Consider the following 514,712-nt stretch of genomic DNA (forward strand, 5'->3'; position numbering starts at 1 on the left):
TCTCAGGCGACGAGAGTTGGTTGTGAGCAAATACATGGAGTTTCCCTCGCGCTTATATACGCTATATGTTTACAACAAACTTGTTTATGTCTAACTTATCTAACATAAGCACACTACCTAGTTACATCATCAATTTATCTAACATGGGCATACTATCTAGTCATCCTATAATCAAAACATGTTTACAACTAAAAAGTCACTTAGTCACTGCAAAGTCCAAAACAAGTCCAAAACAAGTCCTTTTGCTGATTCATGTTGTTTATTCATCCTTGATGTTTACTCCTGTCATTGAGGCAGGAGGATCACAAATTAGAGGCTAGCCTCAGCAATTCAGCAAGAACCTAAGCAACTTAGGGAAACCCCCACTCAAAATTAAAAATAAAAGGGGCTGGGATGCAGCTCTGTGGTAAAGCATCCCTGGATTCTATTCCCAATACCAAAATAAATAAATAAATAAATAAATTCTGCACTTTATTGTATGTAAATTTTATCTAAAAATAGCATTAAACAATTATTAAACCCAAGTTAATGATAACCATTCTGAAATGTTTAGGGGTGAAATTAGTCGATGTTTGCAATTTATTTTTGAAAAAAATATATAGATCATGTGAATAGAGGGAAATTAGTAATGGAAAATTGCATGATAAAGCAAATACAACAAAAATACTAATCACAGAGTCTAGGTAGTAGATGGGTGTGTTCACTAGATAATTTTTTCAATTTTCTGTACTTCTGAATTTTTCATAATTAATATTGAAAAACAAAAATGAACATAATAAAAACAGTGTTTCTACTATTCAGAACTAACCTAGGTTAATATCTTGTCATATTTGTGTTCCATGATTTTTTTTTTTGTAGTGCTGGGGATTGAACCCAGTATATGCAAGCACTCTACCAACTGAGCTATATCCCCAACCCTGTTTCATGTTTTTTTTTTTTTTAAGGAAAAAATAATGGTAGTTGCTTATATCTCCATTACCCTTGTCAAATCCTAATTCCTTCTGCACTGTATTGTCATCCAGGGATCACAGGTATGTTATCGTAAGTTGGTGAATTCTTTTTTTTTTTTTTAATATTCTTTTAGTTGTAGTTGGACACAATACCTTTATTTTATTTTATTTATTTATTTTTATGTAGAGCTGAGGATGGAACCCATCGTGTTAGGCGAGCATTCTACTGCTGAGTCACATCCCAGCCCAGTTGGTGAATTCTTGTAAGAATAATTGTTTATGCATACATATAAAAAGTTAATATCAAGTATAGTCATTGTAGCTTTATTATTAATGAGAAATTGAAAAAACTAAATATCAACCAGTATGGATATAGATAAATTGTAGATTTTCATATAGTGAAATAAATCTTGGAAACAATGTTAATTAATTTAAAACAAGTTTATAAAATGATACTCTATTGTTTACGTATATACATGTATGTCTCAAACTGATATAAAAACAAAGACAGTAAGCATATACACAAACTTCATAATAGTTATTTCTGAGAAAATAGGGAGGGGATGGAATTGGAGAAGAGTGAAAAATGACTTCAATTACATTTTAATTTCTTGAAATGTATCTGAAGCAAATTTAGTAAAATATTAACATTTAAATATCCTGCTTTTTTTTTGGTTAGTTTTTGCACTGGGGATTGAACTCAGAGTCTTTCATATGAGTGCTCTACCACTTAACTACATCTCCAAACCTTTTTATTTTTTGACACAGGGTCTCACCCAGTTGGTGAGGCTAAGCCTCAAACTTTGGATCTTCCTGCCTCAGCCTTCCAAATGGCTGAGATTATAGGTATGTGCCACCATGCCCAGCTTGCATTGTTTTTTGTTTTGTTTTGTTTTGGTGCTGGGTATTTAACTTAGAGGCACCTTATCCCTGAGCCACATTTTTTTGTTTTGAGACAGGGTCTCACTAAGTTGAATAGGGCCTCGCTAAATTGCTGAGGCTGGCTTTGGCGGCCCGAGCTGCTGGGATTACAGGTGTGCACTATCACACCCAGTTTATTCATTTCACTGGTGTTAGGATCTCATTATGAGATATATAACATTTAACTTAGCCATTACTCTACTGATGGGCATTTAGATTATTTCCAGGTTTTCTAGAAAGTAAACAGTGCTACTCTTTAGAGATTTTCTGTACAAGGGTTTGTCCCTACTGCAGTTATACTTAAACTGGGGTACATGTACCCCGTGGGGTATCCAGAAATGAGTCAAGAGGTGTATGACCTAAATGTTTCTTTTCTTGTGTGTGTGGTTTTTGTTTGGTTTTGTTTTTGAGGTATTGGAGATGGACACCTGGGGTGCTCTACCACTGAGCTACACCCCAGCCCCTCTTGGGTGGTTTAAGACTACATCCCCATTGCCAATGGTTTGTTTAGTTATGTATGTGACCCAATTCTGCATACATTTAGAAGTTCCCTTTCAGTTTTTGGGAAAGTTCTTCTCTGCTCTTAAGAGATAATGGAAAGTCATGTCTTTCTTCCCCTTTCCTCATGTGTTCTCCTTTTGCAATAGGTAAGTTCAACAGTTTGGTGGGTTCAAGTTTACCTATTTTCTTCATCAGTGGTAAATGTTCGGTGCAGTAAGAAATTTTTTCCTACTCTGTTGTCAAAATAGTCTTCAATATAAGTCTTCTAACAGTTTTATAGTTCTGCTTTTCATTTTTGGATCTTTAATCCATCTGAGATTTATTTTGGCATATGGTATGAAATAAGGATTTCATTTGTGCATCCATATGGAGAGCCAGTTGTCCCATGTTCTTTAATATTTTTTTCTTTCACCAATGATTTTGAAAGCCACTTTTCTAGTGGTAAAAAAAAATAGTATTTATTTAGCACTTAGTATTTTCTAAGTGTATGATGTATTAATTCATTTAATAATTACCACAGTATCAACTCATCATTTATCATTTACAATTCTGAGACTGAAAAAAATCTGAAAACTACATTAAAAATTTCATTTGGTGGCAAAACCTGACCTGAGCTGGCATAAAGCTATTTATATAGTTTTTTATGGTGTTGGTATGGTTATTACCAAATTTGCCACAGAACTATATCTCTATTTGATTATAGAGTGTTGCCCTAGAAGGTACTGGGGTGTGGCATCATCTGAAGTATATTCATTGCATTACTTTTCAAAATCAAAAGAATTTTTTTTTTTTTCTAAGCAATCCTCTTTAGGCTCACACCCAGAAGTATTGCCTTTTTTTTTTTTTTTTTTTTTTTTTTTTTTTTAAGATAGAGTGAGAGGGAGGGAGGGAGGGAGGGAGAGAGAGAGAGAGAGAGAGAGAGAGAGAGAGAATTCGAACTGGGCCTCACGCATGCCAGGCGCTTGAGCCACATCCCCAGCCCCAAATCAAAAGAATTTGTAATTCTGGCAGGTTTTCAGATAAAGATTGTGAATCAACATTAATTGGTGCCATTTCACAGCCTAGAGAATTAATATACTTGCTCAAGGTCATATTGTTAAAAATAATAATAATAATAATAATAAGGACTAGGGCTGTAGTCCAATGGTAGAGTACTTGCCTAGCATGATTTTGATCCCTAGCACTACTTATACAAAATCAATGGAATTAATAATATTTGTTAGTGTTTTTCATGGCAATCATTTAGTTAAGTGTTTTATATACATTATCTCATTTAATCCCCACCACCCAACTTTGTGAGTACCATTATTTTCCTCATTTCCCAGGAAAAGGAATTGAAGCTTACTGAGACTATATAATTTCCCTGGACAACTGTTAAGTGTGGTCAAAAGGATTTAAAAATAAACACATCCAATGTCAATGTATTTGATAAAGTATCCTTACAAATCTGATATACCTTTCCTCTCCTGAGAGTGCCATCTAGACTATATATTTAATTATCATTTTGACACTAAAGAGTAAGATTTTTAAAATGTAAATTAGATCATTTTAATCTCTTGCTTAAGGGCTGGGGATGTGGCTCAAGTGGTAGCGCGCTTGCCTGGCATGCGTGTGGCCCGGGTTCGATCCTCAGCACCACATACAAAACAAAAGATGTTGTGTCCGCCGAAAACTAAAAAATAAATATTAAAATTCTCTCTCTTCTGTCTCTCTAAAAAAAAAAAAAATCTCTTGCTTAAAATCTTCCTTTCTACTACCTTTAGCATAAAATCCAAATTCCTTATCATAGGCGATTTCTTCCTCTCCCATCTCATCTTCCAATAGAACAGACTTCTCAAGCTTTTGTTGTAGGTGGATCCCCTATCCAGAAAGTTCTTCAGATCTTCACACAGCTAAATATCTCTTGTCATTTAGGCCTCAACTTGAGATCCTCCTTAGTTTTTTCCCTCATTACTTAAGTAGGCCTATGTTGTCCTTTTTATTTCAGCATCCTTTTACATAGCACCTAAACATATTTTTGTGTTTATCTGTTTACTTTCTTTTTCCTCCCATTAGAATTGTAGTTCAATACTCTGTCTCAAAATAAAACTTAAATAAGAGGGCTGGGGATGTGGCTCAGTGGTTAAGTGACCTTGGGCTCAATTCCTGGTACCAAAGGGGGGAAAAAAAAAGAATTGTAGTTCAACCAGAGTGGGCACCTTCTCTCTCTTTTTTTTTTTTAGTTGTTGATAGACCTTTATTCATTTTTATGTGGTGCTGAGAATCGAACCCAATGCCTCACACACAGGCAAGTGCGCTACCACTGAGCCACAGCCCCAGTCCACCTTCTCTGTTTTAAGCTCATGTGAGGCCCCACTTTCTTAAATAGTAGATGCTTAATTCTGGCTGATTAAAATGAATGTTGTACACAATGAGTTTATAGTCCTACTTATTAGTCTGAGTGATGGGAGTTGAATTGAAGAGGCAGATGAAACCAAAGAGAAATTGTGATGATACAACAGTTTAATCAGACGTTGTCTGATAACATAAACATTGCCTAGCAGGGTGTCTGACACAAAGGTGCCAAATAAATATTAGTTGAATAAATGAACAATAAGTATTATCACTAGCTTGGATCTTGGACAAATTACTTAAGCTTTCAGAGCTTAGTTTCCCCACCTGTAAAGAGAAGATTAAAACTTACTTTACAGTGCTGGCCCACAAATCCTATGAGATAATTCAAGCCAAGTGCCCAGCATATAGTAGGTACTTAAGTTAGTTTCTTTCTCCATGTATATTCGCTTTATGGTTTACAAAGTTCTTGCAAGCTCTCTAAGATACATGACCTCATTTTATTTCCACAGCCTACTATAGTGCTTCTCATTAGCCTCATTTTACAGATGAAAAACACTCAAGGATCGAGACATAGCCTCTTCAGGTAATGTTTTAAAGCAGAGGAGTGAAGCGGTAAGTGCTTTTGAAGATTAATCTGTTAGTGACCTCTAAAATGGGCTCGACTGAAAAAAATGGAGAAATATTACTATATTTACTCACATAAAGTTTAACGTGATAAAGGGTTTGCACGACATGACAGAAGAGTGTTAAAGTTTTTTTTGTTGTTGCTGCTGTTGTTAAAAAACCAAAAAACGGATAAACTTAAAACGATTGAATTACAGATAAGCGAAGCATTTTTTTAAAATGGGAGTTTTTGAATCTGATTTATTAATTACTGTACCAACATTCAAAAAAAGATTAAAAAATCAAATTGGTAAAGTTGTGGGCAAGATCTTCCCTTCAACACCTATGCAGAATTTCTTTCAAATAATGGCACGTGATTGAGCCGTTTCAGTATTGCTGTAGATCTTACCTTTAAAAAAAAAATATTTATTAGAGGCTGGCCTCTGATTTACGGTTCTCCTGCCTCAGCCTTCTAAATCGCTGGGATTAAAGGCACACGTCACCAAGCCCGGGAGGCTGCAGATCTTTCTTGATTTCATCCCTCCTACAAGCACCGCCACGTGGGCCACAGTGCCATAAGCTCCTTCTGAGTTTGCCAGGTAGAAGGAGGATCAGGACGGAATGCAACTGTAAACTAAAATTTTTAACTTCCTGAACTTTGGCTAAATTGTCCATTTTCCTTCTCTGGAAAATCAGGGGCCCCGTATTTCACGTCTCTGCTTAATTTTGAGGTCCAGAGGTCCAGAGGTCCAGAGGTCCAGAGGACCAGAGGTCCGCTCCAGATCCGCACGCAGAGCTTTGTTTTCAAGCGCCAGGGCCAGGCACGGGGTTCTCTAGCTCCTTTCACTCCTCCGCGGAGCCCAGCCCCTCGCGGTGAGCTGATGTCATTTCCGGCGCGCTGACGCTCAGTCCGGCGTGCCGACGCCTGCGTCAGCAAAGAGCGGGGCTGGGGGCATCGGGTTTGAAGTCGTGCGGGTCGGAGGACTGCCGCCTCCGCCGCTGTCTCAGATCCCAGCTCCCGGTTGCGGCGGGGACGACCTCCGGTAGGTGGCGGAGCAGATGCCCGAGGGCCCGCTCCGGGACGCCTCGCACCGCACCGGCCGCTCCCCTCGGCTCCGCGGCCTGGGCCTGCGCCGCTCTGCTCTCTGGAAACTAGCGCCTCAGCGGCGCGGCGAGTAGCTCGCGGGGCGCTCCGAACCGCCGGCGCTCGGCCATGGCGGTCTCCAGGTGGGTCTCGCCCCTGACGTGCGAACGGAAAGAGGGGTCAGGCGAGGCACCGGCTGCTCTTGGCGCCGGAGCTCCTGGAGAGGAGCGGTTCTCATTGTCACTGGACTCCAGCACCTTCTTCCCTAGACTTCGGAGTTCGCCCCTCGGTCGGCGGGGCTTGGGCTCGGGTTACTCACAGTAAATCGGTTCAAGAATATCTTTTTCTTGTTAAGTAGACCCTCCGGCACGTTAGAGCTGCTTTTTTTTTTTTTTTTTCCTTTTCCTCGCTGTGTTTCTCTTCTCTGGTTTCTCTTCCCTCTTTCGGTTCTAGGAGGGTAAGTCTTAGCATTCTAAGTCTGATCCCTAACCTCCATTTCATGGCAAAACTTGGTAGGAACCGTCGAAGGAGGGGAGATTTGGGTTTCCTATTAACAAAGAGACCATCTGATTATGCTAATTTTTAAAACATTTACAGAGTTAGGCATATGTTCTTTCCTGAGGCATTTTTTTCCCCTACATTAAAGTATAAAAATCATTTTGTTCAGCAGTAGACGTTCTGTAGTCAGCGTTGTAATCTTATTGTATTAGCCCCATCTTTCAAGAGGTATCACAAATTTTAAATTATTGTAAAACAATGCCCAATGACTGGAAAGTTAAGAAAACTAAAGAAGAATAAGACATTTGTTTAGCTATAAGAGGAAAGTTTTCTTCGCCTAAATGACAAATGTTTGAAAAACTTTGTTTTTATTATTTGTTAAATTTTTTTCTTAATGGTACTGGGGATTTAATTCAAGGTCATTTTATTTTGAGATAAAGTCTGCTCAGTTGCTGAGGCTGTCCTTCAATTTGACATCCTCCTGCCTCTGTTTCCCAAGTCACTGGATTACAGGTGTGGGCCACCATGCCTGCTTTTGGGAGAGATTTGATTTTGGTGGTCCTCATGGGAATATGGTCTCTTGGTGCTAGCAGTCAGAAAGAGTCATCAAGATCTTTAGAGTTGGCAAGGGAACTTTTAATGAGAATTGGGTTCTTTTACTACACAGGCTGAAGGAAAAAATGATGAAAATAGATAGTTTTCATTCATTTTTTATAATTAATTGAACACATTCTTTGAGCATATTACTAGCTAAAATGTTAACTGTTATGCAAGGGTAAGAATAACCCCTGCGCCTCCCAGACTCCCTAGATAACTGATGAAATAGTGTGTGGGAGAAGCCTATGGGAGTTGGGTGAAGGGGGTTGCTAGGTACTGATAGTATGGAGTATCTAATTTTTATTTCATAGATTAATTAATCCATTCAATGTGAGGATTTTTTTTTTCTCTTTTTTTTGGTACTAGATATTGAATCCAGGGGCACTTTACCACTGAACTACATCCCCAGTCCTTTTTAGTTTTTGTTTTGTGGCAGGGTCTTGCTAAATTATTGGCTGGCCTCAAATTTTCGATTCTCTTCCCTCAGCCTCCAGAGTTGCTGGGATTAATGTGAGGAAATTCTTGTTTTGTGATGTATAAAACTGCTCTAACAGAATACAAGTTATATATATATATATATATATATATATATATATATATATTTTTTTTTTTTTTTTTCAAATACAAAAAGGAATTTCTTCTAATATGCTGCTCCAATATAAATACATAAATATATACATTATAAGCACATTGATTCATTAACTTAATATGAGATTTGTTTCTTAGGTGTTACAGTGTTTAAGGAATGAATACTTCCTTACTTAGAGTAGACTGTATATTTTCTACAATACTGGATGTAGCCTTTTAGAGACAAAATGATAGTATTTTATCAGAGTCTTATCTGCTTTAGTCATACTAATCTATTTAAGTTTAGGTCACCTAGTATTTCTGAATGAATGAGTGGGTTTTGAAGGCTTCCTCCTTCTGTTCTGGCTATTGGATTTCAGAGTAGGTTTTTTTTGGGGGGGGGTATCCTTTTTCTTATTCACTTTGTCAATTCTTTTTTAAAAAAGTCTGTCAGGTTTTCATGAAGAACTACTTCTCTGCTTGCTTTAATAATATAAGTTCAATCAAAGTATTTTTGAGACACTGTGTTTTGGTGGTATTTTAAAATGTGGATTCTCTTTGAATGGCAAACCTTGGTTTCAAGCTGGCCTTCTTCATGCGCTAAGCATTATTTCTGTGCTAACCAAGCTTCCTTTCTTTCCTGTTGATGTGTGCTTGTGGAAATACGGACTACTTTAATACTATTTTATGTGAAATAAAAGTGGAAGATAGTTCAAGAGATAAAAATCACATGCCAGAATCAAATCTAAAATATTTTTTGTTTTATTTATATCAATGTGTGTAACTGAAGATAAACTGCAATATTTTTAGGGCCTTGAAGATATTTCTAACAGAAAGGAAATAGTAAATTGGTACTGTCATTTCCTCAATTGCCAGGTCAAGAAATCTGGGGATAATCTTTGGCTTTTCTGTCCTTCCCTCTATCAACATCCAGCCAGTTACCTATTCCAGTTTTCCTTTCTAATCTCTCATCATCTCTATTCCAAAACACCTGCAAACATAAGTAGCTTCTCTCCACTACCTGCCTCTTATGCTATTTCACTCTGGTTCATTCTTCACTTCAGCCATATTATTTGCTAATATGCAAATTTTAACATGGTCATTTTTCTGCTTAAAACTTGTTAGTTTTCTGTTGCCTTAGGACAAAGTCCAAATTCCCAAATATCTTTCCTCAGCTCAAGTCTGGCTAATTCCAACCTTAGTTTTTTTGATCTAAGCCTATATCACTTTGTTCAGAAAGCCTCTGCAGATTTTACTTCACCTTTGCTATTTGCAACAATGTATACTCTTGTCCATTGTATTATTTAATCATACATTGTAATTGTTTAATTGTTCTCTCCCTTTCTGAATTAACATAAATTCAGTGAGAGAAAGGAATGTGTCTTTGATCTTTCTGTCCCCAGCTTCTAGGATATGATGCTCAGTACATTTATTTTTTCTTTTGTTTTCCTTGTCCCCTCCCTGCACTTTCTGCTGGGGATTGAACCCAGGAGTACTCTACCACTGAGCTACATCCTTACCCCCACTTTTTTTTTGAGACAGGGTCTCCCTAAATTGCCCAGTTGGCCTCTAACTTGAGATTTTTCTGCTGCTTCTTCCTGAATAGCTGGGAGTGTAGGTGTGTGCCTCCACACCTGGCTCCTCTTTTCTTTATTGGGAAGGAGTCTCCTTATATTGCCTGGGTTGCTTAAACTCTTGAGCTCAAGGGATTCTCCTGACTCAGCCTCATGCAACCAGGATTGTAGGCTGGCAGGCACATGGTACCTGTCTTAATATTTTTAAAATATTGATTAGTTGATTAATTAATTTGTGGTGCTTAGCATTGAACCCAAGGATTCCCAAGTGCTATGTAAGTGCTTGACAGCTGAGCCACACTCCCAGCCCTGAATATATTAAAAACAAACAAAAAACTAGTGATTTTGTTGCTTGCTTTAAAACCTAATATAATTTTACCATAACTTATGCATGGTAGAATATTTCCTGTGTTTTTCAGTGTTTCTATGTTTAACTAGTTTTCCTCAGAAAGAAAAATATGCACTATAGCTTTGAAATTGGCCAGGATTATAATTTTTAAAAAAATCTTCAGAATAATTTTTTTGAAATTTAAATACAGTTAAGTTCTAAATGCAGTTAAAGTCTATGTGATAGCATAGACTTTTGTAATGTACACTGAATAAAATGTAACCTGTATTTTGTATGATCAAAAAGTTTAGATCCTACTTACAGTGCTATCAAGGCTTGGTTTTATTGTACTTTGAATTGTTAAGAATGTGGCAAATTATGAAATGTATGGACAATGCTTAATCTGGGTGAGATATATCTTGCAAAAATAACTTTGTGACTCTCTAAAGTTGCAAATACAATCATAACATTGGAAGTTTTCTATAAATTTCACTACAATATCACTGAAGGATATATAACTCCTTTAGATCTTTAAAAAAAGAGATGGCATACTCTGGGGTGTGGTGGTGCAAGCCTATAATCCCAGCTACTCAAGAGGAAGACTGATTCAAGAGGATTGCAAATTAAAGGCCAGCTTTAACATTTTAGGGAAACCCTGTCTTAAAATAAAATTTAAAGGATGGTAGGTGTGTGTGGTGGGGGGGTGGGGGTAGAGACGTAGTTCAGGAGTAGAGCATTTGCCTGCCTGGGTTTAATCTCCAGTACCACCACCAAAAGAGAGGGAGGAAGAGATAGATATTGAGATTACATACAAGTATAGACAACAACATTGACTTTAAAATGTAAATATTGTTAAGTCATTTAATCTCATGCTCTTAACTACATAACTGTGTCCTCAAAACCAAGTTTTGGAAAAAAATTAGTATATGGTCTAGGCTTTCATTGTTGCTCACAGATGATTTAAGTTTGTCTCTCTTTTTTTCTTTTTAATATTTATTTTGTAGTTATAGGTGGTCACAATATCTTCAGTTTATTTTTATGTGGTGCTGAGGATCGAACCCAGTGTTTCACGCATGGTAGGCGAGTGCTATACCTCTGAGCCCCAACCCTAAGTCTTATCTCTTAAATCTTTTAATACCTTTGTTTTGTTTTGTGAGGCTTTCTCCCAATATTTTCTTTAGTTGGCATTAAACAACCAACAATAAAGGCAGCCCTAGAGGGATTTATTCATTGGTGTTCAATTTATAACCAGGATTCCAAAGCTTAATGTAGATTTTTTTTCCAAAAAGATTGCTTTTTATATCTTTGCCAACTTATGCTACAATTGATCGAGTTGACTGTTGTACAACAGTTTTCTTTCTTTCTTTCTTCCTTCTTCTTCTTCCTTCTTTCTTCTTTCTTCCTTCTTCTTCTTCTTCTTTCTTCTTCTTTCTTCTTTCTTCTTTTTTGGTGCTGGGGATTGAGCCCAGGGCCTGTGCTTGTGAAACAAGCACTCTACCATCTGAGCTATACTCCCAGCCCCTGTACAACAGTTTTGAGCCATTAGTTTTTTCCTTGATCATATAGAGATTTTAAAAAATAAAATAGATATTTTTCAATGATCATGATTTAAAGGCCATGTCTTTATTTATTTATTTTAATTATGGTGGGGAGGGTACTGGGGATTGAACCCAGAGACACTTAACCATTGAGCCACAAGCCTTACCATTTTTTATATTTTATTTAGACATAGGGTCTCAATAAGTTACTGAGGTTGATCCTCTTGCCTCAGCCTCCTGAGCTGCTGGGATTACAAGCATGCACCAGCACAGCCAGCTTGATTTGACTCTTTTACAGCAATATCTTAGGTATGTGACGTGTATCTGTGCACATGAAAATGATGCAGTTCAGAAAGGATTCAGGGGGCAAAAAAACAAAACAAAAAGCATGCTGAAGTTTCACACCCTCTTATTGAAGAAACAAGTTGCTACATATGAACAGAATTTTGCTTTAGTTTTGTTAATTCTCACTTTGCACTGCTGATATTTCAGAGACATTGTTTCAATAGGCCAATTCTGCAAAGAAGAAAAAGTTTCTTGATGTGGAGGCAGTTCAGTGAACCCTTCCTAATGACAGGGAAAGTGGTAATATAGAACAAAACCGGGGGCTGGGACTGTATCTCGTTGGCAGATCACTTGCCTAGCATGTGTGAGGTACTGGGTTCGATCCTCGGCACCACATAAAAAGATAAATAAAGGCATGATGTCCATCTACAACTTAAAAAAAAAAAATAGAACAAAACCCATTCATTTCCTATATGAGACCATACAGGTGTGCTAGTCTTACTTATTATCCCTTACTGCTAATTTCAGTCCATTATGAGATTGGCAGGAGGTAGTATTGTAAGTTATAATGTATTAAACATCTTATTATAAAAAATTAGAGACAGGAAAAAGTACCGGAGCTTTTCCATTTTATCTTCTATGGTTAATTCCTTTCTGCTTCTTCATACAAAGTACTTCTATGAAGTTTGTTTGTTGGCTTCCTTTGCAGTGCAAGGGATCAGACCCAGAGCCTTACACATGGCTAGGCATGTGCTTTACCACTGAGCTAAACCCCCAACCCTGTTTTTGTTTTTAATTTTGGTAACAAATAACAGAATTTACCATTTTAAAATGTATGATTTCATATTGTGTTGAAACCACAGCTATTTCTGCTAAAGAACCTAGAAGCAAGTTGTTTTGTTTCCTCCCGGTGCTAGGCATGCTAGGCAAGTGTTTTATTGCTGAGCTCTATCTCCAGACCTATTTTTTAAAAAAATATTTATTCTTAAGTTTTAGGTGGACACAATATCTTTATTTTACATTTATGTGGTGCTGAGGATTAAACCCGGTGCCTTGTGCATGCTAGGTGAGCACTCTACCACTGAGCCACAACCCCGGTGTCCCCCAGATGTATTGTTATCTTTTAGATAAAATCATACAAAGGCATGTTGGATCAGAGATTAAGTGTAAAGGGGAAAAAGTCCCAAAGGAAATAGCATAGCTTGGATATCCTTTTTCAACATTCATCATTCATTTAACTAGTATTTACTGAATGCTTTCATGTTCTAGGTACTAGAGATATAACAGAGAAGAAAAGTAGTCTCCATTCTCATGGAATTTATTTTGGGTTGAGGGGTACCTGCAGCTGACTTCAGTGTGGTTTCATATCTTTATATTCTTTGTATTCTGTGTAGTATCTTAAATCTCCTTTCTTATTTGGGAAAACATAATAACACATTACCCACAGTATGAACTAGTATTTATTCCAAATATTTTTTAAAAGTATTTTTTTAGTTGTCAGTAGGTCTTTATTTATTTATTTATTTTTAGTACCATAGAATTTTTTTTTTCTTTTGTACTGGGGATTGAACTCAGGGACAATCAGTGACTGAGCCATATCCCCAGCCCTATTTTGTATTTTATTTAGAGACAGGGTTTCACCGAGTTGCTTAACGTCTTGCTTTTGCTGAGGCTGGCTTTGAAGTCCTGATTCTCCTGCCTTAGCCTCCCAGGCCACTGGACAGGCATGTGCCACCATGCGCAGCTATTAACACAGAAATTTTATGTTTGTTACCTCCGTCTCTTCCATTTGTCTGTCCTTCAGAGCATGAAGAATGACTTTATTTCTTTTTCCTGTTAGAAACTTCTATAAGAGAAGTTTGAAACAAAATTAGTCTTGTAACTACTGTGTTCCCTCAGTCAACCCTCCTTTTAACTTCTCTTCTCTCTTGACATATAACTTCTTTTAGACTTCTGCCTCACCAAGAAACCTTTCTGCCCTCGAGTATAATTCTCATCCTCCTGCACCACTTAACTGCATCAGTCTTTTCCTCTGTGGCCTGGCCCTGGTGCTTACTGTTTGCCTCATAGTTGACTACCCTGGGGTAACAGGTCAGACTGCCCTCTTGTCAGATCCTTGTCTTTTCATCCCTTTGTTTTTCCTTTTGTGTGATGTCTAATTTACTGTCTGGGAGAGAGGAATGGAGAACTCCAAAAGGAACTTTAAGTTGAGAGAACCAAAGGAGTCTCTTATGTCCCCATTTCTCTATTCAGAGAGGCTACAACTAAAGCAAGTTTGGCTATCACCAGAGTGGAAGAGGTAAGGATAAACAGACCTGGGATTGCAGGAGAGAGAAAGCTGATTTCTATCATCAGGACAATTGGATGGTGAGAGAACAGAGATGACATGACATGGCATTGGAATAAAAGGCTCTGCAGAAAGGAGAGGGCAAGAGGAACTATGGGGCTATGAGGCAGGATCAACATTAGGTTAGAGAAAAGATGAAGGCCTTTGGGCAGGAGCGTGATTCTAAATGAAGCTGGGGGGCAGAGGAAAGGGAAAGTTCAGGAAGAATGGGAATTATGGGCTCTTTGAGCTTGCTGTGACTGGAGCTGGCATGACTGCCTTATTCAGAATGCTGAAATACTGCTATGCTGATATTTTCACTTATTGAAACATTACCTTAGCATCACTTAGTTATTTTTATAACTTGTTTTTATATGTAATATAGCTATTAAAGATGTTTTTAAAGGAAGCAAAAATTTCCGTAATATTGGTGCTTAAACCCGCAAGAAACTTGAACATTTCCTTATCTGTAATTATAGCATAATAAATACTTGAATATTGTGCAAAGTATTCTGGGGGACAAAAAGAATCATTGAAGGAAGTGAAGCCTAATAAGAAGCATAAGGCATCTTGTAATGAATTAACCTAAGAGATGCTGCATATAAGAAGCATAATAAATACCTAAATAACTGCTCAAGGTGAAAATTCATGTAAATTTCTGAAGAGAGAGAAATTTCTATTGTATAGTAGTCAAATGGTGAAGGATTGTAGCTGAATGTCGATGGAAAGGATCTAGTTAACAAATTGAAACAAGAAAAGACATTTTAAGTGGAGAAAACAGTACAGATAAAACCATGGAAACTCAAAAGACCCATATTTGGATGGTACTTTTTTGTTTTGGATTACAGATAGCTAAGGGTGAGCCACTGAAAGTTTTAGAATAATGATTTGAACAAATGGTGCTTTAGGAAGTTAGTTTTGTAATGTGATCCCATTTAGTGTGAAGTTATGCTTACCAGGCAGTGGAAATTATGGAACTGGAGTTCCCAGATGGGCTAGTGTACTGATAACAAAAAATAAAACTAAACAGTTTCCAAAAAGGATTAAATCTGGGGGACTGTTCATACTGAGTGTGCTAAGAATAGGAAGACCAAGGAAAGAAGGGTTTGGAGAACAGTAGTGTGAAAACTTAGGAAGGAAAGTATTTTATGAATGAGGTACTTACTGGTGTCACATGTCATTGAAGAGCTAAACAAAATTGAATTTAAGAGAAAACTATTGTATTTGGCACTTAAAGAGGTCATTGGTGACGTAGATATACTACACCTACATTACACAGGTGTAGTATAGAGAGAAACTTGATTTGTAAGGATTAAATTGTGTACGATGCGAAATGAAAGAAGTGTTTTAAGACACTTGTTCAAGATGTTTGGCAGTAAAAGGAAAGTGTTCTAGAAGATGGAAGTCAGGCGATTTATTTTCTCATTAGATATCTCTGCAGAGTGGACTGTAGAAAGGAATGGATTAATAAAGCAGTGATTTGAGATATTGGAGAAAGGATTATTGAAGATAGGAGGACAGGATGGTATTAAGATAAAAGTTAGTATCTAAGCCTTGAAAAGGAGTGACACTGTTTTCAATCTGAAATAGCATAAATATAAAGACTAATCTCTAGAAGTAAGGGGAAAAAACTTGAGATAATTTGTGTTCTGTAGTGTGGGATCTACTCCTTTTTATGAACTAGAATAGCTAATTGGTGGTTTGAGGAAATTTTTATGACTTAGGAAATTTTTGAGATTTTTTTTTCTTTTTGCATATGGGTTTATAAATGGGTTAATATTGTATCTTCCTTAGAGTTTATTTTGCACAGTATTGCTTTGGGTCACCATGAATACAAGGTGTATCACAGAAAAGGAACTGGGAAGTTTTTGACATTTTCCCAGCAGTAATCTAACAAACTGACATCAGATAAGTCATAATTAGGACAAACATATAGGAAACAAAAACACCTTTTAAGGTTGTAAAATTTAAAACGTGTGTGTGTATATCTACTTTTACCCTTGAAAATAAGATTAAGTGAAGTTAGTGAGCTTCCCTTAATATTCTAAGAAATTGTAGAAGTGGGACTTCAGTGGTCTCCTAACTTCTAGTCTAGTTTTTCATTTTATCATTCTTTCTGGTAGGAAAGTCCTCAATCTATCTGAATTGTACACATTATAAAAATGAGTCCAATGTTATACAGAGTGTATATAGCATATGTAGCATAAACTTGATCTTGGGCTAATTCTTTATGCTGAAACTAATTTAAATATTTAATTTTTGGTAAGTTTGCCTGCCATAGAATGTAGAAGGTTTAAAATGAATATTTTGACCAAGTTAGGTTGCAGTTAATTTTATACAGGCTCCAGGAGGATGTCAAATTTAGTTTGATTTGACAGTATGAAACTTTAAAAAAAGTAAATATTTATGTTGATGCATACAGAAAATTGTTAGTAGATGCTTAAATTTTTCTTTATTGAGCTAGGGACATTAAAAATTACAGCCATGGCAATATGTTAGCATTCCTAAGGTATTTGTTATAAAAGTTCATTAGAGGAGTCTTATAAACTTTACTATCAACTTCCTTATGAAGATAAGTCAAAGAGCATGCTGAAGGTTATGTAATGAATGGGTGAGGGAAGCCATTTTCTGGCAAAGGGATTTTAGGTCCGATTTGGTCTTAGAACTTTTTAAGAACACACTGGGTGTGTGCAGCCTGAAATCCCAGAGATTAGGGAGGCTGAGACAGAAGGGAGTGCAAGTTTGAGACCAACCTGGAATACTCAATGAGACCCTGTCTCAAAATAAAATAAAAAGAGCTGGGGATGTAGCTTATTGGTAGAGCGCCTCTGAGTTCAGTCAGTAATCACAAAAATTTTTTTTTCACAATACCTTTATTTATTTATTTTTATGTGGTGCTGAGGATCAAACCCAGGGTCTCACACATACTAGGCAAGTGCTCTACCACTGAGCTACAGCCCCAGCTCAATCCTCAGTAATTAAACAATCTTTCATCTTGCAAGTAAAGGCAAGTATTTAAATAGCCTTGAATGAATAAGGAGAAATACTGTGTTAATACTGGATCACATCTGTGCATATTGTGTGTAAAAAGTAAATTACTGTTTGTAATTTCTTTTAGAAATTAACTGTCATATAACTCTTTTTTCCTTATGTGGTTAGCTTTAATTGTTTAAAATAATTTTAAGTGTCAACTTTGCCTCTTAGTATTTTGTTCTCAAACAGCTGAAACTTTCATAGCACTGTTAGCGTTTTTTATTTATTTATTTAAAGAATTTTTTTAATATTTATTTTTCAATTCTCGGCGGACACAACATCTTTGTTGGTATGTGGTGCTGAGGATTGAACCCGGGCCGCACGCATGCCGGGCGAGCGCGCTACCGCTTGAGCCACATCCCCAGCCCCCCCCTTTTTTTTTTTTTTTAAACTTTATATGTCATCCAGCTTTTTATTTCTTTTTTTTTTTTTTTTAAGAAAGAGAGAATTTTAATATTTATTTTTTAGTTTTCGGCAGACACAACATCTTTGTTTGTATGTGGTGCTGAGGATCAAAGGCACCAAGGCACCACGCTACCGCTTGAGCCACATCCCCAGCCCCTGTTAGCGTTTTTTAATTAGTACTTTATAGTTATACCTGTTACTGTAGTTCATTTTGACATAGTTCATTTTGACGTAATCATTTAGGCATGGAATATAATTTTCTCTATTTATTTAAGTTCCCAGTTCTTCCCTTTTTCTTCTCCCTCCATCCCTTCCTCCCCCCGTTCCTCTTCCTCTATTCCACTGATCTTCCTTCTATTCACTTTTGGTATTTTTTTTTTAAATTAGTGCCTCCCCTACAGGAACACATTTTACTTTCATCTCAAGAATATTTAAATTGGGGAAAGAAATTGATCTTTTTTTAAAAAATTTTTTTTAGTTATACATGGACACAATATCTTCATTTGTTTATTTATTTTTATGTGGTGCTGAGGATCGAACTCAGGGTTTCACACGTGAGAGGCAAGTGCTCTACAGCTGAGCCACAACCCCAGCCCCAAGAAATTGATCTTTTAATGTTAGAATTTGACAGGCTCAAACAAAACAAAACAAAACAAACAAACACACACTCAAACAAAAACATCATACAAGAGCCCATCCAGTAAAGCTTTAGGTGACCAGTAACTTTGTTGATTAGGTCTGCTGGTCATGGCTCAAGTCCTACAACAGTTGGGGAGCCTGGTTCCATCCGAGTACATCTAGCATCTTGAATCAAATTTACAGTCGGTCCTAGCATTTTTTGCATGGGTCAGTAATTCAGTCAGGGTTTCTTCATCAGGGGCTTTGACACCATTTTGGTCTGGCTAATTTATTCCTGTTTGAGCACTCAGGGTTTCTCCTTTGAATTTGCTTGTAGGCGGAATCAGCAGCATGAGAGCACTGGGCAGCAACTTTTCTTTTTCCCATAAGTTATTTCAGACCATAAGAATCATTTTGTACTTCCCATTCTCTCCCAAGATGCTTGCTTTAGTTCTGTTTTTTGGTCTGTCTCACTTATTGAGCTTTTGGAGAGCATTCCAAAGTGTACCCAGAGGCCTCAGCCAAGACACATGCCACAAGTAATGCCACCAGCCTGACTAGAGTATACTAGGATGGGCCAAGTATTCTAAAACCAAGGATTTGGAGAGCATCTAAAGTACCTCTCCTCCTCTCATGGCTTCCCATTCTTCTAGGAAGCAGACACACTTCTTAGTACATTATAGATATATGTAAGGATGAAGTTCACTGTGGCATATTTATATATGCATATCTTGGTCAGTTTTATTTCACTGTTACCCACTTTTCTGTCTTTCCTCCCTTCCATTCAGTCCCCTTCCTCTGTTCTACAGATCTCCCTTCTGTTTCAGGGGATTCCCACTCCCTCTTTTCCCCCTTATTTTGGTCTAGTATCCACATATGAGAGAAAATGTTAGCATTCTTGACAGAAAAAGATGTATTTTAGTTATATTTCTTATCATTTATTACGAATTTATACTTACTAACGACTAAATTTTTTAAATGCCGTGTTTCTATTGTTTGTCTCCTGATACCACAGAAAGTATCTATTTCTCAACCTTTTACAAGCTTATTTTTTTGTAGTAAAAGGCTTTCAGAAGTTCACTTTGTAACTTTTTAGTTCTTTGTGAGATAAAAGAAATCCCAGAAGTAATAGGAGTCTGCGGTTTTTCAATGCTTCATGCTTTTGCTTGATTTGGACCCTTTGCTTTCTCTTCCTTATTTGATAAAATTTGAAGATATATTCACTAGATATCCCCTTATATAGGATTAACAGTCATTACAACTTTGCCCCTTGTCACCCTCATTTTGTTTAAAATGTCCATTTGTTATAGATTTGAAGCCTCCTTCTTTTCATTATCTCACTAAAGGTAATTACTGTGGTGATAGGTCTAGATCCATATAATATGTAAACAGGAGGTAGTAATTACCTGTGACTTTGCCTCTTTAAGACTTTTTAGGATTTTCTTGTATCTTAGAAACAAAGTGACAGCTTTTTACCACCACACTCTTACTCTAGGTACAAGACATTATGATTTTATCCCTAGCTTTTTTCAGAAGTGGCAGAACTGGGATTTGAACTAAGGCCCTGGAATTTGTGCCATTATGCTGTATGATTTTATAAATTTGCAGATATTATTTATCATCCTCTCTTCAGCTAACTCATGTACCCCCATACCTGTCTATATGTATGTTGTTTGTTTAGGGACTAGGGATTAAATCCAGGGAGGAACACTTGACCATTGAGCTATATTCCCAGCCTCTTAATTTTTTATTTTGACATAGGGTCTTGCTAAGTTGCTTAGGTAAGCCTTGTTAAGTTGCTGAGGCTGGCCTCAAACTTGTGATCCTTCTGCCTCAGCCTCCTGAGTCACTGGGATTATAGGAATATTCTACTGGGCTAGGCTACCTCATAACTTTAGTCCCAACTTTGATGTGAATTTTAAATCTCTGTTCTTTTTTCTCTCCTTGCTGTACTTTCCCTGCCATAGTGAGCTTGTCATCTTCTTCTATAATATTTCCTCTACTGCTTTTTCACATTTCTTTTTAATGACATCTCTGTTTTCTAAGATGCAAAACCTGTGTCCTTAAGGGCTGGGGTTGTGGCTCAGTGGTAGAGTGCTCGCCTAGCATGCACAGGGCACTGGGTTCAATCCTCAAGCACCACATAATTGTAAAATAAAGATATTGTGTCCACCTAAAACTTAAGAATAAATATTTGAAAAAAATATTTCACTCTTAATATTTCAATTAATACACCATGTATGTTTTGTTTCTTTATCTTTTCTATCAACTTCTTTCTAATCTTCTTGCCAGGGTTGTAGTTCAGGTCTGCACTTTTAGTCTGTAATTCTCCAAAAGATTCCTTCTATTTCAGTCTTCACACTGCTGCCAGTTTAATCTTCCTAAAGCATAGCTCCAGTCCCCTTACTTTTTGACCAAAGACTTTCATGGTTGCACTATATATTCAAAGGTTTCCACAATAGGGCTTCAGCTTGTTCTGTAGCTGTATCTCCCATTGTTTTCTTAAGTGCAACAGGCTATGTTTTTTCACTTCCCAAAACATACTCTTCCTTTTCTTATTGTGTTCTTGTTCCCTCTTCTAGATGTTTCTTCCTTGAGAGCAGAGATCAGGCATCTCCTGCTGCCCTACATAGGTCTTTGTTCATAGGTGCTTAATGCATTTATTGACTCAAACTTATGAGGAAACTCATTTCAGGTTAACTATTATATTTTTGTTATAGGCTTGATCGTCTTTTTATCTTACTGGATACTGGCACTACTCCAGTTACAAGAAAAGCTGCTGCACAGCAACTTGGAGAAGTGGTGAAGCTTCATCCTCATGAACTAAATAATCTGTTATCTAAAGTAAGGACTCTTTTTATTTTTCTTAGTATAATAACAATTGTAGAGACTTGTCCATGGATAGGAAAACAAAAGTAAAGATAAACATAATTTTATGTTAAGTAACAATTTGTGATCTCCAGATTCCATTAAATATCTTACAGTTCTCCAAATAGATTTAAAAATTTTGCTATTTCTTTTCTTTGGTGACAAGACAATTTTTTTTTTTCTTTTTAAACTCTAGTTTAATTCTTTAAGGGACTTGACAATATAGAACTTTTTGCTTGTGTCACAAATTTGAATCTGACCCAATTTGGTAATGAACTGAGTTGTTAGTCTGGTTTCTTAGTGGTCTGACTTGTTCTTAATGGCTAATAATTATATCATAGTTGATAGTTTTCAAATGAAGTACTCATGGGCAATGATTGAAATACATGAGAAGCTAATTGTTATATTACATCCTTACATCCTTAGTTAATAGCTTTTTTTCTTTTCTTTCTTTTTTTTTTTTTTTTTTTTGGTGCTGGGGATTGAACCCAGGGCCTTGTGCATGCTAGGCAAGCACTCTACCAAAACTGAGCTATATCCCCAGCCCAGTTAATAGCAATTTGAAAGTGGAAACATTCTGCTTTGGTGGACCAGTGTTTTCATACCCCTACTCCATGTTCTTTCCCTAAATAGTAGTTGTATTTTTACTGAACTCTGGGCTTGTTTAGGTGTACCTTTATGGTTGTAATTGGCGAATTCTATGTGTTTAATTCCCTGGCATGCAAAGTAAAGCAGAGTGCTTTGGTGGGGAGGGGAGTGTTGGGACAGAGATAGAGAATAGGGTGGTGGAACAATATGATTGCTCAGATATTGGAAGCCTGAAGATACCTCTTTCTTCTAGTTTAACCTCTTCCTTTCATTCTCATTTGTCACTCCCTGATACATAGCAGTAGGAGTTGTAAGTCCTTTTTCAACATACACAAATCTGCACTATATGGTTGCTCCCCAAGGGCTTTTAAAGACTCCCTTTCCAACCTACTCCCCTGCTAGATTAACTGTCTACTCAAGATGGAGAGACAGTGATTTGCTACCTACAGCCTCCTCATTCTCAGAAGAGAGAAGGCTGCATATTAGGCATCTGTGAGGTGAGGAAATAGAAGCATGTGTATTTCTCTTCCTTATTCCAAGGGAAGACATGGAGGTCTGATAGATCTAGACAGGGAACAACACAACAGGGCTGACTGTGCAGAACTGGTAAAGGTTTCTAGCTTTCCAAATGAATTCTGTTCTTAATTCAGAACTCAGCAAACTGGCTGCCATCAAATCATTCCAAAAGGAGAAGTTGTCTTTAGCAACTTCTTGCCTTCTGATCCTCTTCTTTTCCCTCAGTATTTTCCTGTTATCTTGGTTTTGTTTTTTTAAGAGTTTTATTGAAATGTAATTTACATATCTTAGATGTACAGTTCAGTGATTTAGTATATTACTATTGTATGCAACAGTTGTCATCACAGTCTAATTTTAAAACATTTTTATCACCCAAAAAGAAACCTCAATCTATTCAACCTAATCAAACCTCACTCTCTATTATTCCCCTTCCCATACCGAGCTCTAGGAAACCATTAAAATAATGTATGTATATTTGCCTATTCTGAACATTTTTTTTATACAAATCATACATTATTTGTAATCTCTGGGACTTGTTTCTTTCACTTTAAATACTGTGTTCATATTAAAGCACGTACCATTACTTTATTCCATTTAATTGTCGAATAATATCCAATATATATTTACGGTATGCCACATCTTAACCATTTATCAGTTAATGGACAATTGACTTGTTTCCATTTCTTTTTAATTTTTTTTTTTTGAGAGAGAATTTTGATATTTATTTTTTTAGTTTTCGACGGACACAACATCTTTGTATGTGGCGCTGAGGATTGAACCTGGGCCGCATGCATGCCAGGCGAGCGCTCTACCACATCCCCAGCCCTCTTTTTAATTTTTTTTAGTTATACATGGGCACAATATCTTTATTTTGTTTGTTTATTTTTATGTGGTGCCGAGGATCAAACCCAGTGCCTCACATATGCGAGGCAAGTGTTCTATCACTGAGCCACAACCCCCAGCCCTCCATTATGTAAAATTTTACTATTATGTAAAATACTGCTGTGAAAATTCATATACAAAATTTTTGTAGGGAGGTATGTAAATTAGTTCATTTTCTGCTATAATAACAGATTACCACAAACAAAGTAATTTATAAAGATTAAAGGTTTATTTAATTCACATTTCTAAAGGTTGGAAAGTCCCAAGATTGGGCAGCTGCATCTGTGAAGGCCTTCTTGCTGTCTTTTGCAGAGTCCCTGTGTGTTGTAGGGCATCATATGGCAAAAGGGGCACATCCAAAAGAGAGCCACACTGGCTTTTATAGAGGATCCACTCTACATGTAACCCATTAATCCACGAATGGATTAGTCCATTCATGAGGACAGAGACCTCATTACTTAATCTTCTCTTAATTAAAGATGTTACCTGATCTTACCTCTTAGTACCTCACAATGGGAATTAAATTTCAACTTGAGTTTTGGTGAGGACATTGAAGCCATAGTAGTATGTTTTCATTCTTTTGATTATATACCTGGAAGTAGTATTGCCAGGACACAAGGTAACTACGTTTAACTTTGAGGAATTGCCAAAATGTTTTCCAAAGTGGTTCCATTTTATATTCCTAACAGTAGTGTATAAAAGCCCAGATTTCCCTACATCCTTATTAATAGTTATTAACTGACTTTTTGACCAAAGTCATCCTAGTGGGTATGAAGTGGTTTGGATTTACATTTCTTTGATGACTAAAGATATCAGACATCTTTTCATGTTTATTAATTGTTTGGAGAAATGCCATTTAGACCTTTTGCCCCCTCCTCTTTTGTTATTGAAGTATTTCATTTTATTTTATTTTTTGGTGCTGGAAATTGAACCCAGGGCCTCATGCATGTAGGCAAGTGCTGTACTGTTGAACTACATCCCCAACTCAAATTATTTTAATATTCATATAGAAAAAAGAGACTCCATACTCAAAAGACAAATAGAAATATGTTCAACATAACAAATTGACAGAATACCAATTCTTTGTTCTACAAAGTGCTCAATTATGAAGTAAAGAGCAATCCAGTAGTGAACAATGGTTATGAATGGGACTTTATAGAAAAAAAGCCAACCTTATAAATTAACAGTATAATATCAAATAATGCCTAAGTTTTTTCTCCTTTTCCTCCTTTTGTTTTTCCTTCTTCTCTTCCTCCTTTTCTTTCTTTTTTTTTTTTTCTTCAGTACCAGGGATTGAATCTAGAGCCTCTTGCATACTAGGCAAGTGAACCACTGAGCTACATTTCCAGTCCTTTTTGCCCCCCTCCTTTTTGCCCCACCTTTTTGATAATTAAATACAAAATTGTAATAAGTATTATATCTATCAAGAAATAGCGAAATTCAAAACATTCTATGATGATAACTAGTCCTGACAAGCATTTGGGGAAGTTTGATCATTTTTTACCTCAATTTTAAATTATTTGTCCTTTTTCCTTCCTTAATTTCTCTCTTTTTTTTAATATTTATTTTTACTTATGTATCTTTAATTTTAGGTGGATACATTAGTTTGTTTTTATGTGGTGCTGAGGATGGAACCCAGTGCCTCATGCATGCTAGGCGAGCACTCTACCACTGAGCCACCACCCCAGCCCTGCTCTTTTCTTTTTAAAAAAAATTTTTTTTTTAGTTGTAGTTGGGCACAATACTTTTATTTTATTTATTTATTTTTATGTGGTGCTGAGGATCAAACCTAGCGCCTCACACATGCTAGGTGAGTGTTCTAAGGCTGAGCCATAACCCCAGCAGCCCCCCATCCATCCCCTGCCTTTTTTTTTTTTTTTTTTAAGGCATCTTTCTGTGTTGCCCAGACTGGTCTCTACCTCCTGGGTGCGAGTGATCCTCCTGCCTCTCAGTAGGACTGGGGATTGAAGTTCTCTGCCCCTGAGCTACATTTCTAGCCTTATTTATCCTTTTAAAAATGAGTTGTAAGAGTTCTTTATACAATTTGGATTCAACCCTCTTGTATATATGATTTCCACATGTATTTTCCTGTTGTGTTGGTTGTCTTCATTTTTTTTTTTTTGATAGTATCATGTGAAACACAGAAGTTTTTAATGTTGATTGAGATTTTTTTTTTTTTTTTAAAACCATTGATGCTTTTGTTTTCATACTTAAGAAATTGTTGCCTGACCTAAAGTCACACAGATTTACCCCCTATGTTTTCTAAGAGTTGTATAGTTTTAGCTCGTCCTTTTAGGTCTCTGGTTAGTATTTGAGTTAATTTTTGTTTATGGTGTGAGGTAGATGTTCAGCATTATTCTTTATTTTATTTTATTGGTTCTTATTTATACATGACAGTAGTGTCCATTTTGATAAAATTATTCAAGCAGGGCTGGGGATGTGGCTCAAGCGGTAGCGCGCTTGCCTGGCATGCGTGCGGCCCGGGTTTGATCCTCAGCACCACATACAAAGATGTTGTGTCCACCAGAAACTAAAAAATAAATATTAAAAAATTCTCTCTCTCTCTCTCTCCCCCCCTCTCTTTAAAAAAAAAAAATTATTCAAGCATAGGATATATCTTATTCTAATTAGGACCCCATTCCTGTGGGTTGGCACAATGGTGGAGTTTACTTGAGTAATTTCATGTGTGTACATAGGAAAATTATATTAGATTTATTCTACTGTCTTTCCTATTCCTATCTCCCCCACTTCCTTTCATTCCCCTCTATCTAGTTTACTGAACTTCCCCCTCCTCACTTTATTGTGGGTTAGCTTCCACATATCAAGTGAAAACATTTGATCTTTGGTTTTAGGGGATTGGCTTATGTCACTTAGCATGATATTTTCCAGATCTATCCATCTACTGGCAGATTTCATAAAGTCATTCTTCGTTATGGCTGAGTAATATTTCACTGTGTTTATATATACCACAATTACTTTATCCATTCATCTGTTGATGGGCATCTAGGTTGGTTCCATAGCTTAGCTAGTGTGAATTGTACTGCTATACACATTGATGTGGCTTCGGCTGATTTTTTAAATCTTTCAGATATATGCCCAGGAGTGGGATACAACTGGGTCACATGGTGATTCTATTCCTATTTTTTTGAAGACTTTCCATACTGTTTTTTGTTTTTTTTTTCTTTTTTTAAAACATTTATTTATTTATTTTAGTTTTCGGCGGACACAACATCTTTCTTTGTATGTGGTGCTGAGGATCGAACCCGGGCCGCACGCATGCCAGGCGAGCACCCTACCGCTTGAGCCACATCCCCAGCCCCTCCATATTGTTTTATTTGCAGTTCCACCAGCAATGTATGAGCATTTCCTTTTCCCCACACCCTTGCCAACATTTGTTGTTACTTGTATTTTTGATAATTGCCATTCATACTGGAGTGAGGTGGAATCTCAGTGCAATTTTAATTTGCATTTCTGTAATTACTAGAGGTGTTAAACATTTTTTCGTGTATTTATTGATCATTTGTTTTTCTTCTTTTGAGAAGTGTCTGTTCAGTTCCTTTGCCCATTTATTGACTGGGTTATTTGTTTTACATGTGACTGTTTAGTTTTCCCAGTACCATTTGTTGAAAAAGAATCCCCACTGAATTTTCTTGGCATTCTATTCCACTGGTCTATAGTCAGTCATTTTACCAGTACCACACTGTCTTGATTACTGTGAATTTTGAAATAAAAAGTTATGAGTTTACAATACTTTTTCAAGATTGTTTTGGTGATTTTGGGTCCCTTACATTTCCATATGAATTATAGGATCAGCTTGTGCATTTCTGCAAAAACGCCAGCCAAGATTTTTGTAGTAATTAGGTTGGATCTATAAATCAATTTAGGGAATATTATTATCTTAACAATATTAAATCTTCTAATCCATGAACAGGAAGTGTCTATTTATTTGGATCTTTAATTTCAGAACAAAGTTTTTTAATATTTCATAGTTTTTAATATACAAGTTTCACATTTCTTTTGTTAAATTTGAGTATTTTCTAGTTTTTGATGCTATCACAAATAGGATTGTTTTCTTAATTTCATTTCAGAGTAATACATAGAAATACATTTGACTTTTGTATGGTAATTTTATGTCTTATAGCTCTGCTGAATTTATTTGTTCTACTAGCTTTTTGTCCCCCCCCTCCCCTTCCCCCCAGTGGTGGGAATTGAACCCAGGGATTTGCATGAGCTAGGCAACCTTTCTAACACTATATCCCCAGCCTCACTTTTACAACTTATAGGAGCTTTATGTGGGGGAGGGGTATATCATGTATAACTTTGTATTATGTAATAGGACTCAATGAATATGTGTATTTGCTTTTTATTAATATGGTTATATTTTTTAAATGCACTTTTTTTCTTTTTTCTGCTTAATTTTTAAATTTATTTATTTATTGGTACTGGGGATTGAACCCAGGGACATTTTATCACAGAAGTACATCCCCAACCCCCCCCCCCCCATTTTTTATTTTGAGATATGATCTCACCATATTGCTTAGGGCCTCACTAAGTTGCTATGGCCTTGAATTTTCAGTCCTCCTGCCTTAGCCTCCTGAGTCACTGGGATGGTATTGCAGACTTGTGCCTAACTTGCTTAAGTATTCTTTTCTTAAAAATTTGTTTTCACGTTTTAACCATTTTTAAATGGTAGTGATTGCGCTGGGGTGTGGCTCAGGGGTAGAGTGCTTGCCTGGAATGTGAGAAGCACTGGGTTTGTTTCTCAGCCCCACATATAAATAAATAAACATCTTTCGACAACTTAAAAAAGAGATATAGGGGCTGGGGATATAGCTCAGTTGGTAGAGTGCTTTATTTTGCATGCACAAGGCCCTGGGTTCAATCCCCAGCACCACAAAAAAAAAAAAGAAAAATGATATGTGTGTGTGTGTGTGTGTGTGTGTATATATATATATATATATATTTATTTATTTATTTATTTTATATTATATTTGGAGGGCTGCCAGATTATAAATTAATAACAAGTAAATTTGTATTTCTTGGTTTTGGCTACCTTGAACAAACATTTTTGGATACGTAACTATTCTATTTTATAATTTTTTAAGGTATTGATTTATTTAAGGAGTGCAAATTGGGATACCCGGATTGCAGCAGGACAAGCTGTTGAGGCTATAGTGAAAAATGTGCCTGAGTGGAATCCAGTACCAAGAACAAAACAAGGTGCTTTTAAGTGGAAAAAGTAGCTTGAAGTAAAAACCTAATTGCAGAATTAACTATAATAGTGTAGTTTATATTTGAATAACTTTTATTTTAATTTAGTTTAGTTTTAGTGCTTTCAGGTGAGATTTTTGTCAGAAAATGATATTGAATAAGGTGATTTTTACCACTGAACATAAAATAAATGAATAAACAATGTTTTTATACATTATTAAAATTACTAATACTATAGTATGCTCAAGGAATGAAAATTCTGAAAAAAGAAATTAAGTGAATACAGTGCTAATATGTGAAACAATCCATTTTCTTATTGATGGGAGAATAGTATAGTGAGGTTATTTTCTAAATTTAAGCATAATTAAGTTACATGTGGATAATTGAAAGGGCAAATCTTTAATTTTTTATGTGCTCCTTAGAGCATTCTGTAGTGGTAAAAAAAAATTGTGTTTGTCTTCTGATTATAATGACATTTAAAAACAAATTATGCTTTTGAAAAGTTGAAAAGGTATACATTTTAAGTGAAAATGTATTTTTTATTTTTATTTCAATTAGAATTCTTTTTTGATTCCCAGAACAAGGCAAGACTGATGTTAAAGGACAAAATTACTAATTTAGTTTAACGTTTTTATTAGCTTTATTTTCATTTCTGAAATCAAGCCACATTTTATAAAACAGAATAAGTGTTCCCTAAGTAAAAATTTAAAATGTTGCAATTATATCCATTTTCATGTCACCAGAATAACATCACTTTTAGCATACATCTTAGCTTGTCTAAAATTTTTGCTTTTATTTTCTGGACCTATTATTTTGAATTATTGTGTTGATTTGTCTTCTCTTGTCTAGTGAAATGTATAAGCAGGAGACATTATAACTTGTAGAAAAGAACCTTCTCTTTGCTAGCTCATTATTCCTTATTATACATATACTGCAAGTTATGATGTGCAATTTCCTTTGATTCTACACTTTGTCTATATGTTCATTAATATTTTAAACCTATCTAGAAACTACTTCGGAAAGTTCAATGGAAGATTCATCTACTACAGATCGATTGAATTTTGACAGATTTGACATATGTAGACTGTTACAACATGGAGCATCACTTTTGGGGTCTGCTGGTGCAGAATTTGAAGTCCAAGATGAAAAATCAGGTATGTAATAGTAATAAAGCCTGAACTTTGTGTTTTCATACTGATATGTCACATGGTATATATTTTCATTGTAATCTAACATGTCAGGAAATGTAAATTGAAGTTTGTAGGTAGATAAGGATGATATTGGTGGGAAAGGTAGCCATCAGTCTGTTTTTAAAAGCTACAGTAGAATTATGTTTCTTCCTCTTAAGTGAATGTGTACCATGTATCATTAGTTGATACATATTAATATTTCAGGAGTAATTTTACTATGTAATATAGAAATTAGATGTATTACTCAGAAGCTTCAGGATATAGATTTAAAAATCAGTTTTAGCACAGTATATAGTAATGTTTTCCCAGCTGTGGAAATTTGAGAGATCATTTGATTGTTTTATTTATTTATTGACAGTGCTCGGGATCAAACCCAGGGCCTTCTGCGTGCTAGGCATGCAGTCTACTATCAAGAAGCACTCCCAGCCCCATGGTTGTTTTATCTTCCATCTTGTGTTTCTAATATGGTTGGATCTTCTCATGCTGGCATCTAAAGCAAAAACTAAAAATTAAAATTTGGGTAGATAATTGTCCCATTATCATTAAACTTACAGAATCTTCTGGATATAAAATAAATGTTTTGGCCATTCAAGATTGTGGCCTTGAGTGGAAAAACCTTGATGTTTTTAATGGATTTCTGTAAGTAAATAAGTTGCCCTTTGACTAAAAACCAAAACTGAATAGGGCTTTTTGTTTCTTGCTAATTAATTATCATTCAGAGCATTTTAGTTTTGTTAATCTCTAAACGAACTTCAATTTGTTCCACTTAAAAATCGCCAGAAGCCATTTTCTCTTATTATGGTTTTTATTTAAAATATCTAGTTTATTTTTGGAGAGTATTAACAGGATAATTTTCTTAAGTTTCAAGAAAAGCATAGTTTTTTAGATAAGGGACATAGAACTCTTTTAAAAAAAATTTTGAAACCATTATTTGTAAACAGTAAGTTTCTAAGCTTATTAGAATATCATAGATGTTATAAGAGATCCTTGATTCTTTTTCCACATATAAAAGACAGTATCTTCTTTGCCACTTTTTAAAAATGTGTGTTTGGGTCTTATCCTGTAGATTTATGATTTCTTAGATCTATGGAGAGCAATGCAAAATTGTATTTAAAAGAACAGCTCTTTAGGGCTGTAGCTCAGCGATAAAGCACTTGCCTAGCACATGTGAGGCACTGGGTTTGATCCTCAGCACCACATAAATAAATAAAATAAAGGTATTGTGTCCATCTACAACTAAAACAATATATTGAACAACAAAAAATAAACAAAAATAAAGAACAGCTCTTTAAGTGACTCTGATATACAACCAGATTCAAAACCCCATTTTTTTTGAGAACTCAGTGTTAGTATGATAAGTCACACTTGCTTGAACAGTGCTCATTGAAAACCTGAAGTTAGGGTTTTTTGTTTTTTTTTTTTACTTTAAATGACCTGTTTTTGTTTTCTCATATATGAGTGTCTATACGTGATTAGTATAGCTATTTGTCTAAGTTTGCTTTGCAGTTAAGTTGTGTTGATAATTTCCCTGTAGGACTTTCCTTGGAATGGGAGGACAAGTTTGGGGGTCAGTGTTTTGAGACTTGTGATCCAACAGTATTTACCTTTGGATGCCTAGTTTTTTTCCTTTCTGAGTAGAGCAACCTTGCTTTTCTTTTTTTCTTTTAAATTATTTGGCACTGAGGGTTGAATCAAGGGGTGCTTTGCAACTACATCTCCAGCCCTTTTTATTTTTTATTCAGTGTCTCTCTAATTTGCCCAGGCTGGCCTCCAAATTGTAGTCCTCCTTCCTTTCTTGCTGCAGTCTGGCTGGGCACAATTCACAAGCCGCTTGTCAAGCAGAAACTGATTGGCTGGGTTGCGTGGGCGGAGCCCAAAAAGTCCCCCAATGAGCAGCTCCGTGGTCTGAAAGGGCGGGGAAACAGCCCAATGAGCATCACCGCAGAGGAGCCAATCAGTTGGCAGCTAGAAGTTTGCTGGGGCCGCTGTGAGCCAATCATCTGCTGGCAGCTGGAAGTTTGCTGGTAGCTGGAAGTTTGCTGGGGCCCCTTCGGCTGTGGCTCTCAACACTTACCCTCTCAAGTTGCTGGGATTATAGGCATGTGCCACCTCACCAGGCTTGAGTAGAGCAATCTTTTAAAATTTTTTTCAAATAGCTTTACTGAAATATAATTCACATTTCATGCAATTTACCCATTTCAGCAAAGTATAGTTATTTTAATTAGGAAGTAGAACTCTTAAAAGGCTTTATTTTTGGAACAGTTATTGCTGTAAGTAAGTAAACTTACTGTTTAGCAATAAGTATAGTTTAGTGGGTTTTATCATATTCACAGACATGCAGTGTCACTAGAGTCAGTTAAATCTAATTAATTAATTAATTGGTACTGGTGCTTGAACCCAGGAGTGCTTAACTACCAAGTTACATCTTCAGCCCCCTTTTTTAAATTTTTTTACTTTTGAGACGGTCTCACTAAGTTGCTGAGGGTATCCCTGAGTTGCTGAGGCTGACCTGGAACTTGGAATTCTCCCTTCTCAACCTCTCAAGTCTCTGGGATTATAGGCATGCACCACCATAGCTGGCATCACAGTCAATTTTAGAACATTTTAATTGCCTCACAAAGAAACCCATATTTTTTAACTATTACTCTTTTATCCTCCTACTTTCTTTCTCCTTTTTGCTCTAAGAAACCATTTGTCTATGTTTTGACTATAGATTTCCTATTCTGGACCTTACTTGTAAATGAAATATGATATGTGATCTTTGGTGATTGGCTTCTTTTACTTAGCAGAATGTTATCCATGTTGTAACGTATGTCAGTAGTAATTCAGTAGTAATTCTTATTACTGTTATGAAATGTATTAGGTTTCTTAAAAAAATTGTGGTAAAGTATGCATAACATAAAATTTATCATCTTAACTGTTTTGAAGTATACAGTTCAATAGTGTTAAGTACATATGTTGTGCAGCCAGTTTTCAGAAGTCTAAATATTGCAAGACTGAAACAATATACCCATTAAATAGAAACTTCCCACTTCCCCTTGCCCCAGCTCTTGGTGACCACGATTCTACTTTGTATGAATGGCTTATTTCACTTAACAGCAAGTCCTCTAGATTTATTCACATTGTAGTGTTAGAGTTTCTGTCCTTTAAAGGCTCAGTAATATTTCATGTGTGTATAAATCACATATTATTTACCCTTTCATCCATCATTGCCACACTTTGGCCATAGTAAATAATGCAGTTGTGAACACATATCAGTTTGAGTAGTTTCTGCTTTCAGTACTTTTGGTTGTATACCTAGGAGCGAATTTCCAAGCAGATAATATAATTCTGTTTGTAATCTTTTGATAAACTACTATAAGTTTTCCATAGCAATTGCATCACTTTATATTCTTACCAACAGTGCATAAGGATTCCAATTTCTCCACATCCTTGTCAGAACTTTTTTTTTTGCAGTGTTGAGGATGGAACCCAGAGCCTCATGCATGGTAGACAAAGTACTCTACCATGGGTCTACTCCCCAGCCTTTATTTATTTATTTATTTGTTTGTTGTCAGTGGACATTTATTTTATTTATATGTGGTGCTGAGAATTGAACCCAGTGCCTCATACATGCTAGGCCAGTGCTCTACCCCTGAGCTACAACCCCAGTCCCCTTGCCTTTAGTTTCTGTTTCTGTTTTTATTTTTGATACTGGGGATTGAACTTCAGGTCTCACCCAAGCTAGGTAAACATTCTACCATTGAGCTATATCCCAAGTCTCTGGTTTAGTTTTGAGATGGTCTTGCTGAGTTGCCAAGACTCCCTTGAACTTGTTATCCTCCTGCCCTGGTCTTCCAAGTAGCTGGGGTTACAAGCATGTGCCACCAAGTGCAGTCTAGGACAACTTCTTTTTTTAAAATAGTTTTATTGGTATGTTTTGCACATCATATGACTGATCCTTTTCAAGGATTCAATTCTACTTTGTAGTTTCTGTTTCTCTACCAAGGTATCCTTTCATTCATTGTGATAGTATCTTCCTTAAATTGTGACAATATCTTCCTTAAATTGAGCACTGTTGTATTAGCTGCTTTAAAAAAAGTTTTTTTTTAAAGATGCTTTTATTTTAGCACTGTAGTCATCACTTAGCAAGTGGTATTTTTTTTTTTTTTTTTAAAGAGAGAGAGAATTCCCCAATATTTATTTTCTAGTTTTTGGCGGACACAACATCCTTGTTTGTATGTGGTGCTGAGGATCAAACCTGGGCCGCACACATGCCAGGCGAGCGCGATACCCGCTTGAGCCACATCCCCAGCCCCTGCTTTAAAATTTTATAATTCCAACATCTGTTTGTATTGAAGTTGGTCTCCATTGTCTTTTTTTGAGAATAAGTTATGTTTTCTTGTTTCTTTGTACATTGTTGAATTTTGAATGTTATGCCATGCAAGCTGGATTCTGTTTTATTCCTTTGAAGATTGTTATTGTTTTTGCTTGCTTGTTTGCTTTAGCAGGCATTTAATTTAACAGAACTCGGAATTTCAAGTTCAGTCTCCTTTATGGTAGACGGTAGCTCAAATCTCAGTTTTGGCTTTTAGATTTTGGCTTTAGTTTCATTGTTTGGAATCTGCTCTGAGTCAGCCAGAGACTTGGTCTGAATTTACCCAGAATTTGGACAGCCTTCTCTTTGGCTCTGCCTTTTTTGACTTTTTCTTCCTAGTAACTGTTGTGGTCCCTAACTCTCTTTTTCTTTCTAGTTCTTCAAGCCAGAAAGACTTGCAGATTTTACAGTTTTTAGTTTGTGGTAATTGAGGATTGAACCCAGGGCCTTGGGTGTAGTAGGCAAGTGCTCTACCCCTGAGCTATGTCCCCAATCTATCTTTCTTTCTTTCTTCCTTCCTTTCCTTTCTTTTTTAAAAATGGGATCTTATTTTGCCCAGGCTGATCTCAAAAGTTACAATTATCCTTGACCTCTTAAGTAACTGGAATTATTTTTGTACATACCCAATGATGGGGGTTTTAATCCAAGTTTTAGCTGTCCCACATTGCATGGACTGGATCTGTCTTCAGTCTAAAAGCTACAGAAAGGAGAATCCCATCCAGTGCCATTCCCTTCTTCTAGCTGTTGTCAACTCTCATAAGTAAATGCCTACTTTTATTCCATTTTTAGTCCCTTCAGATAATTTTTTTGGGGGGTGGGGAGACAGTACTGGGGATTGAACTCGGGGGCACTCGACCACTGAGCCACATCCCCAACCCTATTTTTTGTATTTTATTTGGAGACAGGGTCTCACTGAGTTGTTTAGTGCCTCGCTTTTGCTGAGTCTGGCTTTGAACTCGTGATTCTCCTGCCCCAGCCTCCCGAGCCGCTGGGATTACAAGCATGTGCCGCTGTGCCTGGCCCTTCAGGTAGTTGTTAAAATAACATTTTGACCAGGGTTGCTATCTGCAGAGGGTTATTCTAAGAGGAACTTAACTCAGACATTACAAGAAGCAGGTCATTATTGTTTTTAAAACTAAAAACATTTCAACAATGTAGAGAGACCTCTTTTGTAGTTTCATTGTTTTAAGGCTCAGTTTTTATTTTTGAAGTAATATCTTTTTGTGTATTCTGCTCTTGTCCACTGAAGGATCAAGGGTTTACTTGAAACATTCAAAACCTATTTTTTTTTCCTTATCTTTGTTATTTGGAATACATCATTTGAAAACATATAAAGGCCACATTTGGAATAAATATTTATTTGTTGATCTTTTCTGCTAAATAAAATCTAGATTTTAGCGGGGTACATGATGCACACCTGTTATCCCAGCTACTTGGAAGGTTGAAACAGGAGGATCATAAGTTTGAGGCCAGCCTTGGCAACTTTGCTAGTGAGACCCTGTTTCAAAAAAGAACTGGGGACATAGCCTAGTGGTAGACTTTGGGTTAGTCCCCAATACTGGTGATCTGCTATTAAAATTCAGATTTTGTTTTGTAGTCTAGTTAGAGCTTTCTAGCTATAAAATAAGATTGTTTTATTTCCATAAGAATAAATCTTATTATTTCATATATACTAGATAATGGATAATGTGACAATGAAACTATCTCAGGGAAAACTCTTAAAATGTTTTGTTAGAATACTATTTTTCAGTCATGATTAGGCAATGGATTTATGGGATGTTGATATTATTGTGTGATTCTTTTGGTAAAAGGGGTATAATGGTTTGTTTTAATGGAGTCTGATAGGCATATAGAAGACATTTTCGTAACTGATTTGGAGGAAATGTATTTCTTTTCTGTTTAAAGGTGAAGTAGATCCTAAAGAGAGGATAGCACGTCAGCGAAAACTATTACAGAAGAAACTTGGCCTTAATATGGGAGAAGCAATTGGAATGAGTACTGAAGAACTCTTCAATGATGAAGATTTGGATTATACACCAACTTCAGCAGCCCTTGTAAACAAACAACCTGTAGGTAAAACATGTGGTTGTTTATTTGCAAATAACACAGAGGGTTTGCTTCATTTCACTTATGCATTTGTAATTCTATTTAAATGCTGTGCTTAATTTTATTATTGTTGTTTAGTGCCACTATACTGTTTTCATAAACAAAATTTATATTTTTATTTATTCTTTTTGTGTGTGTGTGTGATATGGGGGATTAAACCCAGGCTTCAAACATGCTAATAAGCAGGCACTTCACCTATATCACTATATCCCTGCCCCTTTTTAAAAATTGTATTTGAGCTGGGCACAATGGTGCATACCTGTAATCCCAGTGGCTCCAGAGGCTGAGGCAGCCTCAGCAAAAGCACAGCACTAAGCAACTCAGTGAGACCCTGTCTTTAAATAAGATACCAAAAAAAAAAAAAAAAATTAGGACTGGGGATGTGGCTTAGTGGTCAAGTGCCCCTGAGTTCAATCTCCCCTATCCCTCCACCCTCCCCAATTATATTTGAGATATAGGGTCTCTCTCAGTTGTCTAGGCTGCCCTGGAAATTGCAATATTCCTTCTTCAGCCTCTCAAGTAATTGGGATTACAGACATGTGTCACCACTCTCAGCATATAAACTAAATTTCTGCAGACAGATTGTATGGAGAAAGAAACTTAGCCTATCTCCTAAACATTGGACTGTTAAATAAAAGCTGTGGTGACCCTTTTAGGAGCCACTGGTGTTGAAAGATCCTAGTTGCTGCATTTGTTCTTTCCGTTCCTTTTTTTGTGTGTGTGTGTGTGTGTGTGTGTGTGTATGAAAGAAAAAGTAATTTGGAGGAAGAGTGAGAAAGAAGAAAAGCTATTAAAACTATTATAGACAGATTTGATGATAGACATCTTCAGAGCTGTGATTTATGAGGGAAAATGTCCAAAAAACACTTTCAAACAATAACAACAAAAAAAGGTTGTACAGTATGAAGTAAAACATTTTTTGCCCATGTTCATGGACATACATGTCCCTATGCCTCATCAACAACCCTTTTTTTAAGTTTCTTGTGCATCCTTCCTGCAATTTTCTGTACACATGCAAGTATGTATGTATCCATTTAAGCCCTGTTTACCTTTTCTCACTTCATACAATTTAATATATCAGTGTATACAGATTGATCACATTCTTTTAGATAACTTCCTTTTGTTTTATTTTGTGGCTGGACAAAATAAAAGGCAAATAGAATCAGCACTTTTTTCCCTCTTTTCACTTTTTTTCCTCCTTTTTCATTGGTCTTTCAGTTCCCAATGGATGCACTAGAGTATATTTTGACATATTATACATACATGGAGTATCACTTCCCATTCTTGATGATAATATTTCTTTTGTGGACATTCTTTATTCTCATAACTTTTAATTGGTAATGTGGTTATTTTGAAGTCTCACCTCTTCAAAGCCCTTTTTATGGGTTAGCATTCATTTGTGCCATGTGTGGCATAAAAAGTTAAAAGGTGTATCTGTTGGGAATTGGAAGAATAAGGAAGGAGGAGGAAGAAAATGAAATTATGGATCCAGCTATACAATAGAATAGCATAGCATAGCATAGGGCTGTCAAAGAATGTGATTGATCTGTATATACTGAAATTTATAGTATAATCCTCTGTAAATTAGTCCTCTACTGAGGCTAAGACTATAAGTACTTATTTTAACCTCTGAAGTTCAAACTCAGCATTCTTTTACTCTTTTAGATGCTCCAGGCAGCAGAGTTGATTGACTCAGAATTCCGAGCAGGAATGAGCAATAGACAAAAGAATAAAGCTAAAAGAATGGCCAAGCTTTTTGCAAAACAGAGATCCAGGGATGCAGTGGAAACTAATGAGAAGAGGTAGTAATCTTTCTGTTTTTTCACTTAAAACAATAATGTTGTGTAGTTTAAATCTATGTCTGCTTGATTTGTAAAAAACATTTTGCCGTTTTTTGTTTAATTGGGGAGTACTGTTTGGATTGTTTTTCTTAGTTGTCAGAGAGTATTTACTGTTACTGGGGACTAAGACCACTTCCCAAGAAAAGTCCTTCCGAATAGATTTTTTTTTTGTTTGTTTCTAATTATCAGCTCCAAATGATGGTTAAAGATTACAAAGGGGAAAGAGTATTCCAGGTGGAGGGAATAAATGTAAATGCCTTGATCTTGGAATATACAAGAATCAGAAGGGAAGTTTGGCTGGGAATAAGTGAATGAAAGGGAGATTAGTAGAGAAGGATTTCAGAGAGGTGGTCAAAAGATCATAAGTTAAGAATACTGCCAAGTAAAGTGAGAAGTATTGTCAAGGTATTGTATCATCTCTTCCCTAGGCTGGGCTTATGCTAAATTGTGGTAATGATCCAGGATTGCTTACTCAGTCTTGTAGAAAAGAACTCTATAGGTAAAGCCATTCTTTTCAGTTTCTTTTTTTCTTTTTTTTTTTAAGAGAGATAATTTTTTAATGTTTATTTTTTAGTTTTCGGCAGACACAACATCTTGTATGTGGTGCTGAGGATTGAACCCGGGCTGCACGCATGCCAGGCGAGCACGCTACCGCTTGAGCCACATCCCCAGCCCATCAGTTTCTTAATGAGTTAATCAAAGTGTTATCTGTGTGTGGCTTGGACCAGTGGTTCTCAAAGGGTAGTTCAAAATGGCTTCCTCCAGATGTTCTCTGAGGTTCTTAATGTCCAGTTTTTTTGGCCCTTATTTTTATCTGAACAGAGTCTTTGATTGGTGTTCAAGAAATTTTTGAGTAAATGATGAATTAATAAACATTGAAACTCTTATAAAATTAGAACTTTATAGGCAAATAGTAGTTGTTGCAAATAGCAGTACTTTGTTGTTTTTCTGTTCATATAAAGATAAAAGGTGTTTATAGTAGTTGTTTAAAAGCTAAGCACCAATGAGCATCCCTTGGTAGAAATTTATACTTCGGGGCTGGGGATATGGCTCAAGCGGTAATGTGCTCGCCTGGCATGCATGGAGCGCTGGGTTCGATCCTCAGCACCACATAAAAATAAAATAAAGATGTTGTGTCCACCGAAAACTAAAAAATAAATATTAAAAAAATTCTCTCTCTCTCTCTCTCTCTCTCTCTCAAAGAAATTTATACGTGGGATTAAGTTTTGTTTTATTAAGGGTTTAAATTTTATTGAAATTAACTACTTTTTAAAGTGAATAACTCATTAGATCATAAACAAATTGATCTAAATGTTCCAGAATATTCCAAAATGCAAAAAATTAAAATCAGAAGCACTTCTTATCTCAAGCATTTTGGATAAAGGATAATTAGGTTACTCTTAGTAACCTAATAAACGTTCCTACTAGTTTTTATTCAAATACTTTACCCAAAGATTTGAGTGTTGGAAAGATAGACTTATTTTTCAGAGTTTACAAATCATTCATCCCACTAAAGTTGTTAAATACTTTCTATCTGCCGGGTACTGTTGTAGGCCCAGAGTATTCAGTAGTGAATATAATAGATTAGAATTTCTGCCATTGGAGCTTAAAGGGAAAGAAGGATGTATAATGAGATATGTTGTGTTATATATGTTTGTCACTTTAATGATAAGGGTTAAATGTGGAGAAAAGGATAAAATGAGGAAGAAATGTGGATACAGAATTTGAAATTTTAGATTGGATGGCCTAGAAGGGCTTCACAGAAGTGACTTCTGAGTAAGATAAGAAAGAAGTAAGAGTGGCTCTGACTATCTAGAAAAAGACATTCCAAATAGAGGAAATTATAAAAGCAAATATCTAACAATGGAGACACACCTAATAAATTTAAGAATGTAAAGTGACCAACCAATGTAGCTAGATTGGGGAAAATTAAGGGAAGAATAATAGAGGTTGAGGTTAGGGAGGCTCAGATTTCTTGCATGAACCCGTATTATTCAGCATATTCGTTTTCTCCAGAATACTGAAGCCCAAAGAAGATAGTGTTATGCTAGGCCAGATTACATTGTTGTAATTTAAAAAGGAGTGGAGCTGGTTCTACGGGGAAGAAAGAGTGATCATTAGATTTGGCATTCAATTTGAAAGGAAGCATTCATTGACCCATAGAGTGGTGGGATTTATTTTGCTCAAAAAATATTAAGTAGTTACTTTCAGTTATGTAATACATGAGATTTTTAATAAATCATATAAGCAGAATATGCTAGAGCATTTATTCAAGTGATGGATTTTCTTACATTCATTGTGGTTCACATTATCCTTTGCCTACTTTTTGAAATGATGTCTTTTATTTTTTAGCAATGATAGCACTGATGGGGAGCCAGAAGAAAAGAGACGGAAAATAGCAAATGTTGTTGTTAATCAGACTGCAAATGATTCCAAAGTCTTGATTGACAACATTCCAGACAGCTCTTCCTTAATTGAAGAGGTACTACTGAAATAGCCTAAAGTGTCTGTTAAAATTGTTTATAATTTTTGAAGCTAATGTCCAGTTGAGAGTACTGAATAATTTATCAGTTGAGAAATTTTATTGGTAAACATTTTGCATCTTTATTACTAAAAAATAATTATTTTAAAAAAATTTAGAGCTTGATCACTGCCACTTAAACCTACAAATGAATACTTTTATTGAATTACTAAATGTTAGCATAAAACAGATCTTTTAAACTAGTAGTAACTTTCTTTCTTATTCAGACAAATGAATGGCCTTTGGAAAGCTTTTGTGAAGAACTTTGCAATGACCTTTTTAATCCCTCCTGGGAGGTAAGATATCTTCATTACAGTTTCTCTGGGCTAGTATTTTTTGTGCTGATGAAGGAAACAGTGTCTTGACCCAGTATACTTTGTCAAGGGTCTCTAGTCTTCTCTAGAGACTAGGACATCAGGGCACATCATATCATTGACCTTGAAGTAGAAAAATTGGCTTTTCTCCTTTTATATCCTTTTAGTCATGCTTTAAAGTGAATTGTTTATTTCTTTTCATTCTGTTGACTATAATCTAAAAGTATGCATTTTTCTCCCAGGCATTGTTTCCTTTTCTTTGAATGGATAGTTTTGATTAATCAAGAACAGTACTTTCAGAGGTTGGGGATATAGCTCAGTAAGCCTGTGCTTAGCATGCACAAGACCCTGATTTTAATCCTCTACACGCACACAAAAAAAAAAACAAGGAGTGGTTTCAAAACCAGTTTTTCACCCTCAAAAATATTCTTCAAAGAAAATCTTGAACAGGTTTCAGTATGTAAGAAAGATGATAGTGAAACATTTGATTGAATTGGTAGTCTTAACCTAGTCTGTCCCCCTTTGGCCCTAGGGTAACTAAAAAATAATTTTTTTTTTTTTTTTTTTTTTTGCTTTGGGCTTGGGAATGTAACTCAGTAGTAGAGCACTTGCATACTATGCATTATCCCAGCACAGCAAAGGGAAAAAAAAAATGCTTTGAAAGGTTTTAGCAGCATTTCTGTTCTTTTATGTACTTCTGTTTATTCAAGTCTTGGCTCAAATGAGGATTTGAGTATGGTGTCAGTAGCTTGTTTTTTGTTTTTTTTTCCCTTCCAGATGACACTGGGGAAAGTATCTTTACCTTCACTAAGAAAGGCGATTTATCCCAGGGCAACAGTAAAGCATTAGTCATGAGACATTTTGTTTGAATTTTCATTTTTTGGCACTTAACACTGATTATCTTGGAGCTTTTACCACTGAGCCACATCCCCAGTCCTTTTTATTTTATTATTTTTTAAAAATTTCAAGACAGTATCTTGCTAAGTTGCCAAGGGTCCCTTGGAGTTGTTAAGGCTGGACTTGAACTTATTATTCTCCTATATCACAGCCTCCTCAGTCACTGGAATTACAGGCATGTGCCATTGTGCCCAGCGTCCCCCACCGTTTTTAGTTGTAGATGGACACAATGTCTTTATTTTTATTTATTTATTTATTTTTGGTGTAGTGCTGAGGATTAAACCCAGTGCCTCACACATGCGAGGCAAGTGCTCTACCACTGACCTACAACCCCAGCCCTCCCTTTTTCTTAATTGAAGGAAAGATTGGTTTCTTTAAACATTTCATCTCTGACATTTGCTTCTTGGTTCTTTTTAGGTTCGACACGGTGCAGGCACTGGACTAAGGGAAATTCTTAAAGCTCATGGAAAAAGTGGTGGTAAAATGGGAGATAGCACTTTAGAAGAGGTAAGTGTATTAAAGCTCTGAATATTGCCAAGCTTTTTAGTAATTGGTTTGTTTTTACCATAGAGGGAAGTAACAAAAGTATGCATCATTGCATCATGAAATAGGAGTGAGGGGTAAATAATAGGGAGAATTATGAGTGGTAGAGTGCTTACCTAGCATGTGTGAAGCACTGGGTTTGAATCTCAGTGCCTCATATAAATAAATAAATAAATAAATAAATAAATAAATAAATAAATAAATAAAATGAAGATCCATTGATAAACAAAATTTAAAAAAAAATGAAGAGGCAAAAAGGAAAGATAGGAAGTTTGTTTATAAACAGGAAAAATGAGTTTGGGGAAGGACATGTTTGGAAACATTGAGTGGGAAAACATGTAGAAGCAAGAGTATTTGAGCAAGACATAATGAAGTGGAAGAGTAAGGTGAATAAGAGGTTAGTGGAAAGGTTGGAGAGCAGCATGATTGTTATAGCAAGAGACACTGGTATTAGAATAGTAGATATGTAACAAGTTTATTTGATACCTGAGCAACCTTAAGTCATTAGTTTCTCTTTGAAGTACAAGTAAGAGAATCCATCAATTTAAGACTTTTTATATACTATGTAGGAGTCAAATTAAATCAGCAAAGAGGATATACTTAATTTTTAAAGGTAGTAATTAAAATGGTTCTACTTTTTGGTTATTGCTCATTCGGCTAAAATAGTCTGTCCTAGGGGCTGGGCATGTGGCTCAAGCGGTAACGCGCTCTCCTGGTGTGTGCGGGGCACTGGGTTCGATCCTCAGCACCACATGAAAATAAAATAAAGATGTTGTGTCCACCGAAAACGGAAAAATAAATATTAAAAAAAAATAAAATAGTCTGTCTTAGTATTTTATTTTTATTTTGGATCTAAGTTATTCCTAAAGACCTATTTACAAAGTGTGATCTTTGTTATTAAAAACTGATTATGTTTTGATAGATGATTCAGCAGCATCAAGAATGGTTGGAAGATTTAGTTATTAGACTCCTTTGTGTTTTTGCATTGGATAGATTTGGAGACTTTGTTTCTGATGAAGTAAGTGTCATCAAAATGAAGCTTTTGCCCAATCAAATTTTAAATTATAGAAAATAAGTTTGTATATTTTTGCAAATATAACTTCTCTTTCTTTCTCATCTATAGGTTGTAGCACCAGTTCGGGAAACTTGTGCTCAGACATTAGGTGTGGTTTTGAAACACATGAATGAAACAGGAGTTCATAAGACTGTGGATGTGCTGCTAAAATTACTTACACAAGAACAATGGGAAGTTAGGCATGGTGGTCTACTGGGAATAAAATATGCTTTGGCAGTTCGTCAGGTAAATCCTTCATGGTTTGAAGCATGCTGTGGGTGGGGGGTGTTCCTCTTAGTTTATTTTCATTAACCACACAGAATGGCTCCTTAATGTTTTGGACCAGCTTTTCCTCTCTTGTCTTGTTCATGATGTAAAAGAATTGAAAACTCCCTTCCTGTCCTTAAATACAAGCTCACAGCTTTTTGAAGTTTTCTAAGGTTTTTTTGTTTTGTTTTAAATGACTGCCAACAACATGACATTTCCTTGTGATTTTTGCTCGTTAACTCAAGGGCTCTCTGTACCTTATTTTCTTCTTTACTTCCTTCCTTATTTTTCCTGGCTCTAGTACTTTTTCCACACCCATCACCCTCACAAACAAAAACTGCTTTTCTATGTTGTGATCTGTAGCCCATGTAGAGAACAGCAGTGCTTCTCACAAATGGAAACGCCTTACTAGTTTTAGAAAAGCTCTCCCTATTTCATAGCAAGATCAATTCTCCGGGAGACCCCTAGTGTATGATCAAAGAAGTAGTTTCTGGGTGCCCGTCCTACTGGGGAAAATGAGAAGAGATTAGATGGGAATAGTGAGAAGCAGCAAGGGATGCCTTTTCTTTTCCTCTTATACCTGCTTTGGTGTCCCTGACATTGAATAAGAAATGGAGCTAAGGTTCTACCCTGTGTATGTGTGTGTCCATGTTCACACTGAAAATCTGTAATCTTGGGCTGGGGATGTGGCTCAAGCAGTAGCGCGCTCGCCTTGCATGCGTGCGGCCCGGGTTCGATCCTCAGCACCACATACAAACAAAGATGTTGTGTCCGCCAAAAACTAAAAAAAATAAATTAATTTTCTCTCTCTCTCTCTCTCTTTAAAAAAAAATCTGTAATCTTATTTAGGAAACATCTTCAGATATTGAAGACACATCAGTAATAAAGTACTTAATAGTCTTTCTCACATGGATTGTTTATGTTGGCTTCTACTGATGTTATTTTTCTTTTCTGTTTGTGTGATTTTTAAAAATATATAAATGTTGGACTTTATGCTATCACATGGCAAATTTAATAGAAATGTATAAGCACAACAGTTGTACTGTAGAAAACTAATCTGTTTTGATGTACTATTTTACAGGATGTAATTAATACTTTATTGCCTAAAGTTTTAACTAGAATAATTGAAGGACTCCAGGATCTTGATGATGATGTCAGAGCGGTTGCTGCAGCATCATTAGTGCCTGTAGTTGAAAGCCTAGTCTATCTTCAGACACAAAAAGTAATTTAAACTTTTTAGTATTTTTTGTTTGTTGTTGTTGTTTTCTGTAGAGCATATTTACATTTGGAATATGGATTTTTTTCCTCCTTTATTCTCAATTTTCTTGTGACAGATATCCTCTGGTGCATGTAATGTTGAATATATATGTTGTCCCTGGGAAGAATGAATTGTGCCTGTTTACTCTCTTCCTATACATAATATACAGAGACATTCCTTGAGAGGAAAGAATTTCTTCTTTATTTTACTCCTTCTTTGTTTGTTTTTATGTTAGTTTTTGAAATAATTTTTAATCTGGTTTCATTTTTTTATATATATGACAGCATTATGCATTATAATTTTTATTACACATATAGAGCACAATTTTTCATATCTCTGGTTGTATACAAAATATATTCACACTAATTCGTGTCTTTATACATGTATTTTGGATAATAATGATCATCAAATTTCACCATCATTTATAATCCCATGCCCCCTTTCTTCCCCTCCAATCCCTCTGCCCTATCTAGAGTTCATCTATTTCTCCCATGCTCCCTCTCCCTGTCCCACTATGAATCAGTCTCCTTATATCAAAGAAAATATTCGACATTTGGTTTTTTTGGGATTGGCTAACTTCACTTAGCATTATCTTCTCTAACTCCATCCATTTACCTGCAAATGCCATGATTTTATTCTCTTTTATTGCTGAGTAATATTTCATTGTGTATATATGCCACATTTTTTAATCCATTCATCTATTGAAGGGCATCTAGGTTGGTTCCTCATTTTTTTTAAGTGATTGTTTTAAGTTATATGTGATATTCCATTTTATCAAATCCAGAACACAATAGTTAAATGTGTAACTAGAATTGTATTTTGAGCTCAGAAATTAAATTTGTCTTTTCATGATGGCTAGTACCATTTTAAATGTAGCAAGATTGCTTTATATAAAGGGGCATGTCTTGTATTTCTGTACAGTATCTTCAGAGTTTAGTTTTTTATATAAAATACAGTGTTGGCTATTTTATTTTCTGAATTTTCTGCCCAGTGTGAATATGGTTAGGAAGGGAAATGCCAAAGTAGAGTTTAATGGCACTAAAAAGAGGGATAGAGATATGTTAATAGCAAATAATATGTCCCTCTTAATTTTGTTTAAAACTGCCACTATCAAAGTTAATTGGGATTGGCAGGGCTTGTGAAATTTTTGTGTAAAGTTGATAACTTTTCTTGAAAACTGATCTTATAGGTACCATTCATTATAAATACATTATGGGATGCTCTTCTGGAATTAGATGATCTCACAGCTTCAACAAATAGTATTATGACTCTTCTTTCATCTTTGTTAACTTATCCTCAGGTCCAACAATGCAGGTAATTATTTTTGATTATTATTCTTCACATACCCTTTTCAGATGATTAATCTTAAGAGTAATAAAATTTAAGTTGAGGATGGCAAAGATCACAGGCAGCCCCTTTCTCCTTATTGTAGCCACAACACATTTGGGGTAAGAAGTTATTTTCAGGGATGGGCATAGCTTAGTAATAGAGTGTGTTTGGCATGCACAAGGTTCTGAATTCAGTCTTCGATGCTTCTCTCCTACCCCCAATTTCCTTATCCTAGAGTTATTTTAGTTATGTAAGTCTATAAAATAGTTCACTTTAAAAACATAATCATTACATATTGTTACCAGCTTTGGTCCCATAATGTAGACATTATTTAATGATATTAAGTTTATAGGATTATACTTGACCATCAGTTTTCTATTTTCAAAAACTTTCTCTCTGTGAACTTTTTTTTTTTTTTTTTTTAATATTTATTTAGTTGTAGATGAACACACAGTATCTTTATTTATTTTTATGTGGTGCTGGGGAATGAACCCAGTGGCTCACACATGTGAGGCAAGTACTTTAGCACTGAGCTACAGCCTCAGCCCCTGAACTTTTTCTTTGTAATGTTAATTTCCTCAATTCTTATTCTTGATTTCAGTAATTTCTTATCAGAAAGTGAATACATAATACTGTTATGCTCAAAGGCAGAGATTAGGTGAAGCCAAAAACATACATCAGAAATTTAAAGTTAATGGCTTTGATATCCTGATATTTAATGTAAAGCTCAGTTAATTAGTGTGTTCCCTATCTTTTAAGACTGGCTCCTAAATATTATTGACTCCTTCTATGCAAGTTTTAAAAATTCACAGTTGAGAATGTTAATTACTTTTCTTAACTTCGTGAGGGTGGTCAATGAAAGTTTGTAAAATTGTGACTTAAGAATGTTCTGGCTTATAAGTATTTCCAGTGGAAATTAGATGTATAAAGAAACATGTAGAAAAGCTCTCAAATAATATGACTTTCTTTTATTTTAACACTAAATTTAGACTAGTAGGACAGCACATAAGTAGGAATAACTAAATAAGTGTTTGTAAAAACAGTAGAAGAGAGAAATTGAAGTGGTGGTACATGTATGGGGTTTCCTACTTTTTGTATGTTTTAATTACTAATGAAAATTACAGGAATTAAGTGAGTTTATCCATATGAAAACTCTCCCTAAATTGCAAAATGCAGAGATTTTAAATTGCTCTAAATCAAGAGTTGGTTAAGTTTTTCACAGTGAAGGCACAGATAGTAAATATTTTTGGTTTGTGAGTCAAACAGTGTCTGTCACAATTACTCCATTCTGCAGTTACAGCATGAAAACAGCCATATAAAACCCATAAAGGAATGAACTTGCCTGTGTTCCAATAAAACTTAAAAAAAAAAAAAAAAAGGCTGGAGTGGATCTGACATTTATTTGCGCCTTATAGGATGGTGTCAGAAAAACTAGATAATGTAAGAAAATGAAATGATGTTTTGAAAATTCTGGGAAATTGATGTGAAATAATGTAGTTTTCTATGCTTTTATTTGTTTATTTCAAAATTGCATTATTAGAAATTTTGCTTCATCTGTGTGTTATTTGGCAGATACTTTGCAGCTTATGTAAGAAGGGATGCAGCATGTTTTTTGGTGCATGAACAATTACACTATTAACAAGACATTGTTATAATGCTTTATGTATTTTAAGTGTCTTATGTCTTTGTGTGCATGTGTTCAAATTAGAATTTTATAAATGAACTTAGTACATGTGTAAATGAACTTAAGTGCAAGAAGTAATGTTCATACAAACTTGCAAATAATAAAAATAATATTAAAAGAGGAGTTCTGAGAGGAAACATTAGAGATGAATAGATAAGAAATTAACCTTGGCATGTTCTTTTTTTGTTCATGCCTTTTTCTACAGAGGTGTATATTTCAAATGCTACTTATGAATCATTTCCTAATTCTAGGAAACTTTTACAACTGACTCATGAATGTGGCAAGAATCTTATGGCTCAAGTTAGCATAGACTTGACTTCTCTTTTCCCATTTAAAATCTAATCTGTGAGAAGAAAAAAAAAAGGTTTTCTAACTTAGTAATGCTAAACCAGGATAACAAATTTCAGAGCTACCATCATACTATCTCTTGCTCCTTAGATACATGGCAGAGATGGCCTTAAAGGGGGGTTAAACTTAAGTGCATCTCCCATTGGGGTTAGCCATGGGGCTGGAATAAGGATTGGCAAACCTGATTGTGTAGCTAGAATATGTGTCCCATTTTCCTGAGTAAACATAGTTATAAATATAGTTATTTTGGAAAGTTCTAACTTCATAAAGGTTATTCATGGCATTAGGGCCAAAGAAAAACCTTCTTTCTGGCTGCATTTCCTCTGACTCTTGGTGCTGTGATAACAGTTTTGAATGAGGATGTTAAGGGGCTGGGGATGTGGCTCAAGTGGTAGTGCGCTCGCCTGAATGAGGATGTTAAGTGAATGTTCATATGCAAGTAAGATAGAATCATCTTTTATTCATCAAAAAGACACTTGATATCAATATCACGATCCGCATGAGAATGATATATAGGTACTGTATGGAGTTTCAACTGAGAATGAGTAAGATTAATTTGTGTCTTCTTTATTAGTATTCAGCAGTCACTTACAGTTTTAGTTCCACGTGTCTGGCCTTTTTTGCATCACACTATATCATCAGTTCGAAGAGCAGCATTGGAAACTCTGTTTACGTTATTATCAACACAGGACCAGGTAAGAACTAATAACTGTATATAGCAGTCTTGAAATTTATATAAATTAATTTCATAAAATAAACCTGATCATTAGCTTTCCCTTGCTACATATTCAATGATCAGAATGTTGGGCCTGTATAGAAGAATACAATCACCATGAGGGCAGAAATATTTAAATATTTAGTTCTAATTGTATTCTTAGCACTTGGAGTAGTGCTTAACACATACAAGGTCCTCAATATTTGCTGAATGATTGACTAGCCCCTTCCTATAGGAAACCTGTTATTCAGTCTTTGCTTGCCTTGTATGGTTGATAACTGGTGATTGGCAGAACTTATCCCATGTTAGAAAGACTACATTGGAAACTTTGAAATATAGTTCTTAAAGACTGACCACTGAATTCCCATATTATTGCTTTCTCTTAAAGTTTACTCTTAAGAGTATGATATTTCCAAGGATAATATACTTGAGGAGTCGCATATTGAAATACCTACATGGATCCTTTAGGTAATATCAGTGGGTGAATGTAGTCTGTGGTGAGCTGATGAGTCCTGCCCTGTTTAAAAGGCTTCACACTCCAATTGTTAAAATAACCCCATATAGGTAAAACAAAATATCTGAGGGGAAATATCAGTAAGGAATCTATTGTTAATAGCGTGCTATATTGTACATAGTACTATAGTTTGGGCCAGTCATCTTTAAAAAAGCAGTGGTTAACTTTTTTAGGTAATAGATTATTGCATGAATAAAATGTCTCTCTTGTGTCCATTAACCATGTGTTTCCATGTGAATTAGGAATATTCTATGTAGATTTGTTTTAACCTTCAGCATGATATTGTGAACTGTGAATAAACATTTGTAAGTTGAGTTTTGCCTTATTTTGATTTTGTCTAATCAGAATCTTCTCTGTAGAAAAACTATCAGGTGTTTTATAATTCTCTGTTGATCAGGCATGGGTTGATATGACAACTGGCATGGATTGTTCTTAATTTTCATTTCATTTTTGCTGTAGTTTTATGATTTTTTTTTTTTTTGCCTAAGTATTTCTGATGTAAGCAGTCTTAAATTTACTTTAGAAAAACCTCTCAAAGCTGTCAAATCTATTCCTTCTACTTGATCTTTTTTTTTTTTTAAACATACAGATTTGATTTTTAAGAGTAATTTAGATTTACAGAAAAACTAAGGGAAAAGTAGAGTTCCCATATACCCTTACATCCCTTCTACTATCCTCACAATTTCTCCATTGTTAGTATCTTGTATTAGTGTGGTACATTTATTAAAATTGATTAGCCAATATTATTACATTATTAGCAAAAGTCATTTTACATTAGGGTTCACTCTTTGTGTTGTAGATTCTCTTTTTTTTTGACAAATATACAATAATAACATATATCCAGTTTTACAGTATCATCAGAGTATTTAAGCTGCACTAAAAATCCCCTGTACTTCTTGTTCATCCTACCTTTTCACTCCCTTAATTCCTTGCAACCACTAAATCATCTTAATGTCTTAGTTTTGCCTTTCCCAGAATATTATACAGTTGAAATCATATAGTGTGCAGTCTTTTTCATATTGACTTCTTTAACTTAGCAATATGAAATTATTGTTTCTGCTGTCTTTATGACTTGGTAGCTCATTTGTCACTGAATAATATCCCATCATATGGACATATTACAGTTTATTTATCTATTTACCTACTTTAGAACATCTTGGTTACCTCAAGTTTTTGGCAATTAGGAATAAAGCTACTACAAATGTCATTATGCAGATTTTTTTATAAGTTTTCAACTCCTGTAAGTTTCAAGGAGCATAATTGCTATATAATATAGTAACCATATATTTAATTTTATAAGAAATCACCAAATTATCTTCCAAAGTGACTGTGATTTTGCATTTTACTAGCCATGGTTTAGAGTCCCTGTTACTTCATACCCTGGCTAGCAGTTGTTTATTTTGGATCTTAACCATCCTTGTAGTTATGTAGTAGTATTTCATTGTTTTAGCAGTTTACTAATGACAGATGATATCGTACACCTTTATATGCTTATCTACCATCTGTCTGTCTTCTTTGGTGAGGTGTCCAGATCTTACCCATTTTTTAATTTTTTTTTAGTATTTTAGTTGTAGTTGAACACAATACCTTTATTTTTATTTATTTATTTTTATGTAGTGCTGAGGATTGAACCTAGGGGTTCACAGGTACTAAGAGATCATTCTACCACTAAGCCACAACCTCAGCCCCTCTTTTTTAAAATTGGGTTGCTTGTTTTATTCTTGTTGAATTTCAAGATTTCTTTTTAGCAGGGTGTGGTGTTGCACACCTGCAATCCCACCTACTTAGGAGACTGAGGCAGGAGGCCTGCTAGTTCAAGGCCAACTTGAGCAACTTAGTGAGACCCTGTCTTCAAAAAAAAAAAAAAAATGGATAGAGAGGTAGCTCAATGGTAGAGCACTTACCTAACATGCACAAGGCCCTTGGGTTCTATCTCCAATACTGTCAACAAAACAAACTTTTTGAGGGCTGGTTGTAGCTTAGTAGTATGAGACCTGGGTTCAACTCCAGCACCATAAGTGAATTAAAAAAAAAAAAAAAAAACAAACCTTTTTGATACCATCATTAATGAAATTTCCCATTGTGTCTTGCTTTTACCTTCAGAGTATCTTTTTTTTTTTTCTTTCTAGATATACATGACTGTAGGGTGTATTTTGACATGTTATACATACATAGAATAACTATTATTTGTTCAGAGTATCTTTTTACTGGGTAATGCTGTCATTGAAACTTAATACTGCTGATTATAGATCATTTTGTACTTTGTCACTGCCCTGAGTCTTCCTCAGAGTACCCTTACCACTGAAGACTGTAGCTATGGTTAATTATTCATCCTCAGTACATTCTGCTTTTGACCTTCATAAATTTCCTTTTATATCCTTTACTACTTTTGTTTGTTTGTTTTTTTTTTGTTGTTATGTTTTTTCAAATAGTAGTATAAAGCGAACCCTTAAAAAAAAATCTTTTACAACTACAACCATTATTACTTTTGCGGGGGGGGGGTTAAGTAGAGAAAAGAACAAGGAATTAAATCATTCATGTTTCATCATCCACAATTGGCATTTGTTTTAGTTTTTATCTTATTGATTTACATTATTTAAGAAAATTTAAAAATAAGTTGTAATCCTGTTTAAATATCACTTGTTTTTTAATTTACCTACTTCTTTCCTTTTACATGTTTATAGAAAATATTATCATTCTTACTCCAGTGCTTAGTTTCAATACAGTCATAGTTTTTCTGGAGGGAGAGCATTAAGTCTTTGAACAAAAATTTGGGGGAGCATAGCTTCAATTATTTGCAAAGTTGTTAGTAGTTTATCGTTGACTCTATTTTAGAATTAAATTCCTATCTTTCTTGGTCTTTAGATATCTGGCTTTTATCAATTTTAAATCTACTTTTAATCTGTTTCCATATTTATATTCAGGAGTCAATAAAATATTCCAATTCTATCTTTGTATCACAATTGTAATTATGTTATGTTCACTTGATCAGAATATCTTTGCACATGTCTGATCACTCTGCTTTTGCAACTCCCTATCCTCACCCTCACCTTACTAAATGTCAGTTCTCCTTCTGCCTCTGAGTATCCCTTCATGGAATAAGTCAAAATCTTTAGTGCCACAAATCTATTCCAACTTTAGTAACTCATTGTGATTTTTCTGTATTTAAAATATTATTTTGATAAAAGCATTAATGTGCAGTGAAAACTTAATTTTTATTTTTAATCTTGTGATCATAGCACATGTGCTAAAGATCAAAATAAACCATGTTTGAGGCAGTTACTGTATTCTTCACAAATTATCTGATACTTACTTATTGATTGATTCAATTTTATGATCTCTTACCTGCAGTTCTGAAATCCAAAACTTCTTGCAAATTGAGTTAGTTTATAAAACTATTCATTTGATTGCAAACTATACTGAATAGAGGCTCTCTACTCTTTTTTCCTTCTTAATGGGCCTATTCCTAAATTTTGCTTCAGAAATAATATGTTTCATTTAAGTACAGCCTCAGACTTATTGGGTGTTTACATTATGTACAATACATACAATATCATTATTCTAAAATTTGAAAAGTTCTGAAAAAAAATGTTTTTAACAGTGATTGAACCCAGGGGCACTTAACTACTGAGCCACATCCCCAGCCCCTTTTTTAATTTTTTTATTTTTAGATGGGGTCTTGCTAAGTTGCTGAGGGCCTCACTGAGTTGCTGAGGCTGGCTTTGAACTTTCGATCTTCCTGCCTCAGCCTCCTGAGCTGCTGATATTACAAGTGTGTGTCACTGTACCTGGCAAATTCTGAATTTCAAAACACATCTGGCACTAGGCAATTTGGATGAGAGATGTTAACCCTCTAATGTTAAAATTTATGCTTGATTTAACTTGCTTTCCATTTTCTGAGCTGCTTGCCGTTTATCTCATCCTACTATTGCTGAGTAGTTGACATTCTTATATAGAAACAATCATAAATTAAAGATTATTAAATTATTAAAATTAAATTAAACTAGAGCATTTTGTTACCACTTCAATGGTATAATGAAAAGATCCTTTAACTAAACCGAAGGATCTGTGTTCTAACTTTGACTCTACCATCTGTTGACTTCTTGACCTCAGTCAAGATTATTTAACTCTTTTTGGTTAAATCCCTATGCAGCCTTCCTCAGAATTGTATGGATTAAGTGAGATAACATATATGAAAGTGCTTTGAAAATTTTGTTAATACTATACAAATATAAATAATTAGTAGTTCGGATAGTAAAACACTAACATTTGCACTTCAAGAATTCTTTTCTTATAATTTGGTAATCTTATTTATATTCTTGGATATAGCATATTTATATAAATATTTATATATTTATGCAATATTTAAAAGTGATATTAATAATAAAATAATAATAATCTGAGTTATTATTGGCTTGTTTTATCCTAGGAGATGTGCTAAACACTGTATATGAAGTGGCTACTGCTATTTTTATTTTGCATTTGAGAGAACTGATGATCAAAGATTAAGAAACTTTCCCAAACCCATATAAGCTACACAGCTCACAGTGAGCTGCATACTTCAGATTCAGATTCAAGTCTGACATTCATCTTTTTAACCTACATTTTATATAGGGACAAAATGGATTAAGTATTGGTTGAATTGCTTTCCCATTTCTGAATATAAAGTCATCTTACATACAAAGTAAGAAATGAATCTCACTTCTGAATTATTAGTAACTGTTCTGGTTTCAGTTTTTCATGTATCCAGCTATTATTCTCAATAATTCCAGAATAATTAGGTGAGGTCAAACTTGACCCAGCATACTGCTACCTCATTAAGATTGAAGCTTCTGTTCTCTTGAAATCATTCTGATTATCTTTAGTAACTTTTTTGTTTTCCCTGATAAAATTGGAAGACTAAAAAGGAAGATGTCCATATTTTTAAATTTTGCCCATTTTAAGTATACAGGTATACACTTTTCTAAAATGTCTTTAAATAGAACCACAGTTAATAGTTCATGAAATCTTATTTTCATTATATTTCCCTGTGGCATACCATCACATCTGTGAAAATGTTTTAATTCCTGTGTCTTTATTAATGAGTAAGTTAGCATATGGAAGTGTTTTATACTCCCTAAGTGTACTCTTGGGGAGTACAAAATAGAAACTCCTAAGAAATCCAAACTGGTTTCAGTCGGTAATTACTTACAGTGAAGATGTGACTTTTTTTTTTTTTTTTTACTGTGCTATTAGCTTGGTAATCAAACAAAGGAATTTACCCCCCCCCACCCGTTGTCTCTTTAACCAGGAAATGTTGATACGTGCAATGGTGTATCTATGAATGTGTGTGTATCAGTGAACCACTGGTTTGAGAAATGAATAATGTCATGTATCCACAATTACATCAAATTACATCACAGAGAATAGTTTTATTGCCTTAAAAATCTTTTATGTTTTACCCATGTCTCTGTTCTTCTCCCTGGTTCTTTTAAATAATTATAATGTAGAATTGGCTAAAATAACAAATACAAACAAAAATTTATAGCCTGAGAAAATATCTACAGTTCGTGTTACATTTTCCTGGTTATAAATGGTGGTGATAGAAAGGAATCTACAGATGTAGCTTCTGAATCCACAAACAACTTTTTGAATTGCCATCAATGGAGTTGAGGATAGGGGAAGAGTTGGTAAATATAATGGAGAAAATCAGAAATGAAAGGAGATTATGGAGCTGGGCACAGTGACATCCATCTATAATGTAATCCCAGCTGCTTGGGAGCCTGAAGCATTAGGATCACAAGTTCAAGGCTAGCCTTAGCAACTTAGTGAGACCTATCAAAAACAAAACCACGAGAGAGAGAGTATGAAAGACTAATAATACTAAGTTATCTGTATATCACTATTACTGTTTTTCTAGTTGTCTTTAATTCTCTCTGGTGAAAAAATAGAAATTTATTTTCTTCCTACCTTTCCTTCAAAAAGAAGAATTATAGTTTACCAACTTAGTAAATATACTCACCCGGTTGATGATTTTTGTAAGTTGTTTTAAACTTTTCTTAAACCATAATGAGAAGGTGAAGCCCAGGTCCTATATTTGTCATTAGTTTTTCACTGGCTAGAAAATGATAGGTAGCTTTTTAAGTTATGCACATACTATCATTGGAACTTGTGTTTCTGGAATTTCAGTTAAAAGTATCAAATTTCTCTTCGGTTTCTTCCAGACACTGTATTTTTTGTGTTCAGAAAGTTATGATGTGGTTTGGATGATAGGTACTGTGAACTAATTTATTTGATTTTTCTGGTGTTTCTGGTCTTGTTACGAGTTTGTAATTATTTGAATAGCATTGAGAATATGTATAGTTCCTTGTGTTGAGAATTCTGGATACATAATAGGTATTTGGTTACATACTTTTTGGCTACTGGATTTAGGTAGGCTTTTGAAATGTTGAAATCCCTTAGCTTAAGGTTTTTAATCTAGTTTTGAGGAGACATTTGAACCTCTGATATTGGAAACAAAATTATATACCAAAGTATATACATAATGTGTGTTTTTCTAAGAAAAGAGTGGGCCTAATAGCTTTCATCAGATTTTTGAGATGTCCCTTACCTGAAATAGATTAAAAACTTTTTTTTTGGTAGTGAATGCAAAGTACAATTTTCTAAATTGGGTGTTATCTTAAAACTTATTACTTGTATTACTAGTGAGCACATAGAACTTAAACTCTGATCATCTAGCACAGCAGCAATAACCTGTTATTCCAAATTTTCTGAAAATGCAGTGGTGTATGATATAACCAAGGAGAAACTTCTGGTTACTGCTTGGTTCTATATGGAGGATAATTTCACCTTATTTGAGTGTTAATAATTTTTTTTTTTTTAGCTCCCCAGTGATTGTATTCTATGTAATTTCTCCACCTTTGGAATAACAAATATAATATTTGTTTTCTCTCAAGCTTATCAAATTCTATCACCAGCTGAACATTTTTGATAAAGCCATGTGATCTTTTCATGACAATACTTAGCTTATTTGACTTATATTTCAGATAAGCTGACAACAAAGAATTAAACACTATACCTTTGATTCTGTTTTTATTTTCAGAATTCTTCATCTTGGCTTATACCTATACTGCCTGATATGCTTCGACATATTTTTCAGTTCTGTGTTTTAGAAAGCAGCCAGGAAATTCTGGATCTCATTCACAAGGTACAATGAATATATCTTTATCCCTCTTTCTATAAATTTTGTAGATTTTTTTAAAGCTTTTCATAATTTCTGTACTATGGATCTGAGATTTTTAAGAAATTAAAAGTCATCAAGAGACTTGAAAAGTCTAGCAGTCTTTATAATGAGACAGGAAAGTAGGTTTCTTGTGCAATGTAATAGTTAAGTTAGCCATGCTTCTTCACTTTTTTTTCCCCAATTTTAGAGAATAATACAATATGAACTATTTTAGTTTCTCTTAACATGTAAGGCACTGCCTCAAAATACCTTTATACCATTTTTTTAAGTATTGCACAATATAGGTACAAAACTAATATTTATTATTACATTTTCTTACATAACATATAGTAAAAATCTTTAAACCTTTAAGAGAAAAAATATATTTTTGAAAAAGCCGATATTTGTACATTTTTAATTCTACCAGTAAAGGAATACCCTGTACATATTTTTAGAATAGTGGATATCTTTAAGATGGATACTTAAATTTCAGTTTAAAAAAAAAATACAAAATGAAGCTGCTGCTGTCACAGATCACTGTACTAAAAAGATATAAATGCTACACCATGTCATAGAAACAATATATATATATCCTCCGTTATCTTACAAACTTTATGTTAAATCATATAATTAGAAAAGACCAATAAACCCACTTATTAATGCTGATTTTTTTATTTGAAAAAATTAGTCATGTCCTTGCTGTATCTTAAATACTATAAGAAGCCATATCTGAGAGTATACTTTAAAATACATAGTCAGTGTAAAATAACTTTGTGCTTGGTTGGTAAATGAGAATTGATGCATGTTTTATTTCTGTAACCAAGCTTGAATGTGTACTTTAAGCTTAAAAAAAAAAAAAAATCTCAAGGAGGTGAAAAAGTCCCTTTGGGCCTGTGCATTTTAATTTGTACGATACACCTTTTTTTTTTTTTTTTTAAAGTTAGCCATAACAAGCTGGAATTGTGGTTAGAATAGTGCATGTTATTTAAGCTAAAATTCAAGCCATTGACAAAAGATTTCTTATTCTGCTTTCTTATTTTGTGACCTTTAAGGCTTTGTTTTAAGCACTTTCTGAAAGCCTTAATACAGAAAATAAAACAGGGAAGACTGATTTTGCTGTTTATAGTATGCTTATAAGATCCAAGTATTTTTGGGGGGTGATTTTGATAGTATGGAAAGTCTTAATTATAATAGTTTAGACTTGTACTTTTTTTAAATTAGCAAGGTTAGTCATATGTGTTGAAGTCTTAAAAGGAGGAGACATTTGCTATATTTAATAGCATTTGTGGGGGAAAATGGCACTTGTATCTTGAGGATTTGTTTTGAATTGTTAGTCTCTGAGGTAACTAGCTCATTTTAGACTTTTAAAAGTGGAGTTATTTCTGCATGCTGGTTCTAGCCAATTTAATGTTAGGCATCAATAAAGATACTGAGTAAGATCATGAATTGAGACTTACACTGCTTTTAATTCAACTAGGATATTACCACTTTAAAATTTAGCAGTGAATACTTATCCAGAGCTATTATCTGTTAATGTGTTTTCTTGAATATAATATTGCATTTGTATCAATCCCTATGATGCATGAAAAGAATTATAGTGACTTAATGAGACAACTCTTACTTTATGGCTAATTTTATTTTAAAGTTTTCCATAAAATATTGGAGAAGGCTCTGTTTTCCTTTTTTTAAAAAAATCAACTTTCATTACTTCTTGTAGTATATAAACCCATCCAAAAACAGAATTTCAAAATAAGCCTCTGTTGAGTTTTAAAATTAATATGTGTGCCATTTCTACTTTTTAAATTTTTATTCAGTATCCCTAAGAATAAATATTAGGTTTTGTTAGTACTTAACAGGAAAGTTTCATGTTCTTTTTACTTTATAGGTTTGGATGGAACTCTTGAGCAAGGCATCAGTTCAGTATGTGGTAGCAGCTGCTTGCCCATGGATGGGTGCTTGGCTTTGCTTAATGATGCAGCCTTCTCACTTACCTATTGATTTAAATATGTTGCTAGAAGTAAAAGCTAGAGCCAAGGTAAGTGTAGAGAGACACATGTATTTCTATATTCAACTTAATTTTTTTTTTTTTTTTTTTTTTTTGGGAGCCACTGAGGATTGAACACAGGGTCTTATACATGCCAGGCAGGTCCTCTACCCCTGAACAATATCCCCAGTCCTCAATATAGTAACCATGTAGGAAATTCATATTATTTTATTATTAACAGCAAAAATTAATTTAGCATTTGTAAGGAGAAATTGTTTTTTATTAGGACCATGATAAGGTTGAATAGTAATTTTTATCCATTAAAATGTTATGAAGTGGGGCTGGGGATATAGCTCATTTGGCAGAGTGCTTGCTTGCCTTGCATGCACAAGGCCCTGGATTCAATCCCCAGCATCACTAAATAAAATAAAGGAGACTGCATATTTAAAAAAAATAGTAATAATGTTGTGAAGTGTATTTTACTGTGGTTATTTCAATATTTTTGTTGTTGCCAATTAAATTTTTATGTTTAACCTTTATTGTTTTTTGTTTTTGTTTTTTCTTTCTTTTCTGTAGGAAAAAACAGGTGGTAAGGTACGTCAAGGCCAAAATCAAAGTAAAGAAGTACTTCAGGAGTATATTGCAGGTGCAGACACCATCATGGAAGACCCGGCCACAAGGGATTTTGTAGTTATGCGGGCCAGAATGATGGCAGCCAAGTGAGTATACACCAAGTGTTGAATAATTTATAGGTCTGGCCTGACAGATTAGCTCTCATGGGGAGAGAGAAAAAGAGACCCTAACTAGATGAAGACTTAGATTTATGAGCACTATCAGCCATGATTGTCTTTAGTTTAAGAACAAAACCTTCAGCATACAGATCAAGTAGAACAAAAACACATTCAGTTGAAATGTTACCATAGTCAAAGACTTATATAGTGTGCCCATAGCTGAATTATGGCTAGACTGCTTAACCAAAAAGAAACTTTCTAAACCCCAAATATCAAAAGTAATTAACATGGGATTTGATTTCCACAAAGGCTTTCCTGGGAACCTGCACTTTTCTTCCCAGGAAAATCCTATATATAGTCACAGATGTCAACCCTGGGTGTGTCACTTTTCTTCTCTGATTTGAGAGGTGAGCAGCGTCTGCAGCCTGCCTTAGGAATGTATAAGGCTTTGCTTGTGCCTTACTTTCATGTATCCTAAAATTTTTTCTCAGCAGGGTGAGTCAAGAACCCACCTGGGCTAAGTTGAGGTCCCACTGTCCCCTTAGAGGGAGTCCCTCAGACCCGTGTCCCAGGACAGCCTCCGAAGTCATTTAAATGAAAGATTCCTCTCATGTATCTGTTAATCCTTCCTCTATCACACTTGTTACAGCCTATGAAAAACTTAGAGCAAGTAAATATTTTTTTTTTCCATTTTAAAAATAGAATTTATATCTATTTATAATGATAAGATAGGAGTGAAATCTACTGGAAAATATATGGCTTCATTGGGAGAAATTTTATTTCAGGTAATTTCTATAGTAACTTCTTTTTTCTCCCTTTTAGATTGTTAGGAGCACTTTGTTGCTGTATTTGTGATCCCGGTGTAAATATGGTAACTCAAGAAATTAAACCAGCTGAATCCCTTGGCCAGTTACTACTCTTCCATCTCAACTCCAAATCTGCCTTACAAAGAATTAGTGTTGCTTTGGTAATCTGTGAATGGGCTGCTTTACAAAAGGTAAGATTTTTTCCTGAAAATAATAAAGACAAATTATGTGAACTAATTTCCATTAGCTGTTAGGATAATTTATATTTTACAATATGAAAGTGAAATTTTTCTCTAATAGGATCCAGCAATCATAGAAAAAGTATTCCAAACTATATTGAACATTATTTGATTCTCATTTACCTTTAACCATAACATTTTTCTTAACATTTCTACCCATACCTGAGACTAATAGGCATGCCCATAATTAATATTTGTTTTTGACCCCGCAGTCTATTAAGAAAGGTCCCTATCAAAAACATGGGTATATATGGAAGCAGTCCAGAAACTGGGTTGTATGTATGCAGTTGGTCATTCATTCTTGTATATATCTCATAGTACTAAAACTACAAAAAGCTGCTTTGTGTTTTAGAGCTCTATTTGAATGGGTAGTAGCAAGGGCAGAATTTTAGTCAGAGGAGAAATCTCTCCATATTTAAACCCAGATCTTCATGTATCAAACAAATCATTCTCTTTTAGCCCCTTTAACCTTTAACTTATCATAAGATGTATGATTTTATGTAAGACTTGTTTCTGGAAATTTAACTGTCTGCACTTGCTGTGAGAGTTGCTTGTTACTGCCTCTTAGCAGTGTGTCAAAACTGTGTCTAAAAGTAATTGAGCCATGCTCTATTGCAACTGAGACCCCTGCTTTGCCTCTGGAAAGAAGCAAGGCTCATCTGTTTTTAGGCAGGACTCGGTGTGCTGGAGAGGCAGTGATGCTGTGTTTTTGTGCCTCTCAGACTCAGCAGCAAGTGTTGACAGTTCGGTTTCTGGACCCTCACAGAGCTTCTCTGGATTTACTCTGTGAAGCCCAGGCTGATCACCCAGATCCCACAGAACCCCTCATGGCTCACCACTGAGGCTATTCCCCCTCTGGTTGGGGCAGGCAACAACCAGAGAGAGTGGGAAGGGTTAGTTAAATTTGGGGGCAGGTAAGTAGCTTTTAAATTATATATCCATTTTTACAGTATGGCATGTAAAGCTGTGGTCTAAACTGTTAAGAAGTCTAATAATGACTTTAAGTAATATTTTTAGTTAGTGCATGCCAAATGTTTTCTTGACTTATTTTTAAGAAATTTTTATAGTAATGTACTTTTAAATCTGTGCTATATTTATGTAAACATCAAATAAATTCAGTACAGTAAGAGTAATTAAGTAAAATAAATTTTGAAGAATTATAATAATTCCACATGCATGTTCTGTAGTCATTCATATTAAAATTTTAGAGCAGTTTGGGTATAATACCTTTCTCTGTGCAATTAATTATTGTTCTGAGAGAAAACAACAGATTAAAAAATCAGTAGAAATTTAGAATTTGGTAGCTTTTAAGTGAAGATTTATATAACTATAAAATTATGTTTATATATTTGCCCTGAATATTTGTTGTCTATTATATTTTTAGGAATGTAAAGCTGTTACCCTAGCTGTGCAACCACGTTTACTTGATATCCTTTCAGAACATTTATATTATGATGAAATTGCTGTTCCATTCACACGAATGCAGAATGAATGTAAACAGCTTATATCATCATTAGCTGATGCACATATTGAAGTTGGTAATAGAGTAAACAACAACGTTTTAACTATAGATCAAGCTAATGACCTGGTGAGTAAAGAAGTAACTCTCTTCATTTTAGAGCATGAAATAAAGATTAGAAATTTGTCATAGCATGTTTGTCACAAAACCACATATTTTGTTGTATCTGTCTGTGGCCTGGTAGCCTCTCATCTCAACTCTAGTTTATTTCATGTGTTGACTTTTCTTGGAGAATGGGGAAAAACTTTCTTTTTTTTAAACTGTATTTTTTCCCTTCTTTTTCTGTGTTTTTTTTTTTTTTGTTGTTGTTGTTATTATTGTTTGTATTTGGGTTTTTTTGTTATTGTTGTTTTGTTTTGTTGGTAGTACAGGGCCTCATGCATGTCGGCAAGCACTTTACCTCTGGGCTACATCGCCATCCCTTTAAACTCAAATTCTGACAAACCAATGTACCTTTATTCAAAAAAGTTGTTACATTTTGTTGTTTCCTAGTCTTGCTTGTGAAGGGAAAAATATAGGAAAAACTTTAACAAATCCCTAAATATTTCTTCTCCCTGCTCCCAACATTAAATGAAAATGGAAATTCAAACATACTTTAAAAAGTAAAGAATTCATACAACAAACATTATATACTCAGCAATTAGATTGTGCCGTTGACATTTGACAAATACATATTTGAATTATCACGTATATATTCAAATATCTACCCTTCTTTCCAAACCACCAATCCATCTTATTTTTTAATGTATTTCTAAGTAAATTTCAGATATTTGTACACTTTAGTGTGTAAGTGCTCAGTCTTAGGTGAACATTAGATGAATTTTCACAGATACATATGACTATAAAATCCAAACCTTGTCAAGATAGAAATTCCCATCACTACTTTGTAGTCAGTCCCTTCTTCTCCTTGTCCCTAAGTAACCATTCTTTACCTCATGGTAAATTAATTTTGCTTGTTCTACAATATCATATAAATGTAATTATACAGTGTGCTCTGAAGGGTTATTTGTTTCGTTTTGTTTGGTGTACTAAGGATTGAACCTAGAGGTGTTCTACCACTAAACTATATCCCCAACATGTTTTAATTTTTTTTTGAGACAGGGTCTCATTAACTTGCCTAGGCTGGCTTGAACTTGGTATCCTCCAAGTTATCCATGTTGTGTGTATTAGTAATTCATTTGTTTTATTACTGCATTTTATGGCATCGTATGAATATTTCAAAACTAGTTTAAGCGATTCTCCTGTTGATAGACATGGGCTATCGCCAGTTTGAGGCTATTGTGAGCAAAGCTTCTGTAAGCTTTTTTAATACACATTTTTTTGGTAGACATGTATTTTCATTTTTCTTTGGTAAATATATGTGAGTGGAATTGCTGAATCTTAAGATAGTTGCCTTTATTTTTTTGGAAAACTACATAGAGGATAGGGGTATGGCTGAGTGATAAAGCTAGGTAATACCCACCACTGCAAAAACCTAAAATTAAATTTAAAAAACTCAGACTTCCCAAAGTGGTTGTATCATTTTACCTCCTAACTAACAAGGTGTGAGAGTTTTGGGTGCTCTACATCATTAATAACATTTAGTATAATGAGCCCCTTTAACTTTAGCCATTCTGTGGTTGTGTGATGATGTCATTGTGGTTTTGAGTTTCATTTTCTTTGTGACAAATTATATCTTTATTGGCCATTTCTGTATCTTCCTTTCTGAAATGTCTTCAGATCTTTTGTCTACTTTTAGTTGTTTCTTATTGAATCATAGGAGTTCTTTATAATCCTGGATACCAATTCCTTGTCAGATAGATTTAATCTGAATAAATTTATCAGTTGTTTCCTTGATTATGATTTGTGATCTAAAGAACCTTTTCCTATCTCCAAATAGTGAAGGAATTTGCATACATTTTCTTCTAAAGCTTCATAGTGTTAGCTTTCATGTTTAGATTTGTCTTCCATCATCATCATCATTATTTGTACAAGGGATTAAACCCAGGGGCACTTAATCACTGAGCTATATCCCCAGCCCTTTTAAAATATTTTATTCAGAGACAAGGCTGAGGCTGGCTTTGAACTTGCAATCCTCTTGCCTTAGCTTCCCCAGCCATTGAGATTACCAGTGTGCACAACCACGTTCGGTTCTTCTGCCAGTTTTTAGTAGTGCTGTGGATCAAACCAAGAGCCTCATATGTGCTAGCCAAACACTTTGTACCACTAAGCTACATCCCTAGTGATCTATCTTGAATTAATGTTTGTGTATAGTATGAAGTCAAGGTTGTTTTTCTACATATATCTAGTTTTCCTAGCATCATTATTAGGAGATTTTTTTCTGTTGGATTGCTTTGGCATCTTTGTAAAAAATCAACTGAAGAATGTATGTGGATCTGTTATCTGAATCTTTGTGCCCAATATGTTTGTATCTTCCTGACCAACACCAGTGTCTGATAACTACAGCTTTGTACTTAGTTCAGTCTGTGAGTTCAGTTAGTATAAATTAGTTATTCCTGGGTTATAGAATTGAGAAATTGAGCTACTTGTTTGTGTTTGGCCTCATGAAATAATGTTTCTTTCTTTCTTTCTTTTTTTTTTTTTTTAAGAGAGAGAATCTTTTTTGTAGATGGACACAACACAATCCCTTTATTTTTATGTGGTGCTGAGAATCGAACCCAGGTCCCGCCCGTGCTAAGCGAGCACTCTACCACTGAGCCACAATCCCAGTCCAAATGTTCATTTCTTAATCCCCTTTCTGACTGAAAAATACTGTAGTTGAATTTTTTTTTTCTCACTTATGAGAGAAAGCTAAACTTGTTATTTCTGTACCCAAGTTGTTCTTTGGTAAAGTTTTCTAAATGTCTAGAGTTAAAATTCCTCAAAGTTTCTTTATAATTACATTTCCTTCCTACTATTTCTGTAAACTTATTGAAGTTTCAAATATCCTCCTTCTTCAAGAAGGACCCCTTATTTCCCAGTGAAATTACTATTCAATTTCATCATTCTAGTGGTTTCATCTTGGGGCAGGAAATAGCATAAATATCAGAATCTCTAGAAGAAAGTATTTAGGGATGGGTAATTTTAAAAGGTAAAAGTAAGAGCCACTATCTTTTATATCTTTTATTGGATCCCTGTTTTCCTCTTAAATGCCAGATAGGGGCATTTACCTGATATAGGCATTTCTGTCTTTTCCTCTCTAACCAGTCTCTTAATTTAGTTCTTATCCATATTATCTTTTCTCAATCATGTGCAATATTGTCTACTCTTAATCTTATGTTCTTTTGTTAAGCACTTTTATTTGGATTATTATCTCATTGCCACTTCAGAGTAACCAAAAGTGGGATTTTTCTTTCAGAAAGTCTCATGTTTATCATTTCTCTGTTTGCATTTTCAAAGTCTAAAGGCCTTGACATTTAGGTCTGATTCTACCTCCAGGCAGTTTCTGGTCCATTTCATCCTTCATGCTTTGCTAAACTAGTATTAATCCTTTTGTGCCACTCTGTATCCCTTTCTTCCTTAAAAATGGTTTCCTTTCCCTTGCTTTTTAGTCTCGCTCCCGCCTACTCTCATTACCTTCTCTAGATACCCCATCTCTTTTCTCATTACTTTTCAAACTTCTGCCAAACCTGGTTAGCTTTCTTTTGCAGAAATAACATCACACACAGTGTTTTCTGTGCCTCACTCAGTCTCACTTCTATGCCTGAGTTCCTGGTCCTTTGCCAGAAGTTCTCTGCCTCAACACTGTACACTCACCTAGAGTTCTTTTCTTGATACTTCTCCATTTGCACCTATATTCAAGCAATGATAAACTTTCTTCAGTTCCTTAGACAGTATCCTGCCTTCCACCTCTTACCTCACTTCATCCGTTTACAAAGATGTATATAACTCCTGACTTAACCATTCTTTAAGCCAATCCAAAAAGCTAGGTGTGGTGCAATACACTTATAGTCGCAGCTACAAGGCAGTGGGTGGGTGCTGAGGTGGGAGGAATCCTCAAGCCTTGGAGTTCAGGCAAGCTTGGAAAACAGAAACATCCCACCTAAAAATAAAATAATTAATAACTAATTTTTAAAAAGGAAAGACTTGGAAAAGTGTTAACTGCCTCTGGCAAGTCTTTCCTAAGCTCCTCTGCTAAGAAAGTTTTTTTGTTTGTTTTAATTTTCTTTTGGTAATTGTAGATGGACAGACTGCCTTTATTTTATTTGTTTATTTTTATGTGGTGCTAAGGATTGAACCCAGTGCCTTACACATTCTAGGCAAGCGCTCTGCCACTGCTAAGAAGTTTTAAGTGACTCTCTGAACTTTCATAGCAACCTGCCCTTGCCTCAGTGATATGTTATGTTGTCTTAATTCTTTATTTATATTTCCCATCTCTGCATTTTTAGGGTATGTTAAGACTGTGTCTTATTCATCTTTTAGCACCTGATAGTAAATATTGTTTAAATGATTGAATTAATTGCGGGTGATTAGCTTTTCCTTGATTGCCTACAATCATTGGATGTTGTGAAAAATAAGCATAGTGTACTTTGGACAATATTTGAAAATTTTTAGCAGTGTATCCTGTTTCAGATAATTCTTGCGCAGAACTTAAAACAAACAATGGAGTAGAAAGTATGAGCTAGGAATGGTATGTGGTGTGTGTGTGTGTGTGTGTGTGTGTGTGTAAGTGTGGTGAGCAGATTGACAGTGAAACTGATATAGTTTACTTAGTCTTAAGCATTTTATAGTGATAAAACAAGATCTTATTTGTGTGCCTATTTTGTTTTTTATAATAAATAGCATTATTGATATTGTCCACAATGAAATTAATAATTTCTAAGTATTAAAAATTAGATTTGCTGGGCATAGTGTTGCACACTGTAATCCCAATGACTCAGGAGGTTGGAGAACAAAAAGGGCTCTCCATTAAAAAGAAAATAGATTTAAAATTTTCCAATGTTATATAGGCTTTTCTTGTCAATAAGGATCTATCCCTGCAAGCTTTTAATAATTGCTATAACCTATCTATCAAGAGTTTTTGTTATATGCGCCCATCACACAATCTCTATGTATGTGAATGTTCACAGCAACATCATTCATAATAGCCAAAAAGTAGGAAAAACCCATCAGTAATCAATTGATGATTGAATATAGTATATAAGTAAAAATTATCATATGAAGTATTATTTGATCAAAAAAGGAAATATTGATACAATGCTAAAACATTTGTGAACCTTGAAGGCATAATACTAAATGAATGAAATAAGTCACAAATGACTACATATTTTATGAATCCATTTATATAAAATTTACAAAATAGACAACTTTGGAAAGACAAATCAGATAAGAAGGTTCCATAGGGCTGGGGAAAAATGAGGAGTGTTTGCTAGTGAGTATGAGTATTCTTTATGAACTTATGAAAATATGTTCTAAAATTTTGATTCATAACTATGAGTATACTAAAAATGAGTGAATTAAATGCTTCAGATGGGTTACTTTTATGGCATAAGAACTATATCTCAGTAAAGTTGTTTTAAAAAAATGGACTGAACAGTCGTTAATGAGGTTTGTAAAGTTGTCTGGAACAGCAGTCAACTTTATCTAGGTAATTAAACAAATAATGGCTGTTGGATTTTTCTCCCCTCTCTCTTTTGTTGCCTGAACATTTCAAAGAAAGAATGAAAATAATTCAATTAGCATTACTTAACCACTTTGTAAACAGCTACCCTAAACATTTTTTAGTTAGAATATTTTTCCCAAGAAGTTTTTAAATTTTGATATTAACAGTTTATATTTACATATATCTGTATTTGCATATTGCTTTCTCATTATGTCACCAAAGCACACTATAAGTGTTGAATGTAATTTTCCCCTCAAACAGATTAGATATATTTAAAGGATAAGAAATTTTATTCATCTCAAAAGAATGTGTCTTTCTTCAGGAATATAATGTTAATGTTAAGTTAGCTAAGTAAACTTTAGTTGGGAGGTTTTAGGTATTTGTTAGTTTACTGAGTACTAAAAAACAATATTAGATAATAAGGAACTTTTGTGAAACAGAAAACTTGCTGTCTGCTGTTTAGGAGTTTATAGTCTATTTGGGGTTGATGTAATTAATGAGTTTTTATTTCTTTTTTTTTTATTAGGTCACTACTGTTTTTAATGAAGTCACATCAACTTTCGATTTAAATTCTCAAGTATTACAGCAATTAGATAGTAAACGACAGCAGGTCCAAATGACAGTTACAGAGACAAACCAAGAGTGGCAAGTGTTGCAGTTGAGAGTGCATACTTTTGCTGCATGTGCAGTTGTGAGCTTGCAGCAGCTTCCGGAGAAATTAAATCCTATCATAAAACCACTAATGGAGACGATTAAAAAAGAAGAGAATACACTAGTGCAAAACTATGCAGCTCAGTGCATAGCTAAACTTCTTCAGCAGTGCACAACAAGGACACCCTGTCCCAATTCAAAGATTATTAAAAATCTCTGTAGCTCACTTTGTGTGGACCCATATCTAACTCCTTGTGTAACATGTCCAGTACCAACACAAAGTGGCCAGGAAAATTCTAAAGGTATATATCTAAACCTTTATATGGGGTAGAGAAGGAATTAACTATTTAAATTTGTTTTCATTTACTTATATCTATCATTCATGTTAGAGCCATTTTCTCCATATTCCATTCTGAGAAAACAGTTTGGTTACAACAAAATTCCTTGTTACTTCAATTAGCTAATCAATTACAACCCTCTTAAATAAGCCAGTCATAAGAGACCTGATATCTGATATAAGGTGACTGAAGTCCATTGAGACAGGTATTCACCCTTACCTTCATCTTGAAAACCATCATTGTATGACTTAATAGACTAGAAAACAGTTGTATCAAATGTTGATGAAAGTTCTTCCTATTGTATATTGTTTTCTAAATTTAGTCTTTCATGAGATTGAACTCTGTTTAGTAAATAATGCTTAACCAGTTTTTCTATTTTCTTTTGGAGAATTCATGTGGAAAATAACTACTTTTAGTAGTCTGGTATCAAAGACCAGTGTTTCTTCACATTTCTCATCCTATATGACTTATATTTTTTATTAATAAGATTTTAGGAAAACAAAACAAATTATTGAAAATGTAATAGATTTGCTACTTTGGTGCTATCAAAAAGCGATCTGAAAGAAGAATATGAACATTTGGAATATTAACATAAAAATACAAGAGGGTTATCATCTTTTCCCTCTCCTTTATTATATGAGGCAGGAATATTCTGCAGTGGTCAAGTTTTCCTGAATTCATGGGGACATGAACATTATTTTAGAGGAAACTTGCTTGAGTTATTTTTAATGTTTCTTTTTGTGCCTAGGCACAACCATTCTTGCATGTGATATTTCTCATTGTTCACATGATTCTACAACTTTGTGTTATAAAACCTATGCAAGTAGATATTTTTGTTGCCATTTCATTGTCTAAAAAAAAAAACATGTCATTAGCTTATAAACATTGAGGCCTTAAAGGGCTGTGTCTCATTTGGAGCAGAGAACTTTTGGTTACCTATATTATGATTAAAAGGCTAATTTTTTTCCTTATTAGGACCCAACTCAGAAAAAGATGGAATGCACCATACTGTAACCAAGCACAGAGGTATAATTACACTCTATAGGCATCAGAAAGCTGCTTTTGCTATCACAAGTAGGCGAGGTCCTACCCCGAAAGCAGTAAAAGCTCAAATAGCAGATCTTCCTGCCGGAAGTAGTGGGAGTATCCTTGTCGAACTTGATGAGGTAAGTAGATTTTTTTTCTTTTGAATGTTTTGATTTTAAAACAGATATCTAGCTTATACATTGAGAACTAAGTTGTCATGTCAGGTTCCAGAACTGTATTTTTGTACTTATAAATGAAAGGACTAGTATTAATAGCTTTTTGGAGTACTCTAGCAACATGGTCCAGGAAAATAAGCTATTTAAATTTCTCATGTGTCTTATAATTTTTACCAGCCTAACTTTACCTTCCTAGGCAAGAAACCCTCTTGATGGTGGGTACATAAGCTATTTATAAATATATAAACGAATTCACTCCCATAGTATTGACTACAAAGAAGATATTAAACAAGAGTAAAAAATAACTTCTCAGTCTTATTGATATCCAGAATTTCTTTTGATATTCAGACAGTAGTTTTACAAATGTGAGATCATCACTGCCCACCTGACTTTTGGTTAACTTAGAATTTATTAAATGTGTGATATGAGAATAGGGATCTAAACAGTATGCAAACAACCAGTTATCCCACTTTTGAAACCTTTCTTCCTTGATTTATAATGGGCCCTTTGTTATATATCATGCTTTTCATTTGCGAGGACTTATTCTGACTTTCCATTCTGTACTGTTGGTCTCTCTGTTATTTATTACTAACTTCTTTAAAGACAAATAATAACTAATGATAAGTGTTTTGTTTAGAAAATTTGATTCACATTATTAACAATGAAATGAATCTAAACAGTTTTGATCGCAATATGGGGGAACTTACCTGGGTTCAGCAGTAAACTATTGATGCTAAAAGACAGGCGTTTGTAAAATATAAGCCTATTTTTAATTTGTTTTAAAAATCATCATCTTAAGTTATTGTCTATATATCTTGTCGAATACTCTATGAATGTTGTCAGGCATAGTGGTGTACATTGTAATCCTAGCAACTTGGGAGGCTGAGGCAGGAGGATTACAAGTTCATGGCCAACCTCAACAACTTATCAAGGCCCTAAAGAACTTAGTAAGACCTTGTCTCAAAATAAAAAAGGGCTGAGGATGTAGCTCAGTCAGTACCCCTGTGTTAAATCTTTGATTCAAAAAAAAAAACATAAACAAAATTGTGTGAAGTCTTTTTCATTGGTTATATCTCACCATAATAGTTTCCATCAAAATTTTACTGTGATTTTGGTATTTATTCCTCCGTGGGTTACAAAGCTCTTCTAATACTTTATAGCTTTTTTTCTTTTTTTGCAGTGCTGGGGATCAAATGAAGGGCCTTGCACATGCTTGGCAAGTGCTCTACCACTATCCCAAACCCTTCCTTCATCTTAAAGTAATTAAAAAATATGTATATATATTTCTTTTGTGGGGGAGATGGTCTTATATGGACTGTAATTATTGTTGAATATGATATTATCAATCTTGCAGTTAGCTGAACATGTCTTATTATGTCCTTTACATGAATATAAATAAGGATATATCATTTCATCTTTCTTCTAACTGCTAAATTTCTTTGGGATAGGGAAAAGAAGAAGATAAAACAAAGAAAAAAAAATGTCACTTAGGACTATCTCTAAAAGCAGCACATATCCTTTAATTCCTTATCCCTGACCCTACAAAAGTATTTTAGTTTGGATACACAAATCTAGTTAGGAGGTTTAGTCCTATGTATTTTAATTATTGGAAAATGTTTATGGTTGTCATAATTGTGTCTAATAATTGCTTCATTAGTTAATGAAGCACTGTAAATTCTTTAAATTCTCTTGATAAAATTTTAAATTTATTATGCTTTTTTCCTGAAATTATGTTTTCAACTAATATTTAATTTTAGGCCCAAAAGCCTTACCTGGTACAACGGAGGGGAGCTGAATTTGCCTTGACAACTATAGTGAAGCATTTTGGTGGTGAAATGGCAGTGAAATTGCCACATCTCTGGGATGCTATGGTTGGCCCACTGAGGAATATAATTGATCTAAATAATTTTGGTATGCATATGTATTTTATGAGTTCCATTTTTAATACATTTCAGTGTCTATCAATTAAATATATCTTTGTAAAATAAAAATACCTATTTCTGTTTATCCCAGACAACTGTAAATTTTAAAAATTGGAAATTTGTTAAAAAACATCGTAATTTATTTTAGCCAGGTGCAGTGGCACATGCCTGTAATCCTAGTACCTCAGGAGGCTGAGACAGGAGGATCATGAGTTCAAAGCCAGCCTCAGCAAAAGTGAGGCGCTAAGCAACTCAGTGAGACCCTTTCTCTAAATAAAATAGAAAATAGGGCTGGAAATATAGCTCAGTGGTTTAGTACCCCTGAGTTCAATCCCCAGTACCCCCCCCAAAAAAAAAAAATTTTTTTTTTCTCTTCTGTTTCTAAAAATAGATCTAAATAGATCATTATTATTAACTTCTTTTTTTGCTCTGAGTGCAGAACCCCAGCACTTAAATTAAGGTCATGGCATTTTAACATGAAACGTAAAATTGACTACTAGCTGAGAGGTGCTAAAAATTGTGTGTGTGTGTGGGGGAAGGTTGAGATTTTGAAAAATTAACTTGCAAAGTGATATAGACTTTTAATATATTTGAATAGATGGAAAATCCCTCCTGGAAAGGGGAGATGGACCTGCTCAAGAATTGGTGAATTCTCTGCAAGTTTTTGAAACATCAGCAGCTTCAATGGATTCCGAGCTTCATCCCTTGGTAACTTAACTAATGCAGATGTAAAATTTCTTCACATTGAACAAATGATCTTACTAAAACATCTTAAGACTTGAAAAATGCAACTTCATGTCATCCCCAGTAATTGCAGTTTTTTTTTTTTTAAATACAGTATTATTATATTTCTTCTTTGCTGACAGCACAGCTCTTGTGGGCTTTGTGAGCTGGGATACATGAATGGTAGAAATCTCAATCTGGAAGCTTAGAATATAGGGCATTACAGAAAGGGCTGTAGTGCCGCAGAAACCAGATATAAACGGGAAGGAAAGTCAGTATCGCTGCTCAAACCATCCCAATAATATACCTCCAAGAGAGGAAAAACGCAGGTAATAAAGCTTGTTCCCAAGATAAATATAAAGGTAGAAGGAAATCACCTAAACCACAGCTGGTCAGTGTCAAAGATAGAACACTGGTTTGTGACTTTACTGTTATATTTCTTACAAAAGAATTGGAACAGGAGGAGGAGGAGGAAAATTAGTTATGTGTTTTTTCTATAGAAGAGAGTGTTATTCTTTGCATATACCTACATTAGGAAGGTCTTTGCAATTGTACCATTGTGAAGGACATTAGCTCCAGTTCTCTATTGTTAGCTAACACAAAGATTCATAAAAGTGAATCTAAGAGGGAGTAGAGAAGAATGAAGATTTTTGTTCATGTAGTATAAAGTATGTTCTTTTACTTGATAAAATTTTGTTAATAAAGTGGGTACAGTGGTGTGTACCTGTAGTCTCAACTTCTCAGAAGGCTGAGGCAGAAGGATCACTTGAGTTGTCGTAAAAAATTTATCATTAGTAAAGAAAGACAGAATCCATCTGTATGCTCTTACCCTCATGATTAGCAAACATTCATTCAGCTGATCTATAAGGCTGTTGTAACTGTTGAGCAGGTTCTTGACTGTCATCATTAATCTTAGTGTTCCCTGCAGCAAGCATTTAATAATAGGATGTTATTGTTATCACAATTATAACGCGATAATTTCTACCAGAGTATGGTACCTAGAACAAAATTAGGAATACTGAACCCAGTGAATAAAAAGTACATTCTTAAACCTCAATCACCAAATTTGAAGGAGGCTGATGATGTGTGGTATCATATTCCCAGTCTTAATAACAGAATGTTGAAAGTGCCTTTTGATGTGTCTCTTGTTGAGTTTGAAAGAATTGTGTGTGCCTTTCTTATGGTGAGTAATTCTGTACCTTTTCTTAAACGGTTATGATATCTTAGAATGAGTTTAGATTAACTTTCCATTATTGTCTTGACAGTAATGTTTTGAGGTATTTGGAGATATTTTTGGATTTAGAGTTAACTAGAAATATTGAGAACATCTTTGATTATGGGCTATTATAGTTAACATTTTAAATGATTGAGACCTTAATGAGTATTCTGATTGCCTTTAACTTTTTTATTTTTAGTTGGTACAGCATTTGTCTCATCTTTATATGTGCCTTCAATACCCGAGCACTGCAGTGAGGCACATGGCTGCTCGTTGTGTAGGTGTCATGAGCAAAATAGCTACCATGGAAACAATGAACATCTTTTTGGAAAAGGTACTTCCATGGCTGGGAGCAATTGATGACAATGTCAAACAAGAGGGTGCAATTGAAGCACTTGCCTGTATCCTTTTTTAATTTTGACAAACCCCTTAGACACTTTATTTAGTTTTCTTAAGGATGACCAAAATAAAATTGACTTATTAAAATATGCATATAAATAACCTACTTTGTTCAAAAAAGAAAATTTTAAAATTTTATTTCATTACAAATATTTTATATTTTATTAAAATTTTCACATGGAAAGTTTAAGAATTACTATTGGCCAGGTGCAGTGGCACATACCCGTAATCCCACCAGCTCAGAAGTCTGAAGCAGGCGGATTGCAAGTTTGAAGCCAGCCCCAGCAACTTAGCAAAGTCCTAAGCAATTCCTCGATACCCTATCTCAAAATAAAATATCAAAAAGGACTGGGGGGCTGGGGATATAGCTCAGTTGGTAGAGTGCTTGCCTATAATGCACAAGGCTCTGGGTTCAATCCCCAGCACCAAAAAAAAAAAGGACTGCGGGTGTGACTCAGTGGTTAAGCGCTCCTGGGTTCAATTCGTGGTACAAAGAAAAAAAAAAGATTCACTATTAATTTTAAAATGATTTTGCTATTTTATGTACTTTTAAACTATGTATCTAATAACTGATTTGTTTATTTGGTTTATAATTAATGTTTTTTCAAGTAGTACCTGTGGTATAAACGTAAAATATTTCCAAACTTTCTTTGTTTCTTAGTTGGAAAATGACCAAAAAAATACTAGATAATTAGAACTAGGTAGGCAAGCCCATTGTAAAGGAGAAGGCAGCTATTTTTTAACTTGAAGTATCGGAAAAATGGTTCTGGAGCAAGAAAGATGGATGAAGATCAGATCAGTAGAAACTGGTTCAAAATGCAGAAGATTATAGGAGCCTGCACTCACAAGGTCCACTGTATCTAGTTGGTGATTGTCAAGATCCTGTAGGGAAATTTAGAATTAATCTCTGACATGCTGCATTGTGTTCTCTTAACTTAAAATGTGGCTAACTTTTTTTTTGACATTCAAATTTCTATTTTTAAAAATCCTTTTACTAAAATGTCCTCCAGTCTTCTTTAGGCAAAAAAACATAATTTTATGTTTTCAATCATGAAAAAAATATATAATGGTTTCAGAAGTACAGTATGAAAATGATATTATAATTGCATCATAGTTCTTGCAGGATAGTCTATCATCTCAGTGCAGATGAGAAAATAAGGAAGTGTTTCAGAACAATATAGTCATTGTTATTGAAAACATCTTTTCAAAATTTCCTTAATCACTTATTCAGGTGTAATGGAACAACTAGATGTTGGTATTGTTCCATATATTGTTCTTTTAGTTGTTCCTGTGTTGGGAAGAATGAGTGATCAGACAGACAGTGTAAGATTCATGGCTACGCAATGTTTTGCAACATTAATTAGACTCATGCCACTTGAGGTAAGTTGACAATACTTGGTTTATGGATTTAATGTTTCTGTAACTTCATAATAATTTTACTCTTCTTTAAAACATGTCAAGTTTTTTCAAAAAGGCATTATTTTGAAAGTGTTACAAGTATTAAGATTTCTAATACTTTGATACTTTTTTAAAAACAGCGTTTTAATTTAAAAAGAAATTAGAGACCGTTTCCTTAAAAAATGATGATTTGTTGCTGCTCTTCTAGAAATAGAATTGTTCCTAAGTTTCTCTGGGCTGAATTTTAGTTGAGAGGTAAATTTGAGAGATAGAAATTAAAACTGTGAAAAGCAAATGAAGTTTCTTAGCAGTATGGAGCAAGAAATTTAAAAGGCTAATTGGAGTACATTCAGGGGACAGAAATAGTGTATGTGGTCTGGCAGTTTCTGGAAAGCAGTCATGGAGAGTCCTTAGAAAGCTAAACTATTGAAAGCAAGTAGCAGTGTCTTAAAGCAGGAAGTAGAAGTGTCTTAAAGCAAGAGATGAGCCTAAATCCCATTACCAAGCTGCTTTTTATTTGATAGGATTTACATAATTCAGGAAATAGGCACATACGTAATCCATACTATAGAATGTATTGGTACTTACTTTTTATAGCTGAATAGAATTCCATGTATGAACATACCATGTTTTGTTTATCCATCAGATGATGGATATTTGGATTGTTACCAGCTTTTGGCTATTGTGAATAATGAGCATGGCACACTTACAAGTCTTCGTATATGTTTGTTCTTATTTCTTTTGAGTAAATATCTAGGAATGAAATTGCTGAGTCACATAGTAAGTTTAACCCTGCTGCCCCTTTGGTACTGGGAATTGAACCCAGAGGTGCTTTACCACTGAGCTACATCCCCAATTTTTTTTTTTTTTTTTTAAATCAGGGTCTTGTTAAATTGCTGAAGCTCGCTTCAAACTTGTGGTCCTTCTACTTCAGCCTCCCAAGTACCTGGGATTACAGGCATGTGCCACAATACCCAGCTTGTTAAACTTTTTTTAAAAAATTAATTAATTATAATTAGGTATGTATGACAGCAGAAGCATTTTGATTCATTGTACACAATTGCAGCACAACTTTACATTTCTATGGTTGTATACGATGTAACAGTCATACATGTACCTAAAGTAATGATGTCCATCTCATTCTACCAACTTGCCCTCATGCCCCCATGCAACCACCATAACCCCCTCCCCTTTGCTGAGTCAAAAGTTCCTCCATTTTTCCCATGCCTCATCCTCCCCATTATGGATCAGCATCCATTTATCAGAGAAAACATTCAACCTTTGTTTTGGGGGATTGGCTTACTTTGCTTAGCATGATATTCTCCATCTCCATCCATTTACCTGCAAATGCTGTAATTTTATTCTCTTTTAATTCTGAGCAATATTCCATTGTGTATATATACCATAGTTTCTTTATCCATTCATCTTTTGAAGGGCATCTAGGTTGCTTCCAATAGTTTAGCTTTCTAAGGACTCTCCATGACTGCTTTCCAAAAACTGCCAGACTACCCCAAAGTGTTACTATACCATTTTATATTCCTACCACGAAAGTATTAATATAAATTGGATAGCTTCTTTGAAAAAATAGTTGGCTTTATTTGATGAAGATATTTATCTCAATGATGTAGCAAATCCATTCTACATAAAAATATATAGAGAGAGAGACTCAACACATGTGCCAAGATACATTTTCCAGAAGACTTATTATAGCATGACTTATAGTAGTTTAAAACCAGAAACTCATATTCATGAACAGTAGATATTTGTGAACTCTTTTTTTTTAAAGAGAGAGAGAATTTTTTAATACTTATTTTTAGTTTTTTCAGTGGACACAACATCTTTATTTTATTTTTATGTGGTGCTGAGGAATGAACCCAGCACCTTGCGCATGCCAGGCAAGCGCGCTATCGCTTGAGCCACATCCCCAGCCCAAGTTGTGAACTCTTAACACTGCAACAAAAACAAACTGCAGACACATAGAATAATATTAGTGAACTATTTTTTTTGAAGTTGTAGATGGACACAATACCCTTATTTAATTTATTTATTTTTATATAATGCTGAGGATCAAACCCAGTGCCTCACACATGCTAGGCAGGTGCTCTAACACTGAGCCCCAGCCCCAGCTCTATTAATGAACTCTTAACATAATATTCCACTTTTATGAAGTTAAAAAACCGGCAAAAGAAATTGGATGCACACTTATATAATAAAGATGTAAAAGAAAGAAATCATGGTAAAATTCAGTCAAGTGATTACTTCTTGGAGAAATGAAATGGAGATTCTAATTGGCAAGGAGCATAGGGGATTTTCTAAGGTGATTTTTCTTGTTTTGATAAAGAGATGTTGGTTTTATAATTTATTAAACTACTAATTTATAAAACTATTTTAAATTGTCGTATTTGTCTGCATGTAGATTTTATTATGATATTAAGAAATAACCAGTGTGGCCAGAAAAAAAAAATGTCTAGACCACTATATAAAAGACCTTAGTGTCATTTTCAGAATTTCTAAGTATGGCAATATATTATTATTGACTATAGTCACCATGCTGTAGAACTTATTCATCCCTTCTGGAACTTTGTACCCTTTAACCAACATCTTCCTATTTCTCCTTTACTTCCCTTCCTACAGAACCCCTAGCAACCACCATTCTGCTCTACTCTATTCATTTGACTTTTTTAGGTTCCACAAAGTGAGATCATGCAGTGTTTGTTTTTATGTGTCTGGCTTGTTTTGCTTAGCATAGTGTTGTTCTGGTTCATACGTGTTGTCATGAATGACAGAATTTCATTCTGTTTTTTAAGGCTGAATAGTGTTCCATCATATATCAGTTTCTTTATCTGTTCACCTGTTGATAAACACATAGGTTAATTCCAAATCATCTCAACTATTGTGAGTAAAATTGTAATGAGTAGTGAAATTTTCCATTCAATGTTCTGATTTCTTTTGATATACTCATAGAAGTGGGGTTGCTAGATGATATGGTAGTTCTGTAACAGCCATTCATTAGGTGTGAGGTGATAGCTCATAGTAGTTTTAATTTGATTTGCCTGGTGATTAATGATGTTGAGCATTTTGGCTGTTTTATACATTTTTTTTTAGAAGTATTTATTTGGGTCCTTTGTCCATTTTTTACAATATATATTTTTAAATCTATATATTTTTAGTAGATGGACACAATACCTTTATTTTATTTATTTTTATATTGTGATGAGATTAAACCCAGTGCCTCATACTTGCTAGGCAAGTGCTCTACCACTGAGTCACAACCCCAGCCCTTTTGTCCATTTTAAGTTATTTTCTTGCTGTTGAATTCCTTGTAGGTTTTGGATATCAACCCCTTATCAGATGGATAGCTCACAAATTTTTCTTTTTCTTAGGTTCACTGTTGATTTCTTCCTTTGCTGTGCTGAAGGTTTTTAGTTTGATGCATTCTCATCAGTCTCCATTTGCTTTTGTTTCTTTGGGGTTTTATCCCCCCCAAAAATCATTGTATGGATCAATGTCAAGCCAATTGCCTGTTTTCTTTGGTAGTTTTGTTTCAGGTCTTATGTCGAAGTCAGCTATGGTTTGAATGTGGTCCCCCCCTGCCCCAAGGGCTCATATATTGGAAGGTTGGCCCTAGTGTGGTGGTGATAAGAGGTAGAGACTATTGGGAGACCCTTAGGTCATTGAGGATGCCAAAGGAATTGAAGTGGTCTCATGGGTCCCTGAGTTAGTTCTCGAGAATAATTATAAGAGTGAGTTCAACCCCTGAATCCTGAATTACTCTCTGGCTTCCCATTTCAAGATGTGATCTTTCCCTCTCACATGGGCTCCCATGATTGTGGTGCCATCTGCCATGAGGCCTTAACCAGAGATGTGCAAATGCTGGTGCCATGCCCTCAAATCTCCAAAACTGTGAGCTAAATAAACCTTTTCTCAGAAGAAAGTTACTCAGCTTCAGGTAACAAAAATCAGACTAATAGAAAGTCTGGTTCATTGTGACCTGATTTTTGTATATGGTATAAAATAAGGGTCCAATTTCATTCTTCTACATTTGTACATCCAATTTTCCTAGCACCATCTATTGAAGAAACTGTTCTTCCCTCTTGTGTTCTTGGACCCATTGTCAAAGATCGGTCTATAATTTGTTTTTATGCTAGTACCATGCTGTTTTAATTACTACAGCTTTGTAGTTCTCTTTTTACTTACTTATTACTTACTTACTATTATGGTGCTAGGGATCAAATTCAGGGGCTTGCACATTCTAAGCTAGTGCTGTACTACTGAGCTATATTCTCAGCCCTCCAGTATATTTTAAATAAGGTAGTATAATCCTTCCAACTTTGTTCTTTTTGTTAAAGATTGCTTTCGCTATTTGGGTTCCATATATTTTAGGATTATTAGTTTAGAATTGTTTTTCTGTTTTTTTTTTTTGGAAAATGCCGTTGAATTTTTGAATAGATATTACATAAATCTTGGTTAAATTTAGGGCTTAAGGTTGTAGCTTAGTGGTAGGGCGCTTGCCTAGCATGTGTAAGGCAGTGGGTTCAATCCTCAACACCACATACATTAATAAAGAAAGAGAGAGAGGAGAGAGAGAGAGAGAGAGAGAGACATATGTCCGTCTACAACTAGAGAAATTTTTGTTGTTTAAATCTTGGTTAAATTTATTCCTAAAATTTGTCACTGGGGACTGAATCCAGGTACATGCTAGGCAAGTACTCTACCACTGAGTTCCATGCCCCCTTTTTAAAAATTTTTATTTTGAGGCAGGGTCTGGCTAAATTGTCCAAGATGACTTTGAACTTATAATTTTCCTGCCTCCTCCTCTCAAGTAGCCTGGATTTCAAATGTGCACCACTATGCCTGGCCTTAATGTTTGTTTTAATGTTATTATAAATGGAATTCTTGGGCTGGGGTTGTGGCTCAGTGGCAGAGCACTTGCCTCATATATGTGAGGCACTGGGTTCAATCGATCCTCAGCACCACATAAAAATAAATATACAAGGACACAGTATCTTTATTTTGTTTAACTAAAAAAAATTTAAAAAATAAAAAAATAATTTCTTGATTTTTTTTTTTTTTCTTTCATTGTTACTTTCAGGACGTCTTTACACTTTGAAAATTGAAGTCTCAGAGAGCTTTAGTTTATGATATTTTCTGTAATAGAAGTTGAAACTGGACAATTTTTAATGTTTTTGTAAATCTCTTTTATGTTTGCCCTATTGGTAGATAGTTGGAGATATGTTATTTTGGTTGAGGTATTTGAAGAAAGTTCAGTGAGTTAGGTAGTTGGAAAAGGGAGCAATCTTTTGATGGTCTTTTCAAGTAATTGTGGATATATTTTGATCTAAAAGCATACCAAAACTCAAAAAGAGATAATTTTTTAAAATATTCTGGGTAGTAAGAATCTAAAGTTCTATCAATGAATATTTCATATCTTCTCACATTAAAATCCATTAGTTTAACTTATATTCTGAATGAATCTTTTACTCATACATGTTTTATAACATATTGGTCATTTGGGAAATACTGGTCTCCCACAAGTTGACATGTTTCATCATACATTTTTAAAAAGATGTTCATTAATATCACCATTGGGAAGTATTGGGAAGCTAATTTCTCTGAAAATCTTGAATTTTATCAGTGCCAACAGGTTATTTCAGTTGTTCTTAGGTTAATTTCTGAGACAATGTCAACCAAATATTCCAGTCATATTAACCATGGCTCATCAATCCTTTCAAGTAAAGTGTTGTTCCATCTAAATAATAATAATAATAATGTATGCTAATATACATTATGTCTCCATGGGCAAAATTTGCTGACATATAAATTACTGTGTATAAATCCAAGGTTAGCAGTCATTAATCTTTAAAGATGTGACAGATTAGCTGATAATTAAATGTTGGATTCATACAAGGTGAATCTATGAACACCACAGAGTATTAAAGACTTTAGATCACTTATTAAAAAAAAAATGAAACACGAAACAAGTGGGTAGTTCAAGACACAATTTAAACAATCTCTCACAAGTGTTTTTCCTCAATATATAATACTCTGAGAAGCAGAAGTACTTTATGTGTATTTCACATTTTATCTCACAGAATGTTAAAAAGATGTATTCAAGCATTGAGGTTTGATGACATTAGTCATTTTTACTGCTTTACCAATGTCATTTTTAAGTGAATGGCATTTTTAAAAATGCTAGTGGATAGCTGTGAGGAATACAGTGACTACTAGTATATCTTGGTACATTCTTAAAACACTATCAATTTCACTCAACAAACTTTATGCAGATGTCAACACAGTAAAAAATGCAAATATTGGCTTTTTTAAAAATGAAATCATATTGGAGACCCTAAATTCTGTTCCTAACACTGAAAAAAAAAAGTCAATTCAAATTATTCTGATAATAAAAAAAAGGTCTTAGGATCCATAGGGGGTCTCTACCACAGGGATCTCTCCAGACCACATTTTGAGATCAAATACCAGAGGGTATCACAACACTAAAATTGAGAAACTCCCAGTTACAACATTTAATTTAAACTACATAACTTTTTATTTACCTTTTTATCAAGTAATTCATGGTGTGAGAAAATTAAGCCATAGCTGTGTTCTTTAAAATACCTCATATGTTTTCTTAGTAGTCTGATTCAGGCAGTTTTAATACCTACAAATTCTTTAGACTTGTTTGTCTTTAAGTCTTTAAAACTATACTGTTTATTTTTTTCTGTGTATTTCTGTTTTGGTAAGACTTATTTGATACTTTTGAGAATGAAAAATTGTGATTAAATAGTTTTAATACATTTTTTAAAAAATTATTTTAGGCAGGCATTCCAGACCCTCCAAACATGTCAGAAGAATTAATCCAGTTGAAAGCAAAAGAGCGACACTTTTTGGAACAATTGTTAGACGGGAAAAAGTTAGAAAATTATAAAATTCCAGTACCAATCAATGCTGAACTAAGAAAATATCAGCAGGTAAGTTTTATACTTATCTTGTAAATAGAAACAGTTATTTTTCCTTTCCAGTGTACCTTGAAGAATTTTTTAAATTGACCTCATAAAATCTTATGTTTAGTGTCACATACCATTTACTTAGCTTTTGCTTATATAAAGATTTTGGGGGACTGGGGTTGTGGCTTAGTGGTAGAGTGCTTGCCTAGCATATGTGAGACACTGGGTTCAATTCTCAGCATCACATACAAATAAATGAATAAAATAAAGGTCCATCAACATTTGAAAAAGTATTTTAAAAAAGATATTTGGTCTGTGCAAACATGTTTTTTGTAAGAAAAAAAATTATCATCTATTCAAATTTATAATTTTTTTCCCCTAACTTTATAGGATGGTGTAAACTGGTTAGCATTTCTTAATAAATATAAACTGCATGGAATTCTGTGTGATGACATGGGTTTAGGAAAAACTTTACAGTCCATCTGCATTCTAGCAGGAGATCATTGTCACAGGTAATTTTAAATTTTAGTTTAAGACTTGTAGATTCTAAGAAATATAAACAAGCTGGTAAGTTTGTTGTTTTTTGCTTTTGTAAAGGGCCCAGGAATATGCAAGGTCAAAATTGGCAGAATGTATGCCACTTCCTTCCTTGGTTGTTTGTCCACCAACATTAACAGGTCATTGGGTGGATGAAGTAGGTAAATTTTGCTCCAGAGAATATCTCAATCCGTTGCACTATACTGGACCTCCCACGGAACGAATAAGGTAAGTTTCCCAACAAAAATATTTTAATCTTTTATGTAGTTTGAAAGAGTAAAACGTATTTTAAAATAAATTCTAGTTAGCTCTTTTAGTGATAAGATGGAAAAATACTCATTAAAGAAAGGTGGGTATACTCTGGGAAGATATCATCATTGAATCTTATCAAAGCCATTGTACAATCAGCTGGTATTAGAGTGGAGAAGTTGTCTGGGAACCAAGTTCATTCTGTATGCTCCTTGAGAAGCCTTGTTACCATAGTACCTTCTTGCTGCTTCTGTTGTATTTTCATTCTTTACCTTCTTCTATAAGAGTTCCCCTTTCCCTTGTTCCTTCCTCTTCCTTCCCTCTCCTCAAATATGCTTTTGATTCACAGTGATTGCTCTAACCACTCCACTGCCGTTACAACATTAGAGTTCTTGTTGCTTTACCCCCTTGCTGTTAACTAGTACACCTCTTTATGCTCCTAGCTACAAATTTTGAAGAATGGAAGTTCATTTATTTCATTTTTTCTTTTAAAGCTTGGCTAGTCAAAGGTTGCTGATTAAACCATTGCTTTGGCTGCTCTTCTGTATTAACAGCTTTTCTGGTTTAGAGATAAAGACTTTAAGGCATAAGGCCTGGGTCCAAGGTCATTCAGTTAATAAGGTGGGTAGAGTGAGGATTTGTACTCAGGCATTTCAGAAACTTGCACTTTTGAGCAATTCACTCTTAGTTAGAATTCATTGGCAAGTGCCTCTTGATTAGAATTCATTGGCAAGTAATATGAATTCAATTCAAACTAGCTTAAGTGAAAAGGTAAATTCATTCACTATCTTGAATTTTAGGGATGGAATCTTTCTTCAGGCACATCTAGATTACTCTCATTTGCTCTTCCTCCCAATTTATTATATGATCTCTAGTGGACTTCAGTCTATGGTGGACAAGGTGACCATGGGCAGAACTAGTTAGCTCTTTTGGTGACATTGTCCCAGTTTGGCACCTATAATAAACAGATCTTCCCCCTTCCATCAGCAATATCAATACTACACATGATTGACTGGCCTTTTTTGGATTATATCTCAAAACCAGCCTCTGTGGCCAGAATTTAAAATATTGTGAATTGCTCAAGCTGGTTCTGATGCATCATCTTTTTATTGATTGAGGGAATATGTGATGATAACCCTCTGTATGCCACCCCCACCCACAGGACAACCTGGAATGATAAAGAAATGGTGCTCCCAGAGAATAGATGTTGGCAAATCAAGTTTAAAATGCCCACCACATTTTGAATCAGTCTTCGTCTCTTTTTTCATCAAATAGAGTAACAGGACCACATCATAAGGAGAGTTAGTCTTTCAAGTAGCAGGTTCATCTGTAGAGAGTAAGTGAAAGGGCTTAATAAGAATACTGAAGCAGGTTGAAGTACTTTATATCATGGTAGCTGTAGTTTCACCATTAAATTTGAACTTAAAACTTTGAAGATTTCCTAATTTTTTTCTTTTTTAAATAAAGGTTACAGCATCAAGTAAAAAGGCATAATCTGATAGTGGCTTCATATGATGTTGTGAGGAATGACATAGATTTTTTTAGGTAAGAATGAATTTTTTTTTTTTTTTTAGAGAAACTTAGTATCAAATTTGAAGAAACTTTGTATTTTCCTGCTTCTGAGATTCTCCTTATAGTTACTTATAGTAAAAGACCTAAAATTTTCTGTTTATTCTCCTTTAGAAATATTAAATTTAACTACTGTATTCTTGATGAAGGCCATGTCATCAAAAATGGAAAAACAAAGTTGTCAAAAGCAGTAAAACAACTGACTGCTAATTATAGAATTATTCTTTCTGGAACCCCAATCCAGGTAATTATTTACTGTTCTTCCTATTTTCTTTTTTAAAAACCATTTGACAAATGGAGAGTAGGCTTGGCAATTGTCAGTGAATTAATAGAAGGACCTGTTTAGTTTAATAATTTTCTAATAATTATGTTGTTTTTATAATGATTCAGTTGGAATATAGCAGTATCTGAACAAACCAGTCTTTAAAAGTCATTTTTAAAATATAATTTTAGGCTATGTAAATACGAGTCTTATGTCCAGAGTATGAAAGAAGTCAGTCAGACTTTACTCCAAACTGATGATTCTCCTTCTGTAGTATAACACTGCAATCTGGTTTAATATTGAAAAACTAGAACCAATTGAATCATCATATAATGAATGTATGAATACCTGATATAAGGAGGCAGTTGAAGGGGAACAACTGTATAAGTTTATCTTGAAAAAGGAAAGGGATGGATATGCAGGTATCTTTGTATACTTTTTGAAAGATTCTGTTGTTGGACTTGGTTGCAAATATATTCACATCTAGCCTGGATAACCAACTCTAGTAGGAAAATCCCCTTGATTATTTTCTAGTCAGTAGGAGAGTGAACACCAAGTGACCCCTGAGATTCCTCTCAACTCTAAAAATTGGTAGTTCTTTATTACTTTGCTTAAATTATTTTTGATGATTATTATAAGGGTAAGTCTTTAGAAATTTATCAATAGTTTTTTTTTTTTTTTTTTTTTAGAGTACAAGTAAAAGGGAAAAGAAGACTCTTTAGGCTTGAATTATCAGAATTTGTTTTGCTTCAATTTAAAGTCATATAAAAATATCACAGTGGGGCTGGTGATGTGGCTCAGTGGTAAAGTGCATGCCTTGGCATGCATGAGGCCCTAGGTTCAAATCCCCAAGCACATAGACTCCAAAAAAAAAAAAAAAAAAAATTCACCGTAGCTTTAAATAGATAATTGCTTTTTTACTTGGTTCAGACATCAAAAGAAGTTGTTGGGGTTTTGTCTAGTTAAAGGCCCTCTTTCTTTTCCCTTCTCCATTTGAACAGTTTTACTCTGCTGTCAGCTGGGTTTCTGCATTGTAGAGCCTGAGTGGGATTAGAAGGGTGAGCATATGGGAGAACAGAATAGCATAGTGACCTGAGAAAGATATGGTGACCCAGAAGCCCTTTCTGGAAGGGGGAATTAAGGGAATGGGCACCATAGGATCCACATATATTGGGAAAAACATCCAAAATGGTAAAGTGCTGATTCCCACCCAACAACCCAGTGATTTGGCAGGAACTTATTAGGCCTTTGCCCCACAACCCATAAATTCTGGGTGGACTTGACCTTAGAATTAAACTCTTATAGGTTTTCTTTGTTGAAGACATGGTATTTGTGGCCAAGTTCCTTAAATCTTGCTGTTAATTTGGGTATCAAAGATAAACTAATAGAATCAGAAACTTTCTGCTCCTCTATTTACTGCTTCATAGATGCTAGCAGTATGGTATAAACACCATGGACCTAGTCTCATTCTGATGGAGGAGACTAGATTTCCCTCAAATAGGATGGAATATTTTCTCCAAGGATACTATTCTGAAAATAGACCTACACCATACACCTAAGAATGTGGTGATTATCTCCCATTTGTGTCGTCATAATGGGCTTCCAATAACGTTCGTTCTATTTCTTAAGTATAAGGAAATGATCCCAGTACAAAAAATAATTGGTATTCCTTTTTTATATTAAGAACAATGTTTTGGAGCTGTGGTCGTTGTTCGATTTCCTCATGCCAGGATTTTTGGGTACTGAACGCCAATTTGCTGCTCGATACGGGAAACCTATATTAGCAAGTAGAGATGCTCGAAGTTCCAGTCGAGAACAAGAAGCAGGTATGAAAGAAATCTAATTATAGAGCCTATGTTAGTGAATGTAGTTCATTCCCAACTTTTAAAAACTCATTTTCTTATTATTAACAGGTGTTCTTGCGATGGATGCACTGCACCGCCAAGTCCTGCCGTTTCTTTTGAGAAGAATGAAAGAAGATGTTTTGCAGGATCTTCCACCTAAAATTATTCAAGATTATTATTGTACTCTTAGTCCTCTCCAGGTTAGGAATCTGGTGATTGTAGTTGTTAGTGCTATCTTTATTAGCAGAATGTCTTATATAAACTATAAAATAGTTTATACAATATAGCTTTGACTTTCCTAGCTTTTAGGAATATTTTGTGTCAAACAGATATAAATAAGGCCTAACTGAATCTGTTTAATTATGTGAATATGGGTTTAGATATGTGCACTTAGAATTCAGCATTAGATCAAAATCCAGTATCATAGTTGCATTCTTAAATGTCTAGTTAATTGGAAAGATTGCAAAGTTAAATTGATGAAGAAATACAGTAGTCCCTTCTTATCCATGGAGGATACATTCATTCTAAGATCACCTATGGATACCTGAAACCTCAAATAGTACTGAAACCTATGTATACCATGTTTTATTCTTATTATAGATCTAAGCAACCTCAGCATGATTTCTTTTTCTTTCTTCATAAGAGCTTTCACCTTTTTCATTCAAAGATATGGCTTCTTTTTGGCATTTTCAATTTGCCAGCATTGCTCTTCTAGTGCTCTGGGGCCATTATTAAGTTAAATAAGTTTTATTGGAACACAGACTCTGTGATGCCATGGCATTTGATCTGATAATGGAGACATAACTAAGTGAGTCATGGGCAGGTAGTGTTTATGCTCAACAACAGGGTAATTCACATTCCTACCAGGACACATTGGGATGGTACAAGGTTTCATCACACTACTTAGAATAGCACATGTTTTAAAACATATGAATTGTTTATTTCTGGAATTTTCCCATTTAATATTTTCAGACATGGATAATTGAAAAAACAGCAAAACCATGGGTTTTGGGTGGCTACTATAAACCAATGTTTATTAGGGTCAAAAAAATCTGGTTATGAATATGGTATGTCATCCTCCGAATAGCATTATGGTTATTGTTAATTCCCATTTTGCAAGCAAGGAAAGCAAATTACCTGTAATCATAGAGCCAAAGTACATCAGGGCTGAGTTTCAAACTTTGATCAGTGGAACTTCATCCTCTTTGAAGTGTTAAACATTTCCCATAAATTGGCCAAATTAAATTTGTTTTCTGCATGGTTCTGATTTTTTTCAGAAGACTTTATTATGAACCTTTTCTTATACTTTTTTAAGGATGTAAATGGGAACTGTTACTTGACTTAGTAAAATATAGCTTCTAAGTCAGAATTTTTTGTTTGATGTATACTTGAGTATTTGATATACATTCAATCTGATCAGTATTAGGAGTTGATTTAGTATTGTCAAATGAATGGAAGCTACATGCACACATCAGAAATTTACTCCCTACCCTTACCCCCCAATGTATTAGCTAGTATTGATAAATTTGACTTGGATTTAGTGGGCAAGGTACTAGTCTGAAAGCTAATAGATCTCTGATTCTTTTGTACCTCATCTCTCTGGTCTTCCATTCCTTCATTTCCAAAACTTGGGCTAATTATAGTTGTGCAGTTTTTAAAAAGATGCCCTTTCAAAGAAATCTCTCTTATGATATACTGGTGGTGATGCTATAACATAGGTATATAACACATTTGGAAGAAGAGAGCTCCAGAGGGAAGTGACATTTTGATTTTGTTTAGCATTCACAGGTTTTCATTCTCTGATTTCTGTTCTTTAGCCCTCTAGATTTTATTCCCCTTTATATTATTTTAGTATGTACAATGCAGGATCCCAGACCCCAAAGGTAATGCTTTAAACTTGATAGGAGTTCCCTTTCTAGGCTAGTGGTAACATTCTTTTAGATTTTTGTCTCTTGAAATCATTTATAGGGTCTCACTCACATAACTTCATTTAAGGCAGACTTTTTCCATTTGGTTGGAAGGGTTCAGGTTCTCTTTTATTAGTGTTTATTTTTCTGAACAGTAGGAAAACTGAAATAGGACTATTTGACTAGTATTTTTAATACTTTTGCAACCAAACTTCATGTGCTATACTTATTTTTTCCAAATGTAAATTTAAAAGAATTTACCAAGATGCAGTAGATAATCTATAATATCAGTAGTGAATTGTAGATAATAATTTTTTTTTTTTTTTAACTTAATGATGCCTGATTATATACTTCACTGTTTTCATGGGGGCAATTTTACAGGTTCAGCTCTATGAAGATTTCGCCAAGTCTCGTGCCAAGTGTGATGTTGATGAAACAGTTTCTTCAGCTGCACTTTCTGAAGAAACTGAAAAACCAAAGCTTAAAGCTACAGGCCATGTATTCCAGGTATAGATTATAGTCTACTTTTTTTTTTTTTTTTTAATGTTAAAGAATGTTTTCTAATGGTGCAATTTTTATATGGAACACTGAAATATGAGTTGATTTCAATCTTTTTCAGTATTGCATATGAATCAAAATAGGTCAAAGTACCTGTTTAACATTAATTAGAAAATATTAAATATACAAAATGCAGTATATGTTTGTATATTGCATACAAAGAAGGGTTTTAGACTCAAGAATCTTTTCCACCAGGTTCCATGGCACAAGCCTGTAATCCCAGCAGCTGGGAAGGCTAAGGCAGGAGGATCATGACTTTAAAGCCAGTATCAGCAGATTAGCGAAGTGCTAAACAACTTAGAGCCTGTCTCTAAATAATGTACAAAAAAGGGCTGGGGATGTAGCTCGGTGGTTAAGTTCCCCTGAGTTTATTCCCCGGTACCAAAAAGAAAAAAATCTTTCCCATTCTAAAACTACTACATGGCAGTAACTTTTCTATGCTCTAGAATTAAGTAAAGCAATAGACAGTGGGCTGGAAGTGTACATCAGTGGTAAAGTGCTTGCCTAGCACTTAGTATGTATGAGCACCTGGATTTGATTCCTAGCCACTTGGGGGAAAAAAAAACAGTGAAGAAAATAGACTCTCCCTTGTAGAGATGGCAAAATACATATTATTTAAGAGAAAATTTAAAAATAAGGCAGAGAGTGGAATTATAGACAGGAGTTTAGGGTAGGTTGTGGTTTTTAATTAGAGGGGTTAGGGACTTCCTCACTGAGAAAGTGACATTCAGGGAAAATTAAAGCATGCAGATAGGTCGAGGGGAGGTGATTCTAGGCAGAAGATACAGAAGTCCTGAGACAGAACATGTCTTGTGTGCTTGACAGGTTAGTAAATGAAAAGAAAGTGGCAAGTGTCAACTTTTTCTTTTCCTCTTGAAATATTCCACCATAGAAAATTAATTGTGGTAGCATTTTTTTTTTTTAATTTTTAGATGTTGATGGACCTTTATTTTGTTCATTTATTTGTATATGGTGCTGAGAATCGAACCCAGTGCCTCACATGCTAGGCAAGCTCTCTGCTACTGAGACACAACCCCAGCCCCTGTGGTACCATTTTTTTTTTTTAAACAGAGGAGAGGGAAGAGGTGGTTGTGAAGACTTAAAATGCCTCTTCCACACAATTTTTATCATAGTGCTCAGTGATGTTGAGCCTTGTCAGTAGAGCTTACTAATACAAAACTGTGTGCCAAAGGTGAGACTGAAATCATAAACCAAGTGAAAGGCAGAAGAAAAAGAATGTGGTTGAATTAGAAAAGAAACCCTATGGTATTAGTTTCTCAGTCACCTGCCTTCACCTCCCTCCCCCCCCCCCCCCCCACACACACACACACACATCTACTGAATTAGAATGCTACCTAGTTAGTCTAGGGAGAGGCTGCAGATTTGTAAGATCCTCAAGAAAATTTATACCCACAAAAGTTTGAGAAATCCTTCTTTAGGAAATGAATATTGGTTCTAGAAACATCTGTATACATTATCAGGCACTTTGAGTGGGAAAGGGTTTTAAAAGAGCTGATGAATAAGACATTCTCTTTGCCATAAGAAGCTCATTGTTTAGTTGGGGAGGCAGATATAAACAATACAGTGTTTTCAAGTTACAAATTACATTCTGTGTGAGGACCACAAATGAGACATTTGAACTGATTCTTGAATAATGAGTAGGAGTTTTCTAAGAAAAAAGGTAATATAGACAAGACGGTATAACTTAAGATACAGAAATAAACTTTTGTGGTATGTGAAATGGACTATGTATATTTTTTCCCTCTTTAAAGGCATTACAATACTTACGTAAACTGTGCAACCATCCAGCTTTAGTTTTAACATCCCAACATCCAGAGTTCAAGAGCACTACTGAAAAACTGGCAATTCAGAATTCTTCTCTTCATGATATTCAACATGCGCCTAAACTTTCAGCTTTGAAACAAGTATGTATGTCTTTTAATGGTAAAATATATTCCTGATATTTAATGCTAGGTATAAATTTGCTTTTCCAAAATACATAAATAAATGCATAGATGTACATTTAGCCCTTTTAAAAAATTGTATGCTTTTAGTGTGCAGTTCTGTGGCATTAATTACATTCAAAGGTGGTGGTGATGATTGTATGACACTATTTCCAAAAACTTTCCATCACCCAAAAACTCTGCCCATCGTTTTCCCTTTTTCTAGCACCATGCAATCTTCAAACCATTTTGTCCCATCATCCCAGATGTGGGAAACCTATCAGAATTTTAAATTGAGGGCCAAGGATGTAACTCAGTGGTAGAGTGCTTAACTAGCATGCATGAGGCCCTGGGTTGATCCCCAGAACTTGAGGGGAAGGGCGAGGGGAGCAACAAATATATCACTTATAGTCACTTTGAAATGTTTTTAGAATTCTTATCTTTTGAGAAAAGTAATTGGTATATGATTAGAACATTTGAAAATATTTTTTTCATATATATATAAGGTTATAAAGCTCTAAATTATGATTTCCAACTTATTTTAATGCACCTGTGTCAATTTAATTGAAATATTTACAGAATTGACACTTCGATTATTTCTGCCTTTTGGCTATTATGAAAAATATTATAGTGAACATTGCCTTATAACTATCTTGTATGCACTGCAAGTAACAGTATTCACTGAATGACTTAGGGTATAGGAAATAAAAAGATCTGTGGCAGTATGTTTCCTGCTGTTAAAGGGGGACTCTTATCAGGAATCCAGGTGATCTAGCTAGATGCTTTTGGTTCTCTCCAATGTAGTTGCTTCATTGTGTATTCTTCACACTTTTTTCTTTCGTGATCTTTTATGAATCATTTTGCCTGGGTCATCTGCTTTGTCATTACTTCCAGTAAACACTTATTGAGGCTCCAATGAGCCTCAAAGAACTAAGGAGAAGGCCCTGTTAGATGTGACCTCCTGAAGAGGTGACCAAGGAACTCTGAAGTCTGAGCACTTAAAAAGTAGTTCCCAAGGCTAAAGGGTGACAGATTATAGCCCAGAGAACTAATCTCTTTCCAGATTACAGGTTCATTTACCCTTTGCTTGCCATAGAGAAAAGTACTTGTGACAGTGAGAATTATTATCTACTTTAATTGAATACCTAATAATTTCTTTTTCCAAGTTGCTGTTGGACTGTGGTTTGGGAAATAGCAGTACTTCAGAGAGTGGCACAGAGTCTGTTGTGGCCCAGCACAGGATACTGATCTTCTGTCAGCTTAAAAGTATGCTTGATATAGTAGAACATGATCTGCTGAAACCTCACCTGCCCTCTGTCACTTATTTGAGATTAGATGGCAGCATACCTCCTGGTCAGAGGCATTCCATCGTTTCCCGGTAAGTGGCTCCCAAAACTCTGTTATTATAAATCACGGTATAGTAAATGCATTATTACATATTTAGAAGTTTGCCTTGTAAGGTATTTTCATTGGCTAAATGTCTGTGAATGTTTTTCCAGTTATATAATTGAACACAAATAAATCCTTTTTAAATACAAAAATATAGAAATACAGCAGTTCAATAAATGAAAAAGTATATTAATAAAGCACTCTGAAAAGCATGTAAGAAATTTAAGAAAACTACTTTCTCCTTTACATTTTTGGGAATTTAGGTGGGAGGAAGCAAAAAAGTGACTTAGCTAAATTATCTGTTCTGATTCCTCTTGAAAGTTGGCCTATCCAGGAAGCAGAATTGGTGTGGTCTGCTTCAAACATCTCAGTGATTGCCTTTTTTAAAATGCAGATTCCTAGGTTCTGTCCCAAGCCTGCTGACTTTGGGCATTTTTAACAAGTCTAAAAGATTGTTAGGCACAATACAGTTAGAGATCCACGAGGGAGTTTTGGAGGCAGACAGACCCAGGTTTGACTCCTGATTATACTATTTAGTGTTCCCAGTCCCTCTAAAATAGGAATAATGGCAATACCCTTATAGATCTATATTGTATTAATAATGTTAATAAAGTTGAAAGCTCATTGCTTGCTCATAATAAGAATGTAATGGTGGCTTGGTAATTGTTATTTTTAAATTTAGTGATATTAGATTCCTGGAAACTACTAGATGTCCTTTATCAATATCTTCTAGAACTAGTAAAATAGTAACAACCTCCCAAAGTCTTATCTTCTACCCTCCCTGAATGATATAATCTATTCCCCACACTTCTGTTCCAGGTTTTATCTTAATTATATTTAGTGTTGTATTTTTACAACTTAGTCTTTATCTTTTATAAAATATAATTTAGTTGGCCTTATTATATCTGTTTATGAAATTTCTGACAGTATAGAATGGACTAAAGATGTTATGTATATTAAAAGAGGATATTTTCAGGGCTGGAGTTGTAGCTCAGTAGCAGAGTGCTTGCCTTGCAAATGTGAGGCATTGGGTTCGAGCCTCAGCATCACCCAAAAATATTGTGTCCATCTATAACTAAACAATTTTAAAAAGAGGATATTTTCATCTCAGGTCATAGAAATATCCATGTGTTTTTAAAGCATTGTTTTCATTTGTGCTCTTTAATTCTTATTAAACCGTTTCTGTGATAAGAGCCTTAGTAAGAAAGGTACTAATTTTATTTTTTGATATCTGTACTTTTAGGTTTAACAATGATCCATCCATAGATGTTCTCTTACTTACGACTCATGTTGGTGGCCTGGGGCTTAACTTGACGGGCGCTGACACAGTGGTATTTGTGGAGCATGACTGGAATCCCATGCGAGATCTACAAGCTATGGACCGGGCCCATCGCATTGGGCAGGTAAAAGTTAGCTTTCACATAAACATGTGTTACCTGGTACCCTGAGGAAAATACCCCACCACTACCACCCCTGCCACCTCCCCACCAAAAAAAAAAAAAAAAAAGGGAAAGACTTGATTCAGGTTCAGGCTCTTACTCTGATGTTAACAAGTTGTAGTCTTTGATAGTCGCTAAACTTGTCTGTAGTATCATTTCCTTATGTATTAAATGAGGTGCTTGGGGCTAAGAAAACCTGGGTCACTGTCCCTCCCTAATATTCTATGGTTTTTGCATACATTGAACTCATGCAGCCAGACCAAAAAAATCCAGTTTTAATTAGCATAATAGAAAGTACTTAGTACATGTACATATATGAATGTGTAGCAATAAACCCCATCATTATGGACAACTATAATGCCCCAATAAAACAATAATGGGAAGAAAAAAACAGAAGTGCTTAAGATTAGTCCCCTGACTTGGTAAACCGTAGAATTTATCAACGTGTGCTACAGTTGCTTAATTGTTTTTCTCATTCAGAAACGTGTGGTTAATGTTTACCGATTAATAACCAGAGGAACATTGGAAGAGAAAATAATGGGTTTGCAGAAATTCAAGATGAACATAGCTAATACCGTTATTAGCCAAGAGAATTCTAGTTTGCAGAGTATGGGAACTGATCAACTTCTTGATCTTTTTACTCTTGATAAGGTAGGAAACTTACACAATTTGTTTTGTGTTTAATGTATTCACAGGCTTCCTGGTTGTGAGGATAAAGATATAGATCTATCTATATCTATATCTATATATGCAGTTAGGATACCTAAAGTAGATTCTCAATAAATAGTAGTCATTATTTTTATAGTAGATGATAGAATCAATACATCAGATAATAGTCCACAATCAAAAAGGTGCACCAGCTGGAAATACTAGTCTCAGGATACAAAACTGATAGTATTGAATTTAAAAACCTTCAGAGCCGGGCATAGTAGTGCATGCTTGTAATCCCAGTGGCTCGGGAGGCTGAGATAGGAGGATCTAAAAAAGCCAGCCTCAGCAACAGCGAGGCGCTAAGCAACTCAGTGAGACCTTGCTCTAAATACAAAATAGGGCTGGAGATGTGGCTCGGTGGTCAAGTGCCCCTGAGTACAATCCCCAGTATCAATAAACAAAAACAAAAAAACCTTCACAGGTTCAGAAAATCAGCTGCATACTCAATATAATTTGTGGTTAGAAATGATCTTTTATAAAGATGAAATTAAACTATAATAGCAGAATTATAGCATCCAAGCCTGAGAATATTCTGTATGTTAAACCACATGTGCAGTAGTGTCTCATTCTGGGTGCTACATTTTAGTGGTAACAAATTAGTCCCTGATGGTCATAATGGAGGAAAGCTCTTGAGTCATATCCTAGGAGTAAAGTTGAAAGAATGAGGGATATTTAACCTCAAGATACATGTATACCTATCTTCAAATAGTTCTTACTCTGTTTAAAAAAATTATTCACAAAGTGGAACTAGCCTCGGATATTCCAGGGAAATGAGCTATTGCCATAAAGGTCACTTTGGAGACAATTGGAAGAATTTACAAATGGACTATATATTAGAACATTTAATCTAGCACTGTTAAAACTCCTTCATCTAATTTTGTTATATTGGAGAATATCCTTGTTTCAGGAATATATGTGGATTCCTATCTAAAGATAAAGGGCAAGGAAAAAACTGGTGTTTAACTATGGATCTGACTAATACAGATAAGGGGCTGGGATCGGGAGGATGACAAAATAAACAAAATTACTATAAAATTCTTGATAATGCTGTTTCAAAATTTCTTCCTAAGTACAAACTAAAAAATGATAAAATTACTAGACCTGTGGGAAAATTGGATGGGCTATCTTTTGAAGTCATGTCTGAATAATGTTTCATTTTATGTTTCTGCCAATTTTTCTTAAGGATGGCAAAGCAGAAAAGGCTGATACCTCAACTTCTGGAAAAGCAAGTATGAAATCAATTCTTGAAAACCTGAGTGATCTTTGGGATCAAGAGCAGTATGATTCAGAATACAGCCTTGAAAATTTTATGCATTCTCTTAAATAACTATCAAATATTGTAAATGCAATTGCTGCTAGTTCAGTTACATTTCTGCTGATATTCAGCAAAATTTCTAAGTTTATGGTGAACTTTTAACTCAACGTGTAAATAAATCTGAAGAATATCCAGCATAATGCTGGCTCTTGTTTCACTGGGGGGAACAAGTTATTCTCAAAATATTTGCACTGTATTAAATTTAAATGTTAATGTGAAACCATTTAAATTTTACATGCTGAATAGCTGCAGAGCAGAGGAACCAAACCAGGTTTACATGTGCTACTGGGAGGTGTTCTTACAAGGCACAAGCCTCCTCTTTCTACACAGTTGCTTTGTACAGGATGATATCCATGAGTACTTTCGTGTTCATGTACATTTTCCCTTTTACATAGAACTTGTTTTTATAACTGATTAAAGAATAGGGCTTTTTTGTACAAAAGCCTCAGTGAGCCATAATTATAAGAATATAAAAATAACGACTATAATATTAGTCAATCTTGGAACATGAAAATGTTAGACAATGAATTGAACCAGGCCCTTGGTGAAAACCTTTATATATTTAATGTGGATGCATAGTGTTTTTCAAGTCTTTAACATCATTTTGTCAACTTTTAAAATATAATAACTATTCTAAATACAGGTACTGGTATATTTAAGGCTACCATAACATCCTATTAAGAGGGTGTGTTTTGTTTTTTTAATTTATCTAATGGCTAGGGTATAGCCAGATTCAAAGAACATATGTACTCAATAGGTTTCAATCATATATATTATATATATATATATATATATATATATATAATATATATTTTGTAACTATGAACATATACAGTTTTCCAAAAGTAGATTTTACACTGTTTAAAATTCCAAAACCTATGGTGAAAAGACTGTTTATTATAGTAATGCATGACAGAAGCAGCAAAGGGAGAGATACTTTCTTTATATACACAAACATACTCATATCTATATGCATAAATGTATCTATTCTGCACCCAAAAGGTGCATGGTTTTGGCACTAAAATCATGTAGTTATACTGGGCAGCAATAATTGGGCATGAAGCCGATTGTGTTATAAGAGTGAGCTCAATGGTGAGGGTGGGTATATGTATATAGATATGCATGTATGTATATAATTATTTTATAAATTCCACACATAAATTAATACATGCCTCTGTGTATACACATGTATGGGATATATTTGTGTGTGTGTATTTATATATATATATATATATATATATATATATACAGGTAATAAACATCCCCAAGGTTTGTGGCTGGCCATACATATAGGCATCAGTTTAAAAACCATCAGACCTCAGCTGTACAATAACAAGTGTTTTGTTTAAAATTATTAAAAGTTATACTGTTCTGCAGCACTTAGACATGGACATCTGTCACATTTCAGTAGTTTTGGCAACCATACTGTAACATTAAACCTAGCATTCCAGAAGAGAATAAATATAAGATTGAAATTGTAAAATATATGCAATTGTGTGTTATTTGTAGGAAATGATCATAAAAATAATTCAGATCCACAGATTTATTTTATTTGTGGGGGGGATACTGGGGATTGAATTCAGGGGCACTCAACCACTGAGCCACACCCCCAGCCCTATTTAATATTTTATTTAGAGACAGGGTCTCACTGAGTTGCTGAGCACTTCACCATTGCTGAGGCTGGCCTTGAAATCGTGCCTCCTGTATTAGCCTCCTAAGCTTCTGGGATTACAGGCGTGCACCACCACACTAGGCAGTCAAGATCCACAGATTTTTTTGAAAAGCTCGACACTATCTTCATTATTTGGGGATTCATATTCAAAATTAGAAGACCAAAAAGAAACTTGTGACTGTATGTCAAATATCCTGTGTACTTGAGTTAAAACTTTGTTAATGATTTATTAGCTATTTCCATAAACCAGCTATTTAACATAGAAAATATCAATTGCTATGATCTAAGAATATATGCAAGGAGCAATATCATTAAAGAGATAGTATAAGGGACATAAGAATTCAAACAGAGTTAGTTTCCCCTGATTTAAAAGGTCAGATAGAACTAGAAGTCAGATATTTAGGTAGTTTAAAATTTTAAAGGTTTTTTTAAAATCTGAAAATATGTATGTGTAATTAGTAAAATGTTTCTAGAAGGATAGACAAGAAAATGACAATAGTCACTATCTCTTGAGTGGGAAATAGCATAACCTTTTTTTTTCTCCCCTCTTTTTGGTACTGGGTATTGAACCCAGGGGTGCTCTACCACTTATCTACATTCCCAGACCCTTTTTATTTTGAGACAGGGTGTCACTAAGTTGCTAAGGCTAGCCTCAAACTGCTAATCTTCCTGCCTCCCAAGTGGCTGGGAGTATAAGTGTGCACCACTGTGCCAGGCCTAGTATAACTTTTAACATTTTAAAAATCTTTTGAGTTGTGAAATATTGCATTACACATTTTATTTTTAAAACTAAAACTACTTTGTAAGAACTAAATATTTTTAAATGTCCCAGTCACGGTAGTACATCTTAAGAATAATGGAGGCTAGAGGTGGAGGTAGCTCAGTGACAGCACTTGGCAAGCAAGGAGGAAGCCCTGGGTTTGGTCCCTAGCAGTAGGGGGTAGGGCAGGGCTGGGATAACAACAGAGATTCCAGGAAGTTTGAATTGAGTAATGAATGATATTTGCTGTCACTTTTGTGGCTGTGATGAGATAGTTATGACTTTTAAATTGTGTGGATGTGGGAAATAAAGCAAGTTTGATGGAATGTTGGTGCTATTTTAAGTTAGGTAATGGGTTCATAGATATTCATTATACTGTTTCCACTTTTTTTTTTGTATGTTATAGAAAACTTCAAACAGTTAAAATAATTATAAATTCAGAGGTTCTTATCACTAATGTTTCCTGTAGGAAAATCTTAAAAATTTGGATTTGGGATAAAATTTGTTTCTCATGTATATTTACACATTCATACAGTACATACACTTTTTATACAAACATTTCTCAAAGAAATCTTAGTCTTTCAACAGAGCTTATCATAATGGTAACAAAGATGAAACTCTTTGATGTTGGGGCTGAACTGCTGTAGCCTTAATCCTTCTGGATGGCTTAAATAAGCTTATCCAAAAATAAATAATCCGGGGAATTTTCCAGGGAAGCTATTTGAGAATATAACCATTTAAAAGACAGAAGTAGAACTACAGAACACAGAAGTTACAGAAAAGTAACAAGCATTCCATCATACATCTGTTCCAAATATTTATTCTGAATACAGTCTTCTACCTTCTATGGACCTCCTCAGTTTCCCAGAATATATGCAGGTTAGTGGAATCTTAAGTGAATCATGTTATCAAATAACACAGAACTTGGGCTGGGAGGTAGTTCAGTTGGCAGAGTGCTGTCCTCACATGCACAAAGTTCTGGGTTCAATCTTCAGCACCACGTATTAAATAAATGTGTTTAAAATGATTTAAAAAAAATAACACAGAACTCAATGTAAATCAGAATAAAAACTTTAGTTATGTCTATTAATAGAAAATGTTTGCTGTTCACACAAAGCAGTGTCAACAATCATCTCTAACAAGATAAAAATTACCTCCTGTTTCCAGAAAGGGTTTCTGTAAATCTCCGGTAATTTACATTCAAACCAAATTCTGTTGAATACAAGGGAAATAGGATCTCAGTCCCCACAGAGATGAGATTTAATCTCTATAAAAGCCACAAAGAGATCTTGTATTCAAATGGTACTAGAACAACTATCCTGAAACAGAGTCATCTGTGAAAAATTAGAATCCCAGGCCTACAAAACAGTTAGGTTTAATGTCTGGATTTATACTAAATGTATACTATAGGAACCACAGCTCAAAAAAAATAAAGGCAATTCTCGCATCAGAAAAAAAAAATTATTTAATACTGGGGATTGAACCCAGGGCACCTCTGTCACTGAGTTACATCCTAGTCCCTTTCATTTTTCTTTCTTTTTGGGAGGAGGGGAACTCAGGTACTCAACCACTGAGCCACACCCCCAGCCCTATTTTGTATTTTATTTAGAGTCAGGGTCTTACTGAGTTGCTTAGCACCTCACCATTGCTGAGGCAGACTTTGAACTTGTGATCCTCCAGAGCCACTGGGATTACAGGCATGTGCCACCGTGCCTGGCTCTTATTTTATAATTTTGAGACAGGATCTTGCTAAGTAGCTGAGGCCAGCTTTGATACTGCCTCAGTCTCCCAAGTCACTGATTACAAATGTGTACTTCCCCATCAGGCAAGTAGCAAAGATAAAACTTCCCTGTAGGGACAATTTCAGATAGGGTCCTATAGAATTTCCACAGCAGGAAAAGATACTCAGGTAAATTTAAACTTGTATACACATCATCTACTGGAGGAAGAGTTAGGAGATGCAAATAGAATAATTTGAAAGACCATAAAATGATTAAACATTACAAAAGATTGGTAGATTTGAAAAGGAACCTGCATATAAGAAATAGGTATGTAAATTAACACAGATAAAGAGAGTTTGTGAACTGGAATACTGATTTTAAAAAGTTACTTACAGTGTGATGCAGTGATGAACTGGTAGAAAATATGGAAGAGCAGGCAGGCAGAAATCATGGAAGATAGAAAAAGAAAATCCAATACACAATAATCCAATATTGGGAAATGAAGATATGGAAGAAGACATTTCGAGAAAGGATCTCAGTAAGTTTGAGGCTGACCTTGAACTTGTGATCCTCCTACCTCAGCCTCCCTATTTCCCAGAAGGGTATGTGCCTCTGTGCTTAGCAAGCTCAAGTTTTAACCTGATGACACTAACACCTGATGAAGCTGCAGGGTAACTGGAACTTTCATATTGCTGTTTGGAATACAGAACAATGTGTCCATCAGCTGACAAATGTTCAAACAGAACACGGAATGACCATAGAAAGGAATGAAGGATAAAAAAGAACTGAAGTACTGACATGCTATAATGTGGATGAATCTTAAAAACGTTTTGCTAAGTGAGAGAAGTCATAGAAGATAACAAATACTATATTATTTCATTCATAAAAAAATGTTCACAATAAAACTGGGTTCAGGGACACACACCTGTAATTCCAGTGAGTTGGGAGACCAAGACAGGAGGCCCCTATCTTAGCTTTTCTGCTGCTGTGACTAAAGGATCTGTCTAGAACAACTGTAGAAGAGGTAAAGTTTATTCGAGGGCTCACAGTTTCAGAGGCCTTAGTCCATAGAAGGCCAGCTCCATTCCTTGGGGCTCAAGGTGAAGGCAGAACATTATGGCGGGAGAGTGTGGCAGAGTATGATGATAAAGAAGTGGAGAGGGACTCCACTCTCCAGATACAAATATATACACCAAAGCCACACCCCAATTCCCACCTCCTCCAGCCACACCCTACCACTTTAGTTAATCCCATCCAAAATTAACTCACTGATTAAGCTAAGGCTATAACCCAATCGTTTCTCCTCCAAACTTTGCATTGTCTCACATATGAACTTTGTGGGGGTTACCACATCTAAACTGTAACAGATCCCAAGTTCAAGGCCAGCCTCAGCAACATAGGGAGACCCCCAGGATATTACTTGGTGGCAGAGCACCCCTGGGTTCAATCCCTAGTACTGCAAAAAAGAATATTAACAATTCTATGCCCCCAAATTTAATAACTTAGATGGAACAGACCAAATCCTTGATGCCTTATCACCATACACTGAAACACAAGAAGAAATAGATCATCTGAATAGGTGCATGTCTACTTGAAGAAACCATCGAAAATAACTCCAAACAGCACCAGACCCAGAGGATTTCACTGATGAATTCCACCAAGTGTGTGTGTGTGTGTGTGTGTTTTACAAGAGATCGAACCCAGGGGGTACCCTACAAGAAAGGAGAACTACAGATAAAATATATAGCTAATAAATGTAGGTACAAAAAGTCCTCAATAGCAAATTAAATTCAAAAATGTATAACAAGAATTATACACCATGACCGGGTATGCAAGCCTGGTTTAAATTAGAAAATTAATAAATGTAGTAGTGTACACCTATAATCCCAACAGCTTGAGAGGATCATAAGTTCAAGGTCAGCCTGAGCAACTTAGTGAGACTGTCTCAAAATAAAAAATAAAAGACTAGGGATGTGGCTCACGGGTTGAGTGTTCCTGGAGCAAAGGTAATTCAGTACAGAAAAGACAGTCTTTTCAACAAATGGTGCAGAGCTAGACATCTGCATGCAAAAAAAAAGAAAAAAAAAATTTAGTCACATACCTTGTACCTTTCACAAAACCTAACTCAAAATTGGTCACATGGGGCCAGGGATGTGGCTCAGCAGTAGAGCACTCACCTAGCATGTTCGAGATCCTGGGTTCAATCCTCAGCACCACATAAAAATAAATAAAATAAAGGTATTGTGTCCAGCTACAACTAAAAAAAATGTATATTAAAAAAATTTGTCACATGGGGCTGGGAATGTGGCTCAAGTGGTAGTGTACTGGCCTGGCATGCACGAGGCACTGGGTTCGATCCTCAGCACCACATAAAAATAAATAAAGATATTGTGTCCACCTAAAACAAAAAAATAAATATTAAAAAAAATTGGTCACAGACCTAAGTGTAAAACACAAAACTGTAACAATTCCAGAAAATAAACTAGAAGAAAATATAGATGACCTAGAGTTTAGTGAAGGCTTTTTAGATAAAACACCAAAGGCATCATCTTCAAGAAACTTGACAAGGGCTGGGGATGTGGCTCAAGCGGTAGCGCGCTCGCCTGGCATGTGTGCGGCCCGGGTTCGATCCTCAGCACCACATACAAAAACAAAGATGTTGTGTCCGCCGAAAACTAAAAAATAAACATAAAAAAAAAAATTTCTCTCTCTAAAAAAAAAAATGAAACTTGACAATAGGTGGGGCGCACCTGTACTCCCAGCTACTTAGGAGGCTGAGGCATGAAGAGTACAAATGGAAGGACAGCCTCAGCAATTTAGTTAGTGAGACCCTGTCTCAAAATAAAAAGAGCTGGGGATGTAGCTGAGTGGTAGAGCACTCTTGGGTTCAATCCCCAGAACCCCTCCCTCAAATTTAACAATAAGAAAACTAAACCTGATGTTAAAAATGGGCAAAAGATTTGAACAGACATCGAAGAAGATACACAGATGGCAAATAAGCATACGAAATGATGTCCTACATCATATGTTAAAAGAATTGCAAGTTGAAACAAGAAGATAACCACTAAACATCTCTTGAAATGGTGAAAATCCAAAACACTGACAATCTCAAATGCTGAAAAGGATATAGAGCAAGAGGAACTCATTGCCATTAGGAATGAAATTATAATATGCAGCCACTTTGGAAGAGAGTTGGGCAGTTTCTTACAAAGCTGGGCTGGGGATGTGGCTCAGTGAAAGTCCTGGATTCCGTGCCCAGCACATATATAAGCAATATATAATTGTACTACACAATTCAACAGTCGTGCTCATAGATCTTCATCCAAATGAAAACAATTTCCACACAGAAACCTGCACATGTATATTTACAGCAGCTTTATTCATGAATGCTCAAAACAGGAAGCAACCAGGATATACTTCAAATTGAAAAAAAAATCCATACCAATAATGGAATATTATTCAGTGATAAAAAGAGATGAGCTATGAAGCAAGGAAAAGACATGAGAACCCCTTAATGCAGATTGCTGGGTAAAAGGCCGAAAAATCTACCTACTATCTGATTCCAAATAGATGACATTTGGGAAAACAGGACTACAGACAGTAAAGAATCAGTGGTTGCCAGTGGTTCAGGGAACAGGGAGGGTATCACAAGCTGGAGCACATGCAGTTTTAGGGCTGTTAAATTTGTCTGGTACTAAAATGGTGGTTACCCAACATCATGTATTTGTCAAAACATAAAAAGGAGCCATGCACTGTGGTGCACATGTTTATAATCCCAGCGACTCAGGAGGCTGAGGCTGAGGCTGAGGCTGGAGAATCACAAGTTTGAAGTCAGCACAGCCACTTAGTGTAACCCTGTCTCAGAATAAAATAAAAGTGGCTGGGGTTGTAGCTTGATGGTAAAGCACCCCTAGTTTGATCCCCAGTACCACATATACACACATAAACCATGGGCTTTAGAATGGGTCAATGACAGAATTGCTCAATTACAACAAATGTAAGGGAAAGTGAGGGAGGGGTGTTGATAGGCTATATGGGAACTCTACTCTCTGATCAATTCTGTACTGAGTAATTTGAAATTGCTCTATAAAGTGGTTTAAAAATAGCCATGTTAAAAAGTCCAATTAGAAAAAAAAAGATATTTCACTGAAGAGGATATACAAATGGCAAATGTGCACATGAAGAAAGGTTCAACATTAGCCATTAGGGAGATCAAATTATAAGCACAACAGGACAATACTGGCTAAAATGAAAAGTAGTGGCAATACTAAAGGCTCAAGAAGATTTTGAGAAGTTGGATCACTCATACATTTTGGTGGATATGTAAGTGGTATACCTGCTCTATAAAAGTGGTTTGTAGTTTAAAAACAAAACATGGAGGCTGGGGATGTAGCTCAGAGGTAGAGCACTTGCCTAGCATTCATGAGACCCTGGGTTCAATCCTCAGTACCCAAAATAACAACAACAAAACTAAACAAGAAATCACCATATGACCCTTCAGTTGCATTTATCCCACAAAAAATGAAGACAACCTGTACATGAATTATTTACAGTAGCTTCATTTGTTAAAGCACAAAACTAGAAACTCTCCAAATATATAACTTTCAAGTTACGTAGACTGGTGTGTCCAGATCATAGACTACCACTTGGTAATTAAAATGGAATGAACTATTGATAAAACAGCCCAGATGAATCTGCAGAGACTGAAGGAGCAGTCCCCAGAAGTTATATAATTTATACATTCCCATTTATATAATATTCTTGAAATAATGTTATAGAAGTGGAGAACAAATTAGTGGGTGCCAGGGGCTGAGGGTGGCAGGAGCAGAGGGAAGTGGGTGTGACTATAACCGGGCAACGTGAGTGATTTTCCTGGAGATGGAAATATTCTGGGCCTTGAGTGTATCAATGTTAGCATTTTAGTTGTGATACTATTATATAGTTTTGCAAGATTCTAGGAGGAAACTGTGTAAAGAATATGTAGGATCTAAATTCTGATAATGTGAATTTATAGTTATTCCAGAATTAAAACAAATAGAATAATGTTAAAAAAAAAAAACAACCAGACTATATTGTGAATGTGAGGCCAGTAGGTATTAGATGTTAAACAAAACTTGTCAGGCAAATCAACACAGGCTCTCCTTCTGGGAGTGATGGGGATCCTGGCTCTGCAATCAACTTCAGAGATTAATGGATGGATTTGTTTTTGTACTTCATTCCTTTCCCCAAAAATGACTATATATTTTTTTCCCAAAAATTCCTCCTGAATGTTTAGGCTTAAGGAAGAGTAAAAGGGAGATGGGAGGAGGGGAAGATGAGGAGCAGGAATGTTGAGGTTTGGCTGTTGGGGAAGCCCACCAGTTTGGATGGGTAACTGGTAGCAATGACAGCCAGAAAGGAACTTTGGTTACTTATGAGTGTGAAAAGTGAATTTGACAGAGACTGCCTGGGGAAAAAAATTCCATTTAACCCAAGTACCAGCTCCTGCTCTTTGTTTTGAATACTCTATTGAAACTTATAGAAAATTAGATCAGTGTGCATCAATATATTTTCCCAAAATAAACACAACTGTATATCCAAAACCCAAATCACGAGTCAGCAGTATCAGCCACCTTGTGTTTACCCCCCCATCCATTTGTATACATGGCATCATATGAACTCTCTTGTGGCTCTTGGTGGGTGCAGTGCTGGGGATCAACCAAGGGCCTTACCTATGCTAAGCACATGCTGTGCTCCTGAGCTACATCCCAGCCCTCTCTGGCTTGGTTTGATCAACATTAATTGTGAGGTCTTTCTATAATATTGCATATACTCATTGATCTTCATTCTTGCTGTTTATAGCATTCCATTTGCAGATATAATTTATCCACTCTAATATTGCAGGGAATTTGGATAGCTTCCAGTTTGAGGCTATTTGAAAGGTAGTTCTGTGATTATTCTTGTATATGTCTCTTGAACATATTTTGTATTTCTGTAGGTCATATACCCATAAAACAAGCTGGATCTCAGTATGTACACATGGCCAACTCTTGTAGAAGTTTTCCAAAATGGCTGTGCACTTTACATTCTTATTGGTACTTATCTAAATCTTCCCTTACACATGGTATTTTTAGTCTTTTAAGTTTTCGTCATTATATAGTGGATGTGTGTTGGAATTGTGTTTTGGTTTTAATGATGGGTAACAACAGTGAGAGGGTCCTGTCTTTTGGAAAGAGAACAGGCACATAAGACAGCTCCTTGCTCCTCCTAGTGACTGAGACTTGCCAAAGGACTTTTTATTCCATTTACAGAAAGGCATTTGGTTTAGGCATGTAATGAAGGTGACAAGTCAAAATGTTCCCTTAAACAGTTTAACCCAAGCCACTCTAACCAAAGGTTTGACCAGTAAAACAGCAAAAAGGAACATGACTTGGACTGGCCAGACAGTGCCCAAATTCAGAGTTGCCTTCCCCTGATACCACTGTGTAACTGGAGAGAATAAGGACAGCTTTCAGTTATCTGTTCCATGAACAGGGATACTCCAGCCAGTTATCTGTGAGTATCCACTCAGACCCTCAGACTTGATAGGATTGTTTTAGACTGAAGACATTTGAAATTCTACAGATGCAAAAAGCAGCTTTTTCAGAGTTTTGTTTCTTCAGAGGCAAAAACTTCCAGGAGTGAGCCTGCCACACACATCCCCTCTCCGGGGAGTTTCACTGGCCAGAAAAGAAAATGGAGATCTCAGTCACCTGAATACACAAAATTACAAACTTTGCTGCCTCCTGTTTATCCTCCTAAGAACCATTTTTTTCCTGAAGAAACTTTTGTTTTGTTTATGGTACCAGGGCTTGAACTCAGGGACACTCAACCACTGAGCCACATCCCCAGCCCCTGATTTTTTATGTATTTTTATTTATTTATTTATTTTAGAGACAAGATTTTACTTAGCACCTTGCTTTTTTGCTGAGGCTGGTTTTGAATTCATGATTCTCCTGCCTCAGCCTCTGGAGCCACTGGGATTACAGGTGTGAGCCACCTCCCCAGCCTTCTCCCTCTTCTTCCTGATTTGGTTAGATACATAAACCCCTATCTCTAATTATCAAGAAATCCACTTTTTTTTTTGCACAATTCTGTAGTCATAATGGAAAAGTTAACATCATATCTTCTATTAATCTTTTAGTTAATTCACAAACCTCCAAACACATAACCTTAGTTGGTGGAGGAAAAGATTGTTCCCCCCAGCAATTGTTTGAACTTCAGTAGGACACATCAATTTGAGCCATTACTCCATCAATAACCTGTTTAGTTGAATTGTGCTAGTTAAGACACGGAGTGCTTATGTTAATATTATTTCACTGGAAAGCTATCTAAATACAGACAGTACCCAAATTCAGAATTGGGCACTAAGTCCCCGTTTTAAAGCTGAGTGTTCATGGGTGTTTACTGGTGATTCCTTTTCTGTGAAGCAGGTGCCTCAGACACAACCTCCAGTCTTCTCAACAAGTCAGGGCCTGTGCTACGCATCTCCACATCTCCTGCTCCGTTACCGATACCGGGTGTTTAGCATTTAGCAATGAATGATTCAAACCTAACACACAAGGAACATGAAGACTATACAGGCTAATTTTCACCCCTAGAAATAAGCTGCCCCTCCCAAAGTCACCTTCAGTGACCCACTCTTCCTGCCAGGAATGGGTCCTTCAGACCCACTCTGAAAATAGGATTCTATTTGTAGCTTTGATGTATTTTTTTTTAAAAAAAATCAGACTCAACAGGGGATGGAACATAACATGTCACTCCCTTTTGCGGGGAGGGTGGGCAGAAGGGATACAGAATTACAGTGGCTGTAAGAACCCTGGGTTCCCCATGAACCCTCGGGGCGCTGCTCTCTGCAGGTGGAAGCCTGTGCTGAATTAAGCAACCTCCGAAAAGGCGCGGAGGAGCGACTCTAGCTGGCGTGGGGTCTCCAAGTTGCCCTTCAGGCCAGGTGACCCAGAGGGGTGAGCTTACCTGCAGGGCTGCGGCGAGGAGCCAGCGGCCGCCACGACACGCCCGGGCCGCCTGGGAGGTGGGGAGGGAGCAGAGCGTGGGACGCGCACTGGGTACCCGCTGCAGGAAGGGGTGCAGTGCGTAGGATTGGGCCGGGGAAGGGTGAGAAGGAGCCCGAGACCCACCCGGGCCACCCCACGCGGACGCCCCCTCCGGCTATAACCCGGGCGGCGCGACTGGGGGCGGGGACGGGGCGGGGCGTCTGCGGCGCGGCAGGTGCCCGGCTCCGGGAACGGCCCGCAGAGGCCCGCGGGACAGGGAGGGTGCGGGGCGAGCCCAGGCGCCCAAGGAGTGGTTGTCACAGTCTGGGAATTTACAAATACCTGTGCCCAGACCCCTCCCTAACCCAACCGTGGGATGGGACGTGGCAGCAGCTGGTTCAGAAGGGTTCGTTTCCGCAGCCACCTGTTATCCATTTTCTTAAAGGCTCAGTACCTAGGAGAGAGCGCCCCAGCACGTTCGAAAGCGAGCAGGGATTTTTTTAAAAGATTAATTTTCTGGAAATAAATAAAAATCGGAGAGCCTGGTGCAATTGCCAAAAAAAAAAAAAAAAAAAGTGTCAATACTTACCTTTTCATTAAAATTTCTGATTTCAAAAATTGATTTCATGTGGCAAAGTGCTGGAAATTTAAAACCGGGATAGGACTGTAGCTCACGGGTAGTTTCGAATTTAACAAGCCGTGGGCTCAATCCCCAGCACGAGAGAGGAGAAAGAAAGATAGAGAAACAAAACAAAAACCCCAATTGCACCTCTAAAAACCTGGAATACATGTTCCCAAGAGTCTGTTTCAAATATACTTGTGTATTTTAAAAAATGAGTGTTATTTGCATAACATTTGCTGTACTGAATGTGCTGTAAAGGGATTTTTTTTTTAAGGCTAATCAAGAGAATTGGAATGTTCCCAGATACAAACCAAATACAACAATCTTATTCCTTGGCAAAGGATGACAAGTGTCAGTACTTCATACAACTAGATTTAATAAGTTGTTATTACAGAAAAAAAAGAAGTCCAAACTACAAAGTTTAAGCAGTTGTAAGCAATAGCTGCATTGAGCTCCATGTTTAGTCACAGTACTGTAGTTCCATACAAGCAATATTAGTCCAAGCCCCAAAGGCAGAAGCTGAGTAAGGGTTACTAGCAAAAAACAATCTAAGAGAACAGGTAATAAAAGATACAATACATTTAAAATTAGTTAGTTGAAAAACAAATACAGAGATCTTAGCTGTGAACACTCTAAAAGTTATGTCCATTATTTTGACAGCAAAAATACAAATACCTAATACTTTATACCCCAACAGAACTATATCCAGGAAAGAAAAAGAGAAGTTATCCTGTTTTTAGCACCCAAGTTTTCTACTTGTTGCAATTAACTTCATCATACAAATTTAAACATCCCTGAATCACAGATCCATTCTTGACCCATTTTGGGGTATAGAGTAAAGTCAACAGCATTAATTATAAAATACTCTGTGGTAAGATGGAACACTATTGCAGCTGAGATAGAGAAGTTTGGTTATAATAAAAGAAAAAAGAAAAAAAGAAATATTAGCTGTCATACCATACAAATTAGTGAAAAAGCAACAATCCATACAAATACTCCAGTTGTAACAAAAGATACTTTTTTCACTAATCTGTGACTAATCTTTCATTCAAACCTTGCAAGTAGAGATGTCACAATACTCAAATATTTAGGTAGGAGCTTTACCCAGTTAAATACCATTTTGTTGCTAATATAATAGATAAAATGAAAACTAGCAGATATTTGCTAATTGCATAAATGCAGTACATTCTGCATTAGCCCATGCCTCACTAACAAGCTATAAAACACAAGATATAGGCAGAAATCTAAGCATAATCTTTATACCACTAAACAAGAAGTTTTCCAATTTCTTTTCTTCTGTTCCTAATCGTTTATTTGTAGTTAATGTAAAATTCCAACCAGTAGTACCCAATTTGAGTTAAAATTTTACATCACAACTTGATCTAATCTATATATTATTTACAAAACTGAATACACAGAGCGTACCCAAGAGCCGACTCTGGACACACGTTTCTCCGAGTTATTGATTAACCTCCACTCCGTGGCCACGGAGCTGGAAGAGGCCACCAACGACTAGTAGAAACACACCATCCATCTAGAGCAAGTCATTGGATGTTCCGTTTACGCAACACCAGTTTTGCAGTTGTATTTTTTTGTTTTGCTTTTAGTTTTGCTTTAACTTTAGGTGCCATTGCAACGACGTGCTGTCTTAACAGCACAGCTTCCCGGTGAGGTGGGTGTTGGAAAAGCAGCAGCAGGAGGGCAGACAGATCATGCACGGGGTGACCCGGTGTGTGGCCACAATAAAGGGCAAAGGGGCACCATAACAGGAGCAGGCAGGGGTGTGAAGGAAGATGCGGACTGACACGCACAACGTCCACGTACAGTGGTGACGACTGAGTGTGCTTCCAGCCACCGTGTGTGGAGGGAAGAGACAGCACGGGCCAGGCCTGTGCTACACAGAAGGTGGCATTGCCTTAACAACCCCCCCTGACTCATAGACGTCATCACTGTAGATGTATGTAAAGGATTCCGGACAGAAAGGAACCGTCTCACACACGGACAGCAACTGGTGGCAGAATCTCACTCACACACACATACACACACTCAGGACACAGTGAAGAGTTAGAGGGAGAAAGCAATGAAACATTCTGTTGACCTAGCTAGGTTTTACACCCAGTGGGATTTCAGTAAGGGGTGACTTCATTTCAGGGCCACAGATTTGGCTGCACCTGGTGTTGTATAAATCCACTGTGACATCCCTAGAGACCTGTACTGTGACATCCCTAGTCTTACACTAAATCACTTTAATAAAGGAAAAGGCTTGTCAAAATTTCACATGTTCTGCTCATTCTGTCATTTTATTACCCAATTATCCATTACATTTTCCAATCACTTTACATAACCAACCATTTTCATCGTTGTCACACTATTGTAAACCACATCAGCAAGTTAATACATAAAGCTTTGCATTTCAAAAAACTAGACACTTTAGTAACAATATTACAAAGGTTTTAGCTTCAAAAATAACTGAAAATGAAAAAAATAAACTTTTAAAGAATTAGCATCATAAAATTAATTTATTCCAAGTAAAAATACAAAATAATATTATGACATTGACCAGATATGAAAGTCCCTCCCAGAAACAACTCTATTAATGATTGAGAAAGCACTCCTTAAAGAAAATACGAAATAAAATGAAAAATATGTAAATATGTTTAATTTTTTTCTTAGCAAAAAATCTTTCTAAAAATAACAATGAAAATTTGTCTCAGTACAAAGGCTACATTACTATTGAAAAAATACCAGCATGAAGAAAAGGTACATATTTGACAGTAGAAAAATGATTTCAGTGAATCACAATGTCTAAAGTTTGCAATGAAAATAAATCTGCAATAAAGATTTATGCCTTTTTTCTTTTCTTTTTTTTTCTATTTTTTATACAAACAGTACAAACAGTATTGCACATAACAACAAATAGTCGAGGTTAGGTTATAGCCTTCAAAAAATCGACTAGTTCAAGTGTCACATCAAGGAAAGGCCACAACAGGACCTGTGTTACCCAGGGGCTTCCCAGTCAAGTTGCAGGTCAGAACACCTCTGTGTTTTAAAAAATAATTTTTTTGAAGGACCCTCTCTTTTAATATAACATTAAGAACTTGGGGGCACATTTATTTACAAAACAAAAGGGAACATGTTAATAAACTAAAAAAGTTCTCTTTAAAAAAATACAAACAGAAGAACTCTTTCACAATCCTGGTCAGTCGTGCACAATCAACGCTTGATTATAAATATACAAATTAAGGGAAAGTAGTTTCCACCATCTATTCACAACTTTCAGCACCAAATGGAGTTTATTTTTGTAACCTAGTCTTTATAACAACGTGTTTTTTTCCTTCACTTTAGCTTTATGCTGTACAATCCTCCAGCTTTGTGTTTTTTTAATCTCAGTGTTATTTTAGTACATGAAAGAGGGGTGCTTCTTCAAAAAGTTTTGCTTCTTTCACATAATTAGGTAGATTTCTGTAGGTTAGATATGATCTTTAATATTATAGTTATAAAGCTCTAACTTCTTCATTTTCAAAAAACACAAATAAGCATGAAAAAAATAAAGTTACCCATCTGTTAAATCATTTTCTTGCAGAATTAAATTAATATATATTTTTCTGAATAAACTTACTTAGAAAATATCATTTTCTTTCCTATATTTCAAAATTGAGGTATTGCAAAAGATCATGTCAGTCAGAAAGCATGCCTTTTTCCTTAAAAACAAACAAACAAAAAAATCTTCAGCCAACTTTTGAAAACTGTCTAGAATACAAAAAGTAGTAGTGCATAACAAAATTTCTTGTACAGATGAAAAACCAAACCAAACCACAAACATAGAAAGAAACAAACGAACAAACAAAACCACACCTGGGCTGGAAAAAAGCAATTATTACCAAAAAGCCCAGGTCACCTCAATTGGGGAGGATTCTAATAAGCATTTTTAATCCAGTAAAAAACTATTTTGTTTTTCCTTTTTGAAAACAAACTATAGCTTGAGAGCCAGTAATTGCAACTAAACACTGGAGAAAAAAAACAAAAACAAGCAATACTAATTCAAGACAATACAAGGACATCACAGCACATAAAACAGCGACTTAAGTCTATTCTGCAGTGTCACATCCAGTCAGATTGTCCCCAGAATTCCAAAACAGGAAGAAGATTTAAAAAAAAGATTTACATAGTCTCGCGATCATTGTTTGTGTTTATATATTATTACTATCTGCAGCCCAAGAGTGAATGCTAAAAAAATGTCCACGGTAGTACTAGCAGGTCTTAATTCTATTCAAGCTTTACAGGATAAATCCAGGGAATTAAGTAGTTAATTTCTCACCCAGACAACCAACTCTGCCCAGGCCATCTTATTTTATACAGACATTTCTTTAGCATCACCATCACACAACTCTCTTAAAGATGTGCCTAGTTTGTCAATCTGACAACTTATCTCTAGATACTGTATATATTCTTAGTGTTTGTAAGCTAAGATGAGCTCTTTGGTTTTCTGGACAAGGTCTGAAGCTATGTAAAATGGTGCAAGCACTAGGAGATTGTAACTAAGAGCTCATGTGTTACTTAATAATATACCAGTTATGAACTGTCAAGTTCGTTAATGTCTGACACAGAGGCTTTAAACAGTTAAGTTTGATCACAGTTAGACATAATCACTTTACTATATAAAATAAATTGCACAATATATAACAGAGCACCGCAAAGTACTTCATCTACCATCCACAAATTTGCTTTAAGAATATCCTACACCTAGGTTTTATATTGGTTGTAATATAGGTCATTCTGTTATGGGCTCCTCCTATTCAGAAGCATTCCATTTATTGAGGCATGCCTTCCTCCGATCGATTACCAATTCTTTGAATGAAAAAAATCTTGTTTTAAAAAATGAGTATTTTATAGCTTATATAGATTCTTAATTTGTGCATTGTGGGAAGGTTTTTATACTAGACATTGGATATAAAATTTATTGCATGCAGCAACCTGATTAAGTAAACATGCAGTCAGAAGTAGTGACCTTCCATTGACGCTTTCTGAAGTCTATTCTGATCTTCTTTCGGCAGCTGACTCTCTATCCCTAAATCATAAGAGTGTGTTGTTGGGTTTTTGTTTTTGTTTTAATTGATACCTTAGCCTGAATAGAGTATTATGGTATTAATAATACCATTTTAATAGCAGCAAAAGCTATTGCAGCATAAATTTACATAACACTAAAAGATCTAACCAAAATCCTCAGCAAAACAAAAATCAAACATGAAGGGAAAATAAAGATCCAGCTTATGAGGTATTCTTACAAGTCAAAATACAGAGCAACTAAAGGCTTATTTTCATTAGGGTTATCCTTATTCTAAATGACCCCAACTAATGATTGCTGAATTGTGAAGGTTTTGCTACATCTGCCACCTACTCACGAGTATTACCTTTGGTAAGTCTTGTCCTAGGGGCAACTCTCTAAGTTTCTGAAAATAAGTGCATGCTCCAGTTTCAAAACAATCAAAACAACAACAAACAAAAGAATCACAGACGTCAACCTGATGGCGGCTGATGAGAATGGCAGTCTACGTACAGTCACGAGTGACAAATCAGGTGTAAGAAATTAAGGTACCAAGCAGACAAAGGTGTGAATCAAAGTGCAAATCAGTACCGTTATACACTCTGCAGTTTTGCATTATACTGGACACTGAGTTCAGTAATATGACTGTAAATAATAATAATAGTAATAAAAAGACCCATTTCTTCTTTAAAAATCGAGAACGAATGCACAGATTTCCAGAACGCTGTAAGCCCTGAGGCAGTGCCCTCTCTTTTCCCTCCTTGTTATCTACTCCAGTACTTGTGGCTGGGTCGGCCCTGGGCTCAGCTCCAGCGGAAGGGGACGTGACGAGGGCGGTCGCCTCCCTCCTTCACCAGCGGTTTGTGGAACTCCCGCCCAGCACGGGAATGTATGCTCGCCCAGCAGTATTCGCAGTAATACTGCAGACAGGTGACATTGGCACAGAAGAACGGGGCAAACTTCCCACCACAGCGTGTGCCCTGGCACTCATCACACATCTGATCATCCAGCACATATGGCTTCACTTCCACCTGGACCCAGAGAGGAGAGAGGGGAAAATGGGTTAGCAATGTTTTTCACATTTCTCCCTGTTGAGAGTTTAGAAGCGGCTTAATGATTTGCCACCACTTGGAACTCCACTAATAAGGACAGTAGCCAAGACGGTGGGCTTTGGAATCAGCTCCTTGGTGCACTAGCTGTGTGGGATTAGGCAAATTCTTGACCTCTCTGTGCTTCTGTTGGCTTTATCTGGATAACTGTAAAACAGGTGTAACATTTATACACACGTGATGTTGCAGTGTCTGCATCAGCGGTTGAAGACTGGCAGGCAGGGCATTATCTATTCAGGGTTCCAACTGAATAGACAGCTTGAAGCTTACTGTGTTGTTACTGGATGAGGATTTCTTTTTTGCACCAGGGATTGAACCCAGAGGCACCAAACCACTGAGCCATCTCCCCAGCCCTATTTATTTATTTATTTATTTATTTTGAGATAGGGTCTTACTAAGTTGCTGAGGCTGGCTTTGAACTTGCAATCCTCCTGCCTCAGCCTCCTGAGCCACTGGGATAATAGACCTGCACCCCTTACCCCCAGCTGGCCAAGAGTTTTGAGGGATCTAGTCAACAAAGTGTGTCATAATACCCATCATGACTGTCTCTAAGCCAGAGACACAGTGATGCCTTATTGATCAGCTTCCTGAGTGAGTAATGGATTCCTCATAAATTACTTTTCCCAGAGGCCATTTTCCCCTTCTGGTGCTTAAACATCTTGAATTTTGAATTTTTTGGTGAAAAGCTTACTAAAATATATTATCCATCCTGCCCCAGTCTATGCAGGAGACATTATGGATGTTCTTTGAAGTGTACCAGGTAATATAGTGCCATGGGTGATTTTCACTTTTGCTTTCATTCCCTTAGAATCTTGCTATCTGCTGTCATGTCCAATAACACCCTTCAAACCCCCTGTATAAGTTTGTGATTTCCAATCATTTTCATTAAGCTTACTAAAAGGGGCACACTAAATGCCAGTCAAATGACTCTTAAAAGCCCCAGAATAAAGGATGTGGGTTTTGGAGTGCTGCTGCACTCTCTGAGGCCTTTCCTGGACACTTTCTGAGGGCTAAGTGATGCTAGGTGTTGATCAGCCAAAGATGAGACACACACCATGACTCAAAATGATCCCAACCCAGATGTGCAAGGCTGCTACAGCAACCTGTCAGAAGGCAACAGCCAAGCTGACTCTGCAAATTTACATAAATTTAAGAGAACAACTACATTAAGAATACTCTTTAGGCTGTCCCACACTAAAAGAGGGTAATTATTTTGGCTCATGTGGATTTACTCACATGACTGGTATTTATGGATTGCTTATTCCTTGCCAGGCCCTATATTAAAACTGAAATGAAACACAGAAGATGACACAAGTTCCTCCCTGAAATAATTTATGGCCTAGGACAGTTTCTTCAAGTTTCAGAAGGACCCGACTCCCTTGGAGATCTTACGTGACACTGTTGAAGGGAGGCCATAATTCTTAGTAGAGATGTCCTAAACGTCCATACATAGTTTTTGCCATATTCCAATGCTACTTGGACCATTACCAGATATATTAAATGACTATCCAAATTAATTCCACTTTTTCTAATAAATAAATACAACAAAATAAAAACTGGTTTCTCTTTTCATCACCTAAATCACCTGGAATATCAAGCCATGACACTTTGGAAACATCAGTCTGGTGGGAATCTCGTTACTGAACTATATAAAACTCCAAAGGCTCCAGGCCCATGCAAAGCCAATTGCATGGCCAAACTGACCCTTTCCTTCAGAGGGACTTGCAGGCACACGAATGATAACTACCTTCAGAGATACCTGGATTACTATCCCACATGCCTGAAGGAGGTGGTCATGCCCAAGGATACTGAAGAGCATGTATAATTTACTGATGAGCTGATGAACCACTAAGGATAAGTGGGACTGATGAGAGCTTGGACAAGTGGCTACAGAAGATACACAAGGAGAATAATATGTTTAAAATGATACAGACAAAAAGAAATTCATACCTAAATAAAACTGATTTCACACTTAAGTTTTTTATTTCTAACAAGCTGGAGAAATGTTTGCGGTCATTTTGTTATCAGTCAACAAAGTGACCTCCCAGAGTTTATAAAACAATGACTGAACAACTCTCAGTGGCAGAGAGAGTACATCAAGAGACCATACACTATTCAAGGTGCTGAATTTCCTGTCCTTGGACATGAAATAAGAGGGAGGTACTGGCCAATGTCAGGAGCGGTTTGAATTATATGCTAAAGGCCATATTAAGGACAATCAAAGACTAGCCCTTGATGTAGTCTGCCCTTTGAAGAGAAGAACCAAATAAACCATCCCAGTGCAAGTAAGGCATGCTTATGAGTAGATGGAAGCCAAGTAGAAGCAACCATTTCAAATAATGGATTTGGAAAAGACAAGTTGGAAAAAGAAGGCTGTAATTTGATAGGAAGAAAAGTAAGGCTTGCACCTCTTCATACAGACTCACAGCCCAAATACATGCTGTAAGCCAGGGCGTAAAGGAGAGGTAGTCAAACAGTAGCACACACCAGCATGGCTTTAACTCCAAGAATCACTCACCAGGAGGCCAATGAAAGGACAAACCTGACCTAAGGATCAGATTATAAGAAAAAAATGAACTGGAGCCTGTGGGTGGGAAAGGCAGAAGAGAAGATGTACAGAACAGCCACGCTACAGGGGGGAACAAACAAAGAAGGGGCACCTCTGTTCTTAAGATAAATACAGCACACAGACCTTGAGTAAGAGAATACTGCTTCCAGGTGATGACCAGAAAGAAGAGTGAATGAGAAGTAGGATAGAGGTTACTGAAAGATTCATACCATCTCCTTCTCCTGACTTCAAGGGAGGGGCTCTCATCATCACATTTCGGGTGAACTACTGGACACTAGGGTTTGAGTGATTGTGCCTTCTCTCTCCAGCTGCCCAGAGATCCAGGGTCAATGCCAAGAGCACTATGGCAATGTCAGGTTTTATCACCAGAGGCACATGTTTGGACCAAAGGAAAGGATAATCAGCTGTCCTCTGGCAAAGAAACCTTGACTCTGGTTTTCCATTCTGAGACCCACACTTCAGAAGGACACATTGTCAGAAGGACCTTACTCTCTTGGAAATCCGATGTGACACTGCTGAAAGGAGGCCATAGTGCTTAGTAGAGACATCTATAACTTGGCCGAGACATTCACGGCACTTCTGGGATAAGAAGCAGCAACTGCAGCTTGGGGCTGCCTAACAGATTACTGTTCAGTGTGAGCCCAACACACCATGTGTGAGCTATATAGGTTAAAGGGAGAACTAAACCTTGATAATAAGGAATTTAATTTCTTTGAATTTTTTAACTTTCTAGGCTTCTTGGAGAGATCAGACCACAAATGGTGGCCATAAAGAGACACAAGAAATCAGTTAATGATAACATCAGGAAGCTGCTGATGCAAAATCTTTAACAGCTAAAGGCAACCCAATAGTGCTAAGTCTAGCACACGCTGACCAGAGCCCATATGCCAGGACAGATAATGTCATCCATGTTGGGTAATCAGTACTTTAGTTAAGTGGGTTGCAAATAAATTACCTAGACAAGAGTATTTGTAAATGAAATGTTAGAGTACTTTTTCCAGCTAATAGGGAGAAATTTCAATCCAAATTAACTATTTTTAAAAATAAATTCCTAAGGTCTAAGAAAATCTGAGGGAACATGTCACCTCAAATAAGAATGCTGAATTCCCTAACAGCTACATTTAAACAGTTAATCTGGGACCCTGAGAATCAAGCCAGCAGTCCCTTTAGAATCTGTACAAGTCATAGTTTTAACTCACACTGGATTCTGCCTGGCCTTTAAAAAACTGGATCAACCAAAGCCACAAAGTATGTCGCTTTGTAGTTAAATCAGATGGACATCAGTAATAATTCATTACAGTTTTGTTCATATATACACTATGCAATGGCTAGGGAAAGAGCAGCATTGAATACTTAAAGTTGTTTACTTATTTAAAGAAAAAGCTTTTAAAAAGTTAAGGGCAGGGTATAAGTGTCCCTATTTCTACATTGGACCCCGGTGTGATCCTGGCTCACTAAGCAGGCCATTTCCTATCACCTGGTACAATGGTGCTTCTTGGAAAAACATTTAATTTGGAGTGCTCAAAGCTTTCAAACATGATCTTCTTGGCATGTGTCACAGAGTACATCCATCCAGGCCTAAAAATCACAGCAGACTCACTGACATTCCCATTCAACACATCTTTCCAGTTGCTGAAGGAGGTCTTCCAGCAGCTGACAATACTAAGAACGTCTAACATAAACATGCGTTTTTGGTTTTTCCATCTGTCTATGAGCCAGAATCCTGCTATTTAGAAGATGACAGATCACAGGAAATCAAAGTAGCAACATGAAAATAGCTTTTCCTTAGCAACGAAGTTATGCACAACCTTCCAGACATGGCAAATTCAGTTATTAATTTTAGAAGTGACTTGGGGTAGTTTTTTGTTTGTTTGTTTGTTTTTCAGTTGTAAATGGACAGAGTGCTTTTATTTGTTTATTTATATGTGATGCTGAGGATCGAACACAGTGCCTCACACATGCCAGGCAAGCGCTCTGCCACTGAGCTGCAGCCCCAACCAGGGTAGTTTTTTTTTTAATCCATAGGGGAAATGGTTTGGATTTTGTTTTCAAAAATTTATAGAGGATGGGCCTTACCATTATTCATTCATTGAGATGGTAGGGAATGAAAGGTTTGAAATGATCCTTGTTCCTTTCCCATAGTTCAAAATATGCTTATTGTGTGGCAGGGTTCTGTGTCAACACCTCTTCCATATGTTTATAGAGTGCAGAGATCTGTGAGCACTCTAGCCTGAAGATTTCTCTTTCTGGAAAACTGATGGGTCAGCTGACAGTACCCTGCACAGGGCAGACTGACCCTCCTGCACCTAGTTTCCTCCGTGCTGACTGGGAATGGGGTTGGAGATGTAGTGATTAATCAGCTCACAACCAAGTGCTAGTAACAGAAGAGTGTATCATGAAGAACAATTGATTGGAAAATGGTTAAAAATCTTAACTGAGTAATTGTTGTGTCAGCTCCTTGTCAGGGTGTACAGAAGCACAGCACCATGGCTAGGTCACAATTCACAGGCCTCAGTTTGGACCAGCTCCTCCAAATAAGCAGCACTCACCAAGAAATTGCTAACTGACAGATACCGACTAACATCTGAGGTTAAAGAACGCTGACTTTTCTGAGGCAATTATATAGAAAATGGAGATTTATGCTCAGATAGGAGAGGAAAAATATAATATTGTAACCACTCTAAAAGAATTTTCATATTAAAGATTGCTCATAATTCCAAGGGAGGACACACGACAAAACAGGTAGAACAGGCCAGGAAAAATCAGGACTCACAACTAGGAAGGAGGGCCTTGACACAAATGTCCCATTCCATTCAAAGAAGATTTTTCTCTAGATGACCCAAATTCCTTTAAAAAACTATTTCTAGTCAAAGGCTATGAGATGCCCAGTGTTTCAAAATAAGCCCAGGTAGAATTAGTTCAGATGATAGTCTCATTTCTGGGTATTAATTCCTCCCAAGGGTCAAGTCAAACCCAACTATAGACACAGTTAGGACACTTTCAAGCCAGATCAGGCAGGGCAGGTGACAGCAACAGGACAAAGGCTGGGTTGTAGGAGTCCCAACCAAGGTTAGGAGTACTAACAGTCGGGGGATGAGTCAGCAGAGCCCTCACTCCTGTTGCTACTTAATCATCCTATCTACTCCAGCTGTGGCCAGGGACAAAGTGTAATATTATCAATATTTCTGTTAGTAGGTTTCTAGGTCTTCACATAGGCTAAAAATATAACACCTTTCAGAGTTTTTACAAATTCAGGCTCAATGTGTTTCCGAGAGAGAGAGAGAGAGAGAGAGAGAGAGAGAGAGAGAGAGAGAGAGAACATGACAATTAAATATATGAAGATTAAGGTGCTGGCAAAGAAAGGTACAAAAGATAACATCTCATTAAATTGGAAAATTTAAATAGCATGCTAATCATAGCAAATGTCCTGGGCTGTGGCTTAGTTATCACAGTGTTCTTTAAGCATCAGAAAGCCTCAACTTGGCTAACTGAAAGCCACTATCTCTGGGCCTCAATATTAAACTAAAATAGAGTCAAGGGAACACTATTTGTCAAAGGCATTTCAAGCCTATTTTTTCTTGTTATATAGACACAATGCAGATGATATTTTAGAAAGATGCAACAAATAATCTCGATTAGTCAAAAAATAAGGAATTAAAAATATAGGGCTGGGGTACAGCTCAGTGGTGGAGTGCTTGCCCAGTATGTGCAAGGACCTAGGTTCCATCCCCAGCACGCGCACGTGCACACACACACACACACACACACACACGTATAACTACTCCAGGACTCTAATCTGAGCAGGAAAGATGGAAAAGAAAAAAGAAAGTAGAAAAAGCTGAAAGCAGCATTTTCTCAACTGGGTTCTCTAGGACATTATTCTCAAGACATGTACGCTTCAGAAGAATTTTATGATCAAAAAACTTGGTGAAAATTGCATACTATCTCCTTCTTGGATCTTTACAATAAAAATTAATATGTAAAAAAATTCTAATATGTCCTAAAATAAACCAGCCTAACTTTCTTTAAGTAAGCACTTTTAAATTCATTTAACTCAGAAACAGATTTAAAAAATAAACTAGGTATTAAAATCCCAAAGACTCATGTTTTAGGAAGCACACATTGGGAAATAATTACTTAGGGGAACTAATTCTAGGAACAAATTCCCAGGTAAGACAGACTTCCTTCTGAAAGTTCCTCCTCCTTATTTGAAAATACTCAAATAATCAACCGACTTTACCCCTATCTTGCCTGAAATATTTAACCTCCTTACTCACCTGAAATTCCAATAAATTGTCTTTAATAAACATCTTCTAGAACATGTCAAATATTAATCATTCATAGTTTCACATAAATCAGTGTATTATCAGTGTTACCATATATCAATAAAATGCTTTAGTTTTCAAAAGCACTTTTATTCTCTCTCAGTGTGTTCTTTTTCTTCCTTTAAGATATATCACAAATGGTACAGTTGAGACTAAAATCCCAGATTGGTTGATTCTACTCTAGTATCTCTTCTACCAGTAAAAAGGTTTCAATGAGCTGAATTAGGAGACTATAATCAATATCTACCACATGATGCACTTAAAATTATAAAAACCTAATGTGCAGATTTCTAGGAGACAATGTGACTCTTATGACAATATGACAATAAGTGTTAATGAGTAGCTGGGAGGAGTCCCAAATTTTTATAAGCAAATTGTTTATTTCAATATAATAGTGTTTTGACTTGACTAAGGGAAAGTCAACTGACTCTACCCTTCACAAATTTTCTTATGACCTCACAAAGTAGACAAAGGAATAGGAAAATGGCTATGTAAAAAGATTACCCATTTTCAATGATTTTGTTTTTCACACTATAAAAATCTTTCAGACATAGTGACCCAGACTTGAGTTACAAAGAAAACTTGATTTAACAGACCTTTCACATCTAGAGTGTTCATTTGGCATTACTTCTAAAAATATCACTAAAACAGACAGAATGAGTGCAGGAACCATCTTTGGCTCTTGTTGTATTTAAATATTTTTAACTGTTCCAGTTTTTCACAGAACCACTATTCCAAAGAATATAAGAAAAATTAATCCTAACGTCTATTCCATTTCAGGTGCAAAATATTTTCATTATCAGAGGAAAGATACTGGTAAAAACACTTATTTCTAGACTAGAAAAAAAAAATCCTTCAATCCTTTCCATCCCTACCCACCCACCCATCCAGTACTAAGGATTGAACCCAGGGGTGCTCTACCACTGAGCTACATCTCCTAGCCCTCTTTATTTTTCTTTCAAGACAGGGTCTCACTAAATTGCCCAGATTGGCCTCAAACTTGCAATCCTCCTGCCTCAGCTTTCTAAGTGATTGGAATTACACGAATGTACCACTGAAACCATATGAAAAAAAAAATCTTTCAATCCTTTAAACAGAAAATATCTAGGTGTTTACATCTATAAAAGTAACTTTTAAGTCTCTACATGTGTGTGTCTTGGCTAACATCCAAACAGTATGTTAGTAGACTGGCACATATGTTATTTTTTTTTTTCAGTGCCAACTTCAACTATTTTGTTATCTTTATTAAGGGGCTGAGTAGGTACTTTAAAAGAAGCCAACAATTAGCCTTGAACAGATGGTTAGGCAATAGCACAATTTAAATAGATCAGACTCAGCAATAATACAAATTAATCAGTGTAGCCTAAGAACTTCCCAAGCACTTCTTCAACTATCATTATTTATTGTGCAATAAACTTACACTAGTGTACTTACACTAGTGTTCTGACTACAATAGGACAATGAAATTGAGCCCCTAAAAGGAAGAAGCTAGCCCAAAGTCACACCAAGATTGAGAAAAGCCAAGAGTAGATTCAGGTTTCCCAATTCTTAAGCAATACTCTTTTTTTTTTTTTTTTTCTCCTCTGTAGTAATAGTTCTTTGGGAGGCGGGGATAGAGAAGGGCATAGGGTCTATCCCCTCTAACACTCTAATGGTCATGCCATAAATGCCCCACCCAATTAGTGTTCAAGGGAGCATCTGTTACTCATAAGAGTGTATCATCTGCAGAAGAAGCAGCAGATATACTGGGAAATGCTGTGCTGAGCACTACACCACCTCAATATTGTCAACTGACTAATTGGCCAATAAGTAGTGAATGTGAGCCTTTAAATTTAGACAATATAATCCTTAATTAACTTACTTCAAGATGTTCATTTTTCCTTGGAAGTAAAAACTGAAGCATGCATTCTATGTCATTTACAATAATAATTTTCTAAGGGTCATCATGACACTGAAAATGACAAATATTTTCGCTTTATAATCCAGTGAAGTTACCTTGGTTAACACCAACTTGAACAAGGTTCTACATGAAGACTTCATAAACTTGAAAAGTCAAAGAAACACAAAAATCACAGAAAAAATTCAAACTCATTTTGTTAATGTTCAAAATGATCTACAGACACCTAGAAATTACTGATAACTCCTTTGTGACTTGCTCTATGCAATGTGTATTTTCCTGAAAAGTTATCTGAAACACTGGAACATAAACTGCAACAAAGAGCCTATGATCTCAGAGACTCCTCACCCAGGCTTGTAGAAAAAGGATTCCATGGAAGAATTGGGTTTGAAGAAACATTAGGCCCTGTGTGGGCAGCACAGCTAAGTCCCACGAGTAGGAGCAGCTCTGTCCTTATTTGTTAGGTAGGAATCTTGAGAACATCTCCAAATATCTCCTAGATTCTCTCCTCTGTTGCAAAATAAAGGGGCTTGGACCAGGTTAGGCCTAAGTTTTTTTTTTTTTTTAATATTTATTTTTTAGTTTTTGGCAGACACAACATCTTTGTTTGAATGTGGTGCTGAGGATCGAACCCGGGCCGCACTCATGCCAGGCGAGCGTGCTACCACTTGAGCCACATCGCCAGCCCCTAGGCCTAAGGTTAAGTCCAGCTTTAGTGTATTATTAAGTGTCAAAGAATATTTTTTGATATTCTAAATAGCCAAACCAAATTTTTAAAATTTTATTTTATTTTTTATTACACAAGCGAATGTTCTTAACCAAATAGAAAAGAAAACTGCAAAGTGCACTCTGGTGGACAGATGGATGCACCAAGAGTTAGTAGAAAAAGAATTCCCACTGGGCCATCTCTCAAATGATCAGCTATTCATTCAATAAATCACTCACTCATTTATTCAAAAATAATCAAAGTTTATCTACTACGTATCACATTTTGAGTATACAGTTACTAATCTGAAAAAATATAGTCACCGTCCTCCTGTATATTCTAACAGAGTAGATGGACGTTAAACAAAGCAATATTTCATTACAGTGATATTTAATGCCACAAAAGGAATAATAGATGGTAATATGATAATTTATGGAGGTATAAGTTCCAGTGGAAGAAGGATTCCTAAATTATCATAATTAAGCTGATACCTGAAGGAAAAGTTGAGTATTAGCCAGGCAGTGCTATAATAAGTACAATGACCCTGAGAAAGAAAAAGGCCACTGTGATTGGCTTAAGACAAGGAAAGAAGAAGGGAGAGCTGAGGCGAAGTATATAGCACATGAAGGTTATTTGGGAAATTCAAGGATTTTTTTACCTTTATCTGAAAGGCAGTAGAGCAGAATCAAAAGGTTTAAAGGAGAGGAGTGACTTGTTTCAAATCAGGATTTTAAAAGATGACTCTGCTTTGAAAAGAATGAGTTGGTGATGGGATAAAACCGATGGGGGCACCAACAGGGAAACTAGTAAATGTCCAGGTAGGAGATGACTAAATGTCCAGTATCCCTGACAGCCTTCCATGGCTGCTTCCAGTCCTTGCTGTTCCATATATCATCTTAATTTATTCTACGCATATTTGAATGCCTGCTGTGTGCCAAGCATTTCCACTCAGACCTCTGGGCACAAGTGGCAGAATCAAGATCATGGCAGCTTTATAAGTAACTACCAGAAGAAGCCCGTTCCACCTCTGTTAGTCCTCCTGCAGTTAGTCATGCCACAGCAGAAAGTCACTGATATGTTGGAGGACTTATCAACCCGTCCAACAAGGGGACTCTAATCACACTATAGCAGGATTCAGAAGTTTGCCCCAAGAGCCTGGGTTATTCTGTTTCTCTGACTTTGAAGATGACAGCTTAAATAAGAAGGATCCTCACTCTATGATGAGCTGACTGAAAAAACATGTGCCCCTCCTGCACTGTGGTATTGTAAGTTGATTGTGGCACATTTAAAAGCTCTGTTAAAATACCTCTATGTTCTAAAATCGATTGTGATGATGGTTGCACAACTATGTAAATGTGTTAAAAATATTTAACTGTATACTTCAAAAGAGTGAATTATATGTTATTTGATTACCATAAAACAGCTGAATAAAGCCGTTACAAACCATCTCTTTCTTAAGTACCATATTATGTGTGGGTAAAATGATAACAGAGATGAAAATGCTAAAACTCACAGGATTGACCGTTCCTATAAATGTTGCATATTAACATATATTATTTTGAGAAAAAGAGGGAACACTTCTAAACTCATCCTATGAGGCCAATATCACCCTGATTCCAAAAACAGACAAAGACACATCAAAGAAAGAAAACTTCAGACCAATATCTCTAATGAACATAGATGCAAAAATTCTCAATAACATTCTGGCAAATTCAATACAAAAACATATTAAAAATATAGTGCACCATGATCAAGTGGGGTTCATCTCAGGGATGCAAGGTTGGTTCAACATATGGAAATCAATAAATGTAAATAATCACATCAATAGACTTAAAGATAAGAATCATATGATCATCTCAATAGATGCAGAAAAAACATCTGACAAAATACAGAATGCCTTCATGTTCAAAAGACTAGACAAACTAGGGATAACATATCTCAACATTATAAAAGCCATCTATGTTAAGCCCAAGGCCAATGCCAATATCATTCTAAATAGAGAAAAATTGAAACCATTCCCTCTAAAAACTGGAACAAGACAGAGATGCCCTCTTTCACCACTTCTTTTTTTTTTTTTTTTTTTTTGGTGCTGGGGATTGAACCCAGGGCCTTGTGCATGCAAGGCAAGCACTCTACCAACAGAGGTCTATCCGCAGGCCTTTTCTTTCACCATTTCTATTTAACACAGTTCTTAAAACTCTATCCAGTGCAATTAGACAGACAAAAGAAATTAAAGGGATATGGATAGGAAAAGAAGAGCTCAAACTATCACTATTTGCTGACAATATGATTCTATACCTAGACGATCCAAAAAATTCCACCAGAAAACTTCTAGAACTAATAAATGAATTCAGCAAAGTAGCAGGCTATAAAATCAACACCCATAAATAAGTACATCAGTGACAAATCCTCAGAAAGAGAAACTAGGAAAAATACCCCATTTATAATAGCCTCAAAAAAAAAAAAAAAAACCACTTTGGGAATCAACTTAATGAAAGAGGTGAAAGACTTCTACAATGAAAACTACAGAATGCTAAAGAAAGAAATTAAAGCAGACCTTAGAAGATGGAAAAATCTCCCTTGTTCTTGGATAGGCAGAATCAATATTGTCAAAATGACCATACTACCAATTGCCCAATACAGATTTAATGCAATTCCAATCAAAATCCCAATGACATTTCCTCATAGAAATAGAGCAGTCATGAAATTCATCTGGAAAAATAAGAGACCCAGAATAGCCAAGGCAATCCTTAGCAAGAAGAGTGAAGCAGGTGACATCACTATACCAGATCTTAAACTATACTACAGAGCAATAGTAAGAAAAACGGCATGGTATTGGCACCAAAATAGGCTTGTAGACCAATGGTACAAAATAGAGGACACAGAGACAAATCTATATAAGTACAATTATCTCATAGTAGACAAAGGTGCCAAAAACATATATTGGAGAAAAGATGGCCTCTTCAACAAATGGTGCTGGGAAAACTGGAAATTCATATGCAACAAAATGAAATTAAGCCCCTATCTCTCACCATGCACAAAACTCAACTCAAAGTGGATCGAGGACCTAGGAATTAAACCAGAGATCCTGAGCCTAGTAGAAGAAAAAGGAGGTTCATCATTTCAGATTAGGCCCTGACTGATTTAACGTGACTCCTATAGCACAAGAAATAAAATCAAGGATCAATAAATGGGATGGATTCAAACTGAAAAATTTCTTCTCAGCAAAAGAAACAATCAATGAGGTAAAGACAGCCTACAGAATAGGAGCAAATTTTTACTACATGCACATCAGATACAGCACTAATCTCTAGGATATATCAAGAACTCAAAAAATTTAACACCAAAAAACCAAATAACCCAATCAACAAATGGGCCAAGGAACTAAACAGACACTTCTCAGAAGAAGATATACAACTGATCAACAAATATATGAAAAAATGTTCAACATCTCTAGCAATCAGAGAAATGCAAATCAAAACTACTCTAAAATTTCATCTCACTCCAGTAAGAATAGCAGCTATTAAGAATATTAAACAGGGGCTGGGGTTGTGGCTCAGCGGTAGATCGCTCGCCTCGCACATGCGAGACCCTGGGTTCGATCCTCAGTACCACATAAAAATAAATAAGTGAAACAAAGGTATTGTGTCCAACTACAACTAAAAAATAATTTTTTTTAAAAAAAGGAATATAAACAACAATAAGTGTTGGCAAAGATGTGGAGAAAGAGGCACTCATACATTGCTGGTGGGACTGCAAATTGGTGCAAACAATCTGGAAAGCAGTATGGAGATTCCTTGGAAAACTTGGAATGGAACCACCATTTGACCCAGCTATCACATTCCTCAGTACCCAAAGAACTTAAAAACAGCATACTACAGGGACTCAGCCACATCAATGTTTATAGCAGCTCAACTTATAATAGCTGAACTATGGAACCAACCTAGGTGCCCTTCAACACATGAATGGATAAAGAAAATGTGGTATATATACACAATGGAATATTATTCAGCATTTAAAAGAGAATAAAATCATGGCATCTGCAGGTAATTGGATGAAGTTGGAGAATATCATGCTAATTGAAGTAGCCAATCCCCCAAAACCAAAGGCCGAATGTTTTCTCTAATATATGGATGCTAATCTATAGTGGAGGTGTAGGGGTGAGGGCATGGGAGGAATGGAGGAACTTTGGATAGGACAAAAGGGAGGGGGCATGGAGGTAGGAAACATGGTGGAATGAGATGGACATCATTACCCTAAGTACATGTATAAAGACACGAATGTTGAGACTCTACTCTGTGTACAACCAAAGACATGAAAAATTGTGCTCTACATGTGTACTATGAATTTAAATGCATTCTGCTGTCATGAAAACAAATTAGAATAAATAATTTTTAAAAAAGAATTTAAAAAAACATATTATTTTGTATTCACACAAAAGTCTCTAAGATGGTACAAAGAAATCAAGTCTATATAGGTTGCATTTTCCCTATAAACTACTCCATCTAAGAGTGTGGCAACAATAATAAATAAATAAATTCTCAAAAAAAGATGTCTCTTTTGAAAAAAAGTTGGTTAGACACAAAAGAAGTAGAGAAAATATACCAGTCAATTTCTTTTGCATGTACCTTCCACTGTTTATACAGGAAAGGTGCAACCTGAGAGCACACAACTCAGATAGCCTACGACTTCTAGGTTCCAGACACTTAAATGAATTGTCTGGCCTGATGGTTAGGCATTGCTGCACAGAGGTAGTCTCACCTACTCTTCTCTGGGAAAGAGTAAAAGGGATAGGACTGCAAACAAAACCCTTAAAATGCCAGGGATAGTAAAAAAAAAAAATCAGATTCCACTGAATCTCCATTTATAATGTTGCAGAGATCAAAGAGGGCTCCTTTGAGTAGAAAGGTTATAAATGTTTACACTATTTAAAATAGCTTAAAGGCAACTCCAGGGTCACAGGTGAAGGAAGGAGAGAATAACAGGAATTTTCAATAGCAAATAAAATATTTCAGAATCTTCACTATGACTGTTGCTAAAAATCTGGAAGGGTTATTCAGAAATAAAGATATGCTTAATGACAAAAATTCTCTGTTGACCATCATGAGCAGACAATTATTTTTTCTGAGAAAGAAAAATGGCATTACTGAAGGAAGTACTAATGTGCTTGGTATATATGACAGAAACTCTCTGGAAAGTTCAAATTAAAGCTTTGGCAGAAAGATGAATAAAAATGAAACTATTAATGAACCTAAAGTGCACATATGAAGTTAAAAGAGGCTCAAAATGCCAAGGACAACAAAATGTTGTGTTGAGTGTATTCAATAAAAACACAACAGAACAGAATAATAGTTTGGTGGAAGAGAGTATAATGTTTATAAATGGATAATGAAAAATGGGTCCAACTCAAGATGGAAGCTGGCTTCCACATCTGATAATAAAGAAAATGTTCTCTATACTGGTCAAGACAAACAAAGCACAAGAAAGCAAAGCTCATGCCTCCAGGCCCTGAGGCAAGGAAGGGGAATATAGGGAACTCTGCCACTTTCATCAGGTCTCCCATTCAGATGACTCTCAGGGAAATGGAGGCCCCCCCCCCCCAGGTTCTCTTTTGTCATTCCCAGAATCTACCTCCTATACAGTCACTGACTTTAGCTTCAAAGGGGAACCAAGAAAGCTTCTTTCATATAACTCAAGGCTCTTCTGGTTAAGTTTTTTTGTTTGGGTTTTAGTGATAGGTGCAACAGTAATGTCAATATAAACAATCTGCCATATCAGACTGCCAAATATACAGGCATGAACAAGTCCACCAGCAACAGAAGTTAGGAAAACCTCCAAGCAGCACCACATGTTAATTTAAGAAAAGTTTATCGGGCATCTCAGACCAAATCAAGCAATGGGTAAGCACTAGGGATCAGGGAAAGAATAAGACAGATACTATGCCCATTCCTGTGGAGCTTACAGTCTAGCAGGGGGATTACTATTATAAAAGAGGAAGTTTGGGTTGCTCTGGATACTTGAAAACCAGGAATGGAGTTGAATCATTATTACCTATCTGACTCTCCATTAATTCAAAAAGCATTTGAAAATTCTGAAAATAATTGATTCATTTTAGTTAGAAAACAAACAAATCACTACAACTTACTCCTTTATTTTAATTTTTCTAAAAAATACCATTTTGAGACAGGGTCTGGCTAAGTTACTGAGGCTGGCTTTGAACTTGAGATCCTCCTGCCTCAGCCTCTGAAGTACACTGGAATTATAGGTGTGCACCCCTGGGCTTTACTTACTACCACTTACTTTTTTTCTTTTTAATTGTAGATGAACACAATACCTTTCTTTAAATTTATTTAAATGTGGTGCTGAGGATCAAACACAGTGCCTCACACGTGCTAGGCAAGCACTCTATCATTGAGCCACAACCCCAGCCCCACTACCCCTTACTCTTAAAGAGCCCATAGAATGTTATTCTAAGCATAGCCCTTTGTAATTCCATCAGATACATGTCTAAACAACATAATCTTGAGGGATGGGGTAGTGGCTCAGTGCTTGCCTGGCATGTGTGAGGCACTGGGTTTGATTCTCAGCACCACATATAAATAAATAAATAAATAAATAAAATAAAGGTCCACTGACATTCTCTCTCTCTCTCTCTCTCTCTCTCTCTCTCTCTCTATATATATATATATATATATATATATATATATATACATATATATATATATATATATATATATATATATATATATATATATATATATATGATTGGGACTATAGCTCAGTTGGTAGAGTGCTTGCCTTGCATGCACAAAGCCCTGGATTTGATCCCCAGCAAAACACACACACACACACACACACACACACAATATCATCATCTTGCTGAATAGGAAAAATCCACCACCAACTAAATTTTCACCTCCTAAGAAATTTGTCTGTTATACAAAATGAGCCATAGATGACTGTACAGAGTACAGGTGAAACTTCATACTAGGACATATGTACTACTTTGCTAATTCTAGTCCAGTGCATGCCTCAAGAAGATCCTTAGTCTGCTATTTACTCTTTACATCTAGTAAGATAGATCCCAAATTAGCTCCTACCACCTTCCATTCCCCCAAGTTTCCAAATAGGGATAGAGGTTGAATTTAAGGGATTTAAACCCCGTACCTGTCTGCCAAACCAAAGGCGCATCCCAACTCTATCACTTCCCCTCTTCAGATCACAGGAACATAATCAGACCAGGCAGGTAACATCAGTGAGCAAAATGGCAGATAACACATGTACATATATTTCATAAGCAATGAAACTATAGGGAGTTAAAGAAGAGACTGAAGGAGACAGCAGCTATTAGGTTTAAAAAATTGTAACTATGTGTGATGTAATTTAAAAAAAAATTAGAAGTTCAGAATTTTATGTATATTCCTTAACATACAAATGTTAATCCAAGCCTGTTTAAGATCATTATAAAGATCATACATATCATCAGTTCTTAGCCTTTGTTAACCCACTGTTAGCACATCTTTGAACAGCACCGGTCTTGTGTGCTAAATTCTGCAGACTAAGTGTAGCATCACCCTAGGGATAGGTGAAGTTGAAGGTCCATTAACACCTCAAACTGAAAGAGGGCTTTCTTTCTTAGGCAGCCTAGATGGACTCACAGAGCAATGCCATGCAAGGTAGAGCTGCTACTTATGACCACCAGGTGCTTTTCTTCCCAGAGACTCACAGAACAATCTTCATTTCTTTCCCATAGCAACTCCACCCTTAGTGGTTGCTTACCCGTTTGTCAATGTCATTGTGTTGAAGCTGCACAAAACGTGCACTGATGGCTGCGATGTAACTCTGCTGATTGGAGAACGCCACACGGCCAGCACCTTTGGGGTACTTCAGCTCTGGGTCTGTATCAATGCCAGCATAGCAGACACCACCGTACAAACGGTCCATGATCATTGCCAACTCAACTGCAAGAAAATAAACAGGGCTTGTATAAATATTTGGAAAGTACTCTCACCCAGGAAGGAACATGCAATGTAATTAAGAAAAGGAAAACCCATGCTAAGCATCATGAAAAATGTCCACATTAGTCTTACAACTCAAGTAGGGAAGCTACTCACAGGATATTTTAAAATAAAATGGAAAAAAAATTATACACATAGAGTTTACATAATCAGAACTTAAAGCTACAATATAGAAGGATTGATCTATCAGTAATCCTGTTCTAATTTCTAACAGCTTAGTATCTGGAATAGGCCCCAAGTAGGCAAAATATGTCATGATACCATAACAAGTTATAAAGAAAAAGTTCTATTTACTGATCTCTTAGACTGAAAGCACTTGTGAATATCACACTGCTATACTAAGACTAAGATACAGAAAGAATCAACTCCTCATTTTAACTAAAGACATTAAGTTTACAGATTTAAAGCAAGTCTCTATTTTTATTTAGGGTATATTTCATTTGAACTGATAACCTCTCACATAAAAGTCTAAATAATAATACTAATAATGACAATAGAAGCAATGAACATTTATTGAGCATTTAGCTTTAGGAAGCACTGAACTGCTACATGAGGAGTAAAAACATGCCAATCTTGTACCTTGCTATAGGTCCAAAGGTCTGATCTGCTCTCCTTGCCACATTTCTTGCCTTTGTATTGGTATATTTACAAAACACTTTTAGAGAAGAAATTTAGAAAATGGACCATTCCAAAGTTATCTCCACCATACAGGTATCATGGAGAGACATGTAACACTTACCTGCATCCTAAACTGCCTGAAGATAATTGTTTACTTGATTTATACTGGATAGCACCTCCTCCAGGTATGACCATTCTTTTCAGGCCATAGCATAAATCCAAAAGACTCAGCTCTACCCTTGGGAAGTGACCCAAACACCCATTTCCCTCCAATACCTGTATATGGTATTTGAAAAGGAGAAGATAGGGAAAATAGAGGATGACCTGGGCTACAGCCTTTGTGCAAAAGCCACAGGAGAGCTCCACAAAAATCAGTATCTGGGGAGAAGGAAAGTTCCATAAGCTGGTGGGATGGGGGGAGAGTTCTGCAGCAGATTAAAGGGCAGAACGGTGTAAGAACTTCCCTGCCTCAAGATTTCTACAAATAGAAGGAGAGCCAAGTATTACTGGTTCCTCTAATTCAAGACTGTTGAGATGGTAAGAAAAACTGTGTCATCATATCAGAAAAGCTATCTTTTTACTTCTTTGAAATTTCTTTCCATATCAAACTGCTTATATTGGTGACGACTTTCTAAGTGTCTATTTTTAATAGGAAGAATAACCTGTAACCAACAGGCAATTTTCAAGGAAGAAACTAAGCTAGCAATAACTAAGCCTAAGAGGGAGTGCTATTAAAGATAGAGCAGCAGAAAGTCATCCCAATTATCCTATTATAGTCAGAATTACTGAATCATATCAGTCAAGGGAGCACTGAATTAGAGCCAAGTGGACTCTATTGAAGTCTGGGAAGGATCCTGGAATCCCATTCATTTGGATGATGCAACAAGAATTGTACCCAAACCCTGAATACCAAAGTTCAATGGTTATTCACACTGCATCCCAACAATCTCTGATGACTTAAGCTTTTCCTCATATAGCTAATGTTAGTCCCATAACAGAGACCAAGAAATTCAAAGTAGGTTAAATTCTCAATTGCAGTCATTAGTGAATTTCCCTTATTGGTGGAATGGGCCCTGGAAATTAAATTCTAATATTCTGAAGACAGGGTTTCCCATGGAATAGAATAAGGGAGGGAACACTTCCCAAGCCTCATGAGTATCCGGGAAAAGAATGTTGTCAGGGGACTAAATGACATATGTCTTCCACAATATGAAGGACACAAGAAGGCATCTGATAAGAAGGCACATTTGTGGTAACCTTGAAACTCCAGTTAAGGAGGACAGTTTCTGTAACCACAAGTCCTTCTACACCTTAGTGGTTTCCAAAAGAATCTTAGGGATCCTCTGATGACAGAGAAGGCACCTTCCACAGGCATAAACGTTCCATTATTTGTGACTCTACCTGCTAGAAAATCTTCTTCATGTGCCAAACATTACATCATGACTGATGCTGCTGGCAGTTAAGTACTTTTGAAAGGGAGCAGAAATGTTCATGCAGTTATGCTTTTACGAAAACTGATTATAAAAAAATTATTTCCATTTATGAGTTTATATATATACAGTCATTCTCTTGGCCAGCAAAAAGTCTGCAGACATATGAGCCAATAATGTCTCACTTAAGGGAAGGATAATTTGTTGAAAAACTAGAAGAACCCAAATTGACTAAAGGAAGAGTTTTATGGACGAGATCATGAAAATTTCCCTTTCTCTACCTTAATCTGTATTTTAACTATAGAAAGTCTAATATTCTCATCACTCTTGAAGAAAAAGTAAATAACAGTCAAACAACTGCTGTTTATATTTGGTCTTATATTTGACTAGTAAGTCTTTACTCAGCACTTACTGCAGACTGATTTCGTTCTAGGTTCGAACATAAGAGGGATATAATTTAAGTACTAAACAGTGTTTCTAGTTTTGAGAAAGCAATTTTCCAATAAGTGACACCTTTTTCCAATACTTCTTTTTTTTTGGAGGGGGGGGCGAGTACCAGGGATTGAACTCAGTGGCACTCGACCACTGAGCCACATCTATAGCCCTATTTTGTATATTATTTAGAGACAGGGTCTCACTGAGTTGTTTAGTGCCTCACTTTTGCTGAGGCTGGCTTTGAACTTGCGATCCTCCTGCCTCAGCCTCCTGAGCTACTGGGATTATAAGCATGTTTTTTTTTCAATATTTCTAATGCTATAAAAACAGCATTTTAAAAAGAGCTACTTTAATCCATCCACTAATGTATGCAACTGATGAAAACACAGAGCAAACCTTCCTCAAGTCCTACAAATGTCCAACCTGAGACTTTTCTTCTTTTTAATAGAAGGTATAAAGTTACCAACAAATGTCAGAATGTACAGCTACTTTCAGAAGCTAGATTTTAAAGGCTTCTTTAGAGTAACAATCATTAGTTAATATAGGAAAGTCGTCTCCCTCTGATGGGAAGACAAGAGACATGAGAAGACTAGTTGGGAGGTGGAGAGAAAAACAGAAGGAAAGCAAAACGGTCTATCAAGAGTCACGTAAAATCTTCACGGGTTCAGCTCAACCCTGCTCATGAAATCTGAGTCCTTGATAAAGGAAGTAACAACTTCTTTTTTTCCTCAAGTACTGGGAATTGAACCAGGGTCTTGGATAAGCTAGGAAAGTACTCTACCACCAAGCTACATCCCCAGCCCAAAGATGTGTGTTAATGGGACTTTAGTAAAGTCACTAAGTCTGTGACAGTGAATTCTCACTATAAATAAATCCTCACTTTCTGTAGATGGAAGAGAAAGAGTAGCACCCAGGAGCATGTTATTAACATTTACCCCAAGAATATGAGGGTACCAAATCATACTGGGCATGCAGATGAAGAGGTCTGGAGTACACACAGAGGTGACAAAAAGCAGGGTCCATGAAGAAGTCAGGACTCTCCAAACCACTTTTCAATTTTTCCTTCCCATCTAGACAGTGTTCTCAGGGTCTGATCACCACAGGGATGGGAAATTGGCAGGTGTGGCAATCATGTCCAAGGACACACTATACTTTGGACCAAAAGCTCCATACTCATAAGTCAACTCAAGTCATCTCATGACCAACTTCCACGGTAGCAGCAACACAACTATGGGTTTAATCCACACAGTAGCTCTTGTGATGAGCTTCCTTGTGCCATAAACTAAAGAAGGAAACAAGAATACTACAGCTGTGTAGAGCAAACCACATCCCCACAAGTTCTTCTGGGTTGTGACTGCTCTGAAGTTGAATCTGAACGCAATTATAATTTCTCGGACTTGCTCCTGATCCTTCAGAAATATGGAAAAGGACCTCACTCACCAGAGAAGAAAACATAATTCCTCCAGTCTGTTCTACCCCAGGGTCATTTCTTATCATTTAATTACAGTTTAAGCCCAGTCTGAGACACTGAGAGCCAAATGGAGTGGCAGAGAACCCAAGGTTTCCCAGGGAAATATCAACACATTCTAAACTGAATCTAGAAGCCCCATTTCTTCATTTTGGAAATAAGGACAGCACACATGGCAAAGAGGCACAGGGTACCTCAGGATGACAAAGATGTATGAAGTTCTGAAACAAAGGAAGATTGAACTTGACCAGTGGAACTTTCTAAATTTCCCACAGTTCCTGGATTGGTTCACAAGAACAGTTCACATGCATCAAAAAAAGGAAACGTGCTCAGATGCTTCTATTCTGCATCAGATGTTAGGAAGTTAATAGTTTTAAACAGATGGTAGGAACAACCAAGTCAAACAAAGAATGCTTAACTAGACTAAATCTAACTGATACCAAGGTGACTGTTACTGAGACAATATCCCAGATCTCAGCTTGCTAAAGCAGCTTCCTTCTGTACAAAGAACCCGTAATTTGAAGTGTGGAAAGCTAAAGAATGACTCTTATCTTTTTCACTTATTGTGACATTAGACCAATTATTCCATGTGAACTCTTTCTCATCTCTAAAACGCAAAGTCCACGGCTTACAATCTCATGGAATTATCATGAAGATTAAAAATAAAGGAGAGCTTGAGGCACACTGCCTAGTAGACTGATGCTCCAATGTTTAGTTTTGTCCAGAGGCTGTTTTCCCCTCAACTCATAAATCTTTGCTTAACATCAAGCTGGCCTGGTTTCTGTGCCATAAAAAGCAATCCATACCCCAGCTTTACTTTGGCTTTATGCTAATATTTCTCAATCCGTCACTAATATGGCAAAGTTTGACAGCAGCCCTGGGTAAGGGAAGAGCAAAACCACATACTAATATTAAAAGTCCTTAGCCCTACAGACAAATGCAGCTAATTGAACCAGTGAGTTAAATCTGGAGTTTATTTGGGACATTTCATACCAAACTTTGGACTAGGTAAAAAAAAAAAATTCTGCTGTTGAGAAATTTGATACAGGATGATTTTGGCTTGCTACTACTTCACAGAACAACAACAACAAAAAGCATGGTTACTTTCCTAAATCACAAATTGGGATGCTTCCCAATTCATATGAATTAGGTAATGTTTATACAGAATGTGTGGAATCAATAATCTTAGAAAAATTCATGCTACATATTCTCCCCATATATGACATGTATCACTGAATATTTACCTCAGAAGGTTTTACCTCCCAGGGCTAGGAATAGGGATTGTCTAGCATGCATGAGACCCAGCTCCTCAAAACAAAAAACATCCCACAGAAAAGCTATCCTCATAATAGAGTAAGGGAGGGGAGCTTAGAGAAGGAAATTTCAGAATCCATCAAAGAATATTAGTAGGGCAAAAAAAGAAAGAAAACAATTATCAGAATAATAGTCAGGAAAGATAGGAGATCCAAGGATGATCAAGCAAATGGTAGGTTCCAAGGGTTCAGATAAGCCATCTTTCAAGATTGATTTGTTCTGAAGGGCCTAGTCCAAAAAAATGTTGGAAGGAAGCCGTGAAGTGAAAGAACAGCTCACATGCCTCTGATTAGAAAGAACAAGGGCTTTTCAAGCCTGGTCAAGGTCAGGAGTGGGTTGATCACAAAGCCTGGTCACTAAAGCAGTCCTCAAATCAGATGCTTAAGCCAAGAAGCTGGAATCAGAGAAACACGTTAATAAACTGGGGGAGTATGTGGGGACTAGATATTTGATTCTCTCCTTATCCTGATGGTCTCCTCATGACCCCCAGCTGAGGTGTGCCTTTAGAGAGGTCTTAATGCCATGTGGTTATGCAACAGGGCTATTTCTCATGGACATTCAGGAAGACACACTGCTCATATTACTTGAATGGAGAGTGGCAATGTGCACTACTTCCAGGTGGCAGCAGGTAGAGCACCATTTCCCTGTACCAACTCTCCAAAGAATGTAAAAATTTTAACCACAAGGTGGCATGGTGGGTCTACGTACAGCCTTTCCCAGCAGGGAGATGAGATGAGGTAGGGCATACATACAGAGAAATAAAGATCTAAGGAACACTATACTTCATCTTTGCCTTGCTACAGTCACTGACAGATGAGATGATAAGAACATATATTATATGACCTAGAGAAATTCATCAAAGGTGATAAGAAAACTCATCTAAATCTAGATTTTTCCTTTGATATTTTCCCATTTTCTGGTTAATTTTTCTAGACTTGTGCTTTTTTCCCAAAACCTTAATTTTAAAAAGGAGGGCTGGTGAAAGGACCAGAAGATATAACCTAAACTCGGTCAGGACAATACTGCTTGAAACAGGTTGCCTTGTTCCTGTATTTCTGTTTATAGTTTCTGTTTGGAGGGATAAAGGCTGTATTTAGAATAACTATTAGTGATGAAGGTTCCTGGACTTACAGTGGGGAAATTTCAAAGATTAAAAACAAAAACAAACTAACAAAAATCCTCCCGTAATCCAAAGGAATAACTCTGGAGTAATAACATTTGAGTCACTCTGACTTGGTAAAGGACAATTTTGGGGCCAGGATAAAGTGAAAATCCATGTTAACATCTAAAAAATCTCATCTGTTTCGTTGATTTAGTGCCTAAAATAGTTTTAAGACTTTAGAATTTTATTACTACAATACCTCTTGGAAGTAATAAAAAGTGTACTGAAGTACTTCAAACAAGATCTAAGAATCATTATGTCAAAGAATATAAATCAGCCTCCCATTAATCCTAAATTAGCATTCTATTGATGCATTTATTGTTTATTCTGTTCTGAAATCTTTGACTCTGTAAGTATGATGACCTGTTTAACATGATGATGGGATGTTCATTCAGTTTGGTATGACATGCAACTTGCTTGTTTGTCAGTGGATGTTTAATAAATGTTTATTGTTCAAGTCAACTGCATTGTACCTGATTTAAGATTTTATAGCAAAGTCAAATTGAATTCCTTTAAAAATAGCCTTCTATTCCAAGAGTCCACAAAACTCAGTGTGCTGCAAAGAAACATAACTCTATGCACATGAATAAAAGCTACAGATAATAACTCTTTTGTTTAGATCACATGGCTTCTAATCTGGAAATTCTGGGAGACAGTAAAATATAGGACACTAATATAGATGATCTAGCCACTTGGAAACTTGCTGCATTTATGGAATTTTTTGGCAAGGGGGGAACATTTCCACTAGATTAAGTGATTTTTAGATTATACCCAAATAACTACGAAAGCAAAATAATTTTATGGCAAAAAAAAAAAAAATTCTAGTTTAAAAAAAAAGAGAACCTCAAGACTTACAGACTTTAAGGTATACTTTTCTCTAGGCAAAACCCACAAATCCCCTGTCTGACTATGTAACTAAATATATTTCTTGTCTAGTCCTAGAACTTGTAGCATCTTGCAGACACTAAATGTTAAAGAATATAATTTTGTGTCTTGGTGACAGAGAGATAGTACAGCAAATGTGAAAAATGCATCTTCATAGGATTTATGGAGGAAAAATGATATAGAGCAAATGTGAAAATGCATCTTCATAGAATTTATGGAGGAAAAATGATATATCTACCCTTCCAAATCATTCAAACCGACCGAATAAAGGATGAGTAATATAAAAGGGAATTTAGTTTATAAACTGGAGTTTCTATGACTTAAACATAGATGTAGGAGTTAAATTCCATTTTGTTAACTTGTAATTGTAGGTCTTTTTCTTTCAGAATATTTTTTCCAGATTCCCATCTAAGAAAGGAGGAGAGGGACTAGAATATTAAATTTATACCTGTAGTTAGTTGCAAAAAGGAATACCAAGAATATTAGCAATGAAAGTCCATTTGTAGAATACATATGCATTTAAAAGAATACCAAAAAAATATTTTATTCCTCTCCATTTCTAAATATAACATCCATTAGAAAAAGTCAGGAATATTCCACAACACGACCATTCATAATTTTTTTTTTAAAGTGCACATTTAAGTTAGAAACTAAGGACTGCAGTTCCCAAGTGAGCCTGTTCTTCCTAGACGTTATTCTTTATAGCAGATACAGAGGGGCCATCTTTGCTGCTTTGCTTTCTTTGTTTTGGCACAGTTTTCCATTAGAATGAAGTAAGACTCAACAATTATTTGACTTTCTGAAATAGTATAAAATCATAAACTCTATAGTCATAATTATAACTTTAAATTCCTTCAAAATGGAATTATGAATATATCTTTACATAGGTCTAAAGTTATCTTTTAGGTGTGAACTGGAATTGGAATTTGAATAATTATGTTGGAAATGTTCAGAAACTTTCAAAATTAGTCATCAAAGTCAGAGAACCAAATACTATAGGTTATCTTTTACATTTCTGTTTCCATGACTTAATTTTAATGATTTGCTTTTTGTTTTATATTTTAGGTAGAACTAAGTCTACTTACTTACAAATAACACAGAAATAATGTGTTTCTGCAACTGTAGGGGCAATGGAACCTTGTATTTTTGGCTTTTTTTTTTTAAATTCATTTATTCTATGTGCTCTAAAAACTTAGTCTTAGAAATAAATTTATTATATCCCATTGGCAATAATATTGATTATCAGGAGGCTGATGTACAGCTACTTAGATTTGTCATTGGATTTAATAAATATTAAAGTCTTCAGTTCACATCACTTCAAGCTCTTAGGCAATTATGATTCTGCTCAATCTCAGCAGCACAGTTTATCACATCATTAGAAACAATTTTTAAAAAATAGGGAGGCTTTTATAAAGTTATAACAAAAATGCCAAAGTCCATAATTCATTTCTTGTAGTCCACGAGCAAAAATAGGAATCTATCTCACTTGGGAAGAATTCAGTTTGATTCTCAGGAATATTATTTCCAGCAGTGGTCTGGCTCATCACTGAGTAGGCACACAGACACACTGGACAGATTTCTGATGGGTGACTTCTTTTTCTGTCACACATAGCAATGCAAACTGTCATAAGAATGTTACCCTGCAAATATATACATATATATGTATTTTTATACATATATATATTTTAAACATAGTTAAATAGGAAACATGATGGTTTAATGAAATTCACCCTTGCACCATAAAAAAAATAAAGAATTTGGGGAGAAAATAATTGTGAAAAAATCAGCTCAGTGAAAAACAACATGACAGCCTTCTCTTGGAGATTGTATAGAGCTGACTGGAAACCTAGAACATTGTTAGGATGAAATACATTGGGGATTTTGTTGTTGGTTTTGTTGTTGTGGTGTTACTATTTCCACTCACCAGCTCGAAGGGGTCGTGGAACTCCCCCAACAAAGATAGTTTTTCTGGGGTCCAAAGGCTGAGAACCATCCATTACAAAGTCACTGTCACTTAGGTTCCATGGTCGAATTTGCACCTGAAAAAAAGTCGTTTACTTGGTCCTTACTTCATTTCCATCAACCCCAAATGAAAATAAGATGACTAAAGACAAACCCATATCTGTTTATTTTACAACATACAGGACCCAAACAAAATCCAGTTAATTAGTTAAGGTAATTTGCAGGAAGTGACTTTATGTAGAACGCTTGGGGAAGTTATTCAACATTCCAGACACATACCAGGAAACCTTCAGAAAACCATGGGTGATTTCTTTTTTTTTTTTTTTTTTTTTTGGTTTTTAAAGGCAGCCTTTTGGCAGGTTTTGGGTTTTGAACCAGATTCATTTTTAACATATCATAGTCTCTTTACAACCTGTCACAGTACACCATTTAGCTTTTTAAGAGCCCATTTAAAAGGAAGGGAACAGGTGTATTAGAAATATTTTCTAAGTATTATCTCTATGTCTGGCTTTTTAATTCTTATCAACCTCCCAAATTTAAAGTACTTATCTTTTAGCAACATGATTTAACTTAGATTAACACTCATCAAGTTAGCAAGGAATTATCAGAGATATCAAACATGAAGCATGTAGAGCGTCATCCAATTTTGATTAATTTACTTGATTTTGCTAAACAAGATTTACACAGTTCTTTTCTTTCTTTTTTCTTTTTCTTTCTTTTCTTTTTTTTTTTTTTTTTTGTTCTGGGGAATGAACCCAGGACCTTGCACATCCTAGGCAAGAGTTCTACCAATGAGATATACACTCAGCTATTTTTATTTTGAGATAGGGTCTCACTAAGTTGCCTCAAATTTGTGATTCAACCTAGCTGGGATAACAGGAGTGCATCACTGTGCTCAGCTTGCCAATTACACTTTCAAAATGCCTTGTATTCACTCTAAAACTGGCATTGCTCTTTGGAAACAGTCTATACATCCCTTAAGAAGCTAGTCAATTCACCCTCACCCAATATTTTGCTTTTTATGACATTTTTGCCCTTACCAGTCAGTCAGAAGCCACAAAAGCTTAATTTCTTCCTTAGACTGAAAACCTGGACCTGTCTGCAATTTTCTTAACATTCAAACATTTGTTCCATCTTTATTGCATGAAATGAAAAGAAAAAAATCCAGCTCTTTCCTTGTAAAATTTGGTGTTTGGCTAAATCATCATTCCCTTGATATTTACCACAAAGGCAGATTCACCAGCATTATAAAACATCACTTTAAATGTCTTCATAAGGACCCATTACTAATTTTTAATTAAAAACATGATAATTTCCTGGCACTACAAAAACAATTCCAATATCACAGATTAAAGGAAAAGAGTGTTATCTTTTTCTACAAAGAATCCCCTCTTCTTCTAGTCTTATTCTTAATAAAGCAGTTAAGCAACTTCGGGACCCAGTTAGGTGATTCCAATTACCTTATGCTAATTGAGATTTGTCATGGACTACCCCCCCTGCCTTTTTTTGAGACAAAGTCTTGATAAGTTGCCCAGGCTGATTTTGAACTTGTGGACTCAAGTGATCCTACTGCCCTAGCCTCCCAAGTAGCTGGGACTGTAAGAACACACCACTGTATTCAGCTGGTCATGGATCACTTTGTTTGGAAAATGAAAACAGCCAGGCATGGTGGTGTATGCCTTAATCCCAGTAGCTGAGGAGGCTAAAACAGGAAGATGGTGAGTTCAAAGCCAGCCTCAGCAAAAGCAAGGCTGCAAAGCAATTCAGTGAGACCCTGTCTCTAAATAAAATAAAAAATAGGGCTGGGGATGTGACTCAATGGTTGAGCATCCCTGAGTTCAGTCCCCATTACATCCCACCCCACAGCAAAAACAAACAAACAAACAAACAGTTGCTGTGGGGTATCCATAGTGATCTGTTTTCATTAATCAAACCATACTCTTTTGTAATAGCAATAGGTTGCCACTGTTCAAAGGAACCCTGCAGAAGATCTCACACCTTCCTGCTGAGAGCTCCATCACTGCCTTTTCTCCCCCCACACTCCCTCCCTCCACCCTCACTTCATCACATCACACACAACCTTTTCCTCTACCATATTCTTGGTATTACAGATTAGATAAAATACAGCAAGAGGGCTCAGGACACAGTGCTTATTAACCATAGTCACAAAACTTGTATTTCCCAGCTGCTACCAGAAAACTGTTGCTCAAAAGCTGGCACTTCTACAGAACTAGAAAAATGTCAGCACAGGCCAACATGAGCACCCTCTGTACACGCACTATGCAAAAGTAACAAGGTGGTACTTAAAAAGTACTTAAGACTTAAGAAGTTCCACTTACACTGGGGTTTCTCTCTGAAAAAGAATTTTTTTTTCATAAGGCATATTTCTCCATCTTCTTAGGTTTAGCTTTAGACCTCAGGGCCAGATACAAATGTCTCATCTGGACTTACTCTGTGGATATACTTTCTGATCCTGATTTTTATTTTATTTTTGCTGATTCTGGGAATTGAACCCAAGGCCTTGGACAGGCCAGACAAGAGCTCTACCACTGACCTACATTCCCAGCATGATCCTGATTTCTATGTCTATTTCTGTATTATAACATCATATACTTCATAAGCTGATACAAATATTCTATGAAAAGGCTAAGTATAAATAAAAGAACTGCTTTTCAATTATATTTTTTCTTCAATAATCATTTTTGAAAATGAATGAAGTTAGAACTTTGTCCTAATTCAATATAAATTTTCCCCAGCCACACAACTTTTATATACATAGGGACAGCTCTGTATGTGTATATGTTTGAAGTGACTCATCCAGTGTGTTGTCAAAGAGGCCCTACTCTACACAGTAAAAGACTCAGCATTCTGGGGACATGCAGAAATAGTGAAGAGTCCCCTAAATGAAGCTAACAGAATCCCAACAATCCTTCTTGGAGCAACCCAATCACATTTGTTTATAAAGGTGACTTTAGGAAGAGGTGCTGCTATATCATTTGGGAGGCACATACCCTTTGGCCATGCTATGTCATTACAACACAAGCTCAAAGTCTGTAGAATAAATGCACCATGTCACCAGGACACTGTTAGCAGACAGGCAGTGATACACTGAAGGAAACCTCTCCTGATGGAACCAGGCACTTCTGAGCTCCAGCAAGTAGCTACCTTTTATGAGAATGTTGTCCTTTTTCTTAAAGAGTGGCTATATTTTTATGTGAAACATCAAGATTCTAAAATGTTGGGAACTAATTCAATGGTTAAAAATCACTGTATAAGTGAAACAAAGTGCCAGATCTACCCTGTGGGTCCTGGTCTATGATCTTTGGCTTGAAAGGTTTAGTTATCTCATAGCTCACAATGCAATGTTCTCTTCCATAGCATTTATAAGAGAAAATACAAAAATAGTTTTTCTTTAGTTTCTTTTTTAAGTATGTATTCCTATGGAAGCTCTCCTGAGGACCTGGACACCTACTTTGGGCTGAATTCTGTATCTTCTCAAATTTTATCTTTTAAATCAGAAATCTGTTCTGTATAAGTGTTTATCTCCAAAGGTAAAATCTTTTTAGGAATAAAGCAAAATCAAACACAAAGCTTGCTGATATAAATATGTGAATTCATACCACATCGAGACTTTAATAACATCAGCCTTCAAAAAAATCTAAACAACTGTAACATAAATAAAATCAAGAGTTTTTAGTGAAAGTACTAATTTTCCTTTTCAAGGTTTCCCAAAATGCATTCTATGGAACACAGGTCCCTACTGTTGATATACCAGACAAGTAGTATTTGGGAAAAGTTACAGATTATCTTCTCCTTGGGAGTTTCACAGTATCCACTGACATATTTAAAAGACTCTGAGGAATTCTATAGGCAAGAAATATGTTCACTGTTTATCTCAGCATCTCAAAAGTTATTTCCATGGAACCTTTCTTTTTTGCATAACACCCACTAATATCTTTGTATAATATACTGCCCTGTTCTATTTTACCCTTAAGGTGGTTTATCAAAATACAACATATTAAGGCTCGGGATATAGTTCAGTTGGCAGAGTGCTTGCCTCACATGCACAAGATCCAGGGTTCAATCCCCAGCACCATTATGTATGTATGTGTGTGTGTGTGTGTGTGTGTGTATACATATTAAGGTAATGACTAACATAACAAAATGTTGCAGAAGCTTCACTCCTGCCTAGACCTTTTCCTCGCTTATTTCCTGCTATTGCTCTGAAAGGTTTGCTTTTATAGAAACTAACATTAAACACTTAAGAGTAAATTTAATATTAGTAAGTTTAAATTTTATCTGTTCAAAGAATTGAAAGTTTTCTGACTGAACTGCATTAAAATATGTTAGCAAACCAATTTGATGATTTTGTCGTAAATAAAGAATGAAATATCTAATAATAGATCTTTTTGAAAACTAAAGTTTCATCATACTTAAAACTAAAGGCCATTAATAGGGATAAGATTAGGCCAAGTGGTAGGAAAAAATATTAAGAAATGTAATGTGGGTCACTTCTTTAAACAGGTATACAAAAGCATTATTTGCTAAAAAAGATTTCAGTGAAAATTTACAAATATAAAAATATATTTTTATATTGTAAGTATAAAATTACAATATAAAAATATATTTTTGCTGGTGCAGTGGCACACTCCTCCTATAAACCTAGTGACTCAAGAGGCTGAGGCAGGAAAATAGCAAGTTTGAGGTCAGCCTCAGCAATTGAGAGAGACCCTCAGCAACTGAGTGAGACCCTATCTTAAAATAAAAAAATAAAAAATAAAAAGGACTGAGATTGTAGCTCAGTGGTAAAGTGCCCCTAGGTTCAGTCCCTAATTTAAAAGTGGGGAGCATTTTTGTTGTGTCTTTAATTATAGTATAAGAGAAAACACAGGTTTCATAACAGTTTTGTTTTGTTTTGTTTTGTTTTTTGTAGTACTGGGGATTGAACTCAGGGTCTTGCTCATAAAAGGCAAGTACTCTATCACTAAGCTACACCACCACCCCCACCCCCCCGCCAGCTCTTTTAATTCTATTTTTAGAGAGGCTCTGGCTAACTTGCCCAGGCTGACCTGAAACTTTCAATTCTCTGAGGTAGCTGGGATTATAGGGACGCACCACCATACCCAGTTTTAAGAGCACTTTTTAATCAAACCCCAGGGTTTGAAGTTTCTGAACATGACCTAGCCTCCCTATGGCTCTAGAATTCTCTCAGTGTAGACCACAATTTAGTATTTAGATGTTCATCCACCAATAAATAATGTCTTGAGATCATTTTGAACATCTCACCCTATATTTTATCCTTGTCTGGTAACCTCCTTAGGTTACAAAACGTTGCATCACATGAATATCCTACTGCATAGTGGCTTCATTTTCATCTGTCCATCTCAAAACAGGTCTAAAAAGCAACCAAACTATTCAAAGTACAATATAATACAATAGTACAGTCTGGTGGTCAGGTCAGAGAACTATTTGAGCCAACACTCCCTCCCCTGCCATTTATCCATTTGCTCTTTACCATAAAGCACATGACTCAGCTCAGATACCACCCCCAACTTATCCCTCTCCTCCCCATTTATTTATTTCCTTTTCCCTCTTTTTAGTACCCTTCAAACTCCTATTCAGGGTCTTCAGGAAAAAGTCACAAATTTTCTCTCCCTAATCTTACAATCCTTTCATTTTGCATGAAGCAGAAAAACAATACTGCAGAACCATCAGGACTGAGCACTGCTCTCTCCAACAAGCAGGAACATCCCTGCTCATCCCAATAGCCAGGATGAGTCAGCTAAACCCATGTCCACTGACATACAGCTATAACTGGTTAGTTGTCGTGGTAATGAACTCAGACCCATCCCCTACTGTCAGCAATTCTATTTTAAGCATCACATAACTCACTAAATGAGTAGAGTGCCCTAGCAGTATCAGAAATAAACTAGTTTGTGGTTTGTAACTCATATTTATCTCTTCCATAGTATAAGGAGTTTGTTTTATTATTAATCATCAAAACTAATAGCCACGGCAGCAAATTCGTGGTTTGGACTCTTCAAAGAATAATCATTAACCTGCTTTTTACCTCATAACCCCCTAATGAACAGATTAGCCAGTTTCTAGGAATTTAGATGCCATCTATCATTCTCAAGTGCTGCTTTCTTAACCAACAGAGAGAAAAAAGGAGAAGCCATCCCAGTATCTTCTGGGGGAAATAGAAAGGAACCTGGTAGGTGATCAAAGTTTTTGGTCTAGATAAGCATTCTGTATCCTAGGCAGCTCTTGACCTCAAGGCAAAAAGTTGTAACTCTGGCACTCAGACTATTCCTTAGATACAAGTAGTTCCCCCCAAGGACCTCATCAAAAGAGCCAGGATTCCTTTTAGATAGGCAGCCAAAAGTAACTCTGGGAAATTGTCTCATGTTCTAGGATACTCCAGATCTAACACATGCCTTAGGAAATTGTCCAGGTATAAAAACAAAACCCTTACTACCTGCACCAAGCTGCAGAGCCTACCTGATGGAAGGTTATACAGCTCCTCTGGGACCTTCAGCTACTGATGACCAATTCAAGCACAGCACTCTTTACACTGTTTCATAAGGGCACTTAGTATAGAAACAGAGCATGTATGCCAGGTGCTGTGGCACATGCCTGTAATCCCAGCAGCTTGGGAGGTTAATGCAGGAGGATCCCAAGTTGAAGGTTAGCCTCAGCAATTTAGCAGACTAGCTCAAAAAAAAAAAAAAAATTAAAAGGATTGGAGATACAACTCAGTGGCAAAGAGCTCTTGGGTTCAATCTCTTGTTATCCCCAAAATGTTATGTATATACTTGCACTGTGCTTGATTTAATAAAACTATCATCCATTAAATGCTATAGCCAGAAGACTCAAGTCAATACTTTCTCTGTAAAGGCTCTCCTGACTTATCTCAGAAACTTCTGACCACTCTCTCCATTGACCATTCCCCCACCACAACTACTCACTATAATACTGTGGCTCTGAGTACCTGTGGCTCCTTTTAGAGTCCTCTTAGACTGAGACCACATGGGTCCCAGTTGCCCATATAGTGCCCAACCCCTAGTAGATGCTCTTCGCAGGTTTGGTGAATGAACACAGGTTCATTCACCAAACATACTGGTACCTCATACTGGTACCTCAGGAACATTTCTAACAGCTGCCCTTCTACAGCTCCCAGATTACTTGTTCCATTGACAGCCACCTTCCAGAGGCATGGGAATATAGTGTGTTTGGTCACCAGTGGGTATCTTAGGGATTGGGCTTAATAAATGCAAATTTCTGATATCATTAGATGTCAAAATTACTTAGCATTCATCACCACTGCTGATTCTTTCACATTGCTTATAAAGCCTAACTATGATCCTGAAAGGGAGAAGAAACCACTAGCATTTTTGAGCATTTGTACGTGCATCATGTGCTAGGCATTTTTATATAGTTACACTTGAACCTCAACCCAAAAATTATCCACACTTGAGAGATAAGAGATCTAAGGATTGGAAGAGGGAAAACCTTTTGGGATTTCCAGTTTTATCAGACCCAAAGCCCATACAACCTCTTTCCATTATAATCATGCTATTCACCTGCAAGGTTTCCATCCTAGAGGCTACTGGCTGCTAGTAAAAGCATCCCCATGGTCTCAAAATGCAATTTTATTTATAAGTGATTAACTACTCTCTCCAAACTTATTCAACACATTAACAGTTTCTAGAGGGTACATGTCAGTGGTAGAGCATCTGCCTAGCATGCCCAAGGCCTTGGGTTCAATACTCAGCACTGACCAAAACCAGAAAATAAATGGCCAACAGATTCTTTTCTAGAACTACTAATAAAACCAGCAGTTAGAAAAGTTCCAGAAAAACAATTTAGCAATGAAAAGTATAGTCAGCTATTTTAACTTCCAGGTTCATGGCCTCAGGCACTCTTGTATTCCAGCCAGACCATTTTGTCTACATAAATGTGTATTTTCAGCTCCATGGTACTAGGACAAGGATGTTGTTACTGGCATGCTGATTACTGAAACTCTTGAGAGGAATGCACACATAAAAGTTCAGGTTACCTAAGTTTTTCCTGGAAAGAAGCCTATTCTTTGAATGAACTTCATGGAATAACCAATTCTAAAGAAATCTGTACAAATATCACCCCCAAAACAGGTACATAAAATGCTGGATTAAATGATATTACACAAATTTATATATTGTTAAGACTTCTCAGAACCTTAATATACTAATGTTTCCTAAATGTTTTCTGTCTATTGAACCTTTTATTAATGGAGAAAATGGATATAAAATGCACCAACTGCTCAATAAGTGACAATGATTATTGTTATGAGTAGACCTTTCATCTATAATCCTTTTGAGATACTTGTCAGATGGAACAAGTGTCCTTCGGAATACACTCTAATAAACACTAAATGATCCCTTAAGGGACAGCATTGGCTATGTGCTCACCAACTTCCATTCAGTACACTGGAACTGCAGTATCTTCTTGACCTTCCTGGAAAAGGAATATAGTTTCTAAAGTCTCAAACTCTAAGAAACTCTGGACCCTTTGCAAATTCAGAGACTAAGAGCCAAAAATAGGATTCATTATGAATTGGGAGGCATTTTTCTCATTTTAGAGCAGAAATTTCCTGCTTTGGAAAAATTCCTGTGATGGAAAATGCCCAAATGGTGAATTCAGACTAAGAATTCAAGGACCAAACAAATAAATAAAGAAGGTAAAAGATGCTGAAGATTTCATATGATACACATGATGATATGGCTTACCCATACATTCTAAGATAGACACACAAAGGCAGATTTAACCGGGCTAAGATAAAATTAACATTGTGTGTGAGGAGGCAGTAAGTAGAGAATGAAGTCTAAATAAAAATACCAGGAACAAAAAAGATACAAGCAACCAATCAAGGTTCTCTATAACTTAGACTCTATCTATTTTTTCCCCCCAATTTCTTTCTGTTCCCTTTCATACATTTGTGCTTCAACTAACTAACCTACACATCCTCCTTTAATATCACAAAAGTTCCCATTTCTTTTTTTTTTAAAGTTCCCATTTCTATGTTTATGCTGAGGCCTTTCCCTGAAATATTTATTCCCCATACATCTACCCTTATCCTGGCAATTCTGAATTATCATCCTTGAAGACCTAGTTCAAATGGCACTTCAGCTAGGAAGTTTTCTTTCATTCCTGTAGGTATAAATGAATTGTCCAAAGTCTACAATGTGTATCATCATATTTTCATTTTTGTCATTTTTATTAATTTAACAAATATTTGAGAATACATGCCAGGATCAGTAAATACTTTCTATATTTATATACATGTTTTATCTACCTGTTATACTATTATCTTTTTGAGCACAGATTCTTATGTTGGTTCATATCCGTTCTGACTCACAGTAACCAGTATTCTGCCTTAACCTCAGTAGTCACTCAAACATGGAAGGCACACTATTCAAAAAAGATGGCTCTATGTGGGGCTGGAGACAGCTATCATAATAGGTATGCTTCACTACAGACAGTGTAGTAATCCAGGAGGAAAGAGATGGCATTTAAGAGGGGTCTTAGAAATTAGGGTAGGCTTTAGAATTTGAGATAGTAGAAATATTTCATTTTGATTGAATATGGGGTTCAAAGAAAAGCAGAAAAAGGTAAGCTTAGAAAAATTTTAAAGATCAACTGGGAAGGTCTTAATTCCAAGCAAAAGGATCTAAATTGTTTTCATAACCAAGGAGGAATGATTAAAAGTGCTAGAGATCTCCCTGATGTATGTTTAAGTAGGAGCAAGAGAGACCAGAATAATAGATAGATTGGGCAAAATTAAAAACTGAAAAATTAAACCAGCCTCTATTTCCAGCTTCTTTACTTTATCCCCACTTTTTTCAACTTTTGTTTTTCAAGTTTTAGGTGGATGACTATGTTCCCTGAGCTATAAGCTAAAGAACTAACCTACATAAATACACTTCAATTCAGTAATCCAGTTTTTAAACATATAGCAAAATCAATCTGTCATATTTCATATAAATTGTGATTGTGCTTTAGATTGTGACAAGGAAGCAGAAAACTTCACTGATACTCCTTTCCAGGTGTTTGCCATCCCACATCTCTTATGGCAGTGTTCTAGCAGATAAGAATTATTAGCATCTCCTTTGCCTTCTTCTCAAGCTTACTCTTTTTCAGTTCTTATCTCTGCTAGATCTCTTGCTCTATCAGCTTGCTGTCCTGAACTTCAGGTTCATCTATTCATACATTCAAAAAGTAGAATCACCTTGATGAGAGGGAACACTCACACAAAGGCTGCTTTACTGGAAGCACACAGACACAGCTGTCTTCTGGGATGCCTGGGACACCTGTCCTATGGAACTTCTCTTACTTAAGGAGTGAAAAAAGTCACATACCTAGAAGTTTTGCAATAGCTCCCGTTCTTGCCAATTTCTCTTCCCATTCTTTGGGACCGAGAAGTCAATTAATCAGGCCCAAAATACAATTCCTTCTGCCATCTTTTAGGATCAGTCCTATAAATGGGAGAGTCTGAGTAGACTTCCATTTAATGGAAGATAATCATTGACCAAAAATATCTCCCCAATATAACCTAAAGTTCATCAATTTGGGATTCATTTGAGTTAAAAAACAAACAAAACAACAACAATAAAAACAAACAAACAAACATGACTCTGGACAAGATAAGTTAGAAGGGACTTTGCAATCAGCTTCTACATTAGGGAAACAATCTAACTGATCTGACCCACTTGAAGAGAATGGGAGTGTGATTTGAGGGGAAAGGGTAAGGGAGAAGGACAAAGTATAGAAAATCTTTAGGCCATTTTGGAACATGTTGTGTTTCCAATGAAAAACTCCAAGGAGGGTAAGAATGAGGGCACTGGGATCCTGGAAGCTAGCAAATGAAGGCTAGCCAAGCCAAGATAAAGGAATAATAAAGAGCCATAGCTCAAAAAGTTTAGTGAATGAGCTACAAAGGTTGAATTTTCCTTGGAAATTTCCAATAGCTTTCTCCAAGGTCCTCATGTACTCCTAAAGGTTCAACCCAGCTCTCACTTTCTGTGGGACCATTCACAAAAAAGTGGAATGTACCACAACCTATTTCACCAAATGAGGCTTGGAGTGGTGGATATAGAGCTAATGCCAAGAACGGGATATCAAATATGATACCAAAAGAGCTGGAACCAAAAATGGGATTTAGTTTGTTAAAATGACAGGTGTCTAGAGATGTTTTTTCCCATCCTAAATTTTCTTCAAACTATTTATGGTGGAAATTCTGAGTATGCCTGGGTCTAAGAAATATGTGATTGGCAATCCACCATTGAGATTCACCAAGCTCCAATAAAACTATTTCAATTGAGCTCAGAAAATGAAAAATGCAGTAAGGCAGAGTTTTGCAGACACACAAACAATGAAAGTTAGTTTCCCCACAAACATTTCCAAAACAGATAATTAAACTAATTATCTTCAAAAGTTTTTTAAACTAAGGGTAACACATGTGTTTAGAGTGAAAATACCCATTATAGCTTGCTCCCTGCTCAAGATAGTCCTGTCCACATGAGAGATTGTAAGGTACATTGTTCTCCTTCCCCTAGAGAGCCAGTGACATGACTCATCCAAGGTCTATAAGCCTTGCCTGCTCATTTCCAATTTCTTCACCTCAATTTAATAGCTTCTTCCCTACTGTAAACATAATTACCTCAATGTACACCTGTACACCTTTGTCTTTTTTAATATAAAAATATATTTCTAATCCTCTCCTAATTGCACATGACCAATTCTATCTTAACCCTTCCTATTTCATTCCCACTACCCTTCCACCAGTGGCAAAAACTCTTTGGAGGTTGATTATTTACCTCTCAGACATTTGACCCTATCGAATTTGGCACACAAATTACTCAAAAGAAAAAGAAGTTATTTTGGCTTTATTATTTATTCAGATGAAATATTGCACACTCCATTCTGTCATTCCTCACATCTCCCACATCACATACAATCCCTCCAGACTGTTTAAAGAGCAAAGATAACAAAGGTTCTCTACTCTTTTCCCCACCTGCTGTTTCCCCACCTGTATAGCTACCCTATCCAACACAGTCATTGTTGTTATCCAAAAATCTGGCAATGGTCCCAGAATTTGAAAATTACAGTGGCACTTTCCCACTGGCTAAAATCCTTGTTTCTTTTTCAGCATTAATCACTCTTTTATAACTCAATATCCCCATTCTTCAGCAATTCCCTCTTCTGCTTTATATGCTGCACTCTCCCCTTTATAGGTGACCAACTCTCAATATCATTGTTTCACAACCATTTGTAAACCCTGCTCTTTTCAAAAGATGTAGCTGGACTCTAACCTTGGTCTCCTGAATCACAGAGCATGATATAGGACTGATAACAATAGCCAATTACATCTGCACAAGTACCTGACCTTAACCAAATGTTTTCACATTCATTCTCCTCTTATTCGAGTCTCTCAATAATCCAGAGAAGAATGAATGTTCTTTGCCGAAGTCTGGATGGGCACAAAATAACTGGGCCACCACACCGCCTTGTAGATTCAAACAGCAATTCTTTATTCCCGAACTCTCACTGGCACTCTACACGCACGTTCTGGGAAAATTCACCTCCACCAGGCTCTGCGTACCAAATACTCTCAGAACCCCGCGAGAACTCCACAGGAACTCCAGGAGCGGGAGTCTGAGGCAGCAGGATATGCCCTATTCCCAGCAGGATCCACCCTAAACCCGGATCCACCCTAATCCCTGAGCAGGGTCACCTTTCAACCAAAACTCTCAAACATTCATGCAATGTCACTGCAAATGACCTGGGTCCAAGGCAAGCCCATTTCCACAATGGAGAGTCCTCCCTCTAAGCAACATTGGGTAGGCTGACAAGGAAATTGCCATGTGTCATTCCTACTTGGCTATGGCTCTCAGCAGTTCTTCCTATTTACTACCTGAGGAAACTACAATTCAGCAAGGATCAGATGACTATTCTGAGCCAAGAGATATTTAAATGACAGAGTCAAGAGTCAAACTGGGAACTTCAAGGTCAAACCCCAACTCTTTCCCCAGACACATGTCTCAGAATATACTGACCTGTCAAAGCAAGCCCTATATCTTTGATGCAAGTTTACAGTGATAATGTAGCTTCATCCTCTTGCCTACTCTGTATCACCATTTTTACTCTATTTCCTATGCTAGCACCAGTCCTTGACCCCACCCTGCCCTTTCAACTTCCCATGGATCTGCTAATTAAACCAAGCTCTTTTCTTCTGATTTGAACATAGTCCTATTCTTTCTCTACTAGTACCTTTTTCACCTAATGATTTACTCACACTGTGGCTCAAGAGCCACAATCTCTTAACCACAAATTCTGTATAAGTACACACTAATTTATAGTTTCAGCTCCATAATCTCCATCCTCTCTCTCTCTTGCCCTGTTGAAATCCTCTAGCTTAGAGTGTAAGCTCCTGCCCAGAAAGCTCATTTTGCCAGCTATGGGTATCATTCCACACAAAGCCATACATTCAAAGGCTCATAACATTAACAATTATGATATTTTTAAAACAAATTACTTCTGTCCTTGATCTGAAATAATGACAGAAACCAACTACAAAGACCACTAAGAACATCATTTTTATTCTGATTCAGAGTTTCTTTAAATAGGAATTTGTTTATCAGAGCTGTAAAGTAGATGACAAGGGAACATATTTTTCTGTGTGGTCCCAAAAGTATAACATGAAATTTGGAACAATTTGTTATTAGCTTCCCATCACCAGCAATAGTCCAGCTCTATTGCACAGCAAGGTCAACCCAGGTAAGAGAATTGCAGTTACTAGCATTCCTGATATAAGGAGGAGGTGGTCAGTTATTCCAATTGCATACATGCTCTGGAAAAGCACCAGGTGGCTGCATATTACTTACAGGTTTGTCCTTGATGGTGGGACTTGACACACACAGGTACAGTTTCCCATCTTCTTCTAGGCAGGCATCTATCAAGGCTTGTACTGAGCTCTCCTCCTGGAAGAGCAGAAACGCATAGCCTTGGGGAGAACAAAAACAAAAGGACAGGGAGGAATCAGTAAATTAAACTCAAAGTACCTGTCTGTTGCTTCATTTTGACAAATTTTTACTAAAATTTAAGACATTCAAGTGGGACGACAAAGAGACTTGAGACCCCCATGTGCCAGGCACTATGCTAGGTGTGCATGACATTACCTTGCTTAAACATCCCTGACTGAGCTAGCTGGGTGCTCCAACATTACCTTTTACTCAGGGGAGCAAGCTCAGAACACCTCTATGGAATTTCTTCTAACTAGGTCTCATCATGATTAATGAGGGCAGGTAGATTCACCCTGGGCATGAACCACAACTAGCAGCCAGGAAATAAGCATCACTTGCCTCCAATTTCCACCAAGCTATACGATACAACTGGGATGAGCCTTGAAAATATTATGCTAACTGAAAGAAGCCAGACCAAAATATCATATCCAGAATAGGTAAATTAAGACAAATAATAGATTAGTGGTATCTGTAACTGGAGGGCTGGAGGGAACAGACACAGAGTTTCCTTTGGGAATGATAAAACTTTTCTAAAATTGACTGTGGTGATGGTTGTAAAACTCTGTGGACATACTAAAAAACAATGAACTATACATATTAAGTTGGTAAACTGTATAGTATGTGAATTATACCTCAACAAAGTTGTTTTTTACATATTAAAACTGCTACTACTGCTACTTTTTTTAGGGTTACCTTCCTAGCATAATATATTATCTATAAACATGAACATTAATTGCAGGATTTCCCTGGACACAATCAGTTTTTAAAACTGTATCCTTTATTGCACACAGTAATTGTACATATTTAGGGGCATAGTGTCATAAGCTGATACATATGTATAATGTATAATGATCAAATACAGGTAATTAGCATTTTCCTCTCCTTAAAACAGTTATCACTTCTTTGTGTTGGGAAGCTTTAAACTTCTCTATCCTAGTTCTTTAGAAAATATATAGGGCTGAGGGTATTACTTGGTGATAGAGCACACTGCCTAAATGTGAGAAGCCCTGATTTAATCCCCAACACCAATAAAAATAAACAACTCATTGTGAACTATAGTCAACCTATTGATAGTTTAATTCAGTAAGATTTATTGATTAATTATTACAAGTGGGACACGGTCTATGCATTATGAGAACACTGAAATGAGTGAGACCAGATTCCTGAAGTCAAGAGACTTATGGAGCAGAATAAGCAGACATTTGAACAAAACTATAACTACAAAGCTGAGGGAGAAAAGTGGGGTGGGCCGGAGGCAGTGCCACAGGAGCCCTGAGGAGTGAGGACTCTGATTTAGGAGAATCGGCAAAGACTTCAAAGAGAACAACAGATGTTCAGGGGGCCAACTCTGACACTTGTTGCCACAATGGCATTCATGAATGGCAGCTGAGCAAAGGCCCATCATGAGCAAGTCTAAGCCTGATTACTCAACTATTCATCCTCTTTACAACCCTAATAGCTTTGCTAAATCTCTCAGCTGTCACCCCAATTCCCAGTCCTGCTACTGACCTCAAAGAAAATCATCACCAATACTGTTTTCTGGTGCTTTGTGTGTTGGAACAATGTAACTGGTGGAGAAGGACAAGAACCCCTATATACAGAAGATTCTTATACATCATACAAAGATTTTTAATTCACAATCAACTGGCTATAAATCAAAGTCCTCTTGTGTCCCGGTAGGTAATAAAATTGTCACATAATGACAGCAGCAGTGGTAATTGCTGTTCTTTTATTTAGACTTTTCTTCAAACCTTCATCCACATAGAGAGTATTCAGGTAAGCACAGCAGGAAAAAGATGAGCTACTTCACAAAACACCAGGAAGTGGCCATTGTAACAGGCAAAAGCCAGCACACAGGCGAATGCACCTAGCTGAATGGGTGGGCTGGCAGCTACAAGAAAGAGGCTTTCTAGAGTTAGGACTTAGAGCTGTTTTCTGGACTTTGTTCCCAGGCTAGCTGGGTCAAAAGATTCAGTAGGTGACTAGGCAGGAAAAATAAAACCTAACTGAAAAAGTAGAAAAGATAATACATCATTTCTTTCTCCTCTCTTTTGCAAACAGTATCAAACTATCAACAAGTCCTGGGGACTTTATTAGAAATTCAGTGTCTTAATTTAGTGTAAGAACATTAATTCTACATGTCTAGAGAATATTAGAAATGAGTCAGTTAAAAAAATGCAAATATTACAAAAAGGAGGTCTGGAAAGTCCCCTTAAACCTCCTATCTTACCAGGCTAAATTCTGGTACAGAACTTCCACAAAGGTCATAAGGAAGTATACTGAGCATCTTACCCTTGGAGAGGAGCCCATTTGTTTGTACATTATGCACAGTCATATCAAAAAGGCCTGGAAGCCAAGCATGGCAACACATGCTTATAAACCCAGCAACTGGGGAGGTTGAGGCAGGAGGACTGCAAGTTCCAGGCCAACCTTGGCAACTTAGCAGGACCCTACCTCAAAATAAAACATAATAAGGAGAAGGGAGTGTATCTGAGTAGTACAGTACTCAGTGAGTTGGGGCTTTCTCCAGTTCCTTGCCTCTGGAAGGTCTCCAGCTGACAGCACCTTTCTTCCACACCACTGCTCACCCTCTCTGCTATCTCCCACATCAACTCCAGTTTTGAGTCACCCTTGAGCATCAGAGAAAGGGAAGTTGTCTCTCCATAGCACCTAAGTAGTTACCACAAAAGCAAGCAGATTTTCACATAGACCTATATCATAGCCATAGATGTCTACACTAGCAGTAGACAAGTAAAAACAACTATGATTCACAAGTAAAAGCCTGTTACAAATATTAATACCAAGAGAAAAGACATATAAAAACCTTTTTCACCTTTCCCAGGTAACAGTCCATCACAGTTTACCAATTTCTTCAGGATGGTTATTTTACAACAAATAATTTTGTGTCAAAACAATTCATCTTTTCCAAAGTCTCTATATTGATAATATCTGTTAGGACTACAGATAAAGGATGTGTCTGAACACCCCTCTGAGCTGTAATCTAACAATTTCCTTCCACTTTTTTTCCCACCAAAATAAAATTTACCAGAATACCCATAAGCCATCCACGAAAACCTTGCCTAACTAAAATGCTTGATACCTCATGGTCAAGCATATCCTGATGACAAGAGACATTATAGAATTTTTTAAACTCAGGAAGAAAGAATTCTTCAAACCCATTTCCCCTTAGATCTTTTTTTTAAAAAATATTTATTTATTCTTTTTTAGTTTTCGGCAGACACAACATCTTTGTTTGTATGTGGTGCTGAGGATCGAACCCGGACCGCATGCATGCCAGGCGAGCGCGTTACTGCTTGAGCCACATCCCCAGCCCCCCCTTAGATCTTGACAAGTAAATATAAGGTCAAAGTAAATAATGGACAAAAGGATATCCTCAAGAATAACAAGGTCAATGTAAGGTAGAAATTAAATCAATGATTTACTAAAGTGTAAATTCCACACGGTACTCCTGATCCAAGAAGAGTCCTGGATCAGGAGTCAGGAGGGCTGGATTTAGCTACAAGTCCTAACATTTACTAGCTGTATGATAGTAACAGCTAACATTTATTGAATGTTTACACCAGGCACTGACCTAAATGCCTTGTATGTATTAACTCACTTCATCTTCACACACACCCTATGAAGTAGACACTATTTTAATTGTTTTATTACAGTTTAGAAAACTGCACTGGGAATCAAGTGTCTTGTTTGAAGTCATCTAGTAAATGAAAGTACCATGAACTTGAAGCTGGGTATGAGGGCACATGCCTGTAATCCCAACTGCTTGGGAGGCTGAGGAGGAGGATTTCAACTTCAGAGTCAGCATGGGCAATTTAGTAAGACCCTGTCATAAAATAAAACAAAACAAAAGAAAAGAAAAGAAACGGGGATTTAGGTCAATGATACAGCACTTGCCTAGCATGCATGAGGCCCTGAGTTTAATCTCAAGTACCATGATCTTGAATATTAATTTAACATTTTTGAGATTCAGGCTCTTTTCTCTATAAAATGAAGAAACTAAGTATTTGTCCTGATTATTTTACAGAAATGTAGGTTGTAAGATAATATATGTAAAGGTGCTTTATGAACTAGGGGGTCCTGCAAGTGTTGATTTTTCATTTTCAGCACTTTCAATTATTTGTATGATATATAAAATTAAAATTGGGTTATTTCATATGGTCTCATTATAAAAATTAGAATTAAACTAATGATGTGCACTTTCTATTTTCCCTCTATAAGTGTTTGGTGAGTAAAGGGAAGTAACCTAGATACTGAAGAAAAGTCCTAATTAAAGATTCTGAAGATATGCTGAATATTACCATAAACAAACAATAAGGTGACTGAATATCTACTTTCACATATTCCTAGCCATTTCTACCAAGAGAGAACTGTCAGGGGTAGTATTATTTGCTGATTATACCTATAAATACAGCTTCTCTAATCATTCTATTGATGGCAGGTTGTTCTATTAGTTTGGAAGGCATCATAACCCACTAGAATCAAAGTGTGGAATATGATATGTCAAGAAATTTGTAATGTTTTGAACAACCCACAATAAAAAATTAAAAAAAAAAAAAAAAACAAAATAGAACACTTGACCCAAAACTTGTCAACTCCCTCAGATCTCCCTTGTAACTCTGAGCCAGGAACAGATAATAGGATTATAAAACTCCTCCATTTTCAGAAATAGTGACCTGAGGAGTGTGTGGGGGCTTCAGAAATGTGGTGAGCTGTGGGAGGCCCTTAGCCCAGGAACAGTCTATGGGAGGAGACATGGCTTTAGAGGGAACAGGAGGAATTCTTGCCCACTGTCAGTATCATGACCCTGGGTTGACAAGTAGAATGGATGGAAGGAAATTCCTTATTTTCTCACTGGTACCAAATAGGTTGGAGGAAGAAGGGTAGAACAGCAAGGGACTTTAGGATGAGAATGATTGACGAGTACAATTTTCTTGGGGGAAAAAGGCACAGGAAAGTTGGGGAAAAAAACTTAATTAGGATAATTCCATTTTACTTGGCCACATTTTTGAAGGGTAAACTTAATTAAAATTTTTTTCTCTTAATACCTGGGAACACATTAAGAATAACAACCTCCAAAATGTTCTTGGCTGCCTTTAAAAAAAGAAAAGCTTCCTCAGTTCTTAAATACATAATTTTTCAAAATATTTAATCCATAGTAAAAATAACAATCACCAACAACTTTACTAAGTGCTCACAATGTTCCAGGCTTTTTTTTTTTTTTTTGTGGTGTTGGGAATTGAACCCAGGGCCTTGTGCATGTGAGGCAAGCACTCTACCAACTGAGCTATATCCCCAGCCCTGTTCCAGGCACTTTGCTAATACACATATTATATGTGTGAGCTCATTTCACCCTCACAATAACAATATGAGGTAAATATAGTTGTTATTATCATTTTATAGATGAAGAAATTCGAGCTCTAAGAGGTTAAGGGACCCTGATTAAAATCCAGGGATTGAATCTGGAGTTAAAACCTAGGTCAGCCAGGCACAGTGGCACACACCTGTAATCCCAGAGGGTTGGAAGGCTGAGGCAAAAGGATCCCAAGTTCAAATACAACCTCAGCAAAAGTAAGTGATTAGCAACTCAGTGAGAACCTGTCTCTACATAAGATACAAAATAGGGCCAGGGATATGGCTCAGTGGTGGAGTGCCCTAGGTCAGGATCCAGAGCCCTCACTCATATCCATTAACTTATACTGTCTCACCTAAAAAATGGCTAGATAAAAATTTTTATGTCACTAATAAAAAAGGACTTGCCTTTAAAATGTTCTTGTGACAGTGACCATTTGACAGTGTTAGAGTAAGTCACCTATGCTTTAGTCCTATAATTTAAGTCCTATTTAGAGTTAACAGCTCCAAAATCCACAAAAACTATATAATGTAGACTTGAAATCATGAATTTCAAAATAACTAGGGGAGGCTTCATTTAGTTTATTTATTTATTTATTTAAAAACTTTTTTTTTTTTTAGTTGTAGATGGACACAGTACATTTATTTATTTTCGTGGTGCTGAGGATCAAACCCAGTGCCTCACATGTGCCAATTGAGCAGTCTACCACTGAATCACAACCCCAGCCCCATGTAGTTGTATTTAGGTCAATCAAAGTTATATTGAGCAAAGTTGATTGTTGATTTTCAATTCTTAAATCATGCATTTAAAATGAAGGCTAGGGCTGGGGTTGTGTCTCACACGTGTGAGACCCTGGGTTCGATCCTCAGAACCACATAAAAAATAAATGAGTGAAATAAAGGTTTTGTGTCCAACTACAACTAAATCAATAAATAAACAAATAAATAAATAAATAAAATGAAGGCTCTTCAGGAAGTTAAAGAGCAGATCCCAGGGCCTTGCACATGCTAAGCATGTACTCAGCCACTGACCCATAGTATCCCCAGCCCGAGAATCTTAAATGGATTCCAAAACCACTGGGTGGTGAGGAGGAAAGGAAAAGGGGCAGTACTAGGGAATGAAATTGACCAAATTATACTGTTATATTGTGTGCACATATGAATATATAACAATGAATCATACTGCCATGTATAATTATAATACACCAATAAAAAGGAAAAAGAAAAAAAGGTGGATTTAAGGGGAGAAAACAAGATATTCATATAATCTTAAAGTATCACTTCACAGAAAAATCAACATTTACAAAGAAAGAAAAACGATACTTTTACAATCAAGAATGTGGCAGACACCACCTTAACTAAATGATCAAATTTAATATCACCAATAAAAGGCCAGCTGACACCAGGTGACTCCTGCACTGTGTCTTCAGTGCATCCTGATCTTCTGCTAACATTGTTTGACCTGAATCTCAATGTGAGGAGACAATCAGACAATTCCAGATGAAAGGATATTCTATAAAGCAACTGGCATGCATTCTTCAAATGATATAAAAGTCAAAAAGCTGAGGGATCTGTCCAAATTAAAAATTTAAAAGATACAACAAGTAACTAACTGCCAAGTCTAGACTTTGGATCTTGGTTTCTTTCTTTTTTTTTTTAAACAGGGCTAAAAGACATTACTGGAGCAATCTAGATAGTTTTTGTTCTCACAAGACATGCTAAAGAGTGAGGGATCTTGACATTTACAACATACTCTTAAATGGGTCACTGAGAAAAAAAATAAAGAGAAAGTAAATATGGAAAATGCTAACAACTGGTAAATCTGGAAGAAGACTCTCTATATAGGTATTCATTACACTATTTTTACAACTTCTTTGTAGGTCTAGAATTCATCAAAGTAAAAATTAGTGAAAAAATTTGATAAAACTGCAAGATTTTTCAGGAGAAGAAGGTAATATACTTCCTCACTATATAAAAAGGTGTTTGATTAAAAAAAAAGACTTAAAGTTAACAAATGCTATTGGTGATTTATGTTTCAAGTAACAACTACAAATGGGAAAACAATTCCAACTTATGGGGCTGTTCCCTGGCTGCATTAATAAAATGGCAACAGACCAAGGGGTGACTGGTTTCTGAGTAAGACAGACCAGCCCTTGAAGGAAAGGTCCATGGCTGGCCTGGACAGGCAGAGAGCTCTCTCCTCTCACAAAGTCCAGGCTCCCTAATTACCAATGACCTTCCTAGAGAGGTCTGAAGGACATCTCCCCAGCTAGCACTGCCTGAGTTCAGACTTTTTTGGCACACTCTGTTCTAAACATTCTTTTTGACCTTGGCTTTCAGGTCAGAGGATTTACCTGGTTTGCCTCAGGAGACTTGTCTTTGGATTCAATTCAAAAGAACCAAAAATATTTAGGAAGTATGAGGCAGGATGCTAGGCACTGAAGCTACAAAGATAAACAAGCCAATGAAAAACCCTGTCCTGGAAAAATTCAGCCTGTAAATAAATGACTAATAACATGAAAAGTATTATGGTTAGGGGTATGTCCTACGGAGCACAAGTAAGAAACAAATGGAGTAGATTTATCCAAATATCAGGGAAAGTCATAGTGCAAAAGCCAAATCTTGCCCCTAAGCTGGGGGATGATTACTTTCCAGGAAGTAAGAGTATTCCAAGTTCAGGAAAAGAACAGGCCATGGCATGGAAAGGCCCAAGGACTGGCTCACTTGGAGAGCACTGAATAAAGTCATGGGTTAGCACCTAGAACTAGGAGTAAATAATCAGCTCACCAATCCCCTGCCTGATGCCTGGAGAGCACCATAGTCTATAAACTAGTTCTCTTACTCATTTTCCTCTTGGATGAGAACATTTGTTCTGTAAGATGTATTAACTCTCATTATGTGCCCAAGGCACTGCAGGGAAAAAACTGACAGGAACAAATCCTTGTTATCAAGGTATATAATATACATGCTAGTACAAGAAGTTTATGAGGAATAAGTACATAGAGAAATAATGCATTAAAAATCTTACCAATTATTATTATTGTTGTTGTTGTTAGAGGGGATACTGAGGATTAAACCTATGGGTGCTCTATCACTAGGCTTCCTCCCCAGTCCTTTTTATTTTTTATTTCAAGACAGGATCTAAGTTGCTGAGAATCTTGCTAAATGGCTGAGGCTGGCTTCAAATTTACAATCTTCCTGCCTCAATCCCCTGAGAAGCTGGGGTTACAGGTGTGTGCCACCTAAGAATTATTTTTTAAAAGTTAACTTCATAGGGACTGGGGTTGTGGCTCAGTGGTAGAGCACTTGCCGATCACATGTGAGGCACTGGGTTTGATCCTCAGCACCACATATAAATAAATAAAGATCCATCAACAATTAATAAAATATTTATTAAAAAAAAGTTAACTTCGCTCAGTTGGTAGAGTGCTTGCCTCATATGCACAAGGCCCTGGGTTCAATCCCTAGCACCACAAAAAAAAAAAAAAAAAAAGTTAACTTCACAGTAAGATTATTTTCAGTAAATAATTTACTTTCAGTAAATAAGACATGGATAAATTGCTCTATTTTTCTTTCTTATTTTGCAGTTGGGGTACTGGGGATTGAACCCAGGTCCACTTTATTACTTAGCTATATCCCCAGACTTTTTTTTGAATCAGGGTCTCGCTAAGTTGCTTAGGGCCTTGATAAATAGCTGAGGCTGGCCTCAAACTTCCAATTCTCCTGCCCCAGTGTCCTGAGTAGCTGGAATTACAGGCAGGTGCCACTGTACCTGGCCTAGAAATTATTTTTTTTAAAAACATACTTTTAAAAGTCTTTCAGGGCTGGGGATATAGCTCAGTGGTAAAGCACTTGCCTAGTATGCTGGAGGTCCTGGGTTCAATTCCCAACTTTGAAAAAAAAAATAATTTGAACTTCACAGAGAAATTACTTTCAGTAAGAAAGATACAGATGAAGAAATTAAGAAAGTTTGTAGGTGCTTGCATATTGGCCAGACCTTAGTGATATACATGGGTTAAAACATGGAGAAAGCATTCCCATAGAAGAAATTAGCTTAAGTTAAAATGTAAATGACTCTGCAGATAGAATATCATCTATGGATTCCTAAATATTCCCCTTGGAGTTAGAATAAACACTTCTTTTACTGTATTTACTAAATAGGGCTAAGACTCTACCATTTCAGTTCTAACCTGATTTGTGTTTTCTATTACACCAATAACTACTTCTTTGTGGGCTTGCTGCTTAGTGAGCAGGGATGGGGATAGTTGGGAATGAACAAGAAAACAAGCTGGCTAAATAGAAGTACCTCAGAGATGAAAATCGGCGATCTACTTCCTGTGTTCTTAGTGAAGTTTCTGCAGTCCAGGGCAGTGACCTGGAGCATTTGGGCTTAAAATCTATTCTGTTTACATAATCACACATTCCCTATATAAAGAGATCTTTGTAAAGTCTGCCAATCTATCAATTCTAGTCACAGTCAGTTCTAACAAGTGCCTGACCAAAGAAAACTAAGACCAGACTGGGGGCGTGGGAGGGAACTCGTCAAACTAGTTGGACAATTTTATTATTACTGAGCATTACATTTTCATCAGGGGGAAGGATGTTAACTTTTTTTTTTTAACACTAATAGCCTAATACTGTGCTGTTGCTTATGTGCACAGTCTCACATAATCCTCTGAATAACCTAATGCGAAGAATCAACTCAGATGAGTAAACTGAGGTTCAGAGATTAAACTATTTGCTCAATGTCACTTAGCAAGTAACTATTGGTGCCAATGTTTGCATCCACAAACTTGTTATCCCACTGCTTGTTACTCTCCTTCATTTGGCTTCAAAAGACTGGGGAATTCTGTCTTAATCCAGCAGACACCCCCTATAGATAGATGAAACTTCATTATGGCCTGCTCATACACTGCCTGAGCTTTGATAGTCTAATTTCTTCTCTTCCCTGGACTTTAACATTCCTCTGATCAGTTGTTGATGCTGCAGTGAGTTTTCTCTGTGCCACAGTTTCTTCTTATCAAGACTAAAGTCATCCATTCCATCTTAAAAGACAACTCAGGTCTGCTCTCAGCTTTCATAAACTTTCATCAAATCCTTCCCATTTCTGACTCTTTCAATTAACACCTTTCTTGGTCACATTTGCTTATAACCTTATTCTATAAAATTTCTCCCAGCAAGTCCTAACCATAGCTAAAACATCCTCTCTATCTAACCCTGCCAAATTTACACTTTTCATTTCAGTTTCTGAAATCTACCCTTTCCAAAGAAAGTCCTCATCAGGAGTAGTTATGGCTTCTCTGAACTTCACAAGCATCCACCCCTTCTTGGCACCTCTGTCTGGGTACAGCATAATATACACTGCTGTAACTTTGTATAAACTGTTTCTGTTACTTATGTAGCTGCTCAAGCTTTGTCCTTGTGGCCTGTATATTCCCAATGCCTTCTCCTTTCTGTACAGTCCCTAAAACTAATTTTAAAGTTCATCTTCAATACAACACTAAAAAACATGGATGTTTAGTAAGTTTAAATGAAGTGTGTGCTCAGATTTTTAAAAGCAAAAATAGATGCTGCTCCATCTGTCAAAACAGAACAAGACAAAGAACCCACCCTTGCTACTATGCAGTGCAGCTTCCATATTTTTATAAGAAAATCCTTCCTTGGAACAAAAACTATAACGAAGTAAACTATTAAAATATTTTTAATTCATAATTTGCCAAAAAGTGCGAGCACTAAACTCCAGGACCTGTATTTAAAAAGAAAAAAAAAAGGAAAATTACTTAAAAGATTACAAACTACAAAAGGTTAAGTACATACTAAAATCCTTGGCTTCCCAACTGATCATTTTACGTAACTCAGAAGGTGGAAAAACTTGGAATCTGGGCCTAAAATAACACTGACTTATTTCCATTCAAATAATACTACAAGGGGGAAAAAATGTAAAATTTGAAAACTTTCCTTTCCAAAGCCAGATTACAAAGCTACAAATGACCTGTTATTGCACATTTAAAGTAAAGTCCTTTTTCTTGTCCCTCAAACAGGATTTCTTAAGCAGTTGGCTCAAAGTCAATCTGAATCCCACGTGGCCTGCCTTATGCCAGGTTCACAAACCATGTTGGTATTATATAAACTTACAGAACTGCATGCTTGGTCACAAAGACAGGCAGACAAGCCAGACTGGCCAGTGCAGAGAAAATACATGATCAACAGCTGAAACAGCCACTCAGTAGTACATACTTAACTAAAGTGAAAGGGGATCATCAGCATGCAAGGTCTGGGTCACTCTTGCATAAAGCTGCATGCCTGTGACAATTCCTGCACGCATAGCTGTGCACCTGGACCCTGTAAGCCTGGGCTGCCAACACTAATACTCGCTGCCCAAAGAAGCTGAAAATGACAGCTTCCTCCATTCCACTGCCAGCCTCACTGACTTCTGAAGACAGTTTCAGAGCCACATGGCCAATCTCCTGTCCAACATCTGCAGTTGGCTGTTATCCTTGCCTGTGCCCAGAGGCCTCTGCCAACAGTGGTAGTGCAGCTGTGCTCCCTGCCCAGGAGTTGCCAGCTTCTGTCCCTGGCCCCACATTCTCTGTTCCCCCATGAGAAGTTAGACTATAGCAATATAAGGAGCAGCTGCATAGCACAGAACCAAGGTTAGAAGGTTCAGAGCAGATAGATATGTTTTTGTAGCTCTGTGACAGCAAACTGAGGACATAGGACATTCTTCTAAGAGCCAATGAGGGAAGGGAGGGAGGTTATACTAAACATATCTGTTATCAAGTTTGTCATGCCCAACTTATCTTCCTAGCTGTCGCATTGATAGCCCCATGTCAAGGAAACAGAACTAAGCTTTTCTTTTATTAAGCAAAGAATCCAGGGTTCTATCATTAGGTGACCTATTTTATAGCTAAGCATTAAAATATGAACGAGACCAATGAGATTTCCTCTCTCTGGAATTCAACTAGAAATATGAAAACAATCTGATCAAGTCTTGATAATTAGCAAAGAAAAATTAGTAGCTTCCACTCTTCAAATCCCTGAAGCCTGTCACTCCCTAACACAACCTCCATGACACCTGGGATTCTATTACAGCTCCTGTTCTTAAGCTTCCTTCATCGCTCACAACCACACCCCTGAGTTGATATAGTACAAGAGAACTTCTGATTCCTGCAGTTCAAGAACTCAACTACAAAGCAAATCATCCAGATCCAGAAATGGTGTGATATCACCCAAGAGGCAGAATCTTATGATTAACCTACAGCTAAAGAGCAGCTCAGACTTATAAACCCAGCTTAACCCATCTCTTTGTAAACATTCTACTTATGTGAGTGTGACAAACAGAATACAAGGACTAAGGAAAAAGACAAGGGCCACTTTGGTTTTTAAAAAGCTGTGAAAACAGCCAGGTACAGTGGCACACACACCTGTATCTGTAATCCCAGTGGCTCAGGAGGCTCAGGCAGAAGGATCACGAGTTCAAAGGCAGCCTCAGCAAAAGCTAGACACTAAGCAACTCTGTCTCTAAATAAAATACAAAATAGGGCTGGGGATGTGGCTCAGTGGTTGAGTGCCCCTGAGTTCAATCTCTGGTACCAAAATAAAATAAAATAAAAAATAAAAAGCTGTGGAAACATACCTGGGGTCATATAGCTTATGTTGCTGATTTTTATATAAAATCTAGTCTTGTAAGTAACAGTAGAATTTATCAGATACATGGCTTAAATCTGTCTTCCTTTTTCATTAACAATACACATAAGCAAAAAAATATCACTTCCTTTATTATTTACCAGATAAATAGTATAAACTATTGGTCTGCCAGATTCAAGTCTTTCTAGTAAAAGCTGTTTATACTTATGAAAAGATATTTCCCTTTGAATCTCAGTTTTAAATAAAGATTGGCTAGAATAAGATGATCTTTAAGCCAGGTGCTGTGGCACACATCTACAATTTCAGTGACTCAGGAGGCTGAGGCAGGAGGATTGCAAGTTTGAGGCCAATCTCAACAATTTAGCAAGACCCTGTCTCAAAATTAAAAAAAAAAAAAAACAAATTAGAAGGACTGGGGATACAGCTTACTGGTAGAGTGACCCTGAGTTCAATCCCCAGCACTGAAGAAAAAAAAAAAGATGACTTTTAAGGAACTTTTCAATTCTAAAATTTGGTTGGTTTCATGTTCTGAGCAAATAATGAACTCATCATTTGCAAACTACAACTCATTCATTTAGCAAATATCTGAGAGCCACTGGGCCAGGAATGTACTGAACTACATGTTAAAAACACCTTATACTCATAAAACTTACATCTGGTCTAGAAAACAGAAAAATGCATGTAATTTTTCAGGCCATGACAAGTACTTTAAAGAAATATAAGATAAAGGTAAAAACAAAAACAAAATAAAATGAGAGTAAGAGGGAAAAGGGTAGAGGGCTGCTATAAAGAAGTCATGAAGGACTTTTCTGTTAAGGTGATATTTGTGCAGAGGTCTAAGTGAGGCAATGGAGCACTCTATTCAGAAATCTCAGGGATGAGAGTTTCAGAAGAAGAAGTACTACTATTCTGAGAGACCTTAATTGTTCTATTCAAGGAATATTAAAAAAAATCAGTGTGACCAAAGTAGGTGAAGAGAGAAACTGATAGGCAATGATGCTCAAAAACATCCAAAATTCAATAGGTAAGACCTGAGAAAGAAAGATTTAAATGTTCAGATACAAGATTCATACTAGTGTGGTACCAAGTTTCTGCAGGGATCCCATTATATATCAAACACAGAAGCAAAAAGTTAAGCTTGCAGCTGCAATGTTCCACTTATCTGACTATGAACTAAGCAAAGAAACTTGCTGCAGATATCCAAATTAGCATAAACTTCATAAAGACACTGCTTTGGGAAGCCATGTGGCATCAAATCTGGAGTCATTAAGATTCTCATCTCTTATAATTCTAGTTAACTTAGCTTCTAATTTAGCCTAAAAAAATAAACTGAAAGAAAAGTCCATAGACAAGAGTATATATAAACATTATTTCTAATAGCCTAAATGACCAACAAGCTAATAAATTAGGGTATACCAACAGATTAGGCAGTCTGTGAAAATTATAGAAACTTGAGGGGAGAGCCAGGCATGGCAGCATGAGTGTAATCCCAGCAACTTGGGAGGCTGAGACAAGAGGATTGCAAGTTTGAGGCCAACCTCAGCAACTTAGCAAGGCCCTATCTCAAAATTTAAAAAAATAATAAAATAAAACAAGGGGCTGGGGGTGTCGCTCAGTGGTTAAGATCCCCTTGGGGTTCAATACCTCATACCAAAAAGAAAAAGGGCAGAGGAGAGGAAAAAATGAATACAAAATTGCATCTCTGCTATTACAACCCACCCCACAAAGATGTATGAATAAAGATGGGAAGGAAACAGAAAAATGATGAGGGTTGGTTCTGCTGGGGAGGCAGAACATTGCTTTGTTCTGGTTCTATTACTTCTTTATATTAAAGTCTAGAATTAGGATAACAATGAATGACTGGGATCAGGTATTTGATAAGAGGACCTTATTGATGTCTAATCCATAATCTTCTCAAAACTCTGCCATATACTCTGGTGCTGACTATTCTTTCTTGAATTTTCTTTCCTTAGTTTACCGTGAACATACTTCCAAGCTTTCATTCACCCACACCTTCACTGCCATATCCTCTTCTTCCTCCTATTTACTAATAAAATTTACTTATTATGTTTTTAATTTACTTATCCCTTTTCTTTATAAAGATAACTCTGGACAAATATGACCTTCAACCCCAGTCTCTGCTCCCAAACACCTAATTCCAACTGCCTATTAGGTATCTCCTCTCAGATCAGATGTGAGGATATATCAAACTTTATATCAAACCATCTCTACATTTCTCTTTTGGCTATCCTATACTCAACAATGTCACAAATCTCCCATTCTGTGGGAGGAATTTAGCAAGACCCTACCATCGAATCTGCCACCATCATGATCTACTCTACCACTAAGAGCCAAAGGTCCCTTCCTCCCCACCATCTAGTAGTATCTTACGGCTAGTATCCCAGGTCTTCATATTCCTTATAACTTCTTGTAAGCTTAATTACAGAAATCTCCTAAGTGGTCTTTCCAACAGACCCAGTCTTAAAAAATAAAACCATACATAAAAACTCAACCTCTTCCTTGCTCAAAAAATAAATGCCTTTAGTGAGACCTCTATTCTATGTGTAATTTCTTATTTACTCTCATAACAAATCCCATGTAGACACCATTATTTTGCCCCCCTTTTTTGAAATGAAAAAATAGAGATTTGGGAAGATTAAGAATTGGCCTAAGGATACAACGGTGGCAAGATATAGAACAGAATTCAGCTCAGGAAGTTTATTCCAGAGTTTGTATGCTTGATCACTGGTTACTCAGATCAAGTCTTAGGCCTGGCAGTCAGATTCCCACATAACCCAAACTTAATTAAAGACTGTCTTGAACATGTCTATCTCTGGGCTATTCTTATTCCTAAATAAGACTAGTACAATGCAATTAAGAACTTTGGGCACTGAGGTCAGCCTGTTTGGGCTCAAATTCTAGTCCTCCCATGACCTTGGACAAACTACCCTCTTTTAATCCTATTTCTACCTTTATAAAATGATAATAATAATAGCACCTACCTTGTGGAATTGGGAAAATTAAATGAGATTAAGCACAGAAAATAGTGACCCACTGCCTGGCCCACTGCAAGCTATCTGTAAACACCAGCCAGCCTAAAAATTATAATTCCACCCCCCTTGCACTTTCTGCCTATTCTTTTCCCACCTACCTTCAAAGATCAAGTTTTACACAGCCCGTAGTCAACTGTTTCTTTTCTGAATGCCTAGAATTCCATTTAAAATTTATTTTTGGTCGTGCTGGGGATGGAACCCAGGACTTCAGCACATGTTAAACAAGCACTCTACCACTGAGCAACATCCCCAGCCCAGCCTAGAGTATTTTTTGCTCACTTGTCATTGACTGTAAGGTTGATTTAATAAAAATAACATTATTCAAACTACCATATGCAGGATCTTTTCTGTTTGTTGCTTTGTTTTGTTTTTGGTACTAGGGATTGAACCCAGGAACACTCTACCACCAAGCTACATCCCCAGCTCTTTTTATTTTTTTATTTTGAGACAGGGCCTTACGAAGCTGCCCAAGCTGTCCGTGAACTTGTGATCTTCCTATCTTACCCTCCTGAAAAGCTGGAATTACAGGCACGGGCCATTGCACTTAGCTGCCAGAACTGTTTTAAGCACTGAATAGGAATTTATTCATTTTAATCCTCATCACAACCTTATGAAGCAGGTCCTATTATTATCTTTTTTTTGCAGGAGATGAAACTAAGGCCCAGAAAGGTTGAACAACTTACTTATGGCCATAGAACTACTAAATGGAGGAGCCCAGCAAGTGTGGCTCCAGAATCCATGTTCTTTACCATTATTTAATGTTTCACATTTGTATTTTTAAGATTCCTTTAGGAAACTGTAGCCTTTTCAAATCAAGAATAGTATCTTAGCTGGGTGTGGTGGTACATTCCTGTAATCCCAGCAAATCAGGAGGCGGAGGCAGAAGGGTCACAAGTTGAAGGCCAGCCTTGGCAATTTAGAGAAGCCCTAAGCAACTTAGGTCCTGTCTCAAAAGTAAAAAATAAAAAAAGCTTGGGGTATAGCTCAATGGTAAAGTGTCCCTGAGTTCAAATCCCAGTTATCCCACACACACAAAAAAAAGAATAGATTCTTTTAATCAGATTTGTGGCATATGCCTATAATCCCCAGCATATGGAAGCTGAGGTGGGGATTGCCAATTCAAGGTTTAACTTAGAAATTTAGTGAGGCCGTAAGTAACTTAGCAAGATCCTGTCTCAAAAATAAAAAATAAGGGTCAGGTGTGGTGGCACACACCTATAATCCCAGTGTCTTGGAAGGCTGAGGCAGGAGGATCATGAGTTCAAAGTCAATTTCAGCAACTTAGGCCCTAAGCAACTCAGCAAGACACTGTTTCTAAATAAAATATAAAAAGGGCTAGGGATGTGGCTCAGTGGTTAAGTAACCCTGGGTTCAATCCCCAGTACCAAAAAAAATTTAAAACATAAAATAAGAATAAAAGTTAAAAAGGACTGGGGATGTAGCTCAGTGGCAGAACTCCCCTGGGTTCAATCCCCAGTACCAAAAAAAAAAAAAAAAAGAGTAGTATCTTCTCTAGATTCCTTACAAGACCAAACATAGACTGATGCACAACAAATATTTAACTGATATTCCCAACATCGCATGATCATTTTTACCAGGACCCTAGCCCTCTGTTTACACTTATTTTGTTCTCCCACCAGCCCTTTTCAATAACTACCTTCAAACTCTTCATCCCGAAGCTATTATAAATATAATGACATCAATGATTATGCTGTAAGAATCAAGTACAGGGTGGGATTTGGTTCATGCCCTAACCTTCAGGAGAACCTCTCCTTCTAGGACTCATAATTTCAACTCTCGTATTCCATAACTACAAGAAACTATGTGAACATCATCTCAGGAAACTTTTCCTTACTGTTATGACGATAGTTAGATTTCTTCTCATCATTCAGAACTAAATACAGAAAACATTTTGTTTCAATTTTACAACTAGTTCTTTAAAAGTATTTTAAACTGATATTTCTATTTGACTTGACTCTATTTTCTTTACTCCTAAAATAAATGCCACATGAATACCTTCATATTTACTCTCTGGCAGACTAGATCAATTTAGGGGAAACTCCAACAAATAAATCTTACCTCTTCAAGGCCCTCCTTTTGTATCATGTTCTCCTACCTCACAACATTCCACCCACACTTCTCTCTTTACGGGACTAAGGCCTTTTTCAGACTCAGTCTTTCCCATATAATAGTTTCTGCTGGGAATGTGTTTCCCTGTACTTTATAACTAACCCCTCAATTTCAGGTCCGCTTAAATGCCATTTTCTTGAGAAGCTACTCTCCATATTCCCAATCTACATGGTATCCCCTCTCTTTTGACTCCTTACTGTGCTTTTTATTTTCCCTTTAAGGAACTTGCCACAGCCTGAAATCATGTTCATTTTTGTGACTATTTCATTAACTGCTTACCTCCACCAGGAATATAAATTTGTAAGGTCTGGGACCATATCATAAAGACAAACATGCTGACTTCTACACTTTCCATCTTCTCAGTGGTGCTCTGGGGAGGTACCAAGCATTTGCCTGTTATCTACAGGCAAACTGAATTCAGAGGGCTCTGCGTATCCTCAAATACCTCTGCCCACTGTGCTGCATGGAGCACCAGTCTGTTCCATGTCCTACTCTGTTAGCTCAACAACATTTAAGGGAAGAGTTGATGCAACTGACCCCTGTTTTGCCACATGGATTTTAACCATCTCATAATCCACTGAAAAATGGTCATGGTATTGCAAACCCTACTTCAAACTGATATAAGTAAACCTGCTGGATGAATGTATGTTCTTGTCTTTTTCATTAGACATATGCTTTCTGAGAAAAAGCCCAAAGGGGTCAATAGTGGATGGCTCATGTTTTCTTCTCTACTTACACATACACCTAAAACACACAACCAAACTGTACTTTATGGCCAACCTAGGTCTTTGTAACCTAAAGAAAAATACAATGAGCAAGAGGAGGCATCAGTAGGAAGGCACTTAACAGTTTAAAGTGAACAACTTACATGTTCACAACATTATAAACCATGGGAAAGAACTGCCAAAGTTACTTCAGTCTTGGAATAATACCAAATATCTTTAGGTTCTCCCCAAATAGGTCAACTTTCAGACATTAGCTGAGAGTAAAACACAATAGGAGCCAATAGTCTAGTAATTAATTCTCTTCCCTGACCTCAATCACCAGAAAGGCAATCTGGTCTTAGAGGATCAGGAAATTATATTCTCTTCTTGGTCTGGCTTTCAACTGTCCATCTCAGCACAATCTCAGCTATAAAATGAGCACACCAGCACTAAAGTACTATAGTTCTATACTATTATACCATGATACAGGAGTGGTATCAAAAACTATGGAGATTGTGGGCTTGGATATAGCTCAGTTGGTAGAGTGCTTGCCTTGCATGCACAAGGCCCTGGGTTCAATCCCCAGAACCACAAAAAAAAAAAAAAAAAACTATGGAAGTTGTAGAGCTGCTAAATTCTGCATCACTCAGAACAACTCTAACATTCTCTTTTCAATGCTCTATGACAAATTTAAGATGTTGTGAATTTGACATATAAACAGAGAAGGTAGGTAAGAATGGTGATCCAGAAGCCATTAGATATAAGGTATGAGTGAGAGAGGCAAACATATTTAGTTTGGAAAAGAGTATCTGATCGTCTTTTAAATACCCAGAGACAAATGTCACAATGATGACTTGGTCTGTTCCTCTTCATAAAACTGCACCAACCGATGGGTAAAGATTGCAGGCAAGCATGTGACACAATAGATGAAAAACATTTAATTAGGTCTACAGATGTATTGACTTCCTCTGAAATAAATTGCCTCCTTTGTCACTGAATGTCTCAGAAGCTAACTTAGCAATTCCATGGGCCATTTTAGAGAGGGAATCAACAAACTTTTTTCTGTAAGGAGATCTAAGGACCATGTGTAATCCTTTAAAGAATGTAAAAACCAAGTGGGGTGCAGTGACACAAGGCTTATAATACTACCAACTGGGGAGGCTCAAATGTGTGATCTGTTGCCTTTCTTCAGTTAAACTCTAATTTGAGTTTGAGGCCAGCCTGGGATATATAGTGAGACTCCATCTCAAATCAAAATAAAAAGGTCTAGGGATGTGGCTTAGTTCATAATGCCCTAGGTTCAATCCCTAATATTACCAAATAAATGAATGAATGAATTAATTAATTAATTAATCCTTAGTTCACAGGCCATACAAAACAGGTAGTTATTTATCCTTGTTCTAGAGGAAGCTGTCTAAAAGAAATATGAATCACATATGTAATTTTAAATTTTCCAGAATATATACTTAGAGATAAAAAGAAATGGGCAAAGCTAATTTTAATGTTTTAATCCAATATATCAAAAATTATGTTAACACATAAACAAAATTAGTAATGAGATCTTTTACATTTTAAAAAACAAAATGTTTGAAGTCTGTTGTGTATATATATGTATTTTTAAACATTTATTTTTTAGTTATAGGTGGACACAACATCTTTATTTTATTTTTATGTAGTGCTGAGGATTCAGCCCAGTGCTTCACGATGCTAGGCGAACACTCTACCTCTGAGCCACAAACCCAGCCCTACATTGTACATTTTATGACTTATACCATATCTCAATTCAAACAGGCACATTTCAAGTGCTCATTAGCTATGTGCGGCTATTACATTGGATCAAGCTGTTCCAAAGAAACTTGGGTTTACCATTAGGACATAAAACAGATTATCTTCATTTTTTATTTTTATTTTTTTTGTGGGATTGGGGATCTACTCCAGGACCTCATACATGTTAGGCAAGCTGTCTATCATAAGCTACATTCCCAGCCCTTTTATTTTTCACTTTATTTGAAACCGAGTATCACTAAGTAGCCCAGGCTCAAATGTGTAATCTGTTGCCTTTATTCAGTTAAGCTCTAATTTGATTCCTATACAAGGTATAGGAAGGATAGTATTTTGATGCCACCTTCTTGTGGTGAGTAATGTTATATGATAATACAAACAAAAAGCCACATTTTAGAAATGAAAGGTATCACTCAAACAGATCTACAGAACACCACCCAGAAGAAAACTTTCTCTTTAACTCCAAATACTCTTCTTTATAAATGTAAGAGCATGCTCAGAGTGACTATCACCAAAAAAGTTCCCTAATTTCTACAGAAATTATAAACCATGAACAGACAAAGCAATGTATTTTCACCCCTCATCAATTATCAAAAGAGCCTACCCCAAACAAGGGAAGAAAGATCATGTGAAGAATCTTTTGCTAGTTCATCTTCCACCCATAGAACAGGATAAGTCACTTAAGATAGAGACATGAATGAAGATAATTTCATTCAATGCCATTCTTCAGCCACTAGGTTTTCAAGTTTGGAGTCTGTAAGATTTATAAAACCATAGGACTGTGAGACACAAAAAAATTTGATCTTAACAATCTTTTCCTCTACCATTGCTGATATTACTCAAAATCCTAAATCTTTACTATCAAAATAATGAAAAGTTAGCAGAAAGCTCATTCACAACAGATTCACAGAATCTCACTTTCAATAAAATAGGGCCATGAAACAATCAGTGTACTCCTGGGGGAAGAGTTTTCAAGTGGGAGACACAAAAAGATAATCGATGTAATTTTTCCTAATTAGGAAAAAAAAAAAAAAGGCTATTTCAAGAGTTAAAAGGCTGCCTTACCCTAAACTATCAGACTCCCTCTGTAAGAGGTTGACAGTGGGGACATTTAAGTGCATTACCTTTAGGAGGAAAATATGACTTGCTTTCTGCTTTGTGAGGCCAGTCTACCACGAGAGGTCCAAACCTGCGAAAACTGGCAGTGATCTCATCTACAAAATAAAGAAGGAATGTTAGCAAAAGAGAAAGAAAAAAAAAAAGAAGAATTACAATCAGAGTAGCCCAAAACACGTCTTTTTATTAAAAAAAAAAAAAAAAGTTTTGAGAGTTACTTTCTAAAGCATTTTTAAAGAAGTCAAACCTACTAAGTGAAATACCACTGCTTGAGTAAATATTTGGTTATTCACTTTTTACCATGTAAAGTGTGTTTCTAACCATAATTCACTACCTTCTACTGCCAATAAATTTGATATAAAGAACTCAAAAGGAAAAAATCCAGTATTAGCTAAGGTAACTCCTCTGTCAAGTAAAAAGAAGAATCTAAAAATAGGAATGTTTTTTGTTTTTCGAAAAAAGGCAAAGGTACAGAAAATATTTAATATATACTTTCATTTGTATGGATTCTCTAGTATTATATTAGAAATAAATATGAATCTTTTGATGAAGATCGGGGCAATAAGTAGGTAACTATTTGGTAATAAGAAAATGTTAAAAGCCATTTAACATTTCTTTTTTTTCTCTAATACCTGCATACTATATATTTTATTTTATTTTTTAAAAAATTTTTAATTGATTTTTAAAAATAAATGACAGCAGAATGAATTGCATTTGTTTTTACACATATAGAGCACAATTTTTCATATCTCTGGTTGTTTATAAAGTATGTTCAAGCTCAAGTTTATCTTCTTCTTCAGATATCTGACTCAGAGCAGAAGGTTGTAACCTGGTTCCTCCTAAGGTTTAGGTTGCCAATTTCTTAGTCATGATAAAAATTTATCTTAAAGGAAATTTAATTGACAGACGCTATTAACACAGATGTGAAAACATTTTGGAGGAAAATGAGTCTCTAGATCTGTACAACTTTAATGCAGTAAGTCTAAAATAAAACTATTTTTAGAGATTTTTCTCTAATTATGAAAAAAAGGAAATCATGATAAATTACAGAAGAATCATAGCTAGAATAATGCTTGCAAAACAAATCTGTTGTAATAACTCTTTTATAACAGAGCTGAAGCCTATTAGAACTAGAGTTGTTTTTCTCCTTTAAGTTAGCTATGTCATAATTTCATTTCATTTGTACATTTAACAAACATTTATTTACAACATATTATGTGATAAAATAAATATTTTCACTGGTTTAGGCATAAATGAAAAATTATTTTTCTTTTGAGCTGGTAGTATCTCAAAACTATTATTAAGAAAAATGCTAATCTGTCTTCACTCTTATAAAAGGTAAAGGGAAACATGCTTTTCATATATATATATATATATATATATATATGTATATATATATATATATAAAAATAAATAAATAAATATGATGGTATGATGGACATGAACAAAAGCTCCTTACTCAGACTTATTTTAAGTTTTAACCACACCCTTTTAACTACACCTACATAATCCTGGACAAATTATTTCTCTTGGATTCTCAGTTTTCTCATCTATAAAATGGACATAAGATATATTTACTTATGAAATACTCAGCACAATGATGGACTTAAAGTAGGACTGTCATAAGTACTGATTCTCATTATTATTTTAATATATAGCCCAAATTATTAAGTAGGAAGTGGAAGCTGTTGGGGGATGGCTGCATTGCCACATATGAACAACAGACCCTGAAGTATGTAATCTATTACTTCCTCATTTATCAAACATTCTCACCTCCAACACATTTAAGATACAAATGACCAAAAACTGACCTGAAGAAAAGAGTCAGGGTCAGATGACATAACTCAGCCTTTATAAAGTCTGTATACAACGTACCTTCATCAATATCAGGGGGAAGGCCTCCAACAAACACCTTTCTGGAGTAGCGTTCCACTCGTTCCCCATTTTGACATCGAGTAGGAGAACTTAAGCCAGATGACAAGGCCTGATCACCATGGCTGTCATCCAAAAAGGCGTCTTCAAAGGGAAAGAGAGAAGATCGACCTGAAATCAATGTAGGAGTTTCTATAATTAGAATGATTTTCTACACAATGCTTTATTAGAAGCCCAAAGTGCAAGTGTGTCCTGAGCTGTTTGCTTTTCCAATAGAATATACAACTGAAGAGTACCCATGTAGAAAAGTTTAAATCATTATTTTTGTGTAAGGATATAAAGCATGGAGAATACTAGATTGATACTAAGGAAGAAGCATCAAAATTGCAGCTGTTTTCCTTGCTAAAAAATCATTACACTTTACTCCTATGGTCACCATCACAGCTGCTAAGAATATATTTGGCAGTTATTTTTCTTTTATGCAGTTACTTGTTAAAATAAAAAGAAAATATAATATTTGTTCACAGATTTTTATCTATTTTTGGTAGTGACCTCAGAGGTTATAAAGAGTGGCCTTGATAGCTAAGGGAATATTAAACTGATGATGGAGGCTAATAACTTCTCATCTAATAGCAGAACTAAAGATCAAGGTTTCCCTGTCATCCCAAGCTATTTCAATTTGAAAACAAACTTGTGCAATAATATAGGGCAAAGCAATTAAATGAACACATATAAATTAAGATGTGGGAATAAAGATATAAATATGGTAAGGATATCTTAACCCTATTAATCTAAGCTGTATTTTATATCACTCAAAATAAATAGACTACAGAATTATTTTCACTATTAACTCCATAGTCAAGTAAATTTTGTAGAGCCAAGGCATCTACCCACTCCATGTGACTATAAGGAATATATCAGAAGTTAGGTTCTGTTAATAAGTATAACATAATAATGCCACTTGGCATTACAAAATAAAATCTAAGTTTAAAAACAAATACATTTCCTGTTTGAATCTGTCAGTTCCTGGTGAAACTTTTCATTAGGTTCAAATGGAATGAACTATCTTGAGAACTCTAACCTTTGAAAAAAAGAAAAGAAAAATGTCCTTCTAAAATAAATTCATATTTTTCAAAGAACAAGAAAAAAAATCTCTTCCACATTTAGTCTATCCTGTCTATATCTCCCTGAAACCTAAGTTTTGTACCACAACAGACAACTCGCTATGAAACAGAATATTAACAACCTGAGAAAAATACTAAACATTTCTTTTACAAAAAAAAGAGTTGCTAATATAACTGTGTTTACTTTATGAACAACCCAAGTGGTGCAAGAAAGGCACTGTTTTCATATTATGAGTTAATAAATAAAAGGGCCAAATGTGGGGGTATCTATAGAATTTTTTGTTCAGCTCTTCCCAGTTTAGCTACAAAGAGACAGACTTAGTATCAAATTCATGTCCAGGTCAGCATTTCCTACAGAATGTTTGTATTCCCACCTTTTACTCTCCACACTAGTGACATGAGATGATCATAAGACCAAACTGGGTCAGGAGGAGATACTAAATAATTTAGGAAAATACTGCATACTTTATTCCCTTCCCAGAGTTTCCAACTCACATTAGAAAATAAAAGGCTTTGAACAGTTCTGCAGTAAAGAAATATTAAGCTTCTCCAGCATTACACGGATTTAAGATAAAGGAAGTCCATAAATACAAAACTCAATGGAAAACACTTAAGGAAATATTGATCCATGTTCCAAGAGCCCCAAACGAGATACTTCCCTGCCAAAGGAGTAACAGTCTGCTGAGGGAAATAGTCAAGTACAGAATAATTATAAAATAGAGAGAAATATGAAGAGAGGTCACGTAATACTAGAGCACAATTTACTGCTCTCCTGAAGATGAGGGGGGAAGACCAGCAGAGTGATTTCACAGGAGGGCAATTCTGAGCAGAATCTTATGGGGGTAGGAAATTCTGAGGTAAAGAAAAATAATCCATAGAGAAAGGACCTTTAAAAGAGGTCTCAATCTTTCCCTCCAAACTTACTCCTCTTGAGCATCCCCTAAAACTTCAATAAAACTATTACCCAAACCTGACTCAAAAGAGAAGTCTAGGAATCATTCTTGACACACCTCTCCCTCTCTCTCCCCCACCTTCTGGCCCCTCTCATATTCCAAATGTTAAAAATGTCAAACCCATTTTTCAATAAAGCTCCAAAAGAAATCTTCCTTTAGGCCCTTTCCATCCCCAGTACTAATGGCAGATCAACATCATTGCTGTCCTGGACTCCCAGTCTAAGGTGCATACACACACAGCCTTGTCATTCCATTAATTTCTCCCTTGTACCCCACAATGTTTTCTCCACAAAACAGCCAAAGTCACCATTTTCAAACATTAATCTGATCATGTAATTACACTCCATACTCACATCTTCAAAAGCTGTCAAATGACTCCTCACTGCTTTTTGGATAAAGGACAAAAACTTCACCGTGAAGGGCAAGGTCTCTGCTTACCTCTTTTGCACCACAGTTGATGCCTCTCCCTCTCGCTCACTAGCCTCCAGTCACACAGACCTCCTTTGTATTTCCTGACTGTTCTTCCTTACCACAGGTGCTAAGGACAAGGTGTTCTCTCTAGCCTCTAAACAAAACCTCCTTTCTCAAATACCCAGCTTCCTAGTTAATTCCCACTAATTCTTCAGGTCTCCGCTGAAAAGTCAGTTTCTCAGGTGGAACTTTTCAGAGTCTTTAGATTAGATTAGATACTGTCTTCTATCCATGTGTAGCATCCTATAATACGGCTTCCTAATACTTCCCCAAATGCCATTCTATATTGTTCGATTTTTACTGAGTATCTCTTTTCCCAACCCCATTAAACTATAAGCTCCATTAAGATAGGGACCAATTTAGAAGAAGGTGGCAATCAAGGAAGGACAACACTGTGTAAAAACACACCACAACAAGTATATGCTCAAAATAATAGAGGGGCGTGAGAATGAAAGAGATGTGACCATGTCCTAGAAAACAGACCTTTCCTATCACTTTTACTTGTTCAAGCATTATGCTCTATACTTTGTATTACAAAAGCAATAGGCAATTTTCCTGCTTTCAAATTCAATATTTCTAGCTGAAATATCAGCTTTGATTAACACTCACTCCCTGGGAACTATGATATTCCCACTGAGTCCATCTTCTGTCCTGCCAAAATGATTTCTCTAAGATACCTCTGACAGGTTAAGATTCTGTCACCTCCATTGGTAATTTGGAACCCCTCTCCAACACAGGGAAGCGGGGGGCGGGGGGCAGAGGGATGGATTCTGCAGAAATCTGTGACTGACCATCCATGAGAAATGAGGAAGTCTTGAACGAGAATAGTGAAGGAACAGCAGCAGATGTTCAAGACATTCTTGAACAAAGAAAACCTTTCTCATGACCAACAAACCACAGCTTCCCCAGAGTATTTTGGCAAAGAAAGTAAAAGCAAGAGTTGTAAAACTGTAGACAGTTTTAAAATTGGTTATGGGTAGTTAAGACACTTCCCAAGATTTTATAAACCTCAGTCTTATTTTTAGTATTTAGAGTACTACAAACCTTAGCAATAAAGTTGCCTTGCAAATGAAACTGATAATAATTAACATATAAATGATGTTTCTCTGTGAATAGGAAAAAAGAATATAGGTTTCAGAGCCCAACCCCCAAGTCTACTAAACTGAATCTGTGGATGTGAGACTTGAAAATCTGCATTTTCACAAATTTCCTCAAAGATTCTTAATGCTCAATTTTAAGAACCACTTAAATGGATTAATATCCATCTGTCTGCAACAGGGCAGTCACTGAATGAGATATTATATGAAGTATATGGGGTCTTGAGAAACATCCAAGTTCATTTAAGTTAAGGAAAGCATATTCTCACAATTAGAATATAAAATGTATAACATAATCAACCTTACTATAACATGACTGCCTGAAGTGCTAGTGGAATAAAAAGTTAAAGCCTACAGGAAGCATTAAAATATAGAAATGAGAGCTAGAGGATATTATAGCTCAGTGGTAGAATACTTGCATAGCATGTAAGAGGCCCCGGAACCATAAAAAAATATTTTTTTTCTAAATATGACAACAACAACACAACTGTAGATCATGAATTGATAGTACAAACAAACAGGAGATAGCAGAACTTTACTATATGGGTAGGATGATTCCTTTGCAAAACAGAATAATAGTTCATCTGATATTTCCATAGCCTAAAAACCATCTATTTCTCTCTGCTCTAATTATAAGCTTCTGAGAGACTATTCTGTGAATAAATGTGGCATTTTGCTAGTATAAAAGGGTTACTTTTGAACTAGTGACAAATTTTGCTTCTATATAAATCCATCTCCACAATAAATTAACACATTGGTATTCTGAGTTGTCCAGTGAACCTTGTGAAGCTGGTGTTCACACATTCATTTGGTTGGCACAAAAGCCATCCTCAAGATAAATCATCCCTTGGAAGACTGCTAAAATTCATTCCCAGATAAGTGTTACTAGTAACTGAAACATTAAGAGGCTACACCTAAATTATGCCCCTAAAGTACTAACTAGTGCTTTTCTGGCATATTTCTTTTCTTTAAAGGAAACATTCCCCAAGACCAAAATGTTTTAAACAAGCCACATTACTTACCCCCCAAATTATATTCTTACGTGCAGAGTATATAAGTTTGCTTTAGAACCTCAAGATATTGCCACAGAAAATATTTATATTCAACAGAAGGAGGAAAAAGACTTCTCAAATGCTGTGACTTGGTCATTGAGCTTTCCACAAATGATCTGGTTCTCTAATATCTATTCTCACTTGCTACCCAGAATGTAATCTTTTATCCAGAAGTTGGACTAACAATCAAAGATAATGACCAATTTTTTCTTTTTTTTTCCCCCTGTTACTAGGCAACAAACACAGGTTCTCAGCTCATGCCGGGGGCAAGAGCTCTACCACTGATCCACAACCTCAGCCTCTGGACAAATGTTCTTTGAATGTGGTGGTGACTTAAAACTAATAGAGCTTTGGAAGAAAAGTGTTGCACAGAAGACCTACAAAGCACTAGTTAAGGAAAGCCTTGTCCAAGACAATTCTTCCCTAAGAGTCTCCCTTGCCTATAGCAAATCATGGGAAAATAAAGCTCACTGGCCATGCTGTGCTGCCAAATACGCTCAACTGCACCTCTGAGCTCCTGCTACGACTCCAGCAGCTCCAAGGCACTTCTGGCCTAACCCTTCCATGAGTCTGACCATTTTCATCTTAGCCTAGCAAGTAGCTCAGAAATCAGTTACTTTGGTTTAAGAAAAATGGATTATGAGACATGACTCCCTCAAAACAAACAAAACACACAAAGAAAAAAATCAAAACAAAATCTTCCTGAAAGTAAAAACAGGTTTCAGCCTAGCTCTAGTCTGTGACTCTGGACAAGACAGTCAACTTATCTGCATCTGCATAATGACACAATTGAACTAGATGAAAGGCTTTCAAATCTCTGAAGACAGCAGAATCCCCTATATCACACAGATATCTTACATAACAAAAATAGGTCTTAGCCAGGCATGATGGTAAATGCCTGTAATCCCAGCAACATGGGAGGCTGAAGCAGGAGGATCGAAAATTGGAGGCCAGGGCTGGGATTATGGCTCAGTAGTACAGCACTTGCCTTGCACATGTGAGACCTTGGGTTTGATCCTCAGCACCACATTAAAAATAAATAAACAAAAAAGGTATTGTGTCCAACTACAAGTAAAAAATGAATATTAAAAAAAAAAATTAGAGGCCAGCCTGGGAAACGCCATCTCAAAAAGGGGGGTTCCTAAGGGTGTAGCTAGTGATAGAACTCCCTTGGGTTAAATATCCAGTACCACACAAAAGAATAAAAACCAGATCTTATCTTGTATTAAAATGTATATCGTATGCACCACAAATCTAATGTGTTTACAAGTGAACTCTTGACATCTTCCCTCAACCTATTCTTTCCCAGTCCAATTTCAATATGTGGCATCATATTTGTCTACAATTGCTCAAGTCAGAACCTCAATTTTTCAGTTTTCTTCTTACTTGTCACATTCATCAAAATGATGTCATCTGTTAAGTACCACTGTTGATTCTATTCTTCAGAATATTTATTTTGTTTACTTCTTTCCAATCACACTGCCATCACTCTATGCTAACTACCATTCTCTCTTGCCTAGACTACTGACATCATCTCCTAAATGGGTAACCCACTTTTCTTCCCACTCCACTCCAAGCAGCAATCAGACTGCTGTTTCAAAAATATAAATCCAATCACTTGACCCTGCTTTAAAGATTTCCTCTTGTACATGGACCAAGCTCAAAATCCTTACCAGAAGCTAAAGTCCAGCAAGATCAAATTCCCTTCCTTCCTCCAAACTCATCTTAAGACACCCTCCTCCCTCATCCACCAAGATTCAGTCATTCTAAAGGAAACCCTTTCTTGCCTCAAGCCTTTAAAAAGAGAAGTCTTAGTGAAATATAATTCACGTGTCATACAATTCACAATTGAAACCACCAGCAGTCACTCTCCATCTTCCCCCAACATCTAGGCAACCAATAATCTCCTTTTTGTCTCCATAGTTTTTCTATTCTAGACATTTCACATAAAAGAAATCACATGATATGTAACCTTTTATGATTTAGCATAAACTTTTCAAGGTTTATCTATGTTGCAGCATGTATCACAACCTTCCCTCAATCCTTTAACACATGCAGTTCCTTCAATCTTTCTCTTTTAAAATACCTATATTATAATGCCTGGAATTTCCTTTAAACATTCCAGGGAAAAAAGGAAGAGCAAAGAGGTGAAAGAAAAATGGGCAAAAATAGTGATAATCATTGAAGCCAAGTGATGGGTACAACAGAGTTCACTAAACTATTCTGTTTGTGTATGTTTGAAATTTTCCATAATAAAAATAAATTTAAGACACACGTCTCTCTATCCTTTGAGTTTCAGTGTAAGTATCACCTCTTCAGACGTAACTTTCCTTACTTAAAGGAATTCCTCCACTCTTTCTTGCCTGGTACTTATCACAACTTTTAAGAATAAAAATACTTGTTTCATTTATTTGTTGATTCTTTCTTTTACTAGAGTGAACACTGAACAAGGCCAGAGACAATGTTTAGAGATTACAGTGTAGGCATGCAAACACTTCATGAATGGACTTTGGGTGGAAGGTCTAGAACTCACCCTTCATTCTTTCTTTTGGCTCTTCCCACAAAAGTGAAAAACTAGTGATCTTATTCCCCTCACTATCTTCTGTGCTCAAAGCTTCCTATTACTAGGATGAGCAGTACCATTTTAAGATATTACAGTCATGAAAAATCAGGAAGCTCTTCAAATTATGTCCATGTTTTACTCCAGAACCATCCATATCTTTAAATAAACAAGCTCAAATAACTGGTTTGAATTTGTAGGATGGCATGTTTGTACCATGGTCTCTTCAGAATAACTGATCATTCCTCCCTTGAGCAGACTTTTGACAGAAAGACTTGACCTCAACTCAGTATACAAGTTTGTTTTATTGTACTTTAGAACTTTAATTATCAATTAAGTCATTAATTAATATCAGTAGATTTTCATGAACTAAGTATATGCAGAAGCACATTTGTAACAAGAACTCTTTATATTTGCTGATGTACATTGTTTCAAAGGATCTTTTAGGGCTAGCGATGTAGTTCAGGGATAAGGTACTTGCTTAGCATGTGTACTCCAGTATTTCAAAAAAATTATATTTTCCTTATTGCTCTATAACTAGGAAATTCCATTCAATATCAGGAGCACTGGTATAGGGCAGGTACACACTTAGCATGCATGAAGCCATGGATTCAGTCCTCAGCACCAAAATAGAAAAAAGAAAAAAATCACTGGCACAGCCAACATGTTCAGTTCACATACATACAGACAAGAGTCATATAGAAATAACAACGACAAAAAATCTCACACAACGTGAAATGAAAAATACAACATATATTAAATGTGTACACAAAGATCTTGGATAACACTACTCAAAAGACTTGTTTCAAATATGGGTTATAATTGTATATGAGAACACATATTAAAGCTTGTTAAAGAAAGAATATTCCTAAAATAAAATGCTGAGATTCGTTGGTGTAACAAAAAGGAATTATCTGCTGGAACAAAATAAAAATGGATATCGATGAGAAAACTAAATAAACACATAAAGCTGATATTAACTTTCACATCTATTCTTCTTCTCTACTACTACTATTTTACCTATATTACTACAAGTATTTGGTGTGCACCCTCAACACTTCCATCCAAGTCTTTAGATGATGCCCAAGTTTCCTGCAGTCACTACTCATATCATGAAACCCTGTTTCAAAAGTCTTCAATGTCCATGTCCAAGAGTCTCATCCTTTGTTTCAAAAACCATTCATCAAGGAAGCATAGACCATTCTCACTGCCAACTTGTCCTCTCCAGCTGGCCCCATGCACACACTCAGGGACATATGCTCCAAGCATCTGGTCATGCCAATCTCACCTCTAAAGCTTTCTTCTCAGTTGAATAACATACTAGAATGCTTGCTTCACATTCCTCTTCCATCATCCAAATAGTTTGTGAAATTCTACCTATTTCAGGAAACTTTTTCCAGGTTTATCAAGTAAGGCGTAAGATTCCAATGGCCTAATTCTTGCTGATAGAACTCAAAACTTTCACATATATTTCCATTACTTTCTATTCCTAAAAGATTTATAAGCACGTGTAACACATAGAATATGAGTTCTAGTCTTAATCATAGGTAGAATGAAGTAACACATCAGCAAGTTTATTTTTATACATTTTTGGTGCAAGTCTAAATGTTAATTGGAAGAAGCTGGGAATAGTGGTGCATGCCTGTAATCCCAGATACTCAGAAGGCTGAGACAGAAGGATAGCAAGTTCAAGGCCAGCCTCAGCAATTTAGAAAGGCCCTTAGCAACTTAGTGAAACCCTGTTTCAAAATAAAAAATAAAAAGAGCCTGGGATGTAGCTCAGTGGTTAAATGCCCCTAGATTCAATCCCTGTTACGAAACAAAACAAAAAAGTTAATTGGAAGAAAGATCAAACATCATTTTAATCCTGATCACTTGAATAAATGAGCATGAGGAAGCCTGTCAGTTCATCAAAATTACACTATGCAGAGTCCACATGAGTATATCTTAGGGAATGGGAATGTTAGAGATGAGGTGTATGTGCTCCATCCCAAGTGGCTACATCATTATATTTAAGGAACATGACTCTTCTTCTTTTTTAGATTTGGGGGTATACTAAGCATGAAACAAACATTCTCACTTTCAAAATTCAGTCTTTCAATGTATCCCCCCTCCTCCTTTCTTTCTGTCTCCATTCCCTGGTTGATCTATAACTATCAAATTTCAGACTTATAGAGAGCAGACATCACATCATTGACATACATAGTATAGTGTTTTGTAAAAATGAAAATATGACATTTGAAAGCAATTAAGTCAAACTTTACAAATACATATGAAGAAGGTAATACAGAAAAAAGAATACCCAGTGGCTCGGGAATTTATTTTGAGACGGGATCTCAAAATAAAAAATAAAAAGGGCTGCAAATGTGGCTCGGTGGTTAAGTGCCTCTAGGTTCAATCCCTGGTACCAAAAAACAAAACAAAACAAAAGTAATTGTTTTCAGGAGCTTAGAAACTACACAATTTTATACTTTATGTGTGTGTATGTGTTGCTGGGGATCAAACCCAGGGCCCTGTACATGTGAAGCAAGCATTCTACCAACTGAGCTATATTCCAGCCCTGATTTTATACTCTTTATGTCTATAATATAATGTGCTATTATTTACAAAAACAAGATAATTATTATTGTGTTTTAGAGAAGGGGTCTTGCTATGTAGCCAAGACTAGCCCCAAATCCTGGGCTCAAGGGAGCCTCCTGTCTCAGCCTCTGGAGTAGATGGGACTACAAGGCATGCCACTGCATCCAGCTAATAAAATAATTTTTAAAAACTTAAGATGCTGGGCTGAGGATATAACTCAGTGATAGAGCACCTGTCTAGCATTCATGAGGCCCTGGGTTCAATCCCCAATACTACTAAATAAATAAATAATAAATATAATTTAAAACTAAAAATATGATGCCAAACTCAGTTCTACATAGATGTAAGCGTGTTTGTTATTTCAAAATAATTCTAATGAATGAGGATTTAATATAGGCTAATATACATAGGGCATAGTGCTAGGCATAAGAGACAACTGTCTATCAAAGAACTTATCTCCAGTTGAACAGTCAGGGCATAGAAAAGAAAAGTGCAAAGCAACAGAAAGAGAGAAAAAACTGTCCTTAAGGCCACTGGCAAAGTTTCCTAGAAAGCGTAAGTCCTGAATTGGGCTTAAACTAGTGAAATAATAGGTTATACAAGTAGATGAGAGTATGCCAGAAAGTAAGAAAACATGGATTGGTCAGGGGAGGAGAAGGAGCTAAAAATGAGAGATAATGAAACAGGGAGGGACCAGATCACGGGAACCCTGAATGAGGAAGAATATGGGTGATATGGACAAAACAGATTAGGCACTAGAAATGGAACAGCAGAAACAAAAGCAGTAGAAAAGAGAAGCACAAGGCTGGAGAAACTAGAGGTGAAATCTTAACAAGATCTGGTGACTGATTAATATGTGAGAAGAGGAGAGGCCAGTCCCTGTTTATTTTCCAAGTGAAATGGTCCATTTCCTATTCCTTCTTAACAGTGATCATTTTTCTAGCATAAAAAAAAGCATAGTACAGAATGATTTTAATAATATCTCTAGCTTTAACTTTTAAAATTTAAAAATAAGAAAAGCAAAAAATTTAATGTTATTAATTTCTACAGTTGAGAAATAACCAAAAGTAGAAATATTTTTCCACATGATGATGTTGAAAAGCAAAGCAATTAGATGGTTCTACCATACATTCAACAAATATTTACCATGGAATAATAATAAAATACTATAAATTTAACATCATTATCTTTTCTTCGAGACAACTATGAAGTCAGAGACAGCCTGATAAATGGTAAACATTTAGCAAATAAAGAATCAAAACACAAATTTCAATCTTGGCTCTGGGTTTTAACTTGAGGTCACACAGCAAGTAAATTACTTCCCCAGCTTCTGCAAATGAGCTCCAAAGCATCTTACATTTATGAAATGTTTTTGATTTATTTTCTTGTCCTTTTTTAAAAACCAGAACTTCATTAATATTCTGAAGTTGGACAAGATTGGTTTTATTACTTCATAATTTACTGATGAAGACACCAGATCTAAGTGATAAGGCAGTGATTACAACGTAGGTGTTTGGCCTGATGTTCTCCTATATTCTTTCCACTACACTAAGCTTTCCCTAGCTACTTCCTAAAATTACTTGAAAAAAAATACAGATATGGAAATGCTTTAGAAAGGCTACAGCATTACACAAATCGAAGTTAAATTGCTTCATTCAGGAATTACCAGGAAAGAACACAGGTTTTATAGGGACTTAAGCCCATTTTGATACACCTCTTTAAGAAAAATAACACAACATTATAGGTAAAGACTTTGAAAGGCACTCACCCCTGCAGATAACAGCCCCTAAAATTTAAGCTTTGGGGTAAATTTGTTCTTGGATGTGGCAAAATAAATAAAAAATAAATAAATAAATCACCAGTTTACCTGAGATCAAAAAACACCTTCTAAAACCCACCCTCTGCCTTTTAAGTAGTATTAAGTAGTTTGAAAATAGAACCAAATTGAGTCAGGCATAGTGGCACACGCCTATAATTTCAGCAACTGAGGCTGAGGCAGGAGAACTGTACATCTGAAGCCAGCTTGGACAAATTAGCGAAACCCTCAGCAACTTAACAAGATCCTATCTCAAAATATACAAAGTACTGGAGATGTAGGTGAGTGGTAAAGCAACCTTGGGTTCAATCCAGTGTACCCCCAACTCAAAAAAGGAACAGAACATAGTGAATACAAGGCAAAAAAATACATATGCTTGGCCTTTTATTTCCTCACATTTATTCACAATAAGCCAGAAAACAAAATTTCCAGGTAGAAAAAATCTTCTCCATACCTTTATTAGGCTTAAAAGAACAAATTACCAAAAAACAGTAAAAGTCATTGTAATGAAAGTAATAAATTAATTACTTTGCTAAAATAATTAAGTTAAAACATCACACCATATAACAATTTTTGTTTTATACACACAGGAATTAAATACACACACACTCATATTTACTCACAATTTGGCAAGCAAAAGATCTCATTAAAAATTTTTTTTTACCTCGTCTCCGCCCATAGCTCCTGGCTGCATGTAAACACAGAAGAAAACCATGGGTATTTGTATCAAAATGGTGAATTTAGAAATTAAAAAATATATATATCTGCACAAACCTCTTTTAAGAATTTTTGGAATTATTAATCTGGAGATACTGTTCAACTTGAGTATAAACATACTATATTTTAAAAAAACTTTTATGTAAGACAAGATAAATCACAATATTAAAGAGAAATTCAACTGGAAGTAGCAGCCACTGGAACAGAAACAATGGGTTTTCAAGTTTCACATGTCTTATAAGGATTTATATTGGGGCTTATTATTTATATCAGATATAGATAAGAGTTTCTTTTTTAAATTTTGATTTGTAAATATTCATTTGCACTTTATATTTCCAACAGACATGACTCAAAGAAAAAAAAATGCCTCTAAATAACTAAAAATTGTGGCATATGGTAGTCTTTCTGAATCTCTTACCACACACACACCCACACCCACACCCACACCCATACTTCATAGATGCCTCTGGAAAATACATTGGAAATTTAAATACAATTGGCTCTTGCTGTATAGAATGTGCTTCTGCAAAATTTTCAGTGAAGTTTCTCCTATTTTCTCCATTAATTTCCATACATATCACAAACGGGAGAAAACATTACCATGTACATCTATAAAACAAACTGAAAAAGTAGGAAGGAATTAAAGAACCGGGTTCATCTCAGGCCTTCATAATAGAGTACTTTGAAGGTTTTCTTTGCCTTCAAAACTGGAGGCCTACAGAATTCATTGTTACAATGCTTAACAGAGCTAGATTAAGGTATCACATATTGCTTAAAGAACTTGTCATCTAAAATGATTTCCAGCAGCACATGGTAGCACACACCTATAATCTCAGCAACTCAGGAGGCTGAGGCAGAAGAATCTCAAATTCAAGGACAGCCTGGGCAACTTAGCAAAACCCTAACCACAAGATGAAGAGGAAGAGGAGGAAGAAGAGGAGGAGGAAGAATGATGAGGAAGAGGAGAGGATGAAGAATTAGTGGCTGTCCCCGGTAATGATGTGTGTGGAGTGTGTGTGTGTGTTCAGGCAACTGTTTGCTAAGAATGTGAATTCAAGTGCAGCTCAATATTAGCTTCAGTATAAAAACTGTATACAGATTTTTGTATAGTGGCTAAGATTCTTTGTAGAGGAAATACATTTTTAAAAATTTAGATTGTAGCTTTTTGAAGGGCTACTACATACAGTTATATTTTGAAGCTTCTGATGTTGAATGTTCCTAAATATTTAATGGTTTCTTTAATTTCTTGTGTATGGTAGCACAGCAAACTGGTAGGAATTAGTAAATTTGGGGGTTTTTAGGATATTGCATTTTGGTTGTTTTTTTTTTTTTTTTTTTTTTAATTGAGGGGCTGGGGCTGTGGTTCAGTGGTAGAGTGCTCTCCTAGCATGTGCGAGGCCCTGGGTTCCATCCTCAGCACCACATAAAAAAATAAGTAAATAAAATAAAGGCATTGTGTCCAACTACACCTAAAAAAAATTGTAGTAAAATCATGTATATTATTTCTATTGTCTTTGTCTTAATACGCTGAATTAGTTTTCCCTTTAAAAAAATTTATGCCCAATAGTTCTTAGATACAGTCGAGTGAGGTAAAATGTTTTAAATTTTGAAATTCAGATCTGGAATTTAATACACTTTAAGAAGTTCATGAACTTTCAAAGAAAGATTATGCTGTGTGCTTGATAGTTATATTCATTTATTAGGTAACTTGTCCCCCACCTGCTCTGGCCTTAGGAAACTTTATGTAGCTAGGATGGTAAATTCTAATATGTAAACATTTAATTTTTTTAAAAAATTAACAAAAAAAAATTAGTTTTTTATTAAGTTCAAGGTAGAATACCCGAGTAGATTTTGAATTATATCTGAAATCTCGGATCTTAAATTTAGAATTCCTGATAACTAGCCTAAGAAGTATTTAAGATGGCTGTGATATTCCCTGACTAATCTAAATTTCACTAGGATTTGTATTTTAGAGGGGATAGCATTTATTTTAGGAATGCTTATTGAGGAGGCAGCAGTTAACTTGCAAATTGATATAAGTTATTAGTGAAAGTTGATCATCTATAGACTAGATATCTACAGAAGTCTTTGTTGACGGTTTGACTATTTTGATTAGCTAAGGTTTTTTTTTTTTTTTTCTTTTCTGTAAAGGATTGAACCCAGGGTCACTTAACCAATGAGTCATGTCCCTAGCCCATTTTTGTTTTGTTTAGAGACAGGGTCTCATTATGTCCTTAGGGTCTTGCTAAATTGCTGAGGTTGGTCTTAAACTTGCAATCCTGCCTCAGTTTTGTGAGTGGCTGGGATTACAGGTGTGCACTACCTTACCTGGCAAGATTCTCACTGATCATAAAATGAAAAGTTGTTTTCAGGTGTTAGGTGACTTAGAACATTAAAATATTTGGGGTAATGTATTTCAGATGCATACCCTGGTGTAGGGCTTCCCATTTCCCTAGCTCTATAGAAATAGTAACTTTGAGCCTATTTTTTCCCATTTGTAATATGGGGTAAATACCTACTTCACAGTGTTTTAATGATGAAAATTTTATAAAGTACTTCAAAATAACACCCAATGCACAGAAAAGATGTTAAACGGAAGTTGTTAAAATCTAAATATAGAAATTTTGTGTTAATTTTTATATTTATAGATTAGACCCCAAAGCTGTCCTATTGGGTTTGTCCCCTATCTTTGGGAGACTGACATTCTGTTGTATGTAGTTTGAGAACACCCATTTGAATCAATAGCAAATCAGGCTTTGAAATGGGTCCTGCCTAGCTCATCTTTGAAATACAAATTTCAGATCTGAGAGACTTAAAAAAAAAAAATGGCTGGGGTGTAAGTCTAGCTCAGTAGGAAACAGTCCCTGAGTTCAATCCCTTTTTTTTTTTTTAAATATTTATTTATTTATTTTTTTTTAGTTTTCGGCGGACACAACATCTTTGTTTGTATGTGGTGCTGAGGATCGAACCCGGGCCGCACGCATGCCAGGCGAGCGTGCTACCGCTTGAGCCACATCCCCAGCCTGAGTTCAATCCCTAGTATAAAAAAAAAATTAAATTTTTCAGAGTAGAAAGACAAATTTAAAACCTCGGATTCTATAAACAACAATTCCATTTAGTCTATTTCTTAAAGCATGACATAAAATTAGCTTACACTGAAAAAGGAGGATAATTTGGAATTAAACTTATAGTGTAAAATAGTAAGCAGTAAAACAACTAATTCTAAAGAAAAAATTCTGATTTTTCAGTCACAAGGTTGAAATACTACTAGGTCAATCTCACTTTCCACTACTTTCTACTTTTTTTCAGACATCATACTTGTCCTCAGCTCCACCCCTTTAATCTCTTCACTTTCCTACTATTCATATTAAGAACAATCATCCAATTCAAGTCCTATTTTTTTCCCTGACTACTCCCATAATACAGCCCTCAAGGGAAAAAAATCTCTTCTGAATTTACAAAGTTATTACTTTTTGCATCATTTACAAAGGAGGTACATTCCAAAAAAATTTAAGGGACTTTTATGCTTTTTATCATTTGGAATCCAAGTTAGCTTCCTAGCTTGAGCCGGAAAAACTTTGCTTCAACTATAATAATAGGAATAAATTAAAATAGACAACACTTAAGAAGAAAAGAAATAATTCTGACATTCTATCATTTGTCTCTTTGTCCCTTCCTCCCATCCCCAATGATGTCATGCTGCCTGACACCCACTGAAAAATCTCTACTGAGCAAATAAAATACTCTGTTCAAAATTACTCACCTCTGTTCTAAACAACAAATTTCCACTTTTTTGTTTGTTTTTTCATCAACTCTGACTTTTGGCCAAATAATCAATGAAAAAGAATCTGATTGCAATACTAAGGTACAAACTGACTCATTGGATCTTAGCATCCTTAAAGGATAAATGAGAATGCTATTCACTCAAGTCTGCAACTGCCAAACATTCATTCTGTTCACTTTGTGTAATACAGAACACAAAGTGAACAGATGCAGACAGGCTTGAGTATGGGAAGGAACATCCTGAATTGGGGAGAGGAAGACCTACCTGGAAGTTTTAACCAAATTTCCTTAAACAGTTCAGGATTTTTACAGGTTTGTATCTTTTCTCATTTCTGAACAAAGACTGTAAACAGCCTGGGACTTTGATATTTAAGGAGGCAGGATGGCATATGGAAAAGACAGTCAATTTATGAACAGCCTAGATTTATTTTCAACCCTCATTGTGGAATTTAATTATGTGATACCTTAGTTCTGATTTGAGTATTTTATTTATGATTGCTGTAGTGATCATTTTTATGGTATGTAGTGCTTTCTACAATACCAGGAACAATAATCATGCATGTTAATATCATTAATGCATCACACAACTTTATAAGTATCCTTATTAACCTTTTTTTCAGATTAAGAAAATGGGACAGAGAAAGGTTAAATATCTTTTCAAAATCATATAGGTAGAAGTAAGGGATCTGGAATAAGAAGCTTAGCAGTATGACCCAGAGTCCACACTTTTTTATAGTATTAAATTACAGGGGGCAAGGTTCATATCTTGTATTCCTTTTATGTCCTCTAATAAACCTGTCAGAAAGGTCTACTCCAAGTTGGTACCCAACAAATACCCTGTTAGTTGAGTGTACAATCCAGGGAGGGAGTAATACTTGAGGTAACAGACTTTCGAATGTAGGCCAACTCTGATGATAGTTTAAAATTTGATAAAGTTGCTCAGATTTAAGATCATCTGCAAATAGTCCAGTTAGATCAAACTCTTCCCTTAGAAAATAAACACCAAAGAAAGAAACATGGAGGTACAAAAAGCAGTGCTTTCCCTTGGAAATAAGTATTATTTTAAAATAAGAGAGACCAGTGGCTGGGTGCAGTGGTACATGCCTATAATTCCAGCGGTTTGGGAGGCTGACCACGGGAGGACTGCAAGTTCAAAGCCAGCCTCAGCAATTTAGCAAGGCCCTAAGCAACTCAGCGAGACCCTGTCTTGAAATAAAACACAAAAAAGGGTTGGGAATGTGGCTCAATGGTTGAGTGCTTGCCTTGAATGCACAAGGCCCTGGGTTCTAATCATCTATACCAAAAAATCCATACTTTACATTAGGGTTCACTCTTGGTAATTGGGTTTCAACAAATGCATCCATCATCATAGTACAATATAGAGAAGTTTCACTATCTTAAATAGCCTCTGTGTTGCTGTGCACTGTGGTGTATACCTGTAATCCCAGCTAAGAGGATCAGAAGTTCAAGCATAGCCTGGGCAAGTTAGCAAGACTCTATTTCAAAATATAAAATAAAAATGGCTGGAGGCAGGTAGCTCAGAGGTAGAACACTCCTGATTCCAACCTCCAATACCACAAGAAGAAGAAAGAAAAAGTCCTCTATGTTCCCCCCATCCCTTAGCTTCTAGCAGCAACTGATATTGTCTCCATAGTTTTGCCTTTTCCAGAATGCCATACAGTTGGAATCATACAGTATGGAGCCTTTTCAGATTGGCTTCTTTCACTGAATAATATGCACTTAAGGTTCCTCTGTATTTGATAACTCATTTCTTTTTAGCACTGAATAACATTCTGTTATCTAGATTAATCATAGTTTATTTTTCCATTGACCTACTAAAAGACATCTTGGTTGCCTCCAAGATTTGGAAATTATGAAAACAAGATTTTTATCTTAATTTAACTAATTATTTTCTGTCAGTTCTAGGGATTGAATCCAGGGGCTAGACAAATGCTCTACCACTGAGCTACATCCCCAGCCCAAATTTGGCAATTATGAATAAAACTGCTATGAATATCCATGTGCAGGTTTTAGTTGGATGTGTTTTCAACTCCTTTGTATGAAGACCAAACAGTGCACCTGCTGGATCTAATAGTAAATGCATGTTTAATTTTTTAGGGAACTGCCAAACTGCTAACCTAGTTTATAAACCAAAATTCATTCTTCTGTTACATGGATTCATCTGAATTTGCCAAAGTCTAAGCAAAAAAAAAAAATCATACACATATCCTACCACAGAGATTCAAAAAATGAGAAAGAAAAGACAGAGAGGGGGAAGGAGAAAGGAAAAGGAAAGGTATGGTTAGGCAGACAGACACAATCACTTTATTATGGATCCTAATAGTTTTTAAAAACTTGAGCAGAACACCTGGAATGCTGTGCCTGATGAAAAGACCTTACTTAAAGTAAGTTCCTTCCATTTCCTCTTTGATTCTTGATTTTAGCCCAATAATTCTCAAACCAGGCAAATTATAATTGAGAAGATCAATTTCTCCATAAACAACATAAATATAACAGGTAAAAATGATGCTTACAAGGATGTAATACATTTTTACCTGCTATATCCATATAAATTATTTGGACACTTAAATTTTTCTTTCCCTTTCATTTTCTCTTTGCTTCTTAGTGATTTTTCTTAGGAAAAATCTCCTTACCATTTCATTTGCAAACCTAAAAAGTAACACTAATAATCAACAAGCATAATACTGAAATATAAAGTATAGAGACTGAGATACTTTATAAGGAACAAGGAATCCTTTAAAGTAAAATATCTTCAATCTTGGGGCATGCTGCTGAAAAAACAGAAAATAATCTACTAATAATTGATTATGCTCCAGGTACTGTGTTTAATATGTCTCATCTCATTCCCAAAACGACTATCATTACAAGAGAAAAAAAAAAAGAGAGTAAGAAAAGTCCTAAGAATTCTAATTACATAACAGAGTATTTTGTGTTTTATCTGACTGATCTGTCCAAATCAGGTCTGTAGCTGCCTGTTGCAGAGGTATGCATGAAAATATCTAGCAGCTTTTTTCAACAAACCATCATATCTGAACCACTAATCCAAAATCTCATCAGGTATCTTCAAACTTTATACAAATATCAATTTCTAACTAGTCAGGACAGCCAATACTAGCCAATTAGAAATTTATGAACCCCAAAACAATATAGGGAATTATACAGAGAGAAGAGTAGGTGAGCAAAATGGATGATGGTGTGTTCAGGAGGCAATACAGAACCAAATGTTGGGCCTCTCAGTCAAGTTCCTTAACTCTTCCCCATCAACAAAACCCCTTTCAAGTGGGAAGAAGAGTTCCTTCATGGAGGAAAAACCTGGGAATTTGGGAAAGGCTCCAGCAGCATGGAGAAGCTACTCATTCCCTCCCTCCCTGCACGGCCCCTCAAAACCAGCTTTTTCCTCTGTCTTGAACTTGAAAAAATTTTAGGGAACAATAAAAACAGACTACACCTTGAGGGAAGGAAAGAATACAAGAATGCACAGTATTGCATTTCTACTTGGTTTCCTCATGCTCAGACAGACAGTAGCAGAAGGTGGAGGCCACTGGATGTCTCAAGAGGTTACTACTTCTAATTCTGGTCCTTCCCATCCACCCTTCACCTATCCTCCATATAACCACCTTTCATTCCAAACCAATTAAATTACTCTCTTGCCAGATATGATGATACAGTGAAAAGCATTACATACTTAATCTTAGCATTTGTAAAGAAGTTAATGTGTCCATTTACAAAAAAAAAAAAAAAAAAAAAAAGACACAGGCAATGTGCCCTGAGATCACTTAGCAAATAGGTAATAGATTCAAGATTTAAACGCAGGCTCTCTCCTTACTTTATTATTTCCTTTGCTGAAAAAAAAAGGTTTTTAATCTGAATCCATCCCATTTATTGATTCTTGATTTTACTTCTTGTGCTTTAGGAGTCTGGTTAAGGAAGTCAGATCCTAGGCCAACATGATGAAGATTTGGGCCTATTTTTTCTTCTATTGGGCACAGGTCTCTGTTCTAGTGCTGAAGTCTTTGATCCACTTTTAGTTGATTTTTTGAAAACTGAGAGAGAGAGATGTTTAATTTCATTTTGCTACATATGGATTTCCAGTTTTGCCAGCACCATTTGTTAGATCCCCATCTTTTCTCCAGTGAATGTTTTTGGCACCTTTGTCTAGTATGATATAACTGTATTTATGTGGGTTTGTCTCTGTGTCCCCTATTCTGTACCATTGGTCTAGAAGTCTATTTTGGTGCCAATACCATGCCATTTTTATTATTATAGTTCTGTAGTACTGTTTAAGGTCTAAGGTATTGTGATGCCTCCTGCTTCACTTTTCTTGCTAAGGATCGCTTTGGCTATTCTGGGTCTCTTATTTTTCCAAATAAATTTCATGATTTTCTATTTCTATGAAGAATTTCATTGGAATCTTAATAGGAATTGCATTAAATCTGTATAACACTTTTGGTAGTATGGCCATTTTGACAATATTAATTGTGCCTATCCAGGAGTATAGGAGATCTCTCCATCTTTTTGAAGTTTCCTTCAATTTCTTTCTTTAGTGTTCTGCAGTTTTCATTGTAGAGGTCTTTCACCTCTTTTGTTAGACTGATTCCCAGGTTTGTTTGTTGTTGTTTTTTTAGGCTATTGTGAATGCAGCAGTTTTCCTAATTTATCTTTCAGTGGATTCACTGCTGATGAATAGAAATGCATTTGATTTATGGGTGATTTTATATCCTGCTACTTTGCTGAATTCATTTATTAATTCTAGAAGTTTTCTGGTGGAATTTTTTGGATCTTCTAGATATAGAATCATGTCATCAGCAAATAGTGATAGTTTCAGTTCTTCTTTACCTATCTGTATCCTTTTAATTTCTTTCTTTCATCAAATTGCTCTGGCTAAAGTTTCAAGAATGATGTTGAATAGAAGTGGTGAAAGAGGACAACCTTGTCTTGTTCCAGTTTTTAGCAGGAATGCTTTCAATTTTTCTCCATTTAGAATGATGCTGAACTAGGGTTTAGCATATATAGCTTTTACAATGTTGAGGTATGTTCCTACTATCCCTAGTTTTTCTAGTATTTTGAACGTGAAGGTGTGCTGTATTTTGTCAAATGCTTTGTCTGCATCTATTGGGATGATCATATGATTCTTGTTTTTAAGTCTATTAATATGATATATTAGGTTTATTGATTTCCATATGTTGAACCAACCCTGCATCCCTGGAATAAATCCCACTTGATCGTGGTGCATAATCTTTTTAATATGTTTTTGTATGCGATTTGCCAGAATTTTATTGAGAATTTTTGCACCTATGTTCATCAGGGATATTGGTCTGAAGTTTTCTTTCCTTGATGTGTCTTTGTCTGATTTTGGTATCAGGGAGATATTAGTCTCTAGGATATATAAAGAACTCAAAAAAGTTAACACCAAAAAAACAAATAACCCAATCCAAAATGGACTAAGGAACTGAACAGACACTTCACAGAAGAAGAAATACAATTGATCAACAAATATATGAAAAAGTGTCCAACTATCTAGCAATTAGAGAAATACAAATCAAAACTACTCTAAGACCTCATCTCACTCCTGTCAGAATGGCAAACATTAAGAATACAGGCAACAATAAATGTTGGCGAGGATGTAGTGAAAAAGGTACACTCCTACATTGCTGGTGGGAATGCAAATTGGTGCAACCACTATGGAAAGCAGGATGGAGATTCCTCAGAAAACTGGGAAGTGAACCACCATTTGACCCAGCTATCTCACTCCTTGGTTTATCCCCAAAGGACTTAAAATCAGCAGACTATAGGGACACAGCCACATCAATGTTTACAGCACCTCAATTCACAATAGCTAGACTATGGAGCCAACCTAGGTGTCCCTCAATAGATGAATGGATAAAGAAAATGTGATATATTATATATTTAATGGAATATTACTCAGCTTTAAAGAAGAGTAAAATTATGGCATTTGGTTGGAGTTGGAGAATATCATGCTAAGTGAAATAAGCTAATACCACAAAACCAAAGGCTGAATGTTTTCTCTAATATGCAGATACTAATTCATAATAAGGCAGTGGACACTAGGGAAGAATAGTGTTACCTTAGATTAGGTAGAGGGAAGTGATGGGAGGGAAGTGGAGGGGATGAGGGGATAGGAAAGATAGTAGAATGAAACAGACATTATTGTATGTATATATGTGACTGCATGACCAATATGATTCTGCAACACTCAGAAAAATGAGAAATTATATCCCATCTATGAATATCAAAGTGCATAAATGCATTCTCCTGTCATATATAACTAATTAAAACAAATTTTAAAATCTAAAAAAAAAAAAAAAAACAGATTTAAACCCATATCTGTCTGCCTCCCACCTCAAGAGGCATTATTTCCACTATATTAGGCTGGAGAAAAATTAGTCAGATAACAAAGGTTTATGTGTGTGGAAGTTAACAAAGAAAGCAAAGTTTCACCTATGTAAGTTTACATAGGGAACTTTGTATACCAACTTTTTCTCTGTTTAAGTTTCAGGCTCCCATTTTGCAAGTAACGGAGACCTGTATAGAAATGTGGTTAAAATTCCTGCTGCTAACAATGGATTGTATTCTGAAAGTAAAACTGACCACTTTTAGAAGTGCACTGATTCATTCTCTGCAATCAAAGTATTACTTAGCTAATTGTTATAAAAGAGTTAAATGAAACTTGAGTGATTGTTCTTGGAAAATCAAAAATAGTAATACTCACACTAGATTAAGGGACTGATAGGCAGAATAATCTGTGTGTCCAAGTCTTAGATGGTTATTTGCTGGCTCTATTAAATCAGCAAGTTGTTTTACCTTTATTAGAAAATGAAGATGCTACCATGTTTTAAAGAGAGCTTCAAAAAAGATCAAATAAAAGAACATCACTCTCCATGAGAAGAAGATTAACATTAAACAGGGATGAGAGGTGGGAGGGAAAGGGAGAGAGAAGGGAAATTGCATGGAAATGGAAGGAGACCCTCAGGGTTATACAAAAGTACATACAAGAGGTAGTGAGGGGAAAGGGAAAAATAATACAAGGGGGACAAATGAATGACAGTAGAGGGGGTAGAGAGAGAAGAGGGGAGGGGAGGGGAGGGGAGGGGAGGGGGGATAGTAGAGGATAGGAAAGGCAGCAGAACACAACAGACACTAGTATGGCAATATGTAAATCAATGGATGTGTAACTGATGTGATTCTGCAATCTGTATATGGGGTAAAAATGGGAGTTCATAACCCACTTGAATCAAAGTGTGAAATATGATATATCAAGAACTATGTAATGTTTTGAACAACCAACAATAAAAAATTAAAAAAAAAAAAAAGAAGAACATCACTCTCAAATTTTCTGCCAAAGTATCACAATGGTAGAGAAAAATGAATCATGGAGGGCTGGGGTTGTGGCTCAGTGGTAGAGAACTTGTCTAGCATGTATAAGGCACAGAGTTTGATACTCAGCACCACATATAAATAAATAAAAATCCATTGACAACTAAAAAAATATTCTAAAAAAATGAACCATAGAGCATTCTTAAAAACTTGCAGAAACCTAGTTATTTTAATTATTGTGAACAGTGCCTTCAATAAACATGGGAGTACATAAATCCCTTTGAGAAACTCATTTCACTTCCTTCGGATATATACCAGTAGTAGAACTCCTGGGTCATGGGTCATGTGGTAGTTTTATTTTTAAGTTTTTGAGGAATCTGCATAACCATCTGCTATATGGCTATACTAATTTATGTTCCTACCAACAGTGTATAAGGGTTCCCTTTCTCTACATCCTCACCAGTACTTGTTACCCTTTGTCTTTTTGATAATTGCCACTCAATATGGAATGAAATGATATCTCCTTGTGGTTTTGATTTGTAATTCCCTGATGATGAATGATAATGAGCTTTTGTGTGCGTGCGTGGGTGCGAGCGTGCATGTATGTGTGTGTGTGTGTGTGTGTGTGTGTGTGTGTGTTGGGTGGGGGTACTGGGGATTGAACCCAGGGGTGCTTTACCAGTGAACTACATCATCTGTGCTTTTTTTTTTTTTTTTTTTTTTTTTTTGAGACAGGATCCTGCTAAGTTGCTGAGAGTCTCACTAAGTTGCCCAGGAAGGCTTTAGACTGGAGACCCTCTTGTCTCAGCCTCCCCAGTCACTGAGATTATGTACAAGTGCCACACTGTATCTGGCAATGAGCAGTTCTGCATATGCATATTGGCCATTTGTATGTCTTCTTTTGAGAAATGCTGAATATGCCTTTGCCTATTTTTCAATTGTTTTGTTGTTGTTGTTTTGTTTTTGCTATGAACTGTGTCCTTTATATATCCTGGGTAGTAACCCCTTGTCAGATGTACAGGTTACAGATATTTTCTCCTATTTTGTGGACTGTTTCTTTACTTGGCTGACTGTCTACTTTCATGTGCAGGTATTCTATTGCACAATCAAGCGACTAAACTTAACAATAAAATATTGTACATTTCAAAATAGCTAGATGAGAAGATTTTGAATGTTTCACCACAAAGGAATGATAAATGTTTGAGATGATGAATATGCTAATTATCCTGACCTAGTTATTACACAATGTATACATGTACTGAAACATCATATTGTATCCTGTAAATATGTACAATTATTATGTATATTACATACACTGTGTCAATTGAAAGAAATCAAGTTTTCTTTTTCCAGTCACAAACATCAGAGAAAAGGATGAATTTCTTAAAATATTTTTATGTTGATGTTTGCTGAGTTAAAATTGGCATTTTGAGATATTTAGAGGTCTATCTTGGACTTTAAAACACTCAAAATATTAAACTCTGAAATTTAAAAAAAATTCATTACAAGTGTAGTGAGTGCTGTAAATAGGAAATTCAGGTTATACTGCCTACATAAGTGGAAAACACAATCTGGGAAGTCCACAGGGAAAAGTAACTTTCTAATTTCCTGCCTCTTTATTACTGAGTTGAGACAACCCAACTCCTGTCACTTGAGACATTCTCTCTCTCTCTCTCTCATAACACACACACACACACACACACACACACACAGAGAATTTCTTTCAAAAATCCAACGAAGTCAATCAAGAATATTCCAAATTTCACTTATTTACAATGTTCAGCATCAGGCTATGTAGTCCAGGTTGACTATTCTATTTTTCAAGAAAAGAACATATATACTGGGGGCGGTGGCGCATGCCTGTAATCCTAGCAGCTCAAGAGGCTGAGACAGGAGGATCACAAGTTCAAAGCCAGCCTCAGCAATGGCCAGGTGCTAAGCAACTTAGTGAGACCCTGTCTTCAAATAAAATACAAAATAGGGGTGGGGATGTAGCTCAGTGGTTGAGTGCCCCTGAGTTCAATCCCCAGTACCAACCTCATGCCAAAAAAAAAAAAAAAAAAAAAAATGTATAAGAGAACAAGTAATAACAGTAGATCTATTTTCCCAAAGACACTGAATTTGCATGTTTGAGTTAAATCAGTGAAAAAAAAATACAACCTCTTTAACAATTAAGCATCTAAAGCAAAAGTTTCCACTCCTGGCTCATATACACAGAATCTCAGCTTTCCTTATATGTAAAATGAGAAGGTCAAAACGAAACAACAATGTCTTAGGCCCCTTACTACATTCATATACAGCATTGATATAAAACTTGAGGGTCTGGGTTTTTTTGTTTGGTTTGGTTTGGTTTGGTTTTTGGTGCTGAAGATTGAACACAGGAGTGCTTTACCACTGAGCCACATCCCCAGTCTTTTTATTCTGAGACAGGTATTTCCTAAGTTCCTGAGGCTATCTTGGAACTTGGAATCCTTCTGCTTCAGTCTCCAGAGTCATTGGGATTTTAGACAAGTGTCACTATGCCTGGCTCAAACTTGACTTTTTAAACTCACATGATATTATGCATTCCTTTAATTACTATTTTTCATTTTTTAATTACCCACCAGTTACTATGTATTCATATAACCACTACATATTAATTTTACTTCTAAATATGCTCAGATAGAAGAAATGACACTGAATTTTGTCTTCAAAATCTCAAAGAAAATATTTTCAATCTGAGAATTTAAAAATAATCCCATCATTATCTTGTTATTCTGCCGAGGAATTTTTTACTTATATCCAAACATAGTGAGAGGGGGAAAAATGTATTCTTCAAATTTTGGAAAATTCCACTCGGAATTCCAGCAAAACTGGCTCTATTCCCATTCTGGCATAAATGCATCATGTGTCAGCTCCCTCTCTGCCACTTCTTCTCAGCTGAACCTCTCCCCAAGGAGTTCACACTCAGCAAAGCCTAAAGGGAGAGTGAAGAAGAGACTCTGCAGTCACACAGGAATCTGCCCAACACAAATATTCATACCAATGCCCTTTCACATTTCCTCTTTTGATTCAAAAAATGTACTGGCAGCTTTCAATTCAAAGAGAAATAAAATCAAAACCTTCCAAGATACTTTCAAGGAATCAATGAGAGAAAAATGTGGAAGATGCCATAACCTTAAGTTACAAGTTTCTTGGTGTGTCAGCTATGAATAAAATGTTTATCAAGCAACGACCTCAGAACTCCTCAAACTAGATGAATGTCCTTAGGGTTTTGTTTAGTTGGTGTGTGTGTGTGTGGGGGGGGGGGGGTTGGATCAAACCTAGGGCCTCCTACAAATTAGGCAAGCTTGAGCAACAAACCCAGCCCTTTTTGGTTTTTGCCTTTTTTTTTAAAAGATATTAAAATTTTAAGTCTTTTAGATTGTTCCAGTTTTATTCTTAGATGCTTCAATTTATAAATATTTTAGACAGTTTGATAAGGAAGAATGAGGGTAAATAATCATTTCACCCTGTCAGAGGGGAAGTAATACTTCAGATTTCTTATTCACCTCTTACCATGGAATATTCTCTAATTACAATCTGAAAGATCTGAGGAAAAAATGGCATGAACTTTTAAACAATATTGAACCTCTGTCCTGTCAAAAAAAAATGTTTTTTTCTGACAATATCTTTTCTGAATACTTCCCAAATGTAGCAGTAAAATGCCTTACCTCATCTGAAATCTTACAAAACAATGACATGGTTAGGGTGAGAATCATTAAATGTCCACGTGTAGATTTTTAAACTAAAGCTTAAGGAGATTCAGAGACTCACTCAACTAGATGCAACTTATTATAAGAAAAAAAGAGGACACTATGACTTAAAAAACTCCCTTCTTGAAGCTGCTTTATTGTCTTGTCACTGTAGTTTAGTTTACATTTTCTAAAATTTTATGTTAGTGGAATCATCTAATATGGACTTTTTTGGGTCTAGTTTTTTATTTTTTACCTCAGCATAATTATTTTAAGAGCTATTAATGTAATTAATTGTATGTCATACCAGTCCATTTCCTTTTTATTGCTGAATACGATGTCATTGTATGGATGTACCACAAGTTCTTTATACATTCTCTAGTTGAGGGACATTTAAATTATTTACCTTTTGGAGCTATCATAAATAGTGCCAATATCACAAGAGATGTAACAGCTGTGAAGGGGCTATAGGACCCAAAGAAGATGCATATTCCAAAGTCAGGTGACAGAAAGTATTTCATCCAGGAAAATAAAAGATTCACCCCAAACATATGGGAATGTATCCCAGTACAGTCACTCTAGCCTTACAAGATGATTAACAGGTGTGCACCCTTAAATTTCATCAAGAAAACATCTATCTAAATATAAATGGTGTATGATACATTCATGTTTTAAAAATCTAATATGCAAAGAAAAAAAGATCTTAAAAAGGCAGCAATAAAACTGATGTAAACAACTACAACAGTAGCTAACTTGAGCATTATCTACAAATCAGGCACTATGCTGAGCTTTATAAGATTTACATATAGCCACATGCAGTGGCACACTTCTGTAATCCCAGCAGCTCAGGAGCATCACAAATTCAAAGCTGGCCCTAGCAAGTTAGTGAGGCCCTAAGCAACTTAGTGAGACCCTGTCTCAAAATAAAAAATAAAGGGGCTGGGTATGTGGCTCAAGTGGGAGTGCACTTGCCTAGCATGCATGAGGCACTGGGTTCGATCCTCAGCACCACATAAAAATAAAATAAAGATATCGTGTCCACCTAAAGCTAATAAATAAATAAATAAATAACCCCTGGGTTCAATATCTGGTACCAAGAAAAAAAAAAAAAACCAAAACATCATATGTAGCTGCCAGGCCTGGTTACCAAGAGCTGAGGCACAAGTATCCCGAGTTCAAAGCCAGCCTCAGCACTTAGTGAGACCCTGTCTCAAAATAAAACGTAATAAGGGGCTGGGGATGTAGCTCAGTGATAAAGCACTCCTGGGTTCAATCCCCGTACCACACACATACACACAAAAGATATAGATATATTGCAAAGTGATCATGCTCTCCATTTTACAAGTGAAGAAACCAAAGGCAAAGAGGAGTTAAGAATGTGGCCCTAAGGTCCTATAGCTATAAGAGGTAGAGTCAGATTTGCCTGACTCCAGACATGTGTTTCAAGGCTACGCTAATTCACTGTTTTCTCTTCAGGTCTCACGTGCTTTCCAGCTGGCTTAGAAGATACCTTCTTTGAGCCAATGATACTATCACTTAAACCACACTACTACTCTGTTTTTAATTTTGTACACATCAAGTAACTTTCTAATGTTTACTTGTTTATAACAGCCTATTTTCTCTATGGAAAAAAAGCATCCTCAATTTTCTTAACCAGCCACTGCTTTCCTGAAAGTATGGCTCAACTTCAATCGAGTCCCTTCCAATAATCACAAATTCTGGATAAAGTTTTAATATCTGTGACTTCATCTCAATTATTTCTATATGAAACTTGAAGGAAAGGAAGGAAGACAGGCCAGTCACAGGATAGAAGACAGAAAAAGGAGACAAAAACTACACAAATATGTATGTGTGCATGTGTGCTACATACATTGCTGGATGATCTGGGCTTAACTCTACAAAAGGGGAGAAAAGTTTTATCACAGCAAATATGTCAAAGCCTGAAAGTCCCAGAAGTACCTCCCAAAGAGGATTATGATCACCTCAAGTTAGAGCCAAACTTCAAAAGAAAATTCACAGTAAGCAGTGCAAATGTCAAATTCTGGTTGTTTTATTTTTGTTTTGTTTTCCAGTACTGGGGATTGAATATCTGAGCTACATTCCCAGCCCTTTTATTTTTTGAGACAGGGTCTTACTAAGTTGCTTAGGGCCTGGCTAAATTGCTGAGGCTGGCCTTGAACTTGTGATCCTCCTGAGATTGCAGGCATGTGCCACCCACTGTGCCTGCTGTTTATTTGGTTTTGTTTCTTGTTGTGCTGGGGTTAGAACCCAGATTCTCATGCATGCTAGGCAAGTGCTCTACTATTGAGCAACATCCCCAGCCCAAACTCTGGTTGTTTTTATGGTGTATTTTGAGCAGTCAACAGGGCTCCATGTGAATATTGATGCCTTTCCACAAAACCATGTGAATATTGATGCCCTTTCCTATGTGCCTGTCCTACTGCAACCATGTGGAGCTCATCAACATTTGATAAAGATAACAGCAAAATGGCCCTTTTAGTACTCTGAAATATATCAGACCACCACAGAAGATACATGCTGAAAGCAGGCATTAAAATTACCTAATCAATCCCCTTCTCTCAAAGATGAGAGAAATGAGGCTAAAAGGGTGATTTGAGCAACATGTACAAAGTGGAAAGGACTTAAATGAAATATCTTATTTAAAAGCAGAGAGTTAAAGAAAATCAAATCAAAGATAATCAAAACCTTTTAAGAAGAAAAATGTCTTTTAGTTTCTTTTTTACCCAAAATGTCACAAATTACACTCTCTCCTTCTTGCAAAAGATGGCTTACATCATGTCAAATTAGATCTTTTCTCAGATACATACTAATTGCTTCAGGCAGACACACTACCATACTGTTCTTTTATATTCAACTCTAAGTCCCATCATCTAACTGAAGCATTTTCACAACTAATTATTGCTAAAACTCAGCAAGATAAGTATGCTTATTAATTCCATCCCTTTAGAAAAAAAAGTAGAGGTAGCATAATCTAAATGTAAAGTGACCCTTCTTTTAGAAATTAGATAATGAAATGAACATGACAGTGGACACCTTGAATCTGAGCTACTTGAGATCCTAAGGCAGGAAGATCCCATATTTGAGGCCAGCCTGGGCAACTTTGCAAGATCCTGTCTTAAAATGAAATATAAAAAGGGATGGGGAAATAGCTCAGTGGTAGAGCACTTTCCTACCATGTTTGAGGCCCTGGATTCAATCTCCAGCATCAGAACCAAAGAAAAAAAATTAAAAATGAGAATTAAATACTTCAGAATTTTTATTATTTCTAAGACCCTCCAAAGGAGGGGATACCAGCTATATATTTATATTTTTAAAATGATTAACCTGCAACACAAAGCCCTGCCAGTGGTTCTCAGCAGTGCTCACTGGTAAGCACAATGCATCTCAGAACAAAGGAAATGTGGAATACATATTTTTGAAATATCTGTCTTAAGGAACTTCATTTGTATTTCAATATCTTTAATCAAGAGGAAAAGGAGCTGGGTGCAGTGGCACATGCTTGTAATCACTGCAGCTCGGGAGACTGAACCAAGAGGATCATGAGTTCAAAGCCAGCCTCAGCAAAAGTGAGGCACTAAGCAACTCAGTGAGACCCTGGCTCTAAATAAAATACAAAATAGGACTGGGGATGTGGCTCAGTGGTCAAGTGCCCCTGAGTTCAATCTCCAGTACCAAAAAAAAAAAAGGAAAAGGAATAACACAGCCTTAGATTTACCAAGTGTTTCTCCCATATGTATATAAATCAGTTTGACTATCTGGGAGGATGAGAGAGGACAATCTGATCTCACTCACTTGATAGAAGAGAAAATTTCAATTCTGAGATATTCAATGGTCCTTGTGACTGTCAATTTCTATTCAGAGACTATTCTTCTGTAAAGCTATTTGGTCTACAACACTAGAAAGAGACTTGATGCTAGCTAGATATTTTTTCCAGTGTTAACTGATATAATACATAATAACTGATATAATATACATATTATATTATATACATAATATATCATGACTTTCTGGTATATAATTTTTGTTGCTCTAGTACTTAACCCAACAATTATACTAGTCAAAACAAATTTTAACCTACAAAGCTACTGACACCTATAACATGCAAATTTCACTAATGTGGGAGACCCCTGGATGTTCAGCTTAAAATACATGTCAGCTATTTGCCCATAATGAGAAGATTCTGAGTTATGTATGAATTAATTGATTTATCCATTCACATTCTCTTCCCTACTCCTCCCACTTAATCTCCTTCCTTCATTGCCCCACTTTAATGATGTAGAGTGAGAGCTGGCAAATATTTTCTGAAAAGGGTCAGATAGTAAATAGGGTAGGCTTTGTAAGATCTGCTTTGTAGCACGAAAGGAGCTTCAGACAATCTATAAATGAATGGGTGTGACTATGTTCCAATAAAATGTTATTTACAAAAACAGGCACTAAGAAACAAAATGCAGGGCTGGGATCCTGGCTCAGTGGTAGAGCACTCGCTTAGCACATGCGAGGCACTGGGTTTGATCCTCAGTACTACATAAAAATAAATAGGTAAAATAAAGGTATTGTGTCCAACTACAACTAAAAAATATATATATATTAAAAAGGGAAACAAAATGCATTCTGCTGTCATGTATAACTAATTAGAACAAACTTAAAAAATAAAAATAAATAAAAAACCAGGCATTAAGCCAGATTTGACTTACTGGGCTATAGTTTGCCAACTCTGCCACGGAGTCATAACTTTAGCCAACACAGAATCATGTACAGGACTTCTTAATACACAGATTTCTGGGTCCCATCCTTAAACTGATTAAGTAGGTATGTAGAAGAGCTGGAAACTTTGCATTTTTAATAATTTCCTAAGGGAGGCTGATGTGTTAATCCCAAGGACCACACTTTTGAGAACTACTGGTATAGAATAATGGCCGACACTACGTTCAATGAAAGGTTGAAATATAATGAACAGTTAATAAGAAAGGTGGAAATCATATGTTGCAAACATGATTGTTGTTTTTACAGAATATTTCATATAAGGACTTACTGTTAAGTGCCATAATATTATCTGTTCCCGGATGGTGGAAATTTATTCCCATGCGACCTAAAAAATAAAGTAATTTTATTTTAAGCCAAAGAAAAGAAAACTCAGTATAATAATTTCAGATACATTATAAAATATTAACATTACAAAAAGTTAAAACAGATCAATCTATAACAAAAATGCTACCAAAGGCCAAAGCAATTGCAATTTTGTAAATCAAGTCATAAAACATACACATGAAAAGTCTTAAAACAAAGGCAAAGTCTCAATACAAATAAAATACAACAAAACAAAAAAGAAGCTTCTGTTATAATAGTCTGAAATTTTCACATCTTCCACATTCCAATTTGAACATGCCAATTCCCTGGATTAAGAATTTAATTTAAACAATCATTCATAGTGCCTTTCAAATTCAAGCAGCCAAAAAAAAAAAAGTATATAAACTTGAAGCTTAGAGAGAATAAAAAGAAACAGGTTTCATAATGGCTCAAAATTGCAACATAATTATTAGAATGGCAACCAGAAGAAAGATAGTGAAATTTATGTAACAGAGTGGGGAAAAAATTACTGGTTTAAAAATACATAGAGTTTTTATGCTTCCCCCATCATTAACTAGTTTTATGACCTTGGGCATAATATTAATTTCCAGACCTTTATTCTTACAATTATTACAGGAGTTGAAAATTTTTGGCCATATTGGTCAGCTGCCTGTTTTTGTATGTCTCTGAGCTAAGAACTATTTTGACATTTTTAAAGGGTTGCAAAATCAAACAAAAACAAATAATAATATGCGACAGAGGCCATGTGGCCTATAAAGCCTAAAGTATTTACTTTTTAGCCCTTCACAGAGTTTCGAAACCTCTGGTCTACTAGATGATGAGCTGGAATCAGAAGTTTCAACTAATGACCCTTAGGGATAAAAGTGAAAGATGTAGATATTTGATTTTTTTTCATTTGTTATTTGAGACCAAGAAGTGGATATATCAATAGAAAAATTACACAGTATCTTGTATGGGGGAAAGTGTACTTGGTAAAATTTTTTGACCAATTCTTTCAACAAAACAGTTATTAACACAACAGTTTTTAAAGCTAATATGTATAAACTTGGTTCTACAAGGTTTTGTTTTGTTGCTGTTCTGAGGACTGAATTCAGAGAATCACTCTACCACTGAGCTTTTTTTGTTGTTGTTGTTTTTGTTTTTTGGTACTGGGAATTGAACCCAGGGGTACTTTACTACTGGGTTACATCCCAGCCCTTTTTAAAATTTTTTGACACAGAGTTTCCCAAAGTTACTTAGGGCCTCAGTAAATTGCTGAGGTTGGCCTCGAACTTGCAATCTCCTGCCTCAGCCTCTCAAATTGCTGGGATTACAGGCATGTACCACTATACCTAGCTCTTTGAGGTTTTAATGTCCAGTTATGTCAAGGATTATGAAATTCTCAGAAAATGTTAACTCTATTTCACAACCACTATTTAAATTTAAAAATGTCAAGCATATATGTGGGGAGAAAACAGTTATTAACAGAAAGCTGGAGATAAAGTAAAAGCGATCGATTTTTACAATGAATATGATTTTATACATAATTGCAAGAGACAATTATTACTTGGTATTAAACTCTGTTATTGAAGATTAGAGGAAAAACAGCATCATCAAGCTCTTCTGGCCCAAAAGAAAAGCATCACAGATGAAGAAACAGAGCAGTTGCCTCGAATAAAAAGGAGGAATTATAAATTACTAGGGAAAAAATTATGTTTTTTTAACCTAAACAAAACATCCTAATTTCTTAAATATTCTATGATAATTTGTGAAAGGTCATTTCATACTAAGAATTAGTGAAGGGCTGGGGGTGTAGCTCATTGGAAGAATACTTGCCTAGTGTGTGCAAAGCCCTGGGTTTAATTCTCAGCTCCCTCAAAACAACAAAAAGTGTATAAAAATCAAATCCCTCAGAAGTGTAGGTGTATCACTTGCATTGGTGTGTGTGTGTGTGTGTGTGTGTGTGTATGTAAGAACAGAAAAATCATCAACAATTTATGAATTCTAATAAAATTTTTCTAATTTGCCAGTAAGCATTTTACAGGGATTTCAATAAAAATGATTTTGTTTTTATTATTTTAAATCTTATTAGGACAAAGAATATTGCAATTGTCCTAGTTTTGTGGAGACTATCTTGCTAGCATTTATAATATACTAAAATTCCTATTCAGAATCCATTATAATGGTTTTGACAGAAAATCCATGCCTATTTTTATAGATTTCAGACCTTTTCGTATTTATTAGAAGCTAATTATTAGAAATTTCAAAAAGTACCCCATTGTTGGAAGATACACCTAATGTATCTACATATGCAAATGTTCCATATGCCTTGTTATGTTTTCTGATTTTTAAGTCATTTTAAAGTCCCTGAACATTATGGTTCATACTATATGTAATGAGTGCTATCTCCTACCATCACCTTCATCAGAAACTATTATAGAAGAATCTGTCACCAGAACAGGGTTTTGACTCAGTAAGAACAATTTACATTCTGGCTTCAATTAGCTATACCAGTGTTCTCTCCTCCATTATTTCCAGAATCCTGACTACCAAATACTAATATACATGAATATTAGATGTGACTCAGAGAAGGGTGTAGTTCCTACAAAGCTAGGTTCCCTAATATTACTAGAATAATAAAGGGTTATCAAAGAAATCAAGTAAAGCACAAATTCAACTGATCCTCATTCAACTTCTTTTATTCCGTATGTCTACGTTTGTAGGAAAGAATTATGTAGTTTATAGCCACTACACCAAATAACAATTTTTGTATATTTCTGGATGGACAAATATTCTCAAACTTGAAGGGGTGCTGCTTTCATCACTCAAAACTTAGATCCTTTTTGACTCTTTTCATAAGAGGTTAGAACTTTTCAGCTTAGACAGTTGAACTGGAAGGAAGCTGGGTTATTTTCTAATTATCATTCTCTGTCCTGTACTGATTACTTCCAATTCAATCTTTCTTAAGAAGCAAAACAAGAGCCTTAGGCACTGTTTTGCAGATGGAAGGCATCACTAATTGCTGAAAAGCAAAGCACTTTTTACTTTTCCTGGTATTCTCCCTAATTCTGTTTGACTTCAATGGATCTGTGGATGAAAGCTAACAACACATGCTTTTATTTAAAAAACCTTGGGGTCAATGCCAGAACCATATAACCAATTATTTAAATATAATTTAATTTTCCCCTCCAATTAAATGTAATTTTTGTTTTGTTATGTTTTGTTTTGTATTGTTTTGGTAAAATCACTTATGGATCAGAGCTGTAGCTCTGTGGCAGATTACTTGCCTAGTGAGTGTAAGGCCCTGGGTTCAATCCTCAGAACTGCAATAAATAAATAAATAAATAAATAAACTCACTTATGGCTTCTGCAAGCTAGTTACCTCTTCAAAAATTAATGTTTAGATTACAAAATGCAACAGTTTCACTGGAGATACATTAGATAGTACAGGAAAATGAAGATTTTATATCATTAAAGACAAGCACAGTTATCATTTTGATTTATACTCTTCCAATTTAGGGAGTGTGCATATGGGATGGTTTCTTTTCTAAGACTAGAATTTTTCTATATATTCTTTCTTAATATGTTGTATGTATTCATTTTTATGGTTGTTAAGGGGTTTCAGACAAGAAAGAAAATATATAACAGCAAAAGGAAAACTAGTTCCAAATTCAGATGAGGCCATTTCTTTTTTATTCCTTTTGTCCAACAAGTACTGCTGTTTAATCAGCTGTGAAAATAGAATCAAGTGTGTGACATCTGGTGATTTTTGTTAATGCAGTCTGGTGCTGCCAGTGTGACATTTTGTCACCTGTCCATGGTCTGCTATTTTTAAATTGTTCTTGTCAGCTAGCTATCTTTTAAGTATAGTGCAAAATATAAGGTTTCAAAAACTGGAAGGCATACTTGGTTTTACTGAGTTAAATGATGCTGTGGAAATCTGAGACTATGTCCCACTTTGCCTACTACATAGCACCTGATAAATAAGGTTGAGAGGGGATAGAGGGAGAATTTAGAGAAAAGGGTTATAAATGGTTATTTATACTGTAAAAGTCAGTTCCATAAGCTTAATTCACATTTATATTTTAAAATCTAGTTATTAAGACTAAAGTTTCAGAGTTCAACTAAAACTAAACTTGAATGTGTCCAAAATAAAACTTGGAATTTTTATTAATTCAAAATTAATGATGAAATTCATTTCTTTACTTGTGCAATACGTTATAAATTGGGGAAAAACTGCTGTACCTTCCTCTAATCACCACCTTCAGAGAGCTTTACATAACAACATATTAGCGCTATATTCCAAAAAAGATTATAAGGTAAAATGTATATTCTACTGAATATTATTTCCCACCACTTTTTTCTAAAAATTTGGCAACATATTCCTTAAGAAAACATATTCATAAAAAAGAAAATGTATCTATAATATACAATATGTAAAAATATAGAAAAAAATTAAAAAATTTCTCTAAAGGAAATCATTACATTCTGGTACTATATATTCTAAAGATGTCCCAAATAACTAATCAGCAAAGTAAAAGGCTTAGGCCTAAGTTTAATTCCTAGTTTCTTCACCTACCAGTAATGAATAATTTTCAGCATTTTTCCCAGGCTGGTCTTCAAACTCATGGGTTCAAGTGATTCTCCCACATCAATCTCACAATGCTACCACACCTGGCTTCAGCAAACTGTTAAATCTTTTGTGCCTCTGTTTCACTTAAGATTGTACTTCAGAACAATAAATCAGAATTTCTAAATCCTTTTCTTTTAGAACTGTCAGATGATTAAAATGCTATATGTAAAGCTAGGCAAGGTAGTGTAAATCTGTAGTCCCAGCTACCTAGGAGGCTATGATGGGACGATTGCGTGAGCCCAGGAAGTTTGAGGCCACCCTGGACAACAAAATAAAACTCGGTCTCAAAAAAAAAAGTTGATGGGCATGGGCTGCATTCAAGGCCTTGTCTCAAAATAAAAAAACAAAAAGGGCTAAGGATGTGGCTCAGTGGTTAAGCACCCTGGGTTCAATCCCTGGTACAAAAAAAAAAAAAAAAGTTGAAAAATCACTTCTTGCTGATTCAGAACCAGTCCCCTAATAGTTTACAGAATCTGTTCTCTGTGTGTGTGTGTGTGTGTGTGCCTATGCTCATGCGCATGTATATATGTGCACATGTGCACTTGTATGCATTTATACATGGTACTGGTGATCAAACCCAGGGCCTCATGCTTACTGGCAAAGCTCTACCACTGGTGGAATCTGCTAATTTTATACAAGATGCACTGATAGGCTAAAGAGAGATAACAAAAATAAAACTAAGCAATGATTCAAGCATCAGAAGTAAAGAGACAATATATTTTTCTAGAACATCCAGGAAGTCAGTCATCAAAATGTAGTGAAGATGCATTTTTCTTACAAGAAAATCTCAAAATTCCAAAAAAGGGGGACAATTTTGTGAAAGTCTCTATAATACTAAATTTAAATTGTGATGAATAAAAAAATGCCTTTATAACAACAAAGGGATAGCATTCACTCCTTCCAAGTTCTGTCAATTTAAATGTACCTAAAGCACTATTACCAGAAGATACGCTGGTTTTTCCTCAGACTGTTTTAGTATACCTTTGAAAAGCAAGACCCTCAATATCAGTTCTTAACTGATACCTGCTCTTTTCATTTTTCAAGTTTCACAAATGGCAAAGGAACAGAAAATTCAAATATATTATTAAAACTCTTCATTAGGCCCTACTCCCAGTCAGCCAGATCTTTTGTTTTAAGGAAATGGCTCAGGATAAAGCAAAAGTGACTCCCTCCCTGTTTTCTGACTAGATGCCTGCTATGTTGTGCTTCCCTAGCTAGAGGATAGGATCTTTGCTTCCCAGTATCACCAACTCTGCCAGCACACTGAAGTTGGTATTCCCTTATTATTCTAGAGTACGGAGAATATGACTAATGAAATCAGGTTTTCAAGTCAGGGGACAACTATAAAGACTGTATAGAGATGAATCTTCCCTCTACCTTTTTTTTTTTTTTTTTTTTTTGGTCAGGGGAATAGTGGGGAGTGAACCCAGGGGAGATTTACCACTCTGTTACATGCCCCTCTTTTAAAATTTGGAAAAAGGTTCTAAGTTACTAAGAGTCTCACTAAATTGCTGAGGCTAGTCTTGAACTTGTGATCCTCATACCTCAGTTTCCCAAGTCACTGGGATTACAGATGTAAGCCACTACATCACTTCTGTGTATGTGTGTGTATGTTTGAGGGTGGGGATTCTGGGGATGAAATCTATGCTCACAATCACTCTATCACTGAGTTTTATCCCTAGCCCTTTTCCTCTCTTATCCTACTTCTTTCAACACTAGAAATCCCCTTAATCATCATAGTTATGAGAAGAGTTGGCTTTCCCTTCAATCTACTACAAATAAGAGCGGAGATCAGCTGGGTATGGTGGCACATGCCTGTAATCCCAGCAACTCCAGAAGCTGCAGCAGAAAGATTGCAAGTTCAAGGCCAGCCTCAGCAAATTTAGCAAGACCCTGTCTCAAATAAAAACATTTTTTAAAAATGGTTAGTGATGTAGCTCAATGATAGAGTACCCCTGGATTCAATCACCAGCACTTTTTCTTTCTTTTTTTTTTTTTCCTCCCCTGAAGAAAAAGTAAATTGAGCTCTAGGGGAAAAACCACCAAGACAAAGAAACATACAAAAGACAATTACTAGCCAGGCTCAGTAGCACACACCTGTAACCCTAGCCACCTGGAAGACTAAAATCACAGGTGTGACATCAGATTGGATAATTTAGTCAGACTCTGTCTCAAAATAAAATAAAAAAAGGCTGGGGGTGTAAGCTCAGTGGTAAAGCATTTGCCTAGCATGTGGGAGGCTCTGGGTTCAATTCCCAGTGCTACAAAAACAAAGAAAACAAAACTCCACCACCCTATACTTGAGATCTGAGACCATTAAAATAGTGTTCCTATATTCAACTGGAATAAGAAGACTCTAGGCTGAAGTGTAGGCAGGGGACACTGAAGATAGGATGGAATAGAGAAAAGTGTTTCTGGACATGCCCATAGAGAAGTCACACAGTAGATACCCTAGCCTACTGTACTTCTCTTTTTTTTTAATATTTATTTTTTAGCTGTAGATGGACACAACACAATGCCTTTATTTTTATGCGGTGCTGAGGATCGAGCATGGGTCCCGCCCATGGTAAGCGAGGGCTCTACCGATGAGCCACAATCCCAGCCCCCATACTTCTCTTAAAGCTTAATCCATGTATTTGTTTACATTTTTTGACCCAAAGACCATCACTATGAATTTACCTTAAAGACATGCTATATGTCTGAACTCATTCATGGTAGCATTATCTATAATAAAGGAAAAACTGTAAACAACCTACAAGTCCCAATATAAGTCCTATTAAGAAATTATAAAGATCAAAGAGAAACATGGATAATATTTACTATATGGGAAATAGAAAACTAAAGGACACACCATCACAACGCATGCATGCTTGCTTGGTTCCTTCTTTTTGCAGTACTGGGAATTGAACACAGGACATTCTATCTCTAAGCTACATTCCCAGTCCTTTTTAATGTCTTAAATTTTGAGACAGAATCTAGCTAAGATGTCCAGGCTGGCCTTGAGCTTGTGTTCCTCTTGCATCAGCCTCCTGGGTAGCTGAGATTACAGGCATGAGCCACCATGGCTAGCCACAATGTTTTATTTATATATTTAGTTAGTTAGTTACCTTTTAGTTCTAACAGTTTTCGCTACTTTTTAAAACTAAAATTACTTAAAACATTTTAAGGTGCAAGTATCATTCATTATGGTAATAGGTGATAAGGATCAAATGTGATGCTATAAATCAGATCTAAAACTCCCCTGGCTATAAAGGGAAAACAGGAAGCCCAAACACCGGGAAGCACAAAGGACAATGACATACTGATATCACTGATCACAAGAAAGTAGTCCATTTATATGAAATCACTGTGGTAGTTAGTATGATGAACTGGGAAACTGCAACCATAAGGAGGCTATAAGAAAGTGTGCATGAAGTGTCTTTCAACTTATTAGGATATATTTATTATAAGCACAGTGCAGCAAGCTTTTATAGACAAAACCTCATAACTGCTAGTAAGGAAGGCTATGCAGAGGTAGTTGGGCCTGCAATAAAAAAGACCACCACAAATGGAATCAGGTATTATATCACCCCAAGTGAGGTTCCCTCCTTACACTATGCCAGTTCGATGAAACAAACTGCTCAATGGAACATAATAGCTTCTGCTTAACCTAAGTACACAAAATTCTGGTAAATTATTTTAGGCTACAATCTAATAACCTTTCATAATCTTTTACTGCAAGTCAAAAAGAATACAGCCCATAATAAAACATGTGTGCATAAAAGAACAGGACTTGAATATTTTAGAATAAATAGGAAAGGCTTATAGCTATTTATAGTAGAGAAGGATGACATATGTAGCATATGTAGCTTAGAATATTCTAAAAATGCAAAATAGACTGTGAATGTTTTGTTGTTGTTGTTGTTGTTGTTTTAAACATCTTTCTCACTTCTAAGTGAATTATGCTTTAAATTACCAGGTACTTAATCTTTAACTGAAGAAAGATGTGGTAACAATAACTAAACATAATAATGTTTTTTTTTCCTGCTTCTGAAGGCCTTAAAATAAAGCTTTACTGGGGCTGGGGTTGTAGCTCAGTGGTGGAGTGTTTGCCTAGTGCATGTGAGGCACTGGTTTGATCCTTAGCACCACATAAAATAAATAAACAAACAAATAAATAAAAGTATTGTGTTAATCTACAATTAAAAATATTTAAAAATATATATCTAGCTTTTCTGAAAATCTTTTACTTTCTTTATAGTCTACTCTAACTACTACTTTTCACTGGAAACTGAGAAAATCAGCAGAAAATCATAAGTATAAAAAGAAAATGATGGAATGGACTTGTGATGTGTCTTGAAGAAGTAAGTGTCAGATGTTCATAGTCACACCCTATATAAAGGCCTAGAAAGAACCAAGGTTCACATTAGATGGGCATCCCTGTGGCAAACTCTTCAGTTTTCAGATATATTTAGGTCCTAACCTAAGTGGGGTATTTCCACAGAAAATTTGTATTAGTATTTAAAATTTTATAGGGTACCTAAAAATCCTATAATCCATAAAAGGAATGATATGTAATGATGAATGAAACATCTGTCCTAAATTTATATGAACTCTAAAATAGGAAGTCCTAATATTGTTGACCTTTAGACTCTCTGCCTTATATTTAACCCAAAACATTTATATACTTTAAGCCATCTTTCTTGTGGTTTAGCTTCAAACTATGCAAAGGGTCACTGGCTGTTCTTAAATCTGTGTTATAATACTTCCTATAGGAAAGTGATAATACTCTAATTAAAAGGAATCCTTTTATGCAAAGCTTTCTGATGTAGTCTTTGAAGACTGATTTACTAAATCTCATACTTCCTTGCAGTATACCTTGACTTAAATGGACTATGCAAATTTAGGTTTCCAAATGCCCAAAGCTCAGAAAATTTATCTTCTGGTCTCATGCTATAACCATGACCTCAGCTACCCCACACATGCTTCTTCCAGACATTACTGAATAAAGCAATCAACCTTAATTATTGCAGGTAGCTGAACCCAGGTTAAAAACAAAAATCAATTTTAAATACATTCCACAAAGCTTTACAGAAGCAAAACAAAACAAACAACAAACAAAACAAAAAAATCACAATTATTAAAAAGCTGATTTTTGCTTAAAACACCAAGCAAGGAATGGACATATGAAGATTCCTAACCTGCAAAATGATTCCTCCACATTATATCAGCGAAACTCATTGGTGGGCCACTGGGAGGGTAGTGTTTACCTTTCAGAGGCTCATGATCAGTCCTTATCATATCCATTAAGGAGTTCTCCAAGGAGTGCAAGTTAAAAGTGTCATAAGGCCTACTCCGGTCCTAAAAATAAAAACACAGAACAAGACGATACATAAAATTACTTCATAAAGTAAATACCAAATTATTTGCTTCCTGCTGTGGATTGATGACATGAATGAAAGTTAAAGATATTTCTAAAAACACAGTCCTTCCTTTCACTAAGACTAATGATTTGGCCTATTAAATTTAATTCTAGTTTCCAAAATTAATTAAATTGAATCCTCTTCCCTAATATTTTATAAAGTCAATGCCTCACTAATGGACACTGATTTTCTCTCAAATGAAGTGAAAAAGTAAATTCAAAAGGGTCAAGTGAATTAGCTTTGCCCTCTACCTTCCACCCCATGCCTCCATTGTTAAATGAATAGAAATTTCTCCCACCCCCAGAGAACCACAATGTTAGTACTCAGTTTACAAACAGACTCACTTCTCTGAAGAATGAAAAGGTGATTATCATTTTAATGTAATTGTAATGGATATCTTTAATATTATGACTGATAAATTCCATACTTCAGATACACTAATAAAAATGTGACCAAAGTACTAAAATTACCTTCAGAAAAGCACTAATAAAAAAATTTTAACTCAAAGTAGTATTTCCATGATGTATAAGTAAAAAACAATTTGAAAAGGGAAAGCTACTACAAACTAAGTGAAAAAGGGGAAAACAAAACAAAACAAAAAAACCCTGTTCCACCATATTTCACTCCAGCCCACCAGAGACCATAAGCTACAAGTTCTTCAAGTCTAAACCTAATGGGAAGTGTAGTTTATGGCCTAAGGTAATTCTATAAAATAGACTTTGATTGCTTTATTTAAGAAAGGCAAGAGTCTGGCAACGTGGGAGGCTGAGGCAGAAGGACTGTAAATTCAAGGCCAGCCGGGGCAATTTAACAAGACCCTATCTCAAAATAGGAAAGAAAAAAAAAGGGGGGGCTAGGGGTATCACTCAGTAGTAAGAGACCTCTGGGTTCAATCCTTAGTACTACCAAGAAAAAATAAAACAACAACAACAAAAAAAAGACATACATCTCAACAGCCAAATCAAATCAAACTACAGTGTACAATTTATCCAGCCTTGCACTAACACTTACTTTCTACACATGATTCTATTCAGTAAACTTGGGAAGTAAATTGAAGGAAGGGAATAGAAGAGAAGCAGCATCAATAAACAGCCAGCCATTTTGCAGAAAGCCAGCTTTGTAGTTTTCTGATTATGGATTAGACAGGCAGTTGGTGAGTTAAATTTTAAAAGCACAAACTGGCAGGGTGTGGGTAGAAAGCTGAGGCAGGAGGATCACAAGCCTGGGGCCAACCTCAGCAACTTAGTGAGGCCCTAAGCAGCTTAGTGAAGCATCTCAAAATAAAAAATAAAAAGGACTGGGGATGTGGCTCTGAGGCTAAGCTAAGCACCCTTGAGTTCAATCCAAGTACCATAAAAAAAAAGCACAAACTGGAATCAAAATCTGATTTTCAAATTCTGCCTCTCCAATTAACTGACATGTCACTTTGAAAAAATTTCTAAGCCTTGGTCATCTTCATCTACAAAATGGGGATGATAATTCCCTCTTCATGGTTGTTTTCAGTACTAAAAGATAGAATGTACAACAAGGCATCTGTACTATGTACCTACTATAATAGTAGGAATAATTCAAAAAGACTTCTGTGATAACACTGGAACACAGATTTAAATCCTCAGAAGGTCACAATGCTAACCCAGCAGAGTTCACTTATGTTTAACAGATAAAGACATATGCCATGTGAAAAGCATGACAGAATTGTCATAGGCTTCTTAACTGAGAAAACTTCAGTCCTCTAAGAGACTTATTTTCTCATTAAAATTAATTCCATTCATGCCTCATCAATTTATATTTGCTGCATACCATTCATCTTTTTTGTTTTACAAGTACTAAACGATGCTGAAATAACTGATTAATCAGGAATCCAGCAAGACACAGAACAGAAAGTACAGAGAAACTGAAAAATCTGTAGTGAAATTCAAAGGAAATCATGTACAGGGAAAAGGCAGCCACAATTTAGCGTTCAACTATAAAAGTCATAAGTAGCAACTTACCTGTTAGATTTTTTTTGTAAGTTTTGTTTCCCAATATAAGCAAAAAGAAAATATTTCTCTTTTTTTGTTTGTTTGCTTTTAACAAGCAAGCACACCAAGAAGCATTAGGACATCTATAAATAATAGATCCCATTACTGACTCTTTTTCTTTAAAGATAATCAATGGCAGACATTATCAGTTAGTTATATATATAGGAGCAGCCCACCCCCACTATATAATCACTGCTTTTTTTTTCTTTCCCTGCTTGACTTAATATTAATAAATTTGTCAAGAATTTAAAATTACCTCACAACTCTATAAAGGAGGTAACTTTTGGCACCATCTTATAAATTAAGCAAGCAAATCTTGGACAGATTAAGTAACTGGCTGAAGGTTATGGGGCTAATAAATGGCAGGGCTCAAATTTAGTCAAATCCAGACAAGCTCTTAAGGACTTTTACTGTACCACCTTCCTGACTTCCTCCTACTCTCTTCAGTATTAAGTGTTTCTACACATACACCCTTCACTCCCTTTAGCCTAATCCTAACATGATCCAGAGAGGTCTCTCTGACTTCACTCTGCCATATAAGCAATCTCTCACTTGCCCTTGGTGAATTACTCTTGTTCAAGTGACAATTAACCTCAAGAAGCAGTCTGATCTACTCACCAGCACGGCCCGAGTCTACCTGTACTACTAGCCCATCCCATTTACTCATTCTTTTCTTTTATGTTCAATAGTAGGGATTGAATCCAGGGGTACCTATCATTGAGCTACATACCCAGTCCTTTTTATTTTTAGACAAGGTCTTGCTAAATTGCTGAGCCTGGCCTTGAACTTGCAATCCTCCTGCCTCAGCCTTCTAAATCTTGGGATTACAAGTATGTGCCACCATGCCCAGTTTACCTGCCTTTTACTTGGGAGAGGAATCCAGGACCTCTTTATACAATTTCTGGCTTATACCCAGGTCTTTTCTCTCCTAGAGACACGAAGTAAAAGACTGCAAAGATCAACAGTATCTGCAAAAATTAAAGTAGGTCTGGAACTAAATGATAAGATTAACTATGATGGCTTCTCAATCCTCACCACACCACCCTGCAGGGTAGGTATTATCTCTGAATCAGAGGGGAAAACATGCTCACAGAGTTATATAACTGCTCAAAGTCACAAAGCTGATCAGAAATCAGGATATGAACCTGTCTATGATTCTCATGTCCATGCCAATAATATTCCAATGCTTCCACCCTGATTACCTGCAGTGTGTCTCATGAACATTGGGGGCATAGTTGGGGAGAATGGGACATAGAATAGACCAAAAATCAAAAGGTGAGAAGATATCTGAAAGGGCTAGGAAAGGACAGATATGCTTATAAAATAATACAGAAAAACAAAAAGAGGAATTCCTGAAGGAAGGCTTTTCTATTCATCATATGACTTTAATATATACATAGATAAAACATTTCAAAGTTAAATGATTATAACACCAAGAAATCATAAAACTAGTCATTTCTAAGTTTCTACCCTACTGTTCTTACTTTCTACCATAGTACATACTATTTGAAAAATGCTGTATGTCTTCTTCCACTCTCCATATCACTATATATATTTGGCATGTATTCTTGCAAATATTTAAAAATGCAGAGTTGGAACTCTATATGTATTGATTTCACATTCATGGATTCAACCAACCATAAATTGAAAATATTTGAAAAAAAACTGCATCTGTATTGAACATCTACAGATTTCTCATTATTGTTATTATGTATTATAAGTAATCTAGAGATAACAAAAAGTATAGGAGGATATGCACAGGTTATATGCAAATTCTATGCCATTTTATACAAGGGACTTAAGCATCTGTGGATTTTGGTATCTACACAGAGATCCTGGAACCAACTCCCATGAATACCAAGGGATTCTTTTTCTATATACGTACCTATAGAAAATACATTCAGTCTTATATTATTTTTTCCTGTAAACATAAAAGTGGGCATACTGTTGTGAAACTTGCTTTCTTCAACCAATAATAGATATGTACTTCTATCTCCCCCACTTATCAAAGACACATCCTTCCTACAAAGTAAATACAAGGTTAACTTCCTTAAGAGAAATCAAGTAATCATCCAACTACACATTTTATAAAATAATTTGATTTTGAAATTTCTTCCCATCCCTCAGTTTTCTCAAAATTTCTATTCTAGGCCTTTAGTTGCATCTCTTCTATGTCCTCCACAACTTTGGCACTACGGTTCCTCACTCCCTAGTGTCTATGAAGGATACCTCTAACAAAGAAAGAAAAGGATCTGTGGAACTTGTCACCCTGATTGCCTCACCAAAGAGACAATACTCCAAAGTTCAACATGAAGTGATTTCAAGTACAGAATTTGTTTAGGAACACCAAAAGAACAGACAGGATTCCATGATGAATTTTAAATTAGATCAGTAGTAACAAACTTCCAAAGTATTGCAGAGCAGAAGTCTAGGAATTTGTACTTCTAAACCAATTACTGCTGTTATTTGTCACAACCTGTCAAAAGCAAGAGGTTTTTATATCAAATTGAACTTTGCTGAAGTAGCAAGCAGCCTAGCATACATTTGCCTTAATATTAAAACTGCTTCCAAAGAAAGGGGAAACCTAACCTCACTAACCTGAGAGGAAGGGAAAAAAGCTTCTCAAATGTAGATTTTCTTCTCAAGTATCAAGTCCTCAATCAATGGTATATTGTAGCCAGGCATGGTGGCACTCAGGAGTCTGAGGCAGGAAGATCACAAGTTTGAGGCCAGCCTCAGCAACTTAGACTCTATCTCAAAATAATAAAAAAAAATTAAAAAAAATAAGGGCAAAAAATAAAAAGGAATGAGGGTTTTAACTATCCCCAGTGAGACTACTAATAAAGTACAGGCCTCTGGAAAAGGTGAATCTATACTCTCCTTCAGTTACACAAGGGCAAGCAAGTGCTCCTTACATCTAACCTAAAGTCCTTATGAAATTGAAACTTTTCCCTTTTCTGTTGGGAGTGGAGAGAATAAACTAAATTTGCTGTGAATGTTAATATTCCTTAAAATTGTTAAACATTGTCTTCAATGCAATAAAAATACTCACAAACCCTTAATACAGCTTGGAATAAGATTAGGCATGTCCCAATGTTTCTTTCTTTCTCTTCCTTTTTTCCTTTCTTCCTTTCCTTTCCTTTCCTCCTTCCTTCCTTCCTTCCTTCATTTATTTTTCCTGGCAGTACTAAGGATTGAACTCACAGGTACTTTACCACTAAACTACAGCATCAGCATTTGCACTCCTTCTGCCTTAGCCCCCTGATATGCTGGGACTATAGGCATGCATCATCACACCCTGGTCCCATCTTTTTCTGCTTGAGGATGACTAATTCATATTACCTAACCTTTCTTTATCAGATTACACTTTTCCTTGCAGTGTAATAGCAAACCAAGCTAACTAAGATTCTGGAAAGATTAAAAAAAAACTGAGAATAGTTTCACTTGCTCTGAAGGATGCTCAAAAATTAGGTGAGCATGACTCAACTGGAAGCACATTTCTGTCTTGTCTCTTCCTGTTCCCCACAGTCCTAATCTTCTTTCACAGCTCTTCACATTGGTTTTGGTCAGGCAGATCAGATAAGAGACTCAGTATATCAGATACAGGGAAACACAGCTCTTGGAATCCCTTATTCACCTGAAGTGACCCTACATACTGAGGCCAAATCCCTCAGGGAAAATTCTAGAGGGGTCAACTGTATAAAAATTGCAAATGTCTGATGCAGCTGCTACTGACTCTGGTAAATAGTGCATAGTTGAGTAGTACATAAGCACTTTTTTTAAAAAGAATGATTATAGGGTTTGGCAGTGTGCTAGGTAAAAGACAGAGATGAGCAGATACAGAAAGATACATAAAGGTAAAAAGAAAGCAGTGACTACAACTTAAAGTTTTCCCTTCCCCTGGTTACTGTGCAAGTGTGACTTCTGAAAGTAATTAGCTGATGTCACTTCAAGTCATTGTGTAGTTAGCCAGCAGGATATTATCACAAGTAGCTTAGTAGGCATTTATAGATATAATAATGTAAAGGGAGCTTGACCTTTGCTACCAAAACCTAGCCTTAAACATGATGCGAAAGTACATGTGGCTCCTCATATTCTTATCTTTTTACTGATCATAAACATCAAAATCCTTCTACAACATGGACCACATCCAGCTAAACACATCCAGTTAAACACTTCTTCCACCCCATATAACATGACTCCAGGTAACAGCACTAACTTAGTATATCATATTTACTTCTTTACGTGCCTGTCACCTTCAACAAACTGTAAGTCCCATGGCAGCAGAGGTATATCTTATTTCTATATTCCCATTACTACAAAAGAGCTTAGCACATGGTAGATATATAGTAAATGCTTGTTTCATATTTAAATTGTCATTCTGGTGATTTCATTTTGCATAATTTTCACTTGAAACTAACAAAAACTTCACATATATTATAAAGGCTTTTTTTTAAAAAAAATCCAAGCTGGGTGTGGTGGTGCACTCCTGTAATCCCAGCAGCTTGAGAGGCTGAGACAGGAGGATCACAAGTTCAAAGCTAATCTCAGCAACTTAGTGGGGCACTAAGAAATTTAGTGAGATCCTATCTCAAATTTTAAAAAATAAAAAGGGGTGGGGATGTAGCTCAGTGGTTAAGTGCCCCCGTGTTCAATTCCCAGTACCAAAAAATTAATTAATTAATTAAAAATTTAAAAATCCAAAAAACTCTGACATTTCCAAAAGTTGACTAGGATGCAGAACAACCAGAACTCTCAAAAATTGCTGGTGAAAATGCAAAATGGTACCACCACTTTGGAAAAACAGTTATCAGTTTCTTATAAAGTTAAACATAAGCTTAATTTCAAAATTTAGCAGACCACTCCTAAGTATTTACCCAAGATAAATAAACATACATGTTCACATAAAATCTTGCACATGGGTGTTTATAACAAAGGTATAAAACAAGTTTATTCACAGTTTCCCAGAACCAAAAACTACCCAAATGCCATCAACCAAGGAACAGATAAACAAATTATGGTATATTCATATAATGAAATATTACTCACCAAATAAAAACAAATGAATACAGAGCTATAGTAACAAAAACAGCATGGTATTGGCACCAAAATAGACTTGTAGACCAACGGTGCAGAATAGAGGACACGGAGACAAACCCACATAAATTCAGTTATATCATACTAGACAAAGGTGCCAAAAATATTCAGTGGAGAAAAGATAGCCTATTCAACAAATGGTGCTGGTAAAACTAGAAATCCATATGTAGCAAAATGAAATTAAACCTCTCTCACCTTGCACAAAAATCAACTCAAAGTGGATCAAAGACTTAGGCATTAGAACAGAGACCCTGCGCCTAATAGAAGAAAACATAAGTTCAAATCTTCACCATGTCGGCCTAGCATCTGACTTCCCTAACAAGACTCCTAAAGCACAAGAAGTAAAATCAAGAATCAATAAATGAGATAGATTCAAATTAAAAAGTTTCTTCTCAGCAAAGGAAACAATAATGTGAGGAGAGAGCCTACAGATTTGGAGAAAATCTTTACCACATGCACCTCCAATAAAGCATTAATCTCTAGGATATATAAAGAACTCAAAAAACACCAAAAAAAAAAAAAAAACAATCAATAAATGGGCAAAGGAACTGAACATATACTTCTTGGAAGAAGAAACACAACTGATCAACAAATATATGAAAAAGTGTTCAATTATCTCTAGCAATTATAGAAATGCAAATAAAAACTACACTAATATTTCATTTCACTCCTGTCAGAATGTCAATCATCAAGAATACAGGTAACAATAAACATTGGCAAGGATGTGGGGAAAGAGGCACATTCATACATTGCTGGTGGAACTGCAAATTGATACAACCACTCTGGAAAGAAGTATGGAGATTCCTCAGAAAACTTGGAATGGAACCACCATTTGCCCCAGCTATCCCACTCCTCAATTTATATCCAAAGGACTTAAAATCAGCATACTACAGTAATGCAGCCATGTCAATGTTTATAGTTGCTCAATTCACAATAGCTAAACTATGGAAGCAACCAAGGTGTCCTTCAACAGATGAATATATATATCACATTTTCTTTATATATATAATTAATTTAAAGATGAATGAAATCATGGCATTTGCCAGTAAATGGATAATCAGAGAATAACATGCTAAACCAAATAAGCCAATCCCCCAAAATCAAAGGCTGAATGTTTTCTCTAACATGTGGATGCTAAATCACAATAAAGATGTGCGGGGGGTGTGGTGATGGTGGGGGTGTGGTGGGGGTGGGGGTGGGGGTGGGGTGGGGGTGTGGTGGGGGTGGGGGAAGGCACTAGAGAAGAATAGCTTAGATTAGGTAGAGGGAAGTGAAGCGAGGGGAGGGGAGGGGATATAGGGATAGGAAAGATAGTAGAACAAAACAGACATTATTTCTTTCTTTTTTTTTTTTTTTAAATATTTATTTATTTATTTTAGTTTTCGGCGGACACAACATCTTTGTTTGTATGTGGTGCTGAGGATCAAACCCGGGCCGCACGCATGCCAGGCGAGCACGCTACCGCTTGAGCCACATCCCCAGCCCCAGACATTATTTCTTTACGTATATATGTGACTGTATGATCAAAATGACTCTACAACATGTACACTCAGAAAAATGAGAAACTATATCCCATCTACGCAGAAATGCATTCTACTATCATGTATAACTAATTAAAACAAATTTTTAAAAATTAAAATTAAAAAAACAAATGAAGTATTGATACTATGATGCCATAACATAGATGAACTTCTTGAAAACATTATGATACATGAAAGAAGGCAATCACAAAGGATCACATATTGTATGATTCCATTTACATGAAATGTCCAGAAAAGGCAAATTATCGATAAAGATAGCAAGTAGATTAGTGAGAATTGATTGCAAAGAGCATGGAGTCTCTTTTTGGGGTGACAAACATAGGTCCAGAATTGAATACTGAGGCACAATTTTATAAATACACATAATTCTATAATTTAAAAACATAGAAGCCAAAATTTCGGCTCCATGGTAGAGCGCTTGCCTAGCATGCGTAAGGCACTGGGTTCAATCCCCTGCACCAAATCAAATAAAATAAAGGTATTGTGTCCATTTACAACTAAAAAAAAATTTTTTTAAAGGTAAACTTATATCAATAAAGTTACTTTTTAAAGCCTTTTTAATGTTTTACCAAAAACCATGATACTACCTACTAATCATCAACCTTATGTATAGGATATAAGACTTAATTACTTTGTGTGTACTAGTGTGAGGCGTACTGGGAATTGAACCCAGGACTGCACTACCATTGAGGCAAATATTTAGCCCTTTTTATTTTTTATTTTGAGACAATGTCTTGCTAAATTGAGGTTGACCTCAAGCTTGCAATCCTCTTACTAACTCAGTTTCCTAAATTGCTGGGATTATAGGTATGTACCACCATGACCAGCTCTTAAAAACTTTTTTTTTGTAAGAAAGCAAAGTCAAAGCTCTAGCTGTTCCATTCAGGAGCTACTAAAGGACCCAAGTAATTAAACCTAAAGCAGACAGCAGTAAAATTTAAAAAGCAATCTTATTGCCAAATAACTAATGTCATCTATCTTATGTGTGCCATATTTCTGAGGATGTCTTCAAACTCCTTCAGGAATCTACGGATAATTACTGAACATATTATCTATAAACAGCATCTTCTTATGTCTCCCATTGCTCCTGATGGATGAATAATTTATGTGTGTGTGTGTGTGTGTGTACACACACACACATATATATATTATAAATATATAAAAGACAAATTTTTGGTATATATATATATATGTGTGTGTGTATATAAATGTGTGTGTATGTATATATACACACACACACGTATATGTTGTGTGTTCTTCAGTGACTCAGCTCATCCCATTTATGACTAGGGAGCGACTTAAAATGATCTAGTATCCACCTAGAAGCATTACTGGAACATAAAAAATACCTATAAGTCTACTTTGCTACTGTTTATTTCAACTGTTATTTGAGTTGAGTGGTTGGGTGAGATGTGCAGCAGAATTCGCAGATTCATCAGAATCTGACAGGGGCCGCGACGTGAACGCTTCTGCTGTGGCCCCCTGTTATCCTCTTGACCCTCGGAGTTAGGAACTGAGTAGCTGCTTTTATGCAAAAAGTCCTATGGCAATGAAAGCCATAAAGCAACATATACCAGTTTGGACTAAAAGTGTTCTAGGGTTCTCCCCTATTTCAGGATCCAAGTGATAATGGCCAGCTCAGGTATGCACAGATTACAGATTATGGATTGTAGCTCTTCCTTGTTACTCCCTGGCCACCACTAGAGAGGTCACCAATGTACGTGTGTGTATGTTTTAAAACAAAGAACCTGGTAAGTAACAAAGAAACTCACTCCAAGTTGATCATCTAGGACCAGAGAAATAGAAGCACATAACCTCGTTCTCAGTTTCCTGAGAAAAAAACTCCTCTCTTCTGGTGGAAGAAAAACACTGAACAAACAAACAGAAATCCTACATCTCGAACTGTTCTGATTCCAGATAAAAATGAGACAAAGAAAACTGAGCCAGGTGTGGTAGTGCATGCCTGTAAACCCAGCCACCCAGGAGGCTGAGGCAGGAGGATCATAAGTTCAAGGCCAGTCTTGGCAATTTAGTGAGATCCTGTCTCAAAATAAAAAATAAAAAGAGCAAGGGAAACAGCACAATGGTAGAGCATCCCTGGGTTCAATCCCCAGTACCACTCCTCCCAAAAAGAAAGAAAGAAAAAAATAAAGCTACTAAACTGCCACTGGGAAAGGTAAATGGATGTATATATTGTTTTCCATAATAAGTCCTGTAAAACTGATTCATAGCTACCATGTAATCGGTGATTAATATGTGCCAAATCCTGTGCTGAGTACTTAACTTGAATTACCTCACTTAATTTTTACAAAAGTCCTATGAGGCAAGTATTATTACAAACCCTCTTTTACAGATGAAGAAATATTAAAGTCAGTCCTTAAAAATCAGGTATCCCTGAAGAAAGCTAGCCACACATAAATTATTTATCATGTGAGCACAAAGAAGAAAAGAGTATTTAAGTCTATAGCCTAATCTTCCATTTAAATGTTACCACATTTAACAGATGAGTATGTTAAAGCATCTAAAATGCAAAGCATCTAAATTTGTTAAAATTTTGGTATTTAGAAGGTTATAAAATTTACTTTAAAATAAAGCTTCACCACTCAAGTAATAATATTTTAAGATATTTAGAAATTATAAAGTAAAATTCAATAAGATTAAGGAAGATTCAGTTAGAATTTCCAAAATGTCCATATCATAGAATATTTTCAGGCACCAGAAATTGAATATCTGAGCCACATCCAGCCTTTTTTATTTTTTAATTTTGAGACAGTCTTGCTAAGTTACTTAGGGCCCTGATAAAAATTTCTGAGGCTGTCCTCAAACTCGAATCCTCCTGTCTCATCCTTAAATTGCTGGGATTTCAAGCATGCGCCACAGTGCCTGGTCAGAATATTTTTTAAAAGAACAGACTTCTTGTAATTCCAGCTACTCAGGAGGCTAAGAACAGGAAGATGGCAAGTTTAGGGTCAGCCTGGGAAATGTAGTGGGACCCTTTAAGAAGGGCTGGGGACAAAGCTCAGTGGTAGAGCACCTTTGGGTTCAATGGGGGTACGGGAGGAGTTTCAAAGAGAAACAGATTTTTTAATCACTTTTAAATGTTAGTGCTAACAAAATTTTGCCAAATGTGCTGAGAACTATTTTACTCTTTCTTCATTTATTCCACATATTTATTGGGAATTTTAATATGCCAAGCATTAAAGATAAAAAGATAAATGAGGCATAGTCTCTAACTATAAGAAGCTATCCATCTAGTTAACAGATAATTATTATATAATAAAGTAAATGCAATGACACAGCTATGTGCTGGGAATAAGGGGAGCATAAACAAGGGGGAAGCCAAAAAAGGCTTCCAGGAAAGGGAGGCCAAAGGTAAGTTCCTCAAGAAATAAGAACCAAACAGAGATTCTATTTGCTATTTACAAACAAACCTCATATGTTAACTTATAGCTTGTATATCAAAGGATAATAAGTTAACAGATAAGGTTTGTTTATAAATAGCAAATTGTTTCTATGTAAAAATATATTTAACAAATCCTTGAAAACTATTACCTTAAGGGTGTAGTTTACCAAACCCTGTTTGAAGGCTATTAAATAGATTCAATTTACAGAACTGAAATATACTCCATAAATGTTATGGAAGCATTTGCTGCCTAAGAAGATATCTATGTGAAACAATTCTATGAACATAAATATGTAAACATAAATACATATTTAAGAATAAGTACATGTGGGGCTGGGCAGTACACTTGTCCAGAGTGTGTGGCAGAGCCCTTACCTAATATATGTGAGGCACTGGGTTCAATCCTCAGCACCACATATAAATAAATAAAAAGTAAAGGTACAGCAACAACTAAAAAATATTTTTTAAAAAGAATAAGTACATGTATATTACTCTTTCTGGACCCAACTATGACTGGACTATATTAAACCTTTCTGGAGGCAGAGAAAAAACAAAATAAGCAAAAAGTAGCTAGGCATGATGGTGAACACCTATAATCCCAGCTACTTGGGAGGCTGAGGCACAAGGAGAAATTCAAGTTGAAGATCAGCCTCAAAAGTTTAGCAAGACCATGTCTCAAAAGTAAAAAAAAATATGTGGGGCCGAGATATAGGTCAGTGGTAAACAGCCCCTGTGTTCAATCATGGCAGTGTTATTATTGTTATCTTCCTTCAACCTTCAATAAGACCATCAGTCACATAAATAATATTTCAAAAGAAGAGAGGAGACAGTTAGAAACTAAGAAGAAATGAAAAGGAAAAAGCAGAAAGAATTTGCTATTTATACAACTGTATACACTAGACAATCAGGCTTTTCACTGAGATGACCTATGACAGCCAGAATTATAATGCTCTGCTGTTCTGCAGTTAGATAAAAGTAAAAATATATAAATCACAGCACATTAAAAGCACTCAAATTTTGACAAAACTGGACAAGTTACTTAATCACCCTGTATATCAGTTTCCTCACATGAAAATGTAACAATAATGTCCTGTATACCTGGTTATCATGAGATACATATAAAAGTTCAGAAAGAACTTCAATTTTGTTTTCATGAAGAAATAATAATGAACCAAGGTAAAATTCAGGCATGATTTATAGGCAGCAAATTATGTAATTGCCAAATAAATTTCATTCAACTAAGTAGAACTAAATGTATATGAAAAATTGACAGAGATTTTTTTTTTAAATAATGTAAGATAGAAAAGTTGCTGGAAACCAAGAGAAAATAGTACGCACACAAACACACATGTACAATATACACACTCCTAAACAACCTGTAGTCTCTTGGAAAAGCTAAAATTATGATCAAAATGTCAACATCTACATAGGGCTTTTAAAAATACTTTTCAAGACAGGTGTGGTGATATGCCTGTTATTCCAACAACTCAGGAGGCTAAGGCAGGAGGATTTCAAGTTCAAGGCCAGCCTGGAAATGTAGCAACACTTTGTATCAAAATAAAAAATAAAAAGGGGTAGGGATGTGGCTCAGTGGTAAAACCCCTCTGGGTTCAATTCCTAACACTGCAGGAAAAAAAACACACACAAAAAAAAACAAAATTTCATTTGAATAATAATGTCAATATTTTGATGACCACTCATCTATGTAAAATAATTTCATTTAAAACATAAACATAGCCAGGCATGGTGGCATATACCGGTAATCCCAGAAACTTGGGAGGCTGAGGCAGAAAGATTGCAAGTTCAAAGCCAACCTTAGCAATTTAACAAGGCCCTTAGCAACTTAGTGGGACTCTGTCTCAAAATAAAAAATAAAAAGGGCTAGGGATGTGGTTCAGTAGTTAAGCATCCCTGTGTTCTATCCCCAGTACTAAAACAAGCAAGCAAATTAAAATAAATGTAAAATGGTTTTGTCAACTGTAAAGAAAATACCAGATAAAATTAATAAAAACAGTAGCATGACAATATGTGCATTCATCACTTTTGGACAATTTTTGTTGCTAGTGTCCAAAACACTCTATAGCTTTAGAAAATTTGATGAAACATCCTACCTACTGGAAGCAAAGGCTTAGTCTGGTAGACAGTCAACCAGGTACCCAAAACAACTCTTAAAACTCTCTTTGTAAATAACAGATTATATTTCTCTTTATATAATGTGTTTATTAATAATGCTAATGGGGGCTGGGGTTGTGGCTCAATGGTAGAGCACCTGCCTAGCATGTGTGAGGCACTGGGTTTTATCCCGGGTACCACATTAAAAAAATAAATAAATAACAAATAATATAAAGGTATTGTGTCCATATATAACTAAAAATATATTTAAAAAATAATGCTAATGGGAAAAAGATTTATGCATGAAAGTGAGAAAGGAAACAGAAACCACAAGTTGCAAAACTATACTTTGACTTGTACCGACAAACTGCCAAATCATGATATGGACATGAACTGTGCTCAATTAGTTTTAAGTAACAGTTCATTCAAACCTATATATTCTAAGATAAAGCTACATACTTTCACTGTCCAATATGGTAGTTTCTATCCACATGTAGTTACTGATCACTTTAAATGTTGCTATAACAAATAGAGTTGTGTTAAAGGTATAAATACACACTGTACTTTGAAGGCCCAGTTAAAAAAATGTAAAATATCACATTAGTTTTTATATTCATCACATGTCGAATGATATATTCCGTTAAATAAAATACAGCATTAAAATGATTTAACATTTCTTTTTTACTTTTTGTTATTGTTGTTGAGATGGGGATCTTGCTTTGTCCAGGCTAGTCACAAATTCATGGACTCAAGTGATCCTTCTGCCTCAGCCTCCCAAGTAGCTGGGACTACGGGTATGAGCCACCATGTCCAGCTCTTTTTCACTTTCTAAATGTGCTACTAGAAAATTTTAAATTAATGTAGCTTGAAGTCTATTTATTTGGGCAGTGCTATGATAAACAAATAGATTTAACAGTTACTGCTTGAATTTCTGTATTTCAAAGTTAAGACCACTAACTTATTCCAACAACTAGGCCAATTTACAAATTCAACCAATCATTATCCAAATTTTGTTTATTGAGTTTTGTCCTAAAACCACTCCATGACTCCAAACCCTATTTAAGTATACTAACTTCACCAGGCTTAGTAGCACATTCGTGTAATCCTAGCTACTCAAAAGACTGAGGAAAAAGGATAGCAAGTTGGAGGCCAGCCTGGGCGATTTAGTGAGACCCTGACTCAAAATGAAAAATAAAAAGCGCTGCGGATGTAGCTCAGTGGCAGAGCAGTTGCCTAGCATTCATAAGGACCTATGTTTGATCCTTAAAAATGCCACCACCACCACCACCCCCAAAAAATGTGGAAACATCCTAATAGTGTTTGAGAGTACGAATAAGCAACATCAGCTTTAACATCTTTGATTTCAAATGGTAAAATCTGGAGAGGAGGCAGCTGTTGGCACTTCCAAAGAGAAAGGAAGAGACTATCCTCTCCTCTTCCCTCTCAATGTTTTTCATGGATAAGGACCTCCAGGAAGAATGGAGTACAAAAAAGAGTGCTAGCAAATTTTAGCTGGGTCAAAGTCAAGTAGGAAAGGAGAAATAAGGAAAAGAAGAATATAAAACAGCCTATAAGTAGATACTGTTTTAAGCATAATAGAGCTCAGCACTTTCACACATTCGACACCATCAGCAGCAGTCTTTTCCTTTGTAAGTCTTCCTCACAGTTAAACCTTGCTTGATCTGTGCAAAACTCCAAAATATCATCATAACCCTTTTCTCACTAGCCTCCCTGCCCCCAGTTGATACTGTGGCAGACACAAAAACTTCTCCAATTCATCCGCCTGGTCTTTCTAAACATGTATTTTTATTGTGCCACTACCCTGATCTCAGTCCTTCAGGGTTATTTATTGCCTTCAGGAGAATTCACATTCCTAAACCACACACTGAAAATTCCACCACTGTACCAGGCACAGTGGCACATGCTTGTAATCCCAGCCACTCAGGAGGCTGAGGAGGTTGATCGAAAGTTCAATGCCAGCCTCAGCAATGTGTCAAGGCTCTAAGCAAAATGAAAAAAATAAAAAGGGATGGGATGTAGTTCTGTGGTAAAGCACCACTGGGTTTAGTCCAAAAATAAATAAATTAATAAATTAATTAATTAAATAAAATCCTACCACTGTCATAATAAGCATCATCAGTATTAAACTAATTCTAGACTCCATTTTGTAGGAAGGCTGGTGAGAAGGGCTAAATAATTATTTTGAGTTATGTGCTTTTTGCATTTTTTGCATTTTTATTTCATTTACTTTTCCCTTCTTCAAATCTGTTCTCTTGCAGTGTAGCATGTACAAAAAATCTTAAATGCTCTATTAAAACCAAGTAGAGAAAAAATATAAGTGGAATCTAGTATATTAAGATTTATTGTCTTGTTTTTTATTTTTTTAGTTATAGATGGACATAATACTTTTATTTTATTTCTTTTTATATGGTGCTGAGGATTGAACCCAGTGCCTTACACATGCTAGGCGAGTACTCTATCACTGAGCCACCAACCCCAGTCTCTGTTTTTTTCAATCCTAAAGAAAATAATCCATCCTTATCTCTCAGATTAAAAGTTCCCTGCTCTATTCAGAAAGGCCTGCTCAATAATTCCATTTATTGTTCATTCTTCTTTCCCTACTGGGTACCCATTCTATCTAACCAAGTCTTATCTTTCAAAATCAAGCCACAGAAATTCTCTTCTTCCTCCCTCCCTTAACCATTATAGGCCAAATTACTCTTGCTCCTCTTTGACTACTCATGATAGTCAAACATATCATACATCTGATATTCACTTTCATAAGATGTCTTATGTATGTTAGTTCCTAAATACAGGATTCAGGTGATTTGTCTTATCTACAATATCTAACACAAGTCCAAAAACATGGTATATACCTGCAAACATTTACTAAATTCAAATTCCAATTCACAGCATTGCCATATATAACTCACATATGAATCTCTATAGATTTATAATAATCCAAGCATGGTGGTACATGCCTATAATCCCCAACTTGGAGGCTAAGGCAGAAGGACAGTAAGTTCAAGGCTAGCTGGAGAACACAAGATCCTGTATCAAAAAATATACAGACAGACTGATTTATAATAAAGTGAAAACTATACAAAAAGAGTTTATAAGAACAGTACAGCTGAATTGCAAGTACAAGTCCAGACTCAGCAACTTAGTGAAGCCTTAAGCAACTTAGTGAGACCCTGTCTCAAAATAATCTTTTTTTTTTTTTTTTTTTAAAAAGGGCTGGGATGTAGCTCATTGGTTAAGGCCCCTGGGTTTAATGCCTGGCACCACGCACGCGCACGTACATACACACACAGAGTATAGATGACCTCTACAGAATATAGAAAGTGCAAACTTGTTCTAAATTGGCTGTCTTTTCACAATAATGAGTTCTGTGAAAAGTTATCAGACTAGACCATTCATAATATATGCAAGGCAAATTATTCTGAACACACTTTCCTCCTTTCTTTGATGGCTTAGAACAAACATGAAGTGTCTTAGGGGCATCATGAATATTATGATCATGCCACAGGAGATTAAAAGATTAGGTTTTGAATTTGCTAATAACACTCCATAAAAAGAAATTTCTTAATATAAATCCCTGATGTCAGCTTGCTTGCTTATGGCTTGCTTAAAAAAAGGGAGGGGGAATATAAAATGAGCAATCAATTGCTTAACTTCCTGGACAGTATAAAATGGCTGCCTTTTTGAATATTTAATTATTGTAACAAAAGCTGAAGCATCCTTTTACCTAGCTTTGTCCTCTTTGCTGAAATCTTCTTTGCTGTTTTTCAATGTCCTTTGACATCTCAGTATTCAATACATTCTCTATTATTTATGTTCCTCTAACAGAATGTGTCACCTCAGTCCCATTGTCTGCTTTATCCTCCACAATATGAAAGAATATATTCACTGAAGAGATTTTTCTTCCTTTCCTCTTAAACCAAGATGTTGAATTTTTTAGATCAAGCTATAATTTCCTATAAGTCTCTATGTTTTATATTTAACAGAATTTCAACCTATATCAGAATATCAAATATCCTATTATATTTTAAAATGAAAATCTTGTGTTATGCCTACATGGTTCACTTGCCTCCACACAGCTACGCTGGCTTGGTATGGTGGCCTATAATCCTAGCAACTCGGGAAGTGGAGGCAGAAGGCTCTAAATTTGAGGCCCACCTTAGCAATTTAGCAAGATCCTGTCTCAAAATAAAAAATAAAAAGGGCTGGGATGCAAAAGTCTGGCCAATTGTTCTTACCAGGCCGTAATGTCAAATTACATTCCAAAGGGTTCGTCTGTCATGTGTGTGTGTTGGTTGCTAGGGATGGAACCTAGGGCCTTACATATACTATGAAAGTGCTCTACCACTTTACCATTGACCCCCATTTCCAGACCCCTGGGGCAAAATGTTCTTTTGTTACTTGGGCTTTTTACTAGTGGAAATAAAGTAATAGGTGGTAGTTAAGTTTCCACATTAGCCTTTCAATAGTTAGCTGGTTACAAAGTTAAACAAAAAAGTCTACATGATCTAATCAAATTTGGTTCTATATAAAAAACCTCAAGGTCTGGGGCATTTCTGTGAGTTGGATGTCAGCCACTGAGACCCAGGATTAGGACCCTCAGAACTGCCCCCAACCCCCCTACACACACACACATACTTCACAAGCCCACTACTTTTCCCTTCTCCCCCAGCTCTACTTTCTACTCCTTTCATTAGATTATAATAGTAGGAACAGACCTACTAAGGTCATAGCAGCAACCAAATAAGAGAATGGGGAGAGTGGAAATTTCCTCTGAGGAAATTGTTTTTATATTAGTAACACTGGAGAAGTCTATATTTCTAAGTTATATCTCCTATACCAGAAAAGAAACAAAATACCTCTCTTGAATCAAATGGACATTCTAGTCTATTTACATATGCAAATAAGCAACTACTATTGTGAAAGCTTTGCTGCTATGATCTGAATGTTGAACTTTAATTTACAATATGATAGTATTAAGAGGTGGGGCCCTTGGGGAAGTGATTGAGTCATGAAGGCTCTTCCCTCATGAATAGAATTAATGCCCTTATAAAAGAGATTGAAAGGAATGTGTTTACCCCTTCCAACATGTGAGGCAAGAGGCACCATCTAGCCTGGTATAGTAGTGCATGCCTGTAATCCCAGTGACTTGGGAGACTAATGCAGGAGGACTAAAAGTTGAGGCCAGCTTGGGCAACTTAGAAAGACTCTGTCTCAAAATACAAATAAAAAGGGCTGGGGATGTACCACAGTGGTATATCTCCTCTGGGTTCAAAACCCAGTACCACAACAAATAAACAATAACCAAAAAAGGTACCATTTATGAAGCAGAGAGTCTGCCTTCACCTGATACCAAATCTGCCAGTGCCTTAACTTTTGACATTACAGACTCCAGAACTATGAGAAATAATATTTCTATTATGTACTAATTACCCATCTAAGACATTAATTGATTTTCCAGATTAATTCATAAGTTCCATCTACTCTATAAAAAAAAGTCCCATAGAATACTCAACACCATGACCAGTAAGTCCATAAATCTCTGCCCCAGATAAACTGCAAGTTTATCTGGATTGTAAGGGTTTGTCCCCAGATCTTTATAATACCAGAAGTATTTAACTATGTAATTTAGTTCAATATATGTAAACTAATTAAATGAATGCCAACAATTGATTTAATGAAAAATAATTTGAATTCTTTGGAAAAAGATAGATCAAAGAGAAACCAGGTCACTTTTTAATTAATTAATAAATTTATTTATTTATTTATTTATTTTTGGTGCAAGGGATTTAACACACAGACTCTTTACTAATGAGCTACATCCCAAGTCCTGTGTGTGTGTGTATGTGTGTGTGTGTCTGTATGTGTATGTTTTGGTTGTTGTTGTTTGTGGTGCTAGGGATTAAACCCATAGCCTTGTACATGTAAGGCAAGCACTCTTTCAACAGAGCTATATCCATAGCCCACCCAGTTCTTTTTTTTTCTTTTGAGATAGGGTCTTGCTAAGTTGCTTAGGGCCTTGCTAAGTTGCTGAGGTTGGCCTTGAAATTTTGATTCTTCTGTCTCAGCCTTCTTGGTTGCTGAGATTGCAGGTATGTGCCACTATGACTGGCATTTATTTGTTTAAAAAGTTCTCAGTTAGGAAGGAATTTCCTCAGGTATGAAAAAAAGATTAAAAAATTAAATACCTAAATTTGAAAAACCTTTTAAAGTTTTACTAAGAGCCAGTATTTTTGCTCTATATTTGTGGCTCTTAACTATATTTTAATTATGGGGCCTTTTGAAAATTTAATGAATGCTAGAGCCTACCTCTGTACCTAGAAATGAATACACAACATGCAGCACAACTAGAGACTCCTGTACCACCCCTGCCCCCACCGCTCTACCAACACTCACCAACCTATGAGTCTACTATGAATCCCAAGCTTCAAAACATTTCATCATGTTTATACTTGTATTAGTGTAACAGAGCTAAATTCCATAGGTCTAATCTCAACTTTGCTAAGACCTTATTAATGATACCTTAGATTAGCTAAGAACCTCTACTCATTTTTCAGTGAGTTTATTCAATTTAAGGATGCCAAGTTTCATTTTTTTATTGTCTATGATCCTCCCATATGGTTAGCAATTCTTTTTTTTTTGTACCAGCGATTGAACTCAGGGACACTTGACCACTGAGCCACCTCCCCAACTCTATTTTTGTATTTTATTTAGAGACAGGGTCTCACTGAGTTGCTGAGCACCTTGCTGTTGCTGAGGCTGGCTTTGAGCCTATGATCCTCCTATCTCAGCCTCCTAACCACTGGGTTCATAGGTGTACACCACCCCACCTGGCTCTAGTTAGCAATTCTTTTTTTTTTTTTTTTTTTTAAAGAGAGTGAGAGAATTTTTTAATATTTATTTATTAGTTTTCAGTGGACACAACATCTTTGTGTGTATGTGGTGCTGAGGATCGAACCCGGGCTGCACGCATGACAGGCGAGTGCGCTACCGCTTGAGCCACATCCCCAGCCCTAGTTAGCAATTCTTTATAGTCCTTTGCAATGCCAGGCTACAGCCCACTAACAAGATGATTAATCAGCTAACACAGACTCTAATTCTTGGGGTATAATAAAATAAGATCAGGGCAAGGGGGAACAAAAACCTCCTGACTTAGAATGGTAGTTATTTTTCCTTTCAGATATAGTGTTCTACTAAGTTGTCCACAAAGTAATCTATCCTATTAAGGCTTTCCTTCCCACAAGTAAAGAATCACACAAAAGCATGGGTGGGTAAGAAATGTCAAATCATTTGTTCAAATATCCCCCCCACAACTTTCCCTTCTGAAATTCTTCCACTCTGAAATTCACCTGGCTTATGAGTCATGAAAATTCTCATCCACCACTGTTAAGCATTTTCACCTCTAGATCATCTTCCCCAGCTATCTAAACACAGGAGAGTCACTCTCTTTCCTCTATTCTTTCCATCCAAGTAATCACCAGGTGCTTCCATGGGTCTCCTAATTATTTCTTGGTTTTGTTTTTTGTTGTTGTTATTGTTGTGTTCGTTTTGAGACAGGGTCTCACATTAAGTTTCTGAGGCTGGCTTCAAATTTATAATCCTCCTGTCTCAGCTTCCTGAGTCGCTGGGATTACAGGCATGCACTATTGTACTATACTCTAAATTATTTCTTGAGTCTGTTCCTTCCTTTCAATCACCTTAGTCCTCACACGTTAGCCTATTTCCTTCTGTTTGGTTCCAGACAATCCATCTGCCAGTGTAATCTTCCTGAAACCAAGATGTGGTCACTTCATTCATCAAGTTAAAAGCCTTACCATAGCTGTTTCCCATCTTAAATATTCTTCAATGTCCCTACTTGAGAAAGTTGAAGAAACATAATCCTAGAATGACCTTGATCTGGTCCCTTCTACTTCACCAGAAATTGAACCCAGGGGCACTCCTCCACCAAGCCACATCCTCAGCCCTTTTTATTTTTTGAGACAGGGTCTTGCTAAGTTGCTTAGGATCTTGCTAAGTTGCTGAGGCTGGCCTTGAACTTGCTATCCTTCTGCCTCAGCCTCTGGGATTACAGGCACATTCTACCACATCCAGTTTCTATTCTGAGTCTTCTACTCTCAGCATACCATGTTATTTCTTGCCCAGTACACCTGCTGTTCCCTCTGCTTAACAAACTTTGCCGCAATCCCCACCCCATTCCCTAGTATGCCTATGGAACCCTGCCCATTCAGTTCTAAAGAAAGCATTAAGATGGCCAAAGATGTTCATAATGTTTAGTAGTTAAAAACTGAAGGCTAGCATGAGAGACCCAATGGATTCTACCCCCAGCACTGCAAAAAAACAAAACAAAACAAAAAACAAACTGAAAACAATCTATATCCTCCAAATATGGAAACATCTCTGTAAATTATAATGGATTCCTAAGATAAAATATTATGGAATCATCAAAAATGTTTTTTACTGTAATGATATAAAATGCTAAAATATGGCTGTAAAACTATGTACAAAAAAATGATCTCTACTATGTAAAATACAATATATACACACATAAAACAGAGATAATTGGTAGAAAAATACACCAAAACATTAAAAGTACTTATCTCTGTGAAACAGAATTATAAGCAATAGGGGATCTGTCCCCACCTCTAGTTGATTTTTTCTTCTTGCAGTATTGAGGCTCAAACCCAGGGACTTGCACATGCTCAGACAAGCACTCTATCACTGAACTACTCTCCAGCCCTCCTCTCAATTTTTAAGTAGCAAATATGTATCACTTTCAAAATCAGAAAAAACTTTGAAAATATATAAAGCTATAAAGACAAACTGCTGGCTTCCCAATATCTCTCTCTCTCAGACACAAATATAATTACTTCTTCTGATTCAAGTACACATTCTTTATTGTGCATATCATATTCTATTTTAGACCTTACCATTCTATATTTTAATAGGAATTATTTAAGAATAGTATATCCTTCCTCTTTACTTTCTAGGGGCTACCCTCATATCTCTTGTAGCCAGCTGAATATTTAAAAATTACTATTACATTGCTAGCAACATGCAAATTGACCAATAAATACATAATCACTTGTAAATGAGAAACATTAACACATTCAACAAATATTGACTATGAGCCTAAAATACCTCAGGTACCATCATAGCCTATGAGGACACTTTAATAAAAAGGTCTTTGCCCTTATGAAGCCTACATTCTAGAGAAACGAAACAAGCTCATTTCAGAAAAAATGTAAGCTACTCCTTTTAACTATTACCTCAAGATTCTATTAATGGTTATAACTGCTTCAAACAATGATGTGGCAAAGGACTGAATAGCCTACTAATAATAAAATCAAATGTAAACATAAAAACACATTTATAATAAATCTAAAAATAATCTCTTAGCTTTTCCTCGTATGTCATGAACTTTATTGGTCTTCATTATTTTTAATCCTCTATATATCTAAGTTATATTTCTCTGGTCCACAGGAGGAAATAAATTTATTTACCAGATTGTAAAAGAGGGGCTTCTGGGAATATTTACCTCTTGCCTCCTTCAATTGTAGCTTATTTGAAACTTAAGAACTAGGACTCCTATAGTTTTGAGTAGGGCATTAGATTGTCAGATCACTAAGATGTTTCCTCTGAAAAATTCCCATCCCTAAGGAATTTTAAACCCTACTACACCTTTAAGATTGAAAATATTTTGCCCTTTTCATCTCTGCTTTCCAATTTAACATGCCTAGAATGAATAGCTAGTTAAATGGACCTACTATAACTTGCTCTTTGCCAACTTCTTAAACCAGAGAATTTTCTCCTTAATATTTCTAAATTGTTATTGTCAGAATTATACTGACTCTTGTTTTAGTCAGTTCTATTATTAATAACTTGACATGGGTCATCAGAAACAAACTTGACCATCATGTAAGGATAAATTAACTCCAAAAAAATAAGCTGATCAAAAAATGAAGAAGAAAGGAAAATTTAATGTATAGGGTATAAGCCAGTGCTCCATCTACTGACTGTCTTTTATGTCGAAGCAAGAATACTGCTTGTAAAGGTTGGGATGAAGCTCAGTGGTTAGCAAGTATTTAGTGTGTACAATGCCTGGATTCAAATCCCAACACTAAAAAATACAGAAAGAAAACAAAAAGTTGCTTATCTCTTAACATGCCCAACACTCAACAGGGTCTCAGATTAGCAACCATGGGGGTGTGCATATAGTTTAGAAACACATATAATATTTTCTCTTTTTATAAATTGTAGGTGTCCCTCAGGAAATTATATGCATTCACCTGTGTTTCTGTATTCCATGGATACCTTGCAGAGAAACAGAAATACTAGAATGGAGAATCTGTCTCAAAAATGATAAATATATAATACTATAGGGATAAAAAACAAAACTAACAATTTGGGTTTAAATTTTCGTTCATTCATTTTGTGGTGCTGGGAATTAAACCTAGGGCCTTGCACATTCTAAATATATGCTAAAGCCCCAAACTTTCATTTATCCATTCATGAAGACACACACTAAGTATCGGGCACTTCTGCCTATTGGTTTACTTGGTAGCAGTGACCATTTAATTTGTTGCTTTGAATTACTAAAGATAGTCTACATTTTTTTCTCCTATATTTGATATTGGTCTTGAAATGAGTCTGAATGCTTGAGGAATAAAGCTGTTTGGCTGTATAAACAAACTTTCATTTATCCATTATGCATACACAATCAGTATTCAATGTTTCCTTCCCTTTGTGTATATTAATTCTATGATCATCTCAAATAACATAAAGGCTGTTTGGTGCCCATTTCTGTTTCTCACCTATGAGTTTTGCCAACATGAATTTGTATCATATTAATTATTTCTGAGAATTATACAACAGTATTTCCTGGGAGAGAATGGTAGGCTTTATTTCCAATTGCTAAGTATTTAATTCACTAGTACTTTTCTATTTCAAGTTGAATAAAAAGACAAATATTAGAATGGTTTCACATTAAGAAGTTTTCTTAGCACCTATAAACAATACTTAAAATATGTCAAAATTAAATGTAGCAGAACCAAAGTCTAACAGGTAAAATAGGGCATTTGATCCCCAACGTAACAAGCTACCCACAAGGTTGTTAGAACCACCTGTGAAAAATTCCTTGCGAGTCTGGCTACCACTACAAGTACAACAAAATTCCCAGGAAACCACCTTGAGTCCATGGCTTTATTACCTCAATTCTCAGCTCCAAACTTGGGGTTCTTTCCTGTATTCTATCTCTAACCAACACATCCACTCCTAGAGAGAGCCAGGCAAAGCCTCCTGGAAAGTGGTAGTAAGGAGTTTCAAAAATTAGAACCTTAGTATCTCTGGAACTACCAAAATTAAACACTAGTCAGGAAATTAAGAGTTTAAGCATTTCCCTCTTCACCAATTAAAATGCTTAGAACAGGAAAACTCTCATGCTTGCATTGGTGAGTCAGTCATAGCAGAAACAAGTAGTTATAAACCTATATTATTTTTTAAGCATAAGTCTGTACACCCTAGCCTTCAGAACACCATGACTGATTGTCTAAAATAGGTAGCTGCAATATACAAAGTGCCTTTTTATACTCTTTGTATCTCTGCTACCTCCCCACTTCCATATACCATTGGCTAGTATTTAACTCTGAACTACTGGATATCAATGATATTCTTCCTATTAAATTCTAACTCTGACTACAAGTATAACAGGCAAGCATCCAAGAGTAATAAAAGTATTCCTATAATAGTAACTAATTTTCATAACATTATTGCATTCTCTCATAAATCAAATTAGAAAGTAGGCATGCTTTTTTTCTCTCTCCATTTTTGCAGACAAGGAAGAAGAATCACTGTATAAGAGACTTGTCCCTTTATCACCAGTGACAGAGAATCACTGGCTTTGACCAGTGTCTTCTTCATTCCGAGTTTCATAGGTCATTCACTACTCTATGCTTTCCACCATCTAATTCTCTAAAATCCACATGACTTAATTAAATTTTCCATATTGCAGCCAACAACATGTAGTCTTTTGATACTTGCTGATCAAATACCAAAAAAATCGCCTAAGTGATGACAACTAGTTCCAATACTCGTGCAACCCTTGAAAGTAAACAAAACAGGCTAACCAAAGAAAGTCATGTAAGTAAAACACTGTGTCCCTATCAGAGGATATCTAACAATATTACATTTCTGAAGCATACTTGTATATAACTAACTGTAAGGCCATGAGGTTGTGAATAGTTTATATAAAGCTAACCACTTTTCAACATGTAGTTCGGAAGTAAACAGTTTATATTATTATATTAATGTTTTCAGTAGCATAGAAAACCTAATATTTCCTAACCAACTCTCTTTTAAAAAAAAATTTTTTTTGATTCCAAAATCAGATAAAGACACTTCAAAGAAATAAAACTTTAGACCAATATCCCTAATGAATTTAGATGCAAAAATCCTCAATAAAATTTTGGCAAATCGGATACAAAAACATATCAAAAAGATCGTGCACCATGACCAAGTGGGATTCATCCCTGGGATGCAAGGCTGGTTCAATATACGGAAATCAATAAATGTAATTCACATCAATAGACTTAAAGATAAGAACCATATGATCATCTCGATAGATGCTGAAAAAGCATTCGACAGAATACAGCATCCCTTTATGTTCAAAACTCTAGAAAAATTAGGGATAACAGGAAATTGCCTCAACATGGTAAAAGCTATTTATGCTAAGCCTCAGGCCAGCATCATTCTAAATGGAGAAAAATTGAAGGCATTCCCTTTAAAATCTGGAACAAGACAGGGATGCCCTCTCTCACCACTTCTATTCAACACAGTTCTTGAAACACTAGCCAGAGCAATTAGATAGACGAAAGAAATTAAAGTCATAAATATAGGAAAAGAAGAACTTAAATTAGCACTATTTGCCGATGACATGATCCTATACCTAGCAGACCCAAAAAATTCAACCAAGAAACTTCTAGAACTAGTAAATGAATTCAGCAAAGTGGCAGGATATAAAATCAATACCAATAAATCAAAATCATTCCTGTATATAAGTGACAAATTCTCTGAAATGGAAATGAGGACAACTACTCCATTCACAATATCCTCAAAAAAAAATAAAACCTGGGAATCAACTTAACAAAAGAGGTGAAAGAGCTATACAATGAAAACTACAGAACCCTGAAGAAAGAAATAGAAGAAGACCTTAGAAGATGGAAGGATTTACCTTGCTCATGGATTGGTAGAATTAATATTATTAAGATGGCCATATTACCAAAAGCACTTTACAGATTCAATGCAATTCCCCTCAAAATCCCAATGACATTCCTTGCAGAAATAGAAAAAGCAATCATGAAATTCATCTGGAAAAATAAGAGACCCAGAATAGCTAAAGTAATTCTAAGCAGGAAGAGTGAAATTGGTGGTATCGCAATTCCAGATTTTAAACTATACTATAGAGCAATAGTAACAAAAACAGCATGGTACTGGCACCAAAACAGGCTGGTAGACCAATGGTACAAAATAGAGGACACATAGACAAATCCACAAAATTACAACTACCTTATATTAGACAAAGGTGCTAAAACCATGCAATGGAGAAAGGATAGCATCTTCAACAAATGGTGCTAGGAGAACTGGAAATCCATATGCAACAAAATGAAATTGAATCCCTTTCTCTTACCATGCACAAAAGTCAACCCAAAATGGATCAAGGAGCTAGGAATCAGACCAGAGACTCTGCATCTAATAGAAGATAAAGTTGGCCCTAATCTTCATCATGAGGGGGTAGGCCCCAAATTTCTTAATAAGATACCTATAGCACAAGAGTTAAAACCAAAAATCAACAAATGGGACGAATTCAAACTAAAAAGTTTTTTCTCAGCAAGAGAAATAATATGTGAGGTAAATAGGGAACCTACATCCTGGGAACAAATTTTTACCCCTCAAACATCAGATAGAGCTCTAATCTCTAGAGTATACAAAGAACTCAAAAAGTTAAACAACAAAAAAGCAAATAACCCAATCAACAAAAGGGCAAAGGACTTGAACAGAAACTTCTCAGAAGAGGATATACAATCAATCAACAAATACATGAAAAAATGCTCACCATCTCTAGCAATCAGAGAAATGCAAATTAAAACTACTCTAAGATACCATCTCACTCCAACAGGAATGGCAGCCATTATGAAGTCAAACAACAAGTGCTGGTGAGGATGGGGGGCGGGGGAGGTACACTCATACATTGCTGGTGGGACTGCAAATTGTTGCAGCCAATTTGGAAAGCAGTAAGGAGATTCCTTGGAAAGCTGGGAATGGAACCACCATTTGACCCGCTATTTCCCTTCTCGGACTATACCCAAAAGACCTAAAAAGAGCATACTACAGGGACACAGCCACATCAATGTTTATAGCAGCACAATTCACAATAGCTAGAATGTGGAACCAACCTAGATGCCCTTCAATAGATGAATGGATTAAAAAAATGTGGCATTAATACACAATGGAATATTACTCAGCACTAAAAAATAACAAGATCATGGCATTTGCAGGCAAATGGATGGCATTAGAGAAGATTATGCTAAGTGAAGTTAGCCAATCCCTAAAAAACAAATGCCAAATGTCTTCTCTGATATAAGGGGGGTGACTCAAAATGGGATAGGGAGGAAGAGCATGATAAGAAGACTACCACTAAATAGGGAAGAGAGGTGAGAAGGAAAAAGAGGGAGAAGGGGAGTTGCACAGAAGATGAAAGGAGAACCTCATTGTTATACAGAATACATATATGACGTTGTGATGAGAAAAAGAAAAAAAAGTGTGTCCCATTAGATTGGATAGAGAGAAAGGATGGGAGAGGAGGAGAGGAGTAGGGAGGATAGGAAGGGCAGCAGAATAGAATCGACAAGATGATTGATGTATGTACATTCCATGTATGTATTATATGTCAAAATACTTTCTGCTGTCATGTATGACAAAAAAAATAAAAATAAATCGTATGGTAAAAAAATTTTTTTACTTATAAATGGACATATACCTTTTTTTTTTTTTTAAAGTGGTGCTGAGGATTGAACCCAGTACCTCAAACATGTTAGCAAGCACTCTACCATTGAGCTATAACCACAGCCCCATCAACCCCATTTAAAAAAAATTTCTTTGTAGTTGGACAGAATGCCTTTATTTTGTTTATTTTTATGTGGTACTGAGGATCGAACCCAGTGCCTCATGCATGCTAGGCAAGTACTCTGCCACTGAGCTACAGCCCCAGCCCCTCGACCAACCCTCTTTTAAGTAGAATATAGATAATGTGACTCTGCTGGCACTCATATCAACAATGTCATAATAAGTTCTGAAACAGTTTATGAGGTTTGGTGGACCTTAAGTGGTTTTGCATTAGAGCAGTAGTTCAGAAACCAATTAGAGAAAAGTCTTCAGTTTTAAAACTAGGTCATGCTATCCTTATTCAAAGGCAAGCAAAAACTAGACAATTTATATTACTTCCAGGATATATAGTTTTTAAAAAAGGAGAACAGTCAAGTGAAGTGGTACACGCCTATAATCCCAGCTACTCAGGAGGCAGAAGCAGGAGGATTGCAAGTTCATGGCCAGCCTTGGCAACTTGTACATCACCAGGAGGAATCAGCCTGATAGATAATCTCTCTATATATTTATATCACTAAATTCCTTTGAGTAGAGTCCAAAGAGAACCTGATTAAAAAGTAAAAATTTTACCTGACAACAGTGGTACTACAGGGAAGTTAAGGGCACAGAATAACAAAGTTAGAGTTCCAAGTCACTCTACCTCTTGGGACCTCAGTTTCCTTATTTATAAAAATGAGGTAGTTTTTAGATATAAGTAATCACTAAGGAAGTAGTTATTCCAACCTAGGGAAACCAATCAACTTCATTAGAATAAGAAAGTAAAAGATGATATAAACCACTTATGTAAAACTCAAATCTACTGTGTTGGTAGAAAATAGCAAAAAGAAAATGAAGAAGCACTGGAGTAAGGCATGGACTTAAAAAAATATAGTAAGATACTTCAGATTAGATCACTGTTTAAAACCTTTTTTTAGCTTAAAAGAGTGTGTTAAATAAGAAATAAAACTAAATCAGGCATGGTACCACACACCTATAATCCCAGGGACTCAAGTGGCTGAGGCAAGAGGGCCACAAGTTCGAGGACAGCATCAGCAACTTAGCAAGACCCTGTCTCAAAAAAATAAAAGAGCTAGAGATGTAGCTCAGTGGTAAAGCACCCTTGGGTTCTGTCCCCAAACCAGATAAATATTCTTTAAATTTTATATATATGTGTGTGTGTGTGTGTGTATAAAAAGTTGGTATACTATGAAATAAACTCTTCATTTTGAAGAAAAAAATCATATTTGCCAAAATAATGAATTTTCAAAAAGTCATCAGGCATGGTAGTGCATAACTATAATCCCAGAGGCTCAGGAGGGCTGAGACAGGAGAATTGCAAGTTCAAAGCCAGCCTCAGCAATTTAGTGAGGCCCTAGGCAACTTAGCAAGACTCCATCTCAAAACAAAAAAAATAACAAGGACTGGTGATGTGGCTCAGGTCATGTGCCTATGGGTTCAATACCTAGTACCAAAATAAATAAATAAATAAAAAGTCATCAGAAATATTTAAGATATTTCTCACTATTTTAGAAAAATCATTTGGAGTCTATATGCTGAAATTGAACCTAGGGCCTTTTGCATGCTAAACTCTATCACTGAGCTACACCCCAGCCCTAGAAAAATGATTCAAATAAATGCACAAACACGTAACATTCTGCATGTAAGATACTAGGTTTTATTTTTTAACATACTTGATTATAGTTATTGACACAAACCAACTCTGATAAAATTCTAATCCAAAGCACAACTATTTATCTGCTTCTTTTTATTTTACTATTTTGTATTTTTGTATGGTGCTGAAGATTGAACCCAAGGTCTTACATAGGCTAGGCAAACACTCTACCACTGAACTATACCCCATCTCATTATTTTTTTTTTAAGAGATAAGTTCTTAATATACTCCCAGGCTGGCTCAGAAATCCTGGGCTCAGATCACCTTCTTGCCTTAGCCTTCCTGATAGCTGGGATATCAGCATGTGCCACCAAGCCCAGATCCTCTGGTTCTAATATTGCTTCAAAACCTTAAAGTTCCATTTTAAGTAAGAAACCAAAATGTGACATACAGTGCATGTAATTCTTCCTGAGACCAATTAAATACTGCTCAATTTTCACTCAAATCATTCTTACAAATCTTTTGACCATTTTTGCCTAGTCAATAGTACCATCAGAGATGAAGAGACAAGAGAGAAACTCAATCCAGTGCATTTGGCTCTTACTAGCATCACTGGTAAATGGTTTGCTGAGAAACAATTGGAAATCCCCATACTACTAGTCAAGATAAGGTTTGGTGATATTTTGTGGATTTAATTTCTTCCCAATCCCCTTTTCAGGAGATAATACAAAATTGATTACATTCAATAGCCATCCACACGATACCAGCTACTGGGAAGGCTGAGACAGGGTCTTGAGTCCTCGTGTTCAAGACCAATTTGGGCAACACAACAAGATTCCATCTTAAACCACAACAACGAAAAAAAAAAGGAAAAGAAACTGTATTCAGATTATCCTCTGAGACTGAACTTGGGTAGACAGCATGAGAATAAAAAGAGTAATTGTTAAAATCAGTTGGCTCTGCCTACCAAATACAGCCTCCCCTGCCCTACTCCCCACCAAAAGAAAACAAATTCTAGAAAGCAGATTCCTCCTTTCCTCTGTTTACCAAACTAATCTTATCTTGCAGTGTCTCTTCATTTTATTAAAATAGTCCAACTTCAGAATGATGGGAAGAAATATACCTTAATATTAAAAACCCCCACTCTCGAAAGATCCCTGTGAAAATTTGGTAAGATCCTCTTCCATTAGAAACTCTCCTTTACACAACATAGAGGTTTCATGGACTTCCTTGAAATTCCAAGAAAAATCCTTGCTTTAGCCTAGAGAGGGGTGTAATCAATAATCCTATCTCCTCCTTCATGAATGGGACCACCCTAAACATCTGAAATGTAAAGAGCAACAAAATGAAGAGTACCTAACATCTCATTTCTGTCAAATTGTCAGTTCTGTCATCTTTCAGCATGGGTCAAAGGATTTCCATTTCATTTCTCTGACCACTGAAATTGGGCCCAATCTGATCCTAGCTCCATTTCTCTTTCTTTTAAAACTGACCTAAAAGCCTACAAACAAATCAATTCATAAGTGAAGGGTAAGTGTGTGAACACACACCTTCCCCCTCACTACCCCTTTCTGATCCAAGATGTCCAGGATACTGCCAACTGCTGTGGCTGTGAACTGGATCAGAAGCAAGAACAGAAATAAGGACACTCTCCATTCAACCTTTTTGTCTGGAGCACTTCCTAGATTTTTTCATTGGCATTTTCTATCAAGATACAAGACTCATTTTTCATTAAAATTGCAAGACTTTCACTTTGCTGTTTCAAATAGTGTAATTGATCTGCATTGTCTTCTTAAATAACCCAACTGGTGAAGGACACTGCAGCTTTAAATATTTCAGTGCTAGCTAGCAAATAGACTCCATTGCAATATGGCTCTGAAGGTCGTGTCCTATTGTCTCCTTTGCAAAGGAAAAAAATTCTAAATCCTTCTAGGTAACATGCGAATATTTGTCCGTAGAATTTACACTCTTCCACCTCAGTCTGGATACAGTTCTGGGTGTTTATTGGAATCTCACACTCATAATTTTCCCGGCAGGGGAAATATGCCGATTGTTATTAATGCTTCCAACACCACAGTGAGACATAAACACATGTGTTCACATTAGTTTAATTGAGCATATGCAACTATCTGAAATAGCACCACTAAAGAGTTGTTAACCTCTTTAAGAGTAAGGCCAGAGTGGTTTGGGTGTGGATGGCTTTCAGGCAGCACCCTGAGCCTAGATTGCATAACCTGAAATGTGTAGCCACTTAAAATGATAGGAATCTCAGCCTACTCATCCTGGGACTATGCCGGCACCCTGCCATACACTTGCAGCTTTATTTGTCAAAGGAGGTCAAATGAGAAGCACAATCACAGTGAAACAGAAAATAAACTAAAAGAAAAAGGTTCTTTTCTACTCCAACAGGCACATACACAATTCCCGGAGCAGACACAATGTTCCCTCCACCTCATCTCCCCCAATCCCCGCCCCTGGGGAGTAGAACAGCCCCAGTTAAAAGGAGGCTTTGGGGGGAGCTGGACATTGCTGCCCTTTTTAAGTAAAAACGGGTGGGGCGACCAAAAGGCAGAGAAGGAGGAAGAAGAAAGGTAGGGGTAAGACGGGTGCAGGTGCACCCGAGCATTACCTGAAATGGTAACAGATTGTTACCATTATCGGTCCGGAAAGCGTTATCCTCCATCCAGGACTTGGAGGTGAGCGGAGCCGCACGAGGGAACTTGGGAGGCGCGATCACATTGCTGGAGAAGGGTTTTTTGAGCGGAGAGATGGGGTTTAGTGGGGAGGGTACCCCTACGCCCACGCCCACGCCTACGCCAACCGCTCGGCGAGGGTCCCGGCCTGCCTGCAGGCCACCCCACGGGTTGGACGGTGCGCTCCAGGCGGCGTTCACGCTTTGGTGCGTGTTCCAGCTGGATGAGGCCGACGAGGCCGCCGCTGCCGCAGCGGCGGCCGCAGCGGCAGAAGACGAGGACGGCTTGCTGGTCATGATGGGCTGGTGGCCGTAAGCCGCGGCAGCGCTTCTCTGCGCGTAGGGCACCTGGCTAGGGCTGGCGGGCGACCGGCGCTGCTGCGGGGGCTGCGCCTGGGGTGGCTGCGCCGGCTGCGCCGGCTGCGGTGCTGGCGGCGGCGGCTGCTGGTGGTGCTGGGTCTGCGCCAGGCCGATCTGCGGGGAGAAAGTGCCTCCGAAGACTGGGTTGACATGGTGCGGGAAGTTCTGGAAGAGCATGGTCCCGTTGACTGGGGTGATCCCCTGGAAGAAGCTGTCCTCCACCGCGTTCGTGGTGCCGGTGGACCAGGTGCTGCCGAACGACGGCGACAGCGACGCGCCCGGCGCGGTGGGCTCCTGCGGCGGCGGCGGCGGCTGCTGTGGGGGCTGATGGAAACTCAAGCCCGGCAGGAGCGGCGATTCCATCTGCATCTTGTCCGGGCCGTTGGGGGCCGGCGGGGCCGCGGCGGGGCTAAGGGCCGGCACTGCGCTACTGTCCTCCGGTTTGGGGGTCTCTGAGGAGAGGGGCGTGGACGGGGCTTCGGCTACGCTGGGCTCGGGCTGGGGCTGCTGCTGCTGCTGCCGCTGCTGCTGGGGCTGGGGCTGGGTTTTGCTTTTGTCCATCAGTAAATCATCCTGCATGGTTTGCGCAGCTGAAACGGGAAAAAGAGAGAGATGCGTTATTGTCGAAGTGATCCTTAATGCCCCTCGCTAAAGCGGGCGGTGTTTTACTTGCGAAAATCCAGTGCCACCGCTATTAGCCAATTGCAAGCAAATCCATAATCTCCCATTTAACAGGTCGGGCTGGGGAGAGGGAACACAAGCAAGGTCTCTAAAAATACTGTGAGAGCGTCTTCACCCTTTCTGATGTCTTGGTTCCTTTTCTGTATTAGTGAGAGATGTGCTTATAAGATAGAAAGACAGCAATTTCGCCACGTCTCTTTTCCCTTTACCGGAACTCAGAGCATTCACCCTGCAATGAGAAACTGATTCTGGTTCCTGTTTTTTCCCAAGCACCACCCTCCCCAAGTTATTTGCATACGTCAATAAATACTGCTGCGTCCTTCAGCAAGGTTAAAAAGACAACACACACACACACACACACACACACACACACACGACCCTTTCTTCCCCCTTCCTCAGCTCGAGCACTTTAAAGAAAACGGCCGTCTTAAACCTCTTGATTAACAAACTGCTTTCTTGCCTCGATAATTGTTTCATTTAGCTACAGCGAACCAGCACGAGGGAGGAAATCCTTGGCATTTGTTAGAAGGACTCAGCTGCACAATCATTCTCTGGCCTCGCAGTAGCGGCAGCTACTCCATTTTGTTGGGAGACATTTTATAAAAATAATATATATACACATATATATATTATATCACCGCTTTTAAAAAGGTGAAACCTACTGAAACGTCTGGAAGTGCTTGCTTCTTGTTACTCTAAGGATTATGGTTTTTCTGCTTAATCTCCAATTTTCTTGTTTCCAATTCTGCCGCACAAGAGGATTTCCTGGCTTCTCAGTGCTTCAGGTCTCAACAGGAGCCTGAGAATTTCTCTGCAGAGTGGAGAAATGCTTCTAGTTGGATTTGAGGTCAGAGAGAGAGGGAAAGAGCAGGGGGGGGGGGGGGAAGGCGACTGTGAGATGGACTGGGGGCGGGGCTTTAAAATCCGTCTGAGATTTAAGTAGACAGTCAAGATAATTCTGGGTTGCTAGATTTCATTTTTGAATCCTCCTGCTGCCTCCTTGGTCACAAGATTGGCAAATTTAGAATCCATTCTCTTATCTCTAGTATTAGCAGTGGAAAACTATGGTTTGATGACCCTGAATTACCATATGCTAGCAAAAGTGTTAAAAATAGAGGAGTACAAAGTCCCAAATTCTCATACATTGTAATTATAGTGCATTGCCACCGCTGCTTCATGTAGCCATATAAGGAGTGTATGGTATTTTCCATTTCGCATAGAATTATATTCACCTCTGTCATACAGCCTGTTTTCTTATTCAAGATGAAAATAGTAATTGCTCAAAACCAAGAGATTTCCATACATGTAGTTACCATTGAGTTAGCTTGTTAATTACTTTAGATATACAAATATTACAGGGATGAGACTGTGCAAACAAATATTTTGAAATGTTAAAGGAGCATATGACCAAACATATCATTATTTTTAGATGATGATTCAGTACAATTGCAACAAAGTTATTAATATATTTAATATAGTTACTTAATTAACATGTACTGGAGAACATCTTTCTTAGGACATTTGTAAAAGGGCATTTTGATACACATAGAAGCTGCCTTTGGATATCCTAATGACTAATAACTACTATAAAATGGAGATATTATTACTCGACTATTAAGTAAAAGATGTCCAACTGAGAAATTACATTAAAAGTAGCTCCACTATTTTATTAAAGACATCAAAAATGCTTAATTGGTATTTCATGTCAAAGTTTCATACACAAAAAAGTGGGCAAAAGCAAATGCTTCACAGCCACCTGATTCTTCTTTCTACTTCTCAAATCCCTGCTTCTCCCCTTCCCCTAAAAAGAATCCCAATCCAACATACCATACATCACATATTGCCAGATAATACCAATAAAACCTACTTAAAATTGCTTTTATGTTCCTCACTTCTCTTGGTCTAAAACAATGGATTTGATCAGTATTGTAAAATACAACACAAAGAGGCAAGTGAACCTTAGATTCAGACAGCACAAAGTTCTATCACTGCCAAAGAAGATGGTCATAGAAGGAGACATTTTCATACTTGGTTTAAACAATGCTGCAGTAAATCATTATAATTCTGGTTTTTGAGCTGCTTCCAGTGAGCTAGAACTGCCTTTATAATAGCCATATCATCATATGGCTGAAATACACATTGATTATAGTTTTAATATCATCCAGCTTTTCTGGATCCAATGCTTTTTGTTAATACCTTCAGTTTAAACTACATGCTATCGATGAAAAAATTAATGCTGTATTATAGCAAAAAAAGGCAAAGAAGTAAACTGGAATAAAAATATTTCATAATTTCATTATGAAATTCAAAAACTCATTGAATTTTTGAAATGTTATACCAGGAACACATTTCTCAATACTCCTTAAAGATAAAAATTTCACTTTCTGCATAAATTCACTCTGTCAAGGTCAAGACCCACCTTTAATAAATAAGACCCTTTAAACAAAAGGTAGATTAAGATGAAATTTACAAAGTTAACATGTAATGTCTCTCAATAACTGCCTGTATAGTTTGTTTGATTTGGAGTTTATTTTGCTTATTTACAGCAAAGTCTGAGAAATAGATACCTCCTTCCCCTCCCCCACCACACACACAATAGATCGGCTTTTACATGCATTAACCCAATTTCAAGTAACAAATTTGTAGTAGCAGTTACCTTTGAGTGTCCAGTTTTTAAGGATCGATAAAATTTTAAAGTATACGGTATTTATTTTCTTCTTTCAGGTTGATTATGTGACCGCTCTGGCAAAAGCACTTTGACAACTGTAAGAAGAGAGGGCATGCGCACACAGGGAACTGTGGGGGCTGAAGTCCTTCACAAGGTACTCTGCCTGACTTCAGCACGTTCAGCCAGGAAAGGAGGAAGCCTCTAAAATACATATTGCAAGGGAAAGAGGTTGTTCCCGGATTGCATATATCCTTCTAGCCAATCTAAATCATGAGTTGTTGAAATGAAGAGGAAGAAAAATAAACTGGTTTATCAACTTGATTTAGGAAGCCAGGTTAAAAGAGAAACTGGATTGTAGGATTCAAAATAAATATACCGGGCAGAGCTACCTTAAATGGTATTAGAATATTAATGACTGGGTAGCCAGCAATAGGCACCCTACCAGAGTAAAAGAGATTGGGGTGAGGAGGAATAAACAAGGGTGTGGGGGATGGGGAATGGTGAATACTTAAAATCTAATCATATTTAAAGGAAACATTTTTAATATAGAATGAAAAGCATCTTAATACAAAATGTGATATTAACCTCAGAGGTCAGGTAAAAATAGGTTTTAATAACAAATTTTTGACATCCACCAAAATTTCTTTTGAATTTTCAAGGTAGGCACCACTTATTTTAAGATTTTTACATAATGTGCTCTAAATCAACTCACCTCCTTATTTTTACTTGTCAAAATGAAAGCTTACCTTGCATTATTCATACAATGATTAATCAAATAAAATTCAACACTTTCATACTAAAATAATATTTTTTTTTTTTTTTTTTTTTTAATTTTTTATTGTTGGCTGTTCAAAACATTACATAGTTCTTGATATATCATATTTCACAATTTGATTCAAGTGGGTTATGAGCTCCCATTTTTACCCCATATACAGATTGCAGAATCACTAAAATAATATTTGTTGAAATACTAATAACTTGGCATGTTTAGTATTTCACTTCATAGGATAGTGACTTCTTTATTCAGTACAAAAAGTAGGTAGTTTCTGTTAAAAATTTTTGGTATTTTTTTGTATTTTAACCTCATGATTTTAAGGCTGAAATCTCACAATATATTAACATCAATTGTTATAATCTATAGCTTTTAAGAGCAATAGTTCAACTGCTGATTTGCTCATATAGGCAGAATACAATATTTCTTGTGGAATCTGGTTTAGTGCCATTCACCCAAGGGGTTCAGAGTAAATGTCAGCTGATGACTATGCTGATTGAACATGGAGCTGAAAATGTTAAACATCATTTTAACTGTCTTAATTTTTTATTTTCCTTCTTCACCAATTAGAACTAAAGTATTACCACAGACCACTAATTTGCCCCATTTAGTAGTCTTTGCCTCTAATATTTTTCTTTCCTGTTTGTTTGTTTTGGTAGTGGGAACTGAACCCAGGGGTGCTTTATCGCTACAACCTAAGACCTTTTTTTTAAAAAAAAAAATTCCAGTTTTTTTTGCTTCCCAGCTATGTGACCTTCGGAAAATCACCTTATCACCTCTTGAGCGATACATGCCTTGGTTTCTTCATCTGTAAAATGGGGCAAAATATTACTTTCAAGCATTGTTTGAAGAAATTAAATGAGATAAAGGCCTTGGCACATAACTGTTTCATTCCTGCCCTAAACCCTGCCACTGGTCCCAGCAGCTTCCTGCACCTGGGTCACCTTGGCACCTGTATTCAGGGTCTTGGTGTGTTGATCCCCCCAATCTTTTATTTATTTGTTTGTTTGTTTGTTTGTTTGTTTGTTTATTATTTTGAGACAGGGTTTCACTAAGGCACTTAGGGATTTGTTAAATTGCTGAGGGTGTCCTCAAACTTGTGATTCTACCATCTCAGCCTCCTGAGCTGCTAGGATTACAGGCCAGTATGTTCCACTCTATCACTATGGGGGGCGGGGGAGGACCTAACAAATCAAAGAAGAATCATTCTGAATGAATGTGCCAAAAGCTCTGTGTAAAATAACTAAACACTTACTTATTACTGTTGTGACCATAATTTATAAGCTTATATTTCCTTTTTTTTTTTTTTTTTCTCTTCCTCTGTCTTCCTAAAGAAGTGTCACCTGGGGCTGGGGATGTGGCTCAAGCGGTGGCACGCTCGCCTGGCATGCATGGGTTAGATCCTCAGCACCACATACAAAACAAAGATGTTGTATCCGCTGATAACTAAAAAATAAATATTAAAATTAAAAAAAAAAAAGAAGTGTCACCTGTAAATGTATGTGGCACATGCCTGTAATCCCAGAGACTGGGAAGGCTGAGATAGGAGGCTCACAATGCCAATGTCAGCAACTTAATGAGACCTCCAACAATTCTGCAAGAACCCTGTCTCAAATAAAAGGGCTGAGATGTAGCTCAGTGGTAAAATGCCCCTGGGTTCAATCCCCTCCACCACCATGAGGAAGAAGAAAGAAAGGAAGGAAGGGAGGAAGGGAGGGAGGGAGGGAGGGAGGGGGGAAGGAAGGAAAGACATCCCCTCCTCACTTGTAACAGGGAACAAAGGTGACACCTAGAATCCCAGTGATCCCACAGGCTGAGGGAGGATGATCATAGGCCTCAGCAATTTAGCAAGACCCTGTCTCAAAATTTTAAAAATAAATTAAAAGAGCTGGTGGTGTAGTTCAGTGGTAGAACAATGCCCTGGGTTCAATTCCCAGCAGGGAGAGGGGGATCCTCACTTATTTTTTAATATTTATTTTTAAACTGTAGTTGGACACAATATCTTTATTTTACTTATTTATTTATTTATTTATTTTTATGTGGTGCTGAGGATTGAAACCAGGGCCCCGCATGTGCTAGGGGAGTGCTCTATCACTGAGATACAACCCCAGCCCCCTTTCCCATCCTCACTTTTGACAAGGTGTTGGACTCACCTTGCATTCCAGAGTCTTGGAGAATCAACTCAAGGTTAATCTTATTTCTGAAGACTCTGCTAGCCTATCAAATTTCTAGAACATTTACAAGTTCTCAACATAAAGAAAAAAAAGTATCCTCATAAAATCCTAACTTTAAGAAACATGTTTTTAAAATTATTTGAAATTAATATGTCAATACTGTATCAGTAAAGCAGAAATTTGTAAGTTATTCAGATGTGCTTGAAATGGTTTACTTGAACCTCTATTAATTCACCTGAACCCAAGTGCTGGTCTACTAATAATGCATGCAATGGAGAAAGATAAGCCTTGGTCCTGACCCTTGATAAATGATAAATAATTAGCACTGCCCATACTTACTGAAGTTTTTATTGTATATGAAAATGAACTAATCTCTGTTCTGCCTTTCCTAAAATAAGCACCCTAATTTAAAATTAAAATTAAAAGAAGATAATTCCAACATATATACCAAAGTATAAATACAAACCAAGAAAACAAATTAGGGAGGGACCTTCAACAAAGACAAAAGCCCTTCTCTACTGAAATCCTGATTTTTATCTAGCCAAGAAGGAGGAACTTTCTAAAAAATAAATTTTGTGTGTGTATGTGTGTGGTACCAGGGACTGAACCCAAGGGTGTTCTACCACTGAACTATGTGCCAAGCCATTTTTGTTTTGAGACAGGGTCTCGATAAATTGTCAATGCTAGCCTTAACTTACAATCCTCGTGCCTCAACCTCCCAAGTTGTTAGGATTACAGGAATGTGTTGCCATGCCTGCTCACTTTCTGAAATTGTTTTCAGGTCACAGAACTTAATTATAAAACCCTTTTGAGCAGTGATTAAAGTCTGCAAGGCACAGTGGCACATGCCTGTAATCACAGCAGCTCAGGAGGCTGAGACAGGAGGATCTCGAGTTCAAAGCCAGCCTCAGCAAAAGCAAGATGCTAAACAACTCAGTGATACCCTAAGTCTAAATAAAATACAAAATAGGCTGGGGATGTGGCTCAGTGGTTGAGTGCCTGTGAGTTCAATCCCCAGTACAAAAAAAAAAAAAAGGTTTGTAAAATAATTTGCAGAGTCAACTCACCAAGATATATATGGGCCAAACACATCTTTCTGGGCTTCCTTCCTTCTTCTTCCTTCCCTACTTATACCCTTAGCACAGAGCTTGTAAGTCTAGGTAGTTGGTGATTGCTCTATATATGCTTTTTGTTTTGTTTTGTTTTGTTTTCAGGCAAGAGCTCATTATGTTGCCCAAGCTGACCTATAACTCCTGAACTCTAGCAATCCTCCCAAATCACTTTGAATACAGGTGTGTGCTATCATAAATGCTTGCTGATATGCATAAAAGGATAAATAGATATAGGTTTTTTATTATCTAAAACAACCAAAGTTTGAGTATTAAATCATACTTCACTTAGAAGAACATTCTTCCATCAGTTGTAAGAATGGATATGAAAGGGAGTGACATAAAAGAGAAAAACATTTTGGCCTTTATGATATTCAGTAGTATGCAGATCATCTTATTATCACAATGAAATAACATTAATTAAACTAAATGAATGGGGAACTTTGTTCCAATCCAAGACTTATAATCTAATAAAAACACACACCCCACACCCCTTCAGAAACTGCTTCTCACCAAGGTGGCACTCTGAGCTAAGTCCAATGGATGTTTTGTCTTTCTTAACCTTGTAGCAACATTGATATAACTGACCACACTCTCTGAATACACTCCTTTTCCTCCTTCATGTTGTCCTTTCTTGGTTTTCTTACATTTGGGATTGCACAGGGGCTCACCTCTGTCTTCTTTGCTAACTGACTTTATTTTATTTAGCTTTATCATTATCATCATCATCAGTATCATGGTGCTGAGCATTGAATCCATGGCCTTTTACCACTGATCTACATTCTCTAAGTTGTTTGTTATTGATGTTTTGAGACAGATTCACTAATTTGGTAAGGCTGGCCCAGAACTTGTGATTCTCCTGCCTCAACCTCCCCAGTAACTGGGATTACAGGCATACGTCACCACATCTTGCTATTTTTTTTAAAACCAATTTATTTTGCAGTGCTAGGGATTGAACTCAGGAACACTCTACCACCAAGCCACATCCCTAGATTTTTTTTTTTTTAAGACAGGGTCTTGCTAAATTACTCAGGCTGGCCTCCTTGTTATCCCCTCCTGTCCCAGCTTCCCAAGTACCTATGATCACAGGCATGGGCCACTGCACCAAGATTTGCTGATTTTTAATACTGAGTTTCTTGGGAGTCCATTCTTGGCCCTCTTTTCTCATCTCACCCTATGTGAGTGGTTTTTCCAACTGTAAGAAAGGATCAAGCCTTTTGGGGTGTCTGGGGTGGGAGGGACTGGATATAGAACTTAGAAGGGCTCTACTACTAAGCTACATCCTCAGCCCTCTTTATTTTTTATTTTTATTGTTTTGGTACTGGGGATCTAACCAGGGCCACTTTACCACTGAGCTACATCCCCAGCCCTTTTTACTTGTTATTTTGAGCTGGTCTCACTAAATAACTGAGACTGGCCTTGAACTTGGAATCCTCCTGCTTCAGCCTCCTGTGTTACTGGAATTACAGGTGTATGCCACCACGCCTGGCCTCTTTTTATTTTTTGAGATGAGGTCTCACTTGCAATACTCCTGCCTCAACCTCCCCAGTCACTATTATAGGTGTGTACACCATGTGTAGCTTCTTTTGATGGCTATGTTCCCAATACCTATCTTTGTTTCTAGCACATAATAAAAATATATTTAGTTAGCAAAGAAGACAGAGGTGAGCCCCTGTGCAATCCCAAATATAAGAAAACCAAGAAAATTTATATAAATTTATATAATTCAAATAAATAAATATTTGAATTAAATTTCTTTTTATATGTAAATGGCCAAGAATGCCAAGAAAGCCAGATGTAGTGGCATACGCCTGTAATCCCAGCAGCTCAGGAGGCTGAAGCAGGAGGATTACAAGTTCAAGGCCAGCCTCGGCAACTTAGGGAGGCCCTAAGCATCTTACAGAGATCCTATCTCAAAATAAAAATAGCTGGGGATGTGGCTCAGTAGTTAAGTAACCCTAGGTTCAATCACCCCTGGTGTCCCCGCCCCCAAAAAAAGGGGGAAAAAAAGAAAGCCAAGGAATTTGGGTGGCAAACAAACAACAACAAATCTCTAGCATACTTACATCACCAGACATCAAGAACTATTATAAAGCTATAGTAATTAGACTGTATGGTTAGTCATATAAGGATAAGCACATAGACAAACAAAACAAAATTAAAAGTCCATAAACAGATCTACATATGAAGAGTCACTAAAATTATGAAAGCAATAACACTGCAGTAATGAAAGGACAGTCTTTTCAATAAAGGATATAAAGGTATTAGATCAACTGAGAATCCATATGGAAAAAAGAGAATTTTACTCTTATAATACAATACACAAAAATCAATTCTAGATGGATTATAAGTCTAAATGGAAAAGGTAAATAATATAGCCTTTAAAAGATAACACAGGAATTTATCTTTATGACATTAGGACAAGCAACAGTTTTTCTTCCTTTTAAGTTTTGGTTATTTTGTTTTATTTACTTATTTATGGGATTGAATTTAGGGCCTCACACAAGCCAAATACACATGCTAAATACACATTCTGAACTAACCCCCAGCTCCAACAATTTCTTAAACAGATCACAAAAGCAGTAACCATAAATGAAAACATTAATAAACTGGACTAATTGTGAATATCTACCAAAAGATATAATTAAAGTGAATCAATGCTGCATGAGGTGGTATGTGCCTGTAACCCCTGAGACTTGGGAGGCTAAGGCAGGAGGATCAGAAGTTTGAGGCCATCTTCAGCAATTTAGCAAGGCCTTAAGCAACTTAGCAAGACCATGTATCAAAAGAAAAGAAATAAAAATTTAAAGGACAGAATGTAGCTCTGTGGCTCAGATGATGCCCTTGGAATCAATGCCCAAAACCAAAATAGAAAAAAAAGTGTAGAATAAAAAATAACGGAAATGGGAGAAAAATATATGAAATATGTCTCCATATTTTTTCAATCAGACTTGTAACCAAAATATAAAGAATTCCTACAAAGTAATAAATAAAGAGTAGACACTCCTGAGGCTGGGGATGTAGCTGAGAAGTAAAGCACTTGACTAGCCTATGAGAGGCTCTGGGCTCATTCCCTAGTACCACAAAATAAAATGCTCTGGGCTCATTCCCTAGTACCACAAAACAAAATAAACAAACAAAAAGAGCAGACATCCCTGCCAGTACGGTAGCATACACCTGTAATCCCAGCTACTCAGGAGACTGAGGCAGGAGGATTGCAAATTCAAGGTCAGCCTAGGCAATTTAGTGAGATTCTGACTTGCAATAAAAAGTAAAGAGGGTTGGGGATATAACTTAGTGGTAGAACACCTCTGAATTCAATCCCCATACTACCAAAACACACACACACACACACACAAATAGACATCCCAAAGAAAAATGAATGAGAGGCTTCAACAAAAGATACTGAAATGACAAACATGCATACGAAAAATGTGTTTTGACTTATCACCAAAGAAAGACAAAATAAAATCAGAATGGTTTTTTCAGAGAAAAGGTGATTGGCAGGGGAGATAAAAGGAGAAAATAAAATGGGACTTATGGGACTCTGGTGATACACTTTCTTAAATTATGTGCTCTTACACAGATATGTTCACTTCAAAAATTCAGAAAACCGGACAGTCTACTATTGCCCCCTCTATGAAGCTTCCCCCAGGTTGTCCTAATTCTGTATACTCTCCCTAGGCAATTCATGGACCCCACTATTTGTCTCCAAGTCAAATCTTTTTGGTAAACTGCAAACCACTATTGAACTAACAACTCCTCTGTCTGAGGATCCTACAATAATTCTCCCACAAATGTGCTTATTCCATTATTTTTGGCTGACTTATCCTATTTAATAGAATCACCATCAAACTAATCACTCAGGTTAGGAATCTGGACATGATTCTGTACTTCCCATTCTGCACCAAGAGACAAATCTAACTGATTACTAACTTGTTAATATTGCGTTCCCTCCTCATCACTCACAGTCAGTATAATACTGCCCCTTAACTATGGACGTAATTTAATATCTCTCATCTAGTACCCTTCCAAGTGTGCCTTCCAGTTTTGCCATGTTAAGCTCTTCCTAAAATCTTTAATGACTTGATTCTCTTTCTCAAAAAATACAATATAAACTTAATTCTTCTATTCCTACTATTCGTCCCGACCATAACAAATTCCTACAGTTCTCTGGAAGAACCATGCTATTCTACCATCATGCCTCTGCTCATGAAATACCTCTTTATCTCTTTTTTTAAGATAGCTTTTTTAATTGTCAGTGGACACAATACCTTTATTTTATTTATTTTATTGTGGTGCTAAGGATCGAACCCAGTGCCTCACACATGCTAGGCAAGCACTATACCACTGAGCTACAACCTCTACCCAATACCCTTCTATCTCTTGAAAACTACTACTATTCACTCATTGGAACCCAGTACAAACATCTGTTCTTCCAAGTTTCCCTGACCATATAAGCAGAATTACCCATTCTCTCCTTCATAGACCTCTACAATACACACATATCTCTAATATTCTTCATATTCAAGTGTAATTATATGTTTACATGTCTGCCTTTCCTAAAATAGCTCTGGGGTTGAGATAGTTACCATTATAAACTAGGCACTGGGTCTGAAACAGAGATGCTGAATAACAATTTATTGACCCGGGGGATATAGCTCAGTGATAGAGTGCTTGCCTAGCATGCATGATGCCTGGGTTCAATCTCCAACACTGCAAAAAAGGGGAAAAAAAATTGCCCAGCATGGTGACAAGGCCTATAATCCCAGTGAGGCTAGCCTCAGCAACTTAGTGAAACCCTGTCTGAAAATAAAGACTGAGGATGTCTCTCAGTAGTACAGCATCCCTGGGTTTTATCTCCAGTACTAGAAAAAGGAAAAAAAGAAAGAAAGAAAGAAAGAAAGAAAGAACCTGAGTTTATATGTTTCACATATTTTTGTTCATCTTTCTTTTTAAATTTTTATTTTATTCTTTCATTTTTAGAGGTACTGAGCTTAAACCCAGGGCCTCACCATATGCTAGTCAAGTGCTCTATCACTGAGCTGCACCCCTAGCCCTTGGCTGTATTCATTTTGAATCTCAAAAATGATAAGTATATTATATATTTTTATGTAAAGGACTTTGTTGTTTTGTACTGGGAATTGAACCCAGGAACGCTTAACCATTGAGCCACATCCTTAGCCCCTTTTATTTTTTATTTTGAGACAGGGTCTTCTAAGTTGCCTGGCTAAATTTCTGAGGCTGGCTTGTGATCTTCCTGACTCAGCCTCCCAAAGTGCTGGGATTACAGACATGCACCACCATGCCTAGCTTATATAAAGATTTTGTGTGTCCAAAATTGTGATGGGGCTGAGGGTGTAAGTCAGTAATAAAGTTATTGCCTAACATACACAAAGCCCAGGTTTGATCCCCAGAACTACCCCCTCCCAACATACACACACATACAATTCACCAACATCTAAATTTGTACTCTTAAGTAAAAGAGTGCCCATGCTATTTTTTTTTAATTATCTTGGTTCCCATCATGAAACTTCTTTTTTTTTTTTTTGCAATTGGCAGAAGGGGGGCCATCATGAAACTTCAATGATAACAATTGGCAAATTTCTTTCTTCTAAGGAACATAAATACGGTTCTGAATTTCTGATGGTAGCACCAACACAGACTGAGCATAGGATTTTTCTGTTGTAAATCTGCATATGTTACTCATATTTAACATAAGTTTTTTAGCTGCAAATACTACTTGAGAAATCTATTTTGTGAGATGTGTTTTGGGTGTTTTTTGTTTGTTTGTTTGTTTGGGTACTGGGAATTAAACCCAGGGGCACTTAACCACTGGGCCACATCCCCAGCTCTTATTTATTTATTTATTTATGAAAGAGGGCCTTGCTAAGTTTTGAGGGTCTGGCTAAATTGCTAAGGTTGGCCTTGAATTTACAATCCTCCTACCTCAATCTCCACCATCACTGGTATTATAGGTATACCCAGCTAAATATTTCACTTTAAATGCTGTTCAAAAGCTGTCCTCACAGGGGCTGGGGTTGTGGCTCAGCGGTAGAGTGCATGCCTAGCATGTGCGAGGCCCTGGGTTCTATCCTCAGTACCACATAAAAGTAAATAAATAAAATAAAGGTATTGTGTCCAACTACAACTAAAAAATAAATATTAAAAAAAAAAAAAAGCTATCCTCACAAAACTGGAATCAGGTGCTGGCAGCCTTAGAGCTATCAACTTTCACAATTTTAGCTTCTATTCCAAAAGTTTTAGCTGTAACTTTGAGCATTTTCTCATGAGCTCTCCAACTGTCTGATGGACATTCACATGTACAAGTTTCATCATATCATTCACATTGCTTATGGGACAAAATTCAAACACTTAACTCTAGTATTTAGAGCACCTTCAGTAAATCTTAACAACCTGTGTTCCCAGATAGCATTATCTCCACTTCTTCAAGAAAACTGGTCTACTCATAGCCTGAACCTTGGGATGTTACAGATCCCAGATGAAGTGCATCCTAAATGCTATTTATCCTAATCTCTTTCTTCAGAGCCCAGTTTAAACTCTAGCTCTAACAACAGCATCTATTTATACTTCATATTTATTACTTTGTATTTACCTTTTCTTGTATAATTATGTCAATCCCCAAATATAACTGTATCCTCCTTAAGGGCAAGCATTATAATTTACTTATTTTCTTATTTAGGGTCAGGTAGAGTATATTGCCTAGGACTTAGTAATGATAGCAGCTAAGATTTATGGCACATATAATGTGTACTAGATATAATCCTCAGTACTTTCCACATAGTAATTCACTTAATCAATGCAATAAACCTATGGGGCAAATACTGTTCTTGTCCTGAATAGAAGACGACAATGAAAAGTTAGGTGATTTGCCCACCCACAGTCACAAAACAAGTAGTGTAACTAGGGCTTAATTTCAGGTTTGACTCTAATGCTGTTTTAATTAGTGACACATATAAGTTGGTCCTCTTCTCCTATTTGATCCATAAAGCCCTGGAAACAACTTGGGCTTCAGAGATATGGAGAGGGCAAATTGTGGTTTAGCAACTTCTCTTGTCTTCCATTGACACAAAGCTTTTATGTAATGACCTTTGCCTGATAATCAAAGATAAGCTTTAAATTCCACCTGTGGGCAAGATCCAGTTACACACCACTTAAAAGCAGTACGACTGTCCTCAAAAAGATGATTCATGGGCTGGGGTTGTGGCTCAGTGGTAGAGTGCTTGCCTCCACATGTGAGGCTGGGTTCAATTCTCAGTGCCACATAAAATAAATAAATAAAATAAAGGTATTAAAAAAAAAGATGATTCATCAGGCTAGGCATGGTGCCAAGTGGTGGATGCCTATAATACCAGCAGCTTTGGAGACTAGGCAGGAGGATCATGAGTTCAAAGCCAGGCTCAGCAATTTAGCTAGCAAGGCCCTAAGCAAAATAAAAAATTAAAAAAAAAAAAAAAAGGGCTGGGGATGTGTCTCAATGATTAAGCATCCCTGGGTTCAATCCCCAGGTCCAAAAAAAAAAAAAAAAAAAATGACTCATCAAAAGAATTGATTTCAGTTATTGTAGATCCAGAGAGTAAGGCTAGTACATGCAAGAAGTAAAGGAGGAAACCTTTCTTTGCCAGAAGGCCTGCTCTAACAACCAGCAGTTAATAGGTTCTATACAGGCTGATGAGTCATAGGCATCATCAGAACAAAGGGAAGGGCAATGTCCCTGTGTCTACCCTGGTAGCCCTTGGATTCTTGTATCTCAAATTAAGTAGTGTTTGTGAGTTATCAGTACTTTACCTTCACAGATGGAATTAGATTTTACCAAACTCCTTCACTTTTATTATCTGATTCGATGTTAACAACCTGTACAGTGAATAGATTACTAGTAGAGACAGGCCCCTCATCTTCACTTTTCACAGATTACATAATGCACCAGCACCAGAAGGGTAGCCAAGAAGGAGAGTAGAGACTGAAATGTAGCCAAAGCTTTTTTCACCAAGCTCATGAACCTTACTACAGAGCTACATCTGACTGAAAAAAAGAGGCAATTCTTCCAAATTTCTAGAAAGGGAATATATGAACAGGTGATAGCAATGAGGATGACTACTAGGATCCCTGACAGTAGAAATTTAAGTTCAGAATGAGTGTAGCTCAGTGGTAATGCCTTCCATAGCATAAATTCTAATAAGTTCCACCACTTATTAGCTGGGTGGTCCTGAGTGATAACAATTACAAATATTAAACTCATACAACTTTCCATGACACATACTTTGTTTATGTGATGAACCCTAAGAGGTCTATACCTTCATTATTCCCATTTCTCAGATGAAGACACAGAAGCTAAAGTAAAGGAACTTTCTCTAAGTTAAAAACTGACTCTAAAACCCGTTTTCAGTTTCTCAGTTTTGTTTTGTCTGGAATAAAATGGAGACAATACACAACAGTGGAACTACCTAAACAATCAAATTATATTCATGTGTACAAAAACATATTTAGTGAACTGTAATGCAATGAAGGTCAATGTATGAAATCCAAAGTAAATATGCACATGCAGATGGTCTGGCCTAGAAATTCTATACTTAATCTCCACTTATCTGGAGTCAAATGAGTTGTGCTAAACCCATCCTCTTTAGAGAAATAAAGATCATGCTATCCAGATATTTCTTATCCTTCCTCTTTCTATACTGTTTCCCAATTATGAAAATAGACATATCCTTAAACTGCTATAAGATGCAGATTTGTTGTTGCTGTAATCGATGTTTGGCAGTGCTGGGGATCAAACCCAGAGCTTTGTGCATGCTAGGCAAGCACTCTATCACTGAGCCACATCCCCAGCCCTTTTGTTGAGTATTTGCTTTAAATTTTTGTGTACTGACAGAATATTTTTTTTAAATATTTTTTTTAGTTGTAGATGGACACAATACCTTAATTTTCTTTGTTTTTATGTGGTGCTGAGGATTGAACCCAGTGCCTCACATGTGGTAGGCAAGCACTCTACCTCAGAACTACAACCCCAGCCCCCTGAGAGAATATTTTCATCATCTGGTAATGATATTATACTGACTAGGATTCTCTGATCACTTTGTGTAGGTTTCTAGATGAGAATTTTTCATGCCTTATCAACAAATTCTCCAATACTAACAGAACTATTATTCTTCTCATTTTTCAGATAAAGAAACCCAGGCTTATAAATGTTAAATAATTGCCAAAGGTGACATAATTATAATTAGTGGATAAATAAGTTCTCATCTACCTTGGCTCCAAAGCTTAACTCTTTTCCCACACCTACTCTCACACCCAGGAACAATTCACAAAATTAACACCAGTGTCTACATCTTCCTTACAATAAGGCTTCTGACTGCCTCTAGCTGTTCCTTTTGTGACTGTATTTTTTCCAAACCAATAGTTAAACCAGGTCAGGCATGGTGGCACATGCCTGTAGACCCAGAGACTCAGGAGACTGAGGCAGGATGATTGCAAGCTAAAGATCAGCCTCAGAAACTTAGACCCTGTCTCAAAATAAAAAATAAAACAGGTAGAGGACATGGCTCAGTGGTTCAATCCTGATGCCAAAAAAAAAAAGGTAAACCAGGCAGTAGTGACGGTGCATTCCTGTAATCCCAACAATTTAAAACGCTGAGGCAGGAAGATTGCAAATTCAAGGCCAGCCTTAGCAATTTAGCAAGGCCCTAAGCAACTCAGTGAGGCCCTTTCTCAAAAAATAAAAAGGGCTGGGATGTAGCTCTGTAGTAAAGCACCCCCAGGTTCAACTCCCACTACCAAAAATGTTGAAGCATATGGTCTTAAAATTTAAAACAATTAAACCCCTGAAAAATCTAAGACCTGTGGTTTTGAGGCTTTTATATCTTCCCTGCCTCAGATCTGAGCACCTAAAACAAGCCCTATTCATACTGTTCTTACTTCTCTCTTTTTTGGGGGGTGTGGCAAGGGGCACTGGAATTGAACCCATGGGCACTTTACCACCAAGCCACATCTCCAGACCTTTTTATTTTTTGAGACAGAGTCTTGCTAAATTGCTTAGGGCCTCAATAAATTGCTGAGGCCACGCCTGTAATCCCAGTGGCTTGGGAGGCTGAGATTGATAGGAGAATCCTGAGTTCAAAGCCAGCTCAGCAACTTAACCAGGCCCTGAGCAATTTATGAGACCCTGTCTCAAAATTTAAAAAGTAAAATAAAAGGGTTTGGGATGTGGCTCAATGGTAAAGCACTAAAGCACCAGTGGGTTCAATCCCTGGCAAATAATAATAATAATAATAATAATAATAATAATAATAATAATAGAATTGCTGGGCCTGACCTCAAATTTGCAATCCTCCTGACTCAGCCTCCCAAGTCACTGGGATTATAGGTGTGCATCCTGTGCCTGGTTTAGCTATTCTTTTTAGACCAAGACTGCCTCTTCTTAGTATTTCAGATTCAAATCCGTCTCCCAGAGGCTTCCACCCAAAAGCCTCAGAGCCTCTTAGAAACAAAGATCTATCAATTAGTCTTATCATTCTGCAAAATTCCTCTCTCAAAAGATGAAAGAAAAGTATTTTCTTTTCTTTCTTTTTTTTTCTATTTTAAAATAGAAACCCTTAAGGCATCCCTTGGAAACATCCAACTTTAAACATTCTTGGCCACTACCAGAGAAAAAGAGGAGGAAAAAGAGAAGTTTATTTGTTCTCTTAAGTGAAAGGTTTTGTTTTGTATCTCCTTTCGTAGAGTGGCTCCTTTCTAAAATCATTGCAGTTTCCACTATAAGTCTTTCCAGAGAGAATAAGAGCAACAGCAACAACAAAGCACAAGCTCTAAAGTTCACATGAAGAAACAAGCTGCAAATGCATTCATTCAACACATTTATTGAATGTCTACTGTGTAATATAGTCCAATGCACACTATTCCTCCTACCTTCCATATACCCACATAATCAAGAACACTCAAAATTACCTGTAATCTCAGCTATTTGGGAGGCTGAGGCACGAGTATTCCAAGTTCAAGGCCAGTCTCAGCAATTTAGCAAACCCTCAGTAACTTAGTGAGACCCTATCTCAAAATAAAAAATTTTAAAAGGGCTGGGGATGTGACTCAGTGGTAAAGTACCCCTGGGCTCAATCTCCATTGAGAGGGAGAGAGATGGGGGGGGAAGGAAGGAAGGGGTGAGAGAGAAGGGAAGAGAAGGAGGAAGGAAGGGAAGGGAAGGGAAGGAGGAAGGAAGGGAAGGAGCAAGAGAGAGAGAGTGGTGGGGGGAGGGAGGAAAGGAGGGGCAGGCAGACAGATTAGAGATGCAGCTCAGTGGGAAAGTGCCCCTGGGTTTAATCCCCAGCACCCAAAAGAGAGACAGAGAATGCTCAAAAGTACTAAGACAAGATTTTCCTGCAAGGAGGGTAAGAGTAAAGAAAAGGATGGTTGTTGAAGAAAATATTAGATAGATATAGGTGCTACAAAGAATAAAAGGTGATGTGATTGAGAGAATATAATAGGGTATTTAGAGTAAATGATCATAAAAGGCCTCCTTGAAGAGGCTAGCTCAGTAGTATAGCCCAGTAGTGGAGTGTTTCCCAAACATGTACAAGGTCTTGGGTTCAATCTCCAGCACCATTAAAAAAAAAAAAAAAAAAAAAAAAAAAAGCAGCAGCCTTAGAGGCAAAGTTGGCAGCCTCTTCTATAGAGTCATATAGTAAATATTTTAGGCTTTGCAAGGCACATAAGGTCTCTTGTTACATATTCATTTCTGTTCTTGTTGTTCTTATATTACTACCCTATAAAAATGTAAAAAGCATTCTTAGTTCCCTGGCACTATAAAAACAGGTCTCCAGCAAAATCTGATCTCTGCCTTAGTTTACAAAACCCTGCTTCAGAGAAACTTCTAATCTACTGCAGCTAGAGAGCAAGTGAGCAAGGGGGAAAACAATACAAGATGAGACAGGAGCTTGAGCACAGGGTGGAAATCTTTTAGGCTATTAAGATTTTTGACTTTTTTCCTAAATGAGAAAGGAATCCCCTGGAGAATTTTAAGAAGGGGCAATGACATGACCGGATTTATGCTTTAAAAAGATCACACAGTGTGAAGAACAGACTGTGATGGGGCTCAGAGTAGAAACAGAGATAGTAGATTAGGAAGGTGGTTATTATTATCATCTAGGCAAGAGAAGGCAAGGGTGGTGGGGTAGTGAAGGAAAAAAACTGATCAAAAAGTGAACACCTTTAGTGAAAGCTGTATTTACCACTAAGGAACAAAATCATGGAAAGATTCTTGAAATATTACTTTAAAATCCAAATAGTGGTAAAAAGAACTGAGGCTGAACTATACATAGCATAAGTTTGATTCACAGGAAAATCTTGATTAGCTGAATTTTTAGCAATATTTTGACATGTTTGATTTATAGATATTTGACTTTCAGGAGGAGGATTTTTTACCCTCTCACTTTCTAGTGAAATGATTCTCTCCCTTCAATGGAAGGAAATGGTTATTTCCCTCCTTTCACCTAATGCAGGATAAAACATATTCAAAATGTATTCCTCTCATTTCAGAGTGTGCTACAGTCAAACAAAATATAACTGTTTGCCTTTTAAAATCTGAGAAACTTCTAACTTCCCTTGGCAACACCTTTCTCTCAAAAGTTTTCAGCATGAGGAAGTTATAAACTTAGGTCTCAAACCATCTAAACTCATTTTGTTTTGTCTTTAATCAAAATATTGCCAAGAATTTTTGAAAGTTCATCAAGTACCTTTAATTTGGGCACTTTTTAATATATTTGTTAAGACTTTAAAAGTTGAAAAAAAAAAACAAAAAACACACAAAGAAGTTGCAATGATGCAAACCTTCAGGGGTAGGAAGAGTAAATCGAGAGTTTCATAAGTTGAGTCCTTTAGAAACACTCTGAGACCAAGATTTGCATTGCAGGTGATTTACTGGGGAAGGCTAAATTAATCAGGAAGACTTGATTAGTAAAAGAAAGATACCCTAATGTGGTTGCAAATGAGTCCTCAGTTGATCCTGTGATAAGTTCTGGAACTAGAATGTTTTCAAACCTCAGATCTGTTTTCAAACGAGGTAAGGTCTTTGTACCCTGCAACATCTAGTCACTGGCTGATGGACTGGGAGCAAAACCTCAGGTGAGGCAATACTCTACATACTAAGGTAATGCCAGGATGGGGAAAAACAAAAACAAAAACAGAGGGGGAAATGTTGAGGGTGTAACTCAGTGGTAGAGGCATGTTTAGCATGCACAAGGTATTGGGTTCAATCTCAGCATTAAAAAAAAAGTTTCATGCATTAACATCTAAAGTTCCAGCAACCGGGGGATAGGTACATCAGCCAGAAGAGGTGAGAACTGGGAACACCACAGTATCTGCTATGGAGGATTACTCAGGTATTCTCATAGCCAGTTTTTACTGTTTAATGTTTATCATGATAAGAGCATTTTACCGACATGTATTTTTGTTAAAATACTACAGTATTTTGTACAAATATGCTAATCACCATGCTAATTAATACTAAACACTAATTTATGGATCTGTGCCATAGTGTTTGACTTTCATTCAAGAGGCCCTGGGCAGTACAATCTTCAGTACTGCAAAACAAACATTTTCACCATGGAATATATTATTTTACTGTGGGTACATAGTATTTTCTTATTAAAAGTAGAGTTTTCATGTTCAAATATTTGGAAACATATTTCTTTTAAATGTTTAATGTTTATCATGCTAGAAAAGTGACTAATAACATACAAAGAAGTTCCAGTCTCTATCCAGGTGGTGATTAAACTTGAGTCTTTTTTTTTTTTTTTTTTTAAAGAGAGCCAGTCTCACTATGTTGCCCAGACTGGCCTTGAACTCAAGTGATCCTCCTGCCTCAGTCTCCTGAGTAACTAACTAGGATACAAGCATTTGTCACCAAAAGCAGCAATGCTTTTTTTTTTTTGGGGGGGGGTGGTACTGGGGATTGAACTCAGGGGTGCTTTCCCACTTAGCCACATTCCCAGCCCTTCTATTTTTAATCTAGAGACAGGGTCTTGCTAAGTTGCTCAAGGCCTTGCTAAATTGCTGAAGCTGGCTTTGAACTCATGATCCTCCCGCCTCAACCTCCCAAACTGCTAGGATTACAGGCATGTGCCACTGTGCCTGGCCCTTATCACTTTGGAAGAGCACTGGCAAATATTTGGTAGAATGTTCCTCAATTTTGGTTTATTTGATGTCTCCTCCTGATCAAATTCACATCATTTTTGGCAATAACACCACAGAAGTAATGTATCGTTTTTATTTTATTACATCAGAAGAAACATGATATAGATTTGTACCACTGTGGTGATTTAACTTTAATCACTTGATTAAGATAGTGTCTGCCAGACCCAGCTATGCAGGAGGCAGGAGATTGCACATTCAAGGACAGTCTCAGTAATTTAGTTAAGCCCTAAGCAACTTAGGAAGACACTGTCTCAAAATAAAAAGGGCTGAGGATATAGTTCAGTGGCAAAGTGCCCCGGGGCTTAATCCCCAGTATCACCACCACCATAATAATAATAATAATAATTAATAATAATGTGTGTATATAGCATCTGCCAGATTTCTGCATCATAAAACAGTTATTTTTTGCATCTTAGAAATCTTGGGGGAGCTACATGATTACTACATAAATACTGTTTCTTAACATTCACCCACTAATTTTAGCATCCTTTAATGATTCTTACTTGTATCATTATTCCTGTGGTGTTTACAAATGTTGCTTTTCTATTATTATCAACCCTTCTATATTAGTTGGATCACTATTATAAAGATGAATTTTTCCTTCTTCCCTGACTTATCATTCTTGTCAGTATAGACCCATGGATTCATACCTATTCTATATCTTATAATCCATTACTATTATCATTTATTTTGTTACTCAAAATGTCCCTGATTTGCACCAGGCCCAGAGGCACACTCCTGCAATCCAGTGACTTAGGAGGCTGAGACAGGAGAACCACAAGATCAAGACCAGCCTCAGCAATTTATCAAGATCTTGTCTCAAAAAAATATAATAATAAATTAAAAGGACCAAGGATGCAGATCAGGGGTAAAGCACCCCTGGGCTCAATTTCCAATATCAAAAACAAACAAAACCCATTATCCCTGATTTGGCCATTGGAGTCCCTAATAAATTGGCTATTAGTCCTTTCAATGTAGCCCCATTGTTCTTTTTTATTTATTTATTTATTTTTATTTTTTTAGTTGTAGTTGGACACAATACCTTTATTCCATTCATTTATTTTTATGTGGTGCTGAGGATTGAACCCAGAACCCTGCCCGCGTGCTAGGCAAGCGCTCTACTGATGAGCCATAATTCCAGCCACCACCACCCTCCCACCCATTGATCTTTGAACAGTTTTGTTTCTGGATTCAAAGATGTTCCAGGTTTAGATACTTTTCCTGCCACAATCTGAAAATCAGCAGTTCTTCCAAAGAGCCCTGTTTCCCTCTATTGGAGATAGTACTAATTGTATTCATTGGTTCTGAATGCCTTAAACCTTTCATAAGAATTAGAAAGTATATGTATACACAAATATGTGTGCATCTATATATCTTATCTGTATCTATAAACTCACAAGCTTGTACTGTAATACTTCCAATTCCTATCAACACCACAGGGTTCATTCTAGCCTTAGAAATCAATCTCAATACCTATCTATCTCTCTATGCGCCCCCACCCCCACCTACAATATTCCCAGCCCTCTCTCTCTCTTTTTTTTAATTCACCAAATATTTATTGAACACCCTCCATGGGCCAGGCTCTGTACTAGGCATTAGGGATACAGTAGCAAACAAAACAGATATATGTCTCATTCCTGCCTTCATGAAGTTTAGATTCTAAAAGGCAAATTCATGGATTATTTCTTTTTTTCTCTAAAATTGTTAAATTTATGCTTTCAACTGCTACACCAGAATTTAAATAGGTCACATAAGATTTTAAGCAGGCAAGTAACTTACCACAATTTCAGCTGTAGGGTCCCAGATTAGACATTACACCATCATAAAAGCCTAAAATTTCCAGGACTGGGATTGTGGCTCAGTGGTAGAGTGCTCACCTAGCATGCATGAGGCACTGGGTTCGATCCTCAGCACCACACAGAAATAAAATAAATATATTGGGCTGGGGATGTGGCTCAAGTGGTAGCACGCTCGCCTAGCATGCGTGTGGCTCGGGTTCAATCCTCAGCACCACATACAAACAAAGATGTTGTGTCCGCTGAAAACTAAAAAATAAATATTAAAATTCTCTCTCTCTCTCTCTCTCTAAAAAATAAAATTTAAAAAAAGATACTGTGTCCACCTAAACTAAAAAATAAATTTTTAAAAAAGCCTATAACTCCCTAAGTAGGGGGAAACTATTTCTGTTAAATATATAATCTCCCAATAAGGTGTGTCTTGGCCTGTCAGTTTACTATGTGTGTGTGTGTGTATATATATATATATTCTTTCTTCTATCAATCCATTCATCTAAAAGATAAAACATAAGAGTTATAAAAATAAAGGTAAACATTTGGCTGTAACAATAAAATTCTACTTCATATCTATCATATTGCCAAAAATTAACACCTATTAATTTGGGTGGTGGTAAAGCAAGGCCTCTCTTTCCTCACCTCTCATATGGAGCTATGGGGCATAGGTAAGAAGTTTCTAATCCCAAGCAGGTATTGAGAACAGACTGACATTTGCCTTTTTCTTTACACATCCATACATACCTTCAAGATGCAAATTCAAACCACACATGCAGAAGGAAGCCTGCCCAAACCACTGCAATGTGTAGCAACTTCTTTCCCCTTCAATGAGTTCCTAGGGAACTAATCTATAAAATTCTTCAAAAAGTATTTGTAGTCCTGTGACTGACTTGAAATAAATCTTTTATTTTATTTTATTTCTTTTTTGCGGGGGTGGGGGGGGTTGCTGGTGATTTAACCCAGAGACACTCAACCACTGAGCCATATCCCTAGCCCTTTTTTTTTTTTTTTTTTTTGAGACAGGGCCTTGCTAAGTTGCTTAAGGACTCACTAAGTTGCTGAGGCTGGCTTTGAACTTGTGGGCCTCCTGCCTTGGCCTCCCAAGCCACCAGAATTACGGAAGTCTATCACTGTGCCTGGCAAAATAAATCATTTTTAATTATTAGCTACATATTTATACACCATTATCCCATAATATCTGGTATACCTGGATTCAAATTACAGCTATGCCATTTGCTTTTTTTAAATTTTTTTTTCAGTTATAGATGGACACAATACCTTTATTTATTTATTTATTTTTATGTAGTGCTGAGGCTCAAACCCAGTGCCTCACATGTGTGAGGCAAGTGCTCTACCACTGAGCCAAAACCCAGGCCCCCACTTTCTATGATTTCATTTTTCCAATTTCCACATCTATGAAATGGAAGACATATTCACCTACCTGATAACCTGATAAAGTTGTTGTTAGGCCTATAGATAATGTATGTCTGGAGCCCAGCATATGCCCATAACAGATATACAATTAGTACCAACAAGTGCCTGTTGAGGCACTTGTCATCTTTTTCAAGACTCAACTCACTCCCAGTAAAAGAACATAATGCCGCACACACAGCTGACTGCTCTTGATATTTTATTTATACTTCATCTTTCCAAAACAGATTAAAAGCAGGTAGAGTTTTTTTTTCTCCGACCTCTTGTACTGGGGATGGAACCTAGGGATACCCTACCACTGAACTACATCCCCAACCCTATTTTTAATTTTGAGACAGGATCTCACTAAATTGCCAAGGCTGGCCTTAAACTTGCAATCTTCCTGCCAGAGCCTCCTGAGTAGCTGGGATTACAGGCATGTACCACCATGCCCAGCTAAGGTAGGTATTAAAAAAATATTTGTTGAATGATTACAGGTCACAATTTCCAGTCAGCTGTTTTCTTCTTTTCCAAAATAAGTAAAACACCACAATATTGTGAGTTTTTAAGAAGTTTTTGAATCATCCTTCACTTGTACCAAGGACTTTTTCTATTTATTTATTTATTTATTTATTTATTTATTATATTTTGCAGTAGTGGGGATTAAACCCAGTGTGCTCTACAACTGCACTATATCTCTAGTTCTTTTTATTTTTTGAAACAGGATCTCACTAAATTGCTGAGGCTGGCCTCAAATTTGCAATCCTCAACGTCTCAAGTAGCTGGTATTACAGGCGTGCACCACCACATGCAGCTTCTCATTTGTTTAATTACTAAGCTATATAATATTATATTACGTAGATGTTGTAAGTTGAATCAGTCTACAAGCAATGTTGTACCTAGTTTTAATGTTTTTTTCTTTTTGTATTTGGGTATTGAACCCAGGGACCACATCCCCAACCCTTTTTACTTTTTATTTTGAGACAGGTCTTGCTAAATTGTTAAGGCTAGCCTCGAACTTACAGTCATCTCGCTCAGTCTCCCAAATCGCTGGATAGGATTACAAGTGTGAGCCACCATGCCCAGCTGGTGTTATTTTTAAATAACTGCTTTATGGAAAAGTAATTCACATACCATATAACTCACTCATGATAGTATTTTTGTCACAATTCAATGGTTTTGAGTATATTCATATCATTATACAACCATCCATCACTACAATCAATTTTAGAACATTTTCATCCCAAAATAGAAACCCCACATACCTTGTCACCCCTATTCCATATGAATTCTAGGATCAGCTTGTCACTTTCTTTAAAGAAGCTCAATGAAAATTTGAAAGTAACTGCACCGAATTTACAGATTAGTTTAGGGAGTATTATCATCTTAAAAATATTGTTTTCTGATGAACATAAGATTCTTTCCAATTATTTAGATCTTTAATTTATTACATGTTCCTTAGTTTTCAGATATGTTATGTACTGCTTTTGTTAAATTCTCCCCATCTCTGGTCAACCACTAATCTACTTTGTTTCTATAGTTTTACCTAGGAATTACAAAACATGTGATCTTCTACAATTCCCATCATTTAGCAATATGTTTTCAAAGTTCACAAATGTGGTGGTATCACATTTATTCCTTTTATTATTAACTAATAATCTGCTGTATGAACATATCACCCTTTTTAAATCTATTCATCAGTCAATGGACATTTGAGTTGTTTCCACTTTGGGGCTGTTATGAATAATGCTGCTATTAATATTCATGTACAAGTGTTTGGGTAGGCATGTTTTCAATTTTCTTAGTTATACATCTAGAGATGGAATGACTGGGTTAGATGGTAACTCTATATTTAACTTTTTTTTATAATGGAAATTGATTATTTCTGGACTCTTAATTCACTGATCCAAATTTCTAACCTTGGAGGGGAGGGGGCATGAGGACAGGAAAGATGGTGGAATGAGATGAACATCATTAACTTAGGTACATATATGACTGCATATATGGTACAGCTCTACATTATGTACAACCAGAGAAATGAAAAGTTGTGTTCCACTTGTGTATGAATCAAAATGCATTCTGCTGTCATGTATAACTAATTAGAATAAATAAATACATAAATTTATACCTGTATGCCACCACCACACTATATAGATTACTGTAGCTTTGTAATTCATTTTATAAATCAGGAAGTGTAAATCCTTATACTTTGTTCTTTTACAAAATTTTTTTGGCTGTTCTGGATCATGTGAATTTCTGTATGAATTTTGTATTTTCTACAAAGAAGCTAGATGGGATTTTGGTAAAAATTGCCCTGAATTTCTGATGAGTATGAGATTCTTTCCAATTATTTAGATCTTCAATTTTTTATAATGTTTCTTAGTTTTCAGATAGATTATATACTTTTTTGTTAAATTTATTCATTAATATTTTATCCCTTTTAATGTTTTCATAAATTAAGTTTCTCCTTGCTTTCATTTCTGGATTATTTATTGCTAATGTACAGAAACACAACATTTCTGCATATTGACCTTATATCCTACAACCTTGCTGAACTTGTTTATTAGTTCTAATAGTTATTTGTGTTTTTTGTGAGTCCTTGGAATTTTCTAAATACTAGGTCATCAAGATAGCTTTACTTCTTCCATTCCAATGTGGAAGACTAATTTCTGTTCTTGCTTAATCGTCTTGGTTCCAGTACAAGGTTGAATAGAGGTTGCAAGAGCACACCTTGAGGGAATCATTCAGTCTTTAGGGGGAATCATTCAGTTTTTCACATGATATTGGCTATGGATTTTTCATAGATACACTTATCAGGTTAAAGAAAAAGACTAGAATTTCTAGTTGAGTGGTCTTTTTTATCTCCTTCTTATAAGAAACCTGAGATTGAAAATAATAGGTTAGAGCTGGTAGGGTGACACATGCCTATAATCCTAGTTACTCAGAAGGCTGAAGCAGGAGGATTTCAAGTTTGAGGCCAGACTGTGCAATTTAACAAAATCTTGCCTCAAAATAAAAAATAAAAAGGACTGGGATGTAGTTCAGTGGTAAAAATGCAATCCAGGTTCAGTCCCCAGTACTGATAAAGCAAAGAAAGATTAGAAAACTTTTGACTTCAGCTTCTTAGAGCACAAAAATGTTTCAATATTTGATTTTTGAAACATTCCCAAAATGTTTCTTGATTTTTCTTATTTTTCAGCAAATTCTATTCCTATTTGATTTCTCGCTAACTCACAATGGTTATAGTCTGTGTTCTTCTCTTCTCCCTTTGATAATCCACTTTCATTTTTCCTTCATAGTACACCAGTGAGAACCTCCCCAGGAGGGGTTAGGGACGGGGAAGCAATTGGATACATAAAAACAAAAGCTGAGGAGGTTGCTCAATAGTAGAGCGCATATAAGGTCCTGGGCCCAATCACCAGCACCAAACACACACACACACACACACACAAAAAAAAAAAAAAAAAAAAAAAAAACAAGAGCCATCACCACCTAGATCATTAAGGAATCTAAAAATTTCAGGTTTAAAAATTTTAAATTCCCTGATCTAGTCAGGAGTATTGATGCACACCTATAATCCCAGCAACTCAGGAGGCAGAGGCAGGAGGATCACAAGTTCAAAGACAGCCTAAGCAATGTAATGAGGCCCTGTCTTAAAATAAAAAACAAAAAGGGCTGGGGATGTGGCTCATTGGTTAATCACCCCTGTGTTCAATCCCTGGTAACAACAACAACAAAAAATTCCCCAATCTATAAACGTTTGGCTAATAGATAATGTCTTTTCATGAGCGAACTATTTGTGTATCATTGGAGAAATGTCTATTCAGATCCTTTATCCATTTTTATTTATCTCTTAAAATTATTATTATGTTGCCTGTATATATGTATGGTACTGGGAATTGAACCCGGGCACCTTACCAATGAGCCACATCTCCCAAGTTCTTTTCATTTTTTGAAACAGGATCTTGCTAAATTGCTGATGGGCTCACTAAATTGTTGAGGTGGGCCTCAAACTTAGATCCTTCTGTATCAGCCTCCTGAGTAGCTGGAATTACAGGTGTACACCTCCATATCTGGTCCACGTTTGTTTAAAATGGAAAATAATTTTGTATATATACATTTTCTCATATAATTGATACTCCAAGAACAAGCCACAGAAAGGGAAATATGACATGTTATTGTGATTTTTTTTCCTTGCCCTCTGACACACTGCTGGGAAACAAAACCTAGAGAGGAATCTAAGCAAGGATAAAGATAAGTAATGAATCTTCCACCACATTTAAGAGAATGCAAATTGGTCAATGATGACTATTTGTAAAATTATTTATCTTCTGCAAATATTTCCCCAATTAGAGTGTGTGTGTGTGTGCGTGCGTGTGTGTGTGTGTGTGTACATGCAGACAGAATTCTATCCTCTAGGATACAAATGAAGATGAATAGATTTCATTCTAAATAGACTTTTACACCATCCTCTGTAAGTGGCCAGTGAAGTCTCTAACTAGAATAAGAAAACAAAGCTAATTCAAAGTAATTCTATAGATGCTAAACCAGTAAATACATATTAAGGATCAAAGTCTTCCCCAAAATGTCCTTAGTGTATCTAAGGATCTTCAAGAACTAATAGAGTAATAAAATAAACTTATGAAAATGCTTACGACCATGGCCAAGTTAACTGGACTAATGCAGGCCTAACTTTTCTATTTTCAATCCACCCTGCACAACATCTTTACTCTCAGTAATAATAATTAAGAGTTAACACCAACTGAGTTCCTAACCATATGTTTGGCCTTGTACTGAACAATTTGAATGAATTTTTTAATCTTTCCAGAAATCCAATAAATTCTATAATCCTTCTCCTGGAGATGAGGATGTTCGTCCCAACATGCCAGCCCAAACGAGTCTCCTCTGAACTTCTACATCATTTTGTATACCATTGATTTGGCACTTTCTCATATGCTGCCATTTTATCATTATATAATATTTCATATGTATTTTTCTAAATACAAACATTTTTTAGGGTTCCTAAAGGGTAGTTACAATTTAATTTGATACTAAAGTACCCAAATCCATCATAAATTTTCTGAAAACATCTGCTGAAGGAATTAAGGAAGAACTTTCTATAGCCTGCAAAAAGTACTCAGCTTGAAGTTTATTACCAAATTTGGTCACTGACAATTCTCCTTGTAGGGTGCCTTAAATATGTTATAGTATTTCTGTATTGAATATCTTCAGGGCCCCTTTTGGTAGACAGTTCAAATCAAAGGTCTTGGAAGAATATTAAAGTAAAACTTTATTTTTTTGTATTGGAGATTGAACCCAGATTGAACCTTACATATGAATGCTCTACTACTGGATTATACCCCCAGTACTTTTTATTTTATTTATTTTTTGGTAGGGTAGATGGAACTCAGGGGCACATGACCACTGAGTCATACCCCCAGCCCTATTTTGTATTTTATTTAGAGACAGGTTCTCACTGGGTTACTTAGCACCTCACCGTTACTGAGGCTGGCTTTGAACTCAAAATCCTCCTGTCTCAGCCTCCCCGGCCTCTGGGATCAAAGGCATGCACCAAAGCACCCGGCTTTATTTTATTTTTGATACGGGGTCTCTCAGTATTTCCCAGGCTGGCCTTAAATATGCAATCCTTCCCTCAGCCTCTATAGTAGCAGGATTACAGGCATGCAACACTGTACCCAATTGCTCAAATTCAATTCTACATAATTAATACTTTTTCCCTTGAATATCAGAAAAGTTATAATTCCAAATCTCTAGAGTCTTATTGGAAAATGCAGGTGTCATAGAAGATAAAGTTGACAGACAATATTGAAATTCAGGCTATATGTGTTACCTACCCATCTCAAATGCAAGGATTGATTTCATTTACTTCATTATCAATCATGATTTTTTTGCCTATACTAATAAAAATACAAAGTATAATAATGATTACTAGTTATGTTTATCAACTTCTTTTTATATGTCCTCATAAGCATTTTATGTGAATCTAATAACTTTCAACAGCTTTATTAAGATGTAATTTTTGTCCTATAAAATTCACCCTTTATTTATTTAGCAGTACTGGGTATAGAAGACAGGAGTACTTTACCCCTGACTTATATCCCCATTGCTTTCTTTGCAGGGGTGGGTACTGGGACTTAATCCAGGAGTACTTTACCACTAATCTCTATCCCTAACCCTTTTTTGATACAGAGTCTCACTAAATTGTGAGGCTGGCCTCAAACTTGGTGATCCTCCTTCATCAGCCTCCCATGCCTTTGGGATTACAGGTATACACCATGCCCCCCAGCTTATTTTCATTCAGAGACAAGGTCTCACTATGTTGTCCAGGCTGGGCTCAAATTGTGTTTAAGTAATCCCTGCCTCAGCTTCCTGAGTAGCTGGGATTATTGGAGCCGGCCACTGAGCCTGACTTGCCCATCTTTAATGTATGATTCAATGGTTTGGGGGTTTATATTTACAAAGTCACCATCACCAAAAGTTTATTTTGCTTTATCTTAAATATGATATAATTTACCAAATTATGTAAACATCACCACTATCTAATTGTAGAACCTTTACATCATCCTAAAAGGAAATTCATTAACAGTCATTGCCCATTTCTCCCCAACCCATCCAGCCCTATAGAAGCACTAATCTGCTTTCTGTCTCTATGGATTTGCTTTTTTTTTTTTTTTTGTACTGGGAATTGAACCCATGGCTTCTCTACCATGAAGTTACACCCTCAGTAATTCTCACTTTTTTCCATATTTTAAAAATTGGTGCATTATAGTGGTATATATTGATGGGATTTGTTGTTACATATTCAAACATATACACAATATAATGATATTGTTTGGCCAATATCACCCCACCTTCTAATTTTTTATTTGGAGACAGGACTTTGCCTAAATTGAGCAGGATAGCCTAGAATTTACAATCCTCCTGCCTCAGCCTCCCGAGTTGGTGGGATTACAGGCATAAATCTGGCTAGATTTACCTTTTTTTTTTTTTTGTACCAGGGATTGAACTCAGAGGCACTCAATCATGAAGCCACATCCCCACCCCTATTTTGTATTTTATTTAGAAACAGAGCCTCACCGAGTTGCTTAGTACCTCGCTTTTACTGAGGCTGGCTTTGAACTCTGGATCCTCCTACCTCAGCCTCCCAAGCCACCATGACCAGCTAGATTTGCCTATTTTTGACATTTTGTACAAATGGAATCAGACAATATGTCTTATTTGTGGCTAAATCCTTTCTCTTAGCATAATGTTTTTCAAGTTTGTTTGTTTGTTTGTTTGTTTTTTGGTTATAGAATGCATCAGAACTTCATTCCTTGTTATTGTCTAAACAATATTATATTATATTGCTACACTACATGCAGCTTATCCATTTATCAGTTGATGGATTTGAATTTTCATATCTTGGATGTCAGGAATAATGATGCCATGAACATTCACAAACAAATCTTTGTGTAGATATATGTTTTCATTTCTCCTGGGAGATCTTTAGACATGAAATTACTATGTCAGAGCTGATCACTCTTATTATTATTTTTTGAAGTGCCATGGATTCCAAAGGCCTCAGACAAGCTAGGTAAGTGAGTACCACTTATCTACACTTATCAACCACTTATCTACATCCCCAGTCCTTTAAAAATATACCTACGCACATGCACATATATGTATATATAATTTCTCCCTAGATTGCCCAGGCTGGCCATCAACTTGTGATCTTCCTGCCTCCCTCCCAAGTAGCTGGGATTACAGGCATGAACCAACTGACAGTGGCTAATTTTCATGTCTTGGATGTTAGGAATAATGATGCCATGAACATCTTGGTTATAGTATAATGTTTTTCAAGTTTGTTTGTTTGTTATAGAATTCATCAGAACTTCATTCCTTGTTATTGTCTAAACAATATTATATTATATTGCTATACTACATGCATCTTATCCATTTATCAGTTGATGGATTTGAATTTTCATGTCTTGGATGTGAATAACAGAATTGCGGGGGCGGGGGGGATGCTGGGGAAAGCAAATCCAGGGCTTTATATATGCTAGCCAAGTACTCTACAGCTCAGCTACACCCTCAACACCCTATAACAGATTTTTTTTTCCTACTTCAAAGAGTTTTTGAAATAGCTGGGGAAACTGACTTTTCATAAAAAATGCAAATATAAAATTCATTTTTGGTATAATAAGGCCAATCTGCACAAGGCTTTCTATTAGCATAATTATATTGTATTTTCTAATGTAGGGTCAAATAGAAATTTTGGGATGAAATTCCTTTTAGTGTAAATCATAAAGCTAAATGGAGTCTTCACTAGTCTAATCAATGCACTAGGTTAAATTCTGTTTTTAAGTCAGATGTCTATATACAAATCCTTATGGCTGACAACTGCTTAAGAGAGAAACACAGCAGAGGAGGGCTTACACACAACAAGGAACAAAAAAAAAAATAAGAATCTAAAATATTAGGTGGGCGCAGTGGTGTATACCTGTAACCCTAGCTACTTGGGAGACTGAGGCAGGAGGATTAAATGTTCCAGCCAGCCTAGGCAACTTAGACTCTGTATCAAATAAGAAAATGGAAAAAAACAAAAAAGAAAAAGGAGAAGGAGGAAAAAATGAGAAAGAAAAAAAATTTAAATATTATATATCCTGATTAAACACTTATTTTAATATTTAAATATTATATATCCTGATTAAACACTTATTTTCCTTCTCTAGGGTGGGCTTGAGAAAAAGATGAATATTAATTATAATACCCCAAACTCATAAAAGCATATTTCAGAAATTGGGGAACAAATAAACTTCTAGTCATATGTTATTTATTTATTTATTCTGGCAATGTACACTCTACTGCAAATATATTCAGAGAGCAAACCTCAAACACTTATTAAGACCTGATTATAAAATTCTACATTAAATAAGAACGTGAAAAACACATTTTCATTTGAAGAAAAAGCCAACATCTTGCAGCAAAAATTAGGCATAATCAAGGCAGAAGCTACGAAACGTCCTACCAATCACACCACTAAAGAACGCTACAGGTAGCCCAAAACACGCATTTGCTTCAGTCAACTGCTCCTCCCCTCCCACCAAAGCTATTCCTAGAACGTCAGAGAATAGCCCATCCAGTGATTTGTGACTTCTCTCTTTTTATCCCCTCCCCGCCATCCACCTGCTTGGAGGTGTCAAGGAGACAAGAAATGGTTAACAGTGACCAGCAGCAGAAAGAGAAACAAACATCCCTGACAACCCACAGCTGAGTAAGCAAGAGCTGTTTATTCACGAACGTGTTCCATTTGGAGACCGTCAGCGAGCCCTTGAAAGCTCATTGAAGGCGCATTTGAGAAGGCTCCTAGAGGAGAGAATCGTCTTTTCTCCCCCCACCCTCCAAACACCGACGCTCGCTCGGGTGGAAACGGTCGGGTCGCGGCAGCCCCGACCCACAGCCCCCTTGGGAATAACCTCACGCACTGAAGCATCCGACCCCTTGCGGGGGTTGTGTAACTCCCCCCAAACCGGCTCTGACGTGGGAGAGGCTGGCTCCAGAGCGGGGGGCTTCCCCCCGCCGCCCCGGCCCGCCCCGACGCCACAACCGGGACTGAGGACCTTGACGAGAAATGGCCCTTCAGCCCATTCCCCTCACCTGGCTCCGTCCCACCTGAGGGCGAGAGCTGAGGGGAAAAGAAACAGGCAGGGAGGGCTGACCTTGTTGCTACTGACAGTGGAACGGCACATCCTGCTGCTTCCCGGAAAGCGGGCCGAAGGACATTTTTCCCCCTGGAGGAAGGAAACCGGAGGGCGCCGGCCGGGCGGCGGCGGTGGTCCGGGCGGGCTGTGCAGCCTCTAGCGGGGACGGTCCGAGGACTACATCTCCCAGGCTGCTCTGGGCCGCCCTGCGTCGTGACCCCGGCGCGCACGGAGGCGGCGACTCTTACCTCACAGAGGTAGCTCCTCCGCCGGCAGCAACTCGGCGCTCGCGGTCCATGGACCGGAACCCCGGGCCGACGGGCAGGAACTCGGGCCGCGATCGCCGCCTCCCCGCCCCAGGCTCCTCCTCCTCGCTGCCCACCACCTCCTTCGGACGCCCGCTGGCCGCGCGCCGCTGCCGCCGGCCTCGCGGAGCCGCCCCGGGAGGCTGGGTGGCGGGTCCGCGGCTGCCGCGGGACTGAGGCCTACTCCGCCGCCTCTCAGTGCTATTGTCCCTGGGCCGGGCACCAACCGGGTCCGCTGGGGAGCGCCAAGTGCGCCGGCTCCGCGGAAGATGCCGGACCAAGCCTTACAGCAGATGCTGGACAGGTACGGGGTGCTTTGGGGGGCGGACGGGGCCCGCGACCCTCGCTCTGACCCCACTGGCGCCGGGCCTCGAGGCTCTTGGTGAGTTGAGCCCGGTGTACGGGGAAGAGTTCCACGGCTGGGGGTCGGTGCAGGGCGCAGAAAGTTTGGAGTCTGCACTTGCGGGAGGCCAGAGTAAGAGGCCTGGGTCATAGATTTAGAAACTTAGTTAAAGAGTGGCTTCTAGTTTTGTTGGAATACCGTTTTGAAACGAAAGGTGCTGGTGTAAACCCATAGAATTAGTTTCTTTTTCTTAAACCATCTCCACCCCCTGCAACTATGTTGTAAAGTGTTTGTCAGCGGTCCCTGGGAAGAAGAACCAGATTATCGTTCTGGGGAGTGAGCCCCTTATCATTTTAAGCCTCTTTTCAAAAACCAAGGATAAGCATTCTTTTGGAAAGACTGATAGGCTGATTTCACTCCTCCCTCCCTCCTCCATCCCATCCCATCCCCACCCCCAAACTAAGGTCAGAGTATCCGCAAGGGAGTCTTAACGGTCATACCAGAGTAGAGGTTATGGAAAACAGCCACATGAGTCCAACACCAAACACTTAGCACACTTGATGATCGTTGAGTTCTCTGAGAAAGTTTCAGCTTTTACCGGGGCCAGTGTCCCATTCCTGGGGGGCTCCAATCAGTAAAAACTGCTTGGTGAAGTCGGCTGCACCGCCCTCTGCTGTTCAAATTCTGGGTTCTACCAGAGTTTTTGGAGACTAAATCCAGTTTTTCTCCTAGCCAAGTCTTGCTTCCTGTCGCGCGGCCCAATTGAACAAGCCAATTCATAATGTTTGTGGTTGCTTACAGAGCTCAGTGGACATCACCGGCCACCTTGTTCATCAGGTGGTACAGCTTTTTTGTGCTGAGTAAAGGTCCAACTATAAGGTGTTGAATGAAGATCCTCCCTTAATTGAGATTATACCCTGTTAAACGTTGTTTGGGTCTGCCACACCCAGAACAAAAATCACCAAGAGTAATGCACCTCCCAGAGTGACAGGCATTTCCTTTGGAGCTTAGAATTTTGAGACACCTAAGTTGATAGAAATTATGTCACTGATTTTTTTAGTTGGGATGACTGGTAATTGTGCAGCCCTTGTTTTAGATCAACATTCCAACAGTTGTTCTGTGCACCACATAATGCAAAACTTATTAGTTGTTATTTTAAATCTTAAAAGAGACCTGCTGAACAGTATTCAGCAGGTAATCAGGAAGTTGGGGTTTTTTTATATTTATTTTTTAGTTGTAGGTGGACACCCAGTATCTTTGTTTCAGTTTGATTTGGTACTGAGGATCCAACCCAGTGCCTCACATGCACTAGGCGAGCGCTCTACCACTGAGCCACAACCCCAACCCCATTCAGGAAGTTTTTGTTGGATGAATTTTTATGTCAGTTTTCCAAATTTTTATGTCATGTTTTCCCTTCATTGTAATTTAGCACACTAAATTATGGCATACTAAAATATGCCAGAGGCTGTCTCCTGCCTCAGCCAGTTCCATCAAATGAGTCCCTGGTCTGGTGCAGGATATTTTGTAATGAATTTTTTTTTCCTCCAAGAATCCTTTTATTTTTACTTTCATGTGGTAACTTTTAAAAAAATTCTTATATCCAAAAGCTGTCCTTGCTTTTCATACAATTTTTACAGATTTCCATAAAAGTAAAAAGTCAAGTAGTGCTAATGAAGCATTTCAAACTTCACAGTAACAGAAATTCTGACTGCCATGAAGCGGGTGACTGTAATACTTACCCTCACATTTTTGCCTTTTTGGCATACAATAAGGTAGTTCTGTTTTTTTGTTTTTTTTTTTTTTTTTTTTGCACTGCTGGGGGTTGAACTCAGGGACTTCCACATCCTAGGCAAGTGCTCTACCACTGAGCTACATTCCCTGCCCTAAAGGTACATTCTTACTTAACATGACTTTAGAAGATGTATTGCCTAGTCAAGTAGTTTGCAACCTAATTCTACGTTAGAATCACCTGAGGAACATTTAAAACCATGGATCGATGCTTGGACCCTGTCCAAGACCAATGAGATCACAAATTTCTGGAGTATAGGGCCAGGGCATCTGTATTTTCAGAGGCCTTCTGGATGTTTCTGATGTGTGTGAAAACAATTGTCCTAAATCCTAAGGGATAATTTCACAATATAAGGTAGTATTATTTAGTGAAACTAGCTTGTAATTTTGTCACTTGCTAACTATTTGTATAGATTGGATTTTGTATTCTGAGGCTTCATAGCCTAATTTGTAAAATGGAAATATCCTTTCCCATAGGATTGTGTTTAAGAAGACCAAGCATCCTTATAAAACACTATTCATATATGTTAGGCAGATAGAAAGTACTTATGACTACCGTAACCAGTGTGGCAATTTCCCCCCATCTCCTTCATATTTACTATCATCTTAGTCTGCACTGGCCCTACATAAAAATCGAACTCAAAGATACTCAACTTGCCTCTTTTGAGGAAAGCTGATAGGCCCAACAGACCAAAATACATCAGCCTGCTAGGGCCCAGAATTCTTTTTATGAATTTAGCTTCTCCCCATCTTGATCATTAAGTGTCTTTTTTTCTTTTATTTTTTACTTTCTTCTTTCCAAATCCACTTGTTTATCAAACTTTATAAATTCTTGTGGTGAACAATTGTTTGAGAATAGTTGGAAAGGAAGTGATTTTTCTAGAGCCATGAAAAATTTGGGGCTCACAAATACCACCCTGAAATTGTAACCACCCATGAGCTTAAACCCTTAGTATCAGACCCTTGGAAACTTGGTCAGCTGAAGTATATTATATATTGCTTTATCACCACCTATGTTCTCATTTTTCTCTTAAATTTCAATTAAATGTATAAAGACAAATACAAGGAATATTGTTTTTTTTAAAAAAAAAAAAAAATCCTGTAGGAGTGGATCTCAGATTTGAAGTCTGGGCCTGCTTAGAGATATTTCCGGAAACTGGACTTTTGCTTCCCCCATCTCACAATAAGCCATCAAGAATTTGTTGAGGGGCTGGGGATGTGGCTCAAGCGGTAGCGCGCTCTCCTGGCATGCGTGCGGCCTGGGTTCGATCCTCACCACCACATACAAAGATGTTGTGTCCGACGAAAACTGAAAAATAAATATTAAAAAATTCTCTCTCTCTCTCTTAAAAAAAAAAAAAAAAAGAATTTGTTGAGGTTGTTTTGTATCACTTACTTGCTTTTAACAAATAACGCCAGGAATGTATCTAGAGTGTCCCTAGAACATTCAGATAGGAGAAAGAGCGGGGCAGTATGGTCTACTCCCACAATGGCAAAGTGAATAAAAATCCTCACTCTTTGAGCATATTATTTTCCACAGATGTATATTCCATTAGAGGCCAGGAACACTATATTGATGGAAGCGTGTTAAATCTTTTTTTGCTTTATATAGGTAACTGTGTCTTAGTTTCCATTAGAACAACTTCACATTCTCTTTGTTAGGTGACATTTTTTTTCCTCAGTCATATCACCATCTCATTTTGACAATTACAGACCAATACCTGGAATTGAAAACCATTAGTTCATTATATTTACTTCCATCTATGAGTAAAAAGTAGAAACATTACCTATAAAAACTCCATTGACCACTATCCCTATTCTCAAATCTTCTCAACCCCACTCTAATATCATAAAGTCAATTTTTATTCTCCAGTCTTCTGTTTAATACTTTTGTATGTAAAAGTATTAGCATGCCATTTTTTTCCCTTAATCCATTTCCCTGTTAAGACATTTAGGTTATTGTTTCATCTTATCTCTGTATAATTTGACTTTCATTTCCCTTTCCTGTCCTTAGCTGTCCTAATGTACCCTAAAGGTCACCAATAATTTCTTAAATCAGTATAGTGAAGATTTTTTATTTGTCCTCACATCCTTGACATGTATGTAATAGAAATGAAGCTGATAGCACCTCCTCCCCATTCCCCTGTCCCAGTACTGGATATTGAACTCAGGGGCACTCAAATACTGAGCTACATCCCCAACTGTTTTTATTTTTGAGAATGGGTTTCATTGAGTTGTCTAGGCTGGCCTCAAACTTGTGATCCTCCTGCCTTGGCCTCTTAAGTAGCTAGGTTTGCGGGCATGCTTCATCATGGCTGGCTTCCTTTTACTTCTTGAAACTATGTTTTATTATACCATTCTGTTTCTTTTGTTTTTTCTTCTTGTCTCACCTTTTCTTTAATTAAGTGTGGCTCAGTCCTTTGCATTTATCTTTCTGAAAAGGTTTACTATCTTGCTTCTATCTCTATTTGAGTGAGCTCTCAGATCTATCTTTATTTCTGACCTCTTTCCTTCATTCCACTCAGTACCTCATTTCTAGCTACCCAGTGGACATTTCTGTTTGTATATAATACAGTATTGCCATTTATCTAAAACAAACTGATTCTTCCCCAACTTTTACTTACCTTTACTTCTCAATTTTTAACCTTTGATATGGCCATTCTTCTAGTTCACCAGCTGTAAAACCTAAGCCTGTTTTGTTTTTTTGTTTTTTTTCTTTCTTCTTCTTTCCAAATTTACTCACTTATCAAATAGTGTAGGTTCCCCACCCCACCACCCTGGCACCAGTTTTTCTCTTTGTTCACTTTGGCTTAGTAGCACCACAATTGGCCAAGACATGATTATCATCCTATTTCCATACTTGAAAATCTACCAGTCTCTGTCACTGATAAGAACAGAACTCTAAACTTTCAAAAGCCTAATGTATCCTTGCATTTTCATTGTTGCCTGAATTTATCCTGCTGTTTCATCTCAGTTTTGCTTTGGATGCCTTCTTCCCTCTTAATACCTGGCCATTTCTTACCACATCTTTAGAATTTAGCTCAAATCATCACATTGATGCCTCGTACAGCTACCCCATTTAGAGTTACTAATAATGTGTGTCCATAGAACCATTATTCATTTATTATAGTATGTCATTATATATGTACATGTGGGTACCATCACCCTCCCACCCCCAATACTGGGGATTGAACCTGGAGCCTTGTGCATGCTAGGCAAGTGTTCTGCCACAGAATCACATCCCCAGGCCTTATTTATTTTTTCACATCACATGTCTTAAAGCATTCCACACACAACATACCCTCTACCACCATTTCCACATGTGTTTAATTGGAAATTCTTTTGAGAACAGAAATTGCCTATATTTCTTATCCTATTTCACCACACAGACTTAGTATATATGAGACATTCTTTTTTGGGGGAGGGGGTTGCTGAGGATTGAACACAAGGGGCACTCAACCACTGAGCCATATTCCCATCCCTATTTTGTATTCTATTTAGAGACAGGGTCTTGCTGAGTTGCTTAATGCCTTGCAGTTGCTGAGGCTGGCTGCCTCAGCTTCCAGAGCCACTGGGATTACAGGAGTGTGCCACCGCACCCAGCCATAGGAGACATTCTTTTGAATCACAATATGTTTTTTCTTTTACCTCTCCATGTCCATCTCATTCTCTTTCCTTCTCAGGACTTGGTATTGAACCCAAAGCATTCTGCTTCTGAGCTACATCCCTATGTCCTTTTTAGAATTTTATTTTGGAACAAGGTCTTGCTAGATTGTTCAGGCTGGACTTGAACTTGCAATCATGCCCCAGCCTCTTGAGTCATTGGGATTGAAAGGGTACACCCAGCTCTTTCTATTCTTTATGACATTATCAGTGCTTTAGAATAATCTTGTAGAAGCAACTTTTTTAAAAAATCATCTAATTTTCTCAAAACCTTCTGTATTTTCTTATTATTTTATTAAGTTCAAATTCTTTAGCCTGATCTTTAGGACCTCCCACTATCTCATCCTTATTCACACTTATTTATCATACTCCCTTTTATGTTTAAGATATTCAGCCAGGCATGGTGGCACATGACTGTAATCCTAGCAACTTGGGAGACTGAGGCAGGAGGATTGCAAGTTTAAGGCTAGCTTTAGCAATTTAGCAAGATCCTGTCTAAAAATAAAAGGACTGGGGATGTAGCTTGGTGATAATTGCCCCTAGGTCCAATCTCCCTGAGCACACGGCTAGCATTGACTACCTTTAAATGCCTTTCTTCTCTTTATGAAGACTTATAAGTCTTTTGCCCAAGCCAACTGGTTTGCTCACTTTTCTTCAAACACATGGTGTTCTTTTGGGCATCTTATTTCAAAGTTCTACCCATTCTTCAAAGAACCTTATTTATAAAGGTTCTACCTTATAAAGTTTTTCTGACCATTTCAGCCAGAATACTTTCCCCTGTTCTCCAGAATTATGTAGCAATTCCTCTCCGGTGCCTTCTAATTCTACATGCCACAGTTCACATAGAAGTTGATAATATTTACATGGCACATCAGAGTAAACTGGAAGGAATTTGGATTTCTGAAGGAAACTCCATATGGCTGCTTAAAAGTACCCTGGCAAAAATGAAACACATAATTTCTTGAACTAGGTGTAATATTCTAAGAAATGGAAATTTTTTTCTCAGGATACACATATGGCAGCATGGTACAATTAAAAAAAAAAAAAAAAAAAACCAGTGTTTTGGAGGCCTAGGGTTGGATCCATGCCTCTCTGTTTATTGTGTTGCCTTGAACAGATCCCTTAACTTTTTTAGGCTTTTGCTTCCTTCTTTAAGATAGAACTAGTTGTGTTTTCAGAGTTGTGAAGATCACAAATAAAGGGTACACATGAATATACACACAACAAGTTATTGCTTTCATTGTGATATATTTTCCTTCAGCTTTGCACTTTGGTAATGTGCCATGATTGTGGTTCTATTTCTTTGATAGATTCAGAGTCTTTAACTTTCATTCTACTTAGACAAATAACATGGAAGGGATTTTTCGTCTACAGTATAATTTCCTGCTCCAGAATACATGGGATGTGAATTTTTTAATCCTGAATAAGACAAACAATGTGCAATGTTTTCCATTGTTGAATAGGGCCTTCTTTGCATTATCCAGAGTGCACATCTCTAAGTCTGTTCTGAATTAAGGACTGCTAGTTTTCTTTCCCTAAAGGAATCATGCAAGTACATTGTTATAACACCATATATAATGTAACAGAAACAATTTCAAGCTTGTTCCTCTCTCCTGTATTCTAGAATTTATTATGCTACACTCCAGTTTATCACAGTGATTTCTGGGGCAGGAGCCTGTGATTTTCCAAATCTTTCTAATAATCTAAAATAAACACTTGTAATTTGAGTCTGCAGAGATAAGGCATTCCTGCCAGCTGTTTTTTAGATAATCATACTTGTTTTTCTTAGTTAATTTATTTGCCTGTAAAGAGCTGTTTTATTAATAGTTTTATTTATTAATAATCCCAAGCATTTGTCTTTATACTTTAAAAAAAATAATGATTAACTTCATCAGATAAACTGGTTGAGTCACAAATGAACCCTATGAAGTAAGATTGTCTTTGTTATTTATTTATCTTTTTCCTACTGGTTGGTAATATCTAGCTTGCTTTTTTTGCACATGGTACTGGGGATTTAACCCAGGAGTGCACTAACACTGTGTTACACCTCCAGCCCTTTTTTTTTTCTCTTTCAAGACAAGGTCTCACTAAATATCTGAGGTTTTACAAACCTTGTATGTATCTCAAATTTATAATCCTCCTGCCTCAACCTCTGGAGGAACTGGGATTACAGGTATGGGCTGCCTGTAATATCTGTGGGGCTGTAGTATCTGAATTAATAAAACCTTTCTGCTCCAACAACATTGGTCCATGAACATATGCTTATTTCCATCTCTAATCTTGTATATTGCTGTTTTTCTTACTTAAGTATCCTTTTTTTTTCCAGTCAGCTTGTATGCTCATCTGTGGTTATCTACTTTACATGAGATTCATGAGACTTAAATGGTTTTATCCTATATTTCTTACTCTCATCACATTTTTGTATTACTTATGATTTCTAATGCCTTTTCTAAGCATTTAATGTTTTATGTGGTGGATTTGTTTGATCCTTGTATGCACATTTTTTTCTTAACTAGGCTATAAGTTTTGTAAATATTGTTTCTTGTGGCAACAGATACTCAAGTTGATTAGAAATTAAATAATCTTAGATTTAAGGTGACCAAGCTGTATATATTCCTTAAACATATATAAACTTTACTATTCAGAGGGATTATAGCCAGGCTCAGTGGCACATGCCTATAATCCCAGCTATTCAGGAGTCTGAGGCAGGATGATTACAAATTCAAGGCCAGCTTCAAAATTTAGCAAGACACTGTCTCAAAAAAGAAGGAAAGAACTGGGGATGTATGACGTAGCGAAGTGGTAGAATGCCACTGGGCTGAATCCCCAGGACCAAAATATAAAAGGATGACAGGTTTTACATACACATTAGTGATATTTGCAATATCAGTAAGCCTATACATTTATTCTAAAGATGTTTTGCTTGTTTATCTTTTTTCAGTACTCAGACCAAACCCAGGGCCTGGCATATGCTAAGCAAGTGCTCTATCACTGAGCTACACCCCAGCCCTTTATTTTTTTAATATTAAGGCTATATCTTGAGGCTATACTGGACTCGAATTTAGATTCCTCCTACCTCAGCCTCTGCAGCAGCTGGAATTACAGGTGTGTGCCACCGTGTCCAGCAGGGATAATGTTCTTTAGATATGTCTCATTTAGTTGGATTTATTGGGGTTTTTATTTTTATGTATTTGTTTTGTTTTGTTTGTACTGGGGATTGAACCTAGGGGCCCCACCACTGAGCTATATCCCTCAGTCCCATTTTTTGTTTTATTTATTTGGTACCAGGGAATGAACCCAGTGCTGCTTAACCACTGAGTCACGTCCCCAGACCCTGACAGGGTCTCACCAAGTTGCTTAGGACCTTGCAGAGTTGCTGAGGCTGGCTTTGAACTTTTGGTTCTCCAGTCTCAGCTTCCTGAGCCATTGGGATCATAGGCATGCACCACCTGGCCTAGCCCATTTTTTATTTTGAGACAGAATCTCGCTAAATTGCTAAGGCTGGCCTCAAACTTGCCATCTTCCTGCCTCAGTCTCCTGAGTCAGTGGAATTACAGGTATGTGCCACTGTGCCCAGTTATTTTCTTATCTTCATACAATAATAGTGATTTGTTCTTTGATCTCTAAGCTAATCATGATACTTCGTATATCTTCCTTTACTCCACTGTGCTCCAACTTGGTGGACGGCATGGTGTGGGAGTAAATGGTGTATTTATCAGCAATCAGAGGGCATTTAGAAGAGCAAGTGAAAGAAAGAAGAATGAAAAAAAATACATTGAAAGAGTTTGAATGAATATCTTAAGTAATGTTAGGTGAGGCATGTTGAAAAATTGGGAGATAACAAAAAATCCAGGATTTTTTCCACTGAATACCAAGTTGCCAAGTAGAGTGGTAAGAAAATTGCATCCATAAATTCTAGGCATAGATGTAAAGTTGACATGATCATTGCCATCATAATCAATATTATTGCCAGTGTATTTGGAGATTATATATATGCTAGGTAATTTTTTTTTTCCTGTACCAGAGAGCAAACCCAGAGGCATTAATCACCTAGTCACATTCCCATCCCTTTTTATTTTTTGAGCAGGATCTCACTAAGTTGCTAAGGGCCTCACTAAGTTGCTGAGGCTAGCCTTGAACTTGTTGTGATTCTCCTGCCTTAGCCTCCCAATTGCTGGGATTACAGCCATGCACCACTATACTTGTGTGCCAGATAATTCTTAAGCAGTTTCTTTAGCATATATTTAGTTCTTTAAAGTAGGGGACCTTAAAATAAAAACCTTTTGGGGAAAGGGGGGTATGGTACTAGGGTTGGACACAGGTATGCTCTACTGCTGAGGTACATCCCCAGCCCTTTTTATTTTTATTACTTGTTTTGAAATAGGGTTTTAGTAAGTTGCTGAAGCTGGCCTTGAATTTGTAATCTTCCTGCCTCCGCCTCCAGAGTTGCTAGGATTATAGACATACTCCACTGCACCCAGCAAAATCAAACCATTTTTATTCTGAAAACTCCTTTGGCAGTCTGATTGAGCCTATGGGTTCCTTCTCAGAATGTTTTTGAAAGAATAAAACAATATATATGCTTAGGAATTAAACCAATTATATTAAAATACAGCTATCAAAATATTAAAAATCTGTATAGTAATATGAGCTCTAACACATTCAAATACAAGATTTATCAGTCTAACAACTGATTTCAAATTAATGATGGGCCAAGTATTATTTTGGGATCTGTGCAGCTGTAAAATAATATGAAAATTTCTGGTTGCTTCATGTATTAATTTCTAATTGCTGTACTGCAGATAGTTTGCTTGATTCATCATTGAAGAAAAGAGCTAAATTTTATTTAGAGTTTAGTGAAAATAAACATCTAATATTTTTCCTACCAAATTTACCAACCCTCTTAAAGTTTTCATTGAACCCAAATTAAGAATCCCAGTTGGGGCCAGAGCTCAATGATAGGAGCACTTGTTTAGCATGTGCCAGGCCCTGGGTTCAATCCCCAGCATCACAAAACATAAACAAACTTTGGCTTTACAACAACTTTGTGAAAGAGATTCTATCATTAAACATATAACAAGTGGCAAACCAGGATTGAATCTAGGCAATCTGGTTCAAAAGACTTGTTTTACATCCATCAACCCATTATTATTTTACTTTTAACATAAATTTAAATTCAAGTGATAGAAGTAACAAAAAAATCTGTAAGGGGCCTAATTATAATTCAGCAGAATATCTTAATACGGGGAGGCAAGTCACATCACTGAAACAGACCTCACGTACCAGGCATGTTTACATTTTATTTTAGTATAGGTAGTATTTTTTGAAAAGTTACATTTTCAGAGACTCGGTTCTTACAAACAGATTTTTCCAAAAATAAAATTCAATGTAGATTCTCAAAACTCACAAACACCAATTGGTTTAGAAATGTCTGGTAGTCAGCAAGTAAGTAGAGTCCTGCTCAAGCCAGTTTCATATTACAAGTAATGATGAGATTATATATATGTCAGGTAAATTCCAATTCTAGAGTATTAGAAACTACCATTGTTATTCTCAACTGTATTGACAATTACAGTATTGCTGAATTGTACGTGATACATTTTCTTTGGTGACTTTATCAATACCATAGGACAACTATGCAGGTCTGGATTAACTTAGTATTTAAGTATTTTATTATAATTACTTAAATGTAATTTCTAATAGATGCTATAATAGGAAAGCCTCCACATGTGCTGAATATAATGGCAAGGGGTGGGGGAAACCCCTTGCTAAATCACTACTAAAATCTCTACAAATGTATAATTCAACTCAGCTTTACTAGCGAAATATTTATATGTTATCTCCAATTCCCCATCAGGTCTGTGATTAAAGATAATAAACAAAGAGAGGCTGGGGATGTGGCTTAGTGGTAGATCACTTGCCTAACATGCACAAGGACCTGAAAGCAATTCCCAGCATCCAAAAATAAAAAATAAATGAAGAAACTAACACCTGGGTATTTGTCAGTTTTTCTGGAAGACTGTTTTATATAAACTCAAAATCAAAGTCCAGGTTCTTGAACCAGCTAGAATATCCTGAACTCAATCTTTTCCAAAAACTAGTTTGGCATTTTGTCCTTTAAAAAAAAAGAAAAATTTAAGCATTTTACTTGCTGTTAAATTTAAAAACCAAATAGTTTTTGTTTATAGTTAAGTGGAATTTAACCCAAATTTATCATATCACTTTCCTAAAACGTTTTTTCCTGTCTTCATATCCTTTCTAGTTTCATAAAATTTTAAATTTCTATAGTAAAATGGAATTTCATTTTCATATTATGGGGAGTTAAGAAGACTTACAAAGGGAAGAAATAATGAAAAAGTGAAGACAGACTTAGAGCAGGGCCTCTGAAACTTTAGATATAGGATCACCTGAGAAATGCTTGTTAAAACAATGTCAGGCAACTAAAGAGTTTCTGATGCTGATAATCCCATTTCTAACAAGTTCAAGTAATGCTTATGAATCAATCACATTGACCTTTGAAAGACATTGGAGAGAAGAAGGACAAAAAATAAAGAAAAAAGAGAAACTCTTAAAAGTTTGGTCAGAAATTTATGACCTCTTTTTTCCTTTGCGGGGATGAACTTTGAAGGGTTTTGGCTTTTTTTTTTTTTTTTTTGATACCCAGGATTGAACCCAGGGGCGCTTAACCTCTGAGCCACATCCCCAGCCCTCTTTTTTTGTGGAGGGGAGGGTACTGGGGATTGAACTCAGGTGCACTCTATACTGAGCCACATTCCCAGCCCTATTTTGTATTTTTTATTTAGAGACAGGGTCTCACTAAGTTACTTAGGGCTTTGCTAAATTGCTGAGGCAGGCTTTGAATTCAAAGTCCTCCTGCCTTAGCCTCCCGAGCCACTGGGATTACAGGCATGCGCCACCACACCTGGCTACGATCACGTTTTTAAAAGAAAAATGAAGGTAACATGAAGGCCAAAACAGCTTAGCTGAAGTGGGTCAGAGTGCTAAACAAATGTTACTCAGTTTGAAAGCTGAATAAAATTACAGTTTTGAGTATTGTTGCCATGGATTCAGTTCATTATTTTCCCTATTCTATTCCTGTTCAAAGACTGGAGACCTTACCCATCTTTGGTAGCTGACTGTACAGTCTTTATCTCTGAGCATAGTTCAAATTTGTAGTTCTGATAGAAACCACTTAGCTAACTAAGTAAAAATTGTGCAATAGGTAATAAGCTTTAATTTGCAGTTTCCATTTACACAAACTTTTTAATGGATGAAGGGGGGAAGAGAATGGTCTCATTGAATTGAACTGTATTTACCCTAGTGGAAATCAATGCCAAAACTTGTGTTAATTGGGAGAAAAAATAATTATAAGGAATTGTAGCCTTATCCTACAAGAAAGAAAAATCAGACTTCATAAAGTACCTTTAAAGAAAAGTGAAAAAATGTTTTTGAATTAATGCAATAGGGTTTTTTTTAAACATAAGCATCTCCAACTTAAAGTTTCTAGATTTGAAATATAATTAATATAATTTAATTCCAGAAAAAGGAAAACCAAACATACCTACAATGGAAACATGTAGACTAGACCCAAATTTATCATCACTTTCCTAAAACATTTTTTCCTGTCTTCTTATCCTTTGTAGTTTCATAAATTTTCAAACATTATAGTCATACTTTACCAAAAAGGAAAAACTGGGTTTTTTTCCCTTAGTTGAAAATTGAATGAAATTATGTGAAATCATTTGTGTAGCACTTTTTTTTTTTTTTCCAAATTCAAGAGGTTGGTGTTAGCCAGACATGGTGGCACATGCCTGTAATCACAGCTATTTGGGAAGTTGAGGCAGGAGGACCATAAATTTGAGGCCAACTCGGGAAACTTTTTAGGGCTAGGAACATATTCAGTGGTAGAGGGCCCAAGTTCAATCCTCATTACCCGCTGCACCCCACACACACACACACAAAAACACACATACACACACAAATACACAGAAGAGGTTAGTGTTACGATAGGGAGAACACTAAATCTCACATATTCCTATGTTTACCAGTCCTTAAAGAACTATCTTGTCTTATGTAAAACAAAAGCAGCTTAAGGGTTGTCTCTTTGAACTCTGGTTCACTGGTAAGAGTGAAGAATTTCTAGAAAGATGGAGGAAATTACATAATAACAAATTTCAGAAAAAAGATGCTATAGAAGATGATGAGGAAAAACAAAAATTAAAGACTGTTCTACTGGGAATATACTGATTGTTCTGTATTCATAGTCTTTTATCAGGATTGAGGTTCTATCATATAACAAAGTAGGTTCATCCCCGTAAGTAAGCGCTACAGTGTAGAAGAGACTGAAATCCTAAAAATAAACATCATTTTCTCTCTTAATTTACAGAAGTTGCTGGGTTTGTTTTGCCACTGATGAAGATGATAGAACAGCTGAATGGGTGAGACCATGCAGGTGCCGAGGATCTACCAAATGGGTTCATCAGGCTTGTCTGCAGCGCTGGGTTGATGAAAAACAAAGAGGAAACAGTACAGCCAGAGTGGCATGTCCTCAGTGCAATGCTGAATACTTAATAGTTTTTCCAAAGTTGGGTAAGAATGTCTTTAAAAATAACAGTGGTACATTTGATGTCATTACATAACTCTATGAACTCAAATTTATTTTTTTTTAATATTTATTTTTTAGTTGTAGTTGGACATATTACCTTTATTTTATTTATTTATTTTTATGTGGTGCTTAGGATCATACTCAGGGCTTTACACGTGCTAGACAAGCACTCTACTGCTGAGCCACAACCACAGCCCCTCAGATTTATTTTTAAATGACCCATTTTGGCATTCTGGGAATTTTTACAATCCCTTTCTGTTATTTCTTCTCTAAATGTCAGACATTTGTTTTGCTAACAGTTGACAGCATCCTTAATATATGACCAAATCATTCATTTATCTGTGTGTTAACTATTTTCATGTGGTTGAGAGGAAAAAGAACATGAATATCTAATTGTGTAAATATTATCAAATAACAAAGCTATAATAAAAAGCTGACTTAAAGAACCACATTCTCTGAAGAAAGTTGTTAAAAGAGAAAGAAAGCAGTTCTTTCTAATACTTCTCCTTATTTATTTTGTTAAGGAATAATGTAGGGAAATTAAAGATTTAATAAGATATTGAGTTAAATTTATGTTTGGAATCCAATTATATGGTTGTCTTTCATGAAAACTGCTATCTCTTTCTGGGAATTGGCAGTCAAGGAATAACTGGAGGTCTTTGAGAATGGGGCAAGCATGGAAAAAGTATAGCAGACTGCTTAAAAGAAGCTGTAACTAAGGATAATATTTAGTAAACCTATTCCAGTATAGCCATACATTTATGAGCTGGTTTCATTCTTTGGTGTTTATGCCATGATAACTGGTAACTGCTTTTGATATCACCCTTAGTTTTAACCAAGAGGTATAGAAAGACAGTCTGAATTATGGGAAGGTCAAAAGGAAAGAATGACTTTGGGGAGGGATTGGGGAAATTAGAAATTGTTAGATATATTGGTTTTTGTAAGTGTCGTACCTACTGAAATCAAACCATGTTTTTTCTAAATGAGGTAATATAAATGCAGATAATGAAATGCTTTTTTTATGAAATGCTTTTCTAATGCAAGAAGATTATTAATAAGGGCAATTTCCCTTATTGTTTTTCCTCTAGCATGATGCATAAGAAGAAATGATAGCCTCATAGGAAAAGAAAGTTAAGTAATGGAAAAAATAGTATTCTCAAATATTTGGAATTTCTGGACCCATGATAGGTCTTCACAATCATCACCAATTTTAGATAAACACAAAGGAATGACCTAAAATGTTTACATTGTAAAATCAAAACAATATTGCAAAATAACTTGAACATTAGTAAAAGGCAGTTATTGCTTTAGTCTCTCACCATGTTTATATCTGGCTTACAAAGTCAGAGTTAGATTTTCATACTTAACCTAGGGTTTTTTTCTTACTCTTTTATTTCTACTAAATGAGATAAGCCTACCTTTTATCTATAAGTTATTAGAAAAATGGCAAATATAAGGTGATTCTTTGGGGTGTTTTAGATATTCAGATGGTGAACATAAAAATTATTATAAGAATTATTATTAAAATCTACATGTGGTGTTTGATCAGGTACTAAGTTGACAGATGTATGCCATTTAACAGGAAAGCTTAATATTCAGTTGGAAGATGGTAGTAGGGTAGATCTATCCTTTTGTTTGAGTTCAGTTTTAGGATATTTGTTTTCAGGCAGTAATTGTGGGTTCTGGCCGGGAGCAAGATTGTTCTGTTTTATTTTTGTGGTATTGGGGATTGGACCCAGGGGTGCTTTATACTGAGCTACATCCCCAACCTTTTTTATTTTTGATTTTGAGATAAGGTCTCACTAAGTTCTGAGACTGGCCTTGAACTTAAGATCCTCCTCCTAACTTGAGATCCTCAGCCCCCTGAGTTTCTGGAAGTACAGGCATGCATCACTGTACCCAACTTGAATGTGGTTTTAATTGATATCCTTCTACAACAAGGAAGGAAAATGCCTAGATGCTATGTGGAAAAGAGTGAAACTCTTTGGCTAGGCCAAAGAGATTATCATGATTGGGTCTATATTATTTTATCCTTAAGAATTGTATTATTAGGGCTGGGGATGTAGCTCAGTGACAGTGCTTACCTAGTATGCTTGAGGCCCTGGGTTCAAGCCCCAGTACTGGGGGAAAAAAAAAATGTTATTACTGTGTGTAGTGGTACATGCCTATAATTACAGTGATTCAGGAGACTGAGACAGGAGGATAGCAAGTCCAAGGCCAGCATGGGCAACTTGGTAAAACCTTGTCTCAAAATGTAAAATCAAAAGGGCTGGGGAAGTTGCTCAGTGATAGAGTATCTCTGGGTTCAATCCCTAGTACCACCCCCCCCCAAAAAAAATTGTTTATTTCATGCCAAATAATAGGTTCAAGCTATTCACTGTAGTGTATGTCATGTAGATACAGCACTGAAACTATTTAGAATCATAGACATATTTTACAGCAATGTCATAAAATTTAAATCTTGAGCCTGAATGCAAGAGAGAGAAGCATAATCTGTATTTGCTGCTGCTTTTCTTTTTTCATGAAGATACCTGTTCAAGGACAATTTGAATTACATCATAATTTCCATTGTAGTCTTTTTAATACTGATTTATGAGGGAATATTGTTAAATTTCAGCTGTGGTCTGTAAATGAAGTCGTGTGAATTTGTTCTTAGCGGGTCTTCCTTGTTACCCCCATAATTGATGTCCTGGCTATATTGATCCCAGTATACCTTTTCAAGACAAGGTTTAAAAACAGTTATTGGATCAGAAAATCCCTCTCAATCATGTTTTTTGATAATCAGGATTAAAAATTTGGGGGACTGGGGGTGCTGGCTCCATGTTAGAGCACTTGCCTAGCATATTCAAGGTCCTGGTTCCATCCCCGGCACTACCCCCTCCCCCCAAAAAATTCAAAAGTTGTCAGTTTTTCTTGATTTACATATTATAAATGGATATGCCAAAGGTTGATCCAAACTCAGTACACTGGTGGTTTCATGCAGCCATAAAACAAATACCTAAAAGCATATATCTGGTAATTACTCTTCCTCACTATATAACACATTATTATGGTTTAGATATGAGTTGTCCCCCAAAAGCTCCTTTGTTAATGCAGGAATGTTCAGAAGTAAAATGATTTCATTGTGAGAGCTGTAACCTAATCAGTCCATCATAGTTTGAATGACTGGGTGGTAACTGTAGGCAGGTGGGGCATGGCTGGAGGAGAGGGTGTGCCCTCGAAGGGTTTATCTTCCCAGTGGCTTCTTCCCCTCTCCGCTTCCTAGCTGCTATACATGGAGCAGCTTCTCTCTGCCGTGTCCATCCACCATGATGTGCTTCCTTCCTCTGAGCTCACAGCAATGCACTTAGCCATCTGTGACTAAGACCTCTGAAACCATGAAGTTTCCCTTTTTTAAGTTGTACTTGTCAGGTATTTTGGTCACAGTGATGCAAAACTAACACACACATAAAATGTCCTGTTGTTATCATCTCTTAGAATTTTGCCAGTATATTGTTCTGTTTTTCTGAGTATATTTGTCATTAGTTTTACAGCTGACAGTAATTATACTTGTTAAAAGAAGATCAAATACCTTGACTATAGTTTTAATCTTTGCTTCTAATGACAAAATTAATAAGAGAGACTAGGTTGATTTACTGGAGTGGTTGAAAATTATGTGAATACTTCAGTGGCTTGTTCCTATTGGTATATGTAATTCAATGTATTGCAATATAATAGGAACAATAATATTTTCTAGTGCAGACTAATTATTCCTGATTCACTGGTTAGAGCCCACTCTGAGATTATAGTCTTCATTCTAAGAGCATGCTTTTATCATTTATGACGTTGTGAGTTAAATGTAATTTTCATTTTTACTCTTTGAATTAATATTCTTGAGTTATTGATTCATTTATTGAATATTATTAAATATTCTTGTAAATATTGGATGTCCCTTGCAATATAGCAACAATTAAAAACCTAAAATAATTTATTTGAAAGTCCTAATTAATCTTTTCAAATTTGTGAAATGTGGTCTGGGGATGTAGTTCAGTGGGAGAGAATTCCCTAGCATCTTGAGGCTCTGGATTTGTTTCCCAGCACCACCAAAAGAAAAAAAAAAAAAAGATCTATTCAGGGTCAAAACTCTTATCATTTTGTCTTAAAACTGTCTGTAAACCAATTAATAGATTACCAGGAACTGCTATTTGTCCCTAAATGACACTTGAGGAACACTAACTAGAAAGAGGAATACTAACTAGAAAGAAGAATAGGAGACAAGAAAAGACGCAGAAAGGAAAAAGTGATAGCTAACATTCTACAGGATGATGTCTGTGTTTTGGGGTGGGGGTGGAATTTTTTGTTTTTGTTGTTTTCCTCCCTAAGTTTTCATATGGATTTAGCTTCAGTCTGACTGGCTATCTGGCCAGTTCTGCTTCTTTTCTAGGACTTATTGGTGGCAGGAATGAATGAATAAATGATGTTGAATGTATGTTTTCATTGTTGATAGGAAGCTCAGTTGCATCCTTCTCACTATTTGCTATCCCAACCCCATCTTGGGGTTTGCTTTCTTTTTTTCTAGTGAGGTAAGCCAGTTGTACACATGTACTGACTTAAAAACCTTGGTATTCAAAGTATGATCTGAGGACGAGCAACATTGATTGGCACCCTATGGGAGCTGTTAAGAATGCAGAGCACCACCTACTCACTCACCGTTTTTTACTGAATTGACATCTGCATTTTTAATAAGATCATCAGTTGATTTCTATATACATTAAATTTAAGAAGCATTACTTAAACAGCTTGGTGGCACATACCAATTGTTCCAGCTACTCAGGAGGATCACTTGAGCCTCTAGAAGTTTGAGGCTAGTGTGGGGAACAGAGTAAGATCTCATTTCAAAAAGGAAAAAAAAAAAAGCATTACTTTAAAACATGAAGGGGGAGTACTAGTTGGAAAAGGCTTGCTTCCCATAATAAATAGTGCTGTTTTATGTATTAATTAAAGATAATCAATGGTGGTGATTATCACACCTTAAAGGTTTTTTTCAGCAGTCAGCTCTCATTAAAAGGGTCTTGACAACCCTGTTTGGTTTTGACTTTATTTACTTGTACTTTTCATTCTCTGCTTAGAATTGGCCTCCTTTTTCACATCAGAGACTTAAAAAAAAAGCAATTAAAAAAACTTACTGATCTTATCCCCTCTATAATCTTTACCTAAAATTACCTTAACAGTCTGTATAGTTTATACCATACTATCATACATTTCTTAATTTTGCTATAAGATTTTTCAATTATTTAAAGAATATTTATGAGAAATTATTGTATATTCCATGCCTAATAAATACTTAGTACTTGACCTTATAGCCCACAAGTATTCTATGGTCTATTCTGTTTTTGTGAGGGGGAAAAAAAATGGAAGCTTTCCCTTGGCACAAACTATAATAATCATAACTACTATATTGATTTTTAGTTATTAGTTATGGCAATGTAATGTACACCTAGGGTCAAAGTAGATGAGTACCATACCCTAGATCTTTCATTCTTTGGGGTTGTTTGAGTTTTTTAATCAATTACTAATAGTTTGGTTATTTAAAAAAACTACCTAATAAAATTAACCCTTCTCTCTCTGTAATCTAATGACTGACTTCTTGTTATTAAGCAAAGCAACTTATTTTTAGCCTGAATTCACAAATGTTTTTTCTTGCATGAAGATGATAAATCTCAACCTACAAGTAGAGCAATCAAAAATGAAACTTAAATAAACTCTTAGATGTAGCATCCAAAGGTCTAGTGTTTAAAATAGTGATGAATCCAGTCCTAAAGAATTAAAATTTTTTTTGTCCCATCAACATTCCCATATACTTTCCCACCTCTTTTTGTTGTTGTTGTTTGTTTTTTGGTACTGGGTATTGAACCCAGGAGTACTCAACCACTGAGCCACATGCTGAGCCCTTTTTACTTTTGAGGCAGGATCTCACTAAGTTGCTGAGACTGGCTTTGAATTTGCAATCATCCCACCTCAGCCTCCTGAGCCACTGGGATTATAGGTGTGTGCCAAATGCACCTAGCTACTTTGAACTCTTAATCCAGTTGGTTGTTTGGTATTATTTCATGTCTTCAATAAAATCCACATTTGTTGACCATGTAATTACTACTTTTTTTAAAAGCCCATTTTTTAATTTTTATTTTTTGTAGTTTTAGATGAATATAAGCCTTTGTTTGTATACGGTGCTAAGGATTGAACCCAATGCCACATCCATGCTAAGCAAGCGCTTTGCCACTGAGCTACAGCCCCAGCCTTAAAAAGTCCATTTTAATAACAGATTGAGTTAAATACTTGCCATGGGGTACTGCAGCTAGGTCCTATGCCATTATATTCCATTGCCCTGTGGAGTAGACCAAAGTGCCCCAATATACAGCCAAATGCCATGTGCTGATGCTCTGAGATAGCTGTGGCCTAGAGGGTCCTTGAGAGTGATACCAATCATCAAAAAGCATTTTTTAAGCACCTATCTGTACATGGTTCTGTCCTAGGCACTGTACAAAACGAGTTAAACAGACATGGCCCCTGTCCCTTGGGAGTTTTCAGTCTTAAGATGATGCTGACATGGACAGACATAAAGGATATTGAGACAACTGAACAAACATTGAACAAGAACATAAAGTACTAATATTATGTACAAGCAAAGGGGTAAGTGCACTTTGTGGAGTAGTATATAAAGGAAGCCTCAGGGGATATGAGCAGGGTGGGCCAGGGAAACCAATGAGCCTTTATCAAGTTAGATTAGTTTTTGCTGGGAAGTTGAGTTTTCATACTGTAGGAACAGAACATTTCAGACATAGAATGCTACAAAAAGATTTGGAGCAAAGAGAAAAGTTTAGAACTATATTGTGAGACTCTTAGTGACCTCAAAAATCTGCACTTGTGGATAGCACTGAAAATAGGATCGGTGGTCTTATCCTAGCTGGTTGACATTTGAATTTGGGTCTTGGTCAAAACCAGTTCAGTGCAAAGCAGAAAAAAAAAAAAAATAGGAACTTGAGTGGCTTCTGAGTGCTATCTATTTTACTTGTTAAATCTATGTGATAAACTGTTGGCCACTTACCAGAAACCTTGGAGTTCGTGGGAGCTGTTCAGTCTTTATAGAAACTTTACATGAGGTTGTCTTGTGAAGCACCTGTGTGTGCTCATTAAATCATGTTGTGTGTTAAGAGACTTTTGCACTCTGATAAGTCACAGTGATAACATTTCTCAAGAATTGATCATAGGTGTTTTGAGGATATTCTTTGTATCCCAGAAATAGGCCCTGGAAATTCTGGGTATTATTATAAGCTGTGCCAACAGATGTTAAACACTATCAACAACCTGCCCTTCAGTCTTTAATTTCTTAAATTTCAAGATGTACCCTTTGTTTGTTTAGGGGTTTTTAGTTGTTGGGTTTTTGTTTTTGTTTTTGTTTTTTGGTAATGGAAATTGAACCCAAGGACATCCTACCACTGAATTATATCTTACATCCTTTTTATTTTGAGACAGGGCTGGCCTCAAACTTGTGATTCTCTGTCTCAGCCTTGGGAGTCCTTGGAATTGCAGGTGTGCACAAGACCTGGCTTTTTTGTTTTCTTTTGTTTTTCGAGACAGGGTCTCAATGTGTTTCCCAGCCTGATCCAAATTTCTGGGCTTAAGTAATCATCCCACCTCAGCCTCCTGAGTAGCTGGGACTACAGTTTGGCATCACTGCACACAGTCCAAAATGTACCTTTAACAACCATGCATGCATAGACTTGAATTTGAATGACAATGACAATAGTTGTCATTCAAAAGTCTACTTTTGCAGAATCTGCTAGACAAAACTGATTGTTTCTTTTTTAATAGACATGAAATAATGAGTTTCCAAAATATTTTCAGTTCACTTTTTGATGTCACTGAAATCTGAAATGTAAAAATCTTGAGTTTACCCAAAATATTAGGATATAGTTATCTTTGCAAAAGCTTCCTTATTGTACAAAAGAATTCACAAAATAGACTTCCTTTTAATTGTAGACTTCTTTATTTCCCTTTAAATTATTGGATTTTCAAAAGTTACATAAAACTTCTTTAGTCATCATCTCTGTTGAGAGCATAAGTGGTAAGGCCCACCACAGCATTAAAAATTCAATAATGTCTTTTTTTCCCCCAATAATGCCTTTTTAAAATAATGAAATTTGTATGCCCCTAGATTTTTACCTTTCATGATACATATATTTATGCTGCTGCTCCATTAGAATGGAGCTTTTCAAGGGCTTAGGGTCTTGCCTTTCCCCATTTCCATAATTATTTATGCTATAATCTGACAATAAGAAGCAGCTAGTGACTGTTGTTATTTTCCTAAGATTATGACCCTAAGCCATAGGATAGGGCACATAAGCTCCCTGATAAGAAGAGTATGAGTTAGGTAGACTGTTATCCAGAGGATTTTAATGATTGTTCTTAGTCACCAAATATCTTGCCTATATAATCGTTAGCTCTCAAAAGTACCTCCCTTTGGTGGCAGTTTATTACTCTAATGGCATGTTTAACACTGGGTTTTTTGTTGTCCACCCCCTTCTAAATATTAAACTAATCTTGGAATGGTATGTCTGGAAGTGCAATGAAGATTTAGGCAAAATAAACTTAAGGCAAAAGCCAAGGCAGAATTTTGTCAACAAACGAGAATTCAGTGGTATAAAATGCAGTCTGTATGTATTTGGCAAATCTTCAACCCATGGAATGTGCAGAAAACTTCCAAAAGGATTTCTTGTACAAAAAAATTGATACCCAGTGATTCAGGGGACTGGGGGGCAATGAGTTCATTTTGTGAAAGCCCTCTGCAATCTTTTAAGGAAAAACAGTTCAAAAATCTAGATTGCCATTGTTTGTGATAAATAAAAGTATTATGATGGGTTGTTTTTTTAAAGAAATTCTATCACTTCATTAATAGATATTTCCAACTACTATAAGTACTTCAATAGAAAATTCATTTTATTTGAGAATCATAGGAACTTGGGATACATTAATAAATAAAACCAGGGTTGGTATCGTGGCTCTGTGGCAGAGCACTTGCCTCACACATGTGAGGCACTGGGTTCGATCCTCAGCACCACATAAAAATAAATAAACAAAGATATGTGTCCATGCATAACTAAAAAAATATTTTAAGTAAATAAAACCAAAGAAATCCTTTTCCCTTAAGAGCTTATGTTCTAATGTAATAATCAGCAAACCTTTTCTGTAAAGAACCAGATAGTATTATTTTAAACTTTGCATGTGGAATGTTTCAATAAAACTTTATTTACCAAAAGTCATCTGGCTGGATTGGGCCCACAGGTCACAGTTACTCAACCCTTGTTATAGTAAGTGGAAGTAGATTTAATAAGTAAATTAGAGTATATTATGGTAAGCGCTTTTGGAAAAAGAGAATATAAATAAAGCAAAGTAATCGAATAGGGAGTATGATGAAGTAGGGATTAGGAGGTTGGGCTTCCTGAGGTCAAGAAGAGAAACCAACTAAAGAGTTTGAAAAATAAGTGGTAAGATAAAAAGCAAGAGATGGTGATGTCCTGGAAGTGAATTGAAGAACCATATGTTAGGAATTAAAGGTGTCATGTTGCTGATAGGCCAAATAAGAGGAAGACTGAACTTAGACCATTGAATTTAGATATGTGGAGGTTGTGAAACTGCTGTGAGCAGTTTTGGTGGAGTGAGTCCAAGAGAGAATTTAAAGGAAAGATACAATTCTTTTGAGGAATTTTTTTTTACAAAGGAGCAAAGAAATATATTTAAGGGGTCAAGAAGGGTCAAGAGTTCTTTTATTAAGACAGAAGAAATAATAACATGTTTGTTTGATGGAAGTAAGCCACTAAAAAGTAGGGGGGAAATGATGTAGGAGAGTCAGAAAGAATTGGCTGGAACTGGGACCTGGAAGAATTGGTAAGGTGATGAAATATAGTTTACAAGTGAAGGAATTGACCTTCGATAAATGGAATATTGGCAGATGGGTACATGTGCTGGGGAGTCTCTAGATATTCTTTTGTGGCTTCAATTTTCTGATTTAAAAATTTTCAATAAAGAATTTGAGGAGCTGTGGCTCAGCAGTAGCACACTTGCCTGGCATGTGTGAAGCACTGGGATCAATTCTCAGCACCATATATAGATTCATAAATAAAGGTCTATCAATGACTAAAAAAAGTATATTAAAAAAAAGAATTTGAAAGGCCAAGTACAGCGGTGCACTCATGTAATACCAGCAACTCTAGAGTCTAAGGCAGAATTGAGGCCCATCTTAGGACCCTGTGTCAAAATAAAAAATAAAACCAAGTTTGGGATATAGCTCCAGTGGTATAGCACCCCTGGGCTTGATCCTCAGTATCAAAAAAAGAAAAAGAATATGGCAGTTGAAATGTAGATGTGTTATATATGTACACCCATAGTCTTCTAGTATTAGCATTTGAGGGATCTTTGGTAACTCACTAAGATGATTTTTATTGTACCTTTTGAGGGAATTATAAACTTAACCCAGTAAAACTATGTATTTCAAGAATTAAACTATTTTATGAGATTAAATGATGCATGTAATGCCTGTGTGCACCTGGTATTCTGTAAGAGTCACTCAAAAAATGCTACCTGTTGTTAGTCAGTAGGCACTGAATTAGGTTTACTTTATCTCTTTGGGTCCCAAAAGATAACCTTATCATAGTTTTTACATTTTTAAGTTAAAACTTGACAATGATAAATTAATATGCTACATTTAAATCAAAGGTCCTTGGACATCTCTCCTAATATTCCCTTCACATCATAGTCTCTCTCTCTCTCTCTTTTTTTTTTTTTTTTTTTTCAGTTCTACATGGACACAATATCTTTATTTTGTTTATTTATTTTTATGTGGTGCTAAGGATTGAACCCAGGTCTCACACGTAAGAGGCGAGCTCTACTGTTGAGCCACAACCCCAGCCCCACATCATAGTCTCTCTTTATACAGTTACAATATCACTGGCTTCTGCAGTCAATGGGGAATCTTGATCAAGGGATCCACAAGATACTTTATTTTTAAATGTTGAATTATTTTACCAGATTGTTTTGTTAATTTCTTTGTATGGTGAAGATAACTGCTGTTGTGTATAGCCTCCTTTAGATTTTAAAACCCCCAAAGGTAGGTAGTAACTCTTATACATTTCTAAGAAAATGTCTGAAGTAAGTTTATATGTAGAGGAAATCTTCAATAGATATAATGATTACTAAATCAAGAGATTTCCTTTACCTTTGGTTAAGCTTAGATATCCAATTCTTTGGCCTTGTGTGGAACAAACCTGAGACCTTTCCACTTCTATAAAAAATTCTGGAGCTAAATTATTGACTTAATGGCAGTTAGAAGAATATCTCCAAAATAGTAAGCACATAATAGAAGCATAATTGGCATCTGAAGTTGTTCAAAAGCCATAAAAACCAGCATCGTAATCATAAAAAGAAGCTTTTTCAAGAATAATATTCAACTAAATATAGCATATTGAAAATCAAGGTAAAATAAAGTGTGTAGGTACAAGAAAGTAGCCTTGGTTACCTTTACACACTGTACCAAGATACACAATGGGAGAAGCCAGAGAAAGTGATGTTCTTACCAAGTACTACAGAATTTAATGGTTGCCAGGAACTATTTGAAAAGAGCAAGCTAAAATGGCCCTTTCACTCTGCAGTAGCCAGTGTGATTAAGAAATGGAAGTAAGAGGACTCCTTCTTTCATAAGGAACAGCTGTATTTGAGGCTCTAATTATAGGTTCAATAACAAAGATAAAAATTTGAACAGGCTATTTCCCAGAATTTAGGAAGTAATATTTGCTATTCATACAAGTGATTGAGAAATGCTAAACTGTTCAAATCTGAGTTTCCACATCAGAATATAAGATTTTTTTTTTTTTAGAGAGAGAGAATTTTAATATTTATTTTTTAGTTTTTCGGCGGACACAACATCTTTGTTTGTATGTGGTGCTGAGCATCGAACCCAGGCCGCACGTATGCCAGGCGAGCGCGCTACCGCTTGAGCCACATCCCCAGCCCAGAATATAAGATTTCATAAAAGTATTTTAGATCTATAGGAAATATTGAACAAGTCAATTTTAAAATCCACCTTATGTTGAAACTTTTTTTTTTTTCTATTACAGGTCCAGTTGTTTATGTCTTGGATCTTGCAGATAGACTGATCTCAAAAGCTTGTCCATTTGCTGCAGCAGGAATAATGGTTGGCTCTATCTATTGGACAGCTGTGACTTACGGAGCAGTAACAGTGATGCAGGTTTATTATTTTACTTTATTCAGTGATACTACCTTTGATGTGAAGATCTATTAAATATTTTTAATTTATTATTTTGGATAAGTAATGATGTGGCTTAAAATAAGAAAAGATATAAAAAGCTATCTAGTGAGAAGTCTTCCTATTCCTGTTCTTCATTTGTCCAGGTCCCATCTCATCTCTCTAGGTAACCACTGTTGTTAGTTTCATATATATTTCTCCAGTTTGACTTCATGTACAAGAAAAAACAAACAGGTTTTTTGTTGTTGTTGTTGTTGTTCTACTCTCCTATCCCCTGAAATGTAACTGTAGCTTTTTTTTCTTTTCTTTTTTTGGGTGGTTTTGGGGATTGAATTCAGGGCCTCATGAATGCTAGGCAAGCATGTACCACTGAGCTATATCCCCAACACCTGTAGCCCTTTTTCTTTTTTGTAAAAGAAATTGAATTCAGGGACACTGAGCCACATTTCCAGCTCTTTTTATATTTTTTAGAAACAGGGTCTCACTAGTTACTGAGGCTGGCTTTGAACTCAGCTGCCTCAGCTTCTTGAGCTGCTGGGATTACAGGTATTTGCTACTTCACCCACTGTAATTGGCTGCCCTCTTTTTTTTTTTTTTTTTTTTTTTTTTGTGGTGCTGGGGATTGAACCCAGGGCCTTGTACATGTAAGGCAAGCACTCTACCAACTGAGCTATAGCCCCAGTCCTCCCCTCTTGGGGGTCTTTTTATATGACTATACAGAAATTTAGTATTCTGTGTATGGAATTACAACAGTTTATTAACCAGTCTCTTATTGATGGACAATTAATTGCTTCCAATCTTATGTTATTATAAACTGCTGCAATCAGTAACTTCTGAAGATTAAAGAGTCTTAAAATTTCAAGATTCATTCCCAAGCACTTGATTCTCTTCTTTTTCATCTCTTCCTTAAAGATATTCAGCTATCGTCTTGTTTTACTGTGTGTGTGTGTGTGTGAGTGTGTGTGTGTGTGTTTTCAGATCAGCCTTTCATCCTGTTCTTTCTAGTCATGTAATTGCAGCTTAACCCCTCTTCTTCAGTGACCTATTTTGACTTCACACATAACTAAAATCAGACTAGTTTTTTTGTTGTTGTTTTGCAGTTAAGTTGGGTTTTTTAAAATTTTGTTCTAATTATACACGACAGCAGAATGCACTTCAATTCATAGTACACAAATGGAGCACAATTTTTCACTTCTTTGGTTGTACACAAAGTAGAATCGCACCATTTCTGCAATCATACATGTACCTAGGGTAATGATGTCTGATTGATTCTACCATCTTTTTTATCCCATGCCCCCTCCCCTCTTCTCCCTTCCCTTTGCCCAATTCAAAGTTCTCCATTCATCCTATGCCACTCTCCTCATTATAGATCAGCATCCACTTATCAGAGAAAACATTCAGCCTTTGGTATTTTTTGGGATTGACTTACTTTGCTTACTTCTCCAACTCCATCCATTTACCTGCAGATGCCATAATTTTATTCTCTTTTAATCCTGAGTAATATTCCATTGTGTATATATAACACAGTTTCCTTATCCATTCATCTATTGAAGGGCATCTAGGTTGGTTCCACAGTTTAGCTCTTGTGAATTGAGGTGCAATAAATATTGATGTGGCTGCGTCACTGCAGTATGATGATTTTAAGTTCTTTGGATATAGACCAAGGAGTGGGGTAGCTGGGTCAAATGGTGGTTCCATTCCAAGTTTTCTTTTTTCTTTTTTCTTTGGTACTGGGAATTGAACTCAGGGGTACTCAACCACTAAGTCACAATCCCAGCCCTTTTTTGTATTTTATTTAGAAACAGGGTCTCACTGAGTTACTTTACTAAGTTGCTGAGGCTGGCTTTGAATTCATGATCCTCCTGCCTCAGCCTCCTGAGGCTGTTATTACAGGTGTGCACCACCATGCCCGGCCCATTCCAAGTTTTCTAAGGAGCTTGCACACTGCTTTCCAGATTGGTTGCACCAATTTGCATTCCACCAGCAATACATGAATGTACCTTTTCCCCACATTCTTGCCAACACTTATTATTGTTTATATTCTTGGTAATGGCCATTCTGACTGGAGTGAGATGAAATCTTAGAATAGTTATGATTTGCATTTCTCTAATTACTAGAGATTTTTAATATGGATTGATTGTATAACTTCTTCTGAGAAGCGTCTGTTCAGTTTCTTAGCCCATTTATTGATTGGGTTTTTTGTTTTGTTTGTTTTTTGTTGTTGTTTTTTGAGTTCTTAAACATCCTGAAGATTAGAGATCTATCTATTGTGCGTGTGGTAAAAATTGGCTCCCATTCTGTAGGCTCTCTCTTCACCTCATTGTTTCTTTTGCTGATAAGAAGCTTTTCAGTTTGAATTCATCCCATTTATTGATTCTTGATTTTGTTTCTTGTGCTTTGGGAGTCTTGTTAAGGAAGTGAGAGCCTAATGATGAAGATTTAGGCCTACTTTTTCTTCTATTAGGCTCAGGGCCTCTGGTCCTGGATTCTTGATCCACTTTGAGTTGAGTTTTGGGCATGGTGAGAGATAGGAGTTCAATTTCATTTTGCTACATATGTATTTCCAGTTTTCCCAGCACCATTTGTTGAATAAGCTATCTTTTCTCCAGTGAATATTTTTGGCACCTTTGTCTAGTACGACATTACCATATTTACATGGGTTTGTCTCTGTGTCCTCTATTCTATACCATTGGTCTACAAGTCTATTTTGGTGCCAATACCATGCTGTTTTTGTTACTATAGTTCTCTAGTAGAGTTTTAAGGTCTGGTATAGTGATGCCACCTGCTTCACTCCTCTTGCTAAGGATTGCCTTGGCTATTCTGGGTCTCTTATTTTTCCAGATGAATTTCATGATTGCTTTTTCTATTTCTATGAGGAATGTCATTGGGATTTTGATTGGAATTGCATTAAATCTGTGTAATGCTTTTGGTAATATGGCCATTTTGGCAGTGTTAATTCTGCCTATTCTAGAACAAGGGAGATCTTTCCATCTTCTAAGGTCTTCTTTAATTTCTTTCTTTAGTGTTCTGTAGTTTTCATTGTAGAGATCTTTTACCTCTTTTTTTAGGTTGATTCTCAAGTATTTTATTTTTGAGGCTATTGTAAATGAAGTAGTTTTCCTAATTTCTCTTTCAGAGGATTCCAGACTTGTCTGGAAACCTAAATTTTTTCCCAATTATAACTTCTCTGTCTTTGATTCCTACTGTCTTTCCATTCTGGGTTTGTATCCTACAATCTTAGATTGCCTTTGCTCTTCCTACTTGATGGCCCCCTATCCAGTCCACCAACCAAGTCTAAGTAGTTTTTCTGTTTTGATAGGCCTTGGCCTTGCTTCTGTAGCTTTCTTTCTATAATCTTTACCACCTGGCTTTTTGTCATTCCTTCATCATACCTAGATGGCTAAAGGAACCCTCTTGATTGGTTTCTCTGACTTCATTCTTTTCTATCCATCCTTCCAAATGAATCTTTTTAAAGTACCTTCAACTTCAACAGCTTACTCCCCAGTATTTGTTTTTGGGGATTTTAGGTTTTGGTTTTGGTTTTTTGGGGAGGTGGGGTTTGATGCTGGGAATTGAACCCAGCGCCACTTTACCACAGAGCTACATTCCCAAACCCTTTTTTTTCCTCCTAGAGACAGGATTTCAATAAGTTGCTCAGGGCCTTGCTGAGGCTGGCCTTGAACTTCTGATCCTTCTGCTGAGCTCAGCCTCCCAAGTTGCTGAGATTAAAGGCCTGCACCAACACACCTAGTTGATTAACACACTTAGGTTTGTAAATGATGTAATTTGCTTTTCTATAATATAGAGAGTGCATGGCAAAAAAAGGGACAGAGTTATATCTAATATTCTAAAAGTTGCATTGACCTATGAATAGTAAGCAGTCTTTATGATTGTTCCATTAATAATCATGGTGAAATAAAGTATTATGAGGCTTCTTCATAAAATGTTGATGGCATCCCAGAAATCTAGATATAGTCACTGGAATGAATCACAAATAGTAAAACATCATTTGTCATGATTATAATCAATAAAAGTTGAGGGCTGAGGATGTGGCTCAAGCGGTAGCGCGCTCACCTGGCATGTATGCTGCCCAGGTTTGATCCTCAGCACCACATACAAACAAAGATGTTGTGTCCGCCAAAAACTAAAAAATAAATATTAAAATTCTCTCTCTCTCTCTTTAAAAAAAAAAAAAAGTTGAGATTCACTGACTTGGAAAAAATGCAGAGTCCTCCACAGTCATATTTCATCCTACTTTGAGGCCTATTGACCTGTGTCCTCCACTCCATCCTTTTTTTTTTTTTGAGAATTTTTTAATATTTATTTTTTAGTTTTCAGCGAACACAACATCTTTGTTTGTATGTGGTGCTGAGGATCGAACCCGGGCCACATGCATACCAGGCAAGCACGCTACCGCTTGAGCCACATCCCCAGCCCTCCATCCTTATTTTGTTTAGTTTACCTTTGTATTTTGGCTTATGTCATCTTCTCTGCCTACTGCCTGCCTTTCCAGTCTTTTCTCCACTTACCCAAATCTAAACCCTCCTTATAGGCTTAGCTACTCTTTCTCCATGAAGCTTACCAGCTACTTACTACCTGTTGTAATTTATTCCTCTGCATTCATGATATTTCTCAAATTGCAGTTTTGTGACAAAGAAACTGTTATTTCTAATTTACTAGCTTAGAGATTTTACATGTCTAGTGCTATATAGCAAGAAAGAAGCATTAGGACTCCTATCTCTAGAACACAGGCAGCTGAAGCATTTCATCCTGGAACAGAGGAACCTTAACATCCAGCCTAGTTCCTACTTTTAGAACTTAAAAAAAAAAGAAGAAGAAAGAAAATTATTATGTTGCTACTGCTGTTTTGTTTTTTTTTTTTGTTGTTGTTGTTGTTGTTTTTGAGTCAGGATCTCATTATGTGGCCCAGGCTGATTGAACTCCCAAGTGGCTGGGCTTATAGGCATGTGCCACTGTGCCCTGGGCCTTGCACATGGGCAGCACATGTTCTACCACTGAACTATACCCAAGTCCCAAGAAGTGAGTTTTCAGCCATCTCTCAAAGACAACCAGTGCTACCCCTTGGCTGACTGTGCTTACCTCCTAGAAGGAATAGCAGGAATACAGATGTTCTTTGAAGACAGATAGGGCCTAGAATCTTATCCCAGTCCTATATCCCACTCCAGCAAAATCAAATGAGAGAAATAGAAGCAAACACCAAGCCCCCGCTCCTCCACTGAAATGTAATCAGCCATTTTTAATTTCAATGTAATATGAAATAGCATGGACTTTGTTTTTTCCCTGAATAAAGAGATTTCTTATAAAAAAAAATCCAGACCAATAGCTTTCCAGTTTTTTTTTTAATATTTATTTCTATATCTTTTGCAATTAAGCATTTCCTATAAAGTGAACTAAACTCAAACATGCACCACTTCATTTGATAAGAAAACGATTCTAACAAATGTTAACTGTTTCATAGGTTGTAGGCCATAAAGAAGGGCTGGATGTTATGGAGAGAGCTGATCCTTTATTTCTTTTAATTGGACTTCCTACTATTCCTGTCATGCTGATATTAGGCAAGATGATTCGCTGGGAGGATTATGTGCTTAGACTATGGCGCAAATACTCAAATAAACTACAAATTTTGAACAGTATATTTCCAGGTAAGGTCCTGAATTTTGATTATAAGGTTTTCTGTCAAACTGACCTTATAGAAGAACCATAACATTTTAGAGAAATGTTTGAAGATTTTTTTGTAGCTATTCTGAAGTATTAGCACTAATATACTGCATCTTTTCTATAGGGATTGGTTGTCCTGTTCCCCGAATTCCAGCCGAAGCTAATCCTTTAGCAGATCATGTCTCTGCTACCCGAATTTTGTGTGGAGCCCTTGTCTTTCCTACTATTGCGACAATAGTTGGTAAACTGATGTTCAGTAGTGTTAACTCTAATTTACAAAGGACAATCTTGGTAAGATGGCTTTAATGTTTGTTACTTTTTCAAGTGACATACAAAAGACAATTAACTATATTTGCTTTTAAAGAGGAGAGGGTATACAAATATTGGATTCATGGCTCCTGTGCCTTAAGCATCTGTTTAATCATACTGTCATCCACTAGCTTGAGTGGAATAAAAAAGGGAAGAGGGCTGGGGATATAGCTCAACTGGTAGAGTGCTTCCCCCGCATGCACAAGGCCCTGGGTTCGATCCCCAGCAGCACCACAAAAAAAAAAAAAAAAAGCCGCTATAGTAGTTCTGGCTTTCTAGAACTATTTTGAAAGTAAATTACAGAATATGGATGAATCATTATCCATCCCATTTGCCAACTGGATTATGGTAAAGAGCTTCTGCTGTAGGGTCAGAATGCCTGATTTAATCCTTTTCTTTCTTTCTTTTTTTTTTTTTTTTTTTTTTGTACTGAGGTTTGAACCCACAGCTGCTTTATCACTGAGCAGTCTATATCCATAGCCTTTTTTATTTTTTATTTTGGGACAGGGTCTCAACCAAGTTGAATTGCCCTGCTAAATTGCTGAGGCTGATCTTGAACTTGTGATGCCTCCCAAGTTACTGGGATTATAGGCATGTGCCACTGTGCCCTATCCTGATTTAAATCCTAACCCAGAAACAGCCTTGCTATGAAACATAAACCAAATTTCTTGACTTCTCTGTGCCTGTAGAATGGGTGGCTATCTTGGAATAATTACAAGGATTAACTCAGATAAATACTGGCACATAGTAAACTCTCCTATTGTTTACTGTCTTTTTGGAGGTGGGGGAGGGCAGATCAACCCCAGATTTTAAACATGCTATGCAAGCACTCTACCACTGAGCCAAACCCCAAGCCTCTTGCTTTCATTACTATTATTCCATTTTCCCCCTCTGGTACTCTGCACATAGTGCCTTGACATTCTTCTTACTATATCAGAATGGATATAGAACTAAGTGGAAGGAAAATTACTCAGGATAATGGGGAAGGCATTTCCATATTCTGTTACTTATAATGTTTATCTCTCTCAATCCCTATTAGAAAAGATAACCATTCACTTGCAGTCACCTGATTTAGGTTAGCATAAAAGCCTATGTCTTTGGTGATCTAAATATAATTCTTTTTACTGTCTAGACCTGCATTATAAAAAGCTAATTTTCCTTTTTATTCTAGGGTGGAATTGCTTTTGTTGCCATAAAAGGAGCATTTAAGGTTTACTTCAAACAGCAGCAATATTTACGTCAGGCACACCGCAAAATTCTAAATTATCCAGAGCAAGAAGAAGCATAAAACTGTGACTTCTGTTTGTTCTGCAGTCCTCTCATCCTTATGAGTCTGTTGTGTTGTTTTGATTCCATCATTAATGCACTAGTGGAGACTTGTTATAAGCTGCTGCTCCTATATTTTTAAGAAATATAATAAAGCACTTAGGGCAGGGGAAATCCTCTCAGTAATCACGGAACCTAAGGATGTGATTCGTTTTCATGGTTTTGTATGTACTTCTTTTGTGGCAGTCATCTAAACCATTATCTTAGCATGGTAAACCTGAGTTTGTTCATATTTTCTCCAGATATGTAAAGATCAGACTGTACAAATATTAAAAATGCACATGCTGTTTTATTCTAATGCCTCTTTTGTACATGTTCATGTTCAGTGTTTTCTTAGAATCAGCAACTTAATGAAGGTACTATGAGGATTTTTCTCACTGACATAATTTGATTACTTGCGAAACAGGAACACATGTTAATTTGAGGAAATGTAAATTAGTTATGAATAAGTAACAAACCAAAAATGTATGTAAACATCAAATAATTATCTGAACAAATGAAATTTTGTTGTGTTTTCCTTAACTCATGTGATGTCCTCCAAATGTGTAGGGTAAAAGTTCACAGGGCTTCCAGATCACTTTTTCACTATTAAATTTTATTTATACAATGTTGACATCTCATAATTCATAATGTAATTTTGACTCATGTAGTCTTGATTATAGTGTGTGTATATTTGTGTGTGTGTGAGGATGTGTGTGTGTGTGAGAGAGATCAGATCCTTTGATCTCTGGAGTAAGATTTATAAATCCATATTTGTAGAAATTAGAGCTGCCAGTTTATAGTAGTTAAACAGAGGATGATTTGCAAAAAAAAAATGAAAACAAAAAAGTCAAAATTATTTTATTCTCCTCTTTCATTGATTCAGATATTTGTTGATCACCTCATATTTGCCCCAGGCACTATACAGAGTGCTGTTGGATACAGTGGTGAACAAGAGAGTTGGTCCTAGCTCTTACGGTGTTTATAATTTAGTGTCAGCAGATAGAAAAACAGCAGTGAGTATACCAAGGTGAGGCCTTGAACTCTTTGCTTTAATATCAGTCAATGAGGAGATAATTACGAAAACAAGTCCTGAGTAAATATTGAGGTCACTGTTTTTGACTCTGTCAGTTTATTATAGAAAACCAATACTAATGTTTTTAGATTTTAATTGCTTGTCATATTTGAGGCTAGCACCTTAATAATCATTGTTTAAGTAGTTTTGTGTTCACTTTTCAAAAGTAATTATTTATTTTAAGTCATTTTCAATAGAGTGGCCATCTTAATGTCCAGCAATCTGAATAGTCTTTCAATTATTTTCACTAGCTAAAATTAATTTTTAAAGGTAGTTATAAAAACCCTATTTATTATTATTTTGTTCACAGTATCTAATGCATGATAATAGTAAATGTTTCTTAATGATAAGTGGCCACTTTCTTTAGGAGTGTAGCATATATAGGTTGAGCTATGTTAGATTGTAATAATGTTTGTTAATTTTAGTAATTAAAGACTGGTATCATTCTGTAGTATAAATGTCTTAATTTTGAGTTGTATGGCATTTATGTGAATGGATGTTGAATGTTAAAAGTTGTAATTATTTGGGGAGAAAAGAAGATTTGACTGAGTCTTATTAAGAACACTGCTACCATTCTGAAGGGGAAATATAAAATCTATGACTATATATAAAATCTTAGGTTATATAGCTGTAATTATAAAATATATTGGCTTTTCTTTAATTTTCAATATGAAAAGATATATTAAGTAGACATTTCCTGCATAGTTTTGTTATACAGAACAGCTTCTAGGCAGCATTTATTAATGTTACGCAAGCACACAGTTCCCTATTTACTCCTTTAATGCCCAAGATGGGGAATAACTTCTTGGGTTTATTGGCATCAAGGCCCTGGAGGGCCAGAGAAGCAACAACTATAATCCTTTGAGGGCAGGAGGGAGGCGTTTCTAAGGCTATGCAGAAGGAACTACAAGTGCCTGGGGACCAGAGTGACCTCTAGACCTGGAATGGAACACTTATAGAGCCTTAGCTTAAGAAATACCATGTGCCAGTTGTTCCGGGAAGGTGGCCTGCCCTGCCATGAAGCAACAAAGAACGTAGGCAAACTGAAAGTTGGATGGACCTGAGTTCAGATCCTAATTCAGCTTTTCATAACTGCATATGACCTTTGCCAGGTAACTTAACTTTTCTTCCCCACAGTTCTCTTCATACTGAAATGCAGATAATACTTAGAAGACTATCTGCAATTAACTGAGAAGGGAACAGAGGCACTTTCAGCACAAAATACGCCCTAAGAAGTAGTTTATTAATTGCTACTGTTTTTACACTCTAGGAAAAAGAGAATGAAGAGGTAAAGGAAAGGCAGCAGAGTACAAATTCAAGAGATGATGTGGCCTTTTGAGATGGATGGGTATATTTTGTTTTCTAGTTTATTTTCATATTGCTTTTTTGTTATTTCCAGAAACTTTAATGTTTTAAACCTCTTTTATAAAATTCAACAACTATTAGAAATCTATTCTTTGCAGAAGTTATCTCCATTTAAGTGGCTGAAAATATTGTTCATCATTACATGATTATCAAATGACTATGAAGAATATAAAATTAAACTTAGTGACTTAGTCACTGCCTTGCTAATTCTGCTGTAATTTTTTCAAATGTCTTGTTTTTAATATAGCGGACTATCTCAATACTGGCTGGATTAAGTTGAATAAAGAATTTTTATGTTCTCTAGGTGTGCTTTGTCTGTTGAACAAATCCCAGAACTATTCATTAATTCTGTACCTGCCTATGTAATTGTTTTTAAATTTGTGCAAGAATTCTAGTGAGACTTCTCAATATAAAAATAATATGCAATTTAAAAAGTATAAAGGCATTTGTCTTAATTTTTGGTAATCAGGCTAGCCTAAATTCCAAGTGAGTTCTAGTGATTAACATATGTTCCTCCTTTCCTCAGAGCCTCTTGAACTGAATATGATTAGACAAGTAACTAGGCAAGGATTGTGGTGGTCTTGTACCATGGAATTTTACAAATTAGTCAAGTGAATTGGAAACACAAAGTGCTTCCTCTGACATACTGAGAACTTAAGTTTCTGAAATAGAATCTTCTGGAATGACTAAGTCAAATAAAGGCTACAGGGATTGATTGCATTGGATCTAAGTAATTTTGTTACCTCTCTCTGAGAGACTAACAGGGAAATGGCCTGAAGTTGAAAGGTACTAGATGCATGTTCTAGCTGATAATAGAGGTTTGTTCATAGCTTTCGTTGATTCTCTGAAATCAAAATTTGCTGTTTCTCTGCTGTCACTCCTCCCCATGCTCATCAGAAATGCAAAAAGTGATGGACCAATCTTATTTATTCAACTAGGCAAAAAGGAAGGGAGGAAGGGTTTGTAGCTGAATACCTATAGAAGCTTTGTGTACAAGTAACAGACCATCTGGTCAACCCATGTAGCTTCAAGCATTTTATTGGTAAGAGCATGCCCAGGCAACATAAACTACTCTAGCAGATGTTTGTTGGCCACTTTTACATCCTAGGAGCTATGTTAAATCCTGGAGTAGAATAGTGAATAAGCCTGCTTTGAGATTTTTTTTTTTTTTAAACCATTTTAAAGCATACAGTTCAGTCCCTGATACTGAAGTCCTTGTAATCTGTTGCTGCTATAACAGAATACCTGAGATTGAGTAACTTCATAACAATAGAAATTTGTCACGACTCTGGAATTGGAAATCCAAGATTATGGGGCTGGCAGATTAGGTGTCTGGTGAGAGCTGCTTTCTGCTTCCAAGATGGCACCGTGTTGCTGCATCCTCCTAAAATACAAAAGCAAATAAGCCAGGTGTGGTGGCACATGCCTGTAATCCCAGCAGCTTCAGGAGGCTGAGGCAGGGGGATAGCCAGTTCAGAGCCAGCCTCAACAATCTAGTGAGGCCATAAGCAATTTAGGGAGAACCTGTCTCTAAATAAAAAATACATAAAAGAGCTGGGGATATGGTTCAGTGACTAAATGCCCCTACGTTCAATCCCTGGCAAACAAAATAATAATAATAGGTATTCTGAAAGGCAGAAAGGGGCAAATGTTCCCTTGTACTCTTTTGTAAGGTCTCTAATCCATTCATAAGGGCTCTGCCCTCATGACTCAATCACATTCTAAAGGACCCACCTCTTAATGTTATCACACTGTTAAGTTTTAGGTTTTGGAAAGACTGTATAGCAGAAATATACCGGTATTTTCATGGAGTTGTGCAACCATTACCACCAATACCAGAATGTTTCCAGCACCTCAGAAAGAAACCCCATATCTAGCAGCAGTCTGAGTTTACTCCTCCTCCTGTCCCTGCCAACCACTTATCAACTTTTCATCTGCATTAACCTATTCGGGATATAAATGAAATCATATGATATGTGGCCATTTGTGTCTGGCTACCTTCCTTAGCTTTCATGGTTCATCTATGTTGTATGTACCAGTACTTCATTTTTTTTAATAGTTGAATAATATCCAACATGGTATGAACATATCACATTTATTCATTCATTAGTTGATGGAATTTGAGGGGGTATTCTCTTTTGAACCTACTTCAATCATACTTTTACCCTTATACTTCACCAGAACTATTTTAATCAAAATCATCAACTATCTCATTGCTAAATCCAAAGGTCAATTCCTGGTCTTCACCTTATTTAACGTATATTAAACATTTGACCCAGTCATAGCTCCACCATTCTTGAAACCATTTCTTCACTGACTTCTCCTCTTCCTCATTGGCTGCTACTTCTCAGTATCCTTTGTTGGATCTTCTTCATCTCTTAACCTGTAAGTATTGAAGAATCCAAGGGCTCAGTGCTTAGCTCTATCTTCTTGTTCTACACTGCCTAGGTGAACTCATAGACCCCTGACCATCTATCAGGTGATCTATCATCTATAATACGAAAATTCCAAATTTGCATCTTTAGCCAAGACTGCTCCCCTAAGTTCCCAACTTGAATATTTAACTGTCAGTACCTTCATTTATAGAGAGAGATTTTAGATAGATTGATAGATATAGATCTATAAAGAGTGACATTTCAGATTTATCCCAAGCTGTGTGGAGAGTCCCTGGAGAGTGACAAGTTACATGAGGAGAGCAAGGATTGGAGGAGGAGAGGAAGAAAAAGGAGCACCTTTTTGTGAGTGAGCCCCCAATTAATGCCATATTGATCAGAGACCACCTGACTAAGCTCTTCCTGAGTTCCTTACCCACAAAATCTCCAGCAAAACAAAAAGGGGTACTTTGTTATGCAACAATAGATAACTGAGAAGCCTAGTGATAACAATTAGTCATAGGCATGAGGCATCTAAAAAGGTTAACCTCAGGTTTTCCCCATCATCACCATGGTTCTGGTGACTGAACTCAGGGGTGTTCTACTGAGCTACATCCCCAAATTTTTTTTAAATTTGTTTTTAGTTGTTGATGGACCTTTATTTTATTTGCTTATTTATATGTGGTGCTGGGAATCGAACCCAGTGTCTCACATGTACAAGGCAGGCGCTCTGCCATTGAGCTACTACTCCAGCCCCATCCCCAACCTTTTTAAAAAATGTTTTGAGACAGGATCTCACTTAATTGCCAATGCTGGCCTTGAACTTGCAATCCTTCTGCCTTAGCCTCTCAAGTTGCTGGGGTTACAGGCGAGTACCACCATGCCTAGCAACCTTAAGTATTTCTGATTCAATTGTCAAGGGCATCCCTATGGTGACGGAAGCATGAGGATGGCTCAGCCTGAAGTTAAAATACTTTGGAACTCTGCTGTTCCTCTTATTCTGATACCATGTCCACCAGGCATCTCAGATTTTCAGAGACCAGTCCCTAGGAGACACTGCCTGTATCTTGTATGTTTCATCCTGGTCTTGCTGGCAACCATGGTGAATTAGTAAAATGATCTCTTTGCCTTTCCTGAAATTTGATCACTAGGTGAGAATGTGCTGATTATGAGCCACGAGGATACTAGACTGTCCTTATGCCTGCAAAAGAGCTGTAGTTATCACTGTAACTTAATAAGAGGGCATTCTGAAACCTCCCATTTTATGGGAAATCTTTATTTAGTTGCTCTTAAAGGACTGCGGAGAGCAAGACAGCATTCAGAGCAGAAGGCCAGCTTCAACTGCTTTTTGCTGAGAGGACTCATCTGAGGACCAGATCTGTGTACTTGTCTTCTGTTGACTTCTTTACTCTTCGTTATCCCGCATTTAGCCGATGAGAACATGGTGGTTGAGTGCCTCTATTCTATTTCATTTGTTCATTCTGCAAGGCTATAATAACCACCACATAGCTCTGATGTTAAATTGGGTGTCATTCTTTTTTCACTGAGTTTTAATTACGTAGAGTAGATACAAATCCTTAAAGGATAACAACTCAGTGGATTTTCATACATATATACTTCTGTGTGACTACCATCTATACCACTTAGAAATTTCCATCTCCCTAGAAAGAGCAGTTCTCTCTCCCTCCCCCCACCTCTCTTTTCCCAGTCAATATATCCCCCAGAGGCAACCCTCTCCTAACATGTACCTACAGTGTTTTTAACATTAGCCATTCTGGTGGGAGTAGAGTAGCATTTTACTATATGATGTAATTCTTAACAAAGGTTGTTGAGGTTGAAGCTAATGTGCTGCCTCTGTCCACAGACTGCTAAAAGGAGGCAAGTAACAAGGTTTCATGACTGGCTAAATAAATCAAGCAGCTGTGATTTTTGTATTATTTTGACAGTGATAATTCAAACTGAAACTATTTTCTCACTTGAAAATATGAAAATATCTACTGATATACATCTAACTAAAATCCTGAGAATAATATATTAAAATCAGAAAAGATTAGCATTTAGAACAAATATTCCATTTCATTGAGTCCATGGATAATTACTGTGGGTGATCCTGTGCTACCTTGATAAAGAAGATGTGGCTTCTGCCCTTGTGGAGTTTGAATCTACTTTTATAAGAAGTCATTTACTTGTGAATACAATCAGTCACCAGTTTAATTTACCAACTTGAGATTTCTGAAAGGCTTTAAGCTTTTCTGTACCCTGCTATGGGTCCAGATTTGATTAGTTGTTTACCTCAGTGTGAAATTTATGTCAATTAATGGTTCTTTCTCTTCCCTCTTATGTTAATTACTCAAAAACACGACTTCCAGCTCTTCTACAGAAATTTCCACGTTGGCTGTCCATTTTGAATTCCCATGAATGCTTTATTATTTTCTGAATTTTACATCTTTTTTTTATATATATATAGCAGTAGCAACCTGTCCTTGTCCTTCTATTCTGTCATTTGTGCTGCCTTATTTCTTTGCTTCAAGTACTTGGTAATCCTTGGCTGTCCTTCCATATTTAAGAGTAATGCACTAAGCCAGGCATGGTGGCACACCACCTATAATCTCAGCAATTTGGAAGGCTGAAACAAGAGGATCATGAGTTAAAGCCTGCCTCAGTAAAAGTGAGGTGCTAATCAACTCAGTGAGACCTTGTCTCCAAATAAAATGCAAAATAGGGCTGAGGATTTGGCTCAGTGGTCAAGTGCCCTTGAGTTCAATCCAAGGTACCCACCCCCCCAAAAAAAGAGTAATTCACTAAAAAGGTGACTGGGGGCTCTATAGGGATGAGACACTGTCAATTGGTGGGCTTCACTGTAGGGGGAAAGTATAAGAAGCCAGCTTTTCTTATGAGGAAAGTATCCATAAGTCAGGGTCTGTAGTAAGTCATCTTTTTCAAGAAACCACAAAATTTTAGTGGCATATAGTGTAACCACTTATTTCTTGCTTTCCCCATCTGCAGGCAGGGCTCTCTTGGGCTTGAGCTCAGATCTGCTCCACATGCCTCCGATCTACCTTAAACCAATATATACACATGGTATATTCTTCTCATGATAAAAAACAGAACAAGAGACCAAACCAACCATGCAAACCCATGTCAAGTCTCTGCATATTTCATGTTTGCTAACAAGGCCAAGCAATTCACATGGTCAGTCGTAAAGCCAAGAGGTGAAGCAGTATATTCTCCCCAACATGAGGCCATGAGAAAGATAGGCATGTGAACTTCTATTACAGAGGAGTTAAGAACTGAATCCAATAAACCACTCTAATATTCTCTTTTATCTCAAGCCACTCAATATTTCTCCAAAACAATCTTCTAATCTACTGCCAGGGGGGATAGGCCAAGCTACAGGTGTTCTTAGGTGAGATAGAGGAGGGGCTTCTGACTCTCCTTGACCAATAACAGCAGTGTTTCTCTGCTCCTATTTCCAATCTAGTGCTCTCTGCTATCCTCCTCATGATTTGTGTTAACTCCTGAGTTTCTCACATTCTGTTTCTCCAAAGAATACAGCTCTGGTGTCCTGTGGGGGTAAAGGATGGAGCCTGTGTGGTTGCTGGAGGTGGTGTAGGTCTAAGTGCCCACTGTTCTCACCCCATCTTCTGAGATGTCCGTGCCTGCCAGACTGCCTCCTTAGCTTGCATTCTTGTCTTTCTTTTCTCTGCTAAATTGGTTGCATCCCATCATCTGCTTTCTGTCCTCATATGGAGCAGTTTGGATTTACATTTCCTCAAAGATGAAGTTTGTGGTGTTTCTTTCCTCACTGTTTTGTTTTGTTCTGCAGTTAATTCCAATCAATAGAGAAGATATCAAGGTATTTTACTCTCCACCTTAATATTGGAAAGCCAAGGGGGGAAATGCAAGTGTGTGTGTGTGTGTGTGTGTGTGTGTGTGTTGCTGGACATCAATCAAGGTCAGAGCTTCATGCATGCCAGGCAAGCAGTCTACCACTGAGTTACACCCCGGACCCCTAAACACAATTTTTAAAGCTATTATTTGTTAATTGCTTGCCATGTATCAGGAACTTTGCTAAGCAATTTACACTCGTTACCCCCATAAAACCTCTGAGAACTAAGTATAATTATACCTATTTTTGGGATGATGAATTGGGAACTAAATGAAGTGAAGTAATTTAGCTAAGGCTAGTAAACTTGTAAATGATGACATCAAGATTAGAGCCCATGGGCTGGGTTGTGGCTCAGTGGTAGAGTGCTTGCCTGGCATGTGTGAGGCACTGGGTTTGATCCCCAGCACCACATAAAAATAAACAAATAAAATAAAGTTATTGTGTCCATCTACAACTAAAAAAATATGTATTAAAAAAAAAGATTAGGTCTGGGGTTGTGGTTCAGTGGTAGAGTGCTTGCCTCCAACTTGTGAGGCACAGGGTTCGATCCTTAGCACCACATAAAAAATAAATAAAAAGAATAAAGTTATTGTGTTCATTTACAACTAAAAATATATATATTTTTTGGTGCTGGGGATTGAACTCACGGCCTTGTGCATGCAAGACAAGCACTCTACCAACTGAGCTATATCCCCAGCCCATAAATATATTCTTAAAAAAAAAAAGATTAGAGTCCAAGATCCATCTAGGAGTCTACACTGTGGGTAAATTTTTATTGGGGTGAACACCAATCAGTGCCTAGGAAAGCTTGCAGTGAGGTAAGGACTCTAAAGAAGGTGATAACAAGGGCTAGGGCTATAGCTCAGTTGGAAGAGTGCTTGCCTCAAATGCACAAGGTCCTGGATTCAATCCCCAGCACCACAGAATGTGATAATAAGGGAAATGGAGAGGGACAGTAGGCCACTTCCCTTATCTACAATATTCAGGTGAGGATCAAATCAAAGTGACCTTGCCTGTAAAGTAAAAGAATGTGCTGCTCATAAAACACCTGGGGAAACCCACCTGTACAGTGGCTGTGCAACCTATCCTATATGTCCCCCCAGCTTGAAGGCATGGTGGCCAGGCCTCATGCTTGCTGGTTGGGGAAACACAGAGGAGGGTCCAGCTTCCCAGTCTGTTTCCTGGATTCCAGCGAGAAGTGATTCTCCTTTTATTTAGGTTGTTACTCTTCCTACCAAAAGTAACATTGGAGAATATACTCCCTTACATGCCATGGTTACCAAGCTCTTTTAGATTTCCTGATTTCTGCCTATACTTCTGAATATAGAGCTTAGGAAAACGGAGGATTTCTTTTGTATCCTACTCTCTCCTCCTAGAATTTGACTTTCTTTGGATACTGACAAACCTGACCTTTTCTGCAGAATATAATCATTTTCTAAAAATGCAGGAAATTGGAGAAACAATAAAATTCCATGTAGGTTTTTACTTTGCCAACTTAGACACAGACTAAGAAAGCCTCAGAATACCATGGGTTCCAAAAATACCATATATACAATATAAATTTATTGTCTATTATTTATAAAAATAAATTATGACAGTATTATGTATTATGATTTTAAATTTTCAAACAAAACAGGAAAAAATGAAAAGTTTTTTTTTCCTGCCCTGCCTGCTTCTCTCCTCTTTTCACAAATATTATATGCTGCTTATAAAAACTTCAGTTGATAGCTAGACGTGTGCCTCACGCCTGGAATCCCAGCAACTTGGGAAGCTGAGGTAAAAAGATCACAAGTTCGAAGTCAGCCTCAGCAATTTAGCAAGGCCCTAAGCAACTTAGTGAGACCCTGTCTCAAAAAATAAAAAGGGCTGGGGATGTGACTCAGTGGAAAAAGCACCCCTGGGTTCAATCCAGGGTATAAAAAAAAAAAAAAGAATTAAATAACACAAAATATATATAATGCTTAGCTTATTGCCTGGCACACTTAATTACTCACTAAATATTAACTTTTAATTTTTATTTGTATCAATAAAACTAATAAATGGTCCTTATTATAATTTACATTGCTTTTTGAGAAAGCAAAAATAGGATTAATTTAGAAGATACCAATTAGTTAAGAGAAATTAAATCATTATCACTTAAAGCCAATGACTCTACTAGACAGGTCAGTTAATGAAAATTTATTTTAGTGTGTGGAGAATTTTATATTGAGCTAGTTACATGAGAAAATTCAAATAATTTGCATTTTAAATAGTTGTGAACAGGCTCTCTGAGGCCCCAAAAGGAAGACATTAACTAGTGATTAGAAAAATCAATCTCTTAGCTGAAAGGTTATGTTTTGTATATGTTGGGGTTCTGCTCGATTTGTTTTGTTTTCTTGCAGTGCTGGTGGGGTTGATCCCAGTGTGACATGCATGCTAGCCCACTGCCCTACCCCCAGCACCCCTTAGCTGAAAGTGTTAGCAGTTTCACTTGCTCTTGTATCCTCTGGCCTGAAGCAGAAGCTGGAGACAGAGCAGAAGTATGTGGGTTCCACTTAGGACCTTGTGAGGACTGGCAACACCACAAGGCAGGGCCTGTATCCTGGCAATTTAATATCATGAATATCCTTCTGCTTTGGGGTCACGGACATGGTGGTGGCAAATTCAAGCTCTGTCAACACCATGGTGTTCTTTGATGTCAGCTTTTTCAACCAGGAAGTTGGTCACATGAAGATGGAGCTGTTTGCAGACATTGTGCCTAAGACCACCAAGAACTTTAGGCAGTTCTTACTGGAGAATTCAGAAAAGATGGGGGGCCCATAGGAAACAAAGGGGGAACACCTTCCTCGTGGTCATAAAGGATTTCATGATTTAGGGTAGAGATATTGTTAATGGAGGTAGAACTTGAGTTGCCAGTATTTACTTGGGGGCCATTTGCTGATGAAAAATTTAAACTTAGACACTTGGCTCCAGGCCTCTTTCTATGGTAAGCAGTGGTCCCAGTGCAAATAACTACCAGTTCTTCATCATATGCTATAAGTGTGATTGGCTTGGTGGGAAGCATTTGTAGTGCTTGGAAAAACCATTAATAGATTCCTCGTGATGAAAAAGATTGAGAAGTTTCCCATAGGCCCCAACAATAAGCCCAAGCTGCATGTGGTAGAGATATAGTATGAAGAGATATAGTCCAGACCAAGACTGAATCAGATCATCCCTTGTTCTGGGTGATGGTCTTGAGTCAGACAAACTGGACTGGCCTCTGTGTTTATTCTCCTGCCTGTTGTGGCCCCAGTTGATCAAGAGACCCTGGAAGTATCACAGATTCAGAACCACAATTGTCTGTGTTTAAATTTTCTTTTTAAAATATTTTTAAATTGTTGATGTAACTTTATTTTTTATTTATTTATATGTGGTGCTGAGGATCAAACCCAGTGCCTCACACATGCTAGGCAAGAGCTCTGCCACTAAGCCACAACCCCAGCCCGGTGTGTTTAATTTTTCAACTAAAAATATAGGGTTTTGTGTGTGGGTTTAAAATACATACATACACACACACAAACACACACACACATATATAATGAATATCCTCCCACTAGTGATTACTATCTCTTTTATAGCTTAGGAAACTGGGGCTCAGAGATCAAGTCACTTAGGCTTTCTGGTTTACATCCTCAGAAAACAAGAGAGGCAGATTGAAGTGAAGGGGCAGGGAAGCAGGCAGGCAGGTTGTGAGCGGCAGGGGAGGAGGGCTAGCTGGGGAGCCTGGAACAGAAATAGGTAGGATCCTGCAGGCATATACCGGACAAAGGTAAGAACCCAGTCTAAGAGCAGCAAGGTGTAGCCAAGGCTTTGCTGTTTTTCAATACACTATAGAGATTCTAGTTCCAGGGAGGAAACATTGAACTACCAAGTTCTTGAGAACAGACACCAAGGCCAGCATCATTGGGAATTTGGGAAGCTGGGAACTTGTTAGAAATGCACAATTGCAGAATGCACCTTGACTTTATTGAACTCAGATCTTCGTTTTAACAGACCCCCCCCCCCGAGATCTGTGCATATTACAATTTGAGGCACACTCGGCAGAGCCCCTAACGAACACATAATCCCTGATAATTTTCCCCACAGGGAAGAGCTCATGATTTCTCAAGAGGAAGTACGTGTTGCTGCTCTCAGGAGGAAGAGAAATGGATTCTAGGAGAGCCCATGTGGGCAGCCCTGGGATGCCAGCACCGGCCAGTCTCCGCCAGCCTGCCTCCCCCCATCTGCAGTCAGGGCACGTAGACAGACAATTCCTGTTGGCACAAGAACAAATTTTTTTCATTTGAGGTTGGATTTCTCAGGGGCTTCTGACATCTGGAAGATCTGAGAGAAGCTTTTGCTGTAAAATCCTTGATCTTTTTAAACTGCTGAACATTAGAAACCCTTTCCTCTCCTCTTACACAACTCTTTGGACAATGGAGGGATGCTAAGCCAGCAGCTGCGTTCCTTTTCTCAGTGCGCCTCTCTCCCAGGGATCAGCTATAGATTCATTGCTATATTAAGGGGATGATGAAGATGAAAGTTTTGTCAGGGCTTGAATCCAGGTGCCAGGGGACAAAGCAAGAACCTGGCTTTGACAACACAAAGGCTTCAAAATGGGAAAAGGGTGACATGAACACTGGAACTGCCAAAGAGGGCAGCCCCACCTGCCTTCATCTGGCCCTGCCTCAACAGGGGTCTTCTAATAAGGAGGACCTTTTTGAACATTTTTTGCCCCTTCAGAAACCCGGCTACTCTTTGCATCCAGGCCCACAGATGGGCTGTCAGAGTGGGGCGTGTGGACCGCTATCCTTGGTCCTGAACCATCCTCATGTGTTGTGGCAATAGTTCACAACCTCACAGAATCAATGAGGAAGTGTCATAAAAGGACTTGTTGCAAAGCTTTGCCCCCAGACAGCCTGCCTCAATGGGTCTCTTTTTTTTTTCTTACAGTACTGGGGATCAAACCCAGGTCTTGCACATGCTAAAAGTGTTATACAACTGAGACACATCCCCAACCCATTTTTATTTATTTATTTGTTTGATTGTTTGTTTTTGTTTTGAGAAAGGGCCTCACTAGATTGTCCAGGCTGGCCTCCTTGCTACCCTCCTGCTTTATTCTCCCAAGCACCTGGAGTTCCAGGTGTGTGCCCCATGACTAGACAGTTCCTGAAAAATTTTATTTTTTTTTTAAATCTTGAGACAGGGTTTTGCTAAATTGCTTAGGGCCTCGCCAAGTTGCTGAGGCTGGTCTCAAACTTGCAATCCTGCTGCCTCAGCCTGCTGAGTTTCTGGGATTATAGGTGTGCACCACTGCATCCAGCTCCAGTTCCTGAATTTTCAAACAGCAGGAGTCCAGGTGCATCTGAGAGTCAACCCATGGATTAGAGTTTGGCAATCACTCTGATGCAGCATGCTTAGTGTTTGCAAGCTCGTAAGTGGACATCTACTACCTATTTTTCACCCCTACCAGCATCCATTCTATGAACACTGGTTCTCCTAAGGAAGATGACCCCTTTGACACTCTCAGGTTTAGGCAGGATGTTGCCAGGGACAAATGATTCTAATTTGAATGCTTTTTAAAAACAATTTTACCAAGGATGAAACCTCAAACAACCCTGATCTAAACATCACTTGACTGGGAGAGAATAAGAACATGGCTGGGCTTAGGGGGGCCCTGACAGTATCAGTGTCAAATACCACAAGCAGATGTGTCCTGGGTGGTTACCAAATTGTTCACAGATGTTCTTCATTTTTATTTTTCATCTCATTGAAAATTGTTGCTACTCTTGCTCTGTCCCTGATCTCTTTGATTCCGCTACATGGTTTCCGTGGATAATCTCACTGAAGCTTTGTTTCTTCTCTAAGGACCTGGGGCAGTGTGGCCCCCTCCATCAGCACACTGGGCTCAAGGTTAGCTCCCTCCTGTGTCTGAGGGATATTTACATTCCCAGGAGTATTGGATGCACTACAAATATCCTGAAAGATCAAAGGCCTTCAGGACTGAAGGGAATAATCCCCCAGTGGTATAATTCTAGAGCATCGTTTCTCTGAGTAGGAGGAATATTTGGGAGTAAGGAAGCAGAACAAAATCCCTGTACCCCATTCCATGTGATTTTGAGAGAATCCCTGTCTGCCTGGGGGAGGGGAAAAGTTCTTATTAGCAGGCATTAAAGTGGGTCAATGTTGGCATTGCAAGAGAAGGGAGAATTGCTTGGCAGAAGTTCCAGGGCAGAGGTAATTAGAGAGAAGGCAAGAGCCCAGATGAGAGACTTCTGAGGAGATCTGAAAAGCCAGGATAAAACATGAAAGGAAGCTATTTTTAGGAATGTGATGGGATTGCAGGACAAGCAGATCTAGGTATCTGGAAATGGTCGTTAGAAAAGGTTGAAAGGAAAAGAGTGTTAGGAAAAGTTATGGTGTTTTAAATGACTGTCAAGAGATGTGCAACTTTTAACAATTCTGGGTGGCCAGATGCCCTGAGCTATATGCAAAACCCAGGAAAATGATCTATCCCTTCTTGGACAAAGGTTGCACCTCTAATGGGGTGCAAAGTCATTAGATCATGAACATCATATTACACTGACCTTTTAAAATGTCACAGCTGAAAATCAGGAGGATAAAGGGAGCACACTCTGGGGGCTCATCATGATCTGATTCTGGGCCTGGGGAGTGGTTATAAGAGAGCTCACCTCAAATCATTTGTTAAACTATACCTTGGTGCTATTTAGACTTTTCTATTTCATAATAAAACCATAAAAAATAGTCAAGTGCTAACAGAGAAATATTTTGAGTCATTGAAAAAGGACAGGAAGTCAGGGGAAAAGATGGAGCATCATCTAAGGAGGTGTTATTATATGGGTATTATAAAACTTGTTTATAGTCAAGTGTGGTAGTATATGCATATAATACCAGCAAGTCAGGAGGCTGAAACTAAAGGATCAGAAGGCCAGCCTCTGCAATTTAGTGAGACCCCAAGCAACTTAGTGAGATCCTATCTCAAAAAAATTTTTAAAAAGGGGTGTCAGGGGGGTGGATGTGGGTGTAGTGTAGTGATTGAGCACCCCTGGGTTCAATTTTTGGAACAAGAAAAAAAGAAAAATAAATCTTATCTACAAGAAGTATTTATTTGGGAAAGTGTTGATGATATGGTGTGAAATGAAAAAGACTATAAGTGTATGTGTAAAATATCTATAAAAACAATATGTATGAGAAAAGGATTGAAACCAGAGGTGCTATCACCACACACCTCACATTCTCTCCCTAATATGAAGAGAGGTGGTTTGGTAAGCACTAGCTAGTTTGGTACAATAAACATGGCATTATGGGTAAAAGCATGTTTAAGGTTTTGGGGGTCCAGTCCCTCCTTTGCCACTTACTAATAGACAAATTGCTTCAATATTTGTTATCTATGAAGTGGGGATTAATTATGTTGTTGGGGAAATAAGTTCCAGACAAAATTTATGATTTACTTAAAATGTTCCTAGATTGGCTTCATGGTTTAAGTAGGCCTTATTTATTAGAACAACCCCAGGTCAAGATGCAGGACATTTTCATAATCTGAACATTTTGCTTTTGGACCATGACTTGCTGCTGTTCTCTCCCTTTCTTTTTTATTTACTTTCAGTGTTGTTGCTTGATAATGGGGAAAGTTGGGAAGGGTGAATTGGGGATCATGCTATACCCTGGGACAGGAAGATGTACCTACCTAGCTGAGTCTATTCTGCCCTGCAGTGGGATCACCTCCTTGTCTCACCAGCTGGCTGGCCAGGAGAAAATCCTGTGGACTCAACCCTTGGATCCTATGTAGGGAGATAAACTTTGGCAATACTGGAAATCAAAAAACTTCTCTGGCTTAATCTCACCAGTATAGAAATATTTTGAACCTATCATATCTTTAAAACCAAAATTTTCTCTTTGAACCTTGTTAATTAACTTGACCCATGGTTGTCTTTCAATTTGTGTGTGTGTTGGAGGGGCATTGCTAAAGCTCTAACCCAGGGCCTTGAGCATGCTAGGCAAGTAATTTACCACTGACATACATCTGCAGCCCTGTGGTTGTCTTTCCAAAAGAGAACATTCATGATGAGGTTTAGCTGAGGAAAATTCCCAGTACCTGCACACTTCCTCACTACATCCCAGGTCAGAAGAACACAGAACTTTGAAAGAGTTCTCTAAAATTCCTGCATGTTATTTTGGAGACTGGAGGAGAACAGAATAGCAGTCCAGACTTGGGTTCTCACTCTGTAGTTTAATATAGCTGTAGAGTTCAGATCAAGGCACTTCACATCTTTAGCCCTGGCTTTCCACTTTCAAGTGGGGTTTATTCCACTCTAGGGACTTTAAGGTGTGAGAAGGCTATAATAATTTAAGCCAAATCAGGTAAAATGGTAATTTTTGTTGTTGTTGTTGTTGTTTGTACTGGAGATTGAATTCAAGGACACTTTACCAGTAAGATACATCCCCAGCTCTTTTTATTTTTATTTTTTTAATTTTGAGACAGGGCCTGGCTAAGTTGCAGAAGCTAGCCTTGAACCTGCAATCCACCTGCCTCAGCCTCCCAAGTCGTTGGGATTCTGGGTGTGCACCACCACACCTGGCCAATCCAGGTCAAATGTGAATGTGCTGGGACTGAGTGTGGAGGTGGGATGAGCTCACAGAGGCCAAGTACTAGAAGTGAAGCAGAGTAGGGCTTGGGGAAACTTTTCTCCCATTTGTCTCTCTTGGGGCAGTGTAAGTGTGTCTCTTGAATGGTTATACTTCTCATAGAATTGCTCCATTCTCTTTCCTCAGAACCCTGACCTCACAGTTTGAGTGCTCAATGTGACCTGTTGGTCTTTCAATTCAGCTCCTGAGGACATTCGATTATTGCATATGTGTTAGGGTATTTCAAGATGAAACGAATTGGCTCAGTTTGGCTAAAGTATCCTCACTAGTCCAGTGGTTGCAAGAGTGCAGACTTGTCCTGGATGAGGCTTGACTGGAGGAGGCAATGAAGTGCATCTCATGCCAGAATAATACACCTTATCTGACTAGGATCACACGACAGAATTATGAAATTGTTTTAGAAATCATCAAATGCATATTTAAGTTACTCTAACTATGATTTTAAATCATTAGGAGATTTAAAGTCGGAAAAACATTGGGGTCAAGAGACACCTTGAAGGAGCTCCCAGTGGTCAAATCTGGTACAATTTGAGCAACAAAAGAAATATTGATGGTAATGGATTCCTGCCCACAGAAAACATAAATATCCATGAGTCCTCAGTGATGCAAATAGTTGAATGAATTTTAAAATATTGGAGAAGGGAAAACTATTACAATAGGATTTGAATTAGTAAAAACAGAAGAAAAAATAGAAATATAAAACAACTACAGTAATAATTATTATAAGCCAGGATGCTATGAACTGAATGTTTGGGTCCCCCCAAATTCCTATGTTGAAATCTAACACTAGTGTGATGGTATTAGGAGGTGACGCCTTTGGTTGGTGATTAAGTTATGAGGGCTTTGGGATTATTGCTCTTACGAGAGTCTATTGAGAGCTTTCCTGCTCCTTCCATGTGAGGACAGTGAGAAGTTGCCCTCTATAAACCTCTAGCGAGGAGCCCTCACTAGACACCAAATCTGCTGGCATCTTGCTCCTAGACTCCCAGACTCCAGAACTGTGAAAAATAAATTTTTGTTATCTATAATATTCCTAATTTGTGGTGTTTTGTAACAGTAGCCCAAGCAGACTGCGAGAATCATCATGAATACTAAAATCAGTGGGTAGATGCATGATAGAAACAGGACTTAAAGTATCCCTCCATAAGGTACTTGCAAAGGAAAAAAGAGCATCTTTACATTGGAAAAATCTTCCAGATACCAACTTAACTAATTATACAACATGAGCATCACTAGTAATGTGCCGTGTCAACATCATCTGCCTCCTGATACGATACAATGAGAAAGGCACAGCATCATTTCTGTGGGTTTTGTGGTCGTGGTCATTGTGGTTTTAATGCACAATCTGACTGGGCACTGTGGTGCACACCTGCGATGCCACCTGTGATCCCAGGAACTGGGAAGGCTGAAGAAGGAGAATCACAAGTTCAAGGCCAGCCTGGGCAACTTAAAGAGACCCTGTCTTGAAATAAAATTAAAGAAAGGCTGAGGACGTGGCTCAGCCATAGAGTGCTTGCCTAGCATGTATGAGGCCTATAAATTACTGGATGGTGCTCTTCAAAAGCGTCAAGGTCATGAAAGACTGAGGAATTCTATCAGTCTGGAGGACATTAAGGAGACATGAAAACTGAATGTGATGTATGATGCTGGATTTGATCTTGAGCCAGAGAAATGGCATTAGTGAGATAATTGGAAACATTTTAATAAGGTCAGTGGATTACTTCATAGTATTATGTCAATACTAATTTCCTGGTTTGGGTAATTGTCCTGTGGCTATGTATGATGTTAACATGTGGGGAAGCTGGGGAATGGATATACTGGAATTATTTGTACTATTTATGTATTTTTTTTTCTTTTAAACAGTACTACTCATCAAATCCAGGGCCTTGTGCATGCTAGGCAAGAACTCTACCACTGAGCTACATCCCCAGCCTGCAATATTATTTTTAAGCCTTATGTTACTTCACAATTCAAAATTTACTTAAAAATAAAACAAGAGTGCTCATTAGTACTGATATGGATTGGTAATTGTCTCTAAAACATATATATTTGGGGGGTATGGTACTGGGGATTAAACTCAGGGGCACTCAACCACTAAGCCACATCCCCAGCCCTATTTTGTATTTTATTTAGAGACAGGGGCTCACTGAGTTACTTAGTGCCTCGCTTTTGCTGAGGCTGGTTTTGAACTCCAAATCCTCCCGACTCAGCCTCCTGAGCCACTGGGATTACAAGTGTGCACTACCACATCCAGCTTCTAAAATATAATATTGAGTAAAAAAGCAAGGGGAAAAGTCACATAAAGTAATATGTCACCCTTTGTGTAAGATAAGGTGATAAATATACACACTCATGTACTTAAATTTATATAAGCTTTTTTTTTTTTTTTTTTTTAGAAGTGCTAGGGATCAAACCCAGGGCCTTACACATGCTAGGCAAGTACTCTACCACTGAGCTACATCCCTGTCTTACATTGGCTATCTCTTGAAGAAAATGCAAGCATTTGATTATAGTGGTTGCCACTGGGGTGAGGAACTGGGAGCCTAACAGTAAAGGTTGGAAGAAAGACTCATGCTTTACCATGTATATTTTTGGCATTGGTTGAGATTTTTAAAATAACATGTGAATGCATTATCTTTAGAATGTTATTAAGCTACCAAAATATATTTGTCTTGCAAAATCTGGGCTCATTTTACCAAAGCTTCCTAGGACTGATATGCTCTTTTCCAGCCATTTCCTCCCTACCTAATGTTCCTATCTCTCCAAGCTAAGAACATGTGCTAGTGTGATTAGATTTCTTCCCAAACCCACATTTCCATGGAAACAAAAAAATAAGAGACCAGGAAGGAGAAGCAGAGGAGCAAAGAAAATTGATTGGCTGATTGATGATTATTTGAAACTCATTCTCTGACTTCCACTTACGCTCCATGAATACTTAAAGAAAGGCAAAGGTAATTCTATCCTGCCATTAAAGAGCAACAGTATTATTACTAAAACAATACAAGTCCTTTTTAGTGCTAGGCAAGGTCTGTATCACTAGGACTAGGACAAAATATTAAAGTCTGTCTCCTTTTTAAATATTGCTGGTACAAAGTGAAGCCTTTTGACAGATGTTTGACTATAAAAACTTTAAAATGTGCCAAATGGGGACATCAACTATGGCAATATCAAGATGTAGGCAAGCTAGGTGAGGGGCATACGCTTGTAATCCCAGAAACTCAGGAGGCCGAGACAGAAGGATCACAAGTTCAAGAACAGCCTCAGCAAATTAGCAAGACCCTAACTGAAAAAAAAAAAAGAGCTAGAGATGTAGCTCAGCAGTACAGCATCATCCTTGGATTCAGTCCTCAATAAAAAAAAATTTATATATATATATATATATATATATATATATATATATATATATATAATGTTTATATAATATTATTTTAAAATGATTATATAAAATATATTAAATTGTATGCATATAATATACACACAAACACAAGTTTTCTCCCCCTAAACAAGAGCAGAACGGGGGGGGGGAATTGTCAAAAATGACCATTTCAAAAAATTTTTTTCAGGGCTCTAGAGATCAATCAAAGCTGCTGGAACTCTGGGTAGGAACAGTGAGAATCTCCAGTCTTCTTGCTGATGTCTGTTTCCTACCCACCTACCCCCTGCCCAGCTTGACAGCTTTAGTCCTTTTCTCAGGGCAGGACAAGACTAGAAAGCCAGTGTGGTGGCAAGAGGGGGCAAACCTGAATTGGAATGAAGAGTGAAAAGTGTGCGCTTGAGAGCATCGTCAGTGAAAGTAGCCAGCTCAGTGGAAAATGAACATAGAATCCTGCAGCTCTGCTGGCCTGAGGCTGTGGCCCCAGTGCGGTAAGTGATCAGTCAGCCAGAAATTTAATAGGAAGACTCTGGAAATGATAGAGCAAGAGAAGGTCTAAATAAGCTCTCTGCGTGACTCTGGCTAACTAGGAAACTCCGCAGATGTGCAGGGAGACACAGGGAAATGGGAAAGCCGCAGTAGACTTGAGAACCGCAGTAACTCTGCCCTCCATGCTCCACGCAGTGGCAGCCAGCAGAGGGCAAAAGTGTCATGGGCTCAAGATGTTTAAACACAACCTCTGACCACATCCATGGAGGGTCACTAAGTGAAGCAGACACAGGGCAGTCCCTCGGGAAGTCAGGCTGAAAACGCATATAAGAGTTAAAAAACTGAGCGGAGGAGTTCTGCTTTCAGGTCTGGCTTGTAAGGATCTTGGAAATTAACATTCTAACCTGACAACAAGTAAAGAGCTGAACATATTGAAAAATCAACAGTTCTTCATAGATCTGTAAAGAGACGAGAAGACACGAGCAAACCGCGGCCCCCCAAACTGGAGACACAGGCAGATGGAGAGAATCACAATTCACCATTCACTGGGGTAGAAGCTCAAGCTTCAGGAAGGAGCACGTGGGGGAAGGAAATTGGAAGTGACGCATTGCAGGAGGCTCAGTGTGGAGTCTGAGTTGAAAGCTCCAGGGGGTCGCAGTAACTTGAAGAGGAGTGAGTGTCCCCACAATTTTCTGGGTTTTGAGAGTTTTGAGACTCTACAAGAGTAAGACCTGAGCTGGGAGTGTAGCTCAGTGGTAGAGCAATTGCCCAGCAGGTGCAAGGCCCAGGGTTCAATCCCTAGCATTGCAAGAAAGCAAATAAACAAAGCTGAGAGCTAGTGATAGCTAGTGATAGCACTATAGAATGCTTCTCCTACCCCACACCTTAACACCACTTCACTAAAAGCCAATTTATAGCAGTTCCTTTTATCCAATATATCACGTTTGACCAGCAAGAAAAAAATTACAAGGCATACTAAAAGACAAAAAATTTAAAAAATAAAAAATTTGAAGAGACAGCGCAAATATTAAAACCAGACTCAGGTCAGGCATGGTGACGCATGCCTGTAATCTCAGAGGCTGAGGCAAGAGTTCATAGTTGAAAGCCAGCCTCAGAAAAAGCAATTCAGTGAGACCCTGTCTCTAAATAAAATACAAAATAGGGCTGGGATGTGGCTCAGTGATTGAGTGCCCCTGAATTCAATCTCTAGAAAAACAACAACAATAACAACAACAATCCCAGGCTGGGGATGTGGCTCAGGTGGTAGCGAGCTCACCTAGCATGTGTGAGGCACTGGGTTCGATTTTCGGCACCACATAAAAATAAAGATATTGTGTCCATCTAAAACTAAAACATAAATATTAAAAAAAAACTCAGATATGGCAGGGATGTGGAAATTATCAGACTGGTATTTTAAAGTAACTATGATAGAGTAGATAGCATGCATGGACAGATGGGAAAGTCAGATGTGGTGGAGCATGCCTCACATCTCAGTTATTCAGGAGGCTGAGGCTGGAGGATTGGAAGTTATAACCCAGCCTGGGAAACATAGCAAGATCTCCATTTCAAAAAATAAAAAAGGGAAAGAGAACAGATGGGGAATGTAAGCAGAGTGTGGAATTTTAATAAATAACCAAAAAGAAGCATCAGAGATCCAAAATACTGTAATGGAATGAAAAAAAAATGCCTTTGATGGGCTCATTAGGAGACTGGACCCGGCTGAGGAAAGAATCTTTATATTTTAGATATTTCAATAGAAATCTCCAAAGCTGAAAAGCAAAAAGAAAAATTATGAAGGAGGAGGGGGCTGGGGTTGGGGCTCAGCAGTCTAGCACTTGCCTGGCATGTGTGAGGCACTGGGTTTGATTCTCAGCACTGTGAATAAATAAAGAAATAAAGGTTTATCAACAACTAATTTAAAAAAAAAGGAGGAGGAGGAAGAGGAAGAAGGCAAAGAGGAAGAGGAGGAGGAGATATTCAAGAACGGTGGGACAACTATACACATTGTGAGAACACCAGGAAAAGAAAGGGAGAAAGGAAAGAAGAAATGTTTGAAACAATGACAGTTGAAGCAACAGTGACAGAATTTTCCCAAATAATGTCAAATCCAAACTCACAGATCTAGGAAGCTCAGACAACATCAACAAGGACAAGTGCCAAAAAAACTGTACCTAGGCATACAACCTCCAAACTACAGAATGTCAACAATAAAGAATAATACTGAAAGATGCCAAAGGGCGGTGGGGGGAGGACCTCACCTGTACAGGTGCACAGAATTACATCCAAGTTTACTGCAGAAACCATGCAGGCAAGAATACAGTAGAAATGGGGCTGGGGATGAGGCTCAAGCGGTAGCACGCTCACCTGGCATAAAGGTCCATTCCAACTTAAAAAAAAAAGTGGGTGAGTAGCACACTCTTGTAGTCCCAGAGACTCAGGGAGCTGAGGTAGGGAGACCACATGTTTGAGGACAGCCTCAGCAACTTAGTGAGAACCTATCCCAAAATAAAAAATAAAAAGGGCTGGGATGTAGCTCAGTGGTAAACTGCCCCTAGGTTTAATCCCCAAAGCCAAATAGAGTTTTAAAAAATTAAAATGGCTGGGGTGTATGTAGCTCAATGGCAGAGCACTTCTGAGTTCAATTCCCAATAGCATGTGGGTGCTTAGACACACACACACACACACACACGCACGCACGCACACACACATGCACACAAAGAATAGCATGAAATGACATGCTTAAAGTGTAGAGGGGAAAGGGAAGCCAATCTATAATCATATAATTATGTATCCTGTAAAATGATCCTTCAAAAGTGAAAGGAAAGTCTGGGGATGTAGCTCAGTGGTAGAGCACTTGCCTAGCATGCCTGAGACCACGAGTTTGATTCCCAGCACTGGGGGCAGGGTGGGGTGGGTGGGGGGAACAGTGAGAGAAAAATAATCCTTCTCAGAAAGTAAAAGAATGGAAACAGATAAACTATGTAAATAACCAAAAGGGAGCTGGAGTGGTTAGATTAATATCAGAGACAAAGTAGATTTTGAGACAAAAAGTAACACTAGAAACAAAGAGGGACACAACATTAGAATAAAATAAAAAGGGCTGGAAATAAAGCTCTATGGTAGAGTGCCTCTGGTTTAGTCCCCAGGAACACAAAAATTAATAAATACATAAAAATAAAAGGGACATCAGAGCTTGCTTTCCTCTCTCTGTTCTCTGCCATGTCAGGATTCAATGAGAAGAAGGCTACGTGCAAATCAGGTGGTCCCTCATCAGACATCAAACCTGCTAATACCTTGATCTTGGGAATTCCTAGCTTTGAGAACTGTAAGAAATATACATATTATATATATTGAACTGGGGATGTGGTTCTACTCCCAGTACCAATATATATTATATAATAATGTATTACATAATTAATATATTATATTAAATAATTATAATTATATAATGTATATGCGTTGGTACTGGTAATGGAACCACATCCCTAGTCCTCCCCACTTTCTTTTTTTTTTTTAATTTTGAGACAGGGTCTCACTAAGTTACTTAGAGCCTCACTAAATTGCTGAGGCTGGGCTTAAACTTATGATCCTCCTGCCTCAGACTTCTGAGTTGCTGGGATTACAGGCATACACTACCACACTGGGCAAAGTAAATTGTTTATTATTTAAGTAACAGTTTATGGTACTTTAGATATTATAACAGTCTAAACAGACTAAGACATTTGCAGAGGGTCAGGTTTTAATATGTGAATAAATAGTCTGCAATAGGATTCTGTTTCTCCTCCTATTCCTATCCCACAAAGACTAGCTTGTTAATGACACCAAAAAAATCTCAGGAACTTCTGCTTCCCATAGAAATTCATTTTTTTTTCCAATAAGAAAGCTAGACATGACAGAAAATAATGTAGTGTCATATTTAATTTAATGTTCCAATTTGCAATTCATAATATTATTCTATTAGAGCCTATCATTCAAAATGTCTCATATCCAAGAATGAATTATTATTTAACTAAGTGTTCAAACCATACTTCAGAAGGACTCATTCATAATACATCACAACATTCTCTAAACGAGAGTGTGAGGGAATGTGGGTCATACTGGCACTTCTTTGTCCTGATTTTTGCTGCAGCTTTATCTCAAAGCCAGCATGCTAAGAGTTGGTACTGAATGTCCTCAGTCAGAAATGGGACTGTAGCCTGCATTTAGGCACATTTTCCATGGCAGGACATAGAGATCTTTGCCTCTAGCTCCTTGATTTTCAGATGAAGAAATGGAGCCATAGAGGTTTAAAAGGATAACGACAGTTTCTTGCTTAGGAATCATCCCTGCTATTGTATGGTAGGAAAAGAAGAAAGCTGAGGAGCTGGGGGCGGGGGGCGGGCAGAATAAAGATGGTCCCACCACCATCATCCTGCCATGGGAAGAATTAGATAGTCCCACTTGCATCATCCCATTGAGGGAAGAAATTGTGCTGCATCATGTCCAATATTCTCTCCACCAAGTTCACTAGAGAAGTAGAGGGAACTATCTGGTGGGGACCCTCTCTTAACCCCCGGAATATGATGGTCCTATTAATAGGACCATCACATTCCAGTGGTCCTCCAAATCTACCAAACTATTACTCTGAGGATCTCTCTCTGCCCTGGGCTGAACATCATGAACTGTAAAGTGTGTTTCCTTGGCTTGACGAAATGATTCAGAGGTTCAAATTGTTGTACTACTTTCTGTTCTGGTCGCTTTTGGGGGGATCATTCACATCTACCGCCAGATTTGCAAAGCCTGGCCCAGCGCAGAGTGTCAGAATCCATTTGTAGCCTCAGAGGCTGCTGGCATCAACCTGACTTGCCATCTATGCATGATGCTGTGGGAAGCCATCCTGACACGTGACTGGGCGGCTCCCGTTAAGGGTCTGAGGCTTCTGGCTGTGTCGGAATTTTCCCGGCCCTTTCCTGATGAGAGAACCTGTCCGTGTGGGGGTGTGACTGACCACTGACCCCAGGGGCCCAATCACTGACCCTGACCTTGGAGTGCAGTCCCCCCTCAACCTTCATTGGATGGAATTATCCCCTGAATTTCTTGTTCCCCAATAAAAGGCTACTCCCTGGCGTGTTCACTCTCTCTCTCTCTCCTGCTAGCCCTGAGTAATCCTTGCTGCCCTGCTGGGCGTTTAGAGGTTGGAGCCAGAGAGGGGAGCCGTCTCGGACCTGGCAATAGAAATAAGGTAACTGAGTCTGTGTGTTTTATTTCGATCTCTTCTAACTAACTTTATGCCAAGAACCTCATTAATGAAACCATTGCACAGGCCGCATGGTGGATGATGCCTTCCTACCAAGGACTCTGTCCATAGCCACCCAGTCTCCACCTCTTGATGGAGACAGAAGAGTTCTTATTGGTATTCCGTGCCTTAGTGGCATGTCAAATCAGCATGGGCAGAGGGTGGGTTATACACAAGTAGGTGGGGGAAGTGTTCCCTCATCAGATACACCCATTCCAATTACACATTCAGGTAAAGGAGACATAAGCACTTCACATAAATCCTGTTCAAACTTATCACTGTTCATCCAAACTTTCACCTTAATGCCATCAACCCTGTATTTCTATATTCTCCCCATCTAACTATAACCCTGATTAAAAATTTACCAACAGGTTTTGAAATCATAGTGCATGGGGGGGATTTCATGTCAGGGAGTCCCGAAATGCCACTGTTTGACCATTTCATCCATTATGTGCATACGGCCTTGGGTCTGCAGGTAGAGGCCAGGCCAGGGGACCTGGAGCCTTCTGCGTTTCTTGATGAGATCTGGGAACAGCACCCCAGGGAGCTGGAGTTCAGGTTTATCTTCACCATCTTTATCTTAGGACTTTCCAGATTCTTCCAAACTAAGGTGAATAAAGCAATTTTGTTTAGGGCATTGTTGGGAGAGCCTCCCATCAATCCACCCAAACCCTAAGAACACTGCATAAAGACTTATGCTTTGTAACCCGGTGAGGTGGCACATGCTTGTAATTCCAGCAGCTCAGAAGGCTGAGACAGGAGGATCACAAATAAAAAACCAGCCTCAATCCCAAAAAAACAAATGCCAAATGTTTTCTCTGATATAAGGTGACGGACCTATAGTGGTGTAGGGAGGGGGAGCATGGGAGGAATAGAAGAACTCTAGATAGGGCAGAGGGGTGGGAGGGGAAAGGAGGGGGCAGGGGGTTAGCAAGGATGGTGGAATGTGATGGACATCATTGTCCAAAGTACATGTCTGAAGACACGAATTATGTGAACATGCTTTATACACAACCAGAGATGTGAAAAATTGTGCTCTATATGTGTAAAAAGAATTGTAATGCATTCCACTATCATTTATTTTTTAAAAAATCAATTAAAAAAAGAAAAAGAAAGCCAGCCTTAACCACTTAGTGAGACCCTAACTAAAAAAAAAATTAATAAAAATTTTAAAAAGGAATGGGGACGTGGCTCTGTTGTTAAGAGCCCCGGTGTTCTATCCCCAGCACCAAAAAATTAAAAATAAAAATAAGTAATACCCTGCTTAGATGAATCCCTTGACTTTCCACTTTCTCTGTCCCTCCTTTGCCCTATTCTCTCATGAGTCATTCCAGTCCTCATTGTGATCTGGTGTTTTAGCAGCAAAACTTTTCCCATTGGAAGAGACTCTGAGGTCAGTGTGTTGCTGAAAGCTTGGTCATTGTCCCCGATGCCAATCCAATAATGAGGACACAGTTTTAGGGAAAAGGAAAAAGAAAGTTTATTGCTTTGCTGCAAAGGAGAAACACGGGGGATTCCTGTCCCCGAGGCTGTGATTCTGCCCATCAGCAGGAACAGGGGGCTTTTTAAGAAGGAGACTCAAAGGCTACATTCCACTTGTTCTCTGTTGGAGTTGTATTTCACTTGTTAATTTGGGAAATAGTCATTTCTGAGATCTTCTGGTACCATCCCCAAAGTTTGGATTACTTCCTTCCTATGGTTGATATGTACTTGGGGACAGATAACTCTGCCTAGGCTAGGGAAGAAAGGTAATCCTGTTTCCCTAAGATTAGAAAGGGGAACAGAATAGGGAGGAGCAGGGAGAGAGGAAGAGAAAGAAACATGTCCATTTTAAAAATGGCAGAGGAGCAAGGGTTATATTCAAAGCATAAAGTGGACCACTGTTAGAAGTGGCTTTATCTGAAACTAACCAGAATGCAAGCTTGGTCCAGTGTTGGGATCTGCCCTAACATTTTCCCTTATTTTCATTTAGCTAATACAGGTAACAAGGGATAGTATATTTTGCTTATGTATTTCCTTGGGAGTTAGGCTTATCATATCTAAATTCCATTGATAACTTTTTAACTCTAATAACTGATCACAACAAAGCAATCACCTCATTCCATGGATGACCTCATGGCTATCCAGGAATCAAAGTTTTGCCAACCCCTGCCCTCTCTTGCAAGCCATGCTTTAGGAATCAGAGACAATTTAATGGATCCCACTTGTCACTACCTGAAGACAGTTGAAGTTGGGGGGACAGTTCAGGACCAGAGCTAAATCTGTCCAGCCTTTTAACACCATCTGCAAGGAGATGGGATCCAACTACAAGGTTACAGAGCACAGTCTCAGGACTGCCCTCACTTCTGATCCAATTGCAACTTGAGAAGCTTTCCAAAGTTACCCTAAGGTTCAATAATTCACCCAAAGTAATCACAAACTCTTTGAAAGTTGTTATACTCAGTTTTTTTTTAAATTTCAGGGAAAGTATACAGATCAAAATTAACAAAGGAAAAGATACAGAGAACAAAGTCTCAAGGGTGCTAAATATGAAATTCTTATTGTCCTCAGAATGCTTTACCCTCCCAATACTGACGGTAACATCAATAGAATATCGTCAACCGGGGAAGGTCATCTGAGATTCAGTGTCCAGAGTTTTTACTGAAGCTTCATTACTCAGGATGTGGGTGATGGATCTGTTGTTCAAATGATTGAATTCAGTTTCTATCCCTAGCTCCACTCCCTAAAGGTCAGGTTGAGATCACCTGGCCTAGGGTCCTGTCATGAGTTACCTGCTTAGCATAAACATCAGGAGTGGGCTGAAGATCCCTTATAATAACATGGTTGAGGATCACCATAAATAACAAAGACATTCATGTCACTCAAGAAATTCCAAAGGTTTAAGGGTTTATCTCCAGAAAACCAAGAGCCATACCTCTGTTAAGGCAAGGTCAAATTCTTTACTATATACCTTTTTATCTGCTTATAAAAATAGTAGCCACTCTGAGAGTATAGTAGAGGTTAGACACTATACACGTTTTATCGAATTCTCACAATAACCCTGCAAAATTGAAAGTCCCATAGTAAAAAGTTTTGTTTTAAGAAAGTGATGGATGGGGTAACAGATGGGATATGCAAGGGGTGTTATGAGGCCAAGTGGGTAGATCCGAGAAAGCCTCGTTAAAAAGGTAACATTGGGAGAAAAGACTTGAAGGAGGTAGGCAAAGAAATATATGGATATCTGAGAGAATGTCCCAAGCAGAAGTAAGAGCCAGTGTATAGCCCAGGGTGGGGGTGTGTTGGTATGTTCAAGGAAAGAGAAGCCCAATGGCGGAAAGGGATGAGCAAAGGGTGAAACAGTAGGAGGTGGCATCACAAGGTTAACAGGGATGAGTGGGGAGAAGAGGAATGCAGGGACATAGCCTATATATACAAAGAATACCTACCAATTGCCGCGTCGGGCTAACGGAGCCGAGTCCGGCGAGGGACGGCGGGGTTAAAAATACACAGGACACCAAGGTTCTTCATCCAGGAGGGAGCATGTGCGCGCTTTATTGCCAAATTTGTTCCCCTTATATATCTTTTTAACAGCTGCGGGAAATTACTCAAAAGTGAGGAGGGGAGAGTAATAACTGCGTCCTTGGGTTACCGTCAAGTCACCGTCCCCTATCAGGACGCTGGAACAGGTCAAGATGTTCCCGAGAGACACTTATGCTCCAGGCAGATAAACAGGGAACCGCAAGCCCGCGTCATGGCCTTGTGAGCTGGCCACATTGACACGCATAACAAAGAACTGGGGGTTGAGTCCCCAGGGGCCAGGGCGGGCCTGCTACCAGCAACCAATAAGAAAAATGCAGGCAATTTAATTGAAAAAAAAAATGGGTAAAAGACAGGAACAGGCACTTCACAGAAAAGGAAATGGGCAGTAGCCATTTCATCATTAGGCATCAGGGAAATGCAAAGTAAAACCACAATGTTATACCACCACACACCCACAGATAGGTTACCATTTAAAGAGCTAAGCAATAACAGGTATTACAAGAGGAAAAAGAAGTCTCCTATCCTCCTGATGGATGTGTAAATTGGTACAAACTGCTTTCAGTTGTACTAACACTAAAAACACATACTTCACAACCCAGCAATTCCTCTCTTTAATTTACATATTCAACAGAAAACCATGTGTATGTTCACCAGGAAATCTGAACATTTAGAGCAGAACTCTGCTTAGTATTCAAAAACCAAGAACTACCCAAATACCCAGTAACAGTAAAATGGATAAACAACTTGTTATGGTCTCCCAGTGGGCATTTAGAATGATAAACAATATAGATGAATCTCACAAAAATATTGAGCAAATGAAACCGAATCAAAGAATTCAATACCGTAGGATTCCATTTATGTAAATCTCAAAAATAAGCACAATTACACTGCTAGAAAACAGAATAGTGGCAACTACTGGGGAGAGAATGACTGGGAAGGGAGAGGAGAACTTTGGGAAGATGTAATGCCCCATTTCTCCATCTGGATGCTAGTTAAATAGACTTTGTGAGCAGTTACCATGTGCTGACAATTTATGTACTTTTCTGTATTATTGTCATACTTCTAAAATTTTTTCTCTAAAAATTATGAAGGGGCCTCTTGGTTTTGCCCCTTGAGATACCAGTGGTATATCCAGTGCCTGGATGTCCCTATCCCATTCGGAATAAGAGGGGCATGGGGAAAAATGGATTATTGGCTTTAAAAAGAAAGAGCAGAACACACACTTTCTCTACTCATAGCTACGACCTCTACATTTTTAAAATTTTTTATTTTTTTTAAATATTTATTTATTTTTTAGTTTTCGGCGGACACAACATCTTTGTTTGTATGTGGTGCTGAGGATCAAACCCAAGTCGCGCGCTACCGCTTGAGCCACATCCCCAGCCCTAAATTTTTTATTTTTTGAGACAGGGTCTCATCATGTTGCCCAAGATGGCCTCAAACTTGCAATCCTCCTGGCCTCAGCCTCCTATGCCGCAGTCTGGCTGGGCACAATCAGGAGCCACTTGTCAAAAGAAACTAACTTTATTTTTAGAACCACACACACCACACCACACAGCTCCTCAGGAAAAACCCTCAGAGCCCAACTGCCACCACCGGCTTCCCACAAGCCTCTCTCTCCCACACAAGCTTCTCTCCACCTCCCACAATCCTCCTGCTCTTGAGGCCGATTGGCTGGGTCACATGGGCGGAGCCAAAAAAGTCCCCCAATGAGCAGCTCCGTGGTCTGAAAGGGCAGGGAAACAGCCCAATGAGCATCACCGCAGAGGAGCCAATCAGCTAGATGTTGCTGGGGCCGAGGAGCCAATCAGCTAGATGTTGCTGGGGCCGCTGTGAGCCAATCATCAGCCGGCAGCTGGAAGTTTGCTGGCAGCTGGAAGTTTGCTGGGGCCCCTTCGGCTGTGGCTCTCAACATCTCCCCCTCTCTGTTTAAACAACAAGCATGTGGCTTAGGGACCGTGCCTGCCTTAGGTTGTCCAATAGTACATATGGTCCTTAGGTTGGTACCATTGCAATTGGATCTTACCCGTCACTGACTACCGGTCCAGTATACAGCCACACCTGTGGAGAGGTCTTTGTACCAGCGGGGGGTGAGGTTCTTTGCCTCACCTCTGTTGGCCCCCAAATTTTAGCTGGACGATCATGACAAGCAGAAGGGAGGAAGATACACCAAGCCAATTGACGGCTCCTTTTGGAAAAATTGTACCACCAATGACATCATCAGCAAAAATACCCCAACACTACCACAAGTCGCTGCACCAACAGATAGTTCACAATGCATACAGGTAAGCTCACAATGTGTCCAGGCAAGTTCTGCAAGCAGTTCAGTGATGGCTATTGTAGAAGCTGTAGATTGGTTTTATCTTTGACTTCACCAGCACTGGGATGAAGATAGGAATTCTGGCAATAATGGCTAAAGAAAAAATTATGTAACATTACAGAAGGCACTAAAAGAAAACGATTTTCTTAACAATTTACATTGTCTTCACCGGCACTGGGATGAAGATAGGAATTCTGGCAATAATGGCTAAAGAAAAAATTATGTAACATTACAGAAGGCACTAAAAGAAAACAATTTTCTTAACAATTTACATTATCTTTAAGAGAATTATTAAATATAATGAAAAGGAAAGGTGAAAGTAAACAAACAGATCTGTTAACCTTCTTTTTTGTTTACATATTAAAACAATCCTCAACAGTTGTTTACCCAATTTAAATTAAACCATATAAATCACGTGAAAAAAAAATATTTGGATCCATTTTATCATGAGCGCTCATCATATATGATATATGGACATACATACATTCAAACATATAACACAAAACACAAGTGTGCACACATAATACATACAACACATAACATTATAGTAAAGGCCTTTTAACTTTTTACAGGTGAAATCTCCATTGCAATGTTTAAAAACTCTATAGTCAAAAAATAGAACTGATCAGCAAAACATTAACCTAGGTCTGTATGAGCTCAAAAAACAAAATAGAACTTCATGATATGGCAAAGGGCAATAATAAAATAGATATTGAAAAAAGCATCCTGATCCTGTTGCAGATGTAAGAATAGCCAAACTGGAGTTTTGGATATCAGTTGTTATGGATTTGAGCCAAATCATCTTCTTTTTGGTCTGTAGAAATCGCTTTAGTTAATCTTTCTGGAATCCAAATCGGCTGCTGTTCTCCCTGTGGAAACACATAAACAGACCCCCGACTCCAGACAATCACTGGGTCAGGACCTTGGTTAATCTCTCTGGAATCCAAATCGGCTGCTGTTCTCCCTGTGGAAACACACAAACAGACCCCCCGACTCCAGACAATTACTGGGTCAGGACCTTTCCATTGTCCTGTTAGAATATCCTTCCAAAGTACCTTGGGCTTATGCACATTTTTTGGACACATATGCCTTTCCGCAGCACTAAGTCCTGATGAATCCAAATTTAAAAACTTTAGAGTAAAAAGGGTTATTTTAAGTTTATCTTTGGGGAATATATACCCCTTCCCAATTCCTTCTTTTTGCTTTAATAAGTACATTTTAATAGTTTGATGAGCTCTTTCAACTATGCCTTGTCCCTGTGGATTGTATGGGATTCCTGTTATATGAGTAATGCCAAATGTTGAGCAAAATTGTTTAAAAGAGGTAGAAGTATAACCAGGGGCATTATCTGTTTTTAACTGTTTTGGAACATCCACAGTGGCAAAATTTTGTAAGCAATGAGCTATAACATCTTTAGTTTTTTCTCCGGCATAAAGGGAGCCCATCAAAAATCCAGAAGAAGTATCAACTGTAACATGCAAATATTTTAATTTTCCAAATTCTGGCAAGTGTGTGACGTCCATCTGCCAAATATGGTTAGGTATCAATCCTCTAGGATTGACTCCAAGATTAACTTGTGGTAAAAAGGTCACACAATTTTGACATTGTTTTATTATTTGTCTAGCTTGTTCCTTAGTTATTTTAAAACGCTTTTGTAAAGTATTAGCATTGACATGGAACTTTTTATGAAAATTTATAGCTTCTTCTAGTGTAGAAAAAATATGTATGTCATGTGTAGTTTTATCTGCTAAATCATTGCCCAAACTAAGGGCTCCAGGCAATCCTGTATGTGCCCTGATATGTCCTATAAAGAATGGATCTTTTCTGTCCCAGATTAGACTTTGTATAGTGGAAAGCAAAGAGAAAACAGTAGAAGAAGGGGAAATCCTACCAGCATCTTCAAGAGATACTATAGCATTAACTACATATTGACTATCAGAAAATAAATTAAATACAGAATCTTTAAACATCACAAAAGCTTGTAAAACTGCATTAAGCTCTACCTTTTGAGCTGATTGTTTGGGTACTAAAAATGTAAAAGTTTGATCAGGGGTAACTACTGCTGCTGTACCATTATTTGACCCATCAGTGAATATATTTGGAGCATTCATGATAGGTGTTTTTCTTGTCATTTTTGGAAAAATTACAGGATGCAATGACCAAAAAGACAATAAAGGATTAGATGGTAAGTGGTTATCAAATGAAACATTAGATTTGCACATGATTATTGCCCAAGTATTTAACTCATTAGCTAACTCATCAATTTGATTCATAGTATATGGAGTAATAATTTTATTGGGAGAAATTCCAAACACTCCCTTTGCTGCTTTTATTCCTTTGAGTATTAATTGTCCTACAGCCTCAGGATACCTAGTAAGAATAGTGTTAGGAGAATAAGATAAATGTATCCATAATAATGGACCTTCTTGCCAAAATACTCCTGTAGGAATATTTTTTGTTGGTAGTACAATAAATAATAAAGGCAAACTTATATCAATTCTATCCAAATGCATATTTTCCATATATGTTTCAATGATTTTTAATGCCTTTCTTGCTTCAGGCGTTAACATTCGGGGTGAATTTGGATCTGATGGACCTTTTAGGATATCAAATAAAGGTCCCAACTCTCCTGTTGGTATACCTAAATAAGGCCTTATCCAATTTATGTCTCCTAATAACTTTTGAAAGTCATTAAGTGATTTGAGTTGATCTATTCGTATTTGAATTTTTGGTGGACGGACCATGGTTGAGGATAATAGAACTCCTAAATAATTAATTGGAAAATTTAATTGTACTTTTTCTATTGCTATCTCTAGATTATAATTTTTTAATAAGTTTGTAAGTGTGGCATAACATTCTAGCAATGTGTTTTTATCTTTGTGTGCTAATAATACATCATCCATATAGTGAAATATTTGTAGTTTAGGATTTTGATTTCTAAGTGGCTGGATTACTTTGTTAACATAAATTTGACACATAGTTGGGCTGTTAGCCATCCCTTGAGGGAGTACTTTCCATTCATATCTCTGATCAGGACCTTCATGATTCAGTGCAGGGATAGTAAATGCAAAACGTGGACTATCCTCAGGATGAATTGGAATTGAAGAAAAACAATCTTTAATATCTATAACTAAAACATACCAGGTTTTTGGCAAAGCAGACAACTGAGGAATCCCTGATTGAGCAGGTCCCATAATAACCATCTCATTATTAATGGCTCTTAAATCTTGCAATAATCTCCATTTACCGGATTTCTTTTTGATGACAAAAATGGGAGTATTATGGGGAGATACAGAAGGTTGTATATGTCCTTCCGCTAATTGTTGTTTGACCAGGTCATGGGCTGCTTGCATCTTTTCTTTAGTCAGGGGCCACTGAGGAACCCATACTGGTCTTTCTGATTTCCAAGTAATTTTTATTGTCTCAGTGGCCCTTTCTGAAAATCCAACCCATGTCTTTCTGTTCCTTGATCTATTTGTATTGGTGCTGCTATACCTTGTTCTTGTTTTTCTAATCTTTTTCCTTTCCTAAAACCTTGTCTAGTCATAATAGTGGGTGCATTTTGGTTGATGTTATTTGTTAATGTCAAACCTAATTGATCTAGGACATCTCGTCCCCATAAATTTATAGGAAGATGATACAATACATAGGGCTGTATAGTTCCTTCACATCCTTCAGGATCCTTCCAATCTAATACCATTGCACTTCTATGGGGATTAGTTGCCACTCCTAGGCCTCGAAGCATTTGAGTGGCTTGTTGTAATGGCCAATGTTTTGGCCATTCTTGACGAGAGATGATGCTAAGGTCTGCACCTGTATCCAGTAGCCCATTAAATTCATGTCCTTGAATATTTAGTTTTAGCATGGGGCGAGAATCTAAATTTAAAGAAAGCATAGCCCAATCTACACCTGTGGAGCCTAATCCCTTGGAACCTCTTTCTACAGTACGACTGGAAAATTTATCATGTAGGCTGGGTATTATTAGTAACTGTGCTATTCTATCTCCTGGTGAAATTACTGATATACCCTTTGGAGAACTGGCTATAATTTTTATTTCACCTTCATAATCGGGATCAATTACCCCAGGACTTATCATAAGTCCTTTTAGAGTAGAAGAGCTGCGTCCCAATAATAAGCCTACTGTTCCTTTGGGAAGAGGTCCTTTCACCCCTGTGGGAATGATTTGAACTCCCATCTCTGGAGTTAGTACTGCTCTGGCGGAGGCGCAGATGTCCAACCCTGCGCTCCCTCTGGTTTGTCTGATGAGGGATCTGATGGACAATGTGTCCTGGGCACTACCCTGATGGGGTTGCTGGGTTCCTCCAGTGCTCCGTATATTTGTGGTTTTGGGCCCCGGAGCATTGGGCCCCCCTGTCCATTTTTTTGCAATGGAGCCCGATGCCTTTCTCCACGATATCGTGGATAAACACCTGGTCCTTGTTCGTTTTTTGATAATGGAGTACCCTCTATGGTGGTTTGAGAACGGCATTCATTAGCCCAATGTCTCCCTCTACGGCATCGTGGGCAAATACCTGGTATTCTACTCCTTTGATACCTAGTTTTGTTAAACCCTCCTCCAATGGGGCAATTCCTTTTAAAATGTCCTGTTTGTTCACAATTGTAGCATGTTCTTGGCCTGGCATCTAAAGCCTGTTTTACTGCAGCTGCCACAATTTGCCCTTGTTCATTAATGTCTCTGGCATCTAAAGCCTGTTTTACTGCAGCTGCCACGACTTGCTCTTGTTCATTAATGTCTCTACATAATTTAATATATGTGTTTAAATCTTCATGTATCCATGGTCTAATGATATCTCTGCACCAACGATTCGCTTGCTCATAAGCCAGGTGTTTTAGTAATGGCATTGCTTGTTCTGTATTCCCAAAAACTCTGGTAGCTGTTTGAATAAGCCTATCTACAAATTCAGCATAAGGTTCATTAGCTCCTTGTATTACCTTAGATAATTGACCTTGTAAACCTCCATGTCCTTGTAAAGTCTTCCATGCCTTAATTGCATCTACAGCAATTTGTGCATATACACCAGGATCATATGCAATTTGTTGCTGCTGATCCTCATAAGGTCCCTTTCCTAACAACATATCTAGATTTCTCTGAGGATAACCAGCTGCTGCATTTCGCCTAGCCGTCTCCTTGCAAAATTCCTCATTGGCAACCTTCCATAACAGGTATTGTCCTCCATTTAGCACAGCTTTACACATATTAGCCCAATCTGCTGGCGTCATGTTCAAGTTGTTAATGGATTCGACCATGCTTACAGTGAAGGGTGCTTGAGGACCATAGGTTGTTACAGCCTCTTTTAGCTGCTTCACTGTTTTGAAATTTAAAACTTGGTAAAATTGCTGCCCTCCTGCCTCAAATACAGGGCATGTTAATATTTGAGATCTTGTCTCAGGATCCCAACTATCAACTGCGGGGGTTGGGGACCTCCCAGCATATGGAGGTGGCCTTGTTAGTTGGACACTTACGTCCTCTGGTGATAGAAAGGTGTTAGTAGCAGTCTCCTATAGAGGTGGTGCTGTTGGTTGGACACTTACACCCTCTGGTGATAGAAAGGTGTTAGTAGCAGTCTCCTGTTGTAACTTTCCCCCTGATGGCTTTTTCTGTTTTACACTTTCTTTCTCTGTCTGACTAGCTTGAGAGGCCTTCTCTTTTACTTGAATCTTTTCCTCTGTCTGACTAACTTGAGAGACCTTCTCTTTTACTTGAATCATTATGTCTTCTTCTTCCTCTACCACTGTCTGAACTGAAGGCTTTGGACTAAGCAAACAAGATATGAACGTCCACAATGGCAATGTGCCAACTGGCAGAGTCCCTGGGCTTTCTTTTCTATTCTTTTTAAATCTTCACCATGATGGTTCCATTGTGATATATTTAACAACTCCTCCTTAAAAAGCCATGGGCTACATTTTTGTATTGTATCAACGTATGCCCTGATTGTTCTTGATTTTACTGAGATGCCTCCTTCCTCTAACAATTTACTTAACACTCTTTCAGTTTGTTTTTTACTAATTTCTGATCCCGTATTTCTACTATAATACAACCCAACAAGATAACGCCTAACAAAACTGAAACTGAGTGAAACAAAATTGGAACAACACAAAATCATTATAATAGCCTCCTGAAATGTCCATCCGTCCTTTCTCCCTATCTGTTCCTCAGATGTGAGCGGTTTTTCTTCCATCTTACACATCTCCAGGGACAGGCAACTTAAAACAAAAGTGAAACAAAATAACAAAAGAGGAATCTTAAAATGGCTACCCATCCTCTTGCCCTGCCCTCAGGGGCGAGCAGTTCACTTACCCTCAGTCGCTCCCCGTACGGGCCACCAAATGCCGCAGTCTGGCTGGGCACAATCAGGAGCCACTTGTCAAAAGAAACTAACTTTATTTTTAGAACCACACACACCACACCACACAGCTCCTCAGGAAAAACCCTCAGAGCCCAACTGCCACCACCGGCTTCCCACAAGCCTCTCTCTCCCACACAAGCTTCTCTCCACCTCCCACAATCCTCCTGCTCTTGAGGCCGATTGGCTGGGTCACATGGGCGGAGCCAAAAAAGTCCCCCAATGAGCAGCTCCGTGGTCTGAAAGGGCAGGGAAACAGCCCAATGAGCATCACCGCAGAGGAGCCAATCAGCTAGATGTTGCTGGGGCCGAGGAGCCAATCAGCTAGATGTTGCTGGGGCCGCTGTGAGCCAATCATCAGCCGGCAGCTGGAAGTTTGCTGGGGCCCCTTCGGCTGTGCCTCTCAACACTCCTAAGTAGCTGTGACTCCAGGGACTCACCACTGCACCTGGCTTCATGTAAACTATGGAAATGCTCACCGAGTTCTCTGGCTCTTGAAAGGGAGGAATCCATTCCAAAGAAACTGTGAAAAAACTATAAACAATATGATATGAAAGTGATCTTCCCCTCAGTATTATAGGCATTACCAATTAAGACGTTACTTTATTGCATCTTATACAACAGAACATTTTTGCATAGCACCATAATGCCGGTTCAGTTGTGGCATCATTTTGAAACCAAATGTTTAGAGTTTACAAAGAATGGTATATTCAAATGTAGCTATTATGAGCCCTTTCAAAGCCAAAAATTATGATACCTTTTCAAATTAGAAATGAAAAGGCCACAGAAACATCCTACAGGTTATGATTTCTAATAAGATAAATTTTGATAACTATAACCCACATAAACAAAAAGCTTTTTAGGGTACTGTAAAAATATATATTTTTCAAAGAGAGTAAAGTGTTCTTGAGCAAAATCACTGTGGATTATCTCCAGTTTGGTCAATAGGTTTATTTTTTTCCCATAACCTCATCTGAAGCCATTATTCTAGCACTGCAAGCACTTATAGAAGTCCCTAACTGGTCCAAGTTTATCAGTCCCTCTAATTCTTTTTTCTTTTCCTTTATTTTTGTAATCAATTTTTTTTTCATTTTAAATGTGTTGCTTATTTAAAATTTTCTCCAGTATTGTGTTTTCATTCCATTATTAAGATAAGTTCATCAAGTGAATTTCAGAGTTTCTTTTGAGCCAGCTCTCACCAGTTTCTCCCAAATTTAAATTGACCTTGGTACACCTTGAATCCAAGCCTGGCAGTAAGTCCAATGTGCTGCTGGGCCTCCCGGTTATATCTGCTGAGGAAGAAATTCATATTGGCAACTAGGCTCCTGGAGACCCTCACAGGGTAACCTGGCTGAGGTAAACTTGGCTCGTCATATCCTCCCTGGCAAAGCAGTAGGCATGAAGTTCATGGTGGAGACTCAGCAGAACTCTTCCAGCCTCCAAAGACCATCTGCAAAGTAGGAATCATGGAGGCTCAGATTACCCCCAACAGAGTGGAATATTTGATGTGATCAAGACTGAAAAAAAAAATCCTGCCTTGTTGTGAAGTTTGCTAGTGGAGGAAAGATATTTGAGTACCTACTGCCTCATGGCAAATTCATCAATAGTGTCTCTTGTGCAAGCTGCTACCAGAGGGGTATGTCCATAGAGACTTAAAGGCAGAAAAACACCTGTTCTTGGATACTGAAGGAATATCATGAGATTTTGGCTTCAGCAACAAGCTCACCTTTTGTAACAAGCTGGATACTTTCTGTGGCAGTCTTCCTTTTGTCCCCTTGGAATCTTCTAGGACCAAGAGTATGATCTGGTTGATATATGGAATCTAGGTAGCATATGCACTGGTAAGCAGATACCTGCCTTTTGATGGATAGAATTTTAAGGAGCTGCCAAAAGGGTACTGAGCAGAATGTATTCATCCTATATGCCCATGGAGGCTGAAAACTTGCTCAAGAAATGTCATTCTCAGTCCCAGCAAAAGAGGCACTTTAGAGCACATTATGAAGGATCCAGGGATGAATATAGATTCTGAACATGAAGATTTAAGTGCTAGTTGAGTTACTTCCTGACTACAAAGACCCCAGGCAGACTAAGTTCATGGTACCCATGGGTTACAGACAGGAAGAGATCCTGGTGTCACTGAAAGGCAAAAGTGGGACAAAATGGTTGCTTCTGTCTACTACTGAGTTCTAAGAGATCCAAGCTGGAGGGCTACCCCATCACCTGAAGCCCTGCCCTTCAGTTGATCTGACCAATGGCACACCTCCCCATCCTACTAGGTAACAGTTTAGGTCTCTGCCAATCCCCTAAAGCCTGCCATCCCCACCTCTCATTGCCACTCTAAGAATACTCAGAAGAGGGGCTGGGGATGTGGCTCAAGCGGTAGTGTGCTCGCCTGGCATGCATGGGGCCAAGGTTCGATCCTCAGCACCACATACAAACAAAGATGTTGTGTCTACTGAAAACTAAAGAATAAATGAAAAATTAAAAAAAAAAAAAAAAAAGAATACTCAGAAGAGCAACACAGATCTTGAAGAGGACCTGAGACAGGGCAGAGGACAAGCAGCCCAGCATACCTGCCAGCTAGCCCTAGCCACCTTAAAGAGAAGACCACCCTGTCACCTCTGTGACCAGTAACCTTATCAGCACACATCAGAGCAGGAATACCCCACTTTGTGAGGAGCCAACCTTGACCAGACCTCCATCCAGAACGGTAAAGTCAGCTTAACCTTCCAGGGTCTGGTCTGTGTCCCACGATGAATAGCTGTGAGGTGCGGCTGCCTGGCACAGCCCCCAAGCCCTTTCTGTGGCCTCTCTCTCCACCCATGATGTCAACAAAGATGGTGGGAACCCAGGAAAAAAAAAAAACTAGTTTCTGCGGGGTGTGTCCAAAGGAAATTCCATCCCTACAGAGCAGCCCTGACCTGTGCTAGCTCTGGGGATTCTGCCAAGGTCACCCCCTGGTAACTGCCTTAGCCAGCAGGGGGCCAATCGGAGCTTTTTCAACAAGTTCAGGTTCACATTTACAAGAAGAAATCTACTTGAGGTTTGCCAGAGGAACCTGAATGAACCTGAAAGCAAAGACAGAGGGAAGACACTACAAACCGCACTTGGAGGCCAGGGAAGGAAATGATTTAAAAATGAAGTCATTCCCAGAGGCCAAGCTAGCTCAGTGCGCTGTGGATGGGGCTGAGGATCCCAAGCTCCGGGGGTCTGCGGAGCAGGTGAGCAGATGGCCGCGTGCTGGCACTAGAACAATGAGCCCAGAGGGGCCTGGCCGCAGGTCCTGGAGGACGCACGTAGCAAGCCCCAAGCAGCCTCCCCGCGGGCTCCCTGGAAACGCACAGCCAGCACCTCCGTGGCCTTCCCAGCATCGCCTCCCGGGTCCCCATCGCCTGCCTGCCGAGAGGAGGGGCCTCCAGCCTTCGCTCTGCTCTGTTCTGTAAAACAAACAAAGACACATCAGACGGGCACAACTAGACTGTTAATCAGAGCTTGTTTCTGGGTGGAGCCGGCCACCAGCACGTGTGTGGTGTAGGGTCCCCAAGGTGGGCAGGACGTGTGTGGTGTAGGGTCCCCAAGGTGGGCAGGGGATCTGGAAAGCTCCAGGCCAAGAGAAAGCTCCCCGTGTGCTCTGAGCCCCTCCACCATGTTTCCTCCCTGCCTGGTGGAGAGTGGAGACTGCACCGTCTCCCTGATGCCTGGGACACTAAGCATTCTTCATTCTAGGACAGCCTTTTGTCTGAAAACAGCCACTACCAGCTCCCTCTTCTTGCTTTTCTCTTGGTTAGCACTAACCTAGGTCCCACACTGTCTCATCTCTGGGTCCATGGGCTAGGGAACAAGTAGGACAAAGTGGTTCTGCATGTGCTAACCTCAAGGCCAGTGTGGGAGCAGGTGGTTCTGGGCATCAGATGGTAGCAGACCCTGCCCTGTGTAGTCCCAGCTACCCCTAAGGCTGAGGCAGGAGAAAGGCTTGAGCCCAGGAGGAGTTCAAGGCCAGTCTAGGGAACAGAACAAGATACCAGCTCAAAAACAAAGCAAAACAAAGCTAACCCCTGGCACTTAACCTATGTTAATTGATGTTGTTAATTTTACTCCTTTGTACTTGTTTGGGCTCCTGTACATAAGTCTTAGGAGAACAAAATGGGGACCAAGTCAGGAAATAATTGTAGACTTTTATAACTTTCCATCTTGTGAGAGCTTCAATAAATTTTTTACAATTATTTCTTAGCTTTTTAGTTTGTTCTATGTGTGTAATGTATGTAAATGGGACAGAAGTATGTTTAACAAAAAAAAAAAAAAAAAAGAATGAGGTCCTGCTGTAATTTGAAAATCTTTAAATTCCATACAGTGCAAATACTTTTTGTTTCTGGAAAGGAAGGAACTTTGATGTTGGTTTAATGTATGAAGCAACAGATTTTAAAACTTATGCTATTTATGAGAGGCAAGGGAATAAAGGAGATTAAAATACGTGATTAAATAGAGTAATCACATAAAATTAAGGCTCAACGGAGCACATAAGACTAGTGCTGATGCCCTCTTATCCTCAAATCATACATGCATAAAACAGTTACTTTGCCAAAAGGGTTCTAAGAAAGTAGATTAAATTTACATAGTGTATAAAATGTGTACAAGAAGTTTTGAGAGCTAGTGTGGTGGTGAACACCTGTAATCCTAGCTACTTGGAACACTGAGGCAGGAGGATTCCAAGTTCGAGACCAGCCTAGGCAACTTAGCAAAATAAAAAGGGTTGAGGACATAGCTCAGTGGTAAAGCACCCTGAGGGTCAATTCCCAGTTCTGGGGTGTGGGGGGAAGATCTATGAGGCACTTTCCAATAATCATCAAAGAATGAACATGGCCATTTACCTTCACTCCCTTGGATAACTCCATTAAGAGGACAAGGGAGGGGCTGGGGTTGTGGCTCAGAGGTGAAGCCCTCGCCTAGCACGTGTGAGGCCCTGGGTTCGATCCTCAGCACCACATATAAATAAATAAAATAAAGGTATTATGTCCAACTACAACTAAAAAATAAGCATATTAAAAGAAAAGAGGACAAGGGAATAATTTTAAAAGTCAAACCACAAAATAAACACATGTGTCAAGGAGACAATTGTAATACAGTATTGGAGGCAAGAATGCAGACATATGAGTATTTAGCAAACATGAGAAAGTCCAAGTCTAAGCCTACAGGGAAGAACTATGGGCAGCTCATTCCTGATGCAGATCCCTCAAAAGCTCTGATCAAGAGGCATCAGGTATCAGGGCATGGGCACACACACACACCTGTAATTCCAACAGCTGAGGCAGGAGGATGGCAAGTTCAAAGCCTGCCTCAGCAATGGTGAGGCACTAAGCAACTCAGTGAAACCATGTCTCTAAATAAAATACAAAAAAGGGCTGGGGATGTGGCTCAGTGGTTGAATGCCCCTGAGTTCAATCCCCAGTACCAAAAAAAAAGAGGCATCAGGTACCTGTGGCAGAATAGGTGGATGAAAACACAGGTGGTGGGGGGGGGGGTTGGGGAGTGGTGGCACAAACTTATAAGTCCAGAGACTCAGGGGCTGAGACAGGAGGATTGCAAGTAAAGACCAAAAGACCAGCCTCAGCACCTTAGCAAGACTCTGTCTCAAAAAATAAAAAGGACTGGGGGTGTAGCTGGGTGGTAAAATGCCCCCAGGAGCAATTCCCAGTACCAAAAAAAAAAAAACAAAACAGAAACAAACACAATAAAACCACAGGGGGATTCATTCGAAGTCTGAATTTACTATGCTTAGAAGCCCATGTCCTCTCTGTACTAAATGTCAACTCAGCAAAGCTTTAGACTTTAGGACCCAAGTCACTCCAGCAAGGAAATGAGGCTATACTGAAAACAAGGGGACAAGTGAGAACACAGAGTGACATCCTCTGGCCCCTTTGTCCTCTAGGCTAACAGAATATTGATGCTTAATTTAGGGTGCAGCTTTCAGGCCACCTTTACTTTCTTCCATTTGTTTTGAATTCTTTACAATGACATGTATTACTTCCTATGTAAACAAACAGAATTAAGGAGGTAAATGACTTCCAGTTTAGGTATACCAGAGGCCTAAACATGTGATTTGCTCAATCAATGAAATGATATCCAGGGAGGGGGTGTGTCTCAGCGCTAGAGCTCTTGCCTCAAATGTGTGAGGCCCTGGGTTCAATCCCCAGCATCACAAAAAGAATGAAATAACATCTGGAACAACTAAACTGACCAAGAGCCATCTGCTCTTTGTGTAGACATAATGGAGCCTAAACACATTAAGTGGAAACAATTGCCATTAAGATCACATAAGTAATAAATGTCAGTTCAGAATCCAAGTGTGTCTGGCTGTAAAGTCTAAGCCCACATCCTGAACCACAAGACCTTAGTGCTTCTGTCATCTCAACGAGTTGCCCATCCACAAGTCTGGGGCAGATTCAGTACTAGGAATCGGATCTCACTTTCTGGTACAGAATAAAAAATAAAAATAAAAAATAAAAAAAAACTCACCCTCCATCAAATATTAAACAGAGCAAAGTAGGTACCCCAAAGGAGAATCAGTCCTTCTGCAATATCGATTTCTGACAAAATTCAAATCGTGACTCCTTTCTGGATGGCGGTTTGGTAGCTGTACGTGAATCCTCAACGGCCCTGGAATCCCTCACCTGGCCGCAGCGGTGCCGAGCGCTCCACCTGCCAGGCTTGGCCAGCTGTGCTGGGCTGGAGGCTTGAGGCCCCGGCTCCTGGACTCTGCGGAGCTGGAGGAAGCGCTGGAGCGTCAGGAAAGACATTTGCGCAAGGAAAAATTCATTTGTAAATTGCCCAACAAGGAAAAAGAGATCTTAGAGGCTGCCTCCAGATGCAGAGGCTATTGCCAAATACAGTTTAGAGGAAAAGGCCCATGTTTTCACCCTGTTAGATTAAACGGTAAGCAAAGGTAAAAGTAATGGAGGGAGCCGGCATCAGCATGGGCATCGGGGCACAAGCTTGTGATCCCCTCCCTGGTGCGGGGGAGGGGGAAGGTTAGAGGGGGTATTGGAAAAGGAGAATCTTAAGTTCGAGGCCAGCCTCAGCAACTTAGGTTCTAAGCAACTTAGCCAGACCCTGTCTCAATAAAATAAAAATAAATAAATAAAAGGGCTGAGAATGTAGGTTAGTGTTTATAAAGCACTCCTGGGTTCAATCCTCAGACATTTTGCACTTTATCACTAGTCCCTAGCTGCTGTTCCGTGGATCACAAGATGCTTTGACCCAGCCTCACAGGACCCGCACATCCATCTCCTTCCTAAAGGGATGGGAGCTTTCAGGGACAGGGTTCAGAGCGCACAAACTCAGTCTTTCAGCTGCAGAGCCAGCGTGAGGGAATTCTCAGAGATAGAGAGGGGCATTAAGAAATGATAAAGGAGTCAATTCTTCAAAAAGACAATTTCAGATGTATGAACCAAACAGCAGAGCATGAAAATATACAAGGCAACAACCATAGAATTGCAAGGAAAAAATGGGCAAATCCATTAGGTCTGGATACTTCGTTAACAGTCTTTAAGAGTGACTGACAAATCTACAGGCAGAAAATCAGGAAGGATATAGTAGAACTGAGCAGACCTATTAATCAACTGCATCTATTGACATTTATAGAATACTTCATCCAAAATGTCTCAGGAGATTCTTGTCATTTTCAAACCCAGATGAAACCTTCACCAAGATATAGATCGTATTCTGGGGCATAAAACACTAGCAAATTTAAAAGAATAGAAATCCTACAAACAAAAAACAGAAAGCTAGTGGAAAACCCCCACATATTTGGTGATCAAGCATACTTTCAAACAACACATGGGTCAACAAAGTCAAACAGAAATTTTTAAAAAATAAGTAAATGAAAATATAACTTATCAAAATTTGTGACATGTAGCAAACACACTGCTAGAGGGAAACTTACAGCATTGAATTCATGTGCTAGAAAAGGAAGCCCAGCTCCGTGGCGAGTGCCTGTAGTCCCAGTACTCCAGAAACTGAGGCAGAGGATCAGTTGAGTCCAGGAGTTACACCAGCCTGGGCACCATAGCAAGACTCAGATTCAAAAAAAGGAGGAATAGTGACTCTGAAGGCTAGGGCAAGAGGAGCAAAAGTTCAAGACCAGCCTCAGCAACTTAGTGAAGCCCTAAGCAACTTAATGAGACCCTGTCTCAAAAAATAAAAAGGGTTGGGAATGGGGCTCACTGGTTAAGTGCCCCAGGGTTCAATCTCCAGTACAAGAAAAAGAAGAGAAAAAGGGGTGGGGATGTAGCCCAGTGGTAGAGCAGCCCCCCCCCCCCCCCCACCCCCCCCCCCCCCCCCACCCCCCCCCCCCGTTCAATCACCAGCATCCAAACAAAAACAAAAACAAGAACAAACAAACAAAAGAAACAAAAGCAAAAGGAAGGAAGGAAAATGTTAGGGCAGGAACACTTGGCTGATTGCCTAGCATTTATAATTAGACACTTAATACAAAGTTTTTACAAATAATGACAATAAGAAAAAAAATTGAATTTCTAAAAGCTTTTTTACAGGGCTGTTTTAGCTAGAAAAGATAATGTCTAAAGTTGGTTTTTATAGGGACTAGGGATATAGCTCAGTGGTAGAGTGTTTGCCTAACATACACAAGGGTCTGGGTTTGATTTCTAGTACTGCAAAATAAAAGTCAACATTATAATTATTTTATACTATAGCCCATGCTAATATAGTAATTTTCAGTGATGGATCAGCTAGGAATAAATTTGTATGCCAACAACAAGAAGACTGATCAACTGTGGCTTTCTTGCCTCAAAACAAGCTTAGAGACAGTTCCTATAATAGCAGCTGCTCAGGTGGCTCTGGGATCCTCCTGCCTGTCCTTTCTGTCATCCTTAGTTACAATGGCTGTTGTCCTCACACTTGCCATCATGGGGAAGGCTGCTCCAATTGCAAGTTTCAGGTCTCCAGAAAGATGGGGGGAGAGGAGCAGGGGGACAGGGGAGGTAAGAAATTTCTTGCAGTAAGGCTTCACCACTTGATTCAGGAAGGTGAGCATCCCCAGTGATTTCCACCTGCATCTCATTGGCCATCTCCACCTACAACAGGGCAGAGAGATGGAGTCTGCAGCCTTTATAGTTTCCATGATAGAGCTGGACAAGAGAGATGGGAAAGGTGGCTGGGGGTACTGTTGCTCAGTAGAAGAGTGTCTGCTTAGCACACATGAGGCCCTGGGTTCAATCCCCAGCACCTCAATAATAAAAATCCACAAGTGAGCAAGAGATATGAAAGAAATTGAAAGTGGGAATTGCCAATCAGTTACTCAAGAATAAATCTGAACCACATCATTACATCTGCATATTTTCTGAAATCCTGTGAGCAACATATGTTAAGCTAATTTACTTCTGCAGATGTTGACTTCTATTTACATAATTCCTGGGGTGATCTCATTGCAAAAATTTCCACTATGTAATATTTGAAAAGTATTATCCCCTCTCTATTTTCAGGTGTTGTTTGTTTGTTTGTTTTGTTTAGTTTTGCAATGCTGGGGATTGAACCCAGGGGCCTCATGTGTACTAGGAAAGTGCCCTATCACTGAGTGCCCTATTCCCCAGTCTGCTATCTTTTTTTTTTTTTTTGGTTGTTGTTGCTGTAGATTGAACTCCAGGCCTTGTACATTCTAAGTAGGCAATCTACCACTAAGCTACATCCCCAGCTATTTTCAGACTTTGTGTCAATTTATATGATCTATTTTATAAGAGTGAAATGGGAAAATGATTGAAAATATTTTTATATGCAAATTCAAGTAATTGGGAAAATAAAATATTTTTAGCCACGTTATTTTTTTGAGTTAGTTTCTCAAATTTTCCACTGTGGGGGCAAGAATTCCTTTAGTTGGCAAGCAACAATCCCAAAGATAATTTTACTTACCTTCCCACATTTTTGCCCTGCTTGGTATATTACATAAATTGGAATTGGTGCAGATGTAAAGTCGGAGAATGAGGGTAGTCGTGTGGAGCCTTTAGCTAAGAAGTGCTTTGTCTCCATCTGGTGGGCGATCTTAACTTTGCAATGTCAGTGTACAGCAGCCTGGCTGTGCATTAGGATCACCGCGGAGCTTGTAAACAATCCAACAGCCTGGCCTCTGCCCAGCGGGCTGGGCTGGGATAGGACCCAGGATTAGAGTGCTGTTTCTTTCTTTCGTTAAAAATTTGTAGTCGCCAGGTGGCGCACACCTGTAATCCCCAAATTCAAAACAAGTCTAGGCAATTTAGCGAGGCCCTAAGCAATTTAGTGAGGCCCTGTCTCAAAATAAAAAAATAAAAAGGGCTGGAAATGTGGTTCAGTGATTAAGCGCCCCTGGGTTCAATCCCTAGTACCAAAAAACAAAACAAAATAATTTGTAGCCAACTTTAATGTGCAATTAGAGTTAAGAAACAGTAAAATAGAAACTCTAAATCAGCTAGTATACTGAATAGTCACTCCTCCTATGAGACAGCCATGAAATAAAAATGATAGAGCTGAGCGTGATGGTGCATGCCTGTAATCCTAGTGGGAAGCAGAGGCAGGAGGGTCGAAAGTTCCAGGCAAGCTTCAACAATTTAGTGAGATCCTGTCTCAAAAACAGTAAAAAGACTAGGGATGTAGCTCAGTGGCAAATCATCCCTGGGTTCAATCCACAATACCAGAAAAGAAAGAAGAAGAAAGTGTTCTACTTAGGCAAATTATATAATCTTCCACCCTTTTATGCTTTCCAGTGTGAAGATCATCAAGGAGTTGATAATCAACCCAAGAAAGAACTCTGGATTGTGCAGAGGGAAGAGGGGTGGGGGCTGTGGGGATGGGAAGGACGGTGGAATGAGACAGACACTATTACCCTATATACATGTATGATTCATTACTGGTGTGACTCAGCACCGAGTACTGCCAGAGGAATGAGAAGTAATGCTCCATTTGTGTACAATGTGTCAAGATGCATTCTACTGTCATGAATAACTAATTAGAACAAATAATAAATAAATAAATTCAAAGAAAAGATATCTAAATCTAAATGTAAATCTTTCCTGTGTGACTCTTGTGTGTTTTTTTGTTTATTTTTTGATTTTTTTTTTTTTTTTTTTTTTGGTACTGAGAATTCAACCCAATGTGATTTACCACCTTTTTATTTTTATTTATTTTATTTTGAGACAGGATCTTGCTAATTGCTTAGAGCCTCACTAAATTGCTGAGCTGGCCTAGAAATTGCACATCTCTTCAGCCTCCCAAATTGCAGGGATTACAGGTGGCACCACCCACGCCCAGATCCTGTGTGAATCTTGTGATGAGGCAGAATGTACTGAGCAAAGAAATGCAACACACACACACACACACACACACACACATACACACACACACACACATGCTGGGACTTAGCCCTGGGCAAAACTTTCAAGTAGTTTCAATCTGATTTTGATACTTTTTTGTTACATATTTTCTCATTAATTATCTCAAGAACCAGTTAAGGTTCCTTCCTCCCATAAATGCCAGTTGTCCCTGAAAACCACAAATCCCTGGAGAGCCCAGGGACCCACTCAGATCCTGCTTTTCCCTCCATCTCATGGTTCATTAAAACTTCCTTTCTGGGATCTGTTTCTTTCTCAACTCATTATCTTTTGACAAAAGCTTTTCAAACTAATTCTTGTTGATAATGATTCAGTCTTCACCCTGATACATCCATTATTGGAACAAAATTTAGTAATTAAAATAGGAAACTGAGCCAGTAATGGTGGCTGTGTGTGCCTGTAGTTCTAAGGGAAATTGAGGCAAGAGGATGACTTGAGCCAAGGAATTCAAGGAAGCTTGAACAACAAAGTGAAATCCCACCTAGAGGAGAGGGGAGGAGACCGGAGGGAACACTCTGGCTTTGGCACTATTTGGCTAGAGGGTTCTAAAACTTCTTCCTGGGGAAAACAACTAAAAAATTGTACTCAGTGCTGTCGGTGGCACTGGGCCCTGGGGACGTGCCAGACTGGGGCCACTGCCAGGAAGTGTAGAAGTCTGAACCTTTCAGAAATAGCATTAGTCTGCTGGCCTTGGCCCCCAGGCCCTAGTTTCGGAAACAACACTGATGGACTGGTCCTCTTCTTCTAAGCTCTTTCTATTATGAAGATCTCCCTGAGTATCCAGTTTCCCTGAAAAGAGCTAAAACAGCAGGTTCTCTGGGTGGTCTCAGAGATATTCACTACAGAATGCTTTATGATCAAAATTGGAAAAACCTTAGGGTGTTGAATAGATAAATGGGAGCACAGCCCTGTGGTAGGTCTCTGCAGCCCTACAGAACCACCTGGGAGAGAATTAGCAGAGTAAATGTAAGAATACATCACTAAAGAAAATAAGCAGGCTAGGCACGGTGGTACAGGCCTGTAATCCCAGCTGCTCGGGAGTTGAGGCAGGAGGATCTCAAGTTCAAAGCCAGCCTCAGCCAAAGTGAGACATTGAGCAACTCAGTGAGACCCTGTCTCTAAATAAAATACAAAATAGGCTGGGGGTGTGGTTCAGTAGTTGAGTGCCTCTGAGTTCAATTCCCAGTATACCCCCCCACCAAAAAAAGAAAAAAAAAAAAAAAAGAAGCAGCTTGTATACTTTTATCCTTTTTTAAGGAAAGAAAGAAGGGGACGGTGGAATGTGTATCTAGAAAAAAGACTGACCAGGCCCAGGACAGCCCCACTGACACCCTTGGTGACCAGGCAGGCCCAGAATAGGCCCACTGACCCACGCTGGGTCCAGAGACAGCCAACAGCCACAATGCTGCATGCCACAGAGCTGCATCTCTGAACACATCTTCCAATGCCACCCCCCACCCCCCCCACACACACACCTGACACTCCATCGCTGAAAGCAGCCGCCTCCATCTTGGGACACTTTCCTCTCCACCTTTAGTTGGGGCAACTCCCAACTTGGAACACTGATGGGGCAGGTACTGATAGTCCCCAACTCCCCTCTCTCCCCTGCAGTCGCTAACCCAGCACAGTGACTGCCCAATGCGAAACAGCTCTCTAAGACAGGTGTGCAGCCCCCAGAGTGCAACCCACAAGACCTCCAGAGAGAAAGGTCACCAATTAGGAAGTGGAAAGGGAGAGAGTGAGATATAGTTTAGAGACTAAATTAGAGACCAGGAACTGTGAGGTCTGCAGGTGATATAAGGAGATAAGACCAGGCGCCCACATCCCACAAGCAGGCTACAAAGGAGATCCTTGGGGTACAAGCTCCCACAGGGGACCAGCTGGTGCCATAGCTCACTTCCATGTGCCCTGAACCCAAGACCAACCCTCCCACCCTGATAACCTTCATCATCCTGAGGGTGGAGATACCAGCAAAAAAACAGACAACCCCACCTATTGGATGAGAAGGGAAGCAGGAAAGATACTGATCTCCAACAAAAACAATTCTTGTTTCTTCAAGTTTTTTTTTTTCTTTTTTCTCTCTCTCCATTCTCCTGCCCTCACATCCCCAACATTTGTGAAACCAAGTACTTTGCATGAATTAGAATATTGAGGACTGGGATGTCTGAATAGTATATTACTGTGTTGTATATTATTTTATCTCCTATTTTTACATTTTTTATTTTTCTTAATATTTATGTGTGTTTGTTTTATGTACTCTATTGTCTTCCCACTTACTTGTGTCCCCAAAAATCACCTCCTCACTCTTCTCCTGCTACTAACCATCTTCTTTAGATTCTCTTTCCCACTTCCAAGATCTAATAACTCTATGTCTTCACCTCCTACCCCCTTAACATCTCATCCTAAACCTCACCCCCTGTTCTTTGTCCACCATCAGAAACTGTAAACCCTTTTGCAAACCTACTGTTTATATTGTGGATAAAAATCGAACTTACCATTTATGTATGTGACAAAACTGTAAACATCTGAATAGCAACTATTTGGTTTAAGGTTGTATATTGTTAATATTGGGATCTGTTCACATTGTTCTTCCCCTCAAAGAAGAGGTATCAGAACCCTGCAAGGGCACCAGAAGCCTATAGGGTAAAAATGGTAATGCCTCGGATCGGCAGTGCTAGAAGGGAAGACATGTGAACAACATGAAAAAACAAGGAAAAAAATGCCCCAATCAAATCATTGTTAGAATCCATGGCTAGCACAACAAAAGAAATTACAGACAGGAAGTTCAGGATGTGCCGCAGTCTGGCTGGGCACAAAATCACGAGCCACTAAAGCAGGAACAAACTTTATTTTTGAAACTGCCGCCAATGCCCCGTACGCTCCCTCCCGAGAAGATTGCCGACCCACCCATGCGGCTTCTCCCGGGTCCCAACAGGAACTCCCTCCTCCGGAATTCCCTCCTACCGCACTTCCCCAACCAATGGGAACTCTCCAGGAGTCCCGTAGCAGGCCCAGGTGAAGAGCAGGAGTCCAATATCCATATGAATGCAAGTCTTAACATAATCATATCATCTCAATGGCTTGCTGGCATCACCTTTCAACCAAAAATGCCATGCATCATATTACTTGGCTGTGGCTCTTAGCAAGGATGTACATAATTAAAATATTGTGTGAATTAAAAGATGATATAAGAGAACAAATACAGGCAGCAAAAGATCATTTCTATAAAGAGCTACATAAGCAAATACAGGAAGCCAAAGATTACTTTAATAAGGAGATACAGGTTCTGAAACAAACAAACAAACAAAAAACAGAAATCCTTGAAATGAAAGAAACAATAAACCAAATTAAAAGCTCAATAAAAAGCATTGCCAACAGATTAGACCACTTGGAAGACAGGAACTCAGACAAGAAAGACAAAATATATAATATTGAAAAGAATATAGATCACAGAGTGAAGATGGTAAGAAACCATGAGCAGAACATTTAAGAAATATGGGATAACATAAAAAGACCAATTTAAGAGTTATTGGGATAGTGGAAGGCATACAACCAAAGTAATGAACAATCTCTATTTAATGAAATAATACCAGAAAATTTTCTAAACATGAAGAATGAATTGGAAAACCAAATACAACAGGCTTACAGGACACCAAATGTACAAAATCACAACAGATCCACACCAAGTCACATTATAATGAAAATGCCCAACCTACAGAATAAGAAGAGAATATTAAAAGCCACAAGAGAAAGGAATTAGATTACATATAGGGGGAAAACAATTAGGATATCTGCAGATTTTTTAACCCAGACCTTAAAAACTAGAAGATCCTGAAACAATATAGACCAAGCTCTGAAAGAAAATGTATATCGACCAAGAATCTTATATCCAGCAAAATTAAGCTTTAGATTTGATGATAAAATAAAAACCTTCCATGATAAACAAAAGTTAAAAAAAAATTACAGCTAGAAAGCCTGCACTACAGAACATGCTTGGCAAAATATTCCATGAAGAGGAAATGTAAAACAACAATGAGAATCAGCAGAGGGAGGGATTACACTAAAGGAAAAACTAATCAAAGGAGAAACCAAGTCAAGTTAAATACCAAAAATAAACAAAAATGGCTGGGAATACAAATCATGTCTCAATAATAACCCTGAATGTTAATGGCCTAAACTCACCAATCAAAAGACATATACTGGCAGTTTGGATTTAATGATAAAATTAAAAATAAAATCCAACACCTGGAGACTAAAGAGTATGTTATTAATATAAAGAATATGCCTCCAAGAAACTCATCTCATAGGAAAAGACATCCACAGATTGAAGGTGAAAGTTTGAGGAAAAAAATATATACCACTCATATGGACTGTGGAAACAAGCAGGGGTCTCCATCCTCAAATCAAATAAAGTAGACTTTAAGCCAAAGTTAATCAAAAGTGATAAAGAAGGACATTTTATACTGCTCAAGGGAACCATTCATCAATAAGACATAACAATTATAAATATATATGCCCCCAAAGAATAGAGCATATACATTCATCAAACACTTCTCAAGTTTAAAAGTCAAATAGACCCCAACACAATAATTATGGGTAACTTGAACACACATCTTTCACCACTGGATCGATCTTCCAAACAAAAGCTGAACAAAGAAACTATAGAACTCAATATTACAATCAATAACTTAGACTTAAATGACATATATAGAATATTTCTTCCATCAATGAGTGAATACACTTTCTTCTCAATAGTACATGGATCCTTCTCTAAAATAGGCCATATATTATTTCACAAATCAACTCTTAGCAAATACAAAAAAGTGGAGATACTACCTGCATTCTGTCAGATCATAATGGAATGAAATTAGAAATCTAGGATAAAATTAAAAATAAAATCCAACACCTGGAGACTAAAAAAAATGCTATTGAATGAACAATGTACTGCAGAAGACATCAAAGAAGATATTAAAAAATTCTTAGAGGGCTGGGATTGTGGCTCAGCAGTAGAGTGCTCACCAAGCACGGGCGGGACCTGGGTTCGATCCTCAGCACCACATAAAAATAAAGGCATTGTGTTGTGTCCATCTACACCTAAAAAATAAAAAAAAAAAAATTCTTAGAGGTAAATGAGAACACAGATACAACATATAGAAGTCTCTGGGACACTATGGAGGCAAAACTAAAAGGAAAGTTCATTGCATGGAGTTTATTCCTTAAAAGAAGAAAAAGTCAACAAACAAATGATCTAACATTACATCTCAAAGCCCTAGAAAAAGAAGAACAAATCAACACCAAAAGCAGCAGAAGACAGGAAATAATTAGAATTAGAACTAAAGAGCTGGGGTTGTAGCTCAGTGGTAGAGTGCTTGCCTCGCACATTTGAGGCCCTGGGTTCGATCCTCGACACCACATAAAAATAAACAAATAAAAATAAAGATATTGTGTCCATCTACAACTTAAAAAATATTTTTTAAAAAATTAGAGCTGAAATCAATGAAATTGAAATAAAAGAAACAATTGAAAAAATTGACAAAACAAAAAGTTGGGTTCTTTGAAAAATAAATAAAAATGATAAACCCTTAGCCATTCTAATGCAGAGAAGAAGAGAAAAACTCACATTACTAACATCCATGATTAAAAGGGAAATATCACAATGAACACTACAGAAATACAGAAGATAATTAGATGTTATTTTGAAAATTTGTACTCCAATAAAATAGAAAATATTGAAGGCATCAACAAATTTCTAGAGTCATATGATTTGCCCAGACTGAACCAGGATGATATACACAATTTAAACAGATCAATTTCAAGCAATGAAATAGAAGATGCCATCAGAATCCTATCAATCAAGAAAAGCCCAGGTCTGGATGGATACACAGCTGAGTTCTACAAGATTTTTAAAGAAGAACTAATACCAATACTCCTCAAATTATTTCATGAAATAGAAAAAGAGGGAGCACTTCCAAACTCATTCTATGAGGCCGATATCACCCTGATTCCAAAACCAGACAAAGACACATCAAAGAAAGAAAACTTCAGACCAATATCTCTAATGAACATAGATGCAAAAATTCTCCATAAAATTCTGGCAAATTCAATACAAAAACATATCAAAAAGATAGTACACCATGATCAAGTGGGGTTCATCCCAAGGATACAAGGTTGGTTCAACATACAGAAATCAATAAATGTAACTCATCACATAAATAGACTTAAGGATCATATGATGGGGGGGAGCTGGGGTTGTGGCTCGGTGGTAGAGCGCCCGCCTTGCACTTGTGAGACCCTGGGTTCAATCCTCAGTGCCACATAAAAATAAATAAACAAAATAAAGATATTGTGCCCATGTATAACTAAATAAAAATTTTTTTAAAGAATCATATGATCATCTCAATAGATGCAGAAAAAGCATTCAACAAAATACAGCACCCGTTCATGTTCAAAACTCTAGAAAAACTAAGGATAACAGAAACATATTTCAGCATTGTAAAAGCTATCTATGCTAAGCTCCAGGCCAACATCATTCTAAATGGAGAAAAATTGAAAGCATTCCCTCTAAAAACTGCAACAAGAGAGGGATGCTCTCTTTCACCACTTCTATTTATCATAGTTCTTAAAACACTGTCCAGAGCAATTAGACAGATGAAAGAAATTAAAGGGATACGGATACGAAAAGAAGAACTCAGATTAGCACTATTTGCTGATTATATGATTCTATACATAGAAGACCCAAAAAATTCCACCAGAAAACTTCTAGAACTAATAAATGAATTTAGCAAAGTAGCAGGATATAAACTCAACACCCATAAATAAAAGATATTTCTATATATCAGTGACAAATCCTCTGAAAGAGAAACTAGGAAAATTACTCCATTTACAATAGCCTCAAAAAAATAAATAAATAAAATAAAATACTTGGGAATCAACAAAAGAGATGAAAGACCTCTATAATGAAAACTACAGAACACTAAAGAAAGAAATTAAAGAAGACCTTAGAAGAAGGAAAGATCTTCCTTATTCTTGAATAGGCAGAATTAATATTGTCAAAATGACCATACTACCAAAAGCATTATACAGATTTAATGCAATTCCAATCAAAATCCCATTGACATTCCTCATAGAAATAGAAAGTTCATCTAGAAAAATAAGAGACCCAGAATAGCTAAAGCAATCCTTAGCAGGAAGAGTGAAGCAGGTGGCATTGCTATACCAGACCTTAAACTATACTACAGAGCAATAGTAACAAAAACAGCATGGTATTGGCACCAAAATAGACTTGTAAGACCAATGGTACAGAATAGAGGGGGGAAAAAAAGAAAGAAAAAACCCTGACCCAACAGACAGCAAAAACAAGCAATAGTGCTTAGAGCCAAGTAGGAGGATTACAAGGTTTTATTTTGGCATTTTCATGCTTGCTTATATTTTCCAAATTTTGTTAACTGAACATGTTTTTTTTGGGAAAATATTTTGACCAACCATTCATGTGTGATTCCCAAAATGTTAGAAGTATAATTCTCAAGGTTGAGGATTTAGCTCAGCAGCAGAGCACTTACCTAGCAAGGGCAAGGCCCTGAGTTTGGTCCTAGGCCCTGGGGGGCGGGGTGGCAGGAGGAAGGAAAAAAAATCCCCAAACCACCAAAAGGTGACAGAAGTATAATTCTCATGCAAACAGTCCATGTCATGTTATTTAGCTCATTAATAAAGGACTTACCAGAGGGCTAGGGTTGTGGCTCAGTGGTAGAGCACTTGCCTAGCATGTGTGAGGCACTGGGTTCAATTCTCAGCACCACATATCAATAAAAAAAAAAATAATAATAATAATAATAATAATTAATAAAGGTCCATTGACAACTAAATAAATATTTAAAGAAAAAGGACTTACCAGAATGACAATGCCAGATTTTTATAATGAATGCATAAAAGGAATACTAAAATACAGTTGCTGGTTTGATTACAGAATTGTGAGTATTATTGCAGATTGTGACTGGGCTCGATCCGTGGTAAGTAGCATGTTTAATTTTCCTAAAAGTCAATTGATCCTGAGGGCTTTCTGAGACGGTGATCTGGTATGGTAAATTTAAAAAAAAAAAAAAAGGTTTCCTCTTTGACTTCATTTCCAATTTCTGGATGAACTCTTTTTTGCAGGGTGGCAGGTTCCAGGGATTGAACTCAAGGGGCACTCAACCACTGAGCCACATCCGCAGCCCTATTTTGTATTTTATTTAGAGACAGGGTCTCACTGAGTTGCTTAGTTCCTTGATTTTGCTGAGGCTGGCTTTCCTACAGAGCCGATGGGATTACAGGCCTGCACCACCATGCCAGGCTGGACTGGCACCCTTGTTAATTTGTTTGTTTTCAAACTTTTTAAAAGGCAACATTCAGTGCAGTAGAACAATCAAACCTTGAGCTGGGGATATAGCTCAGTCGGTCAAGTGTTTGCCTCACATGCACAAGGCCCAAGGTTCAATTCCTAGCACCACACACACACACACACACACACCTTATCAGAGAAAGAACAAGACTAAGTTCGGAGGAATGTTTTACCAAAGAAAGTAAAGATCTGCAGAGATGGGGCAGTGCTATGGCTCTCTATCCCTAGAGGCCACAGTGACACCAGCTGTGCCTCACATTTTAGGCCTCATTTTGGGCTTTATGTGAGGCAGGAGTGCAGCAGGAGCAGTTGTGATCCCAGCATGTTTCACCTAAGGTGAGAGGAAAGTGGTCAGGTCAGGGAGTGGAAATAGATGCTGTTGGCAAAGATGGCACCCGGAGCGCTTCTCTTCCAGGAGCTTAGGTCCATGATGCACTGAATGGCACATGAACCGTCACCTCCAATCCCTGAAGTGGCGCAAACTCTCAGCCAATGAAGAAGTAACAGCTCACTCGCCTTGCTCCTCCTCATCTGGTGTTAAGCCCATAAATATCAACACCCTGTTCATGTTCTCTTACTCTTACTCTCTCTCCTCTCTCTCCCCTCCCCCCTCTCTCCCCCCTTCCCCCTCCCTCCCCCCCCTTCCCCCTCCCCCCCCCCCTTCCCCCTCCCTCCCCCCCCTTCCCCCTCCTACTCTCTCTCCCCCTCCCCTCTCTCTTCCCCTCTCCTCTCTCTCCCCCCTCCTCTCTCTCTCTTCCTCCTCTCCTCCCTCTCCTCTCCTCCCCTCCCCTCCCCTCCCCTCCCCTCCCCTCCCCTCCCCTCTCCTCCCCTCTCCTCCCCTCTCTCCTTCCTTCTCTTCTGCGACTGGCCTCTACAGTCCTGCTAATAAAATCTCGGACAGGTAAACGGTTGTTTGGGCTTGTTGAGTTTACGGAGCTTTTCCATTGTCCTTTACATATTCAGAAGAGAACTAGAGCTTGTCCAACAACCATCTGTGCTGCCCACCAGAGGAGGCCCAGCAGAATCTCTCTGGGCTCCCACCTGGCCACTGGGAATGAACTGCAGTTGTCCTGCTGTGACACTGTAGAGCAGCCAACAGGGCTGTGCAAGACTAAATCCCAGGACCCTGCAGTGAGGGGTGTGGGGGCTGGCCTTCTACCCTCAGGCTCAGGCAGTTGATTTCTTCCTGTCTTCTTAGCTGGAAGGTGCTGCATGGCTCTGTGAGACCCAACAGCACAGGCTTGCCCAGGGGCTCTGTGCACACTGCTGTGTGGGCGCATGCATGCATGGGAGGTCTGAGTACTGGATCAGATGAGGGAATTGGTCATGTTCTGGTCTTTATGATCTGCTGTTTCTATATGTAACTGGCACTTGGTCTGGGACTGCAGGCAGGGCCTGCTAGGTCTCGGCTCTGGCCTGTCTGCTTGATCTGTCTGCAGTTTTTCCTTTAGATATAGTCTTGTCTCCAAAAAGATACCCAGAATGCCTAGGAGCCATTTTGTCTCTGCAATGAAAGAAAGTACCATGTATACCATTAAAAAAGTAAAAAGCAAGCCAAAGAGAACAATAATTTTTTTAAAAAGTGAAATACAAATTAAAATCACAATGTATACATCTATTGTTCCCATCAGAATAACAAAAATTAACAAGACTGGTGGTAGACAACTGCATCCCCTACCCTGCTGGTTATTGGGTACAAATTGGTACAAGTACTTCAGAAAATTGCTTTGGTGGTATCTATAGAACTCCTATGACCAACAGTTTCACATTTTAGGCATACCCATGGAAGTACATGCAGGTGTGTTCCCAAAGACATCTTTAAAAATGTTTATGGCAGCATTATTTACAAATACATAACCAAAAATTAGAAAGCTAAATGCCCTTCAGCAGTAGAATGGACAAGTTGTGACAAGCAACGAATAGTAAAGAACAATTAAAAACGAAAAAAAACATAGCCCCCCACACAATAAATGAGTAGATCTCACAAATGCAATTTTGCACAAATGTCAGACACCCGATAAATATTTTTAAAACTTCATTTATATAAAGTTCAGAGTAGGCAAAACTAATCTGTGCTGTTAAAAGTCAAGACGATTAAGCGGGCTTGTGAGCAATCACCTGTAATCCCAGCTACTTGGGAGGTCGAGGGAAGAGGATTATAAATTTGAGGCCAGCCTGATAACTTAGTCAGGCCCTGTCTCAAAATTTTAAATAATAAAGGGGGAAGGTTTATCTTAGTGGTAGAGCATCCCTGGGTTCAATTCCCAGTACCACAGAAAAAGTCAAGATAGTAGTTACCTTTAGGAAATGCAGAGGGGTAGAGACCGCAGAGGCAGAATAAGGGACAATGATGTATTTTTTGCCCAAATCTGTTTATTTTGTGAGAATTAATTAAATTATATGTACTTCCATTTTTATTTTATTTTTGTACCAGGGATTGAACCCAGGGGTGCTCTTAAACACTGAGCCACATCCCCAGCCCTTTTTAAATTTTTTAAATTTTGAGACAGGGTCTTGCTAAGTTGCTGAGGCTGGACTTGAACTTGCAATCCTCCTGCCTCAAGCCTCCTGAGTCACTGGGAATATAGGTGAGAGCCACTGTGCTCAGTTATCTTCGCTTTAATGTTGAAAAAAAATGTATATTTAGAATTAGCAGCTGGACTCTGTTTAGATGAGCTCAGTTTTATTGGCAACATCTAAAGCGTCATAATCAGGAGCCAGTTGAACATATGCCTTATTCTCTCCAAGGTCAGGGTGTTGACCTTGGCCACATTGGTGTCCCAGAGCTTCTTTACAGCCTGTTTGATCTGGTGTTTGTTGGCCTTGACATCCATGGTGAACGCAAGTGTGTCGTCTTGTCTTCGATCTTATTCAGGGCCGACTCAGTGGTCAGGGGAACTTGGTGGCATAGTGATCAAGCTTGTCTCTCTTAGGGGCATTTTTCTGAGGATCTTTGGGCTGCCTCAAGATTCTTGATGTCTTGGGCTGCTGAAAGGTAGGTGACATGCAGATCTTTTTCTGGCTGTGGAGGCCTTTCAACACTGCCTTCTTGGCTCTGAAAGCCTTTGCTTTGGTTTCAGCTTTAGAAAGTCAGGAACTTCTTTCTTCGCTTTTGGTGATTAAACATAGCATTTGCCAGATACTATAATAACTATCTTACTCAATCCAGAAGAATGTGCCAAGAAGTGATTTTTTTTTTTTAATCATCTGATGGTGGAAACAAGATATTTGACACCATGCTGAAAAAGTAGCATTTAGTAACTGGCGTGTCTATGACGAACTGTTTATTACCAGAGCTGGAAAACTTTCTCTGTAAAAAGCCAGATTGTAAATATTTAGGCTTTTCAGACCATAGAGTCTCTGTTACTTTGGCTCAGCCCTGCCCTTAGAGTATGCTTATGAGTCTATTTTGTGTTGCTATAACACAATACCTGATGCTGGGTACTTTACAAAGAAAAGTGGTTTGTTTATCTCAGTTTTGGAGGCTGAAGTCCAAAATTGGTCAGCCCCATCTGTTCGGCCTCTGCTAAGGGCCTTCAGGCTACCTCATCACACAGCAGATGGTATCATGGTAGGAGTGTGTACAAGACGGAAAGAAAGGTCTTATGGTGAGACAAAAAGCAAAAAACTGGGTAAGGTACAGGCTTACTTCATTTATCCATTCCTACTAGACCTGACCTACTCCTGTGAAACAAGTAGCTGGGTGCAGTGGCACATACTATAATCCCATCGATTCAGGAGGCTCAAACTCTCAAACTCATAAGTTTGAGACCAGAAGGTAGTGAGATCTTTTGTCAAAAAATAAAAAGGACTAGGGATGTAGCTTTGTGGTAGAGCACCCCTGGATTCAATCCCCAGAATTAAAAAAAGAAAAAGAAAAAAGCCTCAATCCATTCATGAAGGTGAAGCCCCACATACCTCATCACCTTGAGCAAGGCCCCACCTCCTAACACATCTCACCGTCTCAACACAAGTACCGGGAGGACCAGACTTCTAGTACATGTTCAAATGACCTTTGAGGGACATGTTCAAATCACATCCAAACCATAGCAACTTGAAAGCAACTGTAAAGAATATGGAAATGAATGGGCTTGACTGTGGTTAAAAAAAATGGCAAAAACGGGTGGCAAAACAGGTGGCTGGTCATAGTTTCTAACCTCTGGTTGATTTAATCTTCAGTCAATGATATGTGTTGTTATTAGTTTTTGAAGGAACAAGGAAACAACACAGTGAACCACATCTTAAATAAATAAATTCTCAATGAATGGAGGATTGAGGGTACAGGAAGACTCAAATGAAATTTGAAAGAGGGGTGATCAGTGTGAATGTGGTTGTGATTGGCCCAGCTGTGTCTGAGAGCTGGCCATTACGGAAGCTAGAATTCTGTTTGCCCACAGAAACTGGGAGACAGAAACCTTATCCTGCCTGATCATCTCAGAGGAGTGACTTTTGGGTGCTTGAGAATCTCTGGAGTTGTAGGAGATCCATGTAGGTATGTGTGTCTCAAAAGGGACAGAGAAAGGTTTTACAATTGTAAGCTCTTTTTAGTGAATGATCCAAGAAAGGAAGGTCAGGGGCTTATCACAAGGTGTTGGCTACAACACACCACATTCTTTGACAACCCTGAGCTTTTCCAGGCAGGAACCCAAGGGGGTTGTGTTACCCCGTGGTGCAGCACTGTGCTTCCAGAAACCCCATTCAAGTCTCCGAGGGCAAGGATTTGAACAGTGTGCTGAGAGTTTTTACAGTTCTCAAGGCTCATTTTGCTATTGTACATGGTTTTATGTTCTTGGTATACATGAAAGGTATAACTAGAGAAAATAAAAAACAACCCAAAGACCAAACTGACCAAGCTTTTATCTGTGCTCTAAAAGAAAAAAAATAAATTGGGGATGGACAACTGGGAATTGAACCCAGGGGTGCTCTATGGCCAAGCTACAGCTGCCCCCCCTGCGCCCCCCGCCCCACCTTTATTTTTAAATTTTGAGATAGGCTGTCATTAAGTTGCTTAGGAACTCCATAGGTTGCTGAGGCTAGCCTCTAACTGGTGATTCTCCTGCCTCAGCCTCCCAAGTTGCTGAGATTACAGGCATGCACCACTCTCCCCAGTAAAAAAAAAAATAATTTTTATGTCATACACCATTATTTTTGTATTTATATTATTTCTATTTATTTATTTATTTTTGTGACACCAGGGATTGAAACAAGGGGCTCTCTATCACTGAGATATATCCCCATTTCTTTTTATATTTTATTTTGACTATTTTATTTCCACTACTGTGCCTGGCATGTTATGAATACCATGGAGCTATGCTAGCTCAAGCCTTAGGTTCAGAAAGTTGAAATGAACAATCCCGTTTACACAAGATTTGCCTACTTAGTCATGAAACAGATCTAAAAAAAAAAAAAGCCTAAGTTTCCTTAATGAGTTCCATGTTTTTAGAAGCCAAGGACTTTATTATTATTGTACCTGTGAAACTGCCAGAGTTCAGATACTGGTTCAAAGGTGCCTGTTACCTATAATAAATGAAGGACTTTAGACAGTGGAGATGGGAACTTCTGACTTGGCATCAGTAAAATTGAGGTCAAGTCAAGTAAGCACAAGGCTTTAATGGAGGAGGAAAATGAAAGGGAGCTTGACCTTGAAAAGAGAGACAGCACTGATTGGGAGAGAGACCAGACTGCCCCTGAACAAAGGAAGGGACTAGCCTGTTATAAGCAGCTACAGTGGGGAAGGGTCTTTCATTTTTGTGGTGATTTTGTAAAGGATTTTCTTCCTATGGAAGATTCTGATAATATTTTTTGGTGTCATCCTGTGCCTGGTGCTTGTGGTTGATCTGATTAAGAACAGGTGGGTGGGGAAGGCATGGTCCACACTTTGTTGAAAGAGTCAGGGAGTAGGGAGAGATTTTTAGAGGGTAACAGCTTATGAATTAAGGCCTGAGAGTTTATGTGCCCTTTTGTCCCCTGTTCTGGTCTCTGTCTGTCTCATTCCCCACTGAGAGATTTGTATCTTCTTTATTCTTAAGGGGAAAAGGGCAGAGGTCTGTGTCTTCTTGTAATTGCTTCAGGCTGACACGTGGATGTCAATCCTACCTATCCTTGGAGGTTATCAAATCTCACTCCCTGATCTAAAAAGGGGGACAAGATTTGCAATACAGGCTTCTGGTCTAGAACGGGTTGAAAACTGCCAGCAAGCTTCAGCTTGACTTGGAAATGAAGTCTGGACAATGCAAATCTTATAAGCATGCATAAATAGGCAGAGCCAGAAACTCAAAAGTAGGATAATAGTGAGTAATGGCCCCCAAAGTGGTAGAAGCCAGGTGAGATTCAGTAGCATTGTCTCTGGTGTAGAAGTGTCTGAAGAAGAGTCCAGGGAGTTCCTGGAGAGAAGGGGCAACTCGACTCAGGACCAGTGGGGCTCTAGGCATACATGAAATTTCAGCACACAACAAAGACAGGTTTATTTAGAAAAGAAGAGGCATGTTCCAGGGACAACATAAACTGTCTAGAGAGAGAGACACTTTGGGGCAGGGGGGCAGTAAAAGCAGGAGTAAAAAGTTGAAGAGAGCCTGGCGTTGTGGCTCAGTGGCAGAGCACTTACCTTGCACACGTGGGGCACTGGGTTCAATCCTCAGTACCGCATAAAATAAATAAATTAGTAAAACAAAGGTATTGTGTCCATGTTCAATTAAAAAAAAATTTTTAAAAATTTTTATAAAGTTGAAGAGAGAATGCAGGCTATCTCCAAAGGAAGAAGCAGCAACCTGTTGGTGTGGGGTGTCAATATTTATAAAGAGATTGGATGCAGTGGCAGATGCCTGTAATTTCAGCTACTTAGAAGGCTAAGGCAGGAGGATCTCAAGTTCAAAGCTAGCCTCAGCAACTTAGCAAGGCCCTATGCCACTTAGCAAGACCTGTCTCAAAATAAAAAATAAAATGGGTTGAGGAATTGGGGATGTGGCTCATTGGCTAAGTGCCTCGGCTTAATCCCCAGTACAAAAAAAAAAAAAAAAAAATTATACAAACATACACACACACACATATATTTATTTGTTTGTTTGTTTGTTTATAGAGGAACTTTTGCTAGGGGCTGGACTAGAGGTGGATCAGGGTGAATTACACAATTTCTTGCCAGTTTTTCTGCATTTGTGCATTGCCCTCATGTTATTTTTGCATGCAGTGGCATGGGTCATGAGTGCAGGCCCAGTGGCTCAATAATTCCAACTATTCAAGGACATTTTCTGTATTCCAGTGGTTAGTGGGAGCTTCCTTTGAGACTCATCATATCTCTCCCTTTTCTGTATCACCAAATTCCTATCTTAGCTTTTGGCATATGCCTTCCATGGGTCCTTTCTGGTTATATTTATGTAGCTGTTCTTCTTCCTTGTATATGTCCTTAATGTTGACCTCTACTGGTCCTAAGGTGTTTGCCCACATGCAACAAAATACTCCTCCCTGCTCTGCTAATATGAAATCTAATGCCCTCTCTCTTTTTTTTTTGGTACTGGTGATTGAACCCAGGGACGCTTAACCACTGAACCACATCTCCAGCCCCTTTTAATATTTTATTTAGACAGGGTCTCACTGAGTTGCTTAGGGCTTGGCTAAGTTTCTCCTATTTTCTTTTTTTTTAAAAAAATATTATTTTAATTTTATTTTTTAGTTTTTGTGGTACTGAGGATTGAACCCACGGCCACTTTACCATTGAGCTACATCCCCAACCTGTGAAGAGCAGGCTGTCCTGCTCTGAGTTACTCCATGGTGTATAGAACAGTAGTTCTCGGACTATCTTACCCTGAGTTCCTCTATTTTATAAAGCAGCAGTTTGCCATTAGTTTCCCCATTTTGAGTGCAAATGCTGGGGTAGACTCTACACCTTGTTTGTACAAGTAAAACAATCACCCTAACTCACCCTGACTCCACATCTAGTCCAGCCCCTAGCAAAAGTTCCTCTGTAAATACATATATTTATATGTACATATATATATGTGTGTGTGTGTGTGTGTGTGTGTGTATATATATATATATATATATATATATAAAATATGTGTGTGTATATTTTTTTATTTTTTTTTTGGTACTGGGGATTAAGCCCAGGGGCACTTAGCCAATGAGCCACATCCCTAACTCCCCAATATTTTATTTTTTTATTTTGAGACAGGGTCTTGCTATGTGGCATAGGGCCTTGCTAAGTTGCTGAGACTGGCTTTGAACCTGAGATTCTCCTGCCTTAGCCTCCCAAGTAGCACAACTATAATAAAGAACAAAATGATAAATAAATTGTGCTAATAAAAATGACCGCCGATGGGCTGTGGCTATGGCTGTGGCTCAGTGGTAGAGCACTTGCCTGGCATGCGTGGGGCACTGGGTTTGATCCTCAGCACCACATAAATAAATAAAATAAAGGTATTGTGTCCACCTACAACTAAATTTTTTTTTAAATGACTGCCTATGAACTTAATCCAATTAATGAGAAGAACATAGATGTATGCACACATCAAACTTAAATTGGAAAACCAGACCCATGAGCTCATAGAACACACCAGAGAACCAAATGAAGCAACCCCCACACCTGAGACAGGACGCACCCTGATCCTATCACCTGGTCACTCATAAGGAGCTTTGCCCAGGAACACTGCCTCAGCCAAGAGCCACTCAATCTCTGTCCTTGGACCTCAGCAGAGCATGGTTTCTCTTGCCCATCGGGACCACACATAGCCCCCTCCAAGCCGATATCTCAAGTTGAAACTTCAAGATGATACTCTGAACTGCTGTCCAGATGAACTCTGGCCTAGAATAAGTTCTTGCTTTGACAGTTTCCTAAACAAGTTTTTTGGCTGGTCCTTAATCTTATCTGACCACCTACATTGACTGTTTTGGTTGGTATCTGCTTTCCATATTCAACCAAGGCCTTTGCCCTCAATTCAGCCTCCAGAACCCTAGCAGCAGCTTAACACTTTCTTAGCCTTTCTGTAACCTATATATGTAATCGTGTAAAATGTCATGTGTGACTTGAGTGTTGTAGACATAAGAAATTAAGACTGGAATAAAAGAACTTGAGTTTGGCCAGCGTATGACTATCAGGTGACCCACAAGCAGTCAGTCAACTGTCACCACTGAAAATGGTGTATCCTGTGAATTTGTTATTCAATGCATTCTGATATTTGTGTCTGTATTAATGACACACCTAGCTCACACAGCCCTTTTTGGTTTTTATTTTGAAATGAGGTCTCACCAAGTTGCCCAAGCTGGCTTCAAACCTGCCATCAACCTTCTGAGTTGCCTGCCAGGATTATAGACGTACCACTGCTCCGGGAACCTTTGGATTTTCTTAATGGTATCTTTAGAAGAAAAGATATTTTTTAAATTTGAAAACTTCAATTTGTACATTCTTTCCTTTAATGTTTTCTTTATTTTTTTTTATTGGTTGTTCAAAACATTACAAAGCTCTTGACCTATCATATTTCATACATTAGATTCAAGTGGGTTATGTTGGTTTTCTGTTGAGGCTCACACTCAGGGCCTAGGCAAGCACTCCATCACTGAGCCACACCCGCAGCCTCCAGTTGCATTTCTCCTGTTTTCTTGTAGTTTTATAGTGTTGGCCTTTTTTTTTTTTTTTTTTTTTTTTGTACTGGGGATTTAACCCAGGGGCACTTTACCACTGAGCACATCCCCAATCCTTTTTATTTTATTTTATTTTGAGACAGGGCCTCACTAAGTTGTTTAGGGCCTCACTAAATTGCTCAGGCTGGCCTTGAACTTGCAATCCTCTTGCCTCAACCTCCTGAGAGTCACTAGGATTATAGGCATACGACACTGCACCCAGCTTAATTTTTGTTTTAATCTATAGTTTTGGTTTTTTTTTAATATTTATTTTTTAGTTTTCAGCGGACACAACATCTTTGTTTGTATGTGGTGCTGAGGATCGAACCCGGGCCGCACATATGCCAGGAGAGCGCACTACCGCTTGAGCCACATCCCCAGCCCCTAATCTGTAGTCTTTTTTGAGTTAATTTTGTAAATACTATGCGGTGGGGGTTAGGGTTTAATTCCCCCATAAGAATACCCCTCATTCTAGAACTATTTGCTGAAGGATAAATGTTTTCCCCCATTGAATTACAAAAACACTTTTGTCAAAAACCAATTGCCAAAAGTGAAATCAACATGTAGCTCTATTTCTGCACTCTCTATTCTATTCACTGATCTATGTCTGTCCTTGAGCTAATACCACACTGTCTTGATTACTACAACTTGGTATAAGCATTCCTCTCAGGAAATATAACTTTGTTCTTTTTGGAATTATTATTATTATTATTATTATTATTATTATTATTATTATTATTTTGGGTACCAGGGAATGAACTCAGGGGCACTCGCCTCCCCAGCCCTATTTTGTGTTTTATTTAGAGACAGGGTCTCACTGAGTTGCTTAGCACCTTGCTTTTGCTGAGGCCGGTTTTGAACTTGAAAACCTCCTGTCTCAGACTCCAGAGCTGCTGGGATTATAGGCATGTGCCACCATGTCCAGCTTTTTGGAATTATTTTACCTATTCAAGATTCTTTGCATTTCCATGTGAATTTTAAAATCAGTTTGTGAATGTCTACCAACAAAGCTTCTGGGCTTTTGATAGGCATTGCTTAGAACCTATAGATCAATGCTGGAGAACGGGTATCTTAATAATATTTTTGTTGAAGTTCGGGACACACTGCCCCAAAACATGGCACTTTGGCATTTGAGACAATAGCAGGAAGCAGGAAGGTCATTCTTACCTTCCCTCACCCTTCTGCCCAGGAACGGGCCCTAAAGCCTAGGAATGACTTTCTGTCATTCTCCTGAAGCCGGTCATGAGATTCATTCAAAAGGTGCCCTCCCCATACCAGGAGGAAGAAAACACCCTTTATCTCTGAAGATATAAGGTAAACACAGAAGACTGAACAAATAACCTACTTACATTTCCTTAGGTTTTTCGTCATTGGATCATACATTCTTATCCAATCATACTTTTCCATGACTACCTGAGATAGGGATTTAAGATAAAGTGAGAGAGATACTGAGTCTCAAAGAAAACACCCAAGAGCCATCAAGATGCAGAAAGCACTGTTTAAATCTTCAGCAACATGGCCTTGGCCTATGCCCTTGTAAAATGAGGAAAATAAGGGAGCACAGGAAAAACTGGTGAAAATTGTTTGGTTCTACCTGGCTCCACCTCCAGCCCAGCCCCTAACTACTGCCCTTCTGTAAATACTGGACCCCAACCCAAAGCAAGTCTTCTCATCCTTGAGAGAGCCTGCATTCTCCCTTGATTGTGTCTCTGCTTCCTAAATAAATCTCTGACTATGCCTTTGTCTGGATCTTGCTGAAATTCTTTACCCTCACGGATGCCAAGAACCCCAGTGGTCCTGAGTCGAATTCCCCCTCTCCTTTGGGAACTACTCAGACCCTTCTCTGGAGACATCTCTCGGCCCCTATAGAACTCTTCAGAGGCATCAATTTTGGTAAGTGTTCTCAAACATTTTGTTTTTGTCTTGCCAATGATTTCTTCTGTTGGTTCCTATACCTATAATAACCTCTCTCTCTGCTTTTCCTCATTTTCAAAGTCCAGAGAGCATAACCTGTGTCCGTCTCATTTGCCATGGCAGCCCTTCTTGGATGGCTGGGAAATCCCCAAGTCGTGTAGATTCGCCTGGCAATAAGGTGACAGCTGATGTGGTCCTGGGGATCTGGTAAGGGTTTTTGAACTCTAAAAACTGTGGGGGAGCTCAGTAGTCTTCTCTAAAATCCCTTCTTTCTCTTCTCACACTGCACAGAAGATCACATAGTTTTCTCAGTCTCTGGGACTGAAATAGGTAACTTCTTTTCTCTCTTTGTCTTCTTCTTTTCCTTGACCAAGACCCCTTTTCTCCCTTAGAAGATGAGTGCTTGTTTATAAAAGCACCCAGGATATGAGATGCCCTTAGGCCAACATACCCTATTCCTGGATCCGAGGGAGCATAAATTCCTTGTCCAGAAAACACATATGAGGTCTCTCAGCCTCTTGAGTGCCTGCTTTCACCAAGTACGGGGTTAACCCAACACACAGTGTTGGAGGGACCTGGCCTTAATGTGGCAATCAAAGATGCTCCATTGATCACCACATTCAGACCCAATGCACTCAGGGCCCAATCTCTCCACTCACTTTATCTTCAGCTCTAAAGCTCCCAACCTTAAGCTGCAGCTATAACTCTCAGTTCTGAGGTCACCCTCCTGACTCTCCACTCCCCTGGGTTTTCTAATCTATCTATACATTCTCATGTTACCTGCTCCTACTCTGTCCCATGCAGTTACCTTCAGCTATACAAATGATACCAAATCTCAGTCCTTGCCCCCAATGTTATTCCAGGAAGGAATAACATTACTGGGTGGGGAGGGTGTTTGTGGCTTTGCTGGCAAAGGAGGGACACAGGAGACTCCTGTCCCAGCAGCTGTGTTTCTCACTTGTCAGGGGAAACCTTTTGAAGAGGTGATGCAAGGGCTGCATTCCAGCTGTGCCCCGTGGGGAGTCATGATTCATTTGTAGCCTTGAGCAACAGCCATTTCTTGGATCCGCAGCTGCCAGCCCTCTACTCCTATAGTCTGCAAACTAAAGGATGGGTGGCTGGGCCTGGGATGGGAAGAAGGTTGATCCTGCTTTCTCCATGGTTAGGATGGGGGTGGGGACGAGGAAAAGATGTCAGTTTTAGTGTAGACCCTGGTGGAAGAGCAGTAAGGGTTATGTCCAAAGCAAGGAGTGGACCCCTGTTATAGGAACAAATCTCTAGTGAAACTTAACTGACTTTGTACCATCCCCAAAGTGCCTCAAAAAAAAAAAAAAAAGCTTTTTTTTTTCTTTTTTGTCTTTGTTTATTTGTTGTTAGTATTTAAAATAATAACAATAATAATAATAACAACAACAAAATTGTAAGTTCTTAAGCACATACAAGTTACTTGAGATCTTAGGGATGTTCTTTTAGAATTTTTTTCCTTTTCTCTCCTTCCTTTCTTTTTTTTCTTCTTCTTCATAGAGGGTTTCTTTTCTTGAGGCCTAAGTGGGGGCTATCAAGTACCCTGAAACTGCATAACGGGGACAAGTATGTTCATCCTGCTGATAACTTGCAGACAATTTGGGACAGACTTAGAAATCCAGTCCTGATTATTGACTCAAGGAGTACCCTGAAGGCTATGTTTTTGTTTTGTATTTCTTTTCTTTTCAGAAAATCACTGAAGATGGGTAATTCTGTATCTATCTCTGAGAACCCACCACTTGGGTGCATAATAAATAATTGGAATTATTTTAAGGCAGAGGTCATAAAAGAAAGAAGTTGATTTTTTTCCCCCTGGAATACAGTTTGGCCTCAATACCACTTAGAGTGAAAAATATGGCCTAAAAATGAAAATCTAAAATTTTTTGGGGGGAGGTGAGAAACACAGCTGCTGGGACAGGAGTCTCCTGTGTCCCTCCTTTGCCAGGGGATTTAACCTAAGGGTGCTTTCCACTGAGCTACATCCCCAACCCTTTTTTTTAAAAAATTATTTTTTAGTTATAGGTGGACACAGTATCTTTCATTTTATTTTTATGTGATAGCTAAGGATCAAAACCGTGCCTTATGCATTCTAGGTAAGCACTTTACCTCTGAGCCACAACCCCAGTCCCATCCCCAGCCTTTTCTATCTTTTATTTTGAGACAAGGTCTCACTAAGTGGCTTAGACCCTCACTAAATTGCTAATGGCTTTGAATTTGTAATCCTCTAATCTCAGCCCTCTGAGTTGCTAGGTTTACAGGTGTGCATCACTGGGCCTGGCTAGAAATCTAAACTTTAACACAACATGGCCAGTTTGATTTATTCTGTTAAGCCGGAAAGAAAACAGACAGAAATCCCACATGTTCAAGCCCTTATGGCCTTATACCAAAACCCAGAGTCATGGGACTCTGCTAAGATCTGTTATGCTCAAATTCCCCTTGAGTCTACTAGGGCAAACCAGATCCAAAGGAGGATTTATTTCTAAGAGCTCTAAATAGGCCTCCAGCACCCATGGCTCAAATTGAAGAACCAGTAGCCTCCCTGGAGGTTTTTAATGAAACCGCTGGACAAAGTTCTACAGGTTCATCTGTTCCCTCTTTTCCAATGACTTCCCCCCTCCTTACCACCTGCATATCAGCCTCTTTATCCTCCATTACCAGAGGACCCCAACCCAGCTGGTGTAACAAGTGGCACTTTTTATCATCCAACCACTTCTAAATCTTCTAATGTTTGTTTTGAGAGGTGGCAGATGGGGAATGGAATATATTGAGGTTCCTTTCTCCATGACTGACTTAACACAATGTAAACAAAAATGGGTGGCCTCTCAGAGGACCTTAACAGATTGACAGTTGAGTTCCAAGCCCTGACTATCATGTTCAATCGAACATGAGCTGGCATGCAAGTAGTCTTTTCCATTTGCCGCAACCCAGCAGAAAAGACCTGTCTATGGGCAGCAGCATACACATAGGGTGAAGTCATGCTCACAATCATGAATGCCCTGTTGGGGAGGACACTGTCCCCAACCAAAATCCCAGTTAGAATTATCAAAACCTAAGCTGAGACCTTATGAAACTATTCTTCGCATTTAATTAAGGAAATGAGAAGATGTATACATAAGTTAATTATGAAAAGACCAGGGAAAAACCCCACAAGATAAAGATTAAAATCCTGCTTCATTTTAGGGATGCTTAACTGAAACCCTCCAGAAGTACACAAATCAGACTCACAAGAGACACAAATCTTTTTAGGGACTCAAGTAGCCAATCAGCCTCCATATTAGAGGAAAATTCCAGGAATAGGTGTTAGGACCTCAAACTCCCCTCAATCAACTTTTGAATTTGGCTTTCGGGATTTTCAACAAGGAGTAGGTAGAAGGACATATTAGGGACTGAAAGGGGTGGAAGCAGGCACAAGAACAAGTCCAATTACTTTTCCTCAAATTGGATAGTAAGCCCCTGCCCCCTCAGGGTCACCCAAAGGCTCCCAATGAGAAAGGAGTAAAATCTTGAGACCTGGAAACTGTTACCTTTGCAAAGACCCTTGGCTTTGGAGCAAGGACTGCCCTAAAGGGACCTACACCTCAGTTATGCCCTTTCTATAAAGACAGAAATCCTTGGCGGCATGACGGCCCCTTCCTCCAAAGGGAGAAGCCATCTGTCCCATTATGGCTGCCCTGAAAGACTGAGGATGCCCAAGTCTTTGCAAAGCCTCCTTTGATCACCTCAGAGGAGCCTCAGGTAACTCTTGACATGGCAGGGAAAGATATTAACTTCCTTTTAGTTATGAGGACTCAGTTTTCCTCTCTGCTTGAACCTCCTGGACCCATTTCTAATCGAACTGGCATGTAATTGGTATCACTGGCACCCCATGGTCAAAGGATTTACAGTGCCTTTAACTTGCAGGTTCAGAGAGCTAGTTTTTACTCAGCCTTTCCTGGTTCTCCCAGATCCTGCTTCTTTTCTGGGAAGAGATTTTCTAGCTTCTCTGGGTGCAAATCTTCACTTAGCACCAAGACATCCTCCCCTTTCTTAGTTGCAACAAATGATAAAGGCATACCTGAGGATGTTCTATCTCAAGTAGATCCTCAAGTCTAGGACTTTGAAATTCCAGGAAAAGCAGTTAATTCTCAGCCTGTTTCTATTTCCTTAAAGAACCCCAAAGTTAGCCAGGCACGTTGGTGTACGCCTGTAATCCCAGCAGCTCAGGAGGCTGAGGCAGGAGGATTGCAAGTTCAAAGCCAGCCTCAGCAACTTAGCAAGGTCCTAGGTAGCTTAATGAAACTCTAGTCTCAAAAAACAAAACAAAACAAAAACCAAACAAGGACTGGGGCTGTAGCTAAAAGTTTATCCCCATAAATAATATCCTATCAAACCAGGAAGCCCTTCAAGGACTTTGGTCTCTTGTTTCTCAATTCTTAAAATGTGGTCTTTTAGGGGCTGTGGCTGTGGCTCACTTGCCTGGCATGTGTGAGGCACTGGGTTCGATTCTTAGCACTGAATATAAATAAATGAAGGTCTATCAACAACTAAAAAACTTTTTTAAAAAATGTGGTCTTTTAGTTCATTGCCAGTCCCTATGTAATGCCCCATCCTTCTGTGATTAAATCAAATGGGGACTATCAATGGGTTCAATACTCATGGACAATTAATGAGGCTGTAGTTCAATCCATGCTGTAATTCCTAATCCACATATTATTTTTGCCTCAGAACCTAGCACATCTGCTTGGTTCATTGGTTTTTGTTTGTTTGTTTTTTGGTACTGGGGATTGAACTCAGGGACACTCAACCACTGAGCCACATCCCCAGTCCTATTTTGTATTTTATTTAGAGACAGGGTCTCACTGAGTTGCTTAGAGCCTCGCCATTGCTGAGGCTGGCTTTGAACTCATGATCCTCTTGCCTCAGCCTCCGAGCTGCTGGGATTACAGGCGCACAACTGTGTCCGGCTGATTCACTGTTTTTGATCTTAAAGATGCTTTCTTCTGCATCCCATTACATCCTGAGTCTCAATACCTGTCTGCTTTGGATACCTTGGCAACTGCCCAATATACCTGGGCACTGCTCCCTAAGGGTTTAGAGATAGCTCCCACTTGTTTGGAAATGTGTTAGCAAAGGAATTAGAATCTTCAACTCTTGAAACAGGGACTCTGCTCCAGTATGTAGATGATCTCCTTATCTGCAGTCCTAATAAACAAGACTCTGATAACAACACTTAACTTCCAGGGAGTTGCTGGATATTGAGTGTCTCCACAAAAGGCTATTGAGTGCCTCCTAACAAAGGGTAAAATGTTTAGGCCACATCCTAAATCCAAGGGAACAAACTCTCACCCCTGAGAGAAAGAAGCCTTCCTTCCTTCCTTCCTTCCTTCCTTCCTTCCTTCCTTCCTTCCTTCCTTCCTTCCTTCCTTCCTTCCTTTTTTAGTTGTAGTTGAACACAACACCTTTATTTTACTTATTTATTTTTATGTGGTGCTGAGGATCAAACCCAGGGTCTCACACGTGTGAGGTGAGCACTCTACCACTAAGCCACAATCCCAGCCCCGAAAAAAAAAAAAGCCTTTTTAAAGATAGGAACACTGCAGACAAAAGAGCAACTTAGGACCTTTCCTAGGCATGGCTAAGTTTTGCAGAATTTAGATTCCCAGCTGTGGGCTTATAGCTAAGCCACCCTACAAAGCCTCGAAAGGGCCTGAGCATGAGCCCTGAGACTGGATGGCTATTCAAAAACTCTGGGTTGCTGTTGCCCACCCCTGCCCTGAGAACTCCTGATCCTGATAAACCATTTACCCTATGATGGCAGAACGACAGGGTGTGGTACTGAGAGTCATTATTCAAAGAATGGGGTACATCCCATGACCTGTGGCTTACTTTTCTAAATAGCCGGATTCAGTGTCACACAGATGGCCTGGATGCCTGTGAGATGTGGCCACTACTGCACTCCTGGTAAAAGAAGCTAACAATTAACCATAGGATACGCACTAGAGGTCCTGACCCTCCAACAGGTTCAGAGTGTTCTTGACATTAGGGATATCAGTGACTCACTGGAGGACAGTTACATAAAAATCACTGGAGAATGGTTATCTAAAAATCCAGCCCTCCTATTAGAATCCCTAGAGATTACTCTCAAGGTCTGCCAAACTCTAAATTTAGCAACTCTCCTGTCCACTCCAGGAGAAGGGGACAATTTGCTTCACTCTTTTTTTTTTTTTTTTGCTGGGGACTGAACCCAGGGGTGCCTTCCACTGAATCACATCCCCAGCACTTGGGACAGGATCTCACAAGTTGCTTAGGTCTTCACTAAGTTGCTGAGGTTGTTTAGAACCTGCAAGCCTCCTGCCTCAGCCTCCTGAGTCACTGGGATTACAGGTGTGCACCACCACACCTGGCAATTTGCCTCACTCTTGTGTGGAAGCTGTAGAGTCGATCTACCTTAAAGAACTGTTCACAGATGGAAGCAGCTACATGAGCAAGGGGACTTGAAAAGCAGGCTACACAGCTGTTAACCTCCAGGGGACTGCAGAAGCAAAGCTGCACTCCAAACACCTCAGCTGAGAAAGGTTGAAATAATGACCCCCACCTGAGTTTTACAATTGGGAAATGATAAACAAAATTCATATCCATATATAAATATGAATTCTAGATATACTTTCTGAATTCTTCATATTCTCATGCTGAAGAAAGGGGAACTTTCTGGAAAGAAAGGGGACTTTTTAAAATTTTTTTTTGATACTAGGGATTGAACTCAGGGGCACTCAACCACTGAGCTACATCCCCAGCCCTATTTTGTATTTTATTTAGAGACAGGGTCTCACTGAATTGCTTAGCACCTTCCTTTTGCTGAGGCTGGTTTTGAACTCGCAATCCTCCTGCCTCAGCCTCCCAAATCACTGGGATTACAGGCATGAGCCACTGCGCCCAGCAGGAAAGGGACTTTAACAGGAAAAAAAATTCCCTGATCAAACATGGATCTGAAATCCTCTCTCTTTTGGAAGCCGTGAGGTTACCTACCCAAGAAGCAGTCATGCACTGCAAAAGACATTGAAAAGGCAATTCCCCTGTAGACCAGGGAAATGCACCCACAGATCCAAGTGCGAGATGAGCAGCCCTTTCAAATGTTTCAGAAATGGCTTTAATTCCTCTACCCGCAAATTTAAAGACTAGCCTATGGTACACAGAAACCAAAAGGGAATGGGCAAGTCAGAGGGGATGTAAACTAGCAGAAAATGCATGGCGAGCTAGAGAAAGAGATTATAAAGTTTGATTACCAAGGCTGAACAATGGAATATTATCAAAGGAATCCATGGTTCAGTCATTTGAGGACAGAGGCACTGAGCACCTTGGTTATCCGTGCCTTCAGAGGAAAAGGCCTCGAGACTACCATACAAGAGGTCACAAGAGCTTGCCCCCGCTGCCTTCATAATAAGCCAAGGGAGGGAACCAAGCCACTGCCTTTTACTAACTCAATACAACAGTGGGACACTTTCCCTGGGAAAGATCGCAATCAGACTTCACCCAAATGTCCCCATATCAAGAATATAAATATCTTTTTTAAAAAACTTTTTTTTTTAGCTACCTTTAGTTTATTTATTTTTAAGTGGTACTGAGGATTGAACCCAGGACCTCACACATACTAGGCAAGCGCTGTCTACCGCTGAACCACAGTTCCAGCCCCAATATCTTTGTTTTTGCTGACACATTTTCTGGGTGGATAGAAGTGTACCCAACCCAATTGAAAAGTCCCAAGAAGTCATTAAAGCCTTATTAAAAGAAATTATTCTTACCTTTGTATTTCTAGGTCACTTCAAAGTGACAACAGACCTTTCTTTGTCTCAAAGGTAACCCAGGAGGTCTCATGAGCTTTGGAAATCACTATCTTCACACCTTAGGCACCCTCAATCAGGAGGAAAAGTAGAGAGAGCTAATCTACATATCAGAACCACCTTGGCAAAACTATGCCAAGAGACTTCAGAGCCCTGGTTACATTTACTACTTATTGCTCTGTCAAGAATCAGGATTGCTCCTAAAAAAACTCTCTTGTGAAATGAGCTCTTATGAAATGCTTTACAGAAGACCTTTCCAGACCTCAGATCCCTAGAATGCAAGAAATTATTAAATATTGTAATTAATTTGAGCCAAGTACTAAAGGCCTTATTAGAATATGCCAGCAAGATTCTCCTGGCTCCTGGTGATTCAACCTGTAAATCAAAAGTTTTACCTGGTGACAAAGTCCAACTCAAGACCTAGAAAAGGGACTCACCTTTAGATCAGCTCCTTCCAAAATGGAAGGGTCCTTTCAAAGTCCTCCTGAGCACCCTGACAGCTGTCAAACTAAAGGACCAAACATCATGGACCTGTTTATCAAGAATTAATTCTGTCCTTCTTGAGGTTTTGCAGGACCACGCATCACCTCACAGACGGAAAAAAAAAAAAAAGGACTCCTATTCATGTGAGCCACCTAGAAGATCTATGGATTCTGTTCAAAAGAAATAAGAAACCTGTTTAAGTTAAGTTAATCTCGTTCCTTTTGCTCTTGCTCTGTCATATCCTCCTTTGCATGACCCTCGGGCTACTACAGAGAAGTGCATATGCCAAGGGTAATTACCATGTGGCTAACCTTACTGCTCATCTCCATGTTCATGTCTCCTTTCCTGGCTCAACACTGGCAAAATAATTTTCTTTATATGTTAACTCAAGATGTGCTAAAAGGTAATAACCTCACTTCTGAATGTTGGATTTGCCATCGCCAACTCACCCAGGGGGGGAAATCCAAGCCAATATTAGAAGGTATTTGGGCAAATGAGACTGATATAATTCATAATCTACCTTACCGAGCTAATGCCACCTATCCAAACCCGACGATTAAAATTGCCATTCCCACAAAGACCCCAACATGGACTTTTCAACCCTCCACCTTGACCTGGTGGACTAATATAGCTGGATCTAATTTTAGCCACTCTAGAAATCCCAGGTGTGGGTTTTCAAAATCAAAGTCCATTCACATATTTAAGAAACCGTCTAAGGCCTTCTTCTCTTGTGATAAAACCATAGATTCCTGTTGTAACAAGACTGGGTGTTATTCGGTCAAATTGCCCCACCATTCCTCAAAACCATCATTATACAATGCTACAGGTTTTTCCAACTGTACCTGTGTCCCTCCCACTCTTGGCTGTGAGAACACGTGGAAGATTCATGACCACTGGAAACAGTGGGTTGACAGTCTACACCAGTCAATCGCCAGAAGAGGCCTCCTTGGCCTCCTTAAAAACACTCATCTGTCGCCCTTAAGCGAATGGACTAGTGACCCTTCTCTGATTCCTAAAGATAAGATAGATGCTAGTCTTGAGCCTGGACTTCTGTGTTTACCCAGAGGCATGTTCTTCATGACGCAAACACAAAGTCATTTAGGGACATATGAAGGATATGCTGTACAATGTATAGATTGGAAAGAGATGACTGGGACATGGGGAATAGGGTATGTCGTCTCTCCAGCAGATAAAATACAAGTTTTCACCAATGACCCTCAAGGCACCGTTTCTACATTACACAGGCACAGGACCAAAAGAGGTCCAGGCCTAGTTATAGCTGGGGTAGTAACCCTAATTGGATCTCTTATTGGATTAGCAGGAGGAATAACTTATAATGCAGTAACTGCCAAAAACATTGCAGCAACCATGGGGGACATTGCCATAGAAACCGGACAGGATTTTAAACTGCTGGCAAAATCTCTGGATTCACTAGCACAAATGGTGATAGAAAACAGGCTGGCTCTGGATTATTTGCTGGCCCAGGAAGGTGGAGTTTGTGCTCTGGCAAATACCTCTTGTTGTTTTTATGTCAATGTGTCAGGACAAATAGAAACTAGTGCTGAAAAAATTTTACAAAAAGCTGTTTGGCTTAAAAATGTTTATCCAGGTAATACTAAGGATATATGGGAAACTATTAGCTCTTACTTACCTAACTTCACTTGGTTATTCCCACTATTGGGACCCCTGGTAACTATATTTCTGCTCCTATTATTCGGCCCTTGTCTTTTTAATCTCCTAATAAAGTTTGTGTCTTCCAGATTACAGCAAATACATGTTAAGACGATGACAAAGCAAGGATTTGAACCCATTTCAACAACTGAGACTACACACAGTAAATCAGGCAGGAAAACTTGAGACCCCTGGGTAGGTAGGGACGACGACCCATATCAGCCTGAAGCAGATACAGAAGACGGAACTACGCCCTTCTGCACCCCTTAAGAAAAAGGGATCTAAGTCTGGGGGTGGAGAATAATAAAGGGATATAAAATATAGATTCTCAAAGAAAACACCCAAGAGCCATCAAGATGCAGAAAGACAAGTTGTAAATCTCTAGCAAAATCTCTGGGCCTACACCCTTGTGAATGAAGAAAATATAGGAGTGCAGGAAAAACTGGTGAAAATTGTGTGGCTCTACCTGGCTCCACCTCCAGTCCAGCCCCTAACTACTGCCCTTCTGTAAATCCTGGACCCTAACCCAAGGCAGGGCTTCTCACTCTCAAGATACCCTGCATTCTCGCTTGAATATGTATCTGCTTCCCAAATAAACCTCTGTCGATGCCTTTTTCTGGGTCTTGCTGAAATTCTTTTCTGTCATGCCAAGAAGCCCAGTGGTCCTGAATTCCTCCTTCCCTCTGGGAACTCCTCAGACTCTTCTCCAGAGACATCTCTTCTCCCCGTGACACACCTGCTTCATTAAATCTAACACACACACCAAAACAAACAAAAACCCAAAACATGGATTTTCTGGCTACTGTGGCACACGTTTATAATCCCAGCAACTTGGGAGGCTGAGGCAGGAAGATTATAAATTTGAGAACAGCCTTAGCACCTTAATGAGAGCCTCAGCAACTTAGTGAGACCCTGTCTCAAAATAAAAAATAAAAAGATCTGGGGATATAGCTGCTCAGTGGTGGAACATCTTGGGGTTCAATCTCTAGTACAAAAAAAAAATGGATTCACCCGTTTCCTTGGGTCTTTATTTCCTTATAAAGGCTCTTATGTTGTATGAAGCTTATACAAAATAAGTTTGTATGCTTTTCTTTTGTTAATTTGTCCTTTATTATAGGGGCTTTGGATGAAAAAAGTTGTTTTAGCTCACACTCAACAAAGAACTCTGACATCAAATGTGTATGGGTTTCCCCACACACTCCAAGAAATTCTGCAGTGAACACCAGCTGGGTGCAATTCAATTCTCAAGCATCAGATCCTACAAATTAAGGGCTCAGTCCCACAAGTCTGCCCCCCACTCAATTCAGATGCCAATCACAAGTAGTAGGTTACCACCTGTACTTCTGACCAACAGGCTATAAACTGCACCCCTCTTGCGTTTAATTTGCTGTGATGGCTCACAGAACTCAGGGAAACAGTTACATTTACTCGCTTATTATGAAGGATATTACAAAGGATACAGATGAACAGCTCAGGGCTAAGTATAGTGGGGGTGGGGAAGGGGCACAGAGTTTCCATGCCCTCTTTGGGTATGCCATCCTCTCAGCACCTCATGTGTTCAGCTATCCAGAAGCTCTCGGAAGCCTGTCCTTTGGGGTTTTACAGAGGCTTCATTATATGTGTATGATGGATTATATAATCGGCCATTGATGATCAGCTCAACCATTTGGGTGGTGAGGTAATGGCTACATACCTGATATCCAAACCATATATCTGAATATCCAAACCATAACACAAGGATTGAACCCAGGGGCATTTAACCACTGAGCCACATTCCCAGCTCTTTTTATTTTTTATTTTCAGACAGGGTCTCATCAAATTGCTTACTGTCTTGCTAAATTTCTGAGTCTGGCCTTGAACTTGCAATTCTCCTGAGTTCTCTGAGTTGCTGGGATTCCAGGTGTGTACCACCATGCCCAGCTTCTTCCAAATTTCTAGAAAGATCCCAGGTGCTCTCTATTACTCCAGGGGCAATAGGAAGGAGAGCTTCACTGGATTTAAGGTCTTAGCAGGCTAGGATGTGTGGATCTGGATTAATCCCAACACACTGGACGATCCTGCAGGCAGTGGTGATAATTAAGCCTAGAAGAGTGGAAACAACAGTGGGTGGGGGGAAAGAAGCACAGACTGTGAGATCTGGTCCTCTGCTGTCCAAAATAGGCAAAGGTTGGGAGGGTCAATTAAGATGGTGCATGTGAAAAGGTGAAGTTATATGTGAATGGAAAAGCAACTGCCTGATTGGGGCAAATGCTCCCCCAACCCACCAGGGTCTCCCTGTGGCTCTTGTCCTCCCTACTGGAATCCATGTGGAGAAGCCCGAGGCAGTTTGCTTACTACCTTCCTGCAGCTGTTTGAGTCTGCTCCTGGCCAACACCCACACCATAATGTCAGGATTCACAGAGCTCCTGGTTCTCTGACTGTCTTTTGTTTTTTTCCCCTCTGTCTTTAGCTGTTCACTTTCATTGGAGCCAATTTTTTTTTTTTCCTGAATCTTGGGCCTGCCTATCTTTCAGGCTGGCCCAGAGCAAAATGGCACACAGAAACATATTCGTTGAATGCAGGTGGCAATCCTCCTAGTCACCCCCTTTCAGTTCTTGCTGCTGTCATGGGTAAAGGCTGAGGGCCCAGCATGGGGTTGCCAGGTGAAGAGAGTCAAGGAGTTAGATGTTGAGGGCAGAAGGACATGCTGGAGGCGGGGGGCTATGCTGTGAGTATGGGTCCACGCATGTGGATCTACAGAAAGCAATGGCAGGCAGGTTGGCTTTTCTGCTTCCCTTATGCCCTGACTGCTTGGTCTCCTCAGGCAGCTGATGCTCAAAGTAAAAGAAGGGTAGGTGAGAAGGGCAGGCTTACTAGCACCCCTCTTTGGGTAGAGAGGGAAAGTGTAAGGATCTGTGGGGTGTGAGCAAGGTCAAACCTGTGGATGCCAGGCTTAACTGAACCCAGCCTATCCTCTGGGTTGTCTGGTGCTAGAGTATCAGGTAGATAGCTATTACCTCATCACATTTTCTATTTCCCAAAAATGCCCAGGTATTGAATGGGTTGTAACCCATGTCAAACATGATAATCATTATGGTGGGGTCCAGGTGGTTGGGGAGTGGCTCCCTAGACTGACTCACTAGAATTCCTCACCCTGGCTTGGCAGGTGGCCCATGTTTTGGTCTAGTATATGCCTCTGCGTCGGGTCCACGGCTACTATTTGATGAGGCATTTCACATTAGTGGAAACTTGAGAGGAAATGTTGTACCTTGTGGGCAGGACTTGCTCCTTCAGCTGAGATAAAGTAGTCCTGTTAAATGGGTGACAACCTGTGACCATGATGTACAGAATAACACACAGGCTCCAGATGTCCACTGCAGGGCTGTTATATTCTTACCCCTGGGAAGATTTCTGGGGCACAGTACCAGAGAGTTCCTCAGATCCTGTCCAGCTTCTGCCCAGGCTGAAGTCAATAGTCTGATGTCTCCTCTGGCATCCATGAGGATGCTCTCCAGCTTCAGATTGCTGTGCACGATGCCTTTCTTGTGGCAGCAACTCATGGCACGTATAATCTCTCCCCACTCTCTGAGTTCCTCTTCCTGCATGCTACCAGCCTCCAGGATGTAGTGCTGCAGATGTCATCCACCTGCATCTCCATCACACAAGTAGATATTTTCAGTGGTTTCAATAACTTGAAACAGCTGAATCACATTTGGGTATTCTAAGGTCTCCATTATAACCAGTTTGAATATAATGCAAGGGAAGTTCTGCTTTATTTTGGGCAGAATTTTCACAGCCATCTAAGTTTCTGTGAGGAGATGGTAGGCCAATTTCACCTGGACAAAGTTGCCCTGCCTGATATCTTTCAGGACCCTATAATGGTCCATGAGGGTGTCCTTTTAGGAAGAACTGACTGAGAGGCCCTATCATAACCTTACCACTCAGATCCTAAGCAGCAGTACTAAGGATGCTAGCTCAAACAAAACAAAACAAAAAATCAAATTTGAAAACCAAAATAGGGCTCAGGTTGTATGTACTTCAGTGGTAGAGTGCTTGCCTTGCATGCGTGAGGTTCTGGGTTCAATCCTTGGCACCACATAAAATAAATAAATTAATAAAAATAAAGATATTTTGTCCATCTACAACTAAAAAAAGTTAACAAAACAAAACATCCAGGTGTGGTGATGCTTGCCTATAATTTCTGCTACTTGGGAGCCAAGACAGGAAGATCACAAGTTCAAAGCCAATTTAATGAGGCCCTAAGCAACTCAGTGAGACCCTATCTCAAAAAATAAAAAGAACTGAAGATGTGGCTCAATTGTTAAGTACCCCTGGGTTCAGTCTCTGGAAACAAAAACAAAAACTAAAATCAAACAACAAAACCCAACAACCCCAAAACAAACAAAACCCCAATAATATCAAAAGACCAAAACCAGAACCAGCAAACGAGGCAGCTATGCATGAGTCCAACAGGTAACCCACAAAGAGCTCCCCCTGAGCTTATGAACAAAAAATCAGCTACAGCCAGGACCTTGTATAGGTGATGTTTGAAATTCTCTGATTCCTTCTGAGCAAGAAATGGCTTAAGTCATAGCTGGGCATGACTTTGGCCTGCAGGACATTTTCCACTTTAATAATAAGAAAGGAGTCCGGTAGTTTTAGGCTTCAGGGTTTATGGAAATCGATATTTACTTGTTTAGAAATTAAAATTTGTAAGATACTAAAAAAAAAAAAAAAACTGCCCTTCTTGTTTCACGAGTAAATCAATGGACTTGGAAGCTATAATTATAGGAAATCACATGGATCAATAAGACCTGTAGTCTAAAGATCTGAATGGAGGTTTGAATAAAAAAAAAAAAAGGTGCTGAAAACTATAAAGGAATCTTATGGTGAGAGAGAGAGGAAAGCAGCCCTAAATCATAACTTGGGGTTGCTCCTGACCTCCGTATCATCCATCCCTAAGCACAATGCTGTCTGTGTGGGCTGAACAAATGTCCTAGGCTGAAAACAGAGGAACGGAGCCAGATGGCCAGCATGAGTAGAAAGATTATACTGATGGGGTCAGAGACCAGAGACTGGACATCTGCCTAACCTGCAGCTGGAGATGTGGCAAGAAGATGTAAAGATTAACCGTAAAGGAGAGAGATTTTATTATTTTCTTCCCTTTCAAGGCCAGGAGATACACCTTTCTGGGGTTCAGGTTAGTGACAATACTTACAATCTGAAATATGGATGTTTCTTTCTTTTTTTTTTTTTAAGAGAGAGAGAGAGAGAGAGAATTTTTTTTTTAATATTTATTTTTTAGTTTTCGGCGGACACAATATCTTTGTTTGCATGTGGTGCTGAGGATCGAACCTGGTCCGCACACATGCCAGGCGGGCACGCTACGGCTTGAGCCATATCCCCAGCCCTGAAATAAGGACGTTTCTATTTTACAAAAGTGATCTATTTCTAGGAGTGTGAAATTGGTTCGTCTCCAATCTGGAAGCAGAGCACAGCTAGAGCAGCAGGGATCGCTGCTGGGTGGGGTGAACCTGCAGGGAGGGAGGAGGTGAGATGCTGCCCAACAGAAGGGTGTGTTGAGCATGGCCCATGTGCCCAGAGCACATCTGGTTGGCCCATGTTCCTGCCAGCTGCGAGCTTTAATATCTGGGGCTGGGCACCAGGGGCATGGCCATGGTGCCAGACTGAAGAGTGAAGCTGTCTGAAATTCTCTAACTGGTTCCTTCTGAGCAAGGAACGGCTTAAGACATAGCTGGGACAGTGTTGGCACCTCCCAAGTGGGCCCAGTACAGCAAAGGGACCACTATGATGCCAAGCGAAAACACCTTCTTTTGGTGCCTAACCTTATCTATAATGTCCGGATTGCCTTCGCCATCACTACTTTCTAAAAGTCATGCCCTCCTGCCTGCTCAGTCTCCTCCTTCTACCTGCTCAGCAGACTTCTGGAAGCTTTTGTTGTTGTTGTTCTAATTATACTGACAGCAGAATGCATTCTGGACACTTTTGATGGACTCGCTGCTAGAGCCCTTTATCAAGGAACCTGGTTTGGGGCCATGTTGGACATGCTGCTCCACCATGTGTCTGTTGGTCAACCTGACCCTGCTATACCTTTTTTTTTTTTTTAATATTTTATTTTTTAGTTTTTGGCGGACACAACATCTTTGTTTGTATATGGTGCTGAGGATCGAACCCGGGCCGCACGCATGCCAGGCGAGCGCGCTACCGCTTGAGCCACATCCCCAGCCCCCTGCTATACCCTTGAGCTACCCTTTTCTTCCATCTCAGCATGAGTTTGGAGGTGGCCAGTCACTGGATGCACCACTACAATTCTGTGATCGGAGGCAGTGAGAGTCACAAGATGATGGACCTGTTAGGGAATCCAGTGCTTTGGATCTATATATTTCCAGGCCTGCTCTGTTCATCCTCTGTGCTGCAAATAAGCTCTTTTACTGCCTCCTGTACCTATTCAATTTCTCTGAAGGACCATGAGTTGGCTCCAGCTCTGTGGGGCTTTTCTGAATGGGCCTCTGGGTCACTGCCCCATTCGCCTTGGTCAAGTCCCTAATCAGCATTATCTACCTGATCACAGCTGCTGATAACATTGCTGCCCTGGACCCAGCAAACTGTGCCAAGAAGTGACCCTGGCACCTCCTGGTACCCCCACCTGACCTGGGCATCTTATTGTACACAAGGTCCCCCTCTGTTCTCTTCCTCCTCTCCTATGAGGTCCATCCTCATGTCTTCCTAATGTTTCCTCCAACGGGCTGGGATGGGGGTCAGCCTCTCTTTGGTGATATCACAATCTCTGTAATCCTGAGAACCAGGTCCACCCTTGTTATGCTTGATGACCTGGCCTACAAATCAGAAAGGATGGAACACCCTCGTGGAGAAACTGAGGTCATCAAATTTGAAATATTTAAAGTGGATACAAAACTATTTCCACAATGCAGACAATTAAATGCGTTGTTGTGGGCAATAGTGCTGTTGATAAAACACGCCTCCTGATATCCTACACAATGAACAAATTTCCATCTGAGTATGTACCAACTGTTTTTGACAACTATGCAGTCACAGTTATGATTGGTGGAGAGCCATATACTCTTGGACTTTTTGATACTGTAGGGCAAGAGGATTATGACAGATTACGACTGCTGAGTTATCCACAAACAGATGTATTTCTAGTCTGTTTTTAAGTGGTTTCTCTGTCCTCATTTGAAAATGTGAAAGAAAAGTGGGTGCCTGAGATAACTCACCACTGTTCAAAGACTCCTTTCTTGCTTGTCGGGACCCAAATTGATCTCAGAGATGACCCATCTACTATTGAGAAATTTGCCAAGAACAAACAGAAGCCTATCACTCCAGAGACTGCTGAAAAGCTGGCCCGTGATCTGAAGGCTGTCAAGTATGTGAAGTGTTCTGCACTCACACAGAAAGGCCTAAAGAATGTGTTCGATGAAGCAATATTAGCTGCCCTGGAGCCTCCAGAACCAAAGAAGAGCCGCAGGTGTGTGCTGCTATGAACATCTCTTCAGAGCCCTTTCTGCACAGTTGGTGTTGGCATCATACTAAAAGCAATGTTTAAATCAAACTAAAGATTAAAAATTAAAATTTGTTTCTGCAATAATGACAAATGCCCTGCAACTACAAACATGCACTCATGAGACAAGGCCCATAGGTATGCTTCCCCACTCACCATACTAGTTAACTTTGAGTAATTGTCAGAAAGTGATCAGTACTAGTTTTTGTTGTTTAAAAAGAAAAAAAAAAACACTTTTTTTTTTTTTGGTTTAAAAGCAAGGCATGCTTTGATGACTCTTGTGATGACTAATTTGTTGAAGCCATTCCCTGGTTCCAACCTGGAGAGTAATGAGTAATCTGGGACACTTTTGCACCCCCCACAGCCTTTTTTGGTGTAGGGGGAGTGTGTGTGGGGTTTATTTTTTAGTCTTTTTTAAAAAAATTAACTGATGGACAGCCATTAGGAGAGGAGGACAAATGGATTCCACATTCCACTTCCTAGATCTAGTTTAGAAAAATGTGTTCCCCACCTGGTGCTCTTAGGAAGGAGTATAGTAAATGCCTCATTTAATAACATACTCCTTTTTGAAAGTTGCCTTTTCTCTCCACCCTTGAGTAGATCCAGTATTTGATGAAATTCATGAAAATGGGTGGCAGCTGTCTTGCCCTCCTCTTTTCTAAGACGCACTCCTATATGTGACTGTGACTTTGAAGGAAATTTGTTTGCCGTTTTTTTTTTTTTTTTTTGGGGGGGGGTTCATTTCTAACTTCTTTCATTGATAAATGAAGAATAGTATTGCACCTTTTGAAATACACCAAATGAATTTAGTTTGTAATTAAAAAACAATTTTTTTCCCGTCATTGTTTTGTATACTTAGCATAGATTTGCAACTCACTGTGTGGTGGTCCTAGAACCCAGTTGAAGACCTGGCACACAGAACAACTATGAGGGGTGGTGCTAGAAGACAGATGCCTGCAGGATGACTGGCATCCTTTCAGGTTTGAGGATGTGGGCCTGCTTCATGAAGAAGCTGGTGGTGGATGGGGTGGGAGAACGTTTACCTACAAGGGGACTGACCAGTTGGGAATCCCCTTATTTCTGTTTTGCATATGAGGCCCCCCTAGCCCAGTGATATTCTTTAATGAAAATCATGGGGAGAGTCTTGTGGAGAGTCTTCATAAGTGTTAATAGGGATTATTTTTTTCAGCTTATTTGGTTGCAGTTTCCAGTTTTTAAAAATGTTTAATCTTTTTCCACTTTCCCCAAATCCTAAAACTTGTAGATTCATTAGTGTTGAACCAATGCTTTTTTCTGTCTCAATTCTTTGTATATGCATTCTTTTCCGATGTATTAAACAAACAAAAACCCTTCAAAAAAAAAAAGGATGCTCAAGAGGCCCCACCTTTAAGCCAGTGCTCCTGGGTGCCAGGTGACCTGAGGATTGGGCATCCCCACGCACCCTATTGGCTCAGCCCTGGCTTCTGGCTGGCCTGGGACTTTAGGGACACTTGAGTGAGAGAGATAGTCCTGGGGCTAGGTTTCCCAAAAGACATGTCAGTCAGACCTCTGCCCCTGGCCAGAGGAAACCCCACACCATGCCCAGGAGGGAAGGGGCCATCTAGATCCTTCCATGGCAATCTCCTCTGCCGGTCTACCCAGGCCCTGGAAGCCCTGATAATAAAGGCTAGAGCTTTCTCTTCTGGACTTGGCTTCCTTTGAGACATTTTGGATCAAGCCGAGAAGTAAAGGGAGACAGGGGAAAAAAGGAAGATCTACCTGGATGCTTTCCCCCAGTTTGCTGCTGGCTCCTTCCTGTCATTTCACAACAGAGAGAAGCCCTTCCTGCCACCCAAGCTCATGCCACATCTTCTCAGCCCACTTTCTTTATGTCCATGACTGTCTGCTTTTATATTTGCTATCCCCACTACAGTGTAAACTCCATGAGGGCAAAGAATTTTCTTTCTTGTTCCTTTATGTCTAAAATGAACATTAACCTTAACTTGACACATAGTAGTTGATTAATATTCTGGGAAAAAAAGAGAGTGGGAAATTGAGTCATTTATTTCAGCAAATCATTGTTTCCCAGATATACTTTATATATGAATTAACTGCTTTCCACATTAGGAATAATGAAAGCAAGGAATCTTGTCAAATTGGGATGTTGAAAGATAGGCTGAGGATTGGTTTAGGATTTAGTTCACTAAAACTTGTAGAAATAATACAAATGCAAACTCCAGAGTTTTAATTCAGCCAATTTATTGTAAACAGGAAAACCCTAGGACTCTATCATACTGGCTGTGTCACATGCTCTTTCACATCAACTAGTCAAAAACAAGTCCCCAGTAACTAATAACTTAATGTGTTTCACAAATCTCATCTGCTAAACACGGAGTAAATAGAAGTATCTGGGGTAGTCTGTTATTGCTCATGGACTGCAGCTGGGATCCATTTAAATGAATCCATTAGTATGCCTGAGTGACCCAACAGTAGCTCTAGATCCCATTTGGAAACCAGAAAGTGCTGGAGCACACTAAACAAGTGCAGGTTCATGGAAGACTACAAGGAATTGCTTTCAGATCTCTTCAGGTGCCTTTCCTCATACAAATGACACTTGTAAATTTTATTCATTTTTTTTTTTAAAGAGCTAAAAGTTACTCAATAGCACATAATTTTCCACAGAAAAGGTAGGTGGATTTTCATTTACTTTTACAGTGTTGGATTTAAACACTCAGGACAAATTTTAGATTCATCTTGTATATATTTGTAGTTTGATGAAAAGCTGCATAGTCTACAAATGCATGAGACCAGAAGGAAGTGATAACTTCATACACCTTCTGATGGACCAAGACAGCTTCACACAAGGAGGCTCTTGAAGTTAGATAAAAAGACAGTTACAGCACCACATTGACCTGACAATAGAAAGGGAGCCCTGCTTTTGAAAGCAGTCTCCTAGGTTGTGACTAGTATCATTCTTGCCCCAAATTGAGATAATTTGGAAAATGGAAAAACCTAAGACGTGAAAAGACATGACTCCACAGAAAGAAGTCCTGGCAAATCAAGTCATAAGGGGAGGTTACATTTCATTTGAAAATGCCATTCTTTGCCTGAGTTAGTGGACAACAGGACCACTTACTATTACTAGTGCCTGTATGTGGAAATATATTCACAATTTCTCTTGAAGCAAGTTTTAATAATAGTAAATATTTCAAAACAGCTGTTAAATCTACAATAACAATTTCACCTAAAATAGTATCTCATGAAAAAAATATTTTTAAAAGTCCACTCCAGTCATCTGTATGTATGTTTATATTTATATATTAAAAAAAATAACACTTAAGGCAAGATCAGACTGGTATCAACGAGGGATTTAATCTTATGGAACTCACTACTTAAGAACGCATATCTCCAAAAAGGTGGCTTTGTATTTGCTGCCTTTTAAATTCATAAAGGGGCAAAATATTGTGGTTCACACACTGACTGCAATTTCACTGTAGTAAAGAGTTAAGGGTGGTAACAATAGCTGATGTTGGAAAAGCATGTCACCCACTCAGTAGAATCTGAAGTTGACTCTATTTGTACTTGTTAAGTAAATACAGCAACATGTTGATGAGAAATGGTAAAACTGACAGAACACTGCAAACCAACTATGAACAAGAATGGCAATATAATTCAGTCAAAAACAAACCACAGTAATCCTGAGAAATTCAGTTTGGGACAAAATTGATGTAGGGTAAATCTGTATTTCTAGCACTATAAATAAGTAGGGTATTCTAGATTTTTCCAGCGTTTTGCTAGTTGGAATAAAAAACATGTTCAAATTTTATAAAAAGATTAAAACCATGCCTTATATAACCAGCAATTTCACTAATAAAAGAAAATGACATTGCTTTGTGCATTATCTGCCAAATGTAATGTTCTCCATTGATTTACATGAAACCATCAAGTAGAAAGCAAATTTGAAGATCAATTTTTAAAAAGGTAATACCTTTTTAAATGTTTTAAAGCCTTCTATGCCAACCTAGGAGGCTTTTACAAAAAAGCTAACTTTTTCTTCAGACAAGTGACTATTTTACAGAATAGGGAAGAAAGATTCTATAGGAATATCATTCATCATTTTAAGCAGTTATATAAGGGAAATTTCTCTTAGTAATGAAAAGAAAAATGTAAAATATTTGAGGGCATGTATTTTAAAAATATTCTACATCTCTAAGACTCTGTAATTTAATTACTTTGGATTTTTAATATTTCTACATAATGACATTTGACAACTTCTTTTTGTCTGTGTCTCTGATAGTGAACAAGAAACTATTAAAGTGGCCAAGACTGTTTTCCTAGGCTCTGGAAGACTCAGGAATACATCCTCTTTTACTTTCCCAGCAGTGAATGGGAATCTTCAGAGTTTTGCAGCCATGAAGTTAATATGTGGTTTCACAAGGGGAAATAGCGGCAAACCACGCTTGAACTCAGTCATGTTCTGAATCACTTCAGGCTGCAAAGAAAAAAAAAGTTTCCTTTTAGTGTGTTTAATTTAAAAATAGACTGAAGAGGACACCAATTTTTCTTCAGGGAAAGAAAGTACACCACATAAGGGGATACTCCATAGATTGTTATCTGTTGATCTTTTTTTAGATCAGTAGGGGCAAGGGGTCATAGATTGGTTTATGCAAACCTATGGTGAGTATCACTAGTGGGACTCTGGGCCAGCGGGCAGACTCCTGGCTTTCAAATGGACATACAAAGGCTGGCTCATCAGGGGCTGGGCACCAAGGCTTCAGCAGAGAAGCACAAGCTGGTGTGCCCATCTAGCAAGGGCCTGCTCATATTGTCCTTGCCACAGAGGCACTGTGGAAAAGACTAAGAGGTCTCACTCTAATATTCTGGGGATACATGTGGCCAGAGATGACTCAATGCAAAGTGCTACAACTGTTCAAACAAGAAGCAAAGGAAGACAAGGGCAGAACTTAAGTAATCAGACAGTGTAGGGGGAATTAAAGTAGAAGCTCAAACTCCTGGTGACTTGAAACCTCTAGGTCTTATGTGTCCTGATGAACAAGCTCTTTCTAAGTCCTCTGACAGTACAAGCTAACATAATGTTTCTTACTTGTGGCAAGGCTGGTGCTTGTGACAAATTTATATCATTTTGACAGGGGAACTCTCCAACAACAGGACCTATAAGAAAATGAAAGGTTTTAATGCTTTGCTATATTCATACTTGCACACAAGAGCAAATCTGAAAAAAAAAAAAAAAAAATCCAAGCCAGATCCAATCAGGTCTAACTCATGTGCATCTCAGATTCTCTCAGGCTGCCTGCTCCCAAGTAATTGATTGCTTGTCCTGCCTTTTGAGTGTCCTCAATGATGGTTAATGATGTTACTGAGGTCATAAAGCCTTGGCTGCAGCAGCAGCTTAGTGCTCAGGTTTGATTTGACAGGATGGATCTCCACACATCCAGAAGGATGTAGTAAAACCCAGAAGGTCAGGGGGGTTAATGGCCAAATAGTAAGAGGAGGAGACAAGTAGGTAAATTGCTGAATCTTGCTTCCCACACATAGTGATACCATAAAGCTTCTTTGGAGTCAGCCCACTGGCAATCAGCTGTGTTTTCCTGTGAATCTGTGGCTACTTTGGCACTGTCACCTGGTACTGTTTTTTTTTTTCCTTCACAGCTTCATTTCCCCTTCCCTCTTACTTTTGCTTCCATAGAGCAGACTCTATTTCCCCTTATCTGTCTACATTCTAATGCTCTATAAGTCATATGGCTATGGCAATGGATAGCCATATGATTCAACATGAGCCTAAAACACAGACTTAAAAAAAAAAGTCAATATTTAATACTTACAAGAATCCATTTCCCTGGCAAGAACGTGAACGGATACCTTATGTCTCCTTGGGGCATCTACTGCTAACATTTCCTAGGCAGAAAGAAGAGCGAGGTCATCATTTTCCAAAGGGGTACAAATTGTGATGAAGTGCTGCTGGGTATGGTGAACCACACTTATAATTGTAGCAACTTCAGGAGGCTGAGACAGGAGGATCACAAGTTCAAGGCCAGCTTGGGCATTTTAGCAGGACCCCATCTCAATATTAAAAATAAAAGGGGGTCAAAATGCCAGGCTTGGTGACTCCTGCCTATAATCCTAGCAACTTGGGAGGCTGAAACAGGGGGGGATAGCAAGTTCAGCAACTTAGTGAGGCCCTGCCTCAAAATAAAAAATAACAAAGGCTGGGGAATGTAGATTAGTGAATGCCCCTGTTCAATCTCCAGCCCCTCCAGCATCCTACCTCCAAGACAAGGTGCGGATGTGGTGGGGGAATTGTGATAAGGTAGGAGGAGATATCTGATGCCTTAGCCAGATGTGATGTTTCACAGACCAGAGAGATCTCTGGGCAAGCCAAATTCACCCAACAGTTATTTATGGAGCAGTTATTATAAGCCTGGTCCCGTGTGGCTACAAAGGAAGGCCTGATGATGTTTCACAGCAAGCCTGACCATGGTTGCCTCTGTCCTCTGTTGACAAGATGGCCCAGATGACCCCCACAGGCCTGTTATGACCTCTCCAGCTTTTTTTAGGGTCTTAGCCCAGGCCTGCCTCCAGTAATATGTAAAACCTCATCTAAGAATGTCTTTCTTTTCTTTTCTCTTTTTGCAATCTGGGGACCAAACCCAGGACCTTGCACATGGTAGGCACTGAGACACACCCCAGCCCTAAGAAACACTTTTTCCTAGATGCCTCTGTTAATATCTTGTAGAATACCAGCTGGAGCACAACTAGGGAAACGCTACTCTAGATTCAGCTTAAGCAAGTTACATTAGAACATCATCTTTTGTGAACAACTGTAACTAATAATACTTCAAGATGAAAATCTGAGAAACCAAAAAGTACAGAATGTGATAACCTTTTTTTGTAGTTAACTGAGGATAAATACCTATGCCCACAAAACAAAATGGTCTTGAGTGGCAAATAAGTACAACTAAAATTTATTTTGTAACATCAAGAAGTAAAACATGGGCCTGGGGATGTGGCTCAAGCGGTAGTACGCTCGCCTGGCATGCGTGCGGCCCAGGTTCAATCCTCAGCACCACATACCAACAAAGATGTTGTGTCCGCCGAGAACTAAAAAATAAATATTAAAAAAATTCAAAAAAAAAAAAAAAAAAGAAGTAAAACATGGGCTGGGGTTGTGGCTCAGTGGTGGAGCGCTTGCCTAGCATGTGTGAGGCACTGCGTTCAATCCTCAGCAAAACATAAAAATAAATAAAAGGTATTGTGTCCATCTATAATAAAAAAAAAAAAAGAAACAACACATTCTGATTTATAGCACCAAAACCTTCAACACTACTTATTAAATGCTACTAAGTGCCAAATATTTTAAATACCTCATTCCTATAATATTCCAATCAATTCTACTTTGTAGATAAGGAAACAGGTTTTAGCGCTTAAGTAACCTGGCTGAGGTCACAAAACTACCAGTTGGTGTTGGGGTGGAGCCTGGCTCCACATGTTCCTGTTGCTGCTCCACAAACAAAAGAACCTCAGAAGGAGGTAACATGACTCAGTAGGTTAGCAGACCACTTATTGAGCTGTCTATCAAGAAACACATGCCCTATCCCCAATCCTCTGCTCCTCACTACCCTACTGTAGCTCTCTTTTCATGTACATGAAGACCACCTGAGGTTATAGTTCATATCAAAAACTTTGTTCCAGGATCCCTAAAGCATAAACACCAAGAGTGAATATACAGGATGGCATCAAATTAAAAAGCTTCTGCACAGCTAAGAAAACAATTAGGAATGTGAAGAGAGAACCTACAAAATGGGAGAAAATCTTTGCTAGCTACTCTTTTGATAGAGGATTAATTTCTAGAATACCTAAGAATTCAAAAAATTTTACGCCATAAAAATCAAATAACCCAATTAATAAATAGGCAAATGAATTGAACAAACACTTCTCAAAAGAAATACAAATGGCTGACAAATACATGAAAAAATGTTCAACAGCTTTAGCAATTAGGGAAATACAAATAAAACTATACTGAGATTTCATTTCACATCAGTCAGAATGGCAGTTATCAAGAATACAAATAATAAACACTGGAAAGGATGTAGAGAAAAAGGACCACTTTCACACTGTGGCAGGACTGTAAATTAACACAACCTCTATGGAAATCAATATGGAGCCTCTTTGAAAGATTATGGTATATATGTGTAGTAAGAATTGTAAAGCCAAAAAAAAGTACATGTATGAAGACATAAATTGGCGTGAATATACTTTATATACAAAGATATGAAAAATTGTGCTCTAAATATGTAATAAGAATTGTAATGCATTCTGCTGTCATGTATTTAAAAAAATAAAATCAATTAAAAAAAAAAGATTAAGCATGGGACGGAGGTTGCAGCTCAGTGGTAGAGCTCTTGCTTAGCACATGTGAGGCACTGGGTTTGATCCTCAGCACCACATAAAAATAAATAAATGAATAAAGGTATTGTATAAAAAAAATAAAGAAAAGAAATATTACACATGGAACCACCATATGACCCAGCTATGCCACTCCTCAGTATTTATCCTAAAGAATTGAAGCCATCATACTATTCTGATACATGCATACCCATGTTTATAGCAACACCAGTCACAATAGCTAAACTACAGAACCAGTGTAGGCATCCATCAGTGAATAAATGGATAAAGAAAATGTGGCATTTATACACAATGGAGTTTTATTCAGCCATAAAAAAGAATAAAATTATGTCATTTGCAGGAAAATGGATGGAACTTGGGAACATTAAGTTAAATGAAATTAGTCAAACTCAGGACGGTCAGGGTCTCATTTTTCTCTCACACGTGGAAGCTACAGAGGAAAAAGGAAAAGGTGTGTATACAGGGGAATCTCATGAAAATCATAAGGAGATCAGCAGACAAAAAGGACCAGCGGGTGAAAGGTAAGGAGAACTGCTGGGGTGAGATATTGACCAAATTATATTATTATATTGTGTGTATATATGAACATGTAACAACAAATCCCATCATTATGTACAACTATAATGCATGAATAAAAAATGTGGAAAAAAATGTTTCATATTTTCAAAGGCTATTACTGCAAAAGAGCATGAATAGTTGAGATAAGACAGAGATGCCTTCCTCTACACAAGACAAAGGGAGAAAATAACTTGCGCAGCTATCTATTTCCACCACCAAAATGGCTCAATTCTCACTGCCTAAAAATATGAATTCCAGGGGCTGGGGTTGTGGCTCAGAGGTAGAGCACTCACCTGGCATGCGTGAGGCACTGGGTTTAATCCTCAGCACCACATAAAAATAAAATAAAGGTACACAACTAAAAAATATTTTTAAAAAATGTGGGGCTGGGGTTGCGGTTCAGCAGTAAAGCACTTGCTTATTAGCATGTACAAGGCCCTGGGTTTGATCTTCAGTACCACCAAATAAAATAAATAAAGGTATTGTGCCCAACTACAACTAAAAAATATAAAAAATATGCATTCAAAATATTGGTTTTTGTTGTCAAATTCTGAAACTATGGTGCTACATCCATCCTCTTTTTTATCATTAAGGTGTTGTCAGCTACATTAATCATGTTTTACGTAAGAGAACAGCAGTCTTGCAGTTTTGCAGATTTGGGGGGAAGAGGTGTAAATAACTTCTAGATGGCGTAAGAGAACCACTTTCCCCTATGAAAAGTAAATGGGCATTGAAAGCTCTAACATATGAGAAAAACGTGATAAGGCCTTACTGTGCAAAAATCATGCTAATGAGGACTGAAAACAGATTTCTTATGCAGGCAGCTACAATATACCTCTGGAAAATGACATTTTAAGTAAATGATCTCTCCTCTAAAGGGATGTGAAAATGGGATGGGACTGAGTTCCCGATGAAACAGCTTCTAATCACAGATATAATCTAGGCAAAATGGCTAGACCACTTAAGAGACAATTCTAAGGTGTTATAGCAATCAGAGTATTATTTTTTTCCAGGCACAAAAGTGTTCTATATAAAGTAGTGGTCCCAATAAATTACAAAGATCATATGTAGCATTCAAAATTAGTATAAGTCCATTGCAGCATAAATTTTGAATGTCTGTACTTGACATGCTATTTATATTATATGACTACTTACTACAAATTTTGCTATTCTTAAGATTTTATTATGGAGGGGAAAATTTAGATGATGTGAACTTCTTTTTTTAAAAATATTTTATTTCGGGGCTGGGGATGTGGCTCAAGCGGTAGCGCGCTCGCCTGGCATGTGTGCGGCCCGGGTTCGATCCTCAACACCACATACAAACAAAGATGTTGTGTCCGCCAAGAACTAAAAAATAAAAATATTTAAAAAAAAAAAAAAAAAAAAAATATTTTATTTCTTTTCTTTTAGTTTTAGGTGGACACATTATTTTATTTTTATGTGGTGCTGAGGATCGAACCCAATGCCTCATGCATGCTAGACGAGCGCTCTACCACTGAGCCACAACCCCAGCCCCTGATGTGAACTTCTTAAAGTTGTTCTGGGAAGACTTTAATGCTTCTTTTCTCTGCATGATAAACTTTCTCATTAAGCACAGGCATTTAAAGCTCATAAGATTTCTGAACACAGTTCAAAGGGGAGTAATTATGTATTTAAAAAAGGAGGCACAGTTGCTCCTAAGCAGGTGAAAACAATGTGTAGTTGTCAGAGCCTGGAAAATAATCTGATTCTCCAGTTTTTTTTTTTTTTTGTTCTTCCTCCCCACCAAACAAGCTTAGCAATGTTCTTTGTAGTGGAGTAGAAACAAAGGAACAGCTGGGCACGGTGGCACACACCTGTAATCCCAGGGGCTTGGGAAGCTGAGGCAGGAGAATCATGAGTTTAAAGCCAGCCCAGAAAAAAAACAAAAAAACACAAGGTGCTAAGCAACTGGGTGAGACCCTGTCTCCAAATAAAATACAAAAAAGGGCTGGGGATTTGGCTCAGTAGTTGACTGTCCCCGAGTTCAATTCCCTGGTACCAAAAAAAAAAGGGGGGGTGAGGGAGAGTTCAGAGAGGTGGATTTAGAAGGCAGGAAGAGCCAATGTAGACCTCAGTTCAGAAGAAAAGCAAGACACTACTGGGTTCAATAAGAATTGTCTATTTTTTTCTAAGAGTAATAAGCCAAAATGTGTCAAAAATACTTAAACTCACAAAAGCACTTTCATAAATCCAAGCTGAATGTCAAACAGTAACACAACATATAACACATTTCCTTCACTCAAAATGTAAATAAATATATTCAACTTACCTTGTAGAATTTGATGATGTCTTCCTTGGTAAGGGTCTTTAAATATGCAACTTCTATATTATCTGAAAAAGTAATCAAACAATAGTTTTCTAATATTTTCACATTAAGCAGTCAAAAATACTAATAAACTACAATACATTTCACTCCAAGCCTTTCAAGTATCCAGTTTTTTTTTTAATACTGGAGATTGAATCCAAGGGCGCTCTACCACTGAGCTACATCCCCAGTCCTTTTTATTTTTTATTTTGAAACAGGGTCTTGCTAAGTTGCTGACGCTGGCCTCAAACTTGTGATCCTCCTACTTCAGCACCCCAAGTTGGTAGGTGATAGGTAGGCACCACCACACCTGGCTAAAAATATATTTTTAGGTGACCATATGCTCCTGCAAGTAGAAAGCGAATAGATTTTAAGTAAAAGTAAGTGGATACAGTGCAATAGGTAAAAACCTTGGTTTAGGAATGAGGCCAGCCTTGGTTACACATCATGGCTCTCTGCTATTTGCTGCTGGATTTTGGGTTAGTCACTTTGACTTTTCTATTTTTATGTGGTGCTGGGGGTTGAACTCAGGGCCTTGTGCATGCCAAGCAAGTGCTCTATCAACTGAGCTTCATCCCCAACCCTCACTTCAACTTTTCCGAGCCTCAGTTTCCCCATCTAGAAATTGGGGCAAGTACTCAATATGGCTGTAATGAGAAAATCAAGAAAATGACATGTGATGTTATGCACATGGTAAATGCTCAATAAGTGCTAGATACATTCGTAGTGAATCCAACTTCTAGAAAAAATTACAGGAAACTGAGGCCTCAAAAAGGTGATTTGGCCAAAATCTTCAACTTGTTGATATCAGAATATATACACTACTCAACTCCCCTAACTTCTAGTGTGGCTTAGTGCACTCTATTATTGATCTATGTTCTGGAGGAAAGGTAAGAGGAAGCTGACAGGGGACTTCATAAAGCACAGATCTTCCAAATCTGAAAGCTGTGAAAGTTTTAGGAGAACCCTAAAGAAAATGTTTGAAATCCCATGCCTCTAGGGCACTACCTGGCTCAAGGGGATTAATTCATTCTTTTTTTGGGGGGGGGTGGGAAGGGGCAGGGGTCTTTTCCACTGAGTTACATCCCCAGCCTTTTTTATTTTGAGACAGGGTCTTGCTAAATTTCTTAAGGCCTCACTAAGTTGCTGAGGCTCTGGAGTTGTGGGATTACAGGTGTGCACCATCATTCCTCGCCTTAAGGGAATTCAATCTACAGATTTTTCATTTTTTCAGTGTTATGGGAAATAGGTACCTATGTATCTGTGCTCAGAGTCTCAGGGGTACACTGATAGAACAAACAAACAAGTGAAATTAGATTTGTTATTAATATACCAATGTGAGTTACAGGGAGATCTAGCTGTAGTTTTGGAGAAGAAAAGGAGATAAGGTTCCTAATAGGAAATTTTTAGGGGTGGATGGGAAGAAAGGGGACAGGGGATTAGCAATGATGGTGGAATATGATGAACATCATTATCCAAAGTACATGTATGAAGACATGAATTGGTGTGAATATACTTTATATACAACCAGAGATATGAAAAATTGTGCTCTATATGTGTAATATGAATTGTAATGCATTCCACTGTCATTTATTTAAAAAATCAAATAAATAAATTACTGTACATAGATGTTTACCAAAATATTATTACTAATAACAATGTTAAATATAGAATGTTCACATTTTAGTATATGTCCATAATATTTGACATATTTATTTCCATTTTTGGAATGTCCAATATAGGAAAAAGTCATTAGTACTTAAAGTATTTGTACATATTTATGGATATTAAAATGTGGCTCTGCTATATTTGATCATGAAAAGTATTTAAAGCAATGTGTACATTATTATTTCATTTCACCAAAAAGCTGTATTTGTTAGAAAATACATTTGGAAGAACTTAGAATTAAACAAAGATTTTTTAAAATTGTGATATTATTCCATGCTACTTTTGTATTTATTTATTTAGTTGTAGTTGGATGCAATACCTTTATTTCACTTATCTATTTTTATGTGGTGCCAAGGATCAAACCCAGGGTCTCCCATGTGCGAGGCGAGCGCTCTACCACTGAGCCACTATCCCAGCCCAATGCTACTTTTGTATTTTTTATTCATCTAATTAGTGTGAATCTTAAATAACAAGAAGGTTTCTTTAAAAAAAAAATAAATAAATAACAGTTCTTTTAAAGTGCCATCCCTACTCTACTGCCAAATCACAAAATATATACCATTTTGTAGAATGGCCTCAATGTTCTCAAATTTTACATTTAAGTGCCATAATATGTTGGGGTTCTAATTTTACCTTACCTCTGTCAAAATTGTATTGCTGGGAGATGATTTCTCCCCAATATTTAGCACACTCTGCAGATAATTTCTTTGGTTTGTCAAGTCGACGAATTGCTAATGCTTGAATATGTTTTTGGAAGGCTTCTTCTGTCATGTCCTCTATGGACTTTTCCATAGTAATTAAGAAAGCTTCCACTCTGCTTTCTAGGTAGTGTGGTGGCTTTTCTGACTGGATGATGAAGCGCAAGCCCTGTATACCATTAGCTCGACGTGGCCCACTGAAGACAATGTAACCTAAAACACAAACATCAACCAGTCAGGATCTTGGCATTTGAGACTTAGGCCACTTTTAATCTTTTGGAGCAATAAAATCTACTTTAGAATTTTAGATTATCTATCCTTGAAAAAATATTAAGACAGTCTCAGTTTCTAAAGACAGAGCAGAAGAGCTCGCTGAAGACTAGTTAGAAAGTTGGAGATGACTTTTTCTTCTTTGGGAAAAACAAAACAAAAAAATCTCCAAACAACCCCATTCATCATTTGAACTCACATTCCACCTCCTCACTTTTTGTTAGTTAATCCCCTTCAATCTAAGCTTAAGTAATTCGCATTCCCATGACATGCTGTACTCATTTTCATCCCTATCTACTGTCCCAGTTATCTGCTTTTAGTATCTAAGTTCCTTATATGAACCTGGCTCTACCACTGCATTTCTTATTAGATAATCCATTCCTGGACCTACTCTATTCAGACTGTAACTCTACAGAGACTGGGCTAACTAAAGGTTATACTTCCATTGGCATCTGGTGATGCCATGAACACAGTGCTTCAAGGACTTTCTAAACTGAGTTCTTGGCTTGCTTCCTTCTGCTGTTCTGCACCTCTGACAACTTCATTGTGTTTGGGCTCTAATTCTGAGGAAGTCATTATCTTCAGCAGAGCTTTTATACTTTGAACACTCTTAAAGACTATTCATAACATAACCATTTGTATAGTTCCTAGCATAGTGTTTTTAAAAAAATTACAGGTATCAAGAGAGACTTACCAAATCCTCTTTCACTGGTTCCTCTCTGCCATTAACAAGGGCCTTCTTGAACTTTTTTTGGGGGGTGGGGCAGAGTACCAGGGACTGAACTCAGGGGCACTTGACCACTAAGCCACATCTCCAGTCCTATTTTGTATTTTATTTAGAAAAAGGCTCTCACTGAGTTGCTTAGCATCTCACTTTTGCTGAGGCTGGCTTTGAACTCAAGATCCTCCTGCCTCAGCCTCCCAAGCCACTGGGATTACAGGAATGCTTCATGGCGCTTGGCTTCTTGAACTTCTTTACTCATTTATTAAATCTGCCAGGAAGTCTAAGACTTTTACCAGTGCCTAAAATTTTGCAAATACATTCCGAGTACCTTGTATGTGTCCCAGGTTTGGGATATAGTGATGAATAAGAGAGAATACCTGCCCTCAGGGAACTTGTTTGGTGAATCCAAGCTCCTCTGAAGGGCTGCTTTCTATTTTGCTACTCTTGAGTCTGCCCTCAGCATTCTCTCCTCTCTACCTGAAATGTCTTCTTTATTGACATGTATGTAATATAAATACAGGGTCATCTCATTAAGAAGTGCTTTGATATCTACAAGATATTGACTGCTTATCTATCTTATTTATATGAAGGTGCTGGGGATAGAACCCAGGATCCTGTGCATACAAGACAAGCATTCTACCACTGAACTACACCCCCAGCTTGGATTGCTTATCTTTTAGAAGTGAATTCTCTGTCAACAAGGTTTTCACAAGTCTCTCTTCTACATGTGGAGAATGTTTTCTGAGGACAACTGTTTTTCGTTAAGGTCTATAGTATCTTGCTATTACCCCACTTCCTTCTCACCCAGCTGCTCCTTGGTACGCAGGGTATTGAAGCAAGGCTCAGAGATAATCTGACAGAAAAGTTCTAGAAACATGTTCTCCGAGGTGCTCTGCATGTCTGTTTGGTAGTATATCTCGATGCCACAGTTATTATGAACTTCATTCCTCTGCTGATAAACAAACCATCCTCCTAGAAGTTTCAAAAAGAGAGCAACAAGTTAAAAAATTAATTTAGGGTTTAATAAAATCAATGCTATGTTTACCCATTAATATATGTAACTATCTGATCATAAAATGGCAGCACTAAATTCTTATCAGAAGAGGGAGGAGAATCTGAGCTGTAAAACCCTACCCTTTCCATTTTCAGACTTTTCATTTATATAACAAATGTCTCCTTCACAGTGCATAAAAATTTTCTTTTTTAATTTTTATTTTTTGATACTGGGGATTGAAGTCAGAGGTTCTTTTTACCACTGAACCACATCCCCTGTCCTTTTTATTTTTTGTTTTGAAACAAGACCTCACAAAGTTGCTTAGGGACTTGCTAAGTTGCTGAGGCTGGCCTGGAACTTGTAATCCTCCTGCTTCAGCCTCCAAGTTGCTAGAATTACAGATGTATGCTACTGTGCCTAGCAACTTTTAATTTTTAAACCATAAATGCTTTCCCATGGAGAGTTAAATGAGGGATTATTTAAGGCATTCATATCTGATCACTTGGCTAAATTGAAATAATTTCCTAACACCTGGCATTTTGAGAATATGATTGATGTAAACTTTTTTTTGTGTGTGTGTGGGGGGGTACTGGGTATTGAATATAGGGCCTCTTACATGTTAGGCAAGTGTTCTACCACTCAGTTATGCTTTCAGCCCTTTGAGACATGGTTGGGCTAAATTACCCCTTGTTGGGCTCCACCCTGCAATCCTCCGGCCTCAGCCTCCTGAGTACCTGGGATTATAGGCTTCTGCCACTGAGCCTGGATTAAACTGGGCTATTTTGGGACTTGAGGCAATGTGGGGCCCAAAAGACAGGGTCCTAGGAGAAGAAAAAGAAAGAAGAAGAGCTGGGGCTATAGCTTAGTGGCAAAGCACTTGCCTAGCATGCATGAGGCACTGGGTTCAATCCTCAGCACCACATACAAATTAACAAAAATAAAATAAAGGCATTCTGTCAACTAAAAAAAAAAAAAAATTAAGAAAAGAAGAAAGTAGAGTGAAAGAGTTATGAAAGATTCACTTTGAAATTTTGTTTTTAGTTGGGCTCAGTTTGCCTAAAGATAAATGTTATAGACCTTTCTTTCTTTTTTTGTGTTGGGATGAACCTAGGACCTTGCACAAGGTAAGTAAACACTCTACCACTGAGCAGCATTCCAGCCCCAATACTATGGCTCTTAAAAAACAGATCTTGATTCTTCCTCTTTGCCCTATTTGTAATGAGAAACAAACTAGAAGATTGACAATTTCATGATGACTGGGCGTGAAGAAGAGCAGAGCTGTGCTCAAGATATCCCATTCAACAAAGATATTCTGAGGTAGTGTGTAGCTATTTAGAGACAGAGACAGACTTCAGTTTTAAGGACTGCATAGTGTAATAAAAAGATGGTGGTGCACTTTTATTTATTTATTTAGTTGTAGATAGACACAATGTCTTTATTCATTTTTATGTGGTGCTGAGGATCAAATCCAGGGCCTCACACGTGCAAAGCAGGTGCTCTACCACTGAGCTACAGCCCCAGCCCCTTGGTGGTGCACTTTAATCCAAATGCAAGAGTAGAAATGCTGAGTAGCTAAAACAGAGGTTCAGAAAACTGTTAGGAGTTTAAAAGTAGAAGTGACTACTTGTAGATAAGAGTCTTAGAAAAAGTTTAGTGGATGTTATAGTTTGGATCTTGAATGCCTCCACTTATGGTTTAGTTGTGGTGCCCCCAAAAGCTCACATATGAGACAAAGCAAGGTTTGGAGGAGAAATGATTGGGCTATAGTCTTAATCTAATCAGTGAATTAATCCATGATAGGATTGACTGGGTGGTAAGCTAGAGGCAGGTAGGGTATGGCTGGAGGAAGTGGTTCACTAGGGGCAGGGCCATAGGGTATATATTTGTATCTGGCCAGTAGAGTTTCTCTCTGCTTCCTGATCACAATGTGAGCTCCTTCCCTCTGTCACACTCTTCTGCCATGATGTTCTACCTGGAGCCCTGAGGAATGGAGCCAGCCTTCTATAGACTAAGACCACTGAAACTGTGAGCCCTTTTCTCCTCTACAATTGTGCTGGTTGGGTCCGTCAGACACAGCAGCAAAAAAGCTGACTAAAACACCTGCAAAAGCTCATGTGTTGAAGGCTTGGCCCTGGCCTGTGGTGCTGCTACTGGAAGGCAGTAGAACCTTTTGGGAGGCAGAGTCTAGTGGAAAGAAGTTAGGTTATTGGGAGCATAGAAGAGGATATTGGGACCCCATTCTCCTCTTCCTCAGGCTGCCATGAGTTGAAGGCTTCCTCGCTTACAGGCCCCAAAAGTAAAAGGCCATGATGAAACCTCCAAAACTTGAGCCAAAATACACTCATCCTCCTTCTTTTTGGTGGTGGTGGGAGATCAGGGATTGAACTCAGGGGCACTCAAAACACTGAGCTACATTTTCAGCCTCAATTTGTATTTTATTTAGAGACAGGGTCTCACTGAGTTGCTTGGCACCTTGCTTTTGATGAGGCTGGCTTTGATCTCAAGATCCTCCTGCCTCAACCTCCTGAGCTACTGGGATTACAGGAGTGCTCCACTCCACCTGGCCACCCACCCTTTTTATAAGTTGTTTATCTTGGGTATTTTGTCAATGACAAAAAGCTAACACAATGGAGTAGGTGTTTGGAAGAATGAGTAGGGTGTAGACAAGGTCCATGGGGAAGAAGGGGCTGAGGGGAACACTATTTTAGGAGGATAAAAGAGCTGAGAGAAGAAAAGCACAGATGCTGCATGAATGGGAAAATACCACAAAATGCGGCCAAGAAACATCAGCTCTCATTCTTGGTCTAATATACCTCTCATGATACAGTCTGGAACAATATTAACTCATGTTAATGTATTTTTACATGAAATAGACAATTGTTGCCAGGTGTGGTGACCAATACATATAATTTCATCAACTTGGAAGGCTGAAGCAAGAGAATTGCAAATTTGAGGTCAGTCTCAACAATTCAGCAAGATCAGGGGGCTGGGGATGTGGCTCAAGCGGTAGCTCGCTTGCCTGGCATGCGTGCGGCCCGGGTTCGAGCCTCAGCACCACATACAAACAAAGATGTTGTGTCTGCCGAAAAAAAAAAAAAATATTAAAAAAAAAAAACAATTCAGCAAGACCCTGTCTGAAAATAAAAAGAACTGGGGATGTAACTTAGAGGCAAAGTTCCCCTGGGGTCAATCCTCAGTAGTAAAAACAAACAAACAAACAAACAAAAATCATTGTTAATGTAAAAGTTACCCAATGTTGCAAACCCAAATACATGAATAAAATCAATTATTGATGTTGATCCCTATGAAAACATTCTTTTTTTTTTTTGCTTTTGTTTTTTAGTTGTAGTTGGACATAATACCTTTATTTTAATTTTTACGTGGTACTGAGGAATGAATCCAGCACCCCACACACGCTAAGCGAGTGCTCTACTGCTGAGCCACAACTCCAGCCCCAGAAAACATTCTTTTTTATGTGTGGCATTGAGGATTTAACCTGGAGCATACAACTGAGTGACACCCCTAGCCCAATTTTAGTTTTATTTTGAGCTAGGTTCTCACTAAATTTCCAAGGCTGGCCTCAGACTTGTGATTCTCCTGCCTGACTCCTGAATCACTAGGATTATGGGAGTGTGCTATTGTGCCCAGCTATGAAAATATTCTTTTTTTTTTTAATATTTATTTTAGTTTTAGGTGGACACAATATCTTCATTTTACATTTATGTAGTGCTGAGGATCGAACCCAGTGCCTCATGCATGCTAGGCGAGTATACTCTACCACTGAGCCACAACCCCAGCTCCCAGCTATGAAAATATTCTTATAATAAATATATGTTATCTGCACCTATAACTTTACTAAAACCTTTTCTGCCAAAGATTATTATGGGTTTCCAGTGAAATAGTTATTACTTTCTATGAATAAATTTTATACTTCCCAGTCAATATTTTAAATGTGATATATTTAATTCCTAACTCTTCTATACTCAAGTATCAGTCAATGCTAGTATCATTCTCAAAATCATCTCCCACCTCCAATTTCACCTCCTTGGCTCCCCTCCAGAGAATTTTCTGGAAGAATTATCTCTCTACTCATACTTCCATAAAAAGTAAAGGATCCCAGGAGATCTTTGTCATAAAATCATATATCATTATCAAAGTGAATTCAACCTACCTGTCATCACTCATATTATTTTATTTATTTATTTATTTTTAATATTTATTTTTTAATTTTCGGCGGACACTTTGTTTGTATGTGGTGCTAAGGATTGAACCCGGGCCGCATGCATGCCAGGTGAGCGTACTACCACTTGAGCCACATCCCCAGCCCTGAATACCTAAAGTTTTAACATTTCCACTTACTGTCAGGGAGCTGAACTTCTCTATATCGAACCAGCTGACTTGGAAGAAGAGGTTTGGTGTGAGCATATTCAATAAGGGTGTCTTCGACCATTTGCATGATTCCTAATGCAGCCTGGGAAAAAGATGCCATAGCACATTACAAAAAAAAAAAAAATGTATCTGGTCTGTGAAAATAAAAAGAGTATACTGGACAGTCTATTACAATATTAAAAAAAAAAAGAAAACATGCTTGTAAAATAAAGTAGCTTAGTTTATCATAAAAATAGGTTTGAATCCCACTCAAATGGATAAAAGTTGAATCTATCAGTCAGTATGGTAGTAATGAAGAGAAATAGAGACCCACACAATTATTAACACTGATGCCAACGCTGGGGGACAAAAACACTGCCCCAATTGAAGAGGAATTGGTAATGGAGAGCTGGTCCTTAATAAATGACCTTGACTGCCGCACCTGGGGTCAAAGCCAAGCAAAGAAGGTGAGCATAAAGTTTTGTTGTGTGTGGAACTAACCTTGGCAACAATCCTGTCTCTACCGCTTACTGGAATCTGACTTTGGGCATGTTATTTTGGAGGCAGTATTGCAGAGTGGTGGAGAGTGAAGGCTCTTGAGACAGACTGCTATGGAAATTTTGTTGTGCTTTCTATGTGCTCAGCGCTTGGCATGTACTATTTAATTCTTATAACCCACAACGTAGCTGGCAACTCTACTTTTATAGATAGGTAAACAGAGCAGAGTTAAGACATTTTCATAAGATTACATACATATTTATTATTTGGCAGGGTCAGGACTTGAATGCACATTATGTGAATCTACAGAATAGAGGCAATTATTCCCATTTTCTCCTAAGATTGCACAAGGCAAGAAATGAAAGCAGGTCTTCAGTTAACTATAGTCTTCCACCTCCTCCTTGCCTTCTCCCACCTTCCTCCACAGAGTAGAGAAGAATTCTCTCTCTACTCATCTACTCACTGAGCAAACTCTAATGAGCTTATCACTGTGCTGGTTAATAATCTTAAGATAGACTAAAGGAAAAAAATTTCTTCCAGTGGTCCACATCAGACCACTAAAACCTCAACCACTCACCTGTTTTGTTATGTTTCCATGGAGAAGGGCCTCAATGTGCAGCCGTGACAGAAGCTGAGGTATGAAGGCCTTAAGGCGAGGAAGAGTGACATCTGTAAAGGAATAAAAAATGTTGACATCTACATTTAAGTGTAAATACAAAAACCAAGCAAGCAGATAAGAAAACTTTGTATTTGAGATAATTTAAGATTTATAGAAGATTTGCAAAAATACCACATAGTTCCTTTATTATACACTTCACCCAATTTTTCCTAACTAGTTAACATCTTTCCTAACCATAATACTCTCTGAGAATTAGATTTAAGATCTTTAGGAAAAAAACCAGGACCACTCTAGCAAAATTGGCTGCTTGTCATTATAACCTTTCACTGAAAGCTACAGAAAGAGTTTGGCATATTAAAAGTCTAAAATTATCCAATAACTTTGACATAATCATCTTAAACTTGATTTTTACACATTTAGAAAAAAATCCCAAATCCAGGTATACTGAAATAAAAAATAAAACAAGACATTCAAAGAATTTAACTTCTCATAAATAATTTAAAACTGAGGAAGATAACATGAGCTATCTTTATAATAACTAATGCCAAAAAATACAATTTCACATTTCCTAAACACCATAGATGATCAAACTTAAGAAATTAACACTGATACAATTAGCTGAAAATGCAAAAGAATTATTATTTTTAATTTTAAATATTTACTTTTTTTAGGTGTAGATGGACACAACACAATGCCTTTATTTTTTTATGTGATGCTGAGGATTGAACCTGGGCCCTGCTCATGCTAGGTGAGCGCTCTACCGCTGAGCCACAATCCCAGCCCCTATTTTTTATTTTTAATATTTTTTTTTTTTTTTAGTTTTAGGTGGACACAATATCTTTATTTTATTTTTACGTGGTGCTGAGAATCGAACCCAGTGCCTCACGCATGCTAGGTGAGCATGCTACCACTTGAGCCACATCCCCAAGAATTATTTTTAAATTCTTATTAATGAGCATACAGAAAAGATTAAGTGAAGTAATGATGGAAATGAAAAATATAAATAATAATGGATGATATAATCAGTCTGTCCAATAAAGCAACTCTGAAAGTATTTTATTCCATTCAATAGACACATTGAAGGCATTACATTAAACTAGGCATCAAATAAAAGGATAAAAAGAAGACATAATCACAATTCTAAAACAATTTAGGACTTTCAAGCAAACTCCCTGAGAATTAGATTGAAGATCTTTAGGAAAAAACAAGGACCACTCTTTAGGCATTAATATATTTTCTAAAATTTTAACTGAACTTAACAGATCTAAAGATGCCAGGGTTTGGAAAAAATGCCTGAGCATACTTTCTATGTGATAAGACTTTCAAGCTCAGTCTTTTCCCTCTTTTCTGAAAAGTTTGATATTAACAAGGTCAAGTGCTGTCAGAGCATTTAGTCATGTTCAGAAAGCTAAGAACAGTAATAATTAACCATGTAGGTTCAAGTTGAAAATAGCAAATGTGGCTAACCTGCCCAAATGCAAAAGCTACTTCAAAGACCACCAATGTTTTTATGAAAAACATACAACACTGGCAAGTTTTTTTGTTTTTTTTTTTGGTAGCGGGGATTAAACCCAGGGGCACTTTACCGTTGAGCTACACCCTCAGCCCTTTTTATTTTTTGAAACAGGGTCTTGCTAAATTGCTCAGGGTCTCGCTAAATTGCTCAGGGTCTCGCTAAATTGCTAAGACTGGCCTTGAACCTGCCATCCTTCTGCCTCAGCCCCCCAAATCTCTGGGATTACAGGCACACGCCATCATGCCTGGCTCACAGTTGGCATTAACAGAACTATATTATTAAAAAACATAACACTTGATACCAGTATAAACCACAAACATCTTAGAAAAAAAATCGAGACAGCATTAATTAGGCTTTAAGCAAAAAGGGTCTCACCATCCAGGGCTTCTTTTAACTCATCTTTAGTCCAGGCCACTTCAGTCATCAGCAAGCGGAGGTAGTACATGGCATGCTGGTGAGGCTGTTCAGCCCGGAAATTGTTGAGAGACCGCATATACTAGTGAAGGGAGATATGGATCTATGAATTTTATAAATCTCATTATATGAACTATGTGTTACTGGCATGTGGGAATATTTACTTCTTTCTTCTCCTGAAGTCACATATTTAAGAATAGGGCATACCCCTCTCTAATCCTTAAACTAATTGACATGCTTAAAAAAAAAATTATAGTTGTAGACGGACATCATGCCTTTATTTGCTTATTTTTGTAGCGGTGCTAAGGATCGAACCCAGTGCCTCACACGTGCTAGGCAAGTGCTCTGCTACTAAGCTCCAGCCCCAGGCTCCAGCATGCTTTTTCATTGTCAAGGTGGCACCTTTACCCTTGGCAACTGATTTGTACTCTAAATGCTTTCACTATGAGACATCTTTCACCTCTCAGAAAGTTATTTCTGGTTTCCAGGGCCTTCGTCTTTTTGGCATCCTTAGATAGTATATATACAGCCATTCGAAAGTCTTGGTAAGCAAGTAACGTGGATAGATATATTCTGGATCTTCAATTGATAACAGACAGTAGTTTTTTAATGATGTACAATGAAGACCACAGTTTAGCTATGAAAGCAACAATCCATCCTATACTTTCATTACTGGGTCTAACATGGGGTGTATTTGAATGGAAGATATATCAAACTTAAATAGTCTGCCCTAATGTGACAAAGCTCTTGTGGTAAGGCAGAACCCAGTCTGTTCAAATGTGTTCATCTGAAACTCCCTGAATGCCACTAGCTGCTTCTCTTTGAAAGTCAGTACTGCAACTGCATGAGCTCTTGAAGCCCACAGAGAAGGGGGCCAGGAGTCCACCAAAGTCGGCTTTCTTTCTGGTATAGATTAAGCAAATATAAGGTAAGATGAATGCAACAGGATTATGAATGCTTCATTTACTCCTCTCTCCCTTTATCAAAAAATTTCATAATATGCCAAATAGCAATAGCTTCATGAATTAAAAAAAAAGCCCAAAAATGAGTCAGAAAACTTACCGCTTCTTTGATAATTTCAAATCTTTTTTTATCAATCTCAAAGGTAGCCATTTTCTCAGTGATCTTCTTTAGCAAAATTGGCTGCTTGTCATTATAACCTTTCACTGAAAGCTACAGAAAGAGTTTGGCATATTAAAAGTCTAAAATTATCCAATAACTTTGACATAATCATCTTAAACTTGATTTTTACACATTTAGAAAAAAATCCCAAATCCAGGTATACTGAAATAAAAACAAGATATTCAAAGAATTTAACTTCTCATAAATAATTTAAAACTGAGAAGATAACATTAGTTATCTTTATAATAACTAATGCCAAAAAACACAATTTCACATTTCCTAAACACCGTAGATAAATTCACCTGATGCCAAACTATGGCAACACACATTAAATCATCAAAATCATATTCTCATTATATCAAATTTAATCACAGAAAGTGTTTTTCCTTTATTTTTCTTCTCTTTTTGGTGCTGGAGATAGAGCCCAGGGCCTCATGTACGCTAGGCACACGCTCTACCACTGAGTTTTATCCCCAGCCCCTAAGTTTTATTTTAAAAAAGAATTTCTAATGAATGGTAGGCTTAAAAGTTTTTATAGCTAGTAAGAAGATAAAAATCATAGGGGACTATCATCTAGCTAACTACTGGGCAAGTCCCAAAACAGTACATAAATGTATATTTTTAAAAAATCACCTTTGGAGAAATCAGGCAGACCAAATGATGTATTACACTCAATATTACCCAAGAAGGACCCCAAATTCTAAATATTTGCTTACTTCACAAGTTCTGCTGATATCTCAAAAGCTGATGTCAAAATAAATGTTTAGGAAGGAGACAGTTAGAATTTGCCTTAGGACAATTTACTTCAGTAGTCTCTGAAAGTCTAACACTTTGAAAGCAATGAATGGGGAATGGCTATTACCATATTTTCATATAGTAGTATCCACAGCAGTTTAAGACACACTGCAACTAGAATACCTATGAAAGTTTTACCCTGAGAAGAATGATAGTCAAGAGCCTCAGCATGAGTGAAGATCACTGACCACTGAAAGCATATCATACTTGGTAGAAACCAGACTGACAATTAGCAGAAAGCTAATTGTAAATCATAAATAAAAATTATTTGTTTTAATGTAAATACACCAAATGTTAACAGCAAAAACTAGAAAACTGATTATTAATTTTATACTTGGAGTTAATTTTGATCTCTAAATCTAAAAATTTCTGTGGATTCTGAGAATAATTAGATCACATAGATTCTTATACACTCAACAAAAGCTACTGGAAAACATTTGTGAAGGAAATCAACAAAAGCTACTGGAAAACATATGTGAAGGAAAAAGCCACTGCAAAAATGAATAAAATTTTCAAAATCCTAAATTCATTTGTGTGAGAATTTTTTTAGAAAGAGTATTCAGAAATGCTCCAATTTTAATTTTCTGAAAACAATTTCAAGAAAAATGAAAAATGAATATGTGCCATAAAAGGTGTTAATTTGAACTGAGATATAATCAAGGTTGGAAACATCAGAAACACTACTGAAGATCTAATTTTTTCTTGGGATGTACTTAATAATGCTTTAAAAACAAAAAACAAACACATGTAAAATAGTTAATGATGCATGCTACAAAATAAAATTTCAAGTGTGTTTGAACACCGCAACTTTCTATCACGGTCCACAGAACTAAAAAAAGCTTAAGTAAAATTCAAGCACCACAACAATAACTATGTATATCTTTTACTTCAGATGGCAATATAATCAAATATATAGAAAGAAAAACATGCTTTTAGGATTAGTATGTTAAACATCTCAAGCAGAAGAACATGCAAATAAATGTAGCACACATTTATGTTCATAATATGCACTAAGCATTATTAAATCATGTATTAGTGGAACTAATACTAATTTGAGTTCTTCAATCACTAAAAAGGTGCAAGGAAAAAAACCATCAATCTTCTTGTTTAAAAATGCAGAAGTTAATAATTTTTCCAAGCTGAATATAATGTTTCAATAGTGTGGTGCCTTTCTTTGGATTTCATTTTACTTACAAGTATTGCATTCATTCCTGATGCAATGCCATAGCTCAAACCTGAGAGGCGTGCTGCATATGTATACTCTTTTAAATCATCCTTCAATAACCTGATAAACAGGTATGTCATGTTGCAATGGAGAGGATCAGCATAAATGTAGCGACTAACAAAAAGAAAAACAAAAGAAATGCTTTGATACCTCAAGCAGTGGCATGATATGAAGAAACATGACCGAAGAGTATGGATATGCAGCCTCATGATCTGGTTTTCTATGGAAATAGTACAGGCCAACCTTATGTTTTACAAAGAGACTTCATTCTCTTGCAGAAGATCAAGACTTCAGATACAGAATGGGTAAAGCTAAACCTATACCAGAGTCCAATTTTATTTGAGGAAAAAAATATGACAATCTGATGAAAGATGTAAAAAAAAAAGAAAAAGGAAAAAAAACCAAGGAAAATCTGTATAATATGAATGGTATATATATCTGAATACTTATAAGAGCTAACTTAAAAAGTAAATGAGAAAATATGATTACGCATAAAGATTTTTTTTTAAAGAAATAAAACTCATACCCTCAATCAAAAATGCTTCCATCAAATCAATATAAAAAAATGTTGATGAGTGGAAGGCTCTAAGACGTGGGTACTTACATACATCCCATAGATGGTATTTTGGAGGTCATATCTCAAGCCTGCTAGCTCTGCTGCATATGCATACTCGTTGAGTGAGTCTTTGAGGAGCTCAAGGTACAAATAGGCCATGTTACAGTGCAAGGGGTCCACATAAGCAAATGGGCTGGAAGAAAACGTTGACAGTAAAATAGCTGATTTATTACTTCCCATTCTGATGTGGACTTTTGAGATGGATCAAGAAATTGTATATCAGTTAATATAATTTCCCGAGGATAGGGTTGAATTCTTGAGTCTATTTCTTCTTCTCATAAGAAAAAAAAATATGATTTCTAAAAAAGAAGCCTGAAATATGCCATGTGTGTGTGTCCTGGTGGCAGTGAAGGAGGAGAAAAGAAGTGTTTACCCCAGGTGGCGTGGCAGAACTGATAAATTAGAAATGCAAGGCAGGTAAGAGTGGGAAAGGGACAAAAGACATGCCTGTCCTTAGGCTAACAGAGCATTTGCAGGTTCCCTTTCTCTCTCTCCAAGCAAGTCACACCCTTGGTCAACAAGAATGTAAGATGGAGAAATTTGTATACTACAATTATATGAACTTAAAAGAGAAAAACTGAGAAGAACTGTAAAAACATAAACTAATCCCTGAGTTTTTCCCAAAATCAAACAGCCAAAATCACTTGTCAGTAGAATAATTGACAAGTTCTATCATATAACTGGAGCTAGAATTAGGAGAAAATATTAAAATAGGAAAATATTTAAGTGAGAAAGAGAAGAAATAATCATAGAATACAAAAGCTAAACAGAACTGGAGATCAACTAATCTTTATTTCCCAGATTAGAAAATCTTCATTTCCCAGATAGGAAACATACTTGTTGTCAGGTCACCTGAGCTGGTGGCAGCAGAGATGGGATTCAAATGCAAGTCAAACAACCTATGCATTTGTTTATGACACTGCTTACCTTTATCAGAAGCAAGTAAAAAATTAATTCACTCAATACATAGATATTGCTACAGTGCCAGGCTCTTCTTCAGGCACTGAGAATGGAGGAGGAACAAATCAGGCAGAGTCCCTGACCTCACAGAGTTTACACTCTGGTCAGAGGAGACAATAAATTCAAACCTGATAAAACATATGGTAATAGTGCTATGGAGAAAAATTAAACTGAATAAGAGGAATAGGGAGTGATAAGGTGGTGGCAGCCAGGAAGAAAGACTATGAGTTTATATAAGATGGTTAATAGGCCACTCTGATAACTTGACACCTAGGTTTTGACCTGCAGGAAGCAAGGGAGCAAGCCCAAGGGGACATCTGGAGAAGCGGGTGGAGAATCTTATAGGCTGAAGAAACAGGGAGTCACAGACTTGAGGCAGGTGTCTGCTCAGTTTGTGTAGTAACAAATTAAAATTTCACTTAATGTGTAGCTCAGTAAATATAGATAAATATAACACAATATGATGTATTGATTGTAAAGCCAACAATTGTATCAAAGCTGATAATAAAGCAAAAATAGAGGTAAAATACTTGTCCGCTTAGAAAATTAAAATCAAAGAGAATATTCTACAGCTATTCAAAAATTTTACAAATGGAAAACCTAAATGAGTATTCTGCCACTTTTAATTGTCTCCTTTTTTATTGCCATGCTGGGGTTGAACCCAGTACTCTAACACTGAACTACATCTTCAGCTCCTGCTACTTAATTCTTTCAAACATGATATAATGATAGATTTCCTTCTTTAGGTGAAACAGTTCAAAAACTTAAGACATGATTCAGAAAAACAAAATCATCAAAGAGAGGCTGTGACTGAGCCCCATAGGCAACTGTGCACTTTTTAGGTGGAACTGCAAAGTCAGAAAAGCCAAGTCTGGGACCTCAAAGCCATGTGACTGAGGTCAGAATATGATTCTAACAAGTGTTTAAAATGCTGCATCCACAATAGCTGTGCTAGTGCACTGAAGCAAGCCTTAAACTAACTTAAAAAACAACATGATTCAATTGCAATACGTAAACTTTGGTTCATTTGTTAGTTTTAAACTATATTATCTTGGCTAGAAGGGATGACACAGGCCTGTAATCCCAGTGACCTGGGAGGGTCAAGCAGGAGGACTGCAAATTCTAGGACAATCAGGGCAGTTAAGTGAGACTCTGCCTCAAATAAAATAAAAAAGGCTGGAGATGCAGCTCAGTGGTAGAGCATTTGCCTAGCATGTGCCAGGCCCTGGGTTCTATTCCCAGTACCACAGACACAAAATGTAATTAGATACTATATACTTAAATACAGACCACAGGTTTTAAAAAGTGTAATTAAGTACACAGAATATAATCCTATTATTTTTGAAAAAGATGAAAAGGATACACATAGACAGACACACACATACACACTTCTACTAAAGTGTACAAAAAAACCCAACAGTGATTACCTCTAGGAAGACCAGACCAAGATAGGTAGATTTGTGAGACACAAGATATTTCCATTTTTAAGAATTGTGTTAGGCAACCCAGAGGACACTCAAAAGAGATTAATAATTAAAGAAAATACTCATAATCATAGCAGCCAAGTAGAAAAGTGACAAAACTGCTGAGAGTCTCAAAAATATTACTCTGAACTATCAAAAAATAAAAGCAGACTTTGTAATGCTTTTGACCAATAGTAAGCCATAATTTGATAGCCAGGTCTGGCTTCAAATTTTAAAATATTAGCACAATCCTAGAAAATATGTGCATCTGATGCTGGACATAACACCTTTATTTTATTTATATGTACATCCCTACAATCTCAACATATTTGTTGATGGAATATTAACTTTCTCTTTAGAGATTCTTTTCCCCAAACACTTATAAATGCACCTCACTTTAATTTCATGTCCAACCATTCAAATAATGAAAAACTAATAAAAAGCTGATCATTATATTAAACATCAGTACATGATAGGTTTATTTCACAAACTCATAGCAATGAATTTTAGAAATGTAAAGTTATAAAGTATAGATTCACAAAGTAAAATTTCAACTATACAAATAAATAAATGTTTTTACTATACAAATAAATAAAAGGAAACAGATGAAATGACAACAGAAACATTATTCATAAATTTTAATAAACACCTTCCTTTTTATTAAATAACTTACAAGTACCCAAGCCAGGAACAGAGAGAGCTCCAGACAATGAAAGGACAGGAAAGGACTCAAGATCATTGTGCAACTACTACCTCTTCTGAGCAAGTTCTAAAAATATAAAACCAAAGCAACAAAAACACCCCAAATTATGTAACTTTCTGGGTAAGTCTGTAGCCTCTCCAGATTGCAAAATCCTGAAGGCTAGGAAGGTCCTCTTTTTTTTTTTTTTTTTTTTTTTTAATTGAGAGAAGAGAGAGAGAGAGAATTTTAATATTTATTTTATTTTTTGTTTTAGTTTTTGGCTGACACAACGTCTTTGTTTGTATGTGGTGCTAAGGATCGAACCCGGGCAGCACGCATGCCAGGCGAGTGCTCTACCACTTGAGCCACATCCCCAGCCCTAGGAAGGTCCTCTTAAAAGCAGCTAATACAAATCATTTCAGTAAAAGGGTATACTCATTAATGGAAAGGAAGAATAATTAATAATCTTGGTTCTTACAGTATATCTTCCCCTTTCTAGGGTAAATAACTATAATTCTTTTTATTTTTAGAGACAGATGATCAAAAATGACAGAAAACTTAAGAGAAATGTAACTTGTTAGAAGCTTTATAGCTATATTCATCTTACATACCTGAAAAATTCAAAGTTGAGACAAGCCTTTGGCAAGAAAAACTTATCATCTTGTTTGAACCATAGTTTGCTCATAGCTGTATCCTATGATGAAGAAACAACTTGGTTAGAAAAATAGGGACACATTCAGCAAAACTGTTCAATTAAATCACTTGTCAGGAGGACAGAAACAATCAATAGCTGATGTTTTGTACTGGAGGTGGGTATTCCATGGTCTTAAAGCATAACCAGAGGATCTTGTTGAAAGCAGGAAACTTGAGAAAGAAGTCTGTTGACTCCTTTAATAGAGAGAAATCAGCTTCCTATGTCCTATATGAGATTAGGGAGATGGAAGCCTACAGCAAAGAAGCCAATACCAACTATCTTGTGCTCATCTTTCTGGACACAGGAGGCAAAAAGATGTAAGGCAATATGATAGAAGTGATGGTATGATTCCTCCAAGATTAAATTATAGAAGACTTTGGCTTCCATCTCAATCATTCATTTTCCCTTTTGGATCAATCACTTCAGGAGAAGCTAGTTGTCATGTCAAGCAACTCTATGAAGACACCCATGTGGGGAAGAACTAAGGCTGCCAACAACCACATAACCGAACTAGGAAGAGAATCCTCTAGCTCTAACTGAGTCTTCAGATGATGTTAGCCCTGGCCAATAGCTTGACTCTAACCTCAGATGGATAAAGCAATACACAATTATGAAACTTCCAGATTTCTGACCCTCAGATACTTATAAATATAGTAAATGTTTATTTATTTATTTATTTTTAATATACGTGAGTCCTTTTGTTATTTATTTATTTAGGTGTCAGGGATTGAACCCAAGGGTGCTTAACCACTGAGCTACATCCCCCAACCCTTTTAATTTTTTGAGGCAGGGTCTTGCCAAGTTGCTGAGGCTGGCTTTGAACTTGTGATCCTCCTGCCTCAGCCTCCTGAGTCATTGAGATTATAGGTGTGGGCCACTGCACTCTGTCCCCCCCCCCACTTTTTTAATATTTATTTTTAGTTGTAGTTGGACATAACACCTTTATTTTATTTATTTATTTTTAAGTGGTGCTGAGGATCGAACCCAGGGCCTCGCACATGCTAGGCAAGGGCTTTACCACTGAGCCACAACCTCAGCGCCCCCAGTTCCTTTTTTAAGTTTTATTTATAATACTAGAGCCTCATGTATGCTAGAAAAGCATTCTACTACTGAGGTACAACCAAAGGCTGGGGGTATAAGAGCACACATTTAGCATGTACAAGGCCCTGGGTTCAATCCCCACTCCTAAGAAGACAACCAATAAAAAATAGGAGAGGTAAACAAGCTTTCTCTTTGTATAACCTAATATATATCACATAAAGATGACTTGAATGTTTTCTCCTCTTTTTAAAGATAAATACTTGTCTCCTTAATAAACTAGTTACTCAAGATAAATTAAATTTCATGTTCCTAAACAGTGATTCTTGTTTCATTGATTTAATCTGAATGTTAGGTCATTTAGACGAGATAAAAACAATGAAAGATACATATCTACAGTAATGACTTTTAGTTTTTAAGTTTAGAAAAGAGAATATGCTGTGATAATTTGATTCATTTTTCTACATTCTTTATCCAAGGTGTGAAACAATGACATGAAAAGAAAATTTTGAAAAAGTGGGAAAAATACACTTTTCAGTCACCCTTCCCACTGACTTATAACACCATTAACATCACATAGCCACTGTGTCATAATGAGAATTATTATTATTATTTTGTGTGTGCAGTGCTGGGGATCCATCCCAGGGCCTTGTGCGTGTGAGGCAAGCACTCAACCAACTGAGCTATATCCTCAGCCCTGAGAATTATTTATATTTTAAAAAAATATTTATTTTTACTTTTTAGTTTTAGTTGGACCCAATATCTTTATTTTACTTTTATGGTGCTGAGGATCGAACTCAGGGCCTCACACATGCTAGGTGAGCCACAATCCCAGCCCCCTGAGAATTATTTTTAAGAGGAGAAAATCCAAAGCTTTTCCTGGGGAGGCTCTCTTCTATGTTTCAAAAATTCTTTCTTATCTCTAACTTTCATGATGCAACATAAACCTACTTCCTTATTGGGTCTTCAGAGGGTATGGAAATGAGGCTGGTACCTTTTGACAGACTTGTGGTTATAGCCCAGATGTTTTTTTTCTGTAAAGTAAACAATTCTTGGGGCTGGGATTATGGCTCAGCAGTAGAGTGCTCACCTAGCACAGGTGGGACCCAGGTTCGATCCTCAGCACCACATAAAAATAAAGGCATTGTGTCCATCTACACCTAAAAATATAATAAATATTTATTAAAAAAGAAAGCAAGCAATTCTTGGGCTGGGGTTGTGGCTCAGTGGTAGAACGCTTGCCTAATGTGTGTGAGGCTCTGGGTTCGATCCTCAGCAGCACATAAAAATAAATAAATAAAGGTATTGTGTCCTTCTACAACTAAAAAATAAATATTAAAAAAGAAAGCAATTCTCTAGATTCTATGCTGTTTAGTAGCTTTGTTTGCTTCCTTGCTTGAATCCTTTTTAACCTTCTTATATTTCTTATATTTTTTTCTGTGACATTTTCTAAAAGATGTGAATTCTACAAATCAACTAAGTACCAAATACAAGCCAGGACAACACAGTGAGACTCCATCTTAAATAAATAAATAAATAAATAAATAAATACTGTTCTAGCACATTACCTTAATAAGAGCAGGGTATGCTGTTGCTTCTTTTTCTAATGATACAATCTCAAAATTTGTAGGAATAAATTCATTCTTTGTTGGAAGTTTAAATTTCCCATTTAGGTCAGCGTTTTGCCATTTCTAGATGAATAAAACACACAGACACACAAAACCAATTAGAATCTGATTAAGAGTTTTTAAAACAGTGCTTTTGTTCAATATCCAAACAAATATTAAGGGGATAAATGTCACACAGCATTCTTTTCCATCACATATAAAAAGACTACAACTGGGACCTATTGTGGGTTTTTATGAAATTTGAGTTGGTCTTTCTGGTACAAATGAAGATTTTTGTATTCATCTGTCTTTCCCTTCCACATCTCCAAATGACCAGCTGAGGTTAAGGAAAAACCTGAGTGGGCTAGAGGAATGTAGCTCCGTGGTAGGGCACTTGTCTAGTATACACACAGCCTTGGGTTCAATCCCCATTACTCCTATACCCCGTGAATAATCTGAGACTGAAACACAAAGAAGTTGATTAGTCCACATGAAGACCATGATTATTCTAGTTCTTTAAAGAGGAAAGAATAATCTGTACAGGGGATATATTTCCACAACTGTGAGACAATAGGTCATTTAAATAAGAGTCACACTTTTGGCTAGGTTACCCCCATATATGGGTTGAAAGCCAGATTAAAGAGGACTTTTTTATTTGTTTTTCTATTTTTTATTGGTTATTCTTAGTTATACATGATAGTACAATCCATTTTGATAAAATTATACAAGCATGGAATACATTTTATTCTAATTAGGACCCCATTCTTGTGGGTGGGCATGTTGGTGGGGTTCACTTAGGTATTTTTATATTTGTACATTGGAAAATTATGTTAGATTTATTCTACTATCTTTCCTATTCCTATTCCTCTTCCTTTCGTTTGTTCCCCTTTGTCTAACCTATTGAACTTTTCTTCTTCTCCTCCCTCACTTTATTGTGGTTTAACTTCCACACATCAGTGAAACCATTCGACCTTCGGTTTTTTGGAATTGGCTTATTTCACTTAGCATGATGAGTGTGATAAAATACTATCTAAACATACCTGTTTTGAAATAAATCCTAATTCTCCTATGTGGACAAAAAGAGCAATGATATATTAGGAGGTATAATTCACTTCCTAAATAAAGCAATTACAGTATGAATCCCAGAGACTACTCCTACCCACTGTTCCAGCAAGACTTCTGAGCCCTCCAGAGCCCCTGCATCTGTTTTTCATGTTCCCTACTTCCTCACTGCTTCTTATCTTTCTTCTTATCTGTGCTTCTCTGTGTATCCTGTACTCCCATGCTCTTTGACTGCATGAGATTAGGAGTCTACTTTACAGGCCAGCTTGTTTGGCAGACACACAAGAAAGGGACCAGAGAGCCATCTCTTTATGCAAAAGCATAAATTCTACCTCTCTAGCTCCTTGTTTACTCCTCTCAGGGCAGTATAGACAACAGAAGGCCATCGATCTCCACACTCTAGGCCTTGAGTTGTTCTAGAGCCCAGAGTTGGTGGATCTAGGGAGCTCATGTTCTTGAGGTTCCTCACATATCAGGCTTATTTATAAGTGTGTTCACCCTACCTTAATGACTTCATCTGGTATAGCTTCCTGTTTGTACTGGGTCCCATACCATTCTTCTGTGCGATCAGTTTTTCCTTCAAAAGATTTGGAAACTATTGCAACCCTAGAGATAGATGGAAAAAACAAATAGAAAAAACCTGTAAACTCATTTAACTGTATACACAAATTTATAGAATCTTATTCAAGGAAATGTAAACATCCAATAATGTGATGGGTCTCTTAAGATCCAACAAATCCTGTAAAGTTTAGTCTAAACAGGTAATGTGTCAGGTTTCTGATTATAGTTGCTATTATCCTTTGGTTATAGCCCATTATTTTTAGTGTGAAAAAGTGCTTACAGCAGATATTCTTATAGGAATGCTATTGACTAATTTAAAAAGAGTAGCAAAGGAAAAAGATAGAACAAACATATTGGTAATAGTCCAAACAAAATAGCACTCTTTCCCAAGAGCGGCTCAGGCTCAGGATTAAGAGGAATGGACAAGAAAACCCGATGACTCATCCAGAGATGAGACACACCAAAGGAACCTTTATAATTACTTGCTAAATTTGTTTGTTTGATTTTTTCTTGCCACAGACCAGCATCAAATATATTCACTATATGCCCTTTGTCTTTTCTGCTGCTAGAGAAGAAGGGGACAAGACCAAAAATTGCCTATTTTTTGGTTTATAAAAGCTTTTTTTTTTTTTTTTGGTGGGGGATACTGGGAGATAAAATTAGGGGTACTTTACCACTGGGCTACATACCCAGCCCTTTTTATTTTATTTTTTCTTTTTTATTTTGGAACAGGGTCTCACTAAATTGCTGCAGCTGGCCTTGAACTTGGGATTCTCCTACCTCAGCTTCCCCAGTCACTGGGATTACAGGTGTGTACCACTGTATCAGGCTAAAAGCTTTTTTGTTAAGAGAGCAGAAATGGTCCAGAAAAGAAGTCAAATGGGAATTAAAAAAAAAGAAAAAAAAAAAAAGACTCAAGAAGGGAAGGTCGAGGTAAAACAATGTCAAAAGGTAAATGAACAGAAGATTTTAAGAACAGAGGAGCAAAAGAAGCTCTTTATCAGAGGAACTTTATAAGATCTCCCAGGGAACAACAACAGGGACATTTCTTTCTGCCTGTGCTGTCTCTTAATTAATTAAGGTGGAATCATTACAGCCATTAGCAGACTCAACCCAAGGCTGAGATCAAGTCTATTTTGAATTCTGTGATCAAAAAATTCTAGCTAGTTCACTTGGATGGCTTGGTGTGAAGTCAGTTCCCCTGTTATTGGTTCTGCTTATCCCCAACTCCTGCTTTTTTTTTTTTTTAATACTGGGGACTGAACCCAAGGGCACTTTGTTACTGGGCTACATCCCCAACCCTTTTTTTTTTTTTAATTTTGAGACTAGGTCTTGTCAAGTTGCCAAGGCTGGATTTGACTTGCAATCCTCCTGCCTTAGCCTCCTAAGTGGCTGAGATTACAGAAGTACACCACCATGTCAAGCAATTCTGCTACTAGATCCATGTCTGTACTTGCTTGTACCTGTCCTCCTAGATGTTGGTTCTAGCCTCTGAATGTTGGCCTCGAAGCCCAAAGCTTAGTATATGCAATCAAAACACCTCTCTACTGAATACACACCCATTTTTAGAGTCCCGATCTCTGTGTTCCAAACCTTGGACCCTTTTTGGACATTCCAAGCTGTAACGTCTAGTTGTCTGAACTACTTTGTTTTTTTCTTATTTATTCTAGACAAGATGCTCTACCTGGCTGACTGGACTTAATCTTATCACCTGCTTTTGGGTGGAAATACTAAGCAATCTCACTCACTTGGTTGTCAATATGGCTGACTCATCTTGCAGGTCCTACTGTTCCTTGTCTGATTTACCTGCCATGACCACTACAAGTTCTAGAAAACATGCTAAAAAAGGAGAAATATATTCCATAGAAACATAGGAGGAATCCAAGGGTTTAGCAGATGAAACAGTTCTGTCATTATTTCCAGAAGAAGTGATGTGTGCTGATAGTTCCAGAATACCTTTTGTGGGGTATATACAGAACTCACCTGGTCAATCGAAGGGTGCGACCTATTTCTTAAGAGCATTCAATACATGACAGAGCCTACTGAGATGGCCTTAGAAACAGCTGAATCTCTCAAAGATTCAACTGTTTGAATCTTTCAAAGAATGAGTAGATTGATTCTCAAGACCACTAAAGAACATATGTAGGGGGCTGGGGTTACAGCTCAGCAGTAGAGCACTTACCTCGCACGTGCAGGGCACTGGGTTCAATCCTGAGCACCACATTAAAATAAATAAATAAATAAACAAAGGTATTGTGTCCAACTAAACTAAAAAATAAATATTTTTAAAAAATGGTTTAAAAAGGGGCTGGGGATGTGGCTCAAGCGGTAGCGCGCTCGCCTGGCATGCGTGCGGCCCGGGTTCAATCCTCAGCACCACATACAAACAAAGATGTTTTGTCCGCCGAAAACTTAAAAAAATAAATATTAAAATTAAAAAAAAAAGGATTAAAAAAAGAACATATGTTAGAAGTAGAAGAACCTGGTTGAAATGTATATTCCCATTTTTCTCTTCTATGAGATGACAGATTTTGGAAGAGTTCATTACATGGGTGGCTTTGGTTTCTCTGGATGATAACCACCGGCACCAGAATAATGGATAGGAAAATGAACACAAGTTAACAAAGATTGACACATTCATTTGGCAGTGAACCTGCCCTCTGAAATAAAACTTTAAACTCATTTCAGAGAGATAGTAAAAAAGTTCAGGAAACGCTGCCAAGTCCAATGCTCTGGAGAAGACTATATGACACAGAGAGAAACAAATACTGAAGCCCATCCAGTAATGCTCAGGTCAAAAAAAAAGAGAAGAAGAGAGATTTGTCAGGTACAATTCTTAGGGATTTAGATAATTCCATACCAAGTAAAAAGTAAGTACATGGGTAACTTTTGAAATATCATAAGAAAGTAAATAAGTAGAAAAACAGTTCAATTAGGCACAGAGGCGCATGCCTTAATCCCAGTGTCTCAGGAGGCTGAGGTAGGAGGATCAACTTAGCAAGGCCCTGTCTCAAAGTAAAAAATAATAAAGGGTAGGGATGTACCTCAGTGGTTAAAGTGCCCCTGGGAAGGAAGGAAGGAAGGAAGGAAGGAAGGAAGGAAGGAAGGAAGGAAGGAAGGAATGAGAGAGAGAGAGAGGGAAGGAGGGAGGGAAAATAAAAACATAGTTCCTCAAACTAGGCACATATTAAATATTTGACTAACAAAAAGAGACAACTTCGTAGACCATAAGTTTGTATATTATTAAGAATTTCAAAACTGAAATATACAATGGAAGGATATATATACTAAAAATAAATAAATAAAGGTTGGGGAAGGGAATGACAGTAGAGATAAGCTTATACACAAGTCAGATCCATATAAAGATCTATGAAGTGAAGTGTGGAAGTACACGGAAGAACACTTAAATTCAGAGAAAAGGGGAAAAAAAGGCAACTCACATTACTTGAAGTATACTGAAGACAGCTGTATTACACACCATCTCTTAAAAGCCTAAAAAATTGTTCTGATGACAGGCTCTTTTTACACATGGGGGAAGGAAAAACTGACATGATCCTTGGAAAGGTGACAGAAAAATGACCATTTCTTTTCATATTGAAATTTTAAAGAGTAAGACAAGAAAACGTCAGCCTAAAATGAATGCTGACTATTGACTTCAAGTCAGCACATTTAAACTGCAGTTCTCAGAGAATGGCCTCTTGAGATTTTTGCAAAAAGTCCCTGAGAGAAAAAGAGGAAGACAGCCAACGAATGAGAACAGGTCTCATAGGTAACTGTGATAAATTCAAACAGGATCAGTGGAAAGGGCACAGACCTGGCAATCAGAGACTTGAATTCTGGTAGATACTCGGACTCACTTTCTTGAGACCTTGCCAAAATCTCAGTTAAGATCTAAATCAGGGGCTAGGATTGTGGCTCAAGTGGTAGATTGTTCACCTAGCATGGGTGAGGCACTGGGTTCGATCCTCAGCACCACATAAAAATAAAATAAAGATATTATGTCCACCTAAAACTAAAAAATAAATATTAAAATATCTAAATCAGGCAAGTCAGTTAGCCTCTCTGGGCTTCAGTTTCATGACTTTTTAAATAGATTCAAATTAGATAAACTCTATCCTCCCACTAATAGAATCCTACAAAATCATATCAAATTATAAAAAAAATTGGGAGGTAATGCTGGAGATCAAAGGTCTTTCACACACTAAGTTCAATGAGTGACGCCCTCAATTCCTCACATTAGGTTAAAGAAACCTAATAGAAGAAAAAAGGTGTGTGTAGGGGAAGTGGGGGAACTCAACAATACTGATGACATTTAAAATCAAACTTAAAAGAAGGCTTTAGAGCTGAAGAAATTAAGGCCATGAAAAATACTAAAGACCATTTTTAAAGTTTCTTAAAGTAAGAAAGAGTCAAGGAGGAACAAATCAAGAAAGGTTGGGCTAAAAGCTTAAAAAATTCAATCAACTTTTATTGAGCCCTAACCAGCTTAAATTTTGGGAAAGATAAAAATACAGTTACTGTCTGAAAGAAACCACAATCAATAGGATACATGACTTAAAGCAAAATGTGATGAGCTGATCTCTTGTTAGTATATGATAGGACTACACTCCTTATTTATATTGTCTTTAAGAAAGCATGGGTCTTTAAACTGTAAAAGTAGACTAAAGTGAAAAAAGGTAAAATCCAGGATAAGTAAGCCAAGTAATTCAAATGATATCACATTTCAAAGCATATAAGTCATATTCTCTGATGCTTAGGCAACTAAAAAATTCTAAGAAAATCACTATCCATCATCTTTTAGAAATGCTGGAAGATAGGAGAAAAGACAGAAGGCTAGAGATGGGCAAAGGCTTTCATTTTCCAAAAGGTAAGAGTTTGAATACCACGGATTAGGCATTGGATTGTGATGGAATCCTACATTCAACAGCCAGACTATTAAATTTTAAGATAAGAAGACAGTTATTAGGGCTGGGGATGTGGCTCAAGCGGTAGCGCGCTCCCCTGGCATGCGTGCGGCCCGGGTTCGATCCTCAGCACCACATACAAACAAAGATGTTGTGTCCACCAAATACTAAAAAATAAATATTAAAATTCTCTCTCTCTCTCACACACACACACACACATCTCTCTAAAAAAAAAAAAAAAAAAGAAGAAGACAGTTATTAGCAGGACTTGAGTGGATTTACCAAGAATAACTCCTTTCCTCAAAATGGAACTTTATTTACAGTCATGTTGTAAAGACTCTCCTGCTAGCTGGTGTGATGGCACATGCTTCTAAGCCCAGTAACTCAGGAGATAAGGCAGGATGATTGCAAGTTTGAGGACAGCCTCAGCAATTTAGTGAGACTCTGTTTCAAAATAAACCAGTAAATGGGAATGGAACCACCTTTTGACCCAGTTATTCCACTCCTCGTTCTATACCCAAAGGACTTAAAAACAGTATACAACAGGGACACAGCCACATCAATGTTTATTGCAGCACAATTCACAATAGCTAAACTGTGGGACCAACCTAGATGCCCTTCAGTAGATGAATGGATAAAGAAAATGTGGTACATATATACAATTGAATATTACTCAACAGTAAAAGAGAATAAAATCATGGCATTTGCATGTAAACAAATGGAGTTGGAGAATATAATGCTAAGTGAAGTTAGTCCATCCCAAAAAACTAAATGCCAAATGTTTTCTCTGAAAGGAAGCTGATTCATAGTGGGGTTGGGAAGGGGAACATGGGAAGATTAGACGAGCTCTAGATAGGGCAAAAGAGAGAGAAGGGGCAAGGGGGTAAAAAAGATGGTGAAATGAGATAGACATCATTACCCTAAGTGCATGTATAAAGACACGAATGGTGTGAATATACTTTGTATATAACCAGAGATATGAAAAATTGTGCTCTATATGTGTAATGAGTTGTAATGCATTCTGTCATATATAACAAATTAGAATAAAAAAATTTTTTAAAAAATTATCATGTTATGTTCGTACATAAATATGCCACAGGAAATTTTACCTTGACGTATAAGTAGAAAGAACAAATCAAAAATAAATAAATGAGTGAAATGAATATCAGTAGAGTAGAGGAAGGAGAATGGTGGAAGGGGAGGAATGGAGGGAAAAGGTGAGAAATGTGAACTGAAATTGAATTCCATACATGTAAGGATTTTTTGAAACGAACCCAACTACTGTGTATAACTATAATGCTCTAATAAAAATTAAAAAAAAACAAAAAACAGTAAAAATGGCTGAGGATGTAGCTCCATGATGAAACACCCCAGATTCAATCCCTAGTACTCTCTGTGTACTTGTAGACTTAATATGATAAAACAGGCACCAAATGATAGATCAAGGAAAGAGGGTAACAATACTGCAAATCCCTTTGATTAGGTAAAATTTTTTTTCCAAAAATTTGGACTGGAGAAATGGAACTGGACACCTTGGTATTTAATAGATTTCCCTGTTCTTGGAGGAATTTTATTTATTTATTCATTTTTAAATAATGTCTGGCTTACTCATCATTTTTAATTAATTTTATTTATTCTTCAGTTTGTTTATTTGTTGATGGTGCTAAGAATCAAACCCAGGATCTCACACATGCTAGGCCAGCACTCTACCACTTAGCTACATCCCCAATCCTTTGGTGAAAAATTTTTTTCTTTTGAGACAGGTCTCACTAAATCGTCCAGGCTGGCTTTGAACTTTGCCATCAAATTTAGAACATGCAATTTAAACAAAAGTAAAATGTATACTCCAGCAAATTCACTCCTACAAAGAGTTACTGGGTCAAATTACTAAGTCTAGGACATGATTTAAATCATGACTTTTGGTGGAATGGAGGTGTAGCTCAGTATTTAGTATCAAGAGGCTGTGGGTTTAATCTCTAGCACCCAAATAAATAATTTTTTCCTTGCAAAAAAGCACATTTTTATTGCATGATATAATATAAAATAGCTTGTATTTGAATAATACCTTTAAAATTTGGTAAATAATTTTGCATGACACAAAAGATAAAAATATTATCCCCATTTTGCAGGTTCAAGAAAATTAAGTGAGAGCCAGCGTTCATAACATTATATTGAGTTAACTTTTCATAAGTCTCCTTTACAGGACTCTGAACCCGAGTTTCACATTAGTAATTTAATAAACACTGGATTGAAGAAAACAGGTGATCTATCCAAAATTTCATGACTAGCAGGTGACAAAACCACAAAACTAGTCATTGGAAATAAGATTACAGATCATCTACTGAGTTCTATTATTACACTTAAAACTCTTCCTTCCCATATTAATCCTTGGTGCCCTCAACAAAAAAAAAGAGTGGGAGAAAAAAATGACACTGATGGGGTTAAAATGCAGGTTTTATTTTACTTTTTGTACTCGGGATTGAACTCAGGGGCACTCAACCACTGAGCCACATCCCAAGCTCTATTTTGTATTTTACTTAGAAACAGGGTCTCACTGAGTTGCTTAACACCTCACTATTGCTGAGGCTGGCTTTAAACTTGTGATCCTCCTGCCTCAGCCTCCCCAGCAGCTGAGATTACAGGCCTGTGCCACCACACCCGCAAAGCACAGGTTTTAATATGGTCCCACTGAAGAATGGATGAACTGAAGGGAGCCCCTGATGGTCTCCCAATGTTAAAGGACTGTATACAAGTTTGTTGTGTTATCCCAACTTGGAGGAATTCAGTCAGAATGCAGGTATTATGGGCTGGGATTGTGGCTCAGTGGTTGAGCGCTCACCTAGCACATGCAAAACCCTGGGTTTGATCCTCAGCACCACATAAAAAAATAAATAAAATAAAGGTATTGTGTTCAACTACAACTAAAAGATAAATATTAAAAAAACAAAAAAAAAAGAAGGCAGGTATTACAATGACAGATATATTCTGAAATTACCTGGGCAATGTCAGGCAAATTAATTAAGATAAAGATTAAGAAAAGGGGACTGGAGTTGTGGCTCAGTGGTAGAATGATCACCTAGCATGCACTAGGAACTGGGTTCAATCCTCAGCACCACATAAATGTAAAATAAAGATATTATGTCCACTAAAACTTAAAAATAAATATTAAAAAAAAAAGATTAAGGAAAGGGCCAAGGTCTCTTGGTTCAATCTTTTGCCAAGGACCCAAAGCCTTTTGTGCAAGAGAGAGTAAAATGATCTAGAGGTGGAGAAGAAGAGTTTCTGGGATTAAAACATAAAAATGTAAGGGTTGATAAGATTACAAAAGTTGGAATTCTTAAATAGACTTTATATCAAGAAAGTGTGTCTCCTTTACGTAAATGTTTTATGGGAATGGATATTATGCCTGGCTGGGGAAAACTTTGCTTACTAAGTATATAAAATAGAAGCCCCCTTTAAGCAATATTAATTACACATGCTAAGTGGAAACTAAGATGGCCCAAATCCACACACAGTTCAAAAAAGAAGTTGAAGTGCTAGTATGGACAAATTCTTTGATAGCCCTATGTGGAATGAAGCCTGGGGCTCAGAATAAAACCCAATAAACGGTCCTCTCCATGATAACACCTGGGACTTTGAACTAGAGAATTTCCACTTGAAAGGCATTCAGTAGTTTACAATGAAATATTGAGACTGTCTCAATGAATTAAGGACATAAAATAATCCTGAAACCTGAAATACCCACAAACATTCTGATGGCACAGCATTCCCCAGAAAAGTGCCACAATAAAATGGAAATGATTCATACAGAATCATGTCACCTGAAGAATACAAGGAGACACTCAAAGGCAGAAGAAAGCCCCTTCTGCCCAGGACTGACTCTGAAACTGAGTGAGAAGCAGCTGGATTCTATGACACTTAGACGGTATCCTAAAACAGTTCTTGATTGACTGACAAAGAGGTGCCCAGTGTATAGGTGTTAGTTTCAAGGTGAATGAAGAACATTCTTTCTTTTTTTAAAAATTTGTTCTTTTTAAATGTACATGACAATATATTTTGACATATTATACATACATGGAGTATACTTTATTCTAATTAAGATCTCATTCTTGTGGATATATGTGATATGGAGTTTCACTAGTGGTGTATTCATATATGAACAGAGGAAAGTTATGTCCAATTCATTCTACTGTGAAGAGAATTCTTTTTGGGGAAGGATGCCACTCGAAGAAGGTAAAAACAAATCAGTTTTGTGGGCTAAACTGCATGCTGAAGGACTAAACAGTGGTAAAAGCCCCTGTGTGTTTTTTTTTTTAACTGGCTTTTTTACAATGGCCAAAGACCTGGATTATATGCTCACACAGGAGGGTAATGGAAACCTGGCCTATTAAAGGGATGTTGTATGGCTTTGGCCGGGTAGAAACTTGAGGGACTCATTAAAGTAGGGCATTCTGATGTCCATCAGAAAAATTCCTTTCCAGGTTCAGAAAGCAACTGGAAATGACAAGCAGATATTTCCAAGTGTCACCTAGGATGACCATCTGGGCCCATGAAATAAATGGACATGGGGTACTAAACAATTCAGAGATGGACTGAATCTACACATGTTCCTTGGGCACACTTTGTAGAACAAAATTCCGAAAAAGAAACTATACTGCCTGCCAGCAAAAAAGAGATTGCCAATGGCTGTGTGGCAGATTCTCTGGTGGGAAGCCCCTGAACACAGCTGGCAAGTGAGAATGGTACGGATAGCCCTGGAGGCAGGGAGAAGGCTAAAAATGGGTCTTACTGGAATAAACACTAACTCTGGACTGTGCTTCATATCTGATGGAACATGCAATGCCTCAGAAGAACCAGAATGGGAGAAGAATTTGGATGGCAGAACTTCATTTTCTCAGACTAAGAAACACACTGTGCAGACTGTGATGTCCAACTATGAACAAAAAAAAAAAATTTCCTTCACAGAGAAATAGTTTAATAAAAAAAAATATATAACAGACAACTGAAAGAAAGGTTGGTTGTCTAAAATAGGAGGAGATACAGGCCTTAAGGGTTGGCTTATGTGCCTTTATGAGTGTGTATACACCCTCAACATGAGTGGTGTACTAAAGAAGTGTCTCCACTACTAGATATTTCTCCATTTTATTAGATCTGGGAAGAGGGGCTGGTGAAGGGTTGGTATGACCATACAATTCTTGGTATAATGACTTTTTTTTCCTTCCCCATATACTCTGTTCCCCCACTTCCATCTAATACAGTGGTTGCAGGACCAGGGCTATAACCCCAAATGCTAGAAACAGGAATGCAAGAAACTGTTTATTATACCATTAAATCTCTATGTCAGAATTCCTAAAGGCCTAATGAGGTAGAACTGTGTCTTTACTATGTTAAGAAAAGTCAGCACTAAAAGTAAATGCCATCATTTTGTCTAGTGATCAGCATAGCCCACTGATTCTGCACCTATGTAACTCTGTCCTATCTGGAAGAGGACCAAGGGGAGGCACTTGCTATACCAGTATTGCTGTCAGTAGTCTGGACCAGCCTGGTGGCTGAACCAAATGTCCATTACAAAGGTGAGAAAAGTTTGGGTATTAATGAAGAGAAGGAGGAAAAGTAGCTGAGGGTTAAAGAACTAATAAATGGCCAGTGACACACACCTATAATCCCAGTAGTTTGGAAGGCTGAGGCAGGAGGATCACAAGTTCAAGGCCAGCCTGAGCAACTTAGTGAGACTATCAGGGATAGGGATGTAGCTCGGTGGTATACTGCCTCTGGTTTTAATCCCCAGTAGGAGGAAAACAAAACAAAAAAAGATTAGCTTTATCTTTCAGTAACTTTTACTAGTTCTTCAATAGGATTTTCCATACTGTAACCAAGTCTTGATTAATTAAGGATTAGGCAACAAATATGCAATTAAAATACTGGCAACAAGAATGACTGTGAGACCTGCTGTAACTTATTGTTACTGGGTACGTGAAATAAGAAATTTAATTTCTATACAATCATCAGTTATTATCATTAAGAAAGTTTTTGGTTTTTATTTTTTTTTGGCAGTGGACTGTGGATTGAACCCAGGGAAGTTCTACCACTGAACTATATGCCCAAACATTTTTGCTTTTATTTTGACTCAGTTTCACTAGGTTGTCCAGGCTGGCCCAGAACTTGTGATCCTCCTGTCTCAGCCTCCTAAATCACAGGGATTACAGATGTGTGCCTGGTTCACTGAAGAAGATTTGTAAATTTTGATGCTTACTGTATTTTTTAAACTAGGAAATCAAGAAATCTTATTACAAATTAAAAATTCTAAGTTTAATAATTATCTGTACTTACTGAAATACTCTACTATTAAATAAAGTATTTAACTAAATCCAGCTTCAGGTCATGTCAGATCTGCGCTATATTGCTGGTGTCTACTGCTGCAGCACTCTTTGCTTGGTGGGTGAGCGTAAGACTCCCACATACCTGGTGTCATAGTGTATGTTGAGTGGAAGTATAGGAGAAACTGAGTTTGAATTTGGTTTGTTTTCCTCTATGTCATATCCATCACTTAACTTTAGACTGTATACATGAAATTCAATTTTAAGGCAGAAATATGTGGTAGCCCACAAGCTCTTTGGGGAATAATAATCTCTCTATAGCAAAAATGCTGCTAATATAAAACCTTGAATTTTTGATTTCCTGGTTATTCACTAGTCAAAAGGATTCTGGGATTGTAATCCTTACTTTACCTTGAAAAAAAGAGGTGCCACCTGGGGGTGGTGGTGCATACTTGTAATCCCAGCAGTTTGGGAGATTGAAGCAGGAGGATCTTGAGTTTAAAGCCATCCTCAACAACTTAGCAAAACCCTGTTTTTAAATAAATAAAATGTAAAAAAGGGCTGGGGATGTGGCCCAGTGGTTAGGCACTTTTGGGTTCAATCCCAGGTACCCCCCAAAAAAAGAAAAGAAAAGAAAAAGGTGCCCTCACTTATTTATAAAAGCCATATAATATAGGTGAGCTAATACTTCGGTCACTTAAATAAAAAAGAAGACAAGCTAAGAAAATTTATTATATTTCACTCATTATAATACAATCATGATTGCTTTTTACTTCAACTTTTTAGAAATCAGGATGATGAATTTAAAAGGGTGGGAACAGACAAAAAGATAGGCCATGTAATTGCTGAATCTTGGTGTTGGTTCATAATGCTATTCTCAACAACTTCTGTAATCATGCTTGATAAAAAGTTTGAAAGTATTTCATTCACCATTTCAAATTTTCAGATTCTAATCATTATTGAAAATTTTTAATGTAATAGTAAAATTTGTAGGTGACTCACCGGACATTTTCTGGTCTGAGCTTATCAAGAACCATCTCTATTAAGTCAGGTCTAAATTCTTCCAGTAAATATTCAGCTGTGAGTACTTCTTCTAGGGGATAATACTTTGAAAAAGGAAAATGTAAATAAATAAAAATTTGTAAAGCTACCATAGAGCTTCATTTATTAAAGCAAACAGATCTCTAGTATATTAAATCCATTATTTCACCCCCCACATCCCTTTCTTAAGTTAAATTTTACTGTACTGGAAAAAAACCTGTATTCTTGAATCCTTTTCCTTCACTTTTTTTTTTTTTTCACTCGTTTGCAGTGCTGGGGATCAAACCCAGGGCCCTGAGCATGTTAGGCAAATGCTCTACCACTGAGCTACATACAAATTCTACCTAACACATCTTTAAGTAGGCTCATACTGTGTGATGATTCTGCCAAATACACTTTTTTTTATTTTTTGGTACTGGGGATTGAACCCAGAGGTGCTTAACCACTGAGCTACATACCCAGCCCTTTTTAATATTTTATTTAGATACAGGGTCTTGCTAAGTTGCTTAGGGCCTTGTGAAGTTGCTGAGGATGGCTTTAAACTCAAGATCCTCCTGTTTCACTCTCGCAAGTTATGGGGATTACAGGTATATACCATCAAGCCCAGCTCCAATACACTTTTGATCTCCAAATATACTCTCAGTGTAGACAGCAAAATCACATTTCTTTTAAGGAAAAATGTGAGTACAGTACTTGGTAATGAAGAAAATTTGATAGTGAAATGCTGATACAGTTTAAATATATTGATACAATATTTTTAAACATATTTTTTTTAGTTGTTAATGGACCTTTATTTATTTGTTTATATGTGGTGCTGAGGATCAAACCCAGGGCTTCACACATGCCCCGTGTGGCCACATTCTATACCACTCTCCGTCCCACCTGTCCTATTCCCATTCACTCTAGTTATATTGGCCAGACCATCTTACAGGCCAAAGAAAAATTTGAATTTTATGTCAATTCTGATGGAAAATTATTAGAAGACTTTAAATAGAGGAGGGAAACAATCTGATTTTAGTTTTGGAAAGATCACCAAGGTTATAGGAAAAAACCCACAGTGGGGAACAAGACAGTGAACAAGGTTCCAGGTAAGAGCCCATGGCAGTCCAGGTAAGAAAAAACTATGGTAGCTTAGACTAGAGTGGTAACAAAGGAAATGGAAGAAAGTAGATGATCTAAAGTTTTCACAGAGGTAACACTTGACATATATAGAAGTGAAATATATTAGGGAAATACAAGGAATTGATATTGACTAAATTATATTGTCATATCATGTGTATGTATGAATATATTACAGTGAATCCTACTATTACGTATAATCACAACACACCAATAAAAATATGGAAAAAATTAAGCCAATAAACAAAATATCTATGTAATGAAAATATTACAGATGGTAACTTTTAGGATAATAAAAATTAAGAATTGAAACATATCTGGTCATTAGTTTGCCTCACTGCTATTATGTCTAAAGTTCTATGCACTATTTGAGATATTGTATACACTAATATAAAAAGGGAAATACAAAAAACTTACATGCAGTATTCCTGCAATTTTAGATGTATAGCCTCGTGGCCTCTCTTTATCTTTAAACCTAAAAGCAACAGCATTCAAGTCCTAAAATAGAAAGTGAATAAAAGTCAGCTATTATTTAGATACTTTTTGTGTTTCAGTTGAACCATAAACTTTCTACTCAGCATTTAACTTTATCACACTTTCTGAAAAAACAGCTATGCTTAATTTAGAAATGCATAGAATATGGAAAGAAAACTTCTTCATGTGTATCAAACTCAACCCATCAATTTAGACTTAAAATCAAAGTAAAATAGGTGAACAATAGGTAAAATAGATATAATTCTATAGCTTCAATTTTTAGAATTATTACTCAAAGAATTAGAGAAACTGCAAAAGAACCTTGCGCAATACAACTATTTCATAGATGATGATTTTGGTGACCTGGTCAAAGAACCGCAGCCAGATTAAAACTTTTTAAACTTTTACCTAGAGAGGATGTTTCTCAACCTAAAATATGTTTTCAAACCTTGATAGGCCTAAATACAAAGTACATATGTATTAAAAAAAAAAAAAACTTTCAAAAGAAAACATTTTTTGTTTAATGTAAAATAAATTAAAAAAAAAGAATAGCTAGGTTTTTCCATACATACAATAATAAAATCACTTTTAAGAACACAATCATACATAAAACAATTCACTATTTCTTTTGAGTATGCTACAGATTTTTATTACCAGATCCGGAAATGACAGACTTCATGCAGCTTCAGGCAGGGAGTAACATAAGTCCTGAAAAATACCAGCTTAACGAACTGTTGGTTTTCTTCTAAGGGATAGAAAAGCAATCCATTTTCTTTCCTTTTCCTTCCTAAAGAAGGCTACATAATGCCTTACCCTTAATTGTGCCCATGTGGCAAATCAGACTAGTGCAACTAAGTCTTAACTAATATTACAATGCATTGCAAAATTTTAGACTTTAATGAGGAAAAAAATCTTTAAATGGGCCTTAAATTTAAATTAATTCACATATATTTGTTTTTGAAAAATAGATTCCTTAAGAAAAATTTTGGTGAAACAAAAGTACCTTGCACTCTTGGAAAACCCATTCTTGAGGTCCTTCTGCACGTAACTTCTGAATGTATTGAAACATGTGCAAAATTATATCTTCAACATGTACTGGAAAAAAGGGGCACACTTAAAAACCATTCAGTCCTTGAATCCTTCAAAGCAGTGAGCTCACTTCTAAGGGAAAGTCAGGTAAGTGAAAGATGGTTCCTCTAAGAAAACAGAGTCCTCACCTCCCTGACTGTTTTTAGGTGACCCACACATGGCCCTATGGGCTCAGGGATATGCGACACAAGGGTTTGGGGTAGGAAATGAGCAAATGAAAAGCCAAGTACACATTTTACAAGTGCAACATAATGATCAATTGTTAAGGGGGAAAACTCATTCACAAAACAAATGCCAAATAACACATGAAAAATACATGAGTAAGTTGTATGAATTAAAGTGTTTATAGCTTTTCCACATAAAACAGATCCACAGTATAAAGAAATAAAGAAAAATCATAAAAATTCAATTTTCATTCAAAACCAAGGTCAACCAACACTTACATAATCCTTCCTCAGTTAAGTCCACATTAATGATAAAAAACATAAAACCTCGAGCTCCTTCCTTCTGTCCACCAACCAGGGTATTTACCCAGCCTGCAACATTCAAAGAAAATTAATATGAATTCATGTGTGGTTTCTTTCAAGGCAAAAGATTTTTTAAAATTTCAATTTATAGTCTATGTTCCAAGAGATTAGGGAACCTATTGCAGGGGGCAAAAATCAGTTTAGAAAAGGGATTAAGGGATTTATGGGATAGAAGCCTTCCTAAAGATTCTTCAAATTAATTTCCAATTAAGAAATTATGACTAGTGTGCTTTAAATGTTATGTGAAAGAAAATCGTGTGAGATGGGAGGGTCCCTGGAGATCATCTATTATCTAGATTTTACACCCTTCTGATTTGATGGATTACAGTAGGCAAATAAATATTATGTACTGACATTTCACCAAGATGGTAAAGAATAACCTATATAGGCTGTTATTTTTAACCTTTTTCTTATTCAAAACATGGCTGGGGGTATACTTCAGAGAGAGAACACTTGACTAGCAAGCACACATGAGATTATGGGTTTGATCCCCAGCACCACAAAACAAAAACAAAAATAAAAAACATGCTAGATGTTATCTTTTGAAATTTCTAATCTTCATGGCTCAATACTAAAGGGTAAAATAAAATTATGAAAAAAAAAGTCCCCAAACTAAAAAACAAAGCACATTAACAATCACTTTGCTCAGTAATCCCAGTCTCAATTTAAAAATGTTCCTTTACAGGAAAATATTTACGAGAAAATGAAAGCCAGAGTGAAAGGTGTCATACTACACTCAGAAAGTGCCACCCAATATACTTACCCTTTGATTTAAGTTCTGATAATAGACTTCCAGGACCTTCATGCCCAATCAGATGACCAAGATAATGACCAGGATTTGATTTATAGTATTTCTGAAGGTCAGGTATGGGAAATGTTACATAAAGATTCCTAATATCCTTAATGGGCACTATTTTATAAAGTTGCTGGGGAAAAAACAAAAAACAAATGAATCACAAAAGATGCACTATATTCAATTCCTACTGAATAAAATATTTACAAGTTATGAAGAATACTGATTTTCATGGAAGAATCCCAAATTTAGGAGCAAAATTGATTGCCAGACCACAAAGAATTGGTCACTAAGAAATAAATGAAGCAGGTTCTCAGCAGAATTTCATTATAGTGGGTAAGCTGTCCCAGGACCCCAGGACCTTAAAGCTAGATAGTTTGGAATGCTTGCCTCCTGATAGTATATAATATGTTCATAGCCTTGCTAAGGCTATAGATATCAAAACTGCTTTTAGCATGCAGAGATCAGAACATATTGGTATTTTTATGGTGATACACACTCCTAATAAATATAAAATTGATTTGATTATTCTGTCAAATATATATTTTTCTGGGGAGGTGGGAGCAGGTGCCAGGTACTGAATCCAGGGGTGCTTATCCATTGAGCCACATCCCCAGCCCTTAAAAAATAATTTTTTTTTGAGACAGGGTCTCATTAAGCTGCTTAGAGCCTTGCTAAATTGATGAGGCAGGCTTTGAACTTACTATCGTCCTGCCTTGGCCTCCTAAGCTGATGGGAATATAGGCATGTGTCACCACCACACTCAGCTAACCTGACAAATATTAAAAACTAAATTAAGGGGCTGAGGCTGTGGCTCAGTGGTAGAGTGCTCGCCTAGCACATGTGAGGCACTGGGTTTGATCCTCAGCACCAAGAAAAATAAAAACTAATAAAAATAAAGGTATTGTGTCCAACTACAACTAAAAAAATATGAAGAAAAAAAAACCCTACGTTAAGGGGCTAGGGTTGTGGCTCAGCAGTAGAGCATTTGTCTAGCATGTGTGAGGCCCTGGGTTCGATCCTCAGCACCACATAAAAATAAATATATAAAATAAAGATATTGTGTACAACTACAACTAGAAAATAAATATTTTTTTAAAAACTACATTAAGTAATGAAACCTCTATTTTCTTGTAAACTAGATATATATGTTCACAACTTAAAAAAAAATACCAATAATACATGGACTTACTTTAAGATGTTCTTCTTGGAAAGGGTGCTCAGGAAATTCTGGCAATGGGACATTTTTATTCTCTACTTCAGAAAATAACTTTACCACAAGATTAGTTAAGTCATCTAAAGATTCTATAAAAAAAGACATTGAAACAGTTTAATTAATCATCATACAAAGCAAATAGTATTTAAGACCTTATGTTTCCTGAAAAGTCTAGGGGCTTTTAAAGGAGGAAAACCTGTTAATAAAAACAAACAAAAAAAGGCATCTGATAAAGATGAAACACTCAATTAAATCCTACCAGTGCCTATGTAAATTCTAAAGTTGCTAAACAATACTAATTGATTACACTTCACCCATATCTACCTTTTCATGGTATAAAAATTTAAATATTCAAATATTCTCAGTCATAATATTAATACTAACTCACAAATATTATCTTGCAATAAACTTAAAACATGTATTAGAAACAGTAATAGAACATTTAGTTTTATTTGGAAATAAAACTATGATTCCCAATACTGGCAGAGTATAAGGTATAACATTTACTTTATAAATACAGTCCAAATTCACTGTTAAAAGTCAAATGTTAAAGTTTAATAAGTATTTGATTTGGGGGAAAATACTATAAAATGATGAAAAGAATCCTAGTTGAGGGATCAGGGCATTTGCTCCTAACCCCAGCTTTACCAATCATGACAACAAAATACTTGCACAAACTTAACTACTCCATAAAATAAGGCTCTCGGGTAAGATGATCAAAACTCTCTTCCAAGATCTATAAGATTTTATATCATAATGTGCCAAAGTAACTCAAAGACTTTTAACTGTTGATAAAATTATATAGCCACCTAAATGAGTTACTTTTATATTTTTACCTACATTATTCTTTTATAAAGGGTTTTACTTATAAAGTTTACAAACCTATACACACCCACATACCCACAGAATCGATCTACATGTGCTATTAAGTGAAAACCGCAAATTGTAGTATAATCTGATTTTTAAATGTTTTGAACAAACACAAACAAGCATATTAACAAAATTCTACTTTTAGAAGTAAAACAACAAGCCAGGCATGGTGGCCCACGCCTGTAATCCCCAGAGGCTTGGAAGGCTGACAAAGGAGAATTGAGAGTTCAAAACCAGCCTTAGCAATTGCATGGTGCTAAGCAACTCAGTGAGACCCTGTCTCTAAATAAAATACAAAATAGGGCTGGGGATGTGGCTCAGTGGTCAAGTATCCCTGAGTTCAAACCCTGATACCAAAAAAAGAAAAAAAAAAAGTAATAAAACAACAAAAGCCTTAAGTTGAGATCTTTGAGGAAAGGGCTTAGCTGTCAGGGGATGCATGATAAAGAGGAAGAACTTACTTTTTGTTTTATACCTTTCTATGTGGGATAAATTTTTTCCCCCACACACATATTCTTCCCCCACACACATGTTACTACTCCTACTACTATTATTATTACTACTATTATTTTGGTGTTGAACACAGGATCTTGCATATCCTTAAGCACATACACCACTGAGCTACAACCCAGCCCCAAGAATTACTAAGCTCTAGAAAGAAAACACATATTAAAGATTCAATCTTTGAGGGCTATGGACCTGACTTAGTGAAAGAGTGTTTCCCTAGTACTTATGAGGCCCTGGGTTTGATTCTCACCACCATAAAAACGAAAAAACAAAACAAAAACAAAAACAAAAATCAAACCTTTGTTGTTTACAGATAGTTTTTTTCAGTGTATCATCATCTGTTTTTTAAATTTTGTTTCTAGATTAATAAATTGTAAAAAGTCAAATTTCGGACTGTGGCTATAACTCAGTTGCAGAGTGCTTGCCTAGGATGTATGAGGCACTGGTTTGATCCTTAGCACCACATAAAAATAAATAAATAAAATAAAAATAATTTTTAAAACGTTAATTAAAAATAAAAAAGTCAAGTCTGTCCATCTTTCTTCAAACTTCTTTTCCCTACACATACTTGGTGAGACTAGCTACTGATAATTTGTTTCTTCAGGTCTCCATTTAAGCCACATAAACTTGTTTTTGGAATATAATGAATTAAAAATTCTCATCCATGGGGCTGGGGTTGTGGCTCACATGTGAGAGACCCTGGGTTCGATCCTCAGCACCACATAAAAATAAATAAACAAAATAAAGATATTGTGCCCACGTATAACCAAAAAATAAATAATAAATAAATAAATAAAAATTCTCATCCATGTATTCTGCAATAAGTAGATCATTTTTAAAAGACCTGGAGCAGCTGGACATGGTGGCACACACCTGTAATCCCAGAGGCTCAGAAGGATGAGGTAGGGGATATCAAGTTCAAAGCCAGCCTTAGCAATTTATTGAAGCCTAAGCAAATCTGTGAGACCCTGTCACAAAATAGAAGAATAAAAAGAGGGCTGGGGATATGGCTCAGTGGTTAAGAGCCCCTAGGTTCAATTCCTGGCACCAAATAAATAAAATTTTAAAAACTGAGAATGTAGCCCAGTGGTAAAGTGATCCTGGGTTCAATCACCAGTATTAAAAAGATTGAACAGATAAACACCTATTTCTTATATCCTTCTTTTAATACTTTGAAAAAAGTTGAAGTAGGAAAAAAAAAACACAAAACTTAGATTACCCAATTATATGAAAATTTTAAAGAATTCTTACCTCGGCCCAAAACACAAATAGCCATTAAGTTGGAGGAATAATAAGTAGAATGGAACTTCAGTAGCTCTTGTCTTACATCAATGCCTTCTTGGTTGGGTCGAGTCTCTAGAGTATATTTGTTACCTGAAAGGGAAGAAAAGGCATTACTTAAAGCAAAATATGTGGACTTGAAAGTGTTGTTAATTATCACTGACACTGCTACAAGATGAACTTAAAAAGGAGAGATCAAACTAACATATACAATGTTAGTCAAAAATGTTTAAATGTCAGTGTTATAATAAACAGGACCATATAGTACAAAACTATTAATATTTTAAACTATGGTTTTCTATAAGGAACTAAAAGTGTCTTATAAAAATTATGCTTCTTAAATTCCCTATGAGATAGGTATTATCTGATTACTATTAGGCATTTTTGAGACAAAATAAGATCAACATGGCCTCCATTACACTTCTTTTAATTTTTAATTCCCAATGCACTCCATAATTAATAACTGTCATTGAGGGATCTTTTTGGAACTTGCCAAGTTACTTGTGAAAAGAAAAGAAAATATTTACTATTGTGAGCTGAGGCATTATTACATTTTTGATGTGAATTCTCAGGGATTTGGTCTAGACTGGTAAAAATAGGATGTAATGTCGTTTTTATAAATCTACAGTGATGTATACCTCTATGAGCTCTCCCACAAAACTTTAATGACTAATTCAAATAGGATAAAAAACATCCCTGTCCAAAACAAATAGTGAAACTCTCTAAACAGTACTTTTCTGGTAAAGACCTCGCAAACTAGGGACTAGGAGATGAAATTCCAATGTTTGGTATCTCTCTAAAATGTCATCTTGACTAGAAATATCCTCAGATCCTAATATAATAACTCTTGTTATTGGTCCTGCTTGCACTACTCAGTGCAGAGATAAAACTGGGAAAATGTGTTCTTCATTTGGTTTATTTTTCCCCCCTTTCTTATATAATGGCTAATGAATTGGCTTTGGGAGAATATCTCTTTTTTGCTAATTGAATATCTACAGAAAACCACCAAATGGTATTCTCAGAACCAGTCTTTAGTTAAGTAGTATTGTTCAGAACTGAGTCAAGATTCATGTCCCAGAATGTCTGAAGTGAGTGATCTAGTGAAGAAAAAGAACATAGAAGAAATAGCCTCGCAAGTGCTCCTTGCCCTTTTCTAGTAACAAAGCAGTCACATATTCACAACCACTAGAAGTAGCTTCCTACCTAACTTTACAGTCTTTTTAAATTAATACTCTTCCTTTTCAGTTAAGCTTCAATTCAATTCCAAATCTTCTCTACTCAGAATCTGAACATAGCCTCTCCTTCTACCTAAAGGTTCAGGCACTCTTAAAAATATCCATATTGCTGGGCTGGGGTTGTGGTAGAGCACATGCCTAGCATGTGTGAGGCATTGGGTTTGATTATCAGCATTGCATACAAATAAAAATAGAAAAAATAAAGGTCCATTGACAAAAAATATTTTTGAAAATTCCAGATTTCCTAGAGACCATCATGTTAAGAAGCAAAATAAGTTAGATTCAGAAGGTAGCATGTTTTCTATCATATGGAGAAGCTAGAGAGGAAAAAGGAAAACAGGTGGGGGTGGATCTACTAAAAATCAAAGGTATGTTAGTAGAGCAAAGAGATCAAGTTTACTAAAAACAGGAAGGCTGGCTTTTCTTTTCACAATGTTTCTATATTTTGATGGAAGTTCTCAAGAAACAGATGAAGAAAAGAAAAAGGAGAAAATGCACAAAACTCCATAATCAGTCCTTAAATTACCAAGCTGACCCTATTAGCATCAATGCTGTGATCTCCAGATAAGAAGATGCAGAAGAACAGGCATTGGCTTTGGTACTGGTAGAATTATCATTTAATCCAGGGTCAGCCCTCTTCTGGTTGCATGGCCTTGAGCAAGTTCTCTTAGGCTTACACTTCTAGCCTGACATTGTAGATTTATACCAAATAAGAAAAAAATAATGTAAAAAAGCATAAGACTAATATTTAACATCCAATAAATAGCAAGAATTGTAAATTCTGATAATGCCAATTACTATTTAGGATGCAGAGAAATGAGAACTCAGACACTGCTCAACAGAGTGCACACTGAATCAATCACTACAGTCAACCATTTGGCAATATCTAGTAAATCTGAAGGTATATATCTCCTATGACAGAGTAAGTCTACTCTTACATATATGTACCCCAGATAAGTCGTGTACAAGAATGCTCATAGCAATACTGTTCCAATAAGAAGAAAATGGGGGCTGGGGTTGTGGCTCAATGGTAGATCGCTCACCTAGCACGTGCGAGGCGCTGGGTTTGATCCTCAGCACCACATAAAAATAAATAAATAAATGAAATAAAGTCATTGTGTCCAACTACAACTGAAAAAAAAAATTTAAAAAATATTTTCAAAAAAGGAAGAAAATAGATAAACAGTAGTACACTTATTTCATGAAAAAATTTAAATAGTAATAAAAATTTAAAAACTACCAGAGGTATACTCATCAATGTGGATAACTCTTATAAACATAAGAATAAAAAAAAAATACAAGTGGTAGAGATTATACATAATAAAATACAATTTTCATGAAACCTAAAAACACATTAAAATTAGAAGCATGGGAATAAGAATCACCAAACTTAAAATAGTAGTTATCTCTCAGGAGTTGGGAGGAAACACAGTTGGAGAAGTGTATCCAGACACTCAAACTGAAATTCTAATATTCCGTTTCTTTAAGCAGTGTGACAAGAGAATGACCTGGCAAATGCCTGGGTAGGTATCTCTTTGTATGACAACATCATCATCATAAATTTGTAAAATACTAAGTATTTAACATAATACTCTGGATAGCAGAAAACAGACAATAAATAGCAGCTACTGCTGGTTATAATTTGAATTGTAGGAGGGACTCCTGGCTTCTGAGTAGATCATTCATCAAAAAGATGCACATATTTCTCAAGGGAAAAAAATACACACTGTGGCTAGAAAAGCAGTAAAGAAAGCTGAGTAAATGGTCCAGATGACTGGCTCCACCTAGAAATCAATGTGTGGAGAACATCAATGTGGTTTGGATATGGAGTACTAGTTCAGTCTCTAGATATGTACTGTCCTAATTTAGTGCTAATTCAGCTGGGTCATTTATATTAAGTTAAAATGCTGCTACTAAAATCTTGAATCGTACCTTTCTGGTTCTGTTGCTGTTAGGGCAAGTTCCAGCAGTGGACTGAGGAAACCAGGGTTGCTGACCAGGGGCCTGTTGGGAGAAAGCACTGCCTTGGCACTTGGAGGATTCAGGGATTCTGGTCCTGACTCCATCACATACTAAATAGCAACTTGGGAAAAGTCTCCAAATATTTCCAAGGGGTGGTTTGTTTAATCTGTAAAAATACAGATGAGGGCTGGGGTTATGGCTCAGTGGTAGAGCACTCGCCTCGCACATGCAAGGCCTGGGTTCGATCCTCAGCACCACAAAAAAAAAAAAAAGAGTTATAAAAAAAATACAGATGACATGGATATACACTAGTGGTTAAGAGCAAGGACTCAATCCCTGACTCCTTCACTTCCTAGCTATAAGGCACAGACAAACTTCTTAACCTCTCTAAGCCACAGTTGACTCATAAATAGGAATAAGAAAAATACCCACTAGCAACATTGCTGTGAAGATTAAAACTAAACAATCCACATTAAGGCTCAGCACAGAATCTGTCAGACAATAAGTACTCAATATTAACTCAGGTTGTTGTGCAGCTTAAGAAATGTGATAATGAGGGTTGAGAATTTAACTCAGTGGTAAAGTGTGCCAGCATGTGTGAGGCCCAGGTTTGCCTTGCACCAAAAAAGCAAGCAAGCAATAATGAATGTGAAAAGGGTTTTTGTGAACTGCAAAATCCAGTAAATGCTACTGTACATTTTCATTTTAACAAGTATTTAAAATTCTACTTAAAACAAAAAAAGCTTGCAAACTTAGTACTCATGTATACAGACGCTGGTTTTCCATTATATAAAATTTGCTTTTCTAGAAAATTCTGAGGCCAGCAATACAGCAATACAATTCTTACACTAAGAAAAAAAAGGAGTTTGACGTTTTAGAAATCTGTCTTAGAGCTCGGTGCGGTGGTGCACGCCTGTAATCCTAGTGGCTCAGGAGGCTGAGACAGAAGGATCTCGAGTTGAAAGCCAATCTCAGCAATGGTGAGGTGCTGAGCAACTCAGTGAGACCCTGTCTCTAAATAAAATACAAAATAGGGCTGGGGATGTGGCTCAATGGTTGAGTGCCCCCTGAGTTCAATTCCCAGGAGCAAAAAAAAAAAACACACACACACACACACACAAAATAGGGCTGAGGATGTGGCTCAGTGGTCGAATGCCCCTGAATTCATTCCCTGGTACCAAAAGAAAGAAAGAAAAATAAAAGAAATCTGTCTTAGAAACTAGAGATACTACTTCTAACTATGTGTATAATAATAAGGTTCTCAGGAAAAGGTCAACTTGTGAAGTTCTAACTATGATAATCTTAAATGCTTTTTGAAAACCAGATTCTGAAGGTTAGATTAATATGTTTATAGTTAGTTTGGAATTTAAAAAAAAATTTTTTTTTTTGGTACCAGGAATTGAACCTCAGGGCACTTAACCACTGAGCTACATCCCCAATCCTTTTTGAGATGAGATCTTGCTAAGTTGTTAGAGCCTTACTAAATTGCTGAGGCTGGCTTTGAACTTGTGATCCTCTTGCCTCAGCCTCCTAAACTACTGGGATTACAGGGATGCATCATCCTGCCTGGCTGGCATAATAAACTTTTTTTAAAAAATGCCCTTTCATCTTGCTATAGCAATATTCTAAAAATCCTGGAAGAGCCTTTGGATATATATGAATTTTCCTACAGAATTAAAAAGGGCAATTTCCCTGCAGATGGGTGAGTACATGCAAGTACAAAATGCACACTGTAAAAAGGAGAATTTCAGTGAAAGCCTCTTAAGTGCCATTGCAAAAATCTCTACACTTGATTAATCCATTTCTTGTTTTCAGTAAACTTCTACTTTTCCATAGATACAAATTCCAAAATGGCAGGGCAGGAGGGAGGCAAAAGCTTAGGGAATAAATGAGTAAGTGGGTTGAACTATATCAAAGATTTTTATGTCCATGAGTTTACTGAGATACTCAAAAAAACAGGTTAGTTATCATTAAGGACACTACAAAATCAATTAATCATTTTGAAAACTAGTAAATGAATGGACTGAATCAAGCACTTGCCCTGCCTTTTGTACAGTAACGATACCAGTGGCCAAATAGTACAAAAGGGGTTTTCTTTTCATAGCAGCATTCAAGTAAAACAATAGAGAAGAAATAACAGAACTAAAGAATCAGAATTAGGATCATAAATACAACACAATAAAGAGACAACCGGACATTCAATACCCAATGGAAAAACACATCACAACTTAGGAAGTTGTCTTGTCAAAAAAAAAAAAAAGACAAATATGAATCCGATCAAGCCTCTTTATAAACCTGTCACTTTTGAAAACACAGAAGAGTTGAGACCAAAATGGATAAAGAACTAAATATAAGAACTGAAATCATGGGGTTGGAGTTGTGGCACAGGGGACAGCGCTCACCTCACACGTGTGAGGCCCTGGGTTTGATCCTCAGCACCACATAAAAATAAATAAATAAAATAAAAGGTATAAAAAAATTTTAAAAAAAGAACTAAAATCACAAAAATACTAGAAAAGTACACAGGGGAAAAGCTCCTAAAAATTATGGCAATGGCAATAATTTTCTTACATGTTAAATTACAAATTCAGGACACAAAAGCAAAATAATAGAATTGGGATTATATTAAAACTAAAAAACTTCTGCACAGAAAAGGAAACAATCAACAAAATGCAAAGGCAACCTTAGGAATGGAAAAATATTTGTAAACCACATATCATAAGTAAGACACTAATCTAAAATTTATGCCAGGCAGGGTGGTGCACATCTATGATCCCATTAACTCTGGGAGGCTGAGACAGAAGAACCACAAGTCCAAGACCAGTCTGGAAAATACTTAGTAAGACCCTGTCTCAAATTTAATAATAAAAAGAGCTAGGGATGTAGCTCAGTGGAGATGTAGTTCAATCCCCAGTATTGGGGCAGGGGGCGAGAAAAGAAAACCAAAAATTATAAATAATTTGTACACCTTAACAGCAGAAAAACGAATAACCTGATTTAAAAATGGGCAAAGGATCTGAACAGCTGTTTCTCCAAAGAAGAGATAAAAATGGCTAACAGATATACAAACAGGTGCTCAACACCAAGGAAAGGCAAATTAAAACCACTCTGATATACCACCTCATACCTATAAGAATGGCTATTATCAAAAAGACAACAGTTAACAAATGCTAGTGAATATGAAGAAAAAAGAACCCTAGTAAACTGTTGGAGGGAATGTAGATTGGTACACTAATTATGGAAAAGAGAAGGGGCGTTCCTAAAGAAATTAAAAATAGAACCGTCATATGACCCAGCAATCCCTCTTTTGGGTATACACACAAAGGAAAGAAAATCATCACCTCACAAAGCTATCTGTACTCCCATGCATTTTAGAATTGTTCCCAACAGCCAAGATATGGGAACAATCTAAGAGTCCATCAACAAACAATGCATAAAGAAAATGTGGTATAGTTACACAATGGAATATTATTCAGCCTTAAGAGAGGAGACTCTACCATTTGCCATAACACAGACAAACCTGGATGAAATTATGCTAAGTGAAATAAGCCAAACACAGAATCTCACTTAAAAATGTGGGGAGGAAAGCTCAAATACACAGAGATAGAAAACAAAACACAGTTGACATGGGAGTGGGCTAGGAAGGGAAGAAATGGAGAGACATAAGTCAAAGGATAAAAATAACATGTAGGATGAATGAGTTTAGAGACTGAATGTACAACAGGAAGACTCAAGTTAATAAAACTGTACTGGGAATTTTTGTTAAGTAGACTTTGGCTAATCTTATCATCAAAAAATAACTATGTGAGATAACAGATACGTTAATGTGCTTCACTATAAACCATCACTTAAACTATATGTATCCCATCATGTCATGTTGTAAACCTCAATTGTACGTAACAAAACATTTGGGAGGATGCAATCAGAAAAATCTGTACTATAAGAAGTTCTACAAAACAAATCATCTATATGTCAATAAATAAATTGTCCAGGGGAGGTGGCAAAGAAAAGGAATGAGGGAAGAAATAAAGGATGAACTTATAAACTAAAAAAGAGACTTAAAAGTCACAGCAATCACTAATATTTGAACACTAACATGGACTATGACTCAAATAAATTTTGATTAACTGATTAGCTATAATGCTGGGGATCCAACCCAGCATGCTAGGCAAGGGCGCTACGATTGATCTACATCCTTAGCCCCTCAAATAAAGTTTTAAAAATTAAGATTTTTGTAAGGCAACTAGGAATTTGAACACTTAACTGGATATTTAATGATGTAATATGATAATGGTATTTTTGTTGTTTTAAAAATGAGTCATTATCTTCAGAAATACATATTAGAATATTTTTGAGTGAAATGATGTCTAGAACCTCTTCAAAACAATAAAAGAGGGTGAATGGATCACACAGGACTAGCCAGGGACAGGATGATGCACACATTGTATTCATTATAGTATTTTATGTGGTTCTGTGTATGCTTAAAATTATTCACTAAAAAAGGTGGAGGGAAGAATTAAGAGTGGGAGAGGGGACAAAGTAGAAAATTAATAAGAGTCTTAATTTTGTGTTGGTATCTTCCTTCTAGGATCAGATAGTCTTTGAATAAATTTATGATTCATATTTCAAAATTGGTACTTTTGTTCTAATCCATTTTCCTATTGTGTTCCTTCCTACTTTCCTATGTAAAAATATACTTTGTCAATGCCAAACTATCAGTCTGGGGATGAAGCTCAGTAGAAGAGCACTTATGTGAAGCCACAGGTTTGCTTTCTAGAAACATACACACATATACACATGCACCTCAAATTATCCTAACTTATGCCCTACAAAAATGCTGAGCTCTCTCCTTGATCTTTTATTCTTGTCATGGTTTGTTGGAAGGTCAACCTAACATAAAAAACATAATCTGAGTTCTGAATGACTTGCTGGTGCATCCCATAACCTACCTGACATTTCTACTACCACTGACTCTCTTTCTTCCCTGTACTTCCCACAAGGCTCTGAAACTTTAGTCTAATTCTCTCTCAGTATCTCTCGCAAAGGAAACAATGCAATTTCAGTACTGTACTGAAGGTTAAGTGAGATCACATTAGGTAGAGCCCCCACTTAGTGGGTAGCGCTTAGTACCCACACAATAAATATTAGTTTCCTTTCCTTTCTTCCTTCTGCTAAAGAAAATTCTACATACTTTTCAGAATTTAAATGACATCTCCTCTGATATTCTGGAGAATTCAAACCTATGTAACACTACAGCAGACCAAAGAGAATAGTGGTTGAAAGTTACAAATCTGTGTTCAGACCTGACTTCAGCACTTAAAAGCAGAGTGACCCAAGGCAATTTAATCATCTTCTCCTGAGTCTTAGTTTACTTATCAGTAAGATAAAAATAGGAAGAGCATCTACCTACTAGGATTATTGTGAGAATTAAATTAACTATTCCAGATAAAGTGCTTAGCACAGCACTCCATGAAAATCAGAGAGAGAGAGAGAGAGAAGGAAGAAAAGGAAGAGATGACGATCCTAGAAAATCAAACCTAAGATTATCCTTCAGTAAAATCCTGGGTTTGCCTTGCCTCCCCAAAATTTATTTACCTCTACTGCAAAGATACTAGTTACACCTCTCTCCTTTTTTTTTAAGGGGGTATTGAGGATTGATCCAAGGTCGCCACATCCCCAGCCCTTTTTATATTTTATTTTGAGGCAGCGTCTCTCACTAAGTTACTTATGGCCTTACTAAATTGTTGAAGCTGACCTTGAACTTGCAATCCTCCTGCTTCAGCTTCCTAAGTCGCTGGGATTACAGGCATGTGCCACCACTATGTCCAGCCTTCTTTGTATTTTCTAGTGGACTTTATATGTATAGGAAGACCAAAAAACTACTTGTCTACTAATAGAAAAAGATTTTCCTTCACTTATTTATGGTTTTATGGTATTTGCTATAAGCACACTAGAATATATAACAAGTAAGAAAAATGTCACACATACTGAAAATACAGCTCCACCTTCTATTTCCATGTGTCTTTCTACTGTACCTTTTATTCTACCTATACATCAAGGAGTGTCTGTTTTATTTCCCCCACCTCCACTTGGACTTCAACTGTTCCCACTTTTAATTCTACTGAAAGAAAAATAAATAAATAAATAAATGAGAACAAAACTGCAGAGATACAAGGCTTCCAATTTAGCAAAACCTAGAGAAGTGAAAATAAAGGTATATGCGAATGATAGATGAGGGGGGAAAGCCATGTGGATATAAATCATGAGTTCAATTTAAAAGAAAATAAAACAGCATGTCTCTAATAGCTAATACATATAGTTCATCAAACCTACTGGCCCTTTAAGCAGCACTTGGCAGATCACACCTCATGGCAAAGACATTTTCAAAGTCTTAATCAAGTCCTTTGCACAGCTACCAATCAGCTGTTACATTGTTATTATGAAGATTACTATAAGTTATTTAGCTTATTATAACTAGACTTCTGTCTATCCACTGCATGTGCACAATCCCATTTAATTCTCCTCTGGATGTGGGAGAAAACTGAGGCTTAGAGAAGTTAAAAAACTTGTCTAGGGGCTGGGGATGTGGCTCAAGCGGTAGCGTGCTCGCCTGGCAAGTGTGCAGCCCGGGTTCGATCCTCAGCACCACATACAAACAAAGATGTTGTGTCCGCCAAGAATTAAAAAATAAATATTAAAAAAAAAAAAAAGAAACTTGTCTAGAGTCTCTCAACAGGCTAATGGTAGAGCAGAGATTCACAGTACCACTCAACTTCAGAGGCAAACTTTAAATCACCTAAGAAGCTGGGACTGGTAGTTGAAGTTTCAACTAGAGGGATTCAAGAAGACTTTCAGGGAGACAATTTAAAAACAGTATCTATGAAAACAATAGTCAAGGGCTAGAGCTATAACTCAGTGTCAGAGCGCTTGCCTAGCATGTGTGAGGCTCTGGGTTCAATCCTCAGCACCACATAAAAATAAACAAATAAAATAAAGGCATTCTGTCCATCTACAACTACAAACATTTTTTTTTAAAGCAACAACAGTCAAACAAAGTAACTCACTCAAACCAGAAAAATTTACACCAGTATCAGTTTGAGAATGTGAAAACTCAGAACATGTGAATCCATGACATAGAAAATAGCAATTTGAGAGCATCAAAGGTTTGCAAAATCAAAAATTAAGACACAACAGATGACCTACAAGTTTCTTCTGACACAGATATACCTGGGTAGTAAACAAACAGTCCTCACACACACAAAAGAAAGCTCTCTCCCTGCTTATCTTGAAGAGTGTTGTACCCTCAGTCTTTTATTTTCCCTTTTTGTTTAGATAATGATACAAAAACTATTTTATGTTTCACTTGAAACTTTAAAAAATTGTGAATTATTTTAAAATACTTATTGTTACTGGGGCTTCAGTCCAAGGGTGCTTTCACTGAGCTATATCCTTAGTCCCTTTAATTTTTTTTTAATATTTAATTTTATAGTTGGACACAATACCTTTATTCCATTTATTTATTTTTATGTGGTGCTAAGGATCGAACCCAGGGCCCCACGCATGCTAGGCAAGTGCTCTATCGCTGAGCCATAATCCCAGCCCTAATTATTTTTGTGTTATTTTTATTTTTAAAAATATTTTTTTTTTTTTTAATTTTTTTTTTTATATATATTTTTTTAATTTTTGGCAGACACAACATCTTTGTTTGTATGTGGTGGTGCTGAGGATCGAACCCGGGGCCGCACGCATGCCAGGCGAGAGCGCTACCGCTTGAGCCACATCCCCAGCCCCCTTAAAATATTTTTTAAGGGCTGGGGTTGTGGCTCAGTGGTAGAGAGCTTGTCTTGTTCATGTGAGGCACTGGGTTCGACCCTCAGCACCACATAAAAATAAACAAAATAAAGATATTGTGCCCATGTATAACTAAAAAATATTTTTAAAATTTTTTTAAATTGTTGATGGATCTTTATTTTATTTGTTTATTCATATGCGGTGCTAAGAATTGAACCCAGTGCTTCACACATGCTGGGCAAGTGCTCTACCACTAGGCCACACCTCCAGCCCAGTACCTTTTATTTTGAGACAGGGTCTTGCTTATTAAGTTGCCCAGGTTGGCCTCAAACTTGTGATTCTCCTATCTCAGCCTCTTAAGTTGCTGAGATTACAGATGTGTGCCACTGCTGCACCAGGTTCTATTTTTAAGTATTTGAATGCATAGAATACTTAATATCCCTGAACTCACTATCCAATTCTATCAATCTACAGTTTGCCATGTTTGATGCAAATCTTTTTTTCTCCATTAGGGAAAGAACTAAAATCTGTTCTCCATCAGAATTTGGTGTTTGAGCATCCCCAGATTTTAAAATTTATTATACATAGACTCTATAAAGACATACAGTATTGTTTTGCTTATTTCCAACTTGTATGTAAAGATACTACACTAAACATTTTCTACAACTTGTATTTTATTCAAAATGTTTTCCTCTTTAGTTTTAATACATGAGTACTAGCTCACTCATTTTAACTGCTATAAAACATTCTACTGTATGAATAGACCAAAATGTATTAATGTATTCAACTGCTGATGGATACTTAAGTCACTTCCTATTTTTCATCAGTACAAAAATGTCATGTGAACATTTCTGTATGTGTTCCCTGTGCACAACTGCTAAAATTGCTTCTTTCCAGGGTATATGTCAAGAGGCAGATTCTGTGGGTTGAATGGCAAGAGATATCACTTTGTTAGATATTGCCAAATTGCTTTCCAAGGTGGTTGAATCTATTTACTTCCCCACCAATAGTATATGAGTCTATGATTTATAATGTCTTCACCAATATACTTGGTTTTGTCTAAATAGTTGCCAACCTAATAGTGTGAAATGATAACATTGTTTTACTTTGTATTTCCCTGATTATGAAAGATCTCAGCATTTTTCTTATGTTTATTGGCCAAATACCTTTTTCTCTGAACTCCATATTCATATCCTTTGCTTATTCAGTGAGTTGTTTTTTTTTTTTTTTTAAATTGCAGAAGTTTTTCTTTTATGTCTTGCAAATATCTTTACTACATGGCCTTTCTGCCTATTCTAAACAGAAAATCTAAAATTTTAGTGTAGTCAGATTTATCTTTAAATCTGGTTTTTATCTCTGGTTGGTTCTTTGGGGACTTAAGAAAATTTCCTTTTATAAGACAAAAAAAATTCTCATGTATTTTCTTCTAAAAGTTGTGAAGTCTTAGGCTGGTGATATAGCTCTCTGGTGGAGTGTTTGCCTAGTGTTGCAAGGTTCAATACCCAGTACCACAAAAAAAAAAAAAAAAAAAAAGAGAGAAAGAGAGAGAGACACTCAGAAAAAGCAAAGAAAACGATAACAAATTCTTAAACTGATAAAAGAAACCTGTGGGTCAGGCATGGTGGCGCACACCTGTAATCCCAGTGGCTTGGGAGGCTGAGGCAGCCTCAGCAATTTAGTGAGGCCCTCATCAACTTAGTGAGAACCTGTCTCAAAATAAAAAATAAAAAGGGCTGGGGATGTAGCTCAGTAATAAAATGCCCCTGGGTTAAATCCCTACTGGAAAAAAAAAAAAAAAGAGTTTGAAAGCCACTGATCTATACTATGTCTGAAGAATGAAAAACACTGTAAAGGACAAACATCTTATTGGAAATTTAAATAGATAATACAATGCTTAGTCTTCATTCATTTAAAAATACTCATTTTCTTCTTTCTTTTTTTTTTTTTAGTTGTAGATGGACACAATACCTTTATTTTTTTATTTATGTGGTGGTGAGGATTGAACCCAGTGTTCCATGCATGTGAGGCAAGTGCTCTACCACTGAGCCACAACTCCAGCGCCAAAATACTCATTTTCTTGATATTATTTAAAATCATAGTCCCTTGATGGACAAAATGGTTCACACTCACAGAAACACCCAAGGCCACTAAAAAATAACAGAAGTAAATTAAACATGAATTTCTGACAAGGACTCTTCTTCAAGGATTGCTTTCACAAAATTTTATATATGTATAATTTCTGGAATGGAGGTGTATGGCATTCATCATATTGGCAAACATGATTGGACCCTTAAAAATGGAGAGAATCTCTATGAAAAACGAAAGTATTGACATTTGCATTACTTATATCACATTTTCTGTACTTGTGTACTGAGTCTAGCTCACTGATCTCTTAGCTATTTATATTATCTTGCTCTTTACTAATGGCCTAACGTTGTAAGATCACAAAAACAAACATTTCCTCAAACTCTACCCATACACTTTTTGCCATGCAATGCATCTATCTCTTTGCTTATCACTCTTGAAACCCCCTCTAGGACATTTTAAGATTGTTCCTTGCTTATGACTAGAAGTACTCATCTTACTCACTAGATTTATTTTTGAAAGACTTGTGGCTACTTCCTGATTATCATTTATCACTAACTAGGGAGGTATTTGAAGGAAAGGAACTCCTGAAGAGGAGTTCTAGCATGTTTTGCATAAGAATAACACTTTTAGTCTAAGTATCTATCTACCAAAGGGGACTATTTCAGGGCTGGGAATATAGGTTAGTGGGAGAGAAATTGCCTGAGGAAGGCCTGACATTCAATCCTCAGGATCAATTAATCGATCCATATCTCTCTCTCTCTCTCTCTCTCTCTCTCTCTCTCTCACACACACACACACACACACACACACACACACACACACGGGAGGTACTACTTAATTTTTATTCATTTGGATACAATGAATTGGAAATTTGCTTTTTAAAATTCACATTCCCTTTTTGACACAGTATGTATGCTGATGGATTCATGAAAACCACCTTTCATTTTACAGACATTTTAGGGACTACAGTATTCATCTTAATAATGATGCTGCTATTGAATACCGTGTAGTATAAATCTAAAGAACATAATATCACTGCTTCTAACTGCAATTTTTGAAAACTCTTAATTCTGTAAAGCTATGGTCATTTCCCTAACTGCTATTGGATGTATTAGTAGAATGTATCCAAACTTGAAGAAAGTTGTCTTTACAGTCTTAAAATTTTCCCAGAATTAACTTCTAATAAACAGTAAAGTCATAAGTATTCTAAATAATCTATTATCGTTTTCATGAAATTTTGTAATACCCAAAGTGGTAGTTTAAAAGCACAGCAACCTGTCAATAATATTCTGGTGAGTGGGACTGGCAAGAGTAGATGAGAAAAAGGGAGAGTCTTTTTGATTTTATTTTTTACTTTAAATACTTTTGAACTATTTAAATACTTAAATTAAGTAGCTTTTAATGAAAAATTGAATAAAGAAAAATGGTATAAGTATAAAATAAAGAATTTCTACATTTATTTTATTCTGTTCCCTGTCATCCCCACTTCTTATTTCCTTCCAGGAGACAGTAGCTCTTGAAGAACAGGGACTATGTATATCTTCCAGTGTTCTATCTCCCATACAACTGCCCCATGGCAGATGCTGTGCACCTGGATGAGTACAAGTACATGTGATAGCAGCATTCAATGAGCTTTGAAATGAGCCTTTAAAAAGCACTTCCATTTGGAAGATAGACTTCAGAATAAAACAATCAATTATCTTCTGCCTTTGAGATGTTAGTTATCACAACTTGATTGCTCTGCTTCTTAAACATTTAGAATCCTATTTGAATGGGATGAAAGTAGGAGTGGGAAATTCTGAAATCTTCCAACATTAACTATAAAATACAATGCTGTAAAAAGAGGCTGTGGGTTTAAATGAGGTCAAAGAGAACTAATGCATGAAAGTCGCTGTTGACAAACCTGTCCCGAATTTGCTGAAGGGGTGTTTGGGATTCCCTGTAGCTTTTTCCAACTGGAAGAGTCTCCAGGCATCATTCATCACATTCTTCTCATGCTCTGAATCAACTGCATTCACTTCTCTGTCTTTACAACTCTCATCAAACAAGGGGCACAGGAAAAACTGTGCAAACCTAAGGGTGTGAAACATAACAATTTGAAAACTGTCATTTTTAAAAGAATGGTCTTTAAAAAATATTTTGAAACTTATTAGGATATTAATTATATATAAACAGAAAACACCACCATTGCTAATATAAAAAAGAAATTTAAGTTGTAAGCCACAGAATAAGAATATAACTTAGGCATATGTGAATTCAGAGGACCTGACCTATTCTAGACATGCTAAATAACTAGTAGAAATATAAAAAGATTAACACCAATAAATAAAGGCAGACTTACAAAGATAATAGCAGTCTATGTAAGATTTGCAATTTGGCACGTCTATGAAAACCTTATTCTGTGTACCTAATTCTCTAAAATAAAAAAAGGGGGCAGATGACACTTCTTAGTTGAATAAATCTTAAATTTACAGTTTTAGGTGCAATTTCAAGACTCAGGAACCTCAGGACAAATTAAGTGATCTACTTTTAAAAGGCATGATTTAAATACTTTTTTCTTCTTTTGCAGAAAAACAAAGTATAAGGAAAAAAATGCAGTGAAAAACCTAAGGTATAACACAGCAGTCTGACTAAGCAGTAATTACAGGCTTTTATGAATTAGTAAGATAAACAGGCTATGAATTTTTAATAATCAGTGATTCAACAACTAACATGGTGTGTTAACTCTAACATAAGTAACCACTATACTTTTCTTGAGGCTATTCTTTAATAACAGTACCAAAGTTTAACCAAAATATCCTTAGCTAATAAATTCATTTTTCTATATTGGATAGTGATTTAAGTTATGATTTCTTTTTCTTTGTTTCTTTTTGGTACTGAGGATTGAACCCATGGGTGCTTGACCACTGAGCTACATCTCCGCATTTTTTGTTTTTTATTTTGAGATAGTGACTCACTAAGTTGCTTAGGACCTCACTAAGTTGCTGAAGCCATCCTTGAATTTGAGATCTTCCTGCCTCATCTTCTTCAGTCACTGGGATTACAGGTATGTGCCACAATGCTCAACTCAAGTCATGATTTTATTTAGTATTCTTCTCAAGAAAATTTAGATCCTTTGGTGCACACCTGCAATCCCAGCAACATGGGAGGCTGAGGCAGGAGGATTACAAGTTCAAGGACAGCCTCAACAACTCAGTGAGACTCTGTCTCAAAATAAAAAACAAATTAAAAGGGCTGTGGATGTAGCTTAGTGGTAGAGGGTTTGCCTAGCATGTGTGAGCCCTAGGTTCAATCCCTAGCATGTACACAGGCATATACACACCATAAAAAAAAAAAAAGAAAAAAGAAAGAAATTTTAGATCCTATCCTACCAGAATGAGGCCCAGAATTCAGATTCAATGAAGAGCAGAGGTTCTGAATACAAGACTACTATTAAATAGACCTAAGAGACTCTTGGGTCTATAGGCATCTCATTTACTACACCTTAGTCTAGCTGTCAAAGAGACTGTTATCATTTAATATTTGTTTTAAGTGTGTAAATTAACACGATACTATGCTAAGTACTTTACTCATGGAAAAACAACATCTATTTGGATTCTACAATTAAAGATATATAAAAAAAGAATTATTTATAAATATGTAACCTTGCTTACTTACTTCAATACACTGAAAATGGGGAAAGTGCCTAAGAGCTACATACTAAAGTTGTATAGGCCCAGAGAGTCATGTTTATGACACAGAATAATCAAATTTTTAAAAAAGACACTTTTATACATGTGGCTTTTTATCATAAGCCAAGTAACAAGACATCCTCCACCACGTAGAGATCTAGCAAGAAATTAAATTCAGTGTATGATCCCATGGAATTAAGGGAAACTTTTGGAATGTATATAAAAGATGATTACATCTCAAAGCTGCTGCGTAAACACTGAAATCTGAGAGAATAAGTAGGAAGCAGATTTGCTTTGATCCAGTCACATATGGTAAACCACATCTTGTCCAGTTACTGTACTTTGTGCTGAGGAATAAATATGAACTATTCATTCTTTTTTTTTTTTTTTTTTTTTTTTAAGAGAGAGAGAGAGAGAGAACTTTAGTATTTATTTATTTATTTTTTTAGTCTTCAGCGGACACAACATCTTTGTTTTTATGTGGTGCTGAGGATCGAACCCGGGCCGCACGCATGCCAGGTGAGCGCGCTACCGCTTGAGCCACATCCCCAGCCCGAACTATTCATTCTTAAAAACAATTTACTACTATTAATATAATCTAAGCAAATAAAGCTGACAATGTTCAAAACTACAAAGTCAAACTTCATTACAGATCCATTCAAATGTACAGAATTATATGCTGGTAACAGAGAAACGATAAAAATTCACCACAAAAAAATTACAGTGAATAATGAAATTGAATCACTAATACAACAAAAAATTAGAAGGTGTTTGCTATATAAAAAATTAACAATAAGAAATTAAACTGGCCGAATGGAGCTTACTCTAAAAAATTCTTTCAAAATATCCCTAAGATTGAAACAGCAGGTCAAAACATTCTACTAATTACCCTTGAGAATGTGAGGAAGTAAACAAGTAACATATTAATTTACACACTGAAAATAAATATCAAATAATGACAACAGCCTCTTTGAAGCTAGGCTGAGGTGTAGTAACTGAGATGCCTATAGACCCAAGAGTCTTTTAGGTCTACTTAAGGACTAGCATTTTGAAACAGGTTATTCTTCATAATGTGCTTTAGATGCAACACTTGTTAAAATGGGAAGTGTCAATGAGAATTTTATAAGTCAATATAATATCTTGTAGGCCTGAAGGCTGGTTAAACTCATGCCATTATTTTTCCTCTACCACAAAGTAAATACATGTCATTAATTATTTTTTTTTATAATACTATTTTTTCTTTTAATAAACCATAGGGGAAAAACTAGTTAACATGTCATTTGTTAAAACTTAATGTAGGGGCTGGGGATGTGGCTCAAGCAGTAGCGTGCTCATCTGGCATGCGCAGGGTGCTGGGTTCAATCCTCAGCACCACATAAAAAAAATAAAATAAAGATGTTATGTCCACCGAAAAAATTTTAAAAAATTCTCTCTCTCTTAAAAAAAACTTAATGAAGTCATCTTTGTAAAAATAATAACTATTATTTTTATTAATGTGATTAATTATACAAAGTTGGATAATTCATAGGATATTCAGCATTACCTATCTAGGGCACCTTCTAGATGTTCATGGGAAACGTCAAAATAGTAATTGGTATGCTCTCCACTGGTAAAGGCATTTGAACTTCCTGCATGCTCACTGAGAAACTGGCTGTATTCATTTTCTTTAGGGTATTTCTTTGTTCCCAAAAAAAGCATATGTTCACAAAAATGACTTAAGCCAGCAATATTTGGAGGATCTGACAATGAACCTGAAAGAGAAAACACATAAAAAAAAATCTTATTTTTATGTCAAAAGTCAGAGATGAACTACAAGATGATTTGGAATAATTTTTTTTCTTTTGGTACCAGGGATTGAACCCAGAGGCACTTAACCACTGAGCCACATCCCCAGCCCTTTTTATTGTTCATTTTGAGACAAAATCTTACTAAGTTGCTTAGGGCCTTACTAAGTTGCTGAGGATGGCCTCAAACTTGCAATCCTTCTGCAGCCTCCCATCACTGGGATTTATAGGCATGTACCAACCTGGCCAACTGATTTAGAATTTTTATTATCATGATAACTACAACTACACAGTCAGAGAAAGTTAAGCACAGGCTGTTCTAAAATAGTATTATTTATAAAGTAAATCAGTAGTCTGACAACCTGGATTCTAGCTCTTACTCTTGACATTACTTAGTTGGTGACACTGGACATTAATTTCCTCACACTAGAGGGAATAAAAGCAGCTGAATTAGATGTTACAAGAGCTAGAACTTTCTTGTCATAGTTTTACTGTATTGTAGGAAACCATATATCACAAGGTTAAGAGCACAGACTTGGGGATTAACAGCTCTATAGCTATGAAACTTTAAGGACAACACTCATCTCATATTCTTCTTCCATATATACCTATCTTGGAGGATTATAAGAATACAAATTAGATATTTGCAAAGCACTTTGCACAATGGCAGGCAGTAGTTATTTGTTCAATATTACCTTATTTTCTCAATTCTAAGATGCCAATGAGTCAAATAAAAGCTTTCATTTAACACTATAAAAGAGAAGCACTATCCTGGTAAAAGCACACATAGGTAAGAACCAATTAATTAAAGTGACATTAAATGTAGAAGAAATGTGCATATTAGAATCTACAAAATATGACATTAATGTAACAAAGTGATGAAAATCAGAACTTTAAAGGATAGGAATGAAATTTTCTTGCTGCGAGGTCAACTTAGGTGTTGTTGTTATGAACAAAATGTTCATAGTAAATTTAAGATTAATTTGACATAGACAATTATAGTTTATCAATAGATATACAAGGGTTTTGGTACAAAATAAAGTATTAGCCCATTAATAAATGTTTTCAATTCTGTGAATATAACAAATATTTGAGTATTATTTCAAAGTTATTATACGTGGTATATTTGTTGTTCAATTTAAATTTTTATAGGTGTTCCACATCTGGGATGATGGAACAAAATGGGTTAAAAATAAATAAGTAAGATGCATAGAACCGGGCTGGGGTTGTAGCTCAGTGGTTGAGCGCTTGCCTCGCATGCATGAGGCACTGGGTTCGATCCTCAGCACCACATAAGAATAAATAAATAAAATAAAGATCTTTAAAAAAAAAAAAAAAAAAAGATGCATAGAACTGGTAACTACTGGGTCTTTATTTACATTCATATAGAGAGTAATAATAAATGTCAACATTAGATTAATTAAATTGAACAAAGTTTAATTCACAGTTTTAAACTGTACCTATGTGTACATCAAGTGCTGCTGATGACTTATCCGTGGTGGGATCACTGATGAGAAGTACTTTGATACCATTGGCCAACTCTAGTCCACGGTATTCTCGCTTGTCTTCAGGAGATTTGATAATGTGATTTCCTATTCTCTTGATAGCAGGATTATTCATTTTGCTGTAAGTCTTTTTTTGGAAACTAAAAAGAAAAAGATCATTACTTGTTGCATGTGCCTACTTATTTAAATATTTTTTAAAAGACAAAGAATGACATCAAGCAAATCCATGTAATACATTACCAGATAAAAGAAACACCTGGAGGAAACTTTTGTTGTTGCTGGGGATCCAACCTAGGGCCTCAGGTTAATGCTAAGCACATGCTCTACCATAAAACTATATCCTCAGCCCCCGGAGGAAATTTTTTATAGTTTATCTATAGGGTGCAGTCATTCTTCTCCAAGACTTACCCCTCATTCTTTCAGAGAAATGCTAACATTGTTTTCACAGAGACATATTTCTATCTATGGGAGTACATGGATAGGGTTCTAACACCCAGTGGGTTGGGCCATGAGTTGGTAGTGTGCTGACCTAGAATAAATTTTTCAATTTACCAATAACTACTTACATACATTTCAGGGCTATCTGCTAGAGTAAATAAGGTGAGAGGTTGTGTAAGAATTATTACTAGGTCAGTCAAAACATTGCTCAACTGATGACATTCAAAAATACAGCATATCTAGATCTCATGGGTCAGATATGCACATGCTCAGAACAATAAGGAACAATCTTTTGAAATCTTAATACAATATAAGAGACATAGGCTGTCCTATGAAAGCAGCAAAAACAAGGACATAAATAAATTAAAAGTTGGCAGGATTCCAGACAATTTTCTAATCTGCTGAAGACTTGCATGCCAGTGCAAGAACAGTCTGACAATCTTAAAAGAGATGTCAGATCAATTCTCTTACAAAGGGCTTCCACTGACAGGTCTCCCTGTCTTCTCTAGGAAAGTTAGAGACATAGTAATGGGAAAGGACTATAAGCATGAAGAATCCTGTAAAGGTGTTAGTTGGTATTAATGCAGTAAAGGGATTTTCCATGTATGTTTCTCTCTCTCTCTCTTTTTTTTTTGCCATACTGGGGATTGAACCTGAAGGGTGCTTTATCGCTGAGCTTCATCTCCAGCCCTTTGTATTTTTTGAGACAAGGTCTTGCTAATAATTTGCCGAGGCTGGCCTAGAACTTGAAATCCTCCTGCCTTTCTAAGTAGCTGTGTGTATTTTTGGGGTGCTGTAGATAGAACCCAAGGCCTCATACATGCTAGGCAAATGCTCCACCATTGAGTTACATTCTCATCTTTAGCTCTCCATGTACGGTTTCTGAAAGTAAGGCAGTTTCTTTTTTGCTTACCCCACTCCAATGCCCCAGTTCTTTCTACTGATGTAAATTCAGTATGTCACGGAGGTTGCCTTGAACTCATGATCCTCCCAACTCATCCTCTTGGGTTGCTGAGATTATAGGCTTGTACCACTACACTCAGCTCAAATGTTAATTTTGTCTATACTGGGGACTGCTTAAGGACAAAAAAACTGACAGCCTGGTGCAGTGGTGTATACCTATAATCCTAGTGGTTCAGGAGGCTGAGGCAGGAGGATCACCAAGTTCAAGGCCAGGTGTGGCAACTTAGTGAGACCCTGTTTCAAAAGAAAAGATGGGGATGTAACTCAGTGATAAAGTACCCCTGAGTGCCAAAAAAAAACAAAAAAGGAAAGAGAGAAAGAGCATGAGACAGACAGACACAAACAAACACACACACACACACAAATTGAACCTACTACTCCAACAGGTTCATTAGGTAAACATAAGAGCATATCTGAAACTACAGAGGAAAAGTGAGCTAGCACACTGGCTTCTTACCTAGAAGATAGCACAAGTAGATTTGACTGTCAAAGAACTGGTAGTCAGATTTAAAGGTAAATCAGGGGTAGCATAAACAGGAATACAATTATTTTGGATAAAATATCATGTTAAAAGCATGAGAGATTCTGGGAGTAAAAATCTAGTTTGATTTTATCAGAACTCCTTCCTCTCTGAAATTTTCTATAATTATTTGTCTAATCTGAATAAAAATTGATAAACCAAACAGGTTTGTTCCTATTAAGACTGTCCCCTCGGCTGTGTGTGACTCTGCACACCTATAATCCCAGTGGTTTGGGAACCTGAGGCAGGAGGATCATAAGTTCAAATCCAGCCTCAGCTATTTAGTGAGGCCCTAAGCAATTTAGTGAAACCCTATATCAAAAAAAATTTTAAAAGGGGGTTGGAGATACAGCTTGGTTGGTAGAGTGCTTGCCTCGCATGCATAAGGCCCTGGGTTTAATCCCCAGCACCACACACACACACACAAAAAAAAAAAAAAAAAAAAGTTAAAAAAAGGGCTGGGGATATGGCTCAGTGGTTAAGCAATCTGGGTTTAATTCCTTGTAAAAGAAAGGAAGGAAAGAAGAAAAGAAGGAAGAAAGATTGTCCCCTTAATCTTCTTTGGAAAGGTGATGTTTAGAATTTTAAACTCAATACTGTAAGTCATATTAGAAGTATAATACTGGTTTATCACGTAATATTTTAAACAGTGCTAATAGTGTTATTCTATTTATAGTAAAAATAATTTCTTGAAAAACAAAGCATAAAATATAATACTAACATTTTGGGGATATAAGGCCACAGTTGGGAAATTCAAAGCAATCTAGAAGTGAAAAGTCATTATTAACAACTATTTTCTGCTTCATTAACAATAAGACATTTAAATTCTATGTCAGAGATGAAAATATCTAAGTATGAAGTCTAAAAAATGATGTTTAGTGATAAAAAAAATCTCAGATGATAGAAAATGGTCTATTTAAGACTTCAAAGAGGGGCTGGGGTTGTAGCTCAATGGTAGAGTACTTGCCTAGCACATGTGAGGCACTGGGTTCAATCCCTAGCATTACATAAAAATAAATAAAACAGGGCTGGGGATGTGGCTCAAGCGGTAACGCGCTTGCCTGGCATGCGATCCTCAGCACCACATACAAAAAAAAAAAAAGATTTTGTGTCCACCGAAAACTAAAAAATAAATATTTAAAAATTAAATAAATAAATAAATAAATAAACCAAAGGTATTGTGTCCATCTCCAACTAAAAATATTAAAAAAAAAAAAAAAAAGACTCCAAAGAGGGCACAAAGAACCTCAGCTAGCAGTTCTGGTGAATGTATTTCCCGAAGGACAATCTGTTTAAAATGCAGCCAGGCAAGATGGTGCAGACCTATAATCCCACCGACTCAGGAGGCTGAGGAAGGGGGATCACCAGTTCAAAGCTAGTCTCAGCAACTTAGTGAGGGCCTTAAGCAGCTCAGTGAGACCCTGTCTCTAAATAAAATTAAATTTAAAAAGGAGTTGGGATGTGGTTGAGTGGTTAAGTGCCCCTGGGTTCAATCCCTGGTACCCAGAAAAAAAAAAAAAAAAAAAAAAAGCCAAAGGCTACTTGTTTCCATAGCTATAATTTATGACCAACTCACTCTACTGTGCTTGCCCCAGCTAGTTTGATAGGGAACCAAGGATTATAAATGATTAAAATGTGATGATGATGAGGTTCTAAAACATAACAGTTATGAGAAGGTCAAATACAGCACACTTTGGCAGTATAAACTGTCTCATTCCGTGGGAGGTTTAAAACTCATTATATAATCACCCTCAACTATAGTCTACATTCTGTACTTTTTTCAGGGTTTCAATGTCCCTTGTCCAGATTTTCATTTTCTCAACAAAAAATATTTAAAATGGAAACAGAGTAGGATACAGGTAGACAGTTAATATGAGATTGGGAGTTCCTAGCCCAATAAGAACCATTTATAAATGATGAGAGTCCCCCACAGGCATGGCTATAACTTATTTGGACATTGAAGCTATGCCTGATTAATTTCCCTGGTGTGGCTGAGAGTAAAGGAATATTCGTAAGGTATACATAAAAATCAGTCTGAGTACTTTTAGACATTTGTACACAAGACACAGGATCAAGAACAGCTATACATTTCTAAGCTGCCAATGCTACTAAATTATATCATGACTTCTGGAAATAGAAAAAGCCAAAAGAAACTATAATAGTATTTTCAAATAAAACCCATTCCCAAAAATTCAGTCTGGCTTTATCTATAGTAAGTATATTAAAGACTTCCTATGAAGATTTGATTCTTACCTTCTGGAAAACTGACGGAAATGACTGGGAACTCCTCCTCCTCCTTTGATGAATTAATCAACAGCTTGTCTGTCTCTGTATTTATATTTATACTCATGAGATCACATGTCTATCTCAGCTCCCTCATTAGCATAAGCCTTCAACAGTAATTTTATTTATTGCAAATGTTCTCCAATAAGCAAGCAATCTGATATCTTAGATGACAAGCAAGTACTAAATCAAATGCTTTCCCAGACATTTATTTGATATTTTTAATTTGTCAAAGTCAACATTTTAGGTATAATAAAATTACTTTTGATTTTAGGGACATTACATTCAATTTTAGGTACAGAATTGTCAGTTTTCAGCATTCTGATAAGATGGAGAAAGTTTAGTAATTACAACATATTTTGCGATCTTGTTCAGAATTTAAAACAATATAACCACAGAAGGTAAAAGCTGGAAGAGTCATTATGTTATATATCTTTTGCAGTTCAAGGACTGGCAGAGCCTCCCTGTGCCAGTTCATGGGTTTATCAAAAATACAAAATATCAGAACCCATTACAGACTTACTGAGCCAAAATGTGCATGTTAACATGATCTCCAGGTGGGCAAATCCCATTTTACCCATAAGAAAAATGAAGTTCAAAGAACTTAAGTCCCTTTGCCCAAAATAATTTCACAAAATGTTATAATTAGAACCATATTTAACTCCCTCCTGTCTTCAGCCTCACCTACCATATTCAAACAAATGTTTAAGGAGGTCTGTTAAGGTCCAGGCACTGCAACATGCACTTTGGCTATCAAGAAAGATGAGCACATCAGACCCCTCCCTCTAAACGAATCCAGACCACTAACAGACAGAGAAAAACAGGTCATTATCTTTTAAGAGTGCTAACAAAGTTGTCCCCAGGGCACTATAAGAGTAACAAATAGGGGGTGGGGAACCTAACCCTGTCTAAGAGAGAAGAATGGGGAAAGGAGGTGAGAAACATGACAAATAAAAGGCAAGGGGACAGGGACTAGGGATATAACTCAGTTGGTACATGCTCGCCTCACATGCACAAGGCCCTGAGTTCAGTCCCCAGCACCACAAAAAAAAAAAAAAAAAAAAAAAAAGCAAGCAAGGGGCAATCAAACTAGAAGGAAACACTGAGCAGGGTGTGCTAATGAGAAAAAAGCAAGAGAAATATGGTGGGGAAAAGGAAGCTTGTTGTTAATGGAACCACAACCAGAACCTCCACTTGAAAATCATGGACTTGGCTAGTGATGCAGCTCAGAGCAGAGCACTTTATACAGTACAGGGCTCCAGGTTCCATCCCCAGCACTCCCCGCCAACACACAAAAGAAAAAAAGAAAGAAAAATTATGTACACAGACATATAAAGCCTTAAAATTCAGGCTGATAAAAACAAATCCCCAAGAAGAAAGTCATCCCCATATCCCCACAACAAGAATAAATTTTATAATGAAGAGTAATCTTATTTAGATGACCCTCCCCATCTCCCTCTGTTTTACAGCCTATTTAATAATAGATTGGGAAATTTTACTTTACCTTTTGTTCCTTATCCACACCCATAGCACGCCACAAATATAAAGTTAGGCCCAATTTAGAAACTATGACCTATAAACCTGAACAGGTGAGTGATCATGCTAATAGTCAAATTTACAAATCAAAACTTCCCTTCTGTGGAACCTGCCTATCCACTCCCAAACCATGGGTGGAAGTTGAGATCTGTGGCACTCCTGAATATGGAGGAGAGGCCCAGAGATGAAATGCCTGAGATCAGAACAAACCACAAAACATGCCTGCTTCCCTAAAAAGCCAGGGCAGAGAAGTGTCAAGGTAGTGGTGTGAGCTCTAAGATATCTTAATATATTAACATAGTTTAAGAACACAATTACCACCGATGTGATTCTGCAATCTGTATATGGGGTAAAAATGGGAGTTCATAACCCACTTGAATCAAAGTGTGAAATATGATATGTCAAGAACTATGTAATGTTTTGAACAACCAACAATAAAAATTAAAAAAAAAAAAAGAACACAATTACCAAGTGTGACTTGATCTAAACAATAGCATGTCTACCTATGGTTCTTCAGGTTCTTCTTGTAGGAACAGGTATTCCTTACTTCATAGATCAAAATCCTGTCAACTCAATCTTATTTTCCTATAGTATGCCTTATTTCCAGGAAGAATGTTAGCTGTTCTAACTCTGGCCCTGGTCCTCTGAAAAGTCGTTTATGATCAACAAACACTTTCTACAGACTTTATAAAGGTTTAAGCAAATGAACCAAACTTTCACTTTGTACACTGCAGTTATACCTCTTACCATAGTTAACAACATAAGGTTTCTTACAGGTATAGTCTGGGGACAAAGTATTTCACAAGTACCCTTCTAAATAGTATTCAACCTATTAGAGACAGATGCCACTGTATAAAACTAACCCTAAAAATCATTCCCATTTTTGAAAAAGAGTATATACACTGCTCATTTAATCTTTCCATTCTTCCTAAGTGGTAAGTTCACAACAGCTGTAAGGGTCACACTCCTCAATCTCAGATGAGAAACAAGAGCTCAGTGATTAAGTGACTTGCCCAAGGACAGTCACACAATTGATTTGTGGCAAAGCTGGAACTACAGAGAAACAGGAAGTGTGGGAAGGGGAGGAGCAGTTGGTGGTGCTTAAAGAAATCACACTAAGGCTTTCTTTTCCAATTCCCAGTTTCCACCCTCACAGTCCTTCCCTGACCCCATTCTCCTTTCTCACAATCACAAATAACAAAAACCAGAAATTAAAGTAGGTCAAAACAAAAAAAGGAAAGTTTTCAGTTTTTTTTACTTCTTTCCCATAAAAAACAAAGATAGGTAGTGGAAGGAATTAAAAGGCTAATATGTGGCAGGATTAAAAGTGTATGTGAGAAAGAGAGAAAAAGAGATTGTACATAACTCTCTCATGTTGAGATAGGGAACATGAAAATAATTACTACAGTAATTATGGGGGGGTTATGGGTTACTTATTTTTGGAAAGTATACATTGAATTGTATGAACAGAAAAAAAAAGAAGAAAAATCATAATCAACTTGATAGATCAGAAAAAGCATTTAATAATGATTCATATCTTTTAAGAAGTCAGCAAACTAGAAAAAAAGGAGAAAATTCCTTTATCTGAAAAAATATTTATAAAAACTATAGCCATTATCATACTCATTGGTGAAATAAAGCAAATACTCCCAGTCTCCCAAATAGGATGCCTATCGCTTCTATTCTACATTGTACTGGTAGTTCTAACCAATCCAAAGCAAGAAAAAGAAGTAAAACACAAGAAATTGAGAAAGGCAAGGGAAAAAACTAACATGATTCACATGCAACATGACTGTGTACACAAAAAATTCTATAGGCATAGGACACAGAAGTCACAAAACACGGAGCTGGGGTTGTGGCTCAGTGGTAGAGTACTTGCCTTGCATGTGTGAGGCACTGGGTTCAATCCTCAGCACCACATAAAAATAAATAAATAAACAAAATAAAGGTATTGTGTCCATCTACAACTAAAAAAAAAATAAAAATAAAGGAATCATGAAACACGTGATTCAGCTTCAAAAATCTAGAAAAGGCCATGATAAATTACAAAATCACTTATTATTATTTTTTTTGAAACACATGTTAGGGTGTAGAGGAAGAACTGAGGATTGGATGACCTGGAATTCTGGAGATGAGAGAGCCTCCAAGGTAAGCTGATGATCATCTCCTAAACTCTTCTCTGGGGGTATCTGCTAATTCTGAGTATGGATTAAAGGTCTTGCTTGGCCAAACAGAAGGACTCTACTAGGTGAAGGGATCTCATTAAGTCTTTAGTGGTAAATTGAGGTTGATGTGATAAAGCCACAAGAGGTCACCAATTTCCAGCTAATTTTCTCTACAGGAGACTTTCTATCTATCAGAATAGCTAAAACAAAAAAATGGTAAATATCTAGTGTTAGAGAAGTTATAAGGCAATCCAAACTCTCATACACTGCCATAGTTACAAACTGGTCTAACCATTTTCAAAAACTAGCACAATATGGGCTGGGGTTGTGGCTCAGCGATAGAGTGCTCGCCTCGCACGTGCAAGACCCTGGGTTCGATAAGTGAAATAAAAATATTGTGTCCAACTACAACTAAAAAATAAATATTAAAAAAAAACCTAGCACAATATAATAAAGTTGACAATGTGGTATAAAAATCCTAATATTTATCCAAAATAAATGAATTTATATGTTCAGAGCAACTACTCGTGATAGCCCAAACTAGAAATGATCAAATGCCCATCAATAATGAAAAGATAAATTGTGGTACAATCACATAATGGAATAACATACAGCAAGGAAAGTGAATAATACAGAACAAAGCACAAGAATATGGATGCATCTTACTAATACAGGGTTGAGTAAAAGAAGCTAGACATAAAATAAATATTTTATCCTTCCATTTATACAAAGTACAAGCAACAAGTAATATCAAGCTATACCTTCATGTCAGGATGAATGTTAGCCTTGGAGTAGTAGTAGTAGTAGTAGTGATCAAAATAGAGTCTAAGGAGGGTTTCAAGATCATGTGCACACAGGTATGTTCCTTGATGAAAATGCATCAGACTGAATATTACTGTATTTCAATAAAAACTTCTTGGGCTGGGGCTCAGTGGCAGGGCGCTTGCCTAGCATGTGTGAGGTACTGGGTCCAATTCTCAGCACCACATATCAAAAATAAATAAAATAAAGGTCCATTGACAACCAAAAAAAAAACCTTCTTAAAAACAATTTTGGGGGCTGGGGTTGTAGCTCAGTGGTAGAGCATTCGCCTAGCACTTGCAAGTCCCTGGGTTTGATCCTCAGCACCACATAAAAAACAAATAAAATAAAGGTATTCTGTCCAGTTACAACTAAAAAAATAAATATTAAAAAAAAAAAGTGTTTGAATCTAAGTGTTGTGGCATACACCTATAATCCCAGCTACATGGGAGGTTGAGGCAGGAGGATCAGAAGTTTGATGCCAGCCTCAGCCACTCAGTAAGACCCTAAGGAACTTACAGAGGACAATCGGTCTACCTCATAAAATGCTGATTCAGGAAACCTGACTTTTACTCTGCTTTAGTATGTTTCTTCAAGTCTACACTGAGCTATTAACCAATTTTAACCAATGTTTACTAATTACACTTTACAAATGACATCTTTGCTCCTAAGATCCTAGATACTACTGAACTCTTTTGGTCCAACTGAACATTTTGACCTCATCTACTTTTGTCAATCAAGAGTCAGGTGAAATGTTCATATGGGTCAATTAAATGGACAGAGACACCTAAAGCTGCACCAGACTTGGGCATCTTTCACAGGGTTTGTCCTGTAAAATATGCTTAAATAAACTTTGCTAAAGCATGATGCCTGTTACATATTAGGTATCCACAAATGGCAGCCTTATCATAATCACGGATAGAATTGGTTGTAGTGATTTTCATCTATTATTTTTGGATTTTAAAGTCAGCTCTATAAAGTAGGGTCTTTCACCCTCAACATTATTGACAATTTGGATCAGATGAATCCTTGTTGTAGGGGCTGTCATGTGCACTGTAGGATACTTAGAGGCATCCCTGGCCCTACTTAAAACAAGCTGGTAGCATTCTTCATTTGTGACAGTCAAAAATGTCTACAAACATTGCCAAATGTCCCCTGGGGGAAGGTGCAAATTGTCACCTATTGAGAACTACTGACTATAAACATTGGCTAACCAACAGCAATTATGCAGGGATAATTACTTACCTGTTTTCCTCATAGTCATATAAGGTACCATACTATTACTAGCCTGTGCAATGAATGTTGTTGTCCTCTGGAGATGACAATATACAACTGTAATTTCCATGAGTGTTAAGAGTGTTAGTAAAAACATGATGATTATTGGAGGAGGTCTGTTTGCATCTCACCCCTCATGGAACTGTAATAATTATGGTTATGATAAGGCTGCCAAGAGGTCCTCAGTCAGAACCAGGGTGTACAAATAGATGCAGATGAGCCCTTAAGTGGAGATATATACCCCTGTGTACAGAATAAAAGTTAATCATTTTGTTTTTATTTGTATTAATTTAGTGCTTGCTTCTCTTGATTTTTTAAAAATATTTTTATTAGGACCTTTTTTTATTTGTTTATATGTAGTGCTGAGAATCAAACCCAGTGCCTCACACATGCTAGGCAAGTGCTCTACCACTGAGCCATGACCCCAGCCTTCTCTTGATTAAAAAAAAAAAAAAAAAAAAAAAAAAATTTAGTTGTAGATGGACACAATACCTTCATTTTATTTATTTTTATGTGGTGCTAAGGATTGAACCCAGTGCCTCACATATGCTAGGCAATGCTTTCTACCACTGAGCTACAACTTCAGCCCCTTGATTGGTTTTCTAATTTATTTGGACACTGGGGATTGAACTAGGGGTGCTTTACTCCTGAGCTACATCTTCAGCCCTTTTTATTATCTATTTTGAGACAGGGTCTCCCTAAGTTCCTTGGGTCTCACTGAGTGGCTGAGGCTGGCATCAAACTTGTGATTCTCCTGCCTCAACCTCCCATGTAACTGGGATTATAGGTGTGTACCACAACACCTAGATTCAAAAACTGTTTTTAAGAAGTTTTTTTTTTTTTGGTTGTCAATGGACCTATAATTAATTAATTGATTGATTGATTGATATGTGGTGCTGAGAATTGGACCTAGTGCCTTACACATGCTGGGGTGGGTGGGGGGTGTAATGCGGAGCCAGGCCAATGGTGCACACCTGTAATCCCAGCGACTGGGGAGGCTGAGACAGGAGGATCACCAAGTTCAAGGCCAGCCTCAGCAACTTGAACCTTTAGCAACTTAGTGAGACTCTGGCTCACAACAAAAAAAATAAAATAAAAAAGTAAAGCACCCTGGATTTAATCCCCAATAACAACAAACAAAAAATTAATGCAGAATGCCAAAAAATACCCAAAAGCTATTTTATGGAATTGGACAAATTGAAATCAAGGTTATATGGAAAAACAAACAGAATGATAACTAGGAAAACACTGAAAAACTAGAAGTGGGGGAATAGACGTACCTGGTACTAAAACATACTAGAAAGACTCTGTAATGAAAACAAAATAGTACTAGAATATGAAAAAACAAATATATCAGTAAAAAAAAATTTACAAAGCACAGAACTAGACCCAAATACACATGGAAATTTAGTATTTAACAAAGGTAGCGGGCTGGGGCTGTGGCTCAGTGGTTGAGCACTTGCCTCGAATGTGTGAGGCACTGGGTTTGATCCTCAGCACCACATACAAAAATTAAATAAATAAAATAAAGATATTAAAAAAAAAACAAAGGTAGCATTTCAACTCACTTTAAGACTGACTTTTTAACAAATAGTATTTGGACAATTGAGTAGCCACTGTAAAAGAATAAAATTGGATTTATATCTAATTCCAGTCACAAAAATAAAGTCTCAATGGATAAGACCACAATATTAAAATTTCTAAATATCCAAGTGAAGCCAGATTTAAAATTAGGTAGTCAGTGTAGTTAGGTAAATCGGGTCTAATATTGAGTGAAATCTAAAATGGAGGCCATGTTGAGAATGAATTTCCGGAAAAGTTGAGCAACTCTTGGAATGTTAATGTGTAAGAGTAAAAGAAATTGAAGTTAAAGTGTAAAAGACCGGATATGGGATATCGTAAAGTTTCTAAGCTGCAAAGCCTGAGTTAAAATGTAAAGGACCAGGTATTGTTAAGTTCCTATGCTACACCCAAACCCTGAAATTCCTGTAGCTGTTAGGACAATTCCCGGGACTGTCCAGTAAATATTCCCCCTGACCATCTAGTTGTTTAATAACCTAGGACCCTGTGCAGCTTGGCACATAGGCATCTCAGGGCCTAAACCAATCAGTTTGAATGTGTACCCCGCTTTAGAACTGACCTATCACCCCCGCCCGACCTGTTCCCGCCAATGAATGTGCTAATCAAGTTTGAGAGTTGTTGTTCGATTTTCCCGATTTTCCCGCGCCTCATGATGATTTGTTCTGATGTATGCAAAGCCCCTGCCCTCCCCAAAAAGTGTACTTAAGCACTGCTTAACCTCTGCTGGGGCTCTGGGCCCTCTCCCTTGTTGAGTGAGCCTGGAGCCCCAGGGCGCTGGATTGGATCCTCAATAAATCCCCTTTTGCTGTTGCATGAGCCGGTCTCTTGGTGGTCTCTTCCTCCGAGGTCCGCCGGACCCTTACAAATGAAGCCCAGGAAACAGCCCCCAACAGATTTGAAGATAGCCCATCCCAAAGAAATGTTAATGAACAGCAAACTTGATTCCGAAGTACCCAGATTACTTCTTTGGCCCACCAGTGTCCCAGCCCTTCCGGCCTTCCCACCTACATTCCATCACCAAAAACTATAAAAAGGGGAACACATTCGCCCTTCAACGGATTCCACCTCTTGGGTACCCTTCTTCCTCCGGGAGAAGTCTTTTCTGCTGTCCTTTAATAAACTTCTAATTTTCCACTCTGACCTTGCCTCGGCATGCTTCTCTGGTGTTATTCTTCAACACTGGGGAAGCAAGGACTCGTCACGGGTCAACAGCGGTAACACAAGTATTAGAAGAAAAGATGGTTAAATTCATCTTTAACAATGGTGTAGAGAAAGGCTTTCTAACTCTTTTTTATTTATTTATTTATTTTTCAGTTTGCAGCGGACACAACATCTTTGTTTGTATGTGGTGCTGAGAATCAAACCTGGGTCGCACGCATGCCAGGCGAGCACGCTATGGCCTGAGCCACATCCCCAGCCCGGCTTCCTAACTCCTGACTGAAAAAATCTAGAGCTATAGATCAAACACCTAAACAAGCTAAAACTAAGCTGGGCGTGGTAGTACATACGTGTAATCCCAGCAACCAGGGAGGCAGAGGCTGGAGGATTGCCAAATTCAAGGCCAGCCTCCATAACTTAGTAAAGACCCTGCCTCAAAATAAGAAAATAAAAAGAGCTGGGGATGTGGCTCATTGGTAGAGTACACCTGCATTCAATCTCCAGTATTATAGAGGAAAACAAAACAAAACAAAACAACTCCCCCCCAAAACCACAGAACACTTAGAAGAAAACACAGGGGGAAAACTTCATGACATTGGATTTGGCAAAAATGACTTCTTGAATATGACATCAAAAGCACAGGCAAAAAAGAAAAAATAAAGTGGACTACATCAAAATTAAAAATTTCTGTGTATCAAGCAATACAATCGACAGTGAAAAGGCAATCTGTGGCATGGGAGAAAATCTTTGTAAATTAAATCTGAGAAAAGGGTAAATATTCAAGAATATATAAATAACTCCTGTAATATAACAACAAAAAATTTAATTATGCTTATCAAAGGTTTTTCCAAAAATAAGGCCATATGCTACTTTTGTATCCTCACCTCTTCTCAGGACCATCAAGCAAGAGTTTATCCTGGGAGTTTGAAGAATTTGGTTTTCTTTTTAACTTCCTTTATTTTATAATTCCATATAATAAACAAAGTTATCTATGCCAGTTGCAGATAAAGCTTTAGGGGGGGAAAAAACAACTATAAGGAAGGAAATACAAATCACCTAGTTTTCAACACCGGAGATAAACGTTCTTAATGTATCTCTTTCTAGAAAATGTATTTATACATTAATACTTTTCTTACATAAATGGTTACAAATGTAAGTCCAAGGAGTTCCCACTCATCATAGCACCTGTTTTATAGCCACCAACCAGCATACCTGAGGAAAAAGGCAAGATACTAAGTTTTTTTTAGTATAATGCTACTCATCCTTTTCTCCATCACTCTGTTCCCTGAATTCTGTAGACAACATATAAAGCTAGGCCCTGTACTCAACTCTATTTATCATCTTAAAGAATATTTAAAACACACGATACAAGTTTTGAAATATCTGCCTTCCTTAATAAAATGAGGAGAGTATTCTTGCCCCCTGGTGGTCCAACATGGTAGTCAAAGCCTGAGTAGAATAAGGTGTATTTCCATATGGATTTGCAAGAGAATAGTCCCAAGTCAAAAAGCTTAAACAGAATCAATCAATAGAGTCATCACTTTATGAAGCAGCCTGATGTGGGGTGACAACATGAAAAGCAACTTCAAAAGCAAGAGGATGGCAGCAGTGAAGAGATACTGGTCACACTTGGGGGTAGTGCATTAAATAAGTGTTATGTAGTAAGGATAATGAGAACCAGGGTCCTCAGAGTTAAACATATAGAAAGGACACAAGCTAAAATGAACCATGAAGTTTTGGTTTTCAATATATATAGGCAGATACAGAAATAAATATAAAACTTGTCTGTGTATTTATGTATTTAAACTCACATTCACAAATATGTACACACAAGTGTGTACATGAATAAATATACACAGGGGACTGGGGCTGTAGCTCAGTGGTAGAGTGTTTGCCTTGCACGCCTGAGGCCTGAGGCCTGAGGCCCTGGGTTCGCTCCCCAGCACCACATAAAAATAAGCAAATCGGGCTGGGATTGTGGCTCAGCGGTAGAGCGTTCGCCTAGCATGGGCGGACCCGGGTTCGATTCTCAACAACACATAAAAATAAAGGCATTGTGCTGTGTCCATCTACAAAAAAGATTCTCTCTCTCTTAAAAAAAAAAAAATAATAAGCAAATAAAAAGAAAGATATTGTGTCCATCTACAATTTAAAAAAATTCTTTTAAATAAATATACACAGACACATATCTTCATACACACACACATATACACGTGCGCGCATACACACAATACTTATTTATTTACATACACATATTTCCTAGTTCTGTCTATTATTAGTTCTGTCTACTAAGAGGGTCTGGGTCCTCAAATCTTCTCTTCTTCCCTAAACAGCAATGAGTACGCCTAGCACGCAGAACTTGGTTTCTAGATTTTATTCTCTAAAAATTAAGTGCTAAAAGAATGTTAAATGGACAGAAGCCACTGTTAGAAGGCTCCCAATGCCTATACTTGGGACAATTTGAGTATTAGACTAAACAATAACAATATATATTCTTTTAATATTTAAAAATATTTTTTAGTTGTTGATGGATCTTTTATTTTATTTATTTGTATGTGATGCTGAGAATTTGAATCCAGTGCCTCACACACGTTAGGCAAGTGCTCTTCCACTGAGATACAACCCCAGCCTGACAATGAATTTTTAATTAAAACTCTATAAAATAGGACATCATAAATACATGACATAGATAAATAAGATGAAAAAGTTAATAGTTTGATGAGGAACATTACATTTCAATAGTTTTAAAGTACTTCCCCAAAAGATACTTATAACAAAGGAGAAAAGTTTAACTTTAGAGTGAAAAAGCCTTGGATGAACTATCTTAAACTGATCCAAATAAATACTGTCAATAAAGAGACATATCAAAATTGATGGCCACCTGAAAGGATGCAATGAGAACACAGCATCATTTCTGTGATATTCATGCCAAAATTAAATAACCTGTAATTAATCATGATGAATAATTAATCAGACAAGCCCACATTAGGGACATTCTACAAAGTAACTAGTCTAAATTCCAAGAGTCAAGGTCATGAAAGGAAAGACTGGAAATGTTCCAATTTGAGAAGACTTAAGCAACTGAAGACAACACACTGGGGCAACCGATCTGAGGTTTAAATGGTAGTAATGTATCAATGCTAATTTTCTTTCCCCTTCTCTTCCTCCCTCTCTCATTTGTTGTTCCTCTATTTTGTTTTGTCCTACATTTTTTAATTGAAAAATAACAATTATATTTTGTAGTGAGAACATCTAAATTTTACTTTCTTAGCAATTTGGAAACATACATATACTAACTATAGTCACAAGGTTAAGCAATATATCTCAAAAATCTATTTCTCAGCTGGGGACATAATAGTGTAAAGTGCTTGCCTAGTATGTGCAAGGCTCACCAGAGGAAGAGAGGGGGAGGGGAGGAATATATATACTTATCTGTTTATATAGAGAGGTGGGTGGAGAGGGGAGAGAAAGAGATAGGTGTATTTTACAAGTGATAAGTTTAAAATATATATATTGACCCAGTAGTTCAAGAAGCTGAGACAGGAAGATCACAAGTTCAACAACTTAGCCAGACCCTGTCTCTAAATAAAATACAAAAAGGGTTGGGGGTGCTGGGGATGTGGCTCAAACGGTAGCGTGCTCACCTGGCATGCGTGCGGCCTGGGTTCAATCCTCAGCACCACATACAAACAAAGATGTTGTGTCTGCCGAAAAACTAAAAAATAAATATTAAAAAATTCTCTCTCTCTCTCAAAAAAAAAAGGGCTGGGGATGCAGCTCACTGGTTAAACGTCTTTGGGTTTAATCCCCAGTAAAAGCAAAACAAAAAATAACATAAATAACATATATACTAAACATCCAAGGGGAAAGGTCGGATGGGAAGTGTATTAACTAAGGAAAGGCTCAGGACACATATCAGGTCTACCTCAAAGAATTTCTGTGATAATGAATATGTTCTACATCTGCCCTATTCCATATGGTATCCACTAAGCCATATGAGTCTTAAAATGTGGCTAGCGGGGCTGGGGTTCTAGCTCAGTGGTAGAGCACTTGCTCAAACATGTGAGGCCCTGGGTTCAATCCTCAGCACCAAATAAAAATAAATAAATAAAAATAAAGATATTTTTTAAAACCTTATCTTGAAGCTATGATTGGTCAATCTATGTCATGAACTTCATCAATGAAAATGAAGAGCAGAGGGAGAAAGCCATAGTCAAAAATCTATGGTACAGGGGCTGGGGATGTGGCTCAAGCGGTAGCGCGCTCTCCTGGCATGCGTGCGGCCCAGGTTCGAGCCTCAGCACCACATACAAACAAAGATGTTGTGTCTGCCGAAAACTAAAAAATAAATATTAAAAAATTCTCTCTCTCTCTCTCTCTTTTAAAAAAAAAATCTATGTTACATTAACATATAACTTCCATTCAGCAATGAACATAGATCTACATGAATGGGTCTCAAAAACAGTATTTAATTTAAAAAAGCAATTCAGAAGAAAAATTTCCATGGAGGTCAAAAGTAGATTAAAAAAAAAAAAAAGGGTAATTAGATTTAGAAAAGGGAAATATCTGTGTGTCCTGTCTGCATAAGGTCTAAAGAGAAGGAAGAATTTAGTCTTAAAAAGAGGGAAAGGCATTCCAGAACTGAGAATGAGTAGGTTCTATACAGGAAAGAGCAAATTGGTCAGTCTGATAAGATAAGAGGAAAATTAGTTTGAAAAGTTAGGCTAGGGCCAGCAAACAGAAAGAATGCTTAAATGCTGGGTCAATAAATCTGGATTCTGAGCTGGATGCAGTGGGGGATGCCTGTAAACCCAGCTATTCAGTAGGCTGAGGCAAGAGGACAGAAAGTTTGAGGTCATTCTGGGTAACTCAGTGAGACCCTGTCTCAAAAAAAGCTGGGGATGGGGCTGGGGTTGTAGCTCAGTGGTAGAGGACTTGCCTAGCATGTCTGAGTCACCACTGAGTTAGATCCTCAGCACCACATAAAAAATAAATAAGTAAAAATAAAGGTATTATTTCTATGTACATAAAAATAAAAAGATATCATTCATTAAAAACAAAAACAAAAACAAAAAACCTGGGGATGTAGCTCCGAGATATAGTGCGAGAAAGCCCTGGGTTCAATCCTCAGCACTATAAGAAAAAAAAAAGTGTGTACTTGATCTTGAAGCAGTGCAGAACCATTGGTGGTGTCTTAGCAAGATACTGGCATGGGGAAAGTAGTATATTAGTAGGATTAATCTGACAGTGAGGATAAGGATTAAATTATGGAGAGACAGAAGACTGATCCTCAGGTATCTCAAGTGGTTGCCAGGGAATGGGCTATTACCTCCGTATTTCCTTAACAATTCAAATAATTCTACACAATCCCAATTTACCTAATGTGGCTGAACAGATGAAGATCTTTAAAATAAATTAATCTTACACATTTCTTTCTCAAGATATAAGACCAGAAAATAGATGCTCAAACACTGGCAAAGGAGGTATAAGTCTCTCATGCCAAACAGATATTGGTTAAATCCCTGCTCTTCCTGTCATCTCCATTAACACTTTGTGGTCATCTCCATTAACACATTCTTCCCACTATGGACAGTAGGATTAAGTTCCTTAAGATTTGACCATGCAGGGCTGGGGTTGTGGCTTAGTGGAAGAGCGCTTGCCTCGAATGTGTGGGGCATGTGTGGGGCACTGAGTTCGTTCCTTAGTACCACATAAACAAACAAAATAAAGGTACTGTGTCCATCTACAACAATAACAGCAAAAAGATTTGGTCATGTGGTGCTTTCCTTTCTAAAACTATGTCCTGATGCCTTTGATTAAAACTGTATTTTCCTTAATACCCTCACTCATTTCTTTAGAGGACAGCTTTCTAGATGGTTGATCTCATTCATTATGCTTTGAATCTTCTGAAATTCCTTCTCTGAGAACCCTAACTTGAAGGTATGATTGGTCAATCTATGTCATGAACTTCATCAATGAAAATGAAGCACAGAGGGAGAAAGCCATAGTCAAAATCTAATTATAACTAGAACATACAAATCATTTAGTTGTATAAAACTATTAAAACAGATACTTCCTTTCATACTACAAATTCTGTACGCTGGAGACAATATGAGCAAAGCCTAGTCTATCAATAAATTAATTTAGAACAAAAGAAAGCTTTCTGATCTGGAAGAGGACAGAAAGAGGCACCCTGCCTAGGCTAAATGGGCCTGCCACTTCTCTATGTCCAGGGATCTTTTCAAATGTAGTAGGATTCAGTGGCACAGTGGAGAATAGAGAAGGGAAAACAAATTCTATAGATTCTTCATTTGTATTAGTCCATCTTAGTATTATTGCTACTCCCATCAGAGCTCAAGCAGTAAAATCTAAGACCCAATGGGCAGGTTTCTCTGCCCCAGGACTCTCTTACTCCCTTACATCCTGCACATAGCCACCAAAGTTTCTAAACTACTGGTTTCATTAGATCACCCCAGCTCAAAATTCTTAATGACGCCTTACCTAATACTCATTATTTTTCAACTACTTAATTGGGGTGAAAATCCCAATTAAAATTCAAGGCCCAGGTTAGCACTGTTTTACTCTTATGATATAGGACTTGTGTTCCCAGGGAAATTCTCTAAAGCTTCAACTAAATTAATCTGTTCACTGTCCTCCCAACACAAAATACTTACTTGCACACCCAGGTTGGACTACACCGACACCTGCCCACACTCCACCACCTGTGCCATTCCTTCAAAGCACAGCCTAGACCCTTAATCTATCTCTGCCCCTCACCATGCTCCTAAAGTACACACTGCCCATCCTGCCCATTTTCTGACACTTGTCAAACTCATTCTTTTTTCTGCTGGCTGTACTTTCATGGCCTATGAAACATTCCAACCAAGCCAGACCACATACTTAAACAGTGTTATCACAGTGCCCTGCATTTATTGGTCCTAAATATTATTGATGAATGCCAGGAGGGTGAACTGATCTACTTCTACTCACAGTAAGGGGTATTTATCGTTCGTTACAAGACTGAAAATTTGTAGTGCACACAGAGCAGCGCAGAAGTGAAGGGAGCACGCCACCGGAGGACGACCAAAAACCCGCGTCCTAATCCTGGTTTTACCCCAATCTCTGCAACCGTGGGGCAATCACACAATCTCCCTAGGCCTCGGTTGTTTCAGGTGTAAAACAACACAGCTGTTGCGGAGGATCCCAAGGTATCTTTCGGCTCCCAAATTTCCCTCGACAGGAAACTCAACACTGTTTCCTCACTACCGCGGAGGGAGGCAAACTTTCACAGTTCAGAGCGCGGGCATTTCCCTCGTCCTGGACACAGTCCGCACGGGAAAAAGCTCAGAGCAGGGTGAGCATCGGTCTCCCCGGACTCTCCAGATTCCTTCACCTCATGGCAAAGGAGTCCGCCTCAGGCTGCCGGCCCGTGAAGGCAGACTGCCCGACAGTGGCGCGGCTCCTGAGAGTGGGCCGGGGGCACTCGGTTCGACCCCGCGCCCCGTGCACTTGTGGCCCCCGTCTGCCCTTAGCCGCCGGAGAGAGGCCCTAAACGCCTGGCCAGGGCCCTCGCTCCCGCCAGGCAAGCCGCCCTTCCGGGCCCTGGGGCGGCCTCAGCGCGGCCGTCCGCGCCCCAGGCCGGCGGGACCCGCAGCGTGAGGGGCGGCGGCGGCTTTAAGTGCTGAATCACCACTTTGCAACCCGAGCGCCAAACCACCAGGACCCGAGAGCCCCGAGGGCCCGAGCGCTCTGTCCACTTACCCACAGCGACGCTCCGAGGGGGGCAGGCGGGAGCCAAGGACGGAGCGGAAGGTGTTGGGTAGCGCGGGGTGCAGCAGCCACGTTAGCCGGTACCGCATACCCCGGCGCAGCCGCTGGGATCACGGCGAACGCTTCCTTCTGGCGCTGAGAGCCGGCCCTGCGTACTGCGCATGCTCACTCCTCTGCGCTGCGCCACCTCCCGGGAGCGGCCGAAGGTTTCCATTCCAGGTTTTACCTGGAGCCGGATAGGGAGGGGACTGCGGGGACCGACCGAGCCTTGTACAAACTGGCTGGCAGGTGGGACAGAATTTCGGCGGGGGAGCTTCGGAGGCCCACCGACCAGGCTTTCCTGGGCGGGGAGGGCCCCAGCAGGTCACACCCTTCGCACCTGCGAGGGCGTCTCCGTTGCATCAGTCTGGCTGTGGGGTGGAGCGCTCTTGAATACGGTGAGGGCACACACTGCAGGTTTGCCGAGGCACCCAATGGGCTGAGGACGCGGCCCCGCAGGTGTTGGAACGAAGTCCTTGGGAACCACAGCCTCACCGAAAACGAACCCTTGGCGGACGCAAGGCCCTCGGGCTCCCTCTAGAGTGTGGAAGGAACGTGGGCCGCGAAAGCACGGACGCGCCAGGACCTGACCCAGCTAGGGAGTAGGGGAATTCAAACCACAGGAGGTCCACGAGAGAGAGGGACCAGAACCCAGGGCTAAATTTCCATCCTGGGGAAGCTAGCAGTTCTTCAAAGAGGAAGGTGGGGTTGGACAGGCCTCAGCAAAACAAGGCTTTGTGGACCTTCAAATCCAGAGTAGAAATTACTACTCCCTACAAATACCACTACTGTCAGTCTACTTAAGGCATTAGTTTTAAGACAAGACTTTTCTCTGAGGGCTTCATGGTACTTTGCATCCACAAATAATCTAATGGTTGTTATGGATTGGGTGGTATTCCATTACAGTTTACAGGGTTGGAGATGTCTTTAAGGAAAGAGTGAAGTTAGGAATGGTGATTCCCAGACTTGTGGACTTTCAAGTGTCTAGGCCCACTGAACACTGTAGCCAAACACAGTGTTCTGAATCCTATTATTACTTCAAATAGGAATTCAGAAGGGAGAATCTCTTAGTCTAGTTGATGCTTCATAAGATACCCAGGGACCTATTTTATAATGTACTTCAACTTGAAGTCTAACCTTGAGCTGAAAACGGGTAAAACAAAAATTACTGCAAACACATGATTTTAAGAACTGTTGACCTACTAGTCCCATTGCAGACCAGAAAATCATCTCAGAGCAGCTACTATGAGAGTGTTAATGCAGACGCCCTGAAGGCACTTAATGCTAACTTAATGGAATCTATAAATGGGTTGGGTTAAGAGTGGATTAAATTTTGTAGGTCCTGAAACATACAATTTGGGGTATCTTCTTAAGAAATAGAATAGAAATTATAACTACAAAATTATCAATAAAACAATATTTTAAAAAGAATAAACACTAAATCCAATTTAAGAAACAACAATATTTAGAAAGGGAAAATAAATCACAACTAATGGCTCAAGTCTGACATATCTTTAGGTTATTTATTAGAAATGCTTACACATACTGGACACAGAGACATGTCTAATCAGGGCTACTCAGGAGGCTGAAGCAGGAGGATCAAAAGTTCAAGGCCAGTTGGGTCAACTTAGGGAGACCCTGTCTCAAAAATAAAGGACTGGGTAAATGAATTCAATTCCCAGTACTGTCCAAGGAGAGGGGCCGGATGTGTGGCAGGAAGAAAGAAAGGAATGCTTACGTACAAATGCTTCCAAAGGGTTGGGGTTTAGCTTAGTGGTACAAAGTCTATACAGCATGGCAACTTCCATCTCCAGAACTGCAACTAGCTTCTCCTCTTCTACTCTCTGTCTGGGGCTTGTGCAGTACCTGAAATTTAAACTTCATTAGTTCGTGATAACTCTGCCTCTGGTGGGAGTAAATGTACTGTATAAGAAAAGTATAATATTGATACAGTCTCAATAAAGAGGATGTAGATAGAAACTAACAGTTGTGACAGTCTACTATATGTAAGACTATATGTAAGGCATTTTACATTGATCCTTCATTAATCTTCACACCACCATCCTCAAAAAGGATATTCCCCACTTGCCAGAGATGAGAAAGCCATGACATAGAGATTAAATAAGTTGCCTATAGTTGTTCAAAAATAGTAGAATTATAATTTGAATCCAGACTGTCTGATTGCAAAACCTGACTTTTTTCATTCATTCATTTGTTGAGTGAACAGCTATTTATTGAGTGCCTTCTGATTGTAAAAGTGCTGAGGATAGGGCAATGGACAAAAAAGACAAAAGGTCCTGTCTTCATAGAACTTACCTTCCAGCTATTTGGTGGAGAAACAGATAATAATCAAGTAAGTGACTACATGATATGAAGAAAATGAAGAACAGGATAAGGGAATAGGAAGCAATGCAGTAGGGGGATACTTTAAATGAGATGGTCAGAAAAGGCCTCTCTGAGGAGGTGCCATTTCAGGTAAGCCCAGAGTGATGATAAAAAGTAGATAGTGGGAGGATCTGGGGTGTAAAATTTCCCACACTCACCTAACACCTAGTTGAGAAGTGGAAAATACTAATGGTCTGAAGTCATTCCTTGCCCCAGATGAGAAAATTGGAAATATGAGTATTCTAACATACTTTAAGACAGATATAAATTGCTTCTGGTTCATCTGTGCTATAAGTCCCTTTGATTAGCCCAGTTAGAATAGAATCCACTATAGAGCTGATTCAGGAGTTCCTAATGAATTGGAAGGGGGAAAAAACAAAATCCAGTGATGGCAGATTGCCACTTATTTCCTAATTGGTAACATTCATAAAAGTAACATCCTTTGAACTAATCTATTTTGTTATATGTTAAAAATAAATAGCCTGTCCTGGTGGCACACTCCTGTAATCCCAGCAGCTCAGGAGGCTGAGGCAGGAGGATCATGAGTTCAAAGCCATCCTTAACAACTTAGTGAGGCCCTAAGCAACTTAGTGAGACCCTGTCTCTAAATAAAAATATTGAAAGGGCTGGGGATGTGGCTCAGTGGTTAAGTGTCCCTAGGTTAAGTTCCTGATACCAAAAAATTAATTAATCAGTTAATTTTTAAAAATTAAAAAAAGTAAATCTAGCCAGGCACTATGACTTATGTCAGTAATCCCAGTGATTTGGGAGACTGGTGCAGGATTTCAAATTTGAGGCCAGCCTCAGCAACTTTGTGAGACCCTGTTTCAAAATAAAAAAAATAAAAAGGCTGGGGATGTAGCTCAGTGGAAGAACACCCTGGAATTCAATCCCAGTACTGCAAAAATAAATAAATAAATAATGAATAAATTTAAAAGACAAAAATTAAATCTGGGTTGGGTGTAGTAGAGCACTTACCTAACATGTGCAGGGCCTAGGTTTGATCCTTAGCACTAAAAAAACATAAAATAGAAAATAATCCTAGGGACCATTTTCTCATCTGAATTAGAACTTGGTCTCCTTCTTTTTCTTTTCTTCACCATGTGAGGCAGAGAGGGCCCTAAGCACAGCTATTTGCACAACCCCTTACTTTGGCTGCTGGTGACTCTCAATCTGCCTAATATGCTACAGCCTATTTCCTCTCAATTACCATAGACTGTCAACCTTGAAAATAAATAAGTAAATGAATAAATAAATAAAATCTCCAGAATTCTGAATCTATCAGATCAAAATTTTGTCGCAGCTGGGCATGGTGGCACATGCCTGTAATCCCAGCTTGGGAGGCTGAGGCAAGAGGATCATGAGTTCAAAGCCAGCCTCAGAGAGTTAGCAAGGCCCTAAGAAATTGTGTGAGACCCTATCTCTAAATAAAACACAGAATTGGGACATGCCTCAGTGGTTAAGTGCCCCTGAGTTCAATCCTTGGAACAACAACAACAAAAAAAAATGTGCTAGTAGCTAAAGAGAAAAGAGAATTGATAATGAATTGAAATTTAAAGTTAGTTTTCATTTTTCAACCTGTGTTTAACTGAGCATAGGTAAATGACCCTATGATAGTCACTGAAACAATGCTGGTCTGGGGTTGTGGCTCAGTGGTACAGTGCTTGCCTAGCATATGTGAGGCACTGGGTTCGATTCTCAGCACCACATAAAAAACAAATAAAGAGCCACCAACAACTAATAAAATATTTTTTAAAAATCAATGCCCTTTAGCTTTTTCTAGATAGAAAGAAGACAATTCTCCAAAAGAAAGGACATTCCCAATGTCTTCTTATTTCTCATTGTGTCTTCTATGTGCCTAACATACTTATTAAAGAAATGCATATGATCCTATACTTAGAAGAGCCAAAAAACTCCACCAGAGACTTCAAGGGTGTAGAATATGATATGTCAAGAAATTTGTAATGTTTTGAACAACCCACAATAAAAAATTAAAAAAAAAAAAGAGACTTCAAGGGCTGATAAATTCTGCAAAGTAACTGGGTACAAAACCAACATAAAAAAAATCAATAGTTTTTATACACACCAACAATGAATCTACTGAAAAATCAGGAAAATAATTCCATTCACAATAGCCTCAAAAATTTAAAAACCTAGGAATAAATCTAACCAAGGAGGAGGTGGAAAGGAGGTGGAAAGACTTCTACAATGAAAATTTTAGAGTACTGAAGGACAAAATTCTTGGATAGACAGAATAATATTGTAAAAATGGCCATATTACCAAAAAACAATATATTGATTCAATACAGTCTCCACAAGATACCAATGACATTCTAGAAAAAAGTTCTAAAATTCTTTTTTTTTTAATTTTTATTTTTTAGTTTTTCAGCGGACACAACATCTTTATTTGTATGTGGTGCTGAGGATCGAGCATGCCAGGCGAGCGCACTACCGCTTGAGCCACATCCCCAGCCCCAAAAGTTCTAAAATTCTTGTGGAAGAATAAAATATCCAGAATAGCCAAAGCAATTCTCAACAATAAGAGCAATGCTGGAAGCATCACAATTACCAACTTCAAATTATACTGCAGAGATACAGTAATAAAAACTGCATGGTACTAGCATAAAAACAGACATATGCACAAATAGAATAAAATAGAAGACCCAGAGACAAACCCATACAGATAGTTATCTGATCCTGGCAAAGTGTCCAAAAACAGATGCTAGAAAAATTGAATATCCATATGTAGAAGAATGAAACTTGAGTAGGGCATGGTGGTGCAGACATGCAACTCTAGGTACTGGGAGACTGAGAAATAAGCACTGAAGTTCAGGCTCAGTATAGGCAACTTAAGAGGGATCCTGTCTCAGAAACAAACAGGTCAGGGAATATAAGTCAGTGGTAAAGCACCCCTGGGTTCCATCAGCACAGTGGGGAGTGGGGATGAAACTTGACCTCTTTTACCCTGTACAAGTCAACTCAAAGTGGATCAAAGAAAGATTTAAGGCCAGAAACTCTACAAGTGGCAGAAGAAAATATAGGGTCAACACTTCAATATGTAGGTGCAGGCATATCCTTCTTCAAGAAAACTCCTAAAAAAGACAACAAGAATTAATAAAAAGAGATTGCATTGGGCTAGAGTTATAGCTCAGCAGTAGAGCCAGAAAGACAAGAAACCAGACCCCAAAGAGTACCCATTGAATGGATCCATTTGTATAAAATTGAAAGCCAGACAAAACCAATCTATAGCCTAAGAAGTTAGGTTAGTGGTAGGTGGGCACAGTGGCACATGCCCTATAATCCCAGCTATTTGGGAGGTTGAGGCAGGAGGATTGCAAATTAGAGGCCAGCCTCGGCAATTTATCCAGACATTGTCTCAAAATAAAAAAAGTAAAAAGAACTGGTGATATGTCGTTACAGGCAAAGGTGCAACTTATGCCGTCAAGGCGGAGAAATAAAGAATGCCCACATGCTTCTGCCATTTTTCAACACTTTATTCACTCAAATCACTCAATACAATTTCACTCTATAGGTTTTTAATCAAGAAAATGACAATCCTTAATGCTGGGCGCTGCAATAGACAAAATCAATTCAAAGCAAACAATTCTAAGTTAATTCTAAGCACTGCAAACACACTTGATCACAACAGACTTATTATAGAGATGCTAAGCTCAAGTGCCAGATCTAAAGTTTCGAGTCTTAGTCGATGCACACTCACTCAGACTGCAGTGATCAGGTCAGGAACTAATGGAGGCTTCTCCTGATGTGGAGTTGGCTGTTGGCCAAAGAGATGGTCAAAAGGAGGGATTTCTGTCTTCACCAGGGTCAAAAGGCTGCTGTAGAGTTTGAGAGAGGTGAGGACAATGCAGAGGATCAGGAGATGATGATAAGAGTTGGGATGTCAGTCCAGGTCCCCATCAGGCTCTCCAGCATGTGCATCACTGTCAGGTGGTCTGAGTGTCTGTTCATTTGCTCCATCATTTATACTAAATTTGGGGGCTTCTGCTCCCCCGTTCAGTCCCTATTCTTAGTGATATCTTTCATCTTGGAGTCAGGTCATATGGTTTGGTGATTCCACCCTGATCTTACACCTCTGACATGTGACTTCACCCTGAATCTTATCAGGGTTGTGGAAAGTGACTTGTTTTTATCAGGCTATGCCTGATTGACATATTAAAGAGCTCTGTAAGCTGTGCTTGGTGAAACTGCAGGTTTCTTTTAAAATGGAGTTGCTTAGGCTAAGGTTATCCTTACAGGATGTAATAGTGGTGGAGCACCCCTGTGTTCAATTCCCAGCACAGCTCCCACACATATAAAGATGTTTGTAGTTACCTGACTTAAGGTGGCAGTAATAGAAAGGGAGAATAAGGTGGGGGCCTTTGAGGTGTGCTTTATATGGGTGTGTACTGTTTTTGAAAATTAATTGAGCTGTACACTTAGGATTTGTTTACTTTTCTGTTTACAGTACCTCAATAAACTATCTAGAACCAGATAATCTTCAAAAATGCAAAACAGAAAAAGACATTAACCAAATTAAACGTTTGAGACTTATTTGAGTCTATATTTGAACAAATCCATCATGAAAAAAAATCATAATCAGGAGGGATGGGGTTTTGGCTCAGTAGTAGAGCGCTTGCCTAGCATGTAAGAGGCCCTGGGTTCCATCCTCAGCACCACATAAAAATAAATAAAATAAAGATAAAAAAAATCATAATCAGGAAAGTAGGAACACATATATTTGATATAAAATAATCATGTTAATTTTGTGCAGATGTTGTGTTTTTGTTAAAAGAATCCTTTGATAAACATCCTGAAATATGAAGAGATGAAATAATATAATGCTTGGAATTTGTTTCAGAATAATTTAGTAGATGAAGAGGTAGGAGGAAGTATGGATAAAACATT

At 37.4% G+C, this 514,712-nt stretch overlaps 4 protein-coding genes, 1 non-coding gene and 4 pseudogenes across 17 annotated transcripts; 5 read left to right on the forward strand and 4 right to left on the reverse strand.

Annotated features, from left to right (window-relative positions):
• The first annotated feature begins 6,229 nt into the window (after positions 1-6,229).
• On the forward strand, positions 6,230-95,882 carry Btaf1 (B-TFIID TATA-box binding protein associated factor 1). Of its 3 annotated transcripts, none has more exons than XM_046450015.2 (38): positions 6,230-6,536; positions 20,883-21,006; positions 28,122-28,236; positions 29,235-29,381; positions 35,680-35,843; positions 37,546-37,682; positions 40,074-40,203; positions 40,470-40,538; positions 41,871-41,960; positions 42,919-43,014; positions 43,120-43,296; positions 44,399-44,539; positions 45,765-45,889; positions 48,511-48,631; positions 56,247-56,351; positions 58,252-58,401; positions 58,927-59,069; positions 59,904-60,078; positions 61,511-61,714; positions 67,753-68,179; positions 69,191-69,381; positions 71,175-71,328; positions 71,938-72,047; positions 73,478-73,679; positions 74,909-75,057; positions 81,891-82,043; positions 82,410-82,531; positions 82,617-82,784; positions 84,273-84,350; positions 84,489-84,618; positions 86,321-86,462; positions 86,550-86,680; positions 88,769-88,894; positions 90,718-90,870; positions 92,055-92,266; positions 93,521-93,680; positions 94,197-94,367; positions 95,611-95,882. In XM_046450015.2, the coding sequence occupies exons 1-38, from the start codon at positions 6,523-6,525 to the stop codon at positions 95,752-95,754; spliced, it is 5,550 nt and encodes a 1,849-aa protein (XP_046305971.1). In that variant the 5' UTR covers positions 6,230-6,522; the 3' UTR covers positions 95,755-95,882. The 3 variants fall into 3 exon arrangements, with proteins under 3 accessions (XP_046305971.1, XP_046305972.1, XP_058437063.1); XM_046450016.2 differs by having other exon boundaries at positions 6,334-6,352; XM_058581080.1 differs by lacking the exons at positions 6,230-6,536; positions 20,883-21,006; positions 28,122-28,236; positions 29,235-29,381 and having other exon boundaries at positions 35,709-35,847.
• On the reverse strand, positions 15,683-18,773 carry LOC124096172 (peptidyl-tRNA hydrolase 2, mitochondrial-like; annotated as a pseudogene).
• Cpeb3 (cytoplasmic polyadenylation element binding protein 3) lies at positions 83,894-290,224 on the reverse strand. Of its 8 annotated transcripts, none has more exons than XM_058581085.1 (11): positions 256,341-256,473; positions 255,122-256,134; positions 221,329-221,488; positions 211,481-211,537; positions 191,523-191,546; positions 179,209-179,376; positions 177,342-177,431; positions 155,394-155,512; positions 141,434-141,548; positions 131,959-132,140; positions 83,894-84,132 (listed from the first exon to the last, which is right to left on the reverse strand). In XM_058581085.1, exons 2-11 carry the CDS (start codon positions 256,121-256,123, stop codon positions 84,073-84,075), a joined length of 1,977 nt encoding a protein of 658 aa, XP_058437068.1. In that variant the 5' UTR covers positions 256,124-256,134; positions 256,341-256,473; the 3' UTR covers positions 83,894-84,072. The 8 variants fall into 8 exon arrangements, with proteins under 8 accessions (XP_058437068.1, XP_058437065.1, XP_058437066.1 ...); XM_058581082.1 differs by lacking the exons at positions 83,894-84,132; positions 256,341-256,473 and adding exons at positions 108,886-114,604; positions 290,070-290,224; XM_058581083.1 differs by lacking the exon at positions 83,894-84,132 and adding an exon at positions 108,886-114,604 and having other exon boundaries at positions 221,398-221,488; positions 256,341-256,472.
• Positions 290,212-327,089, forward strand: Marchf5 (membrane associated ring-CH-type finger 5). Its single transcript, XM_046450023.2, has 6 exons — positions 290,212-290,660; positions 304,537-304,739; positions 316,905-317,035; positions 322,533-322,716; positions 322,857-323,023; positions 324,213-327,089. Exons 1-6 carry the CDS (start codon positions 290,626-290,628, stop codon positions 324,327-324,329), a joined length of 837 nt encoding a protein of 278 aa, XP_046305979.1. The 5' UTR covers positions 290,212-290,625; the 3' UTR covers positions 324,330-327,089.
• Positions 327,090-335,675: 8,586 nt separating this feature from the next.
• On the forward strand, positions 335,676-336,197 carry LOC124096338 (peptidyl-prolyl cis-trans isomerase H-like; annotated as a pseudogene).
• Positions 336,198-404,016: 67,819 nt separating this feature from the next.
• Positions 404,017-410,940, forward strand: LOC124096340 (CDP-diacylglycerol--inositol 3-phosphatidyltransferase-like; annotated as a pseudogene).
• A 272-nt stretch (positions 410,941-411,212) lies between these two features.
• Positions 411,213-411,938, forward strand: LOC124096500 (cell division control protein 42 homolog; annotated as a pseudogene).
• A 1,922-nt stretch (positions 411,939-413,860) lies between these two features.
• On the reverse strand, positions 413,861-507,829 carry Ide (insulin degrading enzyme). Of its 4 annotated transcripts, none has more exons than XM_046450296.2 (25): positions 507,375-507,829; positions 486,849-487,033; positions 485,148-485,355; positions 481,837-482,006; positions 466,828-466,950; positions 464,176-464,288; positions 462,954-463,116; positions 462,107-462,199; positions 461,578-461,669; positions 460,518-460,598; positions 458,943-459,046; positions 446,662-446,764; positions 445,058-445,180; positions 442,369-442,451; positions 438,641-438,785; positions 435,957-436,067; positions 434,856-434,976; positions 432,923-433,014; positions 431,839-431,950; positions 427,290-427,457; positions 425,432-425,704; positions 423,090-423,151; positions 417,661-417,733; positions 416,922-416,989; positions 413,861-416,309 (listed from the first exon to the last, which is right to left on the reverse strand). In XM_046450296.2, the coding sequence occupies exons 1-25, from the start codon at positions 507,470-507,472 to the stop codon at positions 416,214-416,216; spliced, it is 3,060 nt and encodes a 1,019-aa protein (XP_046306252.1). In that variant the 5' UTR covers positions 507,473-507,829; the 3' UTR covers positions 413,861-416,213. The 4 variants fall into 4 exon arrangements, with proteins under 4 accessions (XP_046306252.1, XP_046306253.1, XP_058437071.1 ...); XM_046450297.2 differs by lacking the exon at positions 438,641-438,785 and adding an exon at positions 438,006-438,150 and having other exon boundaries at positions 507,375-507,828; XM_058581088.1 differs by lacking the exons at positions 438,641-438,785; positions 458,943-459,046; positions 461,578-461,669; ... (6 more) ...; positions 486,849-487,033; positions 507,375-507,829 and adding an exon at positions 438,006-438,150 and having other exon boundaries at positions 460,518-461,549.
• Trnav-aac (transfer RNA valine (anticodon AAC)) lies at positions 459,246-459,318 on the reverse strand. Its single transcript has one exon. It is a non-coding gene; the product is annotated as a tRNA-Val (tRNA).
• Positions 507,830-514,712: the final 6,883 nt, after the last annotated feature.

The sequence above is a fragment of the Marmota monax genome, unplaced genomic scaffold (genome assembly GCF_021218885.2).
Source record: "Marmota monax isolate L192 unplaced genomic scaffold, Marmota_monax_Labrador192_F-V1.1 WCK01_AAM20220418_F8-fsc00004, whole genome shotgun sequence".
In the NCBI taxonomy this organism is placed as follows: domain Eukaryota; kingdom Metazoa; phylum Chordata; class Mammalia; order Rodentia; family Sciuridae; genus Marmota; species Marmota monax.

Bases quoted from the DNA above. Each gene is read 5' to 3' on its own strand.
- Marchf5 (XM_046450023.2), top strand. From the start codon at position 290,626: ATGCCGGACCAAGCCTTACAGCAGATGCTGGACAG. The intron at 304,740-316,904 runs GTAAGAATGTCT...TTTCTATTACAG, and splicing joins AATAGTTTTTCCAAAGTTGG to GTCCAGTTGTTTATGTCTTG. The intron at 323,024-324,212 runs GTAAGATGGCTT...TTTTTATTCTAG, and splicing joins ATTTACAAAGGACAATCTTG to GGTGGAATTGCTTTTGTTGC.
- Btaf1 (XM_046450015.2), top strand. The intron at 88,895-90,717 runs GTATAGATTATA...CCCTCTTTAAAG, and splicing joins CTACAGGCCATGTATTCCAG to GCATTACAATACTTACGTAA. The intron at 92,267-93,520 runs GTAAGTGGCTCC...CTGTACTTTTAG, and splicing joins AGGCATTCCATCGTTTCCCG to GTTTAACAATGATCCATCCA.
- Cpeb3 (XM_058581082.1), bottom strand. From the start codon at position 256,123: ATGCAGGATGATTTACTGATGGACAAAAGCAAAACCCAGCCCCAGCCC. The intron at 179,377-191,522 runs GTAAAAAAAAAT...CATTGATTTCAG, and splicing joins GAGCTATGGGCGGAGACGAG to GTCGATCTTCTCTCTTTCCC. The intron at 141,549-155,393 runs GTAAGTAATATG...ACTTTTTTTCAG, and splicing joins CCACCATCAAGGACAAACCT to GTGCAAATTCGACCATGGAA.
- Ide (XM_046450296.2), bottom strand. From the start codon at position 507,472: ATGCGGTACCGGCTAACGTGGCTGCTGCACCCCGCGCTACCCAACACC. The intron at 463,117-464,175 runs GTAAGTCCATGT...TTTTTTCCCCAG, and splicing joins TCCAAGAAGAACATCTTAAA to CAACTTTATAAAATAGTGCC. The intron at 446,765-458,942 runs GTGAGTCACCTA...ATCTATCTCTAG, and splicing joins CTCAGACCAGAAAATGTCCG to GGTTGCAATAGTTTCCAAAT.